The sequence below is a fragment of the Ursus americanus genome, chromosome 17 (assembly GCF_024610735.1).
Source record: "Ursus americanus isolate L20-20 chromosome 17, mUrsAme1.1.p, whole genome shotgun sequence".
In the NCBI taxonomy this organism is placed as follows: domain Eukaryota; kingdom Metazoa; phylum Chordata; class Mammalia; order Carnivora; family Ursidae; genus Ursus; species Ursus americanus.
The window spans coordinates 22,024,693-22,601,408 of NC_142143.1; the positions used below are offsets into that span (position 1 = coordinate 22,024,693).

The 576,716-nt window shown below is 40.8% G+C and overlaps 1 protein-coding gene, 1 long non-coding RNA gene, 3 other non-coding genes and 2 pseudogenes across 6 annotated transcripts; 2 read left to right on the plus strand and 5 right to left on the minus strand.

The window, feature by feature from the left end:
• Positions 1-10,815: 10,815 nt before the first annotated feature.
• On the minus strand, positions 10,816-38,055 carry TMPO (thymopoietin). Of its 2 annotated transcripts, XM_045779521.2 has the most exons (9): positions 37,509-38,042; positions 31,098-31,224; positions 28,579-28,737; positions 22,942-23,039; positions 15,662-15,781; positions 15,467-15,562; positions 14,935-15,045; positions 13,846-13,934; positions 10,816-13,053 (listed from the first exon to the last, which is right to left on the minus strand). In XM_045779521.2, the coding sequence occupies exons 1-9, from the start codon at positions 37,785-37,787 to the stop codon at positions 12,768-12,770; spliced, it is 1,365 nt and encodes a 454-aa protein (XP_045635477.1). In that variant the 5' UTR covers positions 37,788-38,042; the 3' UTR covers positions 10,816-12,767. The 2 variants fall into 2 exon arrangements, with proteins under 2 accessions (XP_045635477.1, XP_045635476.1); XM_045779520.2 differs by lacking the exons at positions 10,816-13,053; positions 13,846-13,934; positions 14,935-15,045; ... (1 more) ...; positions 15,662-15,781; positions 22,942-23,039 and adding an exon at positions 24,709-27,460 and having other exon boundaries at positions 37,509-38,055.
• Positions 38,056-46,335: 8,280 nt separating this feature from the next.
• Positions 46,336-46,407, minus strand: TRNAW-CCA (transfer RNA tryptophan (anticodon CCA)). Its single transcript has one exon. It is a non-coding gene; the product is annotated as a tRNA-Trp (tRNA).
• A 649-nt stretch (positions 46,408-47,056) lies between these two features.
• Positions 47,057-47,128, minus strand: TRNAD-GUC (transfer RNA aspartic acid (anticodon GUC)). The gene has a single exon. It is a non-coding gene; the product is annotated as a tRNA-Asp (tRNA).
• A 127-nt stretch (positions 47,129-47,255) lies between these two features.
• On the plus strand, positions 47,256-484,247 carry LOC148108644 (uncharacterized). The gene is made up of 8 exons (XR_015727120.1): positions 47,256-47,711; positions 48,448-48,555; positions 261,755-262,179; positions 289,406-289,547; positions 339,486-339,603; positions 458,030-458,073; positions 459,929-460,030; positions 482,439-484,247. It is a non-coding gene; the product is annotated as an uncharacterized LOC148108644 (long non-coding RNA).
• On the minus strand, positions 89,744-89,875 carry LOC123780973 (small nucleolar RNA SNORA18). The gene has a single exon (XR_006776564.1). It is a non-coding gene; the product is annotated as a small nucleolar RNA SNORA18 (small nucleolar RNA).
• On the minus strand, positions 107,692-108,189 carry LOC123780602 (large ribosomal subunit protein uL15 pseudogene; annotated as a pseudogene).
• On the plus strand, positions 224,721-224,916 carry LOC123780603 (BBSome-interacting protein 1 pseudogene; annotated as a pseudogene).
• Positions 484,248-576,716: the final 92,469 nt, after the last annotated feature.

The following is a 576,716-nucleotide window of genomic DNA, read 5'->3' on the forward strand; positions in this document are numbered from 1 at the left end:
TGTATTCTTCAGGTAAATACCCACTAGTGTGATATGGGATCTCTGGTAGCTCTATTTTTAACTTTTTGAGGAACCTCCATACTGTCTTCCACAGTGGCTGTACCAGTTTGCATTCCCACCAACAGTGCATGAGGGTTCTTTTTTCTCCACATCTGCACCAACACTGTTTTGCATAGTGTTTGTTTGATAGTGGTCATTCTGATGGGTGTGAGCTATTATCTCATTAGATTTGCATTTTCTGTGATGAGGAGTGATATTGAGCATCTTTTCATAGGCTTCCTGGCCATTTGTACATCTTCTTCAGAGAACTATCTATTCAAGCCCTTTGTTCATTTTTTAAAATTTTATTTCTTTCTTTGACAGAGAGAGCACAAGCAGAGGGAGCAGCAGAGGGAGAGGGAGAAGCAGACACCACTCTGAGCAGGGAGCCTGATGCAGGGCTCGATCTCAGGACTCTGGGATCATGACCTGAGCAGAAGGCAGTTGCTTAACCGACTGAGCCACCCAGGCGCCCCTGCTCATTTTTTAATTGGGCTACTTGGGGTTTTTTTGTTGCTGTCGAGTTGTAGGAGTTTTTAAAAACATATATTTTGGATGCTAACTTATTAGATGTATGATTCGCAAATATTCTCTCCCATTCTCTAGGTTGCATTGAGTAGTACTGCTCATTCTTTGGGTGCGCTTATATTCATATAAGTCATTACGTCAGCTTGTTTCTCAAGGTTGTACCAACCTAGTCTCACTAGTAGCTCATGGATATTCCCATTATACTCCATATGCTGTTTTGGTGTAATGCCAATTTTTGGCAGGTTGGTGAATGTGTAATAGCATCTGTGGTTTTGCTTTACATGAGCCTAATTACTTACCAATGAGGCCGAACACCATTTTACGTTTATTAGTGATATGTGCACTCCCTGTTAAAGTCTTTTGCTCCAAATTTTTGGCAAAAGATTGTCTTTTTATTTATTTATAGGAATTCTTTATGTTCTGGATTGTCTTTTGTCACCTATATATGTCGTAAATATTTTCTCTCATGTTCTTGTTTTCTCCCTTTATGAGGTCTTTTGATGAAATGAAAGTCTTGATTTTAATGTAGTCAAAATTAGGTTTTTTTATTTATGGTTCAAGTCCACATATATATAGGAAATTTGGACATATTGCTTTGTGAAATGACTTTTGCCCATTTTTCTATTGGTTGCTTTCTTTCTTTTTCTTTTTTCTTTTTTTTTGGTTTTGTTTTGTTTTTGAGAGAGAGAGAGAATCTTAAGCAGGCTCCACGCCCAGCACGGAATCTGACAAGGGGCTCGATTTCAGGACCCTGAGATCATGACCTGAGCCAAAATCGAGAGTTGGCTGCTTAACTCACTGAGTCACCCATGTGCCCTGGTTGCTTTTTTTTTTTAAATATAGATTTTTACAAATTCTTCACATATTCCAAATACGAGCCCTTTGTCAGACACACATATAGCGAATATCTTCTCCCACTCTTTGGCTTGCCTTTGCACTCTCTTTAAATGATGTCTTTTGGTGAATAGAAGTTTTTAATTTTACTAGAGTTCAATTTATCAATTATTTTATGGTTGGTGCTTTTTGTGTCTTATTTAAGAAAGCTTTAACTACTCAGAGTTCATAAAGATATTATTCTCCTATATTTTATTTCCTGTATTTAAAAAAAAATCTTTATTGCTTTATCTTTCCAATTTTAAGGATAATCCATCTGGAATTTTTATATGATTGTGAAGCAGGGATTAAGCTTAATTTTTTTTCATATGATATTCAGTTGACCCATACCAAGACCATCCTTTCTGCACTACACAGCAATACAGTCTTTATCATCTACCACGTGACTATATTCAACCTGTCTGTGAGCTCTCTTGGCTTATTTGTCCATTGTTGGTACAAAACCACAGTCTAAATTTTCACAGCTTTGTAACAGGTCATGTTATTTAGCAGTGTTATTGTTCAGCTTTGTTCTTCTATAAAATTGCCATAGCTATTTTTAACTCTGCATTGTCATCTAAATTAGAATTGGCTAAATCAAAATTTTGTGTCAATTTTTGTATCAAAAATCTGCGGTTTTGATTGGGATTACATCGAATCTGTGAGTTGGGGAAGAATTAACATCTCTACGTTAACTCTTTTCATCTATGAGCATGATATTTATTTGATTTCCTTTAACTTCTCTTAAAATTAGTAGTTTCCAACGAAAGGTCTTTCACATTATTTGTTAGATTTACTTCCGTGTCTTTGACGCTTTTTGTATCGTAATAAGTGGCATTTTTTCAAAATTTCATTTTCTATTTTTTTTTGGTTTTTATGTACACCATACACAACTGATCTCAATGCAATAACCTTATATTTGGAGGCCTTGGTAAATAAACCTATTAATTCTAATTATTTATCTGTAGGTTCTTTTGGTTTTTCTACATACACAATCATGTCATCTGTGAATACTGAGAGTTTTATTTATTCCTTTCCAGTTTTATTTATTACTTTCCAAGAACTTCAGTACCACGCTGAATAAAAATGCTGATGGTGTAGACTGTGTCTTACTCTTGATTTTAAATGTAAAGCTTTTAAAATTTTACTAGAGTATGTTTGCTTTAATCACTGATTATACCTCACGAATGTTCAGTTGTATCTTTAGTATCATTCAGGTCAAAATATTTTCTAGCTTGTATTGTATCCTTCTTTGATTCAGTAATTTGAAGGCGCAGTGTTTAATTCCCAATAACAGGTTTTCTTAATACTGTTCTTTATTGATTTCTAGCTCAAATGCACTGTAGTCAGAGAACATGCTGTAAAATATTTCAGTCTATTTATATTTGGAGGTTTGAGAGCACCTGGGTGGCTCAGTTGGTTAAGCTGTCAGCTCAGGTCATGATCTCAGGGTCCTGGGATTGACCCATCGGGCTCCTTGCTCAGCAGGGAGTCTGCTTCTACTCTCCCTCTGCCCCTTGCCTCGAGGTGTCTCAAATAAATAAATAATCTTAAAAATATATATTTGGAGGTTTTGCTTTATGGCCCAGCATATGGTCAATTTTGATTAATGTTCCAGTTCCAGTTGTAACATGTGATAGGCAGAATTTTGCCTACAAACACCTTCATCTTCCTGGTGTTGACTTGTGGGTATGTTACATTATATGACAAAGGGACTTTGAAGATGTAATTATTAAAATAGATTATCCTCAATTATCCAAATGGGCCTACTATCATCACATGAGCCCTTAAAAGCAGAAGAGCAAGGCAGAAAGTCAAAATGTGAGGACTCTTCAGCCTTTGTTGGCTTGAAGATAGAGAGGGGCCAGGTGCAACGCTAAGAAATTGAATTCTGCCACAATCTCGAAGGCATTTGGGTGTGGATTCTTCTCGAGAGCCTCTCCTACTGAATCTTTGATTTTGGTATTCTGAGACCCTAAGCAGAGAACTCAGCTGTGCCCAGACTTCTGACTCATGGAAACTGTGAAATAATAAATGGCTATTTTTTTTTCAAAATAATCTCTACATCCAGGGGTGCCTGGGTGGCTCATTTGGTTAAACATCTGCCTTCAGCTCAGGTTGTGATCCCAGGGTCCTGGGATCGAGTCTCACATTGGGCTCCCTGCTCAGCAGGGAGTCTGCTTGTCCCTCTCCTTCTGCCCCCCACCCTGCTTGTGCTCTCTCTCAAGTTAATAAAATTAAAAAAAAAAGATTATTTCCATTTTCTTCTTGAAGCTTGATTTAGCTTTCACATTTAGGTCAATGATCCATCACAAATTAATTTTTTGTGCATAGGAGGAGTTAGGGGTTAATTTTTTCCTATTATATAGAAATCTTTCTCTGGCACTATTTTTTTTTTTTTTTTAACTTGGCAATGCCTAGTTTGTTTTTACTGAACTAGCATAATGGGGGTGTAGGATCAGCCAAATGAAGTTCAGAAACAAAAATACACTGCATTTCTGGGTCTGTACTTATGAATATTTACAACTGCTCTAACAGAAGTGTTAAAAGGTTTTGCGATGTGCTGAACATAATACCATGTGGTTCTGTTGATGCTTGGGTGAGAAAAGTTTTTTCTGTATCTCAAATTCCACTGGGGAACTTCCTTCTAGGGATTTTTTTTGTAGTTGACACACAACGTTACATTAGTTTCAGGTGTCCAACCCAAGTCTGTACGTATGCTATGCTAACTCAAGTGTAGCTACCATCTGTTATCATACAACACTATTACAATATCACTGACTATATTCCCTATATTTATTTTTAAAAAATCATGGACGGAACTGCATGAACAAATTATGAAGTGACTCATATATTTCTGCTTCAATTGCTATATACATATTACCGCATAATTATGTTACTCAAAATTATGTTACTCTTTCAGTTCCCTAGTTAATAACTTTGACTGGTTAATAATTTTTTTTTAAGGTAATCTCTCTCCCCAACGTGGGGCTCAAAGTCACGACCCCAAGAGCAAGGGTCATGCTCTACCGAATGAGCCAGCCAAGCACCCGATTAATAATTCTTTAAATTATTTCTGTTCAAATAACTGGTGTCATCTCTGCCTCCTGGTTAGAATCTGGCAGACTGACAAAGGGCTAGTATCCAGAACATTTAAGAATTATGAATTAATACAAAAGTTGTCACCAGTACATAAGCAGACCCTATAACCCAACAGACAGAAATACATACATACCCACCAAAAGACACAAAAAGATGTTCGTAGTGTTTTTTGTTAATAGCCGAAACCTTGGAACAACCCAAATGCCCATTAAAAGTTAAAAGGAAATAGGGACACCCAGATGGCTCAGTCAGTAAAGTGTCTGCCTTTGGCTCGAGTCCTGATCCCAGAGTCCTGGGATCGAGTCCTGCATTGGGTTCCCTCTTCAGCGGGGAGTCTGCTTCTTCCTCTCCCTCTACCCCTCCCCCTGTACCTGCTCTCGCTCTCAAATATATAAATCTACTATATAAAAAAAGTTAAACATAAAAATAAAATATACTATACTAAAAATACAACATAGCAATGACAATAAAAAATCTACCACTACAAGTGAAAGCCACTCAAAGGAGTATATAAAATGTATGACTTTATTTACAAAGCAACAAAAGAAAAAAACCTATGTGCTGTTAGTGCAGTGGTTACTGCAGGTGGGGAGTTGTGGAGGGGTAGACACTAGAAAGGAGAGGAGTCTCGGGAATTGGTAATACTGTCTCTTGAATGCTGTGGGGCTATATAGTCTCATTTTAGGCACAAACCAAAATCCTTCCTTAACATACTGCCAACTCTTCAAACCACTGCCCTATTCTTAGAGCTGTCTATACTTCTGTCCCTGCCATAACACTGAAATTCTCACCAAAGTCATCTGATGGTAAATTTAGTAGACGTCATTTCTCTGTCCACATTTACACAGCAGAACTAGGGACCACTCTTCTTAAAATGCTCTCTTCAGTGACACTGCATTCCCCTGGTCTCTACATCATCCATTCCTTAAATATGGACATTCACCCTTAGCTCTTTCCCATTTCCAAATCTGTGGATGGTATTATATATTCCCGTCACTTGGAATTTATAGATTTCTTATGGACTCCCAACTATTCCCAGTTTCTCTCCTAAGCTTCAGATCCTAACTGCCAACAGATGATCTCCATTTACATAGTATCTGAGTGCTTACTATGTGCTAAGTATTGTGTTAGGTGCTAGAATTCCTCATAGGGATATCAAATTCAATGTATTCAAACCCAAAGTCTATCTTCTTTCTCCCATACTTAGTCTTCCTTTAGAATTCTTTCAGTGACTGGCACCACCTTCCACTAGGCCAACGAAGTAAAAGACTTTTACGTAATTTTTTAGTTTTCCCTCTCTGACCATCTTATTAATCAGTCTGTTGAACTTATCTCTGAAGGATAAATCTACTTATCTCCCCAGTCTCATTGCTGTTCAATTACATTTAATTTTATAATGAATTTTTGGAATGATGAACAGATGAAAGCAAATAAAGAAACGTTCACATGAATTCCAAAGCAATATTCAACATTGTTTCCAAGTAGTACAGCATGGTCAAATTAAATATTCATGTAACTCATCAGTTTAAGACAGTTGTAGTAGCCAAACTACACAAGACGAACACCAATCATCCCTTCCTCCGGGTACCCAATCTTTTATAGAACCTTCTCCATTTTAATAGTTACCAGTATCTGTAAGACCAATACATAAAGCAAAGTGATGGTGTGTCATTTCCAAGATTAGGTTATGTAAATGCTGTGTCTTCAACCATGGGTGAACTTTCTCTCTTGGATTGCTCTGGGAGAAGCCAGCTGCCACGTCATGAGGGGACTCAGGTAACCTATGATGTCTCTCCCCAATAGCTGCAGGAACTCAGTAAGGAAACCCAAAGGCCTACCAACTATACTGGGAGCTTGAATAAGATTCTGCCCTAGTCAAGCTTTTAGACGATACTGCAGCCCTGGCTGACAGTTTATCTACAGTCAAGAGACCTAGAGTCACAACCACACACACAGCCAAGTCACTCCCTGATTTCTGACCCATAGAAATGGCAATAATTAAGTTGCTAAGTCTTGATTACATACCAACAGATAACTTATTTCTTCTAATTAAACCATAGCTGTAATAAACTATCATTTCTGTTACTAGGACAAATAAAACAGGTATACTTTACACTGCCTCATGATTTCAAATTATGCACAATCACAAGATCAATATGTTAAATTCTCGACTATAAAGTCCATAGTGGTCTAGGATATTAGTGTTTGATTAGAATTGTATTTTCATAATTTATTCCCAACAAGCTCTGACAAATTTTTGGTTCTTTGACTTAGAGGGTTAAACATTATTAATTTGTCTCAATAAGGTAAAGAAAATTGGCAACAATATTTAAACTGCTGAAAAACCTATACTGCTATTAGTTAATGAAACTTTTTTTTTTTTTAAGATTTTATTTATTTATTTGACAGAGAGAGAGAGAGACAGCCAGCGAGAGAGGGAACACAGGCAGGGGCAGTGGGAGAGGAAGAAGCAGGCTCCCCGCGGAGGAGCCTGATGTGGGGCTCGATCCCAGGACTCCAGAATCACACCCTGAGCCGAAGGCAGACGCTTAACGACTGAGCCACCCAGGTGCCCCGGAACAATTTTTTTTAAAACTACTTCTCCTAAGAATGCCCAAAACAAGTTCAAAGATATTTCTAAAACTGCATCCTGCACTGCCAAAAATTATTCCTGGCCACAGACACCATCAAATAAATATTTGTTCAAGTGGGTGGAAAAATTTTACAAGCAATTTCAAAACATCATGAATATAGCATAAATGCCATCAAACGTCAGCTAAACTAATGATTCTATACCAGAACACAATGGAATCAATCCGTTGGAGTCACCCTGTACTTAAGACTCGGGGTCTCCTCCACTTCCTTCCCAAATCTTTGGTGGGAGGATGGAAGATCAATTCTGAAAAGCAGTCAGTGACTGCTAATTCAAGGTGACAGCCTGACCACATGGCCTCTTCCTGTTGAGACTCTATTACTGAAAAGGGAATATGTTTACCACAATGACAGAATGGGAGAGATGTGAGATGTCAAAGACAATGTATTTCAAAAAACAGTATGAAGATGGAAAACAGATTAAGAAACAGAAAATCCTTAACAAAAAAGGTAAGAATATGCAATGGGAAAAAGACAGTCTCTTCAACAAATGGTGCTGGGAAACTGGACAGCTACATAGAAAAGAATAAAACTGGACCACTTTCTTACACTGTATACAAAATAAACTCAAAATGGATTAAGGACCTAAATGTGAAACCTGAAACCATAAAAATCCTAGAAGAGGATTATTATTACTATCTGACATCAGCCGTAGCAACATTTTTTCTAGAATGTCTCTTGAGGCAGGGGAAACAAAAGCAAAAATAAACTATTGGGAGTACAAAAAAAAAAAAAAAAAAAAAGGCCTCTGCATAGCAAAGGAAACAATCAACAAAACTAAAAGACAACCTACCGAATGGAAGAAGATATTTGCAAATGACATATCCAATAAAGTGTTAGTATCCAAAATAAAGAACTTATGCAACTAAATAGCAAAAATTAAATTTAAAAAAATCCAATTAAAAATGGGCCGAGGGGCACCTGGGTGGCACAGCGGTTAAGTGTCTGCCTTCAGCTCAGGGCGTGATCCCGGCGTTGTGGGATCGAGCCCCACATCAGGCTCCTCCCTGGGAGCCTACTTCTTCCTCTCCCACTCCCCCTGCTTGTGTTCCCTCTCTCGCTGGCTGTCTCTATCTCTGTCGAATAAATAAATAAAATCTTTAAAAAAAAAAAAAAAAAAAGGGCCGAAGACATGAATAGACGTCTCTCCAAAGGAGACCTAGATAGCCAATAGATGCATGAAAATGTTTAAAAAGAGGTAATTAATCAATCAAAATGCAAACGCAAATCAAAACCACAATGAGATATCACCTCACACCTGTCAGAATGGTTAAAATAAAAAATTCAAGTAAGTATTGGCAAGGATGTGGAGGAAAAGGAACCCTCATGCACTGCTGGTGGGAATGCAACTGGTATAGCCACTGTGGAGAAAAGTATGGAAATTCTTCCAAAATTTTAAAATAAAACTACACTGCGATCCAGTAATTCCACTACTGGGCATTTACCCAAAGAATATGAAAACACTAATTTGAAAGGATATATGCACCCCATGTTTATTGAAGCATTCCTTACACTAGCCAAATTATGGAAACAATCCAAGTGTCTGTCGATAGATGAATGGATAAAGATGTGGTGTATACATATACACAGGGGAATATTACTCAGTTATAGGAAAGAATGAAATCTTGCCATTTGTGACAATATGGATGGATCTAGAGTATAATGCTAAGTGAAATAAGTCAATCAAAGACAAATACCACATGTAGCTGCCTGGGTGGCTCAGTGAGTTAGAAGTCCAACTCTTGATCTTGGCTTAGGTCTTCATCTCACAGTTTTGAGTTTGAGAACAGCACAGGGCTCCACGCTAGGTGTGGAGCCTATTAAAAAAAAAAAAAAAAGACAAATACCATATGATTTCATTTATATGTGGAATTTAAGAAAAAAAACAAGTGAACAAAGACAAACCAAAAATTAGACTCTTACCTATGGAGAACAGATGGTTCCCAGAGGGGAGGTGGGTGAGGGATGGGTGAAACAGGTGAAACAAAAGAGTACACTTATCTTAATGAACACTGAATAATGTATAGAATTGTTGAATCACTACATTGTACAACTGAAATTAATATAACACTGTATGTTAACTATACTGTAATTAAAAAAAAGAAAACGAAACTTTATTAAAGAGGAAAAATACGGTGTGCAAATAAAAATCAGAAAATAACATATTTGAGGAAATTAATATAATCACAAGGATTATTTTGTTTTTTTTAAGAATTATTTTGAAATCTTTGTTTCATTTATTATTTTTAAAGTTTGTATGTATGTATGTATGTATGTATGTATGTATTTATTTATTGTAATCTCTACACCCAACATGGGTCTGTAGTTCACAACCCCAGTATCAAGAGTCGCATGCTCCACCAGGTGAACCAGCCAGGCGCCCCTGAAATCACTGTTTTAAATTTTTAAATTTAAGGAGAAAAAGTGATAATATTTATGCATTTAAAAGTTGGTACATAATTCAAGATAGGACAGGGTGATACTGATCAATGTATTTTAATGTACTATGATTATGCTGCCAAACTAAATATAACTTTCAGCAAAATTTGGATTTTGAACAGAGATCCTATTATTTATAAAGAATACTTGGTCTTTAGTATAAACAATATTACACCATAATTATGTGATACATCGCTACAACAGCAATCATGTTACAATAAATGAATGTATCAAAGTAACACATACACATTAAATTTATACAATGTATTATGTCAAGTTTATTAAAAAAAAAAACGTTAAATGGCTACAGAGAAAGATTAAAACTAGAAGCGGATCTTAAAGAACCCCTAATGAAACATGGAACCCGGAGGCACCAACACTGTGGACGAAGCAAGGCTGAACAAGAGAACGGGTATAGAGTGTACATGTGGGACGCTGGTCTTTCATGTCCCTTCTGCTGTATTACACATATATACCCAGACCCATCATTTCCCAGCTGTGCAAACTTCAACAAGTTTCTTAAACCCTCTGAGCATTAATTTCCTTATTTGTAATAAGATAGTAAGAAAATACCTACTTCATAGGATTTTCGCAAGGATTAAGTAAGTCAATACATGTCAAGGGCACAGAGCAGCATCTAGCACATGGTAAGCATGCAGTAAGCATGGTAAGCCTTTGCTGCTATGTGCTTCTAATTAATTAAGGATACATACTACTTTAAGAATCACTAATTTAAATAAACTCACCTTTGGGGAACACATGAATGAGAAAGCACATTCATCTTATGCACACCGTTCCATGATAATACACCTTGGCAACATCTTTGCTTAATCTCAAAGCAAGACTAACAGTGAGTGTCAGAGATAAGTACTAAGACAGTAAAACTGGGGAAAAAAGGAAAGGGAGACTGAAAAAAGTATAGTATATTGTACTATATTACTGTATTGTAGAATGGGAGAAGTGCCTTTGAAAGCTTCCCTCTATCATTATGAGTATAACGGCTATACACTGCTTATCCATGAACAAATGAGGAGCTGATTATGAAATGATTAGAAGCAAAACATTAAGGAGTAGACTGAAATGAGAACTAAAACTCAACAATCCATACAAATCACCTAAGAAATGTTATCAGGTGTCTTATAATTTGTGCTATCTTAAAAGTATTTATTACAATGACAAAACTAGAGGTTAATTACATTTTTATTATTGAATTATATTGTAAAGTCTACATCTACAATTTAATCAGGAAGAAATGCTTTGCATTTACATCAAGGACACATTTATTCTAGTGGAATAAAACAGACACAGACAAAAGACCAAGTACACATTAAAAGAAAAAAAAAGACTACATGTTTTAACTGGTCCTTTTTTTACAATTTTGGACCATACCTTTCTATTAGAAAATTGATCTTACATACATATAATTTCAATTTATCTTCCCATATTTTTAAACATTAAATGTAGCTTCTTACAATTTCTAATAAAAAAGACAAGACTGAAAACTATATGGGAAGCAAAGTTTAGAAACAATGAAAAAGTAGACTGCTATTACCGTACTGCAGAAAAGAGTAAAACGTGCCCCCTCTGTGGCTCATCTCAAAGAAACACTTTTACTCGGGCAAGCATTTCTGATCTAGGAGTAAGTTTCCCACTCCCCCATGGGACGAGACCTACAAAAGTTTCTGATCAATTGCAAAGTAAGTGAAAAATGTCTACAAAGTATTTCAAAGCTAAACATCAGAAGATAGCTAATGAAATCAAAATTGCATGTTGGTCTAAATATACATATTAAGTTTTTGCTTTTTAAAAAGTATCTTTTTATTTCAGATGATATTTAAAATAACATATTTTTAGTGTGCTTTATGGTCAATGACTGTAAAGCTGAAATTCAAATGTGTAAGTTTAAATTTTTGTTTTACTTGATTCTACTAAAATTTCAATTACCTACTACTTTACTTAACCAAGTTATACATGAGGTAAGTTTTAGCTAAAAAATAAAATAAATCAACCACAAAGATAAGTTAACCATTTCAAGAGTATACAAAAATCATAATGCCCACTTCATATTCAGAGTTTATAAATTTATGTAATCACTACTTGGTATCTAAGAAAAGTTTATGTAATTTTAAAGTAAACACTTTTTGTACTTTTAAATCAAATTCTGTTGGAAAATATAGGGCCAAAAAAAACAAAAAACAAAAAAAAACCTGGCAAATTTTGGTAACAGAAGACAATGAAAAAATGAATCCAAATGGAACCTCAGACCAGTGTTTAAAGTTTCTAACTTCTAAAACAGACACATACTCATCTAAAAAATATTTTGGTAGCAAATTGGATTGACAGAATAAATGTTTTGTTGTAAATAAAAAGTACACGTTTCCGATTACAGCCTTATAGCTAGCTAAACAGTTTCTAAAAACATGTACAGCCAGCTAACGATTCTCTAAAACATGTATATGTCGCACTAAAGATTCCTGCTAAAATATCAACAGCATTTAAATGGGTCTTACTGAAGTAGGACATTCATGATACTAGAAATCTTTTAAAAAGTCAGTACAATAGGACTACAATAATATTACTAGTAATAAAAGTTACAGAAGAGATTATTGCTGTATGTTCCCCCATAAACACATCAAACCACCAGTGGCAGTTACAAAAAGTACAACCCAAGTTACTTTTTTCCTTACCAAATTTCATGTTTCACATATCTCTAAAGTTTTTATACAGCAGAGAATACTTCTTAAAATCTTTTCTGTAAGAATTCAAAGTATTTAAACATGTAGCTTCACATTATACTATCATGTTTTGCCCTTGTTTTCCAAATACACAAAAACAATATACATTTTTCTCAAAAGTGAAATAAGATGTCCACATTAAAAAAATAAAGCCTACAAAAAAGTTCCAGAGCTAAAAAAGATTATTCATATGGCACGAAGTGATCTCCTATTAGTCCAAAGCCCAAAACATTTACATGAAGTCCATTTATATATCCTGTTTGCTTTTCAATGGAATACTACATTTACTGAGGTGAAATCACATTATTTTTAGTTCTTGAGTCAACAAGTGTACACAAATGTTTTTTTATGCATTAGAAAAAATAGGAGACCAAATTGAGTGTGCCAAAGAGATTTCATTCAGATGGATTTTTCAGAGTCATTAGCAAGAAAATTAATGAACGGATTTCCTTGGTTGGTTTCCATAGCTTGATAGACCAAAAACAAAAAAATGGCCACAATAACAAACAGCAAAATTTTTATCCACATGGGAATAGAGCGTCCCTTTTTCGTCTTTTCTGACTTGACATCTGCCAAGGGAACATACTTAGGAATATATTTAGATGAAAAAGATTCCTCCATCCTGAAATCACTGAGTTCTAATGGCCGGCCTGCAGCCCCTTTGATTGGTCTGCGGCAACTAGCACTGTTGGGAGTGAAAACAGGGAAAAAAATTTTTAGATAAAAGTTACGATTTCAATATATAATATAAAATATAACATGTCATTACCACTCCTAATTTCAAACACATTCCTTGAGATAATAATAGAAAATTGTCACCTGTAAATAGTAAGGTCAGTCAGCCTATTTAAAATCTCTACACATTTGTCATTTAAAATGTTGGATGCTCATTCTTTTAGAAAATAATATTCAGAACATTGATAAATATTCGTTAAACTTGCCTTCTTTTCAGGGCCAGTATATTTAGGAGACAGGAGGAAAAAATAAGGAAGTTTGGTGGTGACTCTTTCAGTCAGGAAACAATTCAGCTGTTACCTAAACAGTCTTTTCAATTAGAAAAGGGAGCCCTTCAGGAAAAACAAGTATTTCCTTCTCATTATGTTTTTGTTTAGAGAAAAATAAGAATTAGATAGTAGGCAAATTATTTATTTATAACATTTCAACTTACCAAAGTTAACTCTGAATCTGACTCAACTTTCAAGAATATGAACTAGTGACTCTAAGAATTAAACTACTCTCAAAAGAACAGTTTAATTCTGAGAACACATTAAAATTCTTATTATATGCTAAGTACACTTCAATTAAAAATAAAAAATTAAAATTCCTGTATATGCCTATTAAATAATCATGTTGTACATCCTAAACAGATACAATTTTCATGTGTCAATTACACCTTAATAAAAGTGGGAATAAATAAGTAAATAAATAAAAAGCCCTAGTAGAATACACTAATTCTCATTTTAATGTATCTGAATACCTAATTCCTGTTGGTGTAGATGCTTCAAAGGGAAACATTTCCTTAAGAATATCCCTTTCTATTCTTCTTTCCTCTGTTTTTTCTCCCACCTAATAAGAAACAAACAACCACAAGTTAACATTTAGTATAAATGTGCAATTAAAACATAATTTTAAAAAGAATCTGCCCCAACTTTTACCACTGCCCTTTCTAAATTCATCATTACCAAAAAGTATCCATACACTTCCAAAGCTCTCTTCCAATTTCCTCAATGTGGAGATACGTTAATGTGGTAATGGGGGCAAGGGGATTGCCACACATTCAAGCAAGTTTAAGAAACCCCTCCCAAAACTAAAATTCAGTACAGCTAATATGGCAGCATTAAGATCCCCCACTGGATTTTCCCATGCTTTTCATTAATATCAAGAATACACTGTTTCTTCTGTTAAGAATTTTGTAAATAAAATGATGAAATATGGAAGATATCAAATTAACATGGATCTTTAACAAATTTTAGTATATCTTTTAACTACAGAGTTAATTCAATCTTCCTAACTTAAAAAACCATAAAATGATTTTTTTAAACAACTCTGATTGTTTTGCTGTTTACCATTATGCCCAGATCAAAACAACCTTTGGTAAAAATTCGTTAAAATTATAATGCATCATGCAGTTAGTACTTTAAAGCTTAATTATACAGGAGGTAATCAAGTCAACCATCATACAAAGTCACATTAAAGTCCCATTATTTGACCTTTTGGTCAAAGACAGTATAGCCTCCCCAACAGCCCAGTAACACTTTCAACCCACATCAATAACAAAGAGAACATATTAGAAGCAGCACACAAATGAATACTCCCTTGAAAAGTGGAACTTAAGAGGCACACAGTAGCAAGCAGATAGTATTAGCATATCACATACTACATTAGTTACTTTCAACTGTCACTAATAAAAAAGTATGTCTTTAAAATAATACACATACACACACACACACACCCACACCCCACCCAGTTAAGAAAGCTCTGCTCCCTCCCACTGCAAAAAACAAATATAAAAAATTTCCTCTTTAAAAGATCAATGATAGCATCGATCTAAATTTTATGCATTTACTTCAGCTCTTGTCAATGGTTTCTTTGGTGTTCTTCTGGGTATGTCTGAGAATTCAGTGATTGGCAGAATAGGAGCTGCATGCTTGAAATTTCCAGTCACCCTATTGACAACCTGCCAAGATTCAAATTATTCAGACTCAGAATTATCCAAACATAACAAAGACATGTAAAAAGAAAAAAAGATACTCTATTTCTATAATATTTGAAAACTTTCCCTTAATAAAAATATAGATAAAAGAACCTGGAAATGAACATATTCAGTGCTTCTCATGTGAAGCCTTAGCAACTCTTTAAATATTTTTGCAAAAAAGTTTCCTTAGAATACTGACAAGTAGGATTCTTGTACAAATTTATATACATAAATTGGTTATATTGAAAAATTCTAAAATTCAGAATTATATGGGGAAAATGAGTTTAAAATATAATGTTTAAAACGTAAGTTTGAGATCTACCAAAATTTACCACCTCCCCAATTCTAGTTAAAGGGTAATTTACAAAGAATACCACTTGTATAGTTTATGAAACATATTTACTAAGGTTTCGTTGCTTGAAGCCATTATAGTTTCAGCTATGGGAGTACTCTCTGAAATTATTGCACCATCTATACGAAAATGTTCTGAAGTTTCCACCTGTTAGTTTGAAAACAAAACAAAAACAATAAATATAAAATAATCACTAAAACCCTACCAATCTGAAAACCCAATTCTAAGCAATAAGCCTTGCATCACCCTTTTCCTTGGAGTTCTTCTCGACCCTCTTGTGGATTCCCTAGTTAATGCCTGCAGAGGTCCGCCTTTTGAAGATCCACTGGTCCATTCAGGCTCAGTTATTCCAGCTTGAGAATAGCTCTATTCAAGCATCGACACATTAAAAAAGTCATATTCTAACATCAAACACCTTAATAATGGCCATTAGCTAGCACACCGAGAAGTCATGAAAAATCTCCAAATGCCAGCATTTGCAAACAATGCCATGCCTTCAAAGTATTTCTAAATGTACTGACTGAACCAGTATGCAGGCATCGGAAAACACTTAAACTATGGTAAAATATACAGGAGCTCACAAATTGTAATAAAAGCAGGAAGAAAAAAGCACATAATTTATCACCAGCTCCTTCTGTGACTTGCTGTTTGCTATTGGCTCTCGTATCACAACTGCATCTCTTTGGCTGTCTAAACAAAAAGCAGGCTGATCATGACTTATAAGAAAGTCATTTATTATAACAAGTCAGTTTCCTTTAAAAACAAAATTTTATGATTGTTAGCACAAATTAAATGTTATCCTTTTCAAGTAGTTAGGATTATTTAAATAGGTTCAGTTTAAATTATAATCTACACACAGCTATCTGAACTTAAAAGTTCCCAGGTGTCGACCTTTTCTTAGAAATAAACATTGAGCAACAAAAACCTGGTGGTCACCTCTCTCACAAACAGGTGAGCCTATAACGTCAATGCCAAAGCCAAGTGCTTACCCACTCCTCACTACAGAAGGATAGCAATAAGTGATGGGTCACTGGTATCTTCCAGTCCCAGATTCCTGTCTCCCTGAAAAGGCAACTGATTTTTCCTCATTTAAAAAATAATTTAGTAGGGGGCGCCTGGGTGGCACAGCGGTTAAGCGTCTGCCTTCGGCTCAGGGCGTGATCCCGGCGTTGTGGGATCGAGCCCCACATCAGGCTCCTCCGCTATGAGCCTGCTTCTTCCTCTCCCACTCCCCCTGCTTGTGTTCCCTCTCTCGCTGGCTATCTCTGTCAAATAAATAAATAAAATCTTTAAAAAAAAAATAATTTAGTAGCTCTTACATAATAGTTTGAAAACCACTAGACTAGTACTTCTCAAACTGTAATATGCATTATCAATCACCTGGAGCTTTTGTTAAAATACAGATTCTGATTCAGCAGCTCTGGGGTAAGGCCTGAGATTCTCCATTCCAAGTAGCAAGTTATTACCAGAAAAATTAACCAGAGAATATCCGCCAATGATTAGTATTATACTAGAGTGTGCGTATATTGTCACTTCTGCTTTCAAGCTAATATTTTATCTAAATAACTGATCTTTTTGTATTCAAGGGAGTGCCTATTAATTTTAATACATATTTATTTTACTCTTACCCTGGGACAAGAGTGCTTATCCAATAAGAATGCTTATTTCACAGGAAACATTACTACCAGAACCCCACAAGGTACAAACATGGTTTCATATCTAATTTTGTATTTACCTATATCTGGGATTAACACTATAAGAGTTTCTCTTCAACTCACAATTGGAAACTCTGGGTTCCTTTTCCTGCTATCTATTAAGAAATATTTGCTGAATGCAAATTTAAGGTTAGTCAAAAGACAAATCTGTTAAGTTACATACAAATATGACAAATGTTCATTAATAATTAAATTCCTGATTATTTGACTAGAAAGGAGCAATAGTTTTAATCTGAGGTTCTCAATCCTGGCAGCACAACAGCAACTGGGGAGCTTCTGAGAAATATCAAATGCCTGCAACCCTACCTTAGTCCAATTAAGTCAGAATCTCTTCTAGAAGGGCCTTGGGCATAGTTAATTTTTACAATTCCTGAGGGGATTCTGAAGTGCAGCCAGGGTTGAGAACACCTGGTTTAAGATATTGTAATGTGATGCATCTCAAAGGCAAGTATTTTCTTAAAACTACTTTCAATTCTGCTTCCTCTTTCATTGTTAATTGCTCAGTGCCAGTAAAATTAATTAGAAGCAGTATTTTTTTTTTAAAGATTTTATTTATTTATTCGACAGAGATAGAGCCAGCCAGCGAGACAGTGAACACAAGCAGGGGGAGTGGGAGAGGAAGAAGCAGGCTCATAGCAGAAGAGCCTGATGTGGGGCTCGATCCCAGATCGCCGGGATCACGCCCTGAGCCGAAGGCAGACGCTTAACCGCTGTGCCACCCAGGCGCCCCTAGAAGCAGTATTTTAAAAATATTCTGGTTTGACAGTCTATCTGGTATTTTTAGTGTATACTAAGTATTTTAAAACATTTCAAAGAATTAAAAACTACATTTCTTTTTTTAAAAAGATTTTACTTATTTATTTGAGAGAGAGAGAGAGTGCGCAAGGGGGGGGGGCAGAAGGAGAGGGAGAAGCAGACTCCCTGCTGAGGAAGACCCTGGGATCATGACATGAGCTGAAGACACAGGCCCAACCGAGCCACCCAGGCATTCCTAAAAACTACATTTCTTTCTTTTCTTCCTTCCTTCCTCCTTTTCTTTCTTTTTTTTTAAAGATGTTATTTATTTGAGAGAGAGAACACGAGCAAGAGAGAGCACAAGCAGGGGGAGCAGCAGAGGGACAGGGGGAATCAGGCTCCCCACTGAGCACGGAGCCCAATGAGGGGCGTGATCCCAGGACCCTGGGATCAGGACCTGAGTTGAAGGCAGACACTTAACCGGCTGAGCCACCCAGACACCCCTATATTTCTTGAAAGGGCGAATAAAACTGATATAATATAAAGACCAGATATTTTATCTCTGTCCATGAAGGTGGGGGTAGGGGAAATATTGCTCTTCCTTAAAACTGGTTATCTACCAAATTCCAGGATTTTCCATTTGTTGTATTTTGAACTGAAATAATCATCAAAAATTTACCAACGTCTACTGAAACTATTATGGTTAATAAAAAAATATTGTTTACATTTCTGTTAGTCATGTTCGACATTAAAGTCAAGTTCCATTTAAAGAATCTTTTATTTTCTTCTGTGGAAGGAAACACAAAAAAACACACTGGGTGCCTGTGGGAATAGCTGGGAAGGGGCAGGAAAGAAACTTTTCACTATAAATCATTTATACTTCCTTTTGTCCAGGTTTATTGAATTCTCTGATTAAGAACTGTCAACTAGTTTTATTAGTTCTTTCACTATTATTATCTAATTCAGAAATAATCATCTTCACAGAAAACTGACAACTCTTCACACACCAGAAAAGATATTTTGAAGATTTTTTTTCTACCATAGTCCACTATAAACAAGTGAAAATTATTGACTGAAAAGAAAGAAATTCATTGCTATGTAAAATTAGTAATTAATGTGATTGCTATCTACTGTGTCCAAAATGCTAATCACAGCGCCATCTATTTTCAGCAAGATGTTCTGCAGCAACTCCTTAACTTATTAGGAAGCCAACAGAAGAAACAAAAACGTTCTCGCATTGCCTTTCAATAAGCTATCAGGCAAAAAAAGACAGCAGGCAGTTGAGGCATAAGAGAATGCAGGAGCTGCCCTATTAAAGAAGGCTATAGAGCTGTCAGTAAAAATACAAGTTCTAAACAAAAAGTTTACACAAAACTAAGTTATAAAAAGAAACAGTATAATTAAAAGCCACTTTACTCTGAAGAACTACCAATTTAGTAATCTGGTTAACTCATATTAATTTTTTTTCCCCCAAAAAGTGTCCTATTCCTCCATTAGAGAAAGGTACTCTCATACATTGCTGGTGGTAATGCAAAATGCTTCAACTCTAATGAAGGGGATTGGATAACATCTAGCAAAATTACCCAGTAATTTCAGTTCTGGATTTCCCCCAAGATAAATTGGCTAAAATATGAAATGATACATGTAAAGGGCTGTTCATCAATTCATCTTTGCATTATCTAAACAGTATAACTGAAAATAATCTAACTATCCACCAAGAGGAAAGTAGCTGAATAAAACACAGTACATCCATAAAATGCAATGACATGAGGTGGTACAGAGCAATGAGGAAGATGGCTATACTGTATTCTGATATGGAGTGACCTCCGTGTTTAGATTACCAGAAAGGGAGAAATGTGCAAAGTTCACTGCCTTTTATGTAAGGAGGGGAGCAAAAATAAGTGTATAAATCTATGTATTTACTTACTGTTTTCAAAAAGAAAATATTAACCCAAACTTAATACAAACAGTTACCTATAAATGGAAGGAACAAAGATAAAAAACAGATTTCTGACTCCATCTTATTTTGCCTAAATAAAACTATATACATATTCTCAATAATTAAAAAAGTTATGAAAGGAAAAAAGTTCATTGAAGTGATTTTAAGCACAGAATTTTGATTTTATGCTCAAAAGACAAGAAAAACTGTAAAAAACCCCCAAACTGCCATGTAGCAGCCTTACGATTAGGAGTACTGTATTATTTAGAAACATCTATATAGTGGTAACTATATAAGTCACATTAAGAACCAAGATATTCAGCATAAAAGAGATAAAGGTAGGACACCCAGAAGTTAGGTAGCTTGCATTCATAAATTTGATGAACTCATGATTTTCCCTTTCTAAAAAATAAGTACTCCTAGCTCTACTTAGTAAAAATGCCTAGAAGCAATGACAACCTAGCAGAAATGCATAACCCAGCACCCTGACTGTAGGTAGCCTCCAAATAATATTTTCAATGCAAAGGATTAGGGTTCTGGGAAAATGGCTGATGTGGTAAAAGGCAGGCAATATACACGAGCCTGGGACATCTTACTGTGGCAGAAAACAAGAAACTATCAAAGACAAACAGGTCAATAAAACGACACAGGAACCAACACAGAATGACACAGGAACCCAATGGCTAAAGATGGCACAATTTGAAAATGGAAGAAGAATGATGAGTGTAACTGATCATAAATGAAATATATAAAAACCATATTAGTTAAAAAAGATTTTATTGACCACCTTTCGAAGTCACTAGGCTTTAACTTGAAAGTGGGCTCTCCTGTGTGAATTTTATTTCAAGGTAACTGTGCAGGTCATGAGGGAAAAGTTCTTTATAAAAGAATTCCAGTTGTAACGGAATGAGAGAATGAGAAAAATCACTACCTTACGACCTCAAACAAAATAGCGGATCTAAGCAATAATCATAAATGGCGGTCATTCACATCACCATTAAATGAAAGGGTGATGCGGAACTTTAAAACGGATGGATCATGCTTTCAATATCTGAACCTATTACTAATTTAGCATCATTTGCCTCCTGAAATGATGCAATATGAAAGCCAGGACACCGTTTATGAAGTATTCGTGTCAAAGAAACTGAACCTGAATCTAACCAATCCTCTAGGTCTATGCTGTTCAATATGGTAACTACTAGCCACATGTGGCTATTTAAATTTAAGTAACATTAAAATTTTAGTTTCTCTACCACACAAGCCACATTCTAAGTATTCAATAGCCACATGTGGCTAATGGCTACCACAATGGACGGGAGATATAAAAAACATTTCCATCATCACAGAAAGGTCTACTACATAGTTCTACCACAGGTCTAATTCCAGTCTACAGAAAATACAGATTTAAATGACACTTGAAGAAGCAATCTGCCAAATCCAGAATGTGGGAAATTCTGGAGAGAACTGACCTGGTTTCTTCACCAAATTAATGGAGGGGAAACTTACAGTGCAGATAGCTACAGGCTTATGAGATAAAAACAAAAAAATACCAAACAGTATGTATAGCTTGCTTAGATCCTGATTTGAGTACTTTAATCATAAAAGAGGTATTTCTGAAACTGGAGAAATTTGAACAGATTAGACATGAAAGAATTATTAATTTTATTAGGTGTGATAGTAGCACTGTTGTTATATATGTTTATATGAAATAGCTCCTATCTTTTACAGATATAACTGAAATACTGACATTTTAATGCGTGAAATGATGTCAAAGATTCACTTTAATATATTCCCCAGCAAAAAGCAAAATAACAAAACCAAAAGGAATTTAAAAAGCTGGAGGGTATGGGTGAAGATGAAACAAAACTAGTAAAATGTTTAAACTTGTGAGGCTCTTGTGACTAAGGGTCACTAAACTCTTCCCTCTGATTTTCTTGATGTTTTAAATTTTGTATAAGGCCATCGTCATCTCCAAAATTTACCATTTATTTTGTCCCTCAGTTTGGATTCCCCAACTCAATTAATAACATCTTTAGTAGCATCCTTCATCCCGTCTTTAGCCTATCATCTGACCAGTCCAGTATTCTTGATGGCACTATACCATCCTGCTTTCATATTGTGGACTAAAATTCTCCATACTTGTCTATTTCATTGTCCTTCGCAGGATTTTCCTAGTTTCTCTTGCTCTATTATTTCCTTATTCTTCAGCATGACCCTGTAGCTCTTCCCTAGTAATACTAGATTAAAGGGCAATATCTTTATTCCAGTATTTGGTTCTGTATCAAACAAAATCTTTCACTGAGTGCTCTATACATTCTCCATAATCAAGTTTATTTCTAACAAATAATTCTGAAATTCAACTTATTAAGTACATCAAACCAAGACAGACATGGCTTAAGAAATCAAGAACTTCCTCTCAGGATGTTAAAATGACAAAGAGAAGATGGAAAAGATAAATAACCAAAAAGACAAATCTTTCCAGCTAGACAAAATAAGGGTAAGGAAAATGACTCCAGGGGTAGCTATCTTGTAAAGGTCAGCCAATCAATGCTAGATTAGTCAATAATTTGTTCTCTGTGAATTAGTTCATTTATACCTGTGCTTATTAGTTCTCCCTTAGTTTCCTACATTTTCCTTTTGAAAAACTGTATCCTGCCTCACCCACAATGAAAAAGATAAATTTTCACCTCAGATAAGGAAATAAAAGTGTGGTCTTAGGAACAGACTAGCTTCAGAGTTGAGGGAAAAGCCACAGAAGACAAGCAAAAGTAAAAGCGAAGTTAGAAATCTAGACAAAGATTAAATATAAAATCCTCTCCTTCCTTTAAAAAAAAATATGCTTAGGCATTTATTTCAACCTTTTAAAATATTTCCCTTAAAAGGCAGTATGACTGTCTTTGAACCATGCTTAGCACAGAATCAAGCACATATGAGACATTAAACACTTGCTTTTGCAGTAAGCACAGGCTACACTACTGACAAAAAACATGAAGTTTAGATTCCTAATGCCATTTAATGAACAATGGAATGAACACTTGATTGAGTATGCTGGAACTTAACCAAAGGCTAGGACACAAGCAAATTAGTGTTGTCGGATTACTTATACCTGAACACAGTGATCATAAAACTAAAGATACCTGATTGTGTTCAACTCTTCTTTGCTTGAGTGTTACTGGAGTCTTTGCTCTGCCCTTTAGTGGTTCTCTCTTCTCAAGCTTGAGCTCTATTTTAGAGTCTGGAAATAACATCGGAGAAACATTACTATCTGAAATATAGAATAAACTACAATGTCATCTTAACATTACCCTGGAACCTTGGTTTTAGGCACATTCTTATGTAAAACAAGTTTGCCTATTGGTTATTACCTCAATAGACCATGACTGTTCAACTGTAATTTCTGTCTTTTAAAAACTTTACTTTCCCATTCTTATTTTATTCCATTTTTATCTCCCCCACTCCTTAATCTGATCACTGCTTCTTCTCATTTATTCTTTCCTTTTTCTGGAACTAATAGCCTAAAACATAAAGTGAATTCAAATTGCCCATGGGGGCTTTTCACAAAAAACTACTTGGATGTGGGAAAAGGACATTAAAATTGTTAATATTCTTTTGTCCATACAGTGCATTACTACTATATAAACAAAGGTTAGTCATTAAAATTTGAAATATGGAAGAAAAAAAGCTATACGTAATTTTAAGATTGAAAACACCTGTATGGTATCAAGCCTCTAGTAACAAGTAAGTGCAGTGACGTTGATACTTTAGTGCAGTTTATAAGTCCTCACTTCTGTTTTGACAGGATTATAAAAAAAAAACCTTGGTACAACTGAGGAGGTAAGGAAGAATCCTGTTCACAGAAAATAACACTCACAGGTCACTTGTCTTCCTCCTCTCCATAATAAAAATAGCATTTCTTTGAAGAGAAGCTAGTGCATACATATTAATTAGTGTATCACTATGATGCCAAACAACTCAAATATATCTTTTTATTGTCTTCAATATTCCGTTCTCTTAGCCTTGACTTTTATCACCATTTGAAGAGCTAGCTTTTTTTTTTTTTAAGTAATCTATACCCAACATGGGGCTTGAACTCATGACCCCAAGAGTCGCATGCTCTACTGACTGAGCCAGCCAGGTGCCCCTGAAGAGCCAGATTTTTAACGACTTGTAAAAGTTTTAGTTAACTTCCACATTTTTGTGGACATTTATCATAGTATAACAAAATGAATGTCTGTTGTGACTACTACAACTCGTACTACCAAAAATTCAAGTTAGATTACCTTCCTACCAGAGATAGAAATGGAGTCAATTCTTAAAAAGCTTAGTTTTTCATGAAATTGATGCACTGGTGCTAAAAAGTAGTCCGGACAGTTAGGTTTTGCTAACTATCTAGTCTAGTACTAGTCAGTCCAGAGTCTACTTGCAATTTTCCCCAAACTGTGATTTTTACCATGTTAGTTCAAATAGCTCAATTTTACTTAGGATTAAGGTATCAACCCCACCCCCACCTCCTGAAATGTCTATTAATGAATCTATTGATATATTTATGCTTCAGACAATCCTTAGCATTATAAATAAACCTTATGCTTTATTAACTCAAAATCTAAGAATAAGAAATTACAGAGTAAGGAACCCAGTAGTAATTGAGCAGAAATTGACTAAACAAATAAGGTATCTGGTTATAGATTAATTCCTCTCAAATTTAAATTCCAACAGCTAATAAAAACATAGTCTTTAACAGAAGAAAAACTTCACAGCGATAATTAGAATATTTTCAAGTATACCACTGGAATCTAAGCGAGTTTCAATAAAGAAATGGAAAAGGGATGTTTATGCACAAATACCTAACTTGTTGCAACTCCAAGAATAAAACACACATAAAACATGTTTCTGGAGACCACACAAAACTGTTCAAATTACAACTTTATTGAATTTGCAGAAGCATTCTACAGTAATACATTAAAAAAGTCACATAGCACTTAGTAGTAGGTACATGTATACATGTACATTCCAGAAGACAAATAACAAATAAAATTACTCCCAGGAAGCTGCAAAGATGAACATGTATAGTAAGAATATAATAATGTCCAGGAGGACCAAAGGGACTGTATTTTGCTGATACTTAATACTACTATTTTCCATAATAGGAGTATTACTACAATAGACTCATCTTACAATCTACAAATAGACTCATCTTACAATCATAGAAATGAAAACACAGAATAATATACTGCTTTATACAAAGGAATATAGTATGATTTATGAATTTTTTAAAAACTAGTAACTTAAATTTGCTTTTAGAATTTAGATTAAACCTAATCATCCATAAACCAAAGCATAACTTGAAAGTATTAAAAAAAAAAAGCCCCACTTTTCCAGTGTCTAGTACATCTGACAAACTACAGTGATAGTGAGAATGCACTATTCCAGAATTATATGGTTTAGAGCAGATTTTGTAAGGTGTGGTCCATGAACTGTTTGCTACCAGTCCTTGAAGAAATGAGACACTTGCACCAGAATGTAAATTGGCACACTGTTTTATCAATAAAATTTTGCCACAAAAATAAACCCTGTCATTGATCTAAAAGTGTCTCTAGATCCAAATTCTGGTGCATACTTATCCTGTCTGTGGATCAGTAACTGTCTGTAGACTGGCACTTTGAATTGCATTGATCTAGAATATTATGAAGGAATACAGAAGTAAAAAACAAAAGTGAGAATAAAAGAAAAAAATGTAGACAAGTTCTAGAAAGTGAGAAGATATTTAGTAATATTTCAATCAGTGAAGACTCCACTTATATTCTAGTTAATAACATTTTCTTAGTTTCAGAGAATTGTAAAATCTTAATAGGAGAGAGTGAACTGTATGAGGCAAAAATGTGACCTAGAAATCTTTAAATTGTTTCTATCAGGCCTTTTCTATCTGTGCAACTTAAAAAATAAAAAAAGGCAGTTCTATGTAGTCAATTACTTTTATACTGTAATTTGATGGGTAGAAGCTTGACTGTGAAAATAGCCCAATCTGGAGACTAAAAAGATCTTCAAAGAAAATTCTGGCATAAAAGCACTTGAAATTCTTAGGGAAGCTGCTAAGCTCCCCATATCGAAGATCAAACAGGTGTCTTTATTCTTAACTTTATTAGCGTTTATTTCCACGCTTTTTAGTTACTTTGCACACTTCTCCTCCAAATAATGTTCCACCTTTAAAGGGAGTAACCACCAGCTTATTCTTAGAAGCTGGATTAATTTTATAATCCTTCAGCCAGAGATAGCGGCGACCTAAAGTGGAAGATCCCATGCTATGGGCAGCCATCTTTACTTCATCAAATGCAGCTTCACAAAGAAATGAGGCTGCATCATATGTTTTGCTCAGAATCCCAAGTGCCTGGTGCATATGACTAGGGTCTGAGCTAAGAATTTGTGCAGCCTGACTAATGTCTGCCTGCAGAGCTTTAACTACAAAGGCAGTATGGGTTGCAATCTGCAATGCTGATGCTGCAGCTTCATAAGTTCTACAAAGTACTAAGTCTAACTGTTTATCACAGGACTCCGTGGAAGCTGCCTGAATACCTACTGGTGGAGTGGCTTCAGAAATAAACTCCAGTATTTCATCATCTACTTTTGGAACTGATAATATCTGTGTTGCCTCTCTGGAGGAAATTGGATACTTGCATGCCAGTGAAGGCAGCTGCCTGTCAATTTGCTGCCACTCCTCTTCAATTACTTTTAAAATAGATTCATGGAAGGGAAAAGATAGTTCTGAGGCATCTGTTTTCTCATGTTGTGATTGCTTAGACATTTCTATGCCTAAGGTAGTGAGTGAGTGAGAGACAACAGTTTTGGCAAAAGATGATGTCAGTTCAGATCCAGGTGTATTTTGTAATGTCACAAAGGAACCTGAATCCTTTTCCTCTACTGACTTTTCACTGAGCCTAGGGAATTTTCGTGGAGGAGACAGGGATTCAGTGTCTTGATAATCAGATCGATCAATTCTCTTCCATCTGTTTTCTACATCCAGTGGGGGTGTAGAGTTTGAAGTCCCAGGCAAACTACCTACTCCACCCTGGACCAACAAAGAATTGACATAATCTCTGATCGCCTGAGCAAGTGGTGGAGAAATTACTTGTGATCTCTCAGACTCTTCTAGTGCTTTCCTTTCACTGGAGAGAACTGACTGATCTGAAACACGGGACCTCTCAGTACACAATGGTTGAATTCCACTTTTCTCTCCACGGTAAATATTTTCTACTATATCTTTATAGCAAGTAGTGGTGGTTTCTTTAATCAGTGAAGGAGAAGCTGCAGCAGAGACCAACATGGCAGCGAGTTCATGCTGAGAAGATGCCGAAGAACTTTTCTCTAAACATCTATCATGGCTAGACTTGGAGGAAGTAAACAAATTCCCTCCAGAGGCTAACTTCTGCAACTGTTCCCTGCCAGGCAAGGTTGTGGCAATTAGAGGTTCCCTAGGTGGGTCTCCCTTAGAAGTATGAACTTTCTTAGCTGCCTGTAGTTCAGTCCTGCCCAAAGGAGGACGGGTGGAGATTTCAGGAAAAGAAATACCCTGAAAAAATCCACCAGAGGGAGTAGTTGGAAGTTCAGAAAAAGGAACAAAATCCCTAGTGGACTTCACTTTCTTGTGTTCTTTCTTCTTTCCTGTAGAGGCAAAAGAGGCAGGAAGTTTAAGCATTACTTGTGTTTAAGCTGATTTTATTCTTTGCCTCCTTGCTAACATAGTGCTGTTGAAGGAAAACACTACATTTTGTATTCTGAACAACCAATTCGACACACTGTGCCCTGGCAGGCAATGCTTATGAAGATATAAGCAATTTGGGTCAAATTAAATAATCATGAAACTGACAAACAAGTCATAGAAATTAAAACTTTATAAACATCAAGTTGTTCTTAGTACAGAAAGGTCCTTAATTTCATGTACTAGTTTCAAAATATACTTAAATATTATGGTCAAATTTTCTTAAAATAGTCTACTAAAAATATGTCAAAATATTTGCTTCATAGCTGCCTTGAAATCACATTACCTAGCAAAAACTATAAATTTAAATATCAATACAGAACAGAGAACATATGCCATATTATAAATACTACCACTATATATTAATTATAATAGTAAACTGGACACATGTAATTTATCAGTAGAATGAGGTCTCAAAAGGATAAAAGAATAAAGAAAAGCAAGTGATAAGATTTGGCATGGTATTTATATAGATTTTTTTAAAGTTCAAAATAATATTATGTTTTAGATGCATATGAAAAAGTATTTAGGGGCGCCTGGGTGGCTCAGCTGATTAAGTGTCCGACTCTTGATCTCAGCTCAGGTGTTGATCTCAGGGTTGTGAATTCAAGCCCACAATGGGCTCCCAAAAAAAGTATTTAAAAATGGACTGGAAAGATTAGCAATAAATTAATGATAGTGGTTGCTTCTGTGTTAATAATACTTGGAAAGGGTAAGTGGGGGAACTTCATCTTTATTTTTAATACTTTATTCTTTTAGAAAAATGAAATTTGAAGCAAAAAAGATAAAGGTACCTGGCAATTTTAAGTAACAAAAAAAATCAGACATTTGTACATTTCCGTTTCTTAGAATTCTCAACAAAAGTTATTTAAATCAAATTACTTTGAGGATTACTGATGTTATGAACAAAAATTACAAATAACTTGGTAATATTTAAAATTTTATCTTCTTCATGGTTACTGTATCTTATGAGTCTGAAAAAAATTACATATTATTTGACAAACATCATTTAAAATTTTACCTTCTTCGTTGTCACTGTATCTGTCAGAGTCATTACTTCCATTCTGTCTTGTATTTTCTGCTGATGAAGAAATTGTTGGCAGAGGAGTAGATGATCTTGACTCTGTGCCCTGTTCCCTCAATTTCAACAGTTTTTTCTCATATAGCTTCCTGGTCGTTCCTGTATTAAGGCAGAACTTGCTTTAGCATCTGTAATGTCTTATTTAAGATCCTGCTCACTGTCTTTAGCAACATTAAAATGTTACACTCACTTTCTTTTTCTACAGTTAAGTGCTTTAAAAACTATATAAAGGATTCTTTTCTAAAATAGGTGTTTTGCGGAGATTTTAATACATGATTACAACGTTTCTTTTAGTAACATGGAATACATAGTATACTGATATAAATCTTATCACAGATCACCTACTAAAGAGCTGTGTGTATGACCAAGTATTTGTGACTGAAAAGTCTTCGAGTTTTTTTTTCCTAGTACAATGTAACAGTATTTGCCTTGTAGAAAAAAATCATTTTTATAAACAGACTGTATTCCTCTGAATACTATGATTAAAACCCCACGACTCTCAGAGATTAATATGCCTAAAAAGAGCTGCTCAGTTATGGAAAAAGAAAAGTCATAAATAATTTTTTAGTTGAATACATTTTCATATAACATTGTATAAATTTGGGGGGGCACCTGGGTGGCTCAGTGGGTTGGGTTTCTGCCTTTGGCTTGGGTCATGATCCTGGGGCCCTGGAATTGAGCCCTGCATTGGGCTCCCTGCTCAGTGGACAGCCTGCTTCTCCCTCTCCTTCTGCCCTCCCTCCACCCCCGCTCGTGCTCTCTCTCTCAAATAAATACATAAAATCTTAAAAAAGAAAATTCTGTATAAATTTAAGGTGTTAAATCACATTCAGATAAAACTACTTTGTGATTAAAATGACCTTTTATGGAAAATGTGCGCCACAAATAGAAATTATATACCAATTAGATAGCAAAGTAAAATGGATTATAAACACATTTTTAACACATTTCAGCATGAATGACAATTTCAAGCCAAAAATAGCTTTTATTTTCTATTTTACACTAGCTGTATGTCTCCCTGGTTTCTATAAGATGAATAAAATAATAAATATACCTTTTTCAGAAACAACACATCTCAAAATGTTATATAAGTAGTCGTAAGATGAACAGCTAGTAAGGGGGAAGTAGAAGATGTTGGTCAAAGGGTACAAAATTTCTGCAAGATGAGTAAGTTCTGGAAATCTAACATATAGAATGGCCTATACTTAACAATACACTTGAAATCTGCAAAAGTAGACTAAGTGCTCTCTCATCATACATTCATACACAAATAAAACTGTGAGGTGATGGATATATTAACTGGCTTGATCACAGTGATCACTTCACAATATATAATATGAAGACATCAAGTTATACACACTAAATATATATCACTTGTCAATTATACCTCAAAAAAGCTGGGAAAAAATGAACAGCTGGTATGACAACATGTAACTTAATATTATATTGATATATAATACATATTTTTGCAGCATCTCCCTTTTGGAATTTTAAATGAAAAATTAAAAAGGGTATAAAATGTCTGTTGATAATTATATTCATGGGCTTATTACCGGCTATTTGGAAGTAGTGTGCTAAACAAAAGATAACATTCTAAGTTTTTGTTTGCAACTTCACCTATAGGAAAAAAAAAAAACAAATCCTCAAATCTCCAATGTTCAATTTTTAAAAAAATTTATTTTATTTAAATTCAATCAATTAACATATAGAGTAGTACTAGTTTCAGAGGGAGAGTTACAGAGATTCATCAGTTGTATATAACACCCAGTGCTCATTAAATCACGTGCCCCCCCCTTAATGCCCCTAACCCAGTTACACCATCTCCCCATCCTCCAGCAACCCTGTTTGCTTCCTATGGTTGAGTCTTTTATGGTTTGTCCAGTGTTCAAAATTTTACCAAAACAGACATTTCTCATCTTGAGGTTACTCTCAAGACCTTAAAAATTAAGGCCAAAATCAATGACAGGAACCAAATGATGGAAATCCAGTGTATTTAGTTCCAAGTTTTCTTCTTTTAGTTTGTTCTTTAAGGGATCATTCTTGAATTCCAATCAAAACAAGACTTTAAAAACGGTACTTTTAATGATAACTGAAAATGGGTACTATGCTAGAAATTGATTATCTTGAGTTATATTAGTAAGTCTGTCACCAATTTACTGACTTGGATGAATCTGGCCAACTGTGTCACCTCAGATTTTCCTCAATTGTCATGTAAGATCCCTGTCTCACCAGGTAATTGTGACATGAACACTAGAAGAAACAATTTTAACAACAGAAATAATCTTGGAGATTATCTAAGTTCATTTCTCTCATTTTATTTTCCTCATTTGTAGTTAAGGAAACTGTGTCCTGGTCATATAAATAATTAATGACACACTTTTCCTTAGAATCCAAACTCTAACTGCTAGACAAGAAAATAATGTGGGGCACTCACAGAAAAGGAAATTTTACCAACTTACCCACAATAGGACCAGGATTCACTCCATATTTCACAAGCTGATCCAGAAGATCTTCATTAGTGAGCTCTGTTACATCTAGATCATCTTTATCTTCTAGTCTGGGTTTATCAGTTTTCTTTGTGGCTTTCTGTAAACAAAGTCCAGTTTTTATTTCCATGAGTTAAAAAATGTTCACCTACTATATAAGACTGTATACAATAAACATGCAAAGTCACCCTCCGTCGATTTACAGCTTTATTAGGCCATAGCAATTTAATTAAATTAAATGCAACTCATTATTTGAAAATATATAACTCATATTTTAAAGATATTACTATTAAAATTGTCAGTTTTGGCTAACCTATCCAAAGAGGAGGTGATAGCATAAAAAATTCAAGAGTAACCAGACTGGTATTAAACATTTTCACCCAGATAATCAGAAATACAATTTACTACTAACCTCTTTTAAAAATCCTTATAAGTTTAAATTATTCTATGAAAGTTTAAGACTTTACCATAAAGATATTTCTTAGGTATATTAAAAAATGATTTCCTTTAAACAAGCGTATCAGATTTAAGAAGCCCAAATGAATACTGAAATACAGTGACTTTAGTGGCCAGTTTTTGACCCATGAAGGAAGTCAAACTTCATGGCTATCACCTTTGTGACATAGCTTTGTCACCAAACTTAGTTCTATGTGGCCGCTTTACTTAGAAAAGGTGAAAGAACATGGAATAAGCTTTGAGAGAAATTCCAAAGGAATTTTTAAAATTAACTTAAGCAATGGCAGTATTTACTGAAAAAACAATCTGAACTATATAAACTTCCAAGGCTAAACAAGAGAAGAAAGCAGAAGTATGGGTGCCTTCTAGGGTTGTGGCAGAGTGCCTTACAAAATGCCTCAGTAACCCCAGAAAGCATCACAGAACTGAACAAAAAAAATGGCTGTTTAAATAATGGCCACAAACATCAAAATCAATTTAGGCCCGAATTGCTATTTAAAGCAAACGAGTCCTAAGTATTCAGAAATATTTTATGTGAAATGGTGAAAACCATAGTTGAATGGACTGCTTACTTTCAATGACTCTGATGGGGGGGGGGGGAAGAAAAATCAGACATGATTTGGCCATGTATTAGAATTTCTTATTTTTTAGCCAAATAAAATTTTGAAATATTTTATATAAAGACTGAGAAATTATTTTTTAAAGATAACTGCTAATAAGAACAATGACATCAATTCAAGAGAAATCTTTAATATAACTAAAAAATGGCCATGAAAGTTAGTGAGGGTACTTTCAGAAGGCTTTAATAAACATATTGCACTGACAAAGGATCAGGCTCAAATCTTTAAGCAACTTACACATTAATGTCAAAGTAGCTGCCAAGAGTCTAAGAGCTCTATGTATCATAGACTTGAATTCTTTAAAGAAAAAGACTTTTAAAATCAAACGGACCAAATCCTGTGTTAATGACCTACTTGAATTTTCCAAAAATTGTGGGAAGGTTGGGAAGAAAAACTCCCTTGTATAACATAAATACTTTAAATAAAAGAAAATCAATCAAATACCGATTACTGGTAGATAATCCCTCCCACCTAAGAATTTTTATTATCAAGAAAACATCCAAGAATCTTAATTTCTTAGACAGCCCGAGGTTTTCAAGAAATCTCTTTCTTTGGCACTCACCACATTCCACCTATTTGTAAAACATACTTTATCTTCTCCAGATGGTGAATTACTTGAGCAACAGTCCCTAAGTCTGGTTTGTTATTAAAACTTCAAAGCTTGGAAAAGTTAACCCCTATTTTAAAAAGTCTTACCCCAGTCTGAGTCCTAATCTTGGGCCTGAGAATCTGTATTTTAACGTGTATCTCAGGTGTTTTGGATGCAGCATTTAAGAGGGTAGCAGAAAGAAGAGGCACTGTCATATTCATATTGTATCCCAAGCATCTAAAATAAAAAAAAGACTGCCTGACACAAGAGTAGGTATCTGACAGATGTTTTGTTGAGTGAATGAATGAAAGTGCCATCTAGGGAGGGAGAAATGAGTCACTTACTTTTAAAAACCCATTTCTTATTAGGAAATAACAAAAGGCTTGGGGCGCTGGGTGGCTCAGTGGGTTAAGTGACTCTTGATTTCGGCTCAGGTCATGATCTCAAGGGTTGTGGGATTGAGACCAGCATCGGCTCCGCGCTCAGTGGGCTGTTGCTTCAGATTCTCTCCCTCTGCCCACCCCCACTCTCTCGCAAATAAATAAAAAATAATTATATTAAAAAAAAAGAAATAACAAAGGCTTATCAAATCAAAGCAGAACCCAACAGTCTTATATTTTCTTAAAACAGAATGAAAGATTACAGCTGCACAAAGAATTCTTAAGTATGAGGCCAATAAACTAGCGTAAGGTAAGTCAAAGAAAGCAGGAATTCGTAACGAGCTACCTGATTTTTATCTTTAATTTGTAGGAGAAAAGTTTCAGAAATGTAATGCCATTTTTATGAAATAAAAATTTAACAGGAATACAAACTGGCAGACAAGTAATGTCTTCTACATAATTATCAAGCCAGCAGTTTCAATCAGGAAGAAGGAACCATTATTTGTACTGATTTCTGCATCCAGAGTTTTGTTCCTTTGAGTAAATCACATAATCTCAGTTTCATTCAGTCAGAATACCAGGTAGCCACTACGTGCCAGGCACCGTTCTCTAGTTTCTTCCCAACTACCAGATGATCTCTAAGGTCTTTTGCAACTTTAAAATCCAACAGTTCTTTGATAATATCACGTATGAGCTACTATCATTTATTATTTTTTAAAACTTTAAGTAGGCTCCACAACATAGGGTTTAAACTCACGACCCTGAGATTTATAATAAGAGCTGTATGTTCTACTGACTGAGCCAGCCAAGCGCCCCCAGCTACTCTTATTTTTAAATTTCCTCCAAGATGATTATTATTATAACATACACTGAGCACTTAGTATATACCAAGTTGTATTCTGGATTACTTCCTACATGTATTAACCAACGGATTCCTAAAAATCCTATGAGACAGATACTAACATCCCCATTTTAGGAGAGGAAACTGAAGTCTGAAGTTGCACAGCTACTGCAACAATACAGTAACATTTGAACAGACTTTAAGCCTTTCACAAACTTACCTCATCCAATTCTGAAAGATATTATGGTAACATTGTATTGCTCTGGAGCTAAATAAACACAAAAATTTCAGAAAGCATATGTTGTAACAGGTATCAACTGCTGAGCACTAGACGCAGTAACAAATGCAACCTCTTATAATTCTCATTAAGTAGCTACTAGTAGTTACTAGATTATTCCTATTTTCCAGATGAAAACTGAGCATCTGATAGACAATGTTCATTGTTCAAGGTCATGTGAGTAAGCGGCAGACCTGGAATTTTAATCCCTACTGTATAACACTCTGATTCAAAAGTATCCACACTTAACACCTTACTGTAGAGTATGGCAGTCAATGTATGATTTAATTAACACCATCGCTAACATACTTTTTACCGTTCTGTTACATATCTTTAAATATTTCCTGTTAAAAATTCATGATCCACTGGATCAGACCATTCAAGAATGCTATGCTCCACTGGATTCCAAATAGCTATACCTGCACTTTGCACCTTGGAATGATAAGGCAGATTGCCAACTTTGTGATTGTTTATTTTTGTGTCAACAATATCGGTAATTTCAACACCTAAAAACACTGATGTCATCAAGATGCATAAAATAAAAAGCTCAGAATCAAGAAAACTGAAAACCAAAACCGAATTTTGAATATGCAAATATTTTTGTTGGCTCACACCAAATGAATCTAAGAGGCCGTGGCCGTGGCTAAATGTAAAGTTTCTCCTTTAATTAAAAACTCCTCATAAAGCCAAATCCACAGTAATGTTTGATTTGTTTTAAAATGCTAAAAATTTACCACATAGAAAAATCTGCCTTATCTACAACTCTCAAACATAATTTTACTTTCCGCTAGATTATATTCTTTAAGAAATGTGACTACATTATTTTACATACGGGGATTAACAATGGCCACAACATAAAATTTTGTACATGTAAGAGTAATGTGCCATGGAGAATAATTTTACCAATTATTATAAATGCCTTAAGACTCTTTTCCTGTAAATTCAAGATTATTTTTCCTGTGCTTGATAAAGTCTATCAGATTCCTAAGTTCAACTGTAAGTCACTTTTATTTTATGAGCTTTAAAACAGAAAATGATGCTATCACCCAACTACCACTATTAACTTTTTCAAGTTTTTGACACCACTGAGTCTGGCATTTGAGTTTTAAATACTCAAGGCAGGTAAGACTTGAATCTATGGCTATGAAATAGCTTTTCTTTATATGGATTAAAACACTAAATGAGATATAAAGGGCTTAACATAATACTGGACATTGTAGATTCTCTTAAAATATTAATTCCTTTCACCCAAAACTTATTTGCGTGGTGCTGACCAACTGTGATAACATGGGAAATTTGAGATGAAACGAGTGAGTAACAAATACGATCAATTAACATACAAAAAAATCCAACAATTATGTAATTATGGTAGTGGGCAGGGTCTGCAGAAATCAATCTCCAGTAGTTAAGAGCACTTGGTAGGAATTAAAAAATGTTGGATAACTGAACTGAAATTTTTACACCTCCAAAAATACAGAGTATAGTGACATACTTTAAAAAAACAATTGAAGTACAATTCACATACAATGTTATATTAATTGGGACATACTCTTTTAAAAAGTTTCTGAAGAAAAAACATCAAAATCAAGGTGGGGGTTTCTGTTGAAAACGAACCATAAAAATAATAACGAACAATCCTATTATAAACACAACCAACTACTTCCATGGCTCAAGAATAATACATTTACACAAAAGAAAATCCAGGGTTCTACAGAAGACTTTTTTTTTTAAGTGTGCTGATTTAAATGGATTTAAATGGATTAAAAGATTTCATTTCCACCAAAATCTTTACTAAAATCCTTTGCATATTTTTTTCATAGGGGTTGGGAAAGCAAATAACGAATATGCTTTATTTTCTCTTTAAGAAATCTCTTAAATTTCTCCTTATTATGGAGAAGTAAATTGGCTTTCCTCAAATCCACAAAGACATCAGAAGCAGTAAGATGCAGTTGGTCTTTCATTCAATGAACAAATATTTGACACTCTTATTTGCCAGGCACTGACTTAAGACATTAAGATTTTCAATTTCTCTAAAGCTCAGGTTAAAGATTTTCAGTTAAATCTACATTACATCTTTCTTTCATTTCCACCTGGTAGTCCAGAACACATCAGACAGGTTTCTTAAAAACTAAACAACACAACTTTGAAAGACGGAGTACTTTTGAGTTATCAAAACTCAACAACTTTAAACTCCACAAAGTCTTAAAAAGCAACGTATATTACATCCAAACACTAGTTTTTACTACAGTCTGTCATGACTTGAAATCTGAGAAGTAGGCAGTTCACTCCAACAAAACAGTATACAAAAACCCACAGAAAACCCAAACTATTCTCAAACAGAATATGCATCTGGTAGAACCAATCTGAGATTTAACCGAGATTAGATATTCCAAATTGCAATCACTGATATGTCAGAAGGTCAAGAAATGAGCATCTCCTGGTTCCGAAATCTTTCCTTTTCTTATGCAAAATTTACCAAAAAGAAAAAAAAAACACTAAAACAAAACCCCAAATATTTGAGCCTATAGGATATAACCGCTTAAAGATGTCATTTTTAAGTACTCATTTTAATTCAGAACAACACTGCCCCGCCAAAAGATGGCTTGTTGCATGGAAAACTTAACACAAACAAGAAAAACATAAACGGTTCGAAAAGCCCTCCATATGCAAAACCATAAAAAGGCGGGAATTTCTTTATTTCAAATTTTGGTTAGAAATTAGTATGTCACAAATTGCCCTCCAGGGAGCGCTCTGAGACTCGGTTACTAGTCATTTCAGTTAATAAAGCGGGAAAACGCTCGAATGTAACCTACAACAATTTCAGGCTGACCCCCCTTAGAGTGCTTTCGAATCCGGCACCGAAAACCCCACTCCCGACGGTCAAGGAACACCAAGCTATCCGCGCGCCACAGAAGAGCAAATGCCAACTTCACACCTTCCAGACACACAACCGCTAGTCCTGCGGCCCCAACTTCGCGACGCTCCCCTCCAGCGGCTTCCCATTCCAGAGTCTGCAAGCCCGCGGTGAGGGAGCCGAATCCTGCGTCCGCAGACCCACAGGCCAACCTGCTGGTCCTGCGCGGGGACAGCCCCGCCGCCAAGGAGGCCCGAGGGGGCGCCAAGGAGGGAGGGCTGCGAGCGCGCGCGGGGCGAGGGGGGGGGGGGTAGGGGCGACAACCGCCAACCGCCCGCCTTTGTGGCCCCGGCCGGGCGTTCCTTACCCTGCCGACGGCGGCCCGGCTGCGGCCTGAGAAGGCGGCCCCGGATCCGAGGACCGGGGTGGGCTCGCGCTCCTCGTCGCTGGAGAAGTCCGGGGGCCCCTTGCTGTTGGCGCCGGCGGCGAGCGGCGGCCGGTTGCGCGCGGTGAGGTGCTGCAGGTAGAGCTGCACGTATACGTCTTTGCGCTGCTCCCCGACCGGGAGCGTCACATTGTTGGCGACCAACTCACTCTTCAACTTCTCTTTCGTCAGGACCGAGGGGTCTTCCAGGAACTCCGGCATCTCCGCGGCGAATCCCCTTCCCCGCAGACCTCACACCCGCAGCTCACGCCGGCGCGCTCGCTCTTTGCCCGGGGGGGACCGCGCTGCCGCCTTCGAGCCTCACGGCTCCCACCCGAGAAGAGCGCCGCAGAGCAAAGCAAAAACTCGCACACACAAAGCAAAGCAAAAGCCGACACAAAAGCCCCCCAAGCACAAGTGCGAACCAAGTGCGGCCAAGATACGAGCCTCCACCAACCCCAGCCCACACACTACACAAGCAAGGAGAGAGCAGCCTGTTTCGCCCACGCCCCAAGAACGCGCGCCGCCATTGGCCCGCGGTGGGAGGAAGCCGGGCGGTGATTGGTAGGAGCCCTCGCGCGGGTTCCATTAGCCGCGGCACGGTGCGAGAGGTTGTAGAAACGCAGTTTAAAAGCCGCTCGGGCGGGAGCCCCGGCGCCTGGTCCGTTTCTATTTCTCTTTTCTCCACCCTTCCCCTAAGACGCTGATAAGGGCCCCTTCGTAGTACTTGTGTGTGCAGTTTCCTTTCCCCCGCCCTGCTTGAGAAGAAGCTTTCCTCTCCGGGGTCGATCGCCTTCGGATGGGCCGAATTTCACGCCAGCTGCGAGGACCCTGGGCTGGGCCTTTCTCAATCGTAGGACACTGATTTACCGAAGAATGACCGCAGCCTTTCCTTCCCCAGCCTTTCCTCTATCCCTGAAGGGAAAGAAAAGAAGCAAGACGTGCTTGTTGGCACTCATCTTCCTTGATTTGGTTTACCTGGGGGGAGGAAAGGGGAGGGCAAGCAGTTAAATCCCTCTCCTTGCGAATGCTTCTTTTGTTCCTGAAATTCAGGAAAAGCTAGACCTCGACGACTGGGCACTTTAAAATGCACCTGAATTTGTGACAAAATTGTATCGTCAAATATTCCATTCGTTTCTTACCCTAGAGGTCGGGAGGTTTCTAAATTATTTCATTTTGAACATAGGGGCACAACTGCATTTTCGTTGAGAGCACCTCTGGGTTAGATTCTTACACCCATAAGTATCTTACCATAACTTAATCAAACCTTATGTTTAGTAATACAACAGGATGCCACAAAACATTTAGGAATGCCTTAATGGGCAACTTAAGATAACTGAGGTGGTGCATACCTAGATTTCAATCATAGAAGAGCCTGGTGACCTATAATCAGGCCGGGAACCCTAATCAAACCCATATTACTGACCCAAATTAAAAAGTCTCAGAAATTTCATAAGATTAAAATGCCTTCCTGAAAACAAATACCCCTGATGACAAATATTTGCGTTTCTCATGAATATATATGTTCCAAGATGTTTTTTCCTCTGAGAAAGAAAAGAAACTGAGCTTGCATGTGGGGTACTTGAATCATTTCCCCAAAATTCTGACCTCCAAACTGTTTCTTATAAGCTGCTTAAAATTTTTAAAAATGTTGATCTGATTTCCGCATGGTTGTTTAAGTTTAGGAAATTTTTTTAAAATGCCGTCACTAAAAATGTTCCCTATGAGTTAAGTTATTTTATTTTGTTCAAATTGAGGAGACACTGTTTAAGGATGGATTCTTTTCCTAGGGGCAATTTTATATTTAAATTATTTCTAAAACTCTCAGTATCATATATATTCAGCAATAGTAATAAGCTAGTAATGCAAATTAAAAATTGTGTTTTAAGTGGCAAATTGTTTTGTACATTTTTAGGATGCCTTGTGAAAGCTACCTCATTTTTCTCCCCACAGCTTCCCTGGGCACATAGGCAATTGCTTTTATCTTTATAGGGGTGACTGAGCTGAGAGGCAAAGGATCATGATTTTGCACTGCAAATGTAATAACTGCATGTGGGATAGTCCCAGTCTGCATAATCTTGGCAAGACTTGATGGGTCTATCTACCCTATTTGAGTTAGCAAATTATCCTGCTAAATTGTTAACTTGTTAGTTGAAGAATTTGGCACTGGCCTGATTATACTAACAATTTTTAAGAGGTAGGTTTTGCTGCTGTATCTGAAAAGCGTCAGAGTTACCAGGGTTATATATGATCTGACCAGGTTGGGTACATAGAAGTGTCTCCGGGCTCTGACAGCTGCCCTGTGGTCTAAGGATACGTGAGCATCTTGGTCCCTGAAATGGATCCATAGAGAGGGAGGCATCACTGATACCTGAGGATAATATTCTACCTAAATTTGATGTGAGTAGAATACGATGATGAAGTCACAGAATCACCCAAGAATAGTGCAATGACTTTTTTCACAGGGCCCTTGCACCAGATATTTTTCCATTTTCCAGGCCGTTTAATCCTTAGAGACAATACTTCAGCCTACTTTTTAACCACAAGCTAAAAAAAAAAAAAAATCACCTATTGAGTTTGTAAGGTGTTTGTTTGTTTGTTTTTGCAAGTTGTTTTAAATCGACATAGTATGGGGCACCTGGGTGGCTCAGTTGGTTAAGCGTTCAACTTTTGATTTCAGTTCAGGTCATGATCTCATGGCTTTGAGATCGAGCCCCAAGTGGGGCTCTGAGCTCAGTGTGGAGTCTGCTTGTCCCTCTTCCTCTACTTCTCCCCATCCCCACTCTCTCTCTGTCAAATAAATTAAATCTTTAAAATAAATAGATAAGTACTATGTCCCACAGGCCAACAGTAAAGGTAGTATAATTCACAAAGAACTGCATTCTAGATGCTTGAATATTCCTTGAGCAAAAACATTTTCATTCTCTTTAATTACCTCTCCTTTTCTTATCCTTAGACACTATCAACTGGAGGTTACTTGCAGATTCTACATTTCTCAGGAGACCTGGTTGATGTCATAAGCTATCAGACAGTGAGATGGCCTTTCTGCATCACCTACAAAGTCATGACTTATCAAATTCAGACTTGGAAGTGTCCTAGATGCATCCAGCTATATCCCCAGCACTATTAATTTTTAGTGATGAAGGTAATTTTTGGTTTTAACTCTGCTGTAGAGCTTCTAAGTAGGAGTTATTTTTTTCCTCGTACTCTGTGTACCTTAAGGCCAAGAGGTTAGGCTACAGAGTTTGGGTGGCTTCTTTGTTCCTGATTACTGCTTCAAAACTATTTCTCCTCTTTCCTCCTTCAGAAACATTTGAAGTTCATATCATTGGCTAAATTACCTTTTATCATCTTTATCATTTATCAGCCTTCTGGCCACTCTCACTCAAGATATTATAGGCTGTTTTTCCTTGCTCTAGTTTTCCTCACCATCCTTGTCTATATTCTCTGTGAATTTAACATTTTTTTAAAGATTTAATTTATTTATTTGACAAAGAGACAGCGAGAGGGAATACAAGCAGGGGGAGTGGGAGAGGGAGAAGTAGGCCTCCCGCTGACCAGGGAGCTCCTTTCAGGTGGGATCATAACCTCAGCCAAAGGCAGATGCCCAACGACTGAATCACCCAGGTGCCCCGTGAATTTAATATTCTCATAGATGGCCCATGCAACACCAGCACTTGGCCTTTTATTTTTATTTTTTTAAAAGTTTATTTAAGTAATCTCTACACCCAACATGGGGCTCAAACTCATGACCCCTGAGATCAAAAGTCATATGTTCTTCCAACTGAGCCAGCCAGGTACCCTCAGCACTTGGCCTTTTAGATTTGTAACCTCCTCATCTCCAACAACTTGTTCCTCTATTCCATATCATCCATCCACTCCAAGTGGATTTGAACCTTGTCATCAATAACTGTTTTGCCTTCTAAATTTCAATTTCAAGCATCCCAGTTGCCAATCACTAGCCTTTTTCCTCAGCTCATTTATTATACTCTCACTGACCTATTAACACCTTCAATCCATTAAGCCCAACACTTAAAAAAAATCTATTACTATACTTCTGACATCATGAACACTTGCAACTCACCCAACTTAGATACCTCGATCAATCCTTATAATTGCTTTTGCAGACATTTTCAACTCTTTTACCTCAATGTCTCTATTCTTACTTGGAGGAACCTCAAGGTAGAATCTTAGTCTTGTTTGGACTGAACCCTACTGAAACAAACATTTCCATTCCATTGCTGGCATCCAAGTAGCAAAGATTGCCATGAAAAATCATACTACAGGGCTGACTGGTTTTGGTTCATGACCTCAGACTTCATGGGAGCACTTCATACTGGCTGGCAAAACTATTTGTTCTCTGGATTAACCATTCATACCTTGGCTTCTCTACTCAAGTCTTTTACATTCATTTCCCCCCCACCTATTCCCCCATATTCAGGTGGTGAACTTGAACCATACTTGAGGAACTGGAAACCATCTGCAGGGAATGCCTCAACTTCGGAAGGTCATATCCGTGTTCATTTGCTCCTGCATCTTTCTTGTTTCAATGGAAAAGAGAGAACTTCTATCAGAAAGAACTCCACCCCTTGTACTCTGGATCTCATCCTTCTCTCTTGCTCAAGTACTTGATTCTTTGAGTCATCGCCTGTGAAATTTCTTAAATCTTTTTTTTTTTTTAGTATTAAGTAGGCTCCATGCCCAACATAGCGCTTGAACTCATGACCCTGAGATCAAAAGTCGCATGCTCTGCTGCGCTGTGAAATTTCTTAATTGGAAAAAAAAAAAGACTTTTATTTTGTTATATTCATAAAAAATTTTTTTTAAATTATCTTTTATGTTTAAACAGGTTTTATTTATTTAGGTTTTAGGTTTAAAAAAGTTACAACACTGATACATAAAACCTTGTGGAACAGTGGAAAGATAGTCCTATGTGAAGCTACACGTTAAAAAAATAAATCAATGGAATGACTTTGTCAGAAAACTGTTCTGAAATTTTTTTCCCATAAATCACTTGGGTAACTGCCTTCATTTTCCTTTTTGAAGTTTCTAATGTTATTAACATACAGCCAACTTTTTTGTTTTTCATTATTCTGTTTTGCATAGAGCTTGGTTGTGACTGTCACCTCAGTCAAAAGCAGATGACCAAATACTACATGGTCATAAAAGTCATGTTCTTGACTCTTTTTTTAAGAATATGAAAGGATTTTCACAATACAGCATTAGGTAAAAAAATAAGTAGGAAAAAATAGAGAACCATATTAGAGTAAGATCTCAGTTCTGTAAAGAACAGTGTGTATGGATATGTGTTTATTTAAAAATATATACAAAGAAAAGAGACTAAATGGATATAGACCAAAATGTTTGTAGTAATTTTGTTTAGGTTGTGGGGAACAAGTAATTTTTATTTTCTTTCTTATTTTTTCTGTATTTATCAAGATTTCTATGATGAACACATGCTTTTTTTTTAACCTTTTTTTTTTTCTTAAACATTTTATTTGAGAGAGCGAGCTAGCACAAGTGGGGGAAGGGTAGAGGGAAAGGAAGAAGCAGACTCCCCGCCCCAGCAGGGAGCCTGATGCAGGGCTCAATCCCAGGACCCTGGGATCATGACTGGAGCAAAAGGCAGATGCTTAACCGACTGAGCCACCCAGGCACCCCTAACACATGCTTTTATAAACATAACTACTTTTCTTCTGGAATTAGTGTGAGAAATTGGGAAATTACTTGACTTATTAGAATTCAGTCTCTCAGTTTTATATTTCCAAAGGCTCCATTTTATCAGTTCATCAGTCTTACGAAACTGATTAAAAATAATCTCAAAAGAGAAACCTTGTTTATTAAACAGGTGAAATAAATGCTGAGAGCATTCAGTAGTAGTGGATAAAGCCACTCGGAAGAATAAATGCCTGGAAAGGTTTTAGAGGAAAAGAACAAAATCACAGATCTATTAAGTGGGAATTCAGATATGGACCTGTATGTCAGAGCTTCTTTCCTGACATCATTCCTATACAATGGTTGTAGAAGTTAAAGTTAAAATGAAGTGTTGGATTTCAAGTTGTTTCAAAGTTATAGCAAGTCAGCAAATGGGCTATTCTAGGAAAGTACAGATGTCCAAACTTGGAAAGAAGCTGGAACCTGTGAAATAACAGTTTTAGAGCTACAGCAGTATAAATAATGACGTGTATATATATACTGCTTTACAACATTTTTATGTATATCTCATTTGATTCTTTTTTCTAAAGTTTTTTTGAGTATGGTTGACACACAATGTTACATTAGTTTCAGGTGTACAACATAGTGACTCAACTTCTCTTATATGTTATGCTGTGCTCACCACAAGTGTAGCTAACATCTGTCACCATACAATGCTGTTATAGTATCACTGACAATATTCCCTATGCTGTGCCTTATTTGATTGTCTTAACAACCCTGTCAGGTAAGTGGGACCTCCATTCTGGCCTTGCTCTATGGGCCCATGGTTCTCAAACTTTAGCTGGCATCAAAATCACTTTGAAGGCCTGGTGAAAACTCTGTTAGGCCCCGTCCCCAGACTTCTGAGTCTGTAGGTGTGGGGTGGGACCTGAACATTTGCATTTCTAACTTGTTTGTAGGGTACTGGTCTGGAAACTACAGCTCTAGGGTTTTTTCTAGGGTTTTTTTTTTTTTACATTCTTTGTAAAGCCAGAGATGACCTTGTCATAGTCTTATAGTCTTGAATAATAGCTTTGCATTGCCCTCAGAATAAGATCCAAATTAGTTAGAAGGTCCTGACTGATTTGACTCCTGTTTTACCTCTGTAAGCTTTCTCTCTCTCTTCCTCTCCAACCATGCTGGAGAACTAGCAATTCTCCAAAGAACCTGCATTAGTTTGCTATAGCTGCTATCACAAAATGATTAACAGGGTAACATTACCTGCTCTGCCTCATAAGAGTATGATTTTGTACAAATGAGATAACATGCTTGGTCCAAGCTAAGATCAAGTGAGTATTTTTACAGATAAATGCTATACATCCAAAGGTTGCAAGGGGAGAAGGAACATAACTTCTGTGATGGGCAGAATTGTGGCCCCTCACAATTCATATGTTGAAGCCCTAACCCCGAATACTTCAAAATGTGACTATATTTGGGGATAAGGACTTTTAAGATGGCATTAAGTTAAAATGAGGCCATTAGAGTGGGCCCTAATCCAAACTGACTGGTGTCCTTATGAGAGGAAACTTGGATATCAGCAGGGGTGTGCACATACAGAGGAATGATCATGTGAGGGTACAGTAAGAAGGTGGCCACCTATAAGCCAAGGACAGGCCTCAGAAGAAACCAACCCTGCTGTCACTTGGATCTTGAGCTTCTAGGCTCCAGAACTATGAGAAAATAAATTTCTTGTTTAAGCCTCCCAGTCTGTGGTCTTTTGCTTGTGGCAGCCCTAGCAAATAGAAATAAAAAAATAGAGAAAAAAAAGAAAACCACTACTTTTATAATTGAAGAAATCAGACCCCAGGGATATTAAGTGACAGTGCTTGACTCATGGAAGGCATTCATGTATGTCTACTGGATAAATAAACGCCTTAAAGTAACATAGCAAACTTGTATTCTTGAAGATTCTCCTTTATGAGGCCTTCTTGAGCTACCCAAGGAAGAGTTAATTTTAGCATCTACATACCACTCTGTTCATGTTACTTTGATGGCATTTAGCCCAACATATTATGGTATTTGATTACTTAGTGTATCCCTCAGTGCTGAGCACAGTATTAGTCTCATCATAATTGGTGGTTCATATCTGTTGAAATGGATGGTCTAATCTCAATCCATCCAGATAGGAGAAAGAACAAACTACACAAAGTGAAAATATAATGTCCAACTATACTGATGTATTAGGTTAAATCATAAGAAATTTGAACTATATATTTTGAAAACAACGAGCAAAAAAACCTCAGGGACTTTTATGGAACATAGCCAACAAAGATCTAAAAATATTTCTCATCATCTTGCTATTCATTTTTTGTACAACAAATGTTTGACACATGCCTGTCAGGCACTATTCAGTACTAAGAGTCCTGGAGCTCACAAAGGTGACTAAGCTTTGCTCCCTATTAAAGAGATTAATTGAAAGTGGTATCTGACTGGTCCTCACTCACATGAATTGGTGAAAATATAAAGGGGGCATTGATATATCACTTAGGTCCAATGGCTTCTACCACGTTCTTTCATTTTCCCACCTTTATCATAAAACATTTAGTAAAGACAAGGATATGTAGTAAGTTACCTTGTTTGGAAATTTGGGTGACCCTTGTCAGGTCACACAGAGGAGTAGGGACTGTAAAAGTGGGACACTAATCACACGTTGTAAGATTGTTTAATAGCACACAGGCTAAGACGTGTGAACTGCAACAATATTCAAAGTTAGAAATTTTACTTTATTGTCCTTGCTTTCAAAAGGGTCTAACACCATTTTTGGGAAAACGGCTTGTACATATCTTAAGGACGGTTGGACTGATATGCCCACTAGTGTACAGTAGTAACAGTCCACATTTCTGTGTATTATGCACTTTAATTCAATGACAGAAAAACTCACTTTACAAAGCCAAACAGAAAGATCAGCGTTAAGACTCCACGATCTAAAATCAGCCTTGTCTTTTCACACACTAAGGATTGCTAGGATTCCATTCGAAAAAAGAAGATTTAATCCTAAAATTAAGGGTATTTTCAAAAAACGGCGGAATACTACATCTTTAGAAGCCAGCGTTCTAAAAAAGTTTACAAAAGCCCATGACCCCGACGTGATTCGAACACGCAGCCTTCTGATCTGGAGTCAGACGCGCTACCGTTGCGCCACGAGGTCCTGCTGGGCTGTGCCTCGTGCAGTTTCTTAGGACTCAAGTAACATGGCGTTTCTTCCGGACACGCACCTTTTTTCAATTCTCTCCTTGCCCCTCCACCCGATACACGTTGAAGCTGGAAACTGAGCACTTTAGCGCCCAAATTTTACTGATCGCTAACCCTCCACCTATCTTGGGACGGGACCAGCGGAGGCGGGAGAACTGAATTATCCTTTCAGTCTGGTACCCAGGGTCAAGGGAAACTGTTCCTTCCTCTTCCACAGCGAGCAATTTCCGTTCTTACCCGCCCCTTTAGGGGCGGAAACTCCGCCTTCTCTTTCCCCTTCCCCACTCGGGTTCCGCGCCGAGTTCATGACCTCAAGTTGGAATTTGGCGGGTGTCGTTGCGCAGGCGCACGCCTGAGCCAGCTAGCTGCTGGTTAGGTAACGCGGAGGCGCCTGTAGTTCCTTTTCTCTTTCACCAACAATATAAAGCTTTAACTGTCAGGGTAGGCTTTTATTCCAAAGTGACCGTCAGGCTTAAATTTCACCCACTTTAAAAGACACACTCATAAAAGATCTGCATATTGTATTTGTCAGCAGGTTTGGCGCCTCGTAGTTGTTATCCAGAAAAAGCGGTTGGATTAACAAAAAAAAAAAAAAAGCTACCAACCTCCCCGTCGGGGAATTGAACCCCGGTCTCCCGCGTGACAGGCGGGGATACTAACCACTATACTAACGAGGAGCTGCTAGAAAAGTTTCTCCAACTGTCTTCAAAAGTAGGAAAGATTTCCACGCTCATTTCCCTTCCGCTTACCTCCCGGAAGTGTGAAAATAGGAACACTTGGACCGCTTCTCCTCTTACTGTCCGCTCTGGGCACCTTAGACTCGTCGTTGGTGGAAAGAGTAAATTATTTAGAATAATGAAACAAAATGCGCTTCCAGTTTGAGTAGTGATGAGTTGATGAAAATTGTTTTCCGGAGCTCTTTATGCTTTTCGGATGATTTAGGTTTGTGGCGGGTGGTTTTTAATTTAATAGTGACCAAGAGGATGTGACTTGAAGCAGAACTTTACCTTCACAAATTTATATTTTCATTCTGAAGTCGAAGTTCAAGGATATCATATGGTCGCCAGATGTCCAGGGCAGTCAATGTGGTCCCACAGTACAGTGCCTCTTCAAACAATTTGTAAGCTTTTGTGACACAAAAGGACTCATGCATTGGACCAGCTGTGGCCAAATGAAATTCTGTTAAGCTGATTTTTTTTTCCTTCTGTATTTCGGTCTCTTTCCTGAGGCGTCTGCAGTTTGCTTGAAAGTGATAAACACGTAAGTGGCAAAATAATAATACATTGAAGTAACTCAAAACAAGGATGTGCCGTTAATTAAACATAGGGTTAGGAAGGTATGCTAATAGACTAATTTGTACCATCCTTAGCCTTTTCATAAACAGGATCAAACCTGTTCCAAGGAGGACCTCCCACATAAACTTTTGACATTATCTCTAAAAATGCAAATTCGTAGAGTCACAAACTGACATGATTGAAAGTTTTCATTGTAGAACTTGAATTTATGGAATCCACTCCTTGTAGTGTAATGAATTAACACATTTTTGGGGGATCATAGGTTACATGGTGTTTTCCATCTTATGAAAGGGATTATTTAATGCAGACTTTAAAAAAAGGCAATTTTTGAAGCCTGTCTTGGCTTTTTTTTTTTTTTTTTTTTTTACTCTTAAAACACCAAAGGCCTCAATAAAACTCCATGTCCTGTGGCCTCCTTCTACTTCTAAGTCTCTTAGTAACTCTTATGAAGTCCAAAGGGCACTGTGATAACTATGATGATTTCTTTTTCCTTGGAAGAGTGAAAGAACTTCTCTGTTGGCAACACTGCAGGGTAGTGGGAACCCAGATTAATTAATAGCCTGTCTTCACCCCCTCCCGCACTCCCTCTAGAAGAAGCTTAATCCTTGTCTCTTCAGAAGAGACATCATCCTCTCCACCTCAGCTGTGGTAAAGCTATGCCAGTGTTCATAGATGTGTTTTTACTTTTTTTTCCTCCCTAGGGAAATGAAGAAGCGGACTGAGTCAGCAGAGATGATGGAGCAGGAAACAGCACCTGCTGCCCATTTTCCTAAAATGGAAAGGAAGAGAGGATAATTAACCTGAACAGGGTAAGGGAGCTCAGAGATTCCTCACTGTCAGCACTGGGTGAAAGTAAAGGTTAAAATCTGACTGGCAGTAGAGAGGGCCCAGAACTCTCTTTGGAGGTGAATAGCATGATGACAATCAATGTTATTGAAAGTTTCAAACCTTACACTACCTAAATTACTGGTTGTCTAGCTTATCACAGCTCGCAGAACCATTCACATTCATTTCATCTTCTCCACAGTCCTGTGAGGTCAATAGGGGAGGTGTTTTATCCCTGTTTTACAGGTGGAGAAAGAGAATCCTGTAGAGTCAAGATAGGAAGTGGTGAGAAGCCAGAAATCACCCGAGCCTTGACTGCAAATCTTGTACAAAATTTACCCTGCTGTATAGTTCCACATACTTGTATATTAACAAATCATAAATTAGGGAGAGAAAATCTTTATCTCTAGTATCAACATAATGTGTCACACTCGTTCCTGTATTAATATTTACTCGTCTCTAATTGCTTAGGCACTATAGTTATTCATTCACTATTGAACCTACAATGTGTCAGACATTGTTTCAGACATTTGGGGAGGTTTTAGTGGATACGTTTTGTTCTTGTGCAGCTTATGTTCTAAGAGAAGGAAGGTAGACAATAAACAAAGAATATAATAATGAATATGCTAGATGGTGACAAGAGTGGAAACAGAAAAAAAATAGCATTGTAAGGGGATTTAGAGAGTGGCAAATTAAGTACAATGGTCAAATAGGCCTCATTTTAATAAGGTAGCATTTGAACAGACTTGAAGTAAGGGGTGTGGTCATATAGGTATCTAGAAGACCTGTGGGGCCTTAGAGGCTATTGTAAAGACTTTGACTTTTATTCTGAGGGGAAATGAACTGCTGTAGGGTTTTGAACAGAGAAGTGACCTGGCCTAATTTATGCTTTAGACTTTTTGGCTACTGGGTTGATAATAGGCTGTAGGGGGCCAAAACTGAAACCAGGGAGACCAATGAGGTCTATTGTAATAACCCATGTAGGAGGTGAGGTGGTTCAGGCTAGCCTGGGAGTTGTGGAGAATGTGAGAGGTGCTGACATATTTTGAAGGTAGAGCCTTCCTGACAGAACTCCCTGATAGCATGAATGTGAGGTGTAAGAGTAAAAGAGGAATCAAAGATGCTTCCAAACTTTTTGGTTTGAGCACCTGGAAGGCTAGAGTTCCTATCAACTGAAGTGGAGAAGAGTAGTGCACAACTTCAGAGGGCACCATCGTTATTGATAGTCTACGTGAAGGGAGCAAGAATTCCTGTTTCCTTTAAGGCCCTTCTAGCTAGACTAAGAATCAGATTGACAGAAGACAGATTTCAGGGTTGTGAGATCAAGCCCTGCGTTGGGCTCTGTGCTGGGCATGGAGCCTGCTTAAGCTTCTCTCTCTCCCTCTGCTCTTCCCCAACCCTCTTAAAAAAACAAAACAAAACAACAAATTGACATGAGACATGTTAATAGGAAAAAATAAAATTTAATAGCGTACATACAGGGAATCCATACAGATATGGAAATTCCAAAGACAGGCAAAATGAGGCATATATGATGTCATTAGTAACTGAAGAGAAGGGGGTAGGGGTCTTGGTCTTTAAAGGGGAGGAAAGCATTCTTGAGGAAGAATGAAAAAGAGTAAATATTTGGTAAACAAGTGTTTGCTGGGCCACTCAGAAACAATGGGATGAAGAGAGGACTTTAATTAAACAGGCCTTGCTAGGTTCCTCCCTGTCTACCATACTTAGTTCTGTCTCAATTCTTTTAGGCAGTTGTGGGTTAGCTCAAGAGCTTTTTCTGAATCAGCTGGGTTTGGATTGCTTTTTAACTCAAAATAACATTAATGCCGAAGTGGCCCATTTTGGGGCAGCCTACCATTGGCCCCGAACAAGAGCACACTGGGGAGGAGGCAGGGCACCATTCACAGAGATGCTCTGTGGTTGGCACTCCTTGGAAGTGTGCAACATGGCAGCTCTGCATGTGGAGCGGTATTTTGGGGGATAATCAGCATTTCAGTTTGGGATGTGTTAAGGTTGACACATTGAGTAGGTAGTTGAACATCATGGTTAAGTACTCATTGTAAATAAGCCAAGCATTGTGCGTGGTGCTGGAGGTGCCGTGATGAACAAAGACCCTGACCTCAGGGAACTTTCATTTGAGCAAAGGAGACCATATCATTAATCAAAGAATAATAGCAATAACAACAACAAAATAGTTAAGAGTAAAGAATTTTTGATCTTATCAGAGCATACATGACCTGGTTTCTTGTGTTCTTCCCTTTTTTCCTCTATTATTTTCACTTCCTCAACTTAACCTTTGAACACAATGTAAACAAGAGCTTGGGTCAGCTCACTAGTCAACATTCTCTTTTCCCTTTCCTCTTCTTCCATAAGTAAAGAACAGTCTAAATTGCTCCTGGGTAGTTTTTGGATTCTATAATCATTCATTCACAGAAACATGATTTACATTTATTAAAATGCAAAACTTCCTATGCAAATATGAAACTAACCCTCCGTAAACATTAAAATTCAAATTCAAAGGTGAATGTTTATGATTTGGGCCTGGAAGACAGACCTAGCTGGGTACAAGTTTAGATTATTAAAGGACAAAGGTTTCTGTCGAGGATGCTCATACTTCTCTGTTTCCCAGCCTAATTTATCTAAATAAACCAGAGTCAAAACTGAGAGGCAAACATCTTTTCCCCTCCAGTGCAATCAACACTTTAGTCTTTTCTTCTCCTTCTCATTAAAAAAACCCAACAAACAACAACAAAAAAAACCCAACTTTGTTCATCTATTCTTTGTGCAAGATATGGAGATAGACACTGGGGACAAAGATATGAGTAATATTTATTTCCTGCCCTCGAGGAACTCCGTTTTCACGGGGGAGGTGGACCCTCTTACTGATAGTTTGTTAAGTGCTATGGTGGCAGCACTGTCCATGCTTACTGAGAGCCTACTCTCTGTTTTAAGTGTTTTACATAAGAAAGCTATTTAATGTTTTTACAATCCTGTAAATTTAGTATAGTAATTCTTACCCTTTTACAGATGATGAAACTGAGGCACAAGAAGGTTAAGGTCACAAAGAAAGATAGTTAACACATACTAGTGTAAACTACTATGGGATTACAGAAAAGGAAGGACTGGGTCTGTGGGGAGCTGAGGGGTGCCAAAGAAAACCACTTTCAGCTGAGCCTTCAAAAGATGATGAGGTTTGAAAGAGAAGGGAAAAGATTTTCCAGCACTTCTGGAAGAGGGAAGCACTAATGCAAAGGCTCAGAGCTTGTGAAAGAGTGTGTGGGGATTTCCAAAATGCCAAATTAGAGGGCCTACTCCTGGTGGGATAGGATTGCAGGAGGCAGGAAACGTCCTCACTGTGCATTATAATGTACAGTTGGGGATAGTTAAAAATCACAGACTTTGAGGAGCCAGGAAGAACCTTACAGACCTTTTTGACCCTTTCCTTTATATAGGTAAGGAAACTGAGGCCCAGAGAGCTCCAGTGACTTCCCTAATTCTCAGGGCCAAGAATATCACCACTTTATCCTTAAATTGTTGCAGTGATGTGAGGGAATCCAGGGCATCACTTTCCCTGTGGCTAACTCCTCCTGGGCTGGTCTCAGCTTCTTTTCCTTTGAGGAAAGCACCTGCTGGCATTGGCCACAAGCCTCAAGGTCATTGACCTTCCTGTTCCTGACTTTTTCCTGTCCTTCTGACCACCTGCTGGCTTGCTGGTGTTAGTAATGGTCCTCATTAATCTGTCAGGCCTGAAGGCAAGCACGGGCCCCACTGGGAGGACCACTGGGTCCTGTTCACCCACACTCTCCCTTGCCCTTTGGGGTCAGTTCTCAGCTGGAAGGACACATTCATTCGGCTTATTTCGTGTGGGATGAAGTAGTGTCTACTTCTTTACTTTAGTCTTTACCTGTTTTAGAAGGTCTGAACGCAAAGCAACAGAAAAATTCCTGACTTAAATGCACACTACTCAGGTGTGGCATTGAAGTTGCCGTCTTAGGAAAGCTGCCTGTTAACACTTCTGAAATTTCTTCTATTTGTGAATCACTCATTTGTGAAATTTCTCTATTTGTGATAATCTATTAGCAAGGTTATCACAATTTATTGATAAAAATGAAGTTGATATTATAGTAAATGAGAACAAAACTAGCCCAAAATAGTATGCAGAGTACTATTTTTCTGTGCATTTATAAATATTTTAAAAGCTTTTTTAAAAGTTTAATTATTTAAGTAATCATTACACCCAAGGTGGGCTCCAACTCAGGAGCCCCTCCCTCCCCATCAAGATACTTGTGCTCCGTGAACTGAGACAGCCAGGCACCCCTGCATTTATAAATATTGAAAGAAGTCTGGAAAGAAAGATGTGAAAATATTAAAAGTAGTTCTATCTGGGTGAGAGCTTGTTGATGATCCCTGTTCTTTTTCTTTTCTATATTTCTCAAATTTTCTACTATGTGCATATATTATTCTTGAATTCAGAAAAACAATAACTTTTTTAAAAAAACTTAATACCAAGCAAAGCAAATAGCGTAAATGCACACTTGTGATAGTCTTCGCTAGAACTATAGTGACTATTCTACTCTGATTTTCCTTTTAGTTGAAGATTTCATTTTGCAGTTTAAATTGTTTTACTTCCTTAAGGTAGGAAGGTGAAGGGATGAGGAAGCAAACTTCAACGTCGTAAAACTGGGTGTGCAGCCCTTTTTCCCTTGTCCCTTTGTCTTCCGGCCCCTGCGTTCCCAGTCTTTTGTTGTTCTCCACGAGACTTTTGATTCAGGATTTAAAGAAAAACAAGTGCCTGCCCTCCGCGCGCCCTCTGGTGTCCCAGTGAGGTATAACTAGACAAAACCCACAAAGATCACGGCCATTTTCACACAACACTCGCCCCAGATGGTGATGCCTGGAGACCAGAATGTCTGGCATCTTAGAGGAAGTAATCACGCACCAAAATGCTTGGCAGGTTTAGTCTTTAAACTATAGGGTTGGTTATTGATTTTTTAAAAACACATAAAATCAGCATCTGCATATTTAAAAGAGATCTAATAGTAAGTCAATTCTGAAAGCAGTCAGCGTAGGTTTCTGGCTTCTGAAACTAAGAAAGACAAATTTAGTTCTATAATTATAGCAAGTTAATACTTTGGAGTAATTGCCAACACATTAGGTGAGAGAGGTCTGGATACTTAGACATAAGCTTGACTCCTGATAATGATTTATGCCACTTTGAGCTTTATCACTATACTCTGAGAGTTGATACTGAAAGTCCTTTTTTTTTTTTTAAGTTTGTTTATGTATGTATGTATGTATGTAAGTAATCCCTGCACCCCACATGGGGATCAAACTCACAACGCTCACGCACTTCTGACTGAGCCAGCCAGGCACCTCTGAAAGTCCTTTTTGTCTGTAATTTATTCGTATTGCATTTTTCATCAAACTGTGTGTTTTTAAAAATTACATTTCCACTGAAAAAATAAAACAATAACAGCAAAAAACCCCCACAAAGCAAACCAATATAGGCAAATGATATTTTTGGTTTAAATATTTATGAACTGACAAGATCCCAGGCTTCAAGTTTTATTTGAATGGGTGTTGGGAAGGCAAAACTTTACCTCTGTTCTCTTAAGGATCTCCACTGTATCTGAGAATTAAACTGACATAAAACAGATTAATGGGAGAAAAACATATAGCTTTTACATGTGTGTGGGAGCCCCCCATAGGAAAACAAAAGCTGAAAGAAGTGGCAAAACCTAAGTGCTTATATACCAGTTTGAACAAAGAGAGCCAATTGTGGATAAGGAACCAAAATATATGGGGAGGCTAGAGGAAGATAAGAGTTATTTTAACAAGATCTGTTTGTACAGAATTCTCTCAGCTTGATACCCCATCTCTGGTGATAAGCATATTTCTTTTCTTTTGGTGTAAGAAGGATATCTTTCACATGGGAGTTTTATCTCCTGCTTTTAGGAAGGGAAAGGTTGGTCAGAGCTCCCCTCTCAAACCTGCTGTTTTCCAAATTATTTTTCCAAAATAATTCTTATGGCAAAGTGGCATATTATGCTACCTTTCATAGGAGATTCATGCACAAAATGTGAAATTTAGTAAGTACAAAAGTGTATACAGAAGAAAGTTTCTCTTCCATCCCAAGTTGGTTCAGTAGCTCACCAAGGTCATCAAGAGCTCTGTGTTCTTTTTCCTCAGATGCTTTTCCTCTGCAATCCTACACAGATTGACTTCTTTTCATGATTGTCACTTCATGGTTCAAGTTAGCTGCTGCAGCTCCAGACATCAGGGCCACTTTTGAGGTTGGAGCATGAGGGAGGAGGCGGTTTGAGCAAATGCTCCTTTTGAATTTGTCCCTCTTAACAGGAAGAAAACCATTCCAGAAGCGCTCTGGAGGTTGTTTTCCTATGTTTCTTTAGCCACTACTGGATCACAAGGAGACTGGGAAAGTGACTATCTGGCAAAAGGAAAAGAGTAGTGATTCCAGTTTCAGTTTTTAGTATTCTAGTCTTCTGTGCTATTTTTAAGAACTGAAATTTGTTAGCATAACACTGTTTTTCCTTAATTTAACATTAATGTTTTAATCACTTTATGTCTGGAGGTATGCCCAGAAAATTATATAATTGCATTAACATTGAAATCAGAGGCACATGTTTTGAAAGCATACTGATCACATCCTTTCTCTTTTTGAAATCCTTCCAAGGCTTCTTACTGTTGATTTAATCCCATTTTTCCTCATTATTAAAGAGGTTGAGTATTTTTTCATATTTGTCTATCATTTGTACTTTCTCTAAAGCTAGTTTGGGTCCTAATTTTCTTGCAGTGTGGACTGGAGGACTCCAGGTGGAGAATGGAAGGGCATTGTTTAGAACAGCAGCTGAGACAGTGGTGGTATCATCTTTATTTCAGGGTTACTAGAGATGACCACGTTTCCCAGTTTGCCTTGAAGAATCCCAGTTAGCACTTGTTGTCCCAGTGTATTTTATTAATAGCACTCCATTCACTCTCAAAAGTGTCTTAGTTTGGAAGAAAATCATATAGTCCCCTCTTATTTGAAATATACATCAAAATACTACAGTTGGCTTTTTACTCTGGAATCTCTATTAGTTGGTGCAGGATTATCATGAAGACTAGGGTTTGGTCTGCTTCCTTCACTGTTGTATCCCCAGAGCCTAGGACAGTGTGTAGTACACAGAAAATGCTTAAATAGGAATGAATCAATAAATAAACTCATTATTTGGAGCTTGGCACTTTGCCACCTGAGCAACTGGATTCTGTTAGCAAGGAATAGGGAGGAATGATTTTGGGGTCTACAACTAAGGGTGCCTGCCAAAATATGCATTTCAGATTTTGATAGATACTGTCAAATTGTTCTCCACAGGGGTTGAGCCAGTTTATACTCCCTCCAGCAATATGCGAGAGCATCTGTTTTTCTAACCTTCATCTACATGGTGTTATCAAAATTTTAATCTGACAATCTGGTAGTTTTAATTTGCAGTTCCCTTATTATGGAGAAGATAGAGTATATTTTCCTATGTTTAAAAGCCATTTGAAATTCCTTTTTTGGGAACTTATTTTTATCATTTCCTTTGCCCATTTTCAATTAAGTTATTGGTCTTTTCTGATTGATTTGTAGGAATGTAAATTGTTGTTCCTAGTTTTTTTTTTTTAATGTCTTTTGAGTCTGTTTATGGTATTTTTTCCCTAAGGATTCAAACATTCAAACATAGCTTCTTTCCTGTTATAGCTTCTGTGTTTTGTATTGTCTCACAAAGGCTTTCCCTACTCCCAGATTATAAAATAATTCTTCCATATCTTAGGCCTATACTTTCAGGTTTTCAGTTTTTCACATATAAATCTTGATCCATCTGGAATTTATTTCCAAATAAGTTTTGAGGTATGAGTTCAATCTATTATTGTTTATCAGAGATCCCACCTTTTCCCTACTAATGGAAACTCTAAAAGGTTCCTGATTTTCAGGGATTCCATTTTTTTTTTTTAAAGATTTTATTTTTTTAAGTAATCCCTACACCCAATGTAGGGCTCAAACACACAACCCTGAGATCAAGAGTTCCATGCTCTACTGACTGAGCCAGCCAGGTGCTCCCAAGGACCCCATTTCTTATGACTAGTACTTTTAATACTCTATTAAGTTCTAAGGAAAGAAAGTCAAGGGCAGAGGAGTCAGGATGAAAATTTAATCTTTAGTTTCATGTCTTCCACTTCACCATTTTACAATTAGCACTACATTTTGCTAAGTACTATGTGTTGAGTGTAATACACGCGGAAGACTGTATGAAACATGTCGATTATAAAGAATAATGGTAAAATGACACTCATGAGCCTGTTACCCAGGTTCACAAGTGAAACATGGCCAGTAACCTGAAATTCCTTCCTGTGCTCTCCTTTAATTATATTCTCTGCTCTCCTCCTCAAGACGTAACCTTTATCCTGATTTTTTGGTAATTATTCCTTGCTTTATTACTGTAGCCACAGGCTCTCAGACAGGCTGAACACTTCTCCGAGATGAGTTTAGCCCCAGTGTTCTTCAGAGAATCCACAAGCTCCTTCTGGGAGGTCAGGGGTCGGGATCTAGAGTGAGTTCTGGGAAACACAGGCTATACCACAGTTGGGACACCTGGTAGAGGTGTGTTTTGTATGAGGTAATGGCCAGCTGCAGAAATATAGTCGGGGTGGGCAGCTCTCTAGCTGATGCTTTCTAGCTCTCTGTGGCCTGTCCCCTGTTCTCAAGAGGAAATCAAAGCTGACCCCTTCTATGGGGTGAAGAGAAGTTCTTCAGCTCACCCAGACAGCAGGCTGTCATGGGTACATTTTCTGTTGCTAAGTAACAAATGTAGAAGCTTAAAACAACACCCACTTTTTATGCCATAGTTTCCACAGGCTGTGAGTCCAGTACATTTTAGCTGGCTCCTCTGTCCAGGGTATTGCAAGGCTGAAATCAGGGTGTCAATTGGTTGTGTCTCATCTGGAGGCTTGACTGGGGAAAGCTACGTGTCCAAGCTACTTCAAGTTATTAGCAGAATTCATTTCCTTGCAGCTCTAGGATGAAAGTCCCTATTGTCTTGCTGGCTATCAGCGGGGACCTCTCTCAGCTTTTAGAGGTGGCCCTCAGGTCCTTGCTCAGCAGTTGGGATCAAAGGCAGTGGCTTGTCTCAGAGTGCTGAGATGTTCAGAGGCTTGCAGGTGAAGTCCTGTGAGTCATCTGCTTTGACTGGCTTCTCCCTGACCTTCATACCCTCAACCCTTAGTTGTATAAGCCTCTATTCCCTCTGCTAACACCCTTCCTATTTATCTACTTAGAGTAACTTCTGTTTTCTTGGACAAACCCTGACTTGTACAGTTGTTTTGCCTCCAACAACTTGTACAGTTGTTTTGCTGTGTGGAAATCTGAAGCAATTTTGATTCTTTGATTTTATATGTGATCCCTTTTTCCTCTCTGCAGGCTGGTAGAATCATCTCTCTGACCCTCAGTCAGAGGGTTTTTCTGTATATGCTTACATATGCTATATATGCTTATATAGCATATATATATATATATATATATATATATATATATATGGGCTATGGGTTTAGATATATATATGTTATATATATGCTACAGGCGTATATATGCTTACACACACACACACACACACACACACACACACACACACACACTATGGGTTTTTCTCAGATGATTAGAAGCCTTGCATTGCCTCCTCATTATAAGTGAGCACCTAAAAGGCAATTTGCACTTTTGAGAGTGTGGGTAAATCTTATTCACTTTGGGAACCTCACTGTGACCATTCTCTATTCCCATGACTATCTTTAGTTCTTTCCTCTTGAGCTGTTTGGATTACTCAGAGAGTGTTTCAGTTATTTACCTGGAGGATTCAGATCTGGTTGCCAGTGTTTTGGGAGACAAATAAGGAAAGAGAGCTGAGGATCTCAGCATTCAGCCTTCCGTGAACACAGTTATTTAATACACCTGACTTCAGTACAGTATCTGTGATGTCACTGAACCCTGAAGACCATTGGTTAGATGGCAACCAGTAGGCAAGATCAGATTAAAAGTGTTTTGAGGGCACCAGGCTTACTCGGTTGGTTGGGTGTCTGCCTCTTGATTTCGGCTCAGGTCATGATCTCAGGATTGTGAGACTGAGCTCCGAGTCAGGCTTTATGCTCAGAGGGGAGTCTGCTTGAGATTCTTTCCCTCTCCCTCCGCCCCGTTCATTCTCTCTCTAAAGTAAATAAATCTTTTTTTTTTTTAAAGTGTTTTGAATGCTTTACAATTATGTAACATCGTTTAAGGTACAGTGATCAATCCATCCGTAGAACAGAGGTAGTGGATAAGGATGAGATTTCATAAGAATGAAATAACTGACCAGAGTGAGCAAAAGTTTTAGAGTTTGGCTTTAGGAATAAAGTTAAGACAGTGGAATACAAATTTGATCAAATTCATGGGTAGAACCAGGTATATCACATTAATATCAATTGCAAAAAAGCTAAGAAAGAAAATACTTCCGAAGGGAAAAAATGTGTGTTTGAGGTTTTTTGGGATTTACACTTGTGAAAGAAATGGTTCTCAGTTGGTGAAAAAGTCAGTGGTCTGTTCTACATAGCTGAGGACGTTAGTTGGTCCCACCTCTTTTGATGAATTATTAGGGAACTCACCCACTTAGAAAAAGTTATGTGCATTTAATTTTTTATTTTTTTTAAGTAGGCTCCACACCCAGTGTGGGGCTTGAACTCAGGACCCCGAGATCAAGAGTTGTATCCTCCACCAACTGGGCCAGCCAGGTGCTCCCAAAACTGCGTGCATTTAAAATAAATGATTAATAATAAAACTGAATGTAGCTTGTGAAAAACAAAAGAAACAGGTGTATGTGGTTCTTTTTGAAATATTTGTTGAGTTCTGAAGGGATCGTGCCAGTTGGGTTCTTAGTCCCATGTAACAGAGCTTAGTAGCTGGTTTAGCAAAAACAGAATTCATTAAGGTCTAACCGACAGCTCAGAGAAACTCTGAGAGGGTCAGAGTCAGGCTTTGTGGCCTCACAGCCAGAAACGGATGACATGGTGTCTACACTGAAGGCCCTGTTAGAGTGCTGTCTGAGGCTGTCCCCTGGAACATCTGTCTCTGCTGCCTCCAGAGGTTGGCTGCTGCCCCTGCACCTTTCCCAGAAGTGTGGACTCAGTACACTGCCTGTTGCCTCCTCTTGTTCTGCCAGTTGAATTGTCATCCGGATGTATCTGATTAGTAGAGCCGTGCCTCGTCGCCAGAGAGGCTGAGAAAGCAAGCCTCTGACTTATGTCTTTGAGAGTGGGACTCATCGTGTGAGAAATTCTCCGAACAGGAAGAATGTACAGTAGATGCTGGGCCACCATGCAGAAGGCACATGCCAAACGGAAAGAGGGCAAAGGGGCTAAGAGCACGGATTTTGGAGTCAGGTGGGCCTTAGTTCAAGACCAGCTCCACAGCTTCCCCTGAGTAGTTCTGGGTTAGCCATTCAAGCCTGTTTCCTCACCTGTAAGTTACAGATAATAAGAGCGGAGATACAATAGAGGTGCTATTGGTATTAAATATGGTAAAGTGTAAAACATTTAACCTAGTGAACACTCTTTAGTTATAAGTTCACATTATTATCCTTGATGTTGTTGGTAATATAGTTGATAGAAGGACAATCAAAGCTGAGGATTTAAACTTGAACCTTTATAGAAACCATTTGATGGTTTATGTCCCAGGAATTATTTTAGTGTTAAATTCAGACCCCCCTTTTCTGGGTAAAAAACCAAAAAATAAAAAAAACAAGAGGGGTTAGTACCAATATCCTGATAAATTATAAATGCCCTGTCATACTCACAGTCTTTCCATATATTCTTCCTACTTTATTTGTCTGCATTACATCACAGAACGGCAGTAATAAGTCAACAAGTGCCCTTATAAAAATCAAAACTAGAAAAAGAACAACGCGAGCATGTTGGTGTTAATAATGTTATTTCTGGTGTTTCTTGGTGGAGGGGGTCTTTTATATGTGTGTACGCTGACACACTGGTTTGGTAAAAATTTTGGTTGAGAAAAGGATATTAACTATGTCAACTATATAACTATATAAACATCCCTGTGAAATAGAAGATTAGTGGCTGCATTGCCAGAGTATACCATCACAAAAAAGAACTAGGAATGAGGCAGTGGGATCTTCTCCGGGACGATATTTCACTGAAATCGAATGCTGAAGAGTTGGTTTATTATGGTATATAGGGTTTCCTGCTAGTGCTACACAGCTAACTCTTGTATGTAGTGGGCCAAGCGTGATGTTTTGGAGTTGAGGGTTGGCTTTCAAATCTCTACTCTTCCATATATTAGTTGATTAAGTGCCTCAGATTTATTTGAGCCTCAGATTTATTTGGGCCTTAGATTTATTATCGGTAGCATGAGGATAAAATACTTTTCTTTTTTTTTTTTTAAAGATTTTATTTATTTATTTGACAGAGATAGAAACAGCCAGCGAGAGAGGGAACACAAGCAGGGGGAGTGGGAGAGGAAGAAGCAGGCTCATAGCAGAGGAGCCTGATGTGGGGCTCGATCCCCTAACGCTGGGATCACACCCTGAGCCGAAGGCAGATGCTTTAACCGCTGTGCCACCCAGGCACCCCAAAATACTTTTCTTATAGACTTCTTGTGAATTAAATGAAGTATTTAGTATGTTTGGTGTTTTGTAAAGTGTCTGACACATACATTGGCCACACATGATGAAGCCACACACTGACAAAGGGGAAAGTTGGCACAGAGAATTCAAAATAGATTTAAATCAGGGCCTGACTTTCATTGTACTGCATTAGCTGTTTATTGAGAATTTGCTTTTTTTGGTTAGTTTTTAGGCTGGCAACACTAGGTTTCCCTGTGTCTTAGTCTATCCGGGTTGCTACAGCAGAATACCGTAGACTGGGGGCTTACAAACAGTGGAAATCTATTTCTCAGAGTCGTGGAGGCTGGGAAGTCCAAGATCAAGATTATGACAGATTTGGTGTCTCGTGGGAGCTCTGTTTCTGGTTCATAGATGGTTGTCTTCTCCCAGTGTCTTCCCATGGTGGAAGGGATAAGGGAGCTCTTGGGCCTCTTCCATAAGGGCACTACCCTCATGACCTCATCACCCCCCAAATGCCCCACCTCTTAATACCACATCGGGGGATAAGATTTAATATATGAATTTTGGCTGGGGTACATTTGTCGATAGCACCCTAGATACTGTTGGACATGTGGTCTGGTTTTCATTTACCACAGAACTAGTCACCGTAAAACTTAGTGATTTAAAATAACAATTTTATTATGCTTCCAGATTTTGTGGGTCGGGAATCCAGCTCAGGGTTGTGGAGATTGCTTCTCTCTTCTCCACAATATCTGGTGTCTCAGATGGGAAGACTTGAATAGCAAAGGATGATTTAGAAGGGGAGGGGCTGGAATCATCTGGAGACTTTTTACTTAACATGGCTGGTGCCTGGGCAGCAGGGACATCTTGAAGGCTGGGCTCGACTGGGGCTGTTACCCAGAGCATCTATATTTGGCCTCCTCCTGGGCCTTGGGCTTGTTATAGCATGCGAGTTGGTTCTAAGAGAGAGCATTCAGACAGCCAACAATGCAAGGGTACCAGGGGAAGCTGTATGGCCTTTTCTGGCCTCATGTCAGAAGTCACAAAGCAGTCAGTTTTGCTACTTTTTTTTTTTTTTTTGGTATAAGTGAGTCACCAAGGCTAGCCCAGATTTCAGGGGAGTGGGGATTAGTCTTCACTTCCTGATGGCGGAGGGCCAGGTCCCATTGCAGAAGAGCATGTGGGATAGGAGATGTTGATAAAGAGTCTTTGGAAAATGCAGTCTCTTGGAGTCTGGAAGGGTGTGGTGGATTGCACACATTTCACCCTGGCATTGAAAGTTTGGTTTGGGGAGCCTGGGAGGCTCAGTCAGCTAAGCATCTGCCTTCAGCTCAGGTCATGGTCCCAGGGTCCTGGGATCGAGTCCCGCCTCAGGCTCCCTGCTCAGTGGGGAGTGTGCTTCTCCCTCTCCCTTTGCCTCTCCTCACCACTCATGTTTCTCTCCCTCTCTCTCAAATAAATAAATAAAACCTTAAAAAAAAAAAGAAAGTTTGGTTCATGTAAAGCTGTTTTAGGTATGTTATCCACTGAGAAAAGCAGATTATAGAACAGCGTGTACAGTATGATTCCATTTACAAAAAATGTGCAAAGCTGTATCTTTACATGTATATATGACTGCATGCATGTGTGTGTGTGTGTAGAGGTTATGATATATCAAGGTCACAAAAAATTGGGTGTGCTAGAAATGTGACTTAATTATATTCTAAAACTCAATTTATGACTACAATTCCCAATTCCTACCGCTAGTATTCATGCCCTGCCCATTCTTCCTCTTCTAGAAAATGGTACTTAGCTGCTTCTGATAAACACAATTGGCTTCAGTGGTTTCTCAGTCATTCAGTCTTAAAGTCCTGCCATAGGCTTGTTTCCTTTCTGTATTCCTCTTGTCCCCCTGTAGTTGATGCTAAGCCCTGGGGAGTGTTAAAAGATAAACTGAGGCATATTAAACATTTTAGGAGTTTATTTGAGCAAAAACTGATTCTGGTGGGGACAGTGTCAAACCAGAAGTGTTTAGGAGCGCTCTGTGGACAGGAATCTGGGGAAAGACATATAGAGAAGGCGCAGAAGCAAAGAAAGGAAGTTATCTGATTGGCTACAGCTTAAAGCCTGGATGGCTATTTGTGTTTGATTGTCCTTAGCATTTTGATTTTGTAAACTTGGGACATTTTCAGGCTTAGATTTTGGTTTACTTATGTAGGCTCATCACGGCTTTAAAGCCACCTCCGTCTAGTGGCTTCCTTGTTTAATGAACTTAACAAAAGCTTGAATAAACGTCACTCTGGCAGCAGGGCAAAGGGGGTGCCCACTTTTTCATCTTGTGCACGGCATTCTGCATCAGATGTCTCCCTACCCACCTGTCAGTCTTAAGTCCCTGACTTGACTCCAACTAGTTTCCACTCTTTAGAGATGCGGCCTCATCCTCAACACTCCCCGATTACAGCAAGTCCATGTCCTACCTTTCATTGTAGTGATTTCTTGTCTGGGCTGAAGGATGATCTTACTGTCCAGCCAGTTCCTTTCCTTGCTTGGCTTACTTCTGAGCACCATTTGGGCTCTGGGAAGCTGTTGGATGCTCTTGCATGGCAATCTGGGAACCATGGAGATCCGTGGGTCACTAGGCTCTTTTAATATGGAAATGTGCCTCTCTTCTGCTCTATGATTGCTGCTCCATGAGGCTGTCAGGAACCTCTGTACCTCCTCAGCTTACACTTGACTTATAGATCCTTATTCTCGGCTCCCCAAGGTTCAAAGGGGTTCTTAAATTTCTACCCATCATGAAACTCCACTTCAGGGACTCCTGTATATGCCAGGAATGCTTTTGGTTGCAAGAAACTGATGATCTGACTAACAGTAACTTAATAAGGATTTATTTTTTCTCACAAGCTTCAGTGGTGCAATGACTCCATGATGTCATTCATGTTCTAGGGCAGAAATATAATGTGTATCACATATGTAATTTATATGTAATTTAAACATTTCTAGTAGCAATATTAAAAAAGTAAATAGGTAAAATTAATTTTAGTAATATATATCATTGAATCCAATATATTCCCAATAATGTCCTTTCAGAATGCAATCAGAAATAAAATAATTTCAGAGATATTTTGCATTTTGAGGGGGGTCCTAATTCTTCAAAATTTGATGTGTATTTTATACTTACAGCACATCTTCATTTGAACTAGCTGCATTTCAATTGCTTAATAGCCTCATGTAACTAGCAGCTACTATATTGGACGGTATAGATCTAAGGCTTTTATCTTTTTGTTTGCTATCTTATTATCTTAGTCTGTTAACTTGCTGCCTTATGGTAGCCATTTGGCTATTGCATACTGGGTATCAGTTCTGCATTTAAGGAAGGAAGAAGGAAGAGATGGTGTCTATATAAAGAAAGCAAAATATTTTCTAGAACCTTCGCAGACTTTTGCTCACATGTAATTGGCTAGTATTGTGTCACATGGCCGTATTTTACTGCAAGAAGAAGGCTGGGAAAATGACACCTGAAGAAATTTGAGGTTGTATAAGTAAGAAAGAAAGAGGAGGATGGATACTGGGTCACAGTTAGCAGAGTTTGTTGCAGGGCCAAATGCACCCACTACCCCACTATACTCCGTACTTGACCTTGCTTCCTCTTTTGACTCTCCTCACATTTTCCAGCTCAGAGGATCTTAACTAGTCAGGGAATGGGTGGTAGAGTAGGGGAGGGGCCAGTGAAAACTGTTTCCAACTATTTGCATATCCTTTCCAGTGGTTTCTATTTTACACTGCAATATGGCTTTTGGTATTAAAAGAAAAAAATATACACATGGTGTGTTCTCTTTAGAACTTCTGCTAAAAATGTCTAAAGCATTGGGTGCCCACCCATCTAGCTGAGGGTGGGAAGCAACAAACAGAAAGCAAAAAAAATCAGTATTTTAGAAATCGTCCTGTTACATATAATATAGGAAAGAGAATGATGTACATCTGGATGGTGAGAAAATATTTTTTTCCCCATTTTCTTTTTTTAAAAGATTTGATTTATTTGTTAGAGAGAGAGAGAGAGAGAACACAAGCAGGGAGGAGGGGAGGAAGCCTGACTCAACTTGGGGCCCCATCCCAGACCTGAGCCAAAGGCAGCCACTTACCCAACTGAGCCATCCAGGTGCCCCCTCATTTTCTTTTTATCTGTGTTTCTAAATTTTATACTATAAAGTATAATTCATAAGATTAAATTTTTCGATCCATGTAATCCACATGTGGAAAATCAAAGTTTAAAAAATATCAAATAGGGGCACCTGGGTGGCTCAGTTTGTTAGGCGTCTGACTCTTGGTTTCAGCTCAGGTCATGATCTCAGGGTTGTGAGATCGAGCACCATATTGCTGGGCTCTGTGCTCCGAGGGGAGTCTGCTGGAGATTCTCTCTCTCCCTCTTCCTCTGGCCCCCTACCTGCCCTGTGTTCTCTCTCTTTAAAAAAAATAATTAATCTTTGAAAAAGTCATCCCAGGTTATAATTTTAATTACTGTAACACAATAGCACTCAATTAAATATTAGTATATATTGCCAATGGGATATTTAGGGAGTTTATTTATCTACTGTTATTACTTTAAGATTTTATTTACTTATTTGTGAGAGAGAGAGAGAGCACAAGCAGGGGTAGAAGCAGGCAGAGGGAGAAGCAAGCTCCCCACTGAGCAAGGAGCCTGATGTAGGACTTGATCCCAGGATCAAGGACCTGAGCCAAAGGCAGATGCTTAACTGACTGAGTCACCCAGGCATCCCTATTTATTATTATTTTTTAATAGAATTTATTTATTTATTTAAGATTTTATTTATTTATTTAACACAGAGAGAGAGACAGCGAGAGAGGGAACACAAAAGTAGCGGGGAGCTGAGCAGGGAGCCCGACGTGGGCTGGATCCCAGGGCGCTGGGATCATGACCTGAGGTGAAGGCAGATACCCTATGACTGAGCCACCCAGGCACCCCTAGACTTTATTTTTTAAAGCAGTTTGGGTTCATAGCAAAATTGATTGGAAAGTGCAGAGAATACTTTGCCTTCCCCTGTCCCCCCTCCTCCCTCACATGCACAATCTCCCCCACTATCAGCATCCAGAGCCAGAGTGGTACATCTGTTACAACTGATGAACCTCCATGGACACGTCATTATCATCCCAAGTCCATGGTTTACATTAGGATTCACTCTATATGTTTGGATAAATGTGATGGTATGTACCCACCATTATAGCACCATACAGAATACTTTTGCTGTAGGGAGTACATTCAAATGAGTAGAGTCTCTGATTAGAGTAGAGTCTCTCAAGTAGACCACTTGAGTCTCTGATTAATTTTATCAGAGGCTGATTAAGTCATTGGAGGAAGAGTAAATGCTGGTTTAAGTCAGAGGCAGCTCCTGGTTTAGATCAGTTTAGGTTGATGGATTTTCACTTGCCAACTCCTGCATCATTCCAGGTCAGAAGAAATCCTAGGTGCCTGGTCTGGAGAAATTGGTTTACTCTGGGCTGGAAGTTTGGATCCTAGTCTAGGTTACAAAGCTGGTTCAGGCTGACTTTGTGTCTGTGGGAGGGGAGGTGGGGGTGCTGTTTTTCATGGCAGTCTTATGGCAGTTACTCAGCCAGGGCCTGTGCTGCCAGGCTGACACGCCTGTCCAACATCTACGAGGGCGTGCTTGGCATTCCTGGACAACCAAACATAGAGAGAAAATGAAGATTCCCTTGGAGCTGCCAATCTCCTTGAAAATAAATGAGATTATTAGGAGAGCTCTGGAAAGGAGAATGTGTGTGTGTGTGTGTATGTATTTGTGGTTTCAAGTTTGTGTTTTAAACCAAGTTGTAACACTTGGAACGCTTAAATCAGAAGAGTCAGAGGAAGCTTCCAGACTGTTGAAATTAGTACAATACTAGGATTTAAGCCATAGAAATCATCAAGGAGTGAAACCTGTCAGAGAGGAAAAACAGATGATGTATGTTACTTAAGTAGGCCCGTTGATTCAGTATATTTTTTTCTAGGAACTTAAGACCTGCCTGACAAAACAAAACCTAAATCGCATTTTGGTTTCCAAAGATTTTGTTAATTGACTTTTTTTAAGTTTCGATAATGAGGAGGGTAGAAAAATTTTTAGTCTCATAAAAATCAATTGCAAGAAATTATATTAAAATAATTTCCTTGCAGTTTGTTAATAATTTTCTCATACCAAATTCCTGAAAATGTGAAAACACAATCCCATTTTTATTGTCTCGGTAATAAAGGAATAGTATTCTGAATAAGTCTGCTGAATTTTTACAGAGTTCCAAAGTTTTGATTTTATAAGATGAAATGGCCTAACACTAAATAATTCTAATATTTTTAACACTCATGCACTTCTATTATTTATTTATTTATTTATTTGAGAGAGAGAGAGCATGCAAGGGGAGGAGTAGAGGGAGAGGGACAAGCAGACTCTGTGCTTAGCATGGAGCCTGACATGGAACTTGATCCCACAACCCTGAGATCATTACCTGAGCTGAAATCAAGAGTCAGACGCTTAACCAACTGAGCAACCCAGGCGCCCCAATACTCATGCACTTCTTAAGTGTGAAGCATTGTGGAAACATAAAGTTGAATGAGACAGTGGTCTAGTGTCAGTGTTTATACTGTAGGCCCCAAGGGGAAATTTCATTGAGATTCCCTGTACCTTTGTTACCTGCAAAAGAGCCCCTCTGTTTTCCAGCAGGGCAAGGACTGTCTCCTTTCCACTGTGTTGGAGCAGTGGGATAGCTTTAACCCCATTTTTTTTGGTTTGGTTAAAAGAGGTTTATAAAACATGACTCTGAGAGACAAGGGTACACATGGCTTGTGTCAAGTTTACAAAATGGAAATTATTTTCTTTTGGCAGACAACTTCCAAGTTCTCCAGATGCCCACTAACTCCAGTGTCTCATTATGAGAACAGAATAAACAAATGTAACATTTTTTCTTTTTTCTCTACAAGGTCATTCTGGTCTATTCTCACACTGGGTTATTGGTGGGAAGTCTTGTATGAAGAATTATGAATAATGTAACTGATGTCAACATAATGGTCAGACTTTAAGAGGGAGGTAAAGACCTTCATTAGGTTCAGCACTACTAGAAATTAAAAGAGGTTATAAATCAAGTGTATTATTTCAAAAAATTTAAAACTGCTTTTTGGAGTTCAGTGCATGGAACAATGCTTAGATGTCAGCTCTCAGCTGGTGAGGTGAATCATTTATCTTTCATTGAAAGGAAAGGTACCTGAACATAATGAATAAGGAATATGGCTCTAAACCAAGACCATCAAAACACAGCACCCAGCCAGTATTACACAGGAAGAGAATTCTGTACCAGTCATTTGTATATCACTGTGTTCAAGTGCTCAACTCTGAAAGAGGGAGGAAGAAAGAGATTGGTAATTGTGACTCTTGGACTATCCACTATTTCCTAAATGAAGTTCATGCCATCTTCAAGGATTTTAGCAACAAGTTGTGTATGTAAGTAGATTTATTCTGGCAATCAGATCTTGCAGCTCTGGTTGGCTGCCTGAATGGTAAGCCTGGCCAGGAGAAAATACTTCAGCGTGTTGAGTGTTTGAGGCTTGTTGTTCACTTTCTCTCTGACTTGATTTTCTAATTGGTAAAATAGAGATAATAATGTAGTTGTGGAAAGAGTAAGTGAGATAATGCAGGAAAAGCACTGTGGAAGAGATTGCTCTGTCTGCCTGAATTATTTCCTCTTCTTTCTGGGCACATGGCTAGACCATATTTTCCAGTTTCCTCTGCAGTTAAATGTGGCCCTGTATTGAGTTTTGCCCAATGGAATATGGGCAGAGGTGATCACATACAGGTCTGTTAAATAAAAATCTCTCAGGGACAATCTTCAGTCCTAGTTTCTTCTTCTGGATGGCTGGTGTGGCCACTTCCCGCAGGGTTGACTTTGGGTGCTATACATTAAACTGGGTGATGTCACTAGAAGCAGCCCCCATCCCTAGATCAATGATGAAGGATAATTGCCCCACCAGTTTCACTTGCATTGATCTGTGATGTGAGTGAGAAATAACTTTGATTATACTATGACGCTGAGATGTTAGGATTTATGTGTTATAGCAGCTACTGTTTAGGTGAAATAAGCCCAGTGTCTACCTGCTTGCCTGATAGTAAGTAAGCAGTAAAAGGCCAGGTGAAAAATGAAAGGAGAGCCTTATATTTTTGTGTCTTGTATCACACCACACTCTTAACCTGTGTAAGGCTGACTCTGGATTTTAATCTAAGCTACTACTTTGTGGTTATGAAGCTCATCTTAGCTCTGATAAATTGGTGAACATGTATTCCTGGTATATAAGTTAGTTGGATTTATGGACCTGGATTTAGAAATATAGATATGGGAGTCATCATCCTTTGATGATAATTGAAGGCCTAGTTGTGGGAGACTAAGCAAGAACAGAAGGAACCCTGAGGAAATACAATACTTATGGAAAGAAAATAAAAGGGGAGGGGGGAAATAGGTGAGCGTGCCATCATGAAAGTCCAGGGAAGAGAGATGGGTTTTTCTTGGGGTAGGAGAGGTGACCCCAGGTGTAGAGGATTGAGTCAACTGTACTCTCTAATTCGTGGCATACTATGAATAGCTCACTGGTCTGTGTAAGACCTTACTCTTTATTTATTCCTTTTGTCCCCATCACCATGTGGGAAACCATTCTAATGTATTTGAAAAAAATGTATATTGATGCTTTGTGTTTATATTTTTAGTTTGTATAAATGAGATGTTAGAGAGCTCTTTCCATTTCTTACTTTTCTCACTAAACATTATGTTTTAAATTCTGCCCATGTCTGCTGTGATGTATGTTCATCTAACCGATAGTTTTTAATTGCTGTAAATACTCTGTGATGTGCATTGTTAGAGGGAGAGCTTTTTAAGAAGGCAAGCGTATGTGACAAATGTGTCAGAGAGAGTCAATAAGAAAGGTTAAAAATCGGGAGATTTGGCAGCATGGAGACTTTGCTGGGGCAGTTTCACTGGAGGGTGAGGGCAGAAGCCAGAGCAGTGGGTGGGTTGAGTGGGGCTTGAGAGGCAAGCAAGTAGAAATAGTGAGTGTAGATAGCCTTTGAGAGAAGGGAAGGAGCAAGGGGATGCAGAATTAAGGAAGGGTTTGGAATTTTTAAGCTTTTGTTGTCCAAATAATCCACGTCCATTTGTAGAAAAATTAGAAGTTCAGATGAGCAAGAAGAAAAATAACAAAATGGGAAGTGTATTGGTTTCCTAGAGCTAACATAACAAATTACTGCAAACTGGGTGCCTTAAAACAACAGAAATTTAGTCACATAGTTCTGGAGGATAGAAGTCTGAAATCAAGATATTGGTAGGGCCAGGCTCTCTCTGAAGGCTCTAGGGGAGGGTCCTTCCTTGCCTCTTCCGAGCTTCCAGTGGTTGCTGGCAATCTTTGGCATTCCTTGGCTTGTAGATATATCCCTCCAATTTTTGCCAGTGTCTCACATGGTATTCTCCTTGTGTGTCTCCTCTGGGTCTCTGTTTTCTCTTATAAGGATACCAGTCATTAGATTAGGTATCACCCTAATCCAGTATGATCTCATCTTAATTTAACTGCTTACATCTGCAAGGACCCTGTTTCCAAATAAAATCACATTCTGAGTTTCCAGGTAGACATGGATTTGCGGGAGAGCGCTACTCAACCTGGTACGGGAGGCTTGTGTTTTCTGTTTTTCTCCCTCCCTTTTCCCCTCCTCCCTTTTCTTCTTTAGGACGAGGAACAATTTGAGCATATTTATAGATTAAGTGGAAGAGTCAGGAGAAAAGAAGTTGGAAATGAGGGGAATCACAATACTATGTGGATCAAGGTCCCAGCAGAGAATGGAAAGGTGAGCGGGAGGGCACTGGTAAAGGGAATGGGACCAGGGCCCAAAGGGATAAAAGGCCTGCCTGGGTTCCAACAGCCCTGCCCAATCTCTGGCTCACAGCCTGTTGCAGAATTACTCTCCTCAAGTGTTCACTAGGTACAACCTTTCATGAGGCCAGTTTTATCAAAGGCTGTTAGGTAGGGGAAGTGGAACACGCCCAGAGAGGGATCAAATGCAGGGCTGTGGGAGAGAGTTCACTAGAAGGACACATGCATCCTACCTTGCTTCCAACTTGCTGGGATTTCAGGAAAACAAATGACTTTCTTTATTTTCCTGTATATGTTGAAGATCTTTTTTTCCTTCCTCAAAAACTCCCTTCTAATAAACTGGACAAACCCAAGAAACTCCTAAATTCTCTATAGTTCAGAAGAAGGTAATAACCTCTGTCAGTTCCCAACATTTAAACTTGGAAATAAGTTCAGCTAGTAAATTTTTATTTGCTTTTGAATAAACCACACTTTATTTTATTTTATTTTTTTTTGTACATCCCCGGTTTCCTATGTGAGGCTCGATGATTCATTAGTTGTGTATAACACCCAGTGCACCATGCAATACGTGCCCTCCTTACTACCCATCACCGGTCTATCCCATTCCCCCACCCCCCTCCCCTCTGAGGCCCTCAGTTTGGAATAAACTACACTTTAAATAAAGCATACTAGATGTGGCAATTTTAAATGTAGCTCAAATCACAAGGCATTCTTTGCTGCTAAGCTTTAGGATTACTACATCCGTTTCAACTATTCTTTGAATTTCTGTCAGCTCTGGGGCTCTAAGTCTTCTCTTTTAAAACCAGTGGGTTTATACCTACTGAGGGGCAGGGCTGAGAGACTGTGGAAAAGTCCTTTCTATAGTAGAAGACCATCCCTATGGTTCTGCCTAGACTCTAGCATGTGGTGCTTGCTAGTTAGTTGGTTCGTACTTTGTAGAGGTTAAGTATCAGAAAACTGAACTCAAACTCTAACCTCTTAAAGTATTTATTGGCTTATGTCGCTGCCAAGTCCAGATGTAGAATGGCCTTCCAGGTTAGTTTGATTTAGGAGCTGAAAGACATCACTGAGGACTTAGTTCATTTAAAAAAAAATTTTTTTTATAAGTAGACTCTACCCCCAGTGTGGGCCTCAAACTGTAGGACCCTGAGACCAAGAGTCACATGCTCCATGGACTGGGCCAGCCAGGTGTCCCAGTTCATTTCCTTCCTTCCTTCCTTCCTTCCTTCCTTCCTTCCTTCCTTCCTTCCTTCCTTCCTTCCTTCCTTCCTTCCTTCTTTCTTTCTGTTTTTGTAAACTCTATGCCCAATGTGGGGCTTGAACTCACCACCCAGTGATCAAGAATTGCATGCTCAACTGACTGAGCCAGCCAGGCACCCTCCCCCAATTCATTTTCATTTTCAACTCCATCTTTCATGGTGCCATCTTTATCCAAAGGCTGTCTGCCCTCATGGGTGCAAGATGGCTGCCAACAGCTCCTGAGTCTACATATTTCTAATGTGTCAGAGAAAGATAGATTTTTTCCCTCCAAATATCAAAGAAAATGCTGGGCTTCAATCTGATTAAGCCAGTTTAGATAATGTGCTCATCAGGGTCCATGACCAGAGAAATGCCACAAGATGATTGTTCACTGAGGTAAAAGGTGATTGGCTCAGACTCTTTGGGCCTGGGGCTAAAGGGGTATCAGTTCCCTCCATAGCTAAGCATAGAGGAGCAGCTCCCAAATGAAACTCTGGGTACTTTTAGAAACAGGAGAAAATGGGGAATGAATTTTAGGTAGTCAATTCAACAATTGCCCACCACACTTTGCTTCTTTGTCCTCTGCTAACCACAGTTTCTTAGCTCCTCTTCTTGCAATTAGAAGCTCCTGAACTTGATTTATAATTCCCATGCTCTGTCCCATTCCCCATCAACTCTTATTCTATTCATATACAAAGTCTGTTCTTAGAAGGATGGTTCTCTGAAATGCAGAGATTTCCCTGAAACTCATTCTTCCCCAACCAAGGCAATGGGTCATACTAAAAAGCCCCTTGTAGACTACTGAGAGCAAAGATCAGAGGAATAATAAGATCTAAGGGTAAGAGCCTGCTGAAAATATGGCATTGTCAGGATAAGACCAGCTTTGGCTGTGGAAACGATCTGGACAGCATGGTTCTAGCTCAGCACAGATAAGTTGCACAGTAAAAACAGGATGACAGGACTGGTGACCACCCTGGGCATGCAGTCAAAGATAAAGCTTCCTGGATGATCGGAGGCCTAGGACCTCTAGTATCTAAAGTGCAACCCTGATCAGGGATGTGATGTACTGCTTACGAAGGACTCATGGGTCCCTATAGCTGATAGCACAGGGAGAACCAAGGCCAGGACAGAAGAGTTCAGGGCCTTGATGACAAGAGAATAAAAACAATCAAGATTTAGCCAACTAGGTGGGAAGAAGAGCATCTCCCACCAAGTGCAGTGAGCTTCAGTCATTCATAAAATATTTAGTGAATTCTGACTGTGTACCAGGGGCTGTGCTGGCTCTGGAGATACAACAATGAACAAGTTGTCCCTGCTCACATGGAGATTGCAGTAAGTGAGGGCATGTATTAGTCAAGTTTGTTTTGCCTTTAGGAAGCAAAATGTCCTTGCAGGCTTGTTGGAAGAATACTAGAGGTTCTTAGAGAATTCACAGGGACTAAGGCAGCTTGGGGCACCTTGCTAGCTGGAGGTTAACCACCTCCTCTGGGAATGCTCTTGTTAGTGCAAAGGGGTTTCTGTGTCCAATCTCTGTGGGTATCAGTTCCAGATTTTGAAAGGGAGAATCTGACTGGTTCACCTTGAGTGACTCAACTATGTTCAGGGCCCAAGGTTGTAACGTACAGACATGGTCGTCAGCGTCCTACCCTGTCTGTTGAGTGTAGTTTCCAGAGAAGGGCAGAATGGTGTGCACTGAAGATCACTGTGGACAGAGAGGTCGATAAGCAATAGCAGTTACAGCCTCGTGTTACCAGTGCTGTGTTAGGGAAGCGTGAAGGTATGGGGGAGTGTATCAGCCAAGATTCTTTTGGAGGCAAGGTTTAGAAAACCAACTTAAACCAACTGAGGCAAGAAGGGGATTTAAAAAAATTATTTTATTTATTTATTTGAGAGAGGAAAAAGCAGAAGGAGGAACAGAGGGAGGGACAGGAGGGGAGGGAGAAGGAGGGGAAAGAATCTTGTGCAGATTCTCTGCTGACCATGGAGCCTGAAGTGGGGCTCAGTCTCATAGCTGAGATTATGACCTGAGCCAAAACAAGAGTTAGATGCTCAATGACTGAGCCGCCCAGGCACCCCCAAAAGGGGAATTTATTGGAAGGCTCACACTGAGAAGGGTGAGGGGCAGATAGTATCAGCGGTCGCTAGAACTAGGGAACAGAATGCTGCCAGGTACTTTTTTTCTCAATCTCTCAACCCCACTTCACTCTGTGTTGTCAAATTCTTTCTCTTAGAAAGCTTTTTCTTTGGGATGCCTGGGTGGCTCAGCCAATTAAGTGTCTGCCTTCAGCTCAAGTATGATCCCAGGATCCTGGGATCAAGTCCTGCATCGGGCTCCTTGCTCAGCGGGGAACCTGATTCTCCCTCTGCCTGCCACTCTCTCTCTCGCTGACAAATAAATAAAATCTTAAAAAAAAAAAAAAAAGAAAAGCTTTCTTTACACGGCATGAAATATGGCCACCAGCAGCTCCTGAGTCTCATATCTCTTGTCCTTACCACTAGAGAATAAATCTCTTTGTTCAGCTTCAGTTACAAAAATCCTAAGGAATGACCCTGATTGGCTTGGCTTTAAGTATGAGTCCATCCCTTAAGCAATTAATGGTGTCTGGGGAGGTAACATGATGTAAAAACATATTCCACACTACAGCTTCATGCTTACTAAATGACAAACCAAAATGATTGATACCAAATGCTTTAGGTTAATATTCTTTGTACTAGTTATCTTTTGCTGTGTAACAAGTTACTCCCCAACTTAGTGGCTTAAACAGCAATCAATGTTTATGATCTCTCATAGTCTCTGTGTTTTGAAATTCAGGACTGGCTTAGGGGACTGGTTCTGGCTCAGGGTCCCTCCTGAGGTTGCAGTCAAGTTGTCAGTTGGGGCTAGAGTCATTTGAGTTCTTGACTGAGGCTGCAGGATTCACTTCCGAAATGGGTCACTCACATGGGGTTCAGTCCCTCCACATGTGGGCCTCTCCACAGGTATCTTGAGTGTCCTCATGACATGGTAGCCAGCTTTTCCCAGAGTGAGCAGTTGAAGTGAGTGCAAGGTGAAAGCCACAATGTCTCTAATGGCCCAGCTTCAAAAGTTATGCTCTATCATTTCTGCAGTATCATTTTCATTACACAAGTTGACTCTATTAAATGTGGGAGAGGACAACACAAAGATGGGAGTACCAGGAGGTGAGAATCATGGGGGCTGCCTTAGATCTGTCTTAGGCCACTGTATTCCCCAAAACACATCCTGTAGAACTTGGATGTTAGAAATTGTTACATGAAGACAGGGATTCACAGTCAAGTCAGTTTGAGAAAGGATAGACTGAACCAAGTTAAACAAGTGTTTCCATAGAGCTTTTAGTACATTGACACCTGCTTAGAACCCCCGATAGGGATAAATAGCATGAAAATTTCTTTCTCATTCTCAATTTTTCCTCCAGTGGGTCCTCCCCCCCTCCCCCTTCCTGCTTCCTGCTGCTTCCTACCCTGTAAAGGCTTATCAGAATGCTGCCTGTCTCCTGTTAAAAATGTGTATTTCTGGGGGCACGTGGCTGGCTCAGTTGTAAGAGCATGCGACTCTTGATCTTGGGGTTGTGACTTTGAGCCCCACGTTGGGTGTGGAGATGACTAAAAAAAATTAACTTTTAAAAAATGTACATTTGGGGCCCAGGTGGTGCAGTTGGTTAAGTGTCTGACTCTTGGTTTCAGCTCAGGTCGTGACCTCTGGTCCTGAGATTGAGTAGTCAGAGTGGAGTCTGCTTGAGTTTCTCTCTTCCTCTCCCTCTGCCCGTCCCCCCACCCCACGCTCACGCGGTCTCTCTCTTTCTAAAATAAATAAATAAATCTCTAAAAAATATACATTTCTCGCAAAGCAATATTTTCATTTGGAGATGCTTGTCTTTGACCTTCCGAAGCCTTCCTATTCATTTGGCAATTCACATCCTGAAAACCTGGGGAAGATTAAAACGTAAAAGAACACAAACTGAGGGTTTCAGAGGGGAGGGGGTGAGGGGATGGGCTAGCCCAGTGATGGGTATTAAGGAGGGCACGTATTGCATGGAGCACTGGGTGTTATATGCAAACAGTGAATCATGGAACTTTACATCAAAATCCAATGATGTACTGTATGGTGACTAACATAACATAATAAAAAAGTTTTTTAAAAAAGTAAAAGAACACATTTTCTTGTGAGGTGAGTGGTCAATCTCTAAGGAAATTCTGCAAAGAAGTTTCACGAAGCTGTCTATGTTGGTGATAATGTTGGGTGATACTGAGTCACATAGTGGCAAATACCATTTGAAGAACAGCACCCATTTATATGTGAAAATTTGGGTTGCTTTTTTAAGATGAAAATACAAGGTATGGATTAGTAACATCTTGTACTTTGAGTTTTTGCCAACAAATACTGAACCTTTCGGTTTTGGGACCTTCTCCACCTCCTCTTGTCTAAGTGGGTTTTGTTGTTGTTTCTTTTGTTTAGGTTATTTGTCATGGCCACAACCCAATTTCATCACATTTCTGTAAGCTGCTTATACCATCTTGAATTATTTAACTTGGTATAAACACTAAGGTGTGTATACGAAAGCTCCTACACCATATGTGTTTATGGAAATGTGCTTATTTAGATGTTTCCAGGCATAGCATCTGCTCTTATGCATCTTTTATAATAGTTTGCATGGAACCCTTATAATTCTTGATCTTCACCATCTGATAATTTTTCATTCAAGAGAGTTTCCCCTCGTATGTTTTTGATAAATGGTCATTTTTAATATTTTAGAGCAAAAAAAAATCTAAACTAAAAATAAGAAGTGATCAATAAAAAAGGCTTTCCTGAGATCTTTAATTTTCATTATCCAATGCATACTTTTTAGAAAGAGCTGATGTCTGTGCATTTAGAAGAGTAAGGTCATTTGAATATTATCTCAAATGGAAAAACCCAAGTTTATTCAACCTGTGATTCACATGGAAATCTAGGTCCATAAAGGCTGCTGAGAATAAATCCTTTCCGTCCTTCTCTGGACTGAAAGTTTGGGCTTACCCTGGATTGCTGCTCACAGTGTTCTTAGGCAGCCTGTCTTCCTGCACAAAATGGCGTTTCATAATATCCAGTGTTACCCAATGGCCTCTTTTAAATTGCAAATCCATCTTAAGATTCTTTGGTTGTCTCTATGGAGAGAAGACTTAATAAATCTCCAAATAGGATCCCACAGAGACCTGTATGTGTACGGCTACTAATTTCAGAAAACAATGAATCATGCAATAAGCTACATCTACCTTCTTGAAATAGCACTTGAAACAACCTATTATTAATAACATTTCCTGAGTTCTCAAAACCAGAAAATCAGCTCTATCTAGGGGAACATCTTGATTTACCAAAACATACATTGGTTCAAATGCAGTAAAGGAAATGCAACCATCTTGACTGTAAAATCTCCTGCTTTTAAAACTAGGAGAGGTGCCCAAGGGCTGTTAAAGGTGTGCACCAGGGTCTCCATAGGGTGGTTTGCAAACCAGTAGCAGGATGCAAGATGATTTTAGGTGGTATATAGATAAACTTTCAAAAAATTGTAATTACTATTTACTTGTTGTAGTGGGTCTAGTAGTGTCTTTCTCAAAATTCATGTCTACCCAGAACCCGAGTGTGACCTTATTTGGAAATAAGGTCTTTTCAGATGTAGTTAATTAAGGATCTTTTTTTTTTTTCCAAAGATTTTATTTATTTATTTGACAGAGATAGAGACAGCCAGCTAGAGAGGGAACACAAGCAGGGGGAGTGGGAGAGGAAGAAGCAGGCTCATAGCGGAGGAGCCTGATGTGGGGCTCGATCCCATAACGCCGGGATCACGCCCTGAGCCGAAGGCAGACGCTTAACAACTGCACCACCCAGGCGCCCCAGTTAATTAAGGATCTTGAGATGAAATAATCCTAGGTTTAGGGTGGGCCTTCAATCCAATGACTGGCATCTTTATAAGAGAAAGGAGAAGGAGATTTGGACACAGACATATAGAGAAAATGGTTGGAGTGATGTGTCTACAAGCCAAGGAACATCAAGAAGCTAGGAGAGGGATGTGGGACAGTTTCTCCCTCAGAAACTCCGGAAGTAACCCACTCTAATGATACATTTATTTTGACCTTCTGGTCTCCTGAACTATGAAAGAATAAATTTTTGTTGTTTGAACCCACCCACTTTGTTATAATTCGTTATGGCAGGCTTTGGAAATGAATACACTTTAAAAGACGTATTACACAATATATACACAGTGTATAAAGCCTGTGATTTCACAGCTGATACTGTTTAGACTAGTATTCTCTAAATTTATTTAGGTAGCAAAACATGCACTGACTTAAAAAGAAAGTAAAATTGAGGAGGCAGGATGATCCTGCAAAGCTGAGGTGAGTGGCAAGTGGCTGGAGGACCAGTTTGGGAACCATGGCTGTTGCTGCCCATAGACTGCTTCCGTCTGGAGTGGCACAGTGGGAGACCGGGTCAGCTCTCATCTCCGCCCCTAATCAACTCTCTGACTTTGGGTAAAATACAAATAATGGCCTCAAGAAGCCCCGCCTTCCTCAGCAGTAAAATGGGCACAAGTAATAAATATCTTATGAAGATTATGTAGGAATTATGAGATCCTTTTCCTTCAGCCTTAAAATATTGAAAGCTTAGTTATCCAAACCAATTTTGTGAAGTGTTGGGGTGGGGGAGCTCCTGGCAGCTGGGTTGATAGCTAAAAGAATATTTTGGAATCAGTGCCCTCAAAAGTGAGTTACAGGCGATAAACACAGAGGGCTGAGCAATGTAGGAAGTGAATTGTGATATACCGGTAGGAACTGGCACGAGTTCCCCTTGATGAGTCATAGCTGGTCAACTTTCTGTTATTTCTGCGTCTTATGCATTTTATGAGTTATGATGGCTTTTATTTCTCCCTCTTTTTAACCCTATAATCCTGGAATTCGTAAAAGTGAGGAAAAGAACTCTAGATGTAATCTGACATATCTTAGATACAGGAAAATATATATTTAAGAAAGTTCAGAGATATTTTGTAACTTTGATGCAAATCCCTAGAAATACTCAAGGATGGTTTCCTAAGCAAGCCTGGCTGGAACCAGCAGGTGAATTGGAGTGGGAATTATACAGCTAACATCTGTTATGTACTAGTCAATGGGTAGACACTATTCAGTGGTTATCTCATTTAATCAGTCCTGAAATCTCTGAGGTAGGTATTGCTTATTAAAATTCTTATTGTACAGATAGGGAAACAGAGGCTTGGAGAAGTTAAGTAACTTGTCTCAGATCATATAAAGACTAACTTATTCAAGATCATCAAACAAGGTAGTCTGCCTTGGGAGCCCGCACTCTTAACCTCCTCATTATACTGTGTGAAGGCTTAAAAAATGTTGAAATGCAGGAAGGGGAAGAATGTCCCTACATTGTGCAAGAGATAGAACTTCAACTCTATGAAACTCAGATTTCCCATCTGTGAAGTGGATGCAGTAACATAAACATCACAGCATTCCTGTGAAGTTAAGTAAAATGTTGTCTATCCAATACACTATGGGATGCATGGGAAATAAATAGCCTCAATTGTGCCAAGTGTTTCTTTGGAGGTAACTTACCTAATCCTCACAACAACATTTTGAGATAGGTATTATTATCACTCCTATTTTACAGGTAGGAAAACTAAGGTTTAGAGACATTAAGTAACTTTCCCAACATTACATTCAGCAGAGTAAGAATTCAAACTTAGGAAGTCTGATTCCACAGTGCAAGCTCTCATCTGCTTCCTTTGCACGTGAAAAAGACCTGGGAAGAAAAAGCCAGTTCATATTTAGGATACATTTATGCAAAACTAGGGTGCAGTACGTATGCTATGTTCTGTGCTATTCAGATTGCATCTATAGTGGTGTGTTCCAGTTTGGATGATTCTTTTTAACAGGTACTAACAAACTGAAAATGACATGATAATGACAGGGGTTGAAAATGATCTCAAGACCGGAACAGCTGAAGATGTTTTGGTTTGATAAAGGTGCACAAGGGGTCAGGGAGATAGATGTCTTTGGGAAAGACTGCTGTCTAGCAGGCTGACCATATCTTGGTATAATCACTATGGGTCCTGACTCTGATCCTAGGCTTGGAAGTCCAAGTGTTTCACTGTATCAGTTAATCAATATTCAGAGTTGATTATATACTTGGCAATCAACTCATACTAACCAAACCTCTAAGAGACTGATGCATATACTGGAATGTTAATTAATTGCTTAAAATAGGAACATAAGCACCAAACAGATTTTATGCATGTTTAGCTGATCAGAGCACCTTTTTGTTTTTAGGGGGTCTTATATTCTTCTGTCAGAATGTGTTTATTTATTTATTTTTTTAAAATACTTTTTTATTATATTATGTTAGTCACCATACAGTACATCACATCATTAGAATTTTGATGTAAAGTTCGATGATTCATTAGTTGCGTATAACACCCAGTGCACCATGCAATACGTGCCCTCCCCACCACCCATCACCAGCCTATCCCATCCCCCACCCCCCTCCCCTCTGAAGCCCTCAGTTTGTTCTTCAGAGTCCATAGTCTCTCATGCTTCATTCCCCCTTCTGATTACCCCTCCTTTCTTTATCCCTTTCTTCTCCTACAGATCTTCCTAGTTCTTATGTTCCAGAGATGAAAGAAATCATATGATAATTGTCTTTCTCTGCTTGACTTATTTCACTTAGCATTATCTCCTCCAGTGCTGTCCATGTTGCAGCAAATGTTGAGAAATCGTTCTTTTTGATAGCTGAGTAATATTCCATTGTATATATGGACCACAACTTTTTTTTTTTTTTAATGATTTTTTATTATATTATGTTAGTCACCATACAGTACATCCCCGGTTTCCGATGTAAGGCTCGATGATTCATTAGTTGTGTATAACACCCAGTGCACCATGCAATACGTGCCCTCCTTACTACCCATCACCGGTCTATCCCATTCCCCCACCCCCCTCCCCTCTGAAGTCCTCAGTTTGTTTCTCATAGTCCATAGTCTCTCATGTTTCATTCCCCCTTCTGATTACCCCCCCCTTTCTTTATCCCTTTCTTCCCCTACTGATCATCCTAGTTCTTATGTTCCATAGATGAGAGAAATCATATGATAGTTGTCTTTCTCTGCTTGACTTATTTCACTTAGCATTATCTCCTCCAGTGCTGTCCATGTTGTAGCAAATGTTGAGAACTCGTTCTTTCTGATAGCGAGTAATATTCCATTGTATATATGGACCACAACTTCTTAATCCAGTCATCTGTTGAAGGGCATCTCGGCTCCTTCCACGATTTAGCTATTGTGGACATTGCTGCTATGAACATTGGGGTGCATATGGCCCTTCTCTTCACTACGTCTGTATCTTTGGGGTAAATACCCAGTAGTGCAATGGCTGGATCATAGGGTAGCTCAATTTTTAACTTTTTAAGGGACCTCCACACTGTTTTCCAGAGTGGCTGTACCAACTTGCATTCCCACCAACAATGTAGGAGGGATCCCCTTTCTCCACATCCTCTCCAACAATTGTTGTTTCTTGCCTTGTCTATTTTTGCCATTCTAACTGGCGTAAGGTGGTATCTCAGTGTGGTTTTGATTTGAATTTCCTTGATGGCTAATGATTTTGAACATTTTTTCATGTGTCTGTTAGCTATTTGTATGTCTTCATTGGAAAAGTGTCTGTTCATATCTTCTGCCCATTTTTTGATTTGTTTATTTGTTTCTCGTGTATTGAGTTTGAGAAGTTCTTTGTAGATCTTGGATACCAGTCCTTTATCTGTAGTGTCATTTGCAAATATATTCTCCCATTCCGTGGGCTGCCTCTTAGTTTTTCTGACTGTTTCCTTGGCTGTGCAGAAACTTTTAATCTTGATGAAGTCCCATAAATTGATTTTATCTTTTGTTTCTCTTGCCTTTGGGGATGTGTCATGAAAAAGGTTGCTTTGGCCGATGTCGTAGAGGTTGTTGCCTATGTTCTCCTCTAGAATTTTGATAGATTCCTGTCTCACATTGAGGTCTTTCATCCATTTGGAGTTTATTTTTGTGTATGGTGTGAGATAGTGGTCAAGTTTCATTCTTTTGCATGTAGCTGTCCAATTTTCCCAGCACCATTTATTGAAGAGACTGTCTTTTTCCCACCGGATGTTTTTTCCTGCTTTATCAAATACTAGTTGCCCAAAGAGCCGAGGGTCCATTTCTGGGCTCTCTATTCTGTTCCATTGGTCTATGTGTCTGTTTTTGTGCCAGTACCATGCTGTCTTTGTGATCACAGCTTTGTAGTACAGCTCGAAATCCGGCATTGTGATGCCCCCAGCTTTGTTTTTCCTTTTCAACAGTTCCTTGGAGATTCGGGGCCTTTTCTGTTTCCATACAAATTTAAGGACTGTTTGTTCCAGTTCTTTGAAAAATGTCCTTGGTATTTTGATCGGGATAGCATTGAAAGTGTAGATTGCTCTGGGTAGCATGGACATATTAACTATGTTAATTCTTCCGATCCATGAGCATGGAATATCTTTCCATCTTTTTGTGTCTTCCTTAATGTCTTTCAAGAGTGATTTATAGTTTCTAGAATATAGGTCCTTTACGTCTCTGGTTAAGTTAATTCCAAGGTAACGTATGGTTTTTGGTGCTATTGTAAATGGGATGGATTCCCTAATTTCTCTTTCTTCGGTCTCGTTATTCGTGTATAGAAATGCAACTGATTTCTGAGCATTGATTTTGTATCCTGCCACGTTACTGAATTGCTCTATAACTTCTAATAATTTGGGAGTGGCTTCTTTTGGGTTTTCCATATAGAGTATCATGTCATCTGCAAAGAGAGACATTTTGACTTCTTCTTTGCCAATTTGAATACCTTTGATCCCTTTTTGTCGTCTGATTGCTGTTGCAAGGACTTCTAGTACTATGTTGAATAATAGTGGCGAGAGTGGGCATCCTTGTCGAGTTCCTGATCTTAAGGGAAAGGCTTCCAGCTTTTCTCCATTGAGAATAATATTTGCAGTAGGCTTTTCATAGATGGCTTTTATGAGATTGAGAAATGTACCTTCTATTCCTACACTCTGAAGGGTTTTAATCAGGAAAGGATGCTGTATTTTGTCAAATGCTTTTTCGGCATCGATTGAGAGCATCATATGGTTCCTGAGTCTTTTCTTGTTGATATGATGTATCATGCTGATTGATTTGCGAATATTGAACCACGCTTGCATCCCAGGTATGAATCCCACTTGATCGTGATGGATAATCCTTTTAATGTACTGTTGGATTCTATTAGCAAGTATCTTGTTGAGGATTTTGGCATCCATATTCATTAGGGAAATCGGTCTGTAATTCTCCTTTTTGAGGGGGTCTTTGTCTGGTTTGGGGATCAAGGTAATATTGGCCTCATAGAATGAGTTGGGTAGCTTTCCTTCTGTTTCTATTTTTTGAAATAGCTTTAGGAGAATAGGTATTATTTCTTCTTTGAATGTTTGGTAGAATTCCCCAGGAAAACCGTCCGGGCCTGGAGTTTTGTTATTTGGAAGGTTGTTTATCACTGACTCAATTTCTTCATAATTAATTGGCCTGTTTAAGGAATCAATTTCTTCCGGTTTCAATCTTGGTAGTTTATAGGTTTCCAGGAAGGATTCCATCTCTTCCAGATTGCTTAGTTTATTGGCATATAGCTGTTGATAAAAATTTCTAATAATCCTTCCAATTTCAATGGTGCTCGTCGTGACCTCTCCTTTTTCATTCATAATTTTAATAATCTGGGTCCTTTCTCTTTTCTTTTGGATAAGTCTTGCCAGTGGTCTGTCAATTTTATTGATTCTCTCAAAGAACCAGCTTCTAGTCCTGTTGATCTGCTCTACTGTACTTCTGGTTTCTGCTTGATTGATTTCAGCTCTAATTTTGGTCAACTGCTTCCTCGTACGTGGATTAGGCCTGTCCCTCTGTTGCTGTTCCAGCTTCTTGAGGTGGGAATATAAAAACTGCATTTTAGATTTTTCTATTCTTTTGAGTGAGGCTTGGATGGCTATGTATTTCCCCCTTAGGACTGCCTTTGCAGTATCCCATAGGTTTTGGACCGTTGTATTTTCATTCTCGTTGGTCTCCATAAATTGTTTAATTTGATTTTTGATTTCCTGGTTTATCGAGTCATTCCTGAGCAGGATGGTTCTTAGTCTCCAAGTGTTTGAGTTTCTTCCAAATTTTTCCTTGTGGTTGAGTTCCAATTTCAGAGCGTTGTGGTCTGAGAATATGCAGGGGATAATTTCAATCTTTTGGTATCGGTTGAGACCTGTTTTGTGTCCCAGAACATGGTCTATTCTTGAGAATGTTCCATGGGCATTAGAATAGAATGAGTATTCTTTGGTTCTGGGGTGTAGTGTTCTATATATATCTATGAGGTCCAACTCGTCGAGTATGGCATTCAAAGCCTTTGATTCTTTGCTTAGTTTTTGCCAGGGTGTTCTGTCTATTTCTGATAGTGGAGTGTTGAGGTCCCCTACTATTAATGTATTTTCATTTATATGTCTCTTTATTCTGGATAAGAGTTGGCTTGTGTATCTTGCTGCTCCCCTGTTGGGGGCATATATATTTATAATTGTCATATCCACTTGTTGAATACTTCCCTTAAGAATAATATAGTGCCCTTCTGCATCTCTAACTATAGTCTGTAGTTTAAAATCCAATTTATCTGATATGAGAATTGCTACCCCAGCTTTCTTTTGAGGACCATTTGCGTGAAAGATGGTACTCCATCCCCTTACTCTCAGTCTGAATGCATTTTTGGGTTTGAAATGAGTCTCTTGTAGACAGCAAATGGATGGGTCATTTCTTTTTATCCAATCTGCAACCCTGTGGCGTTTTATGGGATGGTTCAAACCATTTACATTAAGACTGATTACTGATAGATATGATTTTAATGTTGCCATGTTGCCAGTAAAGTCTTTTTTTTGTATTGGCTGTGACTTTCTGTTCTGTATCACTCTTGGGGCCTTTTTACTTTTATAGAACCCCCCTTAATATCTCCTGTAGGGCTGGTTTCGTAGTTACAAAATTGGTTAGTGACTGGCGATTCTGAAATGTCTTTATTTCTCCATCAATTCTGAATGACAGCCTTGCTGGATAAAGGATCCTTGGCTGCATGTTTTTCTCTGAAAGAGCTTTAAATATGCTCCCCCAACCCTTTCTCTCATTCCAGGTCTGTGTAGACAGGTCTGACGTAATTCTGATGCTTTTGCCTTGGTACGTGAGAAATTTCTTTGCCCTGGCCGCTTTCAATACTGTATCCTTGCATCTAATATTTGCAAAATGCACTATGACGTGACGTGGCGTAGGTTTGTCGTGGTTGAGCTTGGGAGGGGTCCTCTCTGCCTCTTGGACACGAATGTTTGTTTCCCTTGCTAGATTAGGGAAGTTTTCAGCTACAATTTGTTCAAATATCTCTTCTAGACCTCTGTTTTTCTCCACCCCCTCGGGGATGCCGATGATTCTGACATTGGATCGTTTCATTGAGTCAGTAATCTCCCGTAACCTACATTCGTGGGCATGGATTTTTTTAAGACCATCTTCTATTTTCATTTTTTCCTCTATTAACCCATCCTCCAATTCACTAACCCTTTCTTCTGCTTCTGCGACCCTGGCTGTCAGAGCCTCTAGTTTTGCCTGCATTTGGCTCATAGAATTTTTAATTTCTGTCAGATTCGCTCTCATTTCTGTCCTTAGGGATTCTATATTCTCAGTAACCTTTTTGTTTATACTTTTTTCAATTCTACTCATCATTTTGACCATCGTTACTCTGAATTCCATTTCTGATAATTTGGTTACATCCATATCCATTATTTCTGTGGCAGAGGCCACAGTCTCACTGTCTTTTCTTTGCTGGGGGGGGCTTCTCCTTCTTGTCATTCTGATGAAGAGAGGTTGCGGGGTTTCCAGAGCCCAAATTATTGACTGGGTCCCAAGCCGTGCCCCTTGTTTTATAGGGATCTTAGGGATGTGGGCTTCTTCTTTAAAGATTTTATTTATTTATTTATGTGGCAGCCAACCAGCGAGAGAGGGAACAGAAGCAGGGGAGTGGGAGAGGAAGAAGCAGGCTCCCAGCGGGGGAGCCCGATGAGGGACTCCTTTCCGGAACGCCTGGATCACGCCCTAAGCCGAAGGCAGGCGCTCAATGACTGCGCCACCCAGGCGCCCGGGTTGTGGGCTTCTTGATTTTTCAGCCTGCCTTCTGTGTTCTGGGGGAGGGGCCTGCCGCGCCGATACTCAGGCAGCCATGTTTGGGTAGAGTCTCGGCGTCCCCTGCGAGGGGGGATGGGGTTGGGCACTCCCTGAGCCGGTATTTCCAGGCTTTTGTTCTCTGGCGGCTTTCCCTGGCGGTTTGCTGTGCCTCTTCTGAGAGTCAGGGCAGCAGCGGCCGAATCTCAGCCTCTGTCACGGAACAGAGGGATCGCGGCCCGTTCTCTACTAATGTTCTGGCCACTTTAACTCTGTTACTGTTGGTGCTGCTCAACCCTGCAGCTTCCCGGGATGTGCGCCCCACACCCGGCGTCCCAGCCCTCACTTCCAGGGCCGGCGAGTCTCTGTCCTTTGTGTTTCTAATGCCGCCAGCCGCCCCGCGCGCGCTACCGGATCTCCCGGTCTCAGTCTGGATCCAGTGAGCGCACCGGGATTCCGGGGTTACGCGAGATGCCTGGTGGCGCGCGCACCCGGCTCACGGTCTCAGTCTGCTGTTTTGCGGGTGCCGACCAGGTCTCAGTCTGCTGATTTGCGGGTGCCGACCACGAGCCACGCCCGCTCTCCCGTGCAAGTGGCTACCGCTTCCCGGCACCCGAACGCGGCGGCTCCCTCCCCCTTCCGTTTATCTTCCGATATCTGTGCACAGTTTCATGGCTCCCCGCTTCGTACCTCAATACTCAGCGCTGGAGATGTTCATTTGTAGAGATCCAGATGCGTCTTCCTGCGTCTCAGGCTGGTTCCGTGGTTGTTTAGGCTGGTCTGGTACCTATCCAGCTCGACTCGGAGGACCGGCTGAAAACGGTGTCTCCTACTCCTCCGCCATCTTAACTCCTCTGGACCACAACTTCTTAATCCAGTCATCTGTTGAAGGGCATCTCGGCTTCTTCCATGATTTAGCTATTGTGGACACTGCTGCTATGAACATTGGGGTGCATATGGCCCTTCTCTTCACTACGTCTGTATCTTTGGGGTAAATACCCAGTAGTGCAATGGCTGGATCATAGGGTAGCTCAATTTTTAACTTTTTAAGGGACCTCCACACTGTCTTCCAGAGTGGCTGCACCAACTTGCATTCCCACCAACAATGTAGGAGGGATCCCCTTTCTCCACATCCTCTCCAACAATTGTTGTTTCTTGCCTTGTCAATTTTTGCCATTCTAACTGGTGTAAGGTGGTATCTTAGTGTGGTTTTCATTTGAATTTCCCTGATGGCTAATGATTTTGAACATTTTTTCATGTGTCTGTTAGCCATTTGTATGTCATCATTGGAAAAGTGTCTGTTCATATCTTCTGCCCATTTTATGATTTGTTTATTTGTTTCTCACGTATTGAGTTTGAGAAGTTCTTTGTAGATCTTGGATACCAGTCTTTTATCTGTAGCATCATTTGCAAATATATTCTCCCATTCCGTGGGCTGCCTCTTAGTTTTTTTGACTGTTTCCTTGGCTGTGCAGAAGCTTTTTATCTTGATGAAGTCCCACAAGTTCATTTTATCTTTTGTTTCTCTTGCCTTTGGAGATGTGTCATGAAAAAGGTTGCTGTGGCTGATGTCGTAGAGGTTGCTGCCTATGTTCTCCTCTAGGATTTTGATGGATTCCTGTCTCACATCGAGGTCCCTCATCCATTTAGAGTTTATCTTTGTGTATGGTGTGAGAGAGTGGTCAAGTTTCATTCTTTTGCATATAGCTGTCCAATTTTCCCAGCACCATTTATTGAAGAGACTGTCTTTTTTCCACTGGATGTTTTTTCCTGTTTTGTCAAAAATTAGTTGCCCAAAGAGCCGAGGGTCCTTTCCTGGGTTCTGTATTCTGTTCCATTGGTCTATGTGTCTGTTTTTGTGCCAGTACCATGTGTCTTTGTGATCATAGCTTTGTAGTACAGCTTGAAATCCGGCTTTGTGATGTCCCCAGCTTTGTTTTTCCTTTTCAACAATTCCTTGGAGATTCGGGGCCTTTTCTGGTTCCACACAAATTTAAGGAATATTTGTTCCAGTTCTTTGAAAAACGTCATCGGTATTTTGATCGGGATAGCACTGAAAGTGTAGATTGCTCTGGGTAGCATGGACATTTTAACTATGTTAATTCTTCCGATGCATGAGCATGGAATATTTTTCCATCTTTTTGTGTCTTCTTCAATGTCTTTCAAGAGTGATTTGTAGTTTCTAGAATATAGATCCTTTACGTCTCTGGTTAATTCCAAGGTAGCATATGATTTTTGGTGCTATTGTAAATGGGATGGATTCCCTAATTTCTCTTTCTTCAGTCTCATTATTTGTGTATAGAAATGCAACTGATTTCTGAGCATTGATTTTGTATTCTGCCACATTACTGAATTGCTCTATAACTTCTAATAGTTTGGGAGTGGATTCTTTTGGGTTTTCCATATAGATTGTGTTTACACTGTGGTAAGCTGACTTGTTAGCTTGCAGGTAGGGTAAAATTGCAAGCCCTTGGTATTTTCTGACCTAGGGTGATGGTCTAAAATTGATGTCTTGTTATTTTATTAATCGAACTTATTCATATGAACAATATTCCGTATGTGCTTTAGAACATCTGTATCTTGTCTGCAAATTGTTTTTATTCTTTTCTTGTTTTTCAGTTGGGTCATTTTTAATTGGATGGTGGGTTTCTATTGCTTTTCCTTTTTCTACAGTGTAAAGTGTTTTTCAAAATTATGTGTAACATTAGACAAAATTATTTGAAGTCAATACATTTTTATTTAAGGTATTTTACATTTTGTGATTCCTTCCACTGCCCACCAAGTTCACAGTAGTTCCTCTAAAGCTTGAGTCAGGGTTTATTTTCCAGATGGGTCTTTTGAAAAGAACCTATGCTAATTCACAGTTGTGCTGTGCTCAGTCAATAATTGGTTTAGTTGGGCTTCTTTTATCTCCACTTGACTATGGACAGACTGATGACATACCTCAGACTATTCCCCACCTAGAATCTCTGAGATCTAATCCCTTCAAGTGATTTACTTTAGGGCCACTTTCAGGGACAGGGTACATGGACCTGTCTGGTTCTCCATTTCACACACCCTTGAAACATGAATGAATTCAAATCGTATTCCCTCCCAGTTATCACCCACAAGAATAGTACAGACTGTGGGATATGCCAATAGCTTAGGTCAAAATATTTAACCATTCGGCCTTTCATACTTTTAGCAACTCTGTCTTGTAGTTCTTTCCCACAGATCTAACAAATCGTTCTGTGAGGAAAGCAAAACCACATTGTTATTCTAGGAGGCATTTTCAGTGATGTGGGTCTATAGGAAAAGCCTCATGGGGATAGACCTCAGCTATCTATTGTTTTTTTTTTATTGATTGATACGTTTTTAAATATAAATGTATGTGAATATAAAATATTAATCTATGTTTAGATAATTCAGATAAAATGAGATTTATATATATATATGTTGTAAAAAATGAGGTCTAACTTTTTTTTTTTCAAGATTTTATTTATTTATTTGACAGAGATAGAGACAGTCAGTGAGAGAGGGAACACAAGCAGGGGGAGTGGGAGAGGAAGAGGAGGCTCCCAGCGGAGGAGCCTGATGTGGGGCTCGATCCCAGAACGCCAGGATCACGCCCTGAGTCGAAGGCAGGCACTTAACCGCTGTGCCACCCAGGCGCCCCTAGGTCTAACATTTTGTTATATCGGTTGCAGTATTGTCTGTCATAATTCACTTGCTTTTTGACTTTCTATTTGATTTGATTTATTTATTTTAATTCCAGTATAGTTAATATACAGTATTATATTTAGTTTTAGGTGTACAATATAGTGATTTAACAACTCTATACATTATTCGGTGCTCATCATAAGTGTACTCTTTAAGTCCCATCACCTAGTTCACCCGCCCCCATAACCATTAGTTTGTTCGTAGTTTTTGTTTTTTTTAAAGATTTTATTCATCCACTTGACAGACAGAGAGTGAGAGTGTGAGAGAGAGAGAACATAAGCAGGGGGAGTAGCACCAGATGGAGAGGCAGAGCAGGCTCCCCACTGAGCAGGGAGCCTGGTGTAGGGCTTGATCCCAGGACCCTGGATTCATGACCTAGACCAAAGGCAGACATTTAATCAGCTGAGCCACCCAGGCACCCCTGTTCTCTGTAGTTAAGTGACTTTCTTTATATGTTTTGTGCCATACCCATAATGTATCTGAGTTTTATGTTTTATCAAAATAGCTTTCTTCCCCCAAGATTATATTTTTCCCATTTTTTATCCTTTAAAAAATTTACATTTTAAATACAACTGGAATTTAAAGTCTAGCATGAAGAAGGCATTTAATTTTAATTTTTTCCTTCTACTAACACCATTTATTAAATACTCTGTCATTTCCTGACTGGTTTTAAATGCCTCATTTATCATATACTAAGATCATATGTATGTATATATATTTTTTCTGGACTTTTAATTCTGTTCTATTGATCCATTTTTCAACAAAGCACATTATTTCAAATATTGTGACTTTATGGTACATGTTGATATCTGGTAAAATAAGTCGTTTTTCTTGTTCTTTTTCTAAAGACTTGACTTTTTTGGCACATCTCATAAATGAATTCTAAAATTAGTTTGCCAATTCTATAAAATACCCTGTTGGAATTTTGATTAAAATTGTATCACGTGTATTATTTAATTTGGGGAGCATTAATATCTGTATAATTTTGAACCCTTTTATCTAGGAATATCTTTTAAGGCTTTCATTAAAATTATATGGTTATCTTCAATACAGTTCATACTTTTAAGTTTTTTTATGTAATTCAAGGTTTCATTGGAACTGAATTATAGTGCTCTTCTCTATTACATTTTCAAATTAGTTGTTGCTGATTAAGAAAAGCTGTAGATTTTTATATGTTAATCTTGTTCCTACCTTTCTGAAGTTTACAATTAGTCCATAGAGATATTATGTGATTGCCTTGGATTTTCTGGATATATATCTACCTTGCCAGTATATTTATAAATATTTCATATTTATTTCTTCTTTTCTGATCTTTTTGTATTGACCGGTAGTAACTCTAGGGCAAAATTATTGACCACAAAAGTAGGCATCATTTTATCTTGTTCCTGATTTTTATGGAGATGTGGTATTCTACTCTTCAGAATAGTTTACAAATATTTTACTTTTCAGAATGTTATGTGGAAATTGGCAAAATGTTGGTAACTGTTGAATATGAGTGATAGTTACACAGAGCTCATTATTCTTTTTGTGTGTATATGTTTGAAATTTCCATAATGAAAGGTTAAATGAAACAAAATAGAGCCGAATTAAAAAAATAAGAATTGTTTTAGGTTTTTGGGTGGAAATCCCTTTTCAATTTAAGGAAGTATCTTTTTTTCTTAGCTTACTGTAAATTTTCTATTTGGGATGGGTATAGAACATGTGTCTTCAAAAAACTGAAAGAAAAACTGTGACAGGGCCTACCCATCTCAAAAGACTGTGGAAAAGCCATGAGAATCTCAATATAAAAAATTGAGAACTCACTCGAAATCTTTAGATTGGCTTCTCTCTCTTCATCAACTGACAGTTTTCAATAAAAGCAGAAGTGCCTCGAGGACCCTCGGCCATTGCTGAAAACACAGAAGGGACTAAATAAATCATGTATCATTGTTAGAGGGTTTTCGGGAGGAGAGAGCTGTAGGTCATGGTAGCTGTGTTGTACCATCCTGGTCCCCTCTCAGGACTGAAGGACTTACCCTCCAGCTGCCTGGATGATAGTTGGCTGATGGTTTTCAGCTGCCAGCTGTTTCCAGGAATTGCCCGTGGCTGAAAAGAACCACCTTGCTCAAGCTTCTGAGCCCTTTCCAGGAGCAGCTGTGTCCAATGACTGGCCTGCGTGGAGCTGTAAAATCCTAGCTTGCTTGCCCAACTCAGAACAGGTCAAAAGGGTTTTCCCAACTTCAGAGCTCCGTGCTGGGTGGCTGAGGCCTTAGGGCTGCCAGATAAAATACATACAGATGCCAAGTTAACTTTCAATTTTAGATAAACAACAATTTTTTAGAATCAGTATATCCTAAATATTGCATGGGACATCTTGCTGCTAAAATTCTTTTCGCTCTTCATCTCAAATTCAAAGTTAACTCTGTGTTTATTTGCTAAATCTGGCAGCCCAGTGAGGCATCGAGGCCTGACTTCCTCGCCTGTAAGCCTGCTTCTTTTCCATGCTCCGCAGCTGTTGATTCTCGAGAGCACTCCCCAGCCAGCCCCCTGCATGCTAACTGTTGTCTCAGTCTGCTTTCTCAGTGACGAGTCTGCGATAGAGGATTAAAACACTTTTCCTTGCCGTGCCCAAATTTCAGAACCAATTGAGAGACTGGCACATGGGTCCAAAAGACAGAGATCTCTCTAGATTGGTGATTGGAGAACGGAGACTAGAGGACACGGCTAAGTCTGAAAGCCTAACGGGTTTGCTCGTCTGTCCTTCCCAATCGAATTTGCTTGGAGTGCCTCACTAAGTTTCTTTATAGCTGTTCCTGTCACCTGTTCATCAATTCGGTAAGTCATTCCTCCCCTCCTGGGGAGGTGCAATTGGGGTGGGCAGGAGGCCAGGACGGTTAACTCTTGCTACTGACCCTCTACATGAAAGCAGAGGCAAGGGAAAGAGGTCTCTCACTAAACGGCATTGTGAAGGATAAAAGCAGCTGTTTTCAAACGGTCAGTACAGATGATCATTATGTGAGCCTGATGCAAAATCGGCTGAGACATTCGAAGGTATGGATTCTGTGTCTTTTGCCTCCTCTGACTTTTCTCCTCTAAGCGAGGGATTTCCTCAGGAAATCTTCTTGATCTGTGTGATCTGCTTTGTCAAGCTGGCTAGTCTTAATGTAATGTTTTCAGAGGCATGACCTTCAAATCCACACGTGCTTTGGCCTCTCCCCTGAGCTTCATTCAGTTCTGTATTCCAGAAGTTTCATCCTACCCCTCAATTTTCTGGAAATACCCTGAATACAGTAGGTTTCTGCTTCAGTGTGAACAAATTCTCATTCAGGTTGCCAAGCAATGAGAGGTCTGTTTCGAGGAGAATGCACATGGGAACCGGGGAAAGCAAACATCAAGGCTTTAAGAAGAGCAGGGACTGGAGGATGGGACAAGACATGAATGACTTTCATTTTAAATTTTCAAAGGACCTGTTTCTTGAGTGCTTACTATGTGCTAGGCGAGGAGGGAATCCCAAAACACCCAGGGAAGGGCCTCAGCTGTAGCTGTTGGTAGATTTCTACTGTAGTGATTCGTTCATAATGAGCCTCACTATCTGCATGTCTTGCTTCTGTCGTAACTGCTGGCTTAGGTTTTCCCTCTGTCTCACAGCTTTAGCGTCTTCGTTTTACTTATGCTTTATGGTTCTTCTTAAGTTTATGACTCTTCTTGGCATCCTTTAGGGTTGCCTACATGTAACAGCCTTATTTCCTTGTATGTATGTGGGTTTTTTTCTCCCCAGACTCCGGAGACAAGTAATTGGATTGGCTGGGAGCAGGTTTTTTTTGAGCCAGGCTTGCTCATAGGTCTCTGATTAACCTACAGGTTGGCTGCCTCTGGGTCAGATGTTGACTCCAGTCTAACCAATTATGGCTGGAGGGAGTATGTGTTCCCTGAGGACTTTTGCAAGCCCCAAGTCAGGGCAAGCACAATGATCAGTGTGGGTCAGTCTCTTCCCTTTTGTTAAAGCAACAATCATCTTGCGTTCCAGTTAGTTGGGAAACCCTGGTCTCATATTTGAATCTGTTTTTCCCTTGATTTCCAATTTGTACCTGCCAAATCATATTGATTCTTTGTAGACTGTCAGCTCGGGCTTCCATACGCAAATACCATAGACTGGATAGCTTAAACAACAGAAATTAACTTCTTATGGTTCTGGAGGCTGGAGAGTCAAAGATCAAGATGCCAGCATGGATGGTCAGGTCCTGATGAAAGCTGTCTTCCTAGCTTGCAGATGGCCGCCTTCTTGCTGTGTCCTCACATGGCAGAGAGAGAGAGAGAGAGCGCACGTGAGAGTGCGAGCTCTCTGGTATCTCTTCTTGTAAAGGCACTAATCCCATCATGAGGGCTCCACCCTCATAATCTCATCTAACCCCTATTACCTTCCCAAAGGTGCCATCTCCCAATACCGTCACGTTGGGGATTAAGCTTCGAGTATGAGTTTTGGGGGGACACAAACATTCAGTCCGTAACATGGGCAATTACCTGTTGCTTTGTCTTCATTTCTCACTGTAACTGTTCAAATCCAGAAACTCATTATATTCTATCTCAGACCCTTACAAAAACCTCCCAATGTATTTTTCCCTATTCTGCTGATTTCATATCCTGCTTCCAGACTAACTTCCTTAAATTTCATCTCTTGTTACTCCGCTGCTCAAATAACTTCAATAGCTCCTTGCAGTTATTAATAGAATAAAGTTCAAATGTCTTCACCTGGCATTCAAGGTCCTTCATGATGTAGGTCAATGGATGCTTAATGTTCTCCAATCATTTTTCTTTTCACGTTTTCTGTCTCTGAATCTGTGTTTCTTAAAGTGTAGTCCTCAGGACACCTGACCCAGGTTTACTTGGATGTTGTTGAAAGTAGTTTCTTAAGAGCCTCCCTAGAAACAGTGAATATCTCTGTGTGTGGGGCCCAGGAATCTGTATTGAAAACAGAAATCCCAGCTGATTCTTATACGTATTAAACTTCAGGAGTGTACCCAGTATAGTCAGCGAGGAAAAGGAGAGTCCTCATTTCTGTGGATACTCTGGAAGGAGAGGTCAGAAGTGTTTTTTATGGGGTAAGGTAGGGATTAGGCTTCTCTGGTGGTTTCATCACCGTTAAAAATCACCAGTTAATCCTATGCATCAAAAGTCTGGTAATTCTAATTCTTTTCTTTCTTTCTTTCTTTCTTTCTTTCTTTCTTTCTTTCTTTCTTTCTTTCTATATTTTATTTATTTATTTGAGAGACAGAGCATGAGCAAGAGGAAGGGCAGAGGGAGTGGGAGAGGGAGAAGTAGACTCCCCATTGAGAGGGGAGCCCAATGTGGGGCTCAATCCCAGATACTGGGATCGTGATTTGAGCTGAAGGTAGATGCTTAACTTAGTGAGCCACCCAGGCTCCCCGATTCTACTTCTTTAAGGCAGTGATTTTCTTTTCTTTTCTTTTTTTTAAGGCAGTGATTTTCAAGCTGTGCTCTGAGAAACACTCAGAGGCCCCACAGAAAGTGAGGGGCACCAGAGTGATGGGCTTCGTAACTTCATTTTCTCTACTTTCACTAACTTAATTCCATTTTTATCTGTTTTACATTTTTAAGTTCTAAGATTATATTTGGGTTGTTTTTTTTTGTTTTTTTTTGGTGGGGTTTGCTATTTATTTATGACAAATAGTCCACGTCCGTGTTCCTCTCCAGGAAACAATGCTGTCGGCCTTGGCCAGTTAGAGGATGAAGTCATCAGACTCACCCAGTCCTCTAATGGCCCCACAGATAGTGTAGGTTTTAAATTGGCCTTTGAGGCTGTCTGGGTGGCTCAGTCGGTTAAGCATCTGCCTTTGGCTCAGGTCACGATCCCAGGATCCTGGGATTGAATCCGCATTGGGCTCCCTGCTCAGCAGGGAGTCTGCTTCTCCCTCTACCCTTCCCCCCTGCTCGTTCTCTCTCTCACTCTCTCTTTGTCAAATAAATAAAATCTTAAAAAAAAAACCCCAAGAAACTGGCCATTGAACCTGCTGGCATCTTGTCAGCCTCAGCCATATTCATCCGCACGGATGTGTGGTCGTTTGTGCCCATGATGGTGGCTCCTGGCAGAGCATTTCTTCAGCAGGGACAGGTCCACAGGCTCACTGGCCTCGTTCTGCGCGTTGAGGGCATGCCTGCTGCCACTGCCATGAATGCGAGTGCAGGAAAAAAAAGTAAGATATATTTGAAAGAAATATTCTGTTTTAAGGTTTTCTAAGTGTCTCTGTTCTGGGTCTTTCTTTCTTTCTTTCTTTCTTTCTTTCTTTCTTTCTTTCTTTCTTTCTTTCCCTCTCTCTCTCTCTCCCTCCCTCCCTTCCTTCCTTCCTTTCTTTTTTTGGTTTTATTTAAATTCAAGTTAGTTAACATATCATGTATTATTAATTTCAGGGTAGAGTTTAGTGATTCATCAGTTGTGTATAACACCCAGTTCTGTTCTGGTTTTAATCATACCTTTTCCTCTTCCAACTTTCAAACCGTTTGAGAAGTAAATGCAGTAGCTAGATGGAGATTTAAAAAAAAACCAGCTTTATAATCAGTAATGTTCAACTGGGGATTGCAGCCTGGACCCATGGCAACAATCAGGTGTTCCCATATCATCTCTCCAAGACTCAAAACTCACCTGTAGAATTAATACCTTTCTCTGATAGTCCTCAGTGTTGTTTTTTTCTTAAAGATTTTATTTATTTATTAGAGAGAGAGAGGGAAAGATCATGGGGGGAGGGGGAAAGGGAGAGAGAACATCACAAGCAGACTCCTCACTGAGTGCACAGCCCAATGTGGGGCTAGATCCTAGGACCTCAAGATCATGACCTGGGCAAAAATCAAGAATTGGATGCCCAACCGACTGAGCCACCCAGGTGCCCCAGTCCTCAGTGTTTTGATCTTTTATTAGTTCTTAGGGTTTTCCCTGTCCAGTGGCAAATTTCCTTGATAGAGGAGATGGTCAGTTTCTCCAGATGGTTCTGCTTCTTCCTTCCTGAGACCACACTTCTAATACCAACCACAACTCCTCTGTGGATTATCTTTTGCCATGAGAAGATTCTGAAATTGGACAGAAGAGGAGCCTGAATTAAATGATCAGCATGGCTGCTCTGCATTCTTGGCTGAAAATGAGTCCCCATTCTATTTCTTATTTCAATTTATGCCCAGCTATGTTAGAGAATATCATAAGTCAGGCAGTGAGCACTGAAACTGAATGAATTCAACCTTTCAAAAGCCCCACTTTTTAAGGAGTCTAAGATATGGCTAGGTCACATATAAATACAATTATCAAGGGATTTGACCATGTTTTAAATTTTTTTCTTATCTCTTGACTGGTTATTATAAGCAAGATGATTTTCCCAGAACCCTGAGCTTGATCTGTTCCTGACCAGATAGCCAGTAGCATTTGAGGTGGGAGAGAGACAGTGGAAACACCCATGTGCAAAGAGAAGGTCATCCTAGTCTCAGCTTCACCATGATATCAGTCAGCCTGTGTCAGTTGCTTGGAGACCATGGCCAATAAATTGAAACTCAGGAGAATCTTCCTCAAGAGATTAATTATGGATTAACTATGGCACGAGGCCTTGTGTTTGCTGCATCTTGGGGAAAATTTATCTATGCATAATGCACCCTGTCTTAGAGAATAGCTTTTGTAAAATTTAGAAGTTTACAAAGGTGACATGCCCAGACAATTTATATGAGGTATCCTTCTTTCCTGTTCAACACATTCAAAATCTTCTTAGTCCCATCTGCCTTTTGAGGCCTATGTCTCCGCTACTCTCGGGCAGAACTGAATGGGAGCTCTCTAAAGCATTGCCTGCATGTTTTTCGGTGAGAGGCGTTTTTAGTCCTTTACTACAAGGGCTGTTTTCTTGGGCTCTTGCTTTGGAATTGCCTTGGCTAGGGGTCTGCATCCTATGGTCTGCAGGCAGAGTCCAATCTGCTGCCTCATTTTTATATGTTAAAATATAAATTTATATTTACATTCGAACATAGTATTTATTGCGTGCGTTAATAAAGAAAATGTTCTTTACATTTTAAATGGTTGAAAAAATCAAAAGAATAATATTTTGTGATACATGAAAATGATATGAAATCCAATTTTGATGTCCACACGTAAAGTTTTATAGTGGTAAAACCATGCTGATTCATTTCTGTATTGCCTATGGCTTCTTCCGCGTGCCACGGCAGAGTTGAATAGTAGCAACTGAGACCGTATGGCCTACAAAGACTAAAATATTTATTAGCTGACTCTTTACAGGAGAAGCTTGCTGACTACTAGCCTAGGCATAGGAATTTTGCTCCTTTGGCCAATTCCTGCCTTGAAACTCTTGTTAATGTCTCTGATGTATTCCTAGGCGCCCAGTGAAAATCAACACTTCTATAGTGGGTTCTATCTTGGACCTTGCTTTTCCTGTTTTTTCGACTTTTTTTTCTGGGCTTGATTAACTTCTGATACTTCGGAGGAACAAAACCACTTCCTTCTTTGCCTTTTTACTTTATTCCCCCCTCTTTTTCCTGGACCACTCATCTCTTTTCCTACCATAATCTCCTAATTTTTTTTTTCCTGTGGCTTTTCTTCATAACGAGAGAGATGAAATCAAGGAGTTCGGCTTTGCCTGAAACATTCATTGTTGACTTGCATCTTGTCTGCCTTCAACTTCTTAAAGTGTATAATTCCATCTAGGAGATAGTCTTCCATGAGACTGTACCTGTCCAGGCCTAGACTCAATATATGATTGTCTTGCCTGGCTCCCCCTTAGCATGTCACATTTTTTCTGCATCTTCAAGTCCTAACTATAAAACTCCTAGGCTTGTTTCCTCAGGATATAAGCAATACTTGGGTCTCTTCTTAAAATAGCCATGTCATCTTGAAATTGACTCAGTAGGTTTTAAGAATTCTCCTAGTGTTCCCTCTCCAATCTGCCTTCATATATTCTATAATGTACTGGTGTAGTTTAAACAACAGAAATTTATTCTCTCACAGTTCTGGAGTCTAGAAGTCTGAAATCATAGTGTTGTCAGGGCTGCGTTCCTTCCAGAGGCTGTGCAGGAAGGAGCTGTTCCAACCCTCTGTCTCCGGCTTGTAGATGGTGGTCTTTTCCCCGTGTCTCTTTACATTGTCCTCTCTCTATGTGTGTTTGTGTCTGTGTCCAAATATGACACCGGTGATTGCATTAGGGTTCCAGCCTAACCCAGTATAACCTAATTTTACTTTAACAAATTGCATCTCCAAGGATCCTACTTCCAAATAAAGTCACATTCTGAGATACTGGGGGTTAGGACATCAACATATGGATTTTGGGGGGACAGAGTTCTCCTCAAGCTTCTCTCCCATAACTTGGCCCTTCCTTCATAGGTTTCTTTGTACCCCTCGTATCCTGTCTCTTCTGGTATCAACTCATCTTCTGGTTTTATAGTATAATTTTTATGGGCAGTTAGATTGGAATATATATTCTTTTTTCTTTTTGGTGTTCTAGCTTGGCTTTGAAGATTTCTTATTTTCCTTTTATATCGATTTAGCTTTTTCTGTAGAGTCTTTCCCTTTCTCCTAAGGAATTCTCTTTCTTCCTCTAGAGTCTAACCTGGTCAACTACTGTTCTTTTATTTTTCGTTTTTACCCCCCTCTGTTCTCACTCTGCTAAGGAAAACTGAAGCATGTCCTTTAAAATCAATGCACAAACTGAGGGCTTCAGAGGGGAGGGGGGTGGGGGAATGGGATAGGCTGGTGATATGGGTAGTAAGGAGGGCACGTATTGCATGGTGCACTGGGTGTTATATGCAACTAATGAATCATGGAACTTTACATCAAAAACCAGGGATGTACTGTATGGTGACTAACATAATATAAAATATTATTATATAAAAAAATCAATGCATTTCTTCTCTTATTTTTTGGGCAAAACTGATTCCCAGAGGCAGTATGCCAGGCAGAGGCCTTCGAACTTTTTTTTCATTTTAAAATTTAATTAGAAAAATGAAAAGCAATTGTGGTAAAATACGTGTAAAATTAACCGCGTATAGTTCCAAATGTAAAGTATATCAACATTGTTGCATTTAAATTATTTTTAACTTTTGGTTTACAATTTCATTGTTTGTCTTCCTTATACCAAGAAGATGACATATACCCTATAGAATGAATACTTATGTTCTTTTCTAAATTTTTATGAAAATTTTTAGATATAAAGAAAAGTTGAAGTATGATGAACACTCATATACCTACATTCAACAATATTATTGTATTTATTTTATCCGTATGTATTTATATGCATAAATATATATATTTATTTTTTTGTTTATGAATGCATATATGTGTATGAAAAATATGTAATTTTATGTACTGCCTGAAAGCATATTATGGAAATTGGGACACTTTGTCTAATATTTTTCATCATATTTCACATAAAAATAAGGATAGTCACTCATAGAACCACAATAGCTTTATCACACCAAAGAAAAGGAACAAATTTCCTAATATCCTCTAGTATTCAGTCCATATAAAAATTTTCCCCAAAATGTCTTTTATAGGGGGGCGCCTGGGTGACACAGCGGTTAAGCGTCTGCCTTCGGCTCAGGGCGTGATCCTGGCATTCTGGGATCGAGCCCCACATCAGGCTCCTCTGCTGTGAGCCTGCTTCTTCCTCTCCCACTCCTCCTGCTTGTGTTCCCTCTCTCGCTGCTGTCTCTATCTCTGTCAAATAAATAAATAAAATCTTTAAAAAAATGTCTTTTATAGGTTTTTTAAAGTTGATTTTGAAAACCATCAAAGTTCACGCACTGCATTCCAATTCTTTTTGTTTACCTACTAAGACACTTTTCACTTTTTTGTATTTGAAGCCAAAATTTGAGTCTCTAAAATAAAAAAGCCATGGTGGACTTGCCACGTGTTAATGCCCAGATGCTACAATTCAAAGGCCAGTCCTCTGTGGTCTGTGTGCACTTCACTGTCTTTTGTAAGTTTAAGCCCTAGTATACTGTCCTAAGAAATAGGTTATAGGGCACAAAAATTATTCCACCAATACCTAATAATCTTACACAATGAAGTTTTGTAAGTCTTACAGGTATGAAATACCTTTTTTCTGCAAAGCTAATGTCTGATTCAGTCCACCTGCTTGGATCTAAGTCTGCCAGAAAAAACATCTTCCTAAGTAGCTTACAGTAAAGATTGCCTTGTGTCTGTAAACATCAGCCAAAATGTAATGTGTTGTAGCCTACAACGGTCACCAGGCATAAAAGTACTGAAGTCAAAGGCCTCGTATCTTTCTTTATCTTCCATGTGTTATTTCAGTTGTCCTCATCTAGCTTGGTTTTGATCTTACAAGATTTCCTGATCAATATGGCCATTTATCAGGGTGGTATTGGAGTGATGATTAATTCCACCTCCTCCCTTACTCCTTTCAGAACTATTTGAGAAGTGGATTCAGGGGTCATTCACGAGATGGACATTCCAGCCTTGTTACTGTAAAGTGGACTGGAAAATGCAGTCGGATCTACCATTGGGCTTCTTCCCTGCAAGTTCTCGACCTTGGGTTAACTCACCTGAGGGAGAGTTTGAGTGTTTAGAGCAGACTCACATACCCAGAATTGTGGTCTCATGCTCTGTGAGCCCCAATAGTGTGAACAGAAAAAGGAAAAACCTGTAGGTTGGGTGCTGTTTTTTTCTAAAATTTAAAATTAGTATAAATATGGTAAAATTAATAATTTTCAATGTATAGTTAGATGAGTTTGGATAAATATACAGAATCATATAACCACCATCAAAATCAAGATACAGACCATTTCCTTTATCCCAAGAAGTTCCCTCCTATGCCTTTGTAGTCAGTCTCCTCTCCTTTCCACCCTTACCTGCAGACCCCGGGCAATCCTGATTGGGTTTCTGTCCCTCTAGTTTTGCTTCTAGAATATTATAAAAATGGAATTGTGCAGTATATAGCATCCACGTTATTGCATATATTAGTTTTTTCTTCTTATTGCTGAATTGTATTACGTTGCATGGATCACAGTTTGTTTATGCATTCACCAGTTGCTGGACATTTGGGTTTTCAGTTTTTGGCTGTTATGAATAATGTTGCTGTAAACATTTTTCTGCAAGTATTTGCGTGGACTTACATTTGCATTCTCTTGGGGAAATTTCCAGGACTGTGATTGTTGGATTGCATAGTAAATATATGTTTGACTTTGTAAGAAATGGTGTACTGCTTTTTAAAACATTAATTCCACCCAATAGAGGGACGTGCAGCAATGTATGTTATACTCTAAACACTCACAAGGCAGGTAAATTTATCACTTGGGGATGAGTAAGTGAGGTATGAGGAGAAAGGATAGAAATATGACTTTATTGCAGTGACTCACACCCCTGGATGATCATTAGAATTTCATAGGAAGCTTTTATAAAGTTTGATGCTAGTTCCCAACCCCTCCTTCAGAATTAATAGGCTTTTGGTGAAACCTTATATATATTTTTTTAAGATTTTATTTATTTATTTGACAGAGAGAGAGACAGTCAGCGAGAAAGGGAACACAGGCAGGGGGAGTAGGAGAGGGAGAAGCAGGCTCCCAGCGGAGGAGCCTGACGTGGGGCTCGATCCCAGGACTCCGGGATCACGCCCTGAGCCAAAGGCAGACGCATAACAACTGAGCCACCCAGGCGCCCCGAAACCTTATATTTTTTAAAGAGCCCCAGATGACTCTAATATATAGCAAAAATTGAGAACCACTCTTTTAGTTGAAATTCCCTCATGGAAACATGGTGCTCATGAAATGGCCCTGGGCTCTTAATAACCAAGAGGCCATTTCCTTGATGAGAAAGAATCAGTAACATGATAAAATTAGTGGTAACTTTCGTGATATTGTATGAAATAGTGTGAAACGAGCATTTTGGGATCTAAATATATTTTAAAAATATAAATGCCTTGCAGGAATTTAAAGAAAATATATACAAGTAAGAGAACTGTAATTCTGAATGACTTAGGCTACATTATTTTTTTATTTTTTAATTTTAAAATAAAAAAATTTAAATTAGCATATAATGTATTATTTGTTTCAGGGGTACAGGTCCGTGATTCATCAGTCTTACACAACACCCAGTGCTCACCACAACACATACCCTCCCCAGTGTCCATCACCTAGCCACCCCATCCCCCCACTCAGCAACCCTCAGTTTGTTTCCTATGATTAAGAGTCTCTTATGGTTTATCTCCCTCTCTGGTTTCATCTTCTTTCATTTTTTCCTCTCTTCCCCTATGATCCTCTGCTTTGTTTCTTAAATTCCATGTATCAGTGAGATCATACGACAATTGTCTTTCTCTGATTGACTTATTTCGCTTAGCATAATACCCTCTAGTTCCATCCATGTTGCTGCAAATGGCAAGAGTTCATTTTTTTGATGGCTGCATAATATTCCATTGTGTGTGTGTGTGTGTGTGTGTGTGTGTGTGTGTATATATATATATACCACATCTTCTTTATTCATTCATCTGTCGATGGACATCTGGGTTCTTTCCATAGTTTGGCTATTGTGGACATTGCCGCTATAAACATTGGGGTGCAGGTGCCCCTTCGGATCACTACATTTGTATCTTTGGAGTAAATACCCAGTAGTGCAATTGCTGGGTTGTAGGGTAGCTCTATTTTCAACTTTTTGAGGAACCTCCATACTGTTTTCCAGAGTGGCTATACCAGCTTGCATTCCCACCAACATGTAGGAGGGCTCCCCTTTCTTTGCATCCTTGCTAACATCTGTCGTTTCCTGACTTATTAATTTTAACCATTCTGACTGGTGTGAGGTGGCATCTCATTGTGGTTTTGTTTTGTATTTCCCTGATGCCAAGTGATGTGGAGCATTTTTTCATGCCATTTGGATGTCTTTTTTTTTTTTTTTTTTTTAAAGATTTTATCTATTTATTTGACAGAGAGACAGCCAGCGAGAGAGGGAACAGAAGCAGGGGGAGTGGGAGAGGAAGAAGCAGGCTCCCAGCAGAGGAGCCCGATGTGGGACTTGATTCCAGGACTCCGGGATCATGCCCTGAGCCGAAGGTAGACGCATAACAACTGAGCCACCCAGGCGCCCCTGGATGTCTTCTTTGTAGAAATGTCTGTTCATGTCTTCTGCCCATTTCTTGATTGGATTATTTGTTCTTTGGGGGTTGGGTTTGGTAAGTTCTTTATAGATTTTGGATACTAGTCCTTTATCTGACATGTCATTTGCAAATATCTTCTCCCATTCTGTAGGTTGTCTCCCATTCTGTTTGGTTTTGATGACTGTTTCCTTTGCTGTGCAAAAGCTTTTTATCTTGATGAAGTCCCAATAGTTCATTTTTACCTTTGTTTCCCTTGCCTTTGGAGATGTGTCTAGCAAGAAGTTGCTGCGGCCAAGGTTGAAGAGGTTGCTGCCTGTGTTCTCTTTAAGGATTTTGATGGATTCCTGTCTCACATTTAGGCCTTTCATCCATTTTGAGTCTATTTTTGTGTATGGTGTAAGGAAATGGTCCAGTTTCATTCTTCTGCATGTGGCTGTCCAATTTTGCCAACACCATTTGTTGAAGAGACTGTCTTTCATCCTTTGGATAGTCTTTCCTGCTTTGTTGAAGATTAGTTGACCATAGAATTGAGGGTCTGTTTCTGGGTTCTCTATTCTGTTCCATTGATCTATGTGTCTGTTTTTGTGCTAGTACCATACTGTCTTGATGATTACGGCTTTGTAATAGAGCTTAATACTTAGGCTACTTTAAAATCTAATTCAAAACGTTTAGCCTTCTCATAAAGAAACCTCAGCTCTACTACTTCTTTTCAATATTAAGTATATAAGGATAGTTGCAAAGATATTTTTGGTTAACTCTGCTGAGTCTCTCAAGGATGATACCTCTCCTGATTTGTTGAATGTATTTTGTTAGGATTAAGATGATTCAGTTTTAGATGGCACAATTTCCTTGAGAAATTCTAAGCTATTTTTAGACCATGGGTCACAAAACAAACTATAGTTTAGTACTTTTGATTTGATTTGAAAGGAATTCATTTTAAAGTAGCTTTATATATTATTGGACCCATTAACTTCTTACTGTGTATCATGTTCTTTGGACTTGGTTCAGAATGCCAGCTTCCCTCTACAAAGTGATGAATCGTCAAAGTAAAGTATTGATGTTTCAAGAAAAATATCTCTATTTGTCACAGATTGTCTCTCTCGTTGTGTTTAGAAGTAAAATATAGACAGGCTACTTGAGGTTGATAGTTTCCAAAAGCAAGATGAAATAAATTGGCAGATAATAAAAAAATGAAGAGCCTCACTGGACAAAGGAAGCTCCAAATGGGCTGGTCTGGAACATGGCAATCTGAGGACAGATTAATAGATGGCATCTTTCTGCATGGAGCATTTACAGTGTAAACTAAGGAATACTTATGATTGTTTTGAATTGCCGGTGCTGCAGAATATGGCAGAAGGAAAGAGGAAGGAAAAAAAGGAAGGTTCTTTATTATGAGTACTAGCTAATTGATTAAGAAAGAATTTAACTATGCATTGTCATAGAAACATCAATTAAAAAAAAAAGAAAAAACCCCCAATGCTCTCATATTCCTGCTACCTGAAAATCAGTCTGTTCTCATTTTTCATTTTTTAGAATTCGTTTGTTCCATACGTTAGGCAGAACATTGTTTATTCACCATTTCCAAAACCATAAGGCACATAGCCCAGGTTTGTTTTGTTTTGTTTTGATATCTATATGGAAATCTATATGCAAGTTTAGAAAATACTTTTGGATTATTTTCTTAGAATAAATCCGTGGAAATAAGATTTCTGAATCAATGGACATAACATTTTAATAGCTTTTACTATGTTAACTCTTCTTTCAGAAAGCATTGTCATACCTATTAATCCTATACCTCACCATTCCTGAGTATTCTAATTTGAAATCAAATTTGATTTCAAATGGTGTCTTGTTATTATTTTAATTATTTCTTTGACTGTTAGAGTGATTGAGCATTTCCTCATGTTTGCGTTTACTAATTATAATTTCTATTTTTTAACGCAGAGGGTTTGGTTATTTCATGTATTCATTTGTCCAGGGAGCCTGAATAATGTTCTTACTAATTTTTACAAGCTCATTTTAATGTAGGTAATAACCCTTTCCTTGTTTAATTACTATAAATATTATTTAGTCCACTGGAAAGTATTTCTTTCCAGTATAGTTTTTGTTTAGCACAAGTTTTGAATTTTTTTAATGATGTAACTATGGATCATTTTATTTGTAGTTTCTTTTATTGCTTCAAAACTTAGAACGTTATTACTCCAGAGATTTGAGCTGAGCTCACTGTCAAACCCCCTGAGGCCCTAGTGTTCCAGCATGCTGAGAACTTAATGGGGGTAGAAGTTGAGTAAGGTGATCAGGACAGATAGAGTTAAGGTTATATGATAGTTGTATTATTAAATGGTGAATGTGTGTGTGTGTGTGTGTGTGTGTGTGTGTGTGTGTGTGTGTGATAGAGAAAGAGAAAGAGAGAGAGAGAGGGAGAGAAACATTTTCCCACAGTGGAAATATACCGTCCTTCCTGAGAGGTGTTAATACCTTCAGTTTGGCTGGTCCCCATGAGACCCAAATGTGTAGTAAGAATGGAGTAGGGAGTGTGGCACTTTCTGGGAAATTTAGCTTCAAGAAGTTAGCCAAAAAGTGAGTCACATTCTGAATAGTTCTTTTGTTTTGTTTTCGTTGTTTGAGATGAATTAATTTTAAACAGAAGTCTAACTAAAACATAGCTCCAAGAAAAAGTGAAATCTCATAATGGTGCAACTGTTGCTAAATAATTTCCTGCTTGCCGCCAAATTGACCAATTTCAGAAGGATTGGGGAGGTCTCACCTTACAACATGTTCTAACAAAGAGGGAGGGGTTAAAAAATCATACCACCTCATTGCCACATGCCTGGAATACTTACAACAGCCAAAGATTTTCTGGAATATCCTTAATTCAGATATTCTATTTTGTTGATCTGTGTGCATTCCTGCTTGTCAGATCACAGGTCCCACCCTCTGTTCAAAAAGTAGTCACCAGAGAAATTTGGCCACAGATTCCTAGCTGGTGTTCTCAACCTCATTCTTCTCTTCTACTCCAATGTGCTTATCTTCGTTTAAAATAAAAAGAACACCTTTACGTGCCAGTGCTTAGTTTCAGAAACTCTGATGGTTCTCTGAATGTACTGGCTGTGCTGGGCAAGGAGGAAGCCACTTGATTCTTTCTCACCACTACCTTCAAATAAAACCTTCAGCTAAACTCCATTGCAAGCTCCTGGATGGTGTCTAAGGTTTTTGTTTTTCTGGATGCTGGAGATTAGAACAGTTTGAGTTATTAACAGTCCCAGCCCAGTCTAATTCAAGACTTTAGTCACGTATCTGATTTTTTTTTTTTAATCAGAGCACTTGTTAGCATTTAATGAACCTTACTCACGTAACTTCAAGCTACGAGGATACAGTCCCCCGCCATCCCCCTTAATGTTCTCCTTAGCTCTTCAACTGAAGAATTTGGCCTTCATGGTGACTGGCTGTTTTGGAAACTTTCCCTTCCCCAAAACTTTGTAGCAGCCCTATCACATCACATCAATGATAGGAGTAGCTCCAGTCTTGTGGTTTTTTTTTTTTTTTTTTAAATGGCATCACTTACCCACATCTGCTCACTGACCAAGGTCCACAGTTTATCAAGGGTGACAGCTGGGCAGAAGCTCTGGTTCCTCTGTGAGTGGTAATGCCTCATACCAACCTTTCCAAAGTAACCTGGGTGATTTTTCTCGAAGTTGATCCTGTGGTGATGCACGCCACCAGCATTACCCCGGGCTCCTGAGTGCTTCCGGTGCTAGCCGATGGGGCCGTGGCCCTGGCACATGTGGCCCCGGCTCACGTGGCCCCGGCTCACGTGGCCCCGAAGTTCCTGGGTCTTCCTTGGTTTGGATGGCATGTCTGTAGCCTAAACAAAAGAGGAGTCACATATCTGATTGAAAGCTTCTTGTCCATGTTCTCCAAGATACTTGAAATGGGCAAGGGCAGAGGCGAGGTCCGTTTTTTCTTTCTTAGTCTCTCCATGTCTTGCCCCTATTTGCTAGATGCTCCAGGGTTAAGCAGGGGGAAGAGGGGTATTTTTTTAACCCTAGTCTGTGAAAACCCTCTGCATAGCAAGCATTCGAACACTGACCATTTTTCAAATAGAGGGCTTTTGTGGGGTCTTTGGGGACTCTGTGTTGGAGGCCTCTGACCCTGTAACATTTCCTAACGAGGGTGAGACACTCCCTTGCTGCCCTCTTTTGATATGCCCTCAACCCGACTCCAGCAGTTCACACCCTGCCGCCTCTTTCTGCTGGGACAGCCTGGACCTTGGCAGGCAGTGTTCTCGGGTGGGGTCCTTTCAAGAAATCTCTGACCTGGCTATTCTTTATTTTTTTAGATTTTATTTATTTATTTGAGAGAGAGAGAGTGAGAGAGAAAGAGAGATAGAGAGCGAGTTGGGGAAGGAGCAGAGGGAGAGGGTGAGGCAAACTCCCTGCTGAGCAGGGAGCCCCACCTGGGGCACATTCCCGGACTCCAGGGTCAGGACCTGAGCCAAAGGCAGCTGCTTAACCAACTGAGCCACCCAGCTGCCCTGTGACCTGGCTATTCTTTATAGCATCCATGTGGCCCACAGAGGCCTGGTGCTTCTCTAAACTCGGGAAATGCAGTGTTCTCACTTTGCTATCTATCATACGCTGCTCCAGCCAGCCTCTTCCCTTTGGACTTTTCTAGGTGAGAATCAGGCACCGTTCTCTGTGCTCCCCAAACTCCAGAGAACACAGGTTAAATCCTCTGAGATAGGCAGAACAATGCCCCCTTTGCCTCTGCCGATGTGCATGCCTTAATCCCTGGAAACTGTGAATCTATTACTTTACTTATTTTTTCCATACCGGCATTATTTTTATTTTTTTTACTTTTTTTTTTAAGTACTCTCTACACCCAATGGGGAGCTCAAACTCAGAACCCCAAGATCAAGAGTTGCGTGCTCCACCAACCGAGCCAGCCAAGTGCCCTTATTTTTAATTTGTTTTAACTGAAATATAGTTGACATACAATATTACATTAGTTTCAGTTATATAATATAGTGATTCAACAATTATATACATTACTAAATGCTCACTATAATAATTGTTGTTACCATCTGTCACTAGTTATTAAATATTATTTTTAGTTGAATATTTTGTTATATATTTATTTAATTTTAATTCCAGTATAGTTAGCATACAGTGTTATATTAGTTTCAGGTGTACAATATAGTCATTCAACAATTCTATATATTACTCAGTGTTCATCATGATAAGTGTATTCTTAATCCCATCACCTATTTTACCCATCCCCCCTCCCACTTTCCCTCTAGTAACTACCAGTTTGTTCTCTATAGTTAAGAGTCTGTTTTTTGGTTTATCTCTTTTTTCTCTTTGTTTCTTAAATTCCACATATGAGTGAAATCATATGGTATTTATCTTTTTTTGATTATTTCACTTAGCATTATACTTTCAAGATCCATCCATTTTGTTGCAAATGGCAAGATTTCAGTCTTTTTTATGGATGACTAATATTGTAATATTTCATTATATATATATACCACATCTTTTTGTAATATTTCATTATATATATATATATATATATATATATATATATATATATATGCACCACATCTTTTTTATCCATTGATCTATCGATGGACACTTGGGGTACTTCTATATCTTAGTTATTATAAATACTGCCATAAACATAGGGGTGCATGTATCTTTTGTAATTAGTGTTTTTGCATTTTTTGGGTAAACTTCCAAACTGTTTTCCATAGTGGCTGCACCAGTTTGCATTCCCACCAATAGTGCATGAGTGTTCCCCTTTCTCCATATCCTTGCCAACACCTGTTGTTTCTTGAATTTTTGATTTTAGCCATTCTGGCAGGTGTGAGATGATATCTCATTGTGGTTTTGATTTGCATTTCTACGATAATGAGTGATATTGAGCATCTTTTCATGTGTCTGTTGGCTGTCTTTATGTCTCCTTTGGAGAGATGTCTGTTTATGTCTTCTGTCCATTTTTAATTGTTGTTGTTGTTGCATTCAGTATTGAGTTGTATAAGTTCTTTATATATTTTGGATACTAACCCTTTATCAGATATGTCATTTGCAAATACCTTCTCCCATTCAGTAGTTTGTCTTTTAATTTTGTTGATTGTTTTCTTTGCTGTACAGAAGACTTAGTTTGATGTAGTCCCCATAGTTTTTTATTTTTGCTTTTGTTTCCCTTGCCTCAGGAGACATATCTAGAAAAATGTTGCAATGGCTGATGTCAGAGAAATTACTGCTTGTGCTCTCTTCTAGGATTTTTATGGCTTCAGGTCTCACATTTAGGTCCTTAATCCATTTTGAGTTTATTTTTGTGTATGGTGTAAGAAAGTGGTTCAGTTTTATTGTTTTGCACGTAGCTGTCCAGTTTCCCAACACCATTTGTTGAAGAGACTGTCTTTTTCCCATTGCACATTCTTGCCTCCTTTGCTGAAGAGTAATTGACCATATAATTGTGCATTTATTTCGGTGCTGTCTGTTCTCTTCTATTGATCTATGTGTCAGTTTTTGTGTCAGTATCATACTGTTTTGATTACTGCAGCTTTGTAGTATATTTTGAAATCTGGGATTGCCATACCTCCAGTTTTGTTCTTTTTTTTCAAGATTGCTTTGACTATTTGGGGTCTTTTGTGGTTCCATACAAATTTTAGGATTGTTTGTTCTAGTTCTGTGAAAAATGCTATTGGTATTTTGGTAGGGATTACATTATCTGTACATTGCTTTGGGTAGTGTGACACTTTAACAATATTTGTTCTCCCAATATCTTTCCATTTGTTTGTGTTACCTTCAATTTTTTTCATCAGTATTTTATAGTTTTCAGAGTATAGGTCTTTCACCTCCTTGGTTAAGTTTATTCCTAGGCATTTTATTATCTTTGGTGCAGTTATAAATGGGATTGCTTTTTAAATTTCTCTTTCTGCTTCTTTGTTATTAGTGTATAGAAATGCAACGGATTTCTGTATATTGATTTTGTATCCCGTGACCTTACTGAATTATTTCATTAGTTTTAGTAGTTTTTTGGTGGAGTTCTTTAGGGTTTTCCATATATAGCATCATGTCATTTGCAAAAAGTCACAGTTTTTCTTCTTACCAATTTAGATGCCTTTTTTTTCTTTCTCTTGTCTAATTGCTGTTACTAGGACTTCCAGTTGAATGTGTTACTTTGCAGATGTGATTAAGGTTATGGACCTTGAGATGGAGGGATTATCCTTTGTAATCCAGGTAGGCCCAATCTAATCATCCAACCATATGAGTCCTTGCAAGTGGAGAACTTAACCCGACTATCGACTATCATCAGGGAGAGAGATGTGACTACAGAGGAAGGGTCAGAGACATGTGACACTAGAGGGATGCTCTCCACCATTGCGGGCTTGAAAATGGAGGAAGGGTGCTATAAGCCTAGGAATATGGTGACCTCTAGAAGCTGAGAATTGTCCTCAGGTATAGCCAGCAAGAAAATGAGGACCTGAGTTCTACAACTACAAGGGACTGAATTTTGCCAATAACCTAAGTGAGCAGGAAATGGATTATTCCCCAGAACCTGCAAAACATGAGCTTGCTGATAACTTGGTTTAAGTCAGTGAGACCCTCCCCAGACTTCTGCCCTACAGACTGTAAGATAATAAATTGGTGGTGTTTTAAGCCACAAATTTGCAGTAATTTGTTATGGCAACAACAGAAAATGAATATACTCTCCCCTAGATTTTCTCCCCAAGTCTTACTGGTTTCTGCCTCTTGGTAAACACGGGGTAGGAAGAAGGTGAGACTATGTCCTTCCCTTGGCAGGGAATCTCTACCTCCATTCTTTACCACTGCATTTCTGAAAGCTTCTCCCATATGGTTTGGGAAGACGTTGGTGTACTTTTCTATACCATCAGACGATGTTGTTGGCGTTCTTTCTTATTTTTTTTTTTTTTACAGGTTTTATTTATTTATTTGACAGAGAGAGAGAGAGAGAGCACACAAGCAGGGGGAGCAGCAGGCAGAGGGAAAGGGAGAAGCAGGCTCCCCGCTGAGCAGGGAGCCTGCCGTGGGGCTCAATCCCAGAACCCTGGGATCATGACCAGAGCTGAAGGCAGATGCTTAACCAACTGGGCCACCCAGGCGCCCCTGGCATTCTTTCTTATGCATAGGCTGGAAGTGGATGTCTTGGTGTAGCCACACTTTATTTAAGCACACTTGCTCCCTCAGTCACAGTGTAGAGGCAGGAAAAGTCCCATGTAAATTGTTGGACAATAACAATCATATGTCTTTGTTCCTCGTTCTGTGTTTCAGTGCAAGTGCATATAGACTGTTTGTAAACATTTCCATTACTCTCTAGCTACCTGAATTCCTCTGCCAGACTGGGTCTCCTTGATGGAAATCCTGTTACTGATTCTCTTCTGCATTTTGATGAACACATCTTTCACATCGGACTCTGTACACATTTGCTCCTACCATCTGTCTGAAATTAATTTCTGCAACCAAGCCAGTTTCCCCACTCTCTCATTCTATTCTATGCAGGTTGCCAGCAGGACATCATGTCTGTGCTGTGCCATTGTGAGCGTAGATAGAACCTTAGGCTTGGAAGGGTTGAAGGGACTAGAAAGTTCAGCTGTTTCGCTGCTTCTTCCTTTCACTCCTCAATCTTGAATCATCTTCACTGTCTTCCAAGATATGTATGTGTGAGATCCGTGGGGGAATCTCACTACTTCTGTTGGCAGCTTGTTCCAATATGGAGATTTTTTTTTTTTTTTTTTTTAGCTCCTTGAGGGCGGGAACCAGATCTTATGCATTGTGACAACACCAGCCCCAACTCAAGCCTGGAGCATAGCAGAAACTCAGTGAATGAATAAGTGAATGAATTAGTGAATGAATGAATATTATTGGTCCCCAAACTGGCTTCCTTACGGCTCCCACAAAGTAGTCCTCGGAATGATTCTGAGTGATTTAATCCCTTCTCTACAGAATGACCTTTAACAGTATAAAGCTATCCTGTCCTAATTATATCTTTCCTTCTCATCTGATATATTTTCAGCCTCCTAAAGGATAATCCTACACATCAAATTACAACCCTTTCTGCTACAGTTGTAAAATAGCCTCCTAAGAAATGTTCAGTTTTCTGGAATGCATTTAGCATGAGGGTGGGCCGGAAGTGATTGTGTAACTATTGCAAAGTCTGTGGTTTGAATCTTTCCAAAAGTTTTATCTCAGCAGCCCAGACGCGGGCCTCTGCCAAAAATCACAGCTTCTCTGTTTCCCATTGTGTAGTCTGCAGATAGTCCTGATAAAGGACTGAGGGGTTTATATGGAAAGCCTCATGGTGTGTTGTAAGTGTAATAGGATATCGAATGGGGCTTTTCATGGTGTCTTGAAATTTCATCTGAAGCCCCGCAGCTGAGAATGAAAGGTGATAAGTGTCTTCAGGTTTCCAAATGGGGTGCTAACACTAGACATATCCATGCAGAAATTGTGAAAAGACAGCAAAACTGGTACCAACCTCAATAGAGACCTCCGGCAGATACAGGAGAAAGTGATTATTGCCTCCATCACACACCTCCAGCAGATGCAGGAGAATGGGAATTAAAGAGGGTCCCTGAGGTAGTGGACAGTGCTGTGGCATTTCCCTTTCTCTTCTTATGAGGGGGACCTCAAGAGAATTGGAGGCTCTGGCAGTGCCCTGTCATTGGAATAGAGCAGGGTGAGAGAATTCATAGAGAAATGGGTATGTGTCTTCTGGACAGTTTAGGTACAAACATTAATGGAACCTGATGCTTGCTTCCTGCCTGATGACTATGGAATGTGGGAGGCTGCTCAGACCAACCAGTGAACTCTAAGTGAGTGAGGAGGGCCACGGCGAGAGCTGTCTGCACTACCAGAGTTTGGTAGCATATATGTTTTCCAGGAACTACAATGGAAGATAGCTGGCCTTCAACCAGGAGGGCTGCCTGTGGGGTAAAGGGACCCCAGCAATAACCTATTATATGGTGTATTTCTGGGCAGGAGTTGAGAAGTGTGTGAGAAACTTCTGAGAGAAATGGGATTTGCTTCTAGGGGGCTTTTCAACCAGGTGGTTTCTGTAGTGAGCTTTTGAAAGCCCACAAATGCATCCCATTGGAGAGAGCCCGCATAGGGGCTCCTCCTACCTCAAGGCCATGATCTACCATATTTTAACGGATCTACCACAAAAGATACATTTGCTTCTTTTCCCCTAACCACCCCCCCGCTGCTGCCTTGACCCTGGTGAAGCCAGAAGCAGCCCACTGAAGGGAAGGAGAATGAAGGAGATGAAGGAAGAACAGACAGTACCTCCTTTCCATGCTGTAGGGCTTGGCCACCGTGCTGTAGGTCGGGGTAGGGCTGGGGGGGGTGTGGTGGTGGGAGACTCTGAACTGAGTATGTGATTGAAGTTTTAAATACAACTTTCTAATGAATTTTAAAAGATTTTATTTATTTATTTGACAGAGAGAGAGAGGGAGAGCACAAGCAGGGGGAGCGTCAGGCAGAGGGAGAAGTAAGCTCTCTGCTGAGCAGGGAGCCTGATGCAGGGCTGGATCCCAAGATCCCGGGATCATGACCTGAGCCAAAGGCAGACGCTTAACCAACTGAGCCACCCAGGTGCCCCTTTAATGAGTTTTAATTGTTGAAAGTGACTTTAAAATCTCTGACTATGAAATATGCCTTGGATGTTGTCCTGGGTCGGGGAGAAGGGTGATTTGACAGAGCATGTTGAGAGGGAGTGATTAGAGAAAAATACCACTGTTTTCTGTTTGTACACTACCGAGTTAGCCCACCCGATAGATTCTAGGGAGGTCAGGCCCAGGGGATAGGTGGGCAACAGACTATGCTCTGGAACTTTGATACTATGGATTTTCCCCCCCTGAAGTTTTTCATATTGCTGTTTAATTTTTTAAATTTAATTTTTAATTTTTTAAAAAGATTTATTTATTTATTTTTGAGAGGGGCAGGGTAGAGGCAGAGGGAGAGAGAAACTTCCGCAGACTCCGTGCTGAACGCAGTGCCCAATGCAGGGCTCGATCCCATGACCCTGAGCCAAAACCAGGAGTCGGACACTCAACTGACTGAGCCACCCAGGCACCCCTTTTTTTAAGATTATAAAAAAGTTTAAAAAGTTTTTTAAGATTCTATTTTTAAGTAATCTTCACACCCAACGTGGGGTTTGAACTCAGGACCCCGAGACCAGGAGTGTGCACTCCTTCCCAACTGAGTCAGCCAGGCACCCAGCTGTTTAATTTTTAAAAAGCTTTTACTTTGAAGTAATGTTACAACTACAGAGAAATTGCAAAAATAGTACAGTGAGTTCCCATATACCCTTTCCTCAGCTTCCCCTAATGTTAACCACTTCTATAACCATAGTGTAATGATCAAAACCAGGAAGTTGCCATTGATACAATACTATTAACTACTCTACAGACCTTATTGTAGTTTGCCAGCTTTCTCATGAATGTTCTCTTTGTGGCCTGAATCCAACACAGGATCTCACAGTACATTTATTCGTCACGTCTCCATAGTTTTCTCCTGAGTCTTTCTTTGTATCATTACATTTTAGGATTGGAAAGGACAGCAAAGATCTTCTAGATGAATGACCCTGTGGATTCTTGAATGTCCTCTATAAAAATTCCTGTGAATAAATTTTTCTGCATGAAGACACCTCCGCTGACAGTCTGTTCTGGGTGGGGCCTAGCACTATAAGGACGTCCACAGCCGTGATTTGCTTTCTTAAAGTTTTCACCTATTGATTCTGGGTCTTATTTTATTTTTGCCTTTTAGAACAAGGCCATTATCCCCTCTGCATGACAGCCTTCAAATATTGGAAGACCGTTATATTTCTACTCCCCCTGAAGCCCCAGCCCCCACTCCTGCCACCAAATCCTCTCTTCTTAAGGATGAACATCTTTATTTTTTATTTTATTTATTTTTTAAGGATTTTATTTATTTATTTGAGAGAGAGAGAGAGACAGCATGAGAGAGCGCACAAGCGGGGGAGGGGCAGAGGGAGAGGGAGAAGCAGGTTCCCCACTGAGCAGGGAGCCCGATGCACATTGGATGAACATCTTTAGTTCTATCACTTGTTCCTTGTATGACATGGTTTTAAGTCCTCCTACACATGGGTCACTGTACCTTGAACAAGCACCAGTTGTATTTATGAATGTAGATGGGGGTCTGTCTATCTATGTGATGGCTGAACAGAGGAAAAATGCAGGTATCATTCTCCACATTCTGTATCCTGTCTCTGCAGGCCAAGATTACATTAACATTTAGTTCATTTTAATAAAGGTGGTCAGATCCTAGTTAAACATGCAAATTAAATAGCCATTTTCAGTGAACATAAGTGGGTAATCTAGGCTCCTGTGTGAGTTGCCAAGAGAAATTTGGCATTTTTCTTAGAGATAACTTCTGGGGTGGAAGGCTAGACATGTAAGTATGTTTTCAGTTAAGCTTGGGTTGGCTTATATTGAAATTAAAAATGGTACCTGGCAAGAAGCTGCTGGTATATCTTCTCAAAACAAACAAACAAACAAACAAAAAACAAAAAACAAAAACAAACCACAATACATTTTCAAAAACTAGAACAAACTCTCAAGGTATTGGCAGTATCTGGGAGAACTTCCATTTACTGAACAGCTAATGGGGATGGATTGAGAAATACAATGTGGCCTGAAACAGAGCAAGTATTTTTACTTAAAAGTAGTTCTCAAAACACTTTTTATCAGCCTTCCACTGTCTGTACCCTCGTTCAAAATGCAGGTATGTTTTGACCGTACCTGGACTGTGTGGGTATTGCTGGAGGGCGTTATTACAGTACTATTGACTATATTCCCTATGCCGCACTTTTCTTTCCCTTTCTTATTTTCGGTCAGACTTCTTTTTTTTTTTTTTTTTTTAAAGATTTTATTTATTTATTTGACAGAGATAGAGACAGCCAGCGAGAGAGGGAACACAAGCAGGGGGAGTGGGAGAGGAAGAAGCAGGCTCATAGCAGAAGAGCCTGATGTGGGGCTCAATCCCAGAACGCTGGGATCATGCCCTGAGCCGAAGGCAGACGCTTAACCGCTGTGCCACCCAGGCACCCCTCGGTCAGACTTCTTAACATGAGTTTTCTTCTTGTGTTCTGTCTGGATTTAGTTTGCAGGCCCTTCTTGAATGGAAGATTTTGTTTCTTCCTTTCTGTTTTCTTTCTGTGATTCCCTGCCATTCTTGCAGTTTTGGGGTTTGTTTCTGCCTGGTCCATGGAGTCTCCAGATCTTCGGTTGGCTCTTCGGTTGGCTCTTTGGGGTCCGTGCCCTGCAGAAATGTTGGGGATATCACAGATGGACTCACTGAGCCCATCGATGACTTGCCTGGAAGCCAAGTGGAGAGGCTGAGGCTTGCCTGCCTTCCTAAGCTTGCAGCATCACAGACTTTGCTGTGGTTCATAGTGGTTGTTTCCAGACTCCTTTCTTGAGCTGGGGTGCCTGACCTTGGCCCTGGTCTCAAGCCTCCTGGTATTCTTTTTTTTTTTTTTTAAAGATTTTATTTATTTATTCAACAGAGATAGAGACAGCCAGCGAGAGAGGGAACACAAGCAGGGGGAGTAGGAGAGGAAGAAGCAGGCTCATAGCGGAGGAGCCTGATGTGGGGCTCGATCCCATAATGCCGGGATCACGCCCTGGGCCGAAGGCAGACGCCTAACCGCTGTGCCATCCAGGCGCCCCAAGCCTCCTGGTATTCTTATTCCTGTCCGTAGGGCAGTCAGCGGTAAGCTCTGGAGCGGCCCTATTGTTTGTTACAGCCTCAGTTTGTTTGAACTGGTTGAACATCCATTCTGTCTGGTTGCTGCCTGTGCTGTCCTAGTTATTAATATTATCAATATCAACCAGCCTGTTAGCGCACAGACGCTGCACTCCTGGCCACCTCCGATTGCTTCTGACCTGGGACGCAGGGGCCCTGAGGCCCATGTAATGCTTTGGATTTCTGTTCCGGTTCTGGCCATATGTTCATTTGTTTTTGAGCATGGCTGTGACTTTTTTTTAAATAAAGTTTTCTTATGGAGACATAACTAACATACAATGTTATATTAGCTTCAGGTGTGTAACATGATTCGATGTTTGTACATTTTGTGAAATGTTCACCGTGATACGTGTAGTTCACATGGCTCTGACTTTTATTTTCTTCTGTATTTTATCTATCATGCAAAAGAGCAGAGGAGAGGACCTCAAAATATACGCTTACTTATATGGCATTTTGACAAGAAGTTTCTTAAAAATATAGTATGGATGACCAGGACATGTGTCAGGATGAAAGTCATTACAGAGTTGCTGGAGAGTGCCAAAATTTATTGAAGTCTAACTAATTTACTAATTGTAGACACTTACAAAACTGAATGTGTTAAAATTCTTTAAAGTGAATATATATATATATATATATATATATATATATATATATAATTTAAAAATAAGAGATTTTCCAATAATGTCATGTTATTATAACAAGTGCTATAATAATAAACTCTAAACATGGAGGTGGGTTAAGAGGAAACAAATGCTACAATATTAATATATGCACTTCAAATAAAAACTCACAGATACTCTGAAATGGGAAAAAAAAGAAACAATTTCTTTATAACTCATGATTTAAGGTGGACATTAAAAACCACAATTATAGACTACTTAGAAAGTGTGAAAAATGAGAACACCATCAGGGATGAGGCCAAAGTTGTGTTCAGAAGCAAATGGATATTCTCAGGGGACCTCATTATTCAACAAGGCAAGCATTCAACCTAAGAATAACAAACTGAACCAGCGTAAGGAAAGGAGGAGGAAGAATGAAGTATTAAACTACTAATACAAAGCTTTGAATTAGAAAACAGAAACACTGGAAAATTGGTACATTAATCTAAGAACTGATTGACTGAAAAACCAATGTTTTTAAGAAAACCTTGGGAAAATAGAGAAGAGAAAAAAATGTAAAAATGAGAAATGACATAAAATTGTAAACCTAGAAGAGGTTAAACTTTACATTAAAAAGTTCCTTTCTGTAAGAAGAATTACACAAGTTTATATGGGTGGGATGATGGGAAGTCTGGGGTTTGCTTTAAAATACAGTGCTCCATTTAAAAACAGTGGTAGGGGCATAGGTGAAAGAACTTTGGCAAAAATGTTGATTACCGTCAAAGCTGAGTAATGGGTATGTGGGGGTTCATGACAGTCATTTTTCTACTTTTACGTATGTTTAAAATTTTCCGTAATTAAAAGTTAAAAGGAGAATGTTATGTCTGACTCTATGCTAATGTGTTTGGAAGTCTCCCTAATGAAGTAGATGGTTTTCTGAGAAAACACATTTCAAGACCTGACTCAAGAAATGGAAAATCTGATTAGAACAACAACCCTGGAGGAAATTATAAGAGAATTACCTCCAAAAGAGACTCTAAGAACTGACAATTTTATTCATGAATTTCTTCAAGAAACATGTAACTCTTATGCTCTGTAAATTATATAGAAGTAAATGATACCATCATATTCATTCTATAAAGTTAACGCAACATTACCACTAGGACATGTAAACAACAAAATAGCAAACCACAGAACAGTTTTATATGCAAATATATGGAAAATTTTGAAGAGAAATGGTAAGGAAAATGAACTCATTTGCATCCAATTGGTCTGTCTCCACTTAATCAATTCCTCAGATTAAGAAAAATTCATCATTTCTTCTGTAAAACATCCTGACTGATGTCCGTGGAGAATGAATGCTTATGACCAACTTGCTCTGTTGTGTTCTTGCCATTTTGCTCTGATAATGACAGGCTTCCAATCCAGCTTATGTCAACGGTGTTTATGTAATCTAATTAAATATTTATGTACACTGAAGACTAGGAGTATGGAAAAAGAATTGTTCCTGTGAAAGCTAAATTGAATATATTGGAAGAACTCAATACAAGTGAGTCACTAAAAAATTAGGTGAGGATAAGATAATTATAAAATTTGGGAAAAAGACGAAAGTCTAGGAGAAATCTTCACACATATTGCTTTACGAGCAACTTACAATTATCTTTTTTTAAAGATTTATTTATTTATTTGAGAGAGAGAGAGTGCACGTGCTCAAGGGTGCCTGTGCAGGGGGAGGGGCAGAGGGAGAGGGTGAAGGAAAGAAGCAGACTCTCTGCTGAACGTGGAGCCCTATGGGAGGGCTCTACCCTGGGCTCAATCTCATACGACCCTGAGATCATTACCTGAGCTGAAATCAAGAGTCGGATGCTTAACTAACTGAGCCACCCAGGCACCCCACAATTCTCGTCTTCAAAGAAAGAAAAATAGCAATGCATTAGGGATTTGATTTACATTAAAAAGATGATACAGAATTCTAATTAGCAAACCGATATTCAAGAAAAGGGCTTTCCCTTTATGTTAGTTAGGGCAACATTCGCTGCTATGCTAGACAAACCCCCAAACCTCAATAGCTAATACATTAAACAAAAATCAAATCGTACTCAAACCAGTTTAATAATGAAGGACAATTATTGGCACATGTAGGGATGATATTAAAAATATTTAACAACCAGTGCAGCATGGATATTGGCCAGTTATAAAGTATACCCGACCAAGAGGAGAGGCCAGCTGTGTCCAATCAGAATGGCTGTTCCAGTGTGTGCAAGGGCATACAGATAGGCCTGAGCTCATGTGACTGAAAAATCCCGAAGCAGGCTTCCTTCAGGTGAGGCTCGATGAAGTGGTTGAACACATACCAAATATACTCAGTTGATCTCTTTTCTGGTCTGCTTTCTTTGGCTGTGAGCTTCATCCTAAACTGGTTGCCCAAGATGATTGACAGCAGCTCCTGAGTTTGTGTGTTTCGGTGTTCTTGTTCAGCAAGAAGTAGAGGATACATTTGTAGAACGTTCAGACAAGACTTCTGAGATTCATCTTGGTTAGACCGACTTGGGTCACATCCCTGCCCTATACCAGTCATAGGGCAGGGCTTGTGGTGATTGGCTTGGTCAAGGTCTATACCTGACCTGGACTTGGGGGTAGAGTCAGCTTTTCTGGAACCCCTCTGACAAGTATTAGGAGGCTACAGGGAAGGGATGAGTGTAGATATTGGAGGGATAATCAACAAGTATCCTTTACATATACATGTTTTTTAAAGACTTATTTATTTATTTTAGAGAGACAGCCCAAGTGGGAGGGGCAGAGGAAGAGAGAGAGACTATCCCAAGCACACTGTGTGCTGAGCACAGAGCCCTACACGAGACTCAATCCCATGACCCCGAGATCATGACCTGAGCTGAAACCAAGAGTCAGAGGCCCAACGGACTGTGCCACCCAGGCGCCCCCAAACATCCTTTATATTAATGGAAAATATGTCCTCAACATATCCAATTAAAAAAATCACATGATAATCATAATGGAGTAAAAGACGTTCTATATAAAAATATTTGACAAATTACAGGGTAAATACTAATATCCTCAAAGAAAGATGGGCAAAGTGCAGAAATAGATCATAGAAGGACTATAATTGGCCAATAAGTATGTGAAAGGCATGTAATTTCATTAGTAGTCAAAGAATTGAAAATTAAAACTATTTTGTCATACCACATTTTGCTTAATCAATTGATGCAATATTATACAAGAACCAGGATTGTCACAAATAACCTTGGGTGCTTACTTGACTGTCATTCTTTAGGTGGAGGAGACAATTTAGTCCATAATGCCAAGTAAGCACCCAGGGTTATTTGGGACAATCCCTGCCTTTTCACCTAAATCCTAATTTGACTGTATTTGGAGAAAAGGCCTGTAAAGAGATAATTAAAAGTTAAATGAAGTCATAAGGGTAGGGCCCTCATCCAATAGGACTGATGTCCTTATGAAAAGGGGAAGATGCAGCAGGAGTGCTTGTGCACAGGGAAAGGACCATGTCCAGGACCTAGTGAGAAAGCAACCCTCTGCAAGCTAAGGAGAGGGACCTCAGAGGAACAGAACCTGACAATTCCTTGATCTTGGACTTCCAGCTCGGGAAGTGTGAGAAATCCATTTCTCTTGTCAGAGCCACTCAGACTGTAGTATTTTGTTATGGCCACTCTGGCAGATTGATGTACCTGGGCTTCCTGGGCCAGAGGCTACCCAGGCCTCAGGACCTCGCTCTTCTCGCAGTCAGAGGGGCAGCGTCCAAGCTCAGCTTCTCAAGAACCTGAGCTTCCTCCCCCGGCCCCGGGAGAGACTGAACTGAGCTATCCTTGAGGCACCAGAGCCTATGGGGGCTGGGCAGCTGACATTCTCAGGTGACACCTGTAAATAGCTGGCACCCCCAAACCGGATTGCTCGGCATGCTGATGAGGCTGCTCTTTGATGCTTGTTACAGAAGAAGGAACAGGGCATGGGTCCAGCAGACCCTGGCATGCCTCTCGTGGGCTGAGGGAGCAATTATGGGCCCTTGTCATGCTCAACCTGGCCTTGCAATTTTTTCTTCATCCATTTAGGCCTATGCCTATGCCGTGTGATGTGAAATTCACCCAAACCCTGGTGCATTACATGGGGAGACCTAGAAGGGAACGTCTTCGACAAAAGAAATATTAAAAAATGATATGCTCGATGATGACGTGTAGGTGATGGACATTCTCATCTCTGCCTGTTAGCCTGAAGGTACTTACGACCTTTTGCAGAAGCAATTTATGATGTGTTTAGTCTTCAGTATATCAATTTTTTAAAAATATGGGAATATATTAAGTAGTGGACTCATCACTATGCATCAAGATACCAGGGAAATTCAACAGAAAGGTATAATGCTGAACAGAAAACATTTTGGCTGTAACATCAGAGTTAAGAAATGCATAGTACTCTATTTTCTTCCACTGGAGACTCTACACCTATGTTGTTATTGGTAAGCTAGATAGGGAATCCAGACAACAGCAGAAAAGCTGTCACTTCTCCATAAACCATTTTGATGGCAGTCTTTAAAATATACCTCTGTGCCTGCCACGTGCTTCGAGGACTAAAACTGAGCCTATCAGAGTGTGTGTGTGTGTGGGGGGGGGGCGCTCTGAACAGTGAGGCCATCTTGTGGCCAATTAAAAAAGTTTCCAGGGGGCGCCTGGGTGGCGTAGCGGTTAAGCGTCTGCCTTCGGCTCAGGGCGTGATCCCGGCGTTATGGGATCGAGCCCCACATCAGGCTCCTCCACTATGAGCCTGCTTCTTCCTCTCCCACTCCCCCTGCCACTCCCCCTGCTTGTGTTCCCTCTCTCGCTGGCTATCTCTATCTCTGTCAAATAAATAAAAATTAAAAAATCTAAAAAAAAAAAAAAGTTCCAATTTCTGACGCCCAGCCTTGTACGCAGGCCCACAATGCAGCCCCTCACGCTAAGGCACAGCCTTGAAAGCGAAGCTGAAGCACAGTGGTGAGGACCTTTGGTATTTCCCGAACTGAATCTTCTGGAATGAGTCCAAGATTCAACCGCCAAATCCAAATTCCATTGTCTATGCGCTGGTTAGTGTTGGAGAAGGATTTTGTGCTATGTGGTCAGTATGTATGCCCAAGTCCTGTCTGTCACCTGTTCACAGATAGGCTCATCTCTCAATCATCTTGTTGAAATGGACAGACTTGAAGAACAGAAGGAATCTGCTAGAAACATACACAAGAGGGGTTACTGTGAACAGAAGCAGGGCCAGATTGGAAGGATAGCACACACAGAAAGAAACATATTTCTGGACTTTCCTCGTCTCAGTCCTTTGTGGATTATTTATAAACAATATAGTCAGTTCTTAGAAAACATATTAACCCCTGGGTGGGTGGAAGAGAAATATTATTAAGATGTAAAGAAGAGGTGAGTCGTATTTTCCAAGAATCTTTCCTTAGAGAAAAATAAGAATCTATTAGAATTCTGACTTGAGTTGCGATAAGCAAATTTAACTTTGCTTCGCAAAGATTTGCAAATACTTGGAACTCTACTTTGATGATTTCATTTCTCAATGGCTGTGTGTTCACAACTCCTACTTTAGACTACCAATTAGCTTTATAAATGTAATCTTTTCTCAAGCATCCTTAAGTGTGTGAGATGTAACTACTTCCCTCTCCATTTCTCAAGTTCTCTTATTTTCCTGTTTTTTTTCTCCTCTGAATCAAAATATAAATTTTCCTTATAGATTAGGGAAACAAAAACCACAAAGCATATTTTGAGTGAAAAGCATTTTCCCCTCCTCTCAGTCACTTAGGCTTTCTGGGACTATCTTTTTGGGTTGGAATACCACATGCTAGCTTCAATCACTGTGTGAATTTTGAAACAAATGCTGACCTGTTCTTTGGCTACTTTGCGCTTGTGCAGGGAGATCAAAGGAACCGGAAGGAAAAACAAAGACCAAAGAGAATTGGAATGCATCGTGAACCTCTGTCTGGAAAATACACTGAAAACTTTGGACAGCTGCACTGTAATATTAACAGCCGATGCTTGTCTAGCGATTTTGTTTCTACAGTGCTTTTATGTCCGTTAGCTCAGGACCACCCTAAAGAGAAGGGCCAGGCAGGCATTATTGTTTTCTTGTTGCAAAGAAGAGCACAAGTTTAGAGAGACTGAGTGGGGAGCACGTGGCTGCAGCCCGCCCTGTGAGCATGGGAACTGGTCCTTGAACCTGAGTCAGCTGACCTCAAAGCTTCGCTCTTTCTGCCTCTCCACAAATCCCACTGGCTTCAGTTACCCTGAAAAGGTACTGAGTGTTCACACACCTTTAGCTGGCAAGACTCAAGGCTCTTGAACTTGCATTCCTGGGTCTTCTCCAGCCCCACACCCTCCATCTGCATACTGCAAATGCTTTTTCCATGGAAGAACTCCAGGCGAGGAAATATTTTGGAACTTGTCTGAGTTAAATACCAAACCCTATTTTGTAATTTCTGCTTAGGCTATGGCACTTAAAGGGTTCCAAAGTGCAACAGTCATGAGTCCATTGGCATCCTTTCTTGGGGCAATAAGGAAGGGAAAGGCAAGTCGAAGGAAGTTAGAATTATCCAGTCCCAGCCTAGCCCAGCTGCCAAGCCTGAGCCGAATTGATAGGCAGAGGAAGACTCAGCAGAGAGCTCTGAATCAGATTTCAGTGGTTCCGTCTCGAATGGGATTTTCTCATGGGTCTGGCAGGAGCCATGCTGGATTTAAGTGAAATGAAGCTGAGGACTCTGGGGGACAGCCCAGGAAATTACAGATGACAGCTGCTCATCTCAGGAGCCACATCTGGTCGAAAGGCCCAATCCAGGGTCTCTGTTATGCGAGGGATGGGGATGCTTTGGTGTCCCGTTTTGTGCCTGGGGAAAGTTGTTTTAGGGCAGAGTGGAGACTCAGAAGGTTGGTTCTATTTCTTTACTACCCTCGTGATCTTGAATCAGGCATATGGCTTCTGCAAGCCTCAGTTTGCTGATCTGTAAACAGGAGAGTAATAATACTTGCCTCTCAGGTGAGTTTTATTTTATTTTATTTTTTTGTGGTGTTTGTTTTCGTGAAAAGCATTTTGTAAACTGTAAATCCAGAAATGCAGTTTGTTATTATTTTCATTACTTACTGGTCTAAGTTTTGCAGGAAAACGAAAGTGAGAAGCATAAGAAATAAGTGGAGGTACTGAAGAGAAGAAAAAGGAACAGTAATAGTATTATTTAAAGGATTCTTAAGTGTTGATTATGCTAAGAGCTATACAAATAAGGTTACCAAGATATAATTGTTAATCCGAGGCCCTCGCATGAAGTGGGACAACTCGGATTAGAATGGAGTAGGTAGGAGGAAAAAGGAGTGCAAGGCGTGGGTGAAGAAATTAGCTCATTAAGCATGAAGTATGCACCAACTCCATTTTAGAGCAGACCAGAGACTCGGAGACATTGAGTAATTTGTTCAAGGGAATGTGGTTGTAAATGATAGGGCTGGGACTTTGCCTCCAAAGTACATCCTCATATGCAAACAAAGGAGTCAATCAAAAAGTATTAATTAGGTAACTCACAGGACACATTATCCAAAGGGGTGAGGCCTGAGAAACAAAACACAACCCTGACAGCTAGGGTGACCCATGCATCCCCATTTACCTGGGACTGTCTCCATTTTAGCCCTGAGAGTCCTGTGACCCAGTCACTCAGTCTGTGGCCTCCCCAGTCCCAGGCAAACTGGCTCAGTTGGTCACCCCACAGCCGATAGCTAGTAGCTGGCTTATTTGCTACCACTTGTGTCATACCATTCAACATAAGTAGTTTCAGAGAATATCAACATCAGATGAGGACTTTCATGAATGTGATGAATAAGACAAAAATAAGACACATCCATAATTATACCTGAACGAGGAGAAAAGCAGACACCATGCTGCAAAAATGACCGAACAACGCCCTCTCCTGGCTAACAGGAGTGACTACTGTTTCTTCTTCAGTAACTTCTCTAGCCTTGCTTCTTTCTTCTTGTCCACTAGATAAAAATTAAGATAAGCACTAAATCTCCCTACTCTCTGACAGCTCCTCAGGGAACAGGCCCAACTCCTAGAGCAAGCCCTTCCTGATACCCTCTTTCTGAGACTCTTTTCACGGTTCCTCATGGTATGAGATGTCCCCATAGCAGGGGGCAACCCCAACTGTATTTGACCTAGTTGTGTTCCTAGATGGTCTTGGACTGGAAGACATTGACAGGACTTACACAAGGGTAGTGTGTGAAGAGGGGCCATCCTTTACTGGTTGTATTGTAATTCTCTCTCTGAGGGCCATCTCTATAGCTAGACCAGATGCTTCTTCAAAGCAGAAATGCTTGCTAAACATGGTAATTAGCATTTATTGAGGACTTCCCCTTGCCAGGCACTGTGCTAGGCTCTTTTCATGGATCCATCTATTTAAGCCCCCCCATACTTTCTTTTTTTTTTCTTTTCTTTTTTCTGATGTAAAGTTTGATGATTCATTAGTTGCGTATAACACCCAGTGCACCATGCAATACGTGCCCTCCTTACTACCCATCACCAGTCCATCCCATTCCCCCACCCCCCTCCCCTCTGAAGCCCTCAGTTTGTTTCTCAGAGTCCGTAGTCTCTCATGCTTCATTCCCCCCTCTGATTACCCTCCCTTTCTTTATCCCTTTCTTCTCCTACCGATCTTCCTAGTTCTTATGTTCCATAGATGAAAGAAATCATATGATAATTGTCTTTCTCTGCTTGACTTATTTCACTTAGCATTATCTCCTCCAGTGCTGTCCATGTTGCAGCAAATGTTGAGAACTCATTCCTTCTGATAGCTGAGTAATAGTCCATTGTATATATGGACCACAGCTTCTTAATCCAGTCATCTGTTGAAGGGCATCTTGGTTCCTTCCACGATTTAGCTATTGTGGACAATGCTGCCATGAACATTGGGGTGCATATGGCCCTTCACTACGTCTGTATCTTTGGGGTAAATACCCAGTAGTGCAATGGCTGGATCATAGGGTAGCTCAATTTTTAACTTTTTAAGGGACCTCCACACTGTTTTCCAGAGTGGTTGTACCAACTTGCATTCCCACCAACAATGTAGGAGGGATCCCCTTTTTCCACATCCTCTCCAGCAATTGTTGTTTCTTGCCTTGTCAATTTTTGCCATTCTAACTGGTGTAAGGTGGTATCTTAGTGTGGTTTTCATTTGAATTTCCCTGATGGCTAATGATTTTGAACGTTTTTTCATGTGTCTGTTAGCCATTTGTATGTCATCATTGGAAAAGTGTCTGTTCATATCTTCTGCCCATTTTATGATTTGTTTATTTGTTTCTCACGTATTGAGTTTGAGAAGTTCTTTGTAGATCTTGGATACCAGTCTTTTATCTGTAGCATCATTTGCAAATATATTCTCCCATTCCGTGGGCTGCCTCTTAGTTTTTTTGACTGTTTCCTTGGCTGTGCAGAAGCTTTTTATCTTGATGAAGTCCCACAAGTTCATTTTATCTTTTGTTTCTTTTAACTTTGGAGATGTGTCATGAAAAAGGTTGCTTTGGCCGATGTCGTAGAGGTTGCTGCCTATGTTCTCCTCTAGGATCTTGATGGATTCCTGTCTCACATCAAGGTCTTTCATCCATTTAGAGTTTATCTTTGTGTATGGTGTGAGAGAGTGGTCAAGTTTCATTCTTTTGCATGTAGCTGTCCAATTTTCCCAGCACCATTTATTGAAGAGACTGTCTTTTTTCCACTGGATGTTTTTTCCTGCTTTGTCAAAGATTAGTTGCCCAAAGAGCCGAGGGTCCATTTCTGGGTTCTCTATTCTGTTCCATTGGTCTATGTGTCTGTTTTTGTGCCAGTACCATGCTGTCTTTGTGATCACAGCTTTGTAGTACAGCTCGAAATCCGGCATTGTGATGCCCCCAGCTTTGTTTTTCCTTTTCAGCAGTTCCTTGGTGATTCGGGGCCTTTTCTGTTTCCATACAAATTTAAGGACTATTTGTTCCAGTTCTTTGAAAAATGTCATTGGTATTTTGATCAGGATAGCATTGAAAGTGTAGATTGCTCTGGGTAGCATGGACATTTTAACTATGTTAATTCTTCCGATGCATGAGCATGGAATATTTTTCCATCTTTTTGTGTCTTCTTCAATGTCTTTCAAGAGTGATTTGTAGTTTCTAGAATATAGGTCCTTTACGTCTCTGGTTAAGTTAATTCCAAGTTAACGTATGATTTTTGGTGCTATTGTAAATGGGATGGATTCCCTAATTTCTCTTTCTTCAGTCTCATTATTCGTGTATAGAAATGCAACTGATTTCTGAGCATTGATTTTGTATCCCGCCCATTACTGAATTGCTCTATAACTTCTAATAGTTTGGGAGTGGATTCTTTTGGGTTTTCCATATAGAGTATCATGTCTTCTGCAAAGAGAGACAGTTTGACTTCTTCTTTGCCGATTTGGATACCTTTTATCCCTTTTTGTCGTCTGATTGCTGTTGCAAGGACTTCTAGTACTATGTTGAATAATAGTGGCGAGAGTGGGCATCCTTGTCGTGTTCCTGATCTTAAGGGAAAGGCTCTCAGCTTTTCCCCATTGAGAATGATATTTGCTGTAGGCTTTTGATAGATGGTTTTTATGAGATTGAGCAATGTACCCTCTATCCCGACACTCTGAAGGGTTTTAATCAGGAAAGGATGCTGTATTTTGTCAAATGCTTTTTCTGCATCTATTGAGAGAATCATATGATTTTTGAATTTTTCTTTCTGGATAAAATCTAAGATGCCGATCGATTTGCGAATGTTGAACCACCCTTGCATCCCAGGGATGAATCCCACTTGGTCATGATGGATAATCCTTTTAATGTACTGTTGGATTCTATTAGCCAGGATCTTGTTGAGGATTTTGGCGTCCATATTCATTAGGGAAATCGGTCTGTAATTCTCCTTTTTGATGGGGTCTTTGCCTGGTTTGGGGATCAAGGTAGTATTGACCTCATAGAATGAGTTTGGTAGCTTTCCTTCTGTTTCTATTTTTTGAAATAGCTTTAGGAGAATAGGTATTATTTCTTCTTTGAATGTTTGGTAGAATTCCCCAGGAAAACCATCCGGGCCTGGAGTTCTGTTTTTTGGAACGTTGCTTATCACTGATTCAATCTCTTCATAATTAATTGGCCTGTTTAAAAAATCAATGTCTTCCTGTTTCAGTCTTGGTAGTTTATAGGTTTCCAGGAAGTCCTCCATCTCTTCCAGATTGCTTAATTTATTGGCATATAGCTGTTGATAAAAGTTTCTAATAATCCTTCCAATTTCATTGGTGTTGGTCGTGACCTCTCCTTTTTCATTCATAATTTTATTAATTTGGGTCCTTTCTCTATTCTTTTGGATAAGTCTTGCCAGTGGTCTGTCAATTTTATTAATTCTCTCAAAGAACCAGCTTCTAGTTCTGTTGATCTGCTCTACTGTGCTTCTGGTTTCTAATTCATTGATTTCTGCTCTCATCTTGGTCAACTGCTTCCTCGTGCGTGGATTAGGCCTGTCCCTCTGTTGCTGTTCCAGCTTCTTGAGGTGAGAATATAAAAACTGCATTTTAGATTTTTCTATTCTTTTGAGTGAGGCTTGGATGGCTATGTATTTCCCCGTTAGGACTGCCTTTGCAGTATCCCATAGGTTTTGGACCGTTGTGTTTTCATTCTCATTGGTCTCCATAAATTGTTTAATTTGATTTTTTACTTCCTGGTTTATCAAATCATTCCTGAGCAGGATGGTTCTTAGTCTCCAAGTGTTTGAGTTTCTTCCAAATTTTTCCTTGTGGTTGAGTTCCAATTTCAAAGTGTTGTGGTCTGAGAATATGCAGGGAATAATTTCAGTCTTTTGGTATCGGTTGAGACCTGTTTTGTGACCCAGAACATGGTCTATTCTTGAGAATGTTCCATGGGCATTAGAATAGAATGAGTATTCTTTAGTTCTGGGGTGTAGTGTTCTATATATATCTATGAGGTCCAACTCGTCGAGTATGGCATTCAAAGCCCTTGTTTCTTTGTCGATTTTCTGCATGGGTTCTCTGTCTATTTCTAATAGTGGAGTGTTGAGGTCCCCTACTATTAACGTATTTTCATCTATATGTCTCTTTATTGTGGTTAAGAGTTGGCTTGTGTATCTTGCTGCTCCCCTGTTGGGGGCATATATATTTATAATTGTCATATCCACTTGTTGGATACATCCTTTAAAAATAATATAGTGCCCTTCTGTGTATCTAACTATAGTCTTTAGTTTAAAATCCAATCTGTCTGATATGAGAATTGCTACCCCAGCTTTCTTTTGAGGTCCATTGGTGTGAAAGATGGTATTCCATCCCTTTACTTTCAGTCTGAATGTATCTTTAGGTTCAAAATGAGTCTCTTGTAGACAGCAAATGGATGGGTCATGTCTTTTTATCCAATCTGCAACCCTGTGGTGTTTTATGGGAGCATTTAGGCCATTTACATTGAGACTGATTATTGAGAGATATGATTTTAATGATGCCGTGTTGCCAGTAAAGTCTTTGTTTCTATAGATTGTGACTTTCTGTTCTGTATCACTCTTGGGGCCTTTTTACTTTTATAGAACCCCCCTTAATATCTCCTGTAGGGCTGGTTTCGTAGTTACGAAATTAGTCAATGACTGGCGATTCTGGAAGGTCTTTATTTCTTCATCAATTCTGAATGACAGCCTTGCTGGATAAAGGATCCTTGGCTGCATGTTTTTCTCTGAAAGAGCTTTAAAAATGCCCCCCCAACCCTGTCTCTCATTCCAGGTCTGTATAGACAGGTCTGACGTAATTCTGATACCTTTGCCTTGGTATGTGAGAAATTTCTTTGCCCTGGCCGCTTTCAATACTGTATCCTTGGATCTAATATTTGCAAAATGCACTATGACGTGACGTGGCGTAGGTTTGTCGTGGTTGAGCTTGGGAGGGGTCCTCTCTGCCTCTTGGACACGAATGTTTGTTTCCCTTGCTAGATTAGGGAAGTTTTCAGCTACAGTTTGTTCAAATATCTCTGCTAGACCTCTGTTTTTGTCCACTCCCTCGGGGATGCCAATGATTCTGACATTGGAACGTTTCATTGAGTCAGTAATCTCCTGTAACCTACATTCTTGAGCATGGATTTTTTTTGAGTCCAGAATCTATTTTAGCTTTCTCTTCTAACCCATCCTCCAATTCGCTGATATGTTCTTCTGCCTCATTCACCCTGGCCGTCAGAGCCTCTAGTTTTGACTGCATTTGGCTCATAGAATTTTTAATTTCTGCCAGATTCGCTCTCATTTCCACCCTTAGAGATTCTATATTCTCATTAACATTTTCGTTAATACTTTTTTCAAGTCTACTCATCATCTTGACCATTGTTACTCTGAATTCCATTTCTAATAATTTGGTTATATCCATATCCATTAGTTCCGTGGCAGAGGCCACAGGCTCATTGTCTTTTCCTTGTTGGGGGGGATTTCTCCTTCTCGTCATTCTGATGAGGAGAGGTTGCGGGGTTGTCCAGAGCCCAAATTATTGACCGGGACCCAGGCCGTGTGCCCTTGTTTTATAGGGATCTTAGGGATATGGGCTTCTTGATTTTTCAGCCTACCTTCTGGGGGAGGGGCCTGCCGTGCCGATACTCAGGCAACCCTGTTTGGGTAGAGTCTCCGTGTCCCCTGCGAGGGGGGATGGGGATGGGCACACTGTGAGCCGGTCTTTCCAGGCTTTTGTTCTCTGGCGGCTTTCCCTGGCGGTTTGCTGTGCCTCTTCTGAGAGTCAGAGCAGCAGTGGCCGAATCTCAGCCTCTGTCTCAGAACAGAGGGATCACGGACCGTTCTCCACTGATGATCTGGCCACTTTAACTCTGTTTCTGTTGGTGCTGCTCAACCCTGCAGCGTCCCGGGATGTGCGCCCCACACCCAGCGTCCCAGCCCTCACTTCCAGGGCCATCGCATCTCTGTCCTTTGTGTTTCTAACACCGCCAACCGCCCCGGCGCACTCCTGGAGCTCCTGGTCTCAGTCTGGTTCCAGTGAGCGCACCGGAGCTCCGTTTCAGTCTGGTCGCGCACGTTCCCCGGCTCACGGTCTCAATCTGCTCTCTCTCAGGTGCCGATCCCCCGTGCAGGTGGCTACCGCTTCCTGGCGCCCAAACGCGGCGGCCCCCTCCCCCTTCCGTTTATCTTCCGATATCTGTGCGCAGTTTCACGGTTCCCCGCTTCATACCTCAATACTCGGCTCTGGAGATGTTCATTTGTAGAGATCCAGATGTATCTTCCTGCGTCTCAGGCTGAATCCGTGGATGTTCAGGCTGGTCTGGTACCTATCCAGCTCGACTCAGGGGATCGGCTGAAAAAGGGGTCCCCTACTCCTCCGTCATCTTAACTCCCCCCCTCCCCTCATACTTTCTGAAGCAGGTTCTGTAATTCTTGTTTCATGGATACTAAAGTGGGGAATAAATGAAAATATGAAAATTGCCCAGACTTAGTAAGTGGCAAAGTCAGGATTCACTGAGTTTGGTTCTAGAACCCTGCTGGCACCCACAGAACATTCAATGTTTAGGGAAAAATCAATAACCGTCTTGTCTTCAAATGAATCATTAGTCTTAGAATTGTAATAATGCTAAGGTTTCCTGCCCTGAACCATACACAATTTTAAACACATTATATGTATTAATGTACTTGACCCTTACAACAACTCCATATTGTTGGTACTGTTATTATCTCCATTTTACAGATAAGAAAACTGAGGTTCAAAGAGGTATATAAAACCCTTATATAAGGGCACCTGGGTGGCTCAGTCGGTTAAGTATCTGTCTTTGGCTCAGGTCATGATCCCAAGGTCCTGGGATTGAACCCCACATCAGGCTCCCTGCTCAGTGGGAAGTCTGCTTCTCCCTCTCCTTTGTCCCCCCACTTCTCCCTCTCCCCCTGCTCATGCTTTCTCTCTAGTAAATAAATAAAATCTTTAAAAAACCCACTTATATAGAGCTTATAATGAATAACATGTTTTCACATTCGCCTTTTCTAAGCTCTGTGAAGTACTGTTTCATAATTTAAGAAACCATTGACTATAAGACACACCATTATTTTACGTGCCACTAAGAAAAAAAGCTGCCAGTTAAAATTTGTAAGAGTCCCTGATAGTATCCAGTTTTCAGAGATGTTAAAATGCAAGGAAAAAGTACATTTTAGAATTGATGAAATGGAGTAGGTATTATTTATCCCCATTGTACAGAAGCAGAAGCTGGGGCTCAGAAATGAGTATATTTTCTCAAGGTCACAAAAGTGGCAAAAAGGGGCCTTCAATCCAGGTCCATGAAAGATGCTCTTTTCTTCAGTGCTGTTCTTATGGGAATCTGACCCCTGGATTTAAAGGAGGGCCGATGTATGCCTGGCTCTAGGGCATCCACGAGACAGATGTTTTGGGCAAGGGAACACTTTTTGTGAAGTTCAAGTCACATCTGTGTGTGGCCAAGTGCTTCATCTAAATAGGGTGAGCTTTTCTTCTTCGCTTTATAACTTGGGTAAAATGTTACGTTCCTGTGTGTCCTTTGCCCAAAGAGATGGTGTGAATGAGCTCACTGTGAGTGGATGATACTTCTCCTTTTCCAAGCCCCAGAGATTCTCTGTAGAACTCTCTCTCTCTCTTTCCCTGGGTTTTTCCAGCTGTGGTTTAGTCTGGGATTGCCAGTTTGCTTTTAGTTTTCTTGGTCAAATATCTTACAAAGAGTCCATGGAGACCTAGAGAGAAGGGAGGCCCCTCCCTGCTCCAGGAGGCCAGGACAATGTGGGGTGGGGGAGAACACATCTCTGCAGGCCCTTCTCACCCTCCTCTGTCTGTATGTCTGTACCCCTGTTCCTCTGAGCCCTGGAGGGGAGAGACCAGACTTCATTTTCTGATGCTCAACTGTTGACAGCTCTTAAGCTTCATCTTTTCCTCTCCTTTTCTGCCCATCTGGGCAAGCTGACAAGAAAGCCAGGATGCTCTCTCCCTTGGTGCTGGTGGGAGACTCTGGCCCTGTCCACAACACCTAACCCAACCAAGCCTCCCATCCTTGTGTTCTCAAGCTGTTTTGGACCTCGTTGGGAGTCCTGCCCCACTCTCCCCAGAACAGCCCCAAGTATGTAAATAATAAACCTCTCTGCCATCTTTTGGTATGTGTGGCATCTTCAGGCTTGACATCCAGACCAAACTTTGCGTGTGAGTTCCTCTTGCTTCTGCAGAGTGGCTACCACAGATCCCCCAGAGCCGCTCAGGTGGGCCGCATCCACTAAAAGCTATTTAAAAAAATTTTTTAACAGAAAAATGTTAATAGTTTCTATTTAGCTACCTTTAAAATGAAGAGAGGTCAGCTCACCAGCTTCCATGTTTAAATGAAAGTCTACAGACATCTCTTTATGGTGGTTTGCTGGGAGAGCCAGCTGCAAGGGGCGGCTGTGGGCAGTTCAGCCATCCTGCATGAGCCGTGACATGTGAAAATTAGGGCAGGTGAGGGAAGACACTCCATATTCTCTGTCAAACCTGGTAAGGCTCAGAGCATCTAGATGGTTTTAAAAGGTTCTTCTAGAGTAAATGAGAGATGGAATGGATGAAGCAGCCAGAAAAAGAAGAAGGAACAATGAAAAAGACCAATGAATTAGAGAGATTATGAAATTGGAGGAAAAATAAAGAGAGAAATGAGAAATGTAAAGAACAAAGAATGAAAAACTAGAACTAACCAATTGCCAGAGAGGCCTGGTACATCAGGAAATGGGAGGAGAACTAAAAAAAGGAATAATCAGACAAGGGGAAGACAGTAAACAAGATAAACAATAATACAAGGAAATAATATCCTAATCTTTTATAGGTTTGTAATCAAGAACCCCAGGGTTTTACCACAAGAGGGTTAAAATGCACCCACTTCTTGGGGGTGGTATGGACAGGGTATGCTAGTTGCTGTTTGGACACGATTCACAAAGTAATTACAAGGTCTAACAATGCTGTTCCCAGGACTGAATCATTAATCACCATTTCCGATGATATTGAAACCGTAATGAGAAAACCCATACCTATGCTTTCCAGGTCAATTTCAAGCTCTGTTGTAAGAGGTATGGAGAGAAATCGATGGCATATTATTTTCCCGATTCCGAGTCGACATTTCAAACAGCACAGTGTGAAAATATAAAGACAGTGCCCTTTTAAAGGTCAATAGTGATTTCCATTACAATCCCTGATTTATCATTCAGTCCAGAAGATTTATTCCAGGCTGGGATGTAACATAAGAGTTTGCTCTACACAGGGGAAAAGCAAAGCAGAAAAAAGAAATTACTTAGTAGTTTTAAGGGCCTCCCCCTCCTCCAACCCTTAACTTTTTCCTCTTTGATCTCAAAAGGCAGGCACCTGAAAAGACCAGATCTTCAAACATTTGTATTTGGGTTTTTCTCTCTGTTTTGGCCAAATGATAAATTCTCCTAACCTGTCCACAGAAGATCTGCTCCCAGGAGCCTGAGAGGTCTGCAGAAAATGCCTTTCAGAGTTCTCCTTTTTGGCATCCTGAGGAAGTATTTTTGATGAAGTTAAGGGTCTCTTCCTTGCTCTTCACCTGCCTTGCATTATCTGGCTTTGCCAGCCAGAGACCACTGCTTCCAGAGAATTCTTAAGGCCCATTGACCATCCAGGAAAAGCATGATTTCAATAGAGAGGATCGTGAATATTCAAGAATATCCTATGTGACGTCTACTGACAAAGGCAAGGTTCTTACCTTCCTTGGCTGCTCAGTCGCTGGGAGTGCTTTGGGCCAAATCAGGGCGCAGACTGGCTGGGAGGTTGTAGGGTAAGTCATGTGATCAGAGCTGGACCCACGAAAGGTGATAGAAAGTATTAATATTTTTAAAAAAGATTTATTTATTTGTTTGAGAGAGAGAGAGAGAGAAAGAGAGAGATCGCAGGGTGTAGGGAAAGGGCAGAGGGAGAGGGAGAGAGGAACTCAAGTAGACTCTGTGCTGAGTGTGGGGTCTGACTCGGGACTTGATCTCAGTATCCTGAGATCAGGACCTGAGGCGAGAACAAGAGTTGGGCGCTTACTGACTGCGCCACCCAGGCACCCCTAGAAAGTATTACTATTTTTCCTAAGTTATATTACCTGCCGGTACTATTGTGTGTCCCCAAACTGATGGAAAATGATGAAATTAACTCAGTTGCCTGGGCCGCTGGTTATTTTGTTGATGAGAGTAATGTTATCTGCTATCTCTTCTAATCATTAACATTGACCTGGTGGACATTATTCATGCATGTGGCCATATTCAGAATTTTTATAAAGAACATCTGAAAATAGGTGTATTTGGATTGCAGGCTAGTTGGGGATGAGAAAGGAGAAGCCCCTTCGTCACGCCTGTTATTTTCTTCCACAGGAGGGCCTGGGAATCACATTAGTTTATTGACCTCTCCATTTCCTCCTTTCTTCTGCCTGAGGGAGGTGGAGTGGTATCTTTCATCAGTGAGTGTGGACAAAAAAGCTGTCAATTGGGACCCAAACCCTTCCATACTTGCTTTTGGGGATGAGTTGTCCGTTGGGAAACTGTTCTCTTCTGCTCTTCTCTGCCATTGGAATTTTTTTTGTCTCTTTCTCCCCCATTTAAAAAATTGTGGTAAAATACATGCAACATAAGATTTACCATCTTAGTCATTTTTAAGCGTACAGTTCAGGGATATTAAATACATTCATGATGTTGTAGCCGTCATCACCATCCATTTCCAGAGCTCTTTTCACCTTGTAAGACTGAAACTCCATCCCTTTTATTTTCGTAAAGATTTTATTTATTTATTTGACACAGAGAGAGAGTCCATGAGCAGAGGGGAGGAGCAGAGGGAGAGGGAGAGGGAGAAACAGGCTCCTTGTTGACCAGGGAGCCCGATGCGGGACTTGATCCCAGGATCCTGGGATCATGACCTGAGCCAAAGGCAGATGCTTAACTGACTGAGCCACACAGGTGCTCCTCCATCCCTTTTCAGTATAACTCCCTATTCACTCTTCTCCCTATCCCCTGGCAACCTTAATTCTATTTTCTGTCTCTACGTTTTTGACGATTCTAGGTACCTAATATAAGAGGAATCATATGGTATTTGTCTTTCTGTAACTGGCTTGTTTCCTGAGCATAATGTACTCAGGGTTCATCCATGTTATAGCATGTGCCATATTTTTTCTTTAAGAGAAGCTGTTACACCCTCAAGCAGAGATTGCCCAGAGATTACAGGTTGACTTTATAGGATTCTGAGGTTTAGTACCATGGCCTGACTTGCCAAATTCTTTGATTTTAGCTTGATTGTTAATAAAAGTAAAATTTTGCTTCTCTACCAACTTTTTTGTTTCAAATCTCAACTTGTTCAGGAAGGGGAAAAGAGTGCTGTTTATTGGGCCTCATTTAGGCTCCAATAAGGCTGGAATGATGACTTGCCTTAATCATGTTGAAAATGTAATACAAGTAGCTGATAAAATGCAGAGATTCTATAAAAAAAATGGCTTCACTCATTTCCTGAGTAAATGGTTTTTTTGAGGGCCTACTGTGTGTAATGAGCTGGACTTCCGCAATGAGCAAGACAGACAAAATCCCTGCCATTGAGAACTTGCAGTGGGGAAAGACTAGCAACAACAAAAGGAGATTGGTATAAATTGTGATTATTCTTGGGATGGAAATAAAGGGCAAGAAAGGATAAGAGGCAAATCTTTATCTCGGTCTTTAGACAGAGTGGATTTGGTTAAAGGCATATCTCACCCTTGTAGTTTCTACCATTAAGTAGAATTGCTTATGATGTTATGAAAGGAGATAAACCAGTTGTTAGTAGACTTGATATATCGTATTATAATTCTTAGTCTCTTTGTAGTTTGCATGTTTCAACTAGACTTATTCCTTATAGTTGTGCATTCATTTATTCGGTGAATGAATATTTTATGCCAGGAAATCTGATGGTGACTAAGGATGTAGAGATGAATAAGACATTCTTTTTTTTTTTTTTTTAAAGATTTTACTTTTTTATTTGACAGAGATAGAGACAGCCAGCGAGAGAGGGAACACAAGCAGGGGGAGTGGGAGAGGAAGAAGCAGGCTCACAGCAGAGGAGCCTGATGTGGGGCTCGATCCCATAACGCCGGGATCACGCCCTGAGCCGAAGGCAGACGCCCAACCGCTGTACCACCCAGGCGCCCCTGAATAAGACATTCTTGTTGCCCTAAGGAGCAAACTGCCTAGTTGAGAGAGCCAGTGACATAAATAAGTAATTATACTATGGTGCGATAAGCCGTGGGAAGATCATGAAAACACAGAGTAAGGAGTGGTCAACTCGAGATATGGAAGTTGGGGAATTTCAGGCAGAGGGGTATAAGTATGTGCAGGAGCACCAACACAATAAGACGCATGGCTCCTTTTTTAGTGCAGCAGGAATCAAGTGTGCTAGAGAGTTAACCAAGGTTCTGGAAAAGTCAGGGCATTTTCAGCATTCCTCAGATATACAGGTCTGATAGCCTCACTTTTTTGCTTCAAAACTGGCCTTAAACCTTAGCTTGATTATTATCCTATTTGAAAGGTAAGCAAACTAAACCTCAAATGAGTGAAGTGATTTGTCAAGGTCATGTGGTTGGGAAGGAGCAGAGCCAGGTTAGAATGATCATGAACATGAAATGGATTTTACTGTTATTGATTTCAAGTTTATGTAAAGTCAGGGTTAAGATAATTAAAAAAAAATCTATCCCACAAAGTACATTCTCCTGTTTTGTGTAAAATTTCTGCTTCATCCCCAGAAAAGTTAAAAAATCCCGTAAGAATTTAATGGTGGTTGTGGACCTAATCCATGCCCTCTAATGAAATTATAATTTGGAGGGAAGCAATCCATTTAATTATCAGCTAAAACACGACAAAATTTAAGAGTGAAAGGAAGTGAGATTTAAAAACAAGGAAAAAAATCAGTGTAAATGTTATTTTTTTGGCCTGAGTGCAGTTTCTTGCTTAAGCTCTTGTTGGATAAAGTGAAAGATATTTTTCTAAAATATCCAAAGCAGTGTTTAGTGATTTGGTCTTGGTACACATTTAAGAGGATAATTAGTGAAAACGAGGGGTTTAAAAGTGACTTATGCACTATCTCCACTAATTATTTTTAATAAGGAGTGATTTGCTATGCACAGTGCTATTTTTTCCTTCCCTTTGCATGTCCAAAGCAGAAGCAATGATACGTATGTGCTGAAGCATATCAAAGCTTGGCTGAACCTTCCTTAGCAGGTCTGGTGGTTTGATGTTAGTTCAAAGGAAACCTCCAATCCCAAAGACTTTAAAATTTCTTTCTGCAAAATAAATTAAATGCAAAAAGCCAATATAAATCTCTCTGTGCCTCTGTATGTGAGTGATATAACCAAGTTGTTTCTCTCCAAAGTGCTCTCTGGAAAGGCATGTTTTTTTTTGTGTGTGTATGTGCATAGCATATATATGTATGGTGTTTGAAATACGATTCAGTCTTGGAAAGATGGAACAGGAGCACGGGGCTGCTGTTGAAGGCGGCTCTGCTCACCTTCCCTTGCCTGCCCAGGGCCGAGTGGCATGGGATGTCGAATGCATGGATGTATGTGGCAACTTATTCTTCACACTGAGGCTTTCTGTAGCACACATGTGAGCATGCCAGCCACTCCCTTTCCCCTGAGTAAATAAAGAAAAAATATCCTTCATTTGCCCTATTAAGTCCTGCAGGGTCTAACTCCTTTGTCCCTTTCCAGCCCCAGTTGGTACCATCCTTGTTCTTGGGTTCCTTCAGCTTCTCCTACCACAAGGCCTTTGCACAACTATTCTCATCCTCATGGAATATACTACCCTACCCGCTCTGCAATGTGTAACCCCCTAGTATGGTTCAGGCCTCAGCTATCATCCCTGCTTTGCGCAGATCTTCCCTGATGTCCTTGTATAGTCCAAGCCTTCTAGTATGTGCTCCCATACCGCTCTGCACTTTTGATTTTATGATATAATAAGAAATATATATTTGGTCTTTGTCCCAGGTTCCTGGTAAAGGCTCCTAAATCCCTTGGAATTTCTATGTGATAGAGCTAAGAGGGCATTAAAAAAAATTTATCATAAGCCCCTTTCAACTATCCTTGAGTTTATGCTAATGAGGTGACTCTTGGAGGATGGGGGCCTGTTGCTAGGGGAACCAACCATACGATTAGAGAGTTAGAATTTTCACCCCCCCTGCCCCAAGAGAGGCTGGAAGTTGAATTCAATCACCAATGGCCAATAACTTAGTCAGCCATGCCTAAACAATGGAACCTCTGTAAACCCCTCAACAGTGGGGGGTTTGGAGAGCTTCTGGGGTGGTGATGCAGGTGCTGGGAGGGAGGTGCACTCAGGGAGGGCATGGGTGCTCTGTGCCCCTTCCCACATACTTGGCCCTCTTCCATTTGGCTGTTCCTGAACTGTTCCAGGCAGGGGAAACAGCTCAAGGCTAGAGTACCAACAGTGAAAATGCTGGCTTGATGGTGAAAACTCCCTAAACTGCCTGGAAGGGCTCAAGGTGACATTGCGAAGCAGGTGGCTTATTGATAGCGTCTCCTGTTGGCTCTTTGGTTCCTAATAATTTTTTCCCCAGCACTTCTGTAAACCTCTGCTGCCCATTCAATCAACTTCATCATTCACTGGATATTTACTGGGCACCTACCCTGTCTCAGGGTGGCGATAGGCCCTGAAGATAGAGAGCTGCATAAATAAGACATGGTTTCTTCTTTGAAGTGCATACAGCCTCTGGGCCTGCAAATCTCCAGGCATCTGAAACTTTACTTTTCTGTCCTTGTTAAAATGAATAATCCAATGGTCGCCCACCTTCAGAGCTCAGCTGACCTGTTAACCAGGATCCTGAGAACATGCTAGTGACTTAGTTGTGCTCTATAACCCTCTTAGCATGTGGTGGTTGTCGAATGAACATGGCATACAGAAGGACATGCTACTGCAAGCCCAGGAAGAGGCCTGGCAGGGGAACCACAGTCTGGAGCTCTAGTCCTCATCCCTTAGACTCTTGACTGGCTCAAAGCACCCTGAGTGTGGATCCATCTTCCTGTGACAGGCACCCATGAACCAAGTCTGCAGAAAGTAATCAATGAAATTAAGGTTTTATTTATTTATTTGAGAGAGAGAGAGATAGAGGGAGAGAGAAAGGGAGAAGCAGACTCCCCATTGAGCACGGAGCCCAATGCAGGGCTCCATTCTAGGACCCCAGGATCATGGCCTGAGCCAAAGGCAGATGCTTAACCAACTGAGCCACCCAGGTGCCCCTCCTTGTAATCTCTAGCAAGCATTGTGAATGTCAAGGAAATTGGCCACTTGATTCTAGGTGTGTCCTGACCCAGAACATTCTTTCCCTAAAGGCATGGGAAGGCAAAGAAGAATTTGCTGGGGAAATCTGGAATCAGTACTAGGGTGGTGAGCACTTCATGACTGGACATCTACTTTGTGCCCTTCCACATGAGAGAAATACTTGCTTTAGGCTTCCTTGGGTAGTGCCCATGTCCACCTTAGTGGCTCCTCTTTTCCATACTTCTGTGGTTGATCAATCCCATTTCTGGTTAAGTTTTTTGAATGTGTCAACAAAGGGATGACAAATATATGCTATCCTGCCATTATCTCCCTTCCTGAGTGTATGGCAGACATTACTAATTGGTCATGGCTGTCTTTCCCAATGGGCTCCGACAAAGCCTCAAAAATCCACCTCTACAGCACTCCAGGGGACCACTGTCAACTGACTGACATTGGCATGTAGGATGTCAGTGATTTCTATCCTTGCATCATAAGTCAGGTCTGGTTAGAGTCTGTTCTCTCTTACTATGATTTGCAGACCTAGGATCTCTTTCATCTCAGAAGGGGATTCCTAGTTCTTGGTGGGGAGTATGGCCTCCTGACTGCCCTTCATGTACCACTTACATGACATACTTATATTTTCACTAGTACTTTCAATGTCCTCATTCGTTCATTTGTCCCATGAGTATTGATTGCGAGCTATTTAGTACCAGGCTGCGTCTCTCTGATCATCCCCACTCTCATGAGGCTTAGAGTTGAGTGGTCTGAACTTGGACTGGTTTTGAAGAAGGGAATGTGAAACCTCTACTGCAGAGGCAAGACTCTTCCTCCGCAGGCCAGGTTCCCTGTTCCTGGCAGGGTCTGGCTTGTCCTTTGGGACACTGACACCCAAACCAATGATGGCTTAATTTCTTTTAGATCTTTTATTTTAGCCTTTGGTTTGTGTTTCAGTAGGCCCATGCTTATTTACGAAATCATGCAGGGGTGCCTGAGCTTGGTTCCTGGAATACAAGGGACAAAGGTGTGTCAAAGGGACACTCATGGGGGACAATCATGTGTCCCTTGCCTTCCAAAGGCAACAATGGAAACAAAGGAGTTTAAATATTCTCCCCAAATCCCAAGAAATGTCCGTTGCACTGTAATAAGAAAGGGAGGAAATGATTCCACTCCAGAAGTAAAAAAGTGGTAGGACAATAAAAGGAAGTTTGTTTGGAGGCAGCAAATAATCCATGAGCAGGAAGAGAGCCTGCTGGAAGGGAAGACTGGCTGAGTGGGTTAAAAATAGCAGCCGCCCCCCCCCCCCCCCCCGCCCCTCCACTGCTGAGTCCCTCCCACCGACCGCGTCCTCTCTGTGGATGAGACACATATATTAAGGTTAATGGGTCAAGAAAGTTCTGCACAGGCAGCTTCACCTGCTGGTTGCTCGGAATTCTCACTGCGTGGTTTCTGCTTTCAGCGCCAGCTCTAATTCTGGGTTAGAAGCACCCGTTGCGTCCCGCGGGGAATGCCTGGCAACAGGCACGCGGGACACAGACGAAGGCAGCTGGGCGCCAGTCTCCCAGTTTCCCTCCCTTCATTTCCTCCTAGGAAAGTTTCTCCTTGAAAACGATGGGTATTTAGGAGTGGCCTACTTTAATATCAAGGAAGGAAGTAACAGAGAGAGGCGAAAGGGGGAAAAGGAAAAGAAGAGGCTCTATAGCCATTGGGAAGAACCAGGGTCACGTGGTCAAGTGTGGGTCCCAATTCTGACCCTGGCAGTTACTAACTTGGAGTTGCGGGACAAGCCATTGAACCTCTCCAAGCTCCATCAAAGGGAGATCATTATCTCACTGATCTCATGGGGTTGTCCTAAAGGAGGCGAGAGATATAAACTCCTTGGCACAGAGCCCACGATGTGGAAAGGATTCAGAGACGGTAGCTCTGACAGTCGTGATGGTCCTGCTGAAGCTTCTGCAACTGATACTGGTGATGCCACCACCCAGCTCTCTGGGCTGCGCTTCTGCGGTTGATGTGGCTTCAGCAGGCTGGGCTCTGACATTCCTTTTGAGATTGTACGCTTTCATGATTAGAGGAAAGAGAAACCGTAGGCTTGATAATAAAAGACAAGCACAAGCGACATTTGTATAGTTCGTCAAGTTGACAAGTCACTTTTACATACATTTTCATTAGAACCTTATGGTGATACTGTGAATAGGGGTGATTATCCCAATCTGGAGATAAAGAATCAGGTTCAGAAGAGTCCGTGATCTGCTCAAGGTCATGAGGTTAGCAGATAACGCTGGACTGCGTGCAGGGTTCCCAGGTGCATTCCCATTTGCGTCTGTTTCTTCTCATCCCTTCTCCTCTCCCAGAATGTTCTTCCATCCAATATCTCCTTCCAGAGTCTGTTAGTTCCTTTTTGTTCCTTCTGGAGCATGTGCTCTGACTATGCCACTGTCACAGCATTTATCCCCATGTGACCGTGTCTTCCCTGCACTGAAAAGCACTTAGGACAGAAGCTAGTTTTTATTTGTCTTTGTATTCCTAGTGGCTATCGCATCACCAAACACAGTAGATTGTCAATAAAATTTCAACCAGTGAATGAGGATAAACGATGCACATTGATCATCACCCTGGTGGGGAAAGAGACATATTTGATGTAGTATAAAAATAGTGGAAAATTGATTTCACTTATATATGGAATCTAAAAAACAAACGAACAAACAAACAGCCCGAGAAATGCACTTATAAATACAGAGAACAAACTGGTGGTTGCCGGTGAGCAGTGGGGTGATGGGTGAAGTAGGTGAAGGGGATAAAGAGGTACAAATGTCAGTTATAAAATAAGTAAGTCGTGGGGGTGAAAAGTACAGTGTAGGGAAAGTAGTCAATAATACTGTAATAACTTTGTATAGTGACAGATGGTAACCACACATTGTGGTGAGCATTTCATAATGTATTATTATCAAATCACTATGTTGTACACCTGAAACTAATATCATATTGTATGTCAACCATATTTCAATTAAAAAACCAAAACAAAACAAAAGATGAAACAAAAAAAAAATTGGAGAAGCGATCTATTTTATAATGGCTCACATGAATCACTATTTTTTTAAAAGACCTCTGTCTTTGGAATTTATATAACATTTATTGAAACCCATTAAAAATGACAGTATACCTTCTTGGAAATTTTGATTGGTCAGTATTTCAAGGTGGCATTCAGAGTCATGATTACATCTGAAGGGCTAAATTTGATGAATATCATTCAGCTTCAAATATACCACAAACAGACCAGCATGAAGTGATGTGTTATGAGTGACGTGTTCGATAGAGACCTTACTCCTTTGAAGACCTGTTTTTATTTCTTTCTCATCCTAGGCTTATGTGTCATTTATTTTATTCCCCAAAGGTTCAGTCTGATGGTTGTTTTAGGCTACTTTGATAGGATTTTAAATGTCATGGCTCTGTGTAGGGGGAGGCAATTCAAGGTTAATGAGAACCCAGACCACACTGAGCGTAAATCTGGCTCTTTGGATTGACAGCCATGGGTGACAGAGACTGAAGATTCTTGCGCACAAACAATGGAGGTGGTTTGACCTTTACTAGGAAGGAGATGAGCTGACTCATCCTGAGCCAGGTGGAGCTCTGCTGGGATTAAAGTTTCAGGAAGATCAATTTGAGAGCTGGAAGGGACCTTGAGGGGGGTCTCTTCTATGTAGATGTGTGTATGTATGTGCATGTCTGTACATATATGTATGCATGTGCATGTATGTGTGTACCTATGTATGCGTGTGTGTATGTGTGTATTTCTGTATTCACGCCCACTGCTTAAAGCAGTGGATGTGCTGAGGTATATCTGCTATGGACTGAATGTTTGTGTCCCCCCCCAAATTCACATATTGAAGTGCTAACCCTCAGTGTGACGGTATTTGGAGGTGGGACCTTTGGGAGATAATTAGGTTTCGATGAAGTCATGAGGGTGGAGTTCCCATGATAGGATTAGTGTCCTTGTAAGAAGAGGAAGACACCAGAGCTGTCTTTCTGCCATGTGAGGACACAGCAAGAAGACAGCTGTCTGCAAACCAGGAAGCAGGCTCTTACCAGACACTGCGTCAGAGGGCACCTGGATCTTGGATTTCCCAGCCTCTAGAACTGTAGGAAATAAATGTCCGCTGTTCAAACACCCAGTCTGTGGTGTTTCGTTATAGCGGCCTGAGCTAAGATAATCCTCAAGGGGCTTGGCAAGATCGTGAAAGTGTCTGCAAAATGTGTGCGTGTGTGTAATTTCTGCCATCTTCCCAAAAAAGGTCTCTGAGAGGTAGTTTATTTCTTCTCAATTCTGCATTTGCTGTTGAGGAGAAGAAAGGAATTTTCATTTCCTCTGCGACAGGGAAGGATGGGAAGACCATTTCTGCTTTCATGCTCTCAGCAACCTGGCTCACTCTTCCCCTAGAGTGACTTCTCTGGATGGGGAGTGTGAGTGTTCTCCTCTAAGAGCCTCCTGGGCCTCTCCTGATGGAGTCTACCTGCCACAGAGGCAGGGCCAGCTTCATGGGTGTGCAACCTATGCAGTTGTAGGGGTCTGTGTGCTCAGTAGGGTCCTGTACTTGGTTTAACATTCTGCTGTTGCCATTTTGAAGTTATTAATACTTTTTGAACAAGGGGCTCTGCATTTTCGTTTTGTACTGATCCTTGCAAATTACGTAGCTGGTTTTGGATAGGAGGCATATTATCATCTGCTGTTCATTAAGAGAAGGTTCTGTCCTTGCAAGGAGAGGCCTGTAGTTTTGGAGGGTAAGTTTCAATTTAGAAAGGATGTTTTAGGAAGCCCGTTTGGCCACGGAACCAAGGCTTATCTCCAACCAGCTTCACTGGCATGTTCAGGTGTTGGAGGGGCAGTGTTGCGTGACGGTTACCAGTGTGGGCCCTGGCACTGCTGCTGGGTGTAAAGCCTGGTTCTGCCACTTACAACTGACATGACCATGGGCAAATGATTCAACCTCATGTCTCTCCATTTCCTATCTTGTAACATTATCAGATGACTTCACACATCTAAGTACTCCTGGTTCCTAGAACACAGTAAGTGTTAATATGTGCTTTATATCTCGATTTCCATGACTCCTGTACCTTATTTCTCACTCGATTTGGAATTTGGAAGGGGAAGACAGGGCATTATTTATTGGATTCTCTAAAACCAACATCTCAAAGGTTAAGAATCATTGGTACATTTTACTAGAAGTATCTTTCCCTGCCCTCAAGGAGCTTGTAAATTCATAGCCTGAAAACTGACACTACAAGGTAAAAGGGGTAAGAGCTTTACTAAGGGTTAAAAATGGAACAGTCTACAGTTAGCTGGTGACAGATGAATCCCTCTTATTTTTTAAAGAAGGCTTTTTGGGGCGCTGGGTGGCTCAGTTGGTTAAGCGGCTACCTTCGGCTCAGGTCATGATCCCAGGGTCCTGGGATCGAGTCCCTCACTGGGTTCCCTGCTCAGTGGGCAGCCTGCTTCTCCCTCTCCGTTGCTTGTGCTCTCTCTCACGAGTGCTGTCTCTCAAATAAATAAATAAAATATTAAAAAAAAGAAGGCTCTTTAATATCCTTTAAGTGCACCAAAGATGGGTATTTTTCCTTCCCTGGACAGTAGCCACAAGCCTGTCAGTTGACATGTATTTATAAGAGATTTGGTTTTCAACTCAATAAATCAGGTCCCGTGCAGTATTCGGGTAGAGCTACGAGTCTCTATGTCTGGCTTCCTAGTTCTCTAGAATCATCTTGATTGTTCTCTGAACTCTAAGGGGGATGAATTATGCTTTCACTTTATTCCTGACTTCCGCAAGATTACAGGCTAGTGAGACAATCAGAATGTAGACAGTCAGTGATAAGGCAGGGTGTGCAAGGGGGTAGAAGGAGTATCTTACTCAGTTTGGACTACTGTAGAAATTACCATAGACCAGGTGGCTTAAATGACAATTTATTTCTCACAGTTCCGGAAGCGGGAAGTCCAAGGTCAAGGTGCCTGCACGGTCAGCTTCTGGTGAGAGCCTTCTTCCTGGTGCTCAGATAGCTGTCTTTTTGCTGTGTCCTCACAGCTTGCTGGGCCCTAATTAACAATCTGGCCTCTAAGGACACTAATCCCATAAATGAGTGCTCCATCCTCATAACCTAGTCACTTCACAAACGCCCCACCTCCTAATACCATCACACTGTGATTAGTTTCAGTACATGAATTTGGGGCGACAGAAACATTGCAGGAAGGAGGGGTACTTTGGCTTATCTAGGGGACCAGCTGGAAGAGCTTCCGGGGGGTTAGCCCTGAACTCTCTTGAAGTAAGAGTAAAACTTTCATGGCTGACAGAGGGATGTGTACATGTGTGTGTCATGAATCTTTTAAGAAAAGTAAGATGAAAGTAAAAATATCAATATACAGATACAGCTCACTCTCATGGTGGTCATTGCTTCCATTTTGGATGTGTTGGTGCTGAAAAGGAAAATCTTAATTTACAGACTCTTCCCCAGAAAGACTCCCCTGCTCCTCTTTTCTCCCCAGAATGCCCTTGTGCTTCTTAAAAATTATCATCATTTGTGATTCATATCTGGTTTAACAAAATTTCTTTTTGGGAGTTTGTCACTAGTAAATACTTTTCTAGATGGCCACAATGAGATGAAGTTTTGAAAAGCTTCAAAGGGCTTTTGAAGGGCTCTTTCTGTGTGCAGATGCCATAGGGGGGAGTGCCTTAGGAAGGGTGGCTCAGCAGAGCCAGCTGGGTCAGTGGGACGCGGAGAGGCCTAGCGTGAGCGGGAGGTGCCTCCCCCCTAGAGCCTCCATGAGAGGAAGCTCGTAGCTTCCAAAACGCTTGCTTCTGTGGGCAGACTAGAAGGCAAAGATGAAACGGCTCAAAATAAGTCCCAGACGAGAGCCTAGAACAATATCTCTGTCGAAACCGTGGATCCAGGAGTGAAATTTGTGAGGGGCCCTACCGTACCCCACCTGCAGGAACTTTTCTGGGTGTGAAGGTGGTGGGAGCTAGTGGAGTGTCAGCTTCCTCATCTGTAAAATGGCGCCCTTAGTAATCCTGCAGTGGTCATTTGTAAACCGTAAAGCGCTTCAGGCATTATTATTCCACGTCCTAGAGCACATTTAGAAGCTGCCTCAAAACAGAAACCAGACCAAATTAAAGAAAGACAAAGCGAAGGAAAAAGTGGGGGATCTTTTTGAAGCTGTTATAACAAAAATACCATAGGGTAGGGGGCTTAAACAGTAGAAACGTGTTTCTCATAGTTCTGGACGTTGGAAGTCCAAGATCAGGGTGCCCGATGATTCAGTTCCTGGTGGGGACCTTCTCCTAGGTTTGCAGATGGCCACCGTCTTGGTGTGTCCTTACATGGTGCAGGCAGTGAGAGAGAGAGAGAGAGAGAGAGAGAGAGAGAGAGAGAGAGAGAGGTGGAGCTAATTTCTCTTCTTATAAGGGCACTAATCTCGTTCATGAAGTCTCTACCCTCATAACCGAATCACCTCTCAGAGACCCCATCTCCAAACATCATCACATTGGGAAACAGTGTTTCAGCATACACATTTTGGGAATACACAAATATTCAGTCCATAGCATGAGGACTTGGAGATCTTTTTTTTTTTTAAAACATCTTTTTTTTTTTTTTTAAGATTTTATTTATTTATTTGACAGAGATAGAGACAGCCAGCGAGAGAGGGAACACAAGCAGGGGGAGTGGGAGAGGAAGAAGCAGGCTCCTAGCGGAGGAGCCTGATGTGGGGCTCGATCCCAGATCGCCGGGATAACGCCCTGAGCCGAAGGCAGAGGCTTAATGACTGCGCCACCCAGGTGCCCCAGGACTTGGAGATCTTGTAACTGTTATTACCCCAAGTGCCCCAAAGCCTCAGGATAATGGTAGAAGCTCTGTTCAAGAGGCCCTGCCAAACCAGACAAAAGAAGGTTTCTGCCAAAATTCATATCAACACTACAGTAATGATGCCTTCCTTCCTGGCTCCTCCCTTATCTAGTATGTGATGGGCATGGTCTAGGCACATAGGCTCGAAAGCCGCCTCTGAAAATTCACAGCCCACAGGGGACAGAGGCCTTTAATCCCACTCTCACTACATAACGTGGAAGTAGCTAGAATGGGAGTAGGCTGTCAGGTGCAGTTAAACATTGAGGAGGGAGCTCCTGAGATGTGTGAGGGCAGTTAGGAAAACTGACTTCCATTCTGACCTGTTTACTAAGGGTGTGAGTTTGTGTTTTGTTTGTATACGAATATTCCTTTAATTATTTACTGAATATTTATTTGAAAAGTGTCAGAAACGGGGGCGCCTGGGTGGCTCAGTCGTTGAGTGTCTGCCTTCGGCTCAGGGCGTGATCCCGGTGCTCTGGGATCGAGCCCCACATCAGGCTTCTCTGCTGGGAGCCTGCTTCTTCCTCTCCCACTCCCCCTGCTTGTGTTCCCTCTCTCGCTGGCTGTCTCTCTGTCAAATAAATGAATAAAATCTTAAAAAAAAAAAAAGTGTCAGAAACAGGATTTCTAGTGTCGTCCTGGTAGACCACCTCTGATGATCATTTGAACTGAGGCCTAACTTCTTAAGATCTTTTCTGGCAAAACTCTGCTTTTCTTTGATACCAGTTGCAGGAGGATATTTCCCTTTGGTCTAAAATATACTGTGCTTTCCTTGATTCAGGAATAGGTCATCAAACCCTGGTTATCATCCCTATGTAACCCTATCCATTTTATGCTCATCCACTTCACTTCACTTTACTCCAATCCAACTTAATTTAATTCAATACTATTTAGTTGAAAACATTTGGGAGCTTTTACCAGGCGCTGGGGATCCAAGGCACCGGCTACTGTGTGCTTCCTCGTCCTTACAGTGTACCGGGTGGCCACTAGATGGCAGTGTGTCCCACGAAATGTTCATTTAAGGGACTGGCTCCTCCCCCAGGCCTAAGGCTCAGAGACTGTTGCTCCTCGCTTGGATTTGTTTAATGCACACTTCCAAATTGAACCGACAGCTTGTATTATAGCCGTGCATGTGCAGTATATGTGTTTAATTATACTGTGGAATTAAATTCAAAAGGGTGAGAATGTGGTTACATGTGCGAGTTTTCACAGCCGCCTTGCATTTGGAACTTTTGCCTGGGGCTCCGGCAGGGGAAGCTGAGGGGAGCTTCAAACCCAACGGCAGGGGGCATCTACTTGAGTAATAGGGTACTGTGCACATATGGTTTCCTGGGCCGCTGACAGCCCGGCCCTGAGGTCCCATCCCCAACTGCCTGCTGTCCCAGGTTCAGACGCCCAGCCTCTGTGCTCTTCCTCTGCTCCCAGCTGGGCTGCCTCAAGAGAGCTGGCCTTGCGGCGGCGGGGAGGGCCCGGGGGTAGGCGGGGGGGGGGGGGGGGGGGCAGAATCCCTCCCCAGGCGTTCTTCTCCCCAACTCCCAGCGTCCCTTACTTACCTACCCCCAGAGCACCACAAACTTCCCTTTACTAGGTGGCTATCAGTGACTTTAGAATGACACCTTATAGACAGGGCTTTAATGTCCACGATGTCCAGGGATATCTCGAATGGGGCAACTTCAGGCCTTGGAAAGGTCAATGGGTAGGGAACGGCCAAGGTGATCTCCACGGCCTCTGTAGCAAGCAGGTGTTCCTCCAATGGTAATCGAATACTTCTAGTGGGGGGAGGCGGGGAACTCACTGCTTCACACAGAGAAACTCCTTCTTGGTAGTTTTAATTATTTAAACATTTCTCATTTTGAGCTGACATCTGACCTCCTGTCGGTTGCAACCAGTGGTCCTCATTCTTTCCCCTGGGGCCATATAGGTAAGACTTGGGGCTGTAGTTAAACTGCGCGTTTTGATCTGGCACATCCCCGAAGGGGTCTGCAGCTCCAACAAGCGCTCAGGTGATGCTGTGCTCCTGATTCAAGCACCACGCTGTGAGTAGCAGGGGAGTGGAGGAAAGACTTTGAGCTTTGCAATTATCTTTGGATTCAAATTCTGGCATCGCAGGCTAGCTCTGTGGCCTTGGAAAAGTGACTCAAGTTCCAACCTTAAAATGGGGATAATAAGAACCCCTGGGTGCCTCAGTCGGTGGGTGAAGCATCTGCCTTTGGCTCAGGTCATGATCTTGGGGTCCTGGGATCGAGCTCCGCCGGGCTCCCTGCTCAGTGGGGAGCCTGCTTCTCCCTCTGCCTCTGCCACTCCCCCTGCTTTGCTCTCTCTTTCTCTCAACTAAATAAATAAAAACCTTTAAAAAAATGGGGATCATAAAAAAATAAATAAAAAAAATTTTAAAAAGGGGAAATACATGAGTTTGTATTGGCTAGGAATGCTTTCAGCTGTAAGTAAAAGAAACCTGACTAAAACTGGCTTAAACTACTGAAGTTTATATTTTCTACATAACAAGAAGGAGCTGGAGGCATTTGTTCAGCTGCTCATTGATGCAACCAAGGATCCAGGTTCTTTTTATCTTCTTCCCTGCTGTTCTTAGCTTATTGACTTTTAGTTCTCATGCTTCTTGCCACATGGTCCTAAGATGGTTGCCATAGCTCCAAACATTATATGTGCGCTTAAAGAAAAAGTAAAAGTGGAAGTGTCAGTAATGGCCAAGTCTGACTCTTTTTTTTTTTTTTTAAAGATTTTATTTATTTATTAGAGCACAAGCGGGGGGGGGGGGGGAGGGGGCAGAGGGCGAAGCAGACTCCCCACTGAGTGCAGAGCCTGATGTGGGACTCAATCCCAGGACCCTGAGATCATGACCTGAGCTGAAGGTGGATGCTTAACTGACTGAGCCACTCAGGCACCCTGAAGTCTGACTTATTGGGAAAACAAAACACTCCTAGAATCCCCCAGTAGAGTTCTCCTTATGTCTTATTGACCACAGCTGGTCATATGACCATGCTTATTTTTAAGGGACCCTGGCATAACCAATCACTGTCAAAAGAAATAGGATTGTTGGGGCACCTGGGTGGCTCTGTTGGTGAAGCGTCTGCCTTGGGCTCAGGTCACGATCCGCACGTCGGGTTCCCTGCTCAGTGGGGAGTTGCTTCTCCCTCTCCCTCTGCTTCTTCCCCTGCTCGCTCTCTTTTCTGCTCTCTCTCTCAAATAAATACATAAAATCTTAAAAAAAAAAAAAAGGGAATAAGATTGTTATGGTTCATTACCCTAGGCCGGTGCATTGCTACTCTGAACAAAATTGCAGTTTTGTGTTGGTAGGTGTTTTAGTCAAGTATGGGCTCCTTATAACAAAGCACTGTACACTGGGTGGTCTAAACGACAAATATTTAGGTCTCAGTTCTGGAGTCTGGAAAGTCCAAGATCAAGGCACCAGAAGATCTGGTGTTTGATGAGGCCTGCTTCCTGGTTCCTAGATGGCTGTCTTCTCACTGTTGTTCACACATCAGAAAGAGGGCAGGAGAGCTCTCTGGGGTCCCTTTTATAAAGGCACTACTACTCATGAGGGCTTTACCCCATGACCCAAAGGCCCCGCTTCCTAATACCATCATACTGGGGACTAGGATTTTAACATATGAATTTTGGGGGACATAGTCCATTGTGGCAAAGTCGAAATAGGGGATTAACATTAGACAGAAAACTATGCGGTTTTTAAAGGATGTCCATAAATTCATTGAAAGCAGACTAAGTTTATCTTAGCAAACACTTCGGGGGTCCTGGTTATCACCACCTCTTCTCCAAAGTGCCTGTAATACATCCTTTCCTCTTATAACCATATCAGATAATTTTGACTGCAAATGCTATTAAAATCACTTAATCCATTTCCTTTTGGAGAACTAGAATAACACACACTTGTTGTCAGTCATCTATCCATAACAAGAACTTTCCGTCCCCCAAACTCTCCCCATGTAGTTGCCAGAGCCAATCACTTCAACTTTGAGAGCTTTGGTAGTGACTGTTTTTATTTCTAAGTAATAAGCTTAATATTTTTCCTCATTTTAAATTGTGAACATTTTCTACTTATTTTCTCCTGAATTCTCATACCTTTCATTATTTCTTCTATTATTTTCATTTGACGAGTTTAGGTCATTCAATAACCAATTTTGACATTTCTTTGACTACGGAGAGATTGCGGAGCCAATTAGGTTACTATGACCACATTATGAAAATTTCAAGTAAAAGGAAATAGTTCACATCGTGAATACTCAGATACCTTTTATCTCAGTCATAACCTAACATTTTGCCACATTTGTTTCAGTCAGGAAACAAAACATTACAGGTGCAGTTGAAGCCCTTTGGGTTTATCTTCCTATCTCATTCTCGCTCTTCTTACTACTTTAAAACAACCGCAATACTGAAGTTGATGTTTGTCATTCTGTGAATTATTTTTTTACTTGTATTATATATGTATGTATTCCTAAATGATATATAGTATTGCTGTATTTAAAATTTGATATAAATGGTATAATACTTTGATGAGCTATTTGTGCCCACCTCCCCCCCAACATTCTCTTTTGAGATTTATCCATGGCAATACATGTCACTCTGGCTTTTAAAACTAATGTGTGGCTTTTCATTGCATGAGTATACCACACAATATATAAATCCGTTTTCCTACTGATAAACGAAATTATAGTTTTATCCAATTTTTGTCATTTTTTGTAGTGAACATTCTCATAATTGTCTTTTAGGCCATACGTGGAAGAGGTTTCTAAATATGCTGAATTTTAGTATATAACAAGCATTGGCAGTTTTACTAGGTATTGTCAAATTGTTCTTCCAAATGGCTGAAATAATTAAATACCCACCAGCAAGGGATGAGTGGTCTTTTTGGAATGGTCAGGCTTTTATTTTTTTCCAACATCATGGGCATAAAATGATATCTAAACGTGATTTCGATTTCTATTTCCCTTTTACTTGTGAGGCTGAGCATCTTTTAATAAGTTTATTGGCTATTCCTTGTAAAGGATTGTCTCATTTTTTACTTGCTCAGATTTCCATGTACCTATTGTTAATTTTTGCAAACAGATGTTCTGACTATTTTCCATACCTGCTAAGATGCTTCTGGCTTTGAGTAACAGAACACCAGCAAATAGCAGCTTACATAGCAAAGACATATAATTATCTCACACAGTAAGAATCGTGGCAGTAGGCCGTTCCAGGGTAGGTTTAGAGGCAGTTTGGAATCTGGCTCTTCTTGTCTTTCTCTTCTGCTGTCCTCAGCATGTTGGCTGTATTTGTGGGTGGTCCTAAGACCACTACTGCAGTTCTAAAGAACATGTCCTTAGAGCACACAGTCCGGAGCAGAAAGAAAGATGGCAGGAGTTCAGACTGGGCCTTTGCCCTTTGCTCTCTTTTGCCAGTGCACGAACTCTTTCTTAGAATTCTCCAGAAGCTGGGCCCTTGCTATCTCATAGGCCAGAACTGGTCGCATGTCTGTATTAGACAAATCATTGGCATTTGGGTATAAGACTCCCTGATTGATTTAAGCTAATCCCAGTCCTCCTGAGAGCCAGAGAGATTGTAACCCAAACAAAATCTAGTAGTATGGAGGGGCGCCTGGGTGGCACAGTCGTTAAGCGTCTGCCTTTTGGCTCAGGACATGATCCCAGCGTTCTGGGATCGAGCCCCACATCAGGCTCTTCCACTGGGAGCCTGCTTCTTCCTCTCCCACTCCCCCTGCTTGTGTTCCCTCTCTCGCTGGCTGTCTCTGTCTCTGTCAAATAAATAAATAAAATTTAAAAAAATCCTAGTAGTATGGAGAAAGAGAAAAACAGCCAAAGTTGAGATTTCTTTCTCAAATCAACCAGTCATCTATCCATTCGTATTTTTCCTCCTGGACACCTCCCTTCCTTATCTCTTGTCCAGTGGTTCCTCCCATGGCCGGCTCCACAGCCTTCCCTTTCCTGCTGTCCCCTGTTGGATCCTTTCCTGAATGCCATGTTTTCCTCGTCCTTGTTTTATCTTCTCCTTTTGCAGAAGCCCAATCCTTCAGTAATTCGCTGAGACACAGCACATTGGAGCTGCATGCTCTGAACCTTGCTTGTGTGCAACTGTCAATACTCCAGCCTTACATTTGGTTTGTCACTGGTTGCCGTAGACTCTTTGGCTTCAGATAGTCTTCGCTCAGAAATTTGGAGGCATTGCTCTATGATTCTCTTACTTCCAATGTCTAGAAGTCCAAAGCCATCCTGATTCCTGGTCCTTTGATGAAAACTCTCCTCTTCCTGAAAGCTCTCCAGCTCTTCTCTTTATCCCTAGCCTTCTGAAATTCCACACAGCTCAACCACAGCTGCCGGGCACTCCGGAAGCTCCCTCAGGCAGACTTCTATCTCCCCACCCCTCCCTCCCCTGCAGTGTGGGTTTTTTTTGTTTGTTTGTTTGTTTATTTTAATTTAAATTCCAGTTAGTTAACATACAGTGTAATATTAGTTTCGGGTGTACAACAGAGTGATTCGACACTTCCACATATCACCCCGTGCTCCTCACAGCAAGTGCGCTCCTTAATCCCCGTCACCTGTTTCACTTACCCCCCACCCCCGCCTGGTAACCAGCAGTTTGTTCTCTATAGGTAAGAGTCTGTTTCTCGGAGGCGGACTTCTATCTTGCAGTTGTGGGACATAGTCTCGTTTTATGCCTCTGATAGTGGCATTTTCTCTCTTCATTTTCTCTATGCTGGACTCCCAGAACTCCTGTTGGTTGCATGGTAGATTTTCTAGATTAATCTCCAAAGCATTCTTATCAATTTTTTTTTTTTTTGGCCTACTTTTCCTCTCTTTATCTTTTTATTTTACTTTCTGTGAGTTTTTTGGCTTGATTATTAAGTTTTTTTATTTGCTTTCATATTTTTAATATCTAAGAACTCCTTATTCTTTAATAAACTCCCTTTCATAGCATCATCTTTTATGTATAAAATATCACTATACGGATACTTTTTTGGAGATTTTCTTCTGTTTCCCAGATTTTCTGTTGTCTATAGATTCCTTTTCTTCTGTTTGTTTTTAGTTTGCTTTAGTGTCTCTCATGGTCGAATCTTTATTCCTGTGTATGATGGCTCCTTGTCTGTGTCCACATTGAAGAGGCAGACACAGAAATGTCGGTTAGAAGCTCAGAGTGTGTGGACCGGGCTTGTTGATGAGGGGACTTTATTGTAGATATTTGGAACATAAGATGGAATAGCCTCGAAGTAAAAATGTGTAGGCCTTTATTCTAGGACCATTTCCAATTTGGTCTTGATAGGACCTCGTGGTAAGTAGGTCTCTGTAGCGTCCGGTTTTTGCAATGCTAACTTATTCATATTACTCAAGATACTAAACTTCCTTAGGCCTCAGTTTCCTTGTCTATAATCAGATGGAATTGGGCTAGGTGACCTCAAAGGACTCTTTCCACTCTATGGTTTTATAATATGATTCAGGACAGAGATTAGTTAAGAGATAGAAGCATATTAGAGGGAATCAGCTATGCTAAAATATAAAAATCCTTTGAAGCTGTCAGGAGATCGGCTCCTAAAAATCTAATAAAAATTTTGACTCATTGGGGACATGACTCAATGGGAGATAATTAGAAATAAACCTGGAAGGGAGGACTCAAGAAGGGCTAATATTCAGCGGCAATGCCTTAATTAATTTTGCCTATGCCCTTGGGATGCTGAAGTCACTAGGTTTTGCCGTCTACCTCTTGGAGCTGAATTGCACACGTAAGCTGGACGTTGCTGATTGAATGGGGCCTTATAGATCCAGGGAGAAGGAAGGAGTATTAGATTTTAATTTATAATAACCCATCTAAGACCCTGGGTCTTAGGCTGACAGATCCCTATACAAAGGTCAACATCTTGGAGGATTTCTAAAATTAGATTCCTGTTTACTCCTAAGATGAAGCTGTGTCCCTCCCTCTGGGGCTGCATGAGGTTAAGGGACCCCCAAAAGGTGGTAGGAAAAACATTAGTTGGAGATTTCACATTTCTGCACAGGGATTTACTAGGGTCTGACGTGTGTGTGTGTGTATTAAAATTAAAACTAAGTCTTAGTTTAAACTATTTGCTTACTTAGGCTGTGAGTTCCTGCAAAATTAGTGCTGACATCCTGACTTCTTTATGTCTCACTCACACAATGTGTGCAGTTGGTGTTTATTACACATTTGAGTGAAGGAAATATTGCGATGCACACATAGGATTCTGCTTCCTTTTCATTCACCTTCCAGTTGTGTAGAAAATCTGCAGGTCTCCATGCAAGTTCAGCGTGTTCTAAGAAGGCCCAGGACTGGACCTGGGGCTTGTTTGAGAGATAAAGATACCTTCAGCTCCATTTGCTAGAATTCCAATGTCATAAAATACCTTGAGGAATAACGTCCCAGCCAACACTCCTTACTTCAACAGCGTGACTAGTCCTGCTGTCACCTCGAGATCACATTGCCTGAGCAGAAAATATAGCTAGCTTGTCATGATGATATTTACACAGAGCACAGGAGAGAGTGATGATGGGGGAGACATTTAGGGGAGATTTCCTGGATTTACGATATTGATTTTTGTTCTCCGTATGAGGAAGAAATTAACATCCCTCCTCCTGGAAATATGTTCTCTGTAATGAGCCTGGTTAACTTCATGAAATACAGCTTACCAAGTTAGTGCTTGCCAAGAAGGGGGCCTGGGTTGGACTCAGATTGGCGCAGGCAATCGCATCCAGAGACAGGGCTCTGTTAGACTGAGGGCAAGGAAGGGGAGAACTTAGGCTGTCTTTGCTTTTGGCAAAGCTTGTGAAAGATAAGCTGTAGTTGGGAAAACCTGTTTAAGAAAGAGTTGGAGGGGTGAGAGAGTATTTGCATAACACACAGACTTGAGGGCTACGTTTTATTTTTTTGTTTGTTTGTGTTTTGAGTAAAGCCATTCATTCATCCACTGAGCAAGGCATTTGCCAAGGGCTAGGCACCATCCTCCTCACTAAGGATGTGAGCAATCATCTTTTGGGAGTTGGGAGACCGGAGGAGGAAACCACCAAAGCCAGTCTCATTGAAGTTGAACGTGGAAACTAACTCTTTGGAAAATTCAGAATCAGCCCTGAGCATATGAAATGGAAAACTTAATTTTGGTAAAGCCTAATGTCTGTGTATTACTTTTTAGTTAAATAGCACCTAGTGTGTCATCTGGCCTGACCTTTGAAATCAGTCCTCCTAAAAATATGCCTTTCATCATTCCTCCCTTTCTTAGTGATCTGCAGTGATTTCTTTCGTAGTCCACTGAAACTGAGATCAAAAGCCTATGCCTGAGTTTTAAGGTTTCTCATGTTTTAGCCTATCTTCCTTTCCAACCAAATGGGAATGGCCCCCTGCAGGGGACACCTTTCACCTCTGAGACTGCTCACAGTCAGCTGGTACTCTCTGATAGGCTCTTCAGCTTATTAAAATATTGGTAGATAGCTGCTGCCCCGGGGAGCACTCTTAGACTCCAATCCCAGGTGCACCTTTGCCTGGGACCCCACCTACACTTGCACATCCCGGAACCAAAGGGTTAACACCTGGCAACGAAGGGAAGAGCCCCAGCCTCAGCACCATCTGCTCTGCAGGGTCTGAGCCCAGTCTGGACAGCTGGTGGAATATTTTGCATCCACCCTGTTCAGCCCTGTGGGGCCCCCTCTGCACTCTTTCCGCCTTCCGTGCTTGCTCTTCCTCTTCTTTGCCTGTTTGGATACTTGCCATTTTTCAAGACCCAACACAACAAACTCCATTGATGTATTTAATGACTCTTTATTGAGGGCCTGCCAGGGACACAGTGGTGCGAGACAGACACTGTGAGGCCCTCCTGGAGCCTAGAGTTCAGAGCGGGGAGAGAGACATCCATCACACAATCATTCACATCAGTGTAAATTGTGTGATGTGGGCCATGCAGGGTGTTGGAGTGCTAGAGACCGTGGGAGCCTGCACCTGGACGTCTGACGGGGCCTCTCTACCCAGGTCCTGGACCTGATCTGGGGTTGGGGAAGGGGAGGGGATGCCAGGGATGACTTCCCTGTGGTCCTGGACTTTGGGCTGAGGTCTGAAGTACAAGTGGACATTAACTGGGCATGGACAGTGAAAGCAGCATGTATGAAGGCCCTGGGGTAGGGGAAGTGTGACAATAGCTAGTGTGGCTTCCTGCAGGTCCCTTTTCTTCCATAGACTTGTCTCTATGACTCCCCAGAATATTATCCTTGTCTCCTCTTATTGACTTATTAATAAAAAGAAAACCGTCTTCAATAAGCATGAATTTTGGACCTAGTATGCCCTAAGAAAGGTTCCATGAAAGCCTGCTGTAAGCTCTCATAGTGCTTCTTTACTCTTTCCTTTCCCCTCTGTAGCCCTCAGCCCACTTTTAATTACTGTTCCTTGCTTGTTCTCCCTTTCCTGTCCTTCGTCAGAAGCTGTAAGGTACATTCTGAAGGGATTGTCTGTCCTCTTTATGAGAGTATCCCTAGACCCTAGACCAGAACCTGGCATATCGTAGGGGCTTAGGATGTATTTGTTGAATGAATGCTTGTATTGAATTAAAGCTCCACGAGACGTGGTTATGACCTGAGGACCTTCTGTCTGGTAACTGTTTTATGTAGTGCTCTGCATTATTCTTTAATTGTTTCATGTTCAGAGGTCTCTCTGCTGGACTGTTAGCTCTCAGAGGGTGGGACTGGTCAGTTAGGAGCTACCTGTGCAGACTTAGTCTAAGAATTCGCAAGAACTCACAAGATGAAAAGATTTGAGCCAGAATCCAGAAGTTGATGGACAGAAGTTTGCAAAATAGAGTCCATCCTTCATCATAAAACAAAGTCCTTTGAAACTTCTAGGAGAGATTGAGAGACAGTGGCAATAGTAATAGGAATAGTAGTAGTAGTAATAATAATAATAATAAAAATAATAATAATAAAGTTTAACTTAATTTTCTCAGTGCTACGGTGCTTTTCCTATGAATTCCCAACTTTACAGAGCTCTGTATTTATTGGGATTAAAGAAGGTATTTAGTCTGCCAGGTAAGCACCATCTATATATTTTATTTTTTTGACATTTGAGAAGCAGAGCAGATGGACCCAATCTCTGGCCACTTCCCCTCTCAGTTTACTGGGTCACTGCCTGAACTCTCACATACAGAGGTGACACAATAAGCTGGTGGTGGTGTTATTACCTCTATCCATGGCTTATTGCCTCCATTAAAGAAAAACAAGTCTGAGATGGGATCCTGCTGCCAGGGATCCGGGCGGGCTGGCCTGAGCCCCAGGGGATGGCCAGGGGTCATTTTCTACCACTGTGAGTCTGATGCAGGAAGTTCTTAGGGGTAAAACTCGTTAGCCACGGAGTGGAATTCTATTTGGGGCTTTGCGGTTCTGCAGTAACCCCTCCAGTGACCTCGCCCAGACTCATCAGTCTGCCGGGTCTCGGGCTGGCTGGTTTGTCCTGCTCCTCCGTGTTTTAGGTGGTGCCTTCGAGGAAGAGAAGGGGGTGCGGTTCATGGGAAGAAATGAGCCCAGAGGAGCGTGTGCCAATTACTGCACCTGTCAGTGTTCAACAACAGATAAAATTAATTCAGAAACCCAAACAGTCTGCAGAAAACCGAACACAATTATCTAAGAAATTAAGTTATACCGTCGCCATGACCTTTAATCAATCATCCAACCGTTAATGTTAATTTTGTGATCTAAAAATCATACTTCTATTTGCATTTTAATGGTTGCTAAATGAGTGTCATCAGGAAGAAATAATGGCAGGGTGGCCTTTTGCATCAAATTCTTCCTTCCTAATGGTGATGCAGAAAACTAGGAAACGGGTGTTTGGAAAAGGTTTTGTTTCGCCTTCTAGCAGATGTATGGAGCTGCCCTTCTCAAATGAAAAAACAAGCAATTCCCCACAAATACCACCACCTGTTGTTATAAATAAATCCAAGCTGTAAAATGGAACGCAAGCTTAATGGCAAAATCATTACGGGCATCCTACCCCCCTCCTGCCAACCCTTCATTACTGCCTCGTAACCACTTGTTTCTCAGTCGTGTACCCTTTTAAGCTTCCGACTGGCCATCAGGCACCATCCCTAACCAAGAGAGATGGCCTGTGGATTTGTGGCTAAAAATAAAAAGTTACCAACCTCGGGGAGAATGATCACACGTCCGTTTGCCCGGTTTAAATGGCTAGAAACTGGCTACATGCCACTCCATATTTAGGGTTTCCTTTAAATCTTAATCCAGACATCCAGTGGCGTATTTCACAGCTAATGAACCTAACCTTCAAGTAGGAGCATAAAATCCTAATTAAATCAGGGCATTGTGAGGTTATTGGCAGGCTGTTTATAATTTGGCAGAATCTTGCTTCTATGAGTCGTGATAGGAAAATTATAAAGCATTAGAACTGGGATGTTGTATAATTATCCTCTTATCTATCTCCAAACTCCTTTAGTTTGTTGTGGACCGTATCACTCCATCTCTAAATATTAATTATTTAGCAGACCCAGGATATTGTACTTATTAAAATATTGTGTTCCTCACCTAAAACTAAGCTTTTTCCCCTCCAGTCTCTTGGGAGAAGGTCTATATGAATTATTTCTTCTGATGAAAGAAGTCTCGAACTTATAAATTTGGAAGGAAAGCTTTAAAAATAAAGAGCTTCTGCGATATTCTGAGTACAGGAAATTCAAATAGGGAAGGGAGGAGAAAATATTAAAGATGAATGCTAAGGTTTTTTTTTTTTTCTTCCAAGGAAAGGTGGGGGGGGGGGGAGGGAGGGTTCCTGCAAAGATTGCAAAACTCCATTTCATAAAAGATTTATTAGCAATGACAGAGGGAGATTGCTGAGTGGAACCCTGATAAATGCCTCGCCTTTTTTCACTGCCTTAAAATTATGGGTTCTGTCCATAAAGTACTGATTAATTCATATTCACTCAATGACATACCCTCTTTTTCTCCCCCAAGCAAAGATTATAAGCGTTTTACTTCAACAAATAAAGAACTCTGAGTGGGATGCATACTAATTCATTTAGCTCTGGAACTCGCACTACAATTTACATAGCTAATCACAGCAAAGCAGGAAAGAATCTTTTCTCTTACTGTGACAAGACCTGCCTATCTTTCAGCATTTTCCTCCCTAAGGTATTATTAATCTCTAAACTTCACAAAATTGAAGACTTATCTTTACCCTTTAAAATGGAGTGGCATCATACGTAGCAACTCCCAAAGAGAGAAGTTTCTTTGCTTTTCTAAAAGACTGACTGTAGAGATTGGAGTCTTTTCTTGTTTAAAGACTCAAGATGAAGTAACTGGTGTCTGGTCTAAATTTCCAGAGGAAATTGGTTGGATTTTAAACACAGTACTTATTTAGGAAAACTGGGTGGGTCAGGCCTAGAAAAACAGCAAAGTGTCTGGAGGGAAGAGAATAGATGTCAGGCAGGAGACGAAGAGCCAGCAGAAGCTGTTAGATCGGGAGTTTTCCTGGGAGAAACACAAGACTCCTGCAAGGAGCCGGTCCGGACTTCCCCACTTCATAAGGTGGTCTGACAGATTGCTTTCATGCACGTCTCAGAGTCAGCCAGGGCTTTCAATTTTAATGAATTTTTGAATTTTAAGAGCAATATGCTCCCATTTAAAATGTTGAAAAATACAGAAAAGGACTAGCAAAAGAATTATTTCCCAAGCCAGTGCTGTGCTAGACACGGATGAGTAAGGCATGTTCTGCAAAAGAATGTCCCTTAATTCTGGTGGACTGTGACCTCCATGAGGGTATGGGTCGGGTCTGTCTTGTTCACGTGGCCCTGTGCTTGGCACGTGGTGGATGTTCACATCTGTCTGTTGAGGGGATGAAGCTGTAAACAAATAGGAAGTAACCGTGTATGTCCCCATTTGATTTTTGATCATTTTGATGGAGAGACCTGAAACTTTTGGTGTGAGTAGCTTTCTAGGCCTTTGAATAGTTTTTCTTTTCTTTTCTTTTTTTTTTTTTTTAAAAGATTTTATTTATTTGACAGAGAGAGCCAGCGAGAGGGGGAACACAAGCAGGGGGAGTGGGAGAGGAAGAAGCAGGCTCCCAGTGGAAGAGCCTGATGTGGGGCTCGATCCCAGAACGCCGGGATCACGAAGGCAGATGCTTAACGACTGAGCCACCCAGGCGCCCCCTTTGAATAGTTGCTAAGTAGTTTTGTTAAAGAGCTCATTTCAATAGGTAGAGAATGGCCAGACTTCCAGTTGCAGTGGAGAGGGGCGGGTACTATTTTCCATCAAAAATAAGACTGACTTTGTGAATGCTTCTATATGCCAGCTACAGAACTAAGCCTAATATATTTCTTTCAATACTTACAACAGCTCTGGGAGGTATGCATTTTTCTTCTGTTTTAAGTTTGGCTCCAGAAGGATGAACGATTGCTCAGGACAGTATAGCTAGTAAGTGGTGGACCTGGGGTGATTCGAACTCTTCCTTTATTAAACCCCGGCACTGTGTTCATAACCACTGTGCTTTACTGCCTGGTGTCTGGGTAAGCTAGACAGCACCCAAATACAGGAGAACATCGAAGGTTGGCACATAAGAACGTTTAGGAGATCCACCACAAGGAGCTACGTCTAGGATTCCTGAACCTTTTAATCCAGAGGCTATTGAAGACCCAAGATCTGGAAGATACTTTGGCTTGGGACTCACACAGCTTTGAAGATGCTGAGTTCTTTTTTTCTTTTTAAAAATTTATTATTTATTTATTTGAGAGAGAGAGCACAAAGGGAGAGTGAGAGGGAGAAGCAGACTCCCCGGTGAGTAGAGAGTCCCATGCAGGGCTGGACCTCAGGACCCTGAGATCATGACCTAGCTGAAGGCGGATGCCCAACTGACTGAGCCACCCAGATGCCCCGAAGATTCTGAGTTCTGATCAAGTTGGCAATGAGCATTGGGAGAGCCAAGGATCAGCAGTCAGGGAACTGATGTCTGGCACTGAGGGACAGGAAACATAGTCATTAAGGCTGGCACATAGGACTCCGTATTCAGCTATTGGGAAGGTTCAGGCTTCACGGTTGGAAACTTGAGATGCAAGAGGGGGAGCTCAGCCACTGATGGAAACAGAATGAATCATGACTGACTCCATAAGGCACCTTGTTGACAGAGAGGTCATGCTATTTGGATTATCTGGGGACAAAATTAGTACCAGTGCCTGGAATAGAAGCAAGAGGGAATCAAATTAATTCAGTTACCTGGGTTGGAAGGTGTGACTCAGTGAGAGGCAGACTATCCCATGTTTGTCTGGCTTCAGGAAATAGTCACACCTAATATAGGAGACTCGGATTCATTTTTCAAGATTTTATTTATTTATATGAGAGAGAGAGGGAAAGTGAGCATGAGAGAGAAAGAGAGAGAGAGCACAGAGGGAGAGGGAGAAGCCGACTCCCTGCTGAGCAGAGAACCCGATGCGGGACTTGATTCTAGGACCCTGAAATCATGACCCGAGCTGAAGGCGGACACGTAATGGACTGAGCCACCCAGGCACCCTAGGTTCATTTTTGCTAAAATTAATTGGTATGTTGCATATTTTGAGTTTTTCCTTTAATAATAATGAGTGCTAGTAGTTAATGGACCTCTAGTATGTGTCAGGAGCAGTACCCAGCACTTCACTGGCATCTCATTTAATCCTCACAACAATTCTGGGTGGTAAGCACTGTAATCATCACCTTCACTTTACAAACAAATGAAATGAAGTCTGGGAAGGATTTAGTAATTTGTATAAGGTCACAGGTCTAGGCAGTGTGGAGCGGGGCCGGATGTACCAGAATGGCTGGCAAATCATTAGACCACAACCATTTCTTATTGTAGTGGGTAAGTAGTCATTACAAGCTTCTCTGAGTGTCTGTACACCCAGGAGCCCCCCTGCCAGACTGCCCCATGGTCAACCAACTAAAGAAGGGCTAATACAGCAGGAGGTTCCTGGGGTTGTGTCTGTCCTCATTGGGTGGCCCCTTTGGTGTATGAGGTGTATGTATAATATCATCCTTGGGTGGAGGTAGTTTTCATGGCATTCAGCCCACCTGGTGGGCCAGGGTTCAGTAAACATAAGCATTCTATAAGAGAATGTGTGAATCACCTTGACTGTTCAGATGCAGAAGCTGTTCCTGGGGTTCTTTCACCAACAGTTGTTCCAGGGAGGGGCTGATTAGTCTTTCCTGTCATTAACCCAACTTCTTTTCTCAGCTTTTTGGATTTTGTCCTTTGCAAATATGTTAATCCCCTTAAAACCCAATTATATTTCCTGCCATTGCTTTCGTTGGGGCAGCTGGTGAAATCATGGAGGACAGGTGATGGACTCCAAGAACATTGAGGTATTTCAGCACAGTTTAATGAAAAGAGCTGGTATCTAAAGGTACCTGACTTGAGTATGAGTCTTGTTTCCTCTGTGTGACCCCGTGTAGGCTAAATGAGGGTAATTCTATCCATCCCTTCTAGATTCTTAACATTTGTTTAAACATTTTCATGAGAGAAAGACATACATTAATATCACAGTGGAGATAGTCTACTGTATAGTGTATTTGTCTGGTCCTTGAGAGGATTGGAACATTGGCAGAGCAGGTTATTAATAGTTTCCAGGGTAGAGTGTGCACCAAATGCTGCACTCTTCTCTGCTTCCCAGGCGCAGACATGGGTTTTCTGTCTTATTTGTTGTGATGGGTTTGTTTATTGAGCTCTTCTTTTAGAACTGTCTAGAACTTTTCCAATTTAAGTGATTCTGAAATGACATTTCCAAAACTAGCCTAAGACTTTTCTCTGCTCTCCCTAGCCTCACCTCACATCCTCATGAAAGCACACCCAGGCTTCATTACATTTACCAAGATAGACTCAAGTAAATCCTGCTGTAGATAAACAGCCCATAAAAATTAACCATGAGTGAGCAGACTGCCTCTAAATGCACTCTTTAAAGGGCATGCTCTTTAAGGAGAGAAACCAACCAGGGAATGGATTTGGAGATAATTTGTGTGTTGCAGGTGTGGCCTGATAAGGCACGAAAAAGCTCAACGTTATGCTTGTTGAAATGCAGTATGCCCATCATCAGTGTAGCCTACGTAAGCAAAGTCATTTATTAGAGCAAGATAAATAGCTCATTATTTGTCAAGAGTAAAAAGGCATGTGTACAAAAGTAGTACAGTAACATTTGCCATTGCAAGTACTTGTTATTTACGTTATTCCTTTATTAGTCCTCAAAGCTACCCTGTGTGAGAGGTATTGCCGGTCCTCTTTTACAAACAAGGAAATTAACCCCCCACAGGGGTTTACTAATTTATCTCCATTTGCATAGCTGGGAGTTGGAGTGGAGACACTTAGCAATGTTTGGAGCCATTTCTGTTGCAACTAGGGGGAAATCTACTAGAACCTAGGAGGTAGAGGCCAGGGATGCTGCTAAATAGCCCGCAAGGCACAGGACAGCTCCCTGCATCAAGCGATTACGTGGCACAGAATGTCGATAGTGCTCAGTTGGAGAAACCCTGAGTTGAAGGGAGTGGCAATGAACCCAGGTTCTTTTGGTTCTTAATTCCGATGCTTATTTCTCTACTAGTTTTAATTTATTTATTTATTTTATTATTTTTTGAAAAGATTTTATTTATTTGACAGAGAGAGAGAGAGACAGCCAGCGAGAAAGGGAACACAAGCAGGGGGAGTGGGAGAGGAAGAAGCAGGCTCCCAGCGGAGGAGCCCGATGCAGGGCTCGATCCCAGGACTCCGGGATCACGCCCTGAGCTGAAGGCAGACGCTTAACGACCGAGCCACCCAGGTGCCCCCTCTCTACTAGTTTTTAAAGATAACGGTGTAGTAGAACTATCATCGATCCTAAGCTCCTCCCAGCTGATGTTGCTCTGGTACGTGCTGGTTTCAGCTGGCATTATTGTGATTGGTCATTGTATCCATTCTGATGGGTTCATGAAGAGCAAGTTGTTCACGGTGTGAGTACCGGCTCAGGGGGTCACATGACCCCATTGGTCAGTGTCTAATCTGTAGGTGGTAGAGGGAGAACGGCCTTATCACAGAACAAAGAGGATACATTCAGGAGAAAAATGAACTGGGGATTTTTAAGAAAGGGCTCTCCTTTGGCCTACCCACGTAAATAATAATAATGCCTTATCCTGTGTTTTTAGTACTTTATATTCAGAGCACTTTCATATTCCTTCAACACATATTTATTGAGGAGAAAATAAATAGTTCTTTTTTTTTTTTAAAAGATTTTATTTATTTGACAGAGAAAGACACAGCGAGAGAGGGAACACAAGCAGGGGGAGTGGGAGAGGGAGAAGCAGGCTTCCCGCTGAGCAGGGAGCCCGATGCGGGGCTGGATTGCAGGACCCTGGGATCATGACCTGAGCCGAAGGCAGACACTTAACGACTGAGCCACCCAGGTGCCCCAAAAATAAATAGTTCTGAGCAGACAGTAGTGACTGAAACACAGACTCTTGGCCTCTTGGAGCTTAGGTATGAGGGACAAGTGATACAGACAATAAGGAAACAAGGAAGCAGGTAATATGCCAGAGAAAGATAAGCGCTGTAGGAAAAAATAAAGCAGAGTAAGCATAATGGGGGGTAGGTGTGGTGCCATTTCATATGGGTGGGCGGGGAAGGTCTAAAAGGTAAGGTGGTATTTTTTGCAGATCCATGAAGGAGGGAAGAGAGTGAATCATGTGGATAGCAGGAACAGGAGAGTTTCAGTCAGAGAGAACATCAAATGCCCTGGGATTTATATGTGCTTGACAAGTTCAAGGAATAGCAAGCAGGCCAGTGTGGCCAGAACTGAGTGAGTGAAGTGGGGAGCTACAGGAGACGGGGTCTCTGAGGTAGCAGCTGGGAGACGTCGTAAGCCACTGAAGGACTTTGGGTTTTACTCTGATTGAGATGGGGAGCCACTGAAGAGTTTTGAACAGAGAGGTGACATGATCAGAGAGAATTTTAAAAGATCAGTTTGGCTGTTGTGTTGTGACTAAACTAGAGGGGCCAAGGGTTAAAGCCAGGAAACCAGTTCCAAGGCTGTTAGCATAATCCAGAAAAGGAACAATAATGGTTGGCAGCAGAGATGTCACGTTGGTCGTGGTGGTGAAGTCAGTCTGATTCTGGGTATCTTTTGAAGGCTGAGCCAACAGGATTTGCATCATATGTTGGGTATGAGAGAAAGGGAGGGAGATGGCTTCAAGGATTTTGGCATCAGAAATGCTGGGGAACCTATAGGAGAAGTAGATTTGAGGTGAAAAATCAGGAGTTCTTGTTTGCACATGATAAATGTGTTTACTAGACATCAGAGTGGAGACAAAGAGTTAGGTCTTACCATTTAGCATATAACATATCCAATGTTATATCATAGTTCTCTTTGACCAAAGGCCAGTGTTTAATTCACAGACCTGTAGCTAGCTATCTGATTCTAAGACCAATGTCCTTCTACTGTTGGAGGGTTCTAGATTTAAATTAGCATAAAGAAAGGAATCTCTAATAGCATCAGTTCCTAAAAACCGTCTTTAAACTGTGCTTTTTTATGATCGTCCCAAAAAAGCAAGGGACAGTCAGTTACATTTGGATAGAGACAGAGCACATCAAAATAAATTGACCTCCTGGTTTGGCCCTTAGAATTATTATCAAAGTCATGAAAAAAGCAGTGCAAAGAAGCCCAAATAACTCAGATTCTGCCTACTTCAAACATCACTTCTTTTTAAAGCTTTCCTTTTTCTTTATTTACCTATAGAGTTAGTAAAAAATGAAATCTTACTCCATATGCTTGTTTGGTTTATTTTTGGCCAACCCTAATATTTTCCCCTAAGTTTTTATATAAAAAATCTCAAACAGGCAGAATTGTTCAATAAACATCCATGTATCTACCCCCTAGCTTCTGCAATTAATATTTCCCTACATTTGCTTTTAAAAAATGTCTTTCTAGGGGTGCCTAGGTGGCTCAGTCAGTTAAGCATCTGCCTTCGGCTCAGGTCATGATCTCAGGGCCCTGGGATTGAGCCCCGCGTTGGGTCGAGCTCCTTGCTCAGCTTAGGGCCTGCTTCTCCCTCTCCCTCTCCCTCTGCTGCTCCCCCTGCTTGTTCTGTCTCTCTTTCTGATAAATAAATAAATAAATAAATAAATAAATAAATAAATAAATAAATAAAAAAAATCTTTAAAACGTATCTTTCTATTCATCCCTCCATCCATCCCTCAGTCCATCTTATTTTTTTGATGCCTCCCAGGGTAAGTTGCAACCATCACTACCCTTCACCCCTAAAGACTTCCACATGCATATCATTCACCAGGTTCCATATTAAACCCTTGAGTCTTCCCCTCTGTGGGTCATTTGGTTTTCAGTGGTTCTCTTAAACAGCATGTACTTGATTTTTGGAGAGGAGCTTATAACCCCATCACATTGATTGTGATCAGGGGATGCCAGTTCTTACTTCTGGCTCCTTATTCTATGTCTTTCTTTGTGTGTGCCTTCTTGACATTTTCCTTTTTATTCTTTCATGAACTTTAGTCGTTTATTCAAGTTTTCTTTGGTCTTTTTCCTCCAGGGAACACATTGTATTTTTTTTCCCAATGAGTAGTTACCTTTAAAATTAAAATAAATGTTGAGTATAAGTTTTTCTATTCACATCAAGATTAAAACAGCATTTATATTGCTTCTTTTGTTGTGAGATGAGATCACTGAAGCTCCTTTGCTTTCCTTGGCAGCTGAACCATTTCAAAGTTTTGGCCCAAGAAAACACAGACTCAGAGCATATCAGGTTCTCATTTTGCAAGAGGGGAAATTGAGGCCCAGAGGGGGAAAAGACTTTCTCCTGAAAAGCCCCCAACCGAATGGAAGAAGCAGGGAGCTAGTGGGAACACAGGGCATCTAGTGCACCTCCACTTTGAGCTCAGACAACACTCAAACAATTCTTGACAACTCCAGACAGATGAGAAAATACACTAGTTTTAGAAGATTAAGGAAAATGGATTTCTCAATTCACTGCAGAAGTTTAAATGCCTTGCAGGAAATACTTCCATCTCTGCGATAAAAAAATTTTAGCCTACGTTCTATTAATCTTTATGTCCACAGTGGAAAAGCCTTTTGCTTAATAATATCCCCTCAAATATTTGAAGACTATTCTTAAGTCTCCCCATAGACTCCTTTTCTCAAGAATAAATAATCCAAATTCTTTTAAACTTTTCTCATAAAGTCTTCTTTCCATTCTTTTATTAATCTTTCTAACTTTCCATGAGCTTTCTTCAAATTTTCTGTCTTGCTTCTGAATTGTGAAGCGAGGAAAGGACAAAGTACTGTGGTACTGATTCTTGAATTTATGCCAAACTGGGAGTTCCTTGAGGGCAGGGGCCATTTCTTCTTCAACTTTGTACCCCTAGATTAGGGGTCAGCAAACCTTTTTTTCTGTAAAGGGCCTGAAAGAAAGTTTTTTATGCTTTGTAGGCCAAGAGGCAATGTGCTCTAGTTTTTGAACAGTTGTTCTCTCTGAAGGGCTAATACTCTTTTTTTATGTTTTACTTTATGGAAATGTGAAAATCATTCTTCAGTGAAGGGCCATGCAAAAACAGGTGGATTTGGCCCATAGGTGCTAGTTGGTTGACTCCCGCTCTAGTCCTGGCACAACGCATGGTGCATAGTAGGCGGTCAGTAAATTTTGTTGAATAAAAGAATGCATGAATTTATGAAGATTATTTCCTAGTATCTGTCTTCTGTATTCTTGCTTAACACTTCTATTATGTTGCTGGCTCAATGAGCTTGTCCAGTAAGACCTTCAGATCTTCCTCTGCCGTACACACCCATGGCTGGCATTTTCATGCTGTTTGTATTTGGGCAGTTTAATTGTTCCTCCCTTCATCTGGGATTTGGTAGGGACCCTCTATTAACCTTCATTTGCTGGTGGCCTTGGATCTCCCTTTTAATTTAGTGAGGCCGTTTTTGAACTTCCGTTTTCCCAGTGTGTTCAGCTGCTGCCCTACTTACAAATTGAGTATGAACTTAACAAGCAGCCCCAGGCAATTGAACAAACCAAAATGCTGGACCCATTCAACCACCTCAACCAAGGCGCCAAGCTTGGTTTCCATTCTTATGACTCCTACCTGGAGTTGGGCGGTTCATGGCTACTTATTGTCCTGGAATGGATTGGAAGGGATCAGACAGGCTCACAGAGAAGGCTGTCACTAATGGCAAAAGCAAAAAACCTTTCCTTTCTTTCTCCTTAGCTTTTGGGCCTGTAGAGAACACTTGTCACAGCCTGAGGGGGTGTGGAGTTCTGTGTTAGTTAGAAGCATTGCCATTCTGAGCTGAATTGGGATGAAGCAGTCCTGAGCAGCCCAAATCCATAGGATCAGGGGGGTCGAGCTGCTTACAGAATGCCTGGAGGCTGACGTCTGGGACTGAGCCCGTCAGTGCTGTCACCCTCTCTTTCCCACTCCCAGTTTCTGAGGAGTTGATTCCTGGGTTCACAGATGCATTTTTGACCGAAGCCCCCTATTTCTCTGCAGTGATCTTCTGGGGATACTCGCTGTCGCTTTTGACCAGGGTCCAATGGACCCATCTCTAAACTGCTGGTGGGTCAGCAGGGAGCCACACCTCTTCAGTCCTCGGCATCCTGCCTTGGGACACAGATGTGAGATCAAGGCTGATGGAAAACATGGGAAGGGAGTGCTCCTTTTTCTCCAAGCTCCAAGCTGTAGGTGGCTACAACTTCCAATCCAAGGGAACTGGGAAAAGCTTTACCTTGTTTCCCTAGGGGTGATATGTGTTGCCCATTGTCCATTTTATTCAGTCCTTTCTTCACCTCCACTCTCTCCTCCGCTCCGTGTTGCTGAAATTGCCGCGATTGCTACCATTTAAAATGTCCAGGAAAGCTGCATTTATTTGCAATGACTTCCTTCTTAACCAGCTGGGGGAAGTTGCAAAATAGCCAACCCGGTGGTGCATCAATCTTTAACGTTTCTTTCAATGTTGAAGTAAAGAAAATGATGACAATTTTAAGGCTCTATTAGGCGGAAATGATCTACGAGGGATGGCGGACAGCTGAAGGTCACAAATCAGGCAGCTGCCTCTGGCTCAGTGATTCAAAGGTGTGGAAGGCAATGGGAAGTGTGTTCCTGAGTTTTATGAGAGTCTAAGTTTGGGAATTTATCAATGTGTGCCTGGGATTTGCTGTAATGAGCCTCTTCACTCCTCTCATAAAATAAACCAGTGTCTGATTAAAAGCTGGCTGGCCTTCCTTAGATATAGATATTAATTTATTTTGATTTTAGGGGGAAAAATATCACGCCTTTGTCTGGCTTACCTGATAAATAGCCTCATTTGCATGTAGGGATCCTGCTTATTTCCCACCTGGTTAAAAGAACAACGTCAGTGACACTGATTATGCATATTTTCCATTATTAATGTTTGGAGAGCTTCTTGTAAGATATTTTAGATTCTGGGTATACTTTCTCTTTTTTCTATCTTTGTTAGAGATCCTTCTTCACCCTGCATATCGGTCAGGATGGGCTTGGTCATGCTGGGGCAGCAAAACCACTTCAAAATCTCAGTGGCTTAAAACAGTGGAGGTTTATTTCATTCTTAGGCTACGCGTCTGTCATGTCCAGCATGGGCTCCACAATGTTTTCTGTGAAGGACCCTACCATTTAGAGCAGGGGTTGGCAAATTTTTCTTGTAAAGGGCCAGATGGTAAATATGTTAGGCTTTTAGAGACCACACGGTCTCTGTTGCAGCTTCTCAGCTTTGCCATTGTAGTGCACAAACAGCCATGGACAGTACGTAAAGGAATGGGGACGACCGTGTTCCAATAAAACTTTATTTATAAAAACTGGCCTCGGGCTGGATTCTGTCTGTGGGCTGTGGTTGGCTCACCTGGTGGTCGGGAAAGGAAGGGAAGGTGGCAAATCTTGCACCAGTTGTTTAAGGCTTAAGTTCCATTAATCTTTCCTTGGCCACAACAAGTCACATGGCCATGCCTAACTTCATGGTACATAAAGTACACAGTCTTCTTTTGTGACCAGAAGAAGAACTGGAACTAACAGGGAACAGCACCAATGGTCACACTCTTTTCCTCTCTTCTTTTTAGAAAAGCCAGTATTTCCTGAATTTCTAGACTAGCACTTCTTCAAAAAGCATTCTTTAAATGCAATCTCTGTATTTTACAACTCAGTTTCTTTGCTGGGAGCCGAACAAATTTAGGAGATGAACAGGATCAAATTTCCCCTTGTTGTTCTCGACATTAAATATGTGACATTTTTTTCTTTACGCCCGCCAAAGCTCTGTTTCAGTCCCTGCACCAATCAGAAGTGAGATTAAGTTTATCCATCCAACTAATTCTCTGGTATTTAGATTTCTGGTTAGATTTCTGGAATCCAGAGTGACCACATCTTTCCCTTGGCTTTCTTTTTTTTTTATAGTCATAGAAGTCTGAGGCTCTCTCACCTTTCACTGGGACAGGGTTGGGCCTGGGTCTTGCTGACCACCTTGGGCCTGGTGACCTCTTTTGTGTCCCCAGGGGAGACCAGGAATCTCCAGCATGAGGGGTCCCTGGAGCCTTCCCATGTCTCAGTATCAATTTTCTTCTAGGTTTTGCAATCAGGAAAGGAGACGTCACTTCATCCAGGAGAGGGCACTGTGCACAAAGTCTAGAATACTCAGTCCCTTCTGGTAGAGGCACAAATTAAGGATTAATGAAACCCATATTCAAATGCTCAAACTATAGCACCTATCATAAAACAAACCAAAACACCACACTAGGAATGTACTCTATAAAAAGGGAAGAAATGCAATTTATTAACAACTTGTACATTCCAGAAGGTACAAACTGCCTCATTAAATCAACCAAACATTTTTAGTGGCTGCACCTCTTCCTTTCTTACAATACAAACTCAGACTCTCTGAACCAAAGCCTGCCCTCGTGTTGGCTGCTTTGATGAGGTTCTAGGGACCTTGGGAGCCAAGGCTGTAGGAAAGATGGGAAGGTTAGGTCCAGTTGAAAAAAGAATAATTTGCCCCTTTTGGGCATCTTTTCCCAGAGGAAAGTGAATTAACACTTCAGGGAAACTTAGTACAAAATGTGGGAAGAAATAGAACTATATTCAAGGGTTCCTTAAGTGCTAAAATGGAAGATACCAAATTTTGTAAATGGGGAAATTTTGAAAAGACAACTTGGTTGTAAACTTTTTTGTCTTACCCCTTAGTTCATTTGTACTTAATTATCTATCTCTCTGTAATGTGTTCTTGGTAGAACCATACAGAGCTTTTTTTTTTTTTTTTTTTTTTTTTTTGCTGCCAATGTCTGCTTAGTCACTAAGCTTTCTCCTTGGATCCTGACTATGACCATTGGGTTCCAACACCTCTGTGCCTCAGTCTTCTTGTCTGTAATATAGGCATAATTACAACGCTTATCTCAGGTTGTCATGAGATTCTTATTATCTTGCATTCTTTTGTCTCTTCAGCAGCAAAGATGAAGGTGTTATGTAATCAAGTGGACATTTGAAAGAACTGGAGGATAGGTCACTGCAGTAGCAGGTTGGAACAGAAATAGCAAAAGCTATAGAAATATAATTGATCAGTTGATGAAGTCACAGTGCTTTAAGTCTGCACAGTGAGAAATTTCAGAGAGATTGAGAATTCTCTGCAGTTGGAATGTCAACTCAAATATAAATAAATAAATAAATAAATAAATAAATAAATAAATAAATAAATAAAAGGGCCAGTTAAACATGAACGCATGTAAATTACCATGGAAAGCAGATTGGTGTGGGACATGAAAGAGAATTAGCACAACCCAGAGAAAATACATGGTGACCAGTGTGGAAATAAATGAAGCCCAATCAAATGAGAACGAGCCAAGGCTATTTATTCAGAGCTTGATACAGCAAGAAAGTTAGCCACGATCATTTGTATCTGGCAGACCCAAAGGCAGGCAGAGGAGTCGGAAAGCTTCATAGTGGATACCAGAGAAGGCTTCGGGGATGTCCTGATAGGTGGCTGTTCGCACGAGGAAGCCGTAGGCAGGTTAACCGGAAGTGGGGCATTCTATGTGATTGGTTATGGGTGTATACTTGGCTCTCTCTAGTTGGTCCTAAGTTGGAAGTGGGGATGAAAATCAGGAAAGCTGTCAGGTGTTAATGAAGTCTTGGCCATTTAGGGCCGATTGTTTCAGGGGCTGTTGATTGGCTTTCTGGACCAGTTCTAGAGACACTGTCCTGACTTCCCATGAGTCTGACTTGTTGTGTCTTCTCACTGCCCAGAAATCTCTGCCTTGTGTCTGCTTCTTCAGTCACATGACCAATGTCTGTACTTCTCACCCGGCGGGAAGCTGCTCCAGGGATTAGAAACAGTCCAGCGGCTGCTCACTCTGGGATTTTTCTGTCCAACTAGTTCCCATGTCTTCAAATGCCACTGGGTAGAAAATGGTATTGGTGTAAATCTGAGCAGTTAACATCTTAGCTAGAAAGTGTGGGTTTAGTCTTAGATTGCCTTAATTGTTAGGGTACCCACTCCTCGCTCTAGGTTGTACAGAGTTGGTTCTGTAGCATGGGCCATTCCACGAACGCTACTACGTGTTAGGAATCGTATTAGGGTCTAAGGAAACAAAGATATGTGAGACTCTGGTTTCCAGGCAGGGAGATGCCATACACATAAAAGAGAGGAGATAATGCCAGGTCTTACGTTCTGAGTGTGGGATTAGCCATTCCCCTTTGCTGGCACCAAGAACAATGGTCTCAGCCAGGCCTAGCACTTGTCATGTGCAGTGCAATTGAAAGCGTGTTGCTGTCTGTTCCACTGGACTGTGGTCCCTCGGGGACAGGGACTGACTCTCGCACACCTGCTGTTTTGGCACCTCAGCTGGTACCTGGCTCATTGTAGGCAGGTTAAGATTGTGAGCTATTTGGTCAAAGAGGAGCAAGTTCAAGTTCCAGCTCTCTTATGTATTAATTATGAAAACTGGAGCAAGTGACTTAGCCGTTCCAATGCCTGTGTTTTCATCCGTAAAATGGGGATAATAATAATTATAACAGTCTACTGTACTCATAAGTCATTTCCACGTCATTGGCACATATTAAGCACTCAATAAATATCTTCTGCTACAATTACAAATTCAACTGCCTTGAGATCCCAGAGCTACAGATGATACATTCTCCAGCATGGAAAGGAAGGAGGGACTGCTGGAGCATGTCGTGGAAGTTGGGTGTTTTTCTGTGGTGGAAGCCAAGCAAAACCATTCCAATGTTATGTGGCACCAGAGCAAGCGAGCGATAACATTATGTAGCATTTCGGAATGGCACACGGTGAAATAAAACATCTTGTTAATGATGAGGGCATGAAGAACCTAAGTTGAAACATTCGGGAATTTCTGTTCCTCATCTCAAATGTTGGCAATCACCTTTCCACAGATGCACGGTGGAATCCTGATTTATTTACTGGTGCTTCAGCAAAAGGGCCTTGATTGCGGGGAGAGTTGAATAGGGCTTGTTGATTGAGTCTAAGGAGGAGAAGAATTTAGTGAAACACATTTCATAGGGGAGAAAACTAGGAGGGGCTCTAAGCTTAAATGCTCTCATTTCCCATATCAGTGTTGCAAATCTTAGTTTCCCCAAATGAGGATGCTATCTTGCAAGGTATGAATGCGATAACAAATGTGAGAGCACCAACACAATGCCCAGTGTTTCCAGAATACTGGAAATGTTTTAATATTATTCTCCTTTGGTATTCTTTTAGTGACACAAATAGTCACGCTTAGAAACTGTACAGAATACTAGAATGGTTATCCTAAGATGGGAAATGGATAGATATGTATATGGTTTATAAATATATGAACAATACTGTGGCTGAGTTTCCTGATTATCCACCAAAATCCATTTTCCTTTACTCCTACTATAATAGAATCCTTCATTCTTAGATGGGCCCATAGCCACTCGGAATAATGACTACATTTTCCAGTCTCTTTTGTAGTAGGCGTGGCCATGGGGGGTGGGCTGTAAGGGAAAGAAAAGTGTGAAATCTATCAGATATTTTCTTAAAGAGAAACAGCGTGTCTCTTCCTTGCCTCTTCTCTCTGCTGCCTGAGACGTGATGGCTGCATGGTGCAGGCCTCACTTGAGGATGCAGGTGCCTGGGTCCTTGATGACTGTGAGCTACCATAGCAAGGCTGGACTGCTGATGCTTATGGGAGAGAGAACACACTTCTCTCTTTTCGAAGCCACTGTTGTTTAGACTTTTGGTCACTGGCAGCAAAATCCAGTTCTAATAATTATATCATCATTGATATGGTCATGGAAAGACATGGCTTTAATGGGACCTGAACATTTTTAATTTAATTTAATTTATTTTTTAAATTTAAATTCAATTTAATTAATATATAGTGTATTATTAGTTTCAGAGGTAGAATTTAGTGATTCATCAGTTGTATATAACACCCAGTGCTCATTACTTCTAGTGCCTTCCTTAATTCCCACCACCCAGTTACCCTGTCCCCTGACCCAACTCCCCTCCAGCAACCCTCAGTTTGTTTCCTATAGTTCAGAGTCTCTTGGAGCACTTGGGTGGCTCAGTTGGTTGAGCGTCTGCCTTCGGCTCCAGTTGTGATCCCAGGGTCCTGGGATCCAGCCCCGTGTCAGGCTCTCTGCTCTTCAGGGAATCTGCTTGTCCCTCTCCTCCCTGCTCCTGATCTCTCTCTCACTATCTCTGTCTCTCTCTCTCTCCAGTAAATAAATAAAATCTTAAAAAAAAAAAATGAGAAGAGTCTCTTACGGTTTGCCTCCCTCTCTGTTTTCATCTTATTTTTTTCCCTTTCCTTCCCCTATGTTCCTCTGTTTTGTTTCTTAAATTCCACATATAAGTGAAATCATATGGTATTTGTGTTTCTCTGACTGACTTATTTTGCTTAGCAAAAACCCCCTCTAGTTCCATCCACATCATTGCAAATGCAAGCTTTCATTCTTTTTGATGGCCGAAAAATATTCCAATTATATCTATCTATCTATCTATCTATCTATCTATCTATCTATCTATCTATCTCACCTCTTCTTTATCCATTCATCTGTTGATGGACATCTGGGCTCTTTCCATATTTTGGCTATTGTGGACATGCTGCTGTGAACATTGGGGCGCATGTGCTCCTCTGAATCACTATGTTTGTATCCTTTGGATAAATACCTAGTAGTGCAATTGCTGGGTCGTAGGGTAGCTCTATTTTTGGCTTTTGGAGGAACCTCCATGCTGTTTTCCAGAGTGGCTGTACCAGTTTGCATTCTGACCAACAGTGTAAGGTTTCCCTTTCTCCATCCTTGCCAACATCTGTTGTTTCCTAACTTGTTTGTTTTAGCCATTCTGACGGGTATGAGGTGCTATCTCATTGTGGTTTTGATCTGTATTTCCCTGATGCCGAGTGATGTGGGGCATCTTTTCATGTGTCTGTTGGTCATTTGTGTCTTCTTTGGAGAAATGTCTGTTCATGTCTTCTGCTCATTTCTTGATTTTTTTATTTTTGGGAGTTGAGTTTGATAAATTCTTTATTGATTTTGGATACCAGCCCTTTATCTAATAAGACATTTGCAAATATCTTTTCCCATTCTGTAGGTTGCCTTTAGTTCTATTGACTGTTTCCTTTGCTGTGCAAAAGCTTTTTATCTTGATGAAGCCCCAATAGTTCATTTTTGCTTTTGTTTCCCTTGTCTTTGGAGACGTGTCTAGCAAGAAGTTGCTGTGGCCAAGGTCAAAGAGGTTGCTGCCAACATTCTCCTCTAGGATTTTGATGGATTCCTGTCTCAAATTGAGGTCTTTCATCCATTTTGAGTTTATTTTTGTGTATGCTATAAGAAGGTGGGGACCTGAACATTTTAGGAGACAAAGTCAAGACCCAAAAAGAATGTGAGTTCCTCACAAGAACTTATTTAAAAAATGCCATTCCATCAAAATAAGGAAGGAAAACAACCAAGTTTATTAGTTTCCAGTACAAAGGCTGGCCAGGGCAAGCTTTGATTTCATACTTTTCGTCAATGAAAAAGACATAGATAGTGTCAACATGGACAGGTTACTATAGTCTAAACTTGTGCATCATTTTGGACCGTGGCCGTCTAGAATTGCTAAGAGTCCTGAAAAGTAGCACTTCAGTAATAGGTCTTCTCCTTTTAGGCTGGATTTTGGGGTGGCTTGTGGTAGGGCAAAAAATCATACATTATGTGTATTTGATACTTGTACTAAACACACATATTAAAAATTAGGACCTCACAACATCATAATCATATCACTGCATTTGTATCTGATTACTGATAGTTTAGTAATTATTAATGATTTGATAGGTTTGAAAAGAAATTGGTATAAATCCCCTCCCTCCCTCAGTCTCTGGAACAATCACTTCCTTCATGTTTGACTGCTGTCTACAGTGCAGTGAGTGGCTGGCTCACCTACTAGAAGAATGAGCCCATCTTAACTGTAGGACCAGATATTACGAGGTGTTTGTTACCCTGGAGGCTAAGGCCAGTGAGAATTATTTTGCTCCATGAGTCTTCCCTTCATGTGTAGCTCTTGGTTGATTTGTAGTGTAAGTGTCTAACGTAATAAGGGGAACCGTTAGGAGTTATTCAAGTAGCTGATGTGGTTGGCTCTGCTTCTCACTTCTGTGAAGGCTTCCATCAAGGTGGAAGTGCTTCCACCACAAGTAGTTTTAAATGGCTTTCAACAGCTGTAGTTGGTACTATCAACTTGCCTAAATTTATTTATTTATTTTATGTTTTTAAAATATTTTATTTATTTATTTGACAGAGAGAGACAGCCAGCGAGAGAGGGAACACAAGCAGGGGGAGTGGGAGAGGAAGAAGCAGGCTCCCAGCGGAGGAGCCTGATGTGGGACTCGATCCCAGGACTCTGGGATCACACCCTGAGCTGAAGGCAGACGCTTAATGACTGCGCCACCCAGGCGCCCCAACTTGCCTAAATTTATCATTTTGTATTTTAAAAGTTTACATTAATGATTTTCTTTTGCTTCATTGTAGCCAATTCGGTGTCTTGCACAAAGTAGGTACTTAAATGCTTGTGCATTTATTACCCAGCGGCTGTGTAGGCTCAGAATGGGAATTGGGGCAGGCTGGGCTTTGCTGTAGTCCCATCTTAAGAAAAAGTTGATCCTAATTTTAGGGTGAGTTTTTTGAACTTTGAACAACTGACTTACCACAAATGCAACCTGCAAGTAATCACTTAACCAACTCAGTAAGCCAAATGGTTGATAACAGCTCAACTAGTAAATTCTAGTTATTTTTTTTTAAATGTAAACTGAAGAGGACTGAATTAATCATGCTGCTAGGTAAGTAGAAAAATAGCATTACTGTTTCACGCAAAGTTCTTATTTGTCTGTGTTTTTTCCTTTTTATCTCATCCTCATTCTATTCCCTATAGATAGTCATTCAAATATGTCTCATATGTATCTTTCCTCTGTTTGTATTTTTAAAAAATGAAATAATAAAAAACACTTATATAGAACTTACTATGCTCTAGGCTGTGTTCTAAGTCCTGTATAGATAGTCATAAATCATTTATTTAATTGCCATAACAAACTAATGCGTTAAGTACCATTTTCATCTCCATTTAATAGAAGAAAGAACTGAGGCACAGAAAGGTTAAGCAACTTGCCTAAGGTCACACAGGTACTAAGCAATGAGGCTGGGATTTGATCCCAAGCAGTTGAGTTCTTGTATCCATGCTCTTAATCACCAACCCCACCACCAAAAGGTGCACTGTGCTTTGTGAGTCTGAGTTTTAAATTTATGTAAATGGTATTGTGTAAAGGGCATTGTTAGAAATCTCATTAGTTTCTCACACTTTGCCTTTAAGAAGTGCCCATGTTGTTTTGCCCACTTACGATCCATTTTTCTGATGGCTGTACCCCAGGGTGGACATCTATCACATTTTGCCTCTCTATTCTCCCAGTGCTGACACTCCAATTTCCCGTCTCCACAAATAATGCCGCAATGAACATCCTCCCTCAGGGCCTGTGGGAGAATCTCTTTGGGATATAAACCATGATTTTTCTTTATATAGAAACCATGCACCTCCTATGAAACAGGAAGCTGGTAAATTTAGAGCCCTTTTCTGAAAAACTTGCTTACGCCATTGCAGTCATGTCTCAGGCACTGTTCTAGATGTAGGGTCCTCTTAAGGGGGAGTACAGATACTCATTTATATGAAGTCAGAATCCTTTTAATTACTAAATAATCACTTTGTAAATGTTTATTCATGCTACTCAAATGCTAGTAAGTATTGTAGGGGTGAGACAGGATGGCGAAGGCATCCTTGGCCCCAACATAGTGAAAGGATTAAGGATATGGATTTGGATGTGGGGCGATATGGGTCCAGGGCCACCTCTATTACTTGTCAAGTTTCTTGAATGTTCTGAGGCCAGTTTTCTCAAATTTAAAATGAGGATGACAGAAGGTTGTTGTGGGGAGTAAATGTTGTTTGGATTAAATTAAAATGGGCATTATTGTTTTTGTTGTGAGGATTAAGTAAGATAGGGCCTAGCCCAGAGCGTGGCCTGAAATAAGTGCTCATAAATGTTGGCTAATCCCTGCATGGAGAAGCTCCTAGCCTCGTGGAGAAGACAGATATGAGCCTAAATATTCACAGTGCAGTGTATGAGGTCGGTGCAGCAACATGTACAAGGTGTGGTGGGGACACAGAGGAAGGGGCACGGAAGAAAATATTAATATTTACCATTTATTCTGTGCCTATCTTGTTCTATCTAGACACTGTCTATGTGTTACCTTATTTTATTCTGGCATTCTAAGGTGTGTATTACTATTTCTATTTCATAGAAGTAGAAACCAAGATTTGATGGCAACTTGCCATTCAGGGTCACTCAGCCAATTGTGGTGCAGAAAAGGTTTGAGTTCCTGTCTCGCTGACCCCAAAGCCTGTTTCAACTATGCCAAAGGGGAGCCAGAATTTCATCTGGACCATTAAGGATGAGCAGGCATTTTCTAGGTGGACAGACTATGCAAACATTTTTCTTGGCACTTTTACTTTGGGGTCTTTCCAAAGAATGATATTTTTTATTCTTTCATCGACATTACAAATGTTTACCCAGCATTTATTCTGGCTGGCTGCTAGAAATACAAGGACCAAGAGATAAGGTCCCTCCTCGTCCTTCAGGGGTTACAATCCCATCACAGCAATGGCTGCATTCACATACACCATCCACAACCAGAGGGGTAATGATACAAGGTTGCATAAATTACATGCCAGGAAAATGATAGGGGTATTTAGTTGAGTCCGGAGGAGCGAGACATCACTGAGGGCTCAGTGGTTAGAGGCAGGAGTTGATGGAACTGCAATTGGGCATCAAAACAAAGAGGGGAGCAGGTTGGAGACTTGGAGTATATACAGTAGTGTTATGTCTAACGTAAGGGTTGCATTCAAAAGACAGACATATAAACATAAATTCATGGAAAGTCAGATTTTACTCTTAAAGTTTCCCTGAATAGGCAACAACGCATAGGCTCTTATATTGATTCTGCGGGGTACATGCACCTTCGATACTCAAGCTCAGTACAGTCACTTTTCCCTGCAGAGTTAGCACAGATTACCGCTTCTTTGGACTACAGAGCCTCTTTCAGACTTCAGCTCTCTCTAGTTGGCTGCCTTTGGGATGGTGTTGAACAAAAATAGCATTGCTTTAATCGTTATAGTCAAATGGGCGAGGCGGGATGCCTGTACTATTGGGACTATGAGGTATTGAGGGTTGGTGAGGGACATGGAGGTGGTCCTTTGCCTCTGTGGCCAGCTCCTTCACATCGGCCAGCTCTATGTCAGCCTGCTGAGGACAAGCCCAAGGGAGCTCAGGCATGGAGGAATGAACACACGCATACTTCCAGTGTGCCTAGATAAGCTGACATGAAAACACGTTAACTATTGAGGAGCTACTTTGAGGTGCTGATGTTCAGTTTGAGGTGGAGGGACAGTAGGTAGCAGAGGGAACTTCACTTGAAAAGAAGACACAATCTACGTATATCTCACATGCCATCCAGTGGAATGGAGGAGTGACTAGCATGTGGGAGGATTGCATAAATGCTGAATTCTCATAAATTTAACCTATTTAGGATGTGACATTAGTGTAAAAGTGGAGTTATGGGAATTCACATGGATATATCTGGGTTTGTTGGGAGAAAAGAATTTGGGGGGGTGCGGAATAGAGATAAATTTGGAAAGGGACCAGGTGGTGGAGGACTGTTAATGTGCAGGATAAGGGCTCAATCTTCTAGAGTGACATTTTTGTGTCTTTGCATATGCCTGATCATGGGATTGCTAGTTGAAAATGAAAATTTCTGGAGGACTAAACAAGTGATTATGTGTAAGCTGGATTGGTTGGGAGCCCATAGCTAGTGTTCCGGGGCCCACTTGGAGGTGGTGGCAAAATTCTGATGAAAGGCAATGAAAGCCTAGAAATGGTGATGGAAAAGAAGAGGACCCAGTGCAAGAGAGAGATCTGAAGAGGGTAATGAAGAATCAGTAGAGCTTTGTAAGCTGGAGTGGCACTGGTAACAACCACATCTACATCATAATCACCAACTCCAGCATAAATACAGACTTGCCTCTCTTGCTCCCCGAAGTCCACACAACTGGCATCTTTTATTGAGGATGAAGGGAATCTCTGAGCTAAAAACCAATTGAAAAATAAATGTAGAATTTCCTTGGGGCAAAACCTTGAATTGTTGTCTTGCTACAGTATACTGGAGGACACTGCTTTGGACCCTTGCCAAGCAGGTTTCCTATCATTTTGCCCCCACGTCTAGATCTTGCAACAACCCATCACAGGGCGGGTCTAAGTCAGTTATTGTGCTGACCAGCGGTGGTGCCTCTGATGGTGTGGACAGAGGGTACACACCTGAAGGAACCCACCCAGGTAATAAATGTGGACTCTTCCCACCTGTCCAGTCAGATGTACGGACACTCTCCATTTGGAGGAGGTGAGCAAGGCGCATGTCAGAAGTTTTACTGTGTGGGAAGAGTGCGGTAACATGCAGTTATGCAAGGAGAAGGAAATGGATTTCCCGTGACATGGCTGGATATGATTGAAGATGAGCATGCAATCGGGAGGGAAATCTATGATTTAGACTGCCCCATAGGAGTTAATGAATGAACTGGTTTCACCCATTTTGAGGACAAAAGCTGAATGAAGTTCTCACCAGCAAACTCAGGAAGAAACACAAAGGACTCATGATTGGCATTGGAAAAGTGGCCTCATGAGTATGTCCTGATTAACCACTGATCTGCTCCCCAATAAGGACTCTACAGTCTGTGCACACATTCTTTTTTTTTTTTTTTTTAATTTTATTTATTTATTCGACAGAGATAGAGACAGCCAGCGAGAGAGGGAACACAAGCAGGGGGAGTGGGAGAGGAAGAAGCAGGCTCCTAGTGGAAGAGCCCAATGTGGGGCTCGATCCCATAACGCCGGGATCACGCCCTGAGCCGAAGGCAGACGCTTAACCGCTGTGCCACCCAGGCGCCCCTGTGCACACATTCTTGGTTGTTCATGGTCTGGATGCTTAAGCCTGGTGGGTTAAGAGAGCAAAATCTTTGCAGTCATAAGGGAAATTTTTCTTTCTCCTGTTTTTCTGTTTTGTTTTGTTTTTTTGTTTTGTTGTTGTTGTTTGTTTTGACCCATAAAATAGGAACATCTACCTTATGGAAGAATGGGAGACTTGGGAAGAGAGCCTCTGTCCCTTTTGCTGTCCCCTTCCGTGGCTGGGAAGAGAGTCATTGTATGTGAAAGTCCGGCCCATCTGGGTTCTCTGTTTCCCAGCGGCCTGTTCTCCCCACATGTCCATTCTCTGCGCATCCATACCGTAAACTCAGTAGAGCGGCTCTGTTCTTTGGAGGGAGGCCTGGCATTCTGGTTGGCAGAGTCGGTTCTGGTCACAGGTCAAGGCAGTTCTCCGAGGTAGCAATATTGGAAATAGAGCTGATCATTGCAGCTGTGTAGATCTAGGTCTATCTTTGCAACGAGTTCAGAGCCCATAAGAGAAGAGGTGTGATTAAATAACATCATCCTTTAAATCCCAACATTCCTGTCAGTGTAAACATCCTAATTTTGAGATTCTTTGAAATTTTCTTTTTTCTTTTCCCCTTTCTTCTTCAAAAATATTTACCAAACCGAGTGACCACTATGGGCTTAGCACTTAGGTTCAGTGCTTTTAAATAGCCACGGCTGGCCCTGATACACAGTGTGTAGGGCCACAGGCAACCCAAATGGGCACACGTACCCTCAATATAAGACCCTTCTATACAGTGAACACACTTGAACCCCAGGGTCTATAAAGGACTCTGCAGATTATATGTATATATGTAAAAAAGGGTGAGATCTTACCATTTGTGACGTGGACCTAGAGGGTATTATGCTAAGCAAAAAAGTCAGACTGAGAAAGACAGCATATGACTTCACGCATTTGTGGAATCTAAAAAACAAAACGAAGGAATAAACAAACAAAAAGAAAACAGAATCAGATCTGCACATACGGAGAACAAACTGATAGTTGCCAGAGGTTAGGGGGAGCAGGATGGACAAAATGGGTGAAGGGGAGCGGGAGATACAGGTTTCTAGTTATGGAATAAATAAGTCATGGGAATAAAAGGCACAGCATAGGTTAATCATATGGTTAATGATATTGTAATAGTGTGGTATGATGACAGATGATAGCTATGCTTGTGGTGAGCATAGCATAATGTATAGAGCCATTGAATCCCTGTGTTGTATACCTCAAACTAGTGTAACATTGTGTGTCAACTACACTCAAAAAATAAAAAAATGTATATATGGACATGTGAGTGCACATTCACGAGTTCATACACCCACCACATGCACACCCACTACCACATGCATGCACATATGCTCTGGGCAGATACACCCACACCATGTGCACAATGAACACATAGCCAATAGCACATGCATGAACACACACCACATACCCACACACTACACACAGTGTACACAAACACATACATTACATGTGCAGTTCCACATCACACCCCCCACGTGCACGCACATAGCACATGAACACACACAGGTCACACACATACACCACATACATACAGACCGTTCACATACACGCCGCCAACCCCAAACGTGCATGGGCAGACACACATACCATTGCATACACACGTAACCCCAGGGCCTGTGCAGATTTATAGTAAGCTCCCTGACACGTTCTGTGTGTGGGTGTGTGTATGTGTGTGTGTGTGTGCGTGTGTCTGTCTCTGTCTATTCTTTTCTCTTTTAATCCTGGGGCCCACATATATTGCACTACACAAAGCACACACACAGACACAGAGCAGACCTCCGGACTCATGTAAAAACAACCGCCCAGACCCTGGGAAGCTCAGCCTTTGTGCATGAGCCCCCACTTCTTGGACCACTCCCTGCTCCCGCCCCCAGGAAGGCACTTCAACAAAGAAGCACCTGCGCCCAAGCCAGACATCTTTATTTCTTTTGCCTTTGATTAACTCTCACAATAAAATGGCACACCAAGGGGCGTGACATTACAGCGTCATTAAGTGAGCATTTCGCAAGGAGCATTGCCTGAACCGGGATGCTTCTGGTGTTTTTGTTTTCACTGAGTCTTTGAGTCCAGCAGATGGAAAAAATTACTGTGGCCAGAGCTTGAGGAGGCCAGCTTCACCTGAGAGGTGAGCTGGTCAGGCTATCCCGAGCCCTGACCTAATTTCCTTAAGAAAATATAAGACAGTTGAAATGCTCGACACAAAATCAATAAACAGGACTCACAGGACAAAACCCACACACGCATCAGAATCTTAATACAATCACAAAGAAAGTCGACCTTGTCACGCAAATATGGCTAACTTGTGTTTTCTTCTTAATATATCTGCTTTTTATAATGGCAGATTTCCACGATTTTCCCTTCACACACACACGCACACACACACACACACACACAGATATTTCTACTTCAGTTCTTTTTTTTTTTTTTTTTAGATTTTATTTATTTATTTGACAGAGATAGAGACAGCCAGCGAGAGAGGGAACACAAGCAAGGGGGAGTGGGAGAGGAAGAAGCGGGCTCATAGCGGAGGAGCCTGATGTGGGGCCCGAACCCATAACGCCAGGATCACGCCCTGAGCAGAAGGCAGACGCTTAACCGCTGTGCCAACCAGGCGCCCCTCTACTTCAGTTCTTTTAAAGTCCGGGAGTAGCAGTTCGTTCTAAGGGAACCCTTTGCATGTGTATATTTAATGAATTTGGAGCTTTCCAGACCATGTGCTTTTGCTAAAAGTGGCCACTGCTCATACATGAGACACCATACTCCTGTTAATGTCATTAACAAGCAGAACAGCAGCATCTACAAAGCTCGGAGAGGAGAAATAATACCCAGGGGAGCCACATGGTGACAAATAAATGTGAGGTGATAGACTGTTTTCATCACTACATCCACAGGCTGGAGTCCGTTTGTAAGGGGCTGCCTTGTGCTGATGGGGAGGGGGCCATCAGAGAATCCGGTGGCAATTTCCATTGTCCTCAAAGACACATCATCCCCAGGAACAAAGCCCTGGGTCAGACCGTTTGCCCTGAAGAAGCTCCTGATAAATTTTTCTTTTGAAAAAAAGCCACCTTTCTTTGATTAGCCATAATAAAAGCTTTTCCTTCTAAATATATGTCCTTAGAAATCAAAAGCCTGAGATGAAAAATTCATTGTCATTTGCAAAGAATAGTGTCTCTTTGTGACTTGTTATCTGTTGAACTGGATGTTATAAAGTCTCTTTGAGGGTTCTGATAGCAACTAGAATATTCTGCCTCTTGTGACAAACACGTTTGAAGGCATAATTATGGGGTGTGGGCTGGGGTGACCAGCACATTCTTCCAGACCTACCAGATAGTCAGTGGGTTTTGTGTATGCGGGAAACTTCCTCTCCTTTATCCTGTTTCAATGGAAGTGGGACTGACATCAAGTGATAAGCTGTTCCTATGGTTAGAAACCTCTGTCCTTGTCATCCAGTTTGGATTTACAAATAGCTGTCTTCTGTTGTTTGACTTTTTGAAATCAAAATTATGGATGGGGCCCTGAAAATGACAGAATAGCATTAGACAGGGAAAGGTCTCCAAATACTTTGAAGTGATTAAGGATGACTTTCCAATTAAAATAAACTTCATCATATTTGATTTCTTGAAAATCTTTTAAATCATAGTAAATTCTGTTTTAAGAAACAAAAGCTAAGTGGTTGAAGGAAAATGATCCTAATTAAAAAACTTATTTGATTTAGAAATTAGAATTCCCAGGGAGGAATGGGAAGCTATTGTTCAATGGGTACAAAGTTTCAGTTCTGCAAAATGGAAAGAGTTCTGGAAATGAATGGTGGTGATGGTAGCACAGCATGTGAATATACCCAATGCCACAGACACTGTACACTTAGAAATGATTCAGATGGTAAATTTGATGCTATGTGTATCCTACCACAATTAAAACAATAAATAAAAATAAAAATTATAATTCCTAGATAAGTGCTAGTAATAGAATAAATATAGGGTTTTTTGGTATGTACTATGTTAAAAATCTTGCCCCCCAAATGTCCTGCTTCTTTTATCTTCTAGTTAACAGTTTGATCAGACTCTTTCAAATTGACTTACTAATGTTGCTCTGTGGAAAAAGTACTGCATATAAACTTGAGCAATTGCTAATGTGATCTTTTGTTTTAACCTGATATAGACTGTGGTACTCTAACCAAATCTTTAGAGATTTAATTATACAGGAAAATATTCTTAACCCTCTCATTTTAAGTCCGCTGGTTTGCTACTTATTTATCTTTTAAAATAAAACCTTTGGCTTATTTTAGCTTTCTTTTGCTACCTTACCTGGTTATATGCCACAGTACTCTTTCTTTTCATGAAACACTTTAACCCACACCCTTTATATGCGGACTTTTCAAAGATTTTTTTTTTCTTTGCCAATTGAGAGGCTGTCGGGAGGGGAAATAAAAATGGAGCCAGGAGACCCGGGTTTGAGTTCCAGTGTTGTGGAATTACAGGCTTATTTCTTGGGGTTTCAGTTTTCTTACCTATAAAATGGAGAGAATAACTACTTGCAGGGTTGTTGAAAAGGTCATATCATGTAATAATAAGAGCTACTATTTATTGAGTGCTTGCTCTGTGTTAAGCACTGTTCTAACTCATTTATGGGTATCAACTAAATCAGTTAACCTTCCCAATAACATGGCGGAACTCTTATCATGTCCATTTTACAGATGAGGAACTGAAGTGCAGAGGGGTATGGAAACTATCCAAAGTCACAGAGGTGGTCAATGGTAGAGCTTGTTTGAACCCAGACAGTCTGATTGCTGAGGATGTTCTCTTTTGTTGTTGTTGTTAAGGATTTTATTTATTTATTTGTCAGAGAGAGAGCGTCAGCACGAGCAGGGGGAGAGTCAGGAAGAGGGAGAAGCAGGCTTCCAGCTAAGCAGCGAGCCTGATGCGGGACTTGATCCCAGGACCTTGAATCATGGCCGGAGCCAACAGCAGACGCTCAACCGACTGAGCCCCCCCGGGGATCCCCTGCTGAGGCTGTTCCTAATCACAATCTTGATTCACAATCTGCTTCTGTCAGATGTGAAGATGCAAAGCAAACTACTTACAGCATTATATAAAGTGGAATTAGTGAGCAGAGTCGACTTTTTCTAGATTTACTTTCCATGCAGAATGCAACAAATGTTGGTTCTGTGTTCATTAGATCATCTCAGCAAATCTGCCTTCAATTCAGAGGCCCCAGTTTACCAAGGCTGTAAACAATCTGGAACATCTTCAGAGCATCTGTAATTCTGACAATATAAATAATTATCTGGATAATTATAGGTATAATATTTTGCTTCTATACTGTAAATACTACAAGACCAGGGACAACGTATAGCCTGTTATCCATGGTCTTCGCAATAACTAGCACAATGCCCAGAACGTACTAGCTGTTTGATAATAATGAGAGCTAACATTTATGGAGGGTTTAACATGGTGCCAAGTGCTTTGTAAACATCACCTCATTTCATGTTCCCGACAGCCCCGTGAGGAGGGCACTCTGATTGCCATCTCCACTTTATGGATGAGAGAAATTAAGTAATAACGTATCTAAGATCCTATGGCAGTAACGAGTGGAGTCTGCATTGCAGCCAGGCTGGCTGACTCTAAAACCTGCCCCTGTTTCAGTTCTCAATAGAGGGTAGCTGAAACTGGAATCCTTTCTAATATGGAATTGGAACAGCTGTGAAACCCTACCTCTATGTCTTCTTGGCTTCCTGGGCAGGGGGCTAATGTTGGTCAACAGGAAGGAGCAATTGCAGGCTGGGAAGTTGGGGACCCTTCTTGTGATGTGGTGAAACAATTAGACGATTGCCTGGGACAACCTTGGAAAAGACACCGTGGGTCTCTGGAGCCTGTTCCTTTAGGGGCAGTGGTTGAAAAAGGTCAGGATATCAGTGTTGGCTGCTTCTTGACGTTTTTAGTAAACTTCTAGAAGAAAGAAATGTGGCCAATTTGTAAGGAAAGATGAAAGATAATTGAACTGTGCCAAGGAAGTTTCTGCCATCTCCACCTGTGGCCTGCAGCCTAAATTGACCGAGGGTCTGATCATGTGAGGCCCTGCAAGACTGACCACAGCCAATCGCTTCAGATTCCAAAGAGGATGTGATAGGATGCAGTGCGGGCTCTGTGCAGGAGCCTCCCATTACACTGCTCTTGGAGGGTCATATGTGGAATGGTCCAGATACATTACTGCTGAGGTTTGGAAAATTATAGTCATAGCTACTACATGCCAGCTACGGGCAGAAGTGCTTTGCAAACCTGCTTTATCTCACTGATTCTTCATGATTACCTCTGAGGTAAGTATTCTTATCCCTACTTCACAAACCATGAGACACAAGTCAGAGAGAATAAATAGCCTGACCTGAGTCATGCTGTATTAAATGATGGAGCTGGGATTTGAACCCAGGCGGGACTGATTTCAAAATCTAGGCTTTTCTCCCCCTGCTGGCATTGAAGCATCCGTCCCAGAAGGAGACAGTGATGTGGTGGGGCCATGTTGCCGTGGGAAGCCCCGGCCTGAGCGTCTGTCCTCTCTGACACCCTTTCTGTCAGGGCTGTGTGGCGGGCGCTGGTCTGTGTCGGAATGTTGAGCTGCTCCCAGCGCCGCCCGCCGAGGTGCGGAGGCCCCTTGCTGTGCTCAGAGCTGCTGAGGTGCATACACATCGCGGTTCCTAGCAAGCGCCAAGCCCCGCACGCTGAGCACAGCAAGGCTCTGACACTGGGATTTGCCAGGAGGGCTAAAGAGTATTTTCTTCCTCAGTTAAAAAAAAAATCATTTTTAATGACATCTAGGAGAGAAACATTCCATTTTTATTCATAATTAAGGCATTTATTTTCCATTTCGAGGAACATAGTGGAAGAAAAATTAGACTGGAAGGGTCCTGGCTGGGTTGGGACAAGTGAAATGGAACAAAGGAAAGAAATCAGCGTGGGGTGTCTGGGTGGCTCCGTTGGTTAAGCATCTGACTCTTGATTTCAGCTCAGGTCATGATCTCAGGGTCTTGAGATCAAGCCCCGTGTTGGGCTCCTTGCTCAGTTCAGCGCAGAGTCTGCTGAGATCTTCTCCCTCTGCCCCTACCCCTCCTCAAATAAGGAAATAAAATAAATCTTTAAAAAAATTATCCTTATTTCCACATTATCAGATCATAAAGGTAAATACAAATAATCGTCCCTGAGACAAACCCACCCCTGTTTGCAGCTAACATCTATTATTCACTCAACTGTATGTCTAGTTCTGTTGAAAGCAGGTTTCATGGATTATCTTATTTAATCTTTACAATAACATGAAGCGGATACTACTACTACCCATTTTATAGATGCAGAAGCTGAAACAGAGAGGAGTTAAGTCTGTGCCCAAAGTAGCACAGCTAGTAGCTGGTAAAGTCAGAATGTGTATCCAGGCGGTACGGCTCTGGGACTTCAACCCAGCCATTATGCTATAAGCTCTCTGTGCCATTCATCACTGTGACAGAATCCCTCAACTCTCTGTCATCAGTAGGCAATAACTGTGCATTTATTACCGTCAAGCCTTTTTATGCAATAGTCCGTTTAACCTCTTAACAACATAAGAAGATAGCTAGTATTATAATCTCCCATTTCAGAGAAGAGGAAACTGAAGTCCAGAGAAATTGAGTGCTGTCTGTATGTGGGGGCTGGGCTTACAATCTACATCTTTTGGACTTCTTGTCTGTTTTTATAGCACACAGTCAGCCTCAGCTCTTCCACACAGAGACTTGCACCTGAAAAATATTTTAGGATGCTAGTAATCACTGAAATAATGCACCTTTTAAATATGTGCATTGATTCACAGAGTAAGAACTCTTTTAGTTTGCTGAAGAAATTTGCTGCCTCAGAATATTTACATTTATAATTCTACTTCTCTAGAAACAATAAAATAACCTCTCGATGTGGGTAATTAACAGAATCATAAAACATTCCTGCAAATAGCATCTGCAGAAGCAAGGTGAAATGAAGAGCTGTCATTTGAGCCAACCCCATTTGAAACTCATTTCAAAACATTTAACCGAAGGGAGATAAGGGAGAGATGCGTGGCTGTTGGTTGCAGGATCATTTAACTAACAGCAGTGTGCTTCAAAATTAAACCTTCCATTTTGAAGTGCTGAGTGTGTGTGTGTGTGTGTGTGTGTGCGCGCACACACATGCATGTGTCTGAGCAGCTCTCTGGTTATATGAGCAAGTTGCACTGATTACCTGGAAGTAGGTTTTACAACTCTTTTAAAGAAGGCAGCCTGTCCTCCCCAGTCCTATGAACACTGCCCACTCGGGACATCTGTGCTGTAAAGATGTGTCTAATTTGTGAACTTGGGCATATCTCACAACCTCTCTGGGCCTTGGTTTCTTAGTTTGTAGAAAGTATTCCTGCAAACTTGTGAAGGAGATAGATGAGTAAACGGATAAATTATGCCAGGGTACTTTTAGATGTGTGCCCAGAACAGCCACCAGAAGGGCCAAAATGAAACAGATAACATGAAGTGTTGGTGAGGATGTGGAGCAAAAGAAACTCTCATACACTGCTGGTGGGTGTGGAGGTCGGTATGGCCACTTTGGAAAGCGCTTTAGCATCATCTGCTCAAGATGAAAGAACACATACTTTATGACCCAGTACCGTCATCTCCAGGAGTATACCAGCAGGAATGTGCATGTGCATTTAACCAAAAGACTTGCACAAGAATGTTCATAGCAGCATATAGCCCCCAAATGGGAACAAGATAAATACTGTCTATGATAAATTGGAAAAAATCCCCCGGTATGTTCACTTAATGAAATACTTTGTGGGAATGAGAAAAAATGAACTCCAAAAACATGAATAAATCTTACAAAAATAGTATTGAACCAAAGAAGCCAGGCACAAAAGAGTATGTATTATATGTGTTCACTTATAGAAAGTTCCAAAATAGGCAGAAGTGGGGTGCCTGACTGCCTCAATTGGGAGAGCATGAGACTCTTGATCTTGGGGTCATGAGTTCAAGCCCCACGTTGGATGTGGAGCCTTCTTTAAATAAATAAAATTAAAAAAAATAGGTAAAAGTAATCTCTTAGAAATCAGGATAGTAGTGACCATCAGAGACCTTGGTGCTAAGGGTGGGGATTGTTCCAGGAAGGGGAATGAAGGGATTTCTGGTTTTTTGATAGAGTTTTATTTCTTGACTTGGGTGTTGGCTACACCAGTGTGCTCACTTTGTAAAAATTCGTTGAAACCTATCCTTATGCTTTGTGCTAATTGTATGGCATACTTTGATATATACATAAAAAGAAGCATTCGCAGGATACTCTATGATTACCAGAAAAGGGACATTTAATCCAGAACTGAGATAACTGAGGAAAGCTTCCTGTAGGAGATAGTTCTTGATCTTTATCCTCTCACCTTTGTCACTTACCCTTTATCCTTTACTGTAAATACATTGGGATCTGTTTAACTGTGAAACCGTTTCCATTGATCTGGCTTTCAATTTTTATTTTGTTTGTATCATAGTTTTAAAATTAGGAATGTTAGGTAAAACATGTATCTATCATCCTTCATTTTACAACTTTCCTTAGCTGGTTGCATCTATTTATTCCTTCACATAAACTTTGGAACAATGTTCTCAAGGTATATAAAACACCCCCACTCCCAATTTTGATTGGGAATTACATATATCATAGAAATGAAATCAATTGGGTAAGAAATAGTTACCTTGACGATGTTTAGTTCTATCAGCCAGGGGCAAGGTTGGCATCTGCACTGCTCACCCCATTTAAATCAAGGTTTCTTCTCTAGAGATTGTTTTTGATAAGTGCTGCTTCATCCCCAAGGCCTATCTCAGATTGACCAGTTGCCTCTGACCATTGTCAAGGCACAATATCATGGCAAGAAAGAAAATGATTATTTTATTTATTTTTTTATTTATTTTTATAATCAGGAGAGAGAGAAAAAAATCAAGACGGGACATCTTGAGGAGAAAAATCTCCTTGTGAGAAGAACGACTGGCCTAGATATAAGTCAGTCACCAAGAGGACGGTGGGGTGCACCATCTTTTTGCAGATTTTTGGGATAGAATGTACAAGAGAGACAGAAGAGTTCAGAATGGGAACAGAGGTGATTCCCTCATTGAGCCTCCATCCATCTGCCTGCCTGTTTTTCTAGCTCTGACTTATTCAGTGATTTTTTATGCCCTAAGAACTGAAGATACGAGGTGGTGCAGGAGGGCTGAGTTCCACTATATCTCAGTATCATTGCCTGCCTGGCCATGAGGATGCTCCTCCGTGAACTTAATCCATGAGACTAGATGGATTTTCAATGGGTATGTCTACTCCATTGATCACACTAGAGGCACAAATGGAAGCAACGTGCGTAGAGGGATTCTCGAGGCTATAGCTGGTTCCATTAAAAAAAATCACAACCCTTCCCGTGTTAGAAGCACGGTACAACAGACAAAGCCATTCCTTAGCCTTTGCCTCATTTCACAGCCCCCAACACCCTAATTCCTGGCCAACAACTCTTTGAGGTTTAACAGAAAGAGAGCCAGGGCAGGGCTTGCTGCACCATTTTGCAAAGAGGTAAGCAAATTCAGAGGTTGAACAACTTGTCTGGGTTACATGGGTAGTGAATGGCAGAGCGGGGGTTAGAACTCAGGTCTGTCCGAGTCCCAATCCCATGCTTTTCCTCTATATGGTGTGGTACATCTGTTCAAGTCTTTTGATTCAAGACTCCAAACAAGGTTCTGCTCTGGAGAGCAATGTGACTTGAAAGTGATCATTCTTGTTTGTTTTAGTACCAAAGGCAGCATTAAAAACTGTTTGATATATAGTCGTTTTAGTTCATAGCCTGAAATTAAAACTGTAAAGTAATTTCCTCTTTCAGTTTTAGGGGCAGCTTCTTGCTGTGACTATTATTAGTGGGCTTTCAATATTACCATTGAAGTAGGGAATCTTGCAAATCAAGCAGTGACTCATTGTAAATGAGCGAGAGACTAAATAATGCTATGATGTATCATAGTTGTCAGAAGGCTCAGGAAGTCTAGACTTTTAAAATGGGTTGTTTTCCCCGTAGACTGAGCTCATCTTCCCCGGGTGGTACAGCTCATGTCTGGAACAAGGAAGTCTGTACCCTGGGAAGGGGAAGTGGCTGGCTTGCTCTGTGTCATACCTTATTACCTTATCCTCAAGAGCAGGGATCAGGAAACTACAGCCCCCAGGCCAAATATGGCCCACTCTGTTTTTATAAATTAAGTTTTATGGCCACACGGTCACCCTCATGTGTTTACTATTGTCTGTGGTTGCTTTCTTGCTACCGCAGCAGAGTTGATAGTTGCTGGAGGGGCAATATGGCTGGTAAAACTGAAAATAGTGATTATCTGGCCCTTTATAGCAAAAGTTTGCCAAGCACTACTCAAGACTCTTTGGCAGATGCAGTCATTTTTTTTTTTTAAGATTTTATTTATTTATTCGACAGAGAGAGAGACAGGCAGCGAGAGAGGGAACACAAGCAAGGGGAGTGGGAGAGGAAGAAGCAGGCTCCCAGCAGAGGAGCCCCATGTGGGGCTCGATCCCGGAACGCCAGAATCACGCCCTGAGCCGAAGGCAGACGCTCAACGACTGAGCCACCCAGGCGCCCCAGGCAGATGCAGTCATTAAAATGCCTGTTTTGAAAAAGGATTGGTCAAATATATAACAACTTTTGAGAAGAATTGGAACACAAGCAAATGATCATAAAAGGGTACAGCGTAGAACTCATCAGACAGATTCAAACCTTGGTACAGACTTGGGTTTTGACTTTTTCAGGTTTATTTTTTTTTCTTTGAGGATAGTTTTTTTTTTCTTTCTTTCTTTTGTTTGTTTGTTCTTGGCAGGGTTCTCTCTAAGGATCTGCTGGAGATTCAAGCTGCTCAATGTGATTCCTCTCAATATGTTTGGGAACAATCTATCCTGCTCTCTGAAAAGGGTTATTAGTATTTTACCTTAATTACCAGAGTTATCTGCCAAAAAAGAAAATGAATATTTGCTGGTTTCAGCTTTTATGCATATGGAAGCTTCCAGAGTCATTAAAATGTTCCCCCTTTATTTTCTTATACAGCTGAAGTGAGTGACAGAATGAGATTGGAATTTTGTAATTGATTTATAAAGTTGGTCTCAGGTTGAGCTGAGTACCCTTTCAAATGGGAAGCTGGCCTGCAGAGGTGGACGGTGCCCATCTACAAGCGGCCATATGGGGTTCTTGAAATAGGCAGCAACCATATCATGTTTATTTTTTCTGCTTTGCAGAAATGTGCTCATCATCCAAAAAGCCTCTGGCTGACTGTATCCAAACATTTACTGCAATAAGAAAGAACCGATGGCTGAGGAAAGAGAATAATGGTCTGAAGGCCCATATAGGCCATAGGAATTTAAATTTGAGCTCTGGCATGAATGCCCCACATGTAGGCCCCTGCAGGAGGAGTCTCTCTCTTTACTTGAAGGCTAATTTAGCTGTCAGCATTTCCTTCTCACACTTCATTGTTCCTTTTCTATTCGACTTTTTAATTTCTTGCTATGAGTAAATCATCTGATTTAAACAAACAAACAAACAAACAAACAAACCCACAATTCATCTTTATAGGGTTTAACTGTCTTGCTTTGCTTATATCTCACGGATACTTACTTGCTTTGATTGCTGTTTTTCCCGAGCTCAACGAACCCACTTAAGACAAATGTTGAGACTCCAATGAGAAATCACAACCAAAGGCAAGGTACGCCCCCCCCCACCCCATCTTGTAGAGCCCATTACAAAACACTTCGGAAGTCGGAGGAGATGAAGCAGCGGTAGAAAAAAGCATATGGTCGATGAAATACATCCGTGATGCAAGTGCCGAATGACCAGGACACAGCGTGATAAGCCTGGAACCCTGTCTTCAGAAGCTTCGTTGAAGGAAGAAACTTAAAAACGGCAAACTCCAAACCTATGGATGAGTGATGCCGCTAAATGGGCTGACAGCAGAAGTAATTTAAAAGAGGAAGCTGGAGCCAATGTTCAGATGCAAGGGGAAGAGCAGCCGCTACACTGGCAGTCGGGGAGCAAGGGAAGAGGCAGAGAAGCAGCCAGAAAACCAAATTCTGCAAACATTAGCGATTTATAAAATACCCACAGCGTACGAGCACATAACAAGTACAAGCAGACAGAGGAGCAAATTGCTGAGCACCCTGTCGGGGTAGGTATGCCAGGGAAGGAGCCCCACACAGACCTCGGCGAAGGGAGCCTGTCACTTCTGCGCAGCAAGGGCGGGGAGGAGGTGCAGAAGGAAATGTTTGGAATTTGTACAGCCTGAGTACATGGAAGCTTAGAAACATGCCCTTTTCCAGACCAGGTCTGGAGCAGTCGTGGGATCTGCCCCTTTGTATGCCCCGTGCTGTGAGTAGGCTCAGGCCGTGTGTCACCACGCTGGGGAATAATAGTTCAGGATCTCAGGTACCACTGTGGCCCTTGATGTCCCAAACTGGTCTTTCATCTCTGCGTTCCCTGTACTTTCAGTATGGTGCCCGGCGTATATTTGATGTTTGAACAATGTGTGTTGAATGAATGACCATATGCTTTAGGAGGAAGGGGCAGAGAGTCAGCACTGTGGTTAAGAGCACCAGACAGACGTAGGTACACATTCTGGTTGCACCACTTACCAGCTGTGTGACCTTAATGTTAATTCTATTCCCTGACCTCTGGTTTTTCCATCTGTATGTGGATACCAATGTCATAGTGCTGTGAAGATTGAATGTACAAGTGTGTACAGCAGGCTTAAAAAGCATTTAAAAATGGTAGACTTTGTTAGGTAGGGTATTTGCCATTTAACAGAGCAACTGAAAGGCAACTAGGGCTGCTTCTGGAGTGTAAGGAAATGTGATAATAGGAAAGGGCTATGGGTAGAAAGAGAGTTGAGTGTGGAGCTCCAACTGGATCAGGGTGGGGAGCTTGGGACCAAGACAGTGAATCCTAAGGTGAATTTGGAGGCCTACTGTGTAGCATCAGGATAAGACTGAGCTTAAACAAACCATATAGAATCAAGGAGGGTGACTTGGGGGTAGTCCTCTAAGCTAACTGAGCCTTGGTTTCTTCGCTTAAAAATGGGGATGTGCGACTACTAATTGGTCTCTAACATCTCATGGTTCTAGAAGAAACTTGAATTGCGAGAGATTTTAAAGGGTATGTTAATGAGCCCAGCAGATCAATGACAGGACTAGAATTGGAATTCTGTCTTCTCACTGCCCTGAACTAGCACCGGAGGCAAAGGGCATTTGATTCCTCCTGCATTCTTCATATAATTAGCTAAAAAGTGTTTGAGGGAAGATAAGGAATGAGCCAGGAATCCTTTTCTCTTCCCCAACTTGCTGCTTTCCATGACATGGGTTGCTATTAGACTGATGGAAAAAATATTGCCTCTGCCCCCCATGGCCCTTAAGCTCAGAAACTCACTAGAATTCAGTCCTGAGAAAGACAGTGCCCCACGCTTTGTATACTATCACACACAAGAAGTAATACAGTCATTAAAAAATAATCATCCTGAATTTTTGATGGTGCTCTGCTTGTTTGCAATTTTATTATTCATAGGTGTTAGCTTTGCAATTATAAAACATGTTGTTGGTATTTTCGAGCGGATTCTGACATCAGATTTGGTTTGCCAATAGAGGGAATGAACATGTCAAGGAAAATAGAAGACGATGACAATGGATAAAATCCCGTTTGGTTTCTACGGCTAATAATCTTGTTCAGAGCACAAGATATTTGAACACCATAATACGATTTCCACATTAAAAGCACGTTCCAGTCAATTCAAAAATTAAGTAAATAGAGCAGAGGCATACAGTTCTACTAACCCACCAATGTCATAAATTTAATGATTTTAGCAGCTCAAGGAAAACAGGGATTGTTGTAAAACCTCACATCCTAATGTGTTACTGCTTTTAACAACGATTATTTTTCATTTATCTGACACCAGAGGTGTGAACTGCACATTATAGGAGTCAAAGGTTTTGCATAAAACAAAACAAAGCCTCTTTCTCCAAGGCTTACACTCTGAAAGTGTGCAAGTGACTCATGAGAATGTGTCAAAAAACCAAGAGGCCTGGGGCTAATATATCTGAAGTTGGCCTTGGAAAGGACACATTTCTCATAAAGGGAAACCAGGAATGTTTCTGTACAAACTACTAAGCTATTCTAAGATGAAATAGGTTATAGAAAAAACTAGAATCTTCCTTGGCCACTCCTCGTGGTACAAAACATTCTTGGACATCTATCATTCCTGTACGTTTTCTTCCAGGATCTTACAAAGTTTTGGAAGAATAATGGAAATGCACACATTTTAATCTCTGATTTATCTGTGGAAGAATTAGGCTTTCAAGCATATCAGTAAGTTAGTAAAGGTTTTGTGGTAAGTCTTATATTCAGCACTGTAGGTTTAAAAAATATTGCTTATTCTCTATGCAATGAAACTTGTGCAGGAAGAGTTCATGCTGCTTACATTGTCACTCCTCCGGAGATCAGATTTGTAGAGCAATTGTCAGTTGGGTCTGATCACTATTAGCAACTGCTTTAGAAGCAGTGTCCTGGATGTCTGGTACTCCTCTCTTATTTGGAGTGGTTCTTTTAACATGGAACTCTAAAAGATCACCAATGATTATTTGAGAACGGTTAAATCTACACTAAAGAAAAAAATGGTACAGTCTACATAGCAAGTACGTTATGCTGCAAACGAATTATACTGATAAACACAGTGCCATGGTCTAGAGCCATTACTATTTCTTACCAATCGCTCTTAGTACTAAGATATTAATTAAATATATAAGGGCAACATCCTGGTCCTATTTGGGTCCTTTCCTTCTTTTGGCATCTTGAGTCTGTCTGTGTCATGAGTTTCGGCACCCCATGCTGGCCTATGTTACACATATCCAAGCTGATGTAGGAGGCAGACTCGTCAGTCTTTCTGTCTGTAAATTTTTAATAATTAGATTGAAAGCATGGGATCTTCATCAGTTGCCTTTCTATAACACTGGTTATATTCCCATTCTTATTAGCTATTGCATTATATGTGTGATGCTCGAACTTTAATAAGTTCTAATTTTGCCAAGATGCCTGGCTTCTATGGCTGTCGGATGATGAGAAAGAACAATCTCCATTCTGGATTTTTTATTTTATTTTTTTTATTTATTTGACAGAGATAGAGACAGCCAGCGAGAGAGGGAACACAAGCAGGGGGAGTGGGAGAGGAAGAAGCAGGCTCATAGTGGAGGAGCCTGATGTTGGGCTTGATCCCACAACACCGGGATGACGCCCTGAGCCGAAGGCAGACACTTAACAACTGCGCCACCCAGGCGCCCCAACAATCTCCATTCTGAGAATTATCTCCTACTGACTTGTCCATTATGCTGAAGTTAGTGGCCCTATGTGTATTTGTTTTTTAATTGTTCCACAAAAGCAGCGTGGTAGCAGAAAGTGCATTGGTCAGAAGAGTTCTGAGCCTTTATCTGCCACTCACTGCAATAGAACTTAAGGTTCTTCAGTTCTCTCCTCTTTAAAATGGGGTGACTAACATTCCATGAGCTTTCGTGGGTTTAAATAAGACAAGGAATGTTACAATATCTAGTTTGGAACTTAGTATTTATTAGATATTCAATAATTGATCTCACTTCATGTCCATTTATGTTTGGCCTGCACATAGATGCTGAAAGATAAAGGAATGTTCTGAGAAGTAATGTTTTAGGGTCCCCCCCACCATGGCGCAAAATAAATCTATATTTGCCATCGAGATTCCAGCTTCATCTAAAATAGAGGTGTATAGGGAGAAAGCTTTGATAAATGATCAATAAAGAAATAATTATGTTTTTAAAAAAGATTTATCTATTTGAGAGAGAGAGAGCATGAGTGGGAGGGGCAGAGGGAGAGGGAGAGAGGGACTCTCAAGCAGACTCCCTGCTGAGTGCAGAGCCCAACTCAGGGCTTGATCTCATGACCCCAAGATCATGATTTGAGCGGAAATCAAGTCAGATGCTTAACTGTGCCACCCAGATGCCCTAAGAAATGATTATGCTTTATGTCAATTGTATCTCCATAAAACTGGGAAAAAAAAGGAAACAATTATAAGTATGAAAAAAATGGAGGCTTTTATTACTAAACAAAAAGTAGTATTGTGATATGTACTTGTGGCTAAATTGAGTATTTTTGCAGAGGTCTAATTTACTCCATGGACTACTCTGAGAATCATTTGTATAGGGCAAGAATATTGGAGACCTTTCCCCCCTGGCTCCCAGGGAAAGGTTTCTGGTTCACTTTGAAAAGTACATAGGCAAACATCTCATCTCAGACTTTTAGTTGTTATGGACTGTGATTTCCCAACACCTGGTCTTTGAACTTGGAGGTACTGCCCACATTTCTTTTTTTCCTTTTGCTTCCTGAGTGAGTCCTTTTTGCATTTGAACTAAAAAAAATAGGATGGGGAAAAAAAAACCAACAAAAAGAGGGAGAGAGAGTAATAAAGAAAATAGTGCCCATTCGATTATGTTAAAGATTATTATTAGCCTAAAACTTCATAAGCTCCCGATAGCAAAGAGAATTTTTGCAGCTCTCTGGTTTTTCTTTTCTTTTTTCTTTTTTTTAAATGAAAAATGTAAGAGTATTTGGCATGGAGATAAAGGCATAGTTTGAAACCCAAGTGTCATTGGTTGAAGCTTCCTCAGCTACCTCAGCAAATACATGGGCTGATACATGGGCTGCTTTTCTTCAAAAAGCACAATAGTTGAGAATACTTCCATGTTTATGTGAATAAATTCTACATAAATTTACACCTCTTGAATTCTATACACATAATACCTGGGAGACAGACTTTAGATTTTGTGTCTAAAATCAAAGCAGGAGCTAGAACATGAAGAAAAAATCCTGGCATTTATTTTTCAGTGATCTTGACACACAGGATTATGAGTAGACATGAAAATATCGACCCAGCCATAGACAACCGCTGTCTGCAGCTGAGAGATAACCTGGCAGAAGTTTCATTAGGACTTAGGAGAGTGACATAGCTGAATTCTCAATTGGCTTTTGCAGTCATGAAAACGGACACGTCCACCTTTAGGTTCTTAAACAATAAACAGAAATGAACATCCGCATATGCCGCACCCATGTCCCACTCCCACCTTTGTTGGTCCAATATGATGCTGTTGGTCTTAATGAGAGAACCCAAGATAGCAGTGGGTGAGCTGCAGGCAGCCGGGCTATGACCAAGAATTTTGGAGCCAGAGGAGCTGACTAGATTTTTTTAAAAAAGATTTTATTTATTCATTTAGAGAGAGAGAGAGAAAGCATGAGCAGGGGGAGGGGGTGGGGCAGAGGAAGAAGCAGATTACCAGCTGAGTGTGGAACCTGAGGTGGGGCTCGATCCCAGGACCCTGGGATCCTAACCTAAGCCGAAGTCAGCCGCTTAAGCGACTGAGCCACCCAACTGTCCCGGCAGACTAGATTGGAATTCAGTTCTGCCACCTGCTAGCTTTTGCAGTTATTTAACCCGGTTCTGGCCTCACTTGCCTTATGTCTGAAGTAGGATTAAAAAACCCCATAAATTATCACATAGGACTATTGTGATGGTTAAATAAATCAAAATACAAAATGAACTTAGGAGTGTGCCTGGCACATCCTAAGTGCTACGTGAGTATTAGCTTTGTTATTATCGGGAGACTGTGATACCAGTTTTGTGCTCAAAAGCTCCAGATAGGAGAGGAACCAGTTAAAACACTTTCGATTGCAATGAACAAAAACTGTAACTCAAACTGGCTGAAACAATAAAGGGAATTTATTCGTGAATTTGAAAAGTTGAGAGGGAGAGCAGGTTTGGGATAAGACTTGATCCAATATGTCAGTGACATCTTCAAGGAATCAGACTAATTTCCCCTATGTCCTTGCTTCTTCTTCCATCTGTGGTGATGTCAGCTTCATCTGAAGCCTGGCTTGCCTTTAGAGCCCTTGCTCAGCTCCACCAAGACCAAGGCATCCCTCCAAGTGAGCCTCTGCCCATAGAGTCACTGGGGCATGGGATAGGCTGCTGGGAACCTGTCTGCTTATTTGCCTCCTGCCAACTCTGGCATTTATTCTTTGAATATTCTTTGAATATTTATTCTTTTTAAAGAAATATTTTGTTTGTTTATTTGATGGAGAGAGAGACAGCCAGCAAGAGAGGGAACACAAGCAGGGGGAGTGGGAGAGGAAGAAGCAGGCTCCCAGCGGAGGAGCCTGATGCGGGGCTTGATCCCAGAACGCTGGGATCACACCCTGAGCCGAAGGCAGATGCTTAACGACTGAGCCACCCAGGGGCCCCTGAATATTTATTCTTTCACTGTTAACTAAAAGAACACATGATAAAGCTAGGAAACTGGGTGGAAAGATCTGCCCAGCAGAGCTCTCAGTGGCGACTCTGGGAGAGGTCGGAGAAGCAGCAGCGTGAGCAGTAGGACCCAGGTTGGAATCCCAGCTTGTTCACATAACAGCGTGATACCTGCCCAGTTGCTAACTCTTCCTAAGCCCCTTTCCTGTTTAGTAAAATGGGAACAATAACTTAAGAATAGTATCTTCTTAATAGGATTGTTATGAAGATTAGATGAGACAATCTATGATGACCTTGTCGCACAGAATAAATGCTTGATAAATATTAAGTATTATCATTACTGTTGTTGTTATGGTTCTTACATGGGCCGCAAATAGACTAGAGGAAGATGTCCTGACCCTCTTGAGATGGTGAGTGAAGCAGGAGACATTGGGTACAGGGTTAGGACTCAGAGATTATTTTAGTTTCCATACTTTTCTCTATTGAATTGGTATTTATTACATTGTTTCTGATCAAACAACCTCTTCTTTCCATATTCTGGCTTGAGTAATTCCACTTGAGTAGGAATTATTTAGGGATCTATGCTAAGGAAATCATCAGGCTTACATAGAGATTTAGCCACAGAGATATTCCTTGTGGTATTTTGTTTGGGGTGGTTGCAAAGAAGTTGAAAGTCACTTAAAAACCCAACAGTCGAGGACTGATTAAATCAGACATTGTTATAAGACATGGTATCAGTTAGCATGCTTTTGGCTACCGACAGAACCATCCTCCCCTCCCTGTGCCCCTGTAAATAAGGCACACAGTTGAGGACATTTATTATCTAAGTGACAAGGGTGAAGTTAGGACTGGCTCCAGTGGTGGTGTTTCAGGATCTAGCTCAGTTCTTCTTGTTCGGACCTTGCCATGTTGGCTACATTCTCAGGCACCATTTCCAGGCTCTCCTCTAGATAGAACAACCACCAGGGAAAGAACAATCATCTTACCTTCCTTTGGAAATGCCCAGCCAGCTGATCCTTTCTCTCCCAGCATAATATACTGAGTGAAAACAAGCAGATTATGAAACGATAGGGCAGATTTCCTGACTTTTTTTTTTTAAAAGAAACACTAGCCAATTCTTCTTGTTTTCTTTTAGAAATGAATTTTAGAATTAGCTGATTAATTTTCATAAAATACCCTAGAGGTTTCAGCTCACTGATTTTGAATTTATAGATTCATCTGGGGGAGAAATGGCCTTAAGTATTATTTTCATTTAGGAAATTCCAAAGTGGTAGCATTGTTTATATTACTGAAAAACAGGAAGGAATCCTCCATCTATCTGTAGGAAAATGGATGAATAAAACATAGTATAGTCATACATTAGAATATCATATAGCAGTTAAAAGTAATGAACTGGCAGCCTAGGGTAGTGCTTACAGGTACGAGACCATTGATGTGAATCACAAGAAGAACACAGGACCAGATTCTCTGTGGTTCACAAATACATGCATATGTATGTAAAAACCATAAAAAGGCATCGGAAGGATGCATCAAACTCATGATAATGGTTGCCTCGAGGGAGCACTGAAAGAGAAAGAGGAAAAGGAGACTTCAACTATATCTATAATGTTTTATTTCTTTTATTTAAAAAGTCTTTGAAACATGGTAGCCTCTGGGAGCAGAGAACTGGATGTACGGGCAACAGTGGATGGGGGAGATTTGCGCTATTATCCCCTCCCTTACCTTTTATATTTTGAACCATGCAGATGTCTCACTGACTCAGCAGAAAAGTAAAATCATTAAAAAAAAAAAAAAAAAAAGAAGACTCTAAAGCACACGAGTATGTGCTAACAGTGGTCTATTCCCAGTGGTACTTTTATTCTCTATATTTTTCATATTGAAAAATTTTTTCTGAAAAGGAAAAAAATAGGAACTTAGAGCTAGGTGATGGCACACGTGGTGCTGGCGGTGGTGGCAGTTGGGCAGGAGGTGGAGGCATGGAGGGCCGGTGGAGGCTGTGGTATGTGCGATGCCTCCAATGTGGTTTATGTTCTCATGTCCTCTCTGTGTGGACTTTGCCCATGCAATGAACTTGTTCCCTGGTGTCCCCAAGTCCAGAATCTTGTGCAAGAGTTTTGAAACTTGAGAAGGATGGACATGACTAAAGAGAGTGCTTTGCGCTCTACTGCTCCCTGGAGTGGTGATGCTTTGGACTCCAATTTCATTGGTTTCCTTCCCATACACGGCCAACATCTCATTCCTCCTAGACCACAAATTCCTGGACCATATTATTCAATAGGATGAAACTCACAGCTTTCTTGCACCCGACCTTTGCCCTCCTAGCTCCCCACCCCTTCTCCTTCTAAGAAAAGACCAGAAACTCTAGGTGGATTCTCATGAGAATAATAGAAGCCTAGAAGAATGACAGCTCCTCTGGGGTTTAGTGGAAGACGTAAGTGCCAACAGCTTGTTCCTGAGGGCAAGGAGGAGAGGGGCCATTGATGCAGCAGCAGGCTGGTAGGGATGGGGGATGAGTAGTAGAGATGAAAGAGACAGGGAGAGAGAGAGGGAAAATTTTGGGGAGGTGGAGAGAGGCACTCCTGGGAGTTTTAATGAGTTCCTGTGAATACTCATTAATTTGAAGGAGATGAGTGAAGATTACAAACTCCTGGGCTTTGCTTTGTTAAATATGATGCTGTTCTGAGGCAGTAATGTAGACTTTTATATGCATTACCATTATCATGGCTGGCCCTACAGGGCACACAGTGATCATGTGGCATTGATTGATTGTTTGGACTAATTCTTATTACAAATGTTAATTCTCTGAGGATCCTTGTGCCAGGGTTTCAGATGTACCTCTGTATAGGACCACACTGTGAATTACTGCCTCCCTCACCTGTCTTCATGTGTTCAGAGGGTGCAATCTCTAGAAAACTGTGGGAATAGGAAGTGGGAGGGAGGGAACAACAGATGTAGCAGTAAGTCATGTCCTCTGTGAACCAAGATATCAGATGTGTTACTGGACATGAGAAAAGATGAAAAGGAAGGAACGGAGGGTTACAGATTGAATGTGTCCCCCCTTCTCCTGGCAAATTCGTATGTTGCAACCTAATCCCCACTGTGATGGTATTAGGAGTTGGGGCCTTTGGGAGGTAATTAGGTCATGAGAGTGGAGCCCTCAAGAATGGAACTGTGCTCCTGTAAAGGAGATCCCAGAGATCTCCTTTGCTCCCTCATCCATGTGAGGTCACAGAAGATGTCTGTCTGTGAACCAGGAAATTGTCTCCCACCAGACCCCGAGTCTCATGCTGGTACCTTGATCTTGGATTTCCCAGCCTCTAGAACTGGGAGGAATAAACTGGGGGATTGTTTAAGCCCCCTTGACGACGGTATTTTGTTATAGCAGCCTGGCTAAGACACTGGGTCTCTCGGCTCTTTATTTTTTTGTGTTTGCTCTTTTTACAGTACCAGGAAATGTGGGGTTTTTTGGCCACATTCTTCCCACCATAGTTCAGATGGTCGTTGCTGCCATGTTTGAAAACCACTTGAAACAATAATTAGTGTTATTCTGCAAGTACTTACAAAGAATGATTAAACTATTTACATGCTGGGGATCCTGGGCCAGTAAAATTACTGAACAAATCCTATTTTTCTTTCCTTCCACAAAGGCAGAGTTGCAAAGAGCAATATATTAATGATTTTCTTCGCCAAAGTACTTGAGCAATGGTATTCTGCTTCTTTAAAATTCGTATTAATGAACTTTGACATTGGGTTTCTAAGGAAAAAACTCTTTGCAACATCCTGGATGTTTTCTGTGTTGAATTTATTTAAAAAAACTAGCCTCTACAGTTTGATTTCAATCATGTAAAAATATACAGGAGGAAGGCTGCTGGGACGAATAGTAAAATGCTTTTCATTAATTTTCTCTGGGCATTGACATTCTGGGTGATTTTATTTTTCCATACTTCTGTTTTTAAATTTTGCAATCGGTATTCATAACTTGAAAAATAAAAATAGCTATTGTTAACAATCACTCTATGTAAGTTTTTTATATGTCATACTATTGCAAAGGTTTAAAAAATTGATGAAGCAAAGAGACTGCAAGTTGAAAAACCGAAATATGAACAGTGATTCTTATTGAGTTATAATCCTTTTTTATTTTATAATTACTCTATAATGAACAGGAACAACTTTCATAAGAGAAAAAAATTATTTTAAGAACGAATTTATTAGGCTTGATCTAAAGAAATGCCAAAAGGGTCAGGCCAGCTTAGCATTCTCTCTCTCACAGTGGCATTCTAGAATCTTTTTTGAAAGGGTATGTTTTCCCTTAGTATCAATCTCAGGAGGTTGAAGGGCATACCCTAAACACCTCTAGCTTCCTTTAATAACTGATTTGAATGTATTATCCTCATATTTTTAGAAATTCTTCTTGAATCTCACTGTGACTCAATTTGAAGGAAAAAATGCATTTGTGTCTAACTTTAATAAAAGTCTTATGGAAAGTATGGCTGAATTAATGTCTAATTCCTTGTTATTGGGGAGTTCTAGTGGGGATACTCGTTTATGCACATTTACCCTGGGATAGAGTGAGTCTTCTCTAGAATGGGGAAAGGGTCAGTGTTTTCAAGGGTCTGGAGGCTGCCCACCATTGGGAAGAATGAATGTGTGGACTGTAGCTGAGAAGGGAGACCAGTTCAATATTCAAAAAGTGGTGTAGTGTCAGCTTCACAGAAGAGGCAGAAATCAGGAGGAAAAGAGTCAGTTAGAATACAGGGTTTGAGCCAGGAAGACCTTGGTCCAAATTTGGTTCTACCACATATTTAGCTTTGGCCTGGTCACTTAATCTGTTTGACCGTCTGTTTCTCCATCTCTAGAATAGTTGTGACCCGGATGTCAGCTGAGGTGATTGTGTTCTTTGACCCTAAAATGAGATTGGCTTCTCAGTAAAGTCCAATATCCTCTCTTTATCAGGGGTTAGGATTGGCAGTGATTAATAGAGACTTGAAAATACCAGCTCAAAAAGAGTATTTCTCTTGCCTAGTAAAGTCTAGTGATGGGCGTCAGGGCTGGCATGGTGCCTCCAACCATGGGGGATTCAGGCTGCTTCCAGCTTTTCTTTCCACCTTCTCTAGGCTGTGGCTCCTGTCCTCATGGCCCCAGATGGCATTCCAGCCATCTCTCCTAACTCCATGCAGCAGAAAGAGGGGAAAGGAGGAATAAGAATTGGGGGAAGGATGTATGCTATCTACCTTTTATAGACGTGGCTATTAACCAATGCAGTCCCCTCCAGAATAGCCCTCTGATGCCAGCTGTTAAAGAGAACCCTTTATTCACTCTTCCCCATCAGAACAGTAATACGAATATTCACCTTACAGTGTTATTGCAGCATATAATACTTGGCACAATAACATAGCAGATAATCAAGATTTTTATTAATAACTAATATTAATTGTACTATTATTAAATGTATGTTATGTATTACTGATAAATTAGAACTCATTGTGAAATTCAAAACAGGCTGGGAATAAGTCACGCTGTGGGGGATGCGGTCTTACTGGGTGGGCACTGGCTGCATGATGGGGGGGCAGGCAGTCTAGGCAAGACCAGAGGTGCAGGGCCAGACTTGGCCCATATGAGTCTTAGTAATGCCTTTTCTCAGTCACGTTCAGTCTTTTCAATAACTCTAAGATATCACTCATGTATAAATTTCCTTTACAGACAATTAATAATAATTGCTCAATAAATCAGATTTACCAAGAGCTAAATCTGGGCTGGGCGCTGAGCTAAGCTGTTTCCCTGTTGTCTGATTGAATTCTCAGTCCTACGGGACAAATGCAGTTAGTTCCTTTACGCTTTGTGTGCGAACTGTGGGGTAGAGAGAGGAAATCATGTTTTCAAGGTTGTGCAGCTAGGGAAGGTCATAGAGATCGAAACCAAATCTTCATCCCTCAACCACTCCCCTTTCCCCCCCAAGGATTCTTGTCACTGTCCTCAATAGGGGTCATGTCTGTTGCAATTCCAAGGACACCACTTGCTATCTGTGTTCCTGAATATGAACATGAGCTTCACCTGTAAGGCCCAGCCTCTGTTCTGCATCAGGTGCATTGAACCTTGAGGGCAGGTTCTTGCCACAGATACCAGGCGCAGCCAGGGCTTTGACTTTGTGCTCCACTTTCATTTGTGAGGGGCTTCAAAACCCTTGTGTTGCTATTTACACTGCATACCTTGTTTATTTCTAGTTTGTCTGTTATGTCTAGTATATTCTATGTGTTGAACACAATTCCCTCTATTATCCCTCAACCCCCAATGATCAAAGGACATTTTGAGGGTGGGGTCATCTTCAGTGAATTTATCATTAAAGGCAATTCTTCACAATCTCCTCTTTATTTTGAGGTCTGTTTTTCCCTCTTCCCCCCAACTCCAGCAAATCATTGATTCTTTAGCTGATGTCTTTTCTTTACTAAATATAAAACTAGCAACCCCGCCAAAACCCCCCAAACAAAAAAGCAACAAAAATCAAAACCCCATAAAAACAAACCCAAACCCAAAAAACCACAAAAAGATGACTAGCAAATGAACATGTGATATACAACTGTGAATAAAACTGGAAAAATACTCAGTCTGCCTCATAATGAAATACATCCTGTTTTGAAAATATAAAAAGGTAACTTGTCTATTATATCAGCAAAAATGATTTATAAATGATAATATCTAATACTTGTGCCACTGTAGTGAAATTGGTATTCTTCACTCCAGTGAAAATGGCATAACCTTCTAGAAAACAGCATCTCACTATCCACAAAGTGCCATAAAAATGTTCACAACTATTGACCTAATAGTCTTATGTCTAGGAATCTTTCACAAGAAACTGATGTGAAATGGGAAATTTGTGTGCATAGATATGTTCCTTTCATTATTACTTATTTAAAAAACCCAAAATTGAAATATCCAACTGTAAGAGAATGACTAAACAAATATATCATCTTTGATTTGGGAATATTATTCAGTCATTAAATATATGCGATCATATGCTTATGGGCAAATATTATATTAAAGAGAGGAAAGAAATTTGTAGGCATGACATAATTACAACTCCATGCAAAGATTAGGATAAATTTTTTAAGAAAGTGACTTAAAAAGAAAATATTCCATTCTATATAAAGGCTTATCACAAATTCATTTCCACAAATAGATTTTCACTGGGTGCTAAATAAAGTTATTTTGTGAAATATAGCCCATCATTTTTGCCGATTCTGACTAATCTTTGGGCATTAGTACCGCTCCTTGGAACTGGAGGCAAAGAATTCGTGACTGTCTGCACAGAAATACGGCCGTAGTTTGAAGAAACCACAGTCTAGTGGCGCTAAGTATGTGGCTATGGCAGAACTTGGACCCCATTCAAATTCCAGATTTTTATGGATATCAAAAGTTTTCACTGAACTCGGGAATTGCTTCATTAAACACAAAAGTTGGGCAGCAGGGGTTAAAACTTCACAAGCCCATTCTAGTTCTTCAAAGTCCAGTGTAGCTTTCAAAGAATACCCAACTGGAACAGGTTTAAAGCAGAGCGTTCTTTCACTCAAAGTTTTGTCCAACGCTCATCATCCCCTTGTGTCCATAGATTGGTTAAGCCGCCCATTGAGGCTCATGCCTTTTATACTTCTGGATCATACTTTCTAATTCTTTGAATTCCTGAATTTTTCTGCCACCACTTTCCTACTCTAGATTTTATTTCAGAGGAACCACAGGTACACGAGTTGCAATTTTACTGGTGAACACTCTGAAAGCTGTAGTTAGCCTAAATAAAGTAATGAAAAACACATGGCTAGAGATGTTTCAAAAATAATTCAAGTTTATATCAAACATTTCTTTTCTTTTTTTTTTTTTTTAAAGATTTTTATTTATTTTATTTGACAGAGATAGAGACAGCCAGTGAGAGAGGGAACACAAGCAGGGGGAGTGGGAGAGGAAGAAGCAGGCTCATAGCGGAGGAGCCTGATGTGGGGCTCGATCCCATAACGCCGGGATCACGCCCTGAGCCGAAGGCAGACGCTTAACCGCTGTGCCACCCAGGCGCCCCAAACATTTATTTTCAATTCAAGTTTCACATTACAAACTTAGTAACAAGGGACCCATTCCTTTTTGGGAAAGAACGTTGAGACCCCTTAGTAAACATACTCGTTTGAGAAAGAAAAGAAATTGCCACCAAAACAACATCTTGAGTTATGGTTGTGAGTTTGAGGGTGGAACATTTTATCTGAATTTTCTTTTCTTTTCTTTTCTTTTCTTTTCTTTTCTTTTCTTTTCTTTTCTTTTCTTTTCTTTTCTTTTCTTTCTTTCTTTCTTTCTTTCTTTCTTTCTTTCTTTCTTTCTTTCTTTCTTTCTTTCTTTCTTAAGATTTTATTTATCCATCTGACAGAGAGAGAGAGAGAGCACGTGCACACAAGCAGGGGGAGTGGCAGAAACAGACTCCCTGCTGAGCAGAGAGCCTGATGTGGGCTCAATCCCAGGACCCTGGGATCATGACCTCAGCCAAAGGCAGATGCTTAACCAACTGAGCCACCCAGGTGCCCCTATCTTAATTTTCTAAACTTTCTGAACTATATTTATACTCTTTCTCCTGGATAAAAATTAAAATAATTCTGGTTGATCTTTAAGAAATTCACATACTGCCTAATGTCTTCAAGTTTAAAAAAATGAAAAGACTTCAAAGTATGAAGATTTGCTATTATTGAGGATGATTCAAAAATCTGTGCTATAGATAAAGAAAGCAATTTTTTTAAAAGCATTTCCCCAACTATTTTGGAAAATAGGACCAATCCATGAATCTGACCATGTTCTGTATGTGTGTTTCAAAAGGAATTATGTTTTTTATAGGCTCATCTTATACATAGAATTATATTATTTTCTTTTAAAAGAGTGTTTTAGTTTACTATTGTTACATCAATGCAGCATAAAATCTTAGTAGTATACGCAGTAAGCACCTATATAGCTCACAGATGTGTAGGTTAGATGGGTGTTGACTCAAATGGGCTGGGGTCAGCTGGGTGTCAGTTGTGCAGTTGCAGTGTGTGGGGTGGCTCTGCGACCCACTGTAGGTCTACACTAGATGGGCTCCACAACCACGGCCTCCCTGGAGCAGCCATCTAGCGCCATCTGGAGGGGCAAGTTTTTCTCATGGTGATAGCAGAGGAGCAAGATGGCAAACAAGTATACATGTCTAGCCTTTGGACTGTCCCTTCTGTCCTCCTGCCAATGATGACAGCAAGCCCTGTAGTAGAGCCCAACTTTAAGGCCAGGAAATGCATTCTGGCCATAACAAAGCCATGGCAAGGAGCTGGAACTCATTTTTCAATCTACCTCTAGAGGGTGTCTGTGAAAGCTGGAAAATGACCCAATGGTAAATTGGGCACCCAAATTGCAGAGGGTCATAATTTGAGAAGCAAATTCAGTTATTCTGATGACCCTTTCTTCGGCTCACTGATTGCCCTCAGTTTTTGCCCACTCTTTGGTCAATTTTGGAATTTAAGGGCAACAACTTATAGAAAATAGAGTGGATGTCTCGTACTGAAATCTTTCATTTTGACCAGAGCAGCAGAAATAGAAGGTTTCTTGAATCCTGTCCCAAGTAAAAGTTTTATAAAGAAATATCGATTTCTTTTTTCTAGTCCAGAGCAAGTCCAGTTTATGCCAGGCTAAGAGCACCAGAAGGATCTCAGTATGCCAACAGGAGAAATGCGGACAATTGTCTGCTCTCAGATCAATGCTCTGAAGAGAAGAGCGTTTGTGCTCCCTAGCAAGGAAATATGAACAAAAGAACTTCATTGGCTTTCTCCATCACCTGCTTTGACATTGATTTCCAATTTTTAAAAAAGGAACCCAAAGTTAGTCCCACTGGAGTCAAGTATGAGAATGGAGCAGCTGCTACAGAGCTCAGATGGCAATTTTGTACAGGGTTTACGAAGAAGAAGGGGACCTTTCCTTCGAAGTGCAACTGCTCGTTTAGGATCTTTTTTCTTAGCAGTTTCTACTCCAGTCAAGAAGCTGCTAATATCTCAACTGTTTAAAACTCCAGATTTAACAATAAATTAAATGAATATAAAAAGGAAGTAAATCTCCCCAAATGCTAACACAGATGTACCTTTAACAGATATCATAAAGCTTACTCTAAGAAAACTAGGTTTTATTTATTTATTTATTTAAAGATTTTATTTATTTGACAGAGATAGAGACAGCCAGCGAGAGAGGGAACACAAGTAGGGGGAGTGGGAGAGGAAGAAGCAGGCTCATAGCAGAGGAGCCTGATGTGGGGCTCGATCCCATAACGCCAAGATCATGCCCTGAGCTGAAGGCAGATGCTTAACCGCTGTGCCACCCAGGCACACCAGAAAACTAGGTTTTAAGTTCTAGTCGTGGTGCTGACTGACTCAGTGGCTTTGGGATGTATTTTAGCTTCTCTTAGTCTCTTTCTTTACCGGTAAAGTAAGGCAAGCTACAGATGTTACCTAGGACAGCTGGCTTCCTTCAGGCTAGATGAGGGTCATGGGAGCTAGTCCTCCATTTTGTAAGCAGAGAAACTTTGAAAAGAAAAACAAACCCATGTAGTAGGATGGCTTAGAAGGCAATCTCTGGACTCTAGCCTGATGGGAATTCAGGCTGTGTCACTGGTTAGATGTATGATCTTGGGTAAATTGAATAAACCCTCTATGCTTCAACTTTTGTGTCTATTATACATGTAAAAATACTGCCTGCCTTGTTGGTCATTATACAGTGTTTGCAAATGGTTAACCCAAGGCTGGTTTATAGCGAATATGCAAGAAATGTTAGTGCGTATTGGGCTGCTTACCTAGCACCCCCCTCCCCTTCCTCTTTCCTAAAAGTGCATTAATTTTGTTTGTATGTCCACCCTTTCTCTCTGCAGCCCATGGAGAGGAGGCTAATTTACCTCAGCTTTCAGGGTGGTCCTGAATATTTGAACTCAGTAATTCTCAAACCTGTGTGTCATCAGAATGACATGGAGGGCTTATTAAAAAAACAGATTGGTGGGCCCACCCCTGTTGTTTCTGATTCAGTAGGTCTGGGGTGGAGCTAAGAATTTTTCTTTCTAGCAAGTTCCCAGATGATGCTGCTGTTGCTGGTCCATTCAACATTTAGTGTATGACTGGCAATGTACTAACCTCTTTGTACATATTATATTATTTAAACTTGAGAGTAACCCAGTGAAGCAAGTGTTCCTGTTATATTCATTTCAAAGATGTTGAAACTGAGGCCCAGAGAGTTTAGCTAACTTGCCCAATGTCAGGCAGCTGTCGGTAGAGCAGGAGCTGAGCTTGGCATTTTCTGGATCCTAATCCAAAGGCCAAGCCATAATTCCTCCATCATACTCTCAATGGCAGGAATATTCCTTTCCAGTGAATGTTGTCCTGACTATCCCTAGTAGAGTGTTTGGGTACCTGGGAAGCTGGATTAATACCAGAGGTGGCTAACTAAACATGGAATTGAGAAAAGGGAGGGAAAGACTTTTGATGGAGTATGAGTTCATGAAGGTTCATAAGGAGAGGTCCAATGAATTATTCCTTTCCCAGAAAAAGAGGTAGAGCTCTGAGCTTCTCTTTCTTGCACAGGAGAACAGAACGTCTACCAAGTTCCAGCTCTCTGGTCCCCCTCTCTTAAAGCCTCAGTTCACTTAGTTCTCCTCCCATTTTGCCCCCCCCCCAAGTTCACCTTCATTTTACCTTAATTGACCTTAGGCCTTCTCAGATCTTCTTAGACACATCCTTACAGATGATTCTTTTTTTTTTAAATTTAAATTCAGTTAATTAACATATACTGTATTATCAGTTTCAGAGGTAGAGGTCAGTGATTCATCAGTCTTGTATAATACCCAGTGCTCATTATATCACGTGCCCTCCTTAATGTCCATTACCCAGTTATCCCATCCCCCATCTCCCTCCCCTCCAGCAACCCTCAGTTTGTTTCATATGATTAAGAGTCTCTTACAGTTTGTCTCCCTCTCTGCTTTTGTCTTGTTTTATTTTTCCCTCCCTTCCCCTTTGATGCTCTGCTTTTTTTCTTAAATTCCACATATCAGTGAGATCATATAACAATTATTGTCTTTTCTCTGATTGACTTATTTTGCTTATATAATGTCCTCTAGTTCCATCCACATCATTGCAAATGGCAAGATTTCATTTTTTTGGGTGGCTGAGTAGTATTCCATTGTGTGTGTGTGTATGTATATATGCATGTGTGTGTATGTATATATGCATGTGTGTGTATATATATATATATATATCTATCACATCTTCTTCTTTTTTTTATTATGTTATGTTAGTCACCATGCAGTACATCATTAGTTTTTGATGTAGTGATCCATGATTCATTGTTTGTGTATAACACCCAGTGCTCCATGCAATACGTGCCCTCCTTAGTACCCATGGTACCCATTACTGGGCTAACCCATCCCCCCACCGCCCTCCCCTCTAAAACCCTCAGATTGTTTCCTGGAGTCCATAGTCTCTCATGGTTCTTCTCCCCCTCTAATTTCCCCCCTTCATCTTTCCCTTCCTTCTCCTAATGTCCTCCATGCTATTCCTTATGTTCCACAAGTAAGTGGATGATATGATAATTGACTTTCTCTGCTTGACTTATTTCACTTAGCATAATCTCCTCCAGTTCTGTCCATGTTGATGCAAATGTAGTGAAAAGAAGGGCCATATGCACCCCAATGTTCATAGCAGCATTGTCCACAATAGCCAAACTGTGGAAGGAGCCAAGATGCCCTTCAACAGATGAATGGATAAAGAAGATGTGGTCCATATAGACAATGAAATATTACTCAGCCATCAGACAGGATGATTACCCAACATTTACTACATCTTCTTTATCCATTCATCTGTCAATGGACATCTGGGCTCTTTCCACAGTTTGGCTATTGTGGACATTGCTGCTATGAACATTGGGGTGCAGATGCCCCTTTGGATCACTACATTTGTATCTTTGGGGTAAATCCCTAGTAGTGCAATTGCTGGGTTGTAGGGTAGCTCTATTTTCAACTTTTTTTTTCTTTCTTTTTTTTAATAATAATATTTTTTTATTATATTTTCAACTTTTTGAGAAACCTCTGTACTGTTTTCCAGAGTGGCTGCGCCACCTTGCATTCCCACCAGCAGTGTAAGAGGGTTCCCCTTTCTCCACATCCTCACCAATATCTATAGATGATTCTTTTTTTTAAGATTTTTTAAATTTATTTATTTATTCGACAGAGAGAGAGACAGCCAGCGAGAGAGGGAACACAAGCAGGGGAGAGGAAGAAGCAGGCTCCTAGCGGAAGAGCCTGATGTGGGGCTCGATCCCAGAACACCGGGATCACGCCCTGAGCTGAAGGCAGACGCTTAACCGCTGTGCCACCCAGGCGCCCCTATAGATGATTCTTAACTTGCTTCTTCAGTGGCTTATTTTCACCCATTTCAAACATACAAATAAGTACAGAATAATTTAATAATTTATCAAGGCAGTCCTGTACCATCATCCACATTTACTGCAGGTTCACATTTTATATTTTTACCTCAGACTGTGAAAAGAAATTACAGAAAACAAACAAACAACAAACCATGACGTGGGTATCATTCCCATGTTTGCTTTTTAATTTTTACTAACATGTAGTATTGTTTTTCTGTGTTTAAAAAATTTACATAAATGACAAACCTGTATATTCCGTGCAAATCATTTTGCAATTTTCTTTTTTCCATCAGCATTCTACCGAGGTTTAGCTTACTGTAATGGCCTCAAGTGTCATTAAAAAACCACATTTTATAGTCGTTCTGATGAGGGCTTTGTTCCGGCTGCTTCTTTTCACACACAGTACAGTGGACATTTTTTATACATGTCTCCTTGCGTGCGTGCACCACGGCTTCTCTAGGGTAGAGAACCAACGGTGGGCCTGCCAAATTGAAGAGTGTGCATCACTTCACATTTACTAGGTAGTGTGCCTTCCTGTGAGTACACTTAGGAATTTCCATTTCCCAGGTACTTGCTAACAGTTTGTGTTAATAGATCTAAAAATGATTTTATTTATATTGTGAAAAACATAGATCAGACTTTTCCCACTGATTTTTAAGGCCTCTTTTGTTATATACTAAGTTCCAATGCAGAAAGCCAGTTCTGTTTCCAGGCTCTCCATCTAGTGGATAATTGTCCATTGTCTCACTGTGTCCTATGATACGACTTCATAAAAAATTTTGATGTCTTCTAGGGTGCATTCCCTTTCATTTATTTTCTTCAAAATTGTCATGGTTATTCTTTGCTCTTTATTGTTCCATGGGAAATTGAACATCAGCTTCATGAGGTCTACGAAAAACCTTCTAGGAAGATATGACTGGACTGCATTGACTTTATAGATTAATTTGGAAAGAATTGCTGTCGTTAAAAAGCCGAGTCTTTCTCACGCATGAACATGCTGCATTTTTCCATTTTTTCCCCAGGTTTTAAAAATTTATACCCTTCGATAAAATTTTATATTGTTTCCATAATATTAATGAATATCTTCTCTCAGCTGTGTTCTTACATACCTTATATTTTTGTTGCTAGTGTGACTGATAGGATTTTTAAATTATATTTTTTAATTGGGTTTTGCTGGTTTATAGAGATGTTATTGATTTTTGTATATTATTTTGTATTCACCAAGCTCTTATTGCTTTTAATGGTTTCTTTATATAATCTCATAGATTTTTCCATGTAGACAATCATATCATCTGTGAATAATGACAATTTTGATTCTTCCCATCCAGTCTTTACATCTTTTTTCCCCCTGGTCTTTTTGCTTTAGCCAGGACATCCAGGAAAATGCTGAATACAAGCAGTGCTAAAGGGCATCCTTATTTTTGAAAATGGAATGCTCTAAACATTTCACTATTAAGCATGATATTTTTTGAAGGTTTTTGATAGATACTCCTTGTCAAGTAACAAAAGTTCCCCTTCAGTCCTGGTTGCTAAGAGTTTTTACTTGAGTAGATGTTAAATTTCATGTGTTTTTATTCTCTGTCTTTTGGGATTATCACATGGGTTTTCTCCTTTTATCTGTTGGGGTTGTATATTACTTTTATTGATTTTCTAACATTAAATCATCCTCACATTCCTAAAATAAGACTTACTTGGTCGTGGGGTATTTATTTTTAAATACTTCCCTGCATTTGGTTGCTAATAAATTATTTAAGACTTTTACATTTATGTTAACGAGTGAGCTTGGCCTGTAATTTACTCTTTGCACTATCCTTCTCCACTTTGTGCACGAAGGTTATGTTAGTCTCATACGATGAGTTGGGGAGTTCTCTTTCTATATGCCTGGTCGCATTTGCATAAATTAGGAAATACTGGTTCCTTGTAGGTTTGGTATCTACCTGTGCAGTCATCTTGGCCCTTTTTTGGAGGTGAGGGAGATCATCGATTTTTAATTATTGATTCAACTTCTTTAGTGGTCATACATCTGTTCAGGTTTTCTATATATATATACATATATATATATGTATATACTGATATACTTCAAAGATATATTTTAACATATCTATATATCTATATATATCTATATATTTTTAAGATTTTATTTATTTGAGAGAGACAGAGAGAGTGTGAGCAGGACGGAGAGGGAGAGAATCTGAAGCCGACTCCACACTGAGTGCAGAGCCCAAATCGGGGACTGCTTGATCATGATGTGAGCCAAAACCAAGAGTTGGATGCTTAACCAACTGAGCCACCTAAGCATCCTCTGTATTTTTTATGAGACAGTTTGATAATTCAGAATTTTTAAAAAATATATTTCTTCTTTAGGTTTCAAACTTATTGGCATCAAATTGTTCAAAGCATTCTCTTGAGTTGCTTTAAATTTCTAATGTATCTGTAATTATATATCTTTTTAAAGTCTAATATGACTAATTTGTACCTCAGTTCTTTATTTTTAATAATAATATTTTTAAATTATATTATGTTAGTTACCATACAGTACATCCCTGGTTTCCGATGTAAAGCTCGATGATTCATCAGTTGTGTATAACACCCAGTGCACCATGCAATACGTGCCCTCCTTACTACCCATCACCGGCCTATCCCATTCCCCCACCCCCTCCCCTCCGAGGCCCTCAGTTGGTTTCCCAGAGTCCACGGTCTCCCAGGCTTCGCTCCTTACTCCATCTTGCTAGAGGATTGGCTTCATTTTGATCTTTGCGAAGACTCAGGCACGGGTCTTGTTGACCCTCTTTATTTTGTAATTTGTTTCTATATGATGAATTTCTGCTCTTCTTGTTTTCATTCCTTTTCTTCTACCCCTTAACTTGGGTTTACTGTTTTCCATTTTCCATTTTTTTGAATTAGATGCTGAAGCCGTGGCCTTTTGATCTCTCTTCTTACGTAATACATGCATTTAAGGCAACAATTGCCTCTTACTACTGAGTATTGAGTTGCGTATATCAATTTTGATATGTAGCACTTTTACTGTCATTCAATTCTGAATAGCGATACTGTCCTTTATGATTTTTTGCAATCCTATAAATTATGTACAAGAGATTTTAAAATTTCCTAACACTCATGGTTTTGAGGTTTATTTTGAAACTACTGGTTTCTAATATTATAGTACTTTGGTCACAAAATGTAGTCTGTATGCTACAGAATGTTTTGATTTTATTGACTTTTGCTTTGTGAACAAGTATCCAGTCAAATTTTGGTAGATTATTCATGTGTTCTTGAAAATAAAATGTATTCTTTAAATTTTGGTGTAGGGTATAAGTTGCAGTCCATTTGGGAAAATTTACTAATTGTGCTGTTAAAATGCTAATTTTCTTACTGTTTTTTATATAGCAGTTACCGCACGATGTTAAAGTCTTCTCCCAATGTCTGTGGGTTTGTTCATTTCTCCTTGTGAGTTTTTTCTTTACATATTTTAAAGCTATGTTAAGTATATACAGGTTCTAGATGATTATATCTTTCTGAAAAATTATTCATTTTATTACTACATAGTAATATTTTTAGTCACATTTTCTCCCTTAAGTATATTTTTGTTTGATTTAATATGACTGTATCAATTTAATTTCCATTAGTGTTTGCCCATTATATGATTTTTTTGCCTCTTTACTTTCAATGTTTTTGGCATTTTGTTCAGGTGTCTCTTGTAAGCAGTGTTGGAGAGTTCACATGTTTAAAAACCAGTGGAAGACTGATGAGTTTAGTCTGTGATGAGTTTAGTCTTACTGATGTCTCTATTTCCACCATTTTTTTTGTACGTTATAATTACTGCACATTTCTTTGATTCTTCGTTTTCTTGTCTGTGTGTGTGCACATGTGTGTTTGTACATGTGTTTCATGGAATCTATCAGATTCATTGAGCTTCCTTCTTCCCAATGCACATTCTCATATTCCCTTCTACTCCAGAAGTTCCAGAAGCTTTTCATTCCTTTTTTGCATGCAAACTTGACCTAAAAAGTCTAAATTTAATCAATAAATCTCTGCTTTTTTAAATATATAAATCTCCTGCCTTCCATTTTATTATCGTGTAGTATTTAATTCTACCTTTTAAAACACACACATAAAATTAGTGAATATTTTTTTGGCAGTCTTCTATACAGTTGATGCTTCCCTAGTTCCTTTTGCTTCTTTACTTTCATTTTTTCATTTCTTCACTTAATTTTCTTCTTTCTCAAGAACATCCCTTAGTAAACTTTCAAGGAGGGCCTGTGCGTGGTAAATTCCTTCAATCTCAGTCTTTGTTAATCTGAAACGTCTTTATTTTGCTCTCACGATATCATTTTTAATTGAGTGGTAATAGGATATAGTAAAATACAAATAGCTCAGTTCAATGAATTTTGATAAACTATCACCAGAACAACATACAGGACATTTCCTTCCCTCCCCAAATTGCCCATTCCTGTCAATTCCAACCCACCATTCCAGAAACAATCACAGTCTGGTTTTCTGTTATCATTAGATTAGTTTTATCTCTTCTAGAACTTCATATAAATGAAATCAGACAGTATATATTTTTGTACTTGGCTTCTTTCACTCACAATGTTTTTGCAATTCATACATGTATTGTGTGTTTTAGTACTTTTAAAATTCTTGAGTTGTATTCCATTATATGAATAGACCACCATTTGTTTATTCATTCTCCTGCTGATGCATAGTGAGCTTTCTTATATACCAGCCTTATCTCTGGCCAGGTGTCCATTTTCATTCAGAAAGCCAAAACCCATTCTCTGACACCATCTGATAATGGAAGCTACTCACTTCCTGAACTTTGATTCCTCTTTCATCTTTCAAATTTCTTACCATTCTTTAGGATTAAAAACACTGATGCTTCCTCTCAGTTCTTTCAGTTTTTGGCCGAGTCCTTGACAAGTATCTCAAAATTCAAGGCTTTTTCTGATGGTGCAGTTGTTTTCCAAATTATTTAGCAGAAGTTGGGAGTGGTTGATGCATGGGATAACTGTTAATGGGATCTTTCATACATAATAGTCAGTCATGGGACACCTCGGTGGCTCAGTTGGTTAAGCGTCCAACTCTCGATCTTGGCTCAGGTCTTGATCTCAGGGTTGTGAGCTCAAACCCTGTATTGGGCTCCAAGGGCTTTATTAAAAAAAAAAACAAACAGTCATAACATTTTAAGAGCATTTACCATGTACAACTTATTTAGTTAAATACTTAATTTCAATGATTTTATTTAATCCTTACTACAGTCCTATGATTACTCCCACCCTACAGATAAGGGCACTGAGGTTTAGATAAGCACAGCAAGACAACATATATAGTAAGTGGCAAATCAGAATTTGAACTCAGGCCATCTCTATATTTTGCATTTTTAAGAATTGTTTTGCACTGCTGGACAGTAAACTCTACTTTTAGCCTTGTCAGGAAACCTCCATACATTTCGCCTTGTCAGGAAACCTCCATACATTTTGCCAGGGTGATTACCTCGGATATCTTTTCCTTCTGGGGCCAAGGCATTAGTTACCTGCAGATTTTTCTTTCTATTTCATGATTCATGGGCTGCTGTGTTTTCTCCAGGAAGTGTGGCTCACTCTTTAAGGAGAACCCCATTTTTGGGTGATGCTCCTGTGTTTGGAGATCCTTTTCCTTCTCTTTCTCCTTTGGGATAACGAGGTTTCCTGTGAGCCAGAAGGAAACCAGAAGGGAGGAATTCAATCTCTGCTTTTCCAGGCAGGCCTAAGTGCTATTCTCTTGGCTTCTGGAGGACCTTTTGGTCATTTAGTGATTATTTTCACAACTCAGTTGGGCATTCAGTTAAGAGTCTCTTGGATTAATTAAGCAGTGGTAATTAACAGAGTCTTGGGCCTCTGTGGAACAGTTGCAGTTGGTTATTTCCAAGTTACCATGATGATAGTTTTAAATCTCTCAGGATGTCTTACACAATTTCTTCCTTGTACCTTGAGAGTAGCAGAGCTGATTTCCCAGAGAATTTTGGTGCTGTATTTATGTAAATAAAGATAATAAGTGTAGATGAGGTAGATAAGCCAATTGGCTCCTTGTAATTCAAGCTTTCCCAGATTGTCCATGAATTTATGGTATAAGCGAAAAAAATCCAGAATATAGTGAATGGAGAAGCAATATGTTGCAGTTTGGTCTGTAGAGCAAATGTGAAATAGAAGGAACATATAGTTATTAGAATAGTTCAGGCCAAATCCCTATTGGAGGGAGACTAAACAAAGAAAGGGAAAATGGCAGAGAGAATAGAAAAACAAAAACCAGAGCCGTCTGGGAAGAGATGAATCTTTTCTTCTGTAGGCTTAAGTCAAGAACTCAGTCATCTTGGAAATACTGGGGTGAGTGCCTAAAGTTGCCAGGAAAAAGACCAGGAGAACTTTCAGGAAAAAAATTTAGCCGTATCCAACAATTCAGATGTGGCGAAGTGAAGTCAATGTTCCAGGAAGTTCCTCCAAAACAAGTTGTCTATGGAAGATGTAACCACAGTGGTGCTGTGTAAACACAAACTTTTACCCTTAAGATCTCTGACTCTGGAAAAACTGGAGAAAATGCAGCAAGCAGCCCAGGATACAATTTACCAACAAGAAATGGCAGAAAAAGAACAACATCAAGTAACTCACTGAATGATAATTTAGCCCTTCTACAGAATACCCTACCTTATTTACTATCAACAATAGCTGGAAAATACTTTGCATCTGTATGCTGAAGAGTGTGTGTTAATAAAACTGATAGTACTCATATAAATAATATAAAAATATCCAACACTAATGAAACTTGTATTGTGAATTTAGACACTGTGGTTTGTATTGAAGGTAAGCAATTAAAAAACTTTGACCACCCCCCCACCCCAAAAAACCATATGAAAAACTAGTTTTTACTTTTAAAAGAAGAAGAGTAATAAAACACATTAAGGCTCCATGGAAAGGGTATGGATCAGAAAGATTTATCCTGGGTTGGAAGAGTCATAACTCCGAATTACTGATGAATTTAGAAGATGATTCCAGAGTTCGATATATGCCCACAGAGAACAAGCCAGCGTTCAGATTAAAAAGCCAGAAAGAATGAAAAGCCTCAAGGTAGAGGATGGGTGTGTTTTCCTGTCCAAACTCCTGTTCCAGGGCAAGCAGGGAAATGGAATTATGTACGGTTTGGTCTTATTGTCTTAGGCTCAAACATCACGAAGTGTATGGTGGAAACAGACACATGTCCAAAAGTGGCCGACCCACTAGTTCCGTAGTTTGTCAGATGATAGGTTCTCAGTAAATGGAGGAGCTGTTTGTCCTCAGGAGCAGTGGTCAAGGGGAGAGAGAGAAAGAAAATGTCCCCTTGGGTTTGAAGAAGAGCCGAAGTCCCCAGGTCACTGGGTGCGAAGCAGCAACATGGCAAAAAGGTCTCTTGCCACTGATTTCCTTTCGAACTTGAGGGTCAGTGTAAAAGGTTCTGGAGACTCATCAGAATGGGTCACATGACTGGGCTTCACAACCTATACCCTGTGGGTTTGGATGATCGTTTTGTTGAGGGGATTGGGATCCTGAGAGAACAGGTTCACCTTTTAGGCTCTACCTGTTGTCCCACGAAGAGGGAAAAGCTGCTGGGGAAGTGTATCAGTCAGAAGTTTTCAGAGAAGCAGAACCAATAGGAGAAGCAGAACAAACAGGAAGCAATGTATGTACGTGTTAAGGAACTGGGTCATGCAGGCGTGGGAGATGGCAAGTCTAAAATCTGTAGGGCAGCCTAACAGGCTGGGAATTCTGGCAGGAGTGGATGAGGCAGTTTGAGCCTGAAGGTAGTGCGGAGGCAGAACTGCTTCCTCTTTGGGGATCTCAGTCCTTCCTCTGAAGGCCGTTAGCTGATTGGACAAGGACCACCGACATGGAGGGCAATCTGCTTTACTCAAGGTCTACTGACTTAAATGTGAATCTAAATAATACCTTCATAGCAACATCCAGATGGATGTTTGAGCAAAAACTGGGCACCGTAGCCCAGTCAGGTTGGCACATAAAATTAAGCATGACAGGAAGAGAAGAAGGAAGCTCTCTATCACATTCCTCCTTTTCTTTCTCTCCTCAACCAGCAACCAAGCAGAATCTGAAGCCTCAGATGTGGTGGTGGTGGGTCAGGGCTACCCTGGTAGGTATTAGTGTTTGGGACTAGACACCTGTTAGCAGCACTGTGGGGAGCCCTATTCCCTATGGAAGGAACCCCTGTTGAAAGTGAGAAGGGCTCGTATCCACACTCCCACAGTACAGGGAAGTTGAAACCAGAGCTGAGCAGTGCTAGTTTCAGAAATAAACTTGGCAGGATCCTCTGAGGTTGAGATCTGGCCTTTGATTTTCACCGTGGTGGGCCTGGCCCTGGAGACGCAGGTCTTGTGGCAGGCTGGAGGATTTTCATAATGCTTCTTTAAAGTGCTGTAATTAAAAGTTTTGGAAATATCCATGGGCAATGCATTAATGCCACTCCAGCGCCTTAGCCTCCTCGCTCAGCTGATACAGTGGAACAGGATTCTGAGCCACAACAATGGGATCAACTGATTTTGTTGTTAAGTAGCTTCTAAGAGCATTTTGAAGTCTCAGAAATGCCACCGAGGAAAAGCTCTTCAAATCCCCTTCTCTTCTTTCCAGTTCCTCCTCTCTGTTGGCCACAGAAATAGATTAACATTTGTTACACCTGCATTGTAAGCAGTCAAGCAAGCAATCGGCATTTTATCTTTGGTATTTGACTGAAGGTAGAAGGCATTTTTCATTTATATTTTTGCCTGAAGGGAAAGGGGAAGCAGATAAAAGGAAGAAACGGCATTGCTATGATGTACTTCTCCTGTATATGAAAGTTGTAATCTAATGTCTTACTCCAGCTCTTTTCAATTCGGTGAATATTCCTTCATTATCTGACAAAACAGAGCTGGGATGCAGTTACCTGATATATAGGGGAATATCACAGTGTTAATAAAGTTGTGTCAAATAGGCTCTGAAATAAATTTGTAATTTTGTTTTCATGCTTTACTTTTACCTTCAATAGACTAATTTGGATTTATGTGTTTGCTATTTTAGAATTCACTTTGAAAAATAACTTGGGTTACAAGGGGACAATTAAGAAGAACTGCAATTAATTCATTCCAGGTTAAAAATGTAAATGGAAATCTTTATTATTCCAATACTAAGGGTAATCAATAACAAATGCATTGTGCTGAAGGATTATATTAAAAGAAATAGAAGTTTGTACACAAGTAACAACCTTTCTGAGAAAACTCATGTATACTAGGTTCAAATGAATATTAGATATCTACAGTGTTGTAATAATGCCTTATATTTATTTAGCCTTAGATTTTAGAAGTACACTCATGCACATTGCTCATTTAGGGTATTTTTTTCTAGTTGATTGATCCTCTCAACCTCTGCATTTTCATAGATGGAGAAAACCTTCTTATGTACCCCAAGGATTAAATTTCAGATCATGGAAATGAGATGGAAGATGAAAATCAAAGAACTGACTACCAATTTTTTTTATTAAAGTATTTTTCTTCTTCAGACAATTTAATGGAGGAAATCAGGAACAAATATTTTCCTTGAATAATTACTATATTTCCATTTTTTGACATTTACCAGTGGCCCTGGGAGGAGTTGAGAAGACATTAATCAGATTTGCCTGAGGCACAGTGATTTGGAGGAGGCGGTGGTATAAAGGGAAACCTATAAGAACATCTAGATTTCTTTTTTTTTTTTTTTAATTTTTATTTTTTTTTTGACAGAGATAGAGACAGCCAGCGAGAGAGGGAACACAGCAGGGGGAGTGGGAGAGGAAGAGGCAGGCTTCCAGCGGAGGAGCCTGACGTGGGGCTCGATCCCAGAACGCCGGGATCACGCCCTGAGCCGAAGGCAGATGCTTAATGACTGAGCCACCCAGGCGCCCCAAGAACATCTAGATTTCTAAGCAACTTTGCCAGCCAATGCCAAGTAAGTTTTCTAAGACAAAATGGAAGAGAAACTTATAAAGATAAAGAACGATTGGGGTACCTAGTGGCTCAGTCAGTTAAGCATCTGCCTTCAGCTCAGGTCATGATCCCAGGGTCCTAGGATTGAGCCCCACATCCAGCTCCCTGCTCAGTGGGGTGTCTGCTTCTCCCTCTCCCTCTCCCCCTCCTCCTTCCCCTCCCATGCTCTCTCTCACTCTATCTCAAATAAATAAATAAAATCTTTAAAAAAAGAAACGATTGCCACAGTTGCTGAGAATGACCAGAAAATTGGTAACCAAATGACTGTGTATTCTGCCTCTCTCATTCATATTAGAGTTCAAATAAGAATTTGTAGGAATTATTCAAGGAAGACACATACACGCACAAACAAAAATAATTTTTACCACTTGGGTGTTATACACAAACAATGAATCAAAAACTACACCAAAAACTAATGAAGTACCGTATGGTGACTAACATAACATAATAAAAAATAATTTTTACTATTATAAAAGCAATCAATGTTTATTATGGACAAATTAGAAAATGCAAATTAACTGAAAGGAAGTAAAAAATTCCTAAAATCAGCAATAATTTTATTTTTTCTTAGCATCTGTATATCATATATGGAATAAGTGAGAACAAATAATTTTTTCAAAGCTAATGGTAGAATTTCTTTTAGGGAGATAATTATCTTTGCTTAAGAGAATTCTGTCTTGGATTTCCAGGTATGAAAGAGAACACCCAACAATTGAGCTTTGTGGAGAACATTAATATGCTCACTAATGTCCAGTTTCCTTCTTCTGGATCCCCTCGGAAGTTAGGAAGGCCACATGACTAATTCTGGCCAATAGGCTGTGAGTGAAGTGGGTGTGTGTGTGTGTGTGTGTGTGTGTGTGTGTGTGAGAGAGAGATGTGTGTCGTTTATACAGAAAATAGGGAGTGAGATCTCCATGTGTTTTCTTTTCAGTAATGTGTTGGAGCTAAGATGTGCATCTCTTCCTAATTCTGTGTTCAGTGACTTCATGTTGGCAGCTAGAGATTGTCCACGATGGGAATATTTAACCATTATAATGTTCATCATTATGGTCATCAAAACGTGATGATGTTTAGTTATATCTTGTGCATGTCTTCATTTAGTTCTTAAGGTCAACTTCCTGCAAATAAAAATTAGGATAAAAAGGTCTGAAAAATTTTCAAGTTTTGGATATGCTTTATTAAAGGAAAGGTTAGGTCATTTTATTTGCTTAACAGCAAAGACCTATTGGGGCTATATCAGTTTGATGAAAAAGCAGTATTGTTAGTGTTCATGTTTTATGATTTGGCAAAAGCTTATTGAAAGTTAGTTCTATGTGGATTCAGCATATATAACAGATAGATTTAATTATTTAAAAAATAGTTTCGAGGTGTATAGGGGTAGACTCTTATGTATAGTGTATCCACAATTACCTTTTTGAAATTAATATCCTCTTATATGTGTCTTGCCTTACACACTTTTCCCCTTTCATACAGTGACTTTACATGCTTAGGATCAGAATGTAGTGAGGATTAAGAGCAGGGAAGGAAGAGAGAGTGGAGAGTGGAGGTAGGAAAAGAAGTATATAATGTATTTGTGTCCATATGCTAAAACCATTTGGACTCAAAGAATAGTTTCTGAATTATATTACTTGGTTTTAAAGCATATTCTCTTTTGTTTCTCTTGGCCCTAGTCATGGCTCCATATTGGGGACTAGGGTAAGTCCAAACTCATTGTAAAGGAAAAGAACGCAGAAGCATCCAACATGTGTGTTCTGGGCTTGTACTTAAAGAACGAGTTAGCCTGGTGCCCAAAGCTCTCCAAAATGTCCTCCCTTGCTTTCCCCCCAGTTCCAGTCTCACATTGCCCCTCCTCATGCACCCTTTGTATCCCAGCCACGTGGAGCTGATGCCGTTCCCCAATCCATGTTTTTTTCTGTTAAGTTTTGACGTTTGTTGTGTGCTTTTCCCTCTGCCCAGACTCTCTCTCCCTTCTCTTTTCACTGTGCATACAGTTTCAGCTTTGACATCACTTCTACCAAAGCTCTGGGTCCTCCTCTGAATGAGTTCGGTGCTTCTCTCATATGTTTCCATCATGGTTCGTGTTTACCACACAGTATTGTAATTCTGGTTTCCTTTCTTCCCTTGCACGAGCCTGGGAGTTGCTGCAGCGTGAAGACTGTAGTTGGTTTACCCCGAGCGCTTAGCCGAGGGATATTTAGTGGGCTCTCAGCAAATCTAAATGAAGATGATTTAAAAATAGCAAGCAATTCTTGTGAATCTTTAGGTTTACCATGTGCCTTCAAATACATTAGGAAACATTTATGAGGGCCCGCTTTGTGGCTGGAACTTTGCTAAGTACCCGGGAAGGTACAGAGATGAATAGGTCTGAGGAATCTACAGTCAGGGATACTGATGATAATCCAGTCTCCTGAACAATTGAGCAATTGAAGGAGAGGAAGTGACAAACATTGGGAGGGTTGTTATTTTTTGTAGATTGAGAAACTAAATAAAAGACCCAGAAGTATCAAACGTTTTAACCTTTAAGTTGTATGTCAAGAAAGAATTGACTACTTAAAAATATAATTACACACTTCCACAATTGCTAACACGTAGGTAATTGTGGGGTTTGTCCTCGTGAAGCTATCTCCAACTTCTAAATGATCATAAAATTACAATTTAACTTTCCCAACAAAATCTGTTAGCAGTTCCTGTTTCATGTTAGTTTCCTGGGCATGCAGAACTCAATAGAAGCTGTCTTAAGTGTTTTCCTCATTATTAAACAGCTTTCTAAAATCCATAATTCAGTGAGACAGTAAGTAGTCGCATTTATTTCTCTACAATTCAGCTCTGCAAAGCCCGACTGTGAATTCAGTGGGGTATTCTTGCGCTAGCCAGTTTTTGTTATCAGCTACACAACATGAAAGCAGATTGTATTTCCCAGCTAATGGAAGAAAACTGAATGAGAATAAAGACCCTAAGTATTTTAAAACACTGGCTTGAATTGCAGCCTTGAGATGTAAAGGTAAAGAACAGCGCAAGTCCTGAAATAGATACATGAGTTACCTGTTTGGGACAAAAAGATCTTGTTTTCCTTTTATGTTAAATGAAATTACCCATTCTGTTTGTTCTGAATCTAAACATTCCAATCTTAAAGAAAGTTCCTTTCCTTCTCAAACTCCATTCTTCCATTTCCTTATCTCCGAAATTTTAAGTACAATGGGGAAATAAGCCTGAACTTTAGTTTCAACATTTTCAAAATATATCATTAGGAAGCTTTTTTTGTTTCGAGAGACATGTTAGGAAGAAAAGAGACTTTCTATGTCAATAGGGTCTTCCAATTGCAGTATCTTCAGTGCAGCTAAAGACATTTAGTCCAAAATGTACAATTGTGTTCCGAAGCTGAGATGAAACAAATCACAGATGCGATTTCATTTTCTATGCTGTTTTTATGTTTTTTTTGACATTCTTTTATTGTTAGTCTGTAAATGATTTTTGCTAGCACAGGGCAGTGAAAAACATCTTACAGGTGATTTTATTTAAAGAATCTTCCCCCCCCCCACACCCACCGTGACTTTCTGATTCAGAGTGCCTTTCATTTGGCAATATGTATAGACTGTACCAATTGGAAAAGCCCAAACAAACAGCAAAACCCTCCTAGCAAAATCTACTTTTTTTTCACTTTCATGCTTTGGAACAAGTTGATACAGGTCAAATCCCATTAAAGTGAACAGAAATTTGAGTTGTGATGTGATTTGTCAAAACAGAATTTGACGTATCTCTCTAATTAACCAATCTGGTATCAATGGAATTATTCTCTTTTGACTCAACTGATAGGAAATTAATTTGGAATTAATTTCAGCATGTTGGGTGTTTTTTCCTGGGCTAATAACCCCACTCTTCAGAAGTTTTCCTCTAATTGCCTTCAAAAATTTCATTTTCAAATTACATGGCAAATTCAGATACCACCTACATGAGGACCATGAGAAATGCTCCAAGAAACAGCACCCAGTTAAGCTCATTTTCTACATTTCTGCTTGGAATAAGCTGAGAAACTGATGATATGGAAGAAATGACACTAAAACTTGACTTTTTATGGCAACCTCATCACTATTCACATTACTTTAGGAGAGACTGGGGGTTGTAATGTTTCTGTACTTTAAGGTCTCAAATTTAATTTGGAGAGGTGGTTAGAGGTAGTGGAGTTGGCCGAGTCACATTTTAGTCCCAACACTAGATATATTAGCTTGGGCCAAATAACTGAACTTTCTGAGCCTTTGTTTCTTCATCAGCAAAATGGGTGTAAAACTACCCACATCACAGAGTTGTCATGAGATGAATTTTGATTGCATATAGAAAGTATCCAACTGTGTAGCTGGCGTCTGGTAAGTGATCAATCAGCACTAGCTCCCCACCCCTCCCACCCCTTTCCTTGCCCTTCTTGGTTGAGCTGGATCCCTGGGTGTTTTCCAAAGTGAAGGATGAGGATGCTGAGATGTGGACAGTTAAAATCTTCCCTGTCCTCAGATACCTGCCTGCCATATTCTCTGAATTTCTTGATTTTAGAAATTAATTTTTGAGGAGAGAGTTAAGGCCTTATATATGGTAGTCCTCCACTCAAATACACAGGAACGTTAAGATGTTAGCTGGTGTACATAAGTAGAAACATTTACCATATGTTCTGGTTTACTCAGGGCAGTCTCATTTTTGTTCTGGTCTGATTATTAATAACACCCCCTTTACACTCTCAAAAGTATCCTGATTTGCTGATAAATTATGTGATCATCCATGTTTTGTGACAAAAGGCCCTTTTTTCCCTGTTCGTGGCTGTATTTCTGGTGTTTAGCATAGAGCCTGATATGTGGTTGGTGCTCAGTATACACTTTGTTGTATGAATGATACTACATGTGTTTTCTTTTCTTTTTTTTTTTGAAGATTTATTTATTTATTAGAGAGAGACAGAGCAAGCACGAGAGAGCGAGCATGCATGTTCAAATGTGGGGAGGGGCAGAAGGAGAGAATCTCCAGCAGACTCCCTGCTGAGCGTGGAGCCTGATGGGGGGCTTGATCCCAGTGACCCAGGAGGTCATGGCTTGAGCCAAAATCAAGAGTCCAATGCTTAACTGATTGAGCCACTCAGGTACCCCTACATTTGTTTTCCTAATATATAATGTGATATTCCTGATTATAAAAGTAGGACAAATTACTTGGGAAATTTGGAAACTTCTGAAAAGTCGAAGAAAAAATAAAAAAGCTACAATGTGATTTATTAATTGTTAATATCACAAGATAGATTCTTTATCACATAATTAACTGTTTCTTGGAAAACAGTGGGCTGTATCTCAAGGATATTTGCGGTAAGGAGGGGTTGGAGTATTAAACATGTCTGTCACAGCGTCTGCTTGCTCAGAGCCCCTTCTAAATGGGCAGGTCTAGATTGCTGTGTTTTGTACTGTGGGACTCTGCCCTCCTAGCTGGAGATGGTTGTATAAGGGGTGGGCTTTGATCCAGGAATAGTCAAACCCGAGGCTGGCCCACCCATGACCTGGTGCAAAAGGATGAGCAGGGCTAATCATATTCCTTCTTTTGAAGCTGAACTAGAAAATACTGTTAGCAGCGGAATCTGAAATAGAAGGAATCTATAAAGAGGAGCCATTAGGTAAGGTAGGGTCACGAAGGGTCCTGGCCAGCTGAAGCTATGAAGAAGCAAAAGCTATGAGGATGCAGAATCTTTGAAGTAGAGGAAAGCTTTGCAGAGTGGGGGGAGAGAATGAACCAGTTGGTATAGACAGGAGAATGGAGCAAGACCCAGAGAGGGACAGAGGCGCTACCAGAGACAGGCTGCAGAGGCTCTGACAGAAGCAGAGAGACGGAGATAAGCTGCTCCCTAACCTGCCTTGGTTCTCTGAAGTTTCTTTGGGTATCTTTATGATCATTCGCTCTTACGGATGCCTGGGTGAGTCTGTGTTCTTTGCAATCCAAAGAACAATCCAAACCTGTTTGGAACAACTGGCTCAGTACAACAATGGGGTATATGCTGCATGTCAGGGATCACACAGGATCAGGGCGTTTGGTTAGGTTATAAGGATGCAGGGGATCTCAGAGAACTCAGTGGAGGGAATAAGAGTCATACCTCTTGGGAACTGGAAAACTGCCCACTTCCTTTTTTTCTGGGATCACATGTGCTCTCACTTTTGTTACTCCCTGTGTATCGTTGTTCATCTTTCCATACGCACTTCCTTCAAAGGCTCATCATTTGCTCCCCTGTGACTCTGGCTTGCATCTGACTTTGGGTGGTTGTGGCATTGACTCTGGTCTCAATTATCTATGACTTTTACGAGATCTTGTGCCCAGCACTATTTGACTAGCGGCAATCAGCTTATGTTTTATTTTAATTCTCAAGAGAGAGAGAATCAGATGGTTGCTGGTCAGCTGATGAATTGGCTGTGTTTGAATCAGAGGTTCTCCCAGTACCATGAACTGTGGCCAAGGTGTGTGAGGCTCCATGAGCCCCCACTCCATCAATTGGGGTTGTGGACATCAATTTTCTGATTAGCAGAGAAGGAGAAGGGCAAATTGAGCAACATACAAGCTTACATACATCTTCGTCCTGCCCTGCCATTTGACCTAATCTTTATTCCTAGTGCAAAGCCACTGTTGGACTGTTCGGACCCCGGCTCTCATGACTCCCAGTTTCTACGAAGACTTCCTCATTTCTATCATTGTCTTAGCTCATCACCTTTTTTTTTTTCCCCAGATTATTTGAGAGAGAGAGTGAGCAGGGGAAGGGCAAAGGGAGAGGGAGAGAGAAAATCCTCAAGCAGAGTCCCTGCTGAGTGCGGAGCCTGTCATGGGACTCAATCCCAGGACCCTAAGATCATGACCTGAGCTGAAACCAAGAGCCAAAGGACGCTCAACCGACTGAGCCACCCAGACGGCTCTAGCTCATTGCCTTTCTGATGCTTTTCCTGTCTGTTCTTGGAGCTGTTTGTGGGTCCAGTTCTGCCAGTTTGCCTTCTTCCCAGTTTTGTCACTGGGTAACCCCTTGAACTCACACCTCTGGCAGGCGATCTTAGCTCTTCCTCAGATCCGGTAGGGCTGTAAAAGCCCACTCTGCAAGTGCGAAGGGAAGGCTGTCCTCTGTGTAGGCTCAGATGAAGAAATCGTTGAAAAAATGACACAGTCTGGAATACTGACAGATTCAGCATGACTTGCCCGAGGGCGCCAATTGTGTAAATTCTTCCCCCAGCAAGATGACAATCTCTTAGCAACTCGGAGCTTCTCTGGTTTCAGTTTAATGGCAACAGGGCAGCAGACCACAGGGGAACTCATTTCATCCCATGGAGTGTGTTCACCAAAGCCGTCTCAGCTTAGCTGTCTGTCTGAATCAGCGCACCCCGAGGAAGGACGCTTTGGCCTTCTTTCCGACATGCCTCAGTGGGAGTGACAAGAGAGACGTGAGGACATGCAGCCTTAGGGAATTGTCCACATGGCCGGCTGAGGCTCTGGGCCACACTCTGTCCACAGAGACCTGTGTCATTTGTTGCAACTGCTCCTTCCAGGTCCGGTGTCTTGTTCATTCCTTCTCAGGGAGGGAGAACTTCGTGTTCATCACCTCTGTGATGCCTTTGTGTTTGCATTCCGTGCAATTTCCATCTGACACCACAGATTCTGTGGCTGTCGTCCCCTCAAGACTGTGTGGCTAGAACAGATTATATCTGACAAGTTGAAAGCTCCATGGAGCCATTTCCATGAAGGAGGAAAAAAAAATCAGACCAAGAATTGAAGGCTTATCTTTTTCATGGTGGATGCGAGTTCTATGTTATTTAGAGAACAAAAGGAAAGCATTGGACTCGGAAGAGAGGGAAAGATATGGGGTATGTGTATGATTCCGTTTTTTTTTTTTTTATTTCACAGCTCTGTCCCACGTGGCTACACACTTGGTTTTTAGAACAATTGCTGACTTTCATATTTCCCTATTCCTCAAGTAGTATTAGAAAATAATTAGCAACAACAGGAATTCTGTAATTTTTTTTGCAGTCAGATGTTCTCCGTGGATGGGCCACTGCATGGGAGTAAGTCAGGCACTTTCTGAAGCTGTGTAACTCTTTCAAGCAACCGAGGGACCATTTAGTAAATTAGTCCTTGGAATGGTACCCACGGAAGTTGTTGGCTAGGGTGAAATGTACCAAAATTCCTCCCTGGTGACCTGAAAGAGCTAATGAATGCTTAAAGGATTCTTGGAGAATTTTCTAAGTGACAAACAAAAAAAGGCTCCCCAAATATCAATTCTATAGTATGTATTATGCAGAGGTTAAGAGGCAGTCAGTGTTCTTGGTCACACAAGGGGGCTTCTTTCTGATCCTGGGGCATCGCAGCAGCAATGATGATCCTAATGATGGCGTTCTGCGAAGTATTTCCTCCTACCGAGCCCCGGGAGAAATAACTGGAATCACCTCTGTGGTCAGCCAAGTGGAGACCTGGTCTGCAAAAGCCAAACTGGAGTCCTGGTAGGGTGGGGTAGATACCAGTAGAAGGGTTGTCTTTTTAAGAAGATAATCTCTATAAACCACGCTTTGGAGAACTAAGGGAAAGATTACAATTTCTAGGTTGGTGCTAATGTAATTAGCAAGCTAGATAAGCTGGACAAGAGACTGCTAGATACCTACCCAATATCCCCTCCTTTTTTTTTTTTTTTTTTTAACATACGGAACTCTGATTTTATCAGAGAAGCATCATGCTTAGCTAAAATAGGCTAGATTTCACAGACTTCCCAGAAGATGGGAAGGATATATGACTAAATTTTAACCAGTAGATATAAGGAGAGGTTATTAGGTGGGTCTTCTGGTAAAGTTATGTGAAAAAAAGAGCAATGCCTCACCTGGTATGCTCTCTTTGTTCCTTGTCTTTTTTTCCCTTCTTACCTGGAATGAGGAAATGCTGGCTGGAGGTTCAGTAGCCACTTTGTGAATGTGAGGCTGCCTTAAAGAAGGAAGCCACAGCCAAAGATGGCAGAAAAGAGGGACAGAAGGTCCATGATGAGACTGCAGAGCCGCCATACCACATCTGATTTGTTTAAGCCTTGTTTTTCAGGTCTCAGCTACTCCCAGTTGAATGCATTTTCTAACTGATACAATATGCAAAGCTGGAATCCCACATCTTCTACTCTTAAATAGAAGTTATTCTGTTCACACAGCAGGAACATCAATGGGGAATATTCTAAAACCCAGCCAGCCCATCCATATGGATGGGCACCATATGGTCTTCCCTTGTTGCCAAGGCCAGTCTAACTAACAGATACAGGGAAGGATGGAAGTGTAAAGTCAGTAATGACATCCAGAATGCATGAAATGGAGACAACCTGAATAACCTTGAGGTACTACAGAAGAATTGATTCTGGAGTATTAAAAAGAAAAATACTTTAGAGTGCATACTAACAATATTTTATGAAGTCTCTAGAGCAACTCTGGCACCTTTTTAAAACCATCAAACTGGTCATCCACCTTTATTGTTTATCTGCATTAGTCATCAAATCCACTATATAGTGGATTGCTTTGGTCAAATTAGGTCCATTTTTATCCTTAATATATGTTGGTTTTACATGTATATACTCAGAGATGTGTGAGAGCTGAGTACATCGTTTCTCCATTTCCTACCTCCCAGCATATCAACCTCCTTCCGCAAAGCGTACCCCTGGTTATTTGCTCCCAATATTCTGCTTCCAGAAGTCTCCACACTGCGTAGTACTGGCCTTCATTTATTGGATATACAAGGCATCATACTCTGTGATTTAGGTATTGCTAACCTCATTTCACAGATGAGGAGATTAGGGTCCAGAGAGCTTCTGAAACTCACTAAAGCTTACACAGGTGCTAATAAACGATAGAGCTAGGATTTAAATAGTCTGTGTAATAAAAAAATGCATTATTATAACCCTGCTTTATTCACTCAGCAGATATTTGTTGGGCACTCACTATGTGCTAGTATTATTCCAGGCCTAGGGGATGAAAAAAGTGAAGAAAAATTGCAAAAGGTTTCTGCCCTTCTGAAGATTTTTTTCTTTTCTTTTTAAGATTCTAGTGGGGGAATTGAAACGATAAACATGATAAGTAAGTAAATGATGTAAGTGGGGTATGTATGATAAGTAAGAAGGTGATGGAGCAGACACGCAGTAGGGGCAAGTGGAGGACAAGATGGCGGTATTCGGTATGGTCGTTGGGAAAAGCCTCTCTGAGAAGTGGCCCTTGAACTGAAACTTGAAGGAGGTGATGGTGTCAGCCTTGGGGATATCTGCTGAGAGGAGAACATTCATGGCCAAAGGAAGAGCTGGTGCAAAGGCTCTGGGGTGGAGCATGATTGGCATGTCTGAGAAATAGTTACGAGATTGGAGTGGAGTATGTGTGTGTGGAGGATAGTAACTGGAAATGAGGTCTGAGAAGGAATGGAAGTCCAGATCATATAAGGTCTTACAGACCATAGCAAAGACTTTGGTTTTTAGTTTGAGGGAACTAGAGGGCCGTTTATGTTGACAAGTGATGTGACTGACATATTGCAAAGGACCACTCTGGCTGTTATGTTGCGAACAGCCTGGATAGAGGTAGAGAGGCAGGGAGTCCAGTGAGGAGGCTTCTACACTGTTCTGCTTTATAGGTGATTAGAGAATAGTGTCAGAAGAGGGACTTCTGCTGCCCTTTTCGTCATTATAATCCTTTTTGATTAAAGAGGGTGAGTAACAGGAAGGTGGGGGTAGTAGCAGACAGTGGCCTCAGCCCTGGCAGGTGGACTTGGGGTGGAAGTCAGCATCATCCCCATTTTTTTTTTCCCCTCATGGTAGAATAGGTAGGCCGAGACAGGCGCTATTGGGATGGACATCTTCAGAAGTCGTATAAGGGAAACTTTCCTGGGACCAAAGTTCTGAGCATTTATTTTTCTTTAAATTTTTACTAATTCATTTCATTAATTTAACAAGAATTTGTGCAACCAATGTATGGCTTAAATTAGTGGGGGAAACAGACAATAATCATTAAGCATCATAAATATGCAAATTATATAATTCATTACATTGTGACAAGAGTTATAGAAAAATGTAGGCTAAGGTAGGTGGGAATTCCCAGGGCAAGGTGGGGGGCAGGTTGCAGTATTAATAGGGTGGTCAGGGTAGACCTCACTGAGAAGGTATTTTGGTTTGGTGGCCAACAGCCTGTCGTGATTCCAAAATGTCATGAACTAGAGACATTGTGTCATCACTTTGCCTTTTATGCCATACCTTCCACCGGTAAAGAAGACAAGTCAACTGACGTCAGTTCCTTCTCTTCAAATGGGCTAAGAGAACTGCTGACGCTCAGCTCTTACGTTCTTTACTATCAGCATCTCAATCCTGTTGACTCCTTTGACCTTTGAGGGGAAATTCTTCGTACAAAATGTGAGCAATCCCATTCTAGCCAGATCGGTTTTCTGGGAAAACCACTACTTCTTGTCTTTCATATATATATTTTCAGTGTCATTGGAAGGACTTCTGAGATTGGGTCAGCTTTGGCTGGGCCTGTACTACAGATTGGTAAAGCATGATACAGATAATGAAAACATCCGCGGACCCATCTGGCCTTCTCTCTTTTCCCTCTGTTCATAGATTCCTGACAATGAAGCGGTGGATCACATTGTCAAATAGCTCCTTAAATTTGGTCTTAAAGATGATAGAGAAAGAGGAAATCTGTGGTGTCATGGTTGAATCAGCTGTGTAATGGTCATTACTGATTAATTAGTCATTTTTTGGTCTAAAGGGAGTAATTTCATAGTTTTGAACAGATGTCATGACCAAAGCACTAACTCTAGGTAATATTTACCATAATAATCTAATGCAAGCATCTGGAAGAGTCTAATTGAAAACTTCTTTTTAGTGTATTCCATAGAACATCAGTCCCACTTGTCCTCAAAGAAAAAAAAATATTCAGTGTAAAATAAGTTTGGCAAGTGCTACAGGCTATCGTCCTCTCTTGGAGATTCTTGACGTACACTCTTCTTTTAATAGCGTTGAGTACTTTTCAATAAGTAAGCTTATTTTATTTTGTTTAACTCAGTGTTTCCCACACTTATTTGATTACAGAATCTATGTATCACGTAACTATCAACTGAATCCTACAGAACTACCAATTTACAGGATGTACCCTGGGAAAAGCTGATGTGGCCAATGTGAAGTTTCTTAGACGAATGAACATGATTGCTTATTAGCAGAATGGGCTTCAGGGTGAGCTACACATTTGAACTTATTTTAATTCCTGATCTTTATTGTGATTACAGTGCTAAAAGTTTCTCCGTATTCTTTTGAACCTGCACCTTAAGAAGCCCTCTTAGGCTCATGTTAATTTAATTTTGGGTTTGACATAAATTCATAAAAGAGACGGGGTCTCAGCGGTCACCAAATTTACAAAGCTACTTGTGGCAAAGCATTACTGACATTTGAACAAACCAGGGATATGGCTACATGTAGCTTCTAATTTGTGACCTTGCTCTAATAATCACATCAAGAAACTGCTGTGGGGCGCCTGGGTGGCTCAGTTGGTTAAGCATCAGACTCATTTCGGCTCAGGTCATGATCTCAGGGTCGTGAGATCGAGCCCCCGCATCAGACTCCGTGCTATGCATGGAGCCTGCTTAGGATTCTCTCTCTCTCTCTCTCTCTTTACCCCTCCCTCTCCTAAAAGAAAAAAAGAGAGAAACTGCTGTGATGAAATTTATGTCCCTGAATAAAAATAAAAACAATGTCTCAAATACTGACCATTTGTTGTACAATTTGGGTTTTTAAAAAACATTGTCCACAATGCTAAAACATTTGTAAGACTTAAAATGAATACTCTCAGCTTTCTAAAACCTCTCAAGATTTTTGAAGTACAAATCATAAGGGCACCTGAGGTGGCAATTGATTTTGGCAGTGTTAAATTGTCAAAATTAGTTTAAATTTCACTTTTTTAGCATCTGCCTCTTAAGCATATTCTCCATCCCATATGCAAAATGTAGTTGAAATGCAAGCTTCTTTCACTGAAATGCTCTTAGGAGACTTCTCTGGAAAATTTCTTTTCATAAATGATCATGTCCTTTAAAGTTCTCTGTTACAAGAATAAATAAATACAGTTCTCTGTTACAGTGGACATTCTATTCCTCTCATTCCTTGTTGAAAATACAAAAATTAATTTTTGTAAACTTGAACCCAAATTTGTTTTTCATGTGACAATAACTTTTTCATTCTTTGTCATACTGTCTAGTTGTTTCAGTCAATGAATAACTTATCTGGATTTTTTTTTTTTTTAAAGTGAGAGTCACTTTTTCTCTTCAGCGAAGAGGTAAGACCAATATTGCCTTGGAAAACAAATAGTTTATTGAAGTGACTCTCTCCTCATTTTTATGAGAAATATTGGCATGGTCATTGTGGTGTATCATATGACTGTGTACCATATATTTTGGTGCCCCTCCTTGTGGTGTCTCTTCCTGTGGCAGGATTATACATTTTTTTGCCTGTTGAGGCAGGCTTGGTCATGTGATATGCTTTGGCCAATAAAATAAGAGTGTAGGTGATGTGTGGCACTTCCAACAGAAGCTGATAGAGCCATCTCATGGTTTACTATATCTTTTTTTTCTCCCTGCTGTAGAGATCTGTGCTGTCCAGATAGAGGTTTTTCTGTCATTCTAGGTCCTGGAGAGAAGTTGATGAGGGAGCAGATCCATGGCCAACCAACAATGGGTGTGTAGCACAAGAGAAAAACAAACCTTTGTTTTCTTGAGATTTTGGAATTGTTATTGCTCATAATCCATTATATTTTGACTAATACAAACATCTTTTTCATTGGATTCATTCCAAATTTCTTTTTTAAAAACTTGACATAAAAACAGAGAATTCAGCCAAACCATGATCCATCACTTAATCAATATTAAACAATTAGAAGACGTTGTCAATGAGTTGATATGAAGCTAAATTTCAACATCAACAACGTAAACTGTAGAAACTATAGCTAATAACTGCTATTTAGTTTTAAGTAATGAAGCAAATAAAAATATAGACCACACTGCAATGCTGCTGTTTAATGGACCAATTACAATGATTCTTGAGTGTGAGGATGATATTTAATCTAAACATTTTCTATTCAGACCTTAATAGCTGTCTTTGTGAGTTGCAATTTTGCCTCTCAAAAGAACCAAAAAAAAAAAAGCAAAATTGTTTTTAGCCACTTGTGTTTGAGTAAAAATGATTCTTTGAGGCAACAGTGGTTAGTTAGTGCAGTAAATTCCCAGAACATCAGATGCACATTTTTTTTCCCTTCAGGTGGGAGTAGAATCTGCAGTTGACCTTCCAAGGTCAACTAATATTTCTCATAATTCCTTGGGAATAGGGCAGCACTGATCCTGACAATTATTAATTCATAAATTATAATTAATACTTATTATTTAAGGATCCCTCACCTCCTCCCATGCAGGAAATGTAAAAGGGTATTTGAGAAAATTTTTTAGGTAACTATCAGAGATGCTACTTTTGAGGGCATTTAGGATTTTCAATTCTTAGGGCAAATATATTTTTATTTTTGATTTGCAAAGTATATGAATTACTGAGCTAATATATCTACATTGATGGAGGATTTCAGAGTTTGGGTCACTCTCAGAAACAAATATTAATCTTGGAGACTAAATAGTACAATTAATTCCATGTGAACTGGCTCACAAATAGGTAAAGAGAAAACATTATCTTTCTTCAGTTCTGGACCAAAGCCATTGTCTTTCAATTTCTAGAAAAATACTAATATCTTCTAATGGGAGGAAGAAAATATTTAAAAAGTACCTTTAAAGCAGTTTATATTAATCACATGAGAAGAATATAATCTTATTGTCAGAAGCTTTAGGAAAAAAAAATTTTAACTACCTTTCTTCCACTCATAACCCAAACACAACTATGGCATAATCTTTTCTCCTTTAAGCTAGTTGGTTTATTTCCCCTCTATCATTTTCCTGAAAAAAAAGTAAGAATCTGAATGTTTGAATTTTTCTTTGAACTCACCCCATTTTTCATGTTATCATTCTCATATTTTAGCCCTACTGTGTTTTTAGACAACACTTATGATTATTATTTTACGAAGTCTATAATTAGATTTGCAAATGAGAACAAAATTCTTTTCTTTTTCACCATTGTTTCTTGCATTCCACTCCATTTTTTCTCTTTTGCTGTTTTGCTCAAGTTCAGCTTTTAGTGGGTCTTTTAGTAGAGAGGGAAGGTCTATGAGTAGCAAAATCCTTTATTCTTTTTATGTCTAAAAATGTCTTCATTTTACTTTCATTCTTTTGTATGTTAGTTTCACTGGGTAGAGAATTCTAGGTTGACAGTTATTTTATTCAGAATATTGAATATGTTTTTCCTTCGTCTCTGTAATCTGTTTCTGCTGCTGATAACCCTACTGTCGGTCTGATTGCTGATTTGCAAATAGTCCTTCTTCCCAGGTAGCTTTAAACATCGTCTCTGTTTTTGATTTTTTGAAAGTTTCACTATGATGTATAATTTTAAAAAATGTCATGCTAAGAACTCACTATGTCCTTTAAAATCTGATAAGTTGGGGTGGGTCAGTGGAGCCTGCTTCTCCCTCTCCCTCTGCCCCTCCCCCCGACTTGTGTGCTCTCTTTCTCTCTCTGTCAAATAAATAAATAAAATCTTTAAAAAAATAAAGTCTCATAACTCATGTTTTTATTCATTTCCAGAAACATCTTTACCATTATCTCTTTGAATATTGCTTCTTTTCAATTAACTTTTTCCTCTTCCTAAAACCCCTATTATATATGTACTAAAGCTTCTCATTTTGTTCTTTGTATTTTATAACTATTCTGTTTTTTTTTCATACTCTGGGTGATTGCTTAAGTTTTTTACCTTCCAGCTCATTAATTTCTTTGTCAGTTAGGACTACTGCTTAAGGCATCAACTGATTATTTCAATGAGTATGGTTTTTATTTCTAGAATTTTTTTTTCTTTCTTAAGTCTATCTGTTCTTTTTTCATAGCATCTTGGTCTTATTAATACTTTTCTTTCTTTTACCTTGTAAAACATTACTAACATTTATTTTTAAAATCTCACTTTTAAAAAAGATTTTATTTATTTATTTGAGAGAGTGCACGTGCGTGAGAGAGAGAGAGAGAGAGAGAGAGGGAGAGTGCACAGCAGGGGGACCAGCAGAGGGAAAGGGAGAAGCAGGCTTCCACAGGGAGCCCGACATGGGGCTCAATCCCAGGACCCCGGGATCATGACCTGAGCTGAAGGCAGACATCCAACTGACTGAGCCACCCAGGTACCCCTAAAGATCTCACTTTTGAATTTTTTTTTTTTAAGATTTTATTTATTTATTTGACAGAGATAGAGACAGCCAGCGAGAGAGGGAACACAAGCAGGGGGAGTGGGAGAGGAAGAAGCAGGCTCATAGCGGAGGAGCCTGATGCGGGGCTCGATCCCAGAACGCCAGGATCACGCCCTGAGCCGAAGGCAGATGCTTAACCACTGTGCCACCCAGGAGCCCCCAAAGATCTCACTTTTGATTGCTCTATTATCTCAATTCTTGCCAGCTGTAAATCTCCCCATTTATTGGGTTTGCTTTCTCTCTCAGGGCTATGGGTTTCTATGTGTTTTACAGTTTTGTATTATGAGCCCATCTTCAGTTAAATTTGTCTCCTAAGGGAGACTTATTTGTACTCTGAGTTGAGGAGACACCTCTGTGGGGTACTTTCACCCAAGTCTTTGCTATGGCTCTGTTTTTCAGTGGTTCTGGACTAGTTTATATGTGTTTTTTGGCCACAAATTTTTGTATCACTTAAATGATGTCTAAATTCAGGACTGACACCTAATACTTTTAGGTCAAAAAATGTGGAATTAAGCCATAGAGTTGCTATTAAGAGTGTTTGGTGCCCAAGAAATAATAGGTATTGGCGAGGATATGGAAAAAGGAGAACCCTTGTTCACTGTTGGTGGGAATGCAGACTGGAACAGCCACTTTGGAAAACAGTGTGGAGGTTCCTCAAAAAGTTAAAAACCACCCTATGATCCATCAATTGCACAGCTTGGTATTTACCCAAAGAATACAAAAATACTAATTCAAAGGGGTACATGTGCCCTTATGTTTATAGCAACATTATCTACAACAGCCACATTATGGAAACAGCCCAGGTGTCCATCAACTGATGAATGGATAAAGAAGTTGTAGTATATATACACAGTGGAATATTATTCAGTTGTGAAAAATAAAAAAGCCATTTACAATGACATGGATGGAGCTAGAAAGTATTATGCTAAGCAATATAAGTCAGTCAGTAAAAGACAAATATCTTATGATTTCACTCATAACTGGAATTTTAAAACAAAACAAATGAGCAAAGGGGAAAAAAAGAAAGGCAAACCAAGAAATAGACTCTTAATTACAGAGAGCAAACTAATGGTTACCAGGAGGTGGGTGGGGAGATGGGTTAAATAGGTGATGGGGATTAAGGAGTGCAGTTGTGATGAGCACTGGGTGTTATAAGGAAGTGTTGAATCATTATATTCTACACCTGAAACTGATATAACACTGTATGTTAACTAACCGGAATTTAAATAAAAACTTAAAAAAAGCCAAGATTAGCAATTAAAAAGGAAAGTGTTTGGTGCCAACAGGAGCTTCAAAATTTCTATTTGAAAGGTGGTAGAGCCTATTAAGGAAACTATATTAAAGTTGCATTTGCAATTTACATAGCAAACACAATGCTTTTACTAGATTTGCATGTTTATTTGGAATAGCTTGGGGGTAGGCTGATGGATATCTGCTATGGCCTCTACATTGTACTAAACGTAAGAATGGTGGTTTTACTTATAATATGTGTTTATTTGGAGTAGATTGAGAAGTGCTGACAGAGATAATGGTGGGGCGAAAATCATCTTAAGCCTCCCCTTGTCGTTGCAGCTAGATATCCAGTTGGGAATAATATAAAGACACTTATCAGGCCCCGGAGAGGTGATGGTAGAGAACTCTTGATAAACATATCTTTTAAAACCTATGCATCTGGATTAAAATTTAAAAGTGTTAAATGATGTTTAGGTTTATTGTGAATTACAACACAGTTGACCTAATCAAGTGTGAGGTGTCAGATTGCTTAAGACTGCAGAAAATAAGCAAATCAATCAAAATATTTATCTCCTAATTTAGTTTGATATGACCCTGAGCTATAGCCTCATGTACAACCAAGAGGAAGACATTTAAATTGAAACCTAAAGAAGATTTTTATCAACTTGAACTGAAAGAGCTCTGTTTATAGTCTTTCCCTGACCAGTGGTATGTCTAACTGCAAACCTTAGGGAGTCCAGAACTGTAACAAATTAAGAGGAGAATGCTGCTATTCCTGTGGCAGTGTCTGGAGAGTGTCCAACAGTACTAGGTCCAGGAGGACTTTGTCTTGATGTATGGCCTGCAAGTCAGTAAGCTTAAAATAAAGAAATATGGGACCTCCATATTGATGGTTTATGAATGAGCATTAGAAGAAACCAACGAGGCTTGCTTGAGTTTAGGAAAGGGAAGGCACCGCATTTGGTGCCACATCTGCCTAAGTTTCTGAAAGTAAGGAATTCTTCTTAAGGGTATGTGAAGGTAAACTCCACTGCTAACCTGATCAAAGTGCGTGGATGAGAGTTTGAGTACTAGCAATGTGTAATACTCAGTACTCAATACTCTCAAGGGCTAGTGGCAGGAAGATCGATAAAAATTTTTCTTTCTTTCCTTCAATAAAAGGGATATATTATTAGAACAGGGTTGGGGAGTGGAGACAGTATGTCATTGTGGTTACATATATGTTCAAGGTCATTGGAGGTAGATAGCTTAGCTTCTAGGCCTGCCCTGTCACTTCCTAGAGATGAGTGATGATAACAGGTTGCCTAATGTCTCTATACATCATTTTCCTCATCTGTAAGATGGGGAAGTTTGAGTTGGTATAGGAAGAGATAGTCTTTACCAGTGTGCTGTGCTGCCCCATTGGAGTCTATGGCATTCCTATGGGAAATTGTTGGTGAAAAATAGGGATTTTAAATTATAAGAGGTTCTTAGGAATGCCTCCCTCACATATAACTGAAATCCCTCTATGCTTATGTGAATTTTTCTGGGGAGGAGGGCAGGAGCCATAGCTTCCTTTGGATTTTTAAAATTATTAAAAATCCCTTAAAGGTAAATAACCACTGCCCTGTAATTTCTACAAGCAGACAGGACAGTCCTGAAGTGTGTACTATACCATGGAGTACAAAACATGTTGGAGTTGAAGATGTGGTTTTTGATTTAATAAGATGAGTGTTGGAGCAAATTGGAATATTGGAGCAGATGGGGGCAGAGGTATATTCCCACGGCAATCAGAGAGTTCTCCCTAAAAGGTTTAGGAACACACACCCATACAGACTTCTATTGGGACCATGTGTGAATTAACCTTTAGGAACTTCCTAATTTGTAGGGAGGATATGATTAGAGTGGTGGTCCCCCTAATTCTGTGGGTATTTAGGGGCTAAACCAAACAGAGAACTAGTGGCTTTTAATTTCTACTTTAATTTTGCCATAACTTCATGCCCATGTTCAAGATATTTAATTATCTACTCCTGTGTGTCCTCCACTGGAGTACCTGATTCTCAATGACTTCTTAGTTTTATAGTATTACAAAGACTTATAGTTTAATCAGCAAGTGAGATGGTTACTTAGGTTAATCATAGTCTCCTAGAATTTGCTATTTGTTTTTTCTTTGTTCTTTGAGAAATTCAAAATTAGTGAGGGACACCCTCTAGCTAAGGTCAGCATTTTCCACTCACACTGGAAATGTCAGCTGAGATTTAGAGATTACTTAGAAAAAGGTGATAAACACACTGGGCCCTGAGGCTGGACCAGAGGAATCCTAATGCAATGCAAACATGTGTTCAAGGTGGCAGAATCGTGGCCCTAGTTAAGGGAGTTTTATTCTAGTCTCCTTAGCCAGGTATGTTGTTTTCTGCTTCCTGGCATAGACTCTGAAACTGTCTGAATGCGCCCCTCATAGTCCTCTGCTCAATGCATTCCTATCTCTTAACCTCTTCTTTTGCATGTAATGTAATGTTTTATTTCTTGGAATGGCTCTGCCTATTTATCTCAAAATTCTACTTATTTTTAAAGTCTCTCCTTGGAAACCCTTCATCGACTAATCCAGTCTCTAATGAGTCTCCCTTTTCATCATCTCTCCTTTTTCATCATATACTTCATTTGTTTCCTCTTGTCTTCTTCTTTGAATTAAAAGCAACTCAAGGTTGCTGATGGTGGCAGAGACTGGCTAACCATTTACCAAATCCATTCCCTTCCTCTTGGGCGTATAGTTAGACCACGTTCTCAGCTTGCCTTGCCTTGCAGTTAGATGTGGACTGAGTTCTAGCCAAAGGAATATAGGCAGAAGTGATGAATGCTACATTAAGTCTGACTTATTAAAACATCCTACACATGGTCTTGCATGCTTTTTCCCCTTCTGCTGGCTGAATGAGGACGATTGTGAGATTCTAAGAGAGAATGGACCTGTAATATGAAGAAGGCCAGGTCTCTGAAGTATTATATTGGAAGTATTCCACCAACCAGAAAGAACCACATTATACTGTTAGATGGTAAGCAACCAACTTACCATGTAACTTACTAAGTTATCCTGTCCACTTGGATTTTGGGACTTACCTGTTGCAGCAGCTAGTATTACCCTAACAAATGTGAGGTAAATCATATTATATTTCTTTGTTTCCTTCATAGTACCTAGAATAATGTAGAGAGAGGATCAATTCTTGGCTGCCTCACACATACACACAAACACAAAATGGTGGTTTACTAACCATCACCTTCCGCAGCAAGGAGAGGAAGGATACTCTCTCTGCTCAGGTCTAGAGAGTGGGAAGTAAGAAGGGAGGTGTTAGCAGTGGGCGGTCCAGTCTGAATGTACACAGGATGGATAAAACACATAGATTTGGTCTTCTTCCTTGATCAATGACATCAAATAAACAAACAGTATTGTTATTGATTATTATATTAAGTAAATATCAGGAAAGGTATTAGTATTGATTATTACATTAGATAAATGTGCAGAATGGTGGCATTATTGATTTTTATATTCAACAAAAATGGGGATGGACAAAACTCATACTCCAGCCAGGCTATCTTAAAATGACTTACGGTTTTGAGTATAATCCTGGGACAGGGAGTTACTTTGTGATGAATGTGTTAGAAAATCTGAGAACTTTCCTGATCAAATTTCCATTAAAAATAAAAGCAATTAGGGACACATATGTATCTGACTATAAACCAGTCATAGAGATGGCAGCATCATTGTCAGCAACAAAGACCCATGGGATCTATCAAATACCAAATGTTGAACAGAGCCCCTTTAAGATGTGGGACCAATTAAAGAAATCAAGCTGAGAGACGGAATGCAATTGCAAAGGGCAGGAACATTTTAATTATGTGCAAAATGTAAGCAAGGTTATCTATAATTGGAGGCCCGCGGTTTTGTACTTCTTAGGTTGAGAAACAGTAGCTAGGTATGGTGGGGGAAGAAATCCCTTATGTATACATGCTGTGGGTAAAGGGGAAACATCAAAAGGTATTATTCAGTTTTTGGCTGTGGGACAGGATGACATGGCTGCTGTTTAAACTTCTCTTTTTGAAAATTCAAGAAAGTAAAATTATTGATTTTAACCAATATATTCTTCAATACTAGATTAAAAGGACCTATAGAAAAACTGAGGGAAAGCTAGGGAAAGGGGGAACAGAATTTGGGAGAAGGTATTGGGAGTCCCAATGCACAGGTTGAAAAGAATCTGAGAAATGTGTTCTGCAGGGAGGGAGGCACAAAAGGAAAACAGTTCACATGCCCAACATTGGCAAGAGTTAGAGACACCACCGAAGCTTAGATATGGACAGCTAGTAGGGTGGGTATCACATTATATCATGATTTGAGGAGTAGTTCATTTCTTCCACAAGGTTGTGAGTTCTTTGATCCTGGACAATGTCCGTTTAGCCTTGGGTCCTGTAGTAGACATTTGTGGGTTTTGCCTGCCCAGCTTTCGTTCACCCTGTTTTCTGGTATTGTAATCTATATCCTGGAGATTCCTCCATTTCTCCAACTCAGTCCACTTGGTTCAGGTATGTTGACTGGATCCCTGACCTCCCAGGATAGGATGTGACTCAGGCGTGGGCAGCTGAAACAATAGTTCCCCAGGTCCAAGTGATTATTCTAGGAATAAAAGTGTGACTAAAGCTGTCTCTTCAATTTTAGGACATTTGTTGGAACTGCTGAGGAGGGAGACACTTTTTTCTTTTTTTCTGGACTTGAAGTTGGGAGGATATAAGCCACATGAAGCTTCCTTCCATAGACTGAAGACAATAAACAAAAAGTAGAGTTGGGATCTGGGGTCAGAGAGGGAGAGAGAGAGAGAGGGAGAGAGGGAGGGAGAAAAAAGAGAGGAAAGAGATAGACTTAGATTTTCTATATGAGCACTTGGACTAGCCCATACTTGAAGCCAAACTCCTGGACTTTTCAGTTATGCAAATGAGAAATCTCTTTTGTTTAAGTCATTTTGAGCTTTTTGAGTTGACTTTCTGTTCCTCTTAACCAAAAGCACCCTAACTAATGTAGATCCCCTACACAAACCTAGTCCCAGAATATGATGCTTATTCAACATTTGTTGGCTCATTGAGTACATGAATATATGAATAAATTTCACCTGCCAAGGTTCATGCTAATTAATGGTTGATCCAGGATGAAAAGCCACATTGTCTGGCACCTAACTTACGACTGGTGCCACAACCCTACCCGATTTTTCCTTTCCGGTCCCATAGCACCATGTGCATATTGCTATCATAGTACTTACTGCATTATATTCAAATTGTTTGCTTATCTTTGCCACTAGACTGAGCTCTTTGAGGATAGAAATGGAGGTTTTTACCTCTGTATTCCTTCAAGCAATCCATCTGCTCAGTGAATGGCGGATGGTTTGCTTTCCTGTCCAGCTGCAGTGAACCAGCCTCAGGTCTCGTTTCTAGCTGAGGCCTCTGAATGTGCTGTTGCCTTGCCTAGAGTACTCTATCCCCAACTGCATTAGATTGATTCTTGTCCTTCAGGTCTCGGCTCAGGTCTTTGGTGACTACCCCCTTCTAATGTTGCTCCACCAGCCAGTGACTTCACGTTGTCATATGGCATTTTCTTCATAGCCCTTCCTGCTTTGAAATTTTCTAATGTATTCACGTGTTTGCTGTCCCTCTTCCATGACAGTAGGGATCTCATCTGACTTGCTCATCACCATACCTCCAGCACACAGAATAGTGCCTGGTATGGAGGGGGCACTCAATAAATATTTGTGGGATGGACAAACCAGGTACCTATCTTTAGAAGAGAAGATGACTCTGAATAGAGTAAAGTGAAAGAGAAGCTTAAAAACATACCTAAGACCTTTCTGTAACTAATGTTGCTTCAAATGCAAGAATACCGTAGAAAGCTTAAGCTGACAATGTGTTATAAACAATAGCTAAGGTCTTCTGGCTCTGAAATTCTTGATTATGTTATTGCCCATTTTATATATTTCTTTCAATAGTACTTGAATAATATTTAGGAGAAAAATTTTTTGGCCACTCACATAAAACCCTTCACCACTCCAGCAAATTCTCTGCTTGGGCTGTGGGCAATCCGACCCAAATGAGAAGCAGGTGGTGAATTAATAGTGTCATTTGCATTTTTGAGGGTGTGTGTGTGTGTGCAGAGTTTTGCTTATACCGGTCAAGAGTTCTTTGTATTCAAATTTGCTTATATTTAAAGAAATAAGAGCTGAGGTATTGGCCCACTTTTGTCACGGTTGTCGTACAATCCACTGTAAAAATCACAATATAATTTCATTTTTCCCTCAGTTTAATGCCACTAAAGAAGCCAGCTCGAAGTCTGAGGAAACAAATCTACTTTTTAAGCGTACCTGCATGCAAATGGGCTATGGAGGTGGCTTATCCTTTTACATAATAAATTGGAGAGTTCTCTCTTTCAGTGCAATAGATGTATAGATTAATATACCAAGACGAGGCATATGGATGCGTGGAATCAATGGAAGCCTGGTTAGAGATGACAAAGAGCTTCATGCTCCAGTGCTTTGCAGCCTAATTCAATAAAACAAAATGAAAGGCAAATGCTCGAGGAGCTGAAGAGAGGATCTTTATGAAAATATTAAAACTTCTGTACAAAGAAAGTCACATATTCTCCTTTGAGTTTGCTCCTAACATCGCAATATAACGAATGGCCTTTTTTGGGGGGGAAGGAGCTTTGTGATTTTTTAATAAAGCAACCAAAAGGAACCATTTTGAGTGTAGAAACCTACTCTTTGGTCTTTAACTGAAAAGCTAAACACGCTGAAATAAAACTAGATTTTTTTTTCCCTATCAATTTGCAAAACTAAAGTATAACCCAAACTGAAACGGCAACAGCGTGAAAAGCTATTTGTGTGTCTGCAACCGTCTCTGATTCTATCAATTTGTTTTCTAGTCTTTGTTGTGATTCTGTGTTTCTCATGGCTCTCCAGAGAGTTTCGGGTTTGAGGAGAGAATATCAATAGCCCGCATGTCCTCTAGGATGTTTCCCTGCCACCATCACAATGTTTCTGCGGATCAGATCTTCTGTTTCTTTTAATGACTGTAGTGGAACAACAAAAATTATTCATTTTGGGAAACATGAAAATCAACAAAGCAATAATGTCTTAGTTAGGGTATAATTTTGCTCCCTTTTTGTACAGTAAGCTCAAAGGCAAAAAGTAAGAATCAATTGGCGGCTTTTCAGGTATTTCATAAATCCATAATTATATCACATGCATTTAAAAACTGAAGCAAAGATCTAAATAAATTCAATAGAACTTATAAAGTAGATGTGGCCCACTGTAGTGAAATGAATACTGGATTTTCTAACTGGGTCTGGATGGTCTTGGTTTTTGACTGGAGTCCCATCAGGAGATGGGTGGGTCACCTCTGAAAAGTCCCTAATTCCTCTAAACTCTATATTTCATCTCCATGAAATGGGAATAACAATATTTGCTTTTCTCACTTCACAGGGCTGATGAAATATAAAATGACATATATGCAAGTGTTTAGGAAATATTAGAATGGTGCATGAATATAATGCATTATCAACTTATTAGAGGAGATATAGTTTTCTTTAATAGTCATACCATTCTTTAGGAACTTTGTCCAGAAAATCCTACAATGTTTGTAAGAGAAGAATTCTTGCTTTCCAGGTGTTCATTTTGTATTCTAAAATACTTGCATGTAAATGTGTATGAATGTTTATATTTTTCTGATTTTCCCCTCTCTCTATCTTCCCAATTCCCAGAGCCCTCCTGGCTAACTCCTACTGATCTTTGTGTGTGTTTAAGATTTTATTTATTTATTTGTCAGAGAGAGAGAAACAGAGAGAGAGGGAGTGCACAAGCAGGGGGAGCTGCAGGCAGAGGGAGAAGCAGGCTCTCCCAGGACCCTAGGATCATGACCTGAGCCAAAGGCACACACTTAACCAACATCCCTCCTAGTGATCTTTGAAAATTCATTTCAGTGTCACTTCCTTCAAGAAAGCTTTCTTCATCCCGGAAGGCTGGGTTGGTCCCCCACTGCTGTGCTTTTCAAAATCCTTTGGTTTATCTTGCACTGTATTTTCCATATGTTTTTATGATTACTTTTCTGTCTCCTCTGCTGGATTGTGAGAACCGTGAGAGTGGGCTCTGTGTTTTAATCCCTTGAATTCCCAAGGTCTACCAGTGTTTTGACATAGTAGGCACTCAAATTTTGTTGTATTAGTAATTTCTGGTCTTATCACAAACATGTGAAAGTACAAATGTTCCTATGCCAATGTGAGGGGCCAGGGACTAAATAGATACATCTATTGCCATAGTAAACTGAGTGTATTTCCTTTAGAAACTGTGGTAGGCAGAATGGTTCCTGCAAGATGTCCATGCCCTAATCCTGAAACCTGTGAACACATTTTGTAATGTGGTGAAAGGGGTTCTGCAGATGTATTAGGGTTACATACCGTAAAATAGGGAGATCATCTGGATTATCTGGATGGCCCCAATCTAATCACGTGAACCCTTAAAAGCAGAGAACTTTCTTTGGCTGGAAGCAGAAGAGATGCAGCAGAAGGTGAAGTCAGTGAGAGTCCAAGGGCACGAAGGACTTGATGTGCTGTGGCTGGCCATGAGTGTGGTGGCTATGTGCGAAGAGCGAAGGGAGACCTGTAGGGGCTGAAAGAGGTTTCTGGTTGACAGTCTTCATGGAAGTGGGGACCTCAGCCCCACGTCCACAAGGGACTGAATTCTACCAACCAAGTGAACATGTCCAGAAGCAGATTCTCTTCCAGACTCTAAAGTGTTCAGGTTGGCCTACACCTTGACTTCAGCCTTGTGAGACCCACAGCTGAGAAACTAGTGTAGTCTACCTGGACTTCTGACTTACAGAACTGTGTGATAATAAAGTTGTGTTGTTATATATCACTGTGTTTGTGGTCATTGGTTAGGGCAGCAATAGAAAATAAGGAAATTAATGTATTAGCTCCAAAAGATCAGATTTTGGAAACCTATCATAAAGGTGGAATAGTCTAGGTCTGCAAGAGATGATGTAAATCCCCATAGAAAAGTTGCCCAGAGTGCATTCCTTGGAATGGTGACAGCACAGTGGTGGGGTTACAGTGTTGGCTGGCACGCCCACCCCCACAAAATCCACTTCAGGCCAATTCATGCACCTCTGGGGATTTCCTTAATTTCTTCTAGATTTGAAGCTGGTTGCAAGTTTGATTGGGTTGGGGAGGGCAGGGCAGGAGAGGCTGGAGAAATAGCAAAAGCTAGTTTGGAAATCGTTTTCCCTCAGACTCATGAATTACGAAGCTATTTCTTCCCAGTCTACTAACTTCTAGAGTTCCTCTTGAGAAATCTAATGTCGTTCTGATTCTTAATTCTTTGGACATGTTATTTTTTTTTCCTGGCTGAAGTTTCTTTTGATCTTTTCTTCATCCCTGATATTCTGAAATTTAAAATGACATACCTTGGAATTGTTTCTTGTTGTTCATTGTGCTGGATACTCAATAGGTCCTTTTCAAAGTTTTATTTTTTTCAGTTCTGGGAAATTTTCTTGTATTATTTCTTTGCTAATTTTTTCTTTTCTCTTCCTCTCTCTCTCTGTGTATGTGTGGGGTTCTTTGTGGAACTCTTACTAAAAAAATATTAGAATACTAGATTGATTGTACAGATTTATTTTCCCTCTTTATATATATATATGTGTGTGTATATATATATATGTACATATTGGTTGTACAGATTTATTTTCCCTCTTTATATATATATGTGTGTGTGTATATATGTGTATCTATATACATATAGATACACACATATATATATTTTTTAAATAACATCCTTCGTTTATTTCTGGGATGTGATTATTTTCCTTATTTCTTTGAGTATATTCTAGTTTTTTAAAATTTTTTCTTCTGCATGTCGTTTCTGTTCTCTCTGAATTGCCTTTCTTTTCTTTATTTTGGTTCCTCTTTTTCACATTACAGACTTTCCTCAAGTGTATGGTGTCCTTGGCTATCTGTTCATATTAAATTGTAAGGTTCTAAAAAGTTGAGTAAAAACTCCGTGTGCTTGGTGGGTTGGGCTGACTGGTCACATTGATCAAGCAGGACTGGTAGGTCTTTTCTCTGTGGTTCTTCAACTTCTATAATGATGAACATAAAATTTATTGTTGGAGCTGTATATCTGAATCACAGCTTTCTGGAAACCATGACTGGGGTATGATCGTCCCCTGTATGGTGGTTAATAATTAGATACTAAAGTTGGACTGGCTGGTTTCAAAGTTCTGCTCTGTCACTTGTGACTTGTTTTACTTGTTTCCTCATTTGTAAAATGAGGACACTAACAGTATCTACTTTATGGGATAGTTTGTTAGGGTTAGTGATTAATTACAAATGCAGTGCCTAAAGTATTTGAAACATAACCAGTGTTCAATGAGTTACCTATTTTAACGATTATCATTATCATTGTTATTAATTCAGTGTAATTCCCTATTGTGCCTCATCCCTCCTTCCATGGCCCTAGCGTGCAGCTTGTCTGGTTCAGTGTTTCTAGAGCGGAAACCTCCCACTTTCTGTCCAAGTGGAGGATGAACAGTCTCCTGGCTGAGTAGAGTTGGGAAGGGGATTTTGGAAATGTACCAGCTCCTAATCGTGACTTCTAATCAAATTTCTGGATCTTCATTCCCATCCTTCACCCCTCCAGATATAACTGGTTTCACCAATTCCCGTCCTTTTTGGGGGGTTAGAGGCACAAGCAGGTTTTCTCACCATTGGATTTCTCTCTGGAGGCACTTAATTTCCGGATTTCTCTGTCTGCTGGTGACCACCACGCGTCTATCTCACTGTGGTTTCTTGTCTACTATGTATCTCCACTCCTGTTCTCTTTGCCTACAGGGTTTACACCTTTCATGTTCCTTTACTAATAGTCTAATTGGGTAGGAAGAGGGAATGAAAATCAACTTATGTATCCAATTGGCCACGTTAACTACAAGGCCACTGGCCTCATCATCTATGAAATAAGGGGTTACAGTGGATAAACTTTAAGGCATTTTCCTTCACTAAAAATCTTTGCTCCTTTGTATGGTTTAGATTTAATGTAATTCCCAGCTGATCACAGCTAGATTCTTTACCACTTATCTCAGTCTCAGAATAGTAGTGATTATTTTTGCTTTTGTTGGTTTGAATCTCTTTGAGCAAGAGACCTGTGGTGTAGCAAATTATATCTTGTGTACAAATTAGAGTAAACTGAAAAACACAGGCGACTTTTGTTCCCTTCTGCATCACAAAGACCTTTTCAATACACCTGATTGATTGTAGAGGGAACTCCACAAGCAGATGTGAGCTACTGGGACTCTGCTGATGGTAATTTGGGTGCTATAATATTTATCATGCTGTGCTATTTGGCAAGTAGGATGCTTTTAAACTTTTTGCTCTTTCAAAAAAAAAAAAAGTCCTAAAAGAAGATGATACAAAAATTTGAATTAAGAGGAAGTTTCCTTTCTATGGAGAATCACAGAGAATGTCTCGGTAAATCAGTAAAAGTCCTGTTTTTAAGATTGCTTAGGTCAGATTTTTGTCACCCGCATCCAGAAGAATCTTTGACTTCTCAAGGACAGCAGAGACGCAGAAGGGTATGTTGTCTTCCTCTCCGGGTCTCCACCACATGGCCTGATTTTGTACTTACAGCCTCAGTGTCTGTTTGCTGTGGTCACTAGAATTAACAACTAGCTCCAATGTGTTCTATCTTGGTATCCAGGAGAGAAACTTCCACAAGATAACGAATACTTCTAAGAGGGTGGGATATATGGCATTTGAAGCAAATAACAGCTTCTTAGAGTTTGGTGTGATCCATTGCCTGTGGTTTCGTTTGTTTCAGTGTCATGGCATTAGGGGAAGGGAATACATCCCTCAGAAAGTTTTCGGTTAAAACGGGAATCCTAAATAATGAACATAAGGGGGACATTAGCAATTTTTTCCTCTAATACTCCCAATTACTTTGGACATAAAACATGATTAAAGGTTTGTAGAAAAAGAGATCAGTATTGACATTTTGGGTTCATCAATGATGCAATCTGAAAAAACATTTCTTTCATTTGGAATTAGTCTCCCCCCACCCCCGAAATAATTCTCATCATATTTGGAATGGCTTTTTTTTTATCGTAGTAATTATGGCATATGCTGTTGGTTGACCACCCAGAGACATGCCTTCCTTTATCCTTGCTACCACCCCAAATGTTATTCCAGTAAAAAGTGACCATCTTCTTTAAGCACTTTGGGATCTTCTGGGACTCTGACGTCCCAAGTCCAAGGGCTGAATCCTGATCAGTCCCAGGTGGCCATGGTTCATTCATCTCCCTTGCCATTGACTGGCTTAGGACTGAGTGTAAAATGTGATTTTGGCCAGTGAAATGTGAGACAAAGTCCACAGACTGGCGTTTGGGAAGGTTATCTCTGTTCCTAATGAAGGACCCAGAGAAGGGCTTTGTTGTGCGTGTGTATGAGGTTCGGTGCGACTACAACCATTTTGCAGCTCTGAGAAGATGTTCTGAAGGGCCTCACCGACGATGGCAGACCAGAAAGATGGAAAGAACCTGAATGTTGATAATGTTGTCAAGCAGGTGACTTGGTTAATCCTGGGACAATATCATCTTTGAACTTTGCATTCAGCTGAATAATACATTTCTTTATCATTTAAGCCATTTTTAGCTGGTTCTTCAGTTATTCATTGCTGAAATAATCCTGATACAGTAATAAAAACAAATTTAATGCTTTAACTCTTTGGACTAAGATTTTTCTTCTAGTCTTTCTCTGTATGTGAGAAAAGTATGAAATGAAAAATAAAAATAAAGAATTGCAAATATGAAAGACTCATAGAATGTCAGCACTGAAAGAGACTTTAATAAATTATTTAAAAAACCCTTACTTGTTGAGACAAAATTGTGCTAGATCCTGGATATAGTAGAGAAAGAGACACAATCCCTGCTCTTTTGGAACTTATATTCTAGTGGGTCTTAGAGAATATTTGGTCTAACCTTATTATACAGAAAGGGACAACTTTTATATCATTCAGTGTTGGTGTCATTTTTTTGGTTACTTGGTAAGAGGGTAGATCCAATTGGAGGAAAGTATACATTTGTTGTTCTTTTTGCTTTTGAGCATGAAGTTAGTTCTTTTGCTTGTCTGACTACCTGAAGGGTTTGGTTATCTAGGGCTGGGCCTGGAGCTGAGTCTGGGTGTAAGGGGAGAAGAGAGCTGAATTTCTGTGCATAACAGAGTAAGAGGAATTTAGAATGTGTGTGTGTGTGTGTGTGTGTGTGTGTGTGTGTGTGTGTGTGTGTGTTTCACACATGTGAAACAGCAAGATGGTCCATGTCTGCATGCTAGTTGGAGTAGGGAGACCAGTGAGAAATCCTGTGTCATGGTGGCCAGAAGGACTTTTAGGATGAGCTGACTACTATGTAATTTTTAAGTTATTTGCTGCATCATGCAGGAATATAACTCTCTGACAATGACCTAGAAAACTTCAGCAAAAGTTTTGCTACACTTCACAGGCTTTGTTCTCTTGTTGCTTCAGTGGGGAATCAGGGAGATAAAGGAATGACCTCAAGGCATAGAGCACAGAACGGGGATTCAGCAGAGGCAGGAAAATACATCTCTCTCTTTGTCTTCCTCTGCCCGGGAACTTTGCAGACATCTTGAAGAGGTCTCTCACTTAACACTGGATGTGGAATGGGATGTGACTTCTTTAATTTACATCATTAGGGACATCTGGATTAGAGTCCCACCCCACTAGTGGCTGCAGGACTCATTTATTGGGAATTGCCTTCCTTTGTAGACAGTAAGCTCCTTGAGGCCAGGGGCCATGTCTGTGTTATCAATTAAGTTCATATTGGGCTGTGTTTTGCCCCCCCAAATGAGTATTCAATTAGGATTTATTAAATCGTTCTCTCCTAATAGGGAAAAACTATCATTTAAATATTCATCGCATCCCCCCTGCCCTCAGCTTGCTGAGGGGAGCAGCCAAGCAGCCAGCACCTTCTGCTGACTCCCCCAGGACAACGACGTGTTGCCAGGTGGGCTCCTGGGCCAAGCAATGACTGCTCCTGGATGATGGGGAGACCGGAGAAGTTGGGAAAAGCCCACCAGGTTTACACTGGAAATATCAGAGAACTACCAACAAGAGAAAACTAACAGATACACCCAGTGGGAAGGGAGACAGAGAAGATGTTTTGTGGGAGCTGAGTTTGAGAGGTTTTGGGAACTTGGAAAGGGCAGAGAGGGTCGTTGGGGGCAGGAGCAAGGCATAAGAATGCACACACATGAATGAGATTCTTGCAGGAAGAGCTGGTTTCCATCAGTTTTGCTGTGTGTTAACAGTGAGATCTCTGGACAATTTTAATAGATTTCATAAAGATAAAAAATTGCTTCTTGGTTGTTTCTAACTGTATTTCTTTGAATGAGACTCCAGGCTAGGGCTGACTTCTAGGTGCGAAGAGGCCAGCCTGGCTTTATGTGGGGTACACCCTCATGTAGGAAACTGAGTTTCACACTTTGGTATCCTCCACAGTGCTTCCAAGCCCTCGGTAGGGACAGCAAATATTTGATGGGCAGAATCAAAACCGCAGCAATCTCAGATTGCACGCCATCCAATTTGGTAGCTAAATATGGGCGGAATTAGGACTGAGGACTAAAATGAGGTATGTTCTTAGATTTTGTTCTTTAGTAAAGAACGGTGTTAGAAAATGCACTGTGAGAGAACATTCCATTTTGGGCCTAGTCCAGAAATACGCACAAGGGTCATTTAGACTGACCTTAATTTCCATTTGAGTTAATCTGTGGGTAGCAAGTCACTCCCTGTTACCAACCAGATCCTTCTAAGGATCTTAAAATATTCAAATTGGATTTTTTTCCCCCAAAGCCTGGAGACTCACAGAAAAGTCATATCCTAGGCCAGAGTCTAAGTGACGGCTCCCTGCTGGGCCTGGTAAAACAATGGCATTCCTCCTTGCCGGGAGCACACACCTGTGGTTTCAGCTGAATTTACTGGGTTTAAACTAAACGGAATCTTGGATACAAAATTTCCTTTCTGAGAGGCCATGTTTCATTCTGTGCCAGGGAGAAAAGGCTCGTAATTCAATCTGGTGATAGGTGGGAGCTTCCTGAGAGAAGCAGGGGTCCCAGAGTTTGCAAATGTGCTCTTGCTCAGTGCTGATTTGGGGGGGGGCGCCCACTGTGTTCTTCAGAGGCCACACCAGAGACTTCACGAGTACCTGATGCTTCATGCAACAGACAGCACATGGGGGGCACAGTGATTCGGTAGCTACCTTCTTGCCTTCCCCTCTTCCGCCCTTCCCCCTAACCCCTACTTCCTTCCTTCCTTCCTTCCTTCCTTCCTTCCTTCCTTCCTTCTTTCTTTCTTTTTTTTTTTTTTTAAAGATTTTATTTATTTATTTGACAGAGATAGAGACAGCCAGCGAGAGAGGGAACACAAGCAGGGGGAGTGGGAGAGGAAGAAGCAGGCTCCTAGCGGAGGAGCCTGATGTGGGGCTCAATCCCATAACGCTGGGATCACGCCCTGAGCCGAAGGCAGATGCTTAACCGCTGTGCCACCCAGGCGCCCCTAAAATATTTTATTTATCTATTTGTCAGAGAGAGAGTGCAAAACCAGGGGGAGCAGCAGGCAGAGAGAGAAAAGGACTCGATCCTAGGACCCTGAGATCATGACCTGAGCCAATGGCAGATGCTTAATCGACTGAGCCACCCAGGCACCCCTGTTTCCATCTTTCTTATGTGTACACTTTTAGGAGGCAAATGAGAAACTGTTTGTGGCCATGTTAAGGTAGAAGGATAAGGCATTTCTTTCTTTCTTTTTTTTTTTTTTGCAGGTATTTAAAAAACCCCAGGCCTGATGCCACCTGTCAGAAAGCACACATTGTGACATCTCTTACAAGTGCCGCTGGGAGGAGGCAGGATGCCCAACAGTGACCTGACAGGAGATGTAATCCATCTGGAAGCTTCCAGACGCTGTGCTCCTCACTGGGCTCCGGTGCTGAGTGTCAAGCTGAGGAGCCTGACAGGTTATTCAGGACGATGTTGGGTTATTCAGAGGCATAAAACCACAACAAACTGGGAACCCTTGATGTCTGGGAGAAATTCACTGTCTGCACCAGCCAGTGGCTGCCCTGCTGCATTCTTGTCTGCTCGAAAGAAAAGAAAGGAAGAACTCATGATTCCAAACTCATGGCCTAGTACTGGCAGCCATTTGGGAGCATGAGAAATGCAGAAAAAAACAAGGACCTCAAATGCACAGGTATGTTTGGAGAAGTGGTTACACTGCCTTGGTGTGGAGAGTACCGATGAAAGGCTAATGATGTGGTTTGAGTTTGTGTCTTCAGTGTGAAGCTGGCACAAAGCTCAAGGGATCCATTCATTGTGCCTGGTCTCCCATCCTTGCACCTGTGGGAATACGGGTGCTTGAGGTTACTGGCTTCGGGCGCATAGCCAGGGTTTACAGTGCGGGCAGTGGGAAGCCCAGACAAGGGCCTCTCGCCATGGACTTGGAAGGAATTCTATGAAAAATCTGAAGTTGTTTCAGAAGTTGCTTAAACCTAGATGCCTTTTCTAAATGCACAAATATTGCATGCATACACACACACACACACCTCCCCTGGGGCAGTGCATCTTTACTTATCTGTTTTCCATCCACTGAGAAAGGGGAGAGAATACCGTATAGATGGGATGAATCAAATGGGATTATTATAAAATGCATCCCACCCCCCGTCCCTTCTGCAGGGGATTGAGGAGGATTACATGCAGTTTTTGTGAAATGTCTTGTGCTCCTCTCTGGGGAAGGAACTGTAAATGTCAAGTCATCAGTCTCCGTGACAACAACTCACACAGGTACAGGGCAGAGCGGGCAGGGAGGGGAGAGCAGGGTCAGCCCATGCGCAAGTGTCACCTGCAGTTACAGAGACCACAGCCCAGGTAGTCCAGTGTCACCTGCAGAAGGAGAGGTGAACACACTGAGGAATGGGGAAATGGGTGGGGGCCTGGTGACACCCCAGAGTTACAAACCACCCAGCGGAGGGAACGGCACAGAGAAGCAGCAGGCTTAGCAGGTGCAGCACCCCCACCCCCCTTCTCCAACCCCAACCCCAGGGGCCTCGTACTCACTTGGTGTTAACAGAGCTTTTTAAACCCTGACGTGCTCATGAGCCACCTGGAGATCTTGTTAAAATGAACTTTCTGATTCAGTAGGTTGGAGGGATAGGGCCCCAGACGCTACATTTCCAACAAACTCCTGGATGATGCCCACGCTGCTGGCCCAGACACCATGCCCTGATTAGCAAGGTGTGAAGAGAATCTCGGGTCACAGGCGTGCTTTGGGTCGCATAGCTTCAACAGGAAGGAGAATCCAATTCTGTACAAAGATACGCAAATGCATTTAAGTGGCACTTGACCTCACTAGTGTCAGGAGGAAATTGTCCAGGTAGCTCTGAAACCTTTTGGATTTAGAATGCTTTGGATGATGAAAAATTCTCGCTCTCTACAGCTGACAGCGGATGTGGGACTGTTCAGGTCTATATTGGGATGGCCTAGCAAATCGTGAGCACATACCAGCTGAGGGAAGGAGTATGCTGGGCGGCAGGGGGAGGCGAACTTGGCATGCACGTTGGCCAAGGACCATCTACAAAGCGCGCTGCCCACATGTGCATAGTTGGGAGCTGGGTTTTGCGATGGAGGCTTCCCCTCTGGTTGGGCAAGAGAAGGGAAATTAACACAGGGCTCCTAAGTTCTCCTCAGTCCCCCTGGTTTCCCAAAAGGAAAAAAGAAATTGAATAGGTAGGAAGAAATAGAAAACGACAGCAAGAGAATGAGATTCAAAAGATTGCTTGGGTTTCTATTTTTATTTTTGAGAGGAGAGAAGAATAAACTCCCTAAGATGAATCAAGAAGAACATTAAAAGGAAAAAAAAAAAAAAAACCAAACAAAGGAAAGAAAGGCGTGATGAAGAGAGGAAGGAAATCTCCTTGGTAGATAAAACAGATTTGCCAAATATATTACATCATTAAGATTTTTCTCTGCTTATAATGTGTGCTTTTTGGAGGCTTTTCTTAGCATTAACGGACGCTCTGGGAGAGGAGAAAGTTGGCAGAGAGAAGCCTAGCAAATATATAAATAAGCTTCAGAGGTTTCAGAAGTTTCATATCCCACAATAGAACGTTCTCCAGGCTGGGCAAACTTTTTCTTACTTAAACAAATGCTTTGAAAGACAAAGATTTCATATCGTCAGTGGAACATTCAGACTAATAATTGCCTTTGTTCTTCCTGCCTTGAAGTCTCAACAGCCAGCAGATTTATGATTCACTTTCGGCAATAAGCTCCTTCAAATAAATATCACTTTCCCAGGCTGCAAATTGAGTTTTTGCAAACACAGAGATCGGCTTCACTAGGAGGAACGAAGTTTTCTTGTGGTGGATGTATATATGATTATGAAACACCGTTTGCTTTCTTCCCCACTTCTGTAGGAGAATGGATGAAACTATATGTAAAAAGGAGCCATTTTTAGTGGTCGACGTACTACCAGTGAGATTTTGTAGAAACTTTTGTTGGGGGAGCAGGGGTTGGAGTGGGGAGGGGACAGAAGGCAGTTTGACCTTTCTCTTAGGTTTGTGGACCTCAGAAATTTTATGCAGTCTAAGGTTGTGGACTTTAAGCTGGTTTACTTTGTAGTTGCAGCAAGATAATTCCCCAAATTTTAAAGTAAAAGAAATAATACAAGCAAGGACAGATGTGAGAATTAAAGTGAGGGTTATGGACCCCAACTGTTGGAAATCAAGACTCTTTCAGAGCACCCAGCCTTGTATCAGTACTGTTACCCGCCAGTGCTAACTCAGTGGACATTCTTGGATTGCTTACATATGTCGGGTAGTAAGGGTGCCGGGGGGCGCTGTGGTGCTGATAGCCACACAGATACCTTTAAGAACAGAGAAGAAACACAGTAAGCTATGGGATTGCCAAGGAGGCTCAACTTGTGCTGTGGAGGAGGACGTCAGGCCCTCAAAGAGTCTTGCATCACTTTGGGATGTGGCAGTCACCTAGATCCTTGTCCACATGTATTAAGCAGGGTAAAAGGCAACCAGGCCCCTTTTAGTAGACCCATGAAACCATTTCTTTGGCCCGTCCGCACGACACTGCTCCTAGTCCGTGTGGATTCCATTCTCTGTCCCTTTCCCAGTTTGAACTTGAGGTGGTAACTGCTGCCTTCCTGACAATGATCCTTTATGGAGAACTGAATAGTGCCAGACATCACGGTGCCAGCCACTTTAAAATATATTGTTTTCCTGGTACAGGTGTTATTGCCACATTATAGAGGAGGAAACTGAAGTTTACGAAATTTGACTAAATTGCCCAAGGTCACACAGCTGGTAGTTGCTAGAACATGGATTAATTAATATACTATTATTATTGATTTATGTCAGCTCTACACCTAATTTGGGGCTTGTCCTCGAGACCCTGAGATCAAAAGTCAGATGCTCCGCTGACTGAGCCAGCCAGGTGCCCCTAGAACATGGGCTTAAACTCAGGTCTGGCTGATCCCAGGACCTGTAGTTTTGATCATTAGTCTCAACAGTAACAATTAACATTTGCTGGACTTTATGTGCCAGGCACATAGTTCTTATTAGGATTTCTTTTGCTTACTCTTCACATGAATCCTGTGAGGGTATTAGCGTTATTATTCCTGCTTTACCAACGAGGAAGCTGAGGGTCCTGTGTGACTTACTTGTCCAAGGTCACACAGCTGGTATGGCAGGGAGCCGGGATCAAAGCCTGGGGAGGCTGGCTTCAGAGCCTGGACCCTTAACCACTGTGCTCCACTGCCTATATGCCAAGAGCCTACGTGGGTCTAGTACCTTCTTTAAGTTCTGAATACAGACTTTGGTTCCCCTACTTGGACTTTTCAGCTTATCTGCTTCCTTTGCTAATGTCAGACCCAACATCACTTCCACGATTTCTGGTCTAAGTATCCCTGTCTGTTCCTTCACTTTCCCTCCAACATGTACTGAGCAACTCTGTATTCCAGGCACTATCCTGAGCCGTTGGGAGCTGCAGAGCAATGCCCGGAATTATTTCTTAGAGGAATGATGGACCCTTTTCTGAAGCCAGTCACAGTCCAGTGGGGGAGACAGACCAGTCAGCAAAGTGTTGCAGGAGCATATAAAAACACTGTGATGGAGGAAAGTGTGAGTGCTCTGGTGACCTCAGAGAGGGGAGGGCCTCACTCTGTGCAAGGTGAGGAGATCCCTCAGAAGGGGCATTATTTGAAAAGAATCTTTAAAAAGCAGAAGTTCACAAGGCAAATGAGGGAGGGAAAAAACAGATCTGAATTTAAGTCTGAGGATTTTTTACCTTCTTGCATGGAGGGTTGGAAGAAGTTGGTGGCTTGTTTGTACTTCAGGATTCAACAGGTATAAAGTCTGCATGATAATAGCTCACATTTGTGAAGAACGTTCGATAGGCCAGGCAAAGTTTTGAGTCTTTACAGGATTCATCTAGTCTAATCCTCACACTCACACTCTGACATAGATGTCGTTATTATTTCCAGGTTCCACACGGAATTCACGGGGTCCCGGGAAAGAAGATTCCTTTTGCATTGACTCTGTTTTGGTTCCAGGAAAGGGATGGAGACATTTCTTAAGCACTGTCCACAGACCAGCAGCATTTGATGGACTAGGGGCTTGTTTAAAAAGTAGATGCGAGGCTGAGAGCAATAGAATCAGAGTCTCTCTTCCACGCTCTGCAGGTGATTTGGGAGCACACCGAACACCGAACCACTGCCTCGCTTGCGAGCACGGGGCGTATGGGAAAAGTTTGTTTCCTAGTGAACTTGTTAGTAATCTCTTTGGTCATTTACTAAAAGAACCAGCTCAGAGAGTTCTAGAGGGACTGGTATTTCCTTAGGAGATAGAATTTCCCTTTCCCTTTTAGTCTCATATATACATTCCAAGAAGATATTATGTATTTTTGGAAATTTCTTGGTATGATTCTAGGCAACAATAATTTCTAGAAAATGAGGGTATGTTTCAACAAATGCTAAGGATAAATTGCTCTTTTCATAAGAGAGCTGGCTCAGAGAGTGATGTGCTAATGATTTTTCTCTTTAGCTCACGTCTGGTGCTGGTGGTTGTGTCGAGAAGGGTTTTAGTCTTCGTGGCTCTGATTGGAATGTTCTAGCACAAAGGGTAGTTGTCTGTCACTCCCCTCTCCTATGGGAGGAAGACCACGAAGGAGAGACTATGAATGAGAGGAAAGTATAGCTCTCCAGTGGTGGAGACCAGTAGTTTTCCTCTCCAACATAATCAGTTTCTCTAAAGGACATTGAGGTTAAGGACTTTGGGATCAGACAGTGGCAAAGATGGGCTAAATGGGTATACAGTTCAGTGGTATTAAGTACCTTCATAGTGTTACCACAATAATAAAAAAAGTAAAAAAAAAAAAAACGGGCTAAATGAATCACATCTCTCTCTCTCTCTCTCTCTTTTTTTTTTAGTTCATGGTAGCTGAGCCCTTGACAATGCGAAACTCTTATAATTATGAACCTTTGGTGCAAGTGAAGAGTTGGGATGTGATATAAAAGCATGAGGGATTCAAAGGATTGTTAAATTCTCTGCATCTCCCTCTTTTCCAAAGCACCATGTGGAAACAGGTGCACGAGATGGTCTCTTTGATGACTATTTAAGTGCAGTTTTCACTACTGTATTCAGGTTTCCAATAACCATTTACAGAAGAACAGGATCTTAATTCCCAACAGGTTTTCATGTATTCAGAGTCTGACTCTGAATCTAATTTATACAGGTTGGAGAGATTTGGAGGAACAGAGAATGTGATGCCAAATGTAAGAATATGCTTTATTTGTGAATGTTCATCCATCTGTTTAGGACTGATTGTAAAACCACAATGAGATAAACAATAATAGATGAGCAAAATAGGGCCCTGTATTCACAATCATTCTGTCTAGCATGTGATCAAATGAGCATAATTTGCTTTGCAGAGTGGTTGTCAGGTTAAAATTCTGTAACTGCTGTGGGAGGGCTTTGAAAAGTATAGATGGGCAGTTTGCTGTCAGGGCTAGAGAGAGAGACTAAAGAATGGCAGGAGGAAACGTTTTGCGATAAGGAATTCATTCAACAGCCATTTATTTAATGGGTATCTACTGTGTGCTAATAGGCTGTACTAAAACTTGAAATAATATAACAAGATAAGCGTAATTTCAATTGTGCTGGAATATTCAATCCTCAAGGCAGAGGAAATTAATCCAAGGATTGTAATAAGGCTAGATAACTGCTATGCTGGAGAAAATACTGCTGCTGTATAACAAACCAGCCCCCAATCAGTGGCTTAGGACAGTGATCATTTGTAATTTCTCAGGTCTCTGCAGGTTGGCTCACCTAGGCTGAGCAGCTCTGCAGATCTTTTCTGGACTTTCTCACCTGTCCATGGGTCACCCGGGGCACAGAGGATCTGCTCTGGGCTCAGGTGATGAAGCCGCTCTACTTGTCTCTCATCCTCACCCTGGGATCGGCAGGCTGGACCAGGTGTATTCTTCTCATGGCTGTGGCAGAAGCGATGAAGGCAAATGGAAATACACAAGACCTCTTAAGGCCTATGAGCAGAACCGGCACGTGTTACTTCTGCCTCAATCTATTGGCCAAAGAAAGGCACATGGCTGAACCCAAATTTAAGCAGTGGGAAAATATTCTCTTATCCGTTAGTGAGAGAAACTGCAAAGTAGTTTCTCTCAAAGTAGGACAACATGTGTAGACACGGGGAAAAGTGAAGGATTGGGGTGAGCGATGCCACCTCCCTCCACCGGGCACGAGCACCTGCCGAGACCTAAAGGATGAGTAGGATTTATTCAAATGATAAATAATCAGAGAGGAAGACTTCTGGGCAGGGGAAACTGCAAGTGGACAGTCCTAGAGACATGGCAGATTTGAGGGACTGAAAGGCCAGTGTGGATGGATAGAAGAAAGCAACTGAGGGACGAAACCAGGAGGGTAGGATCAGATAAAGAAGAGTCTTATCTACCATATGAATAACTGACTTCGGAGTTTCTCAGAAGGGCCTTCAGAGCCATTGAGGGGTTTTGATATTATGGTTGTGATTTTCTAGTCATCACTGGCCCCCTAGTCTAGATTTAAGGGAGAATATCCTTCCTCAGTTTGCAATTGCATAAGCAACAAAGTGCACTTTCCTCAATATTTTGACTGTATTTTCACATTATTTGTCCAATGTATTCCCATTCCTTTGGGCCCTCTGATTAATGTCTCTGAACAATCCCACTTTGTTTTAATTAGTGCACATATTTTAAGTTCAGCATATTAGTTTCTCTTGTAGGAGAAGCATTCTGAGAATCATCATAAATCATTGAAAAAATGAATTGGCCAGTGAGAGAAAGGCCATATCCCAGCAAATACCAGCAGTCTGTCTCGTTATGGGCTCAAACTCTAGATGCTGGAAACAGTTTCTGACCTGCTCAGACCTTTGACCCATTCAAAGCAAAGAAGTATCGTTCTTCTTCTGTCATTCCTCATGGTTTTTAATCCTTTAAAGTATTTTAAGGAGATATCATGGCAGAGCTAGAAGAACCGGATTTTACTCCTAACCCTGCCACTTACTGCTTGGGTGACCTTGGGTGACTCACTTATTTCCATTGGATTTCAATGTTTTTATTCATAAAGGGTGTGTGAATGTTCCTCCAGAACCTTCCAGTTCTGAAGTTCTCCAATTTTTGGATTGTGCTCTGAACATAATGGTCATTCCACAAATGGAGATTTGTAGTTTTCAGTTCCAGAGACTTCCTGAAGGACCCTTTGCTGTTGTGCAAAGTCAAGAGTTGGGAAGATGATTAAAGATGAAGCAGAAGGAAGTCAGGAAAAGGATATTTGCACGCATGTAGGCAATAAAGGAATTTGTTATGAGTTAAGACATGTGCCAAGAAGCATTACTGAGAACGTCAGTGGCTGCTTGATCACCTGTGTCCCAAGTAAGGGCAGTATTATATAGTATGCTTCCAGCTAGAATTACTCTAAGGATCCTGTGGTTTTTATTTAGTTAGTTATTTGTTTTACTCTTTTGTATGTATCCTTTACCTTAACTCTTGGGATTTGTGGCTCCATAATTATATCTGACTATTTTCTAAATTCAGTGATTCTTTGAATAGCGAGGGAAGCATCCCGCCTCCAGCCAAGAGTCATGAGTGTTGCAGCTACCATGAGTCAAATTCAGTTTCGGAATTTAAATTTACATTGAGGCTGAGCTTATTTGGTCTCCTGGACAGCAGCTGTATCAGGGAGTCTCTTGGTTCAGAATTTGATGTGTTTGTAATTGCTGTTTACCTATCACCATCTCTCAGGCACGAGAATTTTCTCAGAACTGAGCGTGAAAGGGAAATGGAGCTCACTTCTCTGTTGTCTTTCCAGCACTCCCCAGCACACTGATCGGGGCATCTACAACTCAAATAGTTAGAATTTCCCAGAGCCACACAAGCACTCAATCCCAAAGATAAATCTCAAGCATTCTAAAGGTATCCTAGCACTCTAAAAGCCAAGTTAGTTATTTCCCAGGGAAGGGTTTGGCTGGTGTTGATTATAGAAATAAATCTGCACTTCATTTTTAGCCCAGTGGCCCATTACAGCTCGCTTCAGAGTCTAAACCCCCAAGAATAACGAGAGTCATTTTATGGGAATGAGAGATTATAAATCACTGACTTTGTCAGTTCAGTGTTTCCTCCAGCATTTTTTTTCTCTGAGAGTTATGCAGACAGCGGCCCCAGAGACCACCCCTTTGAGAAGCTTCACCTGTTCTTTGTTTGCTTTTGACTGAAGCCTCAAGTTGGCCCTGGCCTTGTCCCAGGGCCACCTGTTAGTCTCAAATAGAGCGGTGATTGAGAAAACGTTCATTTTTAATGGGTAGTTCCAGAAGGTTTGACTCCTGTTTTCCAAGTAAGTTTCCTCCCAAACTTAGAAAAAACAGAACATTGCTTTGGAATGCAAACCTCAGGCAAACAAGGGATTAAACAAAATCTATGCCGTGTCCGTAGAATTCTGACCTAGAGGAGTGCGTCCAAGGGTCTGTTCATAAGTACCACCTGCAGAGCAAAATGAGCCATTCAGGGTCTGGGAAATTCTGGGGAAAGGAAATGGCTCATTAGAGTCTGTGGTCTTCAAGCTGAGTGCATATGAAAAGAAAAGAATAGCATAGCATATCTATTCCTATTTTTATCTCCGTTCGGTATCAGTTTAAACGTACACAGTGTATCAACAGTTCTATATGTACGGAAGTTATTTATGCACACGGTGTGTGCTTTAATTTTTTTTTTAAGATTTTATTTTTAAGTAATTTCTACACCCAACCTGGGGCTTGAACTCACACCCCCGAGATCAAGAGTCACATGCTCTACCAGCTGAGCCAGCCAGACACTCCTAAATTTTTTTTACCCATAGACGGCATGATCAGAAAAATTTGGAAACAACTGATTAGTGCAGTCGTCTTTCTTAGTGAGAATCAGTTAACAAGATTCACTTTTAATACAATGCCTCATTTAACCATTTGTTTTATTTCTTTAATTCTAAATGTTATTTTACCAACCAAACAAACTGAAAAGCTTTGAGGCAGAGAAGGAAAGAGTGGCGGAGGGAGGCAGAGAGAGTGGGAAGAAGAGGCAGGGAGATGTGGGGGAGGCCATGGAATCCGTGACCCCAGAGTTCCCTTCCAGCCTTGACGGTTGGTGGCCACAGGTTCTGTCTCCTACTGCCGGCCACCACTGGGGCAGGCGCTGCGGGCTGTGACGTGGCTGAAAGGTATTGCATGTTCTTTAAAACGTGGTGGGCAGGGTTCAGTTACAAACTACTGTTGGCCTCTGAAAACTTTGAGAGGTGGTTGTACAAAGTAAGGCAAGACGGCAGTAATTAATGAGTAATCACTCAATACAAGGCAGATGCTAAAGTGATAAACACATCAGTTAGGCTGGTTTAAAAACAGCTCACAGACACATGCATCAACCTGAACCATTCTCCCCGTTTGCCCTCCCCCGCGCTGCGTCGGTCCATGTTTCAGGGTGGGTCACAGGGTGGGTCAGATGCCGAGGGCCATCACTTCCTGGATTTACTGAAATATGATCCAAGTAAGCATGTTCCATCTCAATTCGTCTCGGCATATCAGAGAGGCGTAATGAGTTGAAATTATTATTACTACTTTTTTGGTTCCTCTCTTCTGCTGTTCATTTACATACAAAACAAATTATACAGGGTGTTGAGAGGTGAAATTAGCATTCTTCTGTGGTTACCAATAGGAGGCAGATGTTGGATCACTCATTTTCAAGATTTGACTGGTGCTGAAATGAACATGTATTAATATGGCAAGAATAGGGGATAAGTGTATTATGCCATTGGGACAGTATGACAATTCATTTATCACCATTTATGAACTATGGGTGCATACACTGTCACAAATGAAGATGGATGTATTATCTCTTGAGGTCCCCTGACACACAGAAGTAATGTGTGTGGGCATATGTGATTTTAATATATATTAACTTGCAAATAACTCTGTGACGCACACAAGCCATTGCATGTGACAGGAGGGGTGCTTATTAGTCAATACGCGCTTAGATTGAAGAGACCAGCAGGAATTAGATGCTGACTGATCAAGGCAATGCTCATCAACCTGTTACCTTCATTTTTCCTTTTTTCAATGTTGTCACGGATTTCTGTTCAGATAAGGAAACTAAAATAAAGAAACAGTGTGTTTAAGGTAAGACAAAGTCTTGCGGTCCAAGAAACTGTGTTGTGAACCTAGCTTTAGAAAAGACCACTTCCTTATGGATTATTGTAATTGTGCTCAAAGAGCAAGATGATCTTGGCTGAGAGGAATAGCAGAGAGAGGCTGTTTGCATTATTATAACTATGCTGTTCCAGAGCAATTTGAAGTCTTGGTCATTTGGACCAATACCTATTTATAATTTGGAATTCCTACATAGAACTAGGCCTTGTGGAGGCAGCATTCTCTTATGAGGCTACTGCCATGGTTTTGCCCATTCTGGGTCCCTGAGTGATGACTGTGCCATTTCCGTAAGATTCACTTACTTTAATTTCTCTTGATTCTTGGAAAGGTTCTTGAAACTGAGAACTTTCAGGAGAAGACAAAAGGACTCACTTGAGGAAGACTAATCTACATTTAGTAACAGGAACAGTTGCATATAGCCCAATGCGGGTCATGTGTTATGATAAAATTATTAATAAATAAAAATAATACCTTTTTAGAATAAAAATTTTATTAAGCCCTCAGCATGTTCTCGGTTCTCTGGTAAGCACTTGATCCTTATATCTCATGTAAAGCACAGTAATCCTGTGAGGAGGGTAAGATCATTATTCCCATTTTACAGATGAAGATTTATAGAGCTAGCTTTACTTGGCGAGGTATCAGAGCAGAGGCAGGTTTCTAACTCAGAGAGTCTCTGACCCAGCACAGAGGTCATTTTGACGGCTGCCTTTGTCTTCCTCACTCCGTGGCCGGCAGTAACACTGCATTTGTGTGGCTGAGCAAGTAGTCCTCGTGCTGGTTTGATAGGGGCATCTTCTATTGCACTATGAAGTCTGTGCTGTGTAGGAGACTTCTTGCTTCTTACTCCATTTTGGTCTCATTTTTGTTTATGTGCTTTCCTGACATGTAAGTTTGGAGTGCCACCAGGCTTCTTAGCTGTGGAATGACCGGCCAGTGCTTTGTGTCTATGGTATCTCTGAGGGACCTACATCCAGCTCTTGAGGGTGCCTTCTCTCTGTGGGTATTGCCTGTGCAGTAAGGACCTCCCAGTATCTTTGTCAGGCTGCGGCTTGTGTTGTCTAGAACATGAACTGAAAATGGACCTTCCCATTATTATAAGCATTCTTTTCCCCCAAATAACCAAGGTACAGCTCAAGGTCATCTTATTTAATCACACATACTCAACATCATTGGATTCCACTAATATCATGACTGTGTTTTATATTTCCATAATTATTAGGTATATGTTTATCCTTGTTATGTCCATAAAACATAAAACATTGTATTTATAGAGGATGTTTTCCCAACAAAACCCAGGATGTTACCTGGCCTGGTTTCAAAGTGGAACAGAATATCTGAAATTAAGACTATCTAGAAAATCTAAATGGTACAGTCATATAGTTATAAGAAAAGGGGCACTGGACTTGGGAGTAGATCTGACTACCAATCCTCGTTGTATCACTAGCTTACTCTGTGATCTTGGTTGAGTCACTTAATGTCCCTGGGCTGTATTTTCTTTCCTGTAAAATAAGGATAATTCATATTTAGACCACTCCCCTCAGGTTGTGATGTTTCAGCCTGAAAGTTGCCCTGAGTCATAAATTTATCAACCATTGGTTATTTTTTATGTTGAATTCTGTGCTGGACTTCAGAGATTCAAAGATGTATAAGATAGGCTTCCATTTCTGATCTCACAGATGTCTCTGGTTTCTTCTTACAAGAAGCTTACAGTCTTGGACACATGAAACCATATATTATGGAAAAGCCCCTTGTAAACTTTAAAGCTCTTGATGAAGATGATCTGTGAAGAAAGGGATCTGTGGTCAGATAAGCTTGGGAAATGCTGTATCCTTGGAAATTCATTCTTGGAAATCCACAATGAACATTAGATATTTAAAACTTTGATGAGGTATATAGCAAAGAAGCATATTTAACTCCGTTTAACCTAGTCTATTTCAAGATTCAGGAAGCATTTTATTGTCTGTTACCTACTAACACTCAGAGTTAACACCTCATTTGAAAAAGTCTCCTTTCATGAATATTAAGTGTCTCTTAAGTTGTCCCTGTAGGGGACACAGAATACCCTGTACACATTTTCATGAATGTACTCATCCACTGAATTATATTGCTTACTTATCTGTCTACGCCCCAGACTAATCCATAGGCTCCTCAAGTTGTATCCATGCCTATTCATTTTTGTACGCTCAGGACTTGGATAGAAGATGTGTCCCTGGCCATTAGTAGCCACTCAACAAATGCTTGTTGAGTGAATGTATGACATTGTACATTCACATTATACAAATGTGAATGATTTGTCTGAAATTATAAGATCCCAGAAGGCAATGATGAAATTTCCTTAATCCACTTCATACAATGTCCAATTTGGCTGATTTCTATGACCTTAATAACCACTTTTTTATTAGAAGGATAGAATTATGTCTTTATTTGGATATAGGATAACCTCAATGAGAAAACAATTACATTCTTTGTTTAAAAGCTGTTTATTAAACTCCAATATTTAAAACAAATTTGCCAAAGGGGAGAAAAAGACATTTTGCTTTTAAGAGACCCAAATGGATACAGCTAAGAAGTAATATAGATTTGTCCTGGAAATAGGAGCCTAAGGTTATGGAAAAACTGTAACACAGTAGATTAAGCATTTATTGGAATGGAAGTCAGTCTAGATAAATGAGTCTTTCAGTGGCAAGATATTTCTGATAGGGGACCGTTGACAGAGAAGAGAAGGGCACGGGGGTGCCATGTTGCTTGAGTTTTAGTTTTAGCAAGGGAGTAAAGATAGAGGTGTTGATACTGCTTGAATAGTTGTGAGGTAAAATGAAATGCTAAGTATAGAAACTTGAGTGATAAAGGCTTTCCACACTTAGTGGTCAGCTACTAGTAAGTCTCCTCCCTATGGCTCTTGGTGGGGCCAGCAGGTAGAAATGGCACGGCTGTGGCTTCCCTGTTATGTTCCATCAGTGAGGAAATAGGGTACAATAAACCCAGATTGAATGAAGGAACAATTGAGCACAGTTGGAGTAGTAGAAGTTAGTGCTTAGAAAGTTCTTTCTTTTCACTCTTAAAAAATAGCTCTTACCCTTACATGTTCAGTGTAAAAACTTTAGAGGATATTGACTAATAAAAAAGAAGGTAAAAGAAATAATTTCAATCCCATTAATCAAAGAGGGTATCAGTTTCCATTTTTGAGTGCATTTTATTGATAGATATTTTGCATTCATTTACGTATGCACATATAATACGTACTACTTTAATAACTGTTTTTATGCTTAACAGTATAAGATAAACAAATTTTGGAATCATTTCATATTTGACTGGGTAGCTTTATTTATTTATTTATTTGGGGGGGGCTGGCAATAAGGTTTATTTTAAAAGCTTTTGTGACAGCATAGTTTTCTATTCATGTATGTATCTTAATTTATTTAACCAATTCTTATTATTGGATATACAGGTTATTTTCAAATTTTACCATTATAAACATCATTAGAATGGACTTTCTCCTACCTAAATTTTTGTTCATATTCATACTTATTTCCTTTGGATTAATTCCAGGAAGTAGAATTGTTGATTCAAAGACAGTGGTGTTGATACATATTACTGAGTTGACCTTCAGAAGTGTTGAACCACTTTCTATTATTGCTTCCTAAAAAAATGTCAGTACTGTTCATCACTGAAAATATTTGCCAATTTGATAGACAAAAATGGTATTTCTTTGTCTTAATTAGCATTCATTGATTATTATTGAGGTTGATTTTTAAATGTTTAAAATGATTTTTGTAACATTTATTGGCCATTTATATTTCACCCAATTGACTTTGTGTCCTTGGTTTATTTTTCTTTTGGACTCTTCATCTTTTTATTGATTTGTAAGAACTCTTTATATATTATTACTCATATTAAAAATAATTCCTTAATTCTTGGAAGGCTCTTCTGTTCTTAAATAATATCTCATGAATATTTATTTTGTACTTTCAGTTTATCTTAATAGGAAGAGTGGCTATGTGGTTCTATTCTTTCATTCTTCAAGTTTTCCTGTTGGTAACAGAAACCTGAATGTCTGCCATGGTGAGGAATCTGTCTTAGTTGCTTGGTACCGGCCCAAACTAACAGCTCAAACTAGCTTAGGATCTTCAGAGGTAACTGCCAGTAGTGAGATGTTATGGTTTTCTGAGTTACCAAATCATTTAACTTTATCTGAGGATAGTGTTTTCAGTATATCAAATTCTGACTTTCTTCATATTTTAGATAAGTATAAGTTTCAGAACTCAGACTCTCCTTAGGAACTGACATGTTGTCTTTCAGAATAAAGGTTAGGATAAACATAAACTTTTAAACTTAGTGGTTTGGCTGGCTGCATTCAATATAGAATCTTGCCAGAAGAAAGGATATTTGGCAAAAGCAACAGAGAGTGCCACTGGTTCTCCCAGTATTGGGGTTTTAAAAATATTAGTCAAGCAGTTTCAACACTGTAATTCAGGTACCCAGTTTTTCACAGGTGTTTTGTTTTCAGAATTTTGACTATTGTAAACACTTTGCAACTTTTTTATCCAGCTTACCCACTTTTTCCCCCTGGCATTTTAAGGCAAATTTTGGACACCATTTTTTTTTTTTTTTTACTTATATTCATCTTTAACTGCTAAGAACCTTTCCAAACATAACCGGCAAATTTAAAAAATTATCATACCTAATAGAAATAACAATAATTTTGTATCTAATTCTGTATATCCAATTTCTTCTAATTTTCTCAAAGATGTGGTTTTATGTTTGATTGGTTCAACTCAGAATTGAAAAAGGAAGATCTACCTATTGTATTTGACTGTTGTGTCTCTTAAAGCTATGTATGTATGTATTTATTTATTTAAGAGAGAGAGAAAGCGAGCATGAGGGGAAGGGGCAGAGAAACTCGAGCAGACTCTGTGCAGAGCACAGAGCCCCATTTGGGGCTCAATCTCACGACCCTAAGATCACAACCTGAAACCAAGTGTAGGTTGCTTAACCAAATGCACCACTCTAACGCCCCTCTTAAGGCTTTTTCATTCTAAAGTGGCTGTCCTCCCCACTTTCTTTTCACATTGTTGTTTGGTTGGAGAAACTGAGTCATTTTTCTTTAAAATATTCCAAATTTTGGATTGTGTGTGTGTGTGTGTGTGTGTGTGTGTGTGTGTGTGTTTTAACTTCTTTCTCTATTCCTTGTACTTAGCACTAGAGGGTTGATTAGACTCAGGTTCAATATTCTTAGGCAAGACTATTTCATAGGTGATGTATGTACTTCCCATTACATGACATTATGAGGCACCTCATGTCTGATTGTCTCATCTCTAATGATGTTGTGATTGATTAATGAGTTCAGGAGTTGTCAACATAATCCTTCCATCATTAAGTTCCCCACAAACATTTCATCTAATAGTTTTGGCATTTGTTTATATATGTTGTCAAGCTCCGTCATTTCATTAAGAGTTGCAAAGTGGTGATTTTTAATCCTATTATTTTTTCTGGAATTATTTATTTGTTTGTTTATTTAATTTTTAGAGAGAGCATGTGCAAGCAGGGTGGGGGTGGGGGCAGAGGGAGAGGGAGAGAGAGAAACTTAAGCTTCACAGCAGGAGCCCGACTTGGGGCTCAATCTCAGGACCTTGAGATCATGACCTGAGCTGAAATCAAGAGTCAGACGCTTAACCAACTGAGCCACCCAGGCGCTCCTGGAATTATTTAAAAAAAAAAACATTCTCATTGGCTATTTGGTTATATAGAGATACAATTCATGCAGGAAAGTTGAGATATATGTTTCATTCTTCCCTATTATTTGTCAATCTTCAGTAATGAGTTGGTGGCCTTAACAACCCCTAATACACATAATGAGGTTTGTTTTTTCCCCCCAGTATTATTATGAACTCATGGAATTTTTATATATTTGATGTGTTTCAATCCATTGCTATTATTATTTTTTTCGATGTTCAAATTATCCCATCTTAGGCCAGAGGGAGCCCTTTAAGTAGGCTCTTATATCCTTTTGACATGACCCTGTTAGTCTTTGATATCCTATATATTTTTAATATAACAGCCTTCCTCAACCTAGCCATCACTCCCTGTCGTAAGAATTGAAGTTTCTCTACCTCACTGAATCCGGACTCTCCAGAAGACATGTTAAGCTTCACTTTCCTTAGAATTGAATTCTTCTCAGACTCAAACATTACACTGGAAAATGAATTCCGGTACCAAGCAGGCTCTCAATCTGTGTGCGTTGTTGAGTGAAATTCCGCTTTGTAGAGCCTCGTATTTCACATGCTAATGTAAACAATGTATGGACCCAGGGTGATTGAGCTCATTTCCATGAACATCTCTAAACCCACGCGTCTTGTTGTATCTTTATAAAGGAGCTTAAACACACACCTATCAAGCTTAAAAATATCTTCGTGCAACTGTTTCTGTCATTTGGTCTATTAGCATTCTCCTCACAGTGCTTTGCTTATATAAATTTAACAAGATGAAAGGTTGATGCTGAGAGAAGTCTTTGGACAGATTCGTTACCTTAGCAACCTTGCCCCAGACTTCAACAGCCCTGACCCAGCTACAAAGTCCTTCACTGGCTAACGAGACACTCTTAATGACAGCTGGCTGGAACTGAGGCCTGCTGATAAAATGACTTGTAATCTGGACAGTAACCTTTGGAGGAATATTATCTTTATCAGATTTCCCAAAGAATCCAAACACCAAACGCAGTTCCACTAATAACTATATTCATAAGGCCATCATGCTTAAGTGCTTCTGGGAAAGCATTAGTAACAGGAAATTAAGTGTTACAGAATAATTGCTAACCTTGCTGCATAAAATAGAAGCTGGCTGCCCAGTGATTTTGTGTTGGTGGCAGTCATTAGATGCCACTGTCCTGTATAATTGAAAAATTGTTTGTATAAAAGAAATATTGTCACTGCCTCATTAGTCCCAACATTTAATTGTATTGGAGAAATCTGAACGCCTTTTTGAGGTTCAAATTACACATATAAATGTATTGGCTAGGTGGTTTCAATAGTAAAAAAAAAAAAATCAATTTTTACCCAAGTGAAGATCTTAGATTATCATAACGTGTTCTTACAGCTGCCATTTTTAGAAAACTCTGCATGAATAAAATCACAATTAGTTAAGTACTTATTTATTCATCATCTATTGAACACTTTGGATTTTTTTTAAAGATTTTATTTATTTTTTTGGTGGCGAAGAGGCAGAAGCAGAGGGAGAGAGAGACTCTCAAGTAGACTCCACACCGAGTGAGGAGCCTGACACGGGGCTCAATCCCACAACCCTGAGATCATGACTTGAACTGAAATCAAGAGTCAGACATTTAACTGACTGAGCCACCCAGGCACCCCAAGCACTTTAGGTTTGAAACACTTTGGTAACCCACAGATATTTCCCTGACACACCCCCAGATGCCTATAGCACTTGTTTGCAGCAGACATCCATTCTGGCTTGTCAGTGTCCATGCTGTGTAACTGCCAGAAGTTTGAAGATAGATTCCTTTACACATTCAAATGTTGCCTTAGAGATTGGGCTTCATTTCTAAGATACTTAAATACTTTTGCCCTGACTCCACAAATCTTATTTTGTAAATGAACCAAAGAGCCACAATTAAAAAAAAAAAAAAAATCTAGGGGCGCCTGGGTGGCACAGCGGTTAAGCGTCTGCCTTCGGCTCAGGGCGTGATCCCGGCGTTCTGGGATCGAGCCCCACGTCAGGCTCCTCCGCCATGAGCCTGCTTCTTCTTCTCCCACTCCCCCTGCTTGTGCTCCCTCTCTCGCTGGCTGTCTCTATCTCTGTCAAATAAATAAATAAAATCTTTAAAAAAAAAAAATCTAGAAAGGTAAGGAGACTCTCATAGCCCTAGTGCAAAATAAGGAAACATTCCTACATATGTAGAAAAGAAATTGTAGATATAATAAGCTTCTGTTTAGTGTGTGTGAAGGAAACTAGGTGCTTAGAAAACTCTAGGTGGTTTAGGTTTTGTCCAGAGTTTAAATTAGATCCCATTATGGACTGTATGTTTGTATCTGCTCCAACATTTGTATGTTGAGGGCCTGACCCCCAGTGGATAGTATTAGGTGGTGGGCCTTTGGGAGGTGATTAGGTTTGGATGAGGTCACGAGGATGGAGCCCCTGTGATGGGATCAGTGCCCTTATAAGAAGAGGAAGAGATGCCAGGGCTTCCTCTCTCCATCAAGTGAGAAGGGGGCCATCAACAAGCCAGGAAGAGGGCCCTCTTCAAGAACTAAGTCTGCTGGCACCTTAATCTTAGACTTTTCAGCCTCCAGAATGCTGAGAAGTAAATATCTGTTTTTTAAGCCACCCAATCTATGGTATATTATTATAGCAGCCTGAGCTGACGGAGACAGATCCCTAAAGTTTCCATCTCTGGAGCTTACTAGTTTAGGTTGGAAGTCCACTGCATTTCTTACTTTCAGTTAAACACACATTAGTGAAGCCTTCACGTGTGCCACTGTGCTAGGAACTTGGTTTCTGCAGTAAGGCACAAACCCTATCCTAGCAGAAAACAGTCTAACAGAAAAAACAAGTACATAAACATAGTGAAGATGGGAGACAATATTAAGATCTAAGGTTTTATTAAGGGTTGAAACAAGAAAAAAATCATGGAAATCCCACCTATATTTTCTGCAGAACTGTTATAGGGAGGACTGTGTCTTAGGTTGAGCGGTATCCATGGAATGAGAATATAAATATTTCTTTAATTTTTTATTGGTATCTAGAAAAACTGCCATAATTTCTAAAATATACTTTTTAAAAATATGTGAATTACATAATTTACTCATATTTCTCATTTCTTTTGGGTGCCAGGAAGCCCAGAGATAAGAATTATAAGCTCAATTTAAGGAAAGCAGTTAGGAACCTCAGTCTAAGTCTTTATCTGCACCAACTGCAAGACTCGTGTCATCCCTGGAATTGCCCTTTGTCTCAGTTTGGGCTTCTATCACAGAGTATCATGGAATGGGTGGCTTAAACAACAGACATTTATTTCTCACAGTTTTGGAGGTTAGAAGTCCAAGCCCGAGTTTCCAGCAAGGTTGGGTTCTTGGTGAAGATTCTCTATCCTCTCCATGGTTGATTGATGGCTGCTTTCTTGCTGTATCTTCACATGGCAGAGAGAGAAAGAGCACATGCTGATCTCTTTCTCCTCTTATGAGGGCACTAATCCCATTCTAGGGCTTCATCTCGAGGACTTGATCTACAACTAATTACCCCTCTAAGGCTCCACCTTCGAATACTATCCCATTGGGGGTTAAGCTTTCAATATATTTAGATGGTGGGTGTGGGGGAAACCAACAACTAATTCATAACAACCTTTCCCATACAGAAAGAGATTCAGAAATTTAGGGACATAGATGGGATTTTCAAAATCAGTGTCAGTGGTGCTGCCTCCCCAGGTACTTCCCTGGGTCTCAGGAAATTGCCTTGATCTCTTACCAGGCTGCAGTCACCTTCTCTTCTTTCCTTCCACCGATCTGCCCGTACCTGCCCAGGAGAGTTCAAGCATTCTGTAGCACCTTTCAAACTCACTCTCATCAGAGCCCCGCAGTAGTATTACAATCAACAGTTGCCTCTAGCGCACCTCATGCTGCACATCTGGCTGAACAACCCAAAATAATTTGGCCTTAAATCCTTGGTGCAGATCTCTTTGCACAAAGATTCCCATACGTAGCAGGTATGAACCCCGGTCCCCTCTTTAGATGGGCAAGGATCTAGAAATAGAACTTTTATTTTCCTCTATTTCGACTAATTTTAGTGCACCTAAAACCCCCACTCTGCCAGGGTTGTAGAAACTCAATATTAGTCAATATGTTATCACCTTCTAGGTTCTGGGTTGGGAGGCTTCACGTAACACCAGAGTATTGAGGGAGTATTTGACCTCTTATTTTATCTGTGCACAGAAGATCCTATGGACATGTGTTGTCCTATGGGGTAATGGCTACACACCTTTGCTGCTGAGATGTACTTTGTTCCTGTCCATTTAGCTCTTTCCGTCTGGTTGCTCTGTTCCTAGGACCTTGTTTTGGCCAAAATAATAATTTTTCTGCTTCTGGGCCATGTTAGATTGGAGAATCCCTGGAGGCTGTTTATGGCCCTGTCTGCCTATAATTGCTCTGCAGCCTTTTGCTCCCTTTAGAAAGATTGGCAAGAAAGAAGGCTGCTGGTAACATCTCCCAAAGTCCAATAAGTTGGTTCAGCAAGCCTTTCTTCCTTCAGAAAGCTGTTTTTTTCCCCCTAACTCAAACCCTACCTCTTCCTTCGACTCCAGCTTGTTTACTTGGTTTTCATTTTCTAACAAAACTGTGCCAGCATGCACCATTTATTTGTTGATCGATTTTCAGTAGTTTTCCCCTTATCTCAGGCCAGGAAAAGTTATTTTCCTTTAAAAAGTTTGCTAACATGGCTAAGTAGTCCATTAAATGAATTCATAAATGACATGAACATGATTTGAGCAGTTGGGCCCATTTTCAAATGGGGTCCTAATTCTAAAACTCTTTATAAGATTTGGAAATATTAATATGATTTTTTTGCAGAATTAAAAAAATAAAAATGGTTTGCATCTATGCTTCTGGAATTTTATTATAATTTTGTTTACTGGAACTGCTTAATCTTATTTGTTTTATTAGATCATTTTTTACTGCTCTATGAGATTCCAATAAACTCTTTAATAAACATCAAAACTTGAGAGCTCATCAGTCCCTGTTATTTCTCCACAAACAACTTGTTAACCCTATCCTGCCATCACTTTTGTGCCAAGTAGATCAAGTAGACATTAGTTTATGATTTCTTTTTTTTCTTTATGTAGGTAATATACATTATTTGAAGAAACCAATTGTAATGCAATTCAACACAGTACCGCTGATCAAATTACTCCTTCCAAAGACAGCAGCTGGGAATATTTACTATGGAAATATCTGTCTTTAGAATGATTTCTAAAATCAAATTGCTGTAAACATAACCAAGAATTATGAAGACTGTCTCTGTCAAGAACACCTCTTGAGGTGGGAAAAGACAGTTTTCCAAATAAGAGACTCTTAGCCCTTTCTTAAGGCTAAACTATACTTTAATTGTGTGGGCGCAATATTTTGTGGTCATGAACAATATTTCCCAAATTCATTACTGGTCAAGTTAGGCATAATTTTGCCAGCCTCAAACATTTATAAATTCAGCTTGGGAATCTGCTCTAAGGCACCCCAGTTTATTACAATAGTTTCCTTTGAGTTAGAAAAAGAAGGTGGAACTTCAGAACAAATATAAAGGAAAAATGGGCATCTTTGATTACTTTCTCTCCTCTATTCCTTGTATCAAATGATCACTGTGTCCTACAGTTTTACCTTTCGGCTATAGTTTCCTCTCTCCATTGCCATAGTTGAGCCCACTATCATCTCTTGCCTGGGTAACAGCAATATAGCTTCCTAGCTGGTCACCCCTCTTCAGGTTGGTCCCTCACAAAACCTGAATGTAACCTGTTCTAGAAGGATGACTCTAGAATTCAACTCTGCCCATCTCATTCCCTTTCTTAGAACCCGTAAGGGCTCCCCAATATCTTTGATATCAAGTCTGAGTTCCATAGCATATGCTACAAAGCCTTCAAAATTGTGTCCCAGGTGATCATTCAGTCACATCTGTGATCCAGACTTTATGCTCTTACAATGGTTCACTACCCACACCAAGCTGTTTCTCATTTCCAGCTTCGCCTTGACACATAAAAGGTGTTTACTTAATATCTGTTGCATGGTTGGAGCCCCCAAATAGAGGAGAGCTAACAGTCTATGACCCTAAGCCCAAGCAGTGGTATGGTGTAGTGGGCAGAGCATTGGGCTCTGCTGCTTGGTTATACCCAGTGTCTGTACTACTTGAGCCATATGTCCCATCTCTACTTCTTATAGCCATATGATCTTTTCACCTTGGGCAAGTATCCTAGCTTTTCATTGGCTAAAATGGGCATGAAATTTAGCTTGTATCTGGCACATAGTAAAAACTTGGGAGATGGTAGTTTTCTTTCTTTTTAAAAAATTCCATCAAATTCTAGAGTTTAAGAGAGCAGCCAACTCTGCTGATAAGTGTTTCAAATCAGTTACAGCTGGTTACTTTTCTGGTCCTGCCCCACATACCTGTGTTAACAACAGAACACGGAAACATAAATCTTGAAACTCATTCTGTGGAGGATGAAATATTACACTTTTATTGCCCAAGAGTAACATGGTGGAATTTGCCTACCGGATTTCTCCTAGAAATGACGCAATGGGGGAAACGGACCCTGAGCATGTACTTTTTGAAGGATGCGAGTTAAAAGGAAAAAACCAGAAGGTCCAGAGTGTGGGGTGCCTGTGCAGGAGACTGACAAACACGAATGAGAAAGTATTCAAAGTGTGTGTGGTGGCACTCATATATCTGACCTACTTTACAAATTCACCTCAGGCCGACTTTTTCAGAGATTCAGAAAGGATGACTAACTTTGTGTCAGTGGTTCAAAATTGGAAAATCAGGAGTGCCTGGCCAACATCCTTAACCTAGAGCCAGGCCTCCTGATGAGAAAGCAAAGAGGAAGAGAAGCAGATGGGAGAATCAAGAGCAGATGCAAGTTATTTAAAAGTAATACAATAATTCAGCAGGAATGGAGTGGAAATTCAACAACTTATTGGGTATGACATTTGGATACATTAAACTGAACAGACATCTAGGAAATACCCGATAGGAAAAGCAAAATGAAGGCAAAAGCTGGCGGGCAAGAAAAGGAAAAGGAGTAAATGAAAACAGAGTTTCAGGTGAAGGGGAAGTCGCTCACCTTTGCTGTAAGTTACATTCAGATTTTCGTTTTTTACAAGAAAAATTTAATTATACATATTTACAAGTAACCAGGCATTTAGTGCCAGGTAGAAAATTGTCTGTTTCACTGATTTTCCTCCTTTTTACTTCTTCATGGCGCACATACACACACACACACACGCACACAAACACACACAGTCACAGCTGCACAGGCACAGACACCCAAACACAAAGACACAACTTCATCACCTTTTCTCTTAATGTTTTTGGGAGATGAAACTTTTCAGATTTAGTTTAGTTTGCTGCAAAGCCAATAAAAACTTTATAAAATATACATGTTCCCATTCAGTAGAAATTAATCTCTTATTTTAATTTTTTATTTTTGATCTGTAGATGCTCTGGGGGTTAATGGGATAGTTGGGGTAGAATTATAGAGAGACTAGAGACAGACAAGTGAAAGATAAATCAAACCAGGATGAGCTCCAAGGAAAGAGGGCAAGTAAATAGCTCGATCTGAAACACGAAAATGCCTATTAAATAGAGATAGGAACAGCTATTCGTCAAAATTTTTAATATTGATTGTTTGTTGATCTTTCTGCCCGAGAGTCATACGGTGGCCATTCTTACTGATTTATCAAATAGATACCTTGCTCTGGAGATCTTTAAGGAGTGTGGGCTTGCTTCATCTAAATCAACATTAACAAACTTCAAGCAGAATTCTGAATTTCACTTACTGGTGAGTTGGTTTCAAGACAAAGACAGAGTTAATTTGTCAAGTTTGGCCTCCTACAGGGAGATACTCTCACTCATGCCTTCAAAGTAAATTTGACTCAATCTACTGGACATTGAACCAAGATTCTAATTAAAGGAACCTGTTTTCTTGGCATTTCTATGTTCTGATGTCACATTTTTATATAGGTGCCTATATAGGTGTAAATGTTCTATTTTTCATCTTCAAAGATACTGTATCTTGGAGACCAAAATGACAATCAGGACTTTGTCCAGTCTTTTTCCTTTTCCCCCTCTTCACACCTGTCAGCCACTTCCACTCAGCATGGCTGCGGTCCTTTCTCTTTTTATTTCCTCACCGTTGGGTCAGGCTTCAGTGTAGAAGCCTGAAAATAAAGTCTAAGATGACAATAAGAGCTCCCAGGGAAATAAAACAAAAGGGAGAAAACATGAAAAGGACTTGAAAATAAAAGAATACAAAAGCACAGTGTGTGAAGGATGAGGGAGTTGAAAAGATTCTGGAATTAAGGACAATGTGATAATGTAATCTTAAAGAAAGTGAAATATTTAGAATAAAAAGTCATAGGGAGTGGGAGGTACAGGCTTCCAGAAAGAGAATGAATAAGTCACAGGGATGAAAGGTACAGTACAGGGAATATAGTCAATGGTACTGTAATAGTGTCGTATGGTAGATGGTATCTCTGCTTGTGGTGAGCCTAGGATAAGCATATAGACTTGTTGAATCATAATGTGGTACACCAGAAACTCATGTAATGTTGAAAAAAGTCAAATGGGGGTAATAAACACCATTTCTCTGGGAAAAAAAAGGCCATAGGGAAGTGGATTAAAGAGTTAAAAACCTGAAAGTAAAGTTTCTTTTCAGAAAGAATTTTCAGGCAAATCCTATTACATTTCACTATAATTATATAACAAAGTTTATTATTAAACGCAGGACACTGTAAAAATAAACAATAGAGGAGACAAGATACATTTCCTCTTTCTTTTCATAAACTGGGAACTTGGAACTGGCCACAAGCTCAACATTGGTGAATTCCATAATATAACGATACCAACCATTTAGAGTAGTAAGTCTGTTGTCTGTCCTTAGCAATGTAAAGGGCTGCCCATGAAAGTGTTTTCACAACAGCCATGTGGACTATGAAAAGTAAATAGATTTTAGCATCAGTTGTTTGACTTTGGGCAGGTTTTTAATATATAAATTAGAGATAATGACATTTTCTCTACTTACCATGAATGAGCTACCTTGTGCATATGATAGAATGTGTGATTAACTATAAAGAACCAGACATAAAAATTGCATGGTATTTGGTTCTGAGATGATAATATCAGAACTACTTGGAATGTTAAAATTTATCTGTCATTGGATTCCCCCCCACCCCCCCAGTTAGGAGAATATATGTATGGTTCAAAATACAATATATACAAAAGGATAGTTAGTGAAATGCTCATCAGCTAATTTGCCCTTTATGATTGGTTTATTCAGTCATTTGATGCATATTTATTGACTGTAAGGAATCCACATCACACCACGATTAGAAGTAATGTCGATTGTTTATATTGGACAATATTCCTCAACCAGCTGTTACTGAGAAACTCTCTGGGTCCTGTCATCATTTGAACATTAAAATAAAAAGAAGCAAAACACACAAAGTAAAAAAATGTATGCTCAGCTTTGTTGTAAAAAGAGAATGCAAGAATCTACGGCATTCTTGCTATCTGAGGGGAATGTTTGACAACGTAATTTGTCTTTGATCTTGCATAAATGCTTCCGCAGCCACATCTCTCCTGTTCTCCAAAGCAGTGGTCATTTCTGAGCCTGGCAGTAGGACCACCTACACATTTCCACTGTGTTTGGATAAACTTGCATTTTATTTTGAAGATATAGGGCAAAAAAGACAGAGAAACTTTTCCTTGGGACCTGAACCATGTTAAGCATATGAACAGATGCTTAGGGTTACAATTGGTACTTACTGTGTTGAGTGCCAGATCCTGAGTGACAAAGGGGCCTTTCATGCTCTTTAATAAATCCATTGTGTGGATGTAATAAATAGGGACTTCTCAAACAGTCAGAAGGGATCCCTTTTGCTCATGCTCAAGGTTTCATACTGTAGTGCATATCTCTGAACATATGGCCCTTTCTTTATACTGTCTGCAAGATCAGTTCCTTAGAGATCCAGTTGTTGTATCAAAGGGTATAGGCATTTTAATTTTTGATAGAGATTGCCGAATTCCTCTCCTTAGTGATTGTGGCAATTTACAATGTCATCAGAAATGTAAGAAAATGGCTCTTCCCTCATATCCTTTACCAAATGTTACTGATCTTTGCCAATCTGTTAGGTAAAAATATATCTACTTATAGTTTGAATTTACATTTCTTTTTAATGGGTAAGATAAACAGCTTTTCATATATTTACATTGCTATCCATATTTTCTGTCTAGTGAACTATCTCATATCTTTTTTCCATTTTTCTTTTGGGTTATCTTTTTCTTATTGATTTGTTGATGCTTTTCATATATTAGGAAAATTATCTTTTGTTCTGTAATGAGTTGTGAAAGTTTTCCCCAAGTTGTTTTTTACTTTTCTTTTTGGACTATTCTATAAAAAGATTTTTAAATATTCTTATGTAGTCAAACTTATTAATCATTTATTTATGACCCCTGGGATTTAAAAAATCATGCTTTAGAAAGGCCTTCCCCACTTGAAGATAATAAAAACTAAGAAATAAAATACCTCCCCATCTTCTCTTCTATTTCTTTTAAGGTTTTATATTTCACCTTTATTTGTGTCTTTATTTATGTCTGTCTGTCTGTACTTATGTATGTATGTATGTATGTATGTATGTATTTATTGGAGAGAGAGAGAGAGAGGGAGCACAAACAGGGAGGAAAGGCAGAGGAAGAAGGAGAGAGAGAATCTCAAGCAGGCCTCGTCCTCAGCACCATCACCCTGAGATCATGATCTGAGCCAAAATGAATTAATTTTTTGGAGCATTACTTTATTGCATTCTCTTAGTTACAAACACTATTCTCTCAACTATTCTCAGTTGATTTTCTTGGGTTTCTAGGCAATCATCTTATTTGTAAATCATGATAATTTTACTTTCTTTTTTATTAATTTTCTCTCTTATTTCTTTCAGTTACCTAATTTCATTGTTGGAGGAAGTCACTGAGAGGACATGACTGCCAGTTGACATTTGACCTGGACCCAGACAGTCAGAGGCTCCTCACCCTCTCCCCTGCAGGCACTAGAAGCTGCCCCAAAGACACAGCCTTGAGAAGGTAATGTGTTGAGACCATCTAGACGGTATATGTGATTGAACCCAGGTAAGGCCTCTATAGAAACTTTGAAGATTTGGCAGGCAGGTGCAGAGATCTACCCATCTTGTGGCCCCCCCAAGACAAGCCTTATATGTAAGTTCCCTTGGTTATTAAACCTGCCACCTCCCAGTCTGGAGTGGTCTGCTTCTTTGTTTGGTCTCTCCTTGCCCTTGGGGCTAGTTTCGAATTTCACCCAGGGAATTCCTGAGGTTTCGAGCCAACATTCATTTGACTAGCCAGCTGCTCCAGGATGATATGAAATGTAAGTGGCACAAGTGAACTTCTTGCAGACTTTAATGGGAATGTTCTAGTATTTCTCCACTAATTGTGATATTAATTTTTGGGTTGACGTATATATTTGTATATTTACCATATTAATGAAGCATTATTCATGTTCTATTATATTTTTCTTTTAAAATTAGGAATAGGTATTACATTTTATCAAATGACTTCTTAGCACCCATAGAGATGATAATATGCTTCTTCTTTAAGCCTCTTAACTAAACGGAATTTTAAAAATAGATTTCCTAATATTTAATCCTAGCAGTCCTTGCAATTCCAGAGTAGGCTTCACTTAATCGTGGTATTTTATTCCTTCATTATGCTTCTGAGTTCCGTTTCCCAGTGTGTCATAGCATTCTTCCTTCAATATTTATAGGAAGGGTTAGTTTTTTGTTTGAAATGTAAAAGAAAAGTTATGTTATAAATTTTATGCCAGCTTTTTCAACCTCTCTTTTTTTTATGTGCACCGTTGGATTTTTAGTGATGTGCTCTGGTATTTGGGGGACTATATATGTTAAACTCCTGGTTTGCCTACAGTGAATCCGTCAGCCAAGTATTTTCACATACAACATTTTAAATCTTTTAAAAATCCAATGTCATATCTCAGTACAGCCTTGCTGACCCCATCGCCACCAGCCAAAGTAGACTGTAGAGTGACAAATCACTCCCTTTACAGTCCTGTTCAAATGACACCTTCTTCATGAAGACTTCCTAGTCCCCCCAATTCGGAGATGAGCTCTTTCTTTAAGGATAACTTCACGTTTTTCTTTTTAATTGTCTTCTGACACTTCCCAGTTTTCTGACTTACATTATTCAACAGATTCCTTAGACATTTGTAGGCATTAGACAAAATGCTTCCATGATATTATATCATTTAATCCCTACCACAGTCCTTTGATTTAAACACCATACAAATGAAACAATGTTAACCTGGAGAGTCAATAATTCTTTTTTAGGTCACAGAGCTGGTAGGCTACAAAGTAGGAATTCAGCTCAAGTCTGTGTGATTAGAAACCACATACTCCTTCCAGCAAATCATGTTGATAAAGCGGCAGATCATCTTTATAATTATGTTGTATGTTTCCCTTCCTCTATGAAATTCCGATTTCCTTCAGGGTCTTGTCTGTGTCTTCATTCTCTTGGAATCCCCTATATCTTCTTGCACATGGGAGGAACGAAACAAAAGCTGATCAAATTGGTAGAACAGAGTGCATACCTTGAATGTGGTTCCAAGAAAATTTCAAGATGAATTATGGAGTTTTCTCATGCATTTAATCTCTATTATAGTTCATCAATCCATACATTTATAAGTTCTGGCAAAAAGACTTTCCAGAAGGATTTCTGGAGCCATGGAATATGGGGCTTGCTTTTATGGTTACTCAGCTGTGGAGCATTCTGGTGGATGTTCTCTGGAGCCAGCCCACTGGGCAGAATTTTCAGTGTTAATTGGCTGTCGTTTATCTCAATGCTGGAAAACTGTGGCGTGCTGCTTACTCTTCACCTCCTGGGTGTCTGATTGCTTTCTGGGCCGGCCAGAGCTTCATCATAGCTTCATCTAGAAGTGATAGCTTCCTCTTTCAATCCTCATAGAACTCGATCTATACCTCTCTTTTGTTACCTCTCACTTTCCCCCTGGTATTACAGTGATTTATGTGCATGTCTTCTTTCCTTTGTTATGTGGTAAGCACCTTAAGTTCTGAGCCATGTCAGATGCATTACCCACTGGGTCACATGGTGCCTGGCACATAGTAGGAGCTCAGTACATTTTTAAAAAGTGATTAAAGTGGGTTCTAAATTCAGCAAATCTTGCTCCCCCTATCTTAGTAGCACCATTTCAGCGTTTTTTTGCTGTTGCCCACTATTCATGTGGGTGGTATGAGCTGAAATTGCTGAAAAAGGATGTAATTTCCCTTGTTAATATAATTACTACCATATATTATCACAGCACTAAAGTCATAACATTCTCATTTTCAGTGGCCTATACACATCACCGAAATTATCTCTGGAGGAGAAATTTATCATGTTTGTTTTCAGTCACTGAGTGAAATGCTGCCAAGTTTGGTGAATATATATGCTCAGCCTCTTTTGAGTGACAAGTGCGTAAATGGGGCCATCTTATGAAAAAAATGTAAACCTCCTATTTGCATCTGGACAGTTTGTTAATTGTTTGGATTACCAATTCAAGGCAGGGGGTGGGTGGTGAACGTGCTTTTCTCTGTGGGTCTTTCATAGTTTGGGAAAATAATGAATGAGGAACTGAAGAACCTGGAGAGGAAATAGGGGAGGGAATATTTGACTCCTGCGTTATGAGGGCGGCAGGCCCATCTGGGGAGGCTAATGTAGCCTTGTCAGCTGAACTCAGGGTGGACAAGGACAGGATTTTGAATTGTGAGTGCGTGCTCAAGCTGTAATAGTCAACAAAGCCTAATATGAGTTTATTTTTGCTTTTGGAGAAAGAGACTCTTGTTCTAAGAATCTTGTCTCAGCCCAGAATTTTATTTTATTTTATTTTATTTTATTTTATTTTATTTTATTTTATTTTATTTATTTTATTCTATTTTAATTTTTTTTCAGCCCAGAATTTAAAGGGGCTTTACTTTATTTATTTATTTTTTAAATATTTTTTTATTATATTATGTTAGTCACCATACAGTACATCCCTGGTTTTTGATGTAAAGTTCGATGATTCATTAGTTGCGTATAACACCCAGTGCACCATGCAATACGTGCCCTCCTTACTACCCATCACCAGCCTATCCCATTCCCCCACCCCCGCCCCTCCAAAGCCCTCAGTTTGTTTCTCAGAGTCCGTAGTCTCTCATGCTTCACTCCCCCCTCTGATTACCCCCCGTTTCTTTATCCCAAAGGGGCTTTACTTTAGGCAAGAGTGAGCTCCAGTCCTTGTCATGCTTGTGGGATGGATAGAAGTGGGACGTCTGTCCTGTATGCTGGGGCTGATGCTGGAAGGTTAGCCATGGGGGTGAAGGCATGGCATCGGGGGATTACCTCAGCCTCTAACCATGGCTAGCAAAAGCATGAGGGACAGGGACATGTCCCAGTGGTAATCAAGGTCTCATGTCAGGGAATCTAGATTGTAGGAAGGTGGTGACTGAGGGCAGAGTCAACCTCAGAGTCCAGGGCCTGAGTATGGCTAGGATTTTTTAGTAATAAGCCAAGGAGTCAGGGGTGGGGTGCACCTGGGTGGTTCAGTCGGTTAAGCAGCTGACACTTGATTTTAGCTCAGGTCTTGGTCTCAGGGTCCTGAGTTCAAGCCCTGTGTTGGGCTCCATGCTGGGTGTGGAGCCTACATAAAAAAGAAAAATAAATTAAGAGAAGGCTCCTGTAGAAAGGGAGAGGGCTCCTATTCAAATCCAAAAGTTGGATCCCATGTCACTTGCGCACTAGAATTTTAACTGCTTTATTTCTTACTAAGAAACATCCATTTCCTTGATGTTTCGACTCCAAGATCCTTGGCCTTGGCCCTTTCTAGAAGTTTTTCATTTGCAGTGGCTTTCAACCCTGCTGCACATTAGAGGCACTTGGGAAGCTGTAAACAATAGATGTCCAGGCTCTGCCCCTGGACACGTATGTACACACACACACACACACACACACACACATATGCATATACACACATATGCACACACACATATATACACACATAATATAATATATATAAATTACATGTACATACGCATATATGTATGTATGTATCCCCAGGACATTTGAATGTACAGGCGGAAAACCATTGACAACTAGATGTAGTGAAAGGCAGGGAGTGGAGGCTTGAGTGACCCCTACAGGCCAACAGTAGCATCACCAGAACAAAGCTGCCCCCAGGGGAAGTTTATAGCTTATTGCTACTATTTATGGCGTCCTTACTCTGTGCCAAACACTTCCTTCATAAACTCATCTGATTTTCACATGATCTTACACACATTTTGTTAACTCTATTTCACATGATCTTACATTTTATTAACTGTATTTTTCAACGAGGACACTAAGGTCCAAGTTTCTACTGGACCAAATTTGAACTGGATCTTGAACCCAGGTTAGTATGGGACCATTGCTTCCTAGGTCAATCTTATAGGGCTATTGTAAGATTTCAGCCTGAACTGTGGGCATTAGAGTATTGAGCTTAAGAATTTGGGCTCTGGAATTAAATTTAAAAAATTAAAATCCTGGCTCTGCAATTTTGAGCTAGGTAATTGGAACCAGTTAGTTAAATTCTCTGACCCCTAGTTTTCACCTGTACAATGGGAATAGAATGGTTATAGGGTCTAACTCAGATAATGCTTGTAAAGCTCTTAGAATATTGGCTTGTCCAGGCTAAGCGCCTACGCAGCTCTGCCTGTTATTATTAGAACTGGCTTAGGATAGAAAATGCAGGTATTGAGCCCAGAAACCCAGCTACAAGGAACCGGAAAGGCATTTGCTGATGCTAATATGGTTTGCTATGAATTTTCTGTACCAGTCTTCATTGGTTAGGACATGGGAAAAAATGAGGAAAATCACAAATAAAGTGAATTAGTGATGCTCTTAGGTGCTTCCTTTCTTCATTTCTTCAGTTCTGAAAATCCTTCCTCATTGCTCCTCCATCCTCTGTGCCTAATGCTTGGGTCCAATCTCAGGTGGTAATGGATTAAGAAGGTACCCATCCCAGGGGGGGTTTGACTTTTTGCTAAGAGACTCAATTAACCTTCAAGACCCAAAGGAATCAATCTTTAACAGTGTAATTTAAGCCCTGTGATGGGTATTGGGGATATAATGTTGGGCAAGGGCTGTTCCTCTAGGCACCCCAGAGGTATTGCTGCCATGCCTGCTTGAGGGATTGTCATCAGAGAGTCATCTAGAAGGCAGGGACTGCCTCCAGTTTACCTTAGTATCCTTCAGGGTCTTGTGTACAGCCCCAGGGACATAGTAAGTTCCCAAAAGTCTTTTGTTGGACAGAATTTAAGGAATGTCTTTACTTGTCATCTTAATATTGTTTCTGTCTAGGTATTTATGAATGCTTAATAAACTTTTCTTGCAAAATTTTGAAAAAGTATTGCTAAAGTAACTGTTTATATTTTATACACTGAAAATTTTTAATTTTTTTCTTTTACCCCAAATTTATTTGTTCATTCAGCAAATGCATGTTGTCTGCCCTATGCCCGTTGCTGGGGGAAGCACTTTGGGTTGAGGACATTCTTTCCACAGTCACTGGGCTCATTTCCTTCACAATCTACTTGAAGTTGACCATCTCTCCTTCAGGCACCTTCTTGGCCAAGTGAATGCCTGATCCTTTGGATCTAGCTGTTTGGGAGCCCCATTCTTCAGCTCTCAACTCTTTCTCACTCACGCTGTAAGTGCTTTTAAGATGGGGATTTACATTCTATGTATTCCAAAAAGGTAGTAAATTAAAAAACAAAATAATCCATCATCTCTCAGTTAACAGTCAACACCGGTAGAGATTTTACCAAATGAATTATGAAGTACATCTCTTACTTTTATTACTTGGTACCTAGTTTTGTCATGACTCTATTGATGAATTTGAAGCTCTGATATTAATATTAACATGTCCTCAGTTACTTAGTTGGCTTCCAAGGGACATTGTTTGAGAGTGTCCCTGACAATTTTAGTGTGTACTAAGGCTAGTAACATATTTAGAGTTAAGGCAAAAAAAAAAAAAAAAAAGTAGTCAAGGAATCTTCAATGATAGCAGACCTGAGAACAGTAATTTTGTATTTCTGACTATTGTCACATGTGGAGTTTTCACTATTGGGTCACATTTACTTTGGTTTATTGTTTCAATTTTGCATCTAGGATGATTTTGACAGTTTTTAAAAAGGCAGTGACTCTGGGGACCAGCTGTGTGAGCTTTGAAATATGAAAGGGAGAAGGAATGATTTCATGATAAGGGAACAGAATGAGAGTAGTGGGGCCAACTTAGTTGTGGGAAGAAGAAATCAGAAAGGCGGAGGAGATGACAATGTAGGGGAAAGTGCGAAGCATGAAATTAGATGCCATTTCTGGGGTCTGACCCATCCTTGTATGAACCTCTCTTCCTTTCTGCAGTTTACTTAGTTTTACCCACAGTGACTCTAACTTTGAGTGTATATGACTTGACAAAATTTATGGTCACCTATTTTTACATACCCTCATGCAGGTACATTTTGAGGGTAACTTCCACTCAAAGATTTATTGAATGCCTACGATGTCATGAGCACAGCATATACAAAGACAAGTGAACCTAGGCTCTTGTATTCCAAGAGTTACAAATAAGCAAAGGATACAAATCTGCATGTAACCAACCAAATGACCAACCAACCAACCATCCAACTACCCAACCAACCAACAACAAGACAAGTGCTAAGTTGTTGGGTTGGGCAAAAGCTGAAGAGGGCTTAACTTAGTCTAGGAGGTTAGAAAGGGATGAAGAGTAAAATTTTCCTGGTTTTGAAGTGGGTGGGCTATCCAGTCAGAGCTGACAGTTTGGGTAAAGACTTGGAGGAGTGACTCGACATGGTTTATTGCAGGAGTTGCTAAGCAGACCGGTGTGGTGGGATTTCTGGGCACTTGGGAAGGAGAGGTGGAGGGTAAGGTTAGGGGGACAAACTGAGGCTAGGGTATGAAGGGAAAGGTGATGGATTGCAGAGGTGAATGAGCACAAAGTTGGATGGTATCGTCCAAAGGATGCAACTACAGGAAAGTGAAAGGGAGACTAACAGCGTTCAAGTTTGTGACCCTAGCTCTTCCTCTTCACAGAAGGCAGATGAGGGCAAGTTCCAGCCTGAGAATGTATATAACTAAAAGGTTTTAGTTATATCCTGACCGTGAGCCCGGGCATCCCAGGTTTTTCTGGAGGAATGGTGGGGGGAGAACACTCTGAGAGCAAGCCTGTGAAGCACAGGGGGTCCACAGTGCCCAGCTGTGCTGCCCTCCCAGAAACAGCATGCATGGCTTTAGCTGCAGCCTTTCTCACCGGGACCTCAGTGTCATGGACCAGAGGGGAGGGGAAGCAGTGGGTACCCAGGATGACTGGGGCTGCAGACATGCCCAGATTGTTAGCCAGTCTACGTCTCATCAACCGGGCCATCTCAGAGGTGTCCAGAGGCAAAATGAACCCAGCAAATGAGCTCACAGTTCATCCCACATGCCCCAGCCTTGGATCTAAGGTGGGGATGTTCAATTCCAGACACCCTCCTGAGTGAGAAGTTAGCGTTCCTAATGTCGCTCTTCTTTTGGTCTGGAATGATTCAGAAGTGGGTTAGGATGAGCCTTTCCTTTTGGCAGAAAGTCAGTGGTCATCTCCTTTCCTCTTTTTAAAATGCCTGTAGAATAGGAACACTGTTATGGAAATTAGTTAGCAGCTGCTGTACACGAATGTTTAGAAAATTAATATTACTCACATTATGCAGTACGGAAGCAGAATTTTAATGAAGCACAGAAACTACAGGCACATTGACCCCTTCCCCTTATCAGAGAAATCTCAGAATGCACAACTTTCTTTGAGAAAACTCATTTCCACTAGGCTTCTATAGGCCTATTAGTGACAAAAATAGCACATTCACAACCCAAAGGAGCAAATATTTCAGAACATATTGTACTAAAATATGACAGTGTCAGCTAAACCATTATCTATACTTATTTCTTATTATTAATTCTTAACAATTAGCTGTTCTTTGTTGCATGGTAATGGGATTTGCCATACTATAAAAAATGCTTTGAAGTTGTTAAGTGTCAGACCTTGTTTGTGCCAATTCTCTTAGAGATGATTGTTATTTGCTCTACAGCCTGCTGGGGATGTGGCCTGCATCAGGCAGGAATATGTATGTATGTGTGGGGTAGAGGTGAGAGGAGGGTGTGCTGGGGAAGGGGGAAATGACAACGATTCCATACAGAAAAGCCTGTCTTGCAAATCTTGACCTGGAACCACCTACCATAGTCGATGCAAATGCCCTCATCCAATGCTGAGGTCCTGCAATGTTATCTTAGGGGTGTGGGGCCCCTGGGGAAAGGTGCAGAGGGAAATTTGGGTGAAGAAGGTGGAGAGTAGTCAACTTTCAGGTGGCATGAGGGCACGATGAAAATGCACACACAGAACCTCGGCGGGGCAGTGGGGGCAATGCTCTGAAGGTAAGAGACCTTTTGGTTTTAACTGAAGGGGAAGCTCAGGAAGGAGGAGAAAAGACAAGCTTCTGAGGGTAGAGTGTCTCTTATGTGATTTATAACCTCAACCCATGTAAAAAGGTATCCTGTGGCATCAGAGTGCACCGTGATTGCTCCTGCCAAAGAAAAGCATGGTCAACAGTGCAGGGAGGTGCAGGATTGATGTGACAAAAAGAAAAGCAAGAACAATGGACCCACGCTAGAAATTACATGGAGACAGGGGTGTACTTACTTCCTGTGGGGAAGTTTGCTTTATGCATGTGTATTATGTATTCATTACTTAAATGCATCACCATCCACCCTGGGAAGAAAGTGTGTGTGTGTGTGTGTGTGTGTGTGTGTGCACATGCACGTGTGTGCAGAGGTTTGATGCTGTGTGTGGACCTGGGTCAAAAGGTGTAGATCTTTAACCTTGCCCCCACCACCTGTATTTACTGAGTTCTCACTGGGGACAGACACCAGGCGTTGATCCTGAATCTGGTGCTGGTCCTAAGGGCCAGTGATATTTGCCATCTACAGAATAAGACTTTTTAAAGTCTCCAGTAGTGTGCTGGAGCCATTTCGTATTAGCGCACAAGATCTTGCAACCTGATGTCAGGTTGGTCGCTTGAAATCAGGCACAGTAGGAGTATTTATACCACAGGAATTGGCAGATGTTGCAAACCGGGCTTCCCCCTTCTCTCCACCCCCGGCTCAGAGCTGATCGGTGAACCAGCAGATATTTACCAGCATATCACTGGATCTCTGCCATTCAGATGAAAAGGAAATAGGAAGGGAAACAACTCCCTTCAAAGAAGAGACTCTTTCTTTGTTCTTCAACATTAATCTGTCGGCCAAGAGCAGCATGTGTTAATAGTAGAAAGAATATGAGCATCGACACTGAATAAACCTAGATTGGAATCCCCACTCAGCCCCATGTTTGTGGCACTGCCTCAGCTGAGCTATCCAACCTCTCCGAGGCTCAGTTTCCTCATCTGAAAGTGGGGATATAGGATTCGCCTTACAAGGGTGTTGTCAGATTTACAAACAATATCTGTATAATGACGAGATGTTAAATGTCTGCAGCTTCCGTTGACCTGCATTAAAAAGATGGCTGGATAGGTGGATAGAAGAATAGATGTGTGAAAAATCAAGGATAGCAAAATGATAGAATTTAGGTAGTGAGTATATGGGTGTTCACTGTAAAATCTTCCAACTTTTCCGTAATTTTCATGGTAAAATGTGGAGACAAAAGAAACCTGGTAACCCCCAGTACTGACAATAATAACAACGGTAAACATTAACAGTAGCAGGGCTGTCTCATCTTCTGTCATCTTCTCCCTTCCTGACTCTGTTCCAGTAGCCCTGCTGGTTCTGGAACTTTCCAGGCCTGGTCCCCTCTGCACCTGTTTCCTCCTGCCTAGGCTAAGGCTTTTCCTCCCTGGCTTGTTCCCCACTCCCCTGAGGTCTTTGTTTACATTTTACCCTCTTGTTTGGCCTGTCACTACCCTATTCCCACTGCATGCCTCAGCTGCTGGCATTCCCTGTCACGGTCCTTCTCTTCATGTTCCTCCATACCACTCATCGTCATCTGCCTTACAGTACATTTTAATTTTGGTTATTATTTTCCCCCCACAAGAGTGTAAACTCCACGAAGACAGAGGTCTTTGTTTATTTCATCACTGCTGAATACCCAGTAGTAAGAATAACACCTGGAACATAGTAGGTGCTCAAAAAATATTCACTGAAGAAGGAATTAATAATAATAATAATAATAATAATAATAATTTTTCACTAGACTTATAGCAAAGCCCCAGATAAAGGCAACTGTCATGGTTTCGGTTCCCCCAGAAGCAGATCCTGATTTAAGGATTCAAACGCAAGTAGATTACTTGGGAGGTGATCCCAGGAAACACTGGTTGTCAAGTGGAGAACTAAGATAAGAAAAGGAAGGCAGCTGATAAATAATGTAGTGTCAGGCAAGTTGCCACTGGCGTTTCAGTGGCCACACTAGGAGCCATGTAGGATATGTACGCCAGAGTTATCCTATGGGGTGAGGGAGTGGGATATTTATATACCAGTCCCAAGTAGTTGAGACCTGTTCCCAGGGGTACAAATTTCCTGACACTCTTGCCTGCGTGCTTGGACAGAAGAGACAAAGGAGACCAAAGAAACTTCTCAGGCAAAGGATGCAGATGCTAGCCATTAGAAATCAGGCTGATGTGTAGGAAGTGGTATGGCTCGGAAAGATATGGGCGAGGCGCTCACAGAATCTGCTTTGTTACCCACACAGTGAAGTCTCCAAATCAGTATTGAGAACTGTGAGGGTAACATTACCATTACTGATCCTACAAAAATTATAAAATACCACTGAGGGTTTTTCTCTTTAAAATGTTCCAATTTAATTTTACCACCTAGGTCCTAGATAATTTATCAGTTGTTTTTTTTTTTTTTTAAATCAGAACCTGTTTAGTTTATGGAAAAGAAATCATTTCTTCTCATATTATACTAAATTTAAGATGGTCTATTCTTATGGCAATGACCTAACTAAAATTAATCTCACTCATAAAACAGGAGCCTTTAGAACAAATCATATTCACGATCCAAAAGCAAATATGCTGACATTAAAAAATTTCCAAAATACCAGAGTCCCACACTGGATTTAACTATCTCATAAAAAAACCTCATGTTTCACTGATTGCTGTTTATGACTAAAGCTAATAAGTTGGGCAAGAGGGAGACATACAGTTCCTCACAGTGAAAATAAACAAACCAAAACACCATTCCCAGAAGCAAAATGTGATTTGGAACTTAATAATAAAGTCACAGAGCTTAAAGGAAACTTAAAGACTTATGACCTCATCCATCATTTTACCCAGGGCCACACTTAATTTTTTATGTGGGTAAGTTAAAACACTGCTCAGTTTGGTGACATTCATCTAAATAGTTGGTGTTGTAGAAATCCAGAAGAGAGTGGGGCAAGAGGTTGAGTAGATAGGTAGCTTTTTAATTGGTTGGGCTGCTTGAGGGCAAAGTGGTTAAGATCTTGGTAGGCAGACAGATTTGCGTTCAGTCTTCTCCCCTTCCCCCATTCATTCTGCTGCTTATTAGAACGTGAGCTTGGTGAGTTATGAACCTTCTGGTTTTCAGTTTTCTTCAGCTACAGAATGGGGATTACAATACCTCACCCCTGCCTCCTGCTTATCTTGCTTTACGTGGCATTGGTAGAAGGGTCAAATGAGGTAATAGATGTAAAGCACTTAGTTTAGTGCTTATGAGGAGAGATAGTGCTTAGCAAGTTATTTATGATGTCATTCATACATCTGTTCAGCAAATATTTATTGAGCATCTGCTATATGCCAGGTACTTGGGAATACATCAGTGAGCAAAACAAAGATTCCCTGCCCAATATGGTGTTTACATTCTAGTGGGGGAGGAGGGATGTGGACAATAAGGAAGTGATATAGCAGATAAGTAAATTATGCAGTGGTTTAGAACATAATAAATATTATGAAGAAAGAAAAAGGATAGCAAGGAAAATGGGATTAGAAGTGCCAGGCAGATGATGTTTTGCAACTTTATATATAGTGGTCAAGATAGGCCTTATTAAGAAGGTGGCATTTGAACTAAGATTTGGAGGAGGTGAGGGAGTAAGCAGGTATGTATCTAGGGAAGAGAGTTCTAGGCAGAGGGAATAGCCAGTGCAAAGGTCCTGAGGATTCTGCATGACTAAGGAATAGAGAGAAAGTCAGATTAAAGCAGAGCGAGTGAAGATTGGAGGGGGGCAGGTAGAGGCTATGAAGACAGAGAGATAATGCTTGGGGTGGAAGGAGCTGATCCTGTAGGGCCTGTATGCCACTATGAGAACTTCAGCTTTTATGTTGAGTAAAATGGGAAGTACCTATAAGGTTTGGACATCAAGCGAGACTTGATCTGAATTACATTAGGAAATATCACTTCGGCTGCTATGTCCACAGTAGGTTGGTGGAAGCCGGAGACCTGTTAGGAGGTGGTTGCAATCATTCAGGTGAGAGGTGTGGTGGCTTGAATCAGGGTTGGTAGCATGAGAGGTGGTGAGAAGTGGCTGGATTCTGGTCATAGTCTGAAAGGAGTCCAAGAAGATTTCCTGATATGTCAGGTTGGGGCGTTTATAGTATAGCATGAAGAACTGACAACATCGGTACGTTTGGCCGCTTATTCTTTTTTAGCGCCTGCGCCATACACTGTTATGCAGGTGTACTAATTTACTTAAGCATTCCTCTTTTAATGGAAATTGGGTTTTTTAATAGTTTTGTATATGGTTGGTACTACAAGTAATGCTATAACGGACAGTCTTTTGTGCCCACGTATACGTATTTTTATAGACTGGGATTCTAGAAGTGCAATTTTGAGTAGAAAGGGATGGGTATTTAAAGTCTTGATGGCTTTGGCTGGTAGACACCCTCAGTGCTGATACCAATATACCCCCACCAGGAGGGTATGGCAGTGAGCCTGTCTCCCAGTTGACACAATGGCTATTATGGTTCTATGAGTTTTTGACTCTACCTAATCTCTGTCATATGGTGCATTATAATAGGATTATTTAAAAAATTGCTCCTGACAAAGTTGCCTGGTGCATCTGGGTCCTGTTACCAGATATTAAACATTAGCAAACTTTGGAGACGGGTCTAACATGAAGTGTTTAGGTATCATTTCTTTTAGAGAGAAGGCTGATGACATTCTAATGACAAAGCTGTGAAGTGTTACAACATTACTTAAAGGTCACCAGATGTGGGATTAAATTGTCACTGATCTATTTTTTATGCCAATGTGAAATTGATAATTCAAGGGAAGCAGGAATCTTTATCAGTTAATGTCACAGTGTTCAATAATTATTGTATTTATTATTTCCCCATCCAAAATTAGAATCCTGATTGGCGAGGAAGCACTTTATGAGTCTGGGGAGCTCTTCTGACATTTAACATAATCTTCCAATAAGTCAGATGGGTAGTTGTTTTGATGAAAACTGTGGACAAAGTGCTATTAAACCAAATGCAAGGAAGACATTATTTTGTAAATAACTATGGTGATTAAAGCTTTGTTTCACATCATTAAAAATGTGTTACTTGATCCCGCATTGCCTCTCCCTAACACCGTTCAGCGGGAGATGCCTCAGTTTGAAGAAGCAGAGAGAAAGAAAAGATGCCCAGTTAGAGGAAGACCTAAATAGAACCAGAAATCTGCTAAACATATCAGAGGAGGCCGAGCTACGTCTGCCTGCAGGTCCTTTAGGGAGTGCAATTGCGCCCTTTGCTATCACTGTGCTTCTGGAACTTTCTTACGGAATCTGCCTTACGGGGCGAGGATTTATGTAAATGCCGTTTCAGCATCGCCTCTGTCTTTGGACTCTGTCTTATTGATCAAGTGAGAAGTTTAAAAACTCAGAGCAGTCTCATTTAGGCAACATTCAACTTGTGCCAAGCCTCCCGTCCCCCGCAGGGTCAGCTTTATTGCTCATACAATTAGAGATGGCTGCCTGCGAGAGGCTCCCCACTGCTGCCACTCTCCCCAGTCCTTCTGTTTCCCCTTGCCCAGCACGCCAGCTCCTGGCTTATTTCAACTTTCATTAGCCTCTGTGTCTCCTGGGTGGGAAGGTGCGGCTCACCTAATCTCCGCCACTCTGGAGCACAAAATCACACATCCCCAATTTGGGGCCCATTCAGGTTTTTAACCAGAGGCCAAAAAACTTTTTTTTTTTTTTTTAATGTGCAGGTCAGTTCCATCAGGAGGCAATCATCAAAAAACCTGATCTTCTCTGAGCTGACATTTCTGTCTCTGAAAGGGAACGGGATCTACTCCATCCCACCCAGACATACTTAGGGGTAATCAATGAGGAGATGTGTAGTAGCCTGTGTGGGGGTCAATTTGGACTGACCACTTGAGTGCGTGCCTGACAGATCTGATTGAGAAGGCAGTGCCAGTAACTGGTCTGGGCCACGTGGTTGCATTATTATGGAAGTCACTACTCTCCAATTGATTTAAATCATGGCTTTAGTGACTACTGTGGATGAGCGTCTCATATATCACATATTGGCTTGAGGGGAAACAAATTGGCTTATGTAACCCTAAGTTCCAACTTTGTGCATAAATGGTTTCGGAAGAGCATATAAGGTATTCGGTGTTCAGGAATCTTTCTCCCCCAGCTGCAGGTCAGCTTTCTGCGGGCAGGGCCTTCCTGCATGAAGGCAAAGGGGCTGCTCAGGAATTCCCAGCTGATAGCCATCCTGGGCAGAAAAGGAATCTCTTCTCCTGTAATTCCAGCTGGTGGTCTGGGTCTGCAATTCATCATTTGGGCTTCAACCACATGCGCACAGATGGCATGTGCACAGGGGCTAAGAAAACATGGTGCCATGTTGATGGGCCAGACCGGAAATCCATACCCATTCTCTGAAACCACAGAAGGGTTAGTCCCACCAGGTGCACATGGTCTGCGAGAGGGGGAGAGGTGATTTTCAAAAGAAAATTGGGGTGGTGTTTCCAGAAACAGGGGGATGGATGTTGAGTAAGAAAAAAATGACATCCCCGTGGGTAGCTAAGTCAGGCCCTGGGCTTCTCAGAGCACCCAGAACCCAAATGGCACCGCAATGGATACCTTCACATTTAAAGAAGATAGCATAAAAGCAGTTCACATAGCACATTTTGTAGGAGAGAGAATGGAGTTAATGAGGAGCAGGATAAAATGAAATAAGGTTTGGCACATAGTAAATGCACAGTAAAAGGCTGAGATTCTGGAGGCTTATCACCCTCTAGCTACCTTTTCATACATGCATATTTTGTCATGTGCATTATACTTGTGATAAAATTCCGAGAATTTTTAATACACGGTCTTACTCTATAAACAGATTTCATAGATGTAGTTTGGTGCCCAAGAGTAGATAAACTCACTAAAATGGGAAATGCAAGGGATGGATTGGTGCCTTATGGCTCCAAGGAGGGAAGGCTCTTCAGGTTGAAGGCAGAGACTGGAATTGAATGAGGGGTTACAGTCAAGAAGAAATAATTTTTTTTTCCTCCAGAAAGGTGTCTGTTGTGCAAGTAACAGTCCCGGGGGACAGGTAATAAAATCCCACAGGAGTGTAGACCTGCCTGCCTCTTCCTGAAAATCATTTGAGGGAGCAGGAGGAAGCAGGCTTTGTGAATGAATAAATGGGGAACCAACCCTGGGACCTGTTTTTTCTTTCAGTTCCCTGGTTAGCCATTTACTTACTGGCAGCAGATGTTTCTGGCTGGACTTGAGTTTTACAGCTAATTCTGAAGACCAACAACTCCATGAAGCTTAGAGTAGGAACTCTGGGCAAGTGAGATAAACCTGCAACTGCTGTGTAGGCTTTAAGAAATGGGTATTTTTGGGGGCGCCTGGGTGGCTCAGTCGTTAAGCGTCTGCCTTCGGCTCAGGGCGTGATCCCGGCGTTGTGGGATCGAGCCCCACATCAGGCTCCTCTGCTATGAGCCTGCTTCTTCCTCTCCCACTCCCCCTGCTTGTGTTCCCTCTCTCACTGGCTGTCTCTGTCAAATAAATAATAAAAATAATTAAAAAAAAAGAAATGGGTATTTTTGCACTTATTGTTGGCAAGATAGATGCCTAAAATCTTTCTTGTCTTCAAAAATCTTCCCTTCCCACGTGTATCCAGGTGGGCAGAGGAGCAGCAGCACCACGTCTCGGGGCCCAGGGCTGGGGAGTTTGGACAGGGAATAGTTTGGGGATCCTTTTCTTCAATCGTTCATTCATGTCATCTTGATGAAGCAACTAGCAAAGCCAGGAGCCGGGGGACACAAGTGAGGCTCGTAGGGGCACAAAAGTTAAGGTGTTGTTCCCGCTTGGGTTGGTGAAAGTGTGGAGTTGGTGCCCAAGAGTGATTGCCACCTTAGGGTTTATGCCCCAGGAGCCTCCCTTGCCTCATCTGCGTTCTGGCTCGGTTCTGCCTCAGACGTCAGAGATCCAAAGATAAATGGGATGAATTTCTGAGTCCAGGATGTTCCTACCCGGGAAGTCCATGAAGGGTGATGTTAAGCCTTGAGAAGTGTTAGGTCTGCCTGCAGTTCCCTGGGCGGGGGGGGGGGGGGGGGGGGGGGGTGCCGGAGGCGGGAGGCGGCGGCGGGGAGGATAATGCAAAAAAAGAGAACCTCGGAGCTCAAGGACCCTTCAGGCCTCTGGATTGGAGCTGGAGTCCAGAGGGGGAAGTGCAGGCCTGGAGGCTGCTTTCTGATACTTGCTTAGAATTGTCCTGGCCAATTGTTTTCAATTTTATTTTGTTTTTAAAAAATATTTATGTATTTATTTATTTGACAGAGAGAGAGAGGGAGAGAGCACACGAGTGAACACACAGAGGGAGAGGGAGAGGGAGAAGCAGGCTCTCCACTGAGCAGGGAGACTGATATGGGCTCGATCTCAGGACCCTGGGATCATGACCTGAGCAAAAGGCAGATGCTTAACTGACTGAGCCACCCAGACACCCCCTGGCTAGTTGTTTTTAAAGTAAAAAATTAGATGTCATACTCTTATTGTTATTAGTAGCAGTATTAATATTGACTAATAGGATAAATCGTATCATAATAATGGTAATAATTAGCATATAACAATAATACTGCAAAATAGAGCTGATACTTGCTGAATGTGTAAAAAATGCATTATTCTGTGTAGTCCTCACAGCAACCCTTTGAGGGAGGTATTATTATTATTTTTATTTTACAGAAGAACCAATTGAAGTTCAGAGATATCAAATCATTTGTCCAAGTTCAGAGAGCTGCAACTGCCGAGGTTCACATTCGAACCCAGGCTCGCCCACCATGCTGCCTCAGAGGGTGAATCTAGGCCAGTGGTGGTGGGAGGTATTACGAGCAACTTCTCCAAATTCCTAACCCTGAAAAGAACTTTAAAACATTGCTTATTTTGAAAACTAGACCAAGGGCAAACCGAATTTCTTTAAAAAGTTTCTCAGCTTTCTGAGGAAGACTGAGAAGAGAAACAGAGCCATCTGTACTCTGAAACCCGGGTCTCCTTCCCACAGCCCACCCCTCACCCGTTCCCTCCCTGCCACCCTGCCCCCGCGGAGCTGCACTGACCTGGGAAGGAAAACAGAAAGAGCGGGACTCGCTGTCACTTCCACAGGGCCCTCAGGGAACAGGAAAACGGTTATTGTCACACTGGGTCAGCCAGACAGGCCCTGGATTTCTGTTCTTCTATGTTAATTAGAAAGCAGAATCTTAAGAGCCAATTTTTTGACTAAGAACTCCGAGTCCAATTTTCTCCTGGCCCTGATTGTGAACGGCCTGATCAATATTAAATCTAATTTACGATGATGGCCCCTGTGAAGCTGGCAAATGTTATGTCAACATACCGTAATGACTTCGGCTTCCTGAGCACACTTGTTAGCGCGGCCGCATCTGCCGCTACCACTCTCTCAACCGCTCCCACCTCAGATGCCACATCTGTGATAATGTCCCCCAAGTTCTCTTGCCTTCTTTCCATCAACAGAGGCCCCAGGCCTGTCAATCCTTGTTGCCTCCTTTCTATGTGATGAACTCCAGAAAAGAAGGAGAACACAATTAATTTTCCTCCCACAACTGATGAACCAAAGAAAGAAATAATTGCTACTCAGTTTTAATAATGGCAAATTTTATGAAATTTCCATAAAGACAATTCGGAAAGGAGCGCGGGGATTATTTCTCCACGGGGGGCCCAACTGGTTTGCATTGTTCATAATGTTTCTGTTATTATAATTCCATGTCGTCTGCATTTGCATCCCGTTGTCTCCAGGGCAAGTTCTGGCAACTCATTTGTGAGGCGCTGAATAAAAGAGCTGTGACTGGAGCACGGCTCCCATTCCAGAGGTTTCTAGTCTTTCCTCATCTCAGAGGAGACTGGGGTGACTCTGCTGGAGAAAGGTGCCGTGCTTCCGGGCTGTTTGTGAATGCCAGTAGGCAGGTATCACGCATGTTGCCCTCCTGCCTGAAACACGTCCTGGGCTTGTGCTGTTTGAAAGAAAAAGTAAAAATTCCTCAGCTCTTACCTCCTGGGGTCCTTCAGACAATGCACCCCCACTGCGCCAGCCAGCAGGCCTCCCCGAGTCTGTAATATTGCTACACTTCCTCCCACCACAGGGATTTGGCATCTGCTCTCGCCCTGCTTGCAAGATTGTTCCCACTGCACCTTCTCAAGGAGACGCTTTCTCCCCCGGCACATGTCAGCCCTCCCCTGTATCTTTCATCATGGCTCCTCCACGAGGTCAGAGTTTGCCCTTTATTGGTTCTCATTGCCACCGCTCCTTTGTCTCACTTGCAACTTGATATTTGTTGGTGTGATTATGTGACGAATGCCTTCCTCTTGATGGAAATGTGAAGTCCTTGAGGGTAGGGCCTCGTCTGTCTCAGCTCACCAGTTTACCCTTTGGGAGGAGTACCACGGGAAGTTGAGCATGGTCCCGTAGTGGGACATCAGCTGATCTCTGCTGAAGGCGGGGACTACTGTCTCTGTATTAACTGAGTATTGGTTTGGTGGTTATAACAAAGGAGAAGGTAAGCATGAACTTACAACAGTGGTTTACCTCTGTCTGAGCTTAAGGTCATATGGCTGCTCCACAGTGTCAGGGATCTGACCCCTTCTATCCCTTTCATTTACTGACCCCTTCTATCCCTTTCATTAGACACCTGCAATATTCCAGGCTACTGTTCCAGAGACTGAGGAACCAGTAATGAGCAACAGAAGAAATCCCTGTCCTCAGAGAGTTGATATTCTAGTGGGACCAGCAAGTATGTGAACATGGTGAAAAGTAGCATGTATAGCATGCTGTGTAGGGGAAAATAAAGCAAGGGGTGGAGGAGGAAGAGTCGGGGGCATGGATGCTGTTGAAATTCTAGACAGGGTGGTCCAGGAATATCTCACTGGAAAGGTGGTGTTTGAGTAGAGACCTGGAGGGAGTGAAGGAGCAAGCCATGAGGATACTTGGGGTGAGTGTTTAGCAAATACAAAGGCCCTGTGGCAAGAGAGTGTCTGGCTTGTTGGGACCGGCAAAGAAGGCAGCGTGGCTATAGAGGAGTGATCAATGGGAGAGCAGTGGGAGCTGAGGCCAGAGAGCTTATGCAAGACGTGATCACACAGGGCCTTGTAGGTCATTGTAGGGACTTTGGCTTGGTGCTCTGTTCTGCTCACTCAGACTTGTATCTCGTGGTCCAGGATGGTTGCATGAGCTTCTGGCATTCTAGCCAGTGGCAAGAGGAGAAGGAGAACAGGAGGGCATGACCCCTTCCTTTAAAGCACAAGCTAGAAGTTGAACACATCATTTCCCTTCACATTCCACTGTACAGAATTTGTTACTTGGTCACACCTAGCTGCAAGGAAGGCTGGGAAGTGAGTCTCATCCTCAGTGGCCAAGGATCCAGATAAAGGTCAGGGATTCTAGTACTTATTTGAAAAAAGGTGAGGGATCTTTGAAGATGGTAATCACCTCGGCCACAAACTCTTTCTTTGGAAAAAGAAAATATGAAATTAGGAATCTGATTATCCCTTTAATAACGAAATCAGCTTTCCACTAAAGGAAAATATAGTGCAAATATTTTAGCCATAAAAGCACTTTGTTTTTGGGAAACGTACTGGGAATCCTTTCTTGTTTTGTTGTGGAAGTTCTATTTATGACCCAGTGTACTAAACAAAAGCCTTGCTGGGCTACTAGTTAACGAAAGAGAAATACCCAGGTAGGATTAAGTTGAGCTATTTTTCTCCTCTATCATAAGTGACAAGTTTCTTTTTTATATTTCATGCTATACAATGTAAAGTATATGAATTCCACTGTTAAGCTGTTTTACTAAAGAATCTGTCTTTGCCCAGCTAAAGACTTGTGCAGACACCAAGTTTTGTAAAGCAAGTCTGACTTTGATAATGATGAAAATTCATAAAACAAGGCTAATGGAGCAAACGGTTGTAGTTCATTAATCGAACTTATTGTCAATCACATTAGAAATAAATAAATCAGTGGTGAACTTACTAGATTTTAATTCTTCAACCATCCAGAGAAGAGCTCCTTTTTTCCTCTAAAACTATACGAATTATAGTTTAATTTCTGGTGCTTGAGATAGAAATTCTCCCCATGGTTTCTCTTCTGCTGTGGTTAAAGAAATGCTTTTGACATCTCCAAACCAAAACAAAACTGAGTCATGCTGTATTCTTTGATAGTTAATGTTGAATGAATGAATGAACTCTGAGAGGGTGCCTCGTTTCCTGATCCTTAGAATCTCAGGGCTGGAAAGAAGCTTAAAGATCAGGCTCTACAACGTCGATCCTCGCTGGAACACTTTCAGTGACGGGGGCACGTCATTTTACGCAGTGGTCTGGTTCATTGTGCCATAGCATAGATGATTAGAATGATTTTATTTCCTTGAGCCACTTTATGTTTTTCTCCAATACATCCAAGTTTTCCTCAGTGTGACCGATACAAAGTAAGTTTAATTACTCTCTCCCATGACAGCTTTTCTCCTGAGAAAGGGAAGGGAGACACAGAGTTGGCCCTTCCAAAGTCCCTTTTGTGCCCTTTCAGGGATCAGAGAGCTTCAGAACAGAGAACTTCCTACTTTAGAGAACAGACCCACACCATTAGGTCATCTCTAGAAGTAAAGCAGGGCTGGTTAGTGGCTTAGAATTTTGTCACCAACTTGCTCTCTGTCTTTGGGCAAGTCACCTAATAATACTAGTTAATAATTGCTACTGGTTATAGGATACTTCATATGATAGAAACTGTGTTCAGATATTTATGTGCACTTTCTTATTTAATCTTCATAAACAGTAATGGTAGTTACTACTATTATCCTCATTTTATGATAAAACTGAAATTCAGAGACATGAAATAGCCTACCCAAGGTCCTTGTGACGTTACGTCTCTACCTTTAACTTTTACACTGAACTCCCTCCCTCAGCCTCGTCAGGAAACAATGAATAACGCTCATAACCAAGGCTGCCCAAGGTAAGATGGCCAGTGTGGGTCCTGAAAATCCAACAGACCTCCAAGAGTGAAGCAAAGGATGGGACAATGGTCATCAGCAGGAAATAGGAGAAAGCCCAAACCAAGTCCAGTGAGGGCTGCTGTGGCCAAGAGGTAGGTAATAGCAAGTGCCCCAAGACACTGGTAGCTTGGGATGCCTTGAAGATCTGATAATAGGGAAAAGACAGGGGTAGACTTATGTTATAGAGGATATAAGTGCTGAAGAGATTATAATATCCTCTGCCATATCCATTTAAAATAAAAATAAGAGAAACATTAAATAAATGTAAAAAATTCAATGCAGTTCTCTTTTTTTCTTCCTGTGCCTGAAAACACCTGACACGTGGTGGCTACTCCGTGGAGATGAGATACATTTATGGACCTACAGGAACCACAGAACAAGCGGGTGATGGTGGGACCATGTTGCCAAAGGAAATAAGACAAATAAGAGTTCACTTACCATAATTGGATGTAATAAGGATGGCTTCTACTTGCTGGGAGATTTGGGGGAATAAGGGGAACTGGATTGGCCACAGAGTCCAAAAGTGAGACTGAATTTACAGAATGGTTGAGGGTCTTCATCATAGGAGCATGGAGGGCTTAAAAATCCTGGGAGACAATCAGACATTTGGGTGTTGATCCAGCTGGCTCTGAAGTTAACCAGAGGAAGGACCTGATTTCAGTGATTTTAAGATCACACAGATTATAAGACACCCATTGATTTAATAGCAGCATTTTAGAAAAGAAAGAAATATGACTATCAATGCGCACAGTGCTTAGGATGGAGGATTTCCTCTTGGGCATGAAAATTAATGGTCCCAGGTCATCTGAGCAAAGTCTGAACCAAATTTAGTCTTGGTGTGTCAAGTTCAGGGGTCTTACAGAACGGAAGTGGGGTTATCTCCTCAGTTCCACTCAGACAACCCGTGGGTGTAATCACCGCAGGCCCGTTGTTGTGGGTGATAACATGCAGCTCACGCTCGGAGGGCATCTGAGTTTTTGACCCAGTGTAGTAAGTCTGAAGCTGTTCAAAATGCTTGTAGCTCACTGAGTGGAAATCACGGGCATGGATTCTCCATTTCTGAAGGTTCTGGAGGGGAGAGGGAGAGAAAGTGACACAAGAACAGGAGACCGAACAGGTAAAGGGAAGCTTTACCAATAGGGTGTGGCAGTTACCAACTCTTCCGTTTTATCTCAAACCAGAGAGAAACATTCCAATCAATGGAAAATATGTCAGTGGAAAGACCACTCTGACGCTACCCCGTTGCTAAGGTTACTTCAGAGATGGAGAAGTTTCAAGCAGATTATTGGTAGGTGGCCCTGAGGACCTTAAACTACAAACAGAAGATTTAACCACTAGGATACTAGTGTATTACATTTTAATTTCACATGGTTCTGTTTCCTTAAAATCAATAATATAAATTTCAGTTATCATAGAATTAGTGTCTGGGTGGACAGGAAACACATCTCTTTGCAAGAAAACTTGGTGCAGTAATTGTTAACATAAAGGAGAGTTTCATGCTCTTCTGTGTAGCTAAAAGTTGCCTTCCCTTCATGACATAAATGCTATGCTTATTTCCTTCTTCTTTCTTGAGAGAAATTAAAACCCCAATTAAAATAGGGAAACCAAACTCGGGCTTGTATCGTGGTTGAGACGCTGGGCGGGTTTGAGGAGTGTCATGGACGTGAGCGGGCTGCTCTTTCACTGTAGAGGAGTCAGAGACTCGCTTGGGCAAGTTGAGTGTGTTAGCCTCTTTTTAGTGTTTTGATGAACATTCTCATGAAAAGGGTCTCCAAGGATCTGCGGCAAAGCTTACCTCAAAACAAGGATAGCGAGGGGAGACATGGGCTTATGGAGGGGGTACTTTGAGGTCCTGGCATTACAGTCATTACAAAAGAACAAGCAAAGCTTTCAATAACAAACCAATAACCTTCTGGAACCTTGAATTTTTTAATTAAGAGAGAAATAAAGGAGCAAAAGGTTGCGAGGGAAGAAGAAAGAAAAGAAGAGGAAATATGTGCATGAATCGAAAACAGTACAGATAAAGCACTGTTATTAGGTTTTCCTACTTTTAAGTTAGGAGCCAAATCTATAAAACCACAAAATCTCTCTCTTGTTCTTTTTGAAAGTGCAATCAGATGTCTGTTTTTGCTGATTAACATCACAAGCATCTTACATTTCACAAGGTCCCTAAAAGTCTTCCTTAATTCAAGGTAAGATGTGAAAGCTATTCTCGGTAGGGATTCAAAGAACCTGTGCGCCCATTCAAAATACAATGAGCTTAGGCAGAACGCTGCGCTACAATATCAATTATCCTCACTGAATAGCATTTCTGCCCCCTTTTTGTGTGTCTTTTTGGAATAAGAATGTATGTTGCCCTTATTAAACCTACGGAATTACTTTTTTCCTGCTCCTTAGGAAATCTAGCAAATGCAGACAGTTTCAGCGACTTAACAAAAAAAAAAAAATCTAATTTCCACTTGAGCAGCTCTGAGGTTAGGTCAGCAGAAAAAAAAAAAAGCTGCAGTAGCTTGTGTTGATGAATATTTTATAAGCTCTACCATCTAATAAAAGATGTATTTAAAAATGGGCAGAATGCTGGTTAAGAAAATGTCCTATTATTTAATTATCATGTAGATAAAAGTTGAGTTTTGAGTATGATGAAAGCATGAACCAGCCCACAGACAAGCTCGATTTCGGGTCTTTAGACTCTTTTCTCTGTTCACCATAGATCTTCCATCATGGCTCCAACTGCTGACTTGTATAATCAATGAGGCAACGGGGTGATTACAGAGCTTGACCCATGTGGAGATTATTTAGTGGCCTCAATGGACAAGAGAAATCTTTAAAAAGCTTCTAATTAGCACACCCAGTCAATGAAATTGCAAACCTCATTATTTGAGTCAGGGCCAGAAAAGTATAGGCCAATATAACCCCTGAATGACATCTTGGCAGTATTTGGAGCTTCTTACCCACAGAGTTCAGAATTACACTCACCATGATCTATAATAATAATGAGGATGATGATGGGGACAATACCAACAACTCTAAAAATAGCAGCAACCATTTGTTGAGCACTTACTATGTGCCAGGCATGATGCTAAATGCTTTACATGCATCACCTCTTCCAATCCTCACAATAACTCCTTGAGAAGGGTGCTATTATCATGTGTGTTTTACAGATAAGGAAAATGAGGTTTGTGGATGCGTAGCTAGCAAGTGATTGAGTTGACTCCAAAGCCAGCCGGCTGTGCTGGCGTGGATACGCACAATCCCACCCCTTGTAGCTTTTCTAGCAAAAACCATAGCTTTTTTGACATGTCTAATGGAAAAATGACAAATGCTTATGATAGAAATGCTTATAACATTAATTTTGATATCATCTGCATACTTCTTAGGCCTTTAGGAGAAGCTACACCAGATCTTTCTAGCCAGTAGAATAATGGAAGCATGGTAGGAAAAATAACATTAGGAGTTCGACATCCTGAGGTCTAGCACCATCTCCCTCCATAGCAAGCTGTGTGACCCATCAAATCACTTCACCTCTCTCATTCTTGGTGGCTTATTCTTGAAAGTGATGATTGTAATATTTGCTCTCTCCTTGCAGGGTTGTGCCGAGAAAACAATGTGATAATGTACCTGAAAGCTCTTGGAAAAGTTTCAAGTGTTATGTAAATGAAAGGTGGTAATTAAAAACCTCCAGAGAAGGGCAGCCTATCTCAGTCATCAATTATCATGTTTTCTTCCTTGTCAGGAAACCTATATTTTTAATGCTTCTTGGGGGGTATTGATAGCTCTGTGCAAAATTTTTGTTTGGGGAAAGTGTGAAGAAAAGGATCATCCTGACAGCTCAGAGCCTATTTGTGATAGGAAATAACCACATATAAATTGGTGAAGCCAGAGGCAGATGCATTCTCATGGGAAATTGTGAAATTCATGCCTCCATTTATTGGTTTCTATACTTAGTTATAAGAAAATGGAATATTAAACTGTCATAACACACATAAAGCCCAACTCTTTAAGTAAGAATGTGGTATAGGAATTGACTTCTTATCTAGAAAAATGGAAAGAGATTTTGGGGGAAAAACATGAAAAATGTGAATACCAAAAAGCTTAGCATGTTCCCAAGCTTTGGGAACTTGGGTGTGGGGATACGCCTGAGAAGTTTGAATCCATTGTTTGCTTACATTATGTATACACACACACACACACACACACACGCATATATATACACACACACATATAAACACACACACACACACACACACATATATATATATATATATATATATATAATTTTTGATGAAATTCAGTTATATTCCTGAATGAAAGCTGAACCTGAGTTAGGAAGGAGCATTACTTTCAAGATGGTATAATGGCATAGGAGAATGTCTCAGGCTTTAGCTTCAGGAAGACCTGGGCAATAATTCTGACTTTGCTGCTTACAAGGTGCTAATTAACCTCTCTGAGCTTCTGTTTCTACTACTAAGCTACTGCATGTAAACTACCCAATGTCTTAGACATCATGTTACTAGACAGACCAACAATATAACCTGAATAATGAAGACCTAGCCAATGTAACATCCATGTCTAAGTGCCATGGAGGTTCTAAATTCTTCCTCACCTGACTTTCTTTCAGCATGGATAAATAGGGACATGTACTAGTCTGAGCTTTGTCTCCTTGTGTTTTCTCTCAATGTTTCCTGCCAGAAGTGCTCAAGGGAAGCAAATTGGGACTGATTGGGTTGTTGAGAAGTTGAAATTAGAAAAAGGGAAGACAATTCTGGATAATCAGGATTTGGTAGGGAAGGAAATCCAGAGTTCACCATTTTAAATGTATTGGGCACACTGAATTACCGTCTGAAATGACTGGGAAGGTTACATCTGTCTTAGCATGACATTGACGTTAGAGCACGTGTACGTCCTTAATCAGCTACAAGGAAACTGTGCCAGGAAGTTGTCAGGGAGTATAACCTCTGATTCACAGCTATCCAAGATTTATCAAAAACTTAAGAAATAATGTTCCTGAGAACTGGCTGAAAGTCTAAATCTACAACTTATTCTCAGGTTAAAGTTGGACCATCGGAGAGCCTTACTTGAACCAGGTGGTCCCCTCATGTTTGCTTTTAGTGATCTAGGTACAGTGTCTTGCCATAGACCTTTTTTGGGGAATGTTAAATGACACAGCCCAGGAAGTGCATCACTGTATTTGTGGTAGGGATCCTGTCCTTCCCAGAGGCGCTCTTGATTATATTCTTGAAATTCTTTAATCTTTCTTCTATACTATAAACAGAGAGATTTTTCTTTTTCTTTCTTTCTTTCTTTTTTTGAGATTTTTCTAATAATTAGGTATAATCATGCTATTTGCCAACACAATCTCAACTGGCTCTAGACTAACTGCAGAATGAGATCCAAGTTTCTTTTCAAAGCCTTCATGTCCTTCTTGAAGTGGCCTCATATTACTTACCTAGCCTCACCTCTTCCCCCGTAGCCTCTTGAACCTCCACACTGATGATACTGAAACTGCGAACAGTACTCCTTCGGACTGCCATGTCCTTTCCACCGTTGTCTACTGAATTTGTCATTCTTGAAGCCTCATCTCAAATATGACTCCTCTGAAGACATTGCCTCCCCCAAGCTGACTTCAGAGTTTCTTTGCTTGCTTCAGTCCCAATTCAAGCAATATTTTTGTTGTTTTGTAATTGCTTTTTTGTTTTGTTTCATTTTGTTGATCTGTCTCCCCTCTCATCCACAAGCCCCTGGAAGGTGGGGTTGGTTTCCCCTTCACATCCGTAACTCCAGTGCCTGGACCCTTGCTACCGCCTCTTTTCTATGTCGTGCAAGCTGCCACCTTCCCCTCTTTCTTTCTTCTTTTGGTCCTCATCTTAAAAATGGCTTCTTCGTGATTTCAGTTGAGTGCCGGGAACAGCTGGAAACCAGCTCTGACACATTCTAAGCTCTTTTTTTGGAAGAGGGTACAGTCCTCTGATGGAAGTACTGGTTCAAAAATTCACCTCTGTTCTGATTTTGTGTGACATTTCCCATCATGTAGAACATGATTAGCTGTCTTTTCAAGTGCTTCTTTAGGCCAAGTCTATTAATGAGATTTTGTTTAGTCCAGTGTGAGTCAGAGCCAAGCATGTTTGCTCACAGATGCGCATTAAAAGAACGGGGTCTGACTGGTAAGTGGCAGCCCAATCTTTAGGGCCGAGGTAATTTTCCAAAGCTGATTTTCTTAGTGTTCAGCAAAGTGGAATGTAATTTTAATTTGCAAGGAGAACTTTGGCTTCCACGAAACGTAACTATCAGCTTTTTCTCGAAGCATTTCTCCGCAATGATGCCGGAGAGGTCAGAATGGAATAGTTAGAGATATAAACAAATTTAATAAAAAGGAGGCCCCAAACAAATTAAAAAGTGTGTCCTGAAATTTTATTTTACAAAAGGGGGAGCAAAAAAAGTTCAGCAAGTGTTCTTGTTTAATGATGTCCAAATACTCATTTAGTACAAATGTAAGAGCAAAACATCACAGGAATGCATGTTTAAAGATATCACAAAGCCAATTTGAATAAAGCTTAAGCTCACCAAGCAGTCAAAGGCATCAAAGACATTTATCTCCTTGCAAAAGATACTTCGTGTGGAAGATTCAAATTGGCAAAACTTTTTAATTGGTTCACTTGTACAGCGCAACACATAAAAAGTTTATGGAGGCAACAATTCATTAGGTGCCGCCGCGTCAGACCGGAGCGCCAACTATTTCTAATGCAGCCCGCTGTTCAGACACGCGGCCGCATCGGAATGAGATAGGACAGTTCACCAAGCGCGTAGATTTTTATTAACCATTCCATTTCCTTTTGTAAAATTGAGGGCCATACAGATAATTCTTTCACCTCGGCCTTCCTACGTAAAATGATATGCGTAAGTAAGTGTACTATTCAGGTACCAGATGTAATAGAAAGATGATTGACTCCAACGCCAGTAAATGTGTAATACAATCAACTCATAGATGATACGATTCTCCCCTCCTTGCCCTCTTTCTCTCCTTCCTGCAATCTATGATTTCTCTGAAATGTCAGGAGTGGGGCTCACAGGGATAAAAGATGACATATTGCTCTCATTTCTGATTCTTCCCTGGGACATTTATTTGTAAGTACAGAATTGGGAGAAATAGTTAGGGATATTTAGCCATGTATTCAAAGAGGAGAAAGGACCGTATCTCCCACTGGTCTATGGAGATGAGCGCTTTACTGACGTCACAATTGGTTAGCAGAGCCCAGATTCGGGGAGATGTTGTTTTGCCAGCATAACCTTGGGAACATGAACTTGTTTTTTTCTACTGTTTTCTCTTTTTATTTTAAAGATTTTATTTATTTATTTGACAGAGAGAGAGACAGCCAGCGAGAGAGGGAACACAAGCAGGGGGAGTGGGAGAGGAAGAAGCAGGCTCATAGCAGAGGAGCCTGATGTGGGGCTCGATCCCGGAACGCCAGGATCACACCCTGAGCCGAAGGCAGACGCTTAACCGCTGTGCCACCCAGGCGCCCCTCTACTGCTTTCTCTTAATAGAGATGGGAAACAGTGAGTAGGGCTCCAAACTGAAAAGCTAGGCATTATACAAAATCAACAGACATTTGCTAGAACTTAAGAGCTTATTTTTTTTTTGTTTAATGAACAGTTAAGACTACCCGACGACAGTTACTGTTATGTGTCTGTCACCTCACAGGAACGATGGTCGAAGGGATGGGATGAGGGTGACTGGTGTGATTCAGTCTGGTGGGACCGTTAGCCCAAGAGGATCGTAACTTTGCTCGAGGGATAGGGGCAAGAGTAGGTCTGAGGGTTAAGGTTAATAGAAATCAGAGTCAGCATCGCCCTCAGATAACATGGATATCTGAAGCCCACAGACTTCATGGCATGATTTTTTTCTTTCAAGTGTAACAAGTGAGATTAGATGAGGAGTTTCGATGATAACTCATTTCTCTGTTGTACACCGTGCTCTGCAGCTGGGATTTCTTCCCCTCCGCAAGGAGGTGCAGCAGTTGGGAGGGTATTTATTGTGCATCATAATTAATAAAGCTTATAATCACCATCATTAGTGTTTAGTGAGCACCTACTGTGTGCTGAGTCCTGTGCTGGGAGTTTACATAAAGTATCACATCATTATACTGAATCTTTAGTATAACCCTGAGACATCAGCATCAGAGACCTCATTTTGCAGAAAAGTGAGCTTCAGAGATCTTGAGTCATGGATCTGAGTCACACCAGGAGTGAAGGGAAGCAGGGATTCAAGGCAAGTCTGCCATCATCCTGCTTCAGAATGTGGTAACCTTTGCTGGCAGTCCCGGTCCATATGCCCCTGCCTTTCTTGGATGTCACCAGCAAAGAAGTTCTTTTACCTGCTGGTGGCTTCCTGCATCTTTCTGCCCTAGGGTGTTCTCTGGCTTACTGAAGTGTGTTCCATTAGAACCCAGGGCAGGCCGGAAGCACTAAGGAGTTAATGAGGAGCAACCCTCAGTTCTCAACCACTGAGGTGTAGAAGGATTAATGGCCTGTTTCCTTGCCCTTCAGCAATTCTGAGGTGTTTTCTACACAATCTCTCAGAGACTCCCCTATGGGACAGAGTCCCAATTGCCCACAGATAATCCCTCATTAACCCACCTTTTACCCACCTTCCTTCCTTCCTTTCCGCTCTTGCTCCCCTCATTTGCTCACGGTGTTTCCTGAGATCACCCCCCAAATACTAGCTCTACCCAAGATCCAAATTAAGACAACTATGTACCCCTTGGGAGGTCTTCCACCTGCTGGTTAATGACAGAATTATGCATTATTTAGAATGAAAACTTAAGACGGATGAGAAAGTCACATTGTGTATGTCTGAAGACACTGGGAACTCTGAAACCTACCTGTCACTTGTGCGCACAGACAGAACAGGGAGTTTTAGGACAGCACCGGCATAGACATTTCTCCCTTTTCAGTGCAGTGGTTGTGTGGAAAAAATATATTTTCCCAAGTGTTTACCTATGTCTCTAAGCCAACGATTTCAGAATTAGTACTTAAGTTCACGGATAATGTGGGAGTAGCATAGGAGTAATAAAATAAAGTTTAAACATGACCATGTACCACATAAATGCTCCCCTACACCAACAAGACTGAATTAGAAATGATATGAAGAAAAATGAGCTTGCTACATCTCATTAGGGGTGTGCCGCTAGATTTGCATTTTTGTTTAATACTCAAATGCTGCCATGTTATAGCTGAGTCATGACTTCCAACTTCCTTTAACAGATTAAAATGAGATTGGGTAAACAGACATCTAGAACACCAGGCAAGCATTTACAAGAGTCTGAAAATGGTGCAGGTGATCAGCTAGGACTTACCTAGGGAGCAGTGCGCCTGTGAGTATCCAATTTCCTTCTGATTCTTTGAATGTGTTGTACTTATTAAACAGAGTAAATTCAAGTGGTATTTCATTAGTCGGGATAAATGGGTATATCTGTAGGGAAGAAAAATTGCTTAAAAAAAAGGAAATATCATAGGCATATAGAAATGATACCAGGGTCCTGCTGATAATGAAAAGAGAAATAACTTCTCCTGTGATTCCTAGTTTCCTTTCATTATCAGGAAGGGAATATTGCCAGTCTTCAGCATCATATTCCAAATAGGACTTACCCTCTACTGTTGAGATAATAGTTCATTTACACCCCAGAATGTAACAAGGGTTAGAATTATTCTTTCCCTTTCAATTTGCTTCCCTCTTCCAATATCCTCAGATTCACAGTTAGTTATAAAGGAGATTTGTGGTTTTAAAACATCATCTTATTTTCTTCCTTTTTGCTAACGAGTTGTATAAAATAAGTATGATTTTCCTAATATTCATTTTGAGTGTAGAAATATACAGTTTAGCAAGGAGCATCAAAGCACTATTAATGCTGCAATTTGGTGACAAAACACCTCTCAGTTTTCAAGTACCTCTCGCTATATTTCTTCATTTCAAAGGATTTATTGTATTATCTCCTTGGCTGTAATGGTTGGGTCCCAGCGTAATAGGCTTATTTTGATATTTTCTCCACAGTTTAAGTTATTTCAGTAACAACTGACTCTACCTTTGAATGATGTTCAGCAAACAGGAAAACAGTGGGCGTCCCATTGTGCCTTTTCCTTCTCAGTACCTTCCAGGGATCACGTCAGCCGTGGCGGGTGTGAGCAGCATCTGAATACTGACTGGGAAGAGAGTCCTTCCTCCCTCCATGTGAGGAAGACTGTGGCTCCTGGGCCATCCACTCTGGTTTTTAAAAAGTTTTCACACAACTCCTACCACAGGAGCCTGAACTTCTAAGATGTAAATATCTTTTTTTTTTTTTTTAAGATTTTATTTATTTATTCGACAGAGATAGAGACAGCCAGCGAGAGAGGGAACACAAGCAGGGGGAGTGGGAGAGGAAGAAGCAGGCTCATAGCGGAGGAGCCTGATGTGGGGCTCGATCCCGTAACGCCGGGATCACGCCCTGAACCGAAGGCAGACGCTTAACCGCTGTGCCACCCAGGCGCCCCTAAGATGTAAATATCTTAGTAATGACATGGATCAGAAACAAGTTGCAGACGAATTAGCCTACCCCCTGGCTTAGGCAATTAAGCAGAATCCAGTGCATGGGGTGGGGGGTGTGATTCTAACTACTGGTTAAATCAGAATTTGGCCCGTGAATCCTTTAGGATTTTACTAGTATGTGATAACAACTATAGGCGGAGAGACAATAAACTCGATTCAGCCATTTGTGACTGAAAAGTACATGTAGTGTGACCACGCAGGAACGTGTTTTCTGGGCTTACATGAGGGCTGGGATGGAGAGATGTTAAAGGGAAGTATTCAAGGTAGTTTTTCCTACTACCTGGCTTGATGGGCATCGTGCTAGTACCTGGGGAGTTTTGCTGGTAGAAGTGAGCTCAAGAAGGTCAACCGTAAATCTCTCAGTCCCTGTCATAGTTGGCAGACCTCTGAGGAATATTTATATTTTTATGCATCCAAGATTTAGAGAAGTCACAATTCTACAGACAAAAAATTAAGTATTTAAGGATCCCTAAAGTAGATGGAACATCAGCAGAATTTCTTCTTAATGTAAACACAATATAAAGGCAATATGAGAAAAAATTTTAATAAAGGCAGAATTTAAATACTGAGATACATATTCTTTATTCGTATTAAATTTATTATTTGAAACTAGTCATTGTTTGAAAACAATGGTGTTCTCAGAACCAACGGTAATAACTTTTTCTGGACTGGTGGTTCAGAAACACTCTTCAGGAGAACCGGCATCATTGGGCTGTAGGAGGAGAGCCTTTGTCCCAAGAATTCACTCTTTGTGGTCAGTGGAAGTAGATCCTGACTGGTTGTCCAGCTTCTATTCTTGACCCCCAGTCTGTTTTCAACACCGGAGACAGAATGATCTGCCCACTAAAGTCAGATTCTGTTACTCTGCTCTCAAGACCTTCAATGGCAGCTTATTTCATTTGGAGGGAAAGCCGGTAGGCACGTGAGCTACCTTCCAAGTTACTGCAGGGACAATTTTACCAAATGTTTTGTGGATATGTATTGTATGATCTCTAGCTTTGCAACCAGAGTAGTTATTTTTTTCCTCTTCTATCCAAAGCCCAACTGTAAATCAAGAACGTACATTTTAAGATTCTGATGACAGCATATTCAACTTCTATATTTTATTAGTTAATTTGACCCTAGTTGCTAGAAGAGATCAATCTGAAATCTCCATGGATTAAAACAATACAAGTTTACTCCTTGCTGTCACAATCTTTTGGGTCTATTCCTAGTTGGGCGGCCTTCCACGTGGCCGGTCAGGAACCCAAGCTTCTTCACTGTTAGTGCTCTTCCCCGCTCTAGGTTCCTGGAGCCTCTCCATTCAGCTGGGGTGTGAGAAAATAGGTAGGATGGCACTACAAGCTTTTCTGCCCACATGCCACTGGCCAAAACTCAGTCACTTGGTCACGTTGACAACAAAGGATGCTGAGAAATGCCGTGTGTGCCTAGAAAGAGGAGCAAATAGATTTGTCAATTAGCTAGTAGGCTCTGCCATATCTTTCTGCCACTTTTACCCTCAGTTAGTAGACCATGTGGCCTATTTCCTTTTTTGTCATTTCTCAGTTGTTTAGGTCTGGCTCTTAAATAGCCATCATTGTTGGATGTTGTGATATATTCTTGGCAACAAAAGGGAAAGAACCAGTCTCTGGAGTCAGACACTCCTGAGTTCACATCATAACTGGGGCACTTACAAACTGTGCCTTTGGGTGAATTATTTAACCTCTCTGATCATTAGCTCCTTCATCTGTCCAAACAGGCATAAAATACCTGCCTCATGAGATGACTGAATAATAAATATATCAAAGAGCAGAATAGCAGATGTTAAGAGCACACATCCTGAAGCCGGCCTGTTTGTGCTTGAATCCTGGCTGTATTCCTTATTTGCTAGATGATCTTGGATGAGCTTCAGTTCCCTCATCTGCAAGATATGACTCATGACATTATCTACCACCCAGAGGTTTGGGGGCGTAAATGAGGTAGTTGACGTACGGCATTTAGAGTAGTGGCCGCAAACATAGAGTAAGTAGTATGCGCCTGTTAGCTCTGCTCGGGGCATCTGGAACGCCTCATACCCTCTTGAGAAATGGTATTCTCTCCAAGTTGTTGCTTGATATGGCTTATTCTTTTCAGCAACTATTGAAGACGAAAAAACCCGCAAAGATCCCCCAAAAGGGCTCTTCAATGGTAGGATTTCAGGCATATTAGTGGGATGTCAAGGAGCTTCGTGTAGAGAGCCCTGCCAAATGACCACCTGCTCTGATTATCACAATGTTCGTTCTGGGTCCTGGAGGAAATTGCTCAAGAGAGAATATTTACCCAGGGCTCTTTGGAGTGATTTTTTAAAAAAAGTGTGATGTGAGGTTAAATAGCACAGGACTCATTATCAGTTTGGGTGCACAATGGAGAGGGGAGGTTATCCAGGGTATCAGGCTCATCTAAGTAGAATATTACAGTCTGAAAAATTGTTTAAAGAGAAATATAATTAGAATAATGGGACAACATAATGGGAAATCAATGCTATTAATGTAACTGCTAATTACTGCATTAGAACATTTATCCAAATCCCTTCTCCTTAAAACTAAAAACATGAAATTAAGTCACCACAGTAGACAATTGGTGTAGAGGGACTCAGGGATCTTGGATTACTTTGGAAAATCTGCCCAGAACAATTTGTTGTTGTACCAAACATCAAGCTAGATCCTCTCAGTTTCAAGGGGAAAATGTGCTTGGGAGGATGCATATTTTCACTCCATTCATATTGGTCATTTTAGGTCTCATGGGTTCTGGGTATTAAGAGTGCCCCAATGTTTGAAATAGATTTTTGTTTCCTGCCCTTAGGAGTGAGTTTATTGAATGTGGGTCTTTTTGGCAATATCACAAAAGCTAGGATGCTGAGTGCTCTGAGTACCCTCTGGGAAGGTGGAGTGAAGAGCTTGGACTGCTTGGGGATGGTTTTGGGGTAGAAGGGACAGGGCAGCATGCCCGGCAGAGAGAGTGGTGTTCCCACAATAAACCAAAGGGAATGTGCCAACCCACGTACCTGGAGACTGGGGCTAAAAGCCAGGTGTTCTGATTTGAGGTTTCAAGGTACAGTATAGACTCTGTCTCTTTGGTGTCAGTGTGAGTTTAGGTTGGAGACTAGAGAGTTTCCCACTTGGGAGGATGGAAACAGTCCAGAAGTAAGGTGTAGGGCCAGGAACCAGGAGCAGAAGGCTCAGAATCCCCAAGCAGATGGGAGGGATGGAGTTTGTTTGTTTATTAGTTGTGGGAAAAAATACATAAGCTAAAATTTGCCATTTTAGTCATTTTAAGTGTATAATTCAGTGTCATTAATCACATTTACAACATTATGCAACCATCACCACTATTTCCAAAACCTTTTCATCACCCCAAACAGAAACTGTAACCATTACACAGTAACTCTCCATTCTTTCCACCTTTAGCCTTTGATAACCTTTAATCTACTTTCTGTCTCTGTGAATTTGCCTAGTTTAGATATTTCGTATAGGTGGGCTCATATAATATTCGCCTTTTTGTGTTTGGGTTATTTCACACAGCGGAATGTTTTCAAGGTTCATCCATGTTGTAGCATGTGTCAGAATTTCTTTGCTTTTTCAGGCTAAATAATATTCCACTGTATTTTTTTTTTAGGTTTTAAATATCTATTTGCAGTAGATGATCTTATTTACATTGATACAGAATCGTTTTACATTTTATTTTTATTTTTTGAGGGGGAGGGGCAGAGGGAGAGAGAGAATCTTCAGCAGGCTCCACGCCCAGCACAGAGCCAGATGCAGGGCTCGATCTCACAACCTTGAGATCATGAGCCGAGCCGAAATCAAAAGTTGGATGCCTCACCGACTGAGCCACCCAGGCACCCCTCATTTTACATTATCAGATCAGTCACTAATCGATGCTTTATTTTAGTAAATTATCAAGGAAAACAAAAAGGAAACTCTTCAGTGGTGTTCTCTATTAGCCTGTCTTACTGCAGCAGGAGGATCCGGAAACACATGGAGCCGGTACAGTTAGGGCTGGGGCAACAGTGTGTTTTCTCTGACCGGACAGTGGATAACTTCAGAAGCTTAGATGGTGCTTTTCTTTTCTGAACAAACACTGATTCAGGAAACGAGGATGATTCCTAGTGTTGGAATCACACTTCTGAGAACAGCGTGAGTAGAGAGGACAAAGCCCCTGGCAGGCAGGGCTGACAGGACTCCAGGTTAGCAAGGCCGTCAGTCAGCTGCCTGTGGTCCAGCACATGGGCGGGAGTCCCACTCACATACATATCTCTCTCAGTGGACATTTGGGTTGTTGCTACCTTTTTTTTTTTTTTTCTATTGTGAGTAATGCTGCAAGAACATCAGCATACAAGTGTCTGAGTCTCAGCTTTTAATTCTTTGGGGCGTATACCTACGAGTGGAATTGCTGGGTCATATGGTAATTCTGTTTAGCTTTCTGAGGAACAGCCACACTGTTTTCCTGGCATTGTTCTTGAGATCTGTGAAGCTGGTGGTGACAGGTGTGCAGAGGTGAGGAAGTGGAGTGAGGGGGAGGAAGTGGACCACAGGAACACAGCAGAAGCCCCTGTGAGTGGCTTGGCCATGCACAGAGTTGGCATGGCTCCTGTGTTCTCAAGTGTGGTCTGTGGACTGGTCTGGCTTTACCTGGGTGCTGGTTAGAATGGCAGCATCTCAGGGCCCGCCCCAGAAGCACTTGCCTGTGTCTCTCTAACTTACATGTGCGTGGGCCCATCACCTGGATGTCTTGTGTGTGTCTTCTGAGTGGAGTGGTCAGCGAATCTGCATTGCCAACACGATCCCAGCTGATGCTGGGCCTGCTGGTTCCTGGACTACACGTTGAAGTGGGTGTCAGGACTGTCTGCATCCTGGAATCACCTGGTGAGCTTTTCAAGCATCCCAGTGCCTGGGCCCCACCACAGAGGTTCTGATTTAATTGGTTTGGGGGTAAACCTGGCTTTTGGTATTTCAATAAAGTGCTCCCGAGATTCTGCCATGCAGCCAGGGTTGAGAACTTCTGCTCTGGGTGTGGACATTGGCTTATCTCTTGCACGTGGGTCCTCCCTCCCTCCTTCCTGTTTTCTTTCCAACTTCTCTGCTTAAAACTGAGTCACATTCTCAACTGATTGATCTCTCTTTCATTTATCATTTACATTGCCTGCAGATTAATCTTTCTAAACCAGTTCTGAACAGCCTACTGTCTTGGAGAAACTGTCCATGGCTCCCCCTTGCCCTCCATGAATCAAAAAAACCTTGTACCCATCCCCTAAGGCCTTCCTTGGGGTGGCTCCAATCTTTCCAGCCATGTCTCCCTCTTGACTGAGCCCTGTATAATAGGGAAAATAAGCAAACTTCTGTCCTCTGAATACACTGTGGGATTTCCTATCTGTATGATTTTGCTTGGGTTACCCTCCATTTGTTTAATCTTTTCTACATATGTGTCAGTCAGAGACCAGCCCTATTTTTACTTACTCCTATGCAAACCTTCCCTAATCTTTGCAACTGATGAAATCCTTTCTCTTCTAGCATTTTTATTTGTTGCTTTCTTACAGAATTTACACTTTTCCCCTTGTATTTCTGGAATTTGTATTCTTCTCTTACTCTTCTTACTGGATTATAAGCTCTGAGGGGGCCACAGCCTCTTTTTGTTCCTGTCTGTAGCCCCTCCTGGGTCTACGACAATGCCTAGCACACAGTAGGCATCCCCAAAGATGGGTTAAATTGTGTTGAGTTGAGTAATTTGCCTCCATGTTAATAATTCTATTTCAACCTCTCTGCCCTATACTGATATTTTAATTTCACTGCCTGACATTTAGTAAATCCTTAGGGATTTTATTTAAATAAATGCTTTTCCAAAAGCTCCAAATGTTCTTCATAAGCACATGATACAACTTCCTTGGTGTCTTTCAAAGTTTGCAACATTTTAATTGTTCACTCTTTGTTCTAGTTTGCATTTTGGCTTCCTTGTGTCCCGAGACAGGGTGAGATCCAGTAGGAGGTCAGAGGCCACACTCATTTGACTTCCAAAGACTCATTATATTCCTAAAAACTTTGGAGCACACTGGTAATGAGCCATGATTGTGGAAAGCCCATCCGGCCCTGATTTCTCCTCCGGTTCGGGTGGGAACTTCTGAGGTCCTTAAGTGCGTGATGGAACTTAGAAGGTAATGCCGTTTCCTGCAATGAAATCATGTCCATAGCAGTCACTTGCAATCCTGTAGGAACAATGATAAGGAATCCCCTCTCATTTGGCACAATGAAATATGAATATTTTCCAATGGGCTAATTAGTGCAGTTATCTTTTTTTTTTTTAGCCAAAAATGTCAATGTGTAGGATTTAATTAGTCTGCCCTAGGATTACAAGATAACTTCTTAGCTTAGTCAGTCTGTCAGCATTTTCAGGATTTGGAAGGATGCCAGGAACTATCACCTACACACTTGCATTAACTTTTAAGACTTCTAGAAAAATTACTATGAAGAGCAGGTAAAGTTCCCAGAAATAAAATCTAAATTATATGGGTAGAGGAGTTGTGACCAAAGGAATATTTAGTCAGTGGAAAGTGTGAAAAACAGGCCTAGACATCCCATTGTTCTTATCTCTACGTTGCAGGACTTAGGTGGTTTAGATATTGTAGTCTTGGATTTAGACTCCTTTGGTTTCTAGCAGTGGAACCTGATTCTACCATGCTAAGCTACATGGCAATTGATTGGTAGGATATTGGGTAATGCGCAGAATGAAGGAGACTTGGGATAGCTCAGCCAAGCAACGTAGGGGGTTAGGGAAGTTTCTGGGGAGTAGGTAATAGGAACTAGGAGTGAGCAGTCTCTTCAGGATTCTGCTGGTGAAATGAATGTCTTGCAAATTGTTTCAAATCTTTTGATTTTCCAGAGAGAGAGAGAGTTGGGTTGGCCTAGGTCATGGAATGGGTTCAGTAGTATCCCTTCAAAGTTCACGTCCATCCAGAACCTCAGAATGTGTGACCTTATTTGGAATAAGGGTCTTTGCAGATGTAATTAAGGTAGGGTAGAGATGAGGCCATACTGGATTGGAGTGGGCTCTGCATCTCATGAGAGTGTTCCTATATGAGGCAAAAAAGGAGGAGACAGACACACAGGGAAGGAGGGGATGTGCCGTGGAGGCAGATAGTGGAGCGATGTGTCTACAAGCTTAGGAACACTAAAGATTGTCAGAAACCACCATAAGTTGGGAGAGAGGCACGGGAGAGTTTCTCTCTCAGAGTCCCCAGAAAGAACCAACCCTACTGACAGCTTGATTTTGGACTAGGTCTGCCTACACTATAAAAAATAAGTTTCTCCTGTTTTAAGCCACCAAGTTTGTGGTAATTTGTTTCAATACTTTTAGAAAACTAGTATAGGTCATATGTCCAGAGAGGTAGGCAACTTGATTGACAGCCTCCTTGTAACTGTTTGCAAAGGGCTAGAGGGACTTCCCAGAAAGAAATCTAGCGGTTGTTCTCAAGGAAACGAGCATGGATAAGTGGATAGAAACCACAGGCATGTCTATTATCTACCATAAACCTGAATTCCTATTTTCCGTGGGGGACAAGGATGGGAAATGCGCTGTCTAGCTCTCGCCTCAAGTAAAATGTGAAGCCTACCATCAGCTTTTGCCAAGTTACAACTAGTTACTAGTCTTTTGGAGAGAATTGGTGGTGGTGTTGATGACAAAAGATACAGAAAGGCATAGGACAAAGGCCTTGTTTACATGGACAGGGTTTGATATGATATGGGTCAGGAAATGAACAAAAGTTGACTACTGTATCAGTTGAAAGGAGCTTGGAATAATGATCCCACTTCCTTCCTTGACTGTGACATGTGACAAATGTGGGTTGAATGTACTCAACAGAATAAATTCTAGCCTGTGTGCAGAGAAATCACAAAGGTCTAAATGGAAATTGTCGATCTTGTTTGGGTGATTCTGCATTCCATTCCCTTTACATTCTTACGTATATGATGGCCAGACAGCTATCTTTGTGTTTACTTCCTTTGCAGCTCTAACAATTAACAACTCATATTTATTGAGGGCTTCCAATGAGCCAAGAACTATGCTACATATGTTACACATGCTTCGTTTTATTTACTCTTCTAACAACTCAGTGTTGTTCATATTGTTAGTGGCTCCAGCTTTTGGGTGTGGAAACAGATTTAGAGAAGTTATGTACTTGCCTAGGGTCACATAAGTGGTGAATGGTGGTACCAGGATTCAAATCCCAGAGTCTTGACCCCAGAGCCTAAATTCTTGAGTAATTGTGTAGCTATTGTGTGTACCTTTACTGCGAGTAGACCTATCATTTCAATAAAGAATTACCATCCTTTTCTTTTTAGTTGTTGTTATAATATTTCCTTCAAATGTCCAGAAGCTTTGCTCATGTGGCATATTCCTGGGAAACTTTAAAATGTCAATGGAATGAACCAGAACTTTCTTTGTGCCATGAAGTGTACTGTCTGCTAAGCTAATCTCTTTCCTACTGGGGAATATGTATAATATGAACTGGTTTAGTGAGACTGAAAATCAATCATCAAGGCCAATGACGATGCTAAAAAAAAAAAAAAAAATCAAAAGCAGTTAGCATACAAATGAAAGTGATTCCCTATAACTCTATGTGGGACAAATTTCCTGAACCACCATACCAATAAATCAAGGCTGTGGAGGCTCAGTTATAAAGGAAGATAGATTGAACAATTTTCCCGTTACAAACGAGCTGTTTTGTACTATGTATCTATCAGCTAGTTGTTCGGGTCTAATTTAGGAATGTGTAAGTAAACACGGCCAAATATATTTAAATACAGTTGCAGTAAAAGTTGCCAAATAATGCTCCCCTTCAACACAACCAAATTATTTCTGGAAACTTTAAAATGCCTTTTGCATAACTGTAATGAGAAATTCTTTGTGATAAAAAAGTAGTCTGTGAGGATCCCCCTCCCTCATTTCCCCCTCCATTCTTTGAGGTAAATTTTTGTTGTTGTTTGTCAATAGAAGGCTTTTTGAATTTTGGACCCACTATTGGAGCATACCTTCTCAGTTGTGTTGAGTGACTTCCCTGCTGGGAGTCTAGAGATACTGATAAAGCCAGACAGATAAAGCTGTTTCCAGTTTCCCTTATTCCAAGAAGCTGGCTGACTGCAGGGCCTTGGGACTCTGTCAGGTACTGAGGTAATTTGTATCAGGACTTTGGGGCCATAAATCAATAGAGAGGATGCTTCTCTTGAATGGTTCTAGGTCCTTTCTTCTTGCTCTTGTTCTTGTTCCCATTGTCCTCATTCTCCTTCTCCTTCTTATTTTTTTTAAAGATGTATTTATTTATTTGAGAGAGAGAGAAAGAGAGAGAGTGATCACATGCAAGTGGGGGGAGGGGAAGAGGGAGAGGGAGAGGAGACAGAATCTCAAGCAGACTCTCTACTGAGTGCAGAGCTGGATACCAGGACGTGAGATCATGACCTGAGCTGAAGTCGAGAATCGGACACTTAACTGACTGAGCCACCCAGGCACTCTTAGGTTCTTTCTACTTCTTTTTTTAATTTTAATTTTTATTTAAATTCAATTTAATTAACATATAGTGTAGTATTAGCTTCAGAGGTAGAATTTAGTGATTCATCTGCTGCATATAGCACCCAGTGCTCATTACATCGAGTGCCCTCCTTAATGTCTATCACCCAGCTACCCCATCCCCCACCCCTACCTACCTCACTTCCAGCAACGCTCGGATTTTTTCCTATAGTTAAGAGTCTCTTGTGGTTTGTCTCTCTCTCTGATTTCGTCTTATTTTATTTTTCCTTTGCTTCCACTATATTCATCTGTTTTGTTTCTTAAATTCCACATATGAGTGAAATCATATGATATTTATCTTTCTCTGACTGACTTATTTCACTTAGCATAATACCCTCTAGTTCCAACCATATCATTGCAAATGGCAAGATTTCTTTTTTTTTTTTTTGATGGCTGAGTAATATTCCTGTATGTGTGTGTGAGAGAGAGAGAGAGAGAGAGAAAGAGAGGGAGATATATCTCACATCTTCTTTATCATTCATCTGTTGATGGACATGTGGGCTCTTTCCATATTTTGGCTATCGTGAACATTCCTGCTATAAACATTGGGATGCATGTGTCCCTTCAAATCACTGTGTTTTTATCCTTTGGATAAATACCTACTAGTGCAATTGCTGGGTCATAGGGTAGCTCTATTTTTAACTTTTGGAGGAACCTCCATACTGTTTTCCAGAGTGGCTGCACTGGCTTGCATTCCCACCAAGAGTGTAAGAGGCTCCCCCTTTCTTTACATCCTTGCCAACATCTGTTGTTTCCTAAGTTGTTCATTTTAGCCATTCTGGCAGGTGTGAAGTGGTATCTCATTGTGGTTTTGATTTGTATTTCCCTGATGCTCAGTGATGTTGAGCATTTTTTCATGTGTCTGTTGGCTGTTTATATGTCTTCTTTGGAGAAATGTCTGTTCATATCTTCTGCCCATTTCTTGACTGGATTCTTTGTTTTTTGGATGTTGAGTTTGATAAGTTTTTTATACAGTTTGGATACTAGCCCTTTACCTGGTAAGACATTTGCAAATATCTTCTCCCAGTCTATAGATTGCCTTTTAGTTTTTTGACTGTTTTCTCTGCTGTGCAAAAGCTTTTTATCTTGATGAAGTCCCAATAGTTCATTTTAGCTTTTGTTTCCCTGGCCTTTGGAGACATGTCTTGCAAGAAGTTGCTGTGGCCTGTGTTCTCCTCTAGGATTTTGGTGGATTGCTGTCTCACATTTAGGTCTTTCATCCATTTTGAGTTTATTTTGTGTATGGTGTAAGAAAGTGGTCCAGTTTCATTCTCCTGCATGTGGCTGTCCAATTTTCCCAACACCATTTGTTGAAGAGACTGTCTTTTTTTCCCCATTGGATACTCTTTTTTTTTTTTTTAAAGATTTTATTTATTTATTTGACACAGAGAGACAGCCAGCGAGAGAGGGAACACAAGCAAGGGGAGTGGGAGAGGAAGAAGCAGGCTCCCAGAGGAAGAGCCTGACGTGGGGCTCGATCCCAGAACTCCAGGATCATGCCCTGAGCTGAAGGCAGACGCTTAACCGCTGTGCCACCCAGGCGCCCCTCCCGTTGGATACTCTTTCCTACTTTGTTGAAGATTAGTTGACCATAGAGTTGAAAGTCCATTTCTGGGTTCTCTATTCTGTTCCATTGATCTATGTATCTGTTTTCATGTCAGTATTAGGTTCTTTCTTCTAATATACTCAGAGTTGAACCAAAACATACAAGTGTCATAGGAAGGCTCTGGGCAGGAACATTTTTGAGCAAAGCTTCACACTCGTAATATCAAATAATTGTTCAATATTTATTTAGAGTTGTGAAAATGTTGGAAGCAGAGGGCCACTGGTGGTAGCTCTGAACATTTTCTCTCTTGTTGCAAGACCTGACTCAATGTACTTCCACAGTCTGCAGGGGATGGCACCCTGGATAAGAGCTAAGAGCATGGATTCCAGAATCCAATTGCCTTGTTTTCAATCTTGGCTTCTTTGTGTCCTGGTTTGTGACTTTGGGCAAGTTACTTAATTTCTATGTATCATAGTTACTTCATCTATAATAATAGTATTTAGTTTATAGAATTGGATAATCCATATAGCACCATTAACTTGAGTCCTAGTGCATAGGGATCCTACAAAAAATATTGTGTATTATTATTAGCCAAACAAAAGTCCTGCCCAGTGGAATCCCCTTTCTTGCAAATTTATGCCTTGCTTTTTTCCAGAGGTGGCTTTATGGTCTGGATTTGACTGATCAGTCTATTTCATTTTCTCATGGCCACAGGGACTGGATCAGGGTGAGCTTGTGATCCAAGGGGACCAATGAAACCCCATCCTGGGACTTCGGTAGAGTGTTGGGAAGGAAAAGCTGATGTTGGTAGAATGCACGCTGCAAGCTAGGGGCTACTGTGAGATAGGAGATGGAATGAGAGAGAGGCTGAATCTTGAAGAAATCATTGGGTCCTGGCATCCTTGAAGCCCGACTTAGCACTAGACTTTTCAAACATTGGCACCAATAAATAACCTTTTGATTAAGCTGGTTTGATTTAATTTCCTACATCTGAAACAAGGGTGAGCATATGTCCTCATTTGTTTGGGACAGCCCTTGTTTTTACCTGTTGTCTAAGCATAATTATGAATAGTAACCCTATTTCACTCTCAGAAGTGTCCTGATTAAGAGGATAAATTATATGGCTGTCTTATTTAAACCCAAAAGGTCCAGATTAATACAGCAACACTGGAGCAAGACCCTTGTGGAGTCCCACATCCCAAGACCTTCTCAAATTACACAGCACATACTGTGTTCTCATTGGGGAGAGTTCTGGTGGATACACTCGTCTATACCCCTAATGAGGGTTTAGGGCCCCTTCTACATGGCAGCTGCCACAGTGACCTCCTTATTCCATTTCTGACTTTTAGGCTACAGCTATTTAATAGTACTTAGGACTCCTTTCCTGGTACTGACAAGCTGAACTTTTCCAGTTAAGCAATTAGCCTTCTTAGGCAATCTGTCTCTCTCCCCGTCTCCTCTCCTTCACCCTTGACTACTCATACATGTGTGCACATGCACATATATACACACACGCAACATTGGATTGGGTAAAGACCACCAGCTCCCTTCTCATATCCCATCACCATGTTTGTTCATTTTCCAATTGTGCTAAAGGGGACAGGTTTGTGTTGGGAGTTGGATGGACAGACAAATAAGATCATTGGGATCATTTTAGGCAGTAGAAGACACATTGGTAAAGATCTATCTTACATTAAGTGATGTTGGCTTCTTTGAATCTCTTGTTTTTCCCTGCTGATGAAGCATCCAAAGAGATATCAGGGACAGAGCACTGGTCCTGAGCCAAACTTCATCCTTATTACCTCTCTGAGCATCCATTTGCTTCACTATTAAATGCATTTAAGAGTGTCTTCTTTGCCTATCTCACAAGGTTCTTTAGTGTTGAAACATGATGATGCATTCCATTGTGGTTTATAAGCTGCTTTATCAATGCAGGGGAGTAGAGCACTGTTGTCATGCTATGGCGTCTTTCCTCACATCTTGCATGGGATCTTGTTTTATTATCAGCAGGGTTCAAGAGGTAAGTCGGTGAGGTCTTATTCCACTGTCAGGCATATATATATATATGCGCGCCTAGGGAGAGTGGGAGACATTAAGTTATTTATCTGGACAATATCCACTGTTAATATGTATTGAATATTTACTTTTCTGCCAGGCCTAAGGCTAAGTGGTTTATGTGCATTGTATCATTTTAATCTTCACGATGACATGACATAGTCTGTGCCATTAGCTTACACATTTTTCAGATGTAGAAATTAAAGCAATAGTTGGCAGAATCAGGATTCAAACCTACGTCTGTTTGATCCCAAAGCCTTTGCTTCTAAAGGTGAGGTTATTCTGCTCATTTTTTGCATTGGGAAGAACACTCAGCCTGAAGTCAGGAGCTCTGGCTTCATTTCCCTATCTGCCCTTAATGAGCTGGGTGACCTTGGACAAGTCAATCTACCAAATGGGCCTTTATTGCCATATCTGACAAATGAAGGTTGGATTAGATAACTCCTGGGGTCCCTTGAGGTTCAATGATTTTATGTTTCTAGGTATTTGGGCTTGGGATCAGGAGTTCAATTTTTCTTTAATGTCAGCAGGTCTAAATCCTTCCTTTGGTGGGGGGGGGGGAATGCATTTTATCACAAACATCAGTCACCAAAGCCTCCAAATCAAGAATAAAGGAGAAGGGGTGGTTTGTAGGTGTGATGAAGGAGAAGTTCTGCCTACCAGATATTTAGAAAATTTTGAAATTTTCATTAAAAGTATATTATTAGTAGTAGAAAATAATGATTAATGCCATTTCATGTTCCTTTCACAAGTCATGGTAGATAATGAACAATGATAACACTATGCATGATTGCTGATCCTTGTGACATTCAAAACAGATTCAAAATTCCTCTTCCACATACAGGACTCAGTTAGGACGCTATATTAAATTCAAACTTAGGGATCAGATTTAAAATTCAAATGCATATCCTTTTTGCATATCTATTTTGACACAGCATTACAAATTACTTACCGTAATATGAATTAAAGATGGACTTTTGCACAATGGGGGAAACATTAAAAAGTCCTATTTAAATTTAAATCCCCTTTTTCCCTTTTCAGATTCCCCCCCATATTTATCCCTCAATATATCTGCTAATTATCAAAAGTACTGCTGTTTAAACAATAATTTGTTCATTCACATTTTATTATTTTTTGCTGGTAGTGACTGCCAAGAAGCAATGTTGATATCTTGAATTACAATGAGCTCATTGTGGGGTTCTTAAATGAGAGAATTTTAAAAGTACTTTGTCCTAGCTACATTTTAGTATTTACCTAATGTATGTAGTATAGAAAGAACTGATGTCAAAGAAGGACAGAGCGGCAAATGTGCTTTTAAGTATATTATAATAGAGCCAGTGAAATGTGCAAAAGGACAAATTAAATTTAATGTTCAGGTGCATTGCCAATTTGTTTGGGGGGTAAAAAGCAGCACCCTCTGCTAACCTGATAAGAATTAATCAGATTTTAATTACTCGATGTGCAACCTGGACTGTTGAGCACATTTATGCTGAGTAATCACTGGGGCATCTCAAGCCAAATGGCTGAAAATTTCCATCTTTTAAATTATGGGTATGGTTCTCTGTTAATCATTTTTGGACCTTCGAATTTTCTTTCTTTTTTTCTTTTTTTGCAACTTCATTTCTTCTATGACACTAATAATTTCCTTTGGGTTTTTCTTTTTTTAATGGAGGGGAACAATTTGCTATTTTGTATAAATGAAAGTGATGCCCGTCTCAGTGCCCAGGCCCTAATGTTGTTTTTCCAGTTTTGTGGAAATATCCTCCCTGCTTTCATCTACCAGGGAGACTCCTGGAGGTTAGGGGCGCAGTTCGTCACTCCAGAGACGGAGCCTGACATTGTGGCCTCATTAACGTGGTGCTATAACAAAGCGGGTGAACCTCAACCCTAATTTAGCAAAACAACCAACCCCATAAAAAAGGGCAGGACAGGCAAATCAGAGGTGCTTTCAATAAACTTTTATTATTGAACTTAAAAATCTTTCTTAAAATTGCCAGAAGCTTCCCAGCTTTGTGCTGGTACTTAGGAATTTCCACGCACAAATGCTAGCAAAGTTACCGCATCAGGCTTAGTAGATACAATGAGATCCAGAATTGCATTCATTTTTGTGCTTCTTCAATTCCTGGAGGTCCTTGGTTAGCCTTCGATAAAATCAACCCTGGACTAATCAATGAGAAATTGCAGAGAATATGAGTCCTGCAAAATCAATAATTCGTATAATAATTACACAAGTATATGAGAGAAGCATGGTAGTGCATAGCCAACCAAATCGCAGGGAAGAGGCTCTTGAAATCTTTAAAACTCAGCCAGATATGATGAACTTTTGCATACCTTGCTCCCACGTAGGACGATCCTGGAGTTTCACAGAAGACTATTGTAAGGTTTTCCTCAATATATGCAAGTTAAAAAATGAACCCATATCATTATGGTTGTTAGTGAGTAGAAAAGTTTAAGTGAACTTTAAAAGAAAAGAGACCTGATGGTTCCAGATGCAGGTTCCCGTCCTACGTCTGAAATACCGCGTCTACTGTCTTCCCTGACTCAGTTCACGTCGGGAATTCCGGTAACCACTCACGGCTGCGTTGTCATGATCTGCCCCAAGTCTCCGCTTCCTTTACCAGCTTAGGTCACTAATCTCATTGTTTTGCTCAACCCAAAGCTGTGGTGTCATGAAGAGAGACCAGAATCAGAACCAGCAGAGTTAGGACCGTGCTGAAAGCCCTGTCAATCTCTCTCAGCCTCAGTCCCCTCATCCCTAAAATGGAGGTTACAAGAATGCTGAGTGTATAAGGTGAAATGTTGGTAAAAGCGCTTTGTAATGTTTGCCTCTAGTCTCTGGATGATTTCCTGACCTGAGTAAGTTTATCTCTGAGTAGAGGAATCACAGAGGAGGGCTGTGATAGTTAATTTTATTTGTCAGCTTGACTGGGCTAAAGGATACCCATGTAGCTGGTAAAATATAATTTCTGAGCCAAGAGCCTACAATGAACCCTCACCTTACTTGTGAGCCTCACTTTATCTGTGCGGCTTCCTCTTTCTATTCCCTAGCCCTACCAATTTCAGTCACTTTAGCCACCTGGAACTCTACTCCGTGCTTCCTTAGCTCAGTGAGATTGCCAGGCTCCACTGGGCCTCACTTTGTGTGTTTCCCTCCTCTCAAGGAAAATGGCCCTGTGCTGTTGGCCGTTCAGTGTCTTAATACAGTCACTTTATATACTTTGTCTGGGTGTAGGATTATCTTTACCAAGAAGCAAATCTGGTACTAGTTATTCTGTAATAACTGGAAGCAGAAGTACTTATCTAGATCATTTTGCTGTAAATGGTACACAAATAATTTATTCCTGGCAGTTTTAATACATTGAGACTTTGTCTAATATCGCTGCTAGAACCTACCCAACCAAGAAGCGAATTTGATTTGAAAAAGAAAGGCTCAGAACAATGAAAGATGCTGATTTCAAATTGTTAAGTTTCAACCACTATAGAATGAGGGTGCCCTAACCTAAGAACAAAGAGAAGTCAACAAGACAGCATTTCTACTCAACAGGATTTTCAGGCATAATTATGAAATTAACCAACACTCCTAAGGTTTGAAATTAAAATGTCTAAATTTAAGCTACGACCTTACACATGTAGTGACATTTTTGTGACTCCATGTAATATAAGCTATTGTTTGGAAAGTAAACGTTGAATAAAAGCACTTTCTCTCCTATCTATCTATCTATCTATCTATCTATCTATCTATCTATCTATCTATCTGTCATCATCACCTACCTCTCACTCCTTGTCTTTTTCTGTAATATTTATTGAGCAGTTACTGTATGTTAAGTACATTAATACCACATCATATTTAGTCTTTGCAAAAAACCCTTTGACGTTAAATAACTTTCCCAAGGTTATTAGTAATCTTGGATAAGTCAAGGATCAAATCTAGACAGTTGATACTGTTGTTATAAGTGATTCAAATAATACCGAGGACGTGGATGCTTTTAGAGAAAGATAACAAATTCTGAAAGAAAGTTTACAGTCTACACAGTAGATTTTTGATGTTCATTCTACCCTTGTGACAAGTTGTGTTTTGTGGATCCACTGGTAAGGGTACCCCCAGATAGGAGCCACTAAATTTATTCTCACATTGTACAAAAATGACCTAAAATATAGATGAGGAAGGAAATTTGCCACAGCACAGTTGATTGGTTGCTTGAGGTTATAATATTCCCCCTCCAAATATGTCCGGCCTCCCGGGAGAATCTTCCATGACATATTATGTTGTAAGAACATGCTACCTCAAATACAAACATCTGGTCTGAAAATCTTGGCTCATTTCTTGTTTCTCTTCTCTTTGTGTTCTTCTTCATCTTGCCCAGTCCCACGGTTGTGTCTCGGTTTAAGCTTATAATCTGCAACATCACTTCCGTCTACACAGAACCAACAACACAACATGCGTAAAAAACTAAAAAAACATTGCACAACAACTTATTTTTTCCCATTAAATTCATCAATAATGGTTGGACGATTATCAAGGGAGTTTTCTGCCAGTATTTTTCTGGGAAAAGAAAGGATCAATTTATGGTTACTGGTGTATACCACAGCAAAAAATTTACCATTGCCTATGTCATGTGGCTTAGTGGTACTCAAGACTGTCGAGTTCATTTTTGAGAAGACTACCGCATTTTCAGTTTATGTTTTTCCTTTGTGTTCTCAGATTGTTCACTTCCTTTGGTATTTCCAAAACTCAACTGCAGGAAGACATCGATGTTTGAGGATGCCAGTAAAGCAAGCTGAGGAAGTAACAAAGAAGAAAAGTCACAAATAAGAACAATGTAAGTATACAAGTTACTCTCATTGCTCTTCCATTCACAAACAAAGGAGAATTCCTGGAACAATTTGCTGTTAATTTAGTAAATAATGTGCAATTTATAAAAATATAAGCTGTAAACTGTGATACATCTTTTCCCTTAAATTAGTTAATGAACCTCTCTTCCTGCAGAAGGAAGTTGGGGGTTGAGATCATGTCAGCTGTAACCTTGTTGGTTTACTAGGTTTGTCTTGATTGGTTCTCTGGAACTCCATTAACCTGCTTTCCATCTAGAGTCAAAAACGTGATCTGCTGTTGAACTTAAAAAGAATTTTGCCATTAGAGACTGTAAGAAGCAGAAGGTGTATTTTGCTTTTCCAGTTGAACCTCTTATAGGGCTGGGATGTAGAAGGCAGGTCTTATATTGCTTTTCTTATTCCCCCTGTTCTTGGAACTGGCCTCTGTACCCAATTAGTATCTAATAAATAGCTGTCTATCGACAGACTTTCAGACTTGGAAATGTAGACTACCATGAGATCAACAAGGGATTATGCACAAGGGAGAAACAGCTCAAAAAAGAGAATTTCTCCTTGTGTTATTTTTTAGTAAGTTTTTTTGTTTCAGATGAACCTATTTTAACTTCAATCTCATTTAATATGTAATTTTAATACATTTGTAAGTATGATAAAAGTATGACTTCAGATAGCAAATTCTGTTAGTCATTTCCTTTTAGATAATGTTTTACTTGTCCTTGGTCTGGGAAGGTATCTAAATGTGTTTAGATGCTAACCAAATTCATTTTACCTTGGTAGGTAAGATGCTTATTAGGTATGTATCCTTATAAATACAATAGATATCTCTTATAGTGAGAAGACTTTTTTCTTTGTTAAAAACTAAACTTTGCAAAGAAGTTTCTGTACATTTTCAATAGGATTTGAATGTTCATCTGTATATGTATTCTTAATATTCTTTTGGGACCTCGACGTAGTAGGGCAAGGGGAATTTTTTTCTTCTTTCAAGGTACATTGAATTATAGAAAAAAAATCACTTGAGGGTAACATCATTAAAAGCCAGCATAGTATTATACTCATTAATTCCACAAAGCTTAAATAGCATAAAAATTTACATTATCAGTTTATACAGAGAAGCTGGGGGAGGAAGGAATGAAGGCTTTGGGTCCCTCTCAGTGTTTTTCACAAATGTCTACTCACAAAGCTTCAATGGCAAGGTCAAGTGATTGATGGTAGATCCCAGGATCTGCTATCCCAACTTGAATTTTGCATTGTAGACTCAATTATAAAAATAATATTTATCTATCATCAGTTAAATAACAATTTTAGTCCCCAACTTTTAACTACAATTGATATCATGAGATAACCGTATGTACACTATGAATTTGGGTATTTTCTGGCATAATTTTTTGTACCCCTGTAGAATAATAATACTCTAATTTGGGAAATATGGTACTGTAACACTTTATATAAATATTATTACAGTGAACTTTAATTATTTTTTCACATTGTCTCCTCCATTACATTCTGAGTTCCTTGAGGTCAGGGACTGGATCTCATTTTTCTCTGTATTATCAGAGGCTAGTTTAGTGCGTTGCAAACAATAGCATATGGTATTCGTTTGTCAAATGGTATTAAATTAGGGCATATTTTACACTTGGGCTGTGAAAGATTCATTCAGACTGAGAGCATCTTTAAGGAAAATGCCTCTGGTGATAATTATTGACAGTTCGTTTTATTTAGTTTATAAGATGTGTTGTGGTTTAAATGAAAGTAAGATTGGAGCAGTTGTCAGGAGAAAGTCAACTTGGCAGAACGTGCATTCTTGGAGCACGTCTCCAAGGCATGGTCTGCAATCACCCGGAGGGTTGTGGGGGCCATGACATGATCAGAAGAGGTTTGTCTTCTCACCAGTTTTTTTTGAAAATGATACACAAATCTCCAGGTTTTATTAAAAGAGGTATTCTAGGCTATATTAATCTGCTAGGCCTACCATAACAAAATACCAGAGACTTAAACAATAGACATGTATTTCTTACAGTTCTGGAGGCTGGAAGTCCAAGATCAAGGTGTCAGCAGGTTTGGTTTTTCTGGAGGCCCCTCTTCTTGGCGTGCAGATGGCTCTCTTCTCTCTGTGTCCTCACATGGCCTTTCCCCTTGTGTATGTGCGCATTCCTGGTGCCTCTTCCTTTCCTGCCCTATTGAATTCCAGCACTGCCCTTCCTACTTCATTTAACCTTAATTCCCTCTCTAAAGGCCCTATCCTGAAATACAGGCACATGGGGCATGAGGACTTCCACATAGGACCTTTGAGGGGGTACAGTTCAGTCCACAACAAAGGGTTAGGAAGAATTACTTTCAAGGTGATCATGTTACTTGATGTTTTGGCAGAGTTGGGTTTGCATTCTACCGTGAAGCCTGGCAGCCACGTGTATTCATGTACCAGTGGCATCTGTGTTTTTTGCCAGCATAGCCTTAATTCCCCTTCTACTTGGTGGCATTGTCCATCATAGTGCCGCCCGTCCACTGGCCAAGGGATAAGCATGTGACCTGAGCGAGACTGGTTAGACAATGTCTTCCTGAAATTTCACTCATTAGTGTAGTAGGCCAAAAGCAAAGTGACTGCATCAGAAGATACCTCTCGATAGCTCACGAAACACACTGTCCATTCTTTCCTGCTGCCTGTCACTGATGTTGCCCGGTTCCTGTCCTTTCCAGACACATTGGTTTCTCTGTCATTTCCCTTTCGATGAATTCCCTCTCTTCCTCTCTCTGGATAATTTTTGTTGGAGTTACCCAGTATTTGTTTCTGTTGCCTTAACTAACAATAACAACTCTACTAGTTACATGCTGTTTACCACTGTCATAAAACTCCAGTCTTAACATATTTACATGCGGATAGAATTTCTGAACTTGTAGACAAGATGCTTTGTTATCAGTGCCTCACTAGAGGGGTCTGGGATGAATCACGGCATCTGGTGGCTGCTGTTACATACATACATAATTAGATTTTTAAAAAAGGTTTTGCTTTGATTGGTCACTTTGGAAAGTCCCTGTATTATTATCATGTTAAATGTCATTTGGTTCTGCTCTAATTCTTTATTCTCATCTTTCTTTTGTGGAGATGCTAAGGATAGGAAGGTCATGGGGTTCTTTCCTTTGTGAAAGTAGGACCTGGATCAAAAATTCAAAATACCATTGTGTTAGAGGGATGGCCCACTATGTTCCTGTTCTTTGGACGCTGATCCAGAATATATTTAAGCAGAAAGGACTGCACCATTTTGTATATGAATATTGACAAAGCGAGAAAAATAGAAAAACCAAGTGATAGGTATAAAACCAATCTTCTGCTTAATGAGTAACCAGCCCTTTTGGGGGCAATAGATAGTCAAGGGAGTAAGATGTCTTTTTTAAAATTTTGACTTAGAAAAAAAGGCACAGAGTATCAGAGCCCCCAAGAATACTTTGCTTCTATAGCTGTGGAGATGATCATGGTCTTAGCCAGGCAGGGCCAAGCACCATGTGAAGAGAGAGCGCATTCTTTGTGTAGTTCTGGAAAGCAAAGGGCCACCACAGGCATCTATAATGGTGGGGAATGCCAGCATGGGCAGAGCTTCAAAGAGAATTGGAAACCATCAGTACTTATGACAAACAAAAATAGAGAAATAGAATAGGTTTTGGTGCTAGAAGCATGGAAGCTCTAAACTGTACTTTATTATAGTTAAAAAATTTCCCCTTCCAAGTTTAAAGTATAGAGTGATTCTGCGTATATTGCCTTGAATGACTGTCAAATTCTTGAACGTGAGAAAGTCGACAGTAGATCGAGGGCTGCTATAGTGGGTGACGTTGCTACCCGTGGCCTGTAAACCACCTACAGACTCCGGGGGCTTAGAAAATGTGAGAGGATACGGCACAGCCCCAACATACCTAAACCTACAGTATATTGTAACAAAAGACGAAGGCTGGGATTAATTATTGTATTATCTTTGATCTTTGGAAGGCTTCTTCTACTTAAAACAGTCCTCTCAATGCTGGATATTAGCTTTATGTCTTTTATTTTCAAATTCCAAATGATGTTTTTAGAGTAAATATTTATTTCCATGGAACAGACTTTGCTCATGTACCAAGTAAGGCTTACATTTTAGAAATTTGCTTTTGAAGTCACAATTCCTTAAAGGGGTTAAGAGCTTTAGAGTAGACTTTTTGACAGGCAGTTTTTGTTCTTGGAGAAAATAAGGCCTGCCTTGTTCAGGCTATATTTGAAAATTAAATTTCTTTTTCTTTATTTTTTTTATTTTTTTTCCTTAAAGATTTTATTTATTTATGTGACAGAGAGACAGCCAGCGAGAGAGGGAACACAGCAGGGGAGTGGGAGAGGAAGAAGCAGGCTCCCAGCGGAGGAGCCCGATGTGGGACTCGATCCCCGAATGCTGGGATCACGCCCCGAGCCGGAGGCAGACGCTTAACGACTGCTCCACCCAGGCGCCCCTGAAAATTGAATTTCTAGATCCGAACCTTCCTCTTATCCCCCAAATCACTTTCTTTGGTGTTCCAGTTGATCTCATTGCTTACCATTCTTCAAGCCCTTACAAGGATTTGAAAAACACCTAGTTCTCTGAATTTAACACAATCTACTTGAACTACTTAGAATGGTTTCCATTTTCCTGCACAAACCCTTTCTGATACAGTGAGTATGTGAGCATAATATAGCAGGGTGCAGAAAGAGGAGACTAGGCATCTCAGACAGACTTGTCTTGATTTTCAGTGTTGCCCAGGGCTACTGTGTTTACCTTCAATCAGAGGGGAACAGGTTAAAACTATGTGTGCAAGACATTTGAGATGGGCACGATACAGCTGACCCCGAAGAACATTCCTAAGTGAACCATTACAATTTTGCATCCATAGACCTAGATACCATCAGTGTTTAGTTTTCACCCTGCAGAATACTTGAAATTAAGCTTTGTCCTGGTGGATTCTTCAGCCTGGAGTGAAAGACAGGCAACACCCAGTGTCCCCAGGCTATTTTAGTAGTTGTTTTTCTGGAGCCAAGTGGTTTCGATCATCTGTTTCTTAAAGGGACAGAATACAAGGCTGGTCAATTTGGATCGCCAAGCTTGAATAGACAGAATTGGCTGGTGGGATGCCCACTACTATTATACCATGCTTATTGTTCATCTGGTTAAAGGGAATGACCTTCAATGGTATAAATAGGGCTTTTTTTTTTTTTAAATCAAGAGTATACTAGTAGCTATTCCAGAATAAATTATTTATTTGTTTACATTTTCCATCCCTCATCACACAAACATAAGCTTCTTGATAGCTGAGTCCTTATATGTCTTAGTCTATCCTCAGTAAATAATACTCTTTTATCTATTTAAATCATTCAGTAACTAAATATTGAATAGGTACTATGTCCCAGACACAAGATTAGGCCTTGGGGGTGTAGCAGTGGAAAGACTTGGCTTCAGAGGTTCATTAGTATTAATAGAGAAAAAATATCATTAACAAGACATCTTTTCTATAGTTGGGCTTTGAAAATTAAAAAAAAAAAGTCACCATCTTTTTATTGTGTACAATGTGTAATAACACTGTTGGAGACTGATAGGGTGCCAGATATGGCTTTTATTTTACCTGTTAAAGGAGATTTATAGAGAGCTTGGAGAGGCTCAACAGCTAAACATTTTGATTTTAGTCTAATTGGAAAGGAGAATTTAATTTTACTGACAATTATAGGCGAATAAAGAGTGCACTTAAGTTGAAATTAAAAAGTAAAACAGTAAACCAGTTAAGTTCATTGTAATATTGTAGTTTTCCCCTGATAATTTGCATTACATGACCATGTTCATGATCTCATAGAATACATTAAATTCTATGGTTTAGTATAATAAGATTATTATATCATGTAAGTTGATGAATAGATAGATGTAAAAGAAGAGCCCTTCTTTTGTGTGTGTGAAAAGATTGAGCTCTTTACCTTGGAAGGGATTTGAAAATTGGGTCACCTTATCCATTTTGTTCATATTGATGGAATACGGGTCACTGACGTCTGGCTTTGTTTAGCTCTTCTTGCTCCATTTTGACAAAGTGATATAGAACCTAATTACTGAACTACTCAGCTAACAAAGGTGGGGAATCACCTTCGCAAAAATGGAAAAGCACCTTTTCAAGTATACTGAAGGCCCATCAAATTCAGACTTGAAACTTTTCCCACTTTAGAGCTTGGCTGAGGAGGTGTGTGTTGAGGGGAGCATAGCTCCTCATTAGCTCCCCAGCCTGGGTGTTGGAGGGTGAAGACCTCTGTGCTTGGCTTCCCATTTCTTGGACAAGTGTTCTGTGAGAGCAGGGACGATGTCTCCGAAGCACTCATTATGTATTTCCTGAAGGAATGAAGGAAGCTTGGCAGCATCACCTGGAGTAAGGATCCTGATCTTTTTGAACCTGTGTTTCTATCTGCCTATACCTGAATTTCACGTGTGATCTCAGTGTGTAATGGGGGCAATTTACTTCTCTCAGCCTCAGTTTCTCCATTTGCAAATTAGAGATTCTAGCACCCCTCTCTTACAAGAAGGAATAAAACTCAATAAGAATGATCTGATATTTTTGGCTCCGTAAATATGGTCATATTGCTATTACTCAGCTTCCCTTCAACGAAGGCTGAATACATCTCTTAATTACTAGAAGAGAATTATTTACTCTACTTTCTGTGTTCCTTACCTTGTCCCTGGTGGCTTTCCATGTTGGCCATCTTTCTCTGTGCCTCTTTCTTCTCTGGCTCTTTAAAACTTGGTGTTCTTCAGATTTTCTTTCTTAGTATACATACGTTGGTTGAGCGTATAGATTTTTCTAGGTTTAAGTTCTTGACCATGTCCAAATCTCCATTTCCAGCTCAGTCTCAAGTCTCCCACCTTGAACCCTAGACTGGTGTATTCAGCTACCTACTCGATTGTCACCGGGATGTCTGGGGCAGAAATAGGCTAGTTGCTTGTCCAACCCTGTTCCTCTTCCTGGGCACACAGTTAGACTACAGTTGCTAGCTTCGTCTGCATTTAGTTTGAGATCAAGTGAATGAGAACTAGCGCATAGTCTGATGTGGGTGAAAATGATATGCACCAGTTCCATACATCTCTGTCTTCTGTCTTCATGGCTGGAAGCAAAGTTCTCCAAGAGGGCAGTGTCATAATATGGGAGGCGCCTGGATTCCTGAGTCACTCCTTGAAGGAGAGCTTCCCAACTTTACCGGGCTGTACTATGAGCCAGGAATAACAGTCTGTTAAGCCACTGAAATTTGGGGGTTATTTGTTGCCATGGCAGAGCTTGACCTTTCTTTATTAAGATGGTGCCCCCTAGGCACCGTGAGCTCTGCAGGTAGTCTACTTTCCACCTCAGTTGGTGGCACCGTCCTCTTTTTAGTCACCCAATTCACAGTCCCCTAGTCCTCAGCCAAATCCAATTAATAACTAACTCCTGTGGATTTTAACTCCCTTATTTTTTCTTGGAAGTATCTATCTTTTTTTTTTTTTTTTGAACCATCACTCTGATCGAGGCTCTTGCTATTTCTTATCTGCTTGTTGATTTGAATGAACTTAAAACGAACCAGGAAGCATCCTATTAGAGTAGTGGGTCATTATTAAAAGGCATTCCCAGCAGGGAACATAAGAGAATGTGGTGACAATGTAACAATACAGTTGATGTCTGGAAATAAGTAAATCTCCAGATCATGATGAAGGAAGTGGAGACCTCCCCGGCCTTTGCTCTGTGCTGATGATGCCCGTATACAAAATAAAAAAGGACCCCATGCAATGCACAGATGGACAAGTGAGGCTTAATGCAATTAACCGTGGACACCTGGATACTTCTGACCTACTGTCTTCTGCTTTATCTTTTCATCCACTCACGCATGCTTTTGATAAAGGGTCACAATGCCAGCTGCTTACTGAGCGCAGATCAAAGCTGGAGTGATAGTCTGGCAGGGGTCTTCTTGCTAAGCTTAACCTTACCTGGGAGAGTCAGTTAGCTCAAAACACTTCTAATCACCTGTGATCCCTCCTTCTGTCTCCTGCAGAGTGTGGCACTGTAGTTGACAGCTCCCACGCTCCCCTGTCCGTTTAGTGATGCTCCCTTTGTAAAACCAGCTCTTGGTTTTATCAACCTATATTCCCTCTCCCACGGAAAGGAAGCCCCACTTTGATCGTGCTACTCTTGCTTCGAAGCCCCTCCTGTGCAGCAGCCCTTCATTTTCTTCATTTCTGTGGCAGCTCTCTCTCCTCCAAACCTCAGCACACATTCCCATTGAGTATTAGAAAAAGAAAATTAAAATAAGCCCATTTTTAAAAAATAGGGCCCTCCTTTAAATAAATAATTCTTCAGCAGTCCACAGCATTGGTCTTCCCTGGAGAATCAAAAGATCCTATTGAAACCAAGGAACAGAAAAGTGATTTTGAGGTGCATGGATGGACACCTTTGTACCGGGTTTTATAGGGAAAGTTGTGATTATTAGAGGCTTACACTAAAATGCGGTGACTCTAATTTCCCTGCCCTCCTCAGTCAGGTAACTGGGGGACATCTCTTGCAGCTAGAACTCTTTCCCATCTAAGCGCAGAGTTGGCCACGCTTGTCATTTTTACTGCTGATCTTCTTCTGGACCCTTTCCTCCCTGCTTGTTCCCTACCTTGAACCTGGACCTTTCAGGCCTGCAGTTGCATTATGTTGTCTCCTTCTCGTCTCTCTAGCTAAACCGGCCACATGCGACAGACAGACGATGACAGTCATCTACACGTCCGTGGGAATGATGGCTATTCTGTAGACTCTTCTAAGAGTATTTGCTTTTAAAGCACTATTACCAATTGCAAAATGAGAGACTGTGCTCCCATTAGAGAAATTTAAGGTGAAATGAGTATAGACGGGGTTGAGGATATTTTTAAGAAGAATATTCTCCCTGAAATCCTTTCATAACCTGTAACTCTATGCAGGGGAACCTTCTCCATCTAGTGAGGCTGGCTCCATTAGCATCTCATTATCTGTCATAGGGATACAGGTCCTGTGCTAACCTTCATCTCCTGAGAGTCCCTAGATGTAAAGAGAACAAAGACTTAAAAAAAAAAAAAAAAGGGAGGACATAAATGATGAACCGTTTCTCTGTTTTCTTCTTTTCTAGAAACCGTGCGTACAGCCAGGTAATTTCCTACCTCCATTCTTTGAACATGCCATTCACCATGTCAGGAATTCCTCCTTCTTCCCTTCCTGTCCATCTTTCAAGTGGTCTCCCCCAATGAGGCTCTCCCCAGTTCCTCCAGTTGGAATTGCTTCTTTTCTTTGTTCTTATCTTGAGCACAACATTTAGCAACACTTTGTATTTTTGTCATCTGTAGCACATCGAGGCACAACAAAGTCTTGAGACTTTGCAAAATTCAGTGCAGTGGGCTATTTCTTCTGTTTTATAAACTCTGAGCATTAAAACCTTGATCACTGCAGTTGGGTGGGGTCCACGCAGTTGAAATTTCTGTGTATATGATAATATCTAAAAGGGGATCTTTATCTTAGGACTCTGTGAAGGTAATAAAAATGTGCATCAAATTATTTTTGAAACAATATGGGGGTGTAAATAAGTAAATAATAACTGAACCCATGCTATGTAATGAGAGCTATGTGGAGTTAGCAGGCAAAATTATTTATAAATAAGGAATTATACATTATATATAGGGAGATGCTGATGTTGGCCAATTTTCTCCTCACTAAGGGATTGATAAACTGCTCAGTGGTGTGGCCAACAGAAAGGTTTCTGTTCTGCGCTGGATATATGTATATTTTTTCCTTTTTGTATCATCCAAGTTCTACTGGCTCTTGGATTCTTTCTGTGTGTCCCTTGTTGTTTTGGTCCCTCATCTGTACTAAAATGTTTCTTTCTTCCATCAGAGCCTTTAATGCTATTTGCAGAAAACCTATAGTCCTTGAGTTTTCATTTGCTCTTATGTTCCGCAAAATTACCCTAATTTCCCCTTTCCGTTCTATGCTTTTCTGTAGAGGTGGGAAGTCCCCACTCCATATACCCTTGTATCATAAGAGTAGCTTCTTGATTAGTCCCGGAGCTGAAACTAGGTTCTGTCCTGGGGTACCGACATGGTATCTGAGACACCCTCACTTTTGCCTCATCAGTCCTCAAGCTCTGAGGTGCACCTGCCAGGGGCATTACTGCTTCGGTGCGCCACACCCAACCTCCTGTGGAGCCCATCTCATGACGGTGTTTGTTTCCGTGCCTTATCGCCTCTACTAGGTGGTAACCTCCTGAAGATGTCAACAGTATCTCATTCAATTTGTACCCTCCAGGGTCCTAGCAGTCTTGCATACGGTACATGCTCCTGGAATGTTTAGAGGATTGAACTGCATGAGTTATTACTCTAAGTGCACAAAAAGGGGTGCTAGAGCTCTGAAGAGCCTTAATTCACCTCATGGGGTTACATGAAGATCTGTCAGACTTAGTTTATACATCCCAGCTCTCCATGGGTAAAGTCAATGCCAATTAACGATGAGCTTCTGCATTGGAGAGAAAGCACATTTTCACCTAATGGCTGATCAGTTTCTTTTCTGCCGTATATCTCAGTGATCATAAAGCAAGAAGACCCCTGGGACTCTATTCTATTTAGGCAAAAGCAGGTGTGCTGGGAAGCTTTATATTTACACACAAACACAGAAAGCAGGGCTTATTTTTGCAATTACTTGCGAGGCTTGCCCATGTTTTCCAGCATGTAAATTAGGACTTGAAGGAAAACATCTAATTGCATTTCGCTCCAACTAATTGCCAACTCAAAATTTTAGATTAGTGCGTACACCATACTTAATTTTTTTGTTGTTGTTATTAATAACACATTGAGCTTGGTAGGATGAAAAATAATGAGACGGAACTGAAAAGACTCGAGGGCTGGCCCATGAAGGAAATGTTTTGGATAGGGTGGTAGGGAAACTTTGAAGAATGTGGGCAAAGCCATGGCCAAAATGCCAGACAAAGATCGCCTGGGTCTCATGCTCCCCTATGGGTTTGCTGGTAAAGGTTAGACGGAGAGGAAAAAATAGAGATGGCATTTGGAGTCATTGCATGTGTTTTGCCACAAGGAGGGGCCATGGTTACAACCATGGATGTGTCCTTGACTTGTATTCTACCAGTAGCCTTTCCCGCATGAAAAACAAAACCTACTTAAAAGAGCTTTTTAAAAAATATGCTACACATCCAGAAAGAATGGTACGGTCTTTTGTGAGTAATATAAACATACTGTGATATCCTTACATTATTAAATGAGCATTACAAAGCATGACAGAGTCACAGCCACACCAAAAAATAAAGACAAGCTAGTGTTGACTGGAAACAAAAAGGGAGAAGCTTTTTCACATGTTGTCATAAAAAGGTAACTGGAGGCCTCAGAATTCTCCTGTTTTCTCAGCAAGAGTTATTCTCCAAAGGACACAATGAACTTTTTGTCCTTCTAAACACAGAAGTCAAAAAATGTATCCTTGAAGCTCAGTGTAGCAGCAGCGGGTTTGTGAATCTATTTACCATCGGGGAGAATTTATTCGGAGGTGGTTAGTTCCTGGGTTTCTACATGAAGGGTTGGAAGGGAGATTGGATGGATCTTGGAAAAACGTCTGAATCGAATAACATGTTCCTATCCTGGCGTCCCTCTGCATTCAGCCTCTGCCCTAGTTTAGCGGGCGCTCGTCCGTGCCAGGCACAGTGCTAGATGCAGCAGCCGTCCCGGGGACAGTGCTCAGGAAGATGCCTCCTGTTGTGGGGTTTCTAGACAGGTGGAGAGCAGATATTAAAAAACCAAAGACATAAGTAAATATGTACTTATAAACTATGTGAAGTGCCATGAAGGAAAGGCGCGGGGATTGATTAAGACCACAAATGTTGCATCTCATTGAAATGGGGAAAGCCTGGTGAAGCCTCTCTGAAGAAATGACATTTAGGCTGAGACCTATAGGATGAGGAGGATTGAACCAAAGTGGAGGGAATAGATATTTCCAGACAGATGGAAAGACAGGTGTGAAGGCCCTGCAGGGACTAAGAGATAGCACTTGGGGTTGGATTGAGGGGGAAAGTGGCTTGAAATGCGGCTGGGCAGGTTGGCAGAGGCAGCCCCACACAGGGCCCTGTAGACCATGCTGGGGGGTTTCTGCAGGCCATAGAAAGCTGCTGAAGGGTAGAAGCGATGAAAATCGATTTATAGAGAGCTCAGTGTAGAGAGAGGATGGGAGAAAGGCAAGGATAAGTGCCAGGAGACCAGTTGGGAGGGAATTTCCATGGGGATGGTGGACGTGTTGCTCATTTGCCTATTTGTTCTGAAATCTGGTCTTCATCCTTCCCATGCAAAACAAAGTATATTGCCCAAACTCTCTGGCCAGCTTGCTTTTGGGTGGGGTGGACCAACACGAGGCGGTGGAGGGAGAGTGCAGAGCTGGAGGAGGGAGAAATCAGGACAGTTCCTCTCGTTTCTCCCTGCTTTGTGGGGATATCCCTAGCAATGTTGGTCCTTTTTGGTGTCAGCTGCTCCTGGACAGCCCCTCTGGACAGACCCACTGGATAGTCCCATCGTCCCTGGGCGTGGATCCCTCAGGGCACTCTTCCCCGGGGTCGCTCTTTCTCCCTGGCTTCCCAAGTTATCCCACAGTAGCAGTGCCATCTCTTGTGGGTTCCTTCAGTCTTGGAGGTAACAGTGGCTCCCTGCTCTTGCGAATCTCTGGGTTGCATTATCATTCTCTCTTCGGCTCTTCAGCTCTTCCAGCCCCTTTATAACTAGCCCTCTAGATTTCAATTCCCTCGAATCAGAGCTTGGACTTTGTTTCCCTGACGGGTCCTGACTAATGCAATGAGCAGCAGTGGCAGCTTGGACCCTGGGGGACGGCAGTGAGGATGAACACCTACACAGATTGGAGATGGCTTTTGGAGTCCTGTGTGGACGGAAGATGGTGGAGGAATGAGCTAAATCTGATAGCTCTAGGTCGAGTTTCCCAGCACCCTGAGCAGGATTAATTAATCTCCAGCTAAATTTAGCTGGCATAGACTTAACTGAGGAAAGCAAATGACCACTGGCTCACCTCCTACACACTATGGATATGCCCTGAAGCCCTCATTAGTGGTCATGAAGTGGTCAACGATCAGATCCAAGCTAATACCACTCCACCCACAGACTCCGGCCTTCACATTCTAATTTCTAGAGCTGAGGTCTGGATAACTTTCCTGGGACCACAGAACAATGTCTGACTACAGCCTATGCAAGATTGTGTTCCTTAAAATAAAGAAGGGATAGTTTTCTTTTGTTAAGAAATGATTTCCCCCCAATTATTTTTCAGCTTTTCTTTCCTTTTTCTTGAAGATCGATAGCCTTTCTTGTTTCTTTTGCTTTTTCAAAGCAAGCTGTTCTAGCAGTTACCATCTGTTCTCCTGACCCCGGCTCCCCCTGTAGCTCTGCTCCTGCACCCCCTGACTGAAGGTGCTCTTGTCTGCATTGACACACTCCTCTGTCTCCCTTTTCCAACTGAACCTCTGCAGGACTCAGGACTCTGTGAAGTTACAGGGTGTGTGGGCAACAAAGTGGGACAGAGCAAAGCCTCAGTGACACTCCTGCCACGCCACATCAAGATGGTGAGAAGCCAGCTACTTCTGTGGGCCTTCCTTTGGATAACTCAGGCTGTAGAGTAACTGACTTAGGAAGATTTGGGAAATTTTTCTTAGATCATATTTCTGTGGCCCCAAGAGTCTGGAAATAATGACCAGGAGATTAATGTGTATAGGAACGGTGTAGGTGTGGGTGTTAGAAGACTTCAATGGTTTCAAGGCCTGTGCATCTGTGAAAGGTTCCCTCCCTCCCTTCCTCCCTCCCTCCCTCCCTCCCTCTTTCTACCCCTCCCTCCCCCCTTTCTTCCTCCCTCCCTTCCTTCCTGGGTCCATTTGTCCAACAAGAATTTTGAGCACCTATCATGTGGTTATTAGGGATGTGTGCCAGGTGCTCTGAAGTATATGAAAGAAGTACAAGGGAGACTTGCTCTTAAAGGTTGGGTACAACACAGACACGCATCTGAGAAATGAATTTGCCACTAGTAAATAGCAGTGTAGGGTCAACATAGGATTAAGAATCAGGAGGTCAGTATTTAATCTTATTGGTGCTTTCGATTAACTGTGGTCTTGAGCAAGTCACATAGCCTCCCTAAGTCAATCCACATATAACATGGAAGGATTGAACTAAAAGATCTCTAAGTCATACATCATTGTTCTATGATTAATGGGCACAGTTAGGAGTGATCCAGAGCAGAGGTCCTTGAACATTATGGTTTCAGCTTCTCCTTAATACTCTTAAAAATTATTGAGGAACCCAAAGAGCTTTTGTTTATATGGGTTATATCTATTGATATTTACCATACAAAATTGACATTTAATACAAAAATGAGACATTAAAATATATATTAATTCATTAAAAAATAAACCCATGACATATAAACATAAAATTATTTTCATGAGAGAAATAGCTATATTTTTTGACCAAACACCCACAATCACCTATTACTTATCCACTGAACTTCAGGTTGACCAAATTTTAATCAGGTTTCTCTCTTCCCTGCAGGACCCTAAGTTTTGGCTTGCCCCACATTTGAGCATGCACTAATGCACTCGGGTGAGGACCACCATCTCCCCCTTAACAGCTCATTCCGAGACTGGCTAACTATAAAAAGAAACATTTCTTGTTGAAGTGTCCTGATTTTACCATCTTCTCACCACATTAGCTTGCCCTCTTCCCCCAAGAAGTCCCTGCTTATCCCTCCTAACATAAGAGCAGCCTCTTTCCATGTGATGTTGAGACACTTGCAGGTCCTGAGGTCCAACCATTCCCCTCGTTGCAATAGTCTTTCTGAATGAAGTGTCTCCTTATCCAAGTCCACTTCTGTTTGCTTTTATTTGGCATTTTCAAAAGAAAATCTTTAATGGGAAGAACATTGTTTTACATTTTTGCAAACCTCCTTAATGTCTGGTTTGCTCTCTGCTTCTCTGCATTTTCAAAAGAAAATCTTTAATGGGAAGAACATTGTTTTACATTTTTGCAAACCTCCTTAATGTCTGGTTTGCTCTCTGCTTCTGCAGTCCATCTGCTGTGATCTGTGGCTTTGGTTGAAGTACGTGGAGGAAATCTGGCCTCACCCACTCTGCAGTTGGAAAAGGAGGACCTCACAGAAGCCCCTGACAGGATGTCAGGACCCCATGGGCACACTTTGAAAACTGCTCTTCTAGAGACTGAGAGGGAGGAAATAGCTGAATGCTGAACTGGATTCTACAGAATTGACTTTGGATTTGTAAAGATGGGGCAAAGAGGACAGTGTGAGCAAAGGCAAGAAAGAGAAAGTGAGAAAGGGGTGTCTGGAAGAGAGACAAAAAGGGAATATGGAGAGAGAAGGTCTGAATTTACATTAAGTTCAAGTTATAGGGGGGCATAGGGCCTTGAATTCCCCTTTCCTATCAAGGACTGTAGTCTTGAAACTTTATATCATAGACATCCACTGGAAGCTTGTAAAATAGTGGAATAACATTATGAATATGATGATTTAAGGCAATAATCATGATAATCATGTTTGATGGATTGGTACAGGAGAAATAGAAATTGTAAGTCTGGTTAGGGTGCTACTGCAATAGTCCAAGCATGATGTGGCAAGAGTCTATAGCAGAGTGGTCATGTTAGGACTGAAAAGGATAAGGACATGAAAGGATAACAGGAGAATTGACACGATTGATTATAAAGGGTGAAGAGGCATAAGAAGTCAAGTTAAATCCTATATTTTGAGCCAAGTGATAGGCAGAATGGAGGCAAAATCTGTTTTGGCAGCGATGGGAAATTTAACAGGAATAATTTGAGTGCAGATGATGCTTGAGATAATTTTGATATATTTAGGAACTAAAATTCATAATCTTCCTATGGCCTATAAGATCCGTCCTGATCTGTCCTCTGCCCAGTTCTGTGACTTCCTCACTTCACTCTCTGCCTCATTCACTGTGCTGCAGTTATGACTTTTTTCCTTTACTCCACTGCCAAGTTCACTGCAGCCTCTCTTAACCTCTGCCAGGAATGCCTTCCTGTGCCCTGTCCTTCCCGTCTCCACCAGCTGTCCCTAAGCTGGCTACCTTTCAGCATTCAGGTTTTAGTTCAAATGTCATCTACCCCCAAGGGACTTTCTCTCTCCTGTTACCACCAACCTTTTCACCTTGTTTTATTTTCCTTCTAGCACTTACTATTATCTAAACTGATCTTGCTTCTTTCATTGTTATTTACTTATCTGGCTCTTTCCTGCCTCTCCCTACTAGATTGTAAACTCCATCAGAGCAGGATCTTTTATGTATTGTTCACTTTTGTGTTTCCAGCTGGTACACAGTAGGTGCTCAACAAACATTTGTAGAATGTGGAAATGTAGCTCAGGCCGTGGAAATTTCAGGGTTAGCTCTTAGGAGTGACACACAGATGTATGAGTTTGGAAGCCATGTCAGAGAGGTAGGACTTGCAGCGTGGCTGGGACTAGGGGGTAGAGGACATCTGCTCTTTCTGACAAAGGAGGTAGGACAATGTGACAGTCAGAATACCGAGGGCCTGTGGAGTTGATGTTGCCAGGATACTGAGAAATATAAGGAATGCTGTCATCAGAGACTGTGCACTGGGATGCAGTCATATGATGTAGAAAGGATGTCTATCCATAGTTACCTGTGACTACGATATCACGCCTGTGATTATGTTGTAGGGCAAAAAGGGTTTTGCAGATGCAATCAAGGTCCCTAATTAGTTGAGTTAAGCAGAAGGGAGATTGTCAGGTGGGCCTGACCTAATTTGGTGAGACTTTAAAAGGGGGGCTACAGGTGTCTTCTAGAAGATGCAAGTGACCCCTAGCTAACAACCAGCAAAACAACAGGGGCCTTCGTAGGACCACAGAGAACTGAATTCTGCCAACAGCCATGTGAGTTTGAATTAGAACCCTGAGCTCTAGAAAGGTACCCAGTCCAGGTGACACCTTGGTTTCAACCTTATGAGAGTCTAAGCAAAGGACCCAGCTGAGCTATGCCTGGACTTCTGATCTACTAGAAATGGTGAGATAATAAAGCTGTGTTGTTTTAAGCTGCTAATTTTGTGGAAATTTGTTACGCAGCAATAGGAACCTAGTACATATTTCAATAAACATTTGTATGTTTAATTGCCAATCTTAACGGAACCTTGCAACCTTCCTGGATTTTCCCATGACTATGTATCATAATGATAATACAAGAAAGCAGGCTAATGATGAAAACAGTTCTGCAGCATTACCATATGGGGACCCATACAGGTCGTCTCTCTCCTTAAATCACTTACTGGTATTGTTTTAAAAAGTCACTTAAAAGTGGATAATCTAAGTTGCCTTCTGCTCCAATTTTCCTTCTTAATACCCCACATCTTATTATTTTTTCAAAAATATTAAGCAAGGGTTTTTTTTTTTTGTTTGTTTTGTTTTGTTTTTTAATGTCTGGTTAATCAGTTCTTTTACCTCTTTGTTCCTACATAGCATCACCACCACCATTGTTGCCTCTGTTCAGGACTCCTGGTCCCTGTTTCTTCTCTCTTTTCTAATGAGCCATACTCCACATAGTAGTCAAAGTGACCTTTAAAAAATGAAGTTAAATGATCAGATGATGTCATTTCTCTGCTTTAAACTTGTTATGAACTGAATGTTTGTGTCTCCTCCAAATTCATATTTTGAAGCCCTAGCCCCCAATGTGACTGTATTCGGCAATAGGGTCTTTATGGAAATAATAAGATTCAGTTGGGTCATAAGGGTGGGTCTCTGATCTGATAGGATTAGTGTCCTTATAAGAAGAGACACCAGAGAGTTTGCTCTCCCTCCATGCACACACACTGAGGAAAGGACATGCGAGCACACTGTGAGAAGGTAGCAATCTCCAAGCCTGGAAGAAGGCTCTCACCAGGAATCAAATTGGCCTGCACCTTGATCTTGGACGTTCCAGTCCCGGAACTGTGAGAAATAAATATCTGTCGTGTAAGCCGCCCAGTGTATGGTATTTTATTAAGGCAACCTGAGCTGACTAATAGAAAGCCTTTTAGTGGCTTCCCTTTCCTCCCAAAAATGGAACCAGGGCTCTTTATCAGGAGTCCTCTCCCTGGCTTTCATCATCTCCCTTTCTTAACTGCTTTGCTGACAATGGCCTCATTTTAGGACCTAAAACATGCCACTCTTTCCCACTGCAATGCCTTGGCCTTCACTGTGGCTTCTTCTCAGGAAGTTCAGTCCTTTAGATTTTAGAGCACATGTTAGTTCCTGAGGGAGACTCTCCCTATGATTCTTTCTTGGTAAAATTCTGTTCCCCACATTGTTCTCATTTGATTGTTCCCTTCATTTGATTGTCCATCTTGCCCAGCAGATTGTAAACTCCAAGATGGCAGGCACACATCTCTTTCATACACTGTTGTATCCCAGTGCCTATTCAGTGCCTGAAACATAGTGGGTACTCAGGAAACATTTATTGAATGAACGAAGAGCTGACATCCGAGGAGTGTTGGTTTTGATGTGTTCCACATAGGCTCTGGAAGCCAGAGCTCCATATCCTGGGCCAAAGTCTTCCCTTCACTTTCTGAGTCCCTTGGAGATATCCTTTACTATGGACGTGTGTGCATTGGCTATTAGAGGGAAAGCAATATTAATTAGCTTCCAGGAAGGTGGTGATGAACGAATATGTGGGGTTTTTTGTTTGTTTTCAGATACACACTACTCTCTATTTCAAAGACAATGGATGGCATGGTTGGTTTTCAAACAGTTGTCACTTCACTAGTGATTATGGTATAAAACCATCTAGATTACAACATTTACAGTGAGTAGTTTCTTATTCCACAGCGATCTCCTTGAAAATAATGTTAACAATATGGTACAAAAAGATTGTAATTGAAGGGTTCTTCATTCACAATTTCTCTTCAGTTTCCTGAAGATGGTTCTTATGGCCCTGAGTAATACTACTATCTTTAAAGAACCTTCATTTTTATGTTCCCTAATTAATGTTCCTTAGGGCTTTTAAAAGCTTCCTAAACTTGCATTTCTTTCAAAAGCATAAAGAAAAATGGACTGCAATTATTAGGTTTCCTCAAGAGAAGAAGGTGGGTGAGGGGTATGAGGGGAGAAAAAAACCACCCAAATTGTTACAGGATAAGATTTCCAAATCTGGGTGCATGATGAATTGTGTTTTAAGAATTTTGCTTCAGCTGCTTAAAAATTGAATCTGGATGCAGAAAAGATTGCTTTATTCATAGTCAAGCCCCACTAGAACAACGAGATACAGTAGCCATTATATGTCCTGTGTTCTCTCTTTCCATGATGAACGACAAGGGATATCCTGGGTTCCCCTTCTAAGCCCTCCTCACTTTAGGGGAGCATGCACTCTCTCCCCTTAATCAGTGGAGGCCTGCCTCATCTACTTTTTCTCATCTGAAATTTCTCCAGTATGAGGAGGCACGTTTCAGAGCTCTCAGGGACGTCTAGGTGGTTGATTCAGGCTTACTTGTTAACCATACCGGGTTCGCTCGCATAGGTAACGAATATTCTCACAGAAGTCCAGGAGAAGTACTGTGGAGGGTGCTGTCCCCCTCAGCCTTCAGAGCTCAGTCCAGACCCCACCTGGTCCACAGTCCCCTCAGCTGTGTGTGTCCACCTGTGTGCGTCAAACTTATATGCCCACAGGTGCCAGAGAGAAACAGCACTTTGTGATTTGGGCAGATGGGAGACAATAGAAGGTGGTGGGCCCTGTCAGCAGAGAGTGCTTGGCTCGCCAACAATACTGGGGTGCTTTCAAAAATATGCATTGCCTGGGGCGCCTAGGTGGCTCAGTCGGTTGAGCGTCCACTCTTGGTTGTTGTTGATTTTAAATATTTTATTTATTCATTTGAGAGAAAGCGAGCATGAGTGGGGGTAAGGGGCTGAGGCAGAGGGAGAAGCAGACTCCCAGCCGACCAGGGAGCCCTATGCTGGGCTCCATCCCAGGGCCCTGGGATCATGACCAGAGCCCAAGGCAGACTCAACCCACTGAGCCACCCAGGTGACTGACACTCTTGGTTTTGGCTTGGGTTGTGGTCTCTGGTCCTGGGGTTCTGCCCCTGGCCTCTGTGCTCAGCAGGGAGTCTGCTTCTCTCCGTCTGCCCCTCCCCCCGTTCACGTGCAATCGCACGCATGCCCTCTCTCAAACAGATGGGTAAATCTTAAAAAAAAAAAACAAACACAAACCTGCATTGTTGGCTGGATGTGACCCTCAACGATGGACAGTGATTTCTATCTACGGCACTTTGTAGTGTTAGCTTATTTCCTATTTAGCATCAATTCCGGCGTCTTAAATTTCTGGGGCTCAGGCCTGTAGGTGTTTTCTTCAACTACACTGTAATCACGGCAAGGAAAGGGATGCTGCCTGACACGTGTGTTTGTTGTACGGATCGGAAGCAGCCCACTCGGCTGCCCCCCGGGCCCAGCACAGTGGCTGCTGCGGACGCCGGCTGGCTGCGTTCTTGTTTATTGGTCGCTCGGCTGACACGTTGGTGTGCACCTGCCGCGTGAGGCTCGCCCCCAGCGAGCTGCCGCGCGAGACGTCTCCCCTGAACGTGTTCTGCTTAGTGAAGGGCTGCCGGGTAAAGAGCTCCATGGTCAAATGATTTGGGGAAAAACCGAGTTTAGCAAGGTTAAAGTTTAGTAGTTTCCTTTACTGCAGGATTTTTTTTTAATAGCCTAAAAATGTTAATGAGCACCATACATTTTTAAAAGGGGTATGACAGAGACTGTGATTGGCACTCTCACCCCCATTTGGAAAACATTTTTTCAGCCTCCCTTGCAACTAAAGTTCTGGATGAGAATTCAGTTCTGCCAGTCCTGTGCATTTCTATGACATTTGGAAAGTGAAAGTGAGAGGTAGGCTCTTTTCCTGCTGTTGATGCTGGTAAGCAAGGTCACAGGGATGTGATTATTTATAGGCAGTTTTGTCTTGGTTGTGTGACAGTCGCAGCTTCCAGACGTCTGTACTGTGGCAGCCTGGGGCAGCCCCTGACTTCTCTTCCTCCCGCCCTTCCGAAAATTCTGTAATCACCTAATTTCTCATATTAAATTCCTTTTCTGCTTGAAACACTAGAGTCGTTTCTGTCTCCTGCACTGAACCTGGGCTGATACAAGGAATATAATGTGTGTCTATTGCATATATTGCTATGTATATTAATGTGTACGTATACACATATGCTCAGAAATAGTTTTGTTTTCACAGCATAACTCTCCAGACCATGGTTCTTCAGAAACAATTTGGGGAAATTGTCTATGGAAAGAATGTTGAAATCAATATCCGAAGGTCTACGTTACAGTTATGACTTCACTGCTTACTAGACTGGGAGGTGACATCCCCTCTGAGCCTTGAGTTCTCTTCCTCATTTGAAATATAAGAACAATAATTCCTGCCCTTCAGACCTCACAGGGTTGTCGTGAGAATCAAATGAGATGATCAATGTGGAAGTGGGCTGGAAACTGTAAATTGTTATAGAAATGCGAAGCATCATCATTAGTCATGCTGCCATCTATGAAAATGAATGTTAGATTCATAATGCAGGGACATCATTCTCATAACGATTGCCTGAGTCTGTGGTTCCTTGAGAACATTGGGGGTTTGATAGATTAATCAGTTGGGAGCAGAAATACCACCAGCTTTGCCGAATAGACCATAAACCAAAGGGAACATTCCCCAGCTCCCAAGGTGGCCTCTTTAACAATGGATGAACACAGACTTCTCTCTCTTTCCCATCTCTTCCAAATTAAAGCCTTTGGGGGAAACATTCTTCACAGAATCCTTTACATCTTCAAAATAGACCAAAGGAAGTGCAGCAAAATATTTCCTTCATTTGATTTTCTGTTGGTGAGACGGGTCCTTTCATTAGCAGATTGAGTACAAACAGCCCCCACAGTCTGCTCCAGTAATTTCCAAAACATGATTTACATAAATTTAACTTTGTAATCTTGCAGTTATATGACTGCATTAAAATGACAAATAATGTGACACATGACGCGGTGTCACATGTCGGTATGGTAGCTGTTTACCAGCAGCAGGAGGTGTCTCTCACGTACCATCCTATCTTCTGTCAGGATGTGCGTGTTCAGGAACTATCCCAAATTCCAGTCCTTTTCAGAAACGAGAGAAGCATACCCTGTGTCTCACACACAGAGACTCTGAAGTTAGTGAGTGGCTACAGTTTATCTGCCCCACTTAGGAGTCTTCGAAAAAACTCACCTTAACGTCAGCAGTCAGCAGTTCAACGCAACAAACTAATGTGTGTAGGACCCTGTTAAATAGAGTTGATGGCCGAGGTCCAGGATGTTAGAGAAGCAAGCAAGAGATTCTAGAAGCGATTCTGTTCAAAGGGCTCCTTTTGTTTTCACCACAATCTAAATCTTACTGCTGGTTGTCTCACCTGTAATAAATGGAAAATAACGCCATCGCACTACCTCACACGCCGTAGGCGCCTAATGACTGTTTTGTGAACAAATGGGTTGAACCTTTTTTTAACTTTGACGTTTTTATCCCAACCATCAATAACATACGAGGTATTCGGATTCATAATTAATGTCCTTTCTCCGTCCTTTCTGTCCTTCGATCTCTCATCCTTTCTCTTCTCTCCCTCCCTCCTTACTTACTCTTTTCCCTCCCTCCTTTCAGTCAGGGAGTATCCATGCACATCGGGCTGGCTCAAGCCACTGGGAATATACAGGCTGCGATGCTGTCTCCTAGTACTCTTCCCTTTTTCTTCCACTTGTCACATTTGAAATGACATGTTTAATGTCTGTCTGCTAATCTGGACTCTACGTTCCCTGAGGGCAGAGACATGTTCTGCTTTGTTCACTGCTGTATCTTCACATCCAGGACAGTGCTCTGTTCACAGTTGCTCAATGACTATTTATCAAAAGACTTGGACCCTTTCAGGATTGTGCATTCCCCTTCGCTGTCTTGTGTGTCTTATGTGTCTTATTTGGCTCCTGCTGCTCCCTACTCTACCCGCCCGTTATTCCCACAAGGTCACTGGTGACATTCATAGAGTCAATTTCAGCCTTTTCCAATGCCTACAAGACCACTCTATCACATCTGTCCTTCGTACAAGGGCCTTGCAGTCTAAGTGGGGGATTCTGCTGGATGTCAGATGGGCAAAGCCCTTCATGGGCTGACAACTGATTAGGGAGCAGGAAACGTGTACATGAGTGGGTGAGTAATGACACAAGTTAGGAAAAGTGAGGAACCATATAAATCCTACAGGAGTGCCATAAAGGGGTAACTGCTGAGAACTGAGGTAGTTGGGGGCAAACAAAGAGGAAAGTGAACTTGAGCTAGGTCTTAAGAGAGAAGAAAAAGAAGTAAGGAAAGGCTCTCTACATCATTCTGAGTAGGACTTGAGGGACGTAATGTGGGAGTGATGAAATCAGACCTTGGGGAGATCATTTAAATGCAAAGCTGAGGATGAAATTTTAACCTGTGCACAATTAGGAATTACTGACTGCACTAGGAGGGAGGGGGGCGAAGCCCACGCAAACTGTGTTTTTGATAGAACACTGCGGTGGTGGAAAGCTTAGCCACCATCCCCCCTACTCTCTCTGATTCCTGGATTGCCAATTTCTAATTCCATACTGCTTTTATGCCCTTTAGTAAGCAGTCTCAGCTTTCTTCCAGCTTAAAAACTACCACCCACTCAACCAGTCAAATAAACAAATGCTCCCTTACCCCTCATCTCCATTTAGCTATTTCTGCTCCCTCAGTTGAGTTCTTTGAAGATCGGCTGATGTTCTCCATATCTACTTTCTTCTTATTTACTCCTTAAGCCACCACAGTCTAGTTGCTGCCCTAACCAGTGAAATGTCTCTCATCAAGATCCCTGAGGAGCTTCTGGCTATTATTTCAAGAGATAGTCTCCAGTCCTTATGTTACTCAGTCTTGCACGTAGTTGATTTTGCCCTCTTTATCTTTCAAGAAAACCTCTCTTGCTTTGACTGTCGGGACAACCCTCACTCTTGGTTTTCATTATACCTCTCTGAGCTGTCTCAGGTGTTCTTCTCTTCCATGGCATGTTTTATATATGGCTGTTTCCCAGGGCTCTTTTCCGGTCTTTTTTTTTTTTTTTTAATAGTCCACACAAGTGTGGGACAATTTGGGCAAGAAAGTAGGAAGGGCTAGTGTAGTCTGCCTTTTCTAGAATCTTGGCCATGAAACAATGGAGGAATTGAGTGATAGGAAGAGAAAGATGCTGTATCTAAGATGGGAGAGACTTGCAATATCAAGTTCTTTAGGCAAAGGGAAAGGTAAAAAGCTATTAATTTTATATATCACCAAGTTCATAACTAGTCAATAGAAACAGACAGGGACGCACAGAGATCCATATTAAGGAAAGCGGAGTATGTGAGATTCCAAATTTTCTTGTGTTGTGGGTTCATTTCTATTCTTTAACTTTAATATATGTCTGGTGTTTCATTTCATTTCTTCACAGCAGTACATCATAATTTAATTTTTTTCCTTGATGTAGGTATAATTGGAGATGCTAAGACGTATTTATGCACACAGGGTCATTTCTAGGTGCATGCACTAAATATTAATATTCCAATATCCTCTTCCCAGCTCATGAGCCAAGCAAGAAATGCATTTTTCTTGCTTAGTGATTTTTTTTTTCTGAAGCACAAGGCTATTTAAGTGGGCTCTCTGTGCTCAGAGAAAGCAGTATTATTATTACATTTTCCAGCAAAAGAAACATTATTTAGAAAACATAATTAGCACAAGGAGCTGGGTTTTATATTCTATTTCTGGTCTATTCAGAAACACGGTGCCCAAGTCCAGCAGATCCAGATGCGACAATACTAACTGACCTTGCACACTGGTCAGTTTAGTTTGCTTTCGGGATCTTATATTCTTTCTTTGCACAGTAGCATTTTGGGTTTTCCACTGGGATGTTACCCTTCTCTCCTTTAGTGTTTGTAGATCAATTGAAGCTGACTTTATCTCTGTCTCCCAAGCAAGGCATATTGCCCCTAGCAGGTAAATCAAAGCGCAGAATTGCTTTGTCCGTAATGACGGTTTAGAGGTAGCTCCATGACCCGGTCCCGGCCAAGGACGGCCCTCTGACAGCTGGGGTTGAATTATGGCAAAAGAGCTGTGTAACTGAAGATCGAGCCTGGTGCTGCCAGCTGCCATTTGTCTCTCAAGGGAAGAGCCAACCTGAGAATAAAGTTAGCCCAAACGAGAGCATGGCCAAGACATGGAGAGAGCTGGGCTCTTGGTGACGTCAGTGGAGTTCTCACCTCTAGGCATACCTACAGCACTAGCACTGCGTTTTTTAAATCCATGCAAGCCAATAAATAACCTTTGGAGTTGCATTTCTGTCCCCTGCAGATGCAAGAGCTCTGGTGAAATGTTCACTTGATGCCACAATCACATGTGTGACCTTATGCAATTCTAGCCCCGCTGGGTAAGGATTATTAACTTCACTTTATAGATAAAGGTCACAAAACTGCTAAATGACAGTCAGGATAGGAGAGTCTTAGGTCCTATGCTTGATCTGTTATACCATCGCTCTTTCCCACAAGCTCTCTCCTTAGGGTTTTAGGAGGAATTTGCAGTGGTTAACGCTATTGCCTTCCTTCACCTTACTGAACTCACTATTAAGGTAACGGGGAGCACTCTGATTTCAGACTTAATGCCGCTCTTAGTTCTCAAGTGAGTTTATTTACACTTCCTATGTCCTTTATTTCTTCTTCCTTTCCATATATCAAAATTTTTCCTAGACTCCATTAAAGTCAATAGATCCAAGAGACAATTATTAATATGATATCTTGTTCTTATTTAAAACATGTGTTCCTCAGCCCGCCACTGCCTATTGATTTGAATTACTATATCTTATTTGCAGGCAAAGTAGATGATGACTCCTAGCACCTGGCCCCTAATAGACACTCCGTAAGCATTTGTGGAAGGCTGCATGGGTGCCCATAGAAGGAACTAAAACACTTTACCTATTGCCTTGTGAGTGGTGCCTTTGTCATTTTGCCTGGGACTCTCTCTCCTCCACCTACCTGGCCTGATATTCATACCTTTAGTTTTTCTTTCTGGTGTCAAACAATGGGAGTGACAATGGGTACGAAAGTCTAGGCAACTTGGTTTCTGAGAACGTGGCTTCAAGATTCCTATTCTGTTACTAAGTAGCTACTTGACCTCAACCGAGTTACTCACTTCTCTGAGGCTTATTTTCTTCAAATAGGTTGTTTTGAGGATTAAAAGAAATCATATGACAAATCAGTTATTACTGGCACATTGTACACTCTAGTGGGAAGGCAAGGAAGAAAGGAATAGGATTTATTTTCTCCCAGCAGCAAATCAAGCCGAGCTAGTACAGCTGAGAAGCACAAAGGAAAACAGACAAACTACAGGAAAGTTTTGATTCAACCCTCTGGAACTTTCTCATCCCCTTCACCTTGTTTTATGTTTCTCTTGCCGTACTCAGCACCTTCTAACATACTTCATTTGCATATATATTATGTTAATGATCTGTTTTGCCCCACTTGAATTTAAGCTCCTTGGGGGCAGGGACTGATTGAGTGGGCACTAAAAGTCATTTGTTCAGTGAATGAAAAATTGGAGGAGTGTATAGAAAAACAGGTTTGGGAGACTGCGAAGTGGGTAGAGGAGCAAGAATCTAGGGCATGGGTGTTACTGCGAAGGAGGAGAAGGACCCTATAAAGAGAGTATCTTTAATAACATCCAGGGTCTGGGGTGGGGGACATCTTTCCCATATTTATTTTTTAAATATATATATATGCATATATATATATATTTTGCTTTCAACAAACCTTATTACAAAAGCCTTTAATTAACCTTTACAATTTGACATTCTCCTTACGTAACAATGCATTCTCAGAACAAAAGGATGGTGATAGGATTACTGTAATATTTTTGAAAGTTAGGACACCTCAAATCTTGTGCCTCTTCTGCTGGGCTCTGGACTCCCTGGAAGGCATTGAGCACACGGTGACACTCCTGTCATGTCATCTCATCTTATCCTTTTTCTTTCTTTTTTCCTTTCTAAAATCATAAGCCCTAATAGGGTACAAGCTTAGCAATTTAAGTAGCTTTCTGTTGGCAAGTAAACAAATACTTCAAGTTCGTAACAGATGCACAAGTCCACTTTGGGAGAAATGCATTATGGGCTCAGGTGCATCCTAAGAGCTCTTATAATCACATTCGTTCATCTGTTCGTGTGGCGCACACCTGTACGCATTTGGCATGGGCTTGGGTACGTGCGGGAGAGTCCCAGGTTCAAAGCAAACTTCCAGTCTTTGTTCGGTTCTCTGAATGTTGTAGTTTGTGTTCCTCTCAATCTATAAAAAGGTAGGATTCTTAGCATATCTAGAAGCTTCCATGGCCCTTTGGTAGAAGTATTAAACACAAAAGCAAAGAAATCAACGTGGGCCAAAGAGCACAGATCTAATTTGTAAGCACTTTAAAGTAAGCAGCAAAAAAAAAAAAAAAAAAAAAAATGGATAAAGGCCTTCAGAGTTTTGTATTAAAAAACCCCACAGATTTCACAGACCAGGGTATAATCTGAGAGAATGAATTGTCTTAAGGATATTATATTAGTCTCTCTGGAGAGGAATTGTATTAAGATGTTTTGACCTGCCTTTGAGGCCTTCCAAAAGTTCAACTCTGGATATTTCTATGATGTATGCATTAAAAAAAAATCTGATGATCACATGTACGGAGGAAGGAAAGAAAATACTGAAAGCCAAAGACTATTTCAAGGCTAAAGATTATTTTTTGACTTTTCAAAATGTTTAGCAGAAGGTCAATTAGCACAGACAATGTTGAAAGACTTGAGTTTTCATTCTTATTTTTTGGCATATAAATGATGCTCTTCTATCACACGTGGAGTTGCAAAGTATTGTGCTTTACAGACGTAAAATTGTGAACTCAAAGATATGTATGTGTGGACTTCAGTTTTGGCCTTCACTGCAAGAATAAAGAACGTGGGGATTGCCAGAACAGAGCTCCCTTCCCTGAAAAGACAAGCAGGATTTTTCCAGTGAATGGCCTTGGAAGTATATCCTGAGCTGTTCCCCGTGGGTGCTGTAAAAGTTTCACCCAGCAGGCCTGAGATGTTCAAACCCTGCACATTCCAAAGAAACGTCTGACCCTTGACTGGCTCCTGAGAGATAACCTCTGAGACTCTGGAATATTCTACTTGACAAGAATGTCTTTGTTTACCTGTGGCCTTGAATTACACCAATGTGATTTATGGTGAGGGCCTTGGACCATGTGATATCAGTTTGACCTCTGGTGGTCCCAGAGGCTGAGTAATGAAGGTCAGCCACAAGGGTCCTCCATGCCTATGTGACTCCCAGTAAAACCCTGGAGTCTAAAGCTTGGTGAGCTTCCCTGCTCAGCTATACTCTATATGTGTTATCACATATCGTTTCTGGAAGATTGAAGTGCTGTATGTGTAACTCCATGGGGAGAGGACAACTGGAAATTTGTGCCTGGTCTCTGCTGATTTTAATTTGTACCCTTTCACTATAGTGAACCGTATAGTGGGTATAGCAGTTTTTCTGAATTCTATGAGTCCTTCCAGTGAATCGTTGAACCTGAAGGTGGTTCTGGGGACCCTCGACAACACCCTCTTTCCAGTGAGAGGGGCTGTCCTGTGCTCACCTTGGCAGCTTGTGATTCTAACAGCTATTTACAGCTGGTACCTACACACAGATTATTTGGCCACCAAACTTGGACAGTTTTGCCCTTCTCACAAGGCTATTCTCATGCTAGCCCCTCTAAAAGGGAGAACAACAGAAGCCTAACGTCCCTCTTTTGGGCATGGCCTCACAGCAAATAGAAGTGAGTTACAGACCAAGCGAGCCTTTCTGAGAGATGCTGAAAGACTGGGTGAGAATCACTGACTTACCGTCTTACATAGTCTCTCCCTGTGATCCTTTTTGCAGCCTCTCAAAGGTGGCAGCTTTCAAAAAGTCATTAATCTGCCACAAGGAGGAGGAATGCATATCTCTCTTTGTGACCTATGAATCATGTTTTTGTAGGGAGGTGTCAATCATTATCGGATTCATTAAAATCACCCTCAAAACAAATGTTGATTTTCTTCACCATTTTCTCCACAAACTTGCATTAAACTTACACTCTGATGCCAAGGAATTTAATATATCTGTCCTCTGTTCTTTTGGAGAGGGAGGACAGATATATTAAAAACAAATAGCAGGGCTGACAAAGCTTCACCTGTGACACTACCACACAGCCATCATTGAGAGCCAGACTCCCAATCTAGGCAGAAGCCAACCCTAGTTCTGAAGTATGGCGGGCTGGTAGGATAGTGAGGTGGAGCCATCTCACTGGAGTAGGGAGAGAGAAGCTTGGAGAGGAAAGGAACAGGTCTAGAGAGTCTATAAAGGCTAAGCTCTAATGAGCTTGGTCTTTAAATGCATGTTCAGGGGTTTTCAATGGCCTCGGGATCCCGCGCTCAACTCAACTCTTTATTCCAGTTGCAGAAGCTTGCTGGTCGTACAGCACAGGACAGGCCATCTCCCTGCCAGTTCTTCTGCATCGTTTTCTCTTTCCCATGCTCTGTTCCCTGAAACCCAGATCAAATTCAGTCCTTTCCAGGAATGTGTTTGGCCTGACTAATTGTGGTTATTCCAAAGGCTCCTCGGTTATTCTGTGCTCTCTTCACTCCAGAGTTAACCTCAATTTTTGGAATAGATATGCTGACGAAGGCGTGTGGAGTCAGTTTTGGTATAATGGCTCTCTGCTCATCTGTACACTTTCAACATCACATTGTACATATGTTTCTCTGGAAAACTTTTTCGCATCCAAATCCAATCTAATCACATTTACAAACTCAGTAACCTTTTTTGAAATCATATCTAAAAGTTATTTGAGTCAAGTTTTTCCTGATGAAATAATAATGCAAAAATAAGTCTTAATATAAATGCAAAACAGCTGAGGTTATTTTTAAAATTACAGTAACTTAAAGGCTTAAAGAAAAAAAAATTACAGCAGTAGCTTATCTGAACAGAGCTCACTGATATTAAAAAAAATCCCAAATGGTTTCTGAAACCTGTAGGTGAAATGCATGTCCCTCTGGATGCACAGATCTTTTTTATTTCCCTTAGAATTTTGTAGGCATGGCTGGTTTTTAAAAATGAACAGGAGATGCAGGCTGAGGGAAGAGGCTGCACTAGAGCAAAAGCAAAGACAAGGATTCAGAACGTAGCAGTAAATGACAACTGGTAACCCCCTGTGTTGCCATTTTCTTCTCTGCTTTATCCTCATATCTTGACACAGTTAATAAGGGGAAGAGCTGGGACTCCAGCAGTTCCAGCTCCATATTCGTGGCTCTTTGCAATTGACCACAACTGCCCTGAGCCGTGTTCATTCATCTCGGAAAATTTTCTTCTTCCTATGGCAGATTACTCGATCTCACTGCATTAGCAGATACCTCTACACCGACACGACGAAAACAGAACTTGTCCTGTCTTTTTGCCCCCCAACTTGCTCCTGTTTCATGACCTGAACTCAGATTCTCAACATACTTCAGCTCACATTTGATTCTTCTCTCTTCCCACTCTTACAGTCATTTGTTCTTGTGGATTCTGCTCTCAGGATGACTTTGAATCCTTTTCTTCTGGCCTTCCCTGCTGCTGCCACCTTATTATAAGTCCTCATTACATCATTCATTCCTTGTACAACAGCAATAGCTCCTAACTGGTCTCCTAGCTTCCGGTTCCTTTCTTTCTTCCTGTCTCTCCTTTACGATGGAGAGACTGTGCTTCTGTTCCTCTTACCCGTGGAATCCCTTTCCCTGTCTGTACTTTGAAAAAATCTATTCATCCTAGGAAAACAGTCCCATATCCTTCTTTCCCCACTGTGGTAGGTTGATTGCATCAATGAGCCTAATTAAAAGGCCTCCCTGTATCTATGTCCTTTGTTCTCTTAGTTGATGGTTTCTTCCCAAACTGACACTGGGCTTATTCATGGGACTTGCTTTGGCCCATGGGACAGTAACAAACTTGTCTCAAGCAGAGGCTTGGAAAAAAAGAAAAAAGAAAAAGCATGGGTCAGTTTCTGCCTTCTTTCCTCCTTGATCCTCTGCATTTTTTTTTTTTTTTTTTGAGGACATGTCCAGGGAATCCTACTAGAAAGTGAGACACGTGAAAAGAACCAAGTCAGCTTAGGTTGCCATAGCCAAGGCTGTCCTGGACGAGGCAGCCAACATCTGACCACGGGTGCATAATTGAGCCAGGCTGAGATCAGCAGAATCATCCAGCTGACCCTTAGACGTGCGAGCAATTATCAATGGTTGGTGTTTTGAGTTTAAGTTTGGGGGTGCTTTGTTATGCAGCAGTAGCTAATTAATACATCCACTATGCCTTTTTTTCTGAAATACTTCCATACTGTACATACTGTTATTTCAGCATTTATTACGTCTGACTTCTGTTGGACAGGGTCCTTTATGTCAGGGGTCACATTTTTATAACCCCAGTATCTAGTACATAGCCTAGCACACAGTAGGTACTCAGTAAATATTTATTTAATAAATTAAGAAATGTAGTTGTACAGCAACTTATCCCTCCCCAATCTTTTACAAAACAACTGAGTCAAAATGTCTTTTTCTTTTTTTTCCCCAGCCATTCTTTCAGATTTAGCAAGAATATCTGTTTCAGTCAAGTCCTTGCTTAAGTTGTGAAAGAACAGGCTTATTCTATAAGTGCTTGAATATTAGTGTTTGTTTTTAAAAGTTTATTTCTTTTACGCCTTGCATTTGGATAAGCCTTCTGTCTAAGAGAAGAAGCAGTCGGTCACTTCAGCTCCATTTCATGGCTTTTGACATCCAGGGGGAGGACATGTCCTGGGTCTTGGATTTGGGAGGGTGCCCTCCAGGGTAGGGAAAGTATAGGGCTTTGGAGAAAAGAAGGGAGATGGGAGCCTGTGAGCAATGTCTACACAATCTTCCTTTGCCCTTCACCATAGACAGTGGTAAAAGATGTATGGATTTTTAATTTACCCATCTTTTCCTTTTTGGCAAACTCAAATCAGGTTTCATAGAGAATGTTCTACAAGTAGCACTGGTTGTTGTTTCCATGCAGAGAGGTGAAAATGACTAAATACTTTTGAATTTTTTTCAGCATGTTTGTGCATATATTTTACAATCTATGAATCTTTTATAAAGAGACTTTAGATAACACAGTGAATTTGTCTTTCTTATTTAAAATTTAAGCTGTAAAATATCTTAATTATACTTGTGCATTAAATACCAGTCATTGGGGTGCCTGGGTGGCTCAGTCGGTGAAGCGTCTGCCTTTGGCTCAGGTCATGATCCCAAGGTCCTGGGGTCAAGCCCTGCATTGAGACCCACATCAAGCCCAACATTGGGCTCCCTGCTTGGCAGGTAGCCTGCTTCTCCCTCTCCCTTTGCCTGCTGCTCTGCCTGCTTGTACTCCTTCTCTCTCTCTCTGTTTCAAATAAATAAATAAAATCTTAAATAAATAAATAGATAAATATCAGTCATTGATTTCCCAACCAATGACAAGTATGTCATATACATATGACATATATTTGCTACATATATGTCTATTCATATTCATATATCTAATATACAGTTGACCCTTGAACAACATGGGTTTGAACTATGCAGGTCTACTTATGCATAGATTTTTTTTGGCAAATACAATACAGAACTGTAAATGTATTTTCTCTTCCTTACGATTTTCTTAGCAGGGCAACTGGGTGGCTCAATCAGTTAAGCATCTGCCTTCGGCTCAGGTCATGATCCTGGGGTACTGGGATCGAACACTGCCTCGGGCTCCTTGCTTAGCAGGGAGTCTGCTTCTCCTTATCCCTCTGCCCCTCCCCCCCTCAACTCTCTCTCTCAAATAAAGAAATAAAATTTTTTAAAAAAAGATTTTTTTAAGTAACATTTTCTTTTCTCTAGCTTACCTTATTTTAAGAATACAGTATATAACATGTAAAGCATATAAAATATGTGTTAATTGACTGTTCATGTTATCTGTAAGGCTTCCAATCAACAGTAGGCTATTAGTAATTGAGGTTGGGAGGGCAAAAGTTATATATGGATTTTCAGCCGTACAGGGGGTCAACACCCCTAACCCCCACGGTGTTCATGGGTCAACTGTATACACTTTATAATTTTTGGGTCCATTCTCTCAATCTCTACCCCTCTCCCCAAGTCCACAGCCTGCCTGGTAGAGCATTGTAGGCACAGTAGACATTTAGAAAATTTTCCATTTCTTAGCCAACCCCACCTTCTGCCCTGTTGAGCTTTCTGAAACATTAGACATTCCTATCTCCAATCTCCTTGGTACCAAAATTGGCACAATGTTTGCTACACATCAACACTTGGACAATGAGTAATGGCATCATCTAGGGAAGAACAAGTAGCAGATTCATGAACTTCATTTCTCTTCAGCCTTTTATGCCAAGGCTAATTGCTTGTTTAAGTAAATGCATCTGACTTGAATAGCAATTGAAGATGTTTGGGGATAGTTTGAGTATTGAATTTCACATGCAGTGACCAAGGCTAAGAAAATTCAGGTTAATGTCTTAAAAACTTTTAATCAATACAGAGGCTTTTCCTTACAGAAAGAAATTGACCTGGCAATGGGCAGAATCAAGGGTCAGAAGTTGAAATATACCCTTGGTCAGACAGGTAACAGAAATGAGTCAAGTCGGTGGGGATTGTGGTAAACTGGGGCTGTTCTGTGATAATGGGGAAAGGCAGGCCCAGCGTGGCCAGATCATCCAATTTTTAAAGCGAATCCAAAAGTTCAGATTTTATTTAAATGTGATATTTGAGTTTTAATTATTGAAAATGAATTCAGGAATATGGATTATTCTCATGGCTATCATTTTGCTTCCTCTAAGCTAACCAGAGACAGTTTATGGATTTTCCAATTGTTCTTTCCTCACTGTAGGAATTGCCCATTATTCCGTTCTGACCGGTGACAGCTACATCACAGAGTGTAATGGGAAATTACTGGGGGGCACCTGAAGCTCAGTTCTGAGGGAGCATCATCTATCGAGCAGAAAATCTGTTCATATGTATGTCTTTGAATATATTTGTTTCTTGTTAAAGTAGTGCTTCCAGTGAAAATGCTGCACCTTGTGTTGGAAACGGCTGGGAAAACCCCTCCTTTTGCAAGTGGGGGGCTAATTATTTAGTGACCTAGCCTCTGCCTCGGTTGAGGTTGGCTATGGTCCAGGTGAAGAATGCCACAGGTCAGTGGCTTAACAGAGCCTCGGGAAGCTATAGCAAGGGACAGCTAGGAGAATTCACATCTTCCCGCAAAGAAAATCCCTACTCATATCTTTCATGGTCAGTTGTGTCTGCGGGTTATTACCGTCAAGTGAACTGTGGGCTGTACGTTTGTAGAGTGTTGTTTACCTATTCACGCTCTACAACTGATCAGTTGATGGACAACCATGGCCCTGTGTTTCCAGAATGCTCCTTTGTTTCTGTGGCCACCTGTTCCTTTCTTTGGACTCCTCAGACCTCCCTGAAGATCCAGGCACTATGGTGTTAATACATGTCCCTCTACTGCAAAGGGCAGAGTCTGTTCTCTTTGCTAGTCCCCTAGCTAAACCAGCTTAAAATATCTAATTATTATTTTGGAACACTCGAACCAGAATGCCAGGACTCCCATAAAAAGCAACATAGTTTGGATATTAGACTGTTTTATTCTTGCTGCTTTCCTTCTAGTAGCCATGGGCTAGCGGGAAGCCTGCGATGAGTGGGAACAAACAGCTCAAGGAACATAACACATATTGTACTGAAAGCCGGAGGTCCTTTGTTCCAGTCCCAATATGTAGTAAATGCCCTGAAGCATATTTCATGGGCTTCATCTTACATTTTTCTATTATTGGAAAATTTTGACTGGCTAATTTTAAAACATAGATTTTTTCCCCCCTGCAAATATGCAGGCTCCACACACGTACTCTGTGGTAGCTGTGAAACAGTTGGAGAATTCCCCGTGTTCAGTGACCTCAAAGTCACACTTCAAGCTGTGCTGTGGTCTCTTGCTAGTACAATAAAACATCTATGAGTTGTGACTGGCTGCAGAGTCAGGAGCGGGTATTTTAGGGTTTAATCATCTGGCTCCATTAATTTTGGTGGTCGCTGTACATGTTTCTATTTTTGTCTCCAGTTAGAATGGTCAAGAAAGGAAGGAGTCAACCCGATTTCTGCAGATGCTTTTGTAAAAATGTCATTTGCCAAATCAAACGTCCAAGACAGTGCTCCCATTTTCACCGCTCTCCATGCCCGTCACGGGCTCTCCCATGAATGACTACCCAAGAGCCCGGGCAGAGAGCAAAGATGAACCAGGGAGCGAGAGAGAAAGCAATGAGGAGACGGAGCTTGGCTTTCACAAACAAGCCTTTCCCCTAATTGCTCCCTCCTGTCGCAGCCTCCATGGCAGCAGCGGCAGCCTCTGACCTCGGCCACTGTGGTCTCCCCGGGTGATGGGAAGCCATGCGTGAGCAGAGAGAGGAGCAGGGCCGACACAGACCTGGAGAACATACCCCCTTCTGATAAACATCAAAATCACACACTGTAGTTTTGAGATTGTTAGGGGTTGAATTGTGTCTCTCCCCTCCCTGCAATTCATGTTGAAATCCTAACCGCCAGTGCCTGAGAATGGGACCTTATTGGGAAATAGGGGCATTGCAGGTGTAATTAAGTGAGCATGAGGTCATGCTGGAGTAGGGTGGGCCTTTGATCCATGACTGGCGTCCTTACAGAAAGAGGAGATTTGGACACAGACACACACAGGCAGCGTATCACATGACAATGAGGTAGTTTTCTATTGCTGCCATAACAGATCACCACAGACTTAGCAGCCTAAAACAGCATCCGTTTAGTATCTCGCAATTTCTGTGGCTCATAAGCTGAATTCTCTGCTTAGAGTTTGTCAAGGCAGAAATCAAGGTGGCTGTCAGGCTAGTTCACATCCGAGGCTCAGGGTCCTCGCTGGTGGTTGGCACTTCTTTTTCCCATTATCCATGTGGTTCTTTGCATTTTCGAGCTGGCAAGTCGATTAAGCAGATTAAGTCCTTCTCAGGTTTTGAATCTGCCTGCCTTGCTTGCCTCTGCTTTAGGGGCTCATGTGATTTTATTGGACCCACCTGGATAATCCATGATAGTCTCCCTATTTTAAAATCCGTTGATTTGCCCCTCAGACATATTCACTGTAACATATTCACGGGTGTGATACCTCATCGGATTCACAGGATTGGGGTGTGGAGTCTTCTTGCCAGCTGCAATTCTGCCTACCACATTCTATGACTGTGGAGAGGAATCTGATGATGCCGGACCTTATGGATCATGGTGAAGATTTTGAAATCTAATTTAATGGCAATAATTATAATAATTACTATCATGTAACTACTGTGTATAGCATCTATTTATTAGCACTGAGTACTTTGCCGAACATTACAAAATCTCGTTGGATCCTCCTAATAGCCTTTTGAGAAAAATACCACTCTACTCAATTTACAGGTGAGGAAATTGAGGCTCAAGTGATTTGAGATGGTATAACTCCTGGTGAATCCCTGCTTAAACCCAGATCTGTCTAGTTCCAAATTCCATTAGCATTTTCATTTTAAATCCCCCTTATTTAGACATGCATTTAAGATATATAGTTTTGGAGGTTTCAATAGGGACTTTTCTGTTCTTCTGGGCAAAAGCATAATTGCATCTAACTAGATGTTTTTCTGTTTGAGTCTCTTAACCATGCCTAGGGAAAACCTAGTGATTCCAATCATTAGGTCATAGCCCAGGACTACAGCAGATTTGGCATCTTAAGTATGAAAAAGTCTTAAAGAATTTACGGAGCTCAAAGAATCAAAGCTGGTTCAAGTTTTGATATACTTTTCTCAGTATTCAGTTTGTGGACTTTTCATTTTCGTGGGCCCAGTATGGGTCTGAATACTATCTCCTGCTTTGCATTTGGAAATACCTTGATTTTTGTTGAGGGCATTGGACTTCGAAATTTTTCAAAGTAAGAAGGACACATTATACCGCTAAGGCAGTGTTCAATAATGGGGCCATGGCATCCGCATTCTAATCTTCTTCAAGGATCTCATTAATTATCTATATTTTGATGACAGTTAAAAACCTGGCCATTTTCATGATTTGTTTCCTACCAGCTAGATAGAATCTTGTAGTCCTGGGGATCGTAGGGAGCACATTTTTACCTGAGGCTAGAGAATATGCCTAGCTTTTATCCCATTGGCTTCCTTGTTCACCTCTTGGTCCACCTTGCCAAAGATAAAGCTCTAGAGGTCTGACTCCATGCTGGGGACAAGAGGTGACTAGTCATGTATTAGTTCCTACTCCTCATCAGCTTCCTACATATGTTGGTCCCTTGTGTTTAAGGGTCTGGTAGACAGGAACTGTAGAGGGCTAGAGTTGTGGAGCTCACCTCCAGGCGGTAGTCAAAGCTTTCCAAAGGCTGGGGGGGAAGATGGACTGTTCTTCTCTAGGTAAGCAGGTGTAAATGTTGCAGGAGTGGAGGCAATTGGGGAAGGTATGTCCCACAGATTGGAGCTGTGTCCTGGGAGATTGCCGACGGGCCTATTTTGCAGAAATGGTCCAGTCCCAGTTCCCAGGTGCCTGCTAATTCAGGGCAATTCATCATTAGTTAATATTTCAGTGCCCATCCAGTGTTGCTTCCCTGGGCTCCCTGTAGCTCCAGAAATGCTTGCTTGAGGATGTGCTGCTAGGACCCAGGACTCCAGGAGAGAATAAGAAACACACATGCATCGCCAGTGCCAAAAACTGTTTCTTTGCAGCTGCAGCACAGAAACAGATATCAACACATTTAAGCCATGCAGGAGGGGGAAGAATTCCATCCCAAACGAAACTTTGTTTGCCAAGTTTCTAGCTAGCTTTCCTATACGGGGGGTAGGAAACATTCCCAGAAAGAGGATGGCAAATGAAGTTACGATAACCTTAAAAAGGCAATTCGCAAGGGAGCGCGGTCTTCAACAAATGAAAAAGTGTAAATGGTAATATTCCAGCAAATTAGCTCCTAGAGAAGCCCTTAGGCAGAACTGTAAGCCATTATAATTAAGGATTTGGAAAATATCAGTATTTAATTAGAACCTCTTTTCTTGGTGAAATGCTGTTGTGTTGCTGTAACTTCAGGTGTAAACAACTAAACATACCCATTTCAAAAACATGTTTTGTTGCAAGCCTGGAATCAGTGCTAATGTTAATTTGCTTATCTTGCGGCTTTCTCGCCTGTTTTTTGTTTTGCTTTGTTTTGTCTTATTTGTTTCTGATCAGAGCTGAATTTTAAGAGCATTTTATCTTTAATTTCCGAATGCAGCCATCTCCAATTCCCAGGCTGTTATAGGTATTTATTCACAAACACTGGGGAACATCCCATAAACTACCAACCCCTCCTGTAATCTAATAAACACGGTTCCTCTAATATTTAATGCATATTTGTGGCAGTTGTTTTAGACAAGGAGTTTTCAAATCCATTCCCAATGCAATCAAATATCTTGACAATAGCAAAATGTTTCAGCTTTATCCCTTAACAATAGCAAACATTATAGAAATTGGCTTGTGCCACATGAAATGCTGATTAACACACACACACACACACACACACCTACTCACGCACACACGCGCACGCACACGGAATACCTGGTGCCTGACTCACGATCAGTCTTAGGCCCCACTTTTTGCACCTGGAAAATTCCAGGCAACAGATAAACCTTTATTCCTTTGCCTATATAGGGATGCGTGTAACTCAAAATGTTTTCCTGCCTTGATGGAGAAGATGAGGCATTATCAAGACTAACACTACAATTTAACGCTTCAGAGGAGCAGTGTATATCATTACTCCCTCTGTAGCCAAGCACACTAATTAATATTTATTGCACCTGTCAAGCCAGTAGCCACAGCCAATCCATTCCTGTGGCAGTTCAATGGGAGACTGGACACCATATTTCTCCTTGGCAGACATGTTTGGGTCATCAGCAAAGACAGAAGCCCCTTTCCCCACCGAGACGTCATAAACGCTCTCTTTTCTCTTGCAAAATTAAACCATTAATTCTGTTCCTGTTAATTTTTTTCCGTGTTGGGGATTGCTGTAAAAAAGGAAGTGAGGGGAGGATGGAGAAAGGATGAGAAGCCGCTGTGTGTTCAGGATCAGCTGTCTCACGTGTTTATTAGAACAAGGGCTTTTGGAACCCATGACCTTTCCTTTGTATGAGACATCCCTTAAAGGTTGCAGACATGTTGGGGGAGAGATGGTTATAAATCCTCATGAAGTTTAATCAAAAGTGGCAGACCACCCAGCAGTAAACACGTTATTAAAACTCTTTGGCTTCAAACTTTGTTCAGCATTGTCAACAGACCTCTGTCATCAACAGGTAGCTGGCAGTGGAATTAATTACGCTAGGGTAAAATAATAAATGAAATCTCATATTGCACCTACAGCAAGGAATTTGGCACTCAGCGCAGAGAAGTTTCTATCAAGGCTGTGAATCATTCTATAGTGCATCTGAGTAAACCCAGCATGGCTGTGGAATGAAGTTTACTCAAAAATTTAATTAGGAGAACATGTAAACCATACTGGAGGAAAGTAGGGCACCAAATGCTGCTTTATTTATTTTATTTTACTTTTTTGCTAATTCTATCAGGAGCACCTGTGTCATTAGACCTACACGACCCAAACTGCCAAGCTTTTGATTAACAGGAGGAATACCCGTGAACTGATCACCGAAGATTATGTGGGCCATTAAATTTTCCCTCTGACATAATTACTCTTCCCTTGAGGATGACAATATATTTTTTAAATTTTTAATTTTTAAAACGATTTTATTTATGTATTTGAGAGAGAGCGTGAGAGAGAGAGCACGAGCAGGCGGAGGGGCAGAGGGAGAAGCACACACCCTGCTGAGCAGGGAGCCTGATGCTGGGCTCCATCCCAGGACCCTGGTATCATGACCTGAGCCGAAGGCAGACGCTTAACCAGCTGAGCCACCCAGGCGCCCCAAGGATGACAATATTAAAGCTGATGATAACAAAGCAAGAAGAGCAACAATAGTAAAAGAGCCAGCAGATTCTGAGCTGGCATGATGCCCCAGATACTAAATGCTTTACATATATTATCTCATTTAATTCTTACAACCATTGGAGACAGGAATTATTAGGTCCATTAAACAGATGAGGAATGGAGGTATAGAGGAGGCTTGTAACCAATGTCACCCAGGTATAGTCTGTTATATTCCAAAGCTGTTCTCCTGACTACTGCCTTGTCTCTAGGGTGGAGGCTGCTTCAGAGGGCTATGGGGGTGGTATGAGAAGAATTCATTAACATGGGAGAGCCACACCTCTGCAACTTCTCTACTGCTGTGCCCTGGCTCCTGCTTGGGTCAGTGTTTCCCTGGGGCAGTTTTATTCATCTCCCAATCTCTGATTTCGAACTCCTTTCTTCCAAGCTCTCCCCATCCAAACTTCTCCCCAGGGTCCATGATGGCTCCCTGGTTACCTTCACTGTATGTTACTCATGTGTGGTAAGGACCATGCTTCTCTGACCTGTCCCTAACACGATTCTTTGGGAGCCTTCCATTCTCTTATTCCATTTCTCTTCTAACTTATTGATAGGCCTGGCGCATACATCCAGTTGCTGTCTGCAACATGATTGATTACTCCTCTCACAGTGCATAATGGCCGCACCAGTAATGTTTCCCCAAAACTACCCTGCAGTGTGTTTATGAGTTTACCACTGCTATGGACTTTGATAGTCAATTTAGCGATTTCTAATTTTTCTTGGGGGGGGGTGGTGGTGGTCCATGATGACTTAGTTGGGGTTGGTAGTGCCCAGGTTGAAGGGAGATTCTTAAAATCCCAACGCTAAGAAGACTGTACAGACCACTGGGGTTTAGGATTAGCCTTTCCATTCACTGGGCTGGCCAGTCACCTTAGCCTCAGATTCCTCACAGTAGGTTGGGGGTATTTATTCCCCTTTCATAGCATTGTTAGAAAGATTAAATAAGACGACATACCTAACACCTTCAGCACAGTATAAGTACTCACTATTATTAGACGTTTGCATGTAGTTTTCCAGGGGTGGTTTCCCAAGGGTGGTCCTCAGAACAGCAGCAGCGGTATCGCCTGGGAACATGTTAAAGTGCACATTCTCGGGCCCGCCCTAGACCTACTGAATCAGAACTCCCGGGTGTGGGTCCCCGCTACTGCATTTTAACAAGCCCTCATGTGATTGTGATGCTCTAATATTTGGGTTCTCCTTGGCAAGAGTTATATTTTGACTGCTGGACACATGTTTCCCCCTTCCTCTCTTCTTCCTTTGGGTAATGATGGTGGCAGCTTGCTCGCCATCTTTCTCCTCTTCACTCTTGGTGTGTGGGGTAGGGGATTCAGCTGGCTTCCCTATCCAAAGTAAGATTTTGACCGGGAAACTTTGCTCCACTCGCGGCTCACTAATAGATGTCTCCTACTTCCTCTTGCCGTTCTAGTGGAAATCATGGACCCTCTGAGTAGGAGCTAATTCTATGCTCTGTGGATTGTCTGCTTCACTTTTTAGTCCTGATGATTATTCCTAATAATAATAATTACTGAAAGCTTTTCTTTGACTTGATTACTGCTTCATGCTGAAGAAAAAAAAATCCCTTCAATTTTTTTCCCTTTTCTGAGGCCTGACAAATGACTATTACCATGTTAAATCATTCACCTGTGTAAAGCAAAGATTTTTATTTATGTCTCTAATGTTTGTTCTTTAATATCTTTAGAAAAACATAAAATTTGTATTAAATTGTAAATGGGGACTTTCACTCTAAACAGGGGTCGGTGGCTTTTCCCTTTTACTTGTTTGCCATACTTAATTCAACCCTAGAAGACTGGTACACGCATCATTTCCTCCGCATCTCTGTTTCACTGTTGAGTGAAGTGTTTTGAATTAATTTTGTTAAATTATTAATAGCTCACTATTGGAAAACATTCCAGCTCCAGAGTTTATATTTCATCATGCGCTGTGAAGTAATATGGTAGATTCCATGCACACGAATGAATATGCTTCTAGTGGTTAGGTGAAATTTTGGCTCTGGCCTACCCACAATGAATTCTCATGAAGATATAATTTAATAATGAAGTGGATATTTTAGTGTTCATTAAATCAGGACAGTTTCCTGGGAATCAAATGATTAGAATTACAGAATGCCTTGGGTCATTCATTTATTTTACAGAAGTGTGCTAGGCACTCTGTTAGGCACTGGAAGTACAGGGGATTAAAGGAGACATAGGCTTTGCCCCTAAGGACCTCACAGTCTAGTCAGGAAGACAGACAGTCAACAAATCACTAGAATAAATATAAAATGACAACCATGGTAACTGTTATAAAGGAAGGGAAGAAGGTATGTGTGAGCATATGACAGAGAAATTGACCTGGTCTTTCCTGGGAAGTGGTGTTTGCTCTGAGGTGACGCAGAAGTATGATTATTTCAGGTAAGGGGGTAGGATGGTCATGGAAAGGGCACTTTGGAGAGAAGGAACAATATGTACAAATGTCCTGGGGCAGGAGAGAGCATAGCATCTAAGTGGGGCTGAGACAAGGTCAGTGTGGCTAGGAGTCAGGGAACAATTGTGGCCCATCAAGGAGTTTAAAGCAGAAGAAGATGTAAATAGATTAAGGTTTTGGCAAGATCACTCTGGTTGCAGTGTGGGGTGTGGGTTGTCAGGAGACCAGAATGAATGTAGGCAGACTAGCCAGCAGGCTATTTCAGAAGAGATAGCACAGAAGGGCAGAGATGGAGAGAATGAGTGAATGTAAAGATAACAACAGGATGGTGACGGATAGAGAGGTGATTCTCGGATTCTGGTGTGCGTAGGGGTACTGTTCAGCAAGCTAAGAGATCTCTGGAAGAAAACCAGGCTTGCCAGGGAAGCTCATGTCTGTTTTTGGACTGTTGAGTTTGGTGAGCCAAGGGAGGGCAGGATATTTGGGTCTGGGGCTCCGAGGAAAGTCTGAAGTGGTATATGTACATTTGGATTTATCTGTATGTATGTGAAGTTGCATCTACGGGCGTGGATGGGACGATGGGGCCTAGATTCCTACTTTAAGGCACAGCAACATTTAATGCTAAGTAGACGAGAAGACGAGGAGGGAATGGCCAGAGGGAGGGAAGGAAATGAGAGTGAGGTATCACCGAAGCTGAGGAAAGAGAGTATTTCAAGAGAGCAGGAGTGACCATAAAGGCAAAGTATGCCAAGAGAAAAGGCCAGCAGAAAGATCTATTGGATATGAAGAAACCCATGGTTTGGTTTATTTGACACTGGATCTTGGGAAAACATTGGCTGATAATAACCTAACGGTGGTCCCTGAGAATAATTGAAATATGTAGTGTTGAGGTTATCCATATCTCCCTACCTGAACCCATCTGCTTACCGCCCAAGAGGGAAGGGAACAGGGAAGAAGACCCCCTGAGGAATGAAAGGTAGTGAAGCATATGCAAAAGCAGGCTCCGGAGGCAAATGTCAAAGTTCAATTCTGACTCCAAACCACGGAGCTTGGCTGGATTTCTTTATCTCCCTGAGTTTCAGTTTCTTTATCTGTAAGATGAGCAGAACTACCTTATAGGTACTTGTGAGGATTAAGGAGATAGGGACCAAAAGCTTAGCAGGGTATCTGGCCCACAGTAAAGGTTAAAAACAATTGTTCATTTAATAACTGAGCGATGGATTTCAAGCAAGGAATGAGGAAGCGATATGTATTTTAGCAAGATGACTCTATCTATCTATCATCTATCTATCTATCTATCTATCTATCTATCTATCTATCTATCATCTAACATCTAAATGGCTTCATAACTGGAAGAATATCATCTATCTAAACGGCTTCATAATTGGAGAATAACAATAACTAAATACAAAGAATGCTCATTTCTGTTACCTTAGAAGGGAGTTTCTAATAGTCATTTACCTTTTCAGTTAATGCCTTTCATGAGGATGTAACAACAATCTTAGGAAATGCACAGATGATAAGATGATATGAATGTGGATGTGATAGTAAATATAAACTGTGACAGAATAAAGATTGAAAACAAAACAAAACAAATGGTCAGAATCAAATCAGACAAAAATTTAACAAATCGACTATTGAGTCTAATAAATCAACCGCACAAATTCAGGACAGTATAACTCATGTGGCTTTTTTGTGAGAGAATTACGGTTTGAATGGACAGTGAGTTCTATGTAAGGCCATGATGGGAGACAGCTGCCCCCCAAAAGCTCTGTAGACACCACTGTAATCAACATAACTCAGTTTCTCTCTTCTTTTGGGGCTCCATCTAAACTACATTTCCCAACCTCCCTTGTGTCTGGTTTTTGCCAATGGAACGCAAGAAGATGTGCTTCCCCTCTGGGCCAAGGCAGTTAAGAGCGCTAAGTCTTCTCCATAATTTCACTTTTCCCTTGACTTAGGGCTAGACCCAGTGGGGCACTCTGAGGTCCTAGGAAGTGCCAAAGCCCAGGTCCATGAAGGACTGTGTTGAGGAGAGCCCTTCACTGCCATTACCTCCTGATCTGTAACTTCATATCACCTGAGAAGTGAGCAAAAAACCAAACTATTATTGGTTAAGCCATGAAGATTTGGGGACTATTACCATAATGACCACTATTATTCCTCACTAAAAAAAATCAACAACAATCAAAAATAGAAACGAAACAAAACCACTTCAGTTTTTGGTGATATTAATAGACAGATGTATGGTGTCCAGTTTAATGGGAAATGATATTCTTATAGAAATTGTCCAGGAAGATACTAAATGACTTGACCAAGTTTTTGTTTTCTATTAGTAGAGCTATAGACCACACCTATAGCCTGACTTTTAGGTTCTTGGCTTCACACAAGAAGACATGGACACATTAGGAGAGTTCTTGGCATACACTAAACACTCAGTATCTGTCAAATGAATAAATATTAAAATGTATACATTCAGTGGTATGACCATAAGGAGAGTTGGTAAATTGAATCCATGTCCTATTAAGGGTGGTTGGAGGAGCTGAGATGATTCAGCCTGCAGAAAATGAGACAGGATGTGTATCACCAACTATTAAAAGTACTATTCTGTAGAAGAAGGCTTAGATCAGTTGATCAGTTCTCTGGGAGCCCACCAGGTGGAACTGGATAATATCTTGAAGTTAGACATTTCTTTTTTTTTTTTTTAATTTTTTTTATTATGTTAGTCACCATACAGTACATCCCTGGTTTCTGATGTAAAATTCTATGATTCATTAGTTGCATATAACACCCAGTGCACTGTGCAATACGTGCCCTCCTTACTACCCATCACCAGTCTATCCCATTCCCCCACCCCCCTCCCCTCTGAAGCCCTCAGTTTGTTTCTCAGAGTCCATAGTCTCTCATGCTTCATTCCCCCTTCTGATTACCCAGACATTTCTGTTCATTGTATGTGATGGAACTTATGGAAGTCCCTCATCAGTCAGAGATGTTCAAAGAAGTGGCCTCTTATAGCATTTGACGTGTTCAAGCAGAGTGAGTGACCATCACTTGGGGGATATTATGGAAGAAATTCAAGTACTGGATGGAATCCTGGATAAAATGCCCCTTAAGACCTCTTATAACCTTAAGGTTCTACGTTCACATGGTTCTAAAATAAACTTCATCTGGAAGTAGTGTCGACAACAGGCACTGAACATAGAGACTCCCATGGTGGGTCACACATAACTTGTCTGCAGTGAGAGAAAAAGTCCTTTTCATCTTTCCAATAGTAGTAGTATTTTGTTCCTTATAGAGCAGAGATTATGAATGTTTCTTCCCAACTGCCTTCTCCAGATTGCTAAATGGGGCTCTGCCTGATAATTTTTTTTTTTCATGAAAGCAATATTCATAGGAGGGCTCTCCTTACAAGTGGTCTTGAACCGCTGTGGAGAATTTTTAATTGAAGCTCAGTTGATTTGAAATCTATTGCATATCAAGTTGTGTTGCTCTGAGTGCCCACCAAATGCCTGAAGCTCTGTAGGTTACAGGCACCTTCAAGAAGGTTCCAGTCTAAGCAGTTAAAGTCAGCTCTGCCACTGAAGTTGGTGAAGAGCTGGAGTGTGAGCCCAGCTTTGTGCACACTGTGACTTGTAAGAAAGCTGTGAATAGCTCCTGAGTGAGTGTTTCCATTCACAAAACAGAGGCACAGCAATTGGCTTTCCTGAGAGGGATACTGTAAAAATAAAAGAAAATGTGTGTGAAATTGCTTTGACTTTTTAGGAGAAATAAAAGAAACTTTGGAGAGTAGAGCCAAGGTTTATACCAGCTATTCTTTTAAGAAAATACTTGGAGTCTAAAGGATGGGCCTCTGATCAACTAGGACCTTGATGTAAATGTCAAGGAATCCTGTACTTTTATTTTGCTATCTATGTTGTCTATTCAGTTTGCGAACTCTCAAGAAGCTTGACCTCATGGAATTATACAAATAAAGTCACAGACAAAATTTATGAAACAAACAAATAAATGATGGGCCTCATTCTCTAATGGGCTCCACATGATGCTTGCCAGTGAAGTCTTCAACTGAAAAGTCAATATGGTACACCTAAAACATCCAAGATTCCCTTTATTGCCACACTAATATGTGAAAATCAAAGCTCACTACTAAGAAACAAGTATTTGTCTGAGGGTGAGTTGACTAAATGGCTAGTATTTAATAAAACCAATAGGGGTAGAATTAGAAGTTTCGTGTAAATTTCCATCTGGCACAATTGTAAAAAGATATAGAAGCAAGAGAATAAAGTGCATACCATATATTAAGAAAGGATGTAAATTTAAAAGATATAGTGTGTTAAAGTTTGATGATGGTTTTTGAATTTTGAGGGAATGTTTAGATTCTTTTCAGGAGGCCACTGATATCCCCAAGGGGCTGTTAATTCCCTCTGAAACTTTTAATGCCTTAATATGTTCTGCAACTATTTTCTGAGTAAACACTAGGAATGAATACATTGAATTTTAAAGTGAATTCTTCCTTTTTTTCACGGTTGTCACGCATTCTATTTCAAATACCACTCTGGCAGAAAAAGCTCTGATTTGAGAGAAATACCAGATAGTTCTACCTAACATAATGAAATCAGCAGGACTTGAGGCTTTCCACACTCTCCTCGTTTGCTCTGCTAACAAGGGCTTTGCCTCGGTTCAGGAAACTCTCACACATCCTCTGCCACCCCCCCCCCAAAGCATCAGGTCCTTCGTTGGACGTGAGAGACGCAAGGGATGTATGTACGCAAGGGATGTATGACTTGGAGGAGCTCATGGCCTAGAGCCACTGTGAGATTTATCCGGTGCTCTGATACTGGGCTTAGAATGAGTTTGAGGCTAGATTAACCAGGAACAACCTGTGAACAGTTACTTAGCTTTGATTATCCTTTTCTTGAATCTTTCTCTTTCTTGAAGATAACGTCTTGGGCTGTGAATCCCATAGATTTTCATGGAGCCCTTTTGGGCTCAGAAATAAAATACTTCAAGTCCAAAGGATGGACTCTCCTTTATTCCTGTTGTCCAGTGGGTTGCTCCGCATCTTGGGCATATTTAATTCATTTCCCACACACTGGCTGCTCTCGCCACACTTAAGAGCATTTGCCGTTGTTATGGACTTAATTGTGTCCCCTTTAAATTCATATGTCGAAGTCCTAACCCATCATACCTGGGAGAGTGACTGCATTTGCAGAGCTTGAAGAGGTAATTAAAGTGAAGTGAGGTCATATCGGTGGGCCCTGATCCAATCTGATGGGTGTCCTCCTAAGAAGAAGAAGAGGACTAGGGACGCACACACTCAGAGGAAAGGCCAAGTGAGGACACAGTGAGCAGTGGCCATCTGCAAGGCAAGAGGGAAATCTCAGGAGAAACCAAACCTGCCAAAACCTTGATCTCGGACGTCTAGCCTCCAGAATGGGGAGGAAATAAATGTCTACTGTTGAAGCTGCCCAGTCTGTGGTATAGCAGCCTGAGCTGACTAAGACAGCAACTATTTTTGATACTGCTCCATTTTTGGTAAAGTTGCCAAATTGAGCAGTTATTCCCAAATTTTCCTCCAGGTTCTGCAAATGGCCCCTTTGAGTCCCAACCATTCTTTCGTGCCTCTATGATCAAAGTTCTCTAGCTTTCTGTTCCAGACTTCCCATAAGATTTGAAAAACTTGAAGGCTAAAGAAGGGGAGAAAATCCATTTTTTCTCTTTGAACTCCGCCAGTGTCACCTCAGGAAAGGCTTGGTTGTCACCTTGTTCTCTCCTCAGGAGAAAGGAATGGAGAACCTGGCTGAGATGTAACGCTGAGTCTCTGCAGTGATGTTTGTCTCAAGATGTACCAGAGAAACTGCACTAGTGGGAGTGATGGTTGGCCCTGCCCGTCTGCAGTGGGGCAGCTTGGGTTAACTTCTTAAGATCCCAGGTGTTGGAAATATACCTGCAGGATCTTCATGAAGATAGGTATATTCTAAGGCAGAAACACTAATAGGAGTTCAAATTAAAGAAATGACATGCATTTCTTAAGGAGGGAAATAACACTCAGGAACATTAAATGATTTAATTATGCTTGAAAGTGCTTTTTGAGCTAAAAAATGCAGCAAAAGCAAAGTGTGTTGGGATATAGTTTGAGAAAGAAGCCATAAGAAAAATCTTGAAAGCAAAGTACGTAATCATCCATAGCCATATCGAGGGCAAAGAGGACCCTCCATTAACATTCATTTTGCTTTTTCTAGGACAAGGACCCGGAAGAACAGAGCAATACTTTTGTGTATTATTGAGGCTTAATTATCCCTAGTGGGAAGAAATAGTGTGAGCCTTCAGATTCTTCAACTTAATAGTTCTCAAATATATTAATGTACATTTAACACATAGCATTAAAATCAGTCAATAGTTCTTCTAGGTTCCTTAAGGACATTCATATAAAAGATGACCGCTCCCAAAACCAACTTATTGTTGAGATGTTAGCAGATACTTTCTGGCATTAATACCTGAAAAATTTTATGTGTGTGTGTGTATGTGTATAACAGAATATATATTCGTATATATATGTATACATATATATATATGACATTCCGTACATGCCAGTGTTTACTATAGAAAAGGGTCATGGGCATATTTACCCCCAAATGTTTTTCTAGTAATAAACTAGCATCCTGAATGGAATCTATGGCTTAAATAGATTCTTGAGGCACCTCTGCAGCCTCCAGCTTCAGTTCTAAACTTTAAACAGAATACAAAATGGTCCATGTGGACTGGGATGCGAAGTCCCCCTAACTGAACAGTTCCTGGTATGGTGCAAATTTTCTTTTATGGTGCCAATTAGTGGCTGACTTGTCTTTTTGCCATGTGATGAATTAAAACTGCATGATTTGGAGGCTGGAAAGCTAACCAGCTCCTGGATAGAAGCCCCTGGACACTGCCACTCTTCCAGTTGATCTTTTTGCCCTCCCTGTGTTGGCAAGTACCGCCTCTCTCGCCCACTGCTTACATCTTTCCCTAACAGATGGTTCTTTTTACTAGTCAAGATCCAATCTGGTGATTTACTTTAATATGCTTTGGCCTAAAGAATACCCATGACAGACAGCTAGCACAGCCTCCTGAAGCAAAATTTTGCAAAGAAAAAGTTAAGTAGACACATGCTATCTAGACTGCATTCCATTTTATGCACCCCATAAATCAGAATATTTGTCAACAGCAATTAAAATGTAGTTTCCCCGGTAATAAACATTGCGGGGGGAACAAATCAAGTTTCATTTATTCTGTCAGAAACCGAAGGCGAGCGCTTCGTATTATTTTGTGGATAATCTCTGAGGAGTAAACTAAGCACAATTACATTCTTGATTTTAATTAAAACTCTGGGTACCTTTCAAGTTCCGTTAGGGAGATGTCCTGGGTCTGCTTAGCTGAGGTCTGCACTGCGAAGTTAATTTGACATATAACATATTTTTCATGAGGTAACTGTCGCAGGAAGCTGTTTGTAAGAGCGGCCTCTCCAGTGCCTGTGGGCCCCACAAAAAGTAATGACTTCTCCTGAAGCAGCAACTTCGCCAGGAAGTACATCTGCATAACAGTCCCCGAAGCCCTCCCGATAATGTCATTAAGCTGGAAAAAATCAAAGGAAGAGGCGCCCCAAAGATGCTGTTAAAAATGTTTCATTACTCACTGTACACAGAACAACGATAGAACTGAGTCACGGAGTCATTTCAAATCCCGGTAAAAGTGGAAGCATCCCCAAATGCCTGAAAGCGGGGCAGAGGCAGAGGTGATGGGGTGCGAGCTGGCCCTGTGACTCCGAGAAGGCCGCCGTGGAAGGCCCGCGTTCCCGCTGCCGTCTGTGAGGACCCCGTTCTTCGAGAGTGGGCCTGACTCTCCACTCTCAGCCGTTAGTTTTTGTGTTACTTGACCAGGGTTTGGCTTCTCATCTGCTGATTTTCTACTTGGCCCATGTTTTCAACTTCTTTCTACAAAGTAATGAGCAGACCTGCCATGAGGGCGCTGGCTAGTGTGAGCTGTGTTGTTCCTGGCCTGTTGAGGGGAGAGGCCACACACATGGCCCTCTTCCTGACCCTCACCATAACCCTCCTCCCCTCCCCTCCTAGCCAGGATTTCCCTACACTTGTCTGAAAAGTAGACTCTCCTCCTCCAGGGCATTTCTTAAAATCATAGCAGACCTGAGCTACTGTTGGCCTTTGGAGACCATCTTCTCCAGCTGGTGTGTTAATTCACAGATGGCGAGGCTAACGCAGAAAAAGAGAAATAACAGCTTCTCTTGGTCTTTCCAGCCACACATATTCATTGCCACCTTTGACTCTGAAGGGCACTTGATTTATCCTTTCCTGTTGGAGCTTTTCACTTCCAGCAATGATGGCCGTGGTAGTGATATTTATCCCTATTTACATAATAATAATATTATTGTCTATACTCATGATACTGGGCATTAGATCTGTTTGGCTTATTCACTACTCCTTACATGTTTGTGCCTTTAAACATCAACCTCCATCCCCTGGTGACTACAATTTTACTCTCTTTTTTACAGCTTTGAAATTTTTGGATTCCACATATAAATGATATTGTACGTGTCTTTCTTTGTCTGACTTCTCTCACTTAGCAAAATATGCTCAAAGTCCATCCATGGTGTCCCAAATGGCAGGATATTCTCCTTTCTCGTGGCTGACTAACATTCCAGGTAATAGTATTTGTTACTGTTAATAACTCAAAAGCCTGACTACAATGATATATGAACAAGTGTGCTGCGTATACCGTTTAGTATATACCTGATTTCTGTTCTCAGTTCTTGACAGCAACCATCTTTACCACTCATAATAATCTTCTGAAGAAGTATTATAAACCCTACTTTTCAGATGAGCAAACAGAAATTCAGTGAGTGTAAGCAAGTTGCCTGAAGTAACACAACTACTCAGTGCTGGCCAAGCCAGCCCTCCAGCCGAGGGCAGGCCAACGTCAGCGTTCCATGCTGAACTGCATCGTGGAGGAGAGCAAGAGGGGTGGTTTGGACCCTTAAAGCTTAGAGAGGAATGGAGAAATGGCGGGCTAGTACTGGGTTTTGAGCTGGAAGGATGGGACCCTATGTTATAAGAGTTATAGGGGTAAGAGGTCCACCCCCTCAAGGAGACCCATGCTCCTTCAGCTTCTTATTTCTCAAAACAATCCTAGCACAGGGTCCCAGAGAGTAGGAGCTCAACCATCATCTGTGGGATAAAGAAAAGAAACGACTACGGACTGGCCGCCCAGTGCTTATTCCCTCATTGCTAACCTTACCTCTTACTTTGCTGCCAACATTCCAACGAGGACTTTTTTAGCCACAAATGTGTCTCTCCTTCCTAACTTCCCCAAGTTTCTGAAGGCTTATTTATATCACTGTCTTTCCAGGACTTTTTTTGAAATTGTGGACTTTCTTTCGCAAATATAGAAATCCTCAGCAAAGCTGGCATTATTCTGTGAGTCGGTACTGAGCAGGGTAAGAAAAATAAATAAACACGCAAAAAAACAAAGCCCACTTTGACCAGATCCAGTTCTGGCCACATACAATAATTGCTACAGTTTATGTATTTCCCTGAGTAACTTCTCTTCACGAGATTTTGATCATCAGAGAACATAGGGCCTGATATCTAGATGGGTGAAAAAAAAAGAGATTAAAAAAATTAATCTTACATGTTATCACCACACACACATGAAATGGTAATTATGTGAGGGGATGGAGGTGTTAACTAACCTTATTGTAGTAATCATTTTGCAATATATTCATGTATAAAATCACTATATTGTACACCTTAAACTTACATACGTTATATGACAGCAGTATCTCGATAAAGCTGGAGAGAAAAAGTACCATAATGAATATACACTGCTACCTTTTGTTGGGTATTGAGGTTATTTCTTAGTATCTATGTGTTTGTTTTGATTATGATCAGAAAGGAGCAAGGAGCATCCTGTACACATAATTTTGCCAATCTGCCTGAGTTTATCTATGAAATAAATTCATACAAATAAAAATAGCTCCCCCCCCAAAGAATGGGTAGATGATACCCCAGGTATTAACACACGAGAATTTCCTTTGACTTGCTGTATTCTTCAAATTAACCAAACCTTAGTGAGTAGCAGAAGCTGCACGTGGCCAATGGAAGGAATCCCTGCTAAGCTGGGATTCTGGAATATTCAGCAACTGCTGGCACTGTTGAAAAGCCCTTTACTCCTTTTGCGGGCCCTCCTTTTTTCCTTTGGACTTACTAACTCCAGGACATCAAACGGCTTGAAAGAGTTAATGCAATTCTTCGTCAATCTCTCTTGCTGAGGTTCAGTTTTCTCATTTGTGAAAAGGGCTGTTATGGTCTGAATGTTTGTGTCCCTTCCAAATTCACGTGTTGAAATCCTAACGACCAATGTGATGGTATTACGAGGCAGAATGGCCGGCCAGGAGGTGTTTAGGTCTTGAGGGTAGAGCCTTCACGCATGGGATTCATGGCCCTGCAGAGCTCCTAGCCGCCTTGGCCAGGTGAGGCTACAGCAAAAAGATAGGCCTCCGGGAGGCAGGTCTTCTCCTGACACCAGATCTGCCTGGGCCTTGATCTTGGACTTCCCAGCCTCCAGAACTGTGAGAAATAAGATCCACCTCGTCTCTGGGGTATTTTGTTAGAGCAGCCTGAACAGACCAAAACATTAGCTCTACAAAGTCTGTCTTCAGTGTTATAAGAATTAAATGCAGCATTCATAATAATAATAGCTCACCTTACTATTCTAAGGTATATTTATATCTATCTATACCAATGGCTATCTATCTATTTATATAATCATTTGATCCTTATAACAACCCTGTGAGGTAGAAATCATTTTCTCTCTAACAGAGAAGAAAACCCTGTTCAGTCATGGCCTGAGATCATTGCACTGAGGCAGATTTGTGAATTCCCCAGGGCTCACCCACTCTGGCTCTTGGCACGTCTTCTGGGGCCTGGAACAGTGCTAGGCACAGAGAGGCACCTGCAAATGTACCTTGACTCTGAATTTGGATGCTGGTATTTTTCTCTGCAAAGTCAGAACTGAAAAATCACGAAGTATAAGAAGAACATGCAATTAGTTGTGCTGCGTTGTGGCTTTATGTTCTCCAGCTTGGCTTTGGTCACCCAGTCACAGTAACAAAAATGTCTGTGGGCAGCCAGTCTATCCCTCACTCAACCTCTGCTGGCATCTCATGGCTTCTTAGCTGGTGAAATAATGTTCCATCCTGGCATGTGGATAAGCCCAGTGAGATTTTTAGTGGGCTGAGGGTGTAATATGAAGAAAAAATAGTCCGGGATGACATGGTGTGCCAGAGACAGCCATTATGGATGATATCATTGTCCTCAATACAGCACTTGGTTAGACTTGAAAAACTCCCTCATTTCCTGCTACATGCAATTCAGGCTTGCCTTTCAACCTCTGCAGTGTTAATCTGTGTAGCCACAGGGTATCTTCAGTCATAAGAGTACAAATCCCTGGTCTAGAAGGTCAAAAACCACATCACCATCACTCTAGATCCTTCCTCCAGCATCCCCTTCCCTTCCCTCACCACTCCTTGGCCCTCATCGCTTCAAATCCCCTGAAGAAATGGAACATGCAGTCATTCAAAAAATATGTATTGTTGCATAGGTCAAAGCAGTAAACTCCAATTCAACAGAATCTAAGAAGGATTACAATTCTGATCCCCCTGTCTGGTGACAGACATCATCTTTGGAGGAGAAAAAAAGCAGTGTGCCATCAATCCACTCTAGTAGAGAGGGCAGGAGGTACCATGAATTTAACTGTTCTGGTGCCAGGAGGACTCCGGAAAATCTCCCCAGGATGTGCTGTGAGCTGGTATGGCAGCCGCTCCGGCCGAGTTCTTGGTCTCTGTCCAGGATTTGCAAGGAGACTGGCAGTAGCTAAGAAGCCTCTTTGAAATGACTTTGCATTGTGGAAAGAAGTTCACGGTGGATGGAATGTCCTCTCCATTTCTGAACAAAGACGAAAAAGTGCCACTGCATAATAGTGAGTTGTCAAAGAGGGGAGAAAGGGAGGTTGAACAGAGATTCTCTTGCCCTCAGTGGGTTTGGGTTGAAATTTAAAAATAATCAAACTAACTATTATGGCTCTTCTAACGGAGCAGATGGATCATTCTTATATCCGCCCCCCACCTTTTTTTTTTTTTTTTGTAAATAGAAGAGCAAATGCTTTAAAGGACACCTTACGTGTATCTGAGGGTGAAGAGAACTTTATTAGGAAAGAAATCGTGAAAAGAATAAAGTACTAACATAACATTAGGTTCATAGCTCATGCAAAATGAGGGTGGGATGTGAAACTCGGAAATCAAAAAAATGCAGGGATGACGGATTGAAGAGGAAATGCTTTGAATCGGCTAATTTTCACAGTCTGAAGGCTGAAAGCAAATTGGGGCATGCGAGGACTATGTGTCAAAAGTTTTAGCAAGAAAAGAGAATGTTCTCAGCAGACTGAATTGTAACGGTTTGGGTGGATCAGAACTCATTATTCAGGTTCATGCTCCTTCACAGAGGCTCCAAGCGGGAGCTTGTTAGAAATGCCAACTCTCAGGCCTCCTCATTGAATCAAAATCTGAATTTTTAAGAAAATCTCCAGATGACATGTATACACATTAAAGTTTGAGAATTTCTGATATAGTCTAGTACTCTCTACTAGTACTCTGGAGTTATTAAGTTTTTCACCTTTTCCTCCCACTATTTATTTACCAAATCCACTACACAATAAACTTGCAAAGAAAATTAAGCCCCATATTATCTGGCAAATATTTTCCTTCAAAAGACGGAAGACGAAGGCTGAGGCCGTCTAATGAAGCTTTCCCTTGACCTTTCCACTACGATTTCACCCCGTATGTTAGCAAATTTAGTCATAAATAGAAATTGCATTGTCAAAGCACAGGGGTCATGCCAAGTAGCAGCAACAGCATCCACTGAACTCTGTTAATTGTACAAAAGGCTAGTTGGTCTTATTGTGACCGGAAGGTCAGCTAGCAGCTATGTGGAGAGAATGCTCCTTGGGAATATGTACCTTTCCAAATGACAAAATATAATTAAGGTTTGAACTATTAAATGAACTGTCAAGAACACAATTATTATTACTATTGTCTCTCTCTCTTATTTCTTTTTAAAGCAAAATTGGGCTACATTAAAGGCCAAATTCAGATATTAGATCTGTATGGAATTTCTGGTTTGGAGGGTTTTTTTTTCTTCAATAAAAGGGGTTTTCTAAGTTACTATCTCCCATAATAAGCAGCTTTTCTGAATCTTGAGATTGTTATAAGCATACGGAGAATGTGATCTGCCTGTGGTGAACTGCTGAGAGCAAATTTTTGTAAAATGTCCTCAATTTGCTTACAAGCTGATTTTTTTAAAATGTATTATTCCAAATTCTCTTGCTTAGATGATAGGAAATATGTTGGAATAATCCAGACTGGTACTAACACAGTGATCATGTAAACCTCTTTGGTCTTTGTGGATTTTCTTGTCCCCAAAATTTGGAGTATTTATGTCTCTGATATAAAAACTGGCTCCAGCTAACGCTAAGGAGAGCAGAAGATCAAGCAATGAGAACAATGAATAGGGAAAGGGGCAAAAAGTTGAAAAGAGGAAGGAAAGTGAACGAATCTTGATACTGGGGATATCTTAAAAAAATCATTTATTCTTTTGTTCATTTTTCAAATATTTATTAAGGGCCTTCTATTCAAAACACTCTACTAGGCACTGAGGATACATAAGAGTCATACATAAAAGACACGGTCCCTGACCTCATGGAGGTAATAGTCTAGGAGTGGTGACGGGAGCCAGTCAGTAAAATATATGTTGAGTTCTTACTCTCTGTTCTGTCCTTACTTTGTGCCTAGATGCTCTGGGGAATGCCAGAAAACTATGACACAGTAAAGCCTCTTAAGAGGCATTTAGATCACCTGGAGCTTGTGTCATTTACCTTTTTCCCCTTTTTGCTCCTCATCATCTGTTCCCTTCTTTTTTAGTGAGAGTGCCCCGTTTTATGTTGGGGAGCTACAATGAACCCATTAGGTAGAATATAGAGGGATTGTGAATTGCAAGGGGTTGTGAACCCATTAGGTAAAGTATGAAGGGATTGTGAACTGATTTCCCTTATAAAGACTGCCCACAGGGTAAAGCACAACCAGTTGGATATTCTCTCTTTAGAATTTCAATCCTGAGCCAAACTGCAAAAAGCCTGAACTGCTGATTCAATCCTCAGTAATGGTGGCCTGAAGAGCTAGTTCTCAGGATGCTGGACGTACACTCCCAGAGCTTTCTTGGTTTCTGGCCTTTTTAAGCCAAGTCTTTCATCTGGGAATTTCTCCATATGCTTTTCAAATAAAATCCTTTTTGCTTACGTTAGCAGAGTTGGTTTACGTTTCTTGCAACCCAAGAAACTTGCCAAGTGAAAGTTGCACCAGAAGTGGGGAGATGGATTCTGGGTAGCAAAGAAAAGTGTATTACAAGTATAGTCACAGCCCTCAAGGAGAATACAGTTCATCTGGAGCTTCCCTACTGGGTTGAGAGCTTTTGTCTTGCTAGAATTATTTCTACAAGTACCAGTATTAGAACACAAATCTTAACTGCCCTACTTTCACAGGGAGTTTCTGTAGGATCTCAGGGTTAAGTAAACTTGAAGGGAGAAAGATCCTAACAGAATCATTGAAGAAAATAAAGAAAGGAAAGAATGAGAAGAAAGACTAAGAGGGAGAGAGAAAATGAGGGGGTGGGGGGGGGGGGAGAGAACATTGTTATGTGTCTTAATTTTTATTTTTGGTTCTGAAACTGTTTTGTGAAGATTTGTAGGGAAAAGCATCCCTCTGGCACAATACATCTTGTCAACTGTGAAGGGCATTTTCAGAAGAATGAAAAAGACCCTCTCACACCCCGTTCATAGCCTGTAGCTTATGGTTGATGGCTCACCTACGAGAGACTAAAAAAATAGAATCAGTTTCAAGACCCTTCAGCCAGTAAATAACGTTTAATACCGAGGGATTTCAATTGCCCAAAGGTGTCTGTCTTGATGACTCTATTTGTGGATAGTAAAATTATCAATGTTTATCAGGGGGTAAAATATTGGCAAGTCCATTCTGTACTTTACCATCAGAAAGATTCTATTTTTCAAGCAAAAATGTCTGACAAGCAAATCGCTTGTATATATCAGGATCTCACTGAACAATCTCTGTTTCTAGACAATTTAAATCAGATTCGAGCAGGGAAAACTAGATGCTGATAAGAACATTAGTCAGTGATTTTAAACAACGAGCTTGACCTCATCTCTCCAAAGATGCATAGTCTTTAAAGGACAATTAGCCAGGAACATTGCCCCAAGTTACTCTCTTGCCTCCTGTGCGCGGTCCTACCCATACTGCACTGTTGAAAAGACTCTTCTTAGTCTGGATACCTTCTCTTGGTATACTTCTTTCTTTTTCTCTTGTCTTTTATGAAAATAGAACACAGTTGCCTCAAAGGCCTGATGTTACTTTTTTATGTTGCTGGATGTCCTGCCTGGGGACTATCATGCCTGAGAGCCCCTGCCCCCCATTTCTTTACCTATAGAAGTTGCCTGTTAGCACCCAGATTATACAAGGACTACCATCACATGATAATCACTAATTTTAGCTTTTCTCAGAAAAGTAGCTTCGGGCACTGTCTTAGTCTTTCAGGCTGCTGTAACACAATACTATAGATATTACTGCTTCGCTGGGTGGCTTATAAAGAGCAGATCATTATTTCTCAGTTCCAGAGGCTAGGAAGTCCAAGATCAAGCTGCTGGCAGCTTTGGTGTCTAGTAAGGGCCAGCTTCCTCACAGGTGCCTGTCTTTCCTCTGTGTCCTCATGTGGCAGAAGGGGCAAGAGAGCTTTCTGGGATCTCTTTGCAAGGTCACTAATCCCAGCCATGATGGCTCTATCCTCATGACCTAATATTACCTCCCAGAGGCCCCACCTCCTATTACTATCACCATGGGGGTTAGGATTTCAACATATGAATTTGGGGGGTGGGGGAAATAAATTCAGTCTATTACAGGCACCATAGAAACACTAGTAACTTCTCTTGGTGGAGTTACGTGGTTAAAGTAACCTGAATGATCAGGAGAGAAGGGTATAAGAGACTTTTTGTATTTTGGGTGGCGGGGAGGAAGTTTAGGCCTTATCTCCTGGGGAAAAGGAACAGATTTAGGTCCCATTATGCCAATTTGTGCCCTAAGAAGTGGGAATGATGTGAACTGAGAAAGATGTCCTCTAGAGTTAGTCTTGGAGCACTGAGGGGATGGGACCAAAGAACATAGACCTGGCATCACATCACCTAGCGTGAACATGAACCCATGGATTATGGTACTGTGTAAGGATAAGCATCGACACTGACACCTTGTGTTGTGAGGAGCAGTTGTGGTGGTGACTTTGAGTTCTCTGTGCACCTGGAAAGGCAAGAGAAGGCAATTACCTCTGGAAGCTCTCAGGAGTTCTTGAACAATTGGCAGGGACACTTTGACAGGAGAATATTGAACTTCCTGCTTGTATGGCAGGTGGGAACTTAAGTGATTATTTGTAACAATAAAATATGTGATTTTACTTGTATTGGTTTTTTTTTGGAGTATTTCCTTTTGTGTGTGTAATCAATGACATCAATTTTTATTCTCTAATGCTTAAATCAATTAACTTCTTTTTCTATTCAAATGAACGTGTCATAATTTGTCTTCTTTATTATCACAGAGAGATTAAAAAAAAGGGCAACTCAGTATCATATCCTCTATCATTTTTTCTGGTTTTATTGAGAAATAATTGACATACATCACTTTAAGGGGTACAGCGTGATAGTTTGATTTACATATATTGTGAAACGATTATCACGTTAGGTTAAGCTAATATCCATCTCCTCATGTAGTCACAATAACAAGAAAGAAAAAAAGAAAAAACATCTCTTTCAGATGAGAACTCCTAGAATTTACTCTCTTAACAACTTTATGTATCTTACAGCAGTGTCATAATCATCATGTTGTATATTACATCCCTAGTACTAATTTATTTTATAACTGGAAATTTGTACTTTTGAGCATCTTCCCCAATCCCCCGCCACCTCTGATCTCTTTTTCTCTGAATTTGGTCCCTTTTTCTTTTCTTTTTAAGATTTTTACATATAAGTGAGATCATACAGTATTTGTCTTACTCTAACTTATTTCACTTAGCATAATGCCCTTGAGATCCATTTATGTTGTTGCAAATGGTAGGATTTCTTCATTTTTAATGACTGGATAATATTCCTCTGTGTGTGTGTGTATTTCTTTATCCATTCATCCATTGATGGATACTCAGGTTATTTCCATGTCTTGGCTATTGTAAATAATTCTGCTGTTAATATAGGGGTGCAGATACCTTTTTAAAATTAGTTTTAGAGGTAGAATTTAGTGAATCATCAGTTGCATATAATATCCAGTGCTCATTACATCAAGTGCCCTCCTTAATGCCCATCACTCATTTTTTTATAATGATTTTTTATTATATTATGTTAGTCACCATACAGTACATCCCCGGTTTCCACTGTAAGGCTCGATGATTCATTAGTTGAATGCCCATCACTCATTTATCCCTTTCCCCCAACCACCTCCTCTCCAGCAACTGTCAGTTTGTTCCTTAGAGTTCAGCATCTCTTATGGTTTCCCTCCGTCTCAATTTTTATCTTATTTTATTTTTCCTTTGCTTCTGCTATATTCATCTGTTTTGTTTCTTAAATTCCACATATGAGTGAAATCATATGGTATTTGTGTTTCTCTGACTGACTTCACTTAGCATAATACACTCTAGTTCTATCCACATCATTGCAAATGGCAAGATTTCATTCTTTTTGATGGCTAAGTAATATTCCATTGTGTATATATACCACATTTTCTTTATCCATTCATCTGTCAATGGATATGCAGGTATCTTTTCAAGTTAGTGTTTTCATTTCTTTTGAATGTATTCCCAGAAATGGACTTGTTGGAGCATATGATAGTTCTACTTTTAATTTTTTGAGGATCTTCCATACTGTTTTCCATAGTGGCTGTACCAATTTACATTCCCACCAACAGTGTACAAGTGCTCCCTTTTCTCCACATCCATGCCAGCATTTATTATCTCTTGTCTTTTTGATGATGGCCATTCTAACAGGCATGAGGTAGTATTTTATTGTGGTTTTAATTTGTATTTCCCTAATGACTAGCAAGGTTAAATATCTTTTTATGCTTCCTGTACCTGTTGGCCTTTTATATATCTTCTTTGGAGAAATGCCTACTCAGGTCCTCTGCCCATTTTAAAATTGGATTATTTGGTTTTTTGCTATTGAGTTGTGTGGGTTCTTTATATATTTTGGAAACCAACTCCTTCAAATATATGGTTTGCAAATATTTTTTCCTATTCCATAGGTTGTCTTTTCATTTTGTTGATTTTTTTTTTTTCTGTGAGGAAGATTTTTAGTTTGATGTAGTCTTACTTGGTTATTTTTTGTTTTGTTGCTTGTGCTTTGTCATTTCCAAAAAAAACCTTGCTAAGACCATGTCAAGGAGCTTTATTCCTATGTTTTCATTTAGGAGTTTCATGGGTTCAGATCCTACATTTAAGACAGTAATCCATTTGAGTTAATTTTTATGAGTGGTATAGATATGTGTTCAATTTCATTCTTTTACATGTGAATATCCAATTATCCCAGCACCATAACTTAAAGAGACTGTCTTTTCTCCATTGAGAAATTGACCATATGTGTTTGGGTCTATTTCTGGGCTCTTGATTCTCTTCTATTGGCCTACTTTGCTGTTTTTATACCTGTACCATACTGTTTTGATGACTGTAGCTTTATAGTATAGCTTGAAATGAAGTGTGATGCTTAATACTTTGTTCTTTTGTTCTTCCTTCTCAGCTCTTTTTTTTTTTTTTTTTTTTTTTTTTTTTTGGTATTTGGGGTATTTTATGGTTCCATATAAATTTTGGGAGTGTTTCTTCTACTTTTGTAAAAAAAAATGCTATTGGAATCTTCATAGGGATTGCATTGAATCTATAGATGACGTTTGGAACTATTGACATTTTAACAGTATTAATTCTTTCTATCCATGAACATGGGATACCGTTCCATTTATTTTTATCTTCTTCAAATTCTTTCACCACTGTCTAGTGGTTTTCTGAGTAGAGATCTTTCACCTCCTTAGTTAAATTTATTCCTAAGTATTTTTTTGTTTTTTATTTTTGGAGCACTTTTTGCCAGTGAGATTTAACATTTAGAAATTATATTGCAACTGCTAACTTACATGTTCTTTCAAATAGGTAGAAACTTTTTATATCTTTATAACAATTATACTATAATTCATATATAAGTATTTCATGAAATAATATTACATAATAGTATTGCCTATTATGTAATGATAAAGCTATGACTATGTAGTCACTTTATTTTTTTAAAAAAATGTATTTATTTATTTGAAAGAGAGAGAGAGAGATGGCAAGAGAGAGAGAGAGCAAGCAGAGGGGAGAGGGAGAAGGAGGCTCCTGGCTGAGCAGGGAGCCTGATGTGGGGATTGCTCCCAGGACCCTGGGATCATGACCTGAGCTGAAGGCAAATGCTTAACTGACAGAGTCACCCAGGTGCCCCTATGTAGTCACCCTAGAATTAGGATTTGTTCTTCTGCCAGCCTCTTTGGTGATTAACATAATTTTGGCAAGAGAAGTAATTCAATCTTGGCCAAATGAGGCCTTTGTGAGTACCATATTCTTACCAACTCTAATCATTAATTGATTGAGTCATTTATTCATTCATTGACTAAACATTTTTTGAGGACCTAACATAAATCAAGCACTGTATAGGATTCTGGAATTTCAAATATAAAGATGATATGATGTCTTTTCTTTTTTAAAAAATGTAATTAATTAATTATATTGTTCAGTTAACCAATATAGTACATTGTTAGTTTTCGATGTAGTGTTCAACTATTCATTAGTTGCATATAACACCCAGTACTCATCACAACATGTGCCCTCCTTAATACCCATCACCCAGTTACACCATCCCCCCCACCCCCTTTCCTTCTGTAACCCTCAGTTTGTTTCCTGGAGTCCAGAGTCTCTCATTGTTTGTCTCCCCCTCTGATTTCTTCCCATTCAGTTTTCCCTCCCTTCCCCTGTGGTCCTCCATGCTATTCTTTATGTTCCACATATGAGTGAAACCATATGATAATTGTCTTTCTCTGCTCGTCTTATTTCACTTAGCCTAATCCCCTCCAGTTCCATCCTTGTTGATGCAAATGGTGGGTATTCATCCTTTCTGATGGCCGAGTAATATTCCATTGTATATATGCACCACATCTTCTTTATCCATTCACCTTTGAAGGGCATCTCACCTTCTTCCGTAGTTTGGCTTTTGTGGACATTGCTGCTATGAACATTGGGGTGCATGTGCCCCTTCTTTTCACTATATCTGTGTCTTTGGGATAAAATACTTAGTAGTGCAATTGCTGTATCATAGGGTAGCTCTATTTTTAACATCTTAAGGAACCTCCATACTGTTTTCCAGAGTGGCTGTACCAGCTTGCATTCCTACCAACAGTGTAAAAGGGTTCCCCTTTCTCCACATCCCCACCAACATTTGTTGTCTCCTGCCTTGTTAATTTTTGCCATTCTAACTGGTGTAAGGTGGCATCTCATTGTGGATTTGATTTGTATTTCCCTGATGGCTAGTGATATTGAACATTTTTTTTCATATGACTGTTAGCCATTTGTGTGTCTTCTTTGGAGAAGTGTCTGTTCATGTCTTATTGCCATTTTTTTGACTGGATTATTTGTTTTTTGGGTGTTGAGTTTGATAAATTCTTTATAGATCTTGGATACCAGCCCTTTATCTGAAATGTCATTTGCAAATATCATCTCCCATTCTGTCGGTTGCCTCTTAGTTTTGTTGACTGTTTCCTTTGTTGTGCAAAAGCTTTTTATCTTGATAAAGTCCCCAAAGTTGATTTTTGCTTTTGTTTCCCTTGCCTTTAGAGATGTGTCTTGAAAGAAGTTACTGTGGCCAACGTCAAAGAGGTTACTGTCTATGTTCTCCTCTAGGATTTTGATGGATTCCTGTCTCACATCGAGGTCTTTCATCCATTTTGAGTTTATCTTTGTGTATGGTGTAAGGGAATGGTCCACTTTCATTCTTCTGCATGTGGCTGTCCAGTTTTCCCTGTGCCATTTATTGAAGAGACTGTCTTTTTTCCCATTGGATATTCTTTCTTGCTTTGTCAAAGATTAGTTGATGATAGAGTCGAGAGTCCACTTCTGGGCTCTCTGTTCTATTCCATTGATCTATGTGTCTGTTTTTGTGTCAATACCATGCTGTCTTGATGATCACAGCTTTGTAATATAGCTTGAAGTCAGGCATCGTGATGCCCCCAGCTTTAGTTTTCTTCTTCAATATTCCTCTGGTGATTCCAGGTCTTTCCTGGTTCCATAAAAATTTTAGGATTGTTTGTTCCAGCTCTGTGAAAAATGTCAATGGTATTTTGATAGGGATGGCATTGAAAGTGTAGATTGCTCTGGGCAGCATAGACATTTTAACAATGTTTATTCTTCCAATCCATGAGCATGGAATGTTTTTCCATCTCTTTGTGTCTTCCTCCATTTCTTTCATAAGTGTCTGTAGTTCTAGAGTACAGAACCTTTACGTCTTTGGTCAGGTTTGTTCCTAGGTATCTTATGGTTTTTGGTGCTATTGTAAATGGAATTGATTCCTTAATTTCTCTTTCTTCAGTTACATTGTTGGTATATAGAAATGCAACTCATTTCTGTGCATTGATTTTGTATCCTGCCACGTTGCTGAATTGCTGTATGAGTTCTAGTAACTTGGGGGTGGAGTCTTTTGGGTTTTCCACATCCTAAACGCACAAGCTAAACTTACACCTAAACGACCTGGAGAAAGAACAGCAAATAAGGCCTAAACGAAGCAGGAGCAGAGAAATAATAAAGATTAGAGCAGAAATCAATGAAATAGAAACCAGAAAAACAGTAGAACAGATCAATGAAACTAAAAGCTGGTTCTCTGAAAGAATTAATAAGATCAATAAACCTCTGGCCAGACTTATCCATAAGAAAAGGGAAAGGACCCAAATTAATAAAATCATGAATGAAAGGGGAGAGATCATGACTAATACTAAGGAAATAGAAACAATTATTAGAAATTATTACCAGCAACTATATGCCAACAAATTAAGCAATCTAGAAGAAATGGATGCATTCCTGGAAACTCATAAACTACCAAGACTGAAAAAGGAAGAAACAGAGAATCTGAATAGACCAATAACCAACAAGGAAATTGAAACAGTAATCAAAAACCTCCCAAAAAACAAAAGTCCAGGGCCAGATGGCTTCCCAGGGGAATTCTACCGGACATTTAAAGAAGAAATAGTACCTATTCTACTGAAGCTATCAAAAAATAGAAATAGAAGGAAAACTTCCAAACTCGTTCTATGAGGCCAGCATTACCCTGTTCCCAAAACCAGACAAAAGCCTCATCAAAAAGGAGAATTATAGACCAATATCCCTGATGAACATGGATACCAAAACACTCAACAAGGTCCTAGCCAATAGGATCCAATAGTACATTAAAAGGATTATTCACCACAACCAGGTGGGATTTATTTCTGGTATGCTAGGGTGGTTCAACATTTGGAAATCAGTCAACGTGATAGAGCACATTAATAAAAGAAAAGACAAGAACGATATGATCCTCTCAATCAATGCAGAAAAAGCATTTGACAAAATACAGTATCCTTTCCTGATTAAAACTCTTCAAAGTATAGGGATAGAGGGAACATACCTCAATATCATAAAAGCCATCTATGAAAAGCCCACAGCAAATATCATTCTCAATGGGAAAAACTGAGAGCTTTTCCCTTAAGGTCAGGAACAGGACAGGGATTCCCACTCTCACCATTATTATTCAACATAGTACTAGAAGTCCTAGCCTCAGCAATCAGACAAAAAAAGGAAATAAAAGGCATTCAAACTGGCAAAGAAGAAGTCAAACTCTCTCTCTTTGCAGATGATGTGATGTCTTTTCTTAAAGAGTTTACAGATTATTGGGATGGATAGTCACATGAATGGAAAATCACATTACTTATGGTCATTGCTTGAACAGCAATATGTTTAACATGTTAAGGGAGGAGGTAGGCTTGAGAAACTATGGCTGTTGTGGGAAGGGCTTCACAAGGGAGATGAAATTTCAACTCAGTTTTTTTTTTTCCAGGATAAAGAATCATATACCAGGTAGATGAAGAAAAGTGCAGGCCAGATTGAGGGAGAAAGCTAATGGGTATAAAATAACTGAAAAACAAGAGCTAGGCCACTATAACCAGGAGAGTGGTTTGATAACGCAGCTCAGAAGTTGTATGTATGGAGGTAATGGCAGAAAAACCTTCTGAAGCACTACTCGGACCAGAAGGGTCTATTGCTACTGAATTTCTGGCAAAATTTCTAACTCAGGAGGAAATAGAAGACATTTCTTTGCACTTGTAACAGGCATAGTTTTCAGAGTAGGCAGTAAAGGAAAGATGTATTCCCTAAAGTTCCCATATGTGCACTGATCTGTAGAGTTACTAACAACAACAGACCTGCCTATGGTTAGTTCAATGAACAGTACTTACAGGTGTTATCAGATAGAGTATCTGAAGCAGAACGCAATGAATGATTGCAATCAAGATTCTGGTGCCATAGTGGACAGACGTGGTAAACGACACACATGTTATATGTATTACATATGTATTATATATATCACGTAACGTCAGAGAGAGATTTGGGACTATTAAAAATTTTAGTGTCTTTTAAGGGTTGCAAGTGGGTTGTATGCCATACTTAGAAATTTAAACTCGATTTTGTATTTCATTATTTCCCAAACAGTGCTCTGAGATGTTTGTATTGGTTACACTTTAATTCAGCTACAAGTACCAGAACATCCAAAACACAGTAGCTTCAATGATAAAGGAGTTTAATTTTCCTGTGAGAAGTCCAGGGTTGGTTCACGGGCAATGATATCATTAGGGAAACAGGTTCCTCTCATCTTCCTGCTCTTCCATCCTTAGCAGAGGTGTAAGATGGCTGCCATTTCTCAGGAAGAGAAGATAAGGAAAGAGGCAAAAGGAAGTACTCTCCATGACTTCTGTCTACATCATATTGACTAAAATGACACTTAGGCATACCTGGCAGCCAAGAAGTCTAGGGAATATTTTAATTTTTCCAACTTCTGTAATAAAGGAATATAGAGAATAAAGGGGTTGATGTAGATGATGAGTGAGTCAACCTACAATGTCGGACTTATTTCCCCACGAAAAAAATCTCAAATCAAATATGTTGGGAAAGGCTTGCTTCCTCTCGAAGACTCACCATACAGAGCAGGGCATCAAAGTTGCTGAGAAGTCCTGCAGCAAACCTGTTTAAATGAGTTTAAGCCAATGTTGCCCAAAATTATTTAACCATAGGTCACTTTCTCAATGAAACACCTTCTAACAATGTAATTTGGGAGTCACTGAAGATTTTTATGAGAGTGACCTAAAATGTGTGAAAGGTGAAATTGAAGATGGTAAAGAATGTTGACAGGGAGATTATTGGAAGCGACTTTAACAGTTCAAGCAAGAAATAATTAGGTTTGCTAAGTCAGTGGCAATGGAGACCATGGAGAAGAGAAAGACTCAAGTGATGGATTAATATTCATGAAGGAGAATAAAAAGGAATTGGTGAGTATTGCAGAGTAAAATACAAAAACAAAAAAACAAAAAAAGAGCTTGGTGAATTAAGAGAGACAGTTTCTAACTTGAGAAACCAGGAGGATTTCAGTGTCATTAAGTGATATAAGGAAAACAATAGAAGGAGGTTTCAGAAACAAAATAAAAAGTTTAATTTTGACTCTGTTGAGTTTGGGTAGACTTGTCAAATATAATTGACATTAATATTACTATATAGTAAGCAGGTTGAAACTTCTATCATAAAAATACTTTTATTTAAGGACTGAAAGAGTATTAATCTAATTTAGCTTTCCTCTAGGAAAAGAAGAAATATGCTTAACCATTTTGATATTTTTAATTTATCCTTTCATTTACATCTGCTTAATTGAAGGAGAGTTTATTGAGGCAATGCCATATAAGGGTGCTGTGTTAGGAGATGGCCGAGGGGTTTGTAATCCATAAAACATGAGCCAAACATGAAGCATAAAGAGCTCTGAATCAGCAAGATATGAAGGGGGTATAGAAGAGGGAAAGTGGCCAGCGTGGTATTTGATCTGAATCTTTATGAAAAGGCAATATTTCAACAAGAATGGAGAGGGAAGGGTACTCAGAGGCCTGTCTTTCTAAAATTTTTACTCTTTTTCTAAATATTAATACTTAATCTTCCGAAATGTAAGTAATTAGCACCCTTCCTTAGAATGTCAAGCTCTGGTAGAACAAGAATGTTATCTGTTATGTTCACTGCTGTATCCCTACCACCTGGAAAAGTGCCTGGAACACAGTAGATGCTCCAAAACGTTTTGTTGAAAGAGTGAATGAATTAATGAATGGACAAAATGCCTGTCTTATGTCTCTTTTTACTACACTTGGTCATATATCCATAATGTCCTTTCTGGAAGCTATGTATAGATCTCCTTTTTTTTTCTTTTTGCTTTGTTTTTTAAATGAAGTTGAAAGAATATGAAGAATCACAGAATGTAGGCTGGGAATTTTTACTAGTTCTTGACAACCAGATAATTTTGGTTTTGATTCTTCTTTTCCATTTTTACATGAAATGTAAGGAAGCCACTATGTCTGTCTTGTCTGTGATTTCATCACCAGCACCTAGCAGCGTTTGGACCACAAATAACTGTTGAATGAATGAATGGGTAAATGAATGAATAAGTGAATGAATAAAATAATAAATCTACAAATAGAAAAGGGTTTCTTTTTACCTTTCAATTCAACAATAGAGAGTGAAGTATTTAAAATCTTCCTGCTGACCAATTCAACACCCTAGTCCCATTCCGCCTAATGATATTAGATTAGCCATGGAAGGTGATTTTTTAATTTCCAAAAGTCAGAAGAACTCATCACAAATGTGTCAGAAGCACTATGCAGTGTTAAACTCAAAATGTGGGAAGCAGCTGTAGAACTCGCAAATCCTTAGAACACATGCTAATGAATTTGGTTTACTCAAAAGAGGCGAGTTGATTCAAACAACTGGACCAAATGTTTAGCTCCTTTTTATTGCTGTATTTTTTTGTTGTTACACTGTAACCCATGGGCTCTTTGTACCACTTACAAAAGAACCACATTACTAAGTTTTACAACAATCTTATTTCGTGTGGGGAAAATATACAATAAAGATTATTACTTCTCTGTACACATCACAGCCTCGGGCTCTCAGGGCTTTTTTTCTGTTTTGATTTGTTTTTGTTTGTTTGTTGTTGTTGTTGTGCTCCTTGGAACTTCTAACTATCTGTCCTTGGTCTGGGCTGAGGACAAAAACATCCCCTGTGCCATGGTTATAGCTTCTCTGCCATAAGTATACTCCAGAGAAGGCTGATAGACCATTATTAAACTTGCATTAGTGAAGCTAAATTGTTTTGGTTTTGTTCAAAATTTAAAAACCTTTTAAATTTTGTATGATAAATATAATTTATACTTATGTACAAAATTTACAGAAGAGCAAAAGTAAGATAGAAGGTCAGTTGGCTTACAACTAACACTCAGGCCAAAAGAGCGTGAGATTGCGCATTTCCCCATACCTTTGCTCACGGTGAATAGTGGCAAACTTAAATCTTTGCTTGGGTGACAGGTTAAATCATTCTTGAAAGCATGAGAAAACTATTGACTACAAAAATGCTGAAAAGTATAGAAATTGATGGTAATATGGCTTAATGGTATAGAGTCTATGCTGCTTGGGTTTTTGAGAATAGGATTGACATCTTTCCTATTTGACACATAAGCAATAATAGTAGCTAATATTTATTGAACATTTGTTATCTACTTCTAAGTGTCTGGGAGACAGTGAACCATTGTTATAATGAACATTTTACAGGTGAGAAAATGAAGCACAGAAAGGTTGAACAATTTCCCCAAATTCACATAGCTAGGAGATATACCTACATTTTTCATTCCAGTGCCCTCCTTTTTATTTAAAAATATGCTTATCACATTTAATAGCTAACACCCAAGCAGGAGATGGAGAATGCGTTTTGTATGTTGGAAAGAGGAAAATATAAATATATATTTATATTGACTAAAGAATAGCCCCAAATCACTAAGAGGGTAATGGAAAATCTGGAGAGGGGTATAGCCTAGAACATAAGTGTATAGGTTTATTAGTTTTCTATTGCTGCTGTAACAAATTATTACAAGCTTAAGGGACTTGAAAAAGCACAAGCTATCATCTTTACAGTTCTGTTGGTTAGAAGTCTGACATGGGTTTTACTGGCTAAAATCAAGATTTTGACAGGGCTTTGTTCCCTACTGGAGGCTCGATGGGAGAATCTGTTTCCTTGCCTGTTGCAGTTGCTAGAGGCTGCCTGTCTTCCCTGGCCCATGGCCCCTTTCTTCATCTTCAAAGTCAGCAATACTGCATCAGTCCTTCTCGTATCACATCACTATGACCTCCCTTTCTGCCTCCTTCTACTTTTAAAGACCTTTGTGGTTGCTTTGAATCCACTTGCATAATCCAGGATGAGATACCTATGTTCAGGTTGTTTTATTAGCAACTTTAATTTCATCTGTAACATGTTCACTGAATCCAGAGAATAGGATATGGATATCTTTGAGGGGCAATAATTCTGCTTACTGTAGTAGGCTCCAGAGTCCATCTTCCTTCCTTCCTTCCTTCCTTCCTTCCTTCCTTCCTTCCTTCCTTCCTTCCTTCCTTCCTTCCTTCCTTCCTTCCTTCCTTCCCCATTTTCTTTTTCATTAACTAAACAAATACTTATGCATCCCTCTATGGTTTAACCACGGTTCCTGGTTCTGGGAATATAGCAGAGAACTTAACCAACTAAGTTCCTGTTCTCACAGAGCTTACATTTCTAAGGAAGAAAATGAATAATAAGTGAATTAATACACCTGTGAAAAAATGTCAGGTAGTAGATAGTATCCTAAAGAGAAGGAAAGTAAGGAGAGGGGATAGAGAGTAGTGAGGGGAAGGGAATATGGGTGATTTTTGAGAGCCATAGGGAAAGCTGACTATTGAGAAAAAAACCTACATGAAATGAGAGATCTCAGAGATGAGCATCCCGGGCAGAAAGAATGGCATATGCAAAGGCTATGATGTGAGAGCGAGTGGTATTTTTGAGAAACAGCTATCTGGTCAGTGTGTCTAGAATGGAGTAAATGAGGCAGAACTTGATATGAGATGAGGACAGTGAGGTGGCAGCAGCCATGGAATTGATTCTGAGAAGTACAGAAATTCCGATCAAAGAATGACTCTGATTTGACTTGAATTTTGAAAAGATCATTTTCCCCAGTGTTTGGTTCAATGTCTTTGAGAAGGTAAAAATGGAAGCAGGAAGACCAGTCAGATGACTTCTGCAATAATCTAAACAAAAGGTTATGATGACTTGGACTATGGTGGTGAGTCATAGAGCTGGTAAGATGTCAGATTCAAGACAGGACTTGCTATGGATTGTAGGGGGCTACAGAGGAAAGAGAGGGATCAAGAATGTGCTTTATGTTTCAGCTCGAGCAATAGGATACATGTTCCTACATTCTGACATAGAGATGGGAAATTCTCAGAAGGAACAGATTTGGGGAAGTGGTGAAATCTAGAGATATTTTGGACATGTTGGATTTGTCTACTCAAGATCCAAGTGGAGATGATTTGAAGGGAGTTGGATACCTGAGACTAGAATTTTAGGAAGGGTCAAGCCTAGAGATACAAATTTAGAAGTAATTAGCTTATGGTGGTTTGTGCATCAAGGCTGGGTGTGAGTACTGGAGAGTGAGAGAGTGAATTAATTGCTTGCTGGGTAGTTTTGCGGAAACTTTGCGGTCATTTAAGGTGATAATGTTAGCACAGTTTGCATTTTGCTCTAGCCACATACACTAGGGTAGTGAATGAGGAGGCTGAAGATGACTGTAACAAGGACTAGAAGCTCTGGATTGGAATTCCAGTTTTTCACTTCCATGCTACAGTCTGCAGCTTGTCTCGGTTCCAGTCTCCTGGCAATGGGGACAATAACAATGTCCATTTCTAAGGACTTTTTCTAAGGAGGATGAAGGAGTGTGAAGGGCTTAGTCCAGTGTCTTGAGCAGGATAAGAGCTCAATGGTTGGCAGCTGGGATCACAGATATGGTATTTATTTTTGCTATCATCAGGGTGAGTAACACTGCATCAGAGTGTCCCAAAGTACTGAACTTATTTTTAAGGAATAACATGTTAGGAATATGTCTCTAAAAATGACAAACAATAATGTGAAGTGAGTCATTTGCCTTAATATTGATAATAAATCACACATGATGCAGTATTTTTTAGACATCCAGATAACTTCCCTCTTTTTGTCCAGCACCTTAACCAATTCTTTGTATTTCACATTTAGTTGCAATAATTTCGAACTCCTCCTCATCTTCTCTGCTTATTTCTAGGTGCCATTGTTTATACTTAGTGTCCCTTTAGATAACTTTAGTATCTTTATATGACTTCAATATCTCCCCTATAACTTCTTATTCTGAAGCAGTTTTTTTTTTTTAATTCAACTCTCATAGAAGACAATCTCAAGAAATAAGATGATCAAAGGTCAAGTGTTGCCAGGGACTGAACGCTTGTGTACCCCCGAAATTCATGTGTTAAAACCTAACCCCCAACATGATAGTATTACGAGGGGGGCCTTTGAGAGGTTATTAAGTCATGAGGGTAGAATCCTCAGGAATGGAATTATTGCCTTTATAAAAGTTATCCTGGACCTACTCTAAAAAAAGACAAGAGATAGCAAATGCTGCTGAAGATGTGGAGAGAAGGAAACCCTTGTCCCCCACTTGGTAAGAAGGTAAACTGGTGCAACCACTGTGGAAAACAGAATGGAGGTTTCTCAAAAAATTAAAAATAGAACTACCATATGACCCAGCAATCTCACTTCTGGATATATGTCCAAAGGAAATGAAATTATTATCTCAAAGAGATATCTGTGCTCTCATGTTCACTGCAGCATTATTCACAAAAATCAAAGTATGGAAACAACCTAAGTGTCAGTCAACAGGTAAATGGACCAAGAAAATGTGATACACACACACGCACACACACGCACACACACAGACACAATGGTATATTATTTAGCTTTTAAAAAGAAGGGAATTCTGTCATTTGTGACAACACGGATGAACCTGGAGGGCTTATGCTAAGTGAAATAAGCCAGAGAAAGACAAATATCGTACTGCCTAGCATCAGTTATATGTGGAATCTTAAAAAAAGAAAAAGCTGAACTGATAGAAATGGAGACTAGGAAAGTAGTTGCCAGGGCCTGGGGTGTGAGGGAAATAGGGAGAGGTTGGTAAAAAGATACTGACTTTCAGTTATCAAATTGATGAGATCTGAGGTTCTAATGTATAACATGGTGACTATAGTTGATACACTGTATTGTGTAACTGAAATTTGCTAAGAATGTAGAACTTAAATGATCTCACCAAAGAAAAGAAAAGAAAAGAAAAGAAAAGAAAAGAAAAGCAAAAAGAAAAGAAAAGCAAAAAGAAAAGAAAAGGTAAATATGTAAGGAATGGATGTATTAATTAACTCAATAGCGGGACTCCTTTCATAATATATACATATATCAAAGTTGTTCATTTTAAATATATTATAATTTTATTTGTCAATAAAGCTAGAAAAAAAAAAGAGAGATCCTAGAGAAATCCCTCACCCCTTTAGCCATTTAGGACATTAGCAAAAAGGTGTCTGTCTATGAAACAGGAAGCAGACTCTCATCAGACTGCCCGTGCCTTGATCTTGGACCTCCCAGCCACCGGAGCTGTGAGAAATTAATGTTTGCTCTTTTTAAGCCACCCAGTCTATGGCACTGTGTTATGGAGCAAGACAAGTGTTTATTTGCTAAAGATTCTGGAATTACTCTGAGTACCAACAAGAAATAGATGACACAAATTAGCAAATTAGATCAATTTGAGCATTTTTTTTAAGGGTTGGGTAGGGTGTGGAAGCCAAGGGAAACAGATGAGGGGTAAGATCAGCGATCGGTTTCAGCCCATGAAGACCCTACAGTCAAGGAACCAGGGAAATAAATATCTTGACCTCACCCTTCTTGCACCCCTACTCCTTGCATCTCCTGCCAAGACTTCCCACTGACCAACCCAGCTGGAAACCAGGGAGTGCAGGAGCCCGGTGATACTGCCAGTCCATACCACCCGGGGATAGCACTCTCAAGGCAGGGAGCAGGGAAGAAGAGGATTTAGAGTGTGTCTTCTTCCCTAGGGAAGAAGAGGATTTAGAGTGTGTCTTCTTCCCTAGGGAGGAAGAGGATTTAGAGTGTGTCTTCTTCCCTAGGGAAGAAGAGGATTTAGAGTGTGTCTTCTTCCCTAGGGAGGAAGAGGATTTAGAGTGTGTCTTCTTCCCTAGGGAGGAAGAGGATTTAGAGTGTGTCTTCTTCCCTAGGGAGGAAGAGGATTTAGAGTGTGTCTTCCTCCCTGCTCCCTGCCTTGAGAGTGCTATCCCCGGGTGGTATGGACTGGCAGTATCACCGGGCTCCTGCACTCCCTGGTTTCCAGCTGGGTTGGTCAGTGTGTGAGGTACTCAGGAACTCAGTAAAGGTCTCTAGCATGATGCTTACTGAGCACCTGCCCTCAATACAAATATCTCTTGCAGGAAGAGCCCTTTTCATTTCCTGATTTCCCCATCTGCAACACCTGGACTGCCATCACAGCATCATATTGGCCTTAGGTCTGCATTTATCTTTTCTCCTCCCACCTCCATCTTTCTTTAAAATGGATTTCTTTAATTAGGCCTTCAAATGAGAACCCTTCACTGGTGGTTCTATCCAAGTAGCTAAATGAATAAATAAAACTGTAGGAATTTAATACACTCACCACATCTCCTTCTTTCCTGATGAACTTTCCCTTTGACTCATACTGCCTACAGTCAAGGAACTGTATGCATATTACTTTGAGAGTTCCTGAGCCGGATCTGGTACCATCTCTGAGACAATATTCAGGAGTTAGTGTTCCATAGAAGGTAATAAGAAACCAATGAATCTTAAATGTGTGCCATAAAAAGCCATTTAAAAACACTAGCTCCAAGTACCCTTCTAAAGTCAGTTACTTAAGAAGACAGTGTTTTTAAAGGAACACTGTCAAGTTAGTTCAGTCTAGCATAATTTATAGGCTTTTAAATTGCTCTGGCCCTACAGTTGTTAACAATGTCCCTGATATAAAAATACATTTAAGAAATTGCCAACATATGCAATGGCCATGGCCTTCTAAAAACCATTTCCAATCTTCACTCTCCAGTGCTATGGTCACTAAATAAATTGACGACATTCTTTTGAGAGGGATCTGCTGAATCCCCAGGCAGACAAGAAACAACCATTGATATTTTGGCTCTAAAAGGAAACCAGGAATATTAGATCGAGGGCTTTTCTAGATGGAGACCAAGTAAAAAGAACTTGATGTTGAGATTGAATTTTGTTTTCAGAGTGTCCCCTTGAACAACTGTAGGAAGAAGAGAGGAGAAATGGCACGTGAGGAACACATTGTGGCAGAAATAGCAAACACGCAGTCTCATGACCAGAGATGGCTTTGTGGTCAGGCAGAAGATGATACCGAGTGTGGCTTTCAAGAGAGGAAAAGATGCGGCCACCTCTTTGACTTCCAGCTTCAAAGATTTGGGGTTGGGGGTTGGGGAATGGCCTTGGAAGCAGGTGGGACTGCCATTCTTGATCCTTTTTTCTAATTATATGAAGTGTGGGGAAAAAGGATATTGGAAACAGAGACCCAGCTGTGCAGAGTGACAGTTCAAACATAATGAGGACAAAGAACACCAAACATAAGAGGGAAGATGTTTTAATCTTGGGTGTCTGCACTCTTGCAGCAATGAGTAAAAGAGAGAAAGCAGAAATAATGAAAGAGAAATAATAAAATGAATGGGTTCCTCTCTTATAGTTCCTTCTGGTACCAAACCTTAAATCAGTCATTAAAGAGAAAGCCCACAAGACAAAGCGAGCAAGATCGAGTAGGTAGCTAGCTGTAGAATTTAGAGGGTGTAGACTAATCAAATGAGAGTAACACTTTGTCCTTATATCACGCAACGTGGTAGTGCGTTTAAGGGGACTGTTTGAGAAAAGGGGGAGGTTATCTCACGGGAGAAATGAAACAGGTATATACTTATCTCCTCCCGCTCTCTTCTTTCCTTCCCACCCTTTTCCCCCTGTCTCTCTGCCTCTCTCCTTCTTCACACAGTGTTAGAAATAATTCCAGAGCCTGAACAGCTTGGAGCTGCCCACAAAGTGTTTGAGGAGCTGGAATCTCGGGCAGTAAAAATAATTCAGACTGTTCTCTTCATGTGTCATAGACACAGCTTGAACGACAGAACAAACTTCCTACAGAAATGCAGATCCATTTTGTCTAGTTACTTTAGTAGCTAAAGTTTGGCTGATTACAGCATGTACTATTTTTAGTAAGACTTCTGTGTAACCATGGAAACTGCTTTTGCTGAAAACTCACACTATTTCCTTAGAAATTAGCCACAGAGAAGAAAACCTTTGCAGAAAACTAATAAGGAATAAATGAGTTAGATTCAAGGAGGAAAAAAAAACAACTTAGTAGGTCACAATAACATTTATATGTATGTTGACACCTGTACTTTTGTTTGGGGGCAGAGTTATAATCCATAGGCCTATATTTGTATGCGAAAACACTTGCATTTTTCATTCTTTTTTGACTGGCAATAGCCTGAGCGCATGACACAAGGGGACAGCACTGCGTGTAATCTGAGGGGAAGCCTGCTCCCGAGGGAATGGGGCCACAGCTTCCCAGACATGAGAGATGGGAGAAAGTTTTGCAAGACAATCCTTATGTCATATTGGGTGCTTGCTGGGGTGGGTACAGTGGGTGTGGGGAGAACAATTCACCATACCAGTTTGGAAAGACTGAACTAGTTCTCCCAAACATTCCCATGGGAGGAAAGATGGCTAATCACATGACTAGATAGCAGAGTTAGTGCAGCTTTGTGGTTCTAGGGGCAGGCTGGATGGCCACCCCCAAACTACCCATGCTCTCATCCCTGGAACCTGTGAATATGTTGTAGTACATCCTGAAGGGGACTTTGCAGGTGCAATTAAGGTAATGGACCTTACAATAGGGATGCTGTTCTGGATTATTGCGTGGACCCAATCTAATCACAGGATCCCTTAAAAGCAGGGAACTTTCTTGGCTGGAGTCAGAGAGATGTAGCACAAAGAGAAGTCAGAGGCATCCTGAGTGCAAGAAGGACTTGACCCGTAGTTGTTGTCTCAAAGATGGAGTGTGTTATATGGAAACTGAGAAGGAAATGCATTCTGCTAACAACTGAATGGGGCTGGGAGAAGCCTGGACTTCTCCCCCAGAGCTTCCAAAGAAGAGCCCAGGCCAACCAACGCATTTATTTTTCACCCTATAAAACTCTAAACAAGAGTACCCAGCCAAGCGCATTGGACTTCTGACCTAGAGAACAGTGAGACAATGAATGTGTGCTGTAAACAGTGAAGTTTGTGGCAATTTGTTGCCATAGCAATAGGAGACTAATACATACCCCAAACTGCTATGTTAGGAATGTAGCTTAGTAGTGAATCTTCTTTCCCATTAGTACAAAAGGGGCCAAGAGAGAAGTTCTTTGGGTAACTTTTAAAAATTTGTCATTTATCAGAAACCTTGAAATTAACATTCAGAATGTTATATATCGGGGCGCCTGGGTGGCACAGCGGTTAGGCGTCTGCCTTTGGCTCAGGGCGTGATCCCGGCATTATGGGATCGAGCCCCACATCAGGCTCCTCCGCTATGAGCCTGCTTCTTCCTCTCCCACTCCCCCTGCTTGTGTTCCCTCTCTCGCTGGCTCTCTCTATCTCTGTAGAATAAATAAATAAAATCTTTAAAAAAAAAAAAAGAATGTTATATATCGCTGTACAATATGGGAAACTACTTAAAATTTTGGCAATACAGTTCTAGTTAAATTAATTATGGAACACCTGTTTGGTAGAATATTATGCTTCATTAAAGTTATGCTGCATAAAAATATTGATTGATCTGGGAAAGTATTCATGTTGTATATAAGTTAAAAGTGGGGAGAATAGTTGAAAAAGATATATATGCATTAAAAAGGCGGGAAAGCTGGTTAAGTATTTAATGCTCTTTCCCTCTGGGTGGTGGAAATATATGGTTTTCTATTTTTCAACTCTTTCTATGATAAAATATATCCTTTTTTTTTTTTAAGAGAAAGAGAGAGCACACACACTTGAGCAAGGGTGGGGGCAGAGAGGGGGAGGGAGATATTCCCAAGCGGGCTCCACACCCTCAGATTCCGACCTGTGCTGAAATCAAGGGTTGTAGCTTAACCAACTGAGCCACCCAGGTGGCCCCTAATATATAACTTTTATAATTGGAAGAAATGGTAATAAATGTCATTAAAATCATAAAAATAAATAGAAGAGATTGATGTTGGGCAGAGCTGCTGGTAATGGAGCAGTTTAGGCTATGCATCAAACAGAACTTCTTTCAAAGGCTCACCACATTGCTGCCTTGAAAGTGGGGCTTTATGACTTCAGCTCCCTCCCACTTCTTTTTTTTTAATTTAAATTAAATTAGCCAACATATAGTAAAACATTAATTTCTGATGTAGAATTCAGTAATTCATCAGCTGCATATAACACCCAGTGCTCATGATAACACGTGCCCTACTTAATGCCGTCACTCAATTACCCTGTCCCCCCACCTCCCTCACCTCCAGCAGCCCTCAGTTTGTTTCCTATAGTTAAGAGTCTTTTTCTTTCATATTAGATAGGATTTGTGCAGTTGCAAGTAACTGAAACCTAATTCAAAGTAGCCCAGTCTCAAGTAATGAAAAGTCTAGGGGTAGATCCTGGCTTCAAGTAAAGCTAGATCCAAGTGCTCCAACAAAGTCTTCATGGCTCAGCACTTCTTTCTACTTCTTGGTCAGCCTTTTTCTCTAGCCCAACAGAAAGAGAGCTCTGATGTTGAACTCTGATTAGTCTGGTCACAGGAACCAGGGGGGGTCAGACTTAAGGCAGGTTTAGCTTTGCCTGAATCACATAGAGTGGCTTTTCTAGAGGAAATAAGGTGTCTTTTAGGAGAAGAAGGGAGAAGAGACACAGGAAAGGAAAAGCAAGAGCCACCCATCAGCAGATCTGTACAATGCAACAACCAGAGTCCTCATCTAACCAGGATTACAGTCAGTCTAGTTCTTGCATTTCCAATGGAGGCACATACTTCCAAGGAATGCTAGAATCTTCTTCATCTCCAACCAGTATGTGAGCCATAGCCACCAGCCGTTCCATAGCTTCTGCCATTGCCTTCATGCTTCCTACTTCCGAAACTTGAGAAAAATTATTTCCACATTTGAGGAACACCGTGCAATGTCACATTAAAATGCTTCGTACTATAATAAGGGCTAAATCTTTGGGCTCCTTCCTAACCCATAATGAATTCCTTGCCTTTCTAGCTCAGTGTCTGGTTCATGGCAGCAAGTCAATAAATTTTTGTTAAGTGAATGGAGGTTTCTGACTTCTGCAATTGGTATAAATATTTGTCTCCTGTCTTTGGGTCTCAACCTCATCGTCACAGGATCTTTACTGCCAACCCTAACTTCTTCCCCACAGAGGCTCCCAGGAAGTGGAAGGAGGCAGCTCCTGCATCCCATGAAACCCCAGGTTCATAGGTGGTCATTCAGATTATGCTGTCCATTCAAACCTTACAATAACCAAGTCAGACATTATTATTTATAGTCTAATTGTCTGAACAATGGTAGTCTATTTTTCCATATGTCTGTCTTCTGTATAATCCTCAACTACTAAACATGGCTGGAGAATTTGGAAGAAAGCATTTTAAAACTATAATAAACTCTTACCAGTCTTTGAGGACAGAGTCCCTCAGAGTCCCTTTGATAGGCAGTGCCTGGAATAGGAAGAGGAGAGGCTGAGGGGTCTTTCAGATGGCCTTTAGATATCTCAGTTTTCTAACTTGTTTGTGTTTCTTTACACGTGTCATATTTCTGGATGTTCTCTGCTATCAGAAAAGTTGTGCAGCATGGACCCTAATACTTAAGGTGGTAAACAAACAGGAGGAAATGAGGAGCTGAGGGTTCAATCTATGGCTTACATACTGGATAATAGCCTGCATTGCTGCAGAGAGCAGGGCAGGGTGACCTCTGGTCTCTTCCACTTAAAACTTCTTTTTGATGCTCTGTGAGGCTCTTTGCACAAAACCTTCCCAGACTGGCAGCAACCGTTTGCACTTTTTTGAACACTCTTAAAAAATACTCTTGAGTATATGAAAAGGCCTAGAAATCAGAGGCAGTGTGTACTTTCAGATTATTACCCATTCCTGGAGTTCTCTTTGGAGGATACTTGCTAGATAATTACCAGAACAAATCACTGAGTGACTGGAGGACCCGCAAGACAAAGGCTGTCCCTAGACAGAATGGCAAAGTAGGCAAAATTGTCATTTGGTGCCTTTGGTTTTCCCACCCCATCCACCCCCGTATCTCCCCCCCACCCCAGTTTGCTCATGGTTTCATGCTCCTCCTCCTGAGCACCCTGGCTCTCTAGAACCATCAGCTGTACACTCCATTAAAACATAAGCTGGTCTTGCCTTGAGTTCTTTCCTAGTAAATACAGATTCATGCTATATTCCGGTCCCTCAGGCATCCTTCTGGAATGATAGCTCTTTCTGAGTGACAATTAGCTCATCTGGCAAAACGTATTTATGGTATGAATTAGTGTTTCCCGTATCATTTGCAGGTTAGCAGGGGCTCTCTGGAGATAGCATGTTAACATGCTGAAGCCTGATCAAAGTCTGAAGGACCTTTTCTTCACACTGCTTTACTTCAAGATACATTTTACACATTACTCTCTTTTACCAAAATAATCTTAAGGGAATACATTGCACTTGATATGTCTATTTCCTTTCTTACTCTGTTATAATTTGTATTTCCTTCCTGCTATTCCATAGCTGACAGACTCTCAAAAATTACCCATTGCCTAATCAACATACTCTCTCTGCTAAGCCTGTTTGACCTGTCCATGACATTAGATAGTGCTACTCTGATCTTCAGCCTTCTTTGGTACTCCGCTAGCTCTCTTCTTCTTTGATGAAATCCAGGTTTCATTTACTGGCTTCTCTTCCTTTGTTTAAACCCTTAAAACTGGAGCCTCCCCAAGAGCCACTTGGAATTCTCTCTCCCGCTCCCTAACACATCCAGCTAATCCCAAAATCCTCAGCCCAATGTCTGCTAAATCTCAACTCTGTTGCCATTGCTTTCACTTCATCCCGTGCTACTTTTGCTTGGACTCTGGCATGTTTCCTGTCCCTAATCTCTTCCCCTGCACGTCTGTCACGCACACAACCTGAATTATCCAGTCTTGATACTCCTACTAGGTCTCAAATATATTTGTGTTTCTCTATTCCTATTCAAAGAGCTTGCCACATCATTTGTACCTTTCTTTGAAGTTCTTATCCCTTTGTTATTCTTTCTCCCCTTAGTCTCTGCCTCTCCAATAAACATCGCTCAGGAGAGAGCCCGGTGGGCCCCTCATATTCCATTCCCGAAAATATCTCCTGTTTTAGTCCCCCAGGGCTTCCATAATAAATTATTACAAACTAGGTGGCAAAACACAACAGAAATTTATTCTCTTGAAGTTCTGGAAGCCACAAATCCATCAAGCTGTTGGCAGAGCTGCACTGCCTCTGAAGGCTCTATGAAAGAATCCTTCCTTGTTTCCAGCTTCTGGGGCTCCTGGTATTTCTTGGTTTGTGGCAGCAGAACTCCAATCCCTACCTCTGTCACTGCATGGCCTTTTCGCCTTTGTCTCAGTTTCCTTATCTGTCTCTTGTATGGATATTTGTCATTGGATTATGGCTCATATTAAATCCAGGATGATCTTACCTAGAGATCCTTAATCATATCTATAAAGACCCTATTTCTTTCTTTCTTTCTTTCTTTCTTTCTTTCTTTCTTTCTTTCTTTCTTTCTTTCTTTCTTTCTTTCTTTCTTTCAGATTTTATTTATTTATTTGACACAGAGAGACAGCCAGTGAGAGAGGGAACACAAGCAGGGGGAGTGGGAGAGGAAGAAGCAGGCTCCCAGCAGAGGAGCCTGATGTGGGGCTCGATCCCATAACGCCAGGATCACGCCCTGAGCTGAAGGCAGATGCTTAACGACTGAGCCACCCAGGCGCCCCTAAAGACCCTATTTCTGAAGTCCCATTCACAGGTACCAGAGGTTAGAACTTGGACATGTCTTTTGGGGGGATACTGTTCAACTCATTACACGTCCTTCCTGTGAAGTGCTCCTTTACAGTAACAACCTTGCCTCTTGGAGTGGTCTCTTAGCCCTTTCAACTAGTCTACTTCCAACCCAGTTTTGAAAACTAACCCAAATTCCAGCTTCTCCATGGGCATGCCGTAGAGTCTCCTAGAACTACTGTCATTTTCAAACTCTCAGAGTACCTTATATCTCTCCTACAAACCTTCCCATGATATGCCTTGAGGCAGAAATATGTATGAACCTGTCTATCTTTATTTATTCTGCATAAGACTCTTAGTTTCTGAGGGCAAGACCACCTCTGTAGCCCCTGCCAGAAATTTCCAAATTGGAGCCATTTATGCATTAGCTGAATGAAATGGACTGTAAAGGCATGTTCTAGTGGAGGGGACTTCACGTCCATGGGTAGACAGTGGGGATCTCTGTGGGCTGACTGGGACCATGGTTTCTTTGGCTCTCTCCAGATAGGAACTTTTGGGAGGGAGTGCAATTTAAACAAGGTAAAGCAGCTAAACAATCACCATAAATCTTGAAGACAAAGGTAAAATTTCCAAAGAAGAACCCAGAAAAATCCTTTTGAAACACCTGCACCCAGCATCGGAAATTTTTTTTTAACCAAATGGAGCAGTCTTATAGTTAATAGATTGCTAGGTACTAAAGAAGCTCAGTCCAATCATAAAGATGAGTGTATGGTTTGCTTAAAGCCATAGAGCTGCTCCATGCCAGAGTCTGCAATGGAAAGTGCAGGTCTTCTCGCTGAAAACCTAAAGAGTAGTTTCTTCTAGTATTTTCCTGTTGAGATATAGCCAGTCTGATCCCCTTCTGTGAACCCCTCCACACTCTAATTAATAGCAAGGATGACAGAATTTACTTTGTTTTAAAGAAGCTTTGGATTCTTGAATGCCTTTGGCATAACTATCCTAAATTGGAAAAGAACAGAGCACAAATAACATGGAGATGTATTTCTCATATTTTTAGTGTATAAAATAGCCTGTTTGTTTTTCATCTCATCTTTTCACATTCTCACTAATAAGCAGAAGTCACTAGATCATGTGTTCATTGGGTCTTGTGGTCATTAGTGCGAATCAGAAAGGTTGTACTCTAATAGCTTACACCCTGCGTAAAGCACTCTGTTGACCAAGGTGCAAACCAGCTTCCTTAGCGACAAAGGGAATCTCTAGGTCAAAAGCCCTCACCACATTTTCTTTTCTGTAATTTTTAGAGTGCTGTTACCAACGTGGGAATCATTAGAACCTATTCTTTAAAATTACATATACTCATTACAACCATTTTCAGAATGAAAAGTCAGGACCAAAGGATTTCAGCGTGATTTGTAAAATTATGTATTTGGAAACCTTGCAGTGATACAAAAATTAAATCTCATTTAGCTATCTATTTAGCAAATCAAGGCCTTTTATGAAAGAAGAATAAAATTGGGTTATCCAACAAAATCTGGGACATGTGATCACTGCACTATGCTTTATCAGCGTTGCTAAAAGCCAGAGATAAATAATATGTACACATTTCCTCAAGAATATCCTAAAAATGAGGTTAGTCATAGAATTGTGAGATCATGCAATGATTGATGAAAAATAGAGTCAAAAATAATACACAGAGTGCAGAGATTGGATGGTCTCTTACGATCCTTCACAATCTTGTGCTATTAACCTGTTGCTAATATTAATAATAACGATAACTAATATTTACCGAGCTCTAACTACATGCCTGATTTATGCTATAGCATTAGACGAATCCACTGTCTTAATAGCTTTATGTCTATTAAATTAGTCCTCAAAATAAACCTATGACACATGTCATAATAATAAAGAAGGTACTAATATTATCCACATCGTACAATTTTACAGATGAGAAAATTGAGGCACAGAAAACTTGTGTAACATGTCCAAAGTCACACAATTTAATAAATGGCAAAGTGGGATGGACTGTGGTGTTTAGGCTCCAGAACCTGTTCTCTTAGCTTCTATATCATCATCAAAATTTACTTTAAATGTCACCATACATCTGAGTATATATAATGTAATGAAATGTAAGGTAGCCTGGCAGGATTGATGAAAATATTTCTGAAATAGTGCATGGGGGTGACTAGGATGCATATATTCGCCTTCTGGCTAGGGGTTATTGGGCAAGGTACATGAGGAGGAAATCCTTTTCTTTTCCCAATCCTTTATTTATTTTCAACCGTCTAGAATGACTGGGTCATTTGACAGCCGTGAATGCAAACACAGCATGAGAAGTTTAGGCAGTTACTCAAGCCTCTGGCACCATGTGGTTGGAACATACTGATGGCTGAGCCATTCCACTGTGAGGCCAGGTGCTCTGGCACCATGCAGGTGCAGTAGACAGCAGGCCCTGGGTTCTTGGCTCCCCACTAATTGCCATTCTTGCCCCTCCTCTCGTCTTCCTAATCCCTTCAGCTTCCAGCACATGCTAGAATGGTCTCATCATGGAGAGCAGGAGGAGGAGCCCAGTGAGGTGCGTGATCAGCTGTGAAATAGTGATGCTTTGGACCTGTTTTCTTCCAGGAAAGGACTCTTCCACTTTTCTCTCCTCTTCCTCTTCTCATGCCTAAGTTTCCACAAAAAAGATTTTGGATGCTGCTTAGTTAGGTATTCCTTTCTTCGAGTATGGCAGGTTGGTTTTTTCCTCTGGGATGTGCAAGATCCAGGTGAGCACAGACCTACCTCATCAAAGATTATTTACCAGCAATGTCATCGTTTAGAATTGCCTGGAGTGTTATGGGAAAGCAAATCCACATGGTAGGTCAGGTATTTCTGTCTCACTGCTAGCCTTCAGGGATTATGTCCTTTTGTCCCTCAAGGACAGGGGGACAACAGGTTGCTATTTATTCTAGGGCCATTGTGTGCCATGGGGTCTACATACCTTGTTTCTTTTGTGTCTTATGACAATTTGGCAAGATAGACATTAGCACCCCATTCTACAGATATGGAAATAGAGGTTTTGAGAGGCAAGCTCAAAGAGCTAAGGAATAAAATGGGATTTGACTCCCAGTTGGGCTGACTCCAAAGTCAGCATACTGTCCTAAGTGTTGTTGCTATGGAGGTTACCTGCATTTTAACTGACATAGGGGACTGAGACTGTCAGTAGAATTTTAGACATCAATCTGATGCTGCTTCTGAGGAATCCTTGTCTTGAAATGATAACAAACTAGTAGTGATTTTGTGTTGCTCTGTGGATAATCTGCCCCAGCATCCGGTACAACTACTAGTCTTGTGCTCCATGAAGGGAGAGGCCTGTCCCAGGAAACACAAGATTGGTACATTGCATACAAGTTGTAATGCTTACAGGCAGGAATGACCTGATCAATTAGGGATATCTTTGTCTAGGCAATTGATTGCAATTGACAACAGATAGAAATAGGACTCTTGTTAATGAATTTGCTAACAGTTGCTTCCTGCTAACTCACATTGGTTTAAGTTCAGACATTGACATTATTGTCTGAAAGCTCGACCTTTTGAGTGCTGACAGGGGTACTGCTACACGCACCATACCTGGGTGTTTCCCTACCTGGGGTGACTGTTGATTAGATAGTGGCCCCCTGCTCATCAGTCCTCATATTCTCCCCAGTGGAGAGCTCATTTAAATTCCATTCCTTTGATATCCCTTCCTTGTAAATAACCTCCAAATTGGCATCACCCCTGCTCCATTTCCACAAATATCCCCCTGCCTACCAGGTATTTCCGATTGGACATGTCACAATCCCTTCAAGCCCAGAATTTCCAAGCCCACTAATTATCTCCCCTCAAAGAAAGGTCTTTCTCCCAAACAGTCCATCTGCTGGTAACTCAACAATGCTAGTCATCTTCACTTTGGGATCCTTTATGACCCATCTCTCTTCTTTATCCCTTGCTCTTCTTCTTAAGCAAAATTTCTAGGACCCGTTTCTTTATCCTGATCTTTATGGACTCCACTCTTCCCTGCAATGGCCTAGCTTCTGCCCTGGGAGACCCTGATTCTTCTGCATCTACAGACTAGATTCTATCTTCAAATTCTGGGACTCATCCCATTTGTAGACAAAGGAAAATTAAAGAACACTGGACTAATTGTTTTCTTCCCCCTCAGGAGCAAGCATCATAGTTTTAATCATGCATTTAAAATTTTTCTAAATTAATTTTTTATTAGCCAAGTAATATGTGAATATTCTCCTTGTAATAATTAAAACATTATCATTGAAGCTGAAGTCCCTACTGACCCTCTCTCCTTTGCCCCTAGAGAATTTCCAGTTTGTTTGTATCCTTCCAGATCTTTTCCTAGGCATTAATGCACGTGCATATATGTATCCATAGAAAATACTATTGTTTTTCTTTTTTCCAATACAAATGATCACATGTAAGAGTATCATACTGAACATATTCTGTAACATGCTTTTGACTCAACTTCTGTTTATTCAACAAATGTTTATTGGGTAGCTGCTAGGTGGCGGGCACTGTTCTGAATTACTAGGAATACACTGGACAACCAACAGAAAAAATCAAAAACCCCAAGCTCATGGAGTTCACAAGGCAATCTATTCATGTGGTACAAATAGATACATATCATGCTTTTCAATGACTATGTAGTATCCACAGTATGGGCGTGTTGGAGTTCATTTAGCCATGCCTCTACTGATGACATTTAGTTGGTTTCTAATGTCTGCTTCTGGCAGGACTACTGTGAGCACCCTCAAATGTGCCTCCTTGAGCGTATGTCTGTGTCTCTCTAGGGCAAATGTCAGGAGGTGGAACTGCTGGGCCGAGGGCCCTCCAAAAACTTCCAGCACTTCCAGCAGTGTGCACAAGAGGACTCACTTTTGTACATCCTCTCTAATGCTTGATATCATCCGAATTTTATGCATTTTCCCCATCTCATGAATGTAAAATGGTATCTTGCTGTTATTCAAAGTCAATCAAGTTTTCATAAAATTCACATCTATACACTGTTGTGGGTGAAATGTATAGATTGAGTTCAATTAAATCTACCACTTAAACATTGATGAGGACAGATATGAAGGACAATGCAAGCAAAAACGAACATGAAGTGGCTACATACAGTAAGTAAAGTAGCTATCTTTGGTCTACCTGTCTTCTTTGTGGACAAGTTTCATGGCCTTAAAGTTCTTCTGAAACCTGGAGATTTGCTTCCCTAGTGGTCCTCTCTGATCTTCCTTCATCCTCTATGTCTGAATCTCAGTTCTGATAATCTGCCCTTGAAAGAATACTTGGCAAAACCAGAGGGAAGTTGGTAAAGGGAAGGAACAGCACATACAAAGGTCACTGCAGGAAACTACTATGCCGGGCACAGAGGAGGTCCCACTCAGTATCGGGTGAGTGATGGATTATCCTGAGTTGCTCAATACGTCAAAATCTAAAGCAGGAGGCAGAGAGTAGTGGCAGTGAGGGTGAAGGAGAGGGCAGGAGCCTGGTCATGAAGAGCGTAGTTTGATGAATTAAGGATTTGGCCTTGACCTTATGGACAATGGGAAGCCCTTCCACATTTATTAGCACTCATCTATAAAACTGTTGTCTGTTAGGGGTGCCTGGGTGGCTCAGTCAGTTAAGTGTCCTACTCTTGGTTTCGGCTCAGGTCATGATCACGGGATCCTGGGATTGAGCCCCGAGTCAGGCTCTGTGCTCAGTGCGGAGTCTGCTTATCCCTCTCCCTCTGCTCCTCCCCTGCTCACGGCTCTCTCTCTCTCTGGAATAAATAAATCAAATCTTTAGAAAAAAGCCTGTTGTCTGTTTTATGGGTCTTACTGTTAAAGTAAAAAAAAGAAAAAAGAAGGCAGTCTTCAGAGAAATCTCTTCCTGGTATTAAGATCACTGCATTAGGACTACAGGGTGGTTTAATGAACACAGAATTGGAGCAAAGAGATGGGGATGGCTTTGAGGGAGTATACAACGATATGAACCATGCATTCCTCTGTTCAACAAGTATTTATTGGTGCTTGCTATGTGTCAGGTACTGTTTAATTTCTGAAGATAACTGCGTGCACATAAAAAATATTCCTATTCTCATGGAACTTATATTCCAGTGGGGGTGGAGGGGTAGGGGGAAGTTAGTAAACAAATAACCATGTGCTATGTCAGGTGGTAAGTGCCGAGAAAAGCGCAAATAAGGGGAAGGCAATGGGAGTGATTGGAAGGAAGAGCAACAGTGAGCAATACAGATGGGAGGTTGAGAAGTGAGTAACAAGTGTGAGTGTCCTGAGGCCGGGTGTGCTAGGGATATTCAGGGAACAGACATGTATGGGGCACCTGCCTACACACCATTCTGGAGTGCTAGAATACAAAAGCAAATAAAGGAGGCAAGGTTGCTGCTCTTATGAAGAACACCTTGGTATACTGTTGGTTTTTTTTTTAAGTCTCTCTCTTAGAGGGTGTATTAGTATTCTAAGACTGCCATAACAAAGTACATGTTGGCTTAAGCAACAGAAATCTGGTTTCTCACAGATCCAGAGGCTAGAAGTCCAGGATCAAGGTATGAAGGGTTGATTTCTTCTGAGGCCTCTCTCCTTGACTTATACATGCTCTCTTCTCCCAGTGTCCTCACATTTTCCTCTGTGTGTGTCTGTGTTCTAATCTCCTTTTCTTTTAAGGACGCCAGTCATATTGGGTTAGGGCCCACCCACATGATCACATTTTACCTTAATAAGCCTTTTAAAGGCCCTGTCTCCAAATACAGTCACATTCTGAGGTACCAGGTTTAGAACTTCGATATATGAATTTGGGGGAGATACAGTTCAGCCCATAACAGAATTATGTTATTTCTAAGTTAAGAATAATTATTGGGCCATCTGTCCATGGTCTCCTTTTCTCTTTTCCAAATGAATATTTGTCTTTTAAGACTCAACTTAATCCTCACCTCCAGGTGCTTCTTCTTAGCCCTGATCTGATTTGCTGCTCCACCCTGTCTGTGCCCATGAAACCCATGTACTTCATGTATTTTCATACAATATTCTGTTTATGTCCCTCTCCCCAACCAGTCTGTGAGCCTCTTGCCATGGTGAGAACTGTGTATTTGGTGGTTTTGATCCTTACTAACATTTTCTCTTACATGATAATTGCTCCCTATGATCTTTGCTAAAGGAGTGAATATATTATCTAAATCCATATCAGAGTCATCTCCAGAGGCTGTGGGAAGACCATCTCATACTGTCCCTCCACAGAAAGCCCAAGAGAGTGTGGGAGAAGCTGATGGAAGAATGTCAGAATGAAGGGGCTTTCTTGGTGATGGGCCTCTGGCCTTCTCTTCCAACATGAAGAGGAGATAACTGGCCTTTCAAACTACTCTTCCTACCCCTGGACAGAGACACTAATTCCTCACCAGGAAGATGGGCATGGGAGGGCCTTGGCTCTGAGCAAGATATCAACTACAAAGGCTTTGATGTGTATGTAATCTTTCTCCCCCATTTCCCCATTGATGGGGAAGTGTGGCTTTGGATTGGAAGGCCAGACACGGCTGCTAATGAACATGGGTCACATCTTCTCTCCTCCTGTCACAGAAGGTCCCTAACTATTCCTTCTTCAGGACGTGGTTACTTTATATCACCGTGAGACCTCAAAAGACCCCTGTTCCTTCAAGTAGTTGATTGTAATTTTAATGGTTTTCCTGGCTGTGCTTATCTATATCTATGGAGAGAGAGAGAGAGAGAGAGAGAGAGAGAGAGAGAAGGAAAGAAAGAAAGAAGAAAGAAAGAAAGAAAGAAAGAAAGAAAGAAAGAAAGAAAGAAAGAAAGAGATTTGCTCCAACAGATGACCGGCCCACCTCTGAGAAGCAATCAGGCCTGTGTGTATTGGATTTGTTTTCTTTTAAGCTGAGGCCATCTCTTGCTTGCAGCAATGATTGCCACTTCTCTGGGCTTACTCTAGAGGGTCTGTGAGGTTGTTTTATTCCAGTTAACAACTCAGTAATTGGAAGTGTTCAGGGTGAGAGGAACCAGTGACTAGAGGAAAGGATTAGCTATTGAGGGATACCTAGGAACAGGGGCAAAAAAGGGGTGGGAAAGTTATTAAAAATATCACAGAGGAGGCTGTTTTATAGAAGTGGCTCCACTTTTGATGAGTCCACAGCAAAGTTAAATGGCCATTATAAATCATCTAGCTGTCAGCTGTAAGATGCTTGAGCTTGAATGGGTCTTTTCTTGTGTGTAAATACATTGGTAGGTGTTGCTGTCTGCATGGGTCTTTATTATGCTATAGGCACTCCCTAGTGATGAATGAATTATGCTCCCAAAGTTGGGTCTTAGGTTGTTCGGTAAGCTTTATAAGCTCAGTTTTCTCCACCAAAGGGCATACTCTACTACGTAAAATGTGCACAGTGGAGGCAGATTTCCTGATTTTAAACCTCGCTTCCATCACTTAGTGCTGTTGGCTCTTGGAATGAATCACTTTGTCTAAGTGTCAGCTTTCTCACGGGTAAAATGGGAATAACCATAGCAATTCTTGACTGTGATGTTGTGGGAATGAGAGGATCCAAGAGAATTGCTTCCTGCCTGGCACTTAGGACAGCCTCTTTGGGCCAATCACTGCATCCTTCTGCCCCTATCTTCTCATCTCTCTATTTGAATGGCCACTGCACATGGGACTTTTGCATTCAGAGGAATAATATCCAGAATGCATCTTTTCCGGGAGACAGGACAATCAAGAATCTTGCTATGGATTATAAAGCAGTAAGCACCCAGGTTGTCTTTCGATTTATCAGAAATTGTTAACTTTGTCCTTGATAAAGGTCCCATGAGGATGCTCATGACCTTGTACCTGACCAGGCATGGGCCTTGAACAGAACCGGCTCTGAACATGTATGCAGCAGCAGGTGATGCCATGAAGCGTGGGGTGCTGTAACTCTCAACACGGGATGTCCACTTAAGCCTTTGCCCCACCTTTTGCCCAGAAGTTCCAATGACATCATGAAAGGGTGTTAACTTATCCCAAGACCAGCCCCATGAGGAAGAAAGCTGGGTACCCAGACCAAGCTGCAAAGTGCATTCACGCAGTGGAAAACATTTCTTAACTGCAGAAAACCGGACATTGAGCTGAAAGGAAAATCTAGAATTCATGGCAGGGGTGCTTTTTCTCTTCTAACCATTTTTTCCAATCTCTCATTCCCAAGCACATTTCTTTTCTTCCCTCCCGCCCCCACCTTTTTTCCCCTCCACAGAAATAGGCTAACAATGACTATAGAATTATTGAGTTTTGTTGTTCAAATTCATTTTCAGGAATTGTTGACCCAATAGAACTTAATGACACTTCAGAGTTGAGGCCCTTTGTGTAAATCTTTCATCCTTTGCAGATTAACAGCCAGATGGGACCTGAAAGGGCTCCAATGTCCAAATGCTAAAATCTATACTAGACTTTCAGCTGAAAGAAAGTTACTGTTCCTGCATATAGCTTGATTAAAAAAAAAAAACTGGAACAACAACAACAACAACAAAGTTCAATTGATGTCCCTTCCCTTTCTAAAAAAAAATTTTTTTAAGCCAAGAGACTAATCAACTGGCTGAGAATCAGAAACACTAACTCAAAGCTCTCTCTCAAGTGTTCTTCGCTCATGGCCTGTAAAAATCTGATTTCTAACAACATCAAATTAATTATGTGTAGACAGCAGATTTTATTTTAACTTTAATCCATGAAAAATAGGGAACTGCATTCCTAGGTCCTGCACAAAAAGCCATCCCTCTATTGCTAGATTGTGAAGTGCAATTTTAATTCTCACCTTTTAGCAGAGAACCCTCCACCCCTCCAAAAAAGGGGATATGAGATGTTGAGTTTGTTTGCCTTTAGCCAGTTTCTAGGGAAAGCATGAGACTGCTAACTCAGTGCCTGACTCCTCTGGGATTAGAAGGTATTGGGACGTGGAGGAAGGGTGCCGTCCTCCTGTGGGAGCCCATTCCTCTTTAAAATGAACCCAGATGCACAGCCCGGGTCCTGTCTGACATGCACAGCTTGGGCTGGCACCGTTATTACCCTATCAAGGCATCTGCCCATTTCTAATCCTTCAATGCAGAAGAGACAATTCCACCATCCCACATAATATGTACCAGCTGAATGGATCCCAATTTATCAGGAAAACTATAAATTGCAGAACACCAGGCTGAAACTAAAGTAATAAACCCTGTGATCTCTGTACCATACATTTTAGGCTGTTATTTAAGGTCTCCAAGGAGATCGGTGCCATAAAAACCATTTCTCAGGAATTCTGCCAGCTATAGGAGCGTGCTGCAACTGTTCGCGCTAATATATTACAACTTGTTTATCACGCTCCCGGAGCAGCCACGGCATCAGCAGTGTTACCAAGGGAGGGGAAATGATGCGCATACCCTCTCCATAGGCAGCCAGATTTTTGTTTCCTATGTACACATAAAAAAGGATGCTTTTCTTTTCTCATCCTCTTACTACTCTGTACCCGCTCCCCAGAAATAGCTCTTGGGCTCAAAGGAGATGGAAGAGGGCCTCTATTAATCTTCATACCTCCTTGGGAGCCTTCACCACTGTCAGTACAAAGATAACATGCAGCTGTGTGGAAAACGTTGTGCAAAATTTTGGGAAAACGTAGGAGCTCGAGAGCCACGTAGATCTAGATGTTAATTTCACAAAGCATCCATGTGGCCTCGGGCAGGTTAATTAACTGCTTTGAGGCTTGGTTTCCTCATTTGTGTTTTTGTTTGTTTGTTTTTTAAGGAACAACAATGCCTCTCGTGAGGATTAAATGAAATAACAGATGTAAAGGGGCTGTTCCAGTGCCTGGTGTATGGCGGGGACTTGAAGAATGTTAGTCCTTTTCACCTAATTAGTTGGTGCAATGAACAGAATATAAGATACCAATTTGCTGCTTTTATAAAAGAGTTGAATATATTGGAAACAAGATCATAGTACATTATTTCTGACTTTTTGCCTAGTAGAGAGGTCGTTAGTGCAATTTCTAGGGTGCCAATAAAGATAACGCCCTGAATTAGTTTGCTAGGACTGCCGTGGCAAACTACCATGGGTTGGGTGCCTTAAACAACAGAACTTTACTCTTTCATAGTTCTGGAGGCTGGAAATCCGATATCAAGGGGTTGGCAGCTTTGGTTTCTTCTGAGGTCTCTCTCCTTTGCTTGTGGATGGCCATCTTCTGCCTGTGTCTTCAGATGGTCTTCCCTCTGTGCATGTCTGTGTCCTAATTTCCTCTTCTTAAAAGGACACCAGTCTATTGGATTAAGACTTACCCTAATGACCTAATTTTAACTTAATTATCTCTTTAAAGGACCTATCCCCAAATACCGTCACATTCTGAGGTACTAGAGGTTAGGACTTCAACATATGAACGTTAGGGGTGATGAAATTCAGCTTGTGACAACCCCCTACCTTGCCACCCCTGTGTCAGCAGTGGAAGGGGGATGGGGAGAGCCTTATTCCACTTTGGGAGGTGTTATGTGGGTCTAGGTGCCATTATGTGCTCATTATCATCTGTTAACACTTGAAGTGAATTTGGAAACTCATTCATTATGTTGTCTAACACATTAAACAAATCTAGAGGATGTAGAAGTTTCAGTAGAAACATTATTATCTTAAGATGTCCTCTGCTTAATTGGCTACCCAGTGAAGAACTTAAGAAAAAATGTCAAGTCTTCCCAGCAATGGATTAGTAATCTGATGACTGAAATCCTTTAGGTTGCTGAGAAGTTATTTCCCAGTTAATAGAGCTGGTGTTATCTAGAGTGCCGTCAAGGTTGGTTTGGCCCATGATGGATAATGGCTGGATCACAGAGTTGGACAGCTGCACTGTGAAGAGGCTCTGCACATCAGTATTGGGACTTGCTCCTCTTCTCTAGGGACTAGGGCTTGAAAACCCAGAGTGGCTTCTTATCTCTATGTGACCAGTGTAGCAAACCAAGGTGGGGAGGAGCCCAGCAGTCAGGCCCTGGGGCTGGTTCCTTGGAGGTGTATTAGTTTCCTATGGCTGCTGTGACTAATCATTACAAATACAGTGGCCTCAAATCACAGATATTCTCTTCTGTTTCTGGAGGTCAGAAGTCTCAGGTCTGTTTCGTGGGACTGAAGTCAAGCTGATGGCAGGCTGGTTCCTTCTGGAGGCTCCAGGGGGAGAATCTGTTTCCTTGCCTTTCCCAGCTTCTATAGAGCACCTCTGTTCCTTGGCTACTGGCTTCTTCCTCCATCCTCAAAGCGAGCATCATAGCATCTTCAAATCTCTTTCTGATTCTCTGACCTTGCTTCCCATGTTACATCTTCTCTGTCACTCTGAACTTCTTGCTTTCCTCTTTCACTTATAGGTATCCTTGTGATTACATTGGCCTCACCTGGATAATCTAGGATAATATTTACATTTCAAGATCCTTAACTTAATCTATCAGCAGAATCCCTTTTGCCAGGTAAGGCAATGTATTCACAGGTTTGGGGGATTGGGTTGTGGACATCTTTCAAGAAGCCATCATTCTGCCTATCACAGAAAAGAGGCCTGGCAAATGGGCCCTAGAGCCAGGAGATAGGAGGTTGTCAGCAGCTCCAAATTCCAAGCAAAGCGTTCTTAACATCGATTGAGGGTGGGGAGATGGGTGAGCATCTGTATGTGGGAATGGAGATTAGGGGGGAGCCCATGTGTGTCTGTGGGGGGGTTGTACAAATATAGGGTTCCGGAGGCCCATGAACTCTCATTCATTCATTCATTCATTCATTCATTCATTCATTCATTCCTATGAAAGTGTTCCTCTCTTTAGATCCTGAAAGGTATCTTTGCTTCTACTAGGTTAAGAGCTGAACTTCAGGCCCCAAATAAACAGACAAGGAACAGCAAGACCCTACAGATCTCAGCGCTCCCTAGAGCTTCTCTCTCAGGGTGAGCCACTCACTCTGCTCATCATCACAAGTTCTATTCTCCTCATTCTCCTCTTCTTCCCCTCCTCTTCCTCCTCCTCCTTCTTCTCCTTCTTCTTTCTCTTCTTTTTTTCCTGGCTACCATTTATTGAGTACTTACCATGAGTAGATAGAGGGCTACATGCTTTTCCTGTTATTTATCTTGTAATCCTTGCTGCATTTGTGGGCATGAGGCCTCCTACCATAAGAAATAAATCACAAACTTTCAGGGGTTCAACACCAAAGAGGCTTATTTCTTGTCCACACAGCCCTCCAACGCCAGAGCTCTGGTCCCAGGGCAGCTTTCCTCCCCAGAATGGTTTGCCACCAAGGCCTTGTCCGTGGTGCTGATCCACATTCTCTAGGACTGCAAGATCCTCTGTATCCAGTAGGTGGTTGGGGAAAAGCAAGTAGAGAAGGTTTACTTGCCCCTTAAAATATCCTGGCCATAAGAGGTATGTGTCATTCCTGCTCACGTTCTATTGTCCAAAACATGGAATACTTGCCACAAGAGGTCTAGGAAATGCAGTGCCTAGCTGGGCAGTTTTCTCTCAGTAACAACTCATACTATGCAAGTTTTTGGGAAGTGAGAGTTTTGGTGCACAGCTGCCATTTCTTCCGTCCTCTGGATAACCATATTTGGTAAGATTATCTCTATTTATCAATGAAAAAAAATCAAGACCTAGAAATCTCTAATAAGGTGACCCGGTTGAGTAAGTGGCAAAATGAGAATTCCTGTACAGGTCTGTTGGAATTCTCTATGATTGTCTTTGTAACCAGTGTCTCATTGTAGGACTTGTTCTGATGCAATGCTTATCAACGTCCTTTTCACTTAATGGTCTTTGAAGGAATCAGCCACCCCCCAAAACCGTAGGGTGTCACATCTGCATGGCCTATCCCAGAGGCAGCCTAGAATCAGCCCCTTGCTGTTCTCCTTTCCTGGCATCTGCCCTTCTCCTGCCAAACTTCCAGGCCCCTCATACTGTCCCCAGGTCCCATGATCCAGATAGTTTCTAATCCCCCATCTCTCTTAGTCACACAGGGATTCGTCATAGTTCATTTTCCCAAACCTGTTCCAAAGAGGTTGCGAGACATGTAGGTCCAAACATCAGCCATCTTTAATTCCTCCCTCTCCTCTACCCATCCACTTATCCACCTCTGGCATTTATCCTGTGCCTACTCTGTGCTAAGAGCTGTGCAGTCTACTTGGTAGGAATATGACTCAGGACTTGGGATTAAGGAGCTCATGTTACCCGTTTCAGAACCAATAATGCCAGCATTTGTCCGCCTCTCTGTTTCTACTGTCAAATGTTCCAGCTCATGCCCTTACTCCTTTTTACTTAGAGCATTTGGTAATTTCCTCACTGCCTCTGCCTTATTTGTCTTTAGTTTAAATGCTTCCACACATTGTTGCCAGGTTAATCTTTACAAAGCAGATTCTTGATTATATTAATTTCCAGTTCCCTACTGACTGTAGAATAAGGTCTAAACTCTCTAGCATGATATATAAAATCTTCCATGATCTGACTGACCCCTCTTAATTTTTCTAATTTTATATTCCATTTCCCACTTTCATGCATCCCATCCTAAATGGAATTTCTTATGGTTCTCTTCATATCCTTTTTCTTTAACCCTAACTTGTATACATATCCTATACATACTCTTTTTGTTCTTACATTAAAATCTTTGATTTTGCGTGGTCTCTTATATGAATGGGTCTATTTGTGCTCAATAAGTATGTGTTGAATGAATGACTAGGTGCTAGCCTGGTCTTTAGCACATCTAAATTCCAAACATAATACTTTGTACCTTTGTCATGGCAATAAATTCACTGTACACTGTATTATATTTGTTTATGTACATATTTATCACTCCTACTAAGTGGTTCTCAGGGCCATATATGATTTACCTTTATCTATCACATGCAAAACCATCCTCCACCTGAGTACAATGCCCTGTGCATAATAGGTTCTCAAAAAGTGTGTGTTGGGGCACCTGGGTAGCTCCGTTGGTTAAGCATCTGTCTCTTGATTTTAGCTCAGGTCATGATCTCAGAGTCGTGAGATCGAGCCCTATGTCAAGCTCTGTGCTCAGCACGGAGCCTGCTTAGGATTCTCTCTCTCCCTCTCCCTCTGCTCCTCTCCCCAGTCTCTGTCTCTGTCTCTCTCTCAATCTCAAAAAAACAAGTGTGTGTGTGTGTGTGTGTGTGTGTGTGTGTGTGTGTGTGTGTGTTGGATGGTTAGACCCTGCTGGAATGTTTTCAGGATTATAGATAAACTCTATATAAGGCACCTAGCATAACCCACGGCACACAGTAGACTGTCATCTGGAAACGTGTCATGCTAAGGTGTTAATGGCTGATAACTGTGTCAAGCCATTTCTATAGGAACATTTAGTAAGGAATCTAAAGAGATGAGTGTCCATTTTTAGGGTTCCTGGACCAAGTGGGAGAAGTGCTTGGGGATAGGGCTCCTCTAATCACCCCACATGGGCAATGGGACCCTCAATGGGACAGGGCAGCCTGTCTGCTCGCACATGAAGCAATTCAGGCTTGCTGAAATTAACCGTGTAGAGTGAGATGCCCTGCTATCCATCCTGGCAGAAGCTGGGGAAGTGGAGTGGGAGTGACTGGGTCATCTATAATTCTGCACAGAGTTGAACAGAATATTGGTTAAATGAGTTAATAAAGGTATCAGAGCTGGGGTGTGAATGAGAACTCTAGTGTAGGGTTCTTTGCAATAGTCCCCTCACTGGGGGCTGCTTCTCACAAAGGTGGAGAAGGACTTGGAGTGTCAAAGGAACAAGGAGCTTCACTGTGCCTCCATTTGGTGAGTGGGCAGCTCTCTAACTGTGCCCTGGGAGCACAGACACAGGCTGGGGGTTATGTCTTTATTAGAGACATTAGCCACCAGGGGAGCCTGCTCAGAGTTTCACATGGTTTTCTCTGAGCAGGAGGCTAGCAAAGTCACCAGACTCCACATGATTTAATTAGAGACAAGATTTCAAGCTTTGTTTGTGTTCCCAGGATTTGGCGTGATGGTACAGCTGGGACCCTGGTATCTCAGCTTCCTCTGTTTAGGTAATTGGTACAGCAGGGAGGGCTTTATTGGACCAACGGTAAGTTTTCTCCACTGAAGATTTCCAATACCCAAAATACATTTCATTGACTTTAAATGAGTCACTGGATACAATCCAGCCAAGGAAGGCACACGTCTTAGAAACTCCGTGACTTAAATTCTTTTTGAAGGATTGGGGAAGGCAGGATTTGAAATCTAGCATACCCAACTCTTACATTAGAGCTGGAAAGTTAATTCTTTTTGTCAGTCTTCTCTATAGATTGTCTCCTTTGTACGTTTCAGAATGTTGTCAGTCCATACTGGAAGTATGACATAGGAATCCATCATATCTCTAGCCCCCCACCATCAAGTTTCTCTCTCCTACTCTGATATAACCTGTTCTCACAGCTGCTGTCGCTTTCTCCTTCCCCTCGGCCATCTCACTGCCAGGTGACCCAGTGTGGCTCCAAGTGGCCTATGTGCTGGTCATCGATCCTTTCTGTACCCATGGCAGATGGCACTAATTAATCGATCACAGCACACTTTCTCAAAGAGCTGGATCTTATGTGTGGAGTTCTACTCAGGAGAGCCCCAGGCAGCCCACTGATCAGTGAAAGTTAGCATGTGAGATAAAACCTATTTCCCCAATTAAGCGGTTTCTATTGACTCCTGGAAATAAAAAATGAGGAATTAGCTCACTTGCACTGTTCCTTCTCCCACCTTTTCTCCTCCAGGACTTTTAGTGTTTCTACTGATCATCTCTGTAACTTTCAATAACATAGTTAATTTCCTCTTCTTTGTTCAATCAAGTTTTAGCAGTATTTCTTGATTTTCCATTTTGTAGGATGAGGTAATAGCTTTCTTATGGTTTCCTCCATCTTTTCTCTCCCATTTTACAACCTCTATATTGTCATACTGTTAACATTCACATCCTTTCCTTTATGTAGCATGTCCTGATCACTCATTGAAAGTCTACCCCACCAATCTCCTTGTTAGTCTACTTTATTTTTTTTTATTTTTCTTTATAGCATTTTTCACCACTTAAATAGTACATATTTTTTAATGACCTCTCCCCAACTAGAATTTAAATTTCATAAAGGGAGGGAATTTGTTTGTTTTGTTTAGTAATATATCCCTAGCACCTGGAATACTGTTCACATGGTAAGTAAGGTGCTTAATAAATACTTGTGTAAGGAATAAATGAATTCTAATCATGCTCCATACCCCAGTTAACTTTGTCGTTGTTGCTGCTGTTGTTTTGAGAGAGAGAGAGAGAGCAGGGGAAGGAGGGGGAGGGGGAGAGGGAGAGGGAGAGAGAGACAGAGAACGTTAAGCAGGCTCCACACCCAGCATGGAGCCCGCCTCAGGGCTTGATCCCATGACCCTGAGATCATGACCTGAGCTGATATCAAGAGTTGGACACTTAACCTATTGAGCCACCCAGGCATGCACCCCCTCACGCCTCCCTCCCCCCAATAACTTTTATTGTGCATGAGGAAGCTCTCTGACCCTGCGACATGAAAGGATAAGCTTTGGATCTACTAGAGCATTGAAAACATCCATTGAAGGCATTCGCCAACCCAGGTTCCTATGAAAAGAAGATTGCTTAACTGATAATCTAGCTTTAACCTTATAAAGCATATTGGCCTCCCGAGAGAATGGAACCCAGAACAGGCAAATTTTGATAGGAAGGAGGAAAAAGGGAAGTTTCAGAACATGAGTTTGCGTTTGCTTAGGGACATCAAAGTTTGGGAGTTGCGAGATTATGCAGCTCAGAATATAAACTGAAAGGAGAGAGAGAAAAGAAAAAGGAACTTTGCCTACTTAAAATATTTCTTATTGGAATGGCTAACAAACATGTGTAGCAACAGTAGTGTTCGGAAAAGACTGGCCTTTGAAGCAGGCACACCTGGGTTCAATTTTTTGTTGCTGTTCTTGGCTGTGTGACATTGGGTGAGTTACTCACCCTCTCTGAAAATTGATTAGTGTTATTCATAACGATGAACCTATGTTGAATAACACTTCCATATTCCTGCTCAACTGCTCAAGGACAAAATGGAGAGTCTCTCTGTGCCCTGGGGGAAGACAAGAAAACAAGAGCTGTATCGTTCAGTTATAAATAATGAGAGGAGCTTAAATGCTAAAAGCACTTCACTATCTCACATGACAAGGAGCATGGTGCTAGGTCATTCTGGCTTAGTTCAGTAGCTCTGTAATGCTAGTGAGCAAGACCAGAATCTTGTTTTAGCAGTTTCCTCAAGATTTAAGATGCCTGCAGCAGCTTGAAGGATATTCTTACATGCAGAAGGGTTAGAGAGTGAAAAAGGGGTTTTCTCATGTTCTTTGTCTTTTATCAGAGTGAAAGCTCCTTCCAAGAAGGGCCCCGCCATTTTCAGGGAGGCTTGGCCCCAAAGGATGATGGGAAACGGGGAGAAGGCATTTGAAGCCTCCATCATGGAAGCAGGCTCCGCCGATAGGAGGCGGGGGTGAGTGCCTAATCAAGGTCTACTCCAGAGATCACCTGACCAAAGGACCATGTCCGGAGCAGATATTTCCCTTCATCTTCAACATGTAGTACTGATCAGCTAACAGTCCGGGGAGAATATCTTTTATAAATCTGAAGAGTAAATTCTTAATGGGAGTTACCACTTCCTACTTTGTATCAGACACTTTACAAACATAAATGTCTTTAAAGTTTTCCAGCAACATCTCATAAAGAGGTAGCATTATTTCTTTATCACAGAGATCTGGAAATGTATAACAAGTTGCCTAAGGCCCATGAACAGGAAGGGGCTGAGCTAGGATTTGAAGATTCTTCTGACTCCTGTGTTGGTTGTATTCCTTTGTCTCTCCCACACTCTTCCCCAAATGCCCACCTGCTCCAGTCTTTTGGAGGTAGTAAGATGGCTAAATTACTGCTTCTGAAGCCCTTTCGAACATAGTCTATGAAGCGAGCCTTTTTTGATGGTTTTAAGAGATCTTTCAGTTATTTTTATTTTTCTCCTATTGACCTAACACTTTTTTTTTTTTAAGTGTGCTTAGGTATGATTCAGTGATTTTGAATACTTTTTTTTTCTTGCACGTTTAATTTTTCTTTCTGACTGCTCCACTCTTGTTTGCAGCTCCCGTGGCTGGATAAAGCCAGGGCAATTCTTTGGATGTCAATCATTTTGAAAGGCGACTTTCTTGCATGACTTGGTAAGATCTGAAAGGAGGATAACCACAATGGGGAGGCTGTGGTGAGTCCTCCCCAGGCAGCTGGCGGTCTTGAGCATCCAAATGTAATTGCTCTATTTTATTCACCACAGCCTGCCCGCTGTGTTCATCAGACTGCCCAGCGGAACAGAAGGCAATCAGGGCCGAGGTGGCCCCGGAAAGTCAGGCAAACACAACCAAAGTTAAAAATATGTAAAAAAATTACTTGAATGTAATTCGCTCTCATAGAACTCAATTTCTGGATAAGAACAAGAGGAAACAGTGCAAAACTGGGGCACTAAAATTCATCCTCGCTGGAGAAAATGCAGGGAGATCTGTGAACATTTAATAACTTCAGTATCCAACCGCCCATAGTAAGTGCTTGCTTAATGCATAGACAAGACAGGGAGATTCAGAAGGCAGGCAACTCAAGGCATTTCCAATTTATTTAAGGAACTCTTTGATCTGTTCTGAAATTTAGGATTCTGCTTTTGACTTTGTTAGATAAAGTTGGAGTAGAAATGAATTATTCATATGAAATATTGCCTCAATAACACTGCATCAAATAAACATAATGAAAAGCTGCCCATGTTATATAAGGGAAGCTAAGTCACAACTCTTTTGAATTGCAAAGTTAAGCACTCGGGGCTAGACTCTTCTCCAACATTACTCTATGGAAGAATCCGCTTAGGAGGATGTAACGCTCAGATCCTTTTTATTTCCGGTCGGACATGCATTTGTGGTTTATGGGTTTAAACTACAGTTGTAACCATGCTGTTATTAAATCTCACAGTCTTCGTCCTGATTCCATCCAAGTCATCGGAGGCCAGAGAGCAATTTCCATGACAGTGTATTCCATACCACTCCAGCATTTTAAGTTCACCATAGAAACACAGTGACCGGGATTTACCCCCCACACTCCACAAATTGGGCATAGTACCATATTTTCAGCAGCCACTGAGCGCATACCTATATCCAGGCCTTGAGGGAACATTTTAAGACAACTAGAACCCTCAGTATTATCAGTTATGTTTCTTTTCTGACAACGCTTCGGCTAAAAATTAAAAGAGAGAGAAGGATAAGGTGAACCTAAATAAACAGCACACATCAGGGGGGTTGAGCTCTGAGGAATTCAATAGATCGCACTTGAATTCTTGCCAACAAGCCAACTTTAAAGAATTGTAGTTCAATAAATGTATAGGAAGTGGCCAGAGTCCGCTGTGGGCAAAATGGTGAGGAAGACAGAGTGTGTCTTCAGAGTCGCCCTTGCCCCCTGTCCTCTGTCCTTCGGACACTCGAGGCTCCACGGGAGCAGGCCCACCACAGAAACCTGTGCTCCACGATTCCTAATCACTGGCTGAAGGCTGCCGAGGGGCTCTGTGAAATTGGGCTCCTGAATTGCACTCTGGACCTGAACAGGAGCCTCTGAGTTGGGGAGCAACCTGTGTTCCTATGAAAGGGATGCTGGGCCCGAGCTGGGGGCGGCCAGTGCCTTCAGGACTGAGAGATCGAGCTCCGCAGTTGGCCCGCGGGCAAGCCTCGGGCAAGGTCATGAGCGGCTCTGCCTTAATTGCCGCACCTGTGAAATGGTGCTCGCCCCGCCATCTCTCCGGGTGGTTGTGAGAATTCAGAGAGAGGTTTTCGCACCCACCTGAGTCCTGGGTCTTGGGGGTGTCATGACTTCAAGTGGAAGGAGCAGAGCAGGAAATCTGGAACCAATTATTGGTGCTACAGCCTTGGGCCACTCAAGCTTGAGTCTAGGTTTCTTCATTCATAAAATGAGAAAGATGAATTCTTGCTGATTCTGTCATAGACAATTGTTCTGAGGCATAAGTGAGACAGTAATCATGGTTCAATTTATGTTTTATATTTAATAAGTAAATATATAAATATAATATAAAATAACGTTAAATTTATAATATAAATTATAAGTATATGCAAATAGAAAGAAATATGTAAACATAACACATAAATAAAATAATAATGGTAGACAGACTTTACGGAGAGCAGACCATATACCAGGTGCTGTATTTGCTGTTCTAGGGTGGTGATACTGCTTCTCGAAAGAAAACACGTATTGTTTGTTGAGACTCTTACCAGCTCAGCACTGGGTGAGGTGACCTCTAGCATTCCAAACACGCTCCTGTAGAGCACTTATGGGCCAGGCGTGACTCCGAGTGTGAGCTTGACATATGTGCATCAGTGTAGTCATCACAGATACTGGGAAGCCTTGTTGTTATTGCCATTTTACAGATGAGAAAAGCGAGGCCCAGGAAGGTTCGGTAACATGCTGAATGTCACATAGGAAGTACTGGAACTCTGATTAGAACTAGACATTCTGGTCCTGAAATGGGCTCTAAATCACAATTATAAACTGTATTTATGATATGAAATATTTTTTATAATATAATGCCTAATAAGTATTAGTCAAATGAATAACCAAAGCTTCCTTAGGACCTTGTGTCTTCTGTGAATGGCACCGTCAGACCCACAGAGAGAACTGCCTGGCCTCCCTTTCTCACTTGCCTTGGCAGGTCCCCTCTAGAATATGGAGCTTAGCTCTGGATGATGTATTTTAAATGGCATGTGCCATTTCCCCCTCCTCTCCTCCCTTCCTTTTCTCCCTTCTTCCTTCAAAAACATTTATGAGGCATGTGCTATTTTCCAGGCACCACACTAAGCTCTGAGAGTTCAACAGTAAACGAGACGGTATGAGCTTTGCCCTCAGAGAGAACTAATGTTTCAGTGAGGAAGAAAAGCAACATAATAAGTTGTGAGATGAACACGAGGCCTGGGGAATTGCGAAGAGCTGTGGGAGTGGATGGCTGGGCATCCTAAGCATCAGAGAAGATGTCCTTGAGGAAGTGCCAGTGAAGCCAAGACTGGAAGCATGCATTGGCCAGGTGATGGGCTTGTTGGTAAAGACCTAGCAGAGGGTGTTTCGGGCACAGAAAATGCAAGAGCAAAGGCCTGCAGGTGAGATTGAGTGTAGCTTGTTGTTGACACTGAAAGAAGTTTTCTATGCCTGGGGCTAATGTTTCCAGGGGGGCAGATTGGAGAGAGATGAGAAGAGAGAAATCAAGAAGAAATCAGATTGTGAAGAGTTTATGTTAGAGAAACCAAAGGGTTTGAACCTCATGCTTAGAGCCATGGGGAGCTGTTGAGGGTTTCCAGCAGGCTGCAGCATGGTGAGAGTAATATTTCGGAAGCGTCACTGGCTGTGTTCTAAAGCCCCAGCAGGAGGGGAGCAAGGAGGGAGGGAGGCAGAGAGAGAGAGAGAGGGAGAGAGACACGTGAGGAGGCTGCTGGGGGAGGAGGTAGCCAGGGGAGGGACTAGGGGGTAAGGAGATATCTAGGAGGTACAATCAGCAGGACTTGACCACTAGGTGTATATGAGGGGTAACTAGGTTCCCCCAGGAAACTCTCTCCTAGAGAACCGAGAATAAAATCTTTTGAAGAATTGAGCATGTTCAGTTGGGAGACGTAGACTGAAGAGGAGACATGTGAGGTATTCTCAAATATTTAGTATCAAATTGCTTTAAGAATGTTTTGATTAAATTTATTGTCTCCTGTAAAAGTGATCAGCTAAGAGGGCATCTATTAAAATATTATGTTGGCATGACAAGACAAGCTCCAGACAGCTGTTCTGTGAACTTACCCATCGCTTCATAGACCTGTGAACTGCGAGTATTTCTCAGCCCAGAGATTCCCCACTGCGAACCCAGGGGTGAGGAAGAGGAGTTGGGGTGGGGGGGCGCTGAAGCTCCAGCTGTCTGATGCATCGGTCAGTCACCCGTGGGTGCAGAGCAAGTCCTTCCTGGGCTGAGCTGCGGTGCTTCCGGGGCTGGGATGACAATTTCAAGGAGGCAGATATCAGCGAGGAAGAGCTCCCTGGCAGTTGTCAGGCAATTGTTTCAGAGGTGAACTCCTCGCTCCCGGATATGGTCAAGCGGATCTGTCACACATCTGCCAGGCAGGGGGTTCCTAGTGAGGGCCACGTCGCGTGACGTCTAGTGTTTCTTATTACAGTCTGTAAATAAGTAATTCTAAGGAATTGCACTCCCCTCCACTGCCAGGAAGCCGTCCATCTCTCATTTGCGGCTGTACCATCACAAGCCAGGGTGAGGAGCACAAGATTATTACTGTAGGAGCCGAGAGTCTCTCCAAAGAGTATCGTTGTTCTGTCATGCCAGACATTTGCCATCTTACAGCTTTATTACACTATGGCCTCTAGATATTGTCTTTGCTTCTCTAAACAAAATTGGAAAGAGAATTCACATTTTATCAAGTGAAAGCTACCTCACCAAGTTCTTTTCCAGAGAAGTTTGTTTTATAATTCAACACATGATTTCAATTTGGGGGAAAAAAATTAAGGGAGATCCAGAGGAAAATACTGCGTCGACTCTGCCTCTAGCTTGACTACCTAAAAAGAACGATGCAGGGAGTCAATCTGATGTCAGGGCTCCAGGTGAGCGGGAGTTATCTGTGTTGTTCCCAGTTCCTTTCCAGGGCACTGCGTGCTCTATAAGGTGAACAAATGGCTGCTCAGGACCTTCCTAATGCTGTCAGATTCACTCTACTTGTGTCCACGTTTTGTTTTTGTTTTTTTTTTTTTACCTGGGTTTGCTAAGTAAGTAGGAGCCTATCACCCCCGCACCACCTTTCTTCCTCAGGGTTCTGCTTTTAAAAGCGTTCTCAACAGGAAATAAGTTTCATTAGGGCTTGGAAAACAAATTGGTGAGGTGACAGATTCTGTGGTTTGATGGAAGCTCAATTATAATTGTGTAACATAATATAGCAAGTGCAGATGAAATCCTATTAAGGGCTGGAAATCCAATATCTCATCTCTATGACTTTTAATTGATCTTTACACATATTGTCATTGCAGTCAAATATCTGAGCTGATTCTGGTACACATAAACAAATGTAAGCACATTAACTCTGTTAATAATTTTAACAAGTCATCTGTATTTCCCATTAGACCATCTCCAGTTCTGCCTCGCCATAATTAAAGATATCATCAGTGATAAGCCTAATTCGTTATTTAAAGCATGGAAGTATTGCAGTCTTGCTTTTATCATTAACTAAATCGTGATGCAATCTATGTAGCCATCATTCAAAAATTAGACTTTCTCTTTCTCTGAAGTAAATATGGACAGTGGGGGGCGGGGGGGCGGGAGAAGGAGGCCCCACGGGTGGTGTAAAAACCACAGAGGAAGAGTGGAAAGTCTCATTTCTAGTCTTGACTTCACCACTAAAATAGCCATGTGAGATCTTTAACCTTTTTGATCCTATTTCATCACTCTTGGTAACAAAGATGTCCTACTTTTTTTCTCTCAGCGCTAACATTCTGGTTTCTGTGAGGCAGACACTGACTCCCTACTTCGCTAATCATTAACACAGTTCTTACTGTGGCCTTTATGTTCGTTTTTGCTCAAGTTTCATAGAGCTGGACAATGTCAGCTCATGTGTCGGGGGAGGCGGTCTGGCAATGTGTTTGTCTTGCTGATTGTTATATCTGCAACATCAAGGTCAGGGCCTGGCGCTTGCTCAGTCAGTATTTGTCGAATGAATGAATGAATGAATGAATGAATGAACACATGCATTCTAGTCATTCTGCTTTCCCATGAAAATGGGTTGGAGAGATTGCCTGGACACCCCACAAGTATCCCTTGTGATATTATCCTTTGGCTCGATGAAAACATCGTGGTTACCTCTGAAAGTACACCCTTAATGACATGATCTGACACCGAATGCCTTCTCCGGGACTTAATGAAATGGAAGTGAATCAGAACAAACCACTGCCTCCAGGACTGTTCCCCACTCTTGCCTATTAGTCAGAGCACAGTGTGGAGATGCTCTCTTGTTAGTCAAAGGCAGGCAGAGACTTAATTTGTTAGTTTCCAGCTCACTCAAAGTGGGAACTATTTGCATGTGCTGCAAATATGACATTTGAGAATGTTCTTTGAGTGCTCAGAGAATATTAAAGTCTCAACCACGCTGTAAACAAAAACAACTTTTAATACCAGCTATGACTAATCCAGTGCTTCTGTTCATTAGGTAGAACAAACATTCTGATTCGCAATCAAATATCTACAATTACCGTGAAAGCTTGAGAAAAATCCTCCCTGGCAGGAGATCTTATCTCGGCACACAGAACAGATAAGATTCATTCCTTGATAGACAATCTCCATGCACAGGTGATCCCAGTAAACAGTATTTTCAGAGCGATTTTTAGCAAATGAGTAGTGTATTGGGGGGGGGTTATCTGTTTAAGTTCATCACTTCCTGAAATCGTCTTTGCATATATTAGCATACATTCATTTCACTGATTCTTTGTTTCTTTTGATGGGGGATACTCCTTCTGCTCCTTATTTCATCTGCTTTGCTTTTGAAGTGAAGAACGCTTTTCTTCTTTAGGTGTCCTTTGAAAATAAATAGAATTTCCTGTACATTAAAAAAAAATAGCGGAGTTTTAATAGCAAGGCTTCATTAAAGCCAAAAGCCCCATGGAAAAATTATTAGTGCACTTTTTCCTGCATTAAAATACACACACACACACACACACACACACACACACACTTCATTAAGGGCTGAAGCTCCACAGAAAAATTAGTAGTGTACTTCTTCCTGCACTAAAGACTTCTAGGTAGCTGTTTGAGAATATTAGGGATTCCTGAAGTGAATGAGATCAACTCCAAGGTGACACCAGCCTCTCTCGGATTAGTGACCTTTTGCTTGGTTTTTCTTGTTTGCCCAAGCAAAGACTTTCAACATATTCCCCAAGACCCTTAATTCCCCTCTGCTTGGCACATTACCAGCAACATAAAAAAGAGAGAAAGCGAGAAGCTCTCATTTTATCTTTGAGCTGCTTAAATATTTATGTTCTAATTTGTTATTGACTTCATGTGAAGTTTTATCAAAATATAGATGGAAAAGTTTAAAGATCGCTCCTGGGAGAGCACTTAATCCATTTAAAAATAAATTTCTAATGGCCAGATTTTCTGGGCTTAAAACATGAAGCTATGAAAGAAAGCAAAACCAAAGAGGCCCAGTTTATATGCTGACATTTGTAGACGAGGATAAAGAAACTTGGTAATGAAAATGCTAATCAAATATCATTGTGAATGCTCTTTTTTTTTTTCATTTTTCTAATATTTGATGGAAGCCTTTACTAGATTTCTATTTTAATTACTTTTCATTTGCAAAAATTGAAGCCTAATTAAAAAACACCCTAGGGTAAACCCTTGGGGATGGTCTTTGTTGCATTCCACCTCCAGTTTCTAGCTCACTTTTAGCCTACTCATGCTTCCTTAGACACTTAATATGTTAATTCTTTCAGAAATAGTTATCTGTTAAATGAGGGGACTGGGCAACATATATGAAATGACTGCATTTTTAATGGTGAAATTTTGGACGATAAAAAGAGAGCTAAACTTAAATAGATCATATACACACATATTCTTTCAAATGCAGTCATACAGATCGAGGCTTGAAGATGTATCCCCAGTCACTGCTGCCTTTATGATATAACTAACATTATTTACCCTTCTATTCTGAGACCTTGCTGACTTGTTTTTGACCAAAGTTCTGACAGCAGTGAGTTCCATGTCACAAAGGAGGAGAGCCTTATCTGAGGCGATTGAATAGGTATTTCAATATTCTAACCCACTGAGATTTATTTTGCTGGCAAAAGTAGTCCATATTTTGATTACTTTATAAAGGCTAGATATGGCTTTGCTTATTTTGATTGGTCAGAGATTTTCTTGTTTGCTTGGATCAGAATTTCCCATAGTTTAGGCCTCAGATCAGGGCCAGTTCACAGAAAACTGGTATGGATTCTCAATACAAACCTAAAATTGAAAGGAGAAAGAAGGGAAGGAGGGAAGAAAAGAAGGGAAAGAGAGAAAAAGAGAGAAAGAGAAAGAAAGAGAACTCTGTGTAGTCCCAGATTTGTGTCTGGCCTCCCAGGAGTGGTCTACAGCCTCCTGAGGAATGAGCAAGGTCCCCGCTAAAGAGACAGAAGCGGGAAGCAAACATTTATGACGTCTCACAGAAGCGGTGTCCGCTCCTGCCAGATCCAGCAGGCGTGGACTCAGAGCTAGAGCTGCTTCAGGCAGAAAGACAGGCACCGCCCCTGTCCTGAAATTGGCCCGCACTCTGACTCATCTTTTTGAGCTAGTACACCTGGCAGAGTTGTCAACACAGTGCATGTGACGGCTTCCAGCTTAGAGGCTATTGGGTGAGCAGAGCTTCTAGAATTCTCCTAACTCCCTTGTGAGAGATTTAATGATGTGGTGGTGATGATTGTCTCCTGTTGAGAATGGAGACCACCAATTGGAAGACCTGAGATGCTTTTGCATAATTTGGGCCTAATTCCTTATTACTCTGCCAGAGCTGTTATTCATCTCAAGCATCATGCATGTACAGTGTATTAGTCAGGAAATAGAACCAGTAGGAGATCTATGTCTATATCTCCACATATCTGAATGTGTATCTGTATCTCTATTTATTACAAGGATTGGATCATGTGGTAATGGTGGCCCGCCGTCTGCCATCTACAAGCTGGAGGCCCAGGAAAGGCAGGGGTATAGTTTGGAGCTTGGGTGCTAGAGAGCTGATAGAGTGGATTCCAGGCCAAGTCTGAAGGCCTGAGAATCAAGAGTGTCGCGGGCAGGAGATCTGTGGACCAGCTCATATAGTCGGGCCAAGAGAGGCTGTCTAAACTTCTCCTGCCTTCTTGTTCTGTTTGGGCCTTCAACAGATTGGATGAGGCCCATTCGTGCTGAGCAGAGCCATCTGCTGTACTCAGGCCAGCGCCAGTCCCGAAGCTCATCTCTTCTTTGGATGCGAATTATCTCCCACATTCTGGAGCAGAGAGGCAAATAGATACAGTTCCTAATCATCTTCCCCATGTCTATTTTGTACCCCATCCCCAAAGAGACACGTGCACAAGGTCTGGGGTGTGCTGGCTCTCTTTAATGTTCCCACACTTTTGTTTCCCGTATACTTTCAATGCAATGTATATTTGGTGTGTCTGTGTATGTTTGGTGGGGCAGGGTGGGTGGGAGAGGGTGGGTGGTTTAGGGAGCCTGAGCTGGATAACAAAAAAGGTTTTATTTTGTTTAGTAAAGAATATATCTGTTCTTTATTATATATCTGTACACCCATCATCCATCTCTGTCTGTCTCTGCCTCTCTTTCTTATCTATTCATCCATTTGTCTAATTTTTGTGTCAGGATATTATCTATATTAGAATCCTTTCCCAGTTATAGTTTCATGTGGGGAACCCTGATTTTGATCTGACAAAAATACTTCTAGAAGTCACAAAATTCTGACTCTCTACCAGTTACCAGTGAGGTAAGAATCCGTTCTGATGATCTCATTCATCTATCAAATATTAATTTAGAGCTTGTAAGATAGATGCTGCGTTAGCTTCCTTACTACGCATTTCAAACTCATTTCCCCTTGCCTCCTCCCATAGAAGTTGCAAAGGTAAACACTTACATTTTTAGACAACCCTGAAACTATGGGTGGCCATGTAATGCTGTTCTGGCCAATGAAGCATAAGTAGGAAATATTGCTTGAGATTTCAGAGAATGTCTTTGCTTTCTTGATACAATATATAGTACCATCTGCTTTTATTCTACACCCTATCTTCCGTTATCTTGCCTGGAATAAAGATGTGATGTCTGGAGCTCTAGCAGCTACGGCATGATCATGAAGTAAGACCAAGAGAATTAGTGACCGTGGCCCTAATGTCCTTCACCTAATGAATCCACATAAGCAATTACCCTCAGATTTCCTGTATATGCCCAGACAATTGGGTTTTCTAAGACTCACAACCAAATGGAAAATAGTGGAAAGAGCACAGGATGGAGTCTCTGGCCTATGATTTTGTGAGCAAGACAGATCTATAGAAGTTGAGGTCTTTAAGCAGTGTCCTCCACAGACGTGCTTTGGAAGCTCAGGGCTCATTTCCTGCCTGAGAAATCTGGAGCACAGAGACCAATAAAACACATTTCTAACTATTAATGCAGAATCAGTGGCAACTCCAGTGTTAATCCTGCAGGCTGGAAATAAATTATGCTCTGTCTCCACCAGACTGAATCTTTACTAAAACAGCATTAATACCTATTTATATTTTTCTATCAATATTTCATAAATTTGAAGAGAAACAACTTGAAAGAATTCAGATGGTTTTTTTTCTCCGTGTGTGCTTTCAGAGCATCAATTATTGCTGTGGGGCACCTTCGGCATTGCCTAAAGCTGCAGTAAATTCCCTAGTTCTAACTTTGAAGATTTTAGAAATGCTAATGGTGGAATGTGTATGAGTTATTACTCTTGCTCTAACACAGCAATACTCTCCTGAAGAGTAAACAAAATCCTCATTCAATTTAAGAATGAATGATAATTTTTTTGGCTTGAGTTAGAGGAGGTGTGAGTGGAACGTGGGAGGGATGTGTGAACTTCTTAATTGTTTTAAATTCAGTATCTCACTGAGTGAAGAATATAGATAGGTCAAAGAAGATTGTTAGTATAATATCTTTACATTTTTTTCTAAATATTTCACATTTTCTAACTCATCTGATTCTTATGAAAATACTGTTTGGCAGGTAGGTTAAATATAACTATTTCCATTTTGCAGATGGGGAGTTCAAGGCCTATAGTACTTCTTCTTGATGGACTTCTCAGTGTTCTAGGAGGACAAAACTCATTACTCACAATTGGTATAAAAATGGTGATCTATTGGGATGCCTGGCTGACTCAGTCAGTTAAGTGTCTATCTTTGGCTTAGTCATGATCCCAGGGTCCTGGGATTGAGTCCCACATCAGGCTCCTTGCTGAGTGGGGAGCCTGCTTCTGCCTCTGCCTGCTGCTCCCCTTGCTTGTGCTCTCTCTCTCCGACAAATAAATAAAATCTTAGAAAAAATGGTGATCTATTGGTCACAACTGTTACTTTGTAGTCCTTTAAGCTTGGTAATTAAAAAAAGAAAAAAGAAAACTTGACCAACTTCCCTCATTTCACTCATGAAAACAACAACAACCAAAGAATGGAAATATTCTATTTATGAGTCTATTTATATTTGATCCAAATTGAACCAGGAAAGGTAGAGAGGGAATGAAGAAGGGAGAAAGGACGATCAGAATTAGCAGCTATTGAATACTTGTTGTAGGCTGGGAAGGTGCGGGAGATATGATATATATCATCTCAGGAACTCTGGATAAGAACTTGGTGGGTGGTGCATTAGTCACACCTTCCAGGTGGAGAGGTAGGCTCGGAGAGGTTAGCCACTTGCCCAAGGTCATACAGGTAGTATATCATGGAAGAGTGATCATACTGGGGAATCTGTTTTCAGGTTTTTTATTTTTTTTAGTTTTTAAAGATTTTTATTTATTTGACAGAGAGAGAGAGACAGCCAGCGAGAGAGGGAACACAAGCAGGGGGAGTGGGAGAGGAAGAAGCAGGCTCCCAGTGGAGGAGCCTGATGAGGGACTCGATCCCATAACACTGGGACCACGCCCTAAGCCGAAGGCGGCCGCTTAGCGACTGAGCCAATCAGGTGCCCCTGTTTTCAGGTTTTTTAGATTGTGTCTCTCTAGGATTTTGTTTATTTCATCTAAGTTATCTAATTTATTGTATACAGTTGTTCATAGTATTCCTTTCTAATCCTTTAAATTTACATAAGGTTGGTAGTAATGCTTTGTGTTTCATTTATGAGTCAAGTAATTCGAGTCTTCTTTTTCTTGATCAGTGTGGTTAAATGATTGTCAATTTTGTTATCTTTTCAAATAATCAACTTTTGGTTTTGTCAGTTTTCACTACTGTTTTTCTATTCTCTATTTATTTTCTCTATTTCTCTATATTCTCTATTTATTTATTTTATTTTGTTTCCAATCTTTATTATTTCCTTTCTTCTACTTACTTCAGGTTTAGTTTTCTTTTCTTTTTTTCAGTGTCCTTAGGTAGAAGGTTGGGTTATTGATTTGAGATCTTTCTTTTTTTTTTTTAAAGGATAGACATTTATTATAATTTCCTTCCAGATACTGCTTTAGTAAACATTTTTTCCCAAGTACTGCTTTAATTGTATCCTATAAATTTTGCTATATTCTTTTTTGTTTTGTTTTCATCTCCTCAAAGTATTTTATAATTTTGCTTGCAATTTCTTCTTTGACCTATGGGTAACTTAGAAGGGTCTTACTTAATTTCCACATATTTGTGAATTTCTCAAAATTTTTTTCTGTTATTGAGTTCTAACTTCATCCCATTGTGGTTTGAGAATAGTCTTTGTATCCTTTCGATCTTTTAATTTTTATTGAGTTTTTTTTTTAATGACCTAACATACAGACCTAGCATCTGTACTTGTGAATGATCCATGTGTGCTTGAGAAGAATGTATATTGTGCTTTTATTGGGTAGAATGTTCTATTGTTGTTAGGTCTAGTTGATTTATAGTGTCATGAATTTTTCTATATATTTGTTGATCTTCTGCCTGGTTGTTGTATCCACTAATGAAAGTACGGTATTGAAGATTGAATTGTCTATTTCTCCCTTCAATCAGTCATTTTTTGCTTGTGTATTTTGGAGACGCTCTTGTTAGGTACACATATGTTCATAAATGCTTTATCTTACTGATGGAGAGATACATTTATTATTATAAAGTGATTCTCCTTATCTCTAGTACCATATTTTTGTTTTAAAGTCTATTTTGTCTGGTATTAGTATACTCATTCTAGCTCTCTTATGGTTGCTCTTTTCATGATACAACTTCCATTAAAATGAGCTGGAGTGTGAGGTGATAGAGTGGGTCATGGCTCAAATGCCACTGATTCTTGCTGTTCTTATCAAGATTGATTAGATTTTCTTGAATGAATTTTCCATTTGTTATATGCCATTAGGACAATTTACAGAGACTTTACATTATTTAAAAAATAAACTTCACCAGTTATGGTTTTGTTGGGGAGATGACCCATGGAGATCTTCACCTTACTATTGTAGGAGTTCTCCTCAAAATTGATTTTAATCTCATCTCCTTCTTCTCTCCACCCCCATCACGTACCTTTCCTTTCAGATCCAAGTGGAACTTAAAAGACCCGATGTGGGGAAAAATATGGAATCTCCTTTTTCATACCTCCTCCCATTTCTTTGTCTACATCTGGGAGAAAGGATTAAGGGAGTGCATGAATGTATATTTATCTTTTTAATGTAACTGGGTGGTTTTATTATTATCTTTTAATAAGTTCTTTCAATTTCCCCAACTGAAACAAATGGTCATTTTGTGCCCTCCATGTAACGGCATCCAATCCTTACTTTTTCATTAGGTGTGTTTGTGTGTGTGAATTTTGCAGAGGGGTCTATGCAACCTCCCTACTTCGTGTTTATCTGAAATAGGAGACTAATATCCCATGGGTTAGTGTTCTTTATTCTGTATTCCAAAAGGTCTCCAAATTGATCTCAGGAGACCCTGCACTCTATGCAGCAGCAAGGATGGGGATCTTTCCAGGACTGAGTAGAACACGAATGCCCCATTTCCAAGGGTCCACCTTACCTGAGTTCTCTCTTTTGCTGGGGCCTCCTTATTGGGTGTTTGATGGGATACCAAAGTTTTAAGCAGAACTTGGTTTTAATTTAGTACTTGAGTCTAGAAGATTTAAATGGTGCAGAATTAAATCAAGTCTAATTCTTAAAATCAGTAACAAAGAAAGGATGGATATGGTATCATAAAATAAGTGATAACTTCAGTATCAATTTAACAAAGATGAAAATTGTATTCCCATTATTGAAATGTTACTTAACCATTCAAGTGTAACTCTCAGATTCACTATACTGTATAAACTACTTTATCTTTCTTTACTTGGGGGAGGGTTGGCCTTTTTGTTCTATTCAAGCTTTCAACTGATTAGATGAGGACCACTCACATTAGGGAGGGCAATCTGCTTTACTCAATCTACTGATTTAAATGTTAATCTCCTCCAAAAAACACCCACACAGGGATACCCAGCATAATATTTGATCAAATAGCTAGGCACTTTGTGGCCTAGTCAAGTTGACACATGAAATTAACCATCATGCTCCCTCCCTCCCTTCTTCCCTTCTTGCCCCATCTTCATGGCTATAGTTACCTAGAGTTGAACTTCTGTTGCACTGAGCTGGGTGTAGAGTGAATGAGCAGGTTGTAGCTCAAATGCCATGGATTCTTGCTGCTCTTATCAAGATTTATTAAATCAATCTTTCTTTTCTTTCTTTCTTTCTTTCTTTCTTTCTTTCTTTCTTTCTTTCTTTCTTTCAAGATTTATATATTTATTTGAGAGAAAGAGAGAGCCAAGGGAAAGGAAGAGGGAGAGGGAGAGAGAGAATGCCAAGCAGACTCCCCACTGAGTGCAGAGCACAATGCAGGGCTCAATGGGGCTCGATCTCACAACCCTGAGATCATGACCTGAGCTGAAATCAAGAGCTGGACACTTAACCAACTGAGCCACCAAAAATTAAATTTTTCTTGAATAAATTTTCCCAATTTACTATAAGCCATTAGGAAAATTTTAAATCCTTTGGATAAAATGGAATTCATTCTCCCTCCCTCTTTCCTTCACTTCCTCCCTTCTTGCCAGAATTCCTTCTTTTCACATTGACTTCCTTTCTTTTCTTTCTTCCTTCTTTTCTTTTTTCTTCCAACATGGGATTATTAGGGCCTCTAGCCCTATCATAGTCTATTAAGAGGAAAGTAATTTATACAACCATCCTTGTTTATCAAACTCTTTGGGGAAAAAACTTGTAAAGATTGGAGATCTAAGAACTCTGGATGTCGGAACTGAATGCCAGCTCTTGGATTCCCAGTGGGAAGTGTGGCCTGGGAAAGAGGTTTACAATGGTAAGGGTCAGCAAGATTTGTCTGTTTATAATGGAATGTTTACCTCAAAAGTCATCTGTATTCTGTGACTTAGAGGAGAATACTCTACTGGAAATTATGCATTTATTGGTTTCAGTGTTCCAGATTTGGTCCTGATTTCAAGATTTTAATTATTTTTAATTAATATACATGACTTACACTGTTGCCTTTTCTTTTTAATGAATTTAAATATTGGTCTACACCAGTAACCAAAAATCTCGTAATATAGTTATTGTCCTCTGCAAAAAGTGGGTTTTTGTTTTTGCTCATAACTTTATTGAATATTTTTATGCTTAGATGTAAATGAAATTTCATTTTAGAGATATTTACATTATATATCTTAAAGTAGTGTTTTGTTTAGATTTTCCTAAATTATTTGTGCTGCTACATCAGAAAATTGAATAATGATTTTGTAATTTTCTTTATTAAAAATAGCTGAAGCAGTTGTTTTGAAGCTAGTGGTATATGAACCATCTCTAATTCAACATGTTAATCATGGATGCTTGGGGGGAGTATTTTGGAATCACAGTATTAAGAATAATCATTATCTCCTCAAACAACAGGCATTTATTTTGTGTGTGTGCACGTGTGTTTTTGTTCAATTCAAAAAATGGAGATTAAATGTCCTTTGTGTCCAAGGACATGTACCAGAGACACAAAGGTCTTCCATCAATTTTCAGACTACTTGGAGAGTGGGGGACATCTAACTGAGATGGTAGAAAGTCTAAGAAAGTTCCTTCTGAGATTGGAATAAATACTACAGAGTTTTGGAGAAGAGAGTAGTGCAGTGTGTTTCAGGGTCCAGAAAATGCACAGGGGAGGTGATGCTGTAATTAGTAATATTTACACTTTTAGTTGGAATTAATTGCTTCTGCTTCCATATTCTCTGCATCTGTGTTATTGTCGTTTTTCATTCAGCTTTAGCATATTTCATTATTTGTATTTGCTTCTCTGACTGTTTTAAAGCTTCTTGAGGACAGGGACCCTGTCATAATCATATTTGCTCCAAGTACTTGCTATTCCTTTGTATCCTTTCATCGAATCCCCATGGTAGTGGCTAAGCAAATGTTTGTTTAATTCAATTTGGAGCTATTATGGGGAGAAAATTATGCAGAAGCTCAGAGCTCTAGTCCATATGAGTCAAAATACCTTTGAAAATAGGGTTTAAGATTAACAGATAAATCCTGTGAAGTAATTAACACTTTCCTCTGAAAAGCAGTCAGAGCCCAGATAGACGTGAGGTTAGAAGCTGTGAAAATATTTTTGAGAAGCAAGGGGGATATGGCAGGACACACTTGTTTACAGACACACAGGACAGAAAAGGTGAGCGGTGCTCGTTACAATTAAATGGTGCCCGGAGGTTTTAATTTGTACCTATGAGTACAGATGAGTTTTAGCTTTTGCTGAGGGTTAGCTATAGTGCCCACCGACCTTGCGACACTGTGGCATAAGATATGAAGAGATAAAGAAGACTTGGTTTCTGCCCTCAAGCAGCTTTTCAAAATGTGTTCTCAACAGAAACATATTATCAGCATTGTTTCTCTTGCTTCTGCCTTCCCTGTTTTTTGTACCTAGGGCTGTTGATTCTCCACCCCCCCCCCTCCACTAGCTATTCCTGATTCTAAAGCTAATCTTGAGTGAGGCAGACATATAGCCTCATTTTCACTATTTAGGAGGACTTGAAAATGAGTCTCACCCTGGGACCTGGGATCCAGGACTCAGCCCAGCCATGGACGCTGGGCTCCGTTGCTTCCTTGAATCTTCTCCTTAAGTTAGACCTGGGATGGCAACTGTTTTGTTGTCACATGGTTAGAGCTATATATTATTTGCTACTCTCTCTTTTACCTGGTCTGGCACCTTTGTTCCCTTAAGCTTCTGCCTTAGCCACAAGAGTGGCAGCCATGTATCTCTCTGCCCATTTCCTCTGGCTCTCTGGCCCCAAATACCAGCCTGTTTGGGTCTTTCCAGTCTCTTTCTCTGAGGGCTGGGCACCATCCTGGTACAACAGACTGCAGGCCCCAACTCTGTAGGGAATGGGACAATCTCCCAGGACTGCCATTACTGTCTTCTTCCATTTCTGAGATTCTCTGCTCTACTCCTTTTGGAATTGGCCATTTCTATGTACTCCATCTGTAAGACCTGACCGCCCAGGAGCAATGGTTTCCTGCATTGTGCTGTGTTTGCTGTATCCCCTGGATTCTAAGTCTTAGACTCTCCAGCTCCTTTCCCCGGGCCAGTCTTCGGAGCTGGACCAGGTTCTGTGCTATCCCCACCTCCATTGTTACTTTACCTGCTCTTTCTCCTCTTTCTTCCAGTTCCATGTTTCTGAGGACCCTTCATACTTCAAGGTCAAGTCCAGGTAGGTATTGCTAAATTAATCTTCTTGTATTAAATGATGCTTCTAATCTAGTTAGAATAATTTTCTTAGCAGATATGGATACATACACACACACACACATGCACACACTCACACACACAAACACATGCATTCATCCATAGTCCATTCTCTTTAAATATTAACTTTGTGTCCAAGTGTTGGTATTTCTTTTCATCCGTCCATCCATCCATCCATCCATCCATCCATCCATCCATTCATCCAACAGATATTTAGTAAGAAACTACTGAACTTAAGCCTTCTGGCTCAAATGATTATTGGTAAATTCAAGCGATATAGACACTCTGAAGATAAAACTCTGCTAGCTTTAGAATTTCTAAGATGACCACATGAATTCTTTAACTTTTGTGCTATATAATTATGAGTGATAAATTCTAGACCATGAATGTAACTTTAAGGCTAAATGTATTTTAAGTTCAAGTAATAAAAATATGATCTCCACTCTATTATATGGGATTTTAAAGCTAACTGTTATATATCAGGTACTTTACATATTTTATGAGATAGGTGTTATCATCATCCACAATTTAAGATGTGAAAATAAAAAATGGAAGCTCAGAGAAAATTAAGTAACTTGCCCAAAGTCAATTGTCAGAAAGCAGTGGAGGGAGATTGTATCCTTAGGTATTTCTAGGTCTATAGTCCAGGTTCTTACCATATCGCCTCTCTAATATTTAATACAGAATCAAAACATTTGAATTTTTACAATCTGATGCTATTAGAATATCTTATTATATTTACTTTAAAATGGTTGCATTTTTATTCTTCCTGTTAAGTCTATCATAGAAACATTATCTGGTCACGTCCAACTCCCACCAAGCCCCCAGAATTTGTCTAGCATTTAAATAATCAGGATACAGCTAAAGAAAGGGGTTTGATGAGTAAGGGGAAAATGCATGGCTGCTTCCCTGCTGCTCAGGAACTTTACTTGTGGTCTAGTATCTCAGCCCTTCATTTAAATTTTAAAGCTCTGAAGTTCTACCAAATTCTAACAAAGTTTCCCATCTCATGGCAGGAAGAGGTGGTATGAAGGCATATAACTGCAAGAAATAACAGCTGCTGTTTTTTGGTGAGAGAAGGGATGGGAAAACTACAAAGGCAGGCAAAGGGACTAAGAAAACTAAGAAATTTAAAGACCCTTTATTGTGAGACACTAGACACACATGCCTTAAAAAGGTATTGTAGGATAATTGCCTCTTTACAATGATTGTGTAGGTTGCTGGGACGTAGGGACACACATGATGATGATTTTGGGAAACACGTAAAAGATTAAAATATATTCCAATTCTTTCTCTTGGAAGGCAAGAGAGTGTGTATGACATATGAGAGCATTGAAATCCAAAATGGCTTTAGGACTTCAAGGAATACACTTCATTTTCTGAAAAATTACACTCATTTGGAATATGCATCCCACTGCTACTTCTTACCCTCTCTGTGACCTTCGGAAAGTCATTCAGTTTCTCAGAGACTGTTCCCTCCTCCGTAAAATGAGGCTAATAATAACAACGATGGGTTAGTTGTGACGATTAAGTTAGATCAAGGGTGAACACAGCTTCCAACATATGGTAAGTACCTAAGAAAGAGTTTGCTATTGTTTCTTAGGTTCTGTCCCTTTGCATTTTGCATTTACTTGGATCCATGGATTTAGGTTTTTGCATTTTAGAGCTTAAGAACATTCGTCTGCAGAGATGTGTTTATTAGAGTTTGCTTGTAGTATCTTGAGATCCATCTTTGCCTGAGTTTCTCATTACTTTTTACAATTACATGAGACTCAATTATGTTTCTCTTCTCTTTTTTTTGTTGTCCAATCACTCCACAGGAACCACATGGCAGCCATGATCTGGTTTAAAGAACACTAGGCCAGCCTCTGGAGACCCAGATTTCATTTTGTCTCTGCCAGTTACTCACTGTGTGAACTCGGGTAAGCAGCTTAACTTCTCTGGGCTTTTTGAGTCTGAGTTTCTCACTGATGTTCCTATCACCTTCTTTTATAGCATTTTCTATTAGTCTTTGGAACTATTTAAACGCTTTCTTTGAATATATTTAAATATATGCAAAGTGTAGTGTTGAAGTACGTTGGCTCTGGGGTCAGTTTGACCAGCTCCCGCACATGCTAGCTCCGGGAAGGTAGGCAAATTACCTAACTTGCCTGTACCTAGTTCTACTTATTTGAGAAATGGGGATAAGAAGGATCTACTTTGTACGGTTATTAGGAGGATTAAAAAATGACTAACACACCTGCAGCATTTGAAATCATGCCTAGCAGGGTATAAGCCCCATAAGGGATATGGAGATGAATACATTTTTAAAGAGCCTGCAATTTACTGGAGGAGATTAAGGCATATATCAAATAACAAGGAAGAGTATGATATATATTCAGTAGAGAAGAAATTGAAGAACCTGATGGAACATGGAGGAAGGAGCAATTAATTCCTACTGAAAGGACCAAGGAAGGTCTCATGCGTCAGGTCAATATTGTCCGGGCCAGGAGGACTGAGCTGGCTATCAACGGAAGGGTTTCTTAATAGAAAAAAAAATAGAGTCAGTGAAAAAAACCCAGAAAGTACCTGCTGTGTAGCTCTTTTTAGCTGCAGTGTTGATGCTGAGTGAGGGTGTGTACTGAGAGATGAAGCTGGGAGAGTGACCTGGGATGAGATCAGTAAGGGGTTTAGTGCTTTGCTGAGGAGTATGGGGCTGACGCTACCGTTATTAGGAAGCACTGAAGGTGGTCGTTGAAGCGATATCATCCCATTTGTGAACTAGGAAAAAGTCTCAGATGGTTCTGTTAAGGAGAAAGTAGAGGAGAGGGAAATTGAAGTCAGGGAGAACATTTAACGGCTATTGGAATAGTCTAGTAAGAGATTATAAGGGTCTAAATTGAAGTGTTTGTTGGGATAAAGAGAAGGGCTAGAACTGAGAGCTGGGAAGGTAGGTGCTATCTTATAAACTCTCCTACCTGCCCATCATTTCTTTTTTCTCCCTGCTATGGTTCTTTCTGTCCACCCTCCCAGCTCCTGCGGCGTTCTCTGTGTGGTGATCTTCCTGTGCTCAGTGGCCCACGTGTTTCTAGTCATGGGAGGGTTAAATGGCAAGCCCTCAGTGAGCGAGGAAGCCAGGAGCTTGTGTTCCCACGTGTTTAAGGGAGAGGACGTTTGAGAAGCAGAAAACAATCACACAACAAATAGCTTTTGTTTATTGGGGGAGACGCTTCCAAGCAGTAATTATTCTGAAAGTCTTCCTTTACTGACAGGAACCCAACTATTGAAAGATGCTTTTAAACCTCTTCATTATATATGTGCAATAGATACTGTGTAGCAGGAATTGGGGGGGGGGGAGCGTTTTGTAATGCAGCATCTGTGGTGTGGAGAGCACGGTCTTTCATCATTGCCGGGGTTTGTGTCATAGGAAATAGGAAAGGGACCGTCTGGATCAAAAGAAGTAACTATTGTAGACAGCACCTATGTATCGCAGGGCAGGTATTCTCTTCGCTTGAAAGAGTGCATTGTAAGCAATTGAAGGTCATGGGGATTCTCTTTAATTAGTTATACCTGGTTTGACAAAAGAAGGTGAAATTCATGAATCTGCAAAATACAAATCAGAAACCAATCCGTGAATACTGCAACAGAATAACAAAAGGAGATCAGAACCAGGTAGAAACAAAGTTAACAATTTTAGAGTGACAGTGATACCCTGGTGCAAAGAGACTGTTAATGAATCCCAGAACCACAGTGTAGCAGCTATTCCGCACTGACATATGTGAGTATGTACACCTGTGCATATCTATCTGTCTATCTATCCATCTGCATAGGTGTATATACATCATATAATACATAATATATGTAAATAAAAAATTCATTCAGCAAGTGTTAACTGACCACTTACTGTATGCCAGACACTCTCCTAGGTACTACGGATAAAACAGCCAACAGAAACAGATCACATCCTAAAGAACTTATATTTAGTAGGGGAGACAGACAATAAATACACATGAAGTCAGGTGGTGATAAGTACAAAGAATGAAAAAGAGAACTCATTAAATGCAGAATGAGTAGTCGAGGGAAGGCTGTGTTTCATATAATACGTCAGGAAGGGCCTCCTTAGTAAGGCGGAGATTTGAGGGAAGGCTTGCAGAGACGTGGGAAGGAAAAGTGGTCCAGCCAGAGGGGGCAGGAAGTGACGAGCTCTGAGTGAGAGGTCTTGGTGGTGTTGGGGAACAGCACTGAGGCAGGGTGCTGGGAGCAGACAGAGGGAGAAGGAAATGGTAGGTGGGGTGAGAGGAGTAGCTAGGTTTTTCAGGCCCTTTTAGAGCATAGTAAGGACTCTGGATTTTATTCTGAGTGAGATGGGAGGCTTCTAGAAGCATATTATAATGCTAATCACATAGGGTTAAATTTACTACTTCCATCTAGTACTTTCTGATCCCATTTCTGCATCTATACATTTCTATAATTAGGCATGTCCCCATCTAGCCCTCTTCTGTCCTGCTGGCCTCCTTCTCTCTATGTGCCTCAGCAAAGGCAGCTCTGGATTCCGTCCTGGAGTCTGCCACCGTATCCTTGGATAGTTTCAGTAAGTTACCCTTCTCATTTGGTTCTCTGTCAAAAAAAAATGGGAATACTTTCACCAAACTCATGTGATTAAAGATTTAACAAGAAAAAAGATATAAAAAATGTCCAAACTCATAATATTTTGGTATTCTTTGTCTTTACACAGTTACCACAGGGCTTAGCATGCAGTAGGCACACAATAAAGGCTGCGGCATTGAATTAGAAAGTTAAATGAGGGGACACATGAAGTGTTCTCTAAGTTTTGTTAGGGCTGTTTTATTCACTGAGCTCAAAAGATACTCTTTCTGGGGAGTATGACTCTCATTACCTAGAAAGTTGAGTTATTTTTGTTTTCATAATGCTTCTCTAATATTCTTATTAAAGAGCTTATTTTACTTCTTAGAGAGTGAAAATGGTTCATTATACTTAGATTTGTACTTTTCACGATGCTACAGATAATATATATTTAATTATCCCTTTTACAAAATTTTGCTAACAATTTTAGAACAATTTTAAAGCTTTGCAGAATGTTCTGTGTGATACGTGTATGTGTGTGTGTGTATGTGTACTTTGAGTCTAGCTTCTGTAGATGTGTGCAAAAAAGGTCAGAAATTCTTTTTTTCCTATGTGCATGTCCCTTTGATGTACCTTTGCAACTCCCATGAAGCTGGTATCTGTTCTTTATGTCTTGAATCCGAACTTGGCCCCATGACTTGCTTTGCCAATAAAACATTAGCATATGTGACACAAGCAGAGCCTGGAAAGTTCCATGCACAGGACCCTCCCTTGCTGCTCTTGGGGGCCCTGTGGCCACTGGCTTGTCAACAAACTTAGGCTTACCTGCTGGCTGATGAGTCGCATCTGGCCAGTTGCCTCCTTTGACTCTGCCAGCAGCCAGCCGACTACCAGACATGCCAGTAATGCTCGTGTCAGCCCCCTGACACATGATCGAGCCTGACCAACAACAAACACATGGACCAGAATAAACCATCCCAGCTGAGCCGAGCCCAAATTGCTAGTCCACTGAACTGTAAGCAAATAAATATTTTAAGTGCTAAGTTTGGGGCAGGAAAATCGAACCAATACAGCTCTTATCCCTATTAATTGTTTATATTTTTGTGAAGTGTATTTTCTCTTTGTTTCTTTTTCCTCCAAACTCACTGTAGTAGAGACAGTTAGTCCCCCAACATCCATTTTCTCTTATTTGTTTTATTAATAGACCTTTCCCCTTCCCCCACCTACACACATTTGAGTTTTATCTGGGCTCACAGCTGTCCAGCCTGAGACTAATTTCCCTGCCTTTTCTTGCACCTAAGGTGTGGTCATGTGGCAATATTATGGGCAATGTGACACGAATGGACAAAACGTGTGCTAAGAAAGCTGCTTGCTGTCCACTCTTTCCCCCCTCTCATTTTTCCCTCCAGGCTGGGAAGTAGGGTAGCCTCAGACCAAGAGATGGAAGCCACAGGTTAAAGATGGCAGAGGTAACCCACTAGCTTGGGTCCTGGGATGTCTTTGCAGATCGTGCCTCCTTACCCATGCTGGACCACGGCCTACCACTGGTCTGCTATGTGAGAGAAAAAGAAACTATCTTCTTAAACATGCCACTATATTTTTGGGTCTCTTTGTTATAGCAACTTTTACCCTAACTCATACATAACAAATACTCAGCAGACACAAACTCATAAACACACGCTGTCTACCATTTAGAACTCAGGAGCTCAATTAATGTTAGATTCATGCAATAACAGTTACTGATTTCCTATTGTATGTTAGGCACAGGGTTGCATAAATAATGGCTTTTTTTTTTTTTTTTTTTTTTGCCAGGAGCTGACGAATGAGCAGGGATAGAAAAAAAATAACAAAGAAAGGAATTAAAGGTGACAAGTACTGTACGAGAGGACTCTGTCAGGGGCAGTATCCGGAGAAAATGAAAGGATTTGGACATCCTTTAAAAGTTTGCTGTGCTAGGATGAAACACACATCATGAAACGAAGCAGCCATTCAATGCACCTGTACAATTACTTTCACAGAATTTGGAGGCCTCCTCGCCTGTTTCTGGGTCACTGACCTTGAGCTGGGGCGGGGGTAGGGGGTGGCCTGGCTTACTGTTTTCTCACTTCAGACTTCCAACACTGTCTTTTCAAAGGGTTTGTGTGTTGGGTATAGGGGTGGCAGTAGGGATGGAGGTTAGGTTTAGAGGATTACTGACAATCCTGTAATAACTTTTGAAATAGCTTTTCAGATCAATTCCCATTCATTTCCCACTTTACAGAGAAAAGAGGACCAGGGAAGGATCAACAGTTATGAGAAAAACGAAGAGGGAAAAAACTCCACTAACCACACCTGGAAATGGGAAATATCTCTTTGTTCCTGTGTCCCATTGCCCACCCCCCACCATATCCTGTGGCTTATTTGTGTTTTCCTTCTATCAGCCACAATGGCTTTTATTTTATATTAAGAATGCCCTGGGAAGAAGGCACTAAGTGAGAAATCACCGCAAAAGTTCAAGAAAAGAACATATATAATATCTTGGGTGTTAACTAAGAGATGCTAAGCATGAAAAAGAATCTTGTCAAATTAGGCTTCATGTCTACTTCATCTAATTGCACCAGACCTCCTGTCATGCTCGTTTGCAATAGTGTTATTTTTTATTTTGAGTCATAATGGCCTTACTTTTTATGAATGCCTTGCCCATACGTGCCCTATGGTTTCAGAATACCTTTCATTTTCAACTTGTAGGGGGTACACCTTTATACAAATCATTTATCCTCTGTAAGCCTCAGTGTTCTCATTTGTATAATGACTAGATAATCTATGAAATCTCCTTTGGTCCCAAAGTCGACAATTTGAGTTCCCTTATAAACATATTGATTAAAGTCTGGTGACAACTGTAGCTACAATGACAACAGAATGACGAAGCATATTAACATTAGTGTTAATGCAATAATCAGCTGTGTTTTATTCCATATGGCAATTTATTTCAATAATTAAGCCAAACTCCATCTGCTTTGGCATACACAATTTCTTTTCAAATGGTTTCCTGAACTACATCTTTGGAAATAATTTTATGTTTTTCAAATATTGCTCCCATCAATATATGACGACTGTGTGGAATCTTTCTGATTAAAAAAAAAAAAATCATGGATGCCAAAGCCCATCTCATTTGACAAAGGGATTGTTTTGCTGCTTGACCTTATGGATATGTTGCGTGGTCTAATCAAGAGTCCCAGAAAAGGAAGACAAATCTCAGTGTCGGCAGAGAGAGAACGCACATGGGGTGCTAGTTTCTGGAAGAGGCAAAGCAAGCTGCAACGCTGTCAGCAGCAAATTTCTATTTTTCTGACCTGAGGATCCTGTTGGGACAGGATGGGCCTCAATCTGTGATGGAGACAAGAAATATGGCTCCTCCCATACATCCGGCAGGGGTGCCTTTCTTTGACTTGGGTTGAGGTGCATTGACAGAACAGCAATAGGGAACATTTGTCTTTATCTTTATAACGCTTGACAAGAGGCATGATTACTGCTGTAAGGGTATCAAAATAAAGAAAAAAATGGGCTGTCCTACAGCCCTGTTATTTATCACATTCAGAAACGCTAACCCAGACTAGCAGGAGAGAAATTCCTTGTCAAATTGCCTCTAAAAATCATTATTTTCCTCCCTGAGATAATATGTGAAGTCCATGGATCCACCCATGCTGTCCCCCTCCCCCCCGCCCTCTCCAGGTTTGCAGTTGGGGACAGTCTTCCCCTGAGCCAGGCTGCCCCTCCACAGACTGGGATTGCCTCCGTGTGGCTCATTGCATGTGCCAGTCTGACAATAAACACACTGTTCCCTGCATGTGCAGGCAGTACAGAAAAATGCTGGCTGGCGACTTATTAGCAAATATTGAATGTATACAACAAAAATTCGATTTATTTTGCAGCAACTGTTAGGATGTCTCCAGGCAAATTAGTGCTGGAGCTGACTTTTTCAACCCCTTTATTTATTTTCCCGTTCCTTGTTTCCTAATTAGGCAGGCTTTCTTCTGCTTTGCAGACACCCTGTCTGCCTAAATCATTGCAGGTCTCTTGCATCCTCAATACAGCAGGCTTTCACATTCGTATTGACGCCATGATAGGGAGGTATAAGCCACCCTTCTGCATATGGGCTCCAAATTGTTTCAAGAGTGATGCTAAATGCCTTTATGACCCAGTATACGTTTTCCTGCTCTGACTTATAGAGGGCCTGCATGTGCTAAAGCCAATGTTTTTTTCCAAACAAATTGTGAAGAGTAGATGGATCTAAATAGCGTTTGCAATGAAAGGCCACTACCTTCAGTGCCTGGCACCAAACAGTTTTTTTTTTCCCCTCAAAGTGTTCTCTCTCAGCAGGTCTTTGCAAAAGAGGGCATTTGCTCACAGTTCCTCATGGAGAGCAATTCAAGAATTAAATCAATGGCCATGTGCTAAAGCTTATTTGAAATTCTGCATTTTATTTGGATTTGCATTCTTTTGTAGGGCTTAGGGCAATGGTTCTCAACCTTAACTGTCCGTTAGAATCGTATGTGGAGCTTTAAAAAAATATTGATGCCCGGGCTCCTTCCCAGACCAATTAAATCAGAATATCAGAGGGTGGAGCCATGGCAGTGGCATTTCTAAAGTTCTCTAGATGATTCTATGGACAGCAGGCCATTGGTTTATAGGGTTATTATGATCAGAATACGTCCAAAGAACTCTTGTTTATGCAATAAATATCTGAATAACTAGTATCTATTAGGGAAAAGACTATGTACCATAGGGGATTCAATGACATATGAAGAAATTTCTGTGTTCTCAAAGTAGCTGATAAGTTAATAGAGGCCATGAAGTAAGTTTTCATTCATTCCACACATATTTGTTGAGTCCGATTATGAGTTATAAGCACTGGGGAGTGAGTATGGAATGAGAAAGGCAAAGCCTCTGATGTCATTGAGCTTACATTCTAGCAAAAAAAATTTTTTTTAAAGCAGGTACCGATTAGTCATATAAAGAAATGAATACAGAGGTAACATGATAGAGAGTGGCTGAAACGGGAAGGGAAGAGTTTTGGGATGCTTCTCTGAGTGGCAGATCTGAGTGATGTGAAGGAAACAGTTAAGTGAAGGTCTGGAGGGAGCGAGTTTTAGATAGAAAGAACAGCAGCATGTCAAGGTCTTGAGGTGGGAGTGAGCAGATGCCAGAAGCAGAAAGAGGCCAAAGTCCTCAGAGGAGGTAGTTGGACACAGAGTCCACATCCTGCGTAAAAGCTGACCTTAACAGAGACAGGAAAGCAGGCAAGCTTTGGAGGCGCAGATGAATGTTTCCGAGCCTCTGGAGAGAAAGGACATTGCTTTGGTATGGGCATTCCGTGTTCATAGGAAAAGGGGTTTTGAATCGTAGCTTGAGGGAGAATACGCGAGAACTGGAGGGGAAGGGCATTTCAAGCAGTAGTGTTTCTCTGCAAAAACATAGAAGGCACAGCGATCTAGACCATGAACGGAAGCAGCACATTGTTCCACTTGACTGGAACGAGGGATGCAGGAAGCCGTGTGGGAACTCAGAGGTTGGGATAATGAAGGACCATGTATGTAGAGAGCTTGGGCTTCATCCTAAAGACAAAGGAAAACCCAAATATATTTTGTTTACTTCTTCAGCCTTATGTCTGGCCAATTCCTGCTTCGCTCCCTGTATCCTAGCAACTCCAAACTACTCCTTACTACTGCACCTCCCCCCCACAGTCCTGCACCACCATGCTGGTCCTCGCCTTTAGGTTTTACAGTGGTCTTTCCCTCTGTTTGAAATATCTTTCCCATACTCTTGGGCTTGTCTCTGTCAACTAGTCAAACTCCTACTCAGGAATTAGCCACAGTTCCTTCAGGAAGGGGTTCCTGACCCTCCTCCGTGCCTCCATAGGACGAGAGGCATATTTCTTCAAGGGCACTTTGCGTGTCGAGAGGATCATTCATGAGTGCTAGGTACTAGCTCTTTACTGAGTGTTAGGTACCATGCTGTGTGCTTGCATTATGGCTTAATAGATAGATAGGCAACAAATGCTGAACAAATAAGCAAACTGGTATGTTATAAGATGGTACGTATGGAAGGAAAAAGTAGTTTAGGATATGGAAGATTGGGAGAGGTGCAGGAGGGTAGTTACATTTGTAGTACAAAGTCAGAGTGGGCCTAATTGAGAAAGCAAAATTTGAGCACACTTTGACCAACTGTTCCAATTTGTCACAGACTGAGGAATTTCCTGGGATGTGGGGGGTTTTCAGTACTAAAACTGGGACAGTCCTGGGCAAACTAGGATGGTTGGTCATCCTCGAACTGTATGTTAATATTTGTCTTATCTACTAGTTCTAAATTTGAGGACAGGAACTAGAGAGTGAGGGTAGCGTGGTGGTAAAGATCATAGGCTTTGGAGTCAGACTAGCTGGGTTCAAATTATAGCTCGGCCATTTGTTAGCATGGTGACCTCAGACTAGTAAGATTTTTAATGAGCCTCTGTCTCTTAATCTATGAAACTGAAGTAGCTGGCACAGAATAATCGCTCAATAATTGTTGCTGTTGTTATTATTCATAGTGCCTAGCACGGCCCCTGGGGGACTCCAGCTCCTCAATAGCTGTTTGCTGAAAGAACAATGAATTAATGATAATGTACCATGTGCCAGGCACTAGGCTAAGCCCCGGATATACAAAGATGAATAAGGCATGATTTCTGCCTTCAAGAAAATCATAATCCAGCAGGGGAGACTTACATGAAACACCATATTGGATTTTAACAACTGCTGTCTTGTTCCACCATGGCAATCCGCATTCTACTTTCCTAGTGTGCTTTTCTTTTACATGGAGCATAGTACCTTTTAATACCCTATAGAATATTCTTATATGTCACAGTTACTCTCATTGGAATGCAACTGCTTAAAAGCAGGGACCTTGGTTTTTTCATTGAGCTATCCCAAGTGCCTGGAACTACTGGCTCCAAGAAGATGCTCAATAATGTTTGGTGGATTAATGAATCGAAGTAGCATTTGATGTGACAAGAGCTTTTAAAGAGGATGTACAAAGTGTGGGCGACTACATTTAGAGTCAGGAAATGTTCCATGGACAATGTGGCATTTTAGGTTGATCTTAAAGGGTATATAGTGTTTCTTTAGAAGATTGGAAGGCATTTCAGGCTCAGAGCCCATCAAGAGGAGCTGACAGGAGCAATGCAGGGCCAATGAAGGTGGAAAGAGGGATTGAGGGGTTGAAGAGATCTGAGGCGGTTTGGCATGGGTGAGGTTTAAGAGACATTTCAGTGTGTCGGTGCTGATGCAAAGTGGATCAAAGGATGAAGCAGTGTGTGGAGTGACACCATGGAGACCAGCGTGTGGTTACTTAAGAATCTGGATGGAGATGAGTTGGTAATTTGAGAGAGGATGGTTTTAATTTTTAATGAGATAAGATCACTTGAGCAGTAGAAAGCTAAGGGGAAATAGCCAACAGAGAAGGCAAGAATAAACATGGACGAGGGCCCAATTGATTCAATCTCTGGAAGAGGTAGGAAGAGATGGCATTGAGAGGACAGACAGAGGGAGGGAGGGTGTCCTCTGAAAAGAGAAGAAAAACTCAGTTTTCTTCAGAGACTAGAGATAAGCTTCTCACCACTTGTGTGGAACCCAGCATTGATTCATTAAGTAAGTCATAGGAGACAGTACTGTCATAGATGCTGAGTCACTATTGGCAATTCAGTGAAATCCTGTTACCTCACTTTATGCTGGATAGCAGTTAAGAAAGGTGGCAACTGGGAGACTTTCTTCAAGAGGAATGTTTAGAAAAAAACAGAACTACTCAATTATTAGAAAACACAGGGTCCTGTAATGGAATTTTCTGGCTAACTCAGAATTCACGCACACACACACAAAACACTGTATGTTTCCACCATTGTTAAAAGTGATTGCACTTTTTCTTTCCCTTAATGAGAATGACAACTGAAAAAGTCATTTGGTTTTTAAAAAAAATTTGAAATACCTCAGAATTTTATCCCAAATTTTCATCCAATTATCCTGAGTCGCAGAGGTGGATGGCGTGAGGGATTAGTATTAATGGGCATGGGATTCAGAAGTACCCAGAGACAGCTTTTTTTTTTTTTTCAAAAAAAATTAATTCCAGTTGTAGCAAAAGTACTTAGTGAATTGAAGATCCTGGTTATTTGCTTTTACTTATTTTTGACTTCTGTATTACATCTGAAAATTAACATCTAAGAATTAGGAAATGAAAGATTATGAGTAGCCTGGCTTTTGCAGATCAAACTTTTGCTTATAAATTTTGTATTGGGTGGGTAATCTTTATATTCTGCCACCAGCCAAAGAAGTGGGTTGTCTCTGAATATAACTATTATATTATCAGCCATAATAGTCTTTTCCTCAAGGGCAGTTTCTCAAACAAATGATTTCAAAATCAATAAACACCCTGTAGCCTCCTGTTTCAGAATTTACTTATTCATGAGATGCTTATCTCTCTGTAAATTCCCAGGAAGAATTCTTATTGCTTAATCCCACCATATTGGATTGAATGCTTATCAGTTCAAAATTAGTTCTTATTAAATTTTCTTGGCAACTTTGTAACTATCTCAGGGGGTTCTCCCCCTGTGAGTTATTCTTACTTTTCAATCTTACATGAGTAGAAACCTATTTTAACATCCTAAAAATCATTAAACATTGGCTTACCCATTTGCAATGTGTTCCATTTCAATGTTAGTTGGACAAAGGCTGTGTGCCCACAAACAGAGCTTCGTAAAGAGACTATTTTGTACGGCTGCATGGTTTCGTTATTAGACACTAACAGTCTCCATCACTGACAGGTAGAGACAAATGGAGAGCTAAAGCATAGTAGAGGCTAGTGTAGCTACCTTCTCATTTTTCACCTTGAAGGCTGTTTCTGCCATCCTTTGGTCTGGTCCCAGGGTCATTAGTAGCTTCTCTCCCAATCTAGGATGTGGTCTGGTGCCTGTGGAATTACGGTAGCACACGCATGTCCAGGTAAACTAAAGAGGAATGGTCTGCTCTGCCCGCCTGATTGTGAGAAAAGATGCCTGCTCAAGATGGCGAGAGCTTCTGAAATAATGCTCTGCTGTGGGCTCATTTGAATAATCTCCCCACTCATTAAACACAGCTGCAAGGCAAAAGGCAGCAGAGTTCAAAAGGCAAGCCAAGGGAATATATTAGTAATAGAATTATAGTTTAAGCCTTTAGGCATGTTTCCCCAATATTTTTGTACTCCATTAATTACAACAAGAACGCTTTTGTCACTTACCAAAAAAAAAAAAAAAAAAAAAGGTTAGAGGAATATTTTGACTAAGAAACATAAGGAAAATGTATATGTTTTATAAAAGTGCTAGGTAGGCTGCAATTAAATTTTAAGACAAACTCTGGAAGTTATCCAATAAGTCATTTCCTCATTGTACAATTTAAATCCCTGGTGAGCTGGGATTAGAAACCATCAGCGTGATTTAGCTTCATGAGTCACTTTACCCTCGGCCCAGTACATGGGTGTCCTCACACTGTCTTCTCACAGCTGTGTGTGTGTGCGTGTGCGTGTGCGTGTCTGTATTTGCTCTGTTGGGTGATTTCTGGTCTAAATCCCAGAATGCCTCTTATACCCACTCAGAACGTCAAATTTATTATAGGACTAGAAAATATTTAATAGAAGAGAGAAAACAGTGGAAATAAAAAGCAAAGGTTTCCTTTCAAAGACCTCACCAGCAGAATTTTTCCTCTGTCTTTGAGTTTCAGGGTCACTCTGGGCTCTTCTGGAGTTGCGGGCTCTAGGGTTATGTTTCTGCTCCCGATTAACCCCCACCCCTAATCTCATCCACCACACCATCTTGGCTAGATGACTCACCGACATGACATTTTAAGATATTGGGAATTTGATGTATTTAAATTCTGAATGGTTTAACTCTGAATTCAATTCTGTATCCTCCCTTGGGCTGTGGATTGGATTGTGTTGAGTTTTATTACCCCAGGGACTCATGTCCTCTTCCAATACAGAAGCAAATGGCTTTCATTTTGTCACAGTTTCTGTAGGGATTTTAAGGATATATTGGCGTCCAAGGGTGGACAACTCCATCCTTCGTCTTTCCTCACATAGCTGTCTAAATTGACAGAGAGTGATGCAGGTGTAGCACAGAGGTTGTAGGGACATCCCAGTCCTCTGTTTTCATTAGCATTTCCATATTAAAATCTTCCCAAGGCATCATGCGAAAATGGTGACCCAAGTAAAATACTTTGAAATCAAACTACTGAAGTGTTTTTCTTTTTTTAAGGCATCTGATTTCACCCAGCATCGTAGGAATAAAGAGTTCCTTTATAATTTTCCAGATAACTGGAAATTTTCCAGATAACAGGTGAATTTTCCAGATACCTGAATTTGGCAAAGTTTGAAGAAGAGTAAACTGATAGTTTGTCACTTGATTCTGGATTTGCTCTCTCCCTCTATTTGATTTTGTATGTGTTAAGTGATTGGCAGGCAGTGAGTGGGGTATGCTCAAAAGTGGGCTCTCAAAAGATTTCCACATCCTAATACCTAGAACCTGTGAACATTACCTTATATGAAAAAAAAAGGTCTTTGTGGATGTTATTAAGAGTCTTGAGATTAACGACAAAAGTGGAGATTATCCTGGGTTAGCTAGTTGGGCCCTAAATGCAATCACACATATACTTACATGAGGAAGGCAGTGCGAGGTTTGATACATACAGAGGGGAAGGTGATGTGGAGATGGAACGAAGTCAGACTTTGAGATACTGGCCTTGAAGATTGGAGCAACAGGCCAAAGAATATCGGCAACCATCAGAAGCTGGAAGAAGTAAAGTATGACTTTACCTGGAGAGACTGTGGCCCTTATGATACCTTGATTTTGGCCCAGTGATATGAATTTTGAACTTCTGGCTTCCAGAACTGCAAGGGAATAAATTTCTGTTGTTTTAAGCCACCCAGAACGTGGTAATTTATGACAGCAGCAGAAGGAAACTAAAAGAGGGAGGCACTTTCACAGCATTCAAACACTGGGGCCACCAGCCAGGCAGATGAACCTGCACACTGTCTGATAATTCCATGTTTGCAAATGACCTTCTGGACTAGTTGGAATAGTACAGCTGCCCGTTTCCAATCCAGCATCCATAAGCACAAAATGTTTAACAAAAGGAAAAGAAGCCTACTGATTTAAGGGCTACAGACCAAACAGAAAATACAGATTTGGTACCCATGGGTTTATCCCTCCCTCTTACTTTCAGCCTAAAGGTACCAGTGCCTATAATCTGGATGTTCTTTCTCAGGAAGGAAGTAGATGACATTGGACATGATACAAATAGGTCCTCGGATAAGTATCTGGCTGCTGCTGTGTCCACATTTTCAGTTGCTTGCCATGTTATTGTAGGGGAAGCCATAAATTGTCACCTTGGGTCTCAGAGTATCAGGCGGTCGAGCAAGAGGCACAACATAGCATTCCTGCCCTTGACTGTGCCCTTGACCTCTCATCTTTGGTTCTCCCCACCTCCCCAAATAAAAGCAGCCCTGATTTTTAAAGCTCTTTTCCACCAAGTTAAATCAGAAGCACCTTCTCGCTAGCCAGTTTCCTCCTAAGACATCCTACTCTTGGCCCCACCAGCTCCATTTCAGTTAAGGAGACGAGTTCAGTAAAAGAATACATCAAAACATCTCTTTGCCTGGATTTATGAAACCAGAATAATATATATCTTCTAAGCAAAACAAAAAACAAACAAACAAACAAACAAAAAACCAAAAAACAACCCAAAAAACAAGCAAAAAAAAAACCAAAAACACAACCCTGAAATATCAGACACTAAACATATCCATATAATTTTTATTTCTCTATGGAGAGGAAGAGGTGGGATCTTTTGCTGGACAGCCCCTATAGCAGAGACAATGCCCATTTTCCATTTTATTCTTTTAGTTTAGAAATAATGAACAGAACTTTGAGAATGATTCCACGTATCTCTAAACACCATTATTACATTGGCAGCAAGACTTCACTAATTTAGAATAATGATGTGAGGGTGGAGGAAGACAGAGATAGCTGAAAATCTGGTTGTGGGAAATTTTTAAAGAAGAGCACTCTGGCATCGGCTAGAATGCATCGTAGACAGTGAGATATAAATGTACGTTCATTAGTGAAATAAAGCAAGTTGAATTAATTTAAACATTCTTTTGCACTGGACCAAAGAGATAAAAGTCATTTAATATGCAAGAATTTATTATGCCTCCTTAGTGGTCTAACTGAACGTATCTGGAGGCATGTTTATAAAGAAATCCTTCATTTCAAGAGCTTTTGGTTAGATATAGCTACTGATTTTACACTAGGTTCCCTCCCCTGTGACACCCCAAAAAGGTTTTCCAGGAACGTGTTATTTTGACCTCCAGTAAAAAATAAAATGGACAGACAACATGTTTGAGAATTAAAATCTCTGTCCTCCCTTTCAGAACTGAGTTTATTACAATAAACTCGTTTCCACAAGCTGCCTGTTTATTCATCTTCTTTCCAACTTCAACCCAATACAATTTTTCTTCTGTCCTCCATCAAAATTGTTCTTGGAGAGAGGAGTGGTGATATCGTTACTAAAGTCATTGGGATTCTTTTAGTACTTATTTTACTGAGTTCTTGGAAGAAGGGTGATCTGGTCCCAGCAGTAGCCCCGTAAAACATCTTGGCATCTGCCCTGAGAATTCCACTGGACTGGAACAGTTATGGCCTGAAGTCTCTGTCACCCTCATCATTGATCCAAGCCATCAACCCCCTGTTCTCCTTTCAGTAGCTCTTCTGGGCAGACCCCATGCTGTCGAATGAGAGTAAGACAGGATAATCTAAGCTCTGATCCCAGGGTAACCATCTAAGCTCTGATCCAGAGTTAACCTCTTGGGTCACCAGGGCAAGTCCACGTGTCCTTCCAGGCCAGCTGCTAGAAGTATGAAATAATGATATTATTCCATTGAATCTAGGGCACATCTTCCCCCTCCCCCACACTTTAGCATCTTTTACAGTTCATGGCATTTAGAATCACTGTTAGCCTGCATTGACATTGACCTCTTCCCTGAAGGATTTGAGTTTCCCTTGCCAGTCACTTGGTCTACTCTCAACCTGAAACCACTTTCAAATAAATTCTCAGCTTGAGGTTTCTCTTGACCACACTGATGGTGTAAATTCAGGTCAAAATCTGTGCTTTGGCTCCTATTTTTAGGGGATAGTTTCTAATTTCCTCCCCGACAAGTGCCAAGATTGAGGTCCCCATTCTTCACTGTCCCTTTCTGTGTGGTGACTTTATTTCTCATTTACTTTTACATGGAGAATGTAGCCCTTCTGTCTTCCAGCTCTAGTCAGGGGTGTTTTTCTCTCTTAATAGTATGCAAAATTATGGTACATGGTTTGTTCAGAGACAATAAGAGAGCAAAATTTAGTGTTGTTTCTAGAAGCTCTCTAGTAGGTCAGCTGAATTTACCTCCTTTATAGAGAGCTTGCCCTCTTTTCGTCATGACCACATCTTTTGTCTGTAGCATCCAGTCCTCACCTCCCTCCTCTAGTACCAACCCTGATCTTCCCGTATGGTAGAACACTGCACCTCCAAGTTTATTTTTCATAATAATACTATCAGCATGGGATACAGTTCACTCACGATGAGCTCACCCAGGGGTGGGTTTGGTCTTTATTGAACTTTATTAAAATGTGAAGTTTAGTCTTTATTGAAATTAACCTTAACCTTACGTGGTCATGCTCCCATTGCATTCTTGACTCACTTCAGAATCCCCGACTGGCAAGAATGCATAGCAGTTCACATTTCTACTATTCTCTTCCCCCGGTTTTATCAGTCTTTCCTTATGCACTAGTATGCTTTACCCCTAAATTTGCTAATTTAATTCCCTTTTTTCAACTAGCTAGCTTTGAAGCTTTTCTCTTCTGCTACATACAACAGGTTGACCCTCTGAACTTCCTCTCTCACTGGTACATTTTGTATAAGTCATATCACAATTGTAACACTTCCTTCATCTTAGAATGCTCTCTTGTCTTCTTTGACACCATGCTCTTGTCTTTCTCCTACTGCTCTGCCCACTCCGGCCCCTTAAATGTTGGTGTTTCCCAGGCTTCTTTTTAATGCCCTTTTCTGGTCTCACTCTGTATACCTTCTCCAAGCCATCTTATCTATACTCTCATGGTTTCTATTTTAATTGCTACACTGGCCGCTTCCCAACCCTTATATCTGGTCCAGTCCCTTTCCTGAGCTCTAGACCCATCTATCTACTTGCCCTCAGACATCATCCATAGGCACCTGAGACCCACTAAGTCTACAAAGTAGTCAGCATCTTTTCCACAAATGTGTGCCTCTCCTCTATGTTTAATCTTGGTCAATGGCACCATCATTCAGCCCTTAGCCCAGCCTCCAAAACTGGACATGACGTTTACTGCGCCAGTTATTGAGTTTACAGGCTAATTACTTCTTTGTCTTTCTAAGTGTCATTTCCCTCATTTCCAAAACAGGAATATAGTGCCAATTTCATAAACTTGAGAGAACATTATAAATATATTTGTAACACTTTGCACAGTGATCTATGATAAATGCTCTATTAATATTTATTTTTTAATTATACTTGATTCCTTCCTTTCAGACAACCCCTGTTCAGTTGATCACCAAATATTCCTGTACCCACCTCCTAATCCATCTGTCTTGTGTCATTTGTTCACTTCTTATATCCCTGTTGCTAGGATTTTAGTTCAAGACAATAGTGTCCCTTAGGGTAACTATTTCAGCCGATTTCTTTGCCTCCCATCTTGCCAGCTGCTCATCCATTTTCCACCATCCACCCAGAATAGTCTTCCCAAATCATACACCTGATCGAATAACACCACTGCCTAGAAACCTTTCACCTTTCCATTGTCCTAACGATGTTCAACTGTCTTTATAGGGTCTCCATGGTCAGGCGTCTGCCAGTCGCTCCTGCCTTATCACCCCATGCCCAGTCACTTTGTACAGCAGTGATGGGCATATGTCAGTCTCTTTCTCTGCATGTGAACTTTGCTTTTGCGTTCCTTCCTGGAATCTCTTAATTTTTCTCTCTTCTTGATTCTTTCAGATCCTGGTTCCCTAGTCTGGGTTACTTGTACCTCCTTAAGCATTTCTTTAGCATTCGGATCATACTTACCACTTCACACTGTTGAAATAGCCCATTTACCTTCTCCTAGGGTTACCAGATTTAACAGATAAAAATACGGAACACCTAGTTAAATCTGAATTTCAGATAAACAGTGAGTAATTCTTTAGCGTAAGTATGTCCTATGCAAGCCTTTCTTCTACTAGACCTCTTTCACTGGAGGGCAGGGACCATCATTGCTTCCCAACACCTAGCGTTTTGCTTAACCCACTGCATACACTGTGCTCATTGTTGACTAAATGAGTAAACTACTTAATGAAGTCCAAATATATATTTATTATTTGTAGGTTATGTGCTGACATGTTCTAGATCTTTTATTTTGAGGCTATGTTGTTAATTACGAGACACGTTCTTCTAGTCGGTTGTCTGTCTTTCCAGTGCGCTCTAAAGCAAGCAGAGAGCTTGGATATTGACCACCCTCAGCACAATGTGCCTTTACGTAAATGATTTGAAATGCTCATGTTTGGAAGGTTCATGCGGCAGAACGAAGTTGAAATTTCAACCACAGTTTTCAATAAAACAGAAGCAAAAATGTAACTTTCATAACTCAACTGCCTTTTCCTTTTTGATCAGTTTGAAAGGCTTTTGTTCTGTCTAATACGAGTGTTTTCTGTTCATGCATAGCAAAGACATAATCTAATCTCCAAGGTTTATTTGCCAAAAGAATCACTAGATGTGAAAAGGAGCAAAGTTTTGAATTTTTATTAATTTGGAATGCAAGCTCACCTGAGAATTAATGTGCAGATCTCTCATAGGAACCTTTTCAAAATAAAAGTATAACTAAGGGAAAGTTCATAGATATTTTCCAACCTGTGAACTTACAGTTTAGTTAGCTAGATGAAGGGGTTTCATTGTGCTGACTGTAAATGGACTAGAAGCAAACGGGTTTCAAGGTAAAGGCTTCATGCCCTGCCTCACTGAATGCCGTCCTTCTAGACAACAACAGAACCCCTCGGCTATTTTATAAAATTTGAGAAAATATCATGGGGTGTGAGATTGGCTTCACTGTCTGCTGTGATTGGCCAACTCCTTTCTCCTTTAACTGTGCTCGTTCAGTGGTCTAGTTTAGCCAACAAAATGCTGGACTGCTTTCAAAGTATGGACTAAACACCTTACTCTATTTTCCAATATACTGTTCTCAAGGCAAGTAACCATAGGATCGTACTCTAGAATGTTATGCAAGTGAGATAAAACAAAACCTTCCACACTCATTAAACAGGTCTTTTACCGTTTTTAGTGAACAATAAGATCAACAGCTTTTAGTTATTTTGGTGGCTGTATGATTTATACAAATCTGAGACCAAAAAAAAAAAAAAAAACTACAAGAAAAGGGCATACACCAACTATGTTTCCTAGGGGATTAAACGCATTAAAATCAAGAGGCACTCTCATTGTAGAATTTAATTGAACTATTTTTCAGGGGCTGGTATTTAGTTTGCTTTATTTATATTTAATGTAGCCGTAAGTAGGAAGACCATGAATTGGGTCTCTGGGCTAGTCATGCTGACGTGTTCAGGGATGAAACTCAGGGGCTTTGCATAGCCGAGTTCTGTGGTCAGGTCAGCGCTGGGTTATTGAGTTTCTGAGGTTGAGGATGGGCTGTGTCAGTTTATGCTTTTCCAGATAAGGAAAAGAAAATTGCACCTGGAGGCAACAAGAAGAGTCAAGAGTAATTTGCAATGAGTGAGCAAAATGAAATCCTGCAGGAGGTGAAGTTTGTTTTCGCCAGGAGGTGTCACTATTGTCAACACACATGACTGGAGATGGAGGAAAGCTAAGAGGCGGTGGCTGGCATCATTTGACAATAACAGGATACAATTTTTCCGAATCTCTCCCTTCTCCCTTCCTCCCTCCTCTCCACCCTCCGCTTCTTCTTTCCTTCCTTTGATGCCACAATTTCGGTCCTCCATGTTACTTGCGACGGGTGTGCCAACATGCTTTTATTAACATTGGGAGGGAAAATTCAGCGGTGGGGGAAGAATGGAGAGGAATTCATGTCATCCAGGGGTCACCGGCTCAGAGGCATTGTAGGCTCTTTCCCCTCTTCGTCATGACGGAACAGCCTAAGCTAATGAAAATTTAATAACTTAAGGTTGTGAGAACTGACCCCTTTGCATCTTTCTATTCCTGACAACTCAATAACATTTCTCAAGATTATCCATAATAAGTAGTATGGACGGGCTTCAGAGTGCATGCCCTGCGCGGTTATCTGGTTTTGTAGGACAGCGTTGGAAACTTCCGAGTTGTTTTTATTTTTGCTCCGGCTCCGCGGTCCGAGGGTCTGGGCCGACTGGCTCTCGTGAGCCAGCCGCATCATCCTGTTTGGCAGGATATTTACTCCGCCAACTCTCAGCTTCCTCCCGTGTAAGCTGAGCATGACAACGCGACCTACCGCCGCAGGAATGCCGGGAGGATGAGGTGTGCTTAACGAGAGAACGTGCCCGAAGCGCCGACACGATGCACGGCCCAGAGAGGCGCTTAGAGTTAACGTCACGGTTCCCTCTTCACGTTGACATCTGGGCAGTGGGGAGGCTCTGAGAGGGCTTGAGACTCATGCTGCCCTTCAAGCTTTCCTAACCTGTCTGTCACCAGTCCCTGCGGGATCTGGAAAAGACTTTATGCTTTTATTTTCTTCAAAATCTCGTATCCGGCACTGTTCTCCATTTGAGTTGATATTTTGCAAAATGTGTTGATGATACTTCCGGAGACATTATTCCTTGTTGGAAATCGATGCCTTCAATTGCCTTTTCTCTCCCTCTCCGCACGTCCAAGTGCTTCCCTTCCTTTGAGCTTCAGATCAACCTCTAGCTTTCATGTGCGGCTCTCCTCATCTTTCTTCGGCTGAATTTCTATAGCACTCAGAGTCCTTATTCCACAAACTAGATTACTATCATTACTGCTTTTCCTTTTTTCTCTAGTAGTGTTAGCTGTGCAAACTCTACCTCCTCAAATAGCTTTTCTGTTTCCTAGGGGTCAGAAGGACATTTGTATCTTCCTTTTATTCCCTGTAGCCCCCAGCTCAGTTTTAAATGTACAGGTGGGATTGAATACATTTTTTTGGTCACTGGTTGACTTATTGAGAATTCAGAATGTCAGGGAAACATGTTGAAACAAACACACGCAAGAAATTTTGCTACTCTAAGTAAGATGAAGGAATTCAGTGGGGACTTGGGATTGGAGGTGGAAAAGGAGGACTTTGAGAGAAGTCGGAGGGATCAGGTCTGCAGTCTAAATCTGGGAGGAAATCAAGAGTTTGGCGAGAGCTGCTGTTGCTGGGTAAGGCAGCCCTGTTTGAAAGAGACAGTGGGCTCTAATGGAGGCTTATTGGAGCCACGGATTTGAGTCCTGACTCTGTCACCACCTGCGCCCTTGAAAGCACCACATACTCTTTCTGGGCCCATGTTTCTTTGGTTATAAGGTGAGGAGTTTAGATTGACAACATCTAATGTCTCAAGTAGTTCTAAAATTGTATGTTTCTAGACTATGTAGGGTGGGCAGGTTCTTGAGATGCCAGATGTTCCTTTCTTCTCCCCCAAATTGTAAAAGAAAGAGTGTGGGATAAAGAGCTGACACTGCTCTCTCACACTGTGCACCATTCATCCATTCAGCCGACACACGTGAATGGAGCCCGGCCATGTGGCCGGCACTGGGCTAGCGATGGCGATGAAAGGGGGAGTGACACTGACATGTCCCTGCCTCTTGGGATTTACAGCCTAGTGGGGAAAACAAGCCCAGAAATGTAAAGCTAGGAATGTGATGAGGTCTAGGAAGGACATGCAGATGGTGGGTGAGATGGCACAAGAGAGACTTGGACGGCAGTCCGGAAAGGCTCTCCAGCAGAAATCATCTAGGTGAAAGGCAGGTAGAGGAAAAGAACATGTGAGAAGATCGCTTGGTGGGAGGGAGAATGGAAAGTTTGGAAAATAGAACAGTCCAGTTGGAGACTAGAGAACTAAAGAGGGGTAGATTTAGATAATGAAGGAGGGATAGGGGTCAGATTATGGGGGACTTGTCAAGCATGGTAAGAACATTTTTCTGGATTTTCAGAATTAGAAGCCACGAGTGAGAGACAGGGGGTGATCGGCATGGTGGTAAGTGGATTTGAGAGTGGATGGAGTGGGTGTGGGTCAGATGGGTTAGGAGAAATCCAGGTGAGTGATAGCCATAGCTGGGTCTAGGGGGGTGAGGCTAGAGACAAACTGATATAGATTCCCAGGACCTCAGTTTCCTCATCTGCAAAGAGAAGAACTAAATTCAACACTAGGATCCTTTCTGGCAATTTCTTTGATTTGATGGGATGGAAATACCTTGGGGAAGAGTGTGTCGCTGTGTGGCCACGTGACTGGTGTATAGACATGTACTCTCACACATCTTTTAGGTGGGGCCTTTTCCTGGATTTGGGGATTCTCTTAGAACTCCTCAGATGAGACCTGGGTTACAACAGAGCTTCAAAACTTACAGAATTTCTGACAAATGTATTTTGAAATTTTTACTGTGAATCAAATTACAGCACAGGAGGCAGGATTGTTTAAATTTTCCTCTGACTTAAACCCCTCTCTCTCTCTTGTTTTTAAATCCACATAGGTTATACGAGACACAACAAAACAAACCGTTTCATCCACTAGTTTCAGTTCTGGCTCCACTGGAAGAAATAATGAGAACACTTTGGAAACGTTTTCCCTCAGGAAGCATAAATCCCACGAAAATCTCAAGAATTTTATACCATGACTTTAGGCTTCTTGGTATAACAAGAAGAGGGACAATCTATTGTAAAGTTTACAGCCTCTCTCCTGACTATAAAAATATACGCTAATTGCAGAGAATTTTGAAAAATACAGAAAACTGTAAAAAAGAAAATGATGATTTCTCATAATCCTGCTACTTAGAGATAAACACTGTTTAACATGTTCATTTATTTATGACTCAGTCTTTCCTATCCATGTAAATATGTGAGGGTATTTAGACATATAAACACAGGCACCCTTCTTTTGTTCCTGCAGGGTAGTGTAATGTTTAGGGGTAGGCCCTCTGCAGTTAGACTGCCTGGATGCAATTTACTAGCTCTTCTTTCCTAAGCCTCAGTTTTCTCACCTGTAAAATGGGTATAATAACAACAGCGGCCTCTAGCACACTGAAAGAACTAAAGAGATAAAGTATGTAAAATCCAGAGTGGCTCCTGGTGCCAGTAATTTAATTTGCATTCATAAACAGAGGTTATTTTTGTTACGCCATTTTGTCACACAGTCTCTGTCATCTTAGATTTTCTTCCTTTGTTCTCTGTCGCTTTCAGTCTCTCTTGTGATTTGGAAGCTTCACATTCTATTTTTATTTCTAGGGGCTATTTTTGAGTTTTATTTTAAAACTTTGCTCAGTCTATATTTCTCTAAATATTTTTTTAAATATTTTATTTATTTATTCGACAGGATAGAGACAGCCAGTGAGAGAGGGAACACAAGCAGGGGGAGTGGGAGAGGAAGAAGCAGGCTCATAGCAGAAGAGCCTGATATGGGGCTCGATCCCATAACGCCGGGATCACGCCCTGAGCCGAAGGCAGATGCTTAACCGCCGTGCCACCCAGGCACCCCTATATTTCTCTAAATATTAAAGTCAAGAATGAAATGATATTTTTTGACCTTCCTCCCACCATGAAAGAAAGGACCACTGAATATTTGGGGTCCCTGAGGACGTCTGATTCGTTACATGGATATCTTTCCTGACTTTTCATAGACTATTAACCCCATTGCAAGATGAGGACACTGAGGCTTGGGGAAGTTAAGTCACTTGCCCATGGTCACATAGTTTTAAGGAGTTTTAAGGAGTTTTAAGGACTCCAAACTTTTTCATTCCTGGCTTATGTCCTCATCATCAAGCGGTCTCCGAGTTCCTGTTTGAACACCACTGAGAACAAAGGACTCATCACTTGCTGAATCCACCTAATCCATCTTGAGCAGGTTGTAAGTTTTCCTTACATCCAACTGGAATTCTGTCCTTCCGCCTCCCCGGCGTCTACTCCTCATTTCCTAGAACACAAATATGTTCTGAATGGTCAACCGAACGTTTCTTGATTTTTACGTGCTTGGATTCGAAGTTTAAGACATGATCTTTGCTCTTAAATAGACTTCTGGTGAAGTGAGACCAAAATATATAGAGTAATTACAGAACAAAATATAACTGTAAAGAATTAGGGTAAAAGTATGTTGAACAAATTATCAGCTTATGAAAGTTCAACAAAAGGAGAGGAGAGCACGGGGGTATAATTTCCATTGAAAGTTTATCTTTCCCTCACCTCTTACTCCATCTGACATGATATAATTATAATCAAGAATTGGGGATTCGAAGTGCATTATTAGAACTAAATGGTAATGCAATAGCAAAAGAAACGTCTGCAGGGGTCCTTGGATGTTTGATGTAAATGTAAAACAGATTTCACTAAAATAATAAATGTCAAATATAAAATCCATTGTTTCCAATTACTGCCACTTCACAGACTTTAACTACCTAATTTAGCCAAAGCATGAGGGGAAAATATTTTGCACTTGAAAATGTAAATTAAAACATTTTCCAATGCAGCAACAATGCTGTATTATTGAGCTTGGCAGACCCCTGCTCCATCTCCTATGGTCCATTACCCTGGCCTGGCGCCTTGGAGCTTATCTGGGCTGCAAGACATTCTTTGCTTCAGACTCTGCCTCTTGATAAGGGTTATCACTTTGCTAGATGTAGAGAGCTCGCATGTGCCAACTTCGGGCTTTCACCAGAAATCCATGGCAAGGGAAGGGGCATGCTGATGGGGTTGTTCCAGAGCCCTGTTCTTTTCTCTTTTATTGCAAAAATTGGGATACGTCATTTCTATCGAGACGTCGCAAACTTCTTAGCAATAAAGACACGATGCTTCTGCTTAGTCAGGATCCTTCTTGTACCAAGTTTTAGGTTCTTTATGTTGCTTAGCTCAGAGAACAGGCAGCTGACCCATCTTTCAGGGAGTTTCTCTTACGGATCAGAGCAGGATCAGCTTGAAGGCAGGTTACGCTCTGTGTATCTCTCACGGGCTAGGGGGTCTTTGTGATTCATGGCTTCTTCCTGCACCGGCCCTCAGTATCCACCAGCTTCCTATGTTCCCTCATAGTTACTGCTTTCTCATAATGGCCTGCCCCTGGCTCGGACATGCCTTGGTCTTGGAGTCTACGTGACAATGCTAGCTGCCACGTGCGTGGTGCTAACTCGATGTTAGTCATCATTCCACGTGCTTTCCATATTCGTTTCCTCTTTGAATCTTTACACTAAGCCCACAGTGCAGGTCCTATCATCATCTCCATTTTACAGATGAAGACACCGAGATGCCCAGAGATAAAGTCCCTGGCCCGAGATCACACAGAACTGACAGAACTGGTAACGGATCCAGGCAGACGATCTGCACCATCTTTATTCCTTACTGTAATCTGCCTCCTAATGGTGTACTTTCAGTTTTAACTCCCATCTGGCTTGGCTTCATTCGCCCAGTATTTTTCAATACACTTTCTGCTATAGACTGAATGTTCATGTACCCCCAAATTCATATTCTGAAATCTTACCCCCCGCCATGGTCATGGTGTTAGGAGGTGGGCCCTTTGGGAGCTGAGTAAGTCATGAAAGTAGAGCTCTCGTGATGGGATTAGCACCCTTATTAGACACCCCAAAGAAATTTTTTCTCTTCCACCATATGAGGTTACAATGAAAAGACGGTCGTCAATGAGGAAGTGGGCTCTCACCAGACATTGAACAGCGCCACGATCTTGGACTTTCCAGTCTCTGGAAGTGTGAGAAACAAAGGTTTGTTTTTTAATAGCCACTCAGTCTATAGTATTTTGTTATAGCAGTCCGAACGGAGTAAGACAAATTCCCAAGGGAAAGAACCTAATTGGTCCAAGTCTTCCTTCTCGTGCCTAGTTGCATCATAATTTTCTGTCCCTGGGCCAATGAACTATATATACATCTAAGTACGGGTAAGGGGATCATATGGCTTGCAGTGTGGCCACACTGGGTCTCCTTGTCAAAGGGGTTCTAGAGAGGGCATCATTGCCAAGGTCAAGTGTGGAGCGGTAGATCCCACTAACCGAACGTTTATACCCATTAGCACTAGTTTTGACATGTAAGATTAAAATATTTACATGTATCCATAGGCTTGCCTCTTACAGTCACTGAGTCTGTTAGCTTGGTTATCTGTCTGTCCAAACTTTGAAGTGTTCACCCATAGTATTGTGTTCTGGTTGAGATGAGGGCATATTGCAGCTGCTAGAAAGCATGCGACCTGCTGATTTAATTTGCTCCCTGTGGAGCCCACTGCATTAGCACATCAAACACTACCGGCTCATAGGGGATGTGTAGGGTACGGAACAGCACTAAGAAAGTGTCTCTGCCATAAGGAATTTATAATCTCGAGGAGAAAAGTCTCAGGCCCTGGCACGCAGAACAAAAAAAGCCCTGTTGATGAAAGAAAAGCTCTACCAATATTTATCAAGTACCATGCTGGGTGTTTCCACAAATGGTACCTCACTTGGTCTTCACAATCATTCTGCGACATATGTCATTTATGCCCATTTTTCATATAAAGAAACCATGGGATGGAGATGTCAACTGCCCCAAGACACAGATGATATGTGATAGGCACAGTCTTCAACTGCAGGTTGGCCTGACTTGTCACTGATGATGTCATGCCTGCCTTTTGAGCACTCAAATTTTTTGTTCCAAGTGGCCCACTCCTAATCAGAATGAGTCACATGAGTTTTCTATTTATGTAACTGCCTCTCAGAGCCTCCCAAAGATGGAACTGGTTTAACAAAGTTTATTTCTAAGGACAATGAAAAACAGATTTTGCTGTGACAGAATTCTGAAAACCTTTGCCTTGGGTCTTGCTCTGCTTCCTGGACCAAAGCAGCAGGACTGGGCTGGAGTTCATTTCTCCCAGGCGGAGCCCAGGGGAGTGCTGAGGTGAGGTCTAGCTAGATACAGAATCTGTAGGAGAATGAATCTTGACCTGAGCCCAGCTTCCTCTGCATCCCTTCAGCTTAGGTGCTAAACACGAACTTGGATAAGTCGAGGGCTTGTGTGATCCCTTCTCTGGTATTTTGCATAGTGATTAAGAGCTTGGACTTTGGTGACAGACAGACCCAGGTGTGATCTTGGCTCTGACATTTATCATCTGTATGAGATGAGGCAAATTATGTGACATCCAGAAGCCTCATGTGCCTAACGTGTGCTTGCTAGAGGGTATGTATTATCATTAATTTCCTCTCTCTTATCATGTCCCCAGTTTCTAGGGAAAGCATTTTTTTAAAGGTATTTTGTAATACTAGGCTTTTTTGGGCTAATCTTTTCTTTTTTTTTTTCTCTACTTCCCTCTTTGAAAAATAAGATTTACTTCTCTTTGGAAATTTGGCTGATATGATCTCCTGATAGGAGAGAAACTTGTTCTTACCAGCCAGGTGATAAAATGACACATGAAAACAATGACGTCAAGTGTTGTCAGGGGATTAGCATTAGCTGAGCATGTATGCTCCCTTACACTCCTATGCAAGCATACAATGAGTAGTGAGTGGGCCTCCTGTTCTCCTTCCAAGGAAATTCTGCTTATCCCATTCTGCTCCTAAGAAAGGTTTTTTTTTCTTCACGCTAATCATGTGGTTTGGATGGAGATAGACATATTCTTATGGATCCCATCAACTTGGCCTCCACTCTAATTTAGGATAAACATGTGATCTGTGCTAGGCCAACTGGAGCACTTTCCAGCTTTTAGAACTTGGGATGGGAGAAAGTGAGATGTAATGCCTGATCCCATTGGCGGCCATGTTCTCTGTTCTATGGAAGAAGCCTGGCTGAGAGAATGAAATATATGTACAGAAAGAAGCAGAGGTGAGAGATAAAGAAAAAGTGTTTGGGCATCTTTTGGGGCCCTAGTTCCATTGTCCTTGAAGCCACGTGCTCCCAGACTTTCCTATGGGAACATAGGTTAAAAGGTTACAGGCTGTTTAAAGCTAGTTGAAATTGAGCTTCTGTCCCTTGCAACCTGTATCATTATCGATTGCTGAATAATAAATTACCACAAAAATTGGTGGCTTAAGACAACAATTCACATTTATTATCTTATTACCCGGTTTCTGAGGGTCAGGAATTCAGGAGCAGCTTCACTAGGTAGTCTTGACTTGGGATTGATTTGTTCATTCAGATGTTGGTTGGAGTGGCAGTCACCTGAAGGCTGATTGGAGCTGGCAGATCTGTTTCCAAGGGAGCTCAGTCACATGATGGTACACTGGAACTGGCCACTGGTGGTAGGTGTCACTTCCTCTTTACAAGGACCTCTCCACAGGGCTGCTTGTGCCCTTATGACATGACAGATGGCTTCCCCTAGAAAAAGTAATCCAGGATGTCAAGGTGGAAGAGGCAAATGTCTGTTCTGACCCAGCCTTGGAAGTCACACACTGTCACTTCTGCAGTATTCTACTGTTCATGTAGGTCAGCCCTGATTCAGTAAGGAGGGGAATACACAGGACATGACTACAAAGAGGTGAAGACTGTTGGGGGCTGTCTTGGGGGCCAAAGGGGTCCTGTTGGTTCATTGTGGTGACAGATGACTCTACCTCAAGGTTAGATTTTATACTGTATAGGTATTCTGATCACTATGATAATCAATATGTATTCTTAAGGTAATTACCATTATTTATCACCTATCATCTTTCTGGAGGTTAAATTCACATAATATATTTCTCTCTCTTTTCACCACATATATAGTATATAAATGATCCAGGAATAGAGGGGTTCCCTTTGTCTAAATAGATTTTTCATTGGTGTAAGTTCCTTAGTGGTTGTGTGTGGGCAGGGAGTTGTCAGATGATGACATGAAGAAGTTGAGAATAAATTGCCAAGCTCCATGTTCTGTCATGTTCCCAGTTCATAGGTGGTACAGTTAGGATGAGAGGGATGGAATTAAAATATCTGGCTTCTAGTTCTGAATTTGCCGCATACTAACTGCGTGGCCTTGGTCTCTTAACCTCAATGAGTCTCTTTCTCTGTGTTTAAAAAAGGGTTCAATAGTTTTATCTTACAGCGAAGTTATGAGGACTCTGCGACCTAATGCTTTATAAGAAGGAGATGCTATTTGTTGGTTCAGAAAGGTACCATGATATCGGCTTGGGAATCAGAAACCACACTTAGGTTCCAGTTTAGCCACTTGTTGGCCACATGCTTTTATGAGGAATTATTTATCCCCTCTGAGTTTCAGTCTCCTCCTCTGTAATGCGGAGTTAATGATAATAATCCCCACTTCATGCAGATATGCAGTTCAGATGAAATGCTGTCTGATGGTCAAAGTTTGGAATATAACTGTTGCTATGATTATGTCTCTGTTGTAGAAGGGTTAGAACCAAATTGACTGTGTCTTTTATATCAAAGTTAACATGACTAATTTATTTAATGAATAAATATGCATTGAAGGTAAGTCTGTGGCAGGTGTGAGCTAAGCGCTATGGATACAACAACAAACAGGACAATGCTATGCCTGTCTTCTTAGAGCTCAGAGCTTATGCGGGAACGACAAAAGCCAGAAGTTACAAAGCACCGTGATAAATGGTATGAGTGGGTGTGTGGGTGCCATGGGAGCACGTAGGAGTGGTGCCGAGCACAGACTTATAGGGTCATGGAAGGCTTTCATGAAGTAAGTTCTAAAGTAAGATCTGAAAGTTGAGTTGGGATTAGTTAGGTGAGGGGAGGTGGGTAAGAGTTTGGGGGAAGAGTGGCCCAGATGGAAGAAAGAACCTACCTAAAGAATCAGAGCACAGGATGGTCAGAAAATCATTCACTGTGGCTGGAGCCATTTGTGAGCTAGAGTTGAAGAGATGCTCGATCATAAAGAACTTTCTTGTAGGCATGCTAAGGCTTTGACCTGGATTTTTTCTTAAGGGCAGTAAGGATTCCCTGAAGGATTTCAAAGCAAGGAAAAGACCAATCAGATTTTCATTTTAGAAAGATCACCCACTCCATATTTCTCAAAGAGGATGCTAGTGGCATTTTGGGTGGAACAATTCTCTAGCATGGAGGTCATTCCAACTGGAGTTGCAGATTACTGGCTCCCCAAAGATGCCCGTATCCTAATTCCTGGAACCTGTGAACATGCTACATTACATGGCAAAAGGAGCTTTGTGGCTAGGATTGATGTTATGGACTTTAAAATAAGGAGGTGATCCTGGGTTACCTAGATTGGGTGCGCCCAATCTAATCCCATAGGCCGTTAGAGAGGAAGAAGAAGACAGAAGAATCAGGGAAAGATGTGGCAGAAGACACAGGGCATAAGAAGGATTCAATCCACCATCACTTTCTTTGAAGATGAAGGGGGTCATGAGCTGACAAATGTGGAGACCCCTAGAAAGAAGCTGGAGTGATCTCTGTTGACAGCCAGCAAGGAAACTGGACTTCAGTTCTACAGTCCCATGGAACCGAACTCTGCCAACAACCTTGTTGAGCCCGGAAGAGGAGCTTGCTTCCAGTGAGGAGCACAGTCCTGCCGAAACCTTGATTTTAGCCCAGTTAGACCTCTGTCTGACTTCCGACCCACATAACCGTAAGATCATAAATGGCTGTTGCTTTAAGCTGCTAAATTTGCGGTTGTTCACACCACTGCAGTAGTAAATGAGAGCACTGGGTATCGCAGGCGCCCTGGTTCCTCCTCCTTTCATGCCAGCATGCACCCCCCCCCCCCCCCCCCCGCCGCCAGTTACGTGACAACCCCAATCGCTCTCACACATTTCCAAATGCCTGCTGCTGCTGGGGGCGAGGGCGGGGGTGGAGAGGCTCGCCCCTGGCTGAGAATCATTGCGGTGGAGAATTATGGGTAGGAAGAAGGCCGGGGGAAGACAGGGGAACCAGTTAGGAGGTTGTTGTGAAATTTAAGCTGAGAAATGAAATGGCCTGAAGGAACATAGTGGGAACCTTCATGGGAATAGGGAAGGGGATAACTTTAGGAGATAATTAGGAGGCAGAAGCAACAGGACTCATCGGTGGTGGTTTGATTAGCCCTGGGGATGAGCGATGCCCTCCGTCCCCATCCTCCACTACCACCACCACCACGCTCCCACTCCCACCAGCACCATGTGCATTGAAAAGCAGAGAGCATTTTTGCAGAAACCTGACTTGCCCTCCAGTGAGCGAGAGGACACACTCCTGGAGCCACCAGCAATTTGTACCAGGATCAGCCAAGGAAGGGAAGTGACAGCGGAGCTGTGCAAACCCAAAAGGCCCCTTATGGCCAGAGGCATCCAGTTGGTGAAACACAGTAATTGCTTGAACACTTTGCAGCTACTGGATGCTGCAATTGACGATAGGAAATGAGAGATTTTATACTTCCCAGCAGAAGCAAGTCGGGCGTTCCAACTGGCTGGAATGCAGTTTGAACCAGGGTGTTTGCTAAGCTGACCAAACTCCTGTGTGCAGTTTGAAAGCGTATTACCCTGGAGATCTTGATTTATACCTTGTCCACAAGACCCGTGACCCTGTTTACACCCGTGTACCCAACTCCTTGTACTAAATCCCTTCTGTGTGAAACACTTGGTGTGGTTTCGGCTTTCCTGTGTGGAGTCTGAGGCAAGGCACACCACACACACACCTACTTCAAATAGTGAGTTCATTCTCACTCTGGCTGTCACAGCCCACTGCTCTCCAGCCGTACTCTGGTTTGTGCCGAGTTCCCTAGCCTAGTGACGGGGAGGACCAACACTGCATAATGAACCCCTAATCTTGGGAAGACGAACACAACAGAGCATGTAACCAGTTACCCAAAACAAATGCAAGTGTCGTGGGAACCTCCTAAAGTTGGTTCTCAGTGGGGAAATGAAAATTCCCCTTGCATTTGCATTTTGTCCTATGCTCTTGAAAACAGCTATGGTGACACGAATGAAACATCACATCAAAAAATAATGATTCAACATAATTCATAGGTCACAGCAGAGAATCTGAGTTTTTGTGCTCTTTCATGCATAGGGATTGGTGAATCCCTCAGGTTTTCTTGGCATCGACACTTTAGGTAAGGTGTTCAGCATGTAATATTGAGAATAACTGGCAAATATGTAACTCGCACAGGAAGGTTTTGCCTTTCAAAGTCCACTGAAAGTTGACCAGACTCTCCTGTCCCCAGGAGAGTGGGGGTCTGAAGTGGGTCATGTCATGGGGCAGTTTGGCTCTTTGATTAAGCAAAGCATTCCCCCCTTTCTGCCTCTTGATCGAAGCCCATTTACGTGAAGTCAATTCTGTTTCTTAAAGACAAAGTTATTTCATGTTTGAATCATAATAACAATGTCAGGTTTCAGCCCTAAAGCGGGAAAACCCAGGGCGGATGTCTCTGGTTGTTCCACGCTTACCTTGCTTCTGAGTCATTTTCAGTTCCAAGAGTTCCTCTTTGTTCTCTGCCCAGGCATGGAGGAAAAGCCAAGGACAGAAAGCAGGCCTCCCCGTCAAACGTTTTTGGTGTCATTTTTCTAATGCTGACGACGTATTGGTATGTGTGATTTTATAATTATAGCTGTTTATTTGATTTGGATAGGAAAATTGGTTTGGGAGCTAAAGGGATGTTTTATGTCAAGATGCTCTAACTTTGGTTGGCAATTATCTTCTGGATATTTAGGAATGGTGACAGCCATCTCTCCATTCTTGAATATATTTCTGGCATTGTCAGGGCTTCCGTTTCAGGAAGGGAGGGAGAAGGCTCCTGTATAAGATGAGATAGCTAATAAAACTATAGTGGTGGGATTTTTTTCCTATAAAAGAAAATCCATAAGTGACAAAATATCTCACCAAGTCATTTTTCCTCCCCAGTGTCTTACGTTGTGCGTGTGCCAAGAACACGCACAAATTACGTTTACAGATTCTGTAAAGCAATTCATCCTGCTCTGAATCTAATGCCAGTAATTTTTCAAGGAAGTCAGCAAAATGTAGCCCAAGAAGGGAAACACTGCCATTGTTTCATTTGAACTCTATTGTTTTTATTCAGTCTACTACGGAACTGTGACTCAATCATTCACTCTTCATATTTAATTTTTAATTTTGTGGTATTCTCCCCCCCACCTCAAATGAGGTCAAGTCCTAAATCCTTGTACCCTAACATCCCAGCTGTACAGTCATAGAAGAGGTTTGTTTCAGTAAAAATGATTACTGGTGTCTATAATAGAATTGTAATAACTCAATACTGTTTTATAAATTTTTGATTCACTCTGCATTTTTTATTTGACAGCTTGCCAAGTTCCAGTTTTTATCTGATCATCTTTGCATCAATAATACATGAAGCTGAGATCTTCTGAAAAGAGGATACTTTCCCCCCCCTTCATTGAATGCTTTGCTTTTGCCAGCAAAAACATTGATTTGGATTTAATAATCTGTAGTCCTTTTGGTTTGATCACACTTCGCAGGAAACCCCAAAAAGAGCCATGGCCACACATCCACCGACGTGGAATCAATTGCTTCTCTTTAATAAATGCAGTCATTGAACACCTGATCCATACTATTGCCTGTTATGTGTAATTGATTAGAGGTTTGACATAGTTGAGATTGGAGTGGCCCCAGGTTTCCCTATTCAGAGCCTCTCAACCAGAAAATGACAATCAACAAAACCTATGCCATAGAAAGATGATGTCTGATTGGAATTCCTTGTCACCGCCATCATCGTGCTTTTTGTCACACTCTGCTCTTAAGTGACTGCAGCGCTGCTCCCGAGCTCAGGCTGCTCTCACTCCAGCTGTTCACAATGAACACCAGGGTGTGAGTAACAGGTTGACCCACCCATCACCCGCCTCCCAGCATTGTTACAAATGATCAGGAACAGGAACTGACTCGGAACGGGGAGTGTCCTCCAGCATCACATTGTCTTATTTTCCATCTTTAAGGAATGCAACCAAGGGCCTTTTAAAATACAGCATTCCCGTCTCAAATAAATGATGAAATGCTGGTAAGTCAGAGAATTGCTCACCCAATGGTTGTCAAGCAATTAAATCAGAATCTCTGGGGGTGCAATGTGGGCATTTGGTATTTTTAGAAGACCTGTTCAGGTCACTTCCATGTGTAGCCACGGTTGGGGCTCCATGTGCTCTCGCCTGAAATCTCGCCGCTCGGTGTAGCTGGGTCCTGGCCTCATGGGCTTGTTAGAAATTCAGAAATCTGAATCAGCCAGACCCACGGAACCAGGTCTACTGATTCAGAATCTGCATATTAGCAAAATCTCCCAGGTGATCTGTAGGGACATTGAAGTTTGAGAAGAATTGACCTAAACCGCTATTATTTAAAGAAACATCCCTAAATTAAGCAAGCCAATTATTAAACAGATTGGCCTCTTTCAGTGTTTGTGGAAGAAGTGGGGTGTAACCATAGGGTCTGTTGTCAGGCAGTTCTGGGCGTGAGCCCTGGTTATCCCAGGTATTAGCTGCGTGGCCTAGGGTAAGTCTCTCTAAGCTTCGGTTTGCTTATCTGTGTCATGATACTCATAACAGTATCCACCTCTATAGGGTTATTGAGAAAATGAATTGAAAGATTTCACGTAAAGTGCTTAAGACAATGCCGGGTGTGTTGTAAGCAAGCAATATATTTTCGTGGTTAATACTAATATTAATAAAGTTATACTCTTCAGAGACTCTGCAATTGCTCAGGTGTTTAAATGCAGATAATAATTCTTTTTAATTTATCTCTTTACCCTTAAAGCCAAGTGGGGGCTCTTATGAAAGTCAGCCCTAATGTCTCTCCTTGCGTTTTCAGCTCACGCTTGATCCCATTCATCAGTTACAGGAGGGACCAAAGGCAGGTTAATGAATGCCTAGGAAAACAGTGCAGTGGTGAGCCCAACCAGAATGCCTTTCCCAGTGCCCGAGTCTGGGTGACTTCGGCTTCATTTTCTTTGGAAGCCACTGCCACTGTGCGTGAAAGGACTCACAAAGCAGGCTTCCATGTGGGGCTAACTCTGTTCACCTAAATTTGGCCTGATTTGGAAAGCTTCCTTGGCTTTTTCCCATCCAATCCAAACAGGGATGGGAGATTTTATTAAAATGACTTGGGCCCAGCCTGCTCTGTGCTCTGAACCATTGAAGAGAGCCAAAAATGTCCCCCGGTGTCCATAGAAACATTGTTCTTATTTTTCAAAATTAATCCAGCTGAATTTGCAAGGCTGCCTCACCTCCATCAGAGCTGCAGCCGGCCAGGACAAAGAGCTGTTTTGATGTTCCCAGCTGGGAACCCTGCCCTCAGCAAATACAGTTGATATAAATAAATGGTCTCTTGCCTGCCTACATTCATGCCCATCTGTTTGGAGGGCGTGGTGCCCAATCAAAAGTTGCCTAGACGCTCACCATGGGCACCGGTGCCAAGGAGGGACGGTTTCATGGCAGACTGCCCGATGCTGTGAGTGCTATCCTTTTAGTAGTGGGTTCTCATCCTGCACCAGAAAGTGAGCGCTGGCACTGCGTGTTTCCTTACTGTTGATCACACCTGTTGACAAGGTGGTGCCAACCTAAAAAAAGAGGGAGAGAAAGAAAACTGCTGGGTAGGAACATCTTTGGGCTCCCAGCGCCTGGCACACGCACTAAGACAGAGATTCTAATTACGTAGAGAGAGTCTCTGCCCGTGGATGTTCTGATGGGGCACACGACTGGCAAGTCGAACTTTACTTGGCTCTGTCACAGGGGCAGAGGGCAAGCTGCTCCCGGCTGGCTGCCCCCCATCTAATACAGGAAATATAATGGAACACTGGTCTTTGGGGACATCAGGAGCCAAACAAACCAGGGGAATGAATCATGCTCAGCCCGGCCCACTATCCCCTCTCTTGGCTCCCAATTTTCACCCACCCACTGGCTGTGACAGACCTGATGAGCAGAACTCAGAGGCTGTAAAAACCTAGGAGCTGATAGTATTTTGCGTTGGCTGAGCTTGAGAGAGGAAATGAAGCCAGTCAGGAGAGAGCAGGATGTGGGGACATTTTTATGCTGATCAAGGTATGTAAATTCCCTTTGAGTTTGTTAAGCACGATTGGAAATAAATGCAGTGCAGGGAGTACTCAGGTCACCAGGGGACCACAGAGGGGACCAGGGGAGAATCTTCACGGCAGAAGTTAGGAAGTTACTAATCCCAGCATCCTCTGTGGACCTCTAAAGGGCTAAATACAGTGGTTCTCAGTCACAGAATAGTGTGGAGATGGGGAGTGAGCAAGCTTTCCTGATGAGAATTTCAGGCATGCTACCTCGTCCTGTGGAAGAAAAATAGGTTGAGAAACTGCTGGCTGAAAGAATCAAAGCAACTGCCTCATTTACTCTTAAAAGGGCATTTGTTAGTCCAAGATTCGGTTTTGATTCTAAATGTACATTCCCTAACTGAGAAGTCTGTCAGTTAGACTTGTGGCTAAATCTTGACGTAGGCTGACAGTGGTCCTCCAAGACATCCATGTGCTAATCCCCAGAACCTGGGAATATGTTACCTGATAGGACAAAAAGGACCTAGCCGTTGTGATTAAGTTAAGCATCTTGAAATGTGGAAGATTATCCGGGATTGTCTGACTGGGTCTGATGTAATCACAAGGGTCCTTATCAGAGCAGGAGGCAGTGTGAGGAGGGCAGCCGAGGTTGGATGATGTATTTTGAAGATGAAAGAAGGGGCCCAAAAATATACACAGCATCAGATGTTTAAAAAAAGCAGGGAAACTAGTTCTTTCCTCAGAACTTCCGAAAGGAACCGGCTCTGTGCACACCTTGATTTTAGCCCAGTGAGCCTGATTTTGGAGTGCTTATAATTCCTCCGGAATTGTAAAAGCATAAATGTGTTTTGTTTTAAACCACCGTTTGTGGCAACTTGTTATGGCAGTATTAGGACACTAAAGCAATCCTCAGCCCTAGTCGCAGAGTCGGGGTGGCCCAAGATGGAGGGCCCCAGGCTGCACAAAGCTTAGAGCAATACAGCCTATCGCTGCTCTGATAGAAACCACTAATTCAGTTAGTTGTTTCTCCCTGTAACTCACTGCCTTTTTGTTCACCCTCTTGAAGACAAAGACCATAATCAAATCCAATGTCTTTGTTTTTCCTTATGGGCATTGCAGAAGCCTAAGGTGGAAAGAAACTGTTCTGTATCAGGTCTTAAACTGACAACATTTGACCTACGAGGCAAGAATACCCCTCAAATTAACATAAGCACAGGGAGTGCAACCCCCAACCACAAGCATTCAGATCCCAAAGGTTGGGAATTATTTAGATAATTATTTAGATACTTAGATAAATAATCTATTATTTAGATTCATGTTTGACGAATATCATGTGCCCTACTATGTGCCAGGTACTTCCTACTTACATGTTGACATTTGGAGTATCTCTCCAAGCAACACAGTGGGTTAACTTCGCAGTTACTGGACATCCACGCAGCGTGAAATAGCCATTATTGTTAGAAGTTAGTATGTAACTTATTCTTCTCAGCAGCTAACCTAACACTGTAGGGCACCTGCTGTCACTGAACGTAAACAGCAGGTGTCTGTCCATATACCTGTCCGTCATTCCATCTCAGCAGCTAGACTGTTCATCATCTGCCTGCCTGCAGCGGCCATGGTGTGCAGAAAGCAGACGCTGGGAAGAACTCACGCTTTACCTGTGGCTAAATTATGCTTTGGCCAAATTTAATATATTTTTGTAACTCACAGCGGGCCTACTTTGCTTTTGTTTCTTCTTGTACACAACACACAGAGTACACAGTAAGTCTATTCAATAAGAATATGTAAGCAACTTGAACTCTTTCATGGACTAAGACATGCACTCCAAGTTAACAAGGATCCTACAAAGAGAAGAGGTAGTCATTTAACTGTTTTACTTTTCCTTCAAGGAAATTAAATACTTCTAAATTGTTTTTTTCAGAAAAAATTTGAGAATTTGATAATCTGCCAATTCTTCTATTGTTTATCTCTATTGAATAAAGCTAAGTGACATCTTTTCCAAGTTTGTTGAGTTGTATCATGTTTCCTATCAATTGGTCTATTTCAACATTCATTTCCAGTATTTGACCTACTGGAGAAATTACCCCCATCACTTTTTAAGCTAATATTTGGACCTTATTCTGCCAAGGTTTTCCTTTAACAATAAAAGTAAATAAAAATATTTTTCTTGGTGTATCATCTTCTTCTCAATGCTGTTTTCTTTTTCCATTTTGCTGGCAATCGGAGTTAGTGATAATTCAATCTTCTGTTATGATGATAGTCTCAGTTTTCAGGATGCCTATCAGAGTGAAAGGAAAGCATCTCTGTAGAATTTTATAGACCTGAGAAGAAAATAATCAAAATACTGTTTATTCACTTATCAACAAACATTTATTGCGCATCACCCTGCTATCCTTCCTTTATTTCTCTTGGTCTTTTCCCCCATTCTCTTCCTCCCTCTCTCCTACAGAGTTGGCATCATATTTCCAAAACTGGAAATTTAAAGGTAAACAAAATGAAGACTCCATTCTGAAAGACTTAGAGCTTAATAAATAGTAACAATGCAGGGCAACTGTTCTGTTATGGACGGTGTGAGAGGTACAATGGGGGTGTGAGGAGGGAGAGACCATCTGTTGTGGGAGTATCAGGGTAAGCTTCACAGGGAAAGTAACACTTAGGGTCTAAGTAGGAATTCTCCAAGTGAACAGGATTGGGGGTATGTTAGTTTTCTATCTCTATGTAACAAATTACCACTTTGTAGTGGCTTAAAACAAACAAAAAAAGCATTTATTATCTTATACTTGCTGTGGATCAGGAGTCGGGGCATGGGTTTGTTTCTCTGCTCAAGGTCACACAAAGCTATATCGAGGATGTTGGGCGGGCTGCATTCTCATCTAGAGGCTTGACTGGGGAATAATCTATTTTTTAAGCTCTTTCAGGTTGTTGACAGCTTTCATTTCCTCATGGTTGTCTAACTGAGGGCCCCATAGTTTTGCTGGCTATTAGACAGAGGCTATCCTCAGGTCCTAGAAGCCATCTGTAGTTTTAAGAGGCTGCCAGAAGTTCCAAGCTATGTCATCTTCTCCTACGTGACTTATTACTTCGTTAAGCCAACAAGAACAGTCTCTAGTCTAGACTGCTAAGAGAGTCTTACATAATGTAACCATATCATGAAAGGACATCCCATTACCTTTGACATATTCTATTGGTTAGAAGCAAATCACAGGTCTCACCTGCACCTGAGGAAAGAGGATTATACAAAGGCATGAAAAGAAGGAGGGACACATTGGGGGTCACCTTAGGGTGTGTCCCCCACATGAGGTGATTAGAGAAATGGGAGGAGCAGGTAGATAAGAGAGTGTGTAGGGAATGAACAATGGTTCTGTATAGCTGCAATGGGATGGAGGAGTGAAGAAAGAGGGACTCAAGGTAAGACTCAAGACAGGTAAAAATCATTGCTAACATTTAGATAATGCTTACTCCATGCCAGGGGACTTCCTGTAGGTGAAATCACTTAATCCTTACAAAAACCCCATGAGGTAGATATTATCACCACTAAGAGATAAAGAAACTGAGCCCAGCAAAGTTAGGTAACCTAGGATTATACAGCTTGCAAATGGTGGAACTGGATTCTAATGATCTGGCTCCTGAGTCTGTGTCTTTCACCACAACACAACCTGGTCTCTGGGCAAGTACTGAGGTGTGCAAGGAGAAGATTACGACGGGTCTTTTTATGGGATGTGAATTCATTCCAGGAAGTAGTGAGGAAACACTGTAGAGTTTTCCATCGAGGGGCTGGATGTTCAGACTGACACACTGCTAGCACACAGAGGCGGTGCTGGTACAGGTGAAGGAAGGTGAGTTACTGGATGAGTCCCTGGATGCATGGGGGTGGGGTCGGGGAGGAGGGAACAGAGAAGGGCTCTCTGGAATATGGACATGATCTGACTCAGTGATCAACTGTGAGGGCTGGGTGTGCAGCGGCGGAATTGAAGCAGAGGAGTGTGCCTCAGGTAACTTCCAGCTTCCTGGCCTGGGTGATTTGACATGTGATGGGGCATGAGACTCATCCGTTAAGCTCAAAGTTACTGGAAGGCAGGGACCATATTCTTCTTGTTCAGTGTCACATCCTTTGGGCCCCACATAGGTCTTTGCCTATGGTTATAAAAGCAAACACTTGCACAGTGCTTACTACAAAGTTCTGAGAACTTTGCTTATACTAACTTGTTTAATCCTTACAACACCTCTATGAGCTACACCACTATTATCCACATTTTACAAAAGGGGAAACTGAGGTATATCATGGTTAAGTAACTTGACCAAGTTCACAGAGTTGATAAAAATCACAGCCAGGACTTGATCTCAGGTGGGCTCTGTCCAGAGTCCATGCACTAAACCACCACAGTATGTCATATCCAAAACAGATGCTCAATAGTATTTAGTAAATATTGTTTTGTGACTTCATGATCATAGAATGAATATTTAAAATATGATGTGATAAATTTGTCAATAGCCTAAAATGGCCTTTGTATAGGTCTCCATGATCACATTTAGGAAATTGTATTCTAAGGATATGTTCAAATACCTTTCTCTCCTACTACTGTTGAGTTGCTCACACATAAGGGATGGGTTCTAGTCTAGACATTTCTACTGTGTCTTGTGCAGTGCCCTCAATAACCGTTTGTGGGGTGAACTGCTTTCTTGTGTATTATATGTATCATTTATAATTTTTAAAATGTATTTAATACATTATCTCATTCAATGCTGATATCAACGAGAGCAGATAGGAGTGGTGGGTCCTGTTATTCCCATTTTATAACCATGGACATCGAGCCAGAGGAGTGTGACCAAACGGAACCCAAAAGTTCAATTCTTCATTATAACTTAAATTTTGGCTGGGATAATGGGGACCAGTGAAAATGTCAAATCCTCAGCTGAAATACTCAATGTGATGGTAGTGATTCTTTGCAATTTTTCTTTTTACAAGTACATCAGGGAATCAATAAGGACATGAGAACATGGGGTACGCTAAAAACTAAAAGGACACAGGAAAGTATCACGACTGGCATTAAGTGATTAATTAACTAATTGAATGGCCATCAGAGTGTAGTCTAAAGAAGAAGTCTATTTATTGAATAAATAAATTAAAAATAAAAAGCTAGGGGAACAGACTGTGACTGCCACCCTTGCTTCAGCATATGTCCACTTCTGTCACTCTGACCTCTTCTCCACTTACTAATTCAAAATAAATTTAAGAAAATAACCCTCATCAGCACTGTGGCTTTCAAACTACTCCACAGGTAAGGCTACCAGTCTGTTTTTCCTTTCAAAATTCACCTCTATTCTTCCCTTAATCTGTATCAATTGTCTAATTTCCTTCCATTATTTGAAGAGCATCTTTTTCCCCATTCTTTTCCTCTAACATCTTCAGAAATAAGGTAACTTACTTAACTTCCCCCACCCCCCTTTGCCTTGTTTGCTTGCTCTGTCTCCTCTACAACCTTCTACTCTCTTCCCACATAGACAGATATCAACTTCTTCTGCTGTAAGAATTGGTTCAGGAGTTCTTTTGGGTTAGACTGACTTCTAAGAAGGCCCTCCATGGCCCATGCTCCTAGTATTCATGCCCTTCTATCATCCCCTCGCCTTGAGAATGGGCTGAACCTAATGACTTGCCCAGCATTGGCAAAAGTAATGGGATTATTAGTATGGCAAAAATGATGGGGTGTCACTTCCATGGTAATTATGATGTCCATCTCGCAAGTAGGCTTTCTCTTTTGTCTGCTTGGCTTGCACGTTTTGATGAAGCAAGCTGCTATGCTGGAAAGGTCCACATGGCAAGGAACTGAGGGCAGCTTCCAGACAACAGTGAAGAATTAATGCCCTGAAGCCAATAGTGCACACAGAAGTGAATTCTGCCAACAACCACACAACTTGGAAGTGGATCTTTCCCCCAGTAGAGCTTTCAGATGAGACTGCATACCTGGACTAACACCTTGAGTGCAGACTTGCAAGAAATCATGAAACAGAGAACCCAGCTAAACCATGCCCAGATTTCTGACCCACTGAAGTGATGTGTTTATATATATGTGCTGTTTTAAGCCACTAAGTTTTGGAGTAATTTGTTACACAGCAATAAATTAACACCTCCCTTCCAAGGAGTTTCCCCACACCCTAGGCACCTCTCCTTTAAGCAACCATCTGTATAGCTCTATTCTTGTACTTAGAACACGGTATTCTAATTATGTTTGTCTTTGTTTCCTGCTCTGCACTGAGCTCATTGAGGGCAGTAACCTGATTTATCTCCTAGCACAGCACCTGGTTCAACAATAATTGTGTGTTAAGTAATGAACATATATTCAATAGCCCTCTCTGCTCCCACTGCTCTCCCACCAATCACCTGCATTTGGTGCCACTAGGGCAAGAGAAGATGGTCCAGCAACAGTCTTCTCAGGTAACTGCTGCAATTCTTCCTGTGCCCCTTCTCCCTTTGTCCCTTTGAGCAACGCATTGGGGCAAAAATGGGAAGAGCAGATTTGAGATACATTGTCTTCTTTGATCTTCCAGTCAATCCTATGAGCTAGGTATCAAGATCCAGTGTATAGTGAGGAAATTAATGTTTTGTATAGAGTTGCACAGCTGTTAAGAAGCAGAGTCAAATTTAGTATCTAACTGTGTCTGATTTTTAATTCAATGCAAATCTCCATTCACAGTTACGCAGCACAGATATTGAGTCCTTATTCTGTAACAGGAATTGTTCTAAGCCTTTTAAATGTGTTTACTCATGAAATTTTTGTGAAACCTATGAGGTAGGTATTTTAAGATATGTGGCAATCTCACCTGATGAAAAAAAATAAAGTTTATAAATTCTTCTCAAGAAATGAACTGGAGGCTCCCATAATGCTCTCTGCTCCCGGTTGAGAAAATCTTCCAATTAAGCTTTCTTCTCTCAAAAATCAACTTCTGTTTTGCATCTCCTTCCCATTTTAAGATAAGAAAACTGAGACGGGAAAAGATTAAATAAGTTCTCAAAGTCATACGCTTAAGTGGCAGAGCGAGGATTCAACTCAGGTGGTCGGGGTCTAGTAATCAGCCTGGTTTTAGGGGACTTGATTCATCTCGGGTAATTTTGACTTGCTCCTGTAAGAGAGTAGAATGACAGAGCACTGTTCACATGTATTGGAATCCTAGGTTCCCAAGACAAAATTAATTTGGAGATCCATTTCTCTTTTGTTAACGAGCATCAATTTTTCTCTGGAGAGAGGACCCCTCCTGTTACAGATCCCCACTGCAATGTCGGAGCTCTAATTAAGTCTATGCAAAGTACATAAAAAAGGGAAATAATGAGAATCTGCAATTCAGATAGACATGACTCTGGTAGCAACCTTGCACGCAATTTGGCCAGATTTTGTCACCTCCTTTTAGCTTCCTGTGGCTGTGAGCGATGGGAAGGAGATGCAAAACATAAGTTGATTTTTGAGAGGAGAAAGCTTAATTGGAAGATTTTCTCAAGCGGGGGCTTGGAGCATTATGTGAGAGCCTCCAGTTCATTTGTTGAGAAGAATTTATAAATTTCATTTTATTTTTTTTCATCAGTTGTAATTGCCACATAAAAAGTCAAATAGTTCTGGAAGACTTATGAAAAAGATCAGCTCCCTGCCCTGTTCCCCCCCCTTTGTCCCCCTCCCAGGCTATCTCTTCAAAGCCTTCTCAGCTGTCTCTCTTGATATTTACCTACATATTTTCAAATAACTTGCTCATACTGCTACCTCTTGATGATTGCAGTTTTAGACATCATTCTGGAGAAGGATTTGTCACTGGCATTTTATATGTCAAGTTAGCATTTCCTTTTCAGACATTTCCTCAAGAATAAAGAAAATAAGGCAAAGGGGTAATAGTCCACATCAAAAGTACCTACAGATTTGTACAAAGCCCCTTGAGGTCGGTGGGGTGGGAGAGAGAACGGCTGCGCGAGACAGCAAAGAGCAGCAAGCAAGCAGTTGGGGGGGAATACCCATCACTACTTTGGAATAAAAAATGAAACCCAAAGCAAGCTGGAGGTGCTGTTTGAAATTTAATTTATTAGCAAAAAGAAAGTTAATCAAACATCCACAGTGCTGGTAGTGGTTGTAAGTCAGAACTCTCACATGTTTCTGATAGAACGGTTTTGAAAATCAATATGACAATATGTACTGAGTGCCAGGAAAATGGTGATACTCTTTGACCCAATAATCTACTCCTGGAAATTTATCCTAAGGAAATAATATAACAGAGGCAAAAACCTGTGTGTACCAACATGTTCGTTGTAGTGTTATTTATAAGAGAGAAAGAGTTAGAACAAGACACACACACACACACACACACACACACACACACACACACACAGAGCCAGTATAACTACAGTGCTTCATACATTAATATAAATCACTGGACGGATTACTGTCCCTCTGTTAAAAGTGACGAACATGAAGGCTTTATGAACACATGAAACATGTTTATGACGTCCTGTTACCTGAACAAAGCTAAACACAAAGTAGTATATATTCTCCGATTTTAATCGCCTGTGAACAAGTGCACATACTCACAGGAGTGGCTGCAGCGAGAGGGGAGTGGGTGTTGGAAAAGGATGAACTGATTTGAAGTCTAGGTCTGCCATTTACAAAGTGTTCCTTGGGCTTTAAAAAAATACTTCTCTGAGCCTTGTTTGTTACCGCTGCAAAATTGTAGAAAATATCAACTTTTTAGTGTTGGTTAAACATTAGAGAAACATGTAATTGGCAGCTAATATCGTACCCCATATATTAGTAAGGGCTCAATAAACGGTTGTAAGTATTGCTGACATGTGGACCATATTCAGGAGAGTGGGGGAGCTATGATAGGGACTTGGGAAAAATGAATGCTCTTGTGCCCCTTAGAAATTTTTATATATGCAGAGAATACAAACTCTTTGAGATATATATACACACACATATACATATATATAATAGAAAAAATTGCTATAGAAGCATTTTAATTCAATGGAATCACACGGAGTGTCTTTGCCAGCAGCAAAGGCCCATGTTTCTGAAGGTGTCATAATGAAATGATTTGGGAGTGGAGAGAAAGTAAGGCTGAGAGCCTTGGTCTGTTACACCTCTGTTCTCTTTTATTGCCCTTGGCTCTCCCAGCTCTTTGTTCTCCTGTGGGCAATTGCTGCTGGAACTGGTGCATTCCTGCTAAATGGCATTTTAACCCTGGTATTCCCACAACTCCATGCTATTTCCTTAACTGACATTTGCATGGCAGATGGCGCAAATGGCCTAGCAAATATATACTAGGTCAGTGTTAAAAAACTGCCAGATTGATGGCTTTGTTGGCTCTGTGCCTCTAAGCAGAGACACGACTGGAAATTGCACAGAGACTCAATTTTCCAGACCAACTTTTGGGCTTTCGGTTCCTCCCTTGCTATGGGCGATCAGTAGGACAGGTGAAGACAGGGCGAGTCCGATTGGCTTCACTTTTAAATAGACACTGATGTGGGCAGATGGGTTGGCATACAATGTGCTGAACTGGGAGCTAAATCTTTCTACTTCTAATCCTGCCTGCATCAGATTTGCTCAGGAATGGAAGCCAAATCTTAACCTGTTCATTTCCAGAGTGTTCCATAGGATAATACCGAGCTTCTTTCAAGAAATGTCATGATGGCTGATTTAGGAAGGTAGAATATTTTGTCTAAGTGCTTAAAGAAGACTGCTTTATGTAATACTTTTTTGTCCCTAACTACCTTTGGGGAAGAACAAACCATTGACTTGTCTTGGACCTCATCTTTGGTCCTTAGGATTTTCATCTCTTGCACAATTATTTCTGTGTTTGTGGTCTTCCCAACTAGACTATCAGTCTTTGATGACAATGACCAAATCTCATATATATTTGTCTTCCTTCTGGCATGTAATGGGATCTCTTGCCAATGGTACTTCTCAGTGCCTCGTAAATGTTTATGAAATAAGTCCTTCTGGCCGGCTTCATAATGCTATGACAAGAGGCAGGTAGAGGGACCCCTGCCCTGGCTCACCAGTGCCCATAGGCCTACTATTGGGGTAAAGAGTCCCAGATTTTATTATCTCAATAGATGACTGTGAACATGACGTGACAGGTAAGATTCTGCCTGGAGCCTCCCTTTTCCACACCTGCTAGACCATATTCTTCATACACGTGACTCTCAAATTTCTTATGCTAACGGCTCTGAGCCCACTTCCAGAACCCACATGGGCCTCTTCTGAGGGGCCCCTCTTCCCTGTTCTCCGAAGGGAAGACTATCCTAGTGTGTGCATCCTTAGGCCTGGAGGGTAGCCAGAGGGGCAGCTGTTTGCAGGGAGGGGAGAAAAAAGGTAGAGCTGGAGCCTGGAAATGTGCCCCAGGAGGCGAGTGCAGGTGGAGCTGGGGCCTGGAAGCGAGGGTGGTGAATGGGAGGAGGGAGTGGACGCCCGCCATGCTGCCATGTTCCGGTACAGCTTGTGGTGATCCAAGAGTTTAAATCTGAAGCTGGCCTTCAATTTTTCATACTAAGATAGGACTGTATGGCAAGGTATATTTTTCAAAGCAGACAGATAGAATGTACTTTATTTCACACGTGTTAGTCTGATTTATAGCTTTTAAATATATGGACGTCAAGTCGTAGGCTTCCATTCTTCCATTCGTAGTCTCACTCCTGAGCCCTGCAAATTTTAAGGGCAGGCTCATGTCAATGCATTCAACTCACAGACTAGTGTTGGGATGGAAAGGAGATGTCAATCCCTACATTTTATTAACTTATTTAACCTTTCTATAGATAGGTACCTTTGAATGTAGCAAATGACAGAGAAAAAAATGGTAAAAGACCCCCACTCTATGCAAGTTTTACCAGGGATAATTTCCTTATATGAACCCGAAAGCACATCGAGTCAATCTCGCTTCTTTCAATATTGGGAAGTTAGGGAAGAACTTGAATGACAGAGTAGCTGGAAAAACAATACAACTTTGTTACCTATAATCACCCAAACTGATGACCAACTAAATCCTGCGAGGTCGAAGTCCTACGGGTCTCCTTTAGTAAAGAAGATAATTAGCTCATTAATGGCTCTGAATGGAAGGAAATGGCTCTTAAGGCCCTTGAAAACAGTATTTTCTACAAGAGACTGAACACTGCATCTGTATTTTTGTATATAGCTTATTTGCTTAGGTCATTTCATGCTTGACCTTTTGTTTTCTAAGATAACGTGAACGTGTGCCTCCTTCGAGTAAGAATGAAGACCAAATTTCGAGGCGAGCAGGGCCCGACTGGCAGGGTTTACGGTGCTGATTTGTGTCTGAGCACACGACAGGGCAGGTAAGATTCCAGAGCCGATGTCAAGCATCAGTTTTTCCTCTGGGATACTTTGGGAGAGCACAATCATCAAGATAATGATTATTACAATTTATAGAAACATTTTATTGTTCCTTTTCAAATGATTTTTAAAAATCCCACTATAAGCAGGAAGAAATTAAATTCAGAGGGAAAACAAGAACTTTATAGGCCATCTGCTCAGACTTTCAAATTTAAATTTTATACATAAGAGCACATTAGCTGTGGGGAAAAAATGTGATCACATTTTGTAGCTGTCTGAGCAATGAAGAAATTTCCCTCGTTGGGCTTTCTGCACGGAAATAAAAGGAACCGTTTTGCTGGAGAAAATGAAATGGCTTCGGTATGGGGGAAATTTGCTATTCACCATTTTATATTTATGGAGTGCTGAACTTACCCCGTCCTTTATAAAACATGAAGTCACGGTCCATGCCTCAGGGGTCCACAGGTGACATTAGGCAAACAGTATGGGAGAGCACCTCACAAAGAGAAACCCGAGCCCCTGACAGCCAGTTAGTGGTGGTGAGTAACGGGATGGAGGGGGGTTCAGGGCGACAGTGCGCCCACCTGTGCGAAAGGGGACACAGACACACGACGGAGGGGAAGCTGCGCCCCTGAGCCCGGGGCCTTCACCTTACAGCCTGGTCCTACTGGCCTGGGCTGGGAGGCATGTGCTTTCTCACATGGGAATGGGGCATGGGAGGATGCGGCTGACAGCAGGAAACAGTCAAGGATCACACTGAGTCGAGAACGGGGGACAGCAACACTGCTTGCACTGGCCGCTGACCCCTGTGAGCCGCAGCTGCCGGCTTTCCTAGGAATGGTCAGGACAGCATTTGATGAGGTCGGGCTGCTCCTGCTGCCTCCGACCTACCTGTCTGATGCTCTGTGACAAGGGGAAGAGAGGTCGTGGCGAACGCCAGGACAATTAGTGGGCACCGTTGCTTTTTTCACTGCCTGCCTTCCTCTCTGGGCTGTGATTACCAGAGAAACCTCCATCCTCATTTGGTCAAATGAAGCCTGGCAAACAAACCAAGCCTCTCTCCCCCGACTTTGTTTTGCTGTGAAATGATAAAAGAGGCACGGGGAACGTCCAGACTGATGGAATGAAGGCTGACCCTCGTAGGCAACGCGGTCTTTTCCAGCCGACCCTAAGAGCTGATACCTTAAAGCACCTAATTTAGAGAGGTATGTGAAATCATTAAAAAAAAAATACTAATTAAGGAAAACCAGCTACAGGGAAAACTGTGAACCGAGGGTCATGAAAAACAAATTAAATTCATCTGAGTCGGTGCTATTTTAGAGAAGCCTAGAAAGGCTTAAATTAATCTGATGATAAATGAATGAAAGGAACACAGAACTCAAAAGGAATGATAAGCACTGAAACTCAAACTTTGTTCAATCATAAGATCTTAAAAGCAAAATAGAATAGCGGTGCAGAGTCTGGCCTCAGTAGTCAGACCACCTGTGTTTGAATTTTAGGTCTCCTGTCTCCTAGCCGTGGGCCCTTGGAGAAGTGAATTACCCTCTCTGTGCTTCCAGTCCCTGATCTGTAAGATGGGGCTAAAAATAGTACTCAGTTCACATAATTTTGAGGGGGGTTAAATGAGATAATACATAAAACGTACTTAACAGTGTGCCGGAGATATGGAAAATGCTCCCTAAATATTAGCAGCTTTAATCTGGTGATTTTCAAACTATGCGTCAGACAGTTCGAAGGTTCTACAAGTCTCATTCTGGAACACCTATAAGTTTAAGGGAAGGATAAGCAGGGAAAATTTGGTTTCCATCTGCAATTGCCATAGTTGCTCAGCTTTTGCATATTCTGTTTTAATTTCTGTTAGCCATTTTATTTGCACAAAATCGTCTAAGTTAAAGCAAAACAAAACCTGCATTGTAAGACATCTGTGATCTGGTCTGTTTTCCCAGTTAGTTCAGGAATCTGTCTGTTGGTCATCCTGCCTCTTCTTGAACCTCTGTAGCTAATGAGCTCTCACCAACCCACAGGCCTTTCCAATTCAGGGTTGTTCAGATGATCAGAAAGGTCTTTTCCATGTTGACTTACCTGATTTCACCCTCGGGTTCTAGTTTTGCTCTCTAAATATGGCCAGCTTCTTTTCTAAAAGATCCCTTTAGATATTGGAAAACAAACAAACAAACAAACTATTACGTCCTTTGAGATCTTCAGTTGCCAGAGGCAGAAATTGACTCTGGCAAACATAAAAAGAAGATAAATTTCTTGATGAGCCATCAGGCTGCTCATAGAATTGAAGAGAAGTTGGAGAACCAGACGTAGAAGAAAAGGCAAGAATCCGGATCTTTCTGGAGGTGTTGGTGGCATGACCCACTTAGGTCTTCCCTTCCCATGTTCTTTCAGCTCTTCCACCAAAGATGGGATTCCCATTCTCCCTGCCCATCAGTTCACCAGCCTCTCTCCAACAGTGGGGCCTGGAAAGGCCTGACGCACCCAGCATGTGCTCTCCTGAGCTCAGTGAATCCTGGGACTCCCTTTTTTTTTTTTTTAATTTTATTTATTTATTTGACAGAGAGAGAGAGAGCACAAGCAGGGGGAGCAACACAGAGAGGGAGAAGCAGGCTACCTGCTGAGCAGGGAGCCCGATGCGGGACTCTATTCCAGAACCATGAGATCATGGCCCGAGCCAAAGGCAGATGCCCAACTGACTGAGCCACCCAGGCGCCTGAATCCTGGGATTCTCTCCTCTAGTTATCATCCTTCCAGTCATACTGCAAAATTGGTTTGCTTTCCAAGGCACCCATGTCTGAAGGCTGATACTGAGCTTTCAATCAATTAGAACCTCCAGACTAAGGCTTCCAGATTTACTAGTAAAACACACAACAACCAGTTACATTTAAATTTCAAACAAACGATGAGTAATTATTTAGTATAAGGATGCCCCACATATTTTATCTGGCAATCCTACTTAATCGGTTTTTTGTTTTTTAATAGAACTGGCTACGAAACCAATGCTTGTTCATCTATATTTTAGAAGCTAAGCTCAGGAATTTACATTTATCTCAATTAAATTTCATCATATTAATTTCAGCTTCTCTTTCCAACGTGTCAGAAGTTTTAAATCTTGATGTTATGAAGTCAGTGTATTCATCTACTTCTCAATCCTGAATCCCTAGTTTGATATGGTGACCAGATAGGGCGGGGGAGTGGAGGTCCATGGAGGGACAGGTAAAGAGAACGATGGAGTGTAGAAAGGGTGTTGGGAGTAGGGAGATAGCCAGTCAGAAAGAAGGACTCAGCATAGAAAATGTTTTAGGGAAATTGGAGTAAGAGAAAGAAATAAACATAAACAGAAAGGAGAGGTATCAGTTGGAGTTCTTAATTTCAGTCGACTCCTTAATTTAAGCAAAAACAGAAACAGAACATGAGAGGCTTGCAGATCTGATGGGAGGTTTGGATAACGGGCCAGGAATCAAGGGCCAGACATCAGGAACCAGAGCAAGGGCTGTGAAGTAGAAACAGACTGGACTCAAAGCCATTTGAGTTGTTCTCAGGCTGGTGAGTGACCTCTGCCTGGCCCCACAGCCTTGGGTCAGGGTGAGCTCTGGCAAAGAGTATCCTTCCGGCTGAGACTAAGTCACAGCCCACCCCACAGCAGTGTTGAGCCGAGGGGGAACTTTGGCCAAGCCCTTTGATCTCTGTGGTGGAACCCGCCACACAGTCTCCAAAAGGGATCAGTGTGCAATTAGAAAGGGGCTTTTATTATAGGCACCAAAAAAAACCCAATCAAAATCAATCAACACATTATTCATCAAATAAGCACGCAAACAAGCATAATATTCCCCACGGAGAGATGAAAGAATAGAGTTATATGCAGATGACTCACTCCGTGCCGTCTCCAGCCCAGGCCTCGCTTCCTCGCTGCTGGCAGGTGTAAGTCATGTGCCTACTCAGTACTCTGACAGCATGTGTGAGCCAAAGCGATGCCAACACATTCTATCCAGAATCAAACTCGTGCTCTGCCCCAGCCCTACGTCCAGGCTGCGTCTTCTCTCAGTGTCACCTGTCTCTGTGAACACGGCCTATTCCAAATCTGGTATCATCCTTACCCTTCCCACTCTTTCATCCTCCATATGCAATACACCTCTAAGTCCTGCTGAGTTTACTCCCTAACGTCTCTTGAATCTGTTGACTTTCTCCCATGTCTTCACCTCCACTATCCTAACCCATTCCCATCCTACCCCTCGCCTTTACTACTATAAAACCCACATTACTGAGATCACTGAATCTACTCCACACCCCCACTCCCCAGACAGTTCTCCATCCCACAGCCAGAGGAATCTTTCTGAAATGCAAATTTGAACATGACACTACCCCCACCCCCAACATCTCTCAGTTCGGAATATTTCAGTGGCTTTCCATTGCACTTAGAAAAATATGGAGATCTTAAATCTAGCCTGCAAGGTTTTAAATGGTCTGACCCCTGGATAGTCCTCTCCAAACTCCGTATCCAAGGTTGGGGGTGAGGATGTGTGATAGTGTGTGTGCGTGTGTGTGTGTGTGTGTGTGTGTCCGTGTGTGGTGGAGTGGTCTCTGGTGGCAGTGTCCAAAGCAAGAGTGTCTGTTGGATACGAATCAACCTCTAGGCTTAGAGTTAATTCCAGCCTCCATAGAGCCCCTATGGTATGTATAGTTCTGATTCTTGCACACACGTTTACTTAACTAGAGGCAATTGTCTCGACCAGATGATGGCCCGTATTTTTTCCAGCTCCTTTTGCGATGTTTTAACGGACTGCCTGGAAATATTCTGGCCACTAGAGGGCCTCATTGTTTTTTTTCCCCTTGAAAAGCACTCAGATAGTAGGTAAGAACTACAAATATTCAGTGGGCTCAGCTGCTTCTGGGATGTGTGACCGGTGCAAACATTTTGATTATTTTGCCGAAAATGTTTTTATTATCATCAGGTAGTTTTATACTGAAAACAGTTAACAATAAAAAAATAAAAGTCTCTTCTGTTGGCATTGCTAATTTGTAGGTGAAACGGGCCGCTTGGAGCTCAGGGGCCCTCAGCAATACTGAGTACTCTTCTAGCCCCCTGCTGCACTTGAGGAAGTACATTTAGGGTTGCAGAAAGCTTTGTGTTTCTGGAACACCCCATTTCAACTGCCAACACTCACATTCTTGCCATCCCAATCTGCCAAAGAGATTGTCAAAATCAATCCTATCAGGACCTTTAACCAAAAGGGAATATGTCCTGGTTTGCCCGGTATGACCACCCTCCTCCACTCCTCGAAACGTCCCAGTTTGGGTGGTAATTTGCATGACCACCTCATCTATCCATGTTTACATATCAGGCATTATAAGAGACTTAAGACTCCCAGGTTACTGCCTTTCCCATGGATTCTTTTCCTCACATACTCTATGTTTGACCCCATTTTCCATCCTTTCTCAGCATCTAAAATCTGTCCTTTGTGCTATCTGAAGTTCATGATCTCCCTGCATCCAATTTTTTCCCCCTGTGTGTTCTTTTCAACCTCTTGTTCTAACTCAAATCCTCAGACACTCACTTCTGAGGATTCTGCTTCTCATTTGGGCCTGGTGGGGGGGTGGGGTGGGGGTGGTGTCCTCCTCGCTCCACATTGTTGCCTTTAGGCCACTCCCCTTCTCTTCCTCCTAGGAACATCCACTTCTGACCCAGCTCATGTCATCCCACTATACCACTTTCTCCTCCCCTTTATTGTTGTGATCAATGGACCCTCCAGAACACTCTCACTTTGTTCCTTGAAGGTTTTGACTCATCACTCCTTTTGATGCTCCTTAATGTCCCTCCTGACAAAATTCTTGGGAACTTCAAAATTCACATAGATGCTACTTCCTAAATTCTGGCCTCTTAGCTCTTTGACTTCTTCTCTGGTGGTTATGTCTTTGAGCATACCTCAGTCACCAGGGTCATCCCCAGATCTTTCAAGACCAGTAATTGCATGTGTTCTATAATCTTCATTTCTATCTTTCATCTTTGACTGTTGTCTCTCTAGCTCTCTCCCTTTAGTATCTCAACTCCAACTCGACTTTAATCCCAAGATCTACAGTAGGTTAACATCATATTCTCAGTATCCCTCACCCTCTCATGTTCTAAACGTTCCTCCTTACCACAGTTCATCACCATACTCCTCCCTGAAATCTTTCCTAGATAGACAGATATCACCGTGTGGAGCACTTTGATGGTGGAAGCATGGATTAGATACCTTCTGAATGCCCCAGTGTTCTCACTAGCAAAGAAGGCACAGGTAAGAGTGAAGGAAGGGAGGATGTGTTATATGTATGAATGGAGCCAAGATGGCTGGAAAGGGGCTTCTTAAACTTCAGTGTGCGTGGAGCTCACCCAGGGATCTTGTTAAAATGCAGATTCTGATTCAGTAAGTCTAGAGTGGGCCCTGAAATTCTGCATTTCAGATAAGATTTCAGGTGATGCAGATGCCTTCGGTCCATGGACCACACTTCGAGCAGCAAGGCTCTAGAATAAGGTTTCTTAATCTTTTTTTTTTTTTAAAGATTTTATTTATTTATTCGACAGAGATAGAGACAGCCAGCGAGAGAGGGAACACAAGCAGGGGGAGTGGGAGAGGAAGAAGCAGGCTCATAGCGGAGGAGCCTGATGTGGGGCTCGATCCGACAACGCCGGGATCACGCCCTGAGCCGAAGGCAGACGCTTAACCACTGTGCCACCCAGGCGCCCCCAGGGTTTCTTAATCTTGGTACCCTCGCCATTTTGGATCAGATAATTATTTATTGTGCGGGGCTGTCCTGAACATTGTAGGACGTTTAACAGCATTCCCTTTTATAGTTTAGCTCCTAGCCCATATATTCCTCTGCCACATTCAACTGCAAATGCCCAATCCTGGCCAAATCCTACTCTCCCCTCCATGCCTGCACCTGTATAGTTGAATATGACTGAAGAAAACACACAGTCATAATATAAACCCATAAGCATCCAGCAGGTCCTTAATGCTGCTCATTGTCCCTACTACATTTTCTAATCTAGTTAGACACTCATTTTCCTACCGTAGTGGTTCTTAACCAAGGTTGATTTTACTCCCTCAGTGGATACTTGCAATGTCTGGAAACTTGTTTTTAAGTTTTAATTCCAGTATAGTTACCACACAATGTTATATTAGTTTCAGGTGTACAATGTAGTCTTTCAACAATTCTATATATTATTCAGCACTCGTCCAGATAAATGTACTCTTAATCCCCTTCACCTATTTCACCCATCCCCCACCCACCACTCCTCTGGTAACCATCATTTGTTCTCTTTAGTTAAGAGTTTATGTTTTCCGGTTTGTCTCTTTTTTTCTTTTTTGTTTGTTTTGTTTGTTAAATTCCACGTATGAGTAAAATCATATGATATTTGTCTTTCTCTGACTGACTCTATCCAGAGTCAGTTGCGAATGGCAAGATTTCATTCTTTTTATGGCCAACTAATAATCTTGCCTACGTAGACCACCACTTATTTATCCATTATCAGTGGACACTTGGGCTGCTTCTTGGCTACCGTACGTAATGCTGCAATAAACAAAGGAGTGCCTGTATTTTTTTGAATAGATGTTTTCATATTCTTTGGGTAAATATCCGATAGTGTGATTACTGGATCATAGGGTAGTTCTATTTTTAACTTTTTAAGGGAACTCCATACTGGTTTCCACAGTGGCTGTACCGGTTTGCATTCCCACCAACAGTGCAAGAGGGTTCCCCTTTCTCCACATCCTTGCCAACATTTGTTATTTTTTGGTTTTTGATTTTAGCCATTCTGGCGGGTATGAGGTGATATCTCATTGTAGTTTTGAGTTGCATTTCCTTGATGATGAGTGATGTTGAGCATCTGTTCATGTGTCTGTTGGCCACCTGTATGTCTTCTTTGGAGAAATGTCCATTCATGCCTTCTGCTGTCTGGAGACATTTTGGATTGTCAGAACTGGAGAAGGGTATGCTATTGGTATATCACATGCAGAGGTCAGGAATTCTGCTAAGCTGCTAGTGACCATATCGGGTCACTGCAATGATTACATAAAATAACTGGCAGATAAGGGGATTGAAAATGCTGGGAACATTGGCAGGGGATGCTTGTTTCTTTGTCCCGACAATTATATATGCTATCTCACTTAATCTTGACCATATCACTATGAAGTCACATCCTCTTTTTATTGGGAACTGAGGCTCAGAAAGATTGAGGGTTTTTTCTAAGCTAGTGAATGCAAAATTAGAATGCAAACCCATTTCTGGCTGGCTATCTCCATAACTCTGTATTTCCACAAGAAACATTACCTTCTTCCTGATTAACACAGATCTAGGCCTACACATGAGGAATCATTAAGAACCAGCACTTAACATTTTCGGCCCGGCACAATCAGAAGAGACAGTGACTCAAATGGAGGAAAAACGTCACACTGACAATAAGAAAGAAACAATGACACTCTAGCTTAGTTTGAACCCTGAGCCATCTTGCTTAATGATTCCACTGCACGTGTACTTCACTAATTTATTCCAGCCTTTTCCTAACTGAGTGGGAGATAGCTGCCTTTTAGATTTTCCGCTCCTGTTTCATTGAATCCAACCCAAGTTTGTTGATACCTTAAGTGACTTATTAGTTAATTGGTGCCTTGCTGGTAGCACAGTTCCTTGGTCCCTAGGCAGTTCTAAAGGCTGGGGTGAGATGGGTGAAATCTTTTGGAAATGTCCCCTGTGGCTGGGTGGGAATGTTCTTGCTGGCTGCCTCCGCAGCAAACAAGGGCTTCCACCATCTTGCCCTCTATAGGCCAGTGAGCTGGAGCTCCTTGCCAGATTTTGTCTTTCAACCTTGAACTCAGTTCTTGCTGTGTGGGTGGCCATATCTCACTCTTACCAGCCAGGGTATCCTTTCTGAGCTATGGCAGCAGTTAGTAGTTAGTCAGTGTTTAACTTTCTCCGAGTCAGTGAAACTAGGGCCAAGACCGTACCATGGGTTATACCAGGAATGCTCTGATATAATCCTAGCTCCATGATTCACCGCTGGATGACCCAGGGCAAGAGATGGGGTTCTCTTCTCTGCAAAGTGGGGTAGGAACCCCTGTGCTACAGGGTTCCTGTAAAAAGCTCACTGAGCTCCAGCCCAGGGCTTAATGCACACTCCTCACTGAGGCCTTGATGCTGTGCTAACCCTTTCCCAAGGGTTACTTCAGTTAACTCTCACAATGGCCCTAAGAGGTAAAATAACATTAAAGTCATCATTTTATAGATAGGGAAAGTGGGTCAGAGAGAGAGAGAGAGAGAGAATACTTAAATAACATGCTTGCTGTCACATAGGCAGGAGATAGTGGTAACAGGTTTCAGACTCAAGCAGATGAACTTCAGAGCCTATGTTCTTAGTCATTAGCCAACAATCCTCGGAGTGAGCAGTTAGCAGGAGGTGACCATGTTGTCGTTTTGGATGATGATGTTACTGTTTTATCTTTCTTATGTGGCTCCCTTCTCAACTTTCCAACTTCCTTGGGATCTGTGTCTATACACAAGGATGTTCCTTTGTTTTCTCATTCAATAGATATTTCTAAAAAACAGATTCTGTGCCACATAGCGTCTCACCTAAGACAAGTAAACCAGACAGACATGGTTCCTGACCTCTTGGAATAGTTCAGTGGGGAAGATACATTGTAAAAAACGTGCCAAATGATGGATTAATGGCAAGTGTGATGAAGAAGAAGTCAAGAGAGCTAGTAAAGTTGATAACAGGGGAGCTCTAACCTTGGAAGTGGTAGGGAGCCAGGAAGGCCTCTTGGGTCGGAAGAATTCTCTTCCTCTTTCCTGGAAGCCTGTAGGGGAGGGATGTTAGTATTTTTTTGAGGAGATTCAGAACAGACTATCAGAGTTATTTTTATGCTAACTTTCTTATTAAAAACAAAACAAAACAATTTATGGGTTTTAAAAATCACGTGACAAACCATTAGGAAAATTGAGTTCATGCAGTAGGTTAAATATGAGCATATGATAAAGTTTCTTTTTTTCTTCTTCTTTTTTTTTTTATTAGAAACAGAGCGGGAGAGGGAGAAAAGAGAATCTTAAGCAGGCTCCACGCTGGGGAGCCTGAAGCAGGGCTCAATCTCACGACCCTGAGATCATGGCCTGAGCCGAAATCAAGAGTCAGATGCTGAGCCGCCCAGGGGCCCCGTAAGATAAAGTTTCTTAGTCGTTTTCTCCACAGGAGAAAGTTTCCTTCTGCTTTGGAAATACCCATCCTCCCTCCGTTCATGTGAAGTTTCATCCAGTCTACTCTAGCAGCCCCCCGCTCTTGAGTTTGGGGGTTGGTGAGGAGATACTTTGTGCACATACATTAGAGGCCTTTTGCCCCCAGCTGTTGCCAAATCCTAGATTGTTCCTTCAAAACACAGCCTTTAGACCCTTGAGGGCTTTCTTCCAACATACAGCTATGCCAGTTTATTGTCCTAGATCTGTTTTAAAAATTTACATTTCCTTAAGATGTTAAAATACTTAACCCAGGGGGATCAATTGTTTCCCCATAAAATGTTGTAGCTCTACATATTAAATTTCCACCTAAAAATATATGGAAGGATTTGTAAAATATTTAGGCTAAGAGACATAGCACAAACCCAATTTATCACATGCTATAAATAATGAAGCAGTTTTCTAATTAGATGTTATTTCCCCAAATAAAGACAGACCACAGTAGATTATTTCTGTAGTCCTTTTTTTTAAAAAAAATCAATTCATCAGTACATCTGAAATCCATATACCAAACTGGCAGAAAATCAAGATATTAATTTATATGGGAGAAGAAAACCCCTTGAGATTTCCATTTAAATATGTACATCCTGGATCCATTTCAGGTTCTGATTGAAAATCAGGGGTTCGATATTTTATGGCAGATTATAGGCAGAATCCAGAGAATTAGATGAGACATTTTCTGACATGTATTATCTCCTTGATGAACCAAAGCCTTGCTTTCAGATTCATTTTCAGTATGATTTCCCTGTTGGATACGTCCTGGATGCCATGGTGAGAAGCCGGCAGGAAAACTCCAGGGAAGAGGTCAGAAACGATGCTATCAGAAAGAGAAATGTCATGGGACAAGGACTAAAAATTGGAAACAATGAGAGAGGGAGTTAGGGAGGGAGAAAAAGAGGGAGAAAAAAGAGAGGGCTATAAATCTGTATCTATCTATATCTATATCTGTATGGAGAGAGAATTTGCATGCAAGAAAGAACAATATAAGAAATAATACATGGAGTACTGCCACTAACATGATCATTTTGGTTCCTCTTATTTAAACCCTCTTTAAGCCTTCACTTGTAATTAATAAGAACTGCTATTTAAAAAATTTCAGAAGGACTTCTGTTTAGTGTTGAAACATAAAAGAAAAATATTGGCCTTTCATCATCTCCAAGAGAAAAAAACCCCCCACACGATTTATGTATATACTTTGGAATCAAAGCCCCTTTTAAGTCTCTTGGAGCTGATCATAAATAGAAGCCAAGTCTGATCTCCTAAAATAATAAAATAGTAGAAAAAAAGATAATGTACCCTACCATTTAAGCATTTGGACCACATCATTAAGTGTGGTTCAAGTGAGTGCCATTAAATTAGTCCTAAGAATGCAATGCATTGGAATTTGTGTAGCAGGGGCTGTTTTTCTGTATAGAAGCAACTGCTGATTAGGGAACAGTAACAGTAAGAGGGAAACTCTTTCTGAATGCTTTCCCAAGAATGGTGCTGGCATCTACTGAGCTGGCCACTAACCCTCCCTGAACCCAGTTTCCCTTGGGCCTGATGCTGTTGGCTATGGTTTTTCCTCTAAAGGGAAACTGACAACCTTACTTTTCAAGTGGAGGAAACGTGAGTTATATATATTAGTGCTAGTACTCAGTTAAGCAGGTTACGTCCTAGACAGTAGAGTTTTGATAGAGACCAAACCTTATCCTGGGAAGAAGAAATTAGCTGTACATTTGGTGACAAAGGCAGCTGAATTTTCCCCCAGAAAGGCCGATTTAGATGCGAACCTGAAGCATGTAGCCAACACGTGGCGCAGAGTCTGCTGAAACTTAATACGTTTTCCCACCGAAGTACATTTGGGAGGTGGGGGGAAGTTCAAATAGAGATAAACAGCAATCTAAGACCGGGAAGCATCCTTAGAGACAATCATTTTTTTAGACAGAAAACAGAAAGGCTTATGTATACAGCTGGTATTTACATGAATTCCTCCCACTGATGCCTGGGACTTTGGAAGACAGACCAAGAGATAGGAGGGAAGCAGCTGTCTGTGCAGATGTTGTCAACAAGTAGGATTCGGAATTCTGATCTGGTATGCAAAAGCCCGCAGCCAGCGACTTTTACCTGAGGATCTGGGGGAGACAGGCCGCTAACTGACCTCTAAATGTTGGTGTATTCAGGGCTTATTCCTCAACTTCCTTCTTTATCTGTCTTTTCTCCCTAGATGAACTCACCCAGTCTGGGCTATGTAAATGCAATTTACGCAGATTTAATGTTTGTAAAGCAATGCGAGCCATGCTAGTTCATAGTAAGCACCGTAGACGCGTCAGCTCTCTCTGTTTATTATAGCTAATTGCCTACTAACTCTTTCCACTTGGATGTGATAGGTATCTCCAAATTAAGTCCAAAACAGAATGGCAGGTTTTACTGTTCCCCCAAACCAATCTCCCCTGTGCTGTTTTTCCATCTCTGTAATAGCAGCTTGACCCAGTGACTCAGGCCAAACGCTTAGGAACCATTGTGGATTCCTCTTTCTCTCTTACTCTTCACATCCAATTCAACAGCAAGTCATTCCGGTTAAACCTCTGAAACAGAAAACAAATCCGTCCACCTCTCTCCATCTTTACTGCCACTCTTCTTGAACAAGCCTCCCCCGTCTCTTGCCCGGAGGACGGCAGAAACCGTTTACCTCTTCCTTTTGCTTCCAGTCTTCCATTATGGTCCATTCTCCACACAGTATCCAGAAGGATCTCTTTAAAACGTGAATAGGGGTCAGGCTTATGACTCACCAATGACTTAGCATAAAATTCAGTCTCCCTCCGTTCTAGTCCATTTGGGCTGCTGTAACAGAGCTGCTGTGGACAGGACGGCTTGAGCAACAAGCGGTTCTGGGGGCCGGAAGTCCAAGATCAAGGTGCTGGTATATTCGGTGTCTGGTGAGAGCCCACTTTCTGGTTCACAGACAGCTGTTTTCTCAAAGTGTCTTCATATGGCAGAAGGGGCGAGGAAGACCTCTAGGGTCTCTTTATCAGGACACTAATCCCATTCATGAGGACTCATGATCTAATCAGCCCCCAAATCTCCACTTCCTAATACCATCACACTGGGAATTAAAATGTCAACAGATACACTTTGGGGGTGACACAAACATTCAGGCTAAGTCACCTTCCCATGAAGTACAAAGCCCAAGCCTTTCCTCTACGCAGCCTATCTCTTCCTCACTACACTCTAGACTTCTTTTTGTTCTTTCCATTTGTTCCCCTGCATTGTTTCTCCTCCCATCGGCCACCCCTGTCCCCCACCAACAATAGTTTATTTTTTTCTCAAAATTCAGGTTGCAGCCCACGTGTTGTGTTGGAGGATTTCCCTGACTGTTGAGCTCATTCTGAACAAGCTCCCACCCCCTTTGCTCCAGGACGGTTCTGTCTCTGCGCCCCCACCGTCCGGACCCATCTGCGTCATGTACCGGCACTCCGGCCGTCTCCACCTACTGTTAGCACAGGCTCCTGGAGTGCAGCGGCCTTTTCTGTCCCGTTTGCTGCATCTCAGCTGCTTAGGACGGTCCTGGAACAATGAAGAGGCTCAAAGAATATGAATAAATAGAAAATTATCCAGGAGTCTGATAGGTGGGAGGGGCTAAAATCTTGAAGCTTGTTTAGGGAGAGCAGCGGCGTGTCTGACATGTGAGAGTGATAAAACTACAAGAGGAGGGACCCTGTGATTTACTTAGAATGCGGGCTGGAAGCTCCGTCTAAAGTCACGCTTTTCATGTGCCCACTAGTTTCCTCGCCTTAACTATGCAAGGACAACGTTCCAGAATTTCTCTTTTTCTATATAAAATCACACTTTTTTTTTTTAGTGTTCTGTTGGATCATTTCCATCATCATGCAAAGATGTGATCTTTCCTTTCTTAAAAAAAAAAAAATACAAAGAAACAAACCAAAAACCCAACTTGACTTCTTATCTTCCTCTGCCTATTTCCTCTGCTCCCTGTTAGCACAGAATTTACAGAAAGGGGTGCCTATTCTTCCTGCTCCAATCCTTCTTTTCCAATTCTTTTTGGAACTCCCTCCAATCAGACTTCCACCGCCAGCCCACTACCAAACTGCGTGTGGCCGCAGATGACCTCCGTGTAAGGAGGCTCTAGTCCATGCCTGACTTTTCCTATCAGTAACTCTCACTCCGGCCTTGATTTTTCTTGACTTCCATACACCTCATTCTCTTGGCTACTTTCTTCCTCGCTGATGGCTTCCTCTTGGTCGTCTTTGCGGGTGTCTCCTCACCTCTCTCAACTCTAACGATTCGAGTGCCCCAAGACGCAGAGCTCAGGCAGCTTCTTTTTCTATCTTTACTCACATCCTTGGTGATTTCATGGAGCTTCACACCCTCAACTTTCCTCTCTATGCTTACGACTCCCAGATTTTTATCTCCAACCTGGACATTTCCCAAGTCTTGCCACTTACCTCACAACATTGAAATGTCCTAAGCTTCTTTTTTCACTCAAATCTCCTCTTCCTCTGTTGTTTCCAGCTCAGTAAATGGTGACTATGATTCCCCAGAGGGGCACACAAAAACTTGGAACCCCGGATCCACACTGAACAACTCCTTCCTCCATCCTGGAGACGCTACTTTTAAAATGAATCCAGAATCTGACAGTGTCTCTCCATTACTATCCTGGTTGAAGCATCATGTTTTGCTTGAATTATTGCAATATCCTCCTAATTGTTTTTCCTATTTCCTTTCTGTCCTATTAGAATCTATTTTTAGCATGGCAGTCTGAAAAATCCTTTTAATATCTAAGTCACCCAAAGTCAGTCCTCTGCTCAGAGCAGTGTTTGCCTTCTTGCTCACAGTAAAAGCTAACTTCCCAATAGACGGTAAGGTTCCTGGGAGCTTCATACATGCCTACAATGGCACCTGGCACATAGTAGGTACTTAATTAATATTTAATAATTCAATAAATTAAAAGATAGGCTCATCAGAAAGGGAGGCAGGGGCGCCTGGGTGGCACAGCGGTTAAGCGTCTGCCTTCAGCTCAGGGCGTGATCCTGGCGTTATGGGATCGAGCCCCACATCAGGCTCTTCCACTATGAGCCTGCTTCTTCCTCTCCCACTCCCCCTGCTTGTGTTCCCTCTCTCTCTGGCTGTCTCTATCTCTGTCAAATAAATAAATAAAATCTTAAAAAAAAAAAGGGAGGCAGAGTAATACTATATGACAATAATAGCTTAATTTTGTTCAGAAACGCCCCATAAGGGTAAAGTACATGTAGAATTTCTTGGCAACTGATTCTCCCGTTTGTGGTCTTTTGCCCATCACCCTCTGTCCTGTTTCTGCTTCTCTCCCGCTCATTCATTCCTCTCCAACAACACCATCCTTCGTACTGTTTCTCAGATGTGTTGGGTATGTTCCTGTCTTGGAGACGTAGAACTTGTTGCTTCCTGTCTTGGAACTCTCTGCCCCAAAGATCTGCATGACTTACTCCTTTACCTTCTCCAGTGCTTTGCTCAAATGAATCTTTTTTGGCAAATTTTTTCTTGATCATCTTTTAAAAATTTTAATTTCACACACATGACAGTCTCCTCTTGCCTAAAAGATTTATTTCCATACAACTAGTCCCTATCTGACATTCTATAATTTTATACTTTTATTTGATTAAATGTAAGCTCCTTGAGGGATTTTGGTCCGTTTGGTTCTCTGCTGAATCTTCAGCACTTCCATTAACGCCAGACATGAGGAGGCTCTCAGTAGATATGTGTTGAATGGATGAATGAGGTATGAATAAACTCTGATATGAAGGAACTGAAACCTCAGTTGGACAAAGAGTTTGAACGACAGATAACACAGGTACTGCAAATAACATTTTTTTTCCCACACGAACTCAGATTAATTATTTCTCGCAGCTGTGGAGAGCTTGCAAGTCGGGTCACTGAACTGCTCTTGATTATTGTTGAGGAATAAAGAAGAAAAAGGATGTGCCAGAGAACTCTGGATAATAAGAAAAAAGTATTCTTATTTTCAAAACAGGGTAAAGCACAGATTTAGCAGACCTCAGACTGGTACACTTGTACCTGAACCTGATTTTGGAATTGATCATTATATTCTGTGCCTAGTCACTAGAGGAAGTTTGTCACCAAGACCAAATAAGAGTATACCAAGAACAAGTCATGTTGGCTAAATTAATTTCTTATTTGCCTTGTTGACAACTAGAACGCCAGAGAAGTATGAGAGAAAGTGTATATTTGCATTTTAGCAAGTCACTAATGAAAAATCTCCCATTATTTTTGTGGATAAAATGGAGAAAAATAATCTAGACCTGACATAACTAGATAGATTATTAATTTGGTTGACAATTAAAGTGATTGCTATCAGCCTGGATAGAAATTCCACCTAAAAAGTTTAATCAGTTCTCCATATTTTGGTAAGCACACTCCAGCCTCTCTTTTTCTCCTTAAAATAGAGATCAGTGGTGTCCTGTTGCTCTCTCCCTAGTCCTACTCAACATATTTACCAGTGCCTTTATTAATACTAAATTTTCAGATTTAACTCACTTGGAACGAATGGCAAATACATTGGTTGACAGAATCTGGATCCAATTCAGTCTCGACTGACTCGGAGGACAAATTGCCTGTAACAAGACTGAGTAGGCAGAGTCCTGCCAACCTTAAACAAGTTGCCTGCACCTGTGATGTATGGAGCAGACATAGGTTAGTAGTAGCCCATGTGAAAGCATTAGAGGTTTGATGAGGTAGGGTGGAAGTGAAGTTGCTACAAAAAGTAGGTCCCACAGGGCCTCCTGGGTGGCGCAGTCATTGAGCATCTGCCTTCGGCTCAGGACGTGATCCCAGAGTCCTGGGATCGAGCCCCACATCAGGCTCCTCTGCTGGGAGCCTGCTTCTTCCTCTCCCACTCCCCCTGCTTGTGTTCCCTCTCTCGCTGGCTGTTTCTATCTCTCTGTCAAATAAATAAATAAAATCTTAAAAAAAAAAAAAAAGTAGGTCCCACAGAGGGTAGTCCAGACTGCTGGGGCAGGTTTCTCCATGTGCCATGGCTCTGCCATCCTTGGAGAAGGTTGTCTTTACCTGTATGAGCAAAATGGCTCCATTTTATGTCAATGTCCTAAGCTGTAGGAAGAAGAATGTTTTGGGAAAGTGATTCCTTTTTTAAGTTACTTTTAATTTACATATGGTAAAATTATTTTTAGGGGGTGTATCATCCTATGAGTTTTAAGATAGAGAGATAGATAGATAGATAGATAGATAGATAGATAGATAGATTTTTATAACCACCCCTCTTGGTTCTCTGAGCAGAGATCATGGGCCTCTCTTGGTGTGTCCTCTCTGCGATTCCATTTTCAGGCTGCTCCAGAGGCCAAGCCATCATATATCAGAGTCACAAACAAACAAAGCAAGAATGACAACAACACTGCTGGGTTGCTTTGGAGCCCTGAAATTCCTATCCAGTCCTCCTGCTCTTATTCACTTTTTAGAGTCCACTAACAGTTGCTTTATGTATTTTGCCCAAGCTTTTTAGGCTTAGTAGGTGGAGAGATGGTGTGGGGTGTGCTTATTCCACCCTAATCAAAATTGAACCTTGTGATTTCCTCTTAAAATGCACAGAATGACAGGTCACTCTTCACTTCCACTCACACTCTATTGGCAAGAACTTAATACCAGGGCCACACCCACCTAGTGGCAGGGATGGTTGGAAAATGCATCCTCCAGGTAATGGGCAAGGTAAACCTCTTTTACCAAGAAGGAAAGAAGAACAGCTTTTAGAAGACACTGACAGTCCACCACAGGGATGAGAGGGAAGAACATATTCAGTGTGACTTGAAAGAGTAAGATGGCTAAGAAGAGCTCATGCTACATGTTTATGAATTTGAAATAACAGGTTAGAATGAGACTCTTCTTGCCTTAGTTCCATCTTGGACTCCAAAATCATAGATATTTGAGACCGAAATGAGGGCTAGACAAGTCAATGTAGGTAGAATTGCAAAGGAAATAGCTGTAGACTGGATCAGAATGTGGAGTGGGGGTAAATGTGGGCAGGACAGTTTTTGGCAAAAGCTGTAACCTTTACGTCCAGCCTGCTGAGGGGAGTTTCCAGGAAGGCATTTGGAGAACTGTGTACACTCATTGCAACTGTTAGTCGGGGGTGGGGGTGGGGGTGGGGAGAGGTTGGCGCTGACTCATACCTGACGCTAGAGGTGGCTGCCTAAGACTTGTTGATGCACCTACAGTTTGTAGAGATGAGGAGTGGCCCATAGGTGGGCCCGACAGAAAAGAGAACTGCTGTGAGGCTCCCTTGAATCCTGTGTAATCTGTCTACCTGGAAGAGAGGAAGGACCTCAGCAGCAGGAACGTGGAGGAGACTGCCGGGTTCCGGGAAATGGCTCAAACAGTGATCGTTGAGACAATACGCTGAAGTAGAAATATTTGTGAGAAAGCCCAGAGGTTTTCAGGACAATAGTCTTCAGGGATGGAATTCTCACCTAAAGTACACAAAAACACCCACAAAAGAAAAGAGAAAGCTTTCAACATCTGCCAAACCCAGAGACAGCAAAGCCAGGTTTATGATTCAATACTTTTTCTTTCATCTTACTCACTCTAACTCTGGAAAGGACAGACATTAGCTAGCAGGTGCAGAAACAGATGAGAAGCCACCCACCACCCACCGCAAGCATATGAAATCCCCTCCCTTTTCCCGCTGCTTGCAGGCTTCCAGCCTGAAGCTGACCCAAGCTGAAGAAGTAGAAAAGATACAACAGTTAGATCAAGTTGATGGTTTTGATTACGTGGGCATTTTAATTACCGAATGGAGTCTATGTTTATTACTTAAAGTGGTCTTAGGAATCTCTGTTACTTAAGAATAAGAAAAATATCATGCTTCTTTTTTTTTTTTACCACATCTGATTGCATTTTAAAGAGAAGGTAGGAGACAAAATAATGTTGCATTTGATAATGCTACAAATTGTATTCTTGTCAATATAGCAACTACAAGCATGGAATATTTCAGATGCAAGAGAATAAAATCTGGTCTTATTTTCTCACAGAAGAATTTTGAGCATTTGCAGGCACTGTACGTTAAGAGGAACACAGAAAGAAACCCTTTACGTCAAGTGACCATGAGAGTAGAAGGATTCAGAAGGATCACGTTCCTATTTTCCCATACCGAAGGACTATTGAGGAAGAAGGATTAAACTTGCACAGGAGTTTAACAAACCAGCTGGATGGCAGCTTCATAGAGTCATATACTTAATATGAAAAAGACTTCTTTAGTGTTATGGGGCCCCATGGATAGACAGGTTGCCTTGAGAGATGGGAGCTTTGCGTCGCTGGAGATGCACAAGTTCCATTGGATGATGGCGTGGCTAGGTTGCTTGCAGAGGGAATGCAACACTGGGAGGGGTGGTGGGAGTCAATGATCTTTAGGGCCCTTTCTGACTTTGTGACTATAACGTTCTATAATCTCTGTCCAACTGTGCTCATACTATGTAGAAACTGTAATATTAAGTCTCAAACACTCTGAGTCAAGTTTAAAAGTACATGTATTCTCTCCTGTAACAAGCATTTACTCTATCTGATCACTTCTGTCTGTTTGAATCTCATAGGAAACCAGCCAAGTAGAAAAAAGCTCCAACAATTTTTTAAAATCATGAACCCATAACTGAAAAATCTCTTGAATAATGACAGTTAAGCTATGTCCAAATGATAATTAAATTTGTGATTTTTATACCTCAAAAGAGAAAAAAAAGAAGGCATTCCAGCTTCTCCTGTCTCCCACCCTCTTCCATTGTTGCTCTCTCTGTCAATCACCTTCTCTCAGTTTTCCACTAGCTCTTTACAGCTCAATCCACAGAGAGAAAAATCTCTGTTCCAATGTGTCCAGGCCATTGTCTGGATACCTCTCTCTGGAATACAGTGAAGGAATCACAGCTGTTCCTGTTTAAAGATGCAACATGGGGTTCCATGCGCTTGCCTGTTCTCTTCAAGCGGTATTTATGCCAATGGCTCTTACATTTTTCTCAGATTCCACAATAGTAGGAAGCACGTGGTGGGTGCTCAATAAGTAGGGAACAATGATCACCTTTTCTTGTCATCTCTCATTTTGGGGGACTACTGAGGGAAAGCAGATTGGTCTCACAAAGAAAGCCACATAGCTTTGAGGAGTGCTGGGCATTGCTTCCATTCTCAAATATTTACTGTCCATACAGAACATAAAGACAAAGCAAACAAGATCTCTGCTATCAATGTGCCAGTGATCAGTTGGGAGGATAAAATATGAGAAAATAGCCATATTAAGAGAAAAGGCATGAGTGTGATAAATGTTGTGGGTAGAATATTAGTCTCACAGCTTTGGGGAGGACCTTGGAGATTAGCGAATTCATACTCTTCTTTTTACAGCTGAATTCAACTGAAGCCTTCCCAAGTCTCTTGCTGTCTTGACGTTCCTACGTCCACATTACTTGAAGCTCTATACCTTAACATGATGACTTTTAAAGCTTGCCTTCCCAGCAGCCATTGTCTTCTCCTTGCAGACATGATTTTGTTGTTTGGGTAGTAGTGTGCCCAGTGTAATGGAAGAATCATGATTGGTTTCAGCCATGACTATCCTTCCTCTATGCCAATGATTGATGTAGGGATGAAAGTGTGACAATGGGATTTAAGGGAAATCAGCTGAAGGTTTCTGAAAAAGCTTCTCTTTTTCATTAAAAAAAATAAGCAGGTGAGAAGAAGGTTCTTTTTGCTTCTTTCTACTTTGCTTCAAGTGTAAATGCTAATATCTAAGGATGTGCCACTTAGAGTTGGGACAGACATATTTGCACCCCGAGGGAGACATTGCTACACGTGGTAGATAGCAGATTGGTAGAATCGAAGGAAGTCAGGAACAACCTCTGTCTAAACTTCTTGTTAGATAGCAATAAATGTCCCTTTGGTTTAATTCTATGTGTGTTTTGCTTTTATTTGCACCATAAACATTGTGAAATTTTATTTTCAGTGACTCTTCTGCTGCTGTCTTTCCTCCTCACTCATGTTATTAGAACCTCTGGAACCTGGATTCCATTGTCTCTGCCTGGCTGGAACCCTGGCTCTCCCCAGAGGGCACTGAGTCTGTTGCAGCTTTTTGAGGGAACGGTCATTCTCCATTCTCCAAATATCACAGGGATCAGTGGTATGGATGCCATTACCTTAGAAGCCCATTGCCTTGGTAGGTCATTAATTCTCTGCTATTATGAGAAAAAACCCTCCTCTTTTGAGGAGGCAAGAGGAAACAGATTGTGATTATACCTGATTATGCCTGATAATAACTACCATCTGGCTAAGACATCCTCTACCCCTGCATGTCACTGCCATGTACACTCCCCCTACACCACCCCCAACCCAGGAACTCGTTCATGTTCCTCTTCTGACGCCTCTGGCAACTGGTTCACAGGCTTCCTTTTTCTCCAAATACTATCATCATCACGGTGACTTCAACATCTATATAAATGTCCTTTCCAATACTTGAGTTCCAGAAATAAGTGTTCAGCTCTCACCGAAATAGTCCTTTCATTATGCTAACACTGATGCAGTGATTTCAAAACATGCCAGCAAATTCTGTGACACCCCTTCAATCAAGAGGGGGTGTCTATGTTTTCTCTCTTTGAATTGAGCTGGCCTGGGAGACTACCTATTAACCAAGAGAATGCAGTGGAAGGTGACTCTGACATCAGAGGCTAGGTTAGAGAAGACCATGCAGCTTCTGCCTAATTCTCTTGAGATGTTCATTCTTGGGGAGGCCAGTCGTCATGTAAGAAGTTCCACTACTCAGATACAGCCATGCTGAAGAGGCCATGAGTAGGGGATCTGGCCAATAGTCCCAGCTAAATCCCCAGCTGACAGAGCATCACTGGGCAGCCTTGTTAGTAAGCCAGTCTGCAAATAGAGTTGCACTTTCAGATGATTCTATCCCCCAGCCATAGAGTCATTCCCACTTTTGAGTCTTTCCAGCTAAGACCTAAATATCCTGGAGCAGAGACAAGCCATGGAGCAGAGATAAGCCATGCCTCTGTGTCCTGTCTGAATTTCTGACGCAGAATTTTGGAGCATATTAAGATGGTGGTTTGAAGCTGGTAGGTTTTGGAGCACAGGTTTTCCCTGCTACCTGAAAGTAGAGCATCCCTCTGAAAACTTTAGTAAGCCCCAAAATGGCACAAAGCTGAGTTTACATTATGCCATTTCACTTTTATGAAAGACCTACATTAGTACCTGGTTTTTGCTAACTGAAAGAAATCTGAAAAGGATTTTCACTTTTACAAAAAAAAAAAAAAAAAAGACTTTACCAAACTAATGTAGGTCTTTTGTAAAAGCAAAGTGGCATAATGCACACTTTGGAAAAGGGAGGGATACCTGTAATTTGTTTTGGAGTAATAGCAAACAAAACCCTGGCCATTGACTTTCAAGGGAGTACAGTTTATTCAATATTCATAAAATTCTCAAGAGAGGATCCTCCAAAGCAGGAGGCAGGCGAGGACAGTGATTATACCTGGCTGCACCTAAGAATGTCTACTGGATTTTGAAAATTATGATTGTGCAGGGCACTGTGCTTTGGTTAAGAATGTGGATTTTGAGGTCAAACAAATATGGATTCCGAACCCTGCCCTGCTACTTGGCAATTGTGTGATTTGGGGGAAAAAAGCCTCTCTACATTTCTAAGCCTTAGTTTTCTTATCTGTAAAATGGGAAAAATAACACTCATTGCATAGAATGGTTTTGAAGAGTAAGCAATATATATAAAGTCATTGACACTCAACAAATGATAGCTGGTTTTGGTAATAACACAGAATAATATGATCTGTATGGGGTAGAAATGACAGATGAAGTCGTAATGGAAGCAGAAAAGGAGACTACAGGATCTTTTTCTTTTTAACTACAACGTAGTTTATTATTTTTTACTAGGGGACCGCTTTTTATTGGTATATTTATTTTTTCTTTCTTAGCTCTTCTTTCCTAGTTGTTAAATTATATTTACATGTTTTAAGTATTAAATTTAGTTTCATGCTAGTCATCTTAATCTGATATGAGACATTAAAAAAAATCTACAATCCAGTATTTCACAGACTAGGAAAATAATGTGGGGCAAAACATTTGGAACGTGGGGGAACGACATTTTTAAAAATTATTTTAAACAAATAGGTTTTTAAAAATTCATTTGATCTTTTAATTACATGTGAGGGAGTGGCTTTAGTTTCTAAAAATTATATTTGAGACTCATTGTAATATTTACCAATTTAATTTAAAAATACTTAAGTATTTCAGGTATAAAAGTGAAGTGCAGAAAAAATATCAGTTTTCACTAAGGACCTCCCTCTCACCCAGATGCTAATATTTAAATGCCTCTGCATTTGAGAAGATGAAGTTGATGGGGTGGTACAGAATGAGTCAAAAGGTGGAACCTCTGTGCAGGAGGCTAGTAAGGGTACCCCAGTTCCCGTGTTACTGGTAGGTAATGTGGTTATGATTCCAACATGGGTAGGAGGCTAGAGGGGAAGGTGTGGGCATAAGAGGCCCCCTGAAGGAGGACTTGTGGGGCGTTGGTTTTCCAGGAGTCCTGTGGCTAAATTTCCCTCCCCAGCCTCCAACACCATATCATAAATCAGTTTTTCCTTTTCCTTCGGGAAAAAAATAGAATCAACAACGTACAACCACTAAACAAGTTACACGAAGATATGTGAGCAATTTTGTCAGAAATATCAATTCTACATATTGCAGCAAAGGAAACATGGAATGTTTGCCAAGTTCTTGTGAGAAATCTCTGTCTAAAAATTGTGCCAGCTTGCTAAATATAGAGTCGTTACGAAGAACAGAGCCAATTGGCCTGTGAAACCCACCTCAGATGAGATGATGGGGTTGTGCCGGATCTCCCCCCACCAATCAATTCTACCCCAAGGGATGTGGGAATGAGGTCAGGGCACGCTCTTCCCTGAAGCCAGAGAGTTTCCCAGTTTCTGTAGCTGCTCTTCCCCTCAAAAAGTGGCAGGAAGTATCCATATGTCCTCATACACCTGAGAAAAGAAGAAATGTCATCTGCAGATGGCTGAAACAAAGCTGTATATTAATATTTTTTAAGTAAAAGACCCAAAAAGGGCAGTAGAGAAATCCTTTGAAGGAAGGCTCTCATGGTGTCCTGAGACTTCTGTTCTGCTGCTTTTTAAAGAACAAAGGTTGGTCTGGCTCCAAGGAAGGAATCACCCTTAATATTGGAAAGCACCTGAAAATGTTAGTAACTGGCTAAATGTAAAGGAGTCAAATGGCTCAGGGCACTAAAGCTGTAACAGGAGGAGGGGCTGGGTTGGGGGAAAGAGGCATGTCGGTGGCTTTGGGTGTCATGAAAGTAAGCATGCAAATTGCTGTTTGGGAAGGTAATTTGTGCCCCGGTGAAAGCACACTGTGGGACGGCCTGCCTGCAGAAGAAGGTGCTGGAATACTGCTGTCGTGGGTTGGATTGTGACCGCCCAAAGAGTCATGTCCAAGTTCTAACCCCTGGTTCCTGTGAATGGGACCTTATTTGGAAATAGTCTTTGCACACATAATTAAAGACCTTGAGCTGAAATCATTGTGGATTTAGGATGGACCCTAAATCCAACACCAGTGCCCTTGGAAGAGAAAAGAGAGGGGGATTGGAAACAGAGAAGGCGGTGATGTGAAGCAGAAGCAGAGACTGGAGGGCTGCGGCTACAAGCCAAGGAACATCAAGGACTCCTGCCAGCCACCAGAAGCTAGGAGACAGGCCTGCAACAGATTTTCCCTCTGACTCTCCAGAAGGAACCAATCCTGACAACTTGATTTTGGACTTCTGGCCTCTCTAACAGTAGGAGAATAAATTTTTGTTGTTTTACGCTGCCCGGTTTGTGGGAATTCGTGAGAGCAGTCTCAGGAAACAAATACAACCTCCCACCAAAGCACCCACGCGAAGAGGAGAGCCAGGATTAGAAAAGGGGACGTTCGTAGGTCCGGAAGTGTGCTGTTCAAATTTAACTTCGTTAAAATTAAATGAAATAAACAAGTCAGTTCCTCAGTTGCACTAGTCGCAATTCAAGTGTTCAATTACTACATGTGGCTCATGTATCCAGGGGTCAGTGCCGATACAGCACACCTCCGCCGTTGCAGAAAGTTCTCCTGGACAGTGTTGCTGTAAGAGCCACAGCTCACAGTTTCATTTTATGGACAGGTGCCATGCATGGGGACTGCTGGCTTCAAATCTGTCTTTTCACTCACACCTGCACCAGAAGATAGCAGTTATCACCGGTAGTGTCACTTTTGATTATGAAGGAACAACAGCAGAAAGGTATAAATATAGTACAACCACCTGTTTCAGGCTGCCTCCCACATACCATCTTCCCAAAGAACAAACATATTAAATGATAGTATTGATAGACAATTCTCTTCCAAGACGACATCCCAACTCACTAGGACAGAAACTATCAAACGTGTTCTTATCTATGAATGCCGTGTGAGTCATACCCAGGTGAACATGTTCACTCCATTCCCTTCCTTGTATATTTCTATTGTCTCTTAAAATTTTAAGAGGGATTTCCCCCCTTATAGCAATTTACCCTCGGTGAGCTCTGTAGTTATTGAGAACAGCAGGAGCTCCTAGAAAACTAGGGAAAGATTCGTAAGAGGGGAATGATGTGATATACACTTGATTTTCCCCAGAAGATGAATCTGGCAATGATGTTAGGATGATTGGAAGGGGTGAAGAATGTTGGCGGTGTGGTTTTGATGAAAATGGGAAAGAAATTATGCTCTGAATTGCAAAAGCTGCTGTCACTGAGATCCACCTGTTCAGAACTATCTTTAGCTGCATTCAGGAACAATCTACCCGCATAACCTTTCTTTCCCTTACTTTTCCTGTCTCCAGGTACAGATTTGGAGGAATTTGCAGCATTAAAAAGAGAAACAGCATTACAGGACTCTGTGTGTGTGTGTGTGTGTGTGTGTAGGAGAGACAGAGACAGAGACAGAGACAGAGAATGATAGGATGTATGTCTGTACGTGCATGTGCGCTGCTACGCTGTGTTAATTACAGGTCGTATGACTAGTATGGTGCTCAGTAGTTTCTTACAACCTCACCCTAAACACATTACCTTTTTCATCCCAAATCCCTCCCTCTCTTAGCTCTTAGAACCACATGCGCTGTCCTCTAAATATGCCAGGCACTGCTGTGTCTCCATCTTTTGTCCTTATCTTCCCTTTGCCTGGAATGCTGATCCGTGTTCTCTCACTGTGGTCAGTTCTGACTTGTATTCAAGGCCAGTACATGGGCCACTGCCTGCAGAAAGCTTTCTTTCATCATTCTCGTCTCCCTTGGGAAGGTATTCCTGCTTCTTCTGGTTTTCCCTCTTGACCGTCAAACATGTTCACCTACCACACAGGATTTGAATTCATTGCATTGTTATTATTTGCCTTACATTTTATCTGCAGAATTGATTCCAGCATCATTCTTGGTGGACACCCAAGGAAAGCATGCCAAATGGATGCCTGAGATGGGTGAGGCGGACTTGGAAGTGGAATGGGAAGTTGGTGCAAGATATGAATCTCTCAGCTATTTTTCTGGTTTGACAAACACTGTTATGACCTGTTTTCATTCAGTAAAAGTCATTGGCTTCCAGCTTCTGGGTAGCATGTCATTTTACAACCAGGTAATTGTTCATCAGGTATAGCAGATCTCTTCATTCTCCTCACCCCTCAGCATTTGCCACACACCTCTCTCCACCCCATCCCCACTGCAGTCTTCCCCATCTAGGTAAATAGCAATCTTCCACCCCCATACGCACTCAGTTGTATAAGCAAGAAAGCTGGAGTCAACCTTGATTGTGTTCCCTTTTCTTTGTCTCCTCCTGCCTTATCCAGTCTGTCAGCAGAAACTCTCGACTCTATCTTCATGTTATCTCTCTCTCCTCCTTGCCATTTCCACAGCCACCACAGTGACCACCCACCAGTAGCTCTTGCTTGGGTTACAGCTGTAGCTTCTTAATTGGTCTTCCCGTATCTGTTCTCCACAGAGTGGCCAGATAGACATAGCAACATAAATTGGAGAATTTCACTCCTCTGGTGAAACATTTTAATGGCTTCCCACTGTCCTTTGAATGAAATTGAAATTCCCGAGCAAGGCCTAAGATGCCCTGTGAGGTCAGGCTCCCAATCGTCTCCCAGCTCCTGTCAGGTTTCTTTCCCCATCACATGTCAGGATCCTTCACACTGAATTTCTTTCTTTACCTCAGAGCTCTGCAGACTCCTCTGATTGGAATCATCTTTCTGCTGCTCTGGAGGGTTGATTCTTCCCCACATGTAGGGGTCAGTTTTTATTTCACTTCCCCAGAGAAGACTTCCCTGACCCTCATTAAGTGAGATTCCCCTCTTGTCCTCTTTCCACAATAGATTTTGTGTCCTATATAGCGCTCCCAGGATTTTCCATGAGTTCAGTTATTGGTGTGTGTGTTCGGGTCTTGTCTGCTCTCCCAGTGGGCTTCAAGCAGCACAAGGGCGAGAGCATGACTACCATGTTCATTGAGTCATCATCATGGTGCCTGATACAGACCATATGGTCCATAAAATACATATTGACTGAACGGATAAGTAAGTATTCAGGTTCATCTTACCCTTCAGCGGCTAGCATAAGTCTCCTCATGCTTTAAGACTTGTCTCCAATGCCAGCTCTGCACGAAGTCCTCTCCAATCCCTCTACGCAAAATGAACCCTGACTTAGAGCTCCTAGGTTGTTTGTTTAAAGCTTTAATATTGAGAAGCAATATATGAAGTAGTTGAGAGAACAGGTTTTAGAGTAAGAGTTGAGTTGAATTCTTTTTTTTTTTTTAATATTTTTTAAATTTATTTGACAGAGATAGCGAGAGAGAAAGATGGAACATGTGCACAAGCAGGGGGCAAAGGCAGATGCTTAACAACTGAGCCACCCAGGTGCCCCAAGAGTTGAGTTGAATTCTTATCTAGTATTTGTCACCTTTGTGATCTACTTGGGTGAGTAATTTAATTTCCCTGACTTTTAAAAATTTTTTTTATTTAAATGCAATTTAGTTAACATATACTGTATTATTAGTTTCAGAGGTAGAATTTAGTGATTCATCAGTCGCATACAACACCTAATGCTCATTACTTCAAGTGCCCTCCTTAATGTCCATCACCCAGTTACACCCCCCAACCTCCCCTCCAGCAACCCTCTGTTTGTTTCCTGTGGTTAAGAGTCTCTTATGGTTTGTCTCCCTCTCTGATTTTGTCTTGTTTTATTTTTCCCTCCCTGCCTCTATGCTCCTCTGTTTTGTTTCTTAAATTCCACATATATAGACTCCCTGCCTTTAAATTTCATTACACCTGGGAAACTATTTTCAACCTCATTTGTACAAGGTGCTTGGAACATAGAGGGAGACTCAATGATGGTTGAAAGCTGGCATTATATTGGTTCATAATTTTCTATATATTTTTATATAAATGTATTGAAAGTAAGAAACAGGGTGCCTGGGTGGCTCGGTTGTTAAACATCTGCCTTCTGCTCAGGTCATGATCCTGGGATCCTGGGATCGAGCCCCGCATCGGGCTCTCTGCTCAGCGGGGAGCTTTCTTCTCCTTCTCCCACTCCCCCTGCTTGTGTTCTCTCTCTCTCTCTTGTGTTCTCTCTGTGTCAAATAAATACATAAAATGTTTAAAAAAAAAAAGTAAGAAATAGTGATCCCTAGGTGACATGCTTGAAGACATTTGATGGCTGTGGATCAGGTCAAAAGCAGCTTGATATTGGAGAACATTGCATGTTCTAGAGCCATAAGAACCTGGTTTTAAATCCTCAGATTTACCACTTATTGACTGTGACCTTGTATACATATCTTGTCATTTTGAAGTTTCAGTTTCCTGATATGATTGGAATAATAATGTCTCAACAGAGGTACTGTCCATACTATCTCAACAGGAGTATATTAAATGTAAGTATGCAAGGGCCAAGGGACAATATATAATCATAGCTGCATAAGATATTTTTAATGCTGATCTATTTCATTCAACCGGGATAGAAACTTGGTCAAACTCAACATGATCAAATCTGACATAATTAACAATGCTAGTAGAACTCCTGTCAATTTCTTAAAGCTGCCAAACTTACCAGAACCTAACAAAAAATAATTTGCTCAAATTGATGAATCCAGTGTAAGGGTCTGGGCATTTCTCCAATGCCTGCCCATCTGTCCTAGGTAGTGGCTTCAACCACCCTTGCAACAGCATGGGTTCAAGGTGAACTCTGGCTGGGACTGGATTAACACTAAAACATGGTCTGTTACAAAGATTTCTGATTGGCCGGTAAGCTCTCATCTTTTTGGAGAGATATCTGAGAAATTTGGAGGCAGATAAAATACAAAGCCTTCTTTAAAAGAGAACAAGAAACACATGACTCCTCTAGGAGATGGGTATTCAGACATTTCCAATGTTCAATTATTGAAAAATATATTTTAAAAATATTTTAAAAAATTAAAAAGAACATTTTCAAAGGAGAGGAGCTGGGCTTGTGTACTGGGTTGAATAATATCCCCCTAAAAGGATATGTCTACCTAGAATCTATAAATAGGCCTTCTTTGGAAATAGTTCCAAATAATTTAATCAATGTCCAAGCAGGTGTCATCACCTTAAGGTGAGGTCATACTGGATTAGGGTAGTTTCTATATCTAATGATACTGGTGCCTTTATAGTAAGACAGGAATTTGGACACAGACACACAGACATAAGGGGAAGATGATCATGTGAAGATGGAGGCAGAAATTGGAATGAAGCTTCCAAAAAACCATGGGATGCCAAGGAGTACAGCAGTTACTATAAACAATGAGAGAATGCTTCCCTGGAGGCTTCAGAGGAAGCATGTCCATGCTGGCACCTTGGTTTCAGACTTCAATCCTTCAGAACTGTGACAGAACAAATTTCTGTTGTTTTAAACCACTTGGTTTGTGATGATTTGTTACAGAAGCCCTAGGAAACTAATACAGGCTGAAATCTTGAGTACAAGACTGTGAACTCTGCCAGATACTAGCTCTATCTACATCCTTGAGCAACCTCTCTGAGGCCTCAGTTTTCTTATTTGAAAATGAGTATGACACCAAAGGCAGGGCAAAACAGTGCAGGAAAAGAAAATTATAGACCAATTTCCCTGATGAGCATGGATGCAAAACTCCTCAACAAAATACATGCAAATTGAATTCAGCAGCATATTAAAAGGATCATACACCATGATCAAGTGGGATTTATCCCTAGGATGCAAGAATGGTTCATTTGCAACAACATGAACGGATATTGAAGATATGCTAAGTGAAATAAGTCAGTTACAGAAGGACAAATACTTCATGATTCTAATTATATGAGGTATCTGTAAGAGTCAAAATGATAGAAGCAGAAAATAGAATGGCGGTTGCCAGCAGAAAGATGTGGGATGGAATGGGGAGTTGTTCAATGGGTATAAAATTACAGTCACACAAGATGAATAAGTTCAGAGATCTGCTGTGCAACATGGTGTCTATAGTTAACAATGTGGTGATGTGCACTCAAAAATTTGTTAAGAAGGTAGATCTTAAGTGTTCTTAGACAAAAACAAGAAAAAAGCAAAGGGACGTAGGGAACATTCGAGGTGATGGATATGTTTATTATATTGATTGTGGTGATGATATCATGGGGTCAGGCATGTATCCGAAGTTATCAAATTATGTATATTAAATATGAGTGGTTTCTTTTTGTGAATTACTTATTCCTCAATAAAACTGTAAAAAAGTGTTGGTGAATTATAGAAATTTTAATGAAAGATTTTTGAAGTATGAAAAAGAGAAAGAAAGAAAGAAAGAAAGAAAGAAAGAAAGAAAGAAAGAAAGAAAGAAGGGCCCCTGGTTGGTCCAGTCAGTTAAGCCTCTGACTCTTGATTTTGGCCCAGGTCACGATCTCAGGGTTGTGGGATCAAGCCCCGTGTCAGTGGGGAGTCTGCTCAGGATTCTCTCTCTCCCTCTCCCTCTGCCCATCCCCTCCGCTCATGCTCTCTCTCTCTAAAAATAAATAAATAAATATTTTAAAAAATTTAAAAAGGAAGAAAGAAGAACAGTGTGCATAGAACACCTCTGGTGCCCCGGTCCGTCTTGCCTACCATCTTACTCTAGAGGCAAACGCATTGACTGCCCCAGGCCGAGCTTACAGTTTGCCCCAGAGCTTCTCTGCTACGGCCGCATGGGGCTCCCGCAGGACTCACTACTCTCAGGCATTGGCGCCCTGGAAGTGCCAGGATGCCAATACCCTACAGGACAACTCGACCCAGAGGGACAGAATCCAGGAAGAAAATATTTCCCTCCACAGAGTCTCAGACAGATAATTCTAGGACGTTTTCTGCACAGCTCCTCCGAGCCTCCCTCACCGGTGAGAACCCCAGTTGCCCGCCGAGTAAATCATCCAGATAATACAGCACTGTGTTGGCTTCCCATACTCCCTTGTTTCACTCTCTCTAATCCTCTCTCCTTTTCCTTGTTCACTTCCCAAATTAAACTGCCTGCACACCAGCCCTCATCATTGGTTCTGCTTTTTGGGGAACCTAGGCTAAGACACAGTGAGAATCATGGCATTGACCTCACAAGTCTGTTCCAAAGATGAACATTTAAATGTATGTAAAGTGCTTAGTCTAGTGCCTGGTGCCTAGAAAACACTCAATAAATGTTAGCCATTTTCCCCATATGAGATGGAATGTTCTGGAAGATGAATTTGAAACGTGCTATCATCAATCTCTCTTTCTAAGTGTTGAGTGGATGCATAATAGTAAAAGTCGTTTGTGGTTTTCAGCTTCAGCTTCCATCTTCATTAACACAAGTGGGGCTGTAATGGTAGAAAACAAGATATCAAATTTCACTCCCCCTTATGACACCCACTTGAAGCCCTGAACCCAAGAACTAAAAGCGAAATAAAACTATTTACCAGCCAGAGGGAAAGGAGAATAACAGCATGTGGCTTGTAAACTTAACAAATGTAATCACAGTAATTGAGCAGCCCAGGAAATAATTTGGCCAACATAATTATATTACAAATTACATATTGCACAATTAAACAATTGCATTTTGGCCACAAATGGAGCTCCAAATATACAATTTATGGTGAAGTGGAGAGGTAATTTAAAATGAGAAAAGAAAAGCACAGTCACAGAAATGCATTTACATTTATATCCATATTGGAAGGAATATACCAAGCAAAGTAATAAAGAAAAAGACCAGTGTTTTCAGCAGAAAAAAACCCAAAAAACAAAAAACCAAAACTCAGTTGAATGAATTTGCCAAGTACTATGTAGATGCCTTTCCACTATTTGACTTTCTAATGTGTATAATACTCAAAAGCCCAATTCTTTCTAATAAAGAAGAAATAAAAGAGAAATTCCTGTATTAGAGGTCCTTGATTTGGACTATTAAACTGGGTTAATAAAGTCCTTAGTTTAGTGGGAAATTCCAATACCCAATCATCAAAAGCACGTTGGAAGAGTTATGTCTTATTTTTCTTTGTCAAATATATTCCTGAAGTATGCTGATTAGAATAGGCACACACACACAAAATAAATTGCCTTTCTCACTCTGCTGTTCACACTTCTTGGGAATTTGGTTATTTGGTCTGACCCTCATCAAATATTGACTATGGGCTTTCTACCTGCCAGGTTCTATTCTAGGGGGTATAGTGGGGAACTTAGTAGACATAATTCTCTCTTGAAAAGTGTGTTAGATGAGAGCAAACAAACTTTAAGCAAATTATTACAAATAATGCTTGAAATGATTACAAATGTCTAAAATATCAAGAGGTAAGGTTGCAAGGCTCCGTGTAGGCACACGGCAGGGATTTCTAACAAAGCCTGCGGAGGGAATGGAGTAGACCAGGGAGAAGGAACCAGAGGATCTGTATTTACACTGAGACCTGAAGTTGCCCAAGGAATATAGGACTCATTACTTGTTTTACAATTAGTAAAGGGTAAGGAAACCCTTCTGGAATTTTTTGACTGAGGCCCCAAATTCCAACTCCTGTGGGTGGAAACCATCTGAAGGCAAAAGAGATTGGAGAATATATTTCTCTGTCAAAAAAGAATCTGAAAACAACCACCACCACCTCGGGTCTTTGGGGATGAGCGCTATAATAATTCTTGGTTTGCATCCTGCAGGACTGGTGATTTCAGATGTCCATGGGGTTTTTGATAAATGCTAAAACACCCAGACTCTATTTGCTTAGTACTTGGAGTTTAGGGGCAGGATATCACCAGGGTTTTTTGAAAATCGACAAAACAATACTCGTGTGGTCACCATTTATTGAGTGCTGTACTGCGAACCAGAGCCTCTGTTGAGAGCTTTGTCCCCCTCAGTCTTCACAACAGTTTATGTGGTGGGGGCTACTCTCCCCTCATTGTGCACATGGGATAATTGGGGTACCTAGGATAAATAAATGGTTTCAGGATCTCAGATAGTGAGTGGCATATCTGGGAATGAAGCCAGCATCTCTCTGACCCCAATGTCCGCTCTCTAGCATTTGCTATCAAGCCTTTCACCTGTTTAAAAAAAAGAGAAGAGAAAAAGAGCAAGCGGCTTGTCAGCAGGGGCTTTGCGCCACTGTCTAGGACTGATTTTCAAAGTGTGGTCCTCATTGTCAATATCACCTAGGAACAGGATGGAAATGCTTGAGCTACTGAATCTGAAATTCTTGGGGTAAGACCCAGCAATCTGGGTGCTAGGGGGATTGTGGTGCTAGTTAAAGTCCGAGAACTGCTGGTGTAGGCAATTGTGGAAGGCCCTGCAATGTCTTTATGTCTGTTTAGGGTCTGACAATCTCAGGCAACAAGGGGAATCTGATTCCTTTCCTTATGCTGGGACCGCCAGAATCAGGAAGTAGCTTTTTCATTCAAACTGCAGATCCGAAGCGTATTCAGGGTCTGAGATTTCTCTCTTTACTGCCTACCCCACATTGATTTATAATTGATCTTTGGTCCTCAAGCTTTATTTTTGATTCACAGTGTCTGCCTTTTAAAACAGATGACCTCATTAAGAAACCTCCCCTGGCCCCTCAAGGTCCTGGCTTCGTTTATATTTGAGCGTGTGTATCTTAATTGGAAGATGTGGGCGACCCAAATTAGAATGTGAAAATCTGATTGGATGCTGCGAAGTGTAGATTTTCTAGGGGAACTTAATGAAGGAACTTTTTCCCCAAGACAGAGGGAGAGCAACACCACAGGGAAGAAGTAACTAATAAAAACAAAGGAAATAAAAAACCTCAGCGAAAAGGAAAATATTAGATAGGTGGAATTAGGTCTTTCTCATAAAAAGGAAAACAACATTGGGGTGAGGTAGGAAGCTACAGGTTAAGTGATATGACCTGAGTTATGTTTTTTGGTTAGTTTTTTTCTCTTCAGGTAAGAACTGCTCTGAGACTCAGCATTACATGACTTACAGCTCATATTAAAGAGAAAGAATGACAGAAGGATGGGTTCCGTGGGTCACCTATCCTGACCCAGGCAAGGTAAGAATCAAATGAATTCGGAACATGCTGAATGTCCTCGCTCCGTCTTGGGGGGTTTGGTGTCCATTACACATTCTCTCAGCATATAAACTCTGCTTCAGTAAGTGTTTCTCCATATTATTTGATCTTAGAACCGTTTTGTAAGAATATCTATTAATATCCTGAGAACACACTGATCTAAAGTCTTCAAGTACCATTGAGGTTAGTGGGGCTGAATTTGTGACAGTCTTTAGTCTTCAACTCACAAATAGACACTTGTGGTTGGTGCTGTTCAGCTCACTGCGTTGGGAATAGACATGGGTCTGCAGGTGTGGTAGACGAAAAATGAATATGGTTCCCCAGGCAAAAGCACTGGAACAGATATTGAGGAAATGACATGATTCAAAGTTTTTCTTAACACTTTCATGCTGGGCTGAAAGTCCATCTGCTGGACCCCTCTGCTGGCTGAAATTCTCATAGGTGGTTTGCTGCTCTATGTTGGAAAAGATTTTGTGATAGATACCTTGCTCTGGATTTTCTCTTTTTTGCAATGTCTTCTTTGGAGATGAAGGTAATAAGACTCAGCCTTGGCCAAGGAGCTTTGGGGAAGACATCATTCCTGGAGGCAATGAACAGGACTAGGAGGATGGTGAAGTCGGTCCCAGCCTCTTAGTGCTTGCCGTTGAGGTCTACAACCATAACCTCATTCCTGCTCATTTGCTGAGTCAGTTTTGCTAAGGGGCTTCTTCACCTGGTGTGGGAGATCCTCCATGGCCGGGCCCCTACTAACCGGTTCAGTCTTATTTCTCACGACTCACCATCTCCCCTGACACCGAACTTCTTCAGTCCCTTAAAAATCCCATATTCTCTTTCTCTCTTCCCTGGGCTTTATTTCTTCAGCTGCAAACACCTTTCCTCCTCACTCCCTAGCTAACCCTCATTCCTCTTGTTTCCCAGTTTTCTTGAGATATAATTGATAGACAGCACTGAATGAGTTTCAGGCGTACAGCACAATGTTCTGACTTACCTATATTCCAAAATGATTACCACGATAAGGTTAGTTAACCTCCACCATCGTCTTGTAAGATACGATTTTAAAAAAAGAAAAAAAAGCTTCTTATAAATGAGAACACTTCAGATTTACTATTTTAACAACTTTCATAATATATATCACAGCAGCTTCATCTTTCACATTCAGTTTAGATATCACTTCCCCGGGAAGCCTTGTATATTTGTTAGGGTTAGGTTTTTGTTTGTTTGTTTTGTTTTTAGTTGCAAGTGGTAGAAACCAGATCTGCCTTTAAGTAGAAAAGATTATTACGTGGCTTATAAAATTTTGGAGCGTTGGCTTGACTTTGGCACCTGACTTGACCGGGTCTGCAGCTGCTGCCAGCAGGGATGCTAAACTTGATTCAGGAATCTGGTTTTCCAGCCGGTGTACCGGCTAAGGCTTGGGTGCCTTGAAGGCCTAATGGTCCCTTGGGGGGGACTTTGTATTCATCTTTCTCAGATCTAAATCAAAACCTCTCAGAGATGAGTCTGATCAGTGTAGCCCAGGGAGCACACCTGTGCCTTCGCTATAAAAGAGGCTGGGGTAGCAGGTTTTCTGGGTCCCATCTTAGGGAAGAGGGCTACATAAAGCTGAACATTTCCCGAGGATTCAAAAAGGGATCAAAGACACTGGGCTAGCAGCTAACCTGACACATGTTCACCACTTGTTTACTGATTCTGTAACTCTCGGTTAGGTGCTCCTCAATGAACTGCACTCCCCAGCTTGGCATCTTACCCCCACCTCCATATTGTAATTAGCTCTTTATTATTTTATAACTTTCTCTAGACTGTCTATGAGAGAAAGGACTGTGTGTAGTTAATTTCTTTTTATTCACAATTACATCCCCAGTCCCTAGCTTATAATTCTCTGCATACAGTAAGTGCTCAATAAAGATCTGTTGAGAGAATACATTTGGCTCAATTAGTCTGGACTTCATAAGGCTGGCATCCAAGGAACTTTCATCCATAGCTATTGTATTTTTTCCCTTTATGATTCAAGCCCAACCTTCCTCCCCCTCCCCCCAGATTGATCGAGGTATAATTGACGGATAACATTTTGTAAGATAAAGTGTACAGCATGATGATTTGATACGTGTGTGTTGTGAAATGATAACCACAGTGAGGTTAGTAGACACGTTCATCACCTCATATAGTTACTTTCTCTTTTTTTTTGTGGTGAAAATATTTAAGATCTATTCTCTTAGCAAATTTCAAATACACAACACAATATTGTTAACTATAGTCACCATGCTGTGCATTAGAACCCCAGAACTTATAAAAAATCCTGTAACTAGAAGTTTGTACTCTTTGATCAGCATCTCCTCATTTTCTCTGACCCCCCAGGGCCTGGAAACCACCATTCAACTTTCTGTTTCTATTAGATTTTTTAGATTCCACATATAAGTGAGCCCATGCAGTATTTTTCTTTCTGTCTGTCTGACTTATTTCACTTAACATAATACCTTCAAGAGTCATCTGTGTTGTTGCAAATGTCAGTGTTTCCTTCTTTTTAATGGCTGGATATTATTCCATTGTATACCCACATATACCACATATCCATTCATCTATCATCAGACAGTAAGGTTATTTCTATTTCTTGGCTATTGTGAATAATGCTGCAACACTTTGAGATAGTGTTTTTATTTCCTTCAGATATATATCCCCAGAAGTAGAATTGCTGGACCAGTCTTACTTTTTACCTTGCACCCAATTCTATCATTGGACCAAGGAAAATTACCATAAGCTCCAACCTTTTTGTTGAACTGGGCACTGAAAGTCTATAACCTTTTGCCAGCTTTTTATTACTTTTTATTACTTCCCTTTTACCCTCAACCATTGACAGGAACTGCATTCCCAACCAGGAGGATGACTCAGGAGCAACACATTCCCAACTGCCTAACTCCTACATTGTTCTAGCCTGCTGACTCCTGTTCCCACTATATTAGTTTTTCTTGTAGATGCCATTCCAGTGCTGTTCCCCTTTCACATTTGGTTAGGCCTGATAGCTGAGTTTACTTCAATAGTTCTAGGACTCCCAGTTCCAATTCCTCCCTTTTCCACTAGCCCAGCACAAAGGGCCTCGTATTCCTTAGACTCAAGCCCAAATGAGGGTGAATGGATGGAAGAATATGACATTCCATTTTGGCCTATTTGAATTTGAATTAGGGTGGAATAGCTGGGTAAAAATGTCAAGTGAGCAGTAGTGGGAAATACTGATCTTGAGCTCATGAATGAAGTCATAGCCAGAGCTGAGAATTGGAGAGTTACCAGAAGAAGAGAGTGGCCAGAGTATGAAAGAATCCCAAAGAGCTAATGTAGAATGGGAAATTAGGCAAAGACCAAAATCTCAGTCTGTTTGCAAGACATGGGGAAGACCCTGTTCAGATGAAGAAATCGAGGGTGAAATATGGAAGAAATAAATGATTGAGTAAGTTTGCGGGGAGATAAAGAAGATGAGGTAAAGGATACAATTGAAGGGATTTTCTTGGAAAGAAGGAGGTAAATATTCTTGCAATGAGAAGGAAAAATAAGCCAGAAGAAGTAAAGAGCCACAGATATGATGAAGTGGGGAGGGAGGAGTTCCACGAGAATTTCATGGCTGATAGCTTTTATTTTTTTCAGATATGCTGAGAGTTATGTGACTGGGATGTTTTTAAGGCCTTGAGAAGAATGGAGGCAGTCTGAAAGAACTGCTACGAGGAATAGGAAGGAGCTATTTAGGATGCAGTTAAGTACCCGGATCTAACAGAAGCGGAATGATGTGAATTTATAGCGGCTGCTATCACCACTCTTCTTTGAGGTGATAGCAAATTATTCAAATTTTAAGTCCTCCTGAAATTAATAACATTTTGAGGTGTGGTCACAGTCTAAAAATAGCAGAAAATGAAATATACTTAATAAGATCTCAAATGAACTTCCAATGACTCACATTTCAAGTTTTCTTGGGAACGGTTAAGTGTGATATATCTCAAAACAATAGGGCTGGCAATAGAACTAGTACTTATTGAATGTCTCTGGCATACAAAACGCTGGGCTAGGTGCTTTATATGCGTCGTCTTGTTGAACTTTCACAGCATCCCTGAGAGGAGGCAACTAATATCTCCACTATGAGGTGCATTCAGGTCACTCATCTAGTGAGTGGAAGAGAGAAGATTTGAACCTTAGTCTTGGAATGCCAAAGCTTGAACTTTTTTCACTTCTCTATGTTTTTCTTCAGGGAGACCTGAAAATCATCTTATAACTTTTGTCTTTTAGTATATCCTCATTGCCATCTAGGTAATTCCTGATTCTGTGAAAGAAAGAGAAGTTGATAGAAGAGATGGTTTAATCTGCGAGTCCTCAGAATGCAAGCATAATAGACAGTAGAGGGAAAAGATAGATGAAGGAGATTTTCAGAATAATTTCCAGAGACGGTATTGGGAAATTCTACTTTTTAAATATGCCAGAAGATTTCAAACCTCGAAGTGGATTCTAAATGAGAAAGAGTAGAAAAAGTGACCTCACCTAGAAGAATCTTTCGTCTGTTGTGTTGCTCTTCAACCACATTGCTATCTCACATTACTCTAATCTCTCCCCAGCAGACCAACAGTAAAAACTGGAGTAGAGATGAACTCTTCATAGGACTAATGCCAAATTAGTAGGATTACTAAAGTTAAAAGCAAATGTGATCAGAAAATCCAAAGGAATGTTCAAACAAATTACAAGAACTAGTGAATTTAGCAAGATTACTGGATAAAAGATTAATATACAAAAATCAATTACATTTTTATATTAGAGCAATACAAAATTAAAATAATCTAAAAATTATCATTTACATTAAATTTTAAAAGTATCAAATACTGAAGAATACATTTACCAAAAGAGATTTAAAACTTCTACACTGAAAACTTAAAAATTAAGCACGTAGCTGAGAAACATTAAAGATGTTTAAGTAGATGCAGAATTATGCTATGTTTATGGATAACAATATTTCTAAGAGGCAACTGTTCTCAAGTTGACCTATAGATTCAATGGAATCCCAATTAAAATCTAGCAGGTTAGTTATTTTGGGGGGTAGAAACTGACAAGTGGATCCTAAATTTTATATGAAATGCAGAGAACCTAGGACAGCCAAGAACAAAGTTAGAGTATTTACACTACTATATATAACCCATATATTAATATATATGGTGATATATCATCTATAAACTGATGATGTAGTCTTTTGGGGTTTCAGTTTTATGGAGAAATGATTGCCTTTTAGATTTTTCATCTTGGGTAGGCCTAGGTTTTTGTTTTTGTTTTTAACTTTTCCATGCACTATATCAACATTAATATTGTACTTTATAGTTACTCTACTGGGCAAAGTACCTGAACATTAAATGAAGTTTCAGCGCTCTGTTAATTTTTCAGAAATACTGCTTTATCTCAGTCTTTGAATTTAGTTTGTTATCTGATTACTGATACTTCTAAAAAAATTTTATTTATTTATTTATTTATTTATTTATTTATTTATTTATTTAAGAGAGAGAGAGCGAGCATGGGAGAGCATTGGGGGGGAGGGGCGGAGGGAGAGGGAGAGGCCTAAATAGACTCTGCTGAACATGGAACCTGAGGCGGGGCTGGATCTCAGGATCCTGAGATCATGACCTCAGCCAAAAGCAAGAGTGGGACATTGAACCCACTGTGCCACCCAGGCGCCCCTTGATATTATTTTTAAGAAAAATTTAAATTCAGGACTTTTAGCTATTTTTCAGCAATAGAATTTATCAAGGTACCCAGATAACTATTGTTAGAATTGAAAGACCCCTGCAAGTGTTAAATGTGAGACACATTTTAGAAACCCAAGAAGAGAATGAATAGAAAATTGGTTTTATGTGTCTAAAGTCAAGGAAGAGGTCTATACTAGAGATATAACTTTGGATATTGTTGGTGTAAAGATAGTATTTAAAGTCATAAGTCTGATAAGATCTTCAAAAGAGTGAGTACAGGTGGAGAAATGGTCTAAGGACTCCTGGACACTTATGAGTTTAGAGGTTGGGTAGATGAGGAACCAATAAAGAGTAAGAAAGACATTAGTGAGGTGGGAAGAAACTGGGAAGGTGTGGTCTGCTGGAACATAAGTGAAGAAAGAGTTTCAAGGAGGACAGAATGATCAATTATACCAAATGCTGCTGGAAGGTCAATTAAGATGAGGAACTAAGGTGAGTAATATTCACTGGGCTCTTTGGCTTCAACAATCTGGAAGCCAATGACCTTGACTAGAATAGTTTTGGTGGAGTGCAGGAAGGGAAGCCTTATTTGAATGGGTTGAAGACAGACTAGGAAGAGAGGAAATTGGAGCCAGAAACTACCAATAAGCATTGATACAAATCAATATGGACAGAGCAGTGGGGAAGTAGCTTTAGGACTTGTGGAGTTAAGAGGTCTTTCTGAAACCAAGAAAAATGACAGCATTCTTGTACATTTGCAAGAATGACCCAGTAAAGAGAAAAAGTTGATGATGCAGCAGAGAAACTAATTTCTGGAGTGATGTTTTTGAGTAGGCAAAGTAGACAGGATTTCATGTACAAGTGGATGGTCTGGCCTTAGAGAGAAACATGGGCAGAGCATACTCAGGAGACAAAAGAAATTTTCTGAGCACATATGTGAGTGGGTGGATAGTTGTAGTGGTGTGAGCTTGTGGGAATTATATCTTCTGATTTTTTTTTTAGTAAAGTAGGAAGCATGTTTATCAACTGAGAATGAGCAGATATTAGAACTTGGAGGAAAAGGAAGGAGGCACGTAATAGTAACTGAGGAGAGTGAAAGAACATGGGGCTGCCAGACAGCCCTAAGGCAACTTGGGGGGAGAGGTTATGAATTTAAAGTGAAATCAGCCAGTATGATTGTGTTTCTCTTTAGCTCTGTTCAGCTGTGTGTGTATGTGCGATATGGAGCAGGCAGAGAATGGTACTCAGGCAGGGCTGGGGTTCTGCCAGGTGTGATGATGAAGTCAGAACACGGCAAGAGAGTTAGAGCTGTGTGGAAGGGAGTAATTTTAAGCCAGATTGGAAAAACCTGAAGACACTAAAATACAGTGAAAAGAAGGTAAGGACCTTTGGATTGTCCAAGCTGATGGGTTGAAGGATTGTTGCAGTTGGAGGGTAGAGGGAATGCACTGGAAAGATAGGTGGTATAACAGAAGGGGAACTTAAAATTGAATTTCTGGGGAGTGGTTGCAATTTTTGGTGATGAGAAGACATTACCATGGGAATGAATGTCAAAGGTGGAGTGAGGACAAGATCATCAGAAGAAAAAAGGTCCAGAGATTGAGGACCAATGTATTGGGATGATAATCTACATCAAGGGTCAGCAAACCATGGCCCAATCTGGCCCATTCTGGCCCACTGCACGGTTTTGTATGGCCCCTGGCACAACTGGATCTGGCTAGCATTGTGAGCCATGGAGATGAACTGGTGCTTTCCTGCTCTGTGTCTACCTCCCCTCCCAGTGCCAATCCATTCAGCTTGGTGGCCATACTTCACTGCTGCTCAAGACTCATGCTTGGCAAATGCAGGGTACCTAGTGGTAGAATCACCTCTGGCCAGCTGCCCAAACTGAAATGGCTGGGCTTTCCAGGGGGAAGGAGTGTTCTGAGATCCGGGCCACTGGCGCAGAGGGTGAAACTGACTATGATGAGAGTCTTAGGCAAATAGGGTGGGTGGAATGGGGCAGGAGTTTTCTGCTTCGTTATATAAGTACCTACATAATATTCTTGTTTTTGTCTCTTGGTCCACAAAGACTAAAATATTTACTACCTGGCAAGGCTCTGATCTACAGAACTCAGCAAGAACTGTGATAAATTAGTACTGGAGAGAGTGACAGTGAGATAGGAGTGAAAACTCTCAAATAATTAGGGAAAATGTATGAAGGGTTATTAGTTGACTGCACCAAGGAGGATAGTGGATGGAACAGTCTGATGACATGAGATTAAAACCTGGGTCCGGCTCTCCCATTGTTTTAATATTCTTAGAAACTTGCAGCAAGAATGGCCAAGGAATGGCAAAAAAATACAGTTTCAAATGAACTTTAAAAAGTCATTGTTTTGCCATTATCATTATAGAACTATAAATGGTTATTGTGTTGAAGTAGGATTTAATAGACACTTGAAAACTTATAAAAAGGTTAAGTATATAATCAATAGCGAACCATCAATGTAGAATTTTTAGCAAGTTTTAATGCAGTTCTGAAACTCAGCTTTCCTATGAAACTATTCTAAGTGTCCTTGGTTTCAACTCTAATATCTTGCTCAGAAGTAAACTTGCCATGCAAATTATTCATTGCCTGAAGAAACAGGGTCCACAAGAAGCCAAAATTAGAACTACCATCCAAGGAATTGTTATTGAATATTTCAAACAACTGATGCTCTCCTCCATCACAGTCAGGGCAAGGTACATAGAGGGACAATGGAATCATTTTTAATGGATGGATGCCTTTCTAGGCTCCTTTTTTCTTTTTGGAAATTATCTCCGAGGGCTGAGTCACACCATGATAGGCAGCATGAAATGATGAAGAACCGCGAATTTAAGTCTGAATTCCCAATCTACCACTTCCCAGTGGTGTGATATTGGGCAAATAACTAGTCCTCTTTGCACCAAAGTTTCCAAGACTGTAAAATGGGAATGGTATTATTAAAGCACATTGGATTGTTGTGAAGAATAAATGAAATGTGTGTGAAAGTTCTTAGCACTGTCTGGCATCTGCTGGGTAAACATATGAAGTGAGCCTAGATCTGAACTGACAAGATGTTTCATTGATTCTCAGAAAACATTCTTTCAGGGTCATGACTTTTTAAAATGAGTTTATAGATTTGTGGAAAAGAGGCATTTTGTTGGAATATTTCAAGTGGCTATTATGTGCTGTTTAAACCGTAAGGTAGCAAAATTAATAAGCATTTCTAAGAGGGAATACAAAATGTTATGTATAGAAACTTAAGTCTTCATACTCACTTATTCTATATAACAGGCCAGAGAGCCCCAACTCCAAAAAAGAGAGCTGATAGCTCAGGCCAACTGGAGAACCCACGTTGTATTTATGAGCATACAAATGCTTTTAACGATATGTTCCCTCCTCCCCCAAATCATCAGATTTAGCTGGCCGGCCATCATTTTGTGACTGTGCGTAGGCCCTGAGATCGGTGTGTAGACCATTGGTGGTGTTGAATGAAATCTCCAGAGTTTTATAAATGTCCTCTTAATTTTGTTGAGATGCGCTAATTTTTATTGCTGATAGCTAACTACCTGCGTTTTTCGCTTTCACTAAAATTAGATCCTTCACTGTAAGGCCATTTGTCATAAAGAGAAAAGGTTCTATTACCTCATGGGAATTTTGCACACTTCCAAAATGAGCTGAGAACAGCAAAGGCCTGTTGAGATATAATCCTGGGATTAGGTTGACTTCCTAGTTAAGGGGTTTGTTTTCATAAACTAACTTCAAAATCACCTGAGACTCAAATTTCTGCTTCAGCAAAATGAAGATTGAGCGCAGTATGGCTGAAATTTGGGGATCCCTGACTGTAATCCTAGGACCTGGTTCCGATCCTGGTTGGTCAAATTGCTTAACTTCTCTAAGCTTTGTTTCTTCTGGGAGTTTTAGCTGGCCAGGCCAATAAAGAATAGTAATAGACAAAGGGAATGAGAAGTCACGGTGAGTGGTAAGCCTTATCTAGGGGAAATTAAGTTCAAACCAAGAAAAATAACATTGTCAATGCAAAAAGCAAGAACAGAGTTGAAAATTGGTGATATAACCACAGAGGTCAAGAGCCAGGTAGAAGCAGAAATGGAGTAGGAAACAAAGAGCAAAGGTAAGGCAAGGCAAAGCAAGAGATGCGAGGCATTTCCCAAGATGCAGGGGCTATGCTGTAATGCTTGGTTTTACCACATGTGAAGTGCTTTCTGATTTGAATCTCAGTTGTCATGGTTTAATAAGCAGAAATTGCAAACTGGGAGACACACAGATCAAATTCAGCCCACATACCCAAAGTAATAATGATAAGAAAAGTAATGGCTAGCACTTACTGAACACTTACTATATATGAGATATGTTCTAAGTATATTATACTTATTAGCTCATGGAAACCGCTCAATAAGCCTTGAGATGGATACTGATAGTATCCTCAGTTTAGAAATGGGGGAACTGGGTTAACTGCCTGTTAAGTTATAACATTGGGCTTTAAATCTAGGTAGACTGGTTCCAGAGTCCATACACTTACCCACCATCCTATCAAAGGAGCCATATCCTAATATTAGGGAGAACACACTCAGGATTTGCAGAATGAGGCCCATACTCTGGGCTGGTGAGGGAGTAGTCACTTAAAACCAGCTTTGAGATGCCCTTCAACAGACGAATGGATAAAGAAGATGTGGTCCATATATACAATGGAATATTACTCAGCCATCAGAAAGAACGATTACCCAACATTTGCATCAACATGGATGGGACTGGAGGAGATTATGCTAAGTGAAATAAGTCAAGAAGAGAAAGACAATTATCATATGGTTTCACTCATTTGTGGAACATAAGAAACAGCAGGAAGATCGGTGGAAGAATGAAGGGGGGGTAAACAGAAGGGGGAATGAACCATGAGAAACTATGGACTCTGGGAAACAAACTGAGGGCTTCAGAGGCAAGGGGGTGGGGGATTGGGATAGGCCGGTGATGCATATTAAGGAGGGCACGTATTGCATGGAGCACTGGGTGTTATACGCAAATAATGAATCATGGAACACTACACCAAAAACCAAGGATGTACTGTATGGTGACTAACATAACATAATAAAAATTATTATTAAATAAAAAGAAGATGTGGTCCATATACACAATGGAATATTACTCAACCATCGGAAAGGATGAATACCCACCATTTGCATCGACATGGATGGAACTGGAGGGGATTATGAGAAGTGAAATAAGTCAAGCAGAGAAAGACAATTATCATATGGTTTCACTTATATGTGGAATATAAGGAATAGTTTGGAGGACATTAGGAAAAGAAAGGGGAAAATGAAGCGGGGAATCAGAGGGGGAGACAAAACACGAAAGACTATGGACTCCGGGAAACATACTGAGGGTTTCAGAGGGGAAGGGGTTCGGGGATGGGTTAGCCCGGTGATGGGTATTAAGGAGGGCACGTGCTGTGATGAGCCCTGGAGGTTCGGCGCAAACAATGAATCATGGAACATTACATCAAAATCTAATGAAGCACTGTATGGTGACTAACATAACATCATCATCATCATAAAAAAAACCCCGGCTTCCGTGCAAAAACAAAAACAAAAACAAAAACAAAAACAAAAACAAAAACAGCTTGTACCCTTTGGCCACTTTCTTTATGCATCTCTCGGTCTTGTTCTCACACCACTTTCCTGAGCATCTTTCCATCTGCCTTAACTGTCATCAACTATCATCCTAACAGACTACTTTAAAGTAATATGCTTCACCTATTACCTTCACATTTCTTTGAAAGGGCCGTTTTTCGCTGGCAAACTGTATTTTGCCCACCCAATGTTTTAAAAACATCGAAAGTAATTGCCAACATTTTAAATTTGAGAGATTTCACATTAAAATCCTGACTCTGGCTTTTCTTGAGAAATTGGAGGGCAGGGGAAGCTCGGTGGTGTTCTTGCTAACCGCTGTCCTAGTGATTGGCGGACCAGGGGCTCCTCCCCAGGGCCCTGGGGTCGTCCCCCGCCTCTGCTGGGCTGTTCACTTATGTCACTTGCCTTGCCTCAGTAGGACTTTGTGACCCCTGGCTTAAAGGTCCCAGATGAGCTGATAGCATCAAGTACAGCAGACTGGTGTCAGGATCATACAGGGAGATACGCAGAAAACAATTGAATTTAAAATGGCAACAGTGGTCCTTAACCAATTGAAACTAAACTCCCCAGCTATATACATCTATTTGTATGATTTAGGGCGTTGGCGTTTTTAAATAATGGCTAGCATCTACTGAACCCTTTCCAGTGGCAGAGAGAATGCTATGCCTTCACTAACCTGGTTCACTCCATGCCAGTGCACATAATGAAGGCTTTGTTGGCCAGTCCATTGACATCTAGGTAGGACCTTCAGACTCATTCTGGGGAGAGTGACATATGTCATCACAAGGTCTAGCCCTCAAGAAACCCTTCCAGTTATAACTATCCTCTTTTTTCCCCTTCCATGGGATATTGGATACCATGAGTTAAAGATCATGGCATTACATGATAGGAGGGTTTAGAGCACAGAATTATTACCTGGAGAACAGCCAGCTGGCATGTACCATCTGCACTGGAGAAATTATCTTCTGTTTTATTGGGCCACAGAGATGGAGGCTTGCTTGTTACTGCAGCTACTGCTAATTACCATGACTAATAGTCTTAATAGTCCTCTGTTTAAAGCACTTTACATATAGAAACTCCTTTAGTTCTCACAACTACTTGTAAGTTGTCTGCTGTCCCATTTTGCAGATGAGGAAAGTGAGGCATGGAGAAATTTGAAATTTGCCCAAGGTTATAGGGCAAGTCAACAGCAGAGCCAGGATTTGAACAGAGTCTGACTCAAAGTCTTACCATTGCCTATACTGCCGCTCAGCAAATTTCTTCTGAGCCCATGGGAAGGTCCAGGCAAAAGCAAGGCTCTGGGAATGCAAAGTCCGTAAACACACACTGTCCCTATACTTAAGGAGCTCACGGCGTACCAGCAGAAGCAGCCTCATGCACGAATTAGGTAATCGGACATACTTATTGAACGACTGGCTGTGTCAGACACTGAGGTAAGGGAAAAAGTTCATCCGTTGTGAAAGGCGGTAGAGGCTAAGTCAGGATGGAGACATAGAGGAGGGGGAAACCACTTCACACAGGGAAGGCAGGGACAGCTCAAGGGACGGAGCATTCTGATTGGCTCCTGAGGGCTGCTTGGGCTTTTGCAAGGGTTTGGATAATTCCAGGGGCTCGCTAGGCATGTCCTGTTTCTCCTCGAGTACACACAACCTGAAGCTCTTTCCTCTCTGACTTACGAGTCTTTTCTTTATCCACTGAAGTGATCATCACTGCTTAGTTATTTTAGGAACAGGAACAGAGAACAATTAAAAAACCATCAATTACTGTAAATAAACTTGACAGTCAATATCCCTCATGATACCATAAACCCATGCAGCTATTGACTCACTAACAGGTGAATAATTCTCTAGGATCAATGATGACAATAATGCTTTGCTAAGTTTAGAACCATCAAAATAAACATACAAGTACAGAGGGTCAAAACAATTCCTCATATTTACAAGGGAAATTTTCATCAAGTTAATGTGCCATGATAAAGCAAAAACAAGTGGAAAAAAATCCACTTCTCCTTGAATGTACATTTTTTTTTCCCGGTAGAGGATTCTAGAATTATTTTCTTTGTTCCTAAACTTTATGACATTCCACACAGCAGTGATATTAGCTTAGAAAAATGATGACTAGTCAGCATCCACATGGAGACACTCCTTTCAAGATATTTGTGAGAGAGCCCGATAACCTCCAGCATCCGTGACTTCAGCTTGGTTATTGCAGAGGTTATCTGTATTATGTATGCTGTTTTCCTCATGTTATATAGCTCATTATGGCGTTTTGCATATTCTCCACCTGCAATGTATAGTGTTTGGAAATCTTCCTAACAATAGGGTTTACAGGAAGCTGAAATTTTATATGACCTTACGTATTCAAATACTTATTACCATACATATTTATGTACGTGGATACATGGAGCTATGTACTGCAATTAAGAGTGAGCCCAGAAGGGGTGCCGTGGCTCAGTTAGTTAAGCCTCTGCCTTTGGCTCAGGTCATGATCCCAGGGTCCTGAGATTGAGACCTGCAGGGGCGTTGGGCTCCCTGCTCAGCAGGGGAATCTGCTTCTCCCCCTCCACCCCCTCTTCCCTCTCCTTCCTCTCTTCCCTCTCCTCCCTCTCATGCTGGCTCTGCTGGCTGTCGCTATCTCTGTCTCTGTCTCTGTCTCTCTCTCTCAAATGAATAAATAAAATCTTAAAAAAAAAAAAAGTGAGTCCAGAGACACCTGAGTTTTAATCCTATCTCTGCCTGGCTCTGGCCTTGGGCGATTGCCTTTACCTCTCTAAGCCTTCATGTTCTCATCTATTAGACGGAGTTAATATGAGAATCTTCCTCATGGGATGGAAGAGTACAAATGAATGGAAGGAATGCAGACAGCGATGAGCAGAATAACTAAAAGGAAAGGTACCCCAAGTTGGATTGAGAGAACAACAAAGACGCATGACATTTCCTTGCTCATGGCCTTGAATAATTTTCTTTCACCTATAAAATAAATACTGAAGTCTAGATTTCTTAGCTGGACTTCAATATCCTATATATTTGTCACTCCTTTCCAACTTTATCTTCCTGTAGCATTCTGTGTTTAGATTACAAAACATAGGTTCTAGCCCAGAATTTACCATTTATCAGCTGTGTGGTTTGAACAGATTGCCGAACCTCTCTGAACCTTAGTTTTCTCAACTGAAAAATGTGGATGCAAGTATCTTCTAGGCAACGGTGGTTGAATGAAACGCTTAGCATAGAACCCCACATGTCGTATGCACCCAGTAAAATATTCTCCCTCTTCTTCGCTTGTATGACAAGTCCTCTAGAAGCTGTAAGTCACTTGGAAGAGTTATGTATCATCATCATTCTGACAGAGCTGCTGGCCTGCGTAATACGTATTTATGCAGCTTCGGAGACAGTGTGCAAATACATAGAAACCCAGGGAGAATGCAGATAGGTTTCACTTCCAAGTGTCAGCAAGTTTCCTAAAGTCTGCAGCTGCAGTGAAAGACTATTTCAGTGGGGTATACATGAGAACGATGCCATTACAAAAATTAATTAGGACAAAAGGTATGGAATGGAGAAGATTAAAAGCCCCATCCAGCAGGACATTGCAAGTTGGCCAGAAGGTATAGTGGGAAAAAAACAAAAAGAACATTCTGCCCATAACAGGTTTTCCATGGGCTTTTCCATGAGGGTAAGACCAGTGACTTCTCCTTGGAGAACCCTCCCTACAGACAGCTCTTTGGTCTTGGTCTGCACACTCTGCAGCTCTGCTGAGCTTTCCCTCTCATGAACTCCTCAGGTTAAATTAACTGTCACTTCTTCCCAGACCTGCAAACTCAGTTCTCCATGATCTTGTAGAAAAGCGATGTTGTCCACCATTCAAAGCAATGACTGCCTAATCACATTATGTTTAGGGGTGTTGGCCAGATTTTACAGCTACAGACATCAGCATTTCAAGTCCTGTTAACATCCCTTTGGTTCAGTTCGAATGACTTATGAAAAGTACTGACTGATCCTTAATGGGACAGTCGATTCGCCTTTTCATTCCAGCACCAAAGAAGTTTTCCATTTTGATATGTATAAAAATTACTGTGATAAATCACATTGAATCCCAGTTCCATTTCATTTGCTATTAGACCCCGTGCCAAATCTTGTTGGACCTGCATTCAATTTGCTTTCACATAATAGAAACCTTGTGCATCTGAAGAAGGAAAGTAGCCTTTATTTTTCTGGTGGTAAAAAAAAAAATAGCTCCTTCTCGCCCATGCATCAGGGGAAGCAGCTCCTCTTACAAATCCTGCAAGTCCTCTGTAAGAACGTGGTTTATGTCCCTGCCGATAAGGAGCAAAACAAAAGAAATGTAGTAATGGTGGCATCAGCAAGTCTTGGAACAACTACTTTTGAATATTTATATTTCCAGGCAGTTTAAAATGCGTGTTCTTTTTAAAAATAGACTGAAGAGATATACCATTTATTAAGCCCATACCAGGTGCATGTGTTCGGTCCTTACGAGATTTACCTTACTTTATCTTCCCAACTTTATGAGGTAATGTTATAGATATTAAGTAACTTCTCCCAAGCCGTGTACCTGCCAGTGGTACAGCTGGGTTTGTACTCAGGTCTACTAGATTTCAAAGCCCAAATTATTTCTGTCTACTCTGCTGACTTTCTCTAACTATAGAAACTTATAAGCAGAATCAATTAAAAATCAGAAACTCCCAAATCAATCATAGTTGTCTGCAGAGATCTGTATTCGATTAGAAGATGAATTGGTAACTTACGGTGAATTGGAAAGAACACTATTTGTTCTTTAATGTGGGCTCTGTAACTTGCTAGCTGTGTGATCTCAAACAAGCATCTTCATTTTCTTATCTGTAAAGTGGGAATAATAATAATATCTACATTACAAAGTTGTGATTTTACAAACAACACATGCAACTCTTTCCAGTAGAACAGCTGGTGAGTCGTTCAATAAAAGGTAGCCAGTCTTCTTCTTGTACTGAGAGGACATTTACTTGGTGATACTGAAAACAGTTACTCCAACCGATGCTAATATTTTGACCCCAAAAATTAGAACGTCTGCTTCATAGAGAATCAGGAAAAAGAAATGGCTGAGAAATGGTTTCTTCATACACATAACTACTAGCAATTTTAGCAGCTGTTAAGGAATTACTAATGCAACCTGCGAGGCAAATAGGTCAGTAAAAGGTCGAAATAACAAATGCATTCCTTTTCTTTCTCAAGTTTAAAATGCTTAGGGTAAAAATAAATTTGTAGCTTTCCAGTGAGCCTTTTAATTCATTCCTTTAGAAAAAAAATCATGCCATAAATTTAAGAGGTCTTATGCTATGAGTTAGAGTAATTTTTAAAGTGGTAGGCCAAATTATATGCATGCCACCTAGTAGCATTTTTCTGAAAACACTAATATTGCTCTAAATAGTGTCAGAATGGGCAATTTCTGAAAAAGCCGAGAAGAAACGTTGCAAGCATTTTATTATTACGTTTGATAGTCCTCTGGCCGAACACTTTCAAATTGGGATTATTCTGGATAATAAGGGTAAGTAAAAACACACAAACATCATTCTGTAGATGACTTCTCTTTCTCTCCTCTTATTCCTTGATAGCAGATAATGCACAGAACACACTGAAAAATCCTCCCGCTGGCTTTTATTGAGGTGAAAATCGTTGGGGACTCTACCTAATGCAAATCATTGCATCCAACTACAGGAAATCGAAAGAGTCAAAAACTCTACCTTGAATTTTAGAACTTTTTTTTTACCCTCAGAAGTGCATTCCCCTCTATTGGTCTATAAGAGCACCACGGAGCAGGATGGGAGATGGTGGAGAGGTGGCAAGTTCCAAGTGATCTTGGCTCTCCTGCCGAGCACAATGGTCTAGAGCGAATGCCAGAATTCTAACCGTCCTCCTCCCTTAACTTTTCCCAGACAACATGCATTCAACATCTTAATGGGTCTTTCTCTCTCGCTTTGACAAAAATTCCCAGGAACGCTGAGAGGACTGAGATTTAAATGTAAGTTTGAAACTGTAAAGAATCAAGTCGCTTCTGCAACGTTTCATGGAATTTAAGATAGAGCCAGGACTCAAACAGAGTCTTTGGACCATCAGCCCATCCCTTTGCCCCACATGAGAACCTAAAAGGAGCGTTAGTCTTGAGAAGAGGACAAGCAAGGGGAGCACGTGGACTGGATCCTTAAGCAGGTGCCAGAAAGAGAAAAAGGTGAAAAGGGGAGACTAGTCCAGTTTTATCCCCGTTCATTCAGAGCAGCCTCACAGCCCTTGGGTGAAGGAGACTCATGGTGTTCTATCTGCCGAGGCCAGGAAAGTAGGGGAGGCCCATAAGGATGGGCAAGTTTCCACCCCTGTGTCTTGGTGAGACTGGGGAGACTAGGACAGTTGCCTTCTAGTGCTTGTCCCCTCTGCTGATAACAGTACCCACCTCACAGAGTTATAGTGGCTATCAGTCAGTTTACATAAAGTGCTTCGTAAAAACTTACTAAATTACTAAACTAGGGGTAATATCATAGCTTTATAAAAGAAAGTCCATTCCACTGTAGCACTGCACGTGTCCATTATTACAGATTTGGAAAATATCTTTATTAATAAATACTTAGTGCTTAAAATGTGCTTTAAGATTATAAGCTCATTTCTTAATAAGGAAGTATTTTCACACTTCCATTTACAGAGAGGTTGTAAAACTTGTCTAAAGTCACACAGTTGGTGTCAGAGCTGGGATTCAACATCAAGAAAAGCCAGGTTATCTCTCAAATAAAAGGATGAACCAAAAATATTCATAATTCCAATACCCAGAGATTTTAATTTTGTTTCTACATTTGTTTACTTTTTTCTCCTCCTACGGTAGTTTATTTTAAATATAGATCATTTTGTGGTGCCTGAGTAGCTCAGTCAGTTAAGTGCCACACTCTTGGGTTGAGCTCAGGTCATGATCTCGGGGTCCTGGGATTGAGCTGGTATAGGGCTCTAGCTTATCCCTCTCCCTCCCCCTCTGTTTCTCGCCCCCACCCCCCGCACGTGCACACATACACACACTCTCTCTCAAATAAATAAATAAAATTAAAAAAATAAAGATATATCATTTTAATTTTTTATTTGATTATTACACATTGTTAGGATCACACTCTGTGATTTCAAGATTTCAAGGTATAGGAACATCATATATTGGTAACATATAAACATCCCAGACATTATGCGAAGTGCCCCACATATATTTTCCAACTTGAAATCCTGTCAGGTAGGTATGATTTTTTTTCCATATTATTGATGAGTATTATTGATGAAGGGAAATTATGTTTTAAAAGTCCTATTCTTATAGGCTTCTCATTCAAAAATAACTATGCAGCAGAAATCAACACAGCACTTTAGAAGCCGTTAGGTATCGTAAGATAGGTGTAGCCTGATTTTACAGATAATAAAACAAGCACAGAGAGAATGTGACTTTTTCAGTGTTATGCATTAGGTCAGGGACATGGGGAAGACTAGAACCCCAGATCTCTTAATTTCAGTTAAACGCTCACCCCCCATCTCCCCCACCTCCCTCCACCCACATAGTGTTTTAAATAAGCACCTTTTATCAGTCCCCTTTTCTGCCACTCATTTCCTCCAAGCAGAAGTGACAAAGAGTCAATGTTTCTGAGCTGATTTGTCCCTTAGCATCCTGTCTTGTGATGCATACGACTGTCTATTCGTCTGCAAGAGCTTCCACAACTCTGTTGTTCCTCATGACTGCTTCCATCTGCGTGAATCACCCAAGATATTAACATCCTTCTCTTGTGGGACCTGCATTATATGCAGAAGGAAGTTAACTTTGGGCTGAACAAATTGGGTTTGGGAGGACATCTGTGATCCATTTTAACTTAATAGGGATTTAAGCAAAATAAAGAAAATACAGTGTGGTTGAGCAGAGATACTATGGGGGGATATGGTTAGAATTTTGTCAGAGATTATACAGAAAATCAGACTGTGGATATCTGGCTGGTTAAGTTAAGAGTATTAAAATGCACTTTTAAAAATAATGTGTATAAATAAGGTCACTGAAAATAGAGGTGAATAGAAATATAATAACGATAATAATAATAATATCCCACTTATGTAAAGGGATTATTATATGCTAGGCCCTGTGCTAAAACACTTTATATTATCTCTTTACCTTTAAAACTATCCTAGCTATAATCACTCCCCTGCCGAGGAAGATGAGAGTTGATGTAACTTCCAGTTTAAGTAATTTACAAACACTACAGCTTGTAGGCGACAGAGCTGGGAGCCATATTTTTTTAATGGACACATTTATTTCCCTCTAGAATATAAGCTCCATGAGAGTAGGGATTTTTTTTTCTCCTGTTTTGATCACTGCTGTGTCCTAGAGCCTAGAACAGTGCCTGGCATGGATTTACAATTAAGCACTTAGAGTCTGGTTTTTGTCACTCAACAGATCTTAACAGGGCCAAGCCATGCTATTTTGTTTACTCTGTAGAGCCAAGAATAATGGAGTTGCCAGTTTTTTTCAGTCAAAACCATTAAATACTCCTATTGGTAGCAAGAACATGAGAGGAGAGATATAACTCTTAACTAGGATGAATTATCTGAACAGACCCAAACAACCAGATAGGCTGTTAGTATATTTTCCTAAGTCCATGTTAATGAAGGGATGGAATGTGGTAGAGAGATGTCAGGATGAGAGGAGGTCAGCAGCCATCATGTAATGGAAGAGTGATAGCAGTGGCTAGATGCATTTGCAATGCATCGTGTTATGAAATGACAAAGCAGCACAAATTGCTTCTATGAAAATAATAAGGATAATGGGAAAGCATCTCTTTCACTCCGTTTCTAGATTTTAAGATAATAATGATTGCATGCAAAACATTTTGAAGGGCTACTTATTGCCATTCTGCCAAATGCAATTCCTCAACTCTCTGACTCCTATGGCTCGTCTAAATGGGCACAGATCATGGCCTGTGGTGGAAACTGTGATTGAATGTTTCATGAATCAGCCCAGGCTCTTGGACATTGACCTTGTATAGATAACTCTGGAATTTTTCCACTGACGCTGTAGCTAGTATGAGAGGGAAAGGATTGGCATAGTATTTAGTAAGATTGAGTCTACAGAAAGAGAAAGCATACACTATGGATGGGACAGACGAGAGGTGATCTCTGGCCAATGACGGGAGGATAGAATTTGGCTCTGAATGTTTGAGACTGCATGACCTTATTTCTTGACTATAGAATTCCATGACTCCTTTAGCGAAATAACTTCAAAATTTATATATAAATGGCTCAATATTTTCCATTAGTATACAATTCAGTAGCAAAAAAAAAGAGCATTGGCACTTGGAACTTTCTTTTTTATTCAAAAGAAGGCTGCATGTCGTAGTGATATGGACATGGGTTTTGGAGACAGACAGACCTGCGTTCAAACCCAGCTCTCCAAGTCACTTCCTGTGTAGACTTCAACAAGTAACTACAATTAGTTCAGTAACCCTAATAGCAATTTGAAAGCTGAAATACTAGTACCAGGCCCAAACTAATGGTATATAAGTAAATGCATTTGTTCTTTGATGGCTGTTTTAAGGATTAAAGAAAAAAATATGTAAAGTACCTGACCCAATATAGACATTCTATAAATAGTAAATTACACACACACACACACACACACACACACTATATAAAAGAAACAGTAAGGGTAAAAATGTATCACTTCCATGAACGATAGTGCCAAATTCAAAAGAGTCAAGAAAATCTGTGAAAAATTACGTATTTAGAATTAAGCATTGAACAAAGAATATTAACAAGCAAGTCATATAAGAAAAAATGGACAACATACTTACAAGAAATCCCTTCACCTCATGTGTTGCCTGGGAGATACAAAGCAAACAAAAAATACTATTTTTCACCAAATATATGGGAAAAAATAGAGAAGCTTGATAAGATCTTACAATAAAGACAATATGGGAAAATGACTGTATAAATTGTTATGTTTTTATAGAAAGTAATTAGGCAATATCTATTACAGACAAAAACAAGCATACTCTTTGACATAGCAACTGCACGTTAGGATCAGTTCTATTTAAAAAAAGCAAAATCTCATTCTGGACCATAAAGCAACAACGTTTTAATAAATTTAAAAGGATTGAAATCATAGAATATAGCCTTTGACAAAAATTAATTAAATTAGAAATCAACAATAGACAAACAGCATGAGTATCACTAAATGTTTGGAAATTAAATGGCACATTTCTAAATAACTGGTTAAAAACAAAATCACAAGAGAAGGTAGAACATATTTTGAATCAAATGGAAATGAAAACACAAAGTATCAAAATTCAGAGGACACAGTTATCAACATTTGTGTGAAATTTATAAAGTGGAACATTTATGTCAGAAAAGTTTGTTGAAGTTCTCAAGAAATGATCTCAGGCTTTACCATAAGAAACTGGAAAACACATACATATACACAAAGTAACCCAAGATAAGCAAAAGAAAGAAAATAATAAAGATAAGTACAGAAATAATGAAGTGGAAATGAGATAAATAATAGGGAAAATAAGCAAAACCAATAGCTAGTTCTTAGAAAAAAATCAATACAATTGATAAAACTTAAGCTAAACTGATCCAGAGAAAAACAGAGAAGATGTCAATTACCTCAAGCATTTAAGTGTGTTTATCACTACAGATTGTATAAATATTAAAGAATAACAAAAATTATGAAGAACTTCATGCCAATCAATTTGATAACTTACATAAAATAGAAAAATTGCTTGAGAAAGACAAACTAACAAGCTATCCTAAGGAGAAAGAGAGATAGCAAGAATAACCCAATATCTATTAAAGAAATGATATTCATATTTAAAACGTTCCCACAAAGTAAACTCCAGGTCTAGATGCTTCATTGGTGAATTCTGTTAAGCGTTTAGGGAAAAAAATAATACCACTTTTGCATACTCTTGCAGAAAGTAGAAGAGGTGGAAACAGTTCTTAATTAAACTTAAGGAGTCCCATGCAATCCTGCTATCAAAACTAGAAAAAGACATTACCGAGAAGAAACCTACCAATATAATCAAATCCAGCACTATGTAAAATATATAAAATCATATATCATGATTAACTGAGATTTACTCCAAGAATTTTTAAGGTGAGGTTTAACATTTGGAAACTAATCAATATAATAATTCACAATATTAACAGCTTAAAGAAGAAAAATTTTCAAAGCTTTAATCTCAATATGGTAGGAAAATCATCTGACGAAATTCAAAAACCATTCATGATTTGTTAAAAATCATAACAAACAAGGATTTGTGAAGGACTTTTTCAATCTAATAAAAGATATCTATGAAAAAAACCCACAGAGAGCGTCATACTTAATGGTGAAATACTGAATGCTTTCTCTCTACAATTAGGTGCAAGACCAGGCTGCCCACACTCATTACTTCTATTCAACATTGTATTAGAAGTTCTAGTCAGTAATAAGGCAAGAAAAAAACGCATACAGATTAGAAAAGAAAGAGTAACACTGTCTTTTTCATATAATCATGGCTTTATATATAAAAAATCCTGAGGCATTAAAAAAAAAGGCTAATTGAGCTTAGTATGTTTGTAGGATATGAGGTTAATATTCAAAACTCAAGCGTATTTTTATATAAGCAATAAGTAATTGAAAATTGAAATTTAAACATATTTATAATAGTGTAAACAACATAAAATTTCAGATAAATTTAACAAAATATGCACAAGACTTTTACACCAAAAACTACAAAATCTTGCTAAAACAAAAGAATTTAAAGAACTAAATGAAAGGAGAGGCATCCCATGGACTGAAAGACTCACTACTAGCACGATGTCAATTCTCTTCAAGTCTATCTACAAATATAATGCGATCCCAATTAAATCCCAGTGGACTTTTTTTTTTTTAAGATTTTATTTATTTACTTGAGAGAGAGAGAGAGAGCAAGCACAAGTTGGGGGAGGGGCAGAGGGAGGAGAGGCAAAGTCCCCGCTGAGCAGGGAGCCTGAGGCTGGGCTCCATTCATGACCTGAGCAGAAGGCAGCCCCTTAACTGACTGAGCCACTCAGGTGACCACCCCCCAGTGGACTTTTTAAAATAAAATTGAAGAAATTGGCTCCAAAATATATGGAAGTGCAAAGGGCTTAGAATAGTAAAGATAACCTTGTATCAGAACAAAGCTGGACCTCTTACATCGCCTGAATTCAAGACCAAGCTGCAGTAATCAAAACCGTATAACATGGACTGAAGTAAAGTCCAGAAATAGACACATGCATACATGCTTAATTGATTTTTGACAAAAGTGCCTTAGCAATTCAGTGCAGGAAAGATAGTCTTCTCAATAAATTGCTTTGTAATAAATGGATACCATATAATTAAAAAAATAACACTCAACTCTTACCTCACACCACACATAAAAACTAACGTGAAATATGGATCTAAATATAAAAGCTAAAACTCAAAGTCTTCAAAAAAAAAAGATGTTTGTGACTTTGTTTTAGGCAAAGATTTGGTGGATGAGACACAAAGAGCACAGATCATAAAGGAAACGATAAATTGTATTTCTTCAAAATTATAAACTTCTGCTCGTCAAAGACCTCTAAGACAATGAAAAGGCAAGCCAACAGATTAGGAGAACTTTTTTTTTTTTAAAGATTTCATTTATTTATTTGACAGAGAGAGAGAGAGCACGCGCACAAGCAGGGGGAGCAGGAGAGGGGGAAGCAGGCTCTCTATTGAGCAGGAAGACCAAAGTGGGTCTCAATCCCAGAACCCTGGGATCATGATCCAAGCTGAAGACGCTTAACTGACTGAGCCACCCAGGTGCCCCTAGGAGAACATTTTTGAAAAACAGTTGGTTTAGGATTTCTAAAAGCTAAGTGTAAGAAGCCATACACAAAAACTATAGCAATATGCTTTTATTTATTTGAACTTTAGAAATGGCACCAACTGTAGCCATAATAGCAGAGCAGTGGATAGAGGGAGGGCTGCAAGAGGGCATAAAGGAACTTTTAGAGGGTGATGGATATGTTCTATATTTCACTTGTTGTGGTATTTACATGGTGATATATATTTTATATGCATGATTCTTAAATATCAAACTGTGCACTTAAAATGGGAGGATTCCTTTGGACATAAACTATGTTTCAATAAAGCAATGAGCAAACAAATAAACAAACAGCATTGTATGTAAGGGTAGATTTTTGTGATGTTTTAAAGACAAAAAATATAGAAAACAAAAACAAAATAAAGGCTCTTATCTGATTACCTACCTATAATTTATCATTGAATACATAATGGTATATTCAATGTATGCAACATATGGCTTTTAAACATTGCATTTATTTATTGCTCTGGAGGTAAACATTTAATATTTCATGGAAGTCTAGTGATATGTGTATTATACCCCCCTTTTATTATTAGGAAAAAATAAATCTATTGAAGAATATTTGATTTTTATTCTTAAAAATACTTCAAGATGCAGAGATTAAAGATAAGGAACAGGAGATTATCATGCTTTTTATAAATACATCCGTGCATTTTTTTTACAAAATCATACATTACTTTTCAATTTAAAAATCTAATAAAGTTTAAGAAAGAAAAATAACAATTGAAGTTGTTCTTTCTGAAGGACTTGTCTTTTCAATATAACTTGTGCAAGTAATCAAATACAGGGGTCACATGCGTACATTGTCCTCAAAATCTCACATCGTATGTTAATTTGCAGGACTGACTCTTACTAGATCATAAACCACGGGAGGACAGGGAAGAATCAAATTCATCTTTGAATCTCTGGGACCTTGCATTGTCAACTATTATATTGAGTACCTACTAGGGGTAGTTGCTGTCCAGGCAGCGGACATATTTTCCAGTATGTAACAGAATGTCAAGCTTCTTAATTGTGGAATTGAATTCAGGCACGGTATTTCATGGGAGCACAAGAAGGAAGGCATTGAATAAAGAGACCACTTTCCCCTCTAACTAACGTAAAAGAAAAAAAAAAAAAACTAAGTGTAGTATCCGTCCACTTGTCATCTGTTTTAAAGTAGAATTTGGCTCTGCAATTTTGAGTGTGAAAAAGGGATTTGAGAAATGAAAAATTACATAAAAGTCCAATTTAAATTGTTTTAAAAAGAGCCGTATGTTCAATATTTGATGCTCCCTGCTCCCTCCCATACCCATAAGACTGTAATTTAAGATCATAAATCACAAGCCTAGTAAAAATTAGGACCACCTATTTCATTAGAATTTATGTTTTTGCAGAATTTACAGATATAAACCTATCAGCATCCTGGTAGAAGAGTCCTGACCTTTATAAACCAGTGTGCAAGAATTAAGTCTAACTCTTAAGGTGCAACATTAATGCTTTTAAGTTCCATTAGCAGGTGGCCCCAAAGAGGCTTACATCACATGTACAGTCAATGTTGGTATCTCTATCACCACTTTCGTAAATGACATATGATCACAAAGTTGAAAACCAGCACCCCCCACACCCCACAAATAAATACTAACATAGCAGTTAAGATATGGATTCCAGAGCCTACCTGGGTTTATAATCCAAGCTCCATCTTTTTTCCTGCCTTTCAACCCTAGGGTGAATTGCTTAATTTCTTTGCGTCTCCATTTCTGTATCTGTAAATTGAGAATAACAAAAGCATCCACCTCATAGGGTTGCTATGAGGGTTAATGAATTATATTAATTAATTATGAAGCCCCTGAAACAATTCCCTGGCCCACAAGAAGTACTTGAAAAATAAAGAAAAATCCTCCACCTGGTAGACCAGTTGTGCTCACTTTACATCTCTCTTAGCGAACATCTCTGGAAACGAGAGAGAAGTGGAAGGGGCTTGGAGAGATCATCTCCAACCCAGTTTAACCTCGGCCCCACTTGGCCTTGATATTTGATATTTTTACCTCCCCGTTTGTAATCAGGGGTGCTTAAACCAGAAACACCAAATTCTAAATGAAACTTCTACATGAAAATATTCGGAAGAAGAAAATGTAAACAAGTCTACCCCATGCCAAATTTCTTCATTCTAGGATTCTGGGGCTGGGACTTTGTCACAAATTTGAGCAATGGTGTTATAAAACAGACTGACAAGGCTGTGAATTGCAACACTACATCAAGCTGGAGTTCTAAACTGTTATACTTTTTTTTTTTTTGCTTTGAGTTTTTACTCCATATGCTTACCATTTCAGCAGACATACTTTCATGCATTGGAATTTTCATTTCTCAGGGAAAAAAATACTGGGGATTAAATCAGTCAGGATTTTGCGAAGTCTTACGGCAAGAGAGTTACGACATTTGGGAATTAGTAGGAAGAGAGCTGTGAGAAGAAAATCTATGTCTCTCTGAGCTCTGTCCCCTTCCTGGAATCTGCCTCTACTGGCATTATTTCAGCCTGCTCCATTTCCCTATTACATCGTGAGTCTTCTGAAGTGAAAGCTATGTCTTGTTTATCTTTGAACAATAAATAGCAATCATAATAATGACAACAGGCGCTGTTTACTGCATCGCAGAGCGTGCTGAGAGCGGTACGTGAGCTAGCTCGTTTAACGTCCACGATCATCCTGGCCGCTGCTCTTATTCCAGCTTAACAGAGGGGGAAGCTGAGCCTCAGAAAGGAAAATTAATAACCTCAAGGTTATATGGCTAGATGGCACAATCAGGTTTGGGATGAAAGTTTGTTCAGTTTCAAAGTGAATTCCTTGAACAATAGCCTGTGATTCTCATATGGGGTACAGCTTGGTGCTGGGAACCTATGAGGAGCTCAAAAAATTAATGTTCCCTCCTCAGGGGGCAGCTGGAGAGAAAGAGCAGGATTGAAAGAAGCATGTGGTGGGAGGTCAACAGAATACTTTGTGTTTTCCATCCTTTAAAAAATATATGTATAGGTATGTGTGCATTCCTTTAGATAATTTCAGTTATTAAAATGTACTAGTTTTTATGTTTAAAAAAGCATCTCAGAATAATTGGACAAGTTTCTTACACCGTAATTGCAGAGATGGTGGCGGTGTTCTGTAATGGTTAACTGGCATCATGGGGGGCCTGGACCCGTGGCGCAGAAGGCTGGGGTTAGGTCCTGAATCTACCACTTAAACATCAGTCCTCAGGCAAGGGTCAGCCTGTGTAATGTGAGTCTCTTCACCTCATAAAAGTGCAGATAATGCGAATGGGTGTTTATGAAAGCATTGTGAGTCATAAGGCACTTTATTCATGTAAACTATAATCAAGTTCTCAAGCTGCTAAGGCTTTAGGAACAGTGTGGATTCTTGTCCTTGATGAACCAGAGAGAGTGGATCAGAGATTTACAAGACAGGTGGTAGAAATGTACAAGAGTAAGAAGGAGGCATACTTCCCCGGAATGATGCAAAATGTATAATCATCCCTTTGATCATGCACACGGCCCCTTTTCTGACCTCCAGGGTGACAACTGGCAGTTCCATGGGGAAGATAGGAGGGGAAGAAAGCTGGAGCCTTCTGCATGGATGCAGGTGTGGCTGAGAGGGGCCAGTGGAGATGCAGCTTTGGGGATGGAGGATGTGGATTTCTGGAGGATTCCTGAATCTGGGAGTACAAAGGGAAGATGAGCCTGGGCACAGCTTTTACTGAGCATGACGCACAGTTTAGTTAAACTCTAGTTTGACTGTCTGTTACGGATGAATATTTGTGTTTCCCTCCCTACCCAGTTCTTATGTTGGTAGTCCTAACCCCCAGGGTAATAGGATTTTAAGATGGGGCCTTTGGGAGGTAATTAGGGTTGGATGAAGTCATTAGGGTGGGGCCTTCATGATAGGATTAGTGCCCTTATCAGAAAGCACCAGAGTTTGCTCTCTCTTTCTTTCCCTTCATGCACTCATGGAGAAAAGGCCAAGAAGGTGCACCGCCATTAGGCAGCTGTCTGCAAGCCAGGAAGAGGGTTCTCACCAAAACCCAGCCACACCGACAGCTTGATCTGAGACTTCCAACCTCCAAAATGGTAAGAGAATTTCTCTTACTTCAACCACCCAGTTTATGGTATTTTGTTAATGGCAATCTGGGTAGGTTAAGACACTGTCCCAAAAATCAGGTAAATTTTGGAGAATATAATCAACTAGACTACTGGTTTTATTCTTAAATATGGGAGACATTCAGCAGAAGACAACTACTTGTATCAAAAAGATGAATATGAATTTACCTCTTTTGTGTTTCGGATTATCTTTCAAATGGCATCTCCCTCATTGGTCAATCCCTTTCTCTGGTACTCTCCTCCACTGCAAATGTAACTCGCTCAACAAGGTCAGATTTGTTAATTTGGGATTTTTAGTACAAAAGAATATTGTTGAACACAAGATCCATGAAGTCTAAATACCTACACCCCCCACCCCCGTACATACGCACGAAGATTTGCTGAAGAGGATAACTGACTTTGCCACCCACCTGAAACTCACCTATGAGGGATCAGGTGTTGAAAAGATAACTATCACTCTAAGATCAAAATGATGATAAAAGTAGCACTAACTAAAGGTCATTTCACTTTTGGAATTTATAACGAAAGAACCCTTTCCTACCTTGAAAATAGAGTTTATCTCTCAATTTAAAAATATATATATAAATTGGTGATTTACATGTGTTCCAACAACCCTCACTATTTGCCTTGGAACAATTATGAGTTCTCAAAAGGACACGAGAAAACGCTGGTAGGGAAGGTGTGCAAGAAATCAAGCACGATGGTGTATGAAAATAGTGTCTTATTGTCTGAAGATCATAAATTCCCTTCCACTACGTCTTTCTTCCAATGAATTAAGAAAAAAAAGTGACTGAATGTCAAGATCCTCAGGAGTGAGAAAAAAAGAAGGCTTCAAACTAAAATGTCCAATCCCCGTGCTGTGATAAGTTACTTCTGGCAGGTTGACATCACTGACTGATCACTGCTCCAGAACCACCTCCTTTCTTGCCCGGAAACTTAACCTTCAGATTTTGGTAGCAATGAAGATTGACTTTGTGCTTCTCAAAGTACAGACAGAGTAATTGAGAAAGGAGAATTGCAGATCTTATCCCATTATGCTAGTAAAGAAACTGATTTAGAAGCCTGTTTGCAGAGAGCACTTTTAACCATCTTATGGTCCAAAATTGAATGCTCTTTTTGAGACGGGATGAAATTTGATCCCTTTGTCAATGACAATAGAGGGTTCATTGCCCACATGATAGAAGCTTGCCTGTGGTAGGTGATTCCTCAAAATTTCTCAGTGGTTATAAAGCAAACAAAATCGCTCTAGGTAATCTGATTGTGAGGAAACTCAAGACTTCGCGTGTGCCTCTGTCTTCAGCAAGGAGCCTGGCTCGACCATAGTGCTCTTCAATGCCTCTTGTGAGATGGCTTCCTGCAGAGTTCAGGTCAAGCTCCTCCCTTGTGGTAAGGTGACAGAAAGCCTCTAAAGGCCCCCTAACTGACCACACTGACACTCAGGGGGGCCACTCATTTATCCTGCTGCACTTTAAGCCCAATTTTTGTGTGTCCTAACCATGGAAAACAACTCACTTTTTTTCTGTATTTTAAATCCCCTTGATCAGAAGGAAATTCTGAAAGTAGCTTTTGTTGTTGTTGTTTTTTCTTCTTCTTTTTTCGGGCTGAATAATCCTAAATTCTCTGTACTTTCTCCTCACAGGCCCTATTTTCTTTGTCATAATTCATCCTATAATTAGCTGTGGCTTTTCAAGAACTTTCTTAAAGTTTGGGTTGGGCCTAACCAAAGAAAAGTGTGATGAATGTGTCTCAACAATGAATATAAGTGTTGTTTGCCAGAAGGCTATCTAACTGAACTGCCCAGGCCTGGAGCTCCCTCAATCACTGAAGTTATTCATTACTCTTGTCTCTAAAACCATCCCCTGCTGAAAAGCATAAAGTAATTGGAAAGAAGGAGAGTGCTGTTCACACGGATCTATGTGACAGATTAATTGGGTGGGGGGTTACTGGCTAATAGCATGATGTAGGAGGTGGTGACATGGTGTAGGGCAAAGAACTCGGGACTGAGAGTCACAGGCAGGGGTGGCATTTTCCCCACCCTTGCCACTCACCAACTGGGTGCCCTGGGGCCTGTGTCTAACTTTGGATATTTTATGTGCAACCAGAAGATATTGGAGAGATGTACTTATGATTCTATTCATGTCTGAAATTTGGAATTCAGTAACAATAATAAGCATAGCTCTATGAGGATACAATACAAATTATATTTCCAAGGTGACAAAGTTGCTGGAGGCCACAGTAGAGGGTGCTCCATGTTCATAGGACCTGCAGTAGAGGACCGGTGTGAACATCAGGGTACAGAGCGTGGGATTTGGATGCCTGGAAACTGGGAAGGCAGTGTGAGAGGGGGCTCCCATTTTGTTCAGAGCCTCAGCCCACGTAGAAGATAATGTCTGAACTCTTTGGTACTTCCTTACGTAAGCGCAGCTGTGCTGAAATAGATCTCAATGATACTGGGGACATTCAATGTTTACCTCATATACACCTTTGAGGAAAATCTTATTTGTTGAAGACAAAATCATCTCCTCCTCTAGAGTTGCCAAGATGATAAATATCCTGGCAGGAATTTTGATGACTATCTAGTTCTGTAGTAAGCCCAAGAGACAGCTAGGATTTCTCTTGCCTTTAATTTCAAAACACATAACTCCAAAGAGCTCAGCAACCATAGAGGTTTGACTTTATCCACTGCTTTTGTCAGTGGTATCAAGAAGTGATAGAGGAGTCTCAAGTGAAACAAACACAAAAGTGCCCTTGAACTTTAGATCCAATGAGTTCGTATTCCTTTAATAGTTAACGTCAATACAGGATCGTGGTTAGGAGTGCGCATTCTGGACTCAGCCAAATCTAGGCTGCAGTTCTGGCTCGCATTTCATAGGTAGGATCTCAGTGAAGGCTGAGGCTTTTTAGCTTCTGTTTCTCCTCACCTGCCAAACAGAGAAAATAAGAATAATATCTATCTCATAGGACTGTCATATGGATTAAATAAGAAAAAGTTCTTAGTCCCATGCTTGGCATATGGTGAGTGCTCGATAAATGGGCAGCAGCAGCAGCAGCAGCAGCAATTTTATCTTCCAGGAGGCAAAAATGATAACACTGTGTTTCTAAATGTATAAAAATCACACTCAGAGAAAAGAAGTGCAGTCTTACAATATGCTTCCCATTTCTGGCAGCTGGACACGGGTCTGGGAAATGAGCTGGAATGTGTCAAATACGAATCTCGCAGAAGTAGGTAGAGGCCTGCTCCAAGCTAGTCTCCCAAGCCAGGCCAGTGTCTGATATTAAGGCTTCCCTGCAGTCATATTGAAGTATTATTACTATATATTGCTTTGAAAACAAAAGCTGAGACCGGTGTCCTCAAAGTATCTTTTAAGCTATGTTGATTGGTCCAACCCAGCTTCTCATTTTCTGGTGGAATCTTTGTTTTGATCATTGTGAGACAGAAGACTGAGAATAGACAGATGACCAAATGGCCTGTGTACCAATGGCCTAGTTTGTTTCAGGTTTAATAAACACCAATGGGGGGAAAAAAACAAATTTCACTGTGGTTATGAATCTGGTCCTCTATGGATGAAGTCATTGTTATAAGGACTGATAGAAAATTTAAACAATATTACATTTGATACCATCACCCCCCCAAAATTTTTTAAAGTGCTTTATGTAGTGGGGATTAGGGATAAAGTGAAATATTGTATTGTTGAAGAGACCAAGGTATAAAAGCTGAACATGGGCTTTTCGTTCTTACTGCAGTTTTTCTGTCAACTCAAAATTCATGTTTTTATTTTTTATTATTTTATTTTGCGGACTTAAACAAGTTCAAGCTGCAAAAATGACATCTGTGTTTGTACAAGACAACAGACATCATTTGAATTTATTAATATGAAGCATTTTACACCTAGAAAAGACTCAAATAACCAATGTAGTAAGCAGATGGGAAAATATAATAAATAATCTGTCTTTCAATGACATTTATATCCTCTCCTCAGTCAGCAATGGCAGACAAAATAGGCAAATGGACTTTTTTATAGTCATAGTCTAGGAAAGCCTCTTTAAAGCTGCTTTGGTCAGAGCTCATTTTTATTATATTGGATTGAGTAATCAAGTGATCTGTATTATATAATGCAAAAGTTTTAAGCCATTTTAGGGGGAAAAATAACTAATTTACAAGGGTGTTCAAATGTAAATAAAAGCCAAAAGTGTTTTCTGAAATGAAGAACATTTTAGTGAAAGCACTTCACCCTAAGGCATTTAAATCTAAATTTTGCTTTCAGATGTACTTGTTCTAATACGCAAAGCAAGAGATCCAAGAGCAAAAAACTAAATGGGTTTGGGGTTTTCAGCTTGACGGAGAGAAAAATTAAGGAAAGTTAAATTTAAAATCTTCTATTTTAGAAAGAATTTTGACTAACAGGATGGAGATGTATTGTTCTCTGTCTTCATTTACTTAAAAAAATTGTTTTAACATCAAGTGTCAATGAAAATTACCATATGGAGGTCTTCAATTGAATAGAAGTCACCACTTATTGTTGGCAAGAGTTTTTAAACATGGATGAAAGAGTGCCTTTTGTGAGGTCTTTCGAAATATGACAGGACGTTTTTTCTGGTTTGGCTGGAGTTACTCAGGTGCGATTGCCTGCAAATCCATTCCCACCCTCTTCAGATTCTTCTAGATCTGTTTGCTGGGTGGGCAAGGTGTGTTATATTTTTCCAAAAATGTGACTTCTACTGTGTGCTGTTCAGTTAATTAAGCAAGGAGGCCATCGCACCGAGATGGCTCCAGTGCTGGAATGGGTGACGTGAGCACCCCCAAACCTGAGCCTGTAAATGTCTCAAGGTTATGAAATCAAAACCTAAGAACGACCAGTCACAAACCGCCAACTAGGCTTTAAGTTGTAGGTAATTAAATAATTTCCTTGCTTTTCTTCTGCACCTTCTCTGTCTAAGTCTTTCCCTCTGGCTCCTGTCTGTGGAGTGCCCTTAACCATTTCCAGTTTGGTTTTGCCCTATTCCAACAGATTTTTGCTCAAATAAACTCTTAAAATTTTTAATATGCCTCAGCTTACCTCTTAACAGTGTCTGGGGAAGGATTAGTTAGAGGTTAATTTCTCCTAATTTTTATGTCCACCACAGTCAGAGAGCAAAAGTTGTCTGTCCTGCTTTTACCTTTCAAGTCTAGTTGAAATCTGTCACAGTCAGACAAGTCTTGGGAAGTAGCTGCATTTCTGGCCCGTCTCAGTGTGCTGATTTATTTATTTATACGCTTTTTGATGCATCACATAAGAAGGGTTCTCTCATTGCTTACGGCTTTATTTATTTATTTATTTATTTATTTTTCCCAGTCCTCAGAATTCAAGAGTTTGCTTAATTCAAAATAATAACTAGCATAAGTTCGTAAGTAGGCTTCCTTTTTTATGGAGGCCACATACAGTCACTCAGTGTGCAGCTCAGATCCCCAAATTTTATCTTCTCTGATCCCAGCTGCTCTCAGAGAGAGTCAATATACTTTTGGACAATTGAGAGAATTCTTTCGTCTTGTTTTGTGTACAGATGTTATGGATCTTTCTTTTGGGGTTATTTTTTCTAGTAAAATAGATGATGGAGAAGGAATTGAGCTTTTTTCACCAGAAAGTTATGAGTAGATAAAACTGACCTTCCGAACTGTTACCCAGGGCAAGAATAAGAGATGAGGGGAAGTGACAGAGGTGGGACTCAGGGTCTAGCCAGAATGACACTCAAAGTCATAAAATCACAAATTGAGCGGTCACTGAAAAGAGACAAATGTCTTTATCATGCATATTACCTATAACCAGGCCATACAAGTTTACAAGCGTACTTAAAACTAAAGGAGTTGATGAGGGTTTTGGAGTTTGAGATAAGAGTTTGCCACTTGGCAGTCATTTAACCTCTCTGTGCTGAATTTCTGAATGGGTAAAATAAAGATCATCATAGTAGCTATCCCTAGGGTTGTTGGGACAATTAAATGCCACAGTGTATATAAACACTTAATATGGCACCCAGAGCATAGTAATAGCTTAATAGATATTAGCCATTATTACACTGAGAAGTATTTAGTAAAGAAGAAATTATAAACTAAAAGCAGGGTGACTGTAATTATATATGTAATACGTTTAAAATCTCAGAATAGTCTCTTTATAAAGGGTGCTCCTTTAGTTTCATTTCAGTGAAGGTAGAAATATTTATAAGGTTTACATAAGATCTTTCTGTTGGCTTTCCCCCCTTAACATACTATTTATAGAAATATACATCCTCACAATGTGTAGAATGTATGTGTAGAAATATAAATGTTAAGTTGCTCAACTTTCATGTCACTTATCACTTAGAATTTTAGGATTCTAACACTGATAGTTGGGGTGAACCCACATATTTAAAGGATTTAACAGCTTCTCTAT

Excerpts from the sequence above, each read along its gene's own strand:
- TMPO (XM_045779520.2), bottom strand. The coding sequence starts at position 37,787 with ATGCCGGAGTTCCTGGAAGACCCCTCGGTCCTGACGAAAGAGAAGTTG. Across the intron at positions 31,225-37,508 it reads GCCGGGCCGCCGTCGGCAGG|AAAGCCACAAAGAAAACTGA; the intron begins GTAAGGAACGCC and ends CTTTGTTTACAG. Across the intron at positions 28,738-31,097 it reads GAATCCTGGTCCTATTGTGG|GAACGACCAGGAAGCTATAT; the intron begins GTAAGTTGGTAA and ends GCCTTAATACAG.